This window comes from Ranitomeya variabilis, chromosome 4 (genome assembly GCF_051348905.1).
Source record: "Ranitomeya variabilis isolate aRanVar5 chromosome 4, aRanVar5.hap1, whole genome shotgun sequence".
Taxonomy (NCBI): Eukaryota; Metazoa; Chordata; class Amphibia; order Anura; family Dendrobatidae; genus Ranitomeya; species Ranitomeya variabilis.
Genome location: NC_135235.1, coordinates 771,240,180 through 771,816,895, shown reverse-complemented (window position 1 = coordinate 771,816,895; position 576,716 = coordinate 771,240,180). Strand labels below are relative to the sequence as shown.

Sequence of the window (576,716 nt, the reverse complement as noted above, 5' to 3'; positions counted from 1 at the left end):
TTGGGCACTTTGAACCTCCAAGTGCTTCACAGAAGTTAATTACGTAGAGTCGTGAAAATAAAATATATTTTTTTCCACAAAAAATTGTTTTTGCCCTCATTTTTTTCCAAAGGGTAACAGGAGAACGTTGTTGAGCAATTTGTCCTGAGTATGCTGACACCCCATATGTGGGGGTAAACCACTGTTTAGGCGCATGGCAGAGCTCAGAAGGGAAGGAGCCCTCTATTGAAGAGCAGATTTTGCTGGAATTGTTTGTGGGTGACATGTCACATTGTCAGAGCCCCTGAGGTGCCAGAACAGCATAAGCCCCAAAAGTGACGCATTTTACAAAATACTTCCCTGAATGAATTCTTCTAGTAGTGCAGTGAGCATACTGACACCACAGCTGTTCCATAGAAAATTATACCATTGGGCAGTGAAGAAAAAATAATTACATTTTTACCACTAAAATGTCTTAATCCCAGATTTTACATGGGAAAATAGGTAGATACGTAAATGATCACTACACCCATAGATGAATTCGCAGAGGGGTGTCATTTCCAAAATGGGGTCATAACATGGGGGGGGGGGGATTCTTCTGCTATGGCACTTCGGAGAGCCACTAAGTGCCAGAACAACAGAATCCCCCTGAAGTGACCCCATTTTGGAAATGACACCCCTCTGGGAATTCATCTATGGATATAGTGACCATTTTCACTACATGGATGATTTCCAGAAACATATAGTGGAAGTTTTAGAGCAAAAATTGCAAAAGTGTCATTGTAGTGCCCAATATATTGTGCCCAGCTTGTCTCTGGAGACATCCCCCCACCTACCCCCGGAAATTGTTAAGCTGGCTCTACTCCAATGTGTCTGTCACTAAATAAGCCAAATGCTTGAATGTCAAAACAGTGTAAAAACGTGGTTCTGTGTGGAAGATTATAAATCAGTCATGGAGGCATAAGGCCGGCAATGATGGGCATTGTGGGCAATAATAGCGGGTATCATGCCTCATTCCTCTCTTGGAACATACACGACATCTTCTCTGGAGGTTCTTTCTTGTTTCAGTTGCAGAAATTTTGTGCAATAAAATGTCGCTCAGTGAGTCTTCTGACATCCTCACATTCTAAAGGATTGGCGGGGACAACATTTTCAAAAACAAGATTTTCAATGACATTTTCCTGATAATCAAGGAAAGTATCTGCATTTCCGGCTTTTTTGTATGACACATAAGAATTATATGTGGCCACCTGAAACAAATAAATGACTAACTTTTTATATTTGTTGTAATTAGTGATGAGCGAATATACTCGTTGCTCGGGTTTTCCTCAGCACGCTCTGGTGATCTCCGAGTATTTGTTAGTGTTCGGAGATTCAGTTTTCATCGCAGCAGCTGAATAATTTACAGCTAGTAGCCAGCCTGAGTACATGTGGGGGGTTGGCTGGTTGCTAGGGAATCCCCACATGTAATCAAGCTGTCTAGTAGCTGTAAATCATTCAGCTGCAGCGATGAAAACTAAATCTCTGAACATTAAGAAATTCTCGGAGACCACCCGAGTGTGCTCTGGAAAACCAGAGCAACGAGTATATTCGCTCATCACTAGTTGTAATCAATGACAAACACAAGTTTTGGAGTAGTGGATCGCTGTTGATCTGCAGTGGCCCTTGTGGCATCTGTGTGGATTGAGCTCAGGATAAAAATATCTTTATCCTTATACTTAAGGGCAAGCAGCTCTCCATTACGTAAAGCCCCTGACTGCCCCTTTCAGACCTTTTCATTGATCAATTATTGTGGAAACCCCTGACAGTTTTTGTGAATGGTCCCACAAGCTCCCATGTTATGTTCAACCAAGCTTTTAAATAGGGGTATATTGGTTTAGAAGTTGTCAACATACAGATTGTAGCCTTTTTTATAAAAATGGAGTTAAAAATGGTTTTTCCAGATGTCCTCAGATAAGTAGGGCAACCTGGTGGGTTTACTTGACTATCTTTCCCCTCATAAATGCGAAAAGCTGATGTGTATCCGGTTGAACTGTCACACATTTTATAGAGGTTTATTCCAAACCTTGCCCTCTTAGAAGGAATAAATTGCTTGAGGTGCAGTCTTCCTTTGAATTTTACAAGAGATTCATCAATGGAAATGTTTTCTGTTGTGGTGTAAAGCTTTAAGAACTTTTCTGTCAAGTCTTCGATGATGGGTCTGATTATGAATAGTCTGTCATGTTCTGGGGCATTTCTGGGCGGGCATTGACTATGGTCGTTAAAATGCCAAAATCTCATGAGCATTTCATAACGGGTCCTAGGAAGAATGGCAGAAAACATTGGGGTGGCTTGAACAGGGCTGATGGACCAATAGGACCGAATGCTCATTTTTTTAACAGGCCCCATAGCCAATGTAAGTCCTAAAAAAGTTTTCATTTCTAGGACATTAGTTGGTGTCCATAAATTTGACCTAGCAAAATAGAATCGCGAATTCTGGCTGATGAATTGGGATGCATATAATTTTGTTTGTAGGGCCATATGCTCTAGGAAGCTAATAGAAAACTCTGACGTGATGTGACTGACATGACCAAATTATTGTCGAGTCAATTGAGAAAATCCTAATTCTTTAGCCTAACCCTATCAGTAACCCTAACTTTAGCCCCAAAGCTAACCCTTACTATAGCACTAACCCTAACCTGCCTTATCTGTTTTTTTTACTTTATAACAAGATTGCTCACTGACACAGCTGTTGCCAGCAGCACTTCTAACACTATTTCTCCTCTAATCTCTCACTGACAGGAGATCTGAGGAGAAACAGCGTTTTTATGAGGCAGATCGCCCGGGAAAGTTCGTTGCTACAACAAACTTTCCTAGTGATTTGTCTCATTGGCTGGTGACTGACTTCATCAGGACATGAACCAATCAGATCTCGATGAGGTTGGGGGTCACAGTAAGCGTTGTGCGCTGGAATCGTTATAAGGTACGTGGGGGTCCCAATGAGCACAAAACCGCCAACCGTAGACAATCGGTAGATAAACGTCGGTGCTAGCAGGGCTTTGTGCAGCGCTGATGTTTATCTACCATTGACGGTAACGAAGCGGTTAAGTTAAGGGTACCATCATTTCTCTCCAGGCCATTTTCATTAGTTTTATTTTTTTTTTAATTCTGTGGAAGCATGGTTGAAAAGCAATGTCTGACTTAAATTTGGTCATTTTCATAGATTTTTAATTTATTATTACTAATAAACGTAGTAAAAATAATCCCAAAATATTATTTAACTACGGAAATAGTAAGAAACTAAAAAATGATAGTGTTGGCCCCCTTAAAAATAGTCTGGGTGAAATGGTGGAGGAGGATGAGGAAAAAGCCAATCTGCTAAATGACTTTTTTTCATCAGTATTTACACAAGAAAATCCCATGGCAGACAATATGACTAGTGATAACAAAAATTCCCCATTAAGTCTCACCTGCTTAACCCATCAGGAAGTACGGCGGCGTCTAAAATTGACAAATCTCCGGGCCCGGATGGGATCCACCCCCGAGTACTGCAGGAACTAAGTACAGTCATTGATAGACCATTATTATTAATCTTTAAAGAGTCCATAATAACAGGGTCTGTACCACAGGACTGGCGTATAGCAAATGTGGGGCCAATATTCAAAAAGGGGACAAAAACTGAACTCGGAAATTATAGGCCAGTAAGCTTAACCTCTACTGTGGGTAAAATCCTGGAGGGCATTCTAAGGGATGCTATACTGGAGTATCTGAGGAGGAATAACCTCATGACCCAGTATCAACACGGGTTTACTAGGGACCGTTCATGTCAGACTAATTTGATCAGCTTCTATGAAGAGGTAAGTTCCGGACTGGACCAAGGGAGCCCAGTAGACGTAGAGTATATGGACTTTTCAAAAGCTTTTGATACGGTGCCACACAAAATGTTGATACATAAAATGAGAATAATGGGGATAGGGGAAAATATGTGTAAGTGGGTTAAGAGCTGGCTCAGTGATAGGAAACAAAGGGTGGTTATTAATGGAGCACACTTGGACTGGGTCGCGGTTAGTAGAGGGGTACCACAGGGGTCAGTATTGGGCCCTCTTTTTAACATATTTATTAATGATCTTGTAGGGGGCATGCAGAGTGGAATTTCAATATTTTCAGATGACACTATTCTCTGCAGGGTAATCAATACAGAGGAGGACAATTTTATATTACAGGATGATTTATGTAAACTAGAAGCTTGGGCTGATAAATGGCAAATGAGCTTTAATGGGGATAAATGTAAGGTCATGCACTTGGGTAGAAGTAATAAGATGTATAACTATGTGCTTAATTCTAAAACTCTGGGCAAAACTGTCAATGAAAAAGACCTGGGAGTATGGGTGGATGACAAACTCACATTTAGTGACCAGTGTCAGGTAGCTGCTACAAAGGCAAATAAAATAATGGGATGCATTAAAAGAGGCATAGATGCTCATGAGGAGAACATAATTTTACCTCTATACAAGTCACTAGTGCGACCACACTTAGAATACTGTGCAAAGTTCTGGTCTCCGGTGTATAAGAAATACATAGCTGAACTAGAGCGGGTACAGAGAAGAGCGACCAAGGTTATTAGAGGACTGGGGGGTCTGCAATACCAAGATAGGTTATTACACTTGGGGCTATTTAGTTTGGAAAAACGAAGGCTAAGGGGTGATCTTATGTTAATGTATAAATATATGAGGGGACAGTACAAAGACCTTTCTGATGATCTTTTTAATCATAGACCTGAGACAAGGACATGGGGGCATCCTCTACGTCTGGAGGAAAGAAGGATTAAGCATAATCACAGACGCGGATTCTTTACTGTAAGAGCAGTGAGACTATGGAATACTCTGCCGTATGATGTTGTAATGAGTATAATGTTACAGGGTATATATACTAGATTCCTTGTTAGGGTGTTGATCCAGGGAACTAGTCTGATTGCCGTATGTGGGGTCGGGAAGGAATTTTTTTCCCCATGGTGGAGCTTACTCTTACCACATGGTTTTTTTTTGCCTTCCCCTGGATCAACATGTTAGGGCATGTTAGGTTAGGCTATGGGTTGAACTAGATGGACTTACAGTCTTCCTTCAACCTTAATAACTATGTTATTATGTTAATATGTTTTGTCAGATTTTGCTCCAGGAGATATACATCGCAAATTAAGTAGATTCTTCTCACTATATAATATTGCTAAATACAGGAATCCTAAATGTGGTTTGCGCACACCGCCAGACTCTGAAGTGAGAGCAGATTTTGCAGGATTAGTTTATAGAAACTCTGCTACTGTTCATCAGCCTTTGAGCCAATAATAGTGTGGAAACCTTTGTTTTTCCATTGACAGATGATGGACCTGAGTGGGGATTGTTTTTTGTGAGATGAGAATTGGTATTATTTGTGCCTACATAACATTGATTGGTTTCTTTTTATTCGATGTTTGGGAGGTAGAATGAACAAACAGTTGAACACCACACACTACTGGTTCATCCAACAAGGTTTTCTATTAGACTGTGAACTGTCATTTTCTTGGTAAATAATTTTTTTTGCATAGCTTGTCATTTTTAATTTTGCAGTTTAAGTAGAAATGTTCAATAATATAAAACTCAAGGATATCTTATTAAAAAATGTTTTTTATCTTAGCAGATGACTGTACCAGGAGATCAGAGGGACAGCTAACATCTTCAGTTTTTAAATGTGATGATCTTGAGACCCTACAAGATGCAACTGAAGGGATTGATATTACTTCAGATCTATCATCATCCATTCACAGCAATGATCTGTCATCTGATCCTATGAAGCAGGTCCCATCTTCTGATTCATTATTGACTACTAAGGATAATCAAAGTCACACAAGAGGCATTCAAAAACAAACTGCTCCTAAAGCAAAGAAGTCATTTTCATGTTCAGAATGTGGGAAATGTTTTAACAAGAAATCCAATTTGGTTAATCACCATAGAACTCACACAGGGGAGAAGCCTTTTTCCTGTTCAGAATGTGGGAAATGTTTTAACAGGAAAGGGAGTCTAGTTAGTCACCAGAGAACTCACACAGGGGAGAAGCCTTTTTCCTGTTCAGAATGTGGGAAATGTTTTAAATGGAAAATAAATCTTGATCGCCATGAAAGAACCCACACAGCGGAGAAGCCTTTTTCCTGTTCAGAATGTGGGAAATGTTTTAACTATAAATGGCATCTTGTTAATCACCAGAGAACTCACACAGGGGAGAAGCCTTTTTCATGTTCAGAATGTGGGAAATGTTTTAACCAAAAATCAGATTTGGTTAATCACCAGAGAACTCACACAGGGGAGAAGCCTTTTTCATGTTCAGAATGTGGGAAATGTTTTGCACGTAAGTCAAATTTTGTTAACCACCAGAGAGCTCACATAGGGGAGAAGCCTTTTTCCTGTTCAGAATGTGAGAAATGTTTTAACCAAAAATCAGATTTGGTTAATCACCAGAGAACTCACACAGGGGAGAAGCCTTTTTCATGTTCAGAATGTGGGAAATGTTTTGCACGTAAGTCACATTTTGTTAACCACCAGAGAGCTCACATAAGGGAGAAGCCTTTTTCCTGTTCAGAATGTGGGCAATGTTTTATCCAGAAATGGCATCTTGTTAGTCACCAGAGAACTCACACAGGGGAGAAGACTTTTTCCTGTTCAGAATGTGGGAAATGTTTTAACCAGAAATGGCATCTTGTTGGTCACCAGAGAACTCACACAGGGGAGAAGCCTTTTTCCTGTTCAGAGTGTGGGAAATGTTTTAACCAGAAATGGCATCTTGTTAGTCACCAGAGAACTCACACAGGGGAGAAACCTTTTTCCTGTTCAGATTGTGGGAAAAGTTTTAACCAGAAAGGGAATCTTGTTAGTCACCAGAGAACTCACACAGGGGAGAAACCTTTTTCCTGTTGAGATTGTGGGAAATATTTTAAGCAGAAAGCTCTTCTTGTTAGACATCAGAGCAATCACACAGAGGAGAAGCCTTTTTCATTTTCTTAATGTGTGAAATATTTTATTTGGAAATCAGCTGTTATAAACTTCAGAGACGTCACATAGGGGAGAAGCCTTTTTATGGTCATAATGTTGGAATAGTTTTAACCAAAATTGAATCTTCTTAAATTAATTGTCTCTTGTCATTCCTCATGTTTGCTGACAAAAGGATAAAACTAAACTTTAATAATTCCAAATGTAAAACTATACCCATAATTCACCCCCTGAAGTTTAGTCAGTAGGTGACTAATACAAAAAAACATGTACCTCACAGTTCAGTATATAGGGTGAGGTGATGTATACACACTCACTCTCCAAGCTTCTCATTTCTACGGGTTTCATCGTCCACACCAAAGGCGACTCATCAGGAGACTATTTAATATTGACCTATATTCAAGCGAGACTAGACAAAAAAAAAAATAAAATCAGGTGTCATGTTATCCGGAACAGTCAGAAAACCAGCCACATATTGGCAGATCCCAGACCTCAAACTATATACTTCGTAAGTTTATAAGCCACTCCAGTGTCAGGAATAGATAGTATGTGACAATACAGTATAATTCTTGTGTTTTCCTCCTATAGGGACTGCCCTAGTTTGGTATTGTAACAGCTGTTAATTAGTAGTACAGACAAATTGTCCTAGACTAAACTCCGTTTTCAGACGGCCCAATATGTACCACTCAGGGAAAACTTACCTGCTCCAAAGATCAATAGCAGCTTCTAACTAATGGCCATGCTGCGGTCTGTCAAGGAATGAGTGCAATATCGTTATAAAGACTGGGGATGTGTGCAATCATAATGTCTGGAAGATCGGTGCCATTATTTAGTATGAATATGCAGATTATCTCTGGAAGTTAACTGTTCCCTGAATGGGGAGCTGAGGGCCTTTGAATGGTTGAAATTACTAGATAAATAAGTGGTCACAACTGAGATAAGTGGGATGGTATAACATTAATGGCAGGTATAGAAGCTGCAATAAAGTTGAGCTGTCTTTTGGGGAGGGGGGATTGTTGGGGTTGATGGAAAATGAGAAAATTTGTATGTAACAAATTGAAAAGTTATTGAAATGTAATGCTCTTTGTTTATTCTTAATAAAAACCTATTTAAATAAAAAAAAAAAAAAGTTAAGTGTTCCCTGAGCGGTATATACTATCTTTTCACATACTGTCTATTCCTGACACTAGAGTGGCGTACAAACTTACGAAGTATATAGTTTGCAGTCTGGGATCTGCCAATATGTGGCTGGTTTTCTGACTGTTTCGAATAACCTGATACATGATTTTAGGGTTTTCTTCATCTAGTCCCGCTTGAATATAGTTCAATATTAAATAGTCTCCTGATGAATGAATCCAATGAATATTCATTTCTCTTAAGTAGGGGCTCACGTGACCGCCGGCAGCAGCAGGAAGCCGGAGGCTGACACTGCGCACTACTGAAGAGCAATGAATACTCACTGCTCTCTGCGCACAGTCCTGGCGAGTACTCCGGCAGCTGTGCTCTGCTTGTGATGTCCCTGCCATGTGCTGCTTACAAGCATAAAGGAGCTGCTGGCATTGGAGCAGAAAGCTGCGAGGGAGCGCCGGGTAGGTAAGTGTAATGTTTTTTTTTTTATGTTTTCTGAAGGGGCCATGCATACCTGGATGGGAGTGGAGGCCAATTATAAGGATTGGGCCATGCATACCAGGACCGAGATGGGGCCAATCATACCAGAATAAGGATGGGGCCCTGCATACTAGGACGAGATGGGGCCCTGAATACAAGGACAAGATGGGGACCCTGCATACCAGGATAAGGATGGGGACCATGCATACTACAACACTATGGGGGCACTGCATACCGGGATGGGGGGCAATCATACCAGAATACGGATGGTGCCCTGCATACTAGGATGTGATGGGGTCCCTGCATACCAGGACAAGATGGGGTCATGCATACTAGTATAGGGATGAGGGCGCTCATTCCTGCCAGGATAGGGATGAGGAATCCATGCATACCAGGGTAGGTATAAGGGGGCCTTGTGTATCAGGATGGGGGTGAGGGAGTTATGCATACCAGGTTGGGGATAAGGGGGCCATATGTATCAGGATGGGGTGAGGGGACCATATATACCAGGATCGGGTGAGGGGGCTATGTTTATCAGGATAGGAGTGAGGGGACCATATATACCCGGATAGGGGATATTAAGTATTGAATTGACTATGCTTTTTTTTTTGCTTCAGTTTTTTTCCTAATTTCCTCCTCTAAAACCTAGGTGTGTCCTATAGTCCAAAAAATGCTTTATATACAGTACAGACCAAAAGTTTGGACACACCTTCTCATTTAAAGATTTTTCTGTATTTTAATGACTATGAAAATTGTACATTCACACTGAAGGCATCAAAACTATGAATTAACACATGTGGAATTATATACTTAACAAAAAAGTGTGAAACAACTGAAAATATGTCTTGTATTCTAGGTTCTTCAACGTAGCCACCTTTTGCTTTGATTACTGCTTTGCACACTCTTGGCATTCTCTTGATGAGCTCCAAGAGGTAGTCACCGGAAATGGTCTTCCAACAATCTTGAAGGAGTTCCCAGAGATGCTTAGCACTTGTTGGCCCTTTTGCCTTCACTCTGCGGTCCAGCTCACCCCAAACCATCTCGATTGGGTTCAGGTCTGGTAACTGTGGAGGCCAGGTTATCTGGCGTAGCACCCCATCACTCTCCTTGGTCAAATAGCCCTTACACAGCCTGGAGATGTGTTTGGGGTCATTGTCCTATTGAAAAATAAATTAGAATTTCTATCATAGCAAGAAAAAAGCAGCTAAGTAAAGAAAAACGAGTGGCCATCATTACTTTAAGAAATGAAGGTCAGTCAGTCCGAAAAATTGGGAAAACTTTGAAAGTGTCCCCAAGTGCAGTAGCAAAAACCATTAAGCGCTACAAAGAAACTGGCATACGAGGACCGCCCTAGGAAAGGAAGACCAAGAGATCTCTGCTTCTGAGGATAAGTTTATCCCAGTCTCCAGCCTCAGAAATCGCAGGTTAACAGCAGCTCAGATTAGAGACCAGGTCAATGCCACACAGAGTTCTAGCAGCAGACACATCTCTACAACAACTGTTAAGATGAGACTTTGTGGAGCAGGCCTTCATGGTAAAATAGCTGCTAGGAAACCACTGCTAAGGACAGGCAACAAGCAGAAGAGACTTGTTTGGGCTAAAGAACAGAAGGAATGGACATTAGACCAGTGGAAATCTGTGCTTTGGTCTGATGAGTTCAAATTTGAGATCTTTGGTTCCAACCATCGTGTCTTTGTGCGACGCAGAAAAGGTGAACGGATGGACTCTACATGCCTGGTTCCCACCGTGAAGCATGGAGGAGGAAGTGTGATGGTGTGGGGGTGCTTTGCTGGTGACACTGTTGGGGATTTATTCAAAATTGAAGGCATACTGAACCAGCATGGCTACCATAGCATCTTGCAGCGGCATGCTATTCCATTCCGTTTGTGTTTAGTTCGACCATCATTTATTTTTCAACAGGACAATGACCCCAAACACACCTCCAGGCTGTGTAAGGGCTATTTGACCAAGAAGGAGAGTGATGGGGTGCTACACCAGATGACCTGGCCTCCACAGTCACCAGACCTGAACCTAATCGAGATGGTTTGGGGTGAGCTGGACCGCAGAGTGAAGGCAAAAGGGCCAACAAGTACTAAGTATCTCTGGGAACTCCTTCAAGATTGTTGGAAGACCATTTCCGGTGACTACCTCTGTGTACAAAGCAATAATCAAAGAAAAAGGTGGCTACTTTGAAGAAAAAAAAGTAGTATTGTCCCAGCTCCTTAAACAAATTCTTTTATTGAAGACATATTTAAAATTGCAAAAGCAGCTAAATCCTCCTTCTGTGGAGGTGCACTAGCATGCCAATAGTCCAGCAATGCATTTCGATCTGATGAGATCTTTATCACAGTTGATTTAATTAGACTCGTGCAATAGTCTTATGCTCACTATGAACCAATCACATTTCGTATTCTAATCTCATGATTAACGGAACTTCTTGTGTTTCTCCCTTCTACTAACGTCACTCTACCCAACATCGAAATTACCCTGGAGGGTTCAACCATAACTACCAAGCAGCATATGTTGTATCATATTGTGGTAGCATTTTATAGTTTTCCACAGATTTTTTCCATTTCACTTTGTACTTCCACGAGTTTATCTTCCTCGTATTTAATTATCAGTTTTATTAAATTCATAGAGCAGTTAGTCAACACTTGATTCCACTCTTCTTGAAAGTTTGCATTGTAAATTGTAGTTGGCACTTTTTTATACGCAATCCTCTAAGGACCATTTCTTTCGCCACATAGTTTTGTAATGTGGTATAATCCCACCACACTTTCATCTCTTGCAGCGTTAGTTTTTCAAATTGTGCCACTTGCATGGTAAAATCATCACTATCTTCAGTGCTGGCTTATTCAATCCCAAACACCTGTGCAGCTTTTCTATTTCTGTCTTCCATAGAGGGGATAGACATTTTAACCGCATATCAGATTAAAGAGAAACTGTTCCAATCCAGGAGATATGGACACCGAATTTAGGGATTTACAAAGGAAAATGACTAAAAGGGAATATCCAATATGGACAATAGAAAGAGCAAAATGTATAGCACTATCGAAAGACAGAGAAACACTAATAAAACCGCAATAATGTGAATAGAAATGAAAAACAATATGTGTGTTTGCGCTATAGTCCACAATTTAATGAAGTAAAAAAGATCATAAATAAATGTCTACCAATTTTATATGAGGATAATAGCTTGGCTAAAATTTTAGATTCGGGAATAAATGTCATATCCAGACGTGCTCCAACTATAGGAAATGTATTATCACCGGGATATTTCTCATCAAAACCAAAAGTACAAAATGTTAGGGCTAGCGGAACGCACCAAATAATTAGAAAGATCGTGTAAGGTGCGTTCGCAGCCCGGAGTCCACCGTGCAGAGATGGAACCTGCTGCTGAGTAATGACGGACTATATGGCGACACAATGTAGATACACACACGGGATAACTTCACCCTGTGTGGAGGAAGCGAACCCTGTTGCATCACAGGGCTGTGGTACCGTACCAAGAGCGCAAGCAAGAAGTCCCAGAACTCAATCCCAAGACACAGGTTTTAAGTTTATATAGACCTCTTGCGCTCAACACCGCAACTGGGGTGTCGGAGAGAAATAAATAATATAATTAAAGATGCACGAGAGTGTGTGCGGTGCCGCTCTGGCAGACGCCACTAACCACCCAGGCTTGGGTCAGGAAAGCACTGTGAAAGCGCACGGCGCCGCACTGGCGGTCACAGCAATAGACGCTGTTTTGTGTGTTACGTGCTGATGGCTAAGGCTAGGTTCACATTGCATTAATGGGTTAACGCTAGCGGACTGCGTTTCATGGCGAAATTGTCGCAATTAACGTCGTGCAAAGGGTCCGTTAGCGCACCCATTGACAGCAATGTGATTTGTCTCTGTAGCGCATCACTAGCGCATGCCATTTTCAGCACGCGCTAGCGATGTGACGGACCTCGGACGCTGCTTGCGGGGATCTGTGCTAACAGGAATGGCGAACGCGAACCCTAAAGAAACATTGCGTTAGCGCAATCTGCTAGCGCTATGCGCTTAACGGATTGCCCTAATGCAATGTGAACCTAGCCTAAGTCGGGCGCTAGATATCAATCATCCACCTTACGCGAGCAGTTATTCAATGGGGATGGGATATTTAAGGACGACTTGCACTCATCAACACATATACAAATGTACACTAGCGCATGGCCGTGCGGTCATGCAAACCTTTTAGGGTATGTGCACACGATGCAGATTTAGTGCAGAATTGGTGCAGAACTGCAGCAGATTTTTCTGCTGCAGAAACGCTGCAGAACTGCACTGTGATTTACAGTACAATGTAAATCAATGGGAAAAAAAAAAGCTGTGCACATGGTGCAGAAAAATCTGCGCAGAAACGCTGCAGATTTCAAAGAAGTGCACGTCGCTTCTTTTGTGCAGTTCTGCAGCGTTTCTGCTGCAGATTTTTCTGCACCATGTGCACAGCTTTTTTTTTTCCCCATTGATTTACATTGTACTGCACAGAAACTGCACAGAAACTGCACAGAAACTGCATAGAATCTGCACAGAAACTGCATCAAATCTGCAGATGCAGATTTAGTGCAGAAAATTCTGCACCGCATTTCCTACGTGTGCACATAGCCTTATAGCTGCAGCATGTACAGGACCTTCCCAGAAGGACCAATGGAAAGCTGCCACAGAAGTTGAGCACCTTCAGGACCTTCCTGGAGGACCAATGGGAACTGCTACAGTATCTGAGCATGTGACCCTCGATCTCCAATGGGAGAACTTGCCCTGGGCATGCTCAGAAGGGGAAAAGCAGGACTTAGTCCCAAAAGCATCTGCTCGCCGCTGCCCAGCACTGGCTTCAATGGCAGAAGCTGGAAAAGCAGCAGTAACCCTTTGCACAGAGTGAGACTGAGCGAGACGCTGGGACCGACGTCTCCGCTGAGCAGGCTCCACTGTGGCTGGAGAAGAATGGGAGACCGCAGCAGACATGGTTCGAGATTCCCCCTGTGCAGAGGCGGGAACTCGACACCTAACACAAAGTTGGTTAAAATATAAAGGATTTGTAAAATGTGGAGCAAATAAGTGTAAAATGTGCAAATTTGCACATCATACCAAGACCTTCAATAATCAAGAGGGGAATGGTACATATACAGGTAATATTAATCACTTATAAACTGTAATACAGAAAATGTGGTATATCAAATAGAATGCACCATATGCAAAGAAAGATATATTGGGGGTGTAAAACGAGAAAATTAAAAGTAAGAATGTCAGAACATATAGGAGACATTAAAAATAATATTATAAGGAATATTTCAATGGCTTTAAGGCATTTTATTCATTGCCATAATGGTAACATATCATCATCATTAAGAGTCTCAGGAATTGAACAGGTTGGAGGATTTAGAAGAGGAGTAATTGTAAAAAGACGTCTTCACAATAGGGAGGCATTTCGGATATATAACCGAGGGACTCGTCATCCCGATGGGTTCAACAAAAGAAACTAAATAATGTTTCATTACTGAGGGGCAGTATGTAAATATAATATGTATGAAACAAGTGGTTTATGTATTTATGTGTTTTAATATGTGCGGACCTAAATAATATATGAAAAGAAATGTAACATACAAGGACCTAGCGTTAGATAATAATATAATTAGAATACGAAATGTGATTGGTTCATAGTGAGCATAAGACTATTGCACGAGTCTAATTAAATCAGCTGTGATAAAGATCTCATCAGATCGAAACGCCTTGCTAGACTATTGGCATGCTAGTGCACCTTCACAGAAGGGGGATTTAGCCGCTTTTGCAATTTTAAATATGTCTTCAATAAAAGAATTTGTTTAAGGAGCTGGGACAATACTACTTTTTCTTCATTGCTGTTACACGTCGGGTTCGGACGAAGTCCCGTGCACCTGCGGCTCGAAGTTGTGAGCTGGCTAGGGCTTTTATGCCCGAATTTCTTATTCTGTTTATTGATGCTACTTTGAAGAGCCTAAAATATAAGACATGTATTCAGTTGTTTCACACTTTTTTGTTAAGTATATAATTCCACATGTGTTAATTCATAGTTTTGATGCCTTCAGTGTGAATGTACAATTTTCATAGTCATGAAAATACAGAAAAATATTTGAATGAGAAGATGTGTCCAAACTTTTGGTCTGTGCTGTGTATCTTTTTTTTTTTTTGTTGGTGAACTCATTCCTCATGTTCGGCCTCATTAAAATAAAAACACTCATACTCCGCTGGCGTGCCAGCTTCACCCGATCAGTGGCAGCTTCACTGTTCCTTCCTTCGGACGTATTGAACATTAACAGTGTCATGATCCAGTCCTGAGTTTGCTTTCAGCTGTCTTGTCTCTGGACTGGTCATGCGGGATTTAAAGGGAACCTGTCACCCCGTTTTTTCCGTATGAGATAAAAATACTGTTAAATAGGGCCTGAGCTGTGCATTGCAATAGTGTATTTTGTGGACCCCGGTTCCCCACCTATGCTGCCGAAATACGTTACCAAAGTAGTCGTTTTCGCCTGTCAATCAGGCTGGTCTGGTCAGATGGGCGTGGTGTCTTCCCCCAGATCTTGCTTAGTTTTCCATTGGTGGCGTAGTGGTGTGCGCATGCCCAAGTCCAGAATCCACTGCACAGGGGAGGGAAAATAGCGCGATCTGCGCTATTCCCCTGGTGATCGGTGGGGGCGGCCATCTTCCTGTGGCTGCGCGTGCGCAGATCGAGCGCTCTGCTGCCCGGGGCTTCAGGAAAATGGCCGCGGGATGCCGCGCGTGCGCAGATGGAGATCGCGGGGGCCATTTTCCTGAAGCAGAGTTCGCATCTCTGCTTCAGGAAAATGGCCGCCGCGATCTCCATCTGCGCATGCGCGGCATCCCGCGGCCATTTTCCTGAAGCCCCGGGCAGCAGAGCGCTCGATCTGCGCACGCACGGCCACAGGAAGATGGCCACCCCACCAATCACCAGGGGAATAGCACAGATCGCGCTATTTTCCCTTCCCTGTGCAGTGGATTCTGGACTTGGGCATGCGCACACCACTACGCCAAAAACGGAAAACTAAGCAAGATCTGTGGGAAGACCCCACGCCCATCTGACCAGACCAGCCTGATTGACAGGCGAAAACGACTACTTTGGTAACGTATTTCGGCAGCATAGGTGGGGAACCGGGGTCCACAAAATACACTACTGTAATGCACAGCTCAGGCCCTATTTAACAGTATTTTTATCTCATATGGAAAAAACGGGGTGACAGGTTCCCTTTAATCCTCTCTGCCTCATTTTCAAGTGGCTGGGCTATTTCAGTTCTCTGCAGCCTGCAGGCCAGTGTCAGCTTTAGTTCATGCTAACTGGCTTGGGCCCCTGACCTGTATTAGTGATCCTTGTGCCTCTGACTGCTTGTACTCGTGTATGACTTGACCTGATCTATGGACTTCGGCCCTCGTTTTCCGTCTCTGATACCATGCTCCCCGACTGGCTTCGACTTTGGCTTGTACCCCGACTGCATCTTACGTCTCACGTTTTGGGTACCACGTTCCCGGTAGGCTCTGACTTCTTGCTTGTCCCTGACTACGTGTTTGCTGTTATCTTTGGTACTTTGGCTCCTGACAGTTTTGGATTTGGCTTGTCTGACTACACCTTTGTTACCTGTGGCACCTGTGCTGCTGCTCAATGTTGCTATGCTGTGTGTGCAACCTCTCTTCCCTCACAAGCACCCCCTGGTGGAGGTTGCACTATACTGCACTGCAGCAGCACATTACAAACAGGAAGCCAGGGCCGCGGCTGCTCTCTGCCTCATGATGCTGGATTTGTCCGAAGGTGGGGACAGTGACGTCAGCGCTGATTGGGCACAGGGCTCACATGACGTAAAAACCTCAAAAGAGCCCCAAGAACCCAAGTGCCAACATCACTGAAACGGTAACACCATGGGAGGTTTGTATAAGTGTTTTTATTTTAGCAGGACCAAACAGGAGTGAGAAAGGCTTGTCCAACTAGTTGTCAACCTTTATAAACATCAAAACTCCCACACAGGAAAAAGCCATTATTATACCTAGAGGGTGAGAAATGAATTACAGGAAAATCGTATTTTGTTGACCTTCAAACATAACTCAGACGGGGAGAACCTATATATATTATTGACAAATTGTACAAAAACATGATGCGTGTTCAAGGATGGCATATTATATGGGAGTTTTATAGGACAAACCAAATACCAACAGAAAATAAATGACCCAAAACCAACATTTATCAGTAAAAATAACTCCTCTTTATTAGGTAAAGTATAAAAGAATTGCGCCATTTTCCGATACCCGTCACATCTCCATTTTTCATGACCTTGGGTTGGGAGAAGGCTTATTTTTGCGTTCCAAGCTGATGTTTTTAATGAATTCCATTTTGGTGCAGATACAATCTTTTCATCCCGTTTGTCACGATAATGTAAAAATGCCACGTTCTGAGTAATTTTTGAGAGGTGAGCTCTCTGACACCCCCCCCCCCCCCCCTCTTCACATTGCCTAGAAGGCTCCTCTTCTCTCTTGGCATGCAGGCAACTCCCTCCTGCATGCAGCTGTAATGTGAAACCAGTGTGCTGTGGGCAGCCCTACTCAGCTGCCTGCAAAAAGCACATGGCCAAAGAAGACCTCCCCTTTGTTCTCTTAAACTGGAATATAATCACGCAGTTTAGATCTGGAAGTAGGACAAATATATTTTTGGTCTCCGCATTGGCCGGGCCATCACACAGTGCGTTTTCTAGGCGCAGCGCCTAGCAGAAACGGAGAAACGGATTGCTGCTTTACAGGGGCTCGTAACCATGTTGTTTTTGGGCTCAAATTAATGCCCATCTGATGCCCGGAAGAATGGTAGTTCCGTGATCACTATACTGGGTGGCAACCCTGATCTAGGATGGCTAGGAGCTTTCAGTACACTTCAGTCCCTCTGAGAAAAGAGGGGGCGCCAGAGAGCTGCAAGTTCCAAACCAGAACTGGAAAGTGGGATATAGATGAATCCCCTTCATGAAAGAACTGGGCCACCAAACAACCCCGGTTCATGACATATTAGTGAGAGCGGTGGGGATGATAAAGAAATCCTACCTGTGATTTGTGACACCGTTATTGCATTTTAGTTTCAGTAAGTTTTATTTATAAAGTATACAACAGTTTGGGTAGGTTCTCCCACGCAGGAGAGGTGTAAATTTCAGTAATAATTAACAAATACAAACTTTTACATAGGGGGAGACAAGTCAAAGATAGGAAGGGACAGTACAAAAGGAAGACGAACCGGTAATCCCCACTGTGTTTTACAGCAGCTTATTGTCAACTATCGCACACAATGGCAACAACATAAAATAGTCAGAATTTCAGATTAAGATTAGGTCATACAGGGGTGTTAATTTAAGGTAGAGAAAGAATATAACTTATAATAAGATCTGCTTAAGCGCAGACATTTGACTAAACCCCTAATCCTATGTTTGGACATCTTCCCCAAGTCCTTCAGGCCTCGTCTCATCAGGGTGACAAACGCAAAGCCTGATTTAGTTGTTCGGATCTAGATCTATCCACGGGTTCCATATCTTAAAGACGAAGTCCCACATGTCAGCTCTGGTGGCTTCAATACCCACATACAGCATGATAGTATTCATCCTCTTACCAGAGATATAGAGAGTGAAGAGGACTTCCACTTCACCGCTATCTGGATTTTGGTGGCCATAAATAGAAAATTTACCAATCTGTGTAAGTTATTAGTGAATCCCGAAGGTTTTGCCCCCAGGAGAAAGATAGAGGGGTCTAATTGGACTGTCCCACCAAACATTTGTTCAACATGAAGTTTCACTTCATACCACAGGTCTGATACCACTGGGCAAGTCCACCAAATATGCTTCATATCTCCTAGTAAATTGCATCCCCTGAAATATTTAATAACATCAATCAATGATCCATCAAACAAAACTTGTGCCAAACGCATATATCACAAATCAGTCCGTCTCACTAAATTCCCATGGCTTAGGGAAAGTTAACAGAAAAAGCACATTTCTCCCAAATAAATTAAAATTATTGTTTTTATTACAAATTTCTAAAATACAGGTCCTTCTCAAAAAATTAGCATATAGTGTTAAATTTCATTATTTACCATAATGTAATGATTACAATTAAACTTTCCTATATTATAGATTCATTATCCACCAACTGAAATTTGTCAGGTCTTTTATTGTTTTAATACTGATGATTTTGGCATACAACTCCTGATAACCCAAAAAAACTGTCTCAATAAATTAGCATATCAAGAAAAGGTTCTCTAAACGACCTATTACCCTAATCTTCTGAATCAACTAATTAACTCTAAACACATGCAAAAGATACCTGAGGCTTTTAAAAACTCCCTGCCTGGTTCATTACTCAAAACCCCCATCATGGGTAAGACTAGCGACCTGACAGATGTCAAGAAGGCCATCATTGACACCCTCAAGCAAGAGGGTAAGACCCAGAAAGAAATTTCTCAACAAATAGGCTGTTCCCAGAGTGCTGTATCAAGGCACCTCAATGGTAAGTCTGTTGGAAGGAAACAATGTGGCAGAAAACGCTGTACAACGAGAAGAGGTGACCGGACCCTGAAGAAGCAGTGGACTGAGTCTGGTGTGGAAAGATCCAGAGCCACCGTGCACAGGCGTGTGCAGGAAATGGGCTACAGGTGCCGCATTCCCCAGGTAAAGCCACTTTTGAACCATAAACAGCGGCAGAAGCGCCTGACCTGGGCTACAGAGAAGCAGTACTGGACTGTTGCTAAGTGGTCCCAAGTACTTTTTTCTGATGAAAGCAAATTTTGCATGTCATTCGGAAATCAAGGTGCCAGAGTCTGGAGGAAGACTGGGGAGAAGGAAATGCCAAAATGCCTGAAGTCCAGTGTCAAGTACCCACAGTCAGTGATGGTGTGGGGTGCCATGTCAGCTGCTGGTGTTGGTCCACTGTGTTTCATCAAGGGCAGGGTCAATGCAGCTAGCTATCAGGAGATTTTGGAGCACTTCATGCTTCCATCGGCTGAAATGCTTTATGGAGATGAAGATTTCATTTTTCAGCACGACCTGGCACCTGCTCACAGTGCCAAAACCACTGGTAAATGGTTTACTGACCATGGTATTACTGTGCTCCATTGGCCTGCCAACTCTCCTGACCTGAACCCCATAGAGAATCTGTGGGATATTGTGAAGAGAAAGTTGAGAGACGCAAGACCCAACACTCTGGATGAGCTTAAGGCCGCTATTGAAGCATCCTGGGCCTCCATAACATCTCAGCAGTGTCACAGGCTGATTGCCTCCATGCCACGCCGCATTGAAGCAGTCATTTCTGCCAAAGGATTCCCGACCAAGTATTGAGTGCATAACTGAACATTATTATTTGATGGTTTTTTTGTTTGTTATTAAAAAACACTTTTATTTGATTGGACGGGTGAAATATGCTAATTTCTTGAGACAGGTTTTTTGGGTTATCAGGAGTTGTATGCCAAAATCATCAGTATTAAAACAATAAAAGACCTGACAAATTTCAGTTGGTGGATAATGAATCTATAATATATGAAAGTTTAATTGTAATCATTACATTATGGTAAATAATGAAATTTAACACTATATGCTAATTTTTTGAGAAGGACCTGTACATACAACATTGAATACAAATCAAGACCTCAGATGTAAGAGACACCTGGTAATGAATCCTTAACCACATATGAAAATCTCCTATTCCAATCTAATGATCTACACATGATTCTATTAGAGGAGCCTACCACACAATCCCAATCTCTATATAAGACTGGCTCATAAATTGCCCTAGATAGAATAGCTGACATCGGAGCTACATATGAATGCACTGGAGCTAAATAGGCATCCTAGCCTACCAAAGTGCACCGTCTGTCACTGCCATAAATCACTAAAGGTGACTGCGTGATAAGCAAACAGTGCCTGTAAGGCTAAATCAAACTCTGTCTAAATACTTACTAATGTGTAGATTCAATGCCGTGTTCCTCCACCCCAACCTTGTTTCGTCAACACTAGGGTTGAGCGAAACGGATCGGTCATTTTCATAAGTCGCCGACTTTTGGCAAAGTCGGGTTTCATGAAACCCGACCCGATCCCAGCGTGGGATCGGCCATGCGGTACACGATCTTCGCGCCAAAGTCGCGTTTCATATGACGCTTAAAGCGCCATTTCTCAGCCAATGAAGGTGCACGCAGAGTGTGGGCAGCGTGATGACATAGGTCCTGGTCCCCACCATCTTAGAGAAGGGCATTGCAGTGATTGGCTTGCTTTCTGCGGCGTCACAGGGGCTATAAAGGGGCGTTCCCGCCGACCGCCATCTTACTGCTGCTGATCTGAGCGTAGGGAGAGGTTGCTGCCGCTTCGTCAGAAGCAGGGATAGCATTAGGCTGGGTACATAAAGCCCCAAGCCGCTTGTGCTGTAGCGATTTCCACTGTCCAACACCACCTTTTCTTTTTGGCACAGTGGAGGCTAGATTTCTGTGCAACAGCTCTGTAGCTTATAAGGCTCCCTGATAGCTGCGCTGCTGTGTGTACGCCGCTGTGCAAACCAACTGCTTTTTTCAAAGCACAAATCCTGTTGCTCCTTCCTTTCTGCACAGCTATCTTGTTTGTTTGTCCACACTTTTGACTTTTGTGTGCAGCTGTCCTTTTTATTGCTGCCTGACATACTTTTCTGAGATAACTGTAGGGAGATAGTAATTGTAGTACAGTCCCTTTTTTTTTTGTTATATCTCTTCAAGCCACTTTTTGCTACAGAAAATATACTCTAATACAGTGGCCCAGATTTATTCACAATTCTCCCAGAAAAAAAAAATAAAAGTGGGAGATTAAGATTGGCAAATCTGAATCAGTGCCAGTCCTGTGTGTGGCATCTGTCTTTGTTTTTCTGCCACAGAAAACCTACTGTATAACAGTGGGCCTGATTTCTTCACAATTCTCCCAGAAAAAAAAATTAAAGTGGGAGATTAAGATTGGCAAATTTGCATTAGTGCCAGTCGTGTGTGTGGCATCCTTTTATCTAAATTTTCTGCCACAGAAAACCTACTGTGTAACAGTGGGCCTGATTAAATCACTTGTCTCACATATCCCCCCAAAAAAATAAAATAAAGGGAGAATAATCTTGCCAAACCTGTGCATCTGTGTGAGTGCTGTCTGTGGTATCCGTCAGTCATTTTTGTGCCACAGGAACTATACCGTGATATAGTGGGCCTGATTCACTCCCTTGTCTCCCATATCCAAAAAAAGAGGGACATTTCTATTGCCAGTGTGTGCATCTACGTCAGTCCTGTTACTGCCATATCTGCCAGCCTCTTTCTGCTAATCAAACTGTGTTGTGTAATACAGTGGGCCTGATTTTTCCCTGGATTCTCCCACACATAAATAGGGACATTTCTATTGCCAGTGTTTTTATCTGCGTCACTCCTGTTAGTGCCATATCTGCCAGCCTCTTTCTGCTAATCAAACTGTGTTGTTGTGTAATACAGTGGGCCTGATTTTTCCCTGGATTCTCCCACACCTAAAAAAGGGAGATTTAAATTCACAACCAGTTCACGTACACCTTCTACCTGGTTTTACTGGACCCCATAACGGTTGTTAGTTTGATTACATTTTTCCAATAATGAGGAAGTCTGGTGGAAGAGGTCATGGCCGTGGGCATTCATTGCCAGCTGGTAATGATGTTAGTGGTGGTGGTCGTGGAGCATCAGGTGGTCGTGGGAAAAGCAATATAGCCCCTAAGTCTCCAGTTGTTGAGCCAGCGTCATCGTCTGGCTACACAAGGCCTCGAAGGCTCCCTTTTCTGGGAGTAGGAAAACCGCTTTTGAAGCCGGAGCAGCAGGAACAAGTATTGGCTTTCATTGCTGACTCTGCCTCTAGCTCTTTCTCCTCCTCCTCAGAAAGTGCCAAATGTCAGAGCAGTGCGTCGTCAGTGGATGCTCCCGGTCAGGAACAAGTCGCTTCCTTGCGTCCTTCACCCAGAACAACAGTGAAGGATGCATCAGGCGACACAACTGGTTACTCCATGGAGCTCTTTACACATACCGTGCCTGGGTTAGAAAGTGAAATTGTTAACAGTCCATGCCCATTACAAGATGAATCGGACATGGAGTGCACAGATGCACAGCCACAGCCAGATTATAATGCTGTTCCTTTGACTCAGATCAGAACATTGCCCTCGCAGTGTACTGATCCAGAATCTGACCCTGAGGAGACTATGGATCCCCGTCACGAACGCTATAGCACCGGCTTACACGGTGACCCAGAGGAAGGTGCACAGAACATAGAAGAGGAGGTCATAGATGACCCAGTTGTTGACCCCGATTGGCAGCCATTGGGGGAACAGGGTGCAGGCAGCAGTAGCTCTGAAGCGGAGGAGGAGGAGCCGCAGCAGACATCAACATCGCAACAGGTTCTATCTGGCAGGCCTGTATCTGGCCAAAAACGTGTGGCAAAACCAAAACCAGTTGTAGGACAGCGTGGCCATCAGGTTAAAGTAGCTCAGTGTGCAATGCCTGAAAAGGTATCCGATAGGAAGAGTGCAGTCTGGAATTTTTTTAACCAAGATCCCAATGATCAGCGCAAAGTCAACTGTAAGAAATGCTCAAGGTCCTTCAGCAGAGGTCAGAATGTTAAAAATTTAAATACAAGTTGCATGCATAGACATTTAACCACCATGCACTTGCAAGCCTGGACACACTACCAAACGTCCCTTAATGTTGTAGCACCCTCTCACAATGAAGCTAATCAGCAACGCGACATCCCTTCCCTCACTGTAAGCCCACCGTTTACCACACCACCTGCAGGTAATGTGGCAGTTTCGTCGCAAGACCAAAGCAGTCAGGGAATCACCAGATTCGTGGTCGGAAAAACTGTATGTAGGGCACCATCAAGAATACCATCACCAACCCTCTCTCAGTCACCCATGTCCACCGGCACCCCCGCTAGTTCCACCGTATGCAGCTCTCCAGTCCAGCTCACCCTACATGAGACTCTCATTAGGAAAAGGAAGTACTCATCCTCGGATCCGCGTACACAGGGTTTGAACGCCCACATTGCTAGACTAATCTCGTTAGAGATGATGCCCTACCGGTTAGTTGAAACCGAAGCTTTCAAAGCCCTGATGGACTACGCTGTACCACGCTACGAGCTACCCAGTCGACACTTCTTTTCGAGAAAAGCCATCCCAGCCCTCCACCAGCATGTAAAAGACCGCATTGTCCATGCGCTCAGGCAATCTGTGAGTAGAAAGGTGCACCTGACAACAGATGTATGGACCAGTAGGCATGGCCAGGGGCGTTATGTCTCCATCACGGCACACTGGGTGAATGTGGTGGATGCAGGGTCCACAGGGGGCAGTAATATTGTGACAGTTCTGCCTAGCCCACGGTCTAGGAAACAGTTGGCTGTGGGCATTCGTCCCCCCTCCTCCTCCTCGTCCTCCAGCAGAAGCGAGAGCTCGTCCACAGACCGCAGTCACACGACCACTCTATCCGCAGCTGCCACTGTTGCACACGAGGTGTCCAATTATGGAACAGCTAGTGGCAAGCGTCAGCAGGCTGTATTGGCAATGAAGTGTTTGGGCGACAACAGACACACCGCGGAAGTTCTGTCCGAGTTCTTGCAGCAAGAAACTCGGTCATGGCTGGGCACTGTACATCTTGAGGCAGGCAAGGTAGTGAGTGATAACGGAAGGAATTTTATGGCTGCCATAGCCCTTTCACAACTGAAACACATTCCTTGCCTGGCTCACACCTTAAACCTGGTGGTGCAGTGCTTCCTGAAAAGTTATCCGGGGTTACCCGACCTCCTGCTGAAAGTGCGCAGACTTTGCTCTCACATCCGCCGTTCGCCCGTACACTCCAGCCGTATGCAGAACCATCATCGGGCTTTGAACCTTCCACAGCATCGCCTAATCATCGACGTTGCAACAAGGTGGAACTCCACACTGCACATGCTTCAAAGACTGTGCGAACAGAGGCGTGCTGTTATGTATTTGTGGGAGGATACACATACACGGGCAGGCAGTTGGATGGCAGACATGGAGTTGTCAGCTGTGCAGTGGTCAAAGCTCCAAGACCTGTGTCAAGTCCTTCAGTGTTTTGAGGAATGCAGTGCAGACAATGCCGTAATAAGCATGAGCATCCCCCTAATGTGTCTGCTGATGCAAAGTTTGACGCACATAAAGGAACAGGCATCTGCAGCCGAGGACGAGGGAAGCCTTGATGACAGTCAGCCATTGTCTGCTCAGGGAAGTCTACAGGACGAGGTGGCGGGCGAAGAGGAGGAGGACGAGGAGGATGATGGGGATGACTATTTTTTGGATGAGGAAGCTTCTCAGGGGCCAATAGAAACTGCTGGCGGTGCAAGGCCGGGTTCTGGGTTTTTGAGGGAGACAAGTGACGTAGATTTGCCTGTAACTGCCCCTCAACCCAGCATATGCACTGACTTGACAACTGGAACATTGGCCCACATGGCGGATTATGCCTTGCGTATCCTCAAAAGGGACCCACGCATTTTAAAAATGATGACAGATGACGATTACTGGTTGGCCTGCCTCCTTGATCCTCGCTATAAAGGCAAATTGCAAAATATCATGCCACATGAGAACCTCGAACAGATATTGGCAACACCAAACAAGCAACTCTTGTAGACCGTTTGATTCTGGCATTCCCAGCACACAGCGCCAGTGATGGTTCTCACACGAGCTGCAGGGGGCAACAGGGCAGAGGTGTTAGAGGTGCACAGATCAGAAGTTGCGTAGGACAGGGGGGTTTTCTGACCAGGTTGTGGAGTGATTTCGCAATGACCGCAGACACGACAGGTACAGCAGCATCCATTCGAAGTGACAGGAGACAACATTTGTCCAGTATGGTTACTATTTTTCCTCCATTCCCGATGTTCTCCCTCAACCGTCATTCCCGATTGATTACTGGGCATTCAAAATAGACACCTGGCCTGAATTGGCTGAATATGTATTGCAGGAGCTTGCTTGCCCAGCAGCTAGTGTGCTATCAGAAAGAGTATTCAGTGCTGCTGGTTCAATACTGACCGAAAAAAGGACTCCTCTGGCTACCCAAAATGCTGATGAGCTAACCTTCATTAAAATGAACCACTCATGGATTTCAAATTATTTTGCCCCACCTTTCCCGGCTGACACCTAGCTTTCCTGTAAAAAGGTCTTGTTTTGGGACTGGTGTTACTGACTGTTCCAATCTCTTCATTTGCAGCTGGTGTTTGTCCAGAATACGACATGTTTTCACCTCCCTAAATGCCCTATCTCCCCCCACGGGGCCGTGGTCTCGCCACTTGTCGCAAGCACCAGTCAGAGTGCCGTTTGTCTGAAGAGGTGGGTGTGCCCACATTTGGTCGACGGCACTGGCACTGGGTCCCTCATAGTACAATGAAGTTTCTCTGGCGGTGGTGGCGCGCACCCAACGTCAGACACACCGTTGTAACATGAGGGGCCCTGGGCTTGTACCGCTGGCCAGGAGAGAGTGTCCCCCCCAAGGTCAAACCGTGCTCTACCACTTGCTAAATTATCTGTCGCTGCTCCACCACTGTTTAGTATAGGCGCTGAAATCCTTCCATGCCTGGCACAGACAATAACAACTTGTTGACATGTATGATGCTAGGTAAAATAGTCAGGGGCCCTGTCCTACATTTACACCAGTAAATACTTTGCGCCAAATTACAATGTCTGAAAGTCAGCAGGAGCTGACCCCTGTACCTAAGTATGCCACCCTTTTTTTTTGGGGGGGGGGTTGTTTTTGTTTTGGATACATTAACATCAATTTAGGTTTTGGGACTCGGAGTACTTACTGTGTCAGACACTCCTTCCAATTGTCCTCCGCTGACCACACCAATGCTGCCTGTGTACTCCTGTTGCCAAATTTAAGCTGCATAGAGCATATTTTATTATTTTAGGCCTAGGAAGTCTGTCTGCGGTCCCTCCTTCTAATTGTCCTCCGCTGACCACACCAATGCTGCCTGTGTACCCCTGTTACCAATTTAAAACTGCATAGAGCCTATTTTATTATTTTAGGCCTAGGAAGTCTGTCTGCGGTCCCTCCTTCCAATTGTCCTCCACTGACCACACCAATGCTGCCTGTGTACCCCTGTTACCAATTTAAAACTGCATAGAGCCTATTTTATTATTTTAGGCCTAGGAAATCTGTCTGCGGTCCCTCCTTCCAATTGTCCTCCACTGACCACACCAATGCTGCCTGTGTACCCCTGCCACATCATGGAAGCTGCATAGAGCCTATTTTGTTATTTTAGGCCTAGGAAGTCTGTCTGCGATCCCTCCTTCCAATTGTCCTCCACTGACCACACCAATGCTGCCTGTGTACCCCTGTTGCCAAATTTAAGCTGCATAGGGCCTATTTCATTATTTTAGGCCTAGGAAGTCTGTCTGCGGTCCCTCCTTCCAATTGTCCTCCACTGACCACACCAATGCTGCCTGTGTACCCCTGTTGCCAAATTTAACCTGCATAGAGCCTATTTTATTATTTTAGGCCTAGGAAGTCTGTCTGCGGTCCCTCCTTCCAATTGTCCTTCGCTGACCACACCAATGCTGCTTGTGTACCCCTGCCGCCAAATTTAACCTGCATAAAGCCTATTTAATTATTTTAGGCCTAGGACGTCTGTCTGCGGTTTCTCCTTCCAATTGTCCTCCGCTGACCACACCAATGCTGCCTGTGTACCCCTGTTGCCAAATTTAAGCTGCATAGAGCCTATATTATTATTTTAGGCCTAGGAAGTCTGTCTGCGGTCCCTCCTTCCAATTGTCCTCCACTGACCACACCAATGCTGCCTGTGTACCCCTGTTGCCAAATTTAAGCTGCATAGGGCCTATTTTATTATTTTAGGCCTAGGAAGTCTGTCTGCGGTCCCTCCTTCCAATTGTCCTCCACTGACCACACCAATGCTGCCTGTGTACCCCTGTTGCCAAATTTAACCTGCATAGAGCCTATTTCATTATTTTAGGCCTAGGAAGTCTGTCTGTGGTCCCTCCTTCCAATTGTCCTCCGCTGACCACACCAATGCTGCCTGTGTACCCCTGTTGCCAAATTTAAGCTGCATAGAGCCTATTTTATTATTTTAGGCCTAGGAAGTCTGTCTGCGGTCCCTCCTTCCAATTGTCCTCCACTGACCACACCAATGCTGCCTGTGTACCCCTGTTGCCAAATTTAAGCTGTACAGAGCCTATTTTATTATTTTAGGCCTAGGAAGTCTGTCTGCGGTCCCTCCTTCCAATTGTCCTCCGCTGACCACACCAATGCTGCCTGTGTACCCCTGTAACCAATTTAAAACTGCATAGAGCCAAGTTTTTTAGTTAACACATACTACCTTTGTCTGTCTGCGCCACTAAATCACGCTGTCCTCCACTGAAAAAGCTGAGCTTCAACCTTCCGGCTCTCATTAAGTATTTCTTAATGTAACACTGATGTTGCCCTACTACTTGGGTTGGGGCCTTGTAACGGTGTCTGCCGCTCCTTGGTGTTCTCCTCCTCCTTGGTGTTCTCCGGGTTTCCTTGTCTGAGCTTCAACCTTCCGGCTCTCATTAAGTATTTCTTAATGTAACACTGATGTTGCCCTACTACTTGGGTTGGGGCCTAGTAACGCTGTCTGCCACTCCTTGGTGTTCTCCTCCTCCTTGGTGTTCTCCTCCAGGTTTCCTTGTCTGAGCTTCAACCTTCTGGCTCTCATTAAGTATTTTTAAATGTAACACTGCAGTTGCCCTACTACTTGGGTTGGGGCCTAGTAACGGTGTTTGCCACTCCTTGGTGTTCTCCTCCTCCTTGGTGTTCTCCTCCAGGTTTCCTTGTCTGAGCTTCAACCTTCCGGCTCTCATTAACTATTTTTAAATGTAACACTTTTGTTGCCCTACTACTTGGGTTGGGGCCTAGTAACGGTGTCTGCCACTCCTTGGTGTTCTCCTCCTCCTTGGTGTTCTCCAGGTTTTCTTGTCAGAGCTTCAACCTTCCGGCTCTCATTAAGTATTTTTAAATGTAACACTTTTGTTGCCCTACTACTTGGGTTGGGGCCTAGTAACGGTGTCTGCCGCTGCTTGGTGTTCTCCTCCACTGAACAAAGCAGTGCCGCCTGTTTCCTACTGTTAGCAATATAGAACTGCATTTAGCCTAGTTACTTATTTGGCCCTACTCACTGTGTCAGCCTCTCATTACAGTTGTCCTCCACTGAACAAAGCAATGCCGCCTGGTTAGTCCTGTTACCAATTTTGAACTGCATTTAGGCCACTTTATTATTTGGGCCTAGATCTGTGTTTCCTCCTCATCCTGCCCATTGCCCAGCCACTGCTAGATTAGCCCGCTGGTACATTGACCCAGACCACTACATTCCCCTTGCACTCTACACAGCCTGAATCTGACCCTGCTGAAAGTCAGGTTCCTCTTCCCGCATACTATACCATCTTACACGGGGACAAAGAAGGCAATCGTGCCTTGCGCACGCGCAGTATGCTTTGCCCGACTGTGGGCAAAGGCGAAAAGCATTAGTGCACATGCGCCGGTGCACTATGTCCCGGAAGTATTTCCCTGTATTCCGGGACATAGTGCACCGGCGCATGCGCACTAATGGTTTTCGGCTTTGCCCGCAGTTGGGCAAAGCATATTGCGCGTGCGCAAGGCAAGATTGCCTTGCACAGGCATGTACTACAGAGGACACAACATGAACTTCAATCCAATATTGCGGCCAGCATGCAGCCTGCGGGTAAGGAAAGGGTGAATCAAACACTCGAAAATCCCGCCCATATGACCGCAAACCTGTCCCGCCAAATTCAGGTGACAGGTTCCCTTTAAGGTCTGAGATCAATTCAAAATCATGGAGGGAGAACAGATTGGGAAGGGTGGTATGAGGATTGGTTAAGGTCAAGAGGAGGTCATCCCCAAAGAGACTGACTTTGTAATGATCTCCTAAGTTGTCAGGGACCGTTATGTTGGGGTTTCTCATTATGGCCTCCGCCAGGGGTTCCGTGGCTAGGACAAAAAGGGCAGTGATAAAGGACATCCCCGTCTAGTGCCTCGTAAATTTATGGGGATTGGATGTGTCATCGGAAGCTTTAGATAAGCTGCAGGACTGTCCTATAATAGCTGAAGACAAGAGATGAGTTTGGTAGAGATGCCGAATTTGGACAGGACCATAATGAGGTATGGCCAGGATAATGTATCAAAAGCTTTTTTGAATGTCCAAGGCCGCCAACAAGAGAGGCATTTTGTGGTGGTTTGCTGATTGAATGATATTTAGATTCCTCCTGATATTATCTGGCGCTTGTGTCGAGGGTATGAAGCCAACCTGATCATGGTGGATTAGAGAGGGTAGTAATTTATTAAGACTATCAGTAATGATTGATGTGGAAATTTTTAGGTCTTTGTTTAATAGTGAAATAGGTCTGTAATTTTTTGTTAGATGGTTTCTTTTAGGTTTGGGGATCACAGTCACGTGTGCCACGTAGAATTCAGGGGGCATCTGGGATCTATTTAAGAGTGAATTACAAAAACACTTAATGTGGGGTGTAAATATCTCACTGAACTTTTTATAGCAGATTGCCGTAAGGCCATCGAGTCCAGGTGCCTTTCCTTTTTTTAGGTTTTTAAGTCCTGAGATTATTTCTTCTTCAGATATATCAAGATGAAGTTGTTGGGCTGTGGGTTCTGTAATTTTGGAGAGATGCAGGTCTTGTAAGAAGGATTGTAGGAGTTGAGGTGGGGGAGGCTGCGGAGTGGAGTATAGTTTTTGATAATAGGCTTGAATTGTGCTGTAGATATCAGCACACCCGGATACTATCTGTCCTGTAGTGTCTTTTATGGAGGTTATGGTGTTAAGCGATTATCTCATTCTAAGTTTACGTGCTAACATTCTATTGGGTTTGTTGGCCTGTCTATAAAATGTAGCTTTGGTCTAAGTCAGGGCTCTCTCTGTCCTAGTGGTGAGAGTGGCTGCTAATTGTAGCAAATAGAAAAGTCAGCTCTCCTGCATCTAGACTCCTCCACATCTACTCCTGCAAGGAAAGAGCAGAGCAACCAGTTCAAGAAGAAAAAAAAGTGAGTGATCCAGCGGGAAATAATTGTCTTCAATAAATTTTCACATGTTTATTTATCCAAAGATATAAAACAAGGATAATAAGGTAAACCATTACAGCACTTTCCAGCATCATGCACATAGAATAGCGTTTAGCCTATGCGTTTCGACATCCGTCTTAATCATGACATGCTTCACTGAAGACTGGATAAGTTCTTACAGCTTCTCTTATTCCATTGCACAGCTGGTTTGAATAATTGTTTCCAGAAACCAATGTGTTGGCTATGGAGAGATACGAGAAAACAAATCATGAAAATACAAATGCAAAATAATATAAAAGACATTAAAAAGGGATAACACACAAAAAACGTTAAAAAAAGGTGAAGGAAAATCAAACCAGAAGGAGCAAATAAGATATTTTAATAATGTGAAATAAGATCCTGTCTGTGATTTAGACCATGAGGTACTCTCATATCCAGCGTGAAAATCCCTATTCAGGAGTTTCCTTCTATGATCCCCACCTCTATATGGTCTATAAACCTTTTCAATACCACGGAAGGCAAAGCCAGAAGCATCACCTTTATGGAGACAGCAGACGAAGAAAAAGCCGCTGGGTTAACGTCATCAGATAAGTGACGTGTGATTCTAGTTTGTAACGAGCATGTTGTACATCCCACATATTGGAGTTTACAGAGGGTGCACTCAATGAGAAGAGACTACAGAAGTATCATTGCCGTTAATATAATCATTAATATGATATTCCCTAAGATTACTGCGTGGTTGGTAAATGTTTGTTTTCCATCCATACTGACATACTAAGCAGCGCTGAGCCCCACATTTGAAGAAACCTTTGAGGTCCAGCCATGTTTTCTGTTCTTTTCTCCTTGATTGGTTGCTCTTCAATAATCTTGCGGGAGTAGATGTGGAGGGGTCTCGATGCAGGCGAGCTGACTTTTCTATTTGCTTTATACGGAGAGTTTTTTGTCTTGCTCACTGAGACTCTTTATTCCCATCTATATTGGATTGGTTACCATTACAATACCACACAGCTTCTTATAATTCTTTTTTTCCAACTATAAACATTGAATCCTTCATATACCAATTTTTATGACTGTACTGATAGATGAACAAATTGGCAGCAGTATTTGGCCGTCATCCACATCCAGATATGAATAAATCTGATGAATTGGAAAAACTTGTGCTAGCACTGGAAAAGAAAATGTTTAAAGAAATAAATATCTGGTGGGATCATAAAACGCTGAAAACTTACCTGGAAAAGGAGATGATACTTAGAGGATTGCGTATTAAAAAGATTTATAATGATGAGTTTCACATTGAATGGAATCCTATATTGAGCCAATGTCTCGGAAGTTGATACGGCTCATTGTAAAACATGAAAAAATGGAGCCGAATAAAGGATGAAATTGTTGATCTTCAGAAATCGCTGGAATCATATGCACATGTGAAGGAATTCAAATGCTTGAATGAAGGACTAGCAAATAATCTTGTTAAGCTGGAGAAAAATATCATGGACATCAAAAAGAAGAAGTTTTCAAGAGACTCGGAGGACTATACCAGTAACCAGGTGTCAGGAACATGAGGTATTTGATTGTTAATCATAATAGCAGTGCCCTATATACTGAAGCCATAAATGTTATGGGATACGTGTGCCATTGGATAAACAATCTGCAAAGAATCCAAGAATCTGCAAAAACCCTAGTCCATGCCCTCATCATCTCCCGCCTCGACTACTGTAACCTCCTGCTCTGTGGCCTCCCCTCGAACACTCTCGCAAACCTCCAATCTATTCTAAACTCTGCTGCCCGACTAATCCACCTGTCCCCCCGCTATTCCTGGCCTCTCCGCTCTGTCAATCCCTTCACTGGCTCCCCATTACCCAGAGACTCCAGTACAAAAGCCTAATCATGACATACAAAGCCATCCACAACCTGTCTCCTCCATACATCTGTGACCTCGTCTCCCGGTACTTACCTACACGCAACCTCCGATCCTCACAAGATCTCCTTCTCTACTCCCCTCTTATCTCCTCTTCCCACAATCGTATACAAGATTTCTCTCGCGCATCACCCCTACTCTGGAACCCTCTACCACAACACATCAGACTCTCGCCTATCATCGAAATCTTCAAAAATAACCTGAAGACCCACCTCTTCCGACAAGCCTACAACCTGCAGTAACCACCGATCGACCAAACCGCTGCATGACCAGCTCTATCCTCACCTACTGTATTCTCACCCATCCCTTGTAGATTGTGAGCCCTCGCGGGCAGGATCCTCTCTCCTCCTGGACTAGTTATGACTTGTATTGTTTAAGATTATTGTACTTGTTTTTATTATGTATACCCCTATAATAATAATAAATAATAAACAATAAATCACTGTAACCATAATTCAATAATGATCCCAAACATTCTTTGGTACTAAAATATATAATTTTAATAATATAGTAATTAAAAAAAAAATATTTAAAACATTACAATGAAAAATAGAAAAGGTGCAGAGTTCAATTGAAAATAGGAACCTTTTTGCCATGGAATGAACACTAAACAGTGGAGAAACGCTTCATAAGTAATTTTAAAACATAATAAGGTGATACATTATATATGAATTAATGAAATTCAATCCATATGAAGGCTTCACAAAAATGTCTGCCCATAATGAGAATGACAATTTCACAAAAAAATGATTGTATAGTCACCTATATGATGAGAGTAAGATATTTGTCCTAGGATAATAATGTGCACAATACTAAATGAACGATTGCCTGCCTGGGCTAGTAAATGCTATCCATACCTATGACTAAATATCACTTAAACAGAGCAATAAGGAATATTACCTATATGGCAGCGTGTTGATCTCCTGGGGTCCCTCGCCCCGACGCGCATTTCAGGAGGCGTTCCAGGGCAGGGGTTATGTTGGTTTAAATAGCAGAACCTAGCTTGATGATTGGACTGTAAGTAAATAGAGTGACCAATAGAACTTGGACCCGCACTTGCGCTGTTCTATTGTAAACTCTTTATGTTGTTATGGGAACCCCATGACGTAGTAATTAGACCACGGGTATTGTGGCCAATAGAAAAAGCCTGGAACCCGCACCAATGTCATGTGAATATAAGTTCACGGTGCCGCTACGAGGACTTCGCATTTGTGCATATTTGCATGGCCCGTCTTATGAGTAGAGGTGAACTGATTAGAGGCGCTCGCTTTCTATTTTTAGATGTTTTATGTAGCAAGGTATATTTAAAATCCGGAGTATATTAGCGCATGCGCAGATACTACGGGCTCAATATACGGGGACTGGGCAGTTTGCGGTCATGTGACAGGCATGTCAGGTCATCAATGAGATGACGTGAACACCCCGTATAACGTTAAAACCACTAGCTGTCAACCCCTTGAGTCCGTGACCCGCGCATGCGCATAACTCTCTGTATTGAAATGAGGGGGGATATCAAGAAGAGGTTTCCCTACTGGCTCTAAATATAAGAAAAAGTGCTATGAGTGCAGTAAAGTGCTAGGTGCCAAAATAATTCAAGTGCCTATCGGTATCTGATTATATTGATGCATACACCTAAATATTAATAGGGAAAAGGGGAATCTTATACCCAGGATTAACCCTATAACAGGAATATTCTAATATTCTAAGTGTCAGTGATTTATATCAGCTACAAGGGGAAGGGATCTTGTTACTATGTGTGCATAAAGATAATACACTATATATCTGTGATTGTGTATGTGCTAAAAATATTGTAATGAATAAATAATAAAATAGATTAATAATGAAATAAATGATGAATACTAATTAATGAGTGAAGATAACTATATGTGTATTATATATAGCTATAGTGATTATATGAATTAATTACAGAACAAATAGAATTACATATACCTACATTAGAAGCTAATTACCAAACATTCCTATAAATAGATACCGTGTCTCAATAAACATCCGCTCATTAGATTACAGTCCAAAAGGTCTTCTCAATTTTCAAGAAGGTCCAATATGGTCCCAAGATTATTTCTCCAACTTTCACAGTATGGTCCTGTGCAATCCTAAGAAATATATTTTCCCAATTTTCACAGTATGGATACTACTGCAATGTTTCCAGAATGCTGAAGCACCCACTGGTCCAATATGGAATTCCAGAGGATAAACGGACAAGAAGTTCATCAATCAAGTAAGACCATAGAATAAGGAAAATAGAAAAATGAAATTAAAAACAAATAGAAGACAATTGAAAAGACTTAAAACCCCCCACCTGAAAACTTCCTAAAAGTAAAACTATATTTAAATGTGTCTATATAAGAATGCCCCAAAGCCAAAACTCTCGTTTAGCACTTGTGGGGCTACAGTGCCGAATCTATATATTGTAAGAGTCATGTCGGTCTGGTAGTCGGGGGCAGGTATATCTCGCCCAGGTATTTGTCCTATGTGAATTAGGCCGCTCAGTATCTTCAGGATACCGAGGGGTTAATAAGTGCAGGAATAAAGGCTGACCAGCTGGAGGTTTCAGGTGTCAGCCTGGGGCACACAGAATGCCTGTCTGTGTGAGACAAATGTGAGTAAGAGCTGTGCTCATGACCTGTGTTATGTTTGCTGGGTGGGAGTAGCCCCCCCAGTTGTTAGATAGGAACGTGTTTGTTTAGTAAGTGCCGGACAGGCAAGGATTTATTTTTATGCTTTGTTTTCTGTATTTGCTTTCACTTTAATAAACCTGACCTGAGGTCAGTCTACCTGGAAACCTGCTGTCGCCTCAGAGTTTAATGCACAAACCACGTGACCTTTGACCCCAGCAAAGGTGATCCCGGAGTGTTTTGTTACATTGTGGTGGAGAACGCGGGCACTCCGTGGCACAGGCGACAGTATGGAAGACGTGGTGAAAGCCCTAGTACAGTCCGCTGCCGTACAGCAGGAAGCTAACCGCTTGATGGCCGCACAGCTGAAGGAGTTGGTGGACGTGACGACTGCAGACCGCCAGCTTATCCAACAGGTGGCGCAGCGCTTGGTGAGCATGCCTGAGGCTAACCCGGAAGCAGAGTCCAGGAGAATCCATGTGAGTCGGTACTGGCAAAAGCTGACCACAGAAGATGACGTCGAGGCGTACCTGACAACGTTTGAGCGGACAGCGTTGAGAGAGAAGTGGCCGAAGGAACGATGGGCCGATCTAATTGCTCCGTTTCTCTCCGGTGAGGCCCAAAAAGCTTACCATGACTTGGACCCGGAAGTCGCTCAGGACTTTGAGAGGCTGAAAGCTGAGGTCCTGGCCCGGCTGGGTGTGACGACGGCTGTCCGTGCACAGAGGGTACATCAGTGGACCTATCAGCCAGATAAACCGCCGCGGTCGCAGATGTTCGACCTGATCTACTTGATAAAGAAATGGCTGCAACCCGAGGTACTGACAACTCCGGAGATAATCCAGCGGATCGTTCTGGACAAGTACCTGAGAGTACTACCACCGGCGCTGAAAAAGTGGGTGAGCCAAGGAAATCCCGCGACAGCGGATCAATTGGGGGACTTGGTGGAGCGTTATTCCGTGGCGGAAGGACTACCTGATGATACCGCTACTACCCGAACTGTGCCTCCTCCTCGTGGAACCGGTAAGACTGTTCCAGGGATTGCGGGGGAAGGAAAATTGCCCAAAACTGTGGGGGAGGAACACTGGACTACTCGCACCCCGAGATCAAGGGTGTCGGACTCTGGTTTCAATAGGGGGCCTGTTAGGTGTTTCCGTTGCCATGAGAAGGGCCATGTTTCTGCGAACTGTCCTGTTACCACTGAACCCATGCAGTGCGACGTTACGGACTCTAAGAAACGCATGTCTTTGGTTACACGGCTAGTAAGTGTGAATGCGGGTCAAAATGATACAGCGAAACACCTGCGTGAATTGTCTGTAGATGGGAAAAATGTTGTGGCATTGCTAGACTCTGGAAGTGTGGTGACTCTGGTGAAAGCCAGTCTGGTGGCACTTCCATCTGGTCCGTCTGATAAATTCTCTGTAACGTGTGTGCATGGTGACACCTGCTCATATCCTACAGCGGTCATATGTATCTCCACTCCCTATGGGTCTGTGCAACACAAAGTGGGACTCGTTCCCGCATTGTTACATGATATAATCCTGGGCAGGGATTTTCCTCATTTCTGGCAGTTGTGGGAGAATCAGTTGCTCCTTCACGGTAGCTGTAACCGTGAATCTTCCCCCATGCCATCTGGAGGTCCCGAGTTCCTAGACGAGACCCCACAGGAAGATGTTGCTGGGGAGGTTATTGAATCTAACCTTCAGTTCCCCTTCTCAGTTATGGCGGGGGAAACTGAGGAAACTGAGGAAACTCAGCGAGAGGCGGAGGCAGACAGCCATCCAGCACCCTGCCTACCCGATTTGGGAGTTCAGTTGGATGACTTCCACAACGAACAAATGAAAGATCCTACCCTGACTCAGGCTAGGAAAAATGTAAAAGTGATAGATAGCGTACCCGTGGAACCTGACACTAGGCTAGCGTACCCGTACATGGTTCTTGAGACTGATTTACTCTACCAGGTAGAGAAAAAAGGGGAAGACACTGTGCAACAGTTAGTGGTACCCAAACCTTATCGGCGGAAGGTACTGGACCTGGCCCACGGACATATAATGGGGGGACATCTGGGGGTACAAAAAACCATAGAAAGGATATTGCATTGTTTTGTGTGGCCCGGAATACACAATGATGTGCGTAACTATTGTGAGTCCTGTCCAGAGTGCCAAATCTCGGCACCTAAACCTCGGTTCCGTAGCCCTTTGGTACCCCTCCCTATTATTGGGGTCCCGTTTGAGAGAATTGGGATGGATTTGGTTGGGCCCCTTCCCCGGTCCGCACGTGGGCATCAACATATCCTCGTCATCATGGACTATGCCACTCGTTATCCCGAAGCCATCCCTTTGCGTAACACTGCTACCAAAACGATCGCCAAAGAGTTGGTACAAGTGTTTAGTCGGGTGGGAATTCCAAAACAGATACTCACCGACCAGGGGACTCCCTTTATGTCAAGGGTGATGAAGGAGCTCTGCAGGCTCTTACAAATAGACCAGTTGCGTACGTCTGTCTATCACCCTCAAACAGATGGCCTGGTTGAACGGTTCAATAAAACCTTAAAACAGATGCTCCGGAAGGCGATAGACAAAGATGGGAAGAACTGGGATTACTTGTTACCCTATTTGCTGTTTGCCATTAGGGAAGTTCCCCAGTCTTCCACAGGATTCTCACCTTTCGAGCTATTATATGCCCGTCGTCCCCGTGGACTGTTGGACGTCGCAAAAGAAACCTGGGAAGGTCAAGTCACTCCCTTTAAAACGGTGATAGACCATGTAACGCAAATGCAGGACCGGATTGCTGCTGTCATGCCCCTTGTTAGGGAACATATGTTACAGGCCCAGGGAGCCCAGAGGCAAAGTTATGATAGAGGCGCCAAGGTCCGTACGTTTGCACCCGGGGATAGGGTGTTGGTCCTAATCCCTATGGTGGATAGTAAATTTCTGGCAAAATGGCAGGGCCCCTTTGAGGTCATGGAACGAGTTGGAGTAGTGAACTATAAAGTGCACCAGCCTAGTAAGAGAAAACCAGAGCAGATTTATCATGTGAATCTGATAAAACCCTGGAAAGACCGCGCTGCCCTAACAGCGGATCTGCCCCGTCCGGTTTGCTCACCTACCATACCAGAGGTACAGATTGCCGAGTGTCATGATCTCAATGGCAAGAGAACATAGCATAAGCATATATAGGAACTAGCTCTTGGAAGATGGGAACTGAGCTGACCATGAACTAAACCTAACGCACAACTAGCAGTGGCCGGGTAGCATGCCTACGTTGATTCTAGATGCCCAGCACCAGCCGGAGGACTAAATAAAGCTAGCAGAGGAAAATATTAGTCCTAGCTCACCTCTAGAGAAATACCCCGAAAGGAGACAGAGGCCCCCCACATGTATTGGCGGTGAGTTGAGAAGAAATAACAAACGTAGTATGAAAATAGGTTTAGCAAATTTGAGGTCCACTTACTACATAGCAGAAGACAGAAAGGACACTTTCATGGTCAGCTAAAAACCCTATCAAAAACACCATCCAGAAATTACTTTAAAACTCTGGCATTAACTCATAACACCAGAGTGGCAATTCCTGTTCACAAGAGCTTTCCAGACACAGTAACGAAACTACAGCTGTGAACTGGAACAAAAATGCAAAAACAAACATGGACAAGAGTCCAACTTATCTAGTAGTTGTCTAGGAGCAGGAACAAGCACAGAGAGGCTTCTGATAACATTGTTGACCGGCAAGCAACTAACAGAGCAGCAAGGTTATATAGCGACTCCCACATCTTGATGGGAACAGGTGAACAGAGAAGATGCAGACACCAGTTCAATTCCACCAGTAGCCACCGGGGGAGCCCAGAATCCAAATTCACAACAGTACCCCCCCCTCAAGGAGGGGGCACCGAACCCTCACCAGAACCACCAGGGCGATCAGGATGGGCCCTATGAAAGGCACGAACCAGATCGGAGGCATGAACATCAGATGCATTCACCCAAGAATTATCCTCCTGGCCGTATCCCTTCCACTTGACCAGATACTGGAGTCTCCGTCTGGAAACACGAGAGTCTAAGATTTTCTCCACAACGTACTCCAACTCACCCTCAACCAACACCGGAGCAGGAGGCTCAACGGAAGGCACAACCGGTACCTCATACCTGCGCAATAATGACCGATGAAAAACGTTATGAATAGAAAAGGATGCAGGGAGGTCCAAACGGAAGGAAACAGGGTTAAGAATCTCCAATATCTTATACGGGCCGATAAACCGAGGCTTAAACTTAGGAGAAGAGACCCTCATAGGGACAAAACGAGAAGACAACCACACCAAATCCCCAACAGAAAGCCGAGGACCAACACGACGGTGGCGGTTGGCAAAAAGCTGAGTCTTCTCCTGGGACAACCTCAAATTGTCCACCACCTGCCCCCAGATCTGATGCAATCTCTCCACCACAGCATCCACTCCAGGACAATCCGAAGATTCCACCTGACCAGAGGAAAATCGAGGATGAAACCCCGAATTACAGAAAAACGGGGACACCAAAGTGGCAGAGCTGGCCCGATTATTGAGAGCGAACTCCGCCAATGGCAAAAAAGCAACCCAATCATCCTGGTCAGCAGACACAAAACACCTCAGATATGTCTCCAGGGTCTGATTAATCCGCTCGGTCTGGCCATTCGTCTGAGGATGGAAAGCGGACGAAAAAGATAAATCTATGCCCATCCTAGCACAGAATGCCCGCCAAAATCTAGACACGAATTGGGTCCCTCTGTCAGAAACGATATTCTCAGGAATACCATGCAAACGAACAACATTTTGAAAAAACAGAGGAACCAACTCGGAAGAAGAAGGCAACTTGGGCAGAGGAACCAAATGGACCATCTTAGAAAAACGGTCACACACCACCCAGATGACAGACATCTTCTGAGAAACAGGCAGATCTGAAATAAAATCCATCGAGATGTGCGTCCAAGGCCTCTTAGGAATAGGCAAGGGCAACAATAATCCACTAGCCCGAGAACAACAAGGCTTGGCCCGAGCACAAACGTCACAAGACTGCACAAAGCCTCGCACATCTCGTGACAGGGAAGGCCACCAGAAGGACCTTGCCACCAAATCCCTGGTACCAAAAATGCCAGGATGACCTGCCAACGCAGAAGAATGAACCTCAGAGATGACTCTACTGGTCCAATCATCAGGAACAAACAGTTTATCAGGTGGGCAACGATCCGGTCTATCCGCCTGAAACTCCTGCAAGGCCCGCCGCAGGTCTGGAGAAACGGCTGACAATACCACTCCATCCTTAAGGATACCTGTGGGCTCAGAGTTACCAGGCGAGTCAGGCTCAAAACTCCTAGAAAGGGCATCCGCCTTAACATTCTTAGAACCCTTCACACACAAAGAATTAGACCGCAAAACCTGAAAAACCCTCCTGACTTGCTGGACATGAGAGTCCCAGTCATCCGAAAAAATCAGAATATCATCCAGATACACAATCATAAATTTATCCAAATAATCGCGAAAAATATCATGCATAAAGGACTGGAAAACTGACGGAGCATTAGAAAGACCAAAAGGCATCACTAAATACTCAAAGTGGCCCTCGGGCGTATTAAATGCGGTTTTCCACTCATCCCCCTGCCTGATTCGCACCAAATTATACGCCCCACGAAGGTCAATCTTAGAGAACCACTTGGCCCCCTTTATGCGAGCAAACAAATCAGTCAGCAACGGCAATGGGTATTGATATTTAACAGTGATTTTATTCAAAAGCCGATAATCAATACATGGTCTCAAAGAGCCGTCTTTTTTTGACACAAAGAAAAAACCGGCTCCTAAGGGAGATGACGATGGACGAATATGTCCCTTTTCCAAGGACTCCTTTATATATTCTCGCATAGCAGCATGTTCAGGCACAGACAGATTAAATAAACGACCCTTTGGGTATTTACTACCCGGGATTAAATCTATGGCACAATCGCACTCTCGGTGCGGAGGTAACGAACCAAGCTTGGATTCTTCAAAGACGTCACGATAGTCAGACAGGAACTCAGGAATTTCAGAGGGAATGGATGATGAAATGGAAACCACAGGTACATCCCCATGAGCCCCCTTACATCCCCAGCTCAACACAGACATAGCTCTCCAGTCGAGGACTGGGTTGTGAGATTGCAGCCAAGGCAATCCTAGCACCAAATCATCATGTAGATTATACAGCACCAGAAAGCGAATAATCTCCTGGTGATCCGGATTAATACGCATAGTTACTTGTGTCCAGTATTGTGGTTTATTATTAGCCAATGGGGTGGAGTCAATCCCCTTCAGAGGAATAGGAGTCTCCAAAGGCTCTAAATCATACCCACAGCGTTTGGCAAAGGACCAATCCATAAGACTCAAAGCGGCGCCAGAGTCGACATAGGCGTCCGTGGTAATAGATGACAAAGAGCAAATCAGGGTCACAGATAGAATAAATTTAGACGGTAAGGTGCAAATGGAAACAGATTTACCAAGCTTTTTAGTGCGCTTAGAGCATGCTGATATAACATGAGTAGAATCACCACAATAGAAACACAACCCATTCTTCCGTCTAAAATTCTGCCGCTCGCTTCGGGACAGAATTCTATCACACTGCATACTCTCTGGCGACTTCTCAGTGAACACCGCCAGATGGTGCACTGGTTTGCGCTCCCGCAAACGCCTATCGATCTGAATAGCCATTGTCATGGACTCATTCAGACCCGCAGGCACAGGGAACCCCACCATAACATCCTTAATGGCATCAGAGAGACCCTCTCTGAAAGTCGCCGCCAGGGCGCACTCATTCCACTGAGTAAGCACAGACCATTTACGGAATCTTTGGCAGTAAATTTCCGCTTCATCTTGCCCCTGAGATAGGGACATCAAAGTTTTTTCTGCCTGAAGCTCCAAATGAGGTTCGTCATAAAGCAACCCCAAGGCCAGAAAAAACGCATCCACATTGAGCAACGCAGGATCCCCTGGTGTCAATGAAAAAGCCCAGTCTTGAGGGTCGGCCCGGAGCAAGGAAATCACAATCCTGACCTGCTGTGCAGGGTCTCCGGCAGAGCGAGATTTCAGGGACAAAAATAATTTGCAATTATTTCGAAAATTCTGAAACCTGGATCTATTCCCCGAGAAAAATTCCGGCAAAGGAATTCTCGGCTCAGATACAGGTGCATGACAAACAAAATCCTGCAAATTTTGTACCTTCGTGGCGAGATTATTCAAACCTGCAGTTACACTCTGAAGATCCATTACAAACAGGTGGACACAGAGCCATTCAAGGGTTAAGAGGAGGTAAGAAGCAGCTAGACAGCAATTAAGGGCTAGGCAGCAAAACTTTGAGGGGAAAAAAAAAAAAAAAAATTTCCCTTCAACACTTCTTTTTCTCCTGCTTCAGCCCAAACAATTAACACTTTGAGGGCCGGTCAAACTGTCATGATCTCAATGGCAAGAGAACATAGCATAAGCATATATAGGAACTAGCTCTTGGAAGATGGGAACTGAGCTGACCATGAACTAAACCTAACGCACAACTAGCAGTGGCCGGGTAGCATGCCTACGTTGATTCTAGATGCCCAGCACCAGCCGGAGGACTAAATAAAGCTAGCAGAGGAAAATATTAGTCCTAGCTCACCTCTAGAGAAATACCCCGAAAGGAGACAGAGGCCCCCCACATGTATTGGCGGTGAGTTGAGAAGAAATAACAAACGTAGTATGAAAATAGGTTTAGCAAATTTGAGGTCCACTTACTACATAGCAGAAGACAGAAAGGACACTTTCATGGTCAGCTAAAAACCCTATCAAAAACACCATCCAGAAATTACTTTAAAACTCTGGCATTAACTCATAACACCAGAGTGGCAATTCCTGTTCACAAGAGCTTTCCAGACACAGTAACGAAACTACAGCTGTGAACTGGAACAAAAATGCAAAAACAAACATGGACAAGAGTCCAACTTATCTAGTAGTTGTCTAGGAGCAGGAACAAGCACAGAGAGGCTTCTGATAACATTGTTGACCGGCAAGCAACTAACAGAGCAGCAAGGTTATATAGCGACTCCCACATCTTGATGGGAACAGGTGAACAGAGAAGATGCAGACACCAGTTCAATTCCACCAGTAGCCACCGGGGGAGCCCAGAATCCAAATTCACAACAGCCGAGACTCTCTCTGAACGACAAAAATCTGAGGTTAAGCAGTTTTTGTTACAGAACCAACAGTTTTTCTCGGAAAAACCTGGCCAGACTAGGCTAGTGAAAAATGAGATTGTCACAGAGCCTGGTGTCACAGTTCATGTGAAGCCATACCGGATTCCGGAAGCACGCCGTGAAGCCGTCTCCCGGGAGGTGAAGGCCATGTTGGACTTAGGAGTCATTGAAGAGTCGCACAGCGCCTGGTCCAGTCCAATCGTGTTGATACCTAAGCCGGATGGCTCTATACGGTTTTGCAATGACTTTCGGAAACTGAATGCGGTTTCTAAATTTGATGCCTACCCTATGCCCCGGGTCGATGAGTTGATCGATCGGCTGGGTAAAGCCCGATATATTACGACCCTGGATCTAACAAAGGGGTACTGGCAGATCCCTCTGGCCGAGGCGGCCAGAGAGAAGACGGCATTTGCTATACCGGAAGGGCTGTTCCAGTATATCTACATGCCGTTTGGACTTCACGGAGCCCCAGCAACGTTCCAGAGATTGATGGATCGAGTCTTGAGGCCCCACAGGCAGTACGCCTCTGCCTACCTAGACGACATCATAATTTACAGCGTGGACTGGGAAGCTCACCTCCGGAAGGTACAGGCGGTGATTGATGACCTGAGAGACGCAGGCTTAACGGCGAATCCTAAGAAATGTCACATCGGCCTTGAAGAAGCCCGATACTTGGGCTACGTGATTGGCAGAGGAGTGGTTAAACCCCAGATCGACAAAATACAGGCAATTCAGGGCTGGCCGCAACCAGTGAACAAGAAACAAGTTCAAGCTTTCCTGGGCATTGCCGGCTATTATCGCCGGTTCATACCCAACTTTGCGGCCATGGCTACCCCCTTGACGGATCTTACCAAAGGGATGGATTCCGTCATGGTAAAGTGGACTTCAGCGGCCGAAGAGGCCTTCCACAGTCTGAAACGGGCTTTGTGCTCTCAGCCCGTACTAGTGACTCCTGATTTCAGCAGCGAGTTTGTGGTGCAAACGGATGCTTCTGATACTGGTATCGGAGCTGTACTTTCCCAGGTAAGGGACGGAGTCGAACACCCGGTCCTCTACCTCAGTCGGAAACTGAATGTACATGAGCAGAGGTATGCCGTGATAGAAAAAGAGTGCCTAGCCATCAAATGGGCTCTCGACTCCCTCAAATATTACCTGGCAGGTAGGAAGTTTAGGCTGGTCACGGACCATGCCCCTCTCAAGTGGATGCATCTCCACAAGGACCGTAATAGTCGGGTAACCCGGTGGTTCCTTGCTCTGCAGGCTTACTCGTTCACGGTGGAGCACCGCCCCGGGGTGCAGATGGGGAACGCTGATGCCCTGTCCCGAGTACACTGTTTTGAGAGTATTCTTGCTCGACCTGAGTGGTCTGAGCAGGGGGGGAGGATATGTAAGAGTCATGTCGGTCTGGTAGTCGGGGGCAGGTATATCTCGCCCAGGTATTTGTCCTATGTGAATTAGGCCGCTCAGTATCTTCAGGATACCGAGGAGTTAATAAGTGCAGGAATAAAGGCTGACCAGCTGGAGGTTTCAGGTGTCAGCCTGGGGCACACAGAATGCCTGTCTGTGTGAGACAAATGTGAGTAAGAGCTGTGCTCATGACCTGTGTTATGTTTGCTGGGTGGGAGTAGCCCCCCCAGTTGTTAGATAGGAACGTGTTTGTTTAGTAAGTGCCGGACAGGCAAGGATTTATTTTTATGCTTTGTTTTCTGTATTTGCTTTCACTTTAATAAACCTGACCTGAGGTCAGTCTACCTGGAAACCTGCTGTCGCCTCAGAGTTTAATGCACAAACCACGTGACCTTTGACCCCACCAAAGGCGATCCCGGAGTGTTTTGTTACAATATACATTAGCATTCTTTTTTTGACAATCTTTTCCCAATATCCCACCTCTGGGTCCCAGGTCCACTGTATCTATACCCCTGAAAATCAACAATCTGGAGTTACATTGATGACATTTCTTAAAGTGTCTTGGAAGGGTTTTAAGGTGGCCTCCACTATTATAGCTTTGTCTATATCCCAACAATGCTCCTGCACTCTAATCTTTAGTTCGCAGGTGGTCATGCCCACATAAAGCGTTTTGCATGGGCACTCAGCTACATAAATTACACCTTTCGTGGAACATGTGATATGAGGTCTTATATTAAAGCTCCTGGTGTTATTAAAGTTGGTAAATGTATGTCCCTTCCTCATGTTGGCGCATCTCTTACAAATACCACAGGGAAAAAACCCTTTGCATTCCATTTGTTTTTTGATAGTTTCTTTCTTTTTGGGGTCATAGTTGCTATGTGTGAGTATGTCCCGTAGACTAGGAGCTTGTTTTTCTACAAAAGAAGGTCCCTTCGGTAGTATTTTCCTCAAAATGGGATCCGACAGAAGAATACGCCAATGCTTTTGAACAATATTTTTCAGAGCATTACTATAATACGTAATGAATCTTACCTGATCGTCTATTGCCTGTGAAGTTTGTATAGGTTGATTTTTATGTAATAAATGTTCTCTGGGGGTATTGTTGTGAAATTGGATTCTGGGCTCCCCCGGTGGCCACTTGGGGAATTGAACTTGTGTGCATCATCCCCTCTGTTCGCCTGCTCCTATCAGGATGTGGGAGTCGCTATATAACCTTGCTCCTCTGTCAGTTTCTTGCCGGTCAACAATGTAATCAGAAGCCTTCTGTGCTTGTTCCTGCTACTAGACAACTCCCAGCTAAGTTGGACTTTTGTCCTTGTGTGTTTTTGCATTTTGTTCCTGTTCACAGCTGCTGTTTCGTTACTGTGTCTGGAAAGCTCTTGTGATCGGAAATTGCCACTCTGGTGTTATGAGTTAATGCTAGAGTCTTAAAGGAATTTCTGGATGGTGTTTTGATAGGGTTTTCTGCTGACCATGAAAGTGTCCTTTCTGTCTTCCTGCTATCTAGAAAGCGGACCTCGATTTTGCTAAACCTATTTTCATACTACGTTTGTCATTTCATCTAAAATCACCGCCAATATATGTGGGGGCCTCTGTCTGCCTTTTGGGAAAATTTCTCTAGAGGTGAGCCAGGACTGTCTTTTCCTCTGCTAGGATTAGGTAGTTCTCCGGCTGGCGCTGGGCATCTAGGGTTAAAAAACGTAGGCATGCTACCCGGCCACTTCTAGTTGTGCGGCAGGTTTAGTTCATGGTCAGTATAGTTTCCATCTTCCAAGAGCTAGTTCTCATATATGCTGGGCTATGTTCTCTCGCCATTGAGAATCATGACAGTTTGACCGGCCAAAAAAAAAAAAAAAGGGTTAAATTACTGGCTGAGAAAGGAGAGAAAAAAGAAGTCTGCTACAATTTTTTTTTTTATTTTTTTTTTCCTCTAGTTCTGAGTGTGCTCTTAATTGAATCACTTGCTAGTCTGCCTATACTGCAGCCTTCCTCTCTTTCTCTCCTTCTAATCCTTGAATGGCTCTGTGTTCACCTGTTTCAAATGGATCTTCAGAGTGTAGCTACAGGTTTGAATAATCTCGCCACAAAGGTACAAAATTTGCAAGATTTTGTTGTTCATGCACCTATGTCTGAGCCTAGAATTCCTTTGCCTGAATTCTTCTCGGGGAATAGATCTCACTTTCAAAATTTTAAAAATAATTGCAAATTGTTTTTGTCCCTGAAGTCTCGCTCTGCCGGAGACCCTGCACAGCAGGTCAGGATTGTAATTTCCTTGCTCCGGGGCGACCCTCAAGACTGGGCTTTTGCATTGGCACCAGGGGATCCTGCGTTGCTCAATGTGGATGCGTTTTTTCTGGCCTTGGGGTTGCTTTATGAGGAACCTCATTTAGAGCTTCAGGCGGAAAAGGCCTTGATGTCCTTGTCTCAGGGGCAAGATGAAGCTGAAATATACTGCCAAAAATTCCGCAAATGGTCTGTGCTTACTCAGTGGAATGAGTGCGCCCTGGCGGCGATTTTCAGAGAAGGTCTCTCTGATGCCATTAAGGATGTTATGGTGGGGTTCCCTGTGCCTGCGAGTCTGAATGAGTCCATGACGATGGCTATTCAGATCGATAGGCGTCTGCGGGAGCGCAAACCTGTGCACCATTTGGCGGTGTCTACTGAGAAAACGCCAGAAAATATGCAATGTGATAGAATTCTGTCCAGAAGCGAGCGGCAGAATTTTAGACGAAAAAATGGGTTGTGCTTCTATTGTGGTGATTCAACTCATGTTATATCAGCATGCTTTAAGCGTACTAAGAAGCCTGACAAGTCTGTTTCAATTAGCACTTTACAGTCTAAGTTTATTCTATCTGTGACCCTGATTTGTTCTTTGTCATCTATTACCGCGGACGCCTATGTCGACTCTGGCGCTGCTTTGAGTCTTATGGATTGGTCCTTTGCCAAACGCTGTGGGTATGATTTGGAGCCGCTGGAGGCTCCGATACCTCTGAAAGGGATTGACTCCACCCCATTGGCTAGTAATAAACCACAATACTGGACACAAGTGACTATGCGTGTTAATCCGGATCACCAGGAGGTTATTCGCTTTCTGGTGCTGTATAATCTACATGATGTTTTGGTGCTGGGATTGCCATGGCTGCAATCTCATAACCCAGTCCTCGACTGGAGAGCTATGTCTGTGTTAAGCTGGGGATGTAAAGGAACTCATGGGGACGTACCTTTGGTTTCCATTTCATCATCTATTCCCTCTGAGATTCCTGAATTCTTGTCTGACTTTCGTGACGTTTTTGAAGAACCCAAGCTTGGTTCACTACCTCCGCACCGGGAGTGCGATTGTGCCATAGACTTGATTCCGGGTAGTAAATACCCTAAGGGTCGTTTATTTAATCTGTCTGTGCCTAAACACGCTGCTATGCGAGAATATATAAAGGAGTCCTTGGAAAAGGGACATATTCGTCCTTCGTCATCTCCCTTAGGAGCCGGTTTTTTCTTTGTGTCTAAGAAAGACGGCTCTTTGAGGCCGTGTATTGATTATCGACTTTTGAATAAAATCACGGTTAAATATCAATATCCGTTACCACTGCTTACTGATTTGTTTGCTCGTATAAAGGGGGCCAAGTGGTTCTCTAAGATTGATCTCCGTGGGGCGTATAATTTGGTGCGAATCAAGCAGGGGGATGAGTGGAAAATCGCATTTAATACGCCCGAGGGCCATTTTGAGTATTTGGTGATGCCTTTTGGTCTTTCAAATGCCCCTTCAGTCTTCCAGTCCTTTATGCATGACATTTTCCGCGATTATTTGGATAAATTTATGATTGTGTATCTGGATGATATTCTGATTTTTTCGGATGACTGGGACTCTCATGTCCAGCAGGTCAGGAGGGTTTTTCAGGTTTTGCGGTCTAATTCCTTGTGTGTGAAGGGTTCTAAGTGTGTTTTTGGGGTTCAGAAGATTTCTTTCTTGGGATACATTTTTTCCCCCTCTTCCATCGAGATGGATCCTGTCAAGGTTCAGGCTATTGGTGATTGGACGCAACCCTCTTCTCTTAAGAGTCTTCAGAAATTTTTGGGCTTTGCTAACTTTTATCGTCGATTTATTGCTGGTTTTTCTGATGTTGTAAAACCATTGACTGATTTGACTAAGAAGGGTGCTGATGTTGCTGATTGGTCCCCTGATGCTGTGGAGGCCTTTCGGGAGCTCAAGCGCCGCTTTTCTTCCGCCCCAGTGTTGCGTCAGCCTGATGTTGCTCTTCCTTTTCAGGTTGAGGTCGACGCTTCTGAAATCGGAGCTGGGGCGGTGTTGTCGCAGAGAAGTTCCGACTGCTCCGTGATGAGACCTTGTGCTTTTTTTTCCCGTAAATTTTCGCCCGCCGAGCGGAATTATGATATTGGGAATCGGGAGCTTTTGGCCATGAAGTGGGCTTTTGAGGAGTGGCGTCACTGGCTTGAGGGGGCCAGACATCAGGTGGTGGTATTGACTGACCACAAAAATTTAATTTACCTTGAGTCTGCCAGGCGCCTGAATCCTAGACAGGCGCGCTGGTCGTTGTTTTTCTCTCGGTTTAATTTTGTGGTGTCGTACCTACCGGGTTCTAAGAATGTTAAGGCGGATGCCCTTTCTAGGAGTTTTGAGCCTGACTCCCCTGGTAATTCTGAGCCCACAGGTATCCTTAAAGATGGAGTGATATTGTCTGCCGTTTCTCCAGACCTGCGGCGGGCCTTGCAGGAGTTTCAGGCGGATAGACCTGATCGTTGCCCACCTGGTAGACTGTTTGTTCCTGATGATTGGACGAGTAGAGTCATCTCTGAGGTTCATTCTTCTGCGTTGGCAGGTCATCCTGGAATCTTTGGTACCAGGGATTTGGTGGCAAGGTCCTTCTGGTGGCCTTCCCTGTCACGAGATGTGCGAGGCTTTGTGCAGTCTTGTGACGTTTGTGCTCGGGCCAAGCCTTGTTGTTCTCGGGCTAGTGGATTGTTGTTGCCCTTGCCTATCCCGAAGAGGCCTTGGACGCACATCTCGATGGATTTTATTTCGGATCTGCCTGTTTCTCAGAAGATGTCTGTCATCTGGGTGGTGTGTGACCGTTTCTCTAAGATGGTCCATCTGGTTCCCTTGCCTAAGTTGCCTTCTTCTTCCGAGTTGGTTCCTCTGTTTTTTCAAAATGTTGTTCGTTTGCATGGTATTCCTGAGAATATCGTTTCTGACAGAGGGACCCAATTCGTGTCTAGATTTTGGCGGGCATTCTGTGCTATGATGGGCATAGATTTGTCTTTTTCGTCTGCTTTCCATCCTCAGACTAATGGCCAGACCGAGCGGACTAATCAGACCTTGGAGACATATTTGAGGTGTTTTGTGTCTGCGGATCAGGATGATTGGGTTGCTTTTTTGCCTTTGGCGGAGTTCGCCCTCAATAATCGGGCCAGCTCTGCCACCTTGGTGTCCCCGTTTTTCTGTAATTTGGGGTTTCATCCTCGATTTTCCTCCGGTCAAGTGGAATCTTCGGATTGTCCTGGAGTGGATGCTGTGGTGGAGAGGTTGCATCTGATTTGGGGGCAGGTGGTGGACAATTTGAAGTTGTCCCAGGAGAAGACTCAGCTTTTTGCCAACCGCCGTCGTCGTGTTGGTCCTCGGCTTTGTGTTGGGGACTTGGTGTGGTTGTCTTCTCGTTTTGTCCCTATGAGGGTTTCTTCTCCTAAGTTTAAGCCTCGGTTCATCGGCCCGTACAAGATATTGGAGATTCTTAACCCTGTGTCCTTCCGTTTGGACCTCCCTGCATCCTTTTCGATTCATAATGTTTTTCATCGGTCATTGTTGCGCAGGTATGAGGTACCGGTTGTGCCTTCCGTTGAGCCTCCTGCTCCGGTGTTGGTTGAGGGTGAGTTGGAGTACGTTGTGGAAAAGATCTTAGACTCTCGTGTTTCCAGACGGAGACTCCAGTATCTGGTCAAATGGAAGGGATACGGTCAGGAGGATAATTCTTGGGTCACTGCCTCTGATGTTCATGCCTCCGATCTTGTCCGTGCCTTTCATAGGGCTCATCCTGATCGCCCTGGTGGTTCTGGTGAGGGTTCGGTGCCCCCTCCTTGAGGGGGGGGTACTGTTGTGAAATTGGATTCTGGGCTCCCCCGGTGGCCACTTGGGGAATTGAACTTGTGTGCATCATCCCCTCTGTTCGCCTGCTCCTATCAGGATGTGGGAGTCGCTATATAACCTTGCTCCTCTGTCAGTTTCTTGCCGGTCAACAATGTAATCAGAAGCCTTCTGTGCTTGTTCCTGCTACTAGACAACTCCCAGCTAAGTTGGACTTTTGTCCTTGTGTGTTTTTGCATTTTGTTCCTGTTCACAGCTGCTGTTTCGTTACTGTGTCTGGAAAGCTCTTGTGATCGGAAATTGCCACTCTGGTGTTATGAGTTAATGCTAGAGTCTTAAAGGAATTTCTGGATGGTGTTTTGATAGGGTTTTCTGCTGACCATGAAAGTGTCCTTTCTGTCTTCCTGCTATCTAGAAAGCGGACCTCGATTTTGCTAAACCTATTTTCATACTACGTTTGTCATTTCATCTAAAATCACCGCCAATATATGTGGGGGCCTCTGTCTGCCTTTTGGGAAAATTTCTCTAGAGGTGAGCCAGGACTGTCTTTTCCTCTGCTAGGATTAGGTAGTTCTCCGGCTGGCGCTGGGCATCTAGGGTTAAAAAACGTAGGCATGCTACCCGGCCACTTCTAGTTGTGCGGCAGGTTTAGTTCATGGTCAGTATAGTTTCCATCTTCCAAGAGCTAGTTCTCATATATGCTGGGCTATGTTCTCTCGCCATTGAGAATCATGACAGGGTATGTTTTGGCTCGCATATATCCTTTTTGAATAACTTTTCTGCTGTAGCCACGATCTTGGAATCGTTCTCTCAATATTGTTGATTGTTCCTCGAATGAATTTTCCTCCAAGCAAATTCTCCTGATACGCAAAAATTGTCCAATGGGTATACCATTAATGGTGGATTTCGGATGTAAGGATGATGCATGTAATATTGAATTTGTTGCCGTGGGTTTACGATAATCTGTTGTAGATAATCTGCTGTTTGGTAATGCTGTAATTAACAAATCCAAGAATTCAACATTCCGTCCAAACTTACATGGCAACTTGATGTTCTTATTGTTGTCATTCAATCTATCCATAAGAGACATTAATTCATCCTCTGATTCCTCCCAGATGAAAATGATGTCATGTATGAAATGAATCCAATGATGGACTCGTTCCATGCCTGGGATCTCCTCATCCTGGAAGATAGACCATTCCCATGTCCCCATAAAAAGGTTGGCGTATGAGGGGGCACAGGAGGCCCCCCATGGCTGTGCCTTGTAATTGCAGGTAGGTTTTCCTGTTAAATGTGAAGACATTATGTGTAAGGACAAATTCCATTAATTTAAGTATCAATTGTGGCATCCCCCTCTCCATATTACTATGTAACAGATATTTCTCCACTGCTCTAAACCCATCCGTGTGTCTGATGGATGAGTACAATGCCTCGACATCGGCTGTGACTAGAACCATGTTTTCTGTCAAATGTATGTTTTCAAAATGGCCGAAAGTGGCAGTGGTATCCTTAATGTAGGATGGTAATTGTATCACTATAGGTTTCAAAAAATACTCAATAACATCACAGATGTTCTCACAAAGTTCTTCATTAGCTACAACTATAGGTCTCCCCGGGGGGTCTAATGGGTTCTTATGGACTTTCGGGACTAAATAAAAAGTTGCCAGCCTTGGATTTATTTTTTTATGTATTTGCAAAAATTTCTTGAGGATGATCTTGTTTTCAAAGGCCTTAAATAAAATATCTATAAGTTTTGTTTTAAGTTTAATCATAGGATTAAAGGTAAGTACCTTATACTCTTGGATATTGTGCAATATTTTGTAGGCCTGGGTTTCATACATATTATTTGGCCAAATTACTATATTGCCCCTTTATCAGCCATTTTGAAAACAACATCATCCCAGTGACCAAGTTGTTTTAACGCTTCCCTTTCTGAGAAGTTGAGATTGTGATCAACTACTTTCTTTGAGGTACTTATCCCTTCAATATCCTGCATAACCATTTCCGTAAATGTGTCAGCAGCTGAAACTATTGTTAATGGAGGGAAATTTTTTGATTTGTTTATCAATTCCATAGGGAACCTACTTACACTTGAGGTATTTTCATCCACGACAGATGTGAGCGCTTCTAAGGCCTCCTGTTCTTCTCTACTTATTGAACAATATATGCATATGCACAAAATATGCACAAATGCGAAGTCCTCGTAGCGGCACCGTGAATTCATATTTACATGACATAGGCGCGGGTTTCGGGCTTTCTTTGGCTACAATACCCATGGTCTAATCACTACGTAATGGGATTCCCATAACAACTTGTAGGATCGCTACTTCCAACAGGTGGCGCTATAGAGTTAAGTCCTCTTTTTCTCAGAAGAGGCAATTTGCATACATAACAACATAAAGAGTTTACAATAGAATAGCGCATGCGCGGCTCCAAATTTTTCATTGGTCACTCTATTTACTTACAGTCCAATCATCAACCTAGGTCCTGATATTTAAACCAACACACCCCCTGCTGTTGTGAACTATAGTTCTTGGCTCCCTCTTGTGGTCATTAGCGGTATGGCACTTGGAGTGTCTTTCCCCAGGTTGGCACTCACCTGCTTCGTTTGGCCTGGGTGTGCCTATATAAACTTCCTGGATACTCTGTATTGTGCCTGGATTCGTTGTTATCAGACCTTGTCTGTTTTCTCCTGTCTCCTGGTCTCCTGATTTTGCAAGATAAGCTAAGTCCTGCTTTCTTATTTTTGTGCATTTGAATTTCCCTTATTTTGTTCCAGCTTTGTTTAACCCCTTCACCCCCAAGGGTGGTTTGCACGTTATGGACCGGGCCAATTTTTACAATTCTGACCACTGTCCCTTTATGAGGTTATAACTCTGGAACGCTTCAACGGATCCCGGTGATTCTGACATTGTTTTCTCGTGACATATTGTACTTCATGATACTGGTAAAATTTCTTTGATATTACCTGCGTTTATTTGTGAAAAAAACGGAAATTTGGCGAAAATTTTGAAAATTTTGCAATTTTTCAACTTTGAATTTTTATGCAATTAAATCACAGTGATATGTCACACAAAATACTTAATAAGTAACATTTCCCACATGTCTACTTTACATCAGCCCAATTTTGGAACCAAAATTTTTTTTTGTTAGGGAGTTATAAGGGTTAAAATTTGACCAGCAATTTCTCATTTTCACAACACCATTTTTTTTTTAGGGACCACATCTCATTTGAAGTAATTTTGAGGGGTCTATATGATAGAAAATACCCAAGTGTGACACCATTCTAAAAACTGCACCCCTCAAGGTGCTCAAAACCACATTCAAGAAGTTTATTAACCCTTCAGGTGTTTCACAGGTATTTTTGGAATGTTTAAATAAAAATGAGCATTTAACTTTTTTTTCACACAAAATTTACTTCAGCTCCAATTTGTTTTATTTTACCAAGGGTAACAGGAGAAAATGGACGCCAAAAGATGTTGTACAATTTGTCCTGAGTACGCCAATACCCCATATGTGGGGGTAAACCACTGTTTGGGCGCATGACAGAGCTCGGAAGCGAAGGAGCGCCATTTGACTTTTCAATGCAAAATTGACTGGAATTGAGATGGGACACCATGTTGCGTTTGGAGAGCCACTAATGTGCCTAAACATTGAAACCCCCCACAAGTGACACCATTTTGGAAAGTAGACCCCCTAAGGAACTTATCTAGAGGTGTGGTGAGCACTTTGACCCACCAAGTGCTTCACAGAAGTTTATAATGCAGAACCGTAAAAATAAAAAATCATATTTTTTCACAAAAATTATCTTTTCACCCCCAATTTTTTATTTTCCCAAGAGTAAGAGAAGAAATTGGACCCCAAAAGATGTTTTACAATTTGTCCTGAGTACGCTGATACCCCATATGTGGGGGTAAACCACTGTTTGGGCGCATGGCAGAGCTCGGAAGGGAAGGAGCGCCGTTTGACTTTTCAATGCAAAATTGACAGGAATTGAGATGGGACGCCATGTTGCGTTTGGAGAGCCACTGATGTGCCTAAACATTGAAACCCCCCCACAAGTGACACCATTTTGGAAAGTAAACCCCCTAAGGAACTTATCTAGAGGTGTAGGGAGCACTTTGACCCACCAACTGCTTCACAGAAGTTTATAATGCAGAGCCGTAAAAATAAAACAAACATTTTTTTCCCACAAAAATTATTTTTTAGCCCCCAGTTTTGTATTTTCCTGAGGGTAACAGGAGAAATTGGACCCCAAAAGTTGTTGTCCAATTTGTCCTGAGTACGCTGATACCCCATATGTGGGGGGGAACCACTGTTTGGGTGCATGGGAGGGCTCGGAAGGGATGGAGCGCCATTTTGAATGCAGACTTAGATGGAATGGTCTGCAGGCGTCACATTGCGTTTGCAGAGCCCTAATGTACCTAAACAGTAAAAAAAAAAAACACAAGTGACACCATTTTGGAAAGTAGACCCCCTAAGCAACTCATCTAGATGTGTTGTGAGAGTTTTGAACCCTCAAGTGTTTCACTACAGTTTATAATGCATAGCCGTGAAAAAAAAACAAAAACATTTTCACCCCAAAATTATTTTTTAGCCCCCAGTTTTGTATTTTCCCAAGGGTAACAGGAGAAATTGGACCCCAAAAGTTGTTGTCCAATTTGTCCTGAGTACGCTGATACCCCATATGTGGGGGGGAACCACTGTTTGGGCGCATGGGAGGGCTCGGAAGGGAAGGAGCGCCATTTGGAATGCAGACTTAGATGGAATGGTTTGCAGGCGTCAGATTGCATTTGCAGAGGCCCTAATGTACCTAAACAGTAGAAACCCACTACAAGTGACACCATTTTGGAAAGTAGACCCCCTAAGGAACTCATCTAGATGTGTTGTGAGAGCTTTGAACCCCCAATTGTTTCACTACAGTTTATAACGCAGAGCCATGCAAATAAAAAATATTTTTTTTCCACAAAAATTATTTTTTAGCCTCCAGTTTTGTATTTTCCCAAGGGTAACAGGAGAAATTGGACCCCAAAAGTTGTTCTCCAATGTGTTCCGAGTACGCTGATACCCCATATGTTGGGGTAAACCCCTGTTTGGGCGCACGGGAGAGCTCGGAAGGGAAGGAGCACTGTTTTACTTTTTCAACGCAGAATTGGCTGGAATTGAGATCGGACGCCATGTCGCGTATGGAGAGCCCCTGATGTGCCTAAACAGTGGAAACCCCCCAATTATAACTGAAACCCTAATCCAAACACACCCCTAACCCTAATTCCAATGGTAACCCTAACCACACCTCTAACCCAGACACACCCCTAACCCTAATCCCAACCCTATTCCCAACCGTAGATGTAGTCCAAACCCTAACCCTAACTTTAGCCCCAACCCTTAACCCTAACTTTAGCCCCAACCCTAACTGTAGCCCTAACCCTAGCCCCAACCCTAACCCTAGCCCCAACCCTAACCCTAGCCCCAACCCTAACCCTAGCCCCAACCCTAGTCCCAGCCCTAACCCTAGCCCCAGCCCTAACCCTAGCCCCTGCCCTAACCCTAGCCCCTGCCCTAACCCTAGCCCCAACCCTAACCCTAGCCCCAACCCTAACCCTAGCCCCAACCCTAACCCTAGCCCCAACCCTAACCCTAGCCCTAACCCTAGCCCTAATGGTAAAATGGAAATAAATACATTTTTTTAATTTTTTTTATTTTTCCCTAACTAAGGGGGTGATGAAAGGGGGTTTGATTTACTTTTATAGCGGGTTTTTTAGTGGATTTTTATGATTGGCGGCTGTCACACACTGAAAGAAGCTTTTTATTGCAAAAAATATTTTTTGCGTTACCACATTTTGAGAGCTATAATTTTTCCATATTTGAGTCCACAGAGTCATGTGAGGTCTTGTTTTTTGCGGAACGAGTTGACGTTTTTATTGATAACATGTTCAGGCACGGGAGATTTTTTGATCGCTTTTTATTCCGATTTTTGTGAGGCAGAATGATCAAAAACCAGCTATTCATGAATTTCTTTTGGGGGAGGCGTTTATACCGTTCCGCGTTTGGTAAAATTGATAAAGCAGTTTTATTCTTCGGGTCAGTACGATTACAGCAATACCTCATTTACATCATTTTTTAATGTTTTGGCGCTTCTATACGATAAAAACTATTTTATAGAAAAAATAATTATTTTGGCATCGCTTTATTCTGAGGACTATAACTTTTTTATTTTTTCGCTGATGATGCTATATGGCGGCTCGTTTTTTGCGGGACAAGATGACGTTTGCAGCGGTACCATGTTTATTTATATCCGTCTTTTTGATCGCGTGTTATTGCACTTTTTGTTTGGCGGTATGAGAATAAAGCGTTGTTTTTTGCCTCGTTTTTTTTTTTTTTTTTTTACGGTGTTCACTGCAGGGGTTAACTAGTGATATAGTTTTATAGGTGGGGTCGTTACGGACGCGGCGATACTAAATATGTGTACTTTTATCGTTTGTTTTTTTTTTATTTAGATAAAGGAATGTATTTATGGGAATAATATTTATTTTTTTTTCTTTATTTAGGAATTTTTTATTTTATTTTTTTTTTACACATGTGGGAATTTTTTTTACTTTGTCCCAGGGGGGGGACATTACAGATCGCTGATCTCACAGTGTGCACAGCACTCTGTGAGATCTCCGATCTCACTTACAGCCGTGCAGGCTGCAGCTTTCATCTGCAGCCTGCTCAGCACCCGGAAGTGATCCCTGCAGGACCCGGATGCAGCCCCGCGGCCATTTTGGATCCGGGGCCTGCAGGGATAGGAGGTAGGAGACCCCCGGAGCAACGCGATGACATCGCGTTGCTCCGGGGGTCTCAGGGAAGCACGCAGGGAGCCCCCTCCCTGCGCGATGCTTCCCTGTACCACCGGCACACCGCGATCATGTTTGATCGCGGTGTGCCGGGGGTTAATGTGCCGGGGGCGGTCCGTGACCGCTCCTGGCACATAGTGCCGGATGTCAGCTGCGATAGGCAGCTGACACCCGGCCGCGATCGGCCGCGCTCCCCCCGTGAGCGCGGCCGATCGTGCTGGACGTACTATTCCGTCCTTGGGAATTAGGGCCCACCCCACATGGACGGAATAGTACGTCCGATGACAGAAAGGGGTTAAAATTTGATTCCTGATTTTGCTGGAAGCTCAAGGGGTCTGTTATCCTCCCCCCACACCGTTAGTCGGTGCGGGGGTTCTTGGATATTCAGCGTGGATATTTTGTAGGGTTTTTTGCTGACCGTATAAGTCATCTTTCTATTTTCTGCTATTAGTCAGTGGGCCTCTCTTTGCTAAATCTAGTTCATTCTTACGTTTGTCATTTCTTCTTACCTCACCGTTATTATTTGTTGGGGGCTTGTATTATAACTTTGGGGTCCTTTCTCTTGAGGCAAGAGAGGTCTTATTTTCTCTGAAAGGGTTAGTTAGTTCTCTGGCTGGCGCGAGACATCTAGAACCAACGTAGGTACGTTCCCCGGCTGCTGCTAGTTGTTTGTGTTAGGATCAGGTATACGGTAAGTCAAGTTACCACTTCCCTATGAGCTGGCTTTTTGTGTTTGCAGACTTAGCTGGTACTCCTGAGATCCTCTGCCATTAGGATCATAACACCCTGCCCTGGCACGCCTCCCAAAGAAGCACAGCAAAACGCGCGTCGAGGTGAGAGATGCCAGGAGATCAACACACCACCATATAGGTAATATTTCTCATCGCTCTATTCAAGTGATATTTAGTCATAGACATGGATAGCATGTACTAGCCTAGGCAGGCAATCGTTCATTTAGTATTGTGAACATTATTATCCTAGGACAAACATTTCACTTTTAACATATAGGTGACTATACAACAACTTTTTGTGAAATGGTCATTCTCATTATGGGCAGACATTTTTGTGAAGCCTTCATATAGATTGAATTTCATTAATTTATATATAATGTATGACCTTATTATGTTTTAAAATTACTTAACGTTTTGGCTGCTGTTCATTCCATGGCAAAAAGGTCCCTATTTTCAATTAAACTCAGCACTAGTGATGAGAGAACGTGCTCGCCACTGCTCATTACTCGCCAGAGTATCACTATGCTCGGTGTACTCGGCGAGCATCGAGCATTTCCGGTATTATTCAGTGGTAACTGGTGTCTCCACCCAGCAGTTTTGGCGGACTTTAGAGACCCAATTACGATGCAGGGATTATCTGCCAGGCCATGCCGCAGCCATCTTTGTTGTGGTCATGCAGTGATTGGCTTGGCCGCACAGCATCATCCCGAGTATAAGAGACCTGGCGCCGCCCTGCTCGCCACAATCTGCTCTGGATTCAGGGAGAGTAGGGAGAGCTGCTGCCGAGATAGGGTCAGAATTTTGGTTTTAGAGTTAGTGTAGGTCTGCAACTCTTAAATCCACAACTCCTGAGAAACCAACAGTCCTTTTTAGGGCTAATTCGTGGGTCCCGATATTGCAGCACTAGGCAGGCAGGGCAAAGCATATCCACATCAGTGCAAGGACTGCAGGCACTGTAGCAGCTTCTTTACTATATACCTAGTTGCATTTTTTTTTTCCAAAAAATTCCCCCCCCAAAAAAAAAAAGAAAAAAAAAGAGAGAGTGTGTTCTGTCAGACTGAGGCTGGTTTAAAAATCAAAGTTTGTCAGGCATACGTAGCATAGTTGTGTGTGCTAGCCTTGTGCCACTTTTTTTTTTTTTGGTGTTTTAAATTCACCAAAAAAGGCCTCATATCTGCGTGCTCCAAGTTTGGTCATTGTAGGCAGGAGGACCACTTTTTTGCTGTCTGTTACTCTAATTATATACAGCACTATTTGGCATTTTTTTAAAAAAAGGCCACATATTTGCCAGTGTGGTATTTCCGTGACAGCCCTCATATATCTGCGTGCTCCAAGTTTGGTCATTACAGGCCGGTGTACCTCTTTTTTTGCTGTCTGTTACTCTACTTGTATACAGCACTATTTTGCATACATTAACTTCACAGAAAAGCCCCCAAAAGTTGAATACAGTCTGTTATGTCAGGCTGAGGCCTGCCTGGTGTTTGGGTTTGAAAAATTGTAGATTTGCAGGCATACTGATCAAATATTATTTCTACTAATAAATATATTTGTGTTGAGCATTTGAAATAGGCATTAGTCCATTTAAAATGGGCAAGGCGAGGAGCGTGGCCTGGCTGCAAGAAGGAACGGTCGCACTTCTTAGGAGCTCCTGCCTGGCTCCGGTTTAATACCGATTCTTCAGACCCCACAGAGTCAAAACTAACTTTTTGGAAGGAATTTCCTGTTGTGGCTGTCTCTGGAAGAAGTTGACAGTGAATGATGTGCCACACCTCAGCTCGGGACCCATGAACTTCGGAGGGAAGGGGGAGAGAGAAGAGTGACGCCGCCATCTTAAACAACTTGTGGGCCCTGCATACAGAGTGTCTCGTCGGCTTCAGAGAGGTACTAATTGCGCTCCCCCCGGACGCACTCCCTCACCCCAGCTCACCGCTCCTGCAGCTTATCGCTTCTCAGTGCTGGGGTCCCTCGGGGCTTGGTGACCGCTGCGGTCCGCTGGGTGGAAGGAGATCCGTCACCACTGTGTCCCAGCCACTGCGTCCTGCCCGGAGTGCATGCGGAGGAGCCCGGACACACTTGTCGGTGACGCCGCTGTGCAGGCTTAACGTCCTCGGCGGCGCCTTGATCCCTTATCGGCCCAGCGGCTGTCCTGGTGTGACGGCGCGTCTCTGAGGAGAGGAGACGAACCTGGGGATTTCCCGCCGAACCCGACGCCATCTTGGGCTCCTCGCGGGGCGCAGAGACCTCATCACCCTCAATGCTGACAGCATCATACTGCATAAACTCATATTAAAGCATTGGGAGACTTTCTGCCCCCTGCCTTGATCATCAGTGCTCAAGACTTCCCTAAAATATAATTTCATTTTATTTAGTTTTTTTTCTTTTTCTTTTTTCCTTTTTTTTCGTTTTTATTGGAGGTATAGTGTGGTCCCAACTTAGAACAAGAGCAACGTATACTGATCAAACTGTGCTATCTGGCACACTGCCATTGCTGAAATTCTCCTTTCTGAATGCAGCCTATGACAGCCAGCTATACAAAGAATATTTGTGGTGCTACTACGCCACCTGGTGGCAGCATAAAGGAAATACAATTTATTTTTCATTCAGATAGGTCGCTGTAGTCGATCTTTGGGCCTGAGTGTACTTTTTCGTGCTGCCTCTATTCGCGTACTGCATAATCTACAAATCGCTTTACAAGATAATCTCACAGTCACTTGGTACCTATCCTGAATACTAACATTACAATCAGTATACTTTGGGGCACAGGCGCGAGGCTTGATGATGGTGGTTTGGCGACTATGAGCTTCACCCCCCGTTAGGTCCATAACTACCCCTATTAGCACACCGACTATTACAAAAAGGACATTAGAGCTCTTCTTACCTATCCTGGGCCCCGGCACGCTACCATGCCAAGGAAAGGAGGCTCCACCCAGCCGGCAAGTCGCTCAATAGTAGATCTGCTGTCAGATTCTGGCAACTCCAAAATGGTGGCCACAGCTTCAGCACCAGATATCACTAACCCCCTCGCCACGCGGCAGGACACTGCAGGGGATGTCGAGGAGGGGCTGACACAGGAAGACACTGTGGTGTCCACAGCTATTCTTATAAAAACTCTACAGGAGACATTTAAACAGGAGCTGAATCTTGCCATGAAATCAGTCACAGAACAAATGCAGGAGATACTACAGCGCACCTCCTCATTAGAGGACAAAAAGGATACGGTGGCAGATGCGCTTGAAGAAGATCAGGAACAAATAAGACAACAAATGGAGCGCATTCAGGAGCTAGAAATTAAGTGTGAGGACTATGAAAATCGATCAAGGAGAAGCAATCTCCGCATAAGGGGTCTCCCTGAATCAATAGTGTCATTGAAAGAGACTGCATCTGGTCTGTTCTCTGCCCTTCTCCCACAGGCAGACCCGAACACACTGCACATCACTAGAATACATAGAGCACTGGGCAAGCCAAGGTCTGATAATGCTCCAAGGGATGTAGTCCTGAAATTACACTATGAAGAGACCAGAGACCTCATTTTAACAGCAGCGCGAGACTCTCCAAATCTCCCAGGTGTTCCAAACTCAGTTCATCTCTATGCTGACATAGCGCCTGCCACTCTGAACAGACGCAGGGAGTTCAGACCACTCACTACAACCTTGCAAGCTGCCAAAATAAGATATAGATGGGGCTTTCCATTCGCCCTGTCTTTCTCCCACGATAACAAGCGCTTTACATGTCGATCATTTGAGGAGGGAAGACGTGTGATTGAGCAATTGGGTTTCAAAATATCAGCTGATCCACAACCTCTGCCTCAGAGGAAACCCAGACCAAGTAGAGAGTGGAAAGAGGTCCCAAGAGTTACAAGAAGCCAACGTGCGAATGTCACTTGAAAGATATTGAACAATGCGGCGTTCCCATTTAACTGTATTAATAACTGTTTCTCTCTGTGCTTAATACCTCAGAGGGTGGAACCTCACCTCATCTAAGAAAGAATGGTTCAAGTTGTTCGGTTGGAGTTGGAGGATTTTGACACCTCCCAAGGAGCTCATTTACATTTCTCCTTTTTCTCCTCCCCATACACCCCCCCCACTTTTTCCCCACTACCTCTCCCCCTCCACCCTTTCCCCCCTACCCCTTCCTCTCACTCCTTCCTTCTTTCCCACCTCCTCCCTCCCCCACTCTTCTCCCTTTCTACTTTTCCCTCTCCCTCCCAATTTGAAATGGATAGTCGGTACAAATATTTTCATGGGGTCCTATAGTATTATGAAGTTTCGTTACTGTTTTGTTGGGGATACCTGTGATATTTAACAATTTGAAGGGGCTGGACTTGTTAGGGGTTACTCTCACGTTACCCATTTTAGTGAAGCCTGGTCGTTTCCACATAATATGGACCACCAGTTCACTAAGTTATATGGGCTCTTAGCCCATCTGATTATAAATGTTTGTTCTATGTTGTCTTGTTTTGTCTCCCTCCCTCCCCCTTCTATTGTATTTGCTTTATGTAGGTTCGTAGATGTCTGCTCTAAATCTTCTACTTTGCATGGACTCCAGGTGGATCGTTACCGGGAGATGCCCAAGGTTGGGAGAAAACTTAGGGGTAAGCCTTTATATGCAACACTAACTCAGCCCATCTATGTGTAGGGTCCTATCCCATAATGTAAGGGGGTTTAATTCCCCCACCAAACGTAAAAAAGCCTTCCTGGACTATAAAAAACAGAATCCTGATGTTCTTTGTCTTCAGGAAACACACTTCTCCACCTCATCATGCCCAAAGTACTTTGACCAGAACTACTCTCGGGTTTTTACATCTTCAGGCACAAGTAAAACAAAAGGAGTAGCAATTTTCCTCAAAAACAATTTCCCAATACAGATAACAAATTCCATATCAGATGATGAGGGTAGGTTCTTAATCTTACTAGGCACATTACAAGGGCAAAAACTTTGTTTAGTAAATAGCTACCTCCCGGCCTCGTCTCAAGTTCAGGTTTTTAAGTCCATTTTAAACAAGCTGGATAACTACTCCTTCCAGCACCTGATATGGTGCGGAGATTTTAATTTCACGATAAATCCCACATTAGACAGCAATGCTATAAGACGTACTGACATTACTAAAAATGAGAGGAAGGAGATCTCCCGATTATTAATGGACCATCACCTGGCAGACATATGGAGAGAGATGAACGGTAATAATAGAGGTTATACGTACTACTCCCCCGCCCACAAAACATATTCCAGAATAGATCTTCAGTTGACAAATACCACCTCACTTCCTACAGTCCTATTCTCACGCCACGTACATTCAGCGTGGTCTGACCATGATGCTGTACTCTCAGTATTCAAATTCAATGTGTCCACCTCTAGCTTATATAGATGGAGACTTAACGAATCATTACTTACTGACCCTGTGATCACAAATACAATTAGGGACGAATTAACCGAATACTTTAAATTTAACACCTTTGGTGATGTGTCCCCCGGAACCATTTGGATGGCACACAAGAAATATATAACGGGCTCAATAATTAAGTTGGCTGCTCAAAGGAAAAAGACGAGAACTGAACTACAAACCAGATTAGAAAATAAATTAGCAAAATTAGAACAAGCCAACCAGATGTCCACCTCTCTCTACCTTTCCAAACAAATTCAGGAGACTAAAACTCAATTAGATGCCATCCTCACCACTAGAACTGAGAAGGCCTTGACTTGGACGCGAGCCAAATTTTACAAATTCGCTAACAAGCCGAGCAAACTATTAGCTCGTAAGTTACGTTCTAGGGAAATGATAAACACAATTTTTTCAATAAAAGATGGTTCGGGAAGGATTTCGTCTCACCCAGATAATATATATAGAACATTCCATGAATATTACCAAAACTTATACACCCAGCCCAAACCCTTATCTCCTCTCCCGATTCAACAATTTCTACAAAATCTCCACCTACCTAAAATCACAGATGCAACGGCTAAACAACTTCACTCAGAAATATCTATAGAAGAGATCCAATCGGTTATCAAAGCGTTGAAAAAGGGAAAGGCCCCCGGCCCTGATGGACTCACGGCCATTTATTATCAAAAATTTGCTGAAATTCTTTCACCCCACATCAAAAAATTTGGAGATGCCCTCCTTCAGGGCTCAAAAATGCCCCCAGAGTTTCTGGTTTCCCATGTTACAATTCTACCTAAGCCAAAAAAAGATCATTTACTGACCAAGAACTTTAGGCCTATTTCTTTACTAAATGTGGATTTAAAAATATTTACTGCAATTATCACAAGTAGAATAAACCGCATATTGCCCTCTCTTATTCACAAGGACCAGGTGGGGTTCATCCCATCTAGACAGGCCCCGGATAATATCAGACGTAATATAAACCTTATCCACACAGCAAACTCCCGCAGGGAACAACTTTTAATATTAGCCTTAGACATTGAAAAGGCTTTCGACTCACTCTCCTGGAACTATCTCTTCCAAGTCCTATCCAAATTTGGTTTTACTCGGGAGTTTATAGAATGTATTAAATTACTCTATGACTTTCCCACAGCATATCTGAAGCTCCCGACGTTGAGCCCTTCTCCCATATCTATTCAGCGTGGTACCAGACAGGGATGCCCACTCTCCCCGGCGTTATTTGCTCTGGCCATGGAGCCCTTGGCAGAAGCCATTAGAATAAATCAGAATATTACCGGTTTAACTAACTTAGGTGAACAATACAAGGTTAGCTTGTTTGCTGATGACCTCCTTTTGACTATTACCAATCCCCATACAACAATTCCTAATCTCTTATCTCAGCTTAATATATTTGAAGACATTTCGGGGCTAAAAATTAATATAGACAAATCGGAAGCTCTCTTTATTAATACCAGCAAAACTATTCAGGATAATATCACCTCCCAATTTAAATTTACAAAGAGGGATAATTATTTAACCTACTTGGGAATAAATATTACAACAAACAGAGCTGACCTCTTTAAATGGAACTACACACCACTTATCCAGAATCTTCACACTGATTTATCCAGGTGGGCTTCGCTAAACCTATCTTGGCTAGGTAGGATCCACACAATAAAAATGGTGACCCTCCCGCGGTTTTTGTACCTTTTTAGATCTCTCCCAATACCGATTTCAGCTAAAACGTTCTCAGGTCTTCACGCCACGATATCCAAATTTATATGGCAGAATAAAAGGGCTAGAATCCCCCAAAAATTAATGTTCCTCCATAGAAGACATGGTGGAGTTTCACTCCCAAATCTATCTCTATATTATAAAGCGGCACAAGTAGCACAATTAACAAGTATATGCGCCCTAAATAACAAGCCAAGGTGGGTTCATTTGGAGTCACATCTCATTAAGCCACTCACATTGCCAGGCCTCATGTGGTCCACGGGAAAAATCCCCAAACAACTATTTACAACAGCACCTTACACTGCTCACTCGTTTAATTTGTGGAGACGAGTTAGATTTAAATATTCACTGCAATCAGAACCCTCCCCATTAATCTCTATATTAGGTAACCCGATGTTCACTCCTGGTCTGGACCCACGTTCGTTCACTTGGTGGATATTACGAGGGATTACAACAATAAAACACTTGTGTGACCCTTTCGGTGTCCTGATGGACAGAGCAGAATTCGTGAGGAAGTTTGAACCCCCGATTAGAGAAATAATGCATATTAATCAGATTTTGCACTTTGCAGGTGGCCTAACTCATGGTAAACGGCCTGTTCCTGTTTCTGGTTTAGAACAAAAATGCCTTTCAGACCCAATGGGAAGGGGGACAATATCTTTGCTCTACTCTATTATGACTCCACCTCATGATAAGAAGAAGCTGGGTTTCATGAGACGGTGGGAGGAGGAGTTGGGTGTCGAGCTGACGTTGGAGAATTGGAGGAGGTGTTGCGACACACTAACTAAGGGTAGTCATCAGTCATCTCTAGTGGAAACCTCGATCAAGGTCCTTCATAGGACTTATCTAGTGCCAACTAAACTTCATAGCATATTCCCCAATGTCTCAAATTTATGCTTCCGGGGATGCAACCTACCTGGGGACATGATACATATATGGTGGTCTTGTCCAGTGGTGTCCAACTTATGGCAAAAGATAAACCTTCTGGTTGACCAACTGGCGGGGAAAAAGACCAACCTGGACGCCTCTGTTTTCCTGCTGGGGGCGAGACACCCGGCTCTTCCTAAAGATCTATTTAAGTTGGTTTCTTTTCTCTTTATGGCTACTAAAATTCACATTGCCTCAAAATGGAAGAACCCCGCGTTGTCGATCCATATGGTTAAGGAAAGGATGAATAACATTATGTTCTATGAACGCATTGGGGCCACTAGAGATGATGGGTGGGAACAGTTCTTTAAGATATGGGGTCCTTGGATGGATCTGCATCCTAACTTGCACTTGAGTCAGACTCTTCATCTGTCCCCATAGTATTTTGACTCTATGGGGATAACGTTTGTTATAAATTAAAAAGTAAATGCAATTTCTCCCTTCTTCTATGTTTTTCCCTTGTGTTGTCTTTGTCTTGTCCACCCTTGTCTCTATAAGGAATATGTGTTCTTATAATAATCAATTACAGACTCCCCTGCGAGGGAGTTCATTCACATTGCAATTTCATTTTATGAATGTTAAAGTTGAAATTTCAATAAAACCTTTTTTGAAACTAAAATGGGCAAGGCAAGGGGCAAGGGACGGGGAAGTGGACGTGATGATGGTGCATGCAGAGGATGAGGCCGTGGCCAAGATGAAAGTGGGCAATAACAAAGACCCACATCTTCTCGCTCAACCTTCCTGTCCCAGTTTCTAGGGGACCGCAGCACACCACTATTGAAGCCAGAGCAGTGTGAAACGGTTATTGGTTGAATAGTGGATAATGCTTCCAATCACTTCGTCGCCACCACCACCACGTCTTCCACACGGTCAAGTCTGAGTAGCCGTGAGTGTGGCCCGGATATTCTTTCACCCTGATCCTCCTATCCCCCACCATGCCGAGTGCCCTGAGACAACCGATCCCACATTTGGGCACTCTGAAGAGCTGTTCAGTTTTCCATTTAAAGATTCAGAACTCTCTGCCGGTCAACTTGAAGTGGGGACAGATGAGATCGCATGTAGAGAAGGCGATGGTGGACAAGTGTCAGAAGAGGTGGACGATGATGAGACACAATTGCCAGAAAGTCAGGAGGAGGAGCAGGGTGCGGATGCGGAAGACGAGGTGGTGGATGACTATGTGACTGACCCAACCTGGCAGGAGGACATGCAGAGCGAAGGCAGCAGCACACATGGGGAAGGAGACATATCACCCCAACAGGCAGGAAGCAGTGTGGTGGCCACAGACAGAAGGCGTGCATCCATTCCCCGTAACACCAACATGAGGGAAGTTGCCATTCCAACCTTTAGATCTTCCAGAGTCTGGTTATTTTTTAAAGACTAGATGCCAATAACCCCAAACAGGCCATTTGCAGAACCTGCCATGCCCGCATCAGTAGGAGTAGCAAAACAACCAGCCTGACCACCACCAACATTATCAGGCACATGGCAGCAAAGCACCCGACTTTGTGGGCCGAACCCTAGGCTCCAGGATCACTGCCTGCAGGTCACACCACTGCTTCTTCCACTGTTTTGCATTGAAGCCAATCCTCAGTACACCGTGCATGTGAAGATGCCCTGCACCTGTTGTGGCCCACAGTCAAGCAGCACCATCAACAAGCCCGTCTACGTCCTTGTCCCAGCACAGCCTTCAGTTGTCTATAACCCAGTCTTTGGAATGCAAGCGGAAATACCCAGCCAACGCCCCACAGGCCACAGTCTTAAATTCTAATATTTCCCTTCTGCTTGCTCTAGAAATGCTGCCTTTTAGGCTCATTGAGATGGAAGCTTTCCGCAACCTGATGGCAGCGGCCGTGCCAAGGTACTCCATCCCCAGTCGCCACTATTTCTCCCAGTGTGTTGTACCTGCATTACACCAGGACGTGTCCCACAACATTACCCGTGCCCTCAACAATGCTGTTACAGAGAAAGTCCAGATAACCACGGACACATGGACAAGTGCTTGTGGGCAGGGACAGGACATCTCACAAACGGCACACTGGGTTAACATAGTGGAAGCCGGGACCCAGTCGGACATTGGGATGGAACACGCTGAGGATTGCTGGCCCTACATCAGTGAGGGTTGCCCCCACAGTCTACCGCTTCTGCACCTACTCCTCCTCTTCATCCTCCATCTCTGAAATCAACACATCAGTCAGAAGCTGGAAGTACTGCAGCACTGCCTCAGCCAAGCGGCAACAGGCTGTGCTGAAGATAATCTGCATATGTGACAAACCGCACAATGCAGAAGAGTTGTGGACAGCGCTGAAAGGGCAGTCAGATGTTTGGATGACACTGCTAAACCTACAGCCAGGCATGGTCATGTGTAACAATGGCCGTAACCTGGTGGCGGCTCTGAGGCAAGGTGAGCTCACACACGTACCTTGCTTGGTCCATGTGCTTAACGCTTAAAGCTTAATGCTTCAACGTTTTCTGAAAAGTTACCCAGAGCTGCCGGATCTGCCAGTGAAAGTACGCCGTCTGTCTGCCCATTTTAGAAAGTCAGCTACAGCTTCAGCCTCCCTTCCCGTGCTTCAGCGTTTGCAGCTTCCAGCTCACCGGCTGGTGTGTGATGTCCCCACACGCTGGAACTGCATATTTTGGAAAGAATTTGTGAGTAGAAGAGGGCCGTTTTTGACTATCAACATCAACAAGGCTGTCGATATTCAGTTCAGTCTCCACACATAAGACCTCAGGAGTGGACATGGATGTTTGACATATGTACCATCCTCCAAAACTTTGAGGACTGCACCAAGATCGTGAGCGGCGATGAAGCCATAATTAGCATCACCATCCCACTTCTCAGCATTCTGAAAACCTCTCTGCTCACAATTAAAGAGGATGCATTGCAGGCAGAGCACGATGACATGGAGCATGGAACCATACTGTGGGATTACACTCAGCCCAACCTCATGTCTTCTCATCGTGGATTGGTACTTAATGAGGAGGAAGAACAGGAGCTACTTTCATGCGCTATAGACAGTACTACAAACACAGCTAACATACCGTCTGGGATGGCCTGAGGACAGGGAGGAGGAGGATGAAGATGAGGACAGCATGGTCAGTCATCCTGTTGGTGAGGACACAGAAGTCTTTCTTGTTAGCAGTCTGGCACACATGGCTGACTTTATGTTGCGCTGCGTTTCACGTGACCCTCGCATTATAAAAAATTTGAGAGACACTCATTACTGCTTGGTGACATTTCTAGACCCTCTCTACAAGGAGAACTTTCAATCTCTTCTACCAGAGGCAGAGAGGTGTACTAAAATGTTGCAGTACCAGAGGGCCCTTGTAGCGGAATTATTTAGAAAATTCCCATGTGAGAATGCTGGCAGCAGACGTCAGTGTTTGTTGTGCAACCAAGGAGTCCAAGCAAGAGAGACAGAAGTACAATCCAGCTTAGGCAGAGGAACAATGGCAAAGTTCTGGGACAGTTTTCTCAGACCCTCCCATCGTGCTGGCACACAGGCAAGGGGTGCTGTCACAAGAAGTGCATTGTTTGGAAAGATGGTGAGGTAGTACCTTGCAGATCGTACAAACGTCCTCCGTGATTCCTCTGTGCCTTTGAATTATTGGGTATCCAAGCTGGACACGTGGCATGAACTGGCTCTCTACGCCTTGGAGGTCCTGGACTGCCCTGCTGCTAGCGACTGTCTGAGCGGGTTTTTAGTGCCGCTGGTGGAATTATAACAGATAAGCGCATACGCCTGTCAACTGAAAATGCTGACAGGCTGAATCTTATAAAAATGAACAAGTCCTTTAACTGCCACTAGATCACCAGGGTGAACATGCTCTGTACGGTGCATTTTGGGCAGGGGGGCTGTGATGGCTCTATTTTATTTATTAAAAAAAGGACCCGACATTGGGGAATTGGGCATGCTATCACATTGGGCCTACTTCTTAATTCTGTCTCCTGCAATGTGTCCTTTAACTGCCACTGGATCATCAGGATAAAGGTGCTCTGTATGATGCATTTTGGGCAAGGGGGCTGTGATGGCACTATATTATTTTGTAAAAAAAGGAACCCAAATTGGGGAATTGGGCATGAATTGGGAATTGAGCACACACCACATGCCCAGCTAGGGTTGTTAAATGTTACAATGACATTTCCCAGTGAATGCATTTGTAGTGGTTGAAAGCAATGTTAAAGTTGAAAAACGCTTCAAAAACGCTGCGTCTGAACTAAGCCCAAGTGGGGGAGGAAATTTTCGGTCTGGGGTTAAATATTTGGCCTTACAGGCAAGTCATTAACCTGCAAAGGATGTACCTTAACATATTTCCCCGCAAAACCCGTTTTGGTTTCGTTTTCATGTGTTTTTTGTGGCACCGGGAAAAATGGCATGAATCTCGGAAAAAAATGGTTTAAAGCTGTGAACTAGGAGTCAGGAATGCTTCCAGGGGCGATCCCCATGATGTCCCTGTGTCATTTGTGCAGTGTTTCCATCATTTTCAGACGATTCTAGAGCGCCCCACTGCCGCAGGGCCGAGGGGTACCGGGCCTCTGGGTCTCTTGTTCTGGGGTTGTCACGGTGGCTAGACCCGGTCCGTGGCCCTGCCTGCCAGGGGGACGTCCGGTGTTAGAGTGGTGGTAAATGGTGGTGATGTTGCGGTGCAGTGTAGGTCGTAGTAAATAACGAGGACACCAGGTTGCAGTCTCTTTACCTCTTTACTGAAGGTTTTAGAATCCTCAGTCCAGAGCGCTGTCAACAGGGCTGTCAGAGACCGGCCAGTCCAAAGGCACATCAGGAGTTCCCTTTACAGGTGGGAATCAGTGTCTACCTTCTAGCGCTGGGTGTGTGAAGGGGTTAAAAAAGAGCCGGACTGCCCATCACTGGTTTCCATGTAGCGTCTTCACTGCGGATCACGTGACCCCTGACTCCTCCCCTGTGACCTCATCACAGGTCCTGTGCGCACAGAGCAGCCATATCTGTGGAGTGCGGCTCTGCAGGTGGAGGTATGTGGAGATTCCCCAGTACTGAGCGCAGCCGGGGACATTAACCCCTTCTGCACGGAGGAGACTCTTTATAAGAACCATAACGTTGTTGTTCTGTTTCCTGTAATAGATACATACGAGCCAACTATGGAGGACAGGAAGTGAGGAGCGGAGTGTTCTCCTAGTACAGGGCCCCTTTCTTGGCCCCACACAGTGTAATGCCCCCATTATGCCCTGTAAGCAGGTTCTGCCCCACACCCAGCTGCCTCGGGCACTTTACCATGAGCTGGTACCTCAGATTCTTCCCCGCACCCCTTTCCTTTGTTGGCGCCAAATCTGTTCTGTTCATAGTACCGCCATACCCCCACACACAGTATAATGTTCTCATAGTACCGCCATACCCCCACACACAGTATAATGTTCTCATAGTACCGCCATACCCCCACACACAGTATAATGTTCTCATAGTACCACCATACCCCCACACACAGTATAATGTTCTCATAGTACCACCATACCCCCACACACAGTATAATGTTCTCATAGTACCGCCATACCCCCCCACAGTATAATGTTCTCACAGTACCGCCATACACCCACACACAGTATAATGTTCTCATAGTACCGCCATACCCCCACACAGTATAATGTTCTCACAGTACCGCCATACCCCCACACACAGTATAATGTTCTCATAGTACCGCCATACCCCCACACACACAGTATAATGTTCTCATAGTACCGCCATACCCCCACACAGTATAATGTTCTCATAGTACCGCCATACCCCCACACACAGTATAATGTTCTCATAGTACCGCCATACCCCCACACAGTATAATGTTCTCATAGTACCGCCATACCCCCACACACAGTATAATGTTCTCATAGTACCACCATACCCCCACACACTGTATAATGTTCTCATAGTACCGCCATACCCCCACACACAGTATAATGTTCTCATAGTACCGCCATACCCCCACACACAGTATAATGTTCTCATAGTACCGCCATACCCCCACACACAGTATAATGTTCTCATAGTACCACCATACCCCCACACACAGTATAATGTTCTCATAGTACCACCATACCCCCACACACAGTATAATGTTCTCATAGTACCGCCATACCCCCCCACAGTATAATGTTCTCACAGTACCGCCATACCCCCACACACAGTATAATGTTCTCATAGTACCGCCATACCCCCACACAGTATAATGTTCTCACAGTACCGCCATACCCCCACACACAGTATAATGTTCTCATAGTACCGCCATACCCCCACACACACAGTATAATGTTCTCATAGTACCGCCATACCCCCACACAGTATAATGTTCTCATAGTACCGCCATACCCCCACACACAGTATAATGTTCTCATAGTACCGCCATACCCCCACACAGTATAATGTTCTCATAGTACCGCCATACCCCCACACACAGTATAATGTTCTCATAGTACCACCATACCCCCACACACTGTATAATGTTCTCATAGTACCGCCATACCCCCACACACAGTATAATGTTCTCATAGTACCGCCATACCCCCCCACAGTATAATGTTCTCATAGTACCGCCATACCCCCACACACAGTATAATGTTCTCATAGTACCGCCATACCCCCACACACAGTATAATGTTCTCATAGTACCGCCATACCCCCCCACAGTATAATGTTCTCATAGTACCACCATACCCCCACACACAGTATAATGTTCCTACAGTACCTCCATACCCCCACACACAGTATAATGTTCTTACAGTAACGCCATACCCCCACAAACAGTATAATGTTCTCATAGTACCGCCATACCCCCACACAGTATAATGTTCTCATAGTACCGCCATACCCCCACACACAGTATAATGTTCCTACATTACCGCCATACCCCCACACAGTATAATGTTCTCATAGTACCGCCATACCCCCACACAGTATAATGTTCTCCTAGTACCGCCATACCCCCACACAGTATAATGTTCTCATAGTACCACCATACCCCCACACAGTATAATGTTCTCATAGTGCCACCATACCCCCACAAGGTATAATGTTCTCATAGTACCGCCATACCCCCACACACAGTATAATGTTCCTACAGTACCTCCATACCCCCACACACAGTATAATGTTCTCCTAGTACCGCCATACCCCCACACACAGTATAATGTTCTCGTACCGCTATACCCCCACACACAATATAATGTTCTCATAGTACCGCTATACCCCCACACACAGTATAATGTTTCCACAGTACCGCCATACTCCCACACAGTGTAAAGTTCTCATAGTACCACCATACCCCCACACACAGTATAATGTTCCTACAGTACCGCCATACCCCCACACAGTATAATGTTCTCATAGTACCGCCATACCCCCACACACAGTATAATCTTCTCATAGTACCGCCATACCCCCACACACAGTATAATCTTCTCACAGTACCGCCATACCCCCACACACAGTATAATGTTCTCATAGTACCGCCATACCCCCACACACAGTATAATCTTCTCACAGTACCGCCATACCCCCACACACAGTATAATGTTCTCATAGTACCGCCATACCCCCACACACAGTATAATGTTCTGACAGTACCGCCATACCCCCCCACACAGTATAATGTTCTCATAGTACCGCCATACCCCCCACGCAGTATAATCTTCTCTTAGTACCGCCATACCCCTACACACAGTATAATGTTCTCACATTACCGCCATACCCCCACACACAGTATAATCTCATAGTACCTTCATACCCCCCACGCAGTATAAAGTTCCCACAGTATCATCATCCCACCACACACAGTATTTTGTTCCCACAATAGAGGCTTCCCACAGACACCGGATAATGTCCCCACAGTACTGCCCCCTACATGCACAATATGGTACCATCCACCTCACTGACTACCTCCGACCACCGACAATTAATAAATACTCACTTAGCCTCATTCTTGGTGCAGATACTAATGAACCCAGGATCTATGAGATATTTACCATACGATAGTTGGATAGGCAGGAGTGTATCATCCATAACGGTAGCCCACTCGGTTTCTATGATGCCTATGAAGTGACAGGGCTCGGTGGGGTGCGGTATTGGTCACCCTCTCCTTCCCATCATCACAATTTCAGCGATATCCACTAAAGGGCAAGTGGGGAGAGAGAGGCTAAGTGCCAGAATTGGTGCATCTTAGAGATGTGCCTTTTCTGGAGCGGCTGAGAGATTATGTTTTTATACTGGGGGGGGGGCACAGTATCCATGGCCCCTTCCTAGGCTATTAATATCAACCCACAACTGCCTGCATAGCCTTTGCTGGTTATTAAATATAGGGGGACCCTATGTCACTTTTTTGGGGGGGTCCCCCATTTTAATAGCCACTAAAGGCTAAGTATATAATTGTAAGCTGATATTAATAGCCTCGGAAGCTCCATGGGTATTACCCCTTTCCTAGGCTATAAACAAACTTCTGTGTGTGAATCAGAGCTGAGATCTAACGTGATAGAAGGTTACAGTGCGGGGAAGACGGGAAACCTTCATATAGACGGCCGGTGGGGATGGAGTCAGTGACCGACTCTGGCCACATATGTCTCTAGAGCCGTAGTAGAAGATGAAGATGTCGTCCTCATCATGAAGTAGTTGTTTCTCCTGTCGCGTGTAATGAATATCTCCTGCAGTATTGCTAATGCCGATTCCAGGGTCGGTAAATGAGACGAGAATTAGTGTTATGGAAGATGAGTCTATGAGAAACGTATTCAGCTGCCGACTCCGAGGAAGAAACTGCTTGTTGTCTGTGGCCTAAATATATAGGATTTATTAGTAGATGTAAAGAAGGAAACTAAATACTGTAAAATAATAAATCTCCTCATATGTTTCCCTTATTATCTCCAGTAATTGTATTATTACACAGGATTCTTATGATGTTACATCGGCTCATCTTCTCATTCAGGTCTCTACAATATCGGATCCTCTCAGTGAAGATCTTCTACAAAAGAGAATTGTCCTGATTTACCCATCAAAGATGGATATGGACAGAGACAAGATGGCGGAGAGGATATTACACCTCACCCTAGAGATCCTCTTCCGGCTTACTGGAGAGGTGAGAGATTCTGATGACGTCACATTACATCATTCTTATCTATGGGAATAACAGATGGACAGAACTGGAGAGGTGAGGACTCTGGAAATGTCTGTAGTGAGATTTATTAATGTGTCTCTCCATTACCAGGATTACACAGTGGTGAAGAAGACCTCTAGTGATCGCTGTCAGGACCCTGTGTCTGAGGGATGGGGAAGACCCCTGAGCCCAATCACAGGGCCTCCACCTCACCCCCTGATCCATGAGGACATCAATGACCAGAAGATCCTAGAACTCACCTACAAGATGATTGAGCTGCTGACTGGAGAGGTGACACTGCTGGGAATGCTGGGACATTATACAGTAACACTATGAAGGGATCGGGGGATGACGGTATCATTGTATGTGTCAGGTTCCTATAAGGTGTCAGGATGTCGCTGTCTATTTCTACAAGGAGGAGTGGGAGTATTTAGAAGGACACAGAGATCTGTACAAGAACGTCATAATGGAGGTTCCCCAGCCCCTCACATCTCCAGGTAATAGACAGGACTAAATACACACGGCCTATAATTATCTGTATGTAAAGAATGAATTCACTCCCTGTATGTGTTTCCTCCAGATCTATCCAGTAAGAGGACAACACCAGAGAGATGTCCCCGTCCTCTTCTTCCACAGGACTGTAACCAAGAAGATCCCAATGCTCCTCACGATCATCAGGTAGATGGAGAGAAGGTGTCAGGAGATCTCCCCTATGATGTGTAGACGCCGGTGAAGGTCTTGTGCTCAGTCTTGTTTTATCCACCAGTATTATATGTTTTATACTTGTGTAATGAGAACGGTGGAGATGGCAGGATTAGAGCTGATCATAGATGGGACTTCTCCAGCTGTCGGTGACTTTTATAATATTTGTTTCAGGGTGACGATCTGACCCATATTAATACTACAGAGACATATGTGAGGGGGGATGAGTGGTGTAAAGAGGAGATTCCCACATATGGCTACCCAGGTGAGTAGTAACCACTAAATGCAGAGAAGTCACAGATTCTTCTCATCACCGGCTGTGGCTGCTTTATCGGTGGTGTAGTCCGGCCGTATTACCATGATCACCATTTTACCTCTAGACCACAACATTCTCCTTCTATACAGTACACTGACCTGAGAGGCTTCCTGATCATCACTGCTCATGACAGGAAGCCTCTCAGGTCTAGAGACCCGGATGTCGTTGACATTGGGTCTCCATGGCAGCGATCAGGACCACGCGTTATGCCACAAATTCTAGGATCCAAAGGCAGAGGGGATGTTGGCCCATGTAGTGAGGGATCAGTGACCGGTCATGAGTCAATACAGATGCATATGTAATCAGAGCACCACATAAATCCCCGCCAACAGCCCCGCCGCAAAACACGAGAATCTCAGCTGAAAACTACAAATTAAACAACAACCCCATTTTTACAGTCTGACGTGTGTCACTTTATGTGGTGATAACTTTGGAATTATTCACAAAGAATAATAGAAAACAAATGGATCTTACAAATTATTTTCCAACTTCTCACAATACCCTACATACGATTGTACACTACTCTCTGGGCACATGGCCGTGTTCAGAAGGGAAGGAGCGCCATTTAGCTGTTTGAATGCAGATCTAGCTGGAATAGTTTGCAGACACAATGTATTGGGAGCACTGTTCGTGGTCAACTGGCAGCTCAAAAGATCTCCACCATGAACATGCTTGGCACTATCTTCTCTGCTTTCCATATCCCAAGGATTGCCTTACTCATCGCCCTTTAAAATAAACTAAACTACATGTTGACAATCCACAAAACTTCTGGGAGAATGTCCTATGGACAGATGAGACAAAAATGGAACTTTTTGGCAAGGCACATCAGCTCTATGTTCACAGAAGGAAAAATGAAGCATATCAAGAAAAGAACACTGACCCTACTGTGAAACATGGAGGAGGCTCTGTTATGTTCTGGGGCTGCTTTGCTGCATCTGGCACAGGGTGTCTAGAATCTGTGCAGGGTACAATGAAATCTCAAGACTATCAAGAGATTCTAGAGAGAAATGTGCTGCCCAGTGTCAGAAAGCTTGGTCTCAGTCGCAGATTATGGGTTTTGCAACAGGATAATGACCCAAAACACACAGCTAAAATCACCCAAGAATGGCTAAGAGGGAAACATTGGACTATTCTGAAGTGGCCTTCTATGAGCCCTGACCTAAATCCTATTGAACATCTTTGGAAAGAGCTGAAACATGCCGTCTGGAAAAGGCAACCGCCAAACACGAGACAACTGGAGCAGTTTGCTCTTGAGGAGTGGCCAAAATACCTGTTGAGAGGTGCAGAAGTCTCATTGACAGTTACAGGAATCATCTGATTGCAGTGATTGCCTCAAAAGGTTGTGCAGCAAAATATTAACCCTTTCACGCTAGAGCCTGATTTTACCTTCGTGACCAGGCCAGTTTTTTCAATTCTGACCAGTGTCACTTAATGAGGTCATAACTCTAAAATACTTCAATGAATCCTGGTGATTCTGAGATTATTTTCTTGTGACATATTGTACTTTATGATAGTGGTAAAATTTCTTTGATATAACTTGCGTTTATTTGTAAAAAAAAAAAAAATGGAAATACAGTATATACCGAAAATTTAGCAATTTTCAAAATTTTCATTTTTATGCTCTTAAATCAGAGTCATATCGCACAAAATAGTTAAAGGGAAGGTGAGCTAAGCCCACCGGCATCAGAGGCTTATCTCCAGCATTCTGTAATGCATTCTGTAATGCTGTAGATAAGCCCCCGATGTATCCTGAAAGATGAGAAAAAGAGGTTAGATTATACTCACCCAGGGGCGGTCCGGTCCGATGGGCGTCGCGGTGCGGGGCCTCCCATCTTCTTACGATGACGTCCTCTTCTTGCCTTAACGCTGTGGCTCCGGCGCAGGCGTTCTTTGTCTGCCCTGTTGAGGGCAGAGCAAAGTAGTGTGGTGCGCAGGCGCCGGGAAAGGTCAGAGAGGCCCAGCGACGCCCATCGGACCCGGAACGCACCAGACCGCCCGCCCAGGTGAGTATAATCTAACCTCTTTTTATTCAGTCGCCATGACAGCACCACGAGAGAGGCGATCCGCCCTTCAGGGACAGGAAACCTTCAGACATAAAAGGGCGGCACCTCTCCCCTCCGTCAGTTGGTTTCCTGTCCCTGACAGGCGAACCTCTTCAGACAAGACCTCATGAAGAAGGTTGAAGATTAACCCCTTCACCCCCGGAGCTTTTGCCGTTTTTTCGTTTTCGTTTTTTACTCCCCTCCTTCCCAGAGCCATAACTTTTTTATTTTTCCATCAATATGGCCATGTGAGGGCTTATTTTTTGCGGGACGAGTTGTACTTTTGAACGACATCATTGGTTTTACCATGTCGTGTACTAGAAAGCGGGAAAAAAATTCCAAGTGCGGTGAAATTGCAAAAAAAGTGCAATCCCACACTTGTTTTTGCTTGGCTTTTTTGCTAGGTTCACTAAATGCTAAAACTGAGCTGCCATTATGATTCTCCAGGTCAGAACGAGTTCATAGACACCTAACATGACTAGGTTATTTTTTACCTAAGTGGTGAAAAAAAATTTCAAACTTTGCTTAAAAAAATAAATAAAAAAAATTGCGCCATTTTCCGATACTCGTAGCGTCTCTATTTTTCATGATCTGGGGTCGGTTGAGGGCTTATTTTTTGTGTGCCGAGCTGGCGTTTTTAATTATACCAATTCGGTGCAGATACGTTCTTTTGATCGCCCGTTATTGCATTTTAATACAAATCGCGGCGACCAAAAAAACTTAATTCTGGCGTTTCGATTTTTTTTCTCGTTGCGCCGTTTAGCGATCAGGTTAATGCTTTTTTTTTATTGATAGATCGGGCGATTCTGAACGCGGCGATACCAAATATGTGTAGATTTGATTTTTTTTATATTGATTTATTTTGATTGGGGCGAAAGGGGGGTGATTTAAACTTTTATGTTTTTTTTATTTTTTTCACATTTTTTAAAACTTTTTTTTTTTTTACTTTTGCCATGCTTCAATAGCCTCCATAGGAGGCTAGAAGCAGGCACAACTCGATCGGCTCTGCTATGTAGCAGCGATCATAAGATCGCTGCTATACAGCAGAAATGCAGGTGTGCTGTGAGCGCCGACCACAGGGTGGCGCTCACAGCACGCCGGCATCTGTAACCATAGAGGTCTCAAGGACCTCTATGGTTACCTTCCTGATGCATCGCCGACACCCGATCATGTGACGGGGGTCGGCAATGACGTCATATCCGGCCGCCCGGCCGGATGCGGTAGTTAAATGCCGCTGTCTGCGTTTGACAGCGGCATTTAACTAGTTAATAGGTGCGGGCAGATCGCGATTCTGCCTGCGCCTAATGTCCCGGCTTTGATGCGGGCTCACCGCGGAGCCCTGCATCAAAGCAGGGGAGCCAACATCGGACGGAATAGTACGTCCGATGTCGGTAAGGGGTTAAGGAAGATTTCCCAGTCCTGGTGGTCCGATGCAGGTAGCAGGAGGGCCTCTACCTCGGACTAGCCAGGGCGCCGGAAGCACCACACAGCAGGGGGACTGCTTGTGTCAGGTGACAGCAGAGAGAAGCAGCCTTCAGAAACGGCTTTTTCTGGGTGACCCTTTTTTTTCTGCAGGTATGAGGTAAGTATAGGCTACCTGCTCTGGGGCTGTGTCTGCACCTCGGGTCCGGTCGCATCCTACCTCTGCACCGGCCATGTGTCTGTGGGCTCGCCGCGCTTGCTGGGGGGGGGGGGGACGTTCCGGGTGACGTCTCTGGTGGCGCTTCCTAATGACGCGGCCGGCGCGGTCCATTGGCACGGCTGGGCATGCGCGGTGGCCGCGCCGGCTGGGGCGGTTTATTTTCCTGCTTTTGTGGTGGGAGCGCCTGTAGCCGGAATGGGCGTTCCCGAGCGGCGTCCCCGATGGCGTCTCCTGATGACGCAGCGGCGCAGTCCATTGGTGCGGCTGGGCATGCGCCGGGCTGTCTGCGTTTTTTCCTTCATTGGGGCAGAGGCGGTGATGTGCCGGGGCCTGGGGTGGGGGCGCGGCTTTACGAGCGGGGGCCAATTAGAAGTGTACCGGGCAGGTCACGTGGATTTTCCTGCTGACCCCCATCCGGGGGTGGTACCGTTGGGGGCAGAATTTAAGGGCAATATGGCGGCCGCTGCATGTCTCTGACCCTTTATCATAATGGAGTCGCCAGAGCAGGAAGCACCACAGATGCTGCAGCAGCCTCAGCCTCTTGAAGAGACCCGTGCCATCTCCCAGCGTCGATCTAGTGGCAGTAGTCTCGCTGGTGGAGTCAAAAATGTTCAAGCAAGTCCTCAGGTCATAAGACTACTTTGGCCAGGAAGGACCCCCCATTATCTACAGTACCATTCACTACGCATCTGGGTAAGTGATCTACGTGAAAGTTCACCTAGTGATCCTATGTCCCTGTTATGTCCTCCTTTATCCTTATTAGGGGAGAAAATGCACCGCCAAGTCCAAACACAGGGAATGTGGCGAGTGTGGGGCTCTACTCCCGGATGCTTATGAGAAAAAGCAATGCAGACCTTGCATACAGCGCCTTACAGAGGAAGAAGCTCCCGACCTTACGTCTACCTTGAAGGATATGGTTAGACGAGAAGTCAGGGGTTCTATTCGGTCTCTTTCCCAAAAGACAGACTCAAAAAAAGGGAAGAAACTTAGTTCCCCAGTTTCAGAAATTGAGTCAGACTCGGCTGATCTAATGATCTAACCCCAGACTCCTCTCCGTCTTCCTCTTCATCTATAGACGTTGAGTCAGGATATTCCTGTTTACCACTAGATAAAGTGAATCGGCTTGTTAAAGCGGTAAATAATACCATGGGGATTGAGGAACCTCAGTCAGAATGGTCTATGCAGGACATAATGTTTAAGGGGTTGGATAAAAAATCCCGTAGATCTTTCCCGGTGATTGATAAAATAAACGCTTTAATCACAAAGGAGTGGAAGAAACCTGAAAGGAAAGGATCGCTCCCACCGGCGTTTGAGAAGGTATCCTTTTGAGGAAGAGGCATCGTCTTCATGGGATAAAGCCCCGAAATTAGATGCAGCAGTTGCCAAAGCGTGTAAAAAGACCTCGCTACCATTCGAAGATTTGGGCAACTTAAAAGACCCGTTAGATAGGAAGGCTGACGTCTTTCTTAAAGGGACCTGGGAAACAGTGGCAGGATCCCTGAGACCAGCAATTGCGGCCACTTGTACAGCTCGGTCACTAATGGTGTGGCTTGACCGTCTAGAACACGGGTCCCCAACTCCAGTCCTCAAGGCCCACCAACAGATCATGTTTTCAGGATTTCCTTTGTATTGCACAGGTGATGCAATTATCACCTGGGCAAGACTAAGGAAATCCTGAAAACATGACCTGTTGGTGGGCCTTGAGGACTGGAGTTGGGGACCCGTGGTCTAGAAGACCAACTTAAGAGCAAAGTCCCTAGAAATGAAATCCTATCTTCCCTTCCTATAATTCAGGAGGCAGCGGCTTTTCTCTCCGACGCTTCGGCGAATTCGGTAATATTCGCCGCTAGGTATATCTCTATATAGATATATATATATATAGCTCTATCAAGTGCAGCCCGCAGGGCTTTATGGATTAAATGTTGGCCGGGAGATTTACAAGCAAGGTCAAAATTGTGTGGCATTCCCTGTGAAGGGACACATTTGTTTGGGCCAGTACTGGACGAATTATTAGAGAAAGCCGGCGATAATAAAAAACGGTTCCCCTTCCTGGGAAGACCCCCATACAGACGGGAATACAACAGAGGATGGTACAGCCGCAGAAGATCAATTAGAGAAATATCCAGACAGGACAGTAACAGGAAAAGAGGTAGAGGCTATATGTTTAACACCTCTCGGGACTATAAAAAGCCTCAATGACTGCTGGACTAAGTGGGGGGAAGACTTTCAGCCTTCTTTCCTGTCTGGTTGAAAATTTCTAATAGCCTGGTCTAAAGTTCGAGTTCCAGAACTTTCCCCAAAACAAATTTTGTTTAACTCCCATCCGTTCTTCTTCTACAGAACAGTTGGCACTGGAGTCGGAGGTCCAGGATCTACAGCAAAAGGGAGTGCTGATTAGAGTACCCAAAGTACAGGAAGGTAAGGGGTTCTATTCCCCTCTCTTTCTGGTTAAAAAACCTGATGGATCCTTCCGTACCATCATTAATTTGAAAGGTCTGAATAAATTCCTGCTGGTTCCCTCCTTCAAAATGGAGTCGGTAAAAACGGCAATAAAGCTCTTGTTTAACAGCTGTTTCATAGTTGTCTTAGATTTAAAAGACGCCTATTATCATATCCCAATACACACAGACCACCAACAATTTCTCAGAGTGGCAGTTTCAATTAATGGCTCTATAGAACACTTCCAATACCGAGTCGCGGTCACACCCCGTGTATTCACTAAAGTAATGGTGGAGGTCATGGCACACCTTCACGAGCAGGACGTCTTAATAATACCCTATCTGGATGACCTGTTGATTGTTGGTCATTCGGAATCACACTGTACTGACCAATTGGGAAAAGTAACATCAGTATTGCAGGAATTGGGGTGGATCATTAATCTTAAAAAGTCCCGCTTACAACCCTCTAAAATACAGGAATTTTTGGGTCTGGTCATAGATTCTAGCATACAGGAATGTCGCCTTCCAGAGGCAAAAGTAAATAAAATTCATCAATTGGTGATTAAAATGGTCAAGAACCCATCAATCTCTCTGAGAAGAGGGATGTCTCTTTTAGGGTCCCTTACATCGTGTATCCCGGCGGTTCTCTGGGCCCAATATCACACCAGGCCACTACAGTGGGACGTATTACGTAACACCCATCGCTTATCAGGACACCTTGACAGTATATTTTCACTATCCGCTGAATCTATACAATCTTTGAATTGGTGGACACTCACAACAAATTTACGTAGAGGGGTTCCCTGGACAAACGACGTGTCACGAATAATAACTACAGATGCTAGACCCAGGGGATGGGGAGCGCACATGGGAGATAGTTGCATTCAAGGACTGTGGTCCCAAGCCGAACAGAACTTGACATCCAACTTAAAAGAGTTGTTAGCGGTGGAACGCGCCTTAAGTAATTTCCTCATACCACTTCAGGGTAGACATGTCAGAGTGCTCTCAGATAACCAAGTGACTGTAGCCTATATTAATCATCAAGGGGGTACTCGGTCAAATTCATTAATGAATGTTGCGGATCATATTTTTCAGATGGCCGAAAAACATCTTCTGTCTCTTACAGCTCTCCACATAAAGGGGAATGTTATGGTTCTCAATGGCAAGAGAACATAGCCCAGCAAACATGAGTACTAGCTCTTGGAAGGATGGAAACTAAACTGACCATGAACTAAACCTGCCGCACAACTAACAGTAGCCGGGTAGCGTTGCCTACGTTTTTATCCCTAGACGCCCAGCGCCAGCCGGAGGACTAACTAATCCTGGCAGAGGAAAATATAGTCCTGGCTCACCTCTAGAGAAATTTCCCCGATAGGCAGACAGAGGCCCCCACATATATTGGCGGTGATTTAAGATGAAATGACAAACGTAGTATGAAAATAGGTTTAGCAAAATTGAGGTCCGCTTACTAGATAGCAGGAAGACCGAAAGGGCACTTTCATGGTCAGCTGAAAACCCTATCAAAATACCATCCTGAAATTACTTTAAGACTCTAGTATTAACTCATAACATCAGAGTGGCAATTTCAGATCACAAGAGCTTTCCAGACACAGAAACGAAACTACAGCTGTGAACTGGAACAAAATGCAAAAACAAACGAGGACAAAAGTCCAACTTAGCTGGGAGTTGTCTAGTAGCAGGAACATGCACAGAAAGGCTTCTGATTACAATGATTGACCGGCATGGAAGTGACAGAGGAGCAAGGTTAAATAGCGACTCCCACATCCTGATGGAAACAGGTGAACAGAGGGGATGATGAACACCAGTTCAATTCCACCAGTGGCCACCGGGGGAGCCCAAAATCCAATTTCACAACAGGGGAAACTCAATGTCGTGGCCGACTATTTAAGCCGCAACAAACTAGGACAGGGAGATTGGACCTTGAATCAGACTATCTTCAATCAGATTGTACGCTTATGGGGGTGCCCAGACATAGACCTTTTCGCGAACAAGGAAAACAGGAAACTACACCGTTTCTGCTCCTTAAACCCCAGAGAAAACCCATACGCAGTGGACGCTCTTCTAATTTCATGGCACTTCAATCTCGCTTATGACTTTTCCCCTCTAAATTTAATACCATTAGTTCTGAGGAAGATACGGGAAGACAAGGCCCGGGTAATCATGATAGCCCCGTTCTGGCCCAGAAGGTCATGGTTTCCTTGGCTGAGGAAGATGTCCATTTCTCAGCCTTGGATTCTCCCAGAAACATCGGATCTCCTCTCCCAGGGCCCAGTTCTCCATCCACGAGTCGCCAACTTACATCTAGCGGCGTGGAATTTGAGCGGTCACTGTTAAGGGCAAAGGGGTTTTCTTAAAACCTTGTAAACACGATACTAAAAAGTAGAAAACCATCCACAACAAATATCTATGTTAGAATTTTGAAAAATTTTTTGGAGGTTTCAGGGTCACATATTGGCCAAAAAATCTGTATTAAGAAAATTTTGGAATTCCTGCAAAAGGGGTTACAGATGGGACTGGCCACAAGTACTCTCAGAGTTCAAGTATCGGCTCTGGGGGCTCTGTATAATAGTAAATTAGCCAATAATCACTGGATATCTAGATTTTTCAAGGCTGCGTCTAGGTCCAGGTCACTAATTAAACAAAAATTGGTTCCGTGGGACCTAAATTTTGTGCTTTCCGCTCTAATGGAAGCACCATTTGAACCTATTGACACAGTTCCAATTAAAATCCTATCCTTCAAAACTGCCCTTTTAGTTGCGCTCACATCTGCAAGAAGGGTTAGTGACCTGCAAGCTCTATCTAGACAGCTTCCATACATGCAGTTTAGAGAAGATAGAGTTATCTTAAAACCTGATCCTCTTTACCTTCCGAAAGTAGCTTCAAAATTCCATAGATTACAGGAAGTTGTTTTACCTTCGTTTTGTTCTAACCCCACTAATGATAAGGAACGAAAATTCCATTCGCTAGATGTAAGAAGATGTCTTCTTTAAATATATTTCGGCTACTAATTCTTGGAAAAAAGATAATTCCCTATTTGTATCCTTCCAGGGAGTTAGAAAGGGACTTAGGGTGTCCAAAAACACGTTAGCTAGATGGATCAGGGAGGCAATTTCTCTGGCTTATTCAGGGCTTATTCAGCAGGTGGTGTGCAAATCCCGGAGGGTATAAAAGCTCACTCCACTCGGGCCATGGCTACTTCCTGGGCAGAAAGATCGGAGGTATCGATTGAAGACATTTGTAAGGCGGCCACATGGTCTTCTCCGTCTACTTTTCTTAAGCACTATAGACTAGATTTGGGTACCTCCTCAGATCTCACATTCGGGAGGAGGGTGCTTGAAGCAGTTGTCCCTCCCTAGTCTCTTTTACTTCTCTGAAAGTCTCTCGTGGTGCTGTCATGGCGACTGAATAAAAACACAAGCTACTTACGGGTAGCGTGGTTTTTCAGGAGCCCATGACAGTACCCTTATATTCCCTACCCTCTCTTCTTGTATGGGTCAGCACCTTCTTTCCATTAGGTCCTAAGTTTATTCACTGGGTGAATTGTACCATGTTTTAAAGTTTATATGCTACTAACCTAGGAGATTCTCTCATGCTGTGTAAACCAACTGATGGGGGAGAGAGGTGCCGCCCTTTTATGTCTGAAGGTTTCCTGTCCCTGAAGGGTGGATCCCCTCTCTCATGGTGCTGTCATGGGCTCCTGAAAAACACCGCTACCAGTAAGTAGCTTACGTATTTCTCATCTTTCAGGATACATCGGGGCTTATCTACAGCATTACAGAATGCATTACAGAATGCTGGAGATAAGCCCCTGGTGCCGGTGGGCTTAGCTCACCTTCGATTTTGGGGGTGACAGGTTGCCTTTAATAAATAACATTTCCCACATGTCTACTTTACATCGGCACAATTTTGGAAACAATTTTTTTTTTGTTAGGAAGTTATAAGGGTTAAATTTGACCAGTGATTTCACACTTTTACGTTGACAAAACCATTTTTTTAGGGACCACATCACATTTGAAGTGACTTTAAGGGGTCAATATGACAGAAATACCCAAATGTGACACCATTCTAAAAACTGCACCCCTCAAGGTGCTCAAAACCACATTCAAGAAGCTTATTAACCCTTCAGGTGCTTCACAGGAATGAATGGAATGTGGAAGGAAAAAATAAACATTTACTTTTCTTTCACAAAAATTTTCCTTTAGACCTTTTTTTTTTACTTTCACAAGGGTAACCGGAGAAAATGGTCTATATACATTTTGTTTTGCAATTTCTTCTGAGCATGCGGATACCCCATATGTGGGGGAAATCTACTGTTTGGGTGAACAGCAGGGCTTGGAAGAGAAGGAGCGGCATCTGACGATTTGAATGTAAAATATGCTGGAATAATTAGCGGTTGCCATGTTGCGTTTGGAGAGCCCCTGATGTTCCTAAACAGTAGAAATACCCCACAACTGACACTGTTTTGGAAACTAGACCCATTTGGGAACTTATCTGGATGTGTATTGAGCACCTTGAACCCACAAATGCTCCACAGAAGTTTATAATGTAGAGCCATGGAAATAAAAAAAAATACGTTTTTCACAAATGAATCTTTTTAGCTCCATATTTTGCATTATCTTAAGGGTAATAGGAGAAATTGCTCCATGCAATTTGTTGTGCAATTTCTCCTGAGCACGCCGATACCCCGTATGTGGGGGAATACTACTGTTTGGGCGCATGGCAGGGCTTGGCAGGGAAGGAGCGCCATATTGGAGAGCAGATTTTGCTGGAATTGTTTGTGGGTGACATGTCACTTGGTCAGAGCCCCTGACATGGCTAAACAGTGGAAACCTCCAACAAGTGACCCCATTTTGGAAACTAGACTCCTTAGGGAACTCATCTAGATGTGTGGTGAGCACTTTGAAAATCCAAGTCCTTCACACAAGTTAATTAGGTAGAGCCATGAAAATACAAAATCATATTTTTTCTACAAAAAATAATCTTTTCTCCCTCAATTTTTTTCCAATGGGTAACAGGAGAAATTGGACCCCAAAAGTTGTTGAGCAGTTTGTACTGAGTATGCTGACATCCCATATGTGGGAATAAACCACTGTTTGCGCGCATGACAGAGCTCAGAAGGGAAGGAGCGCCATATTGGAGAGCAGATTTTGTTGGAATTGTTTGTTGGTGACATGTCACATTGTGAGAGCCCCTGAGGAGCCAGAAAAGCATAAGACCCCAAAAGTGACTGCATTTTACACAATACTTCCCTGAATGAATTCTTCTAGTGGTGCAGTGAGCATACTGACACCACAGCTGTTCCATAGAAAATTATACCATTGGGCAGTGAAGAAAAAATAATTACATTTTTACCACTAAAATGTTGTTTAACCCCAGAATTTACATTGGAAAATAGGTAGATAGGTAAATGGTCACTACACCCATAGATGAATTCGCAGAGGGGTGTCATTTCCAATTCGCAGAGGGGTGTCATTTCCAAAATGGGGTCACTTCAGGGAGGATTCTGCTGTTATGGCACTTTGGAGAGCCGCTAAGTGCCAGAACAACAGAATCCCCCTGAAGTGACCCCATTTTGGAAATTACACCCCTCTGGTTATTCATCTATGGATATAGTGACCATTTTCTCTACATGGATGATTTCCAGAAACACGTAGTGGAAGTTTTAGAGCAAAAATGTCATTGTAGTGCCCAATATATTGTGCCCAGCTTGTGTCTCTGGAGACATCCCCCCCCCCACCTACCCCCGGAAATTGTTAAGTCCGCTCTACTCAGATGTGTCTGTCACTAAATAAACCAAATGCTTGACTGTAAAAACAGTGTAAAAACGTGATTCTGTGTGGAAGATTGTAAATCAGTCATGGAGGCATAAGGCCGGCAATGATGGGCATTGTGGGCAATAATAGCGGGTATCACGCCTCATTCCTCTCTTGGAACATACAGAACATCTTCTCTGGAGGTTCTTTCTTGTTTCAGTTGCTGGAATGAGTACAATAAAATGTCCCTCAGTGAGTCTTCTGACATCTTCAGATCATAAAGGATTGGCGGGGACAATATTTTCAAAAACAATAATTTCAATGAGGTACCAAGAGGTTGTACTCCAATAAGCTTTATTGCAAAATCTTCATTAAGACCATGGACAACCGACAGTAGAAAAATGGCATAAACAGCAGGGGTCCCAGACACCGGGTTACACGTTTCAGGGCCAAATCTGCCCCTTAGTCATAACCTAGTGTTATACCAGGGAGTCAGGGTTTATATAAAACGCCCCATCACATGGTTCAGTTATTTCACACCCAAAACATTAAAACTCTTACCAGTACAAAATACAAACTTAAACCCAACAATCTGCTGCTGTCATTATACACAGTCAAGAGGTCGGTGATCAATATTAATAACACAATATTCTACCTGCGCTTATCTACACCGGTGGGACGGGCGGTCTCCATCATCAGACAGCCAGGACGTTCTACCATCACCATCCACATCAGCAGATTAGGAAGGTGGGAGCTCTCCTTGCGGAGAATAAACCCCCTCCTGAAGAATACTCTCCAGAGCAGGATCGCTTCTGAGCTTTGGCACTGACGTTTCTGAGATTCCCAAATTTATGAGTTATCTGAACAATAATAACTGTAACCTTTTTCACCCACACCCATAATAAAACTTGCATCAGTTTTTCTGGATCTATTGATCTCTGGATGACAGGAACAGGCTCAGACTGGCACACAGGGGAGCAGGGGAATCCCCCGGTGGACCCCTGTGCAGATCTGGACCACCCACCCCAATATATGGACAGTGCTTGGAATAATTCAGTTGATTCACTCTGTACAGTAAAAAAGCAGCATCTCATCATTGATTAACCCAACTGCCCAGTTTATTATTAAATAGAGATATAGGTACATTTGTGAACAAGGGTAGTGTAATATTTGAATATTTGTAAGCAGGTGAAAAGTGGGCCCCCCAAAGTCAATGTTACTGGTGGTGGGCCCTTGGCACTCCAGTCTGACACTGGACAGGAATAAGGTAAAAACTACCAACTTCTTTCCGCAAGGAAACTATGGGCAACACCATTCTGAGAGCCGATTCCTCTCATCCCTGACATGTGAGGGTTAATATCCCTAGGAGAGAATTATATAGTTACATAGTTATTATTAAGGTTGAAGGAAGACTGTAAGTCCATCTAGTTCACCCCATAGCCTAACCTAACATGCCCTAACATGTTGATCCAGAGGAAGGCAAAAAAAACCCATGTGGCAAAGAGTAACTCCACCATGGGGAAAAAAATTCCTTCCCGACTCCACATACGGCAATCAGACTAGTTCCCTGGATCAACGCCTTATCAAGGAATCTAGTGTATATACCCTGTAACATTATACTTTTCCAGAAAGGCATCCAGTCCCCTCTTAAATTTAATTAATGAATCACTCATTACAACATCATACGGCAGAGAGTTCCATAGTCTCACTGCTCTTACAGTAAAGAATCCGCGTCTGTTATTATGCTTAAACCTTCTTTCCTCCAGACGTAGAGGATGCCCCCTTGTCCCTGTCTCAGGTCTATGATTAAAAAGATCATCAGAAAGGTCTTTGTACTGTCCCCTCATATATTTATACATTAAAATAAGATCACCCCTTAGTCTTCGTTTTTCCAAACTAAATAGCCCCAAGTGTAATAACCTATCTTGGTATTGCAGACCCCCCAGTCCTCTAATAACCTTGGTCGCTCTTCTCTGCACCCGCTCCAGTTCAGCTATGTCTTTCTTATACACCGGAGACCAGAACTGTGCACAGTATTCTAAGTGTGGTCGCACTAGTGACTTGTATAGAGGTAAAATTATGTTCTCCTCATGAGCATCTATGCCTCTTTTACTGCATCCCATTATTTCATTTGCCTTTGTAGCAGCTGCCTGACACTGGCCACTGAATATGAGTTTGTCATCCACCCATACACCCAGGTCTTTTTCATTGACGGTTTTGCCCAGAGTTTTAGAATTAAGCACATAGTTATACATCTTATTACTTCTACCCAAGTGCATGACCTTACATTTATCCCCATTAAAGCTCATTTGCCATTTATCAGCCCAAGCTTCTAGTTTACATAAATCATCCTGTAATATAAAATTGTCCTCCCCTGTATTGATTACCCTGCAAAGTTTAGTGTCATCTGCAAATATTGAAATTCTACTCTGAATGCCCCCTACAAGGTCATTAATAAATATGTTAAAAAGAAGAGGGCCCAATACTGACCCCTGTGGTACCCCACTGCTAACCGCGACCCAGTCCGAGTGTGCTCCATTAATAACCACCATTTGTCTCCTATCCCTCAGCCAGCTCTCAACCCACTTACACATATTTTCCCCTATCCCCATTACTCTCATTTTATGTAACAACCTTTTGTGTGGCACCGTATCAAAAGCTTTGGGAAAGTCCATATACACTACATCCACTGGGTTCCCTTGGTCCAGTCCGGAACTTACCTCTTCACAGAAGCTGATCAGATTAGTCTGACATGAACGGTCCCAAGTAAACCCGTGCTGATACTGGGTCATGAGGTTATTCCTCTTCAGATACTCCAGTATAGCGTCCCTTAGAATGCCCTCCAGGATTTTACCCACAGTAGAGGTTAAGCTTACTGGCCTATAATTACCGAGTTCAGTTTTTGTTCCCTTTTTTGAATATTGGCCCCACATTTGCTATACGCCAGTCCTGTGGTACAGACCCTGTTATTATGGAGTCTTTAAAGATTAAAAATAATGGTCTATCAATGACTGTACTTAGTTCCTGCAGTACTCGGGGGTGGATCCCATCCGGGCCCGGAGATTTGTCAATTTTAGTTATTTTTAGACGCCGCCGTACTTCCTGCTGGGTTAAGCAGGTAACATTAAATTGGGAATTATTATCACTAGTCATATTGGCTGCCATGGGATTTTCTTTTGTAAATACTGATGAAAAAAAGTCATTTAGCATATTGGCTTTTTCCTCATCCTCATCCACCATTTCACCCAGACTATTTTTAAGGGGGCCAACACTGTCATTTTTTAGTTTCTTACTATTTATATAGTTAAAGAATATTTTGGGATTATTTTTACTCTCTCTGGCAATGAGTCTCTCTGTCTCAATCTTTGCTGCCTTGATTTGCTTTTTACAGAATTTATTTAATTTTCTGTATTTATTTAATGCCTCCTCACTACCTACTTCCTTTAATTCTCTAAATGCTTTCTTTTTGTCCCTTATTGCGCCCCTTACAGCTCTATTTAGCCATATTGGTTTCCTCCTATTCCTAGTATGTTTATTCCCATACGGTATATACTGTGCACAGGTCCTATCCAGGATGCTAATAAATGTCTCCCATTTTCTTTGTGTATTTTTGTGTCTCAGGATATCGTCCCAGTTAATTGCACCAAGATCCTCTCTCATCCGTTGGAAATTTGCCCTCCTGAAGTTTAGTATATAGATCTAAAAGAATCCGCAGCGACCATGAATCCTATAGAAAGAGAGAGTAGACATCTGTGCACACCGGAGGGAAAGAGGTCATCAGAATTGGGCTTTGAAAAAAGCAAAAAAAACTGGAAAAAATCCCCAGAACTGACCTGGTAAAATTCCATAAAAAAGACCAAAAAAACCAGGAGGATCAAAAACCCACATTTGTCACCACCTATAGCAGAGAATACACCCAGACAAAGACGATTCTCACTAAATACTCGCCAATGCTCCGAAGCGATCCTGCTCTGGAGAGTGTTCTTCAGGAGAGGGTTTATTAAGGAGAGCTCCCACCTTCCTAGTCCAGTGATGGATGGTCCTGGTAGAACGTCCTGGTTGTCTACTAAAGGTTTCATCACCTGTGGGGGCAAATGTGGAGCATGTAAATGTGCAGGAAATACCAAGCGATTTATTAAGTGAGGCCTGAGACAATGGTTATTGGTGACGTTATGACTCGCAGTAGTACATGTGTCATATCCATGGTTACCTGCAGTATCTGTGATCTCTCCTATATCGGAGGCACAACACGAGACCTCCGGCAGCCTCAGTGAGCCCCTCAGAGATCCAGAGACCTAATCCCGCTAATGTATCCAGACATATTATCAGGTGCACGGCGGTGATCTGAGCGGTTTCCAGTTTTTCGGAATGGAAAGGGTCAGTAAGCCCAGAAGGGGCAGAGCTTGGCGACATAAACTCCTTAGCCAAGAAACCCATTGGATCCTGATAATGGAGACCGCCCGTCCCACCGATGTAAATAAGCGCAGATAGAATATTGTGTTATTAATATTGATCACCGACCTCTTGTGTATAATGACAGCAGCAGATTGTTGGGTTTAAGTTTGTATTTTTGTACTGGTAAAAGAGTTTTAATGTTGTGGGTGTGAAATAACTGAACCATGTGATGGGGCGTTTTATATAAACCCTGACTCCCTGGTATAACAGTAGGTTATGACTAAGGGGCATATTTGGCCCTGAAACATGTAAACTGGTGTCTGGGACCCCTGCTGTTTATGCCATTTTTCTATTCTCGGTTGTCCATGCTTTTAATGAAGATTTTGCAGTAAAGCTTATTGGACTGCAACCTCTTGGTGCTGGATTTTTTATTGCTTGTTGGATTTTCCTGGGATAGCGGCCATGCACAGAGGGGACAGGTGACCTGAAAAAATACTTTATTTACTTAACCCTCAACTGGTGAGGTGGGGTTCGCTACACCCCAGGGAATTTTTGTTCGGCTGCCATTCATTGAAAAATGCTGGTATGAAGATACGTGTCTCACTAGCTTCCATCCATTTCCTTGTCAACAGGATGTCGTCAAGGCCTCTCTCTTTTGGCCACGCATAACAGAGCTACCTGTCGCTAAGTGCTGTCTTGGCCTTGCTGAACTCCACATCCCCACTCATGTACGGTATATATATAAGCCGAGACCCCTAATTTTGCCACAAAAAACTGGGAAAACTTAATGACTCGAGTATAAGCCTAGGGTGGGAAATGCAGCAGCTACCGGTAAATGTCAAAAATAAAAATAGATACCAATAAAAGTAAAATTAATTGAGACATCAGTAGGTTAAGTGTTTTTGAATATCCATATTGAATCAGGAGCCCCATATAATGCTCCATACAGTTCATGATGGGCCCCATATAATGCTCCATATAAAAAACTTGCCCCATATAATGCTGCACTAAGGTTAATAATGGCCCCATAAGATGCTCCATAGATTATGCCCCATAAGATTCTCCATAGATTATTCCCCATAAGTGCCCCATAGATTATTCCCCATAAGATGCTCCATACAGTATGGCCCCATAAGATGCTCCATAGATTATGCCCCATAAGATGCTCCATAGATTATGCCTCATAAGATGTTCCAAAGATTATGCCTCATAAGATGCTCCATACAGTATGGCCCCACAAGATGCTCCATAGATTATGCCCCATAAGTGCTCCATAGATTATGCCCCATAAGTGCTCCATAGATTATGCCCCATAAGTGCTCCATAGATTATGCCCCATAAGTGCTCCATAGATTATGCCCCATAAGTGCTCCATAGATTATGCCCCATAAGATTCTCCATAGATTATGGCCCCATAAGATGCTCCATAGATTATGCCCCATAAGATGCTCCATACAGTATGGCCCCATAAGATGCTCCATAGATTATGCCCCATAAGATGTTCTATAGATTATGCCCCATAAGATTCTCCATAGATTATGCCCCATAAGATGCTCCATACAGTATGGCCCCATAAAATGCTTCATAGATTATTCCCCATAAGTGCTCCATAGATTATGCCCCATAAGATGCTCCATAGATTATGCCACATAAGATGTTCCATAGATTATTCCCCATAAGTGCTCCATAGATTATGCCCCATAAGATGCTCCATAGATTATGCCCCATAAGATGCTCCACACAGTATGGCCCCATAAGATGCTCCACACAGTATGGCCCCATAAAATGCTCCATAGATTATTCCCCATAAGTGCTCCATAGATTATGCCCCATAAGATGCTCCATAGATTATGCCTCATAAGATGCTCCATACAGTATGGCCCCATAAAATGCTTCATAGATTATGCCCCATAAGTGCTCCATAGATTATGCCCCATAAGATGCTCCATAGATTATGCCCCATAAGTGCTCCATACAGTATGGCCCCATAAAATGCTTCATAGATTATGCCCCATAAGTGCTCCATAGATTATGCCCCATAAGATGCTCCATAGATTATGCCCCATAAGATGCTCCATACAGTATGGCCCCATAAGATGCTCCATAGATTATGCCCCATAAGATGTTCTATAGATTATGCCCCATAAGATTCTCCATAGATTATGCCCCATAAGATGCTCCATACAGTATGGCCCCATAAAATGCTTCATAGATTATTCCCCATAAGTGCTCCATAGATTATGCCCCATAAGATGCTCCATAGATTATGCCACATAAGATGTTCCATAGATTATTCCCCATAAGTGCTCCATAGATTATGCCCCATAAGATGCTCCATAGATTATGCCCCATAAGATGCTCCACACAGTATGGCCCCATAAGATGCTCCACACAGTATGGCCCCATAAAATGCTCCATAGATTATTCCCCATAAGTGCTCCATAGATTATGCCCCATAAGATGCTCCATAGATTATGCCTCATAAGATGCTCCATACAGTATGGCCCCATAAAATGCTTCATAGATTATGCCCCATAAGTGCTCCATAGATTATGCCCCATAAGATGCTCCATAGATTATGCCCCATAAGTGCTCCATACAGTATGGCCCCATAAAATGCTTCATAGATTATGCCCCATAAGTGCTCCATAGATTATGCCCCATAAGATGCTCCATAGATTATGCCCCATAAGTGCTCCATAGATTATGCCCCATAAGTGCTCCATAGATTATTCCCCATAAGTGCTCCATAGATTATGCCCCATAAGATGCTCCATACAGTATGGCCCCATAAAATGCTTCATAGATTATTCCCCATAAGTGCTCCATAGATTATGCCCAAATTGCTGCGATTAAAATAAAACAATCACATACTCACCTCTTGTCGCTCAAGCCCCCGGCACTTGCGATATTCACCTTCCTCGTTCCACCGCTGCGCGCCGCTCTGTCTTCTGGCTCTCTGACTGTTCATATTCATTACTTTAATGAGTGGTACCACGTGACCGCTGAACACAGGAAGCTCTGCCCGGAGACCATCGGAGATGCAGGGACCGCGCCAGGAGCAGGTGAGTATGTAACAGCCGCAGCTCCCCTCCCCCGCCGGCAATGACTCGAGTATAAGCCAAGAGGGGCACTTTCAGCCTAAAAAAAATGGGCTGAAAATCTCTGCTTATACTCGAGTATAGACGGTAATTCTTTTTTACACATTTTCAAATTTTTAAAGCTTCTTTATTTCCATCAAAGTATAACATTTTTCGATACTTGTGGGTGTCAACAATTTGTTATACTCATGTGTAATTAATCGCCAACAAGAAAACTATTAAAACAAATGTGATCTCTGCATTTTCTGTAAAAATAAGAGATTTCTAAACACTGGGGTATAGCAAACCCCACATCACCAGTTGCGTGACAAAAACCCCACCTCACCAGTTGAGGGTTAAGAATTTCAATGACCTTTTCTTGATAATCAAGGAAAGTATCTGCATTTCCGGCTTCTTTGTATAACACAAAAGAATTATATGTTTCTACCTGAAACAAACAAATGACTAACTTTTTATAGCAGGTACATAATTTTCTTGATACCCGGTATGGCTGTAGAACCTGGTCTGCAAGGTCCACACCACCCCCATATATATTTGTTGTAGTCAATGACAGACACAGGTTTTGAAGTAGTGGATCCCTGTTGGTCTGCAGTGGCCCTTGTGGCATCTGTGTGGATCGAGCTCAGGATAAAAATATCTTTTGTATCCTTATACTTAAGGGCACACAGCTTTCCATTGTATAAAGCCCCTGACTGCCCCTTTCAGATATTTTTGTTGACCAATGATTGCGGAAACGCCTGACGGTTTTTGCGAATGGTCCCACAAGCCCCCATGTTATGTTCAACCAGACTTTTGAATAGGGGTATGCTGGTGTAGTAGTTGTCAAAATACAGACTGTAGCCTTTTTGTAAAAATGGAGTTATCAGCTCCCAACGATTTATCCAGATGTCCCCAGATAAGTAGGGCATCCTGGTGGGTTTAGTTGGCTATCTTTCTCTCATAAATGTGAAAACCTGATGTGTATCCGGTTGAACTCTCGCACATTTTCTAGAGCTTTATTCTGAGCCTTGCCCTATTAGAAGGAATAAATTGCTTGAGGTGCAGTCTCCTTTGAATTTTACAAGGAACTCATAAATGGAAATGTTTTCTGTTGGGGTGTAGAGCTTTAAGAACTTTTCTGTCAAGTCTTCGATGATGGGTCTGATTTTGAATAGTATGTCATGTTCTGGTGCATTTCTGGGCAGGCATTGACTATTGTCGTTAAAATGCCAAAATCCTATGAGCATTTCATAATGAATCTTAGGAAGAACGGCAGAAAACATTGGGGTGGCTTGAACAGGGCGGTTGGACCAATAGGACCTAATGGTCATTTTTTTTAACAAGCCCCATAGCGAATGTAAGTCCTAAATATTTTTTCATTTCTAGGACATTAGTTGGTGTCCATAAATTTGACCTAGTATGATAGGATCGTGGATTTTGGCTGATGAAATTTGTTTGTAGGACAATATAATCTAGCAACCTACAGTCATATGAAAAAGTTTGGGCACCCCTATTAATCTTAAGCTTAATGTTTTATAAAAATTGTTTTTTTTACAACAGCTATTTCAGTTTCATATATCTAATAACTGTTGGACACAGTAATGTTTCTGCCTTGAAATGAGGTTTATTGTACTAACAGAAAATGTGCAATCTGCATTCAAACAAAATTTGACAGGTGCATAAGTAGGGGCACCCATATCATTTTCTTGTTTTAAATACTCCTACCTACTTGTTACTGACTTACTAAAGCACTTTTTTTGGTTTTGTAACCTCATTGAGCTTTGAACTTCATAGCTAGGTGTATGCAATCATGAGAAAAGCTACTTAAAGTGGCCACTTGCAAGTTGTTCTCCTGTTTGAATCTCCTCTGAAGAGTGGCATCATGGGCTCCTCAAAACAACTGTCAAATGATCTGAAAACAAAGATTATTCAACATAGTTGTTCAGGGGAAGGATACAAAAAGCTGTCTCGGAGATTTAACCTGTCAATTTCCACTGTGAGGAACATAGTAAGGAAATGGAAGAACACAGGTACAGTTCTTGTTAAGGCCAGAAGTGGCAGGCCAAGAAAAACATCAGAAAGGCAGAGAAGAAGAATGGTGAGATCAGTCAAGGACAATCCCCAGACCATCTCCAGAGAGCTGCAGTATCAACTTGCTGCAGATGGTGTCACTGTGCATCGGTCAACTATACAACGCACTGTGTTTTTTTGCCGCCATGCATAACGCATTTTTTGTATTACCAAACAACTCAGTCTTGGTTTCATGAGTCCACAGGACCTTCTTCCAAAAAGAAATTGGCTTCTCCAAATGTGCTTTTGCATACCTCAACCGTCTCTGTTTGTGGCGTGCTTGCAGAAACGGCTTCTTTCGCATCACTCTCCCATACAGCTTCTCCTTGTGCAAAGTGCGTTGTATAGTTGACCGATGCACAGTGACACCATCTGCAGCAAGTTGATGCTGCAGCTCTCTGGAGGTGGTCTGAGGATTTTCCTTGACTGATCTCACCATTCTTCTCTGCCTTTCTGATATTTTTCTTGGCCTGCCACTTCTGGCCTTAACAAGAACTGTACCTGTGTTCTTCCATTTCCTTACTATGTTCCTCACAGTGGAAATTGTCTTAGGCGAACTGAAGACCGCGCACACGAGGTAGATTTAGGGTGGTTTATTGAAGCCTACGCGTTTCGAGAGCTATCTTGCTCTCTTCTTCAGGGCATATAGTACAAAACACAAATATGGGGTATATTTATACAAAAGGGAAGGGGAGGGGCCCCAAGGCCCTTGTACTATGATACATAAACACCTTTTAAAACACATATTTAATAACATATAAAAACATTGCTCTTTATTATTTATAACCCAAGATCATTAATTGATAAAAATAGAAAAAATAAATTTAAAATTTAAAAATATGAATAAGCTATGTCATAGCTTAAACAATAGAATTATCATATAAAGTTCCCCGGTTCGAATACCCATTAGGTCACTTATGATTTTTTTCAGGGCTGATTCATATTTTTAAATTTTAAATTTTAAATTTATTTTTTCTATTTTTATCAATTAATGATCTTGGGTTATAAATAATAAAGAGCAATGTTTTTATATGTTATTAAATATGTGTTTTAAAAGGTGTTTATGTATCATAGTACAAGGGCCTTGGGGCCCCTCCCCTTCCCTTTTGTATAAATATACCCCATATTTGTGTTTTGTACTATATGCCCTGAAGAAGAGAGCAAGATAGCTCTCGAAACGCGTAGGCTTCAATAAACCACCCTAAATCTACCTCGTGTGCGCGGTCTTCAGTTCGCCTAAGACTATTACCTTCAGTATCCTTTTGGATTCTTGTGGAGACCTGCTGCTACGGTTATGCCTGCTTGGGAGTTGTGACCTAGGTTCACAACTCCAATAGGTGAGCACATTCCCTGCAAAGGACTGTATGTGTTTTTTAAAACAGTGTGACACATTGGGTGCCTTGTCTTTTTTCTTTTTTCTTTTCACAGTGGAAATTGACAGGTTAAATCTCTGAGACAGCTTTTTGTATCCTTCCCCTGAACAACTATGTTGAATAATCTTTGTTTTCAGATCATTTGACAGTTGTTTTGAGGAGTCCATGATGCCACTCTTCAGAGGAGATTCAAACAGGAGAACAACTTGCAAGTGGCCACTTTAAGTAGCTTTTCTCATGATTGCATACACCTAGCTATGAAGTTCAAAGCTCAATGAGGTTACAAAACCAAAAAAAGTGCTTTAGTAAGTCAGTAAAAAGTAGGTAGGAGTATTTTAAACAAGAAAATGATAAGGGTGCCCATACTTATGCACCTGTCAAATTTTGTTTGAATGCAGATTGCACATTTTCTGTTAGTACAATAAACCTCATTTCAAGGCAGAAACATTACTGTGTCCAACAGTTATTAGATATATGAAACTGAAATAGCTGTTGCAAAAAAAACAATTTTTATAAAACATTAAGCTTAAGATTAATAGGGGTGCCCAAACTTTTTCATATGACTGTATCTGTCATAAACAGATTAAAAAAATGAATAGGTCCAAAGTTTTCCACCTCCACATTTATATCAGGAATGGCATTAAAATTAGGGATGAATGGAGTAGTCGAATCCGAAGCCTCCCATCTGGGAAATGCTACATCAAGAGGCAAAGTCCCTTGGACATTGGTGTGCACCAACTCACGAGCACTAGTGACAGCGCTAGTATTGGGCATTGTTCCCTGAGTTAGAGACATTTCTCCAGAAGCGCTATTTGTCCTGGTTGTACTGGTCCTTGTTTGTGAGGATGGACCAGAATCACTGCTCATATCTGAGCTATCACTGTCGCTGCTACTAAAACCCTCGAAATCCACATCGCCATCTGACACTGCACTTTCTTCACTGTCAGGACATAAAAGTGCATAAGCCTCCTCTGCACTATAATACTGACGGCCATTTTACTCGTTTTTATTTTTTCCTGGAAATTGAAAACTCTGATGTGATGTGACCAAATTATTTGGGAGACAATTGAGAAAAGACTAATTCTTTAGCCTAACCCTAACTTTAGAACAAACCCTAACACTAACTTTAGCCTAAAAGTAACCCTAACAGTAACCCTACCTTTAGCCCCAACACTAACCTTACCGATAGCACTAACCCTAACCTGTCTTATCTGTTTTTTTTTACTTTATAACAAGATCGCTGACTGACACAGCTGTTGTCAGCAGCACTGGTAACACTGTTTCTCCTCTAATCTCTCACTGACAGAAGATCTGAGGAGAAGCAGCGTTTTTATGAGGCAGATCGCCCGGAGAAAGTTCATTGCTGCAACCAACCTCACTTCCGGTATTTTTCCCTCCTCATTTAAGCATGCCATCCCCTCGACCAAAATTGTGCTGCTAATTATAGACCTGTCTCTAATCTTCCCTTCATCTCTAAACTCCTCGAATGCCTGGTCCACTCCCGTCTTACCCGCTATCTCTCAGATAACTCTCTTCTCGACCCTCTTCAATCTGGCTTCCGCTCTTTACACTCTACTGAAACTGCCCTCACTAAAGTCTCTAATGACCTACTAACAGCTAAATCTAATGGTCACTACTCCATGCTAATTCTCTTGGATCTCTCCGCAGCATTCGATACTGTGGATCATCAGCTCCTCCTCAATATGCTCCGCTCCATCAGCCTCAAGGACACCGTTCTCTCCTGGTTCTCCTCCTATCTCTCTGACCGCTCCTTCACTGTATGTTTTGCTGGTTCCTCCTCCTCTTACCTTCCCCTTACTGTTGGGGTCCCTCAAGGATCAGTCCTAGGCCCCCTCCTCTTATCTTTGTATACTTCCCCTATTGGACAAACAATCAGTAGATTTGGATTCCAGTACCATCTCTATGTTGACGACACCCAATTATACACCTCTTCTGTTATCACGCAGACCTTTTTAGAAAACACCAGTGATTGTCTTACCGCTGTCTCTAACATCATGTCCTCCCTCTATCTGAAACTGAACCTGTCAAAAACTGAACTCCTCGTGTTCTCTTCCTCTACTAACCTACCTTTGCCTGACATTGCCATCTCTGTGTGCGGTTCCACCATTACTCCAAAGCAACATGCCCGCTGCCTTGAGGTCATCCTTGATTCCGAGCTTTCATTCACCCCCCACATCCGATCACTGGCTCACTCTTCTCATCTGCATCTCAAAAACATTTCTAGAATTCGCCCTTTTCTTACTTTCGACTCTGCAAAAACTCTTACTGTCTCACTTATTCATTCTCGTCTGGACTATTGTAACTCTCTACTAATCGGCCTCCCTCTTACCAAACTCTCCCGCTCCAATCTGTCCTGAATGCTGCTGCCAGGATCATATTCCTCACCAACCGTTACACCGATGCCTCTACCCTGTGCCAGTCATTACACTGGCTACCCATCCACTCCAGAATCCAGTACAAAACTACTACCCTCATCCACAAAGCACTCCATGGCTCAGCACCACCCTACATCTCCTCTGTGGTCTCAGTCTACCACCCTACCGGTGCCCTCCGCTCCGCTAATGACCTCAGGTTAGCATCCCCAATAATCAGAACCTCCCATTCCCATCTCCAAGACTTTACACGAGCTGCGCCGATTCTTTGGAATGCACTACCCAGGTTAATACGATTAATCCCCAATCCCCACAGTTTTAAGCGTGCCCTAAAAACTCATTTGTTCAGACTGGCCTACCGCCTCAATGCATTAACCTAACTATCCCTGTGTGGCCTATAAAAAAAAAAAAACAATCAGGTTCCTTGCATCATGTTCTCATACACTTTATGCAGTTAATAGCCCTCTGTGTCTGTACTGCTACATACTTAGGCAGTTAACTGGTTCATGCAGCTTTACATGAACACCCGAGCCTTACACTATGGCTGGTCCAAATAACTAAAGCAATTGTTACCATCCACCTCTCGTGTCTCCCCTTTTCCTCATAGTTTGTAAGCTTGCGAGCAGGGCCCTCATTCCTCCTGGTATCTGTTTTGAACTGTGATTTCTGTTATGCTGTTATGTCTATTGTCTGTACAAGTCCCCTCTATTAGTTATAAAGCGCTGCGGAATATGTTGGCGCTATATAAATAAAAATTATTATTATTATTAACTGTCTTAGTCATTTGTCTCATTGGCTGGTGTGATGCTGATGTCATCAGGACCTGAACCAGTCAGGTCTCGATGAGGTCGGGGGTCACAGTAAGCGTTGTGCGCTGGAATCCCCTCATTATAAGGTACGTGGAGGTCCCGATGAGCATAAAACATCCGACCGTAGAAAAACGTTGGTGCTGCACAAAGCTTTGCTAGCGCTGATGTTTATTTACCGTTGGCGGTCACGAAGCGCTTGAGTTAAGGGTACCATCATTTCTGTCCAGGCCTATTTCATGAGTTGTATTTTTTTTTTATTCTGTGGAAGCATGGTTGAAAAGCAATGTCTGACTTTCATTTGTTCATTTTCATAGATTTTTTATTTATTATTACTTTTGTCAGATTCAAGTTATTTCTGTGACCATTGTGGGTTTTTCTGTCATTAAACGAGGGGGACCAACAATTTAGACCACGTGTGTAGGAGGAATGAATATTTTGACTCCACAACCACTTTCTGGAAATTTGCTTGAAGTGGATGTTGGAGAGTGAAACTTACACATTTGCCATTTTACTACCCAGCACATAGTGCCCAGATTGTGCTTCAGGAGACACACACCACAAATTAAGTGGATTCTTATCACTATAATATTGCTAAATACAGGGATCCTAAATGTTGTTTCAGCACACTGCAAGACTCAAAAGTGAGAGGGGATTTTGCTGGATTGGATAAAAGAAACACTGTTGCTTTTCAACAGTCTTTGAGCCACTAATAGTGTGAGAACCTCTGTTTTTCCATTGACAGATGATGGACCTGAGTGGGGACTTGTTTTTTGTAAGATGAGAATTTGTATTATTTTCGCCTACATAACATTGATTTGTTTTTTTTTTTATTTGATATTTGGGAGGCAGAATGAACAAACAGTTGAACACCACACACTACTGGTTCATCCAACAAGGTTTAAAGTTTAAAGTAAATGTAAAGTTTTTACATAGCTTGCCATTTTTATGGACAGTTTAAGTAGAAATGTTCAAAAATATAAAACTCAAGGATATTTTATAAAAAAAAATGTTTTTTTTTTATCTTAGCAGATGACTGTACCAGAAGATCAGAGGGACAGCTGACATCGTCAATGTTTAAATCTGATGATTTTGAGATCCTACAAGATACAACTGAAGTGATTGCTCTTACTCCAGATTTATTATCATCCATTCACAGCAAAGATCTATCATCTGATCCTATGAAACAGGTCCTGTCTTCTGATTCATTACTGACTACTAAGGAAAATCAAAGTCACAAAAGAGGCATTAAAAAACAAACTGCGTCTAAAGCAATGAAGTCATTTTCATGTTCAGAATGTGGGAAATGTTTTACCCTCAAAGTGAATCTTGTTAGACACCAAAGAATCCACACAGGGGAGAAGCCTTTTTCCTGTTCTGAATGTGGGAAATGTTTTACACGTAAATCACTGCTTGTTATTCACCATAGAACTCACACGGGGGAGAAGCCTTTTTCCTGTTCAGAATGTGGGAAATGTTTTACCCTCAAAGATAATCTTGTTAGACACCAAATAACTCACACAGGAGAGAAGCCTTTTTCATGTTCAGAATGTGAGAAATGTTTTACCCACAAAGGGAATCTTGTTAGTCACCAGAGAACTCACACAGGGGAGAAGCCTTTTTCATGTCCAGAATGTGGGAAATGTTTTAAATGGAAAATAGATCTTGATAGCCATCAAAGAACTCACACTGGGGAGAAGCCTTTTTCCTGTTCAGAATGTGCAAAATGTTTTACCCAGAAAACAGATTTGGTTAATCACCAGAGAACTCACACAGGGGAGAAGCCTTTTTCCTGTTCTGAATGTGGGAAATGTTTTAACCAGAAAGGGAATCTTGTTAGTCACCAGAGAACTCACACAGGGGAGAAGCCTTTTTCCTGTTCAGAATGTGGGAAATGTTTTAACCTGAAAGCTAATCTTGTTAGACATCAGAGCAATCACACAGGGGAGAATCCTTTTTCCTGTTCAGAATGTGGGAAATGTTTTAACCTGAAAGCGAATCTTGTTAGACATCAGAGCAATCACACAGGGGAGAATCCTTTTTCCTGTTCAGAATGTGAGAAATGTTTTAACCTGAAAGCGAATCTTGTTAGACATCAGAGAACTCATACAGAGGAGAAGCCTTTTTCCTGTTCAGAATGTGGGAAATGTTTTAAATGGAAAATAGATCTTGATAGCCATCAAAGAACTCACACAGGGGAGAAGCCTTTTTCCTGTTCAGAATGTGGGAAATGTTTTAACCATAAAGGGAATCTTCTTAGTCACCAGAGAACTCACACAGGGGAGAAGCCTTTTTCCTGTTCAGAATGTGGGAAATGTTTTAACCAGAAAGGCAATCTTGTTAGTCACTGGAGAACTCACACAGGGGAGAAGCCTTTTTCCTGTTCAGAATGTGGGAAATGTTTTACCTGCAAAGGGCATCTTGTTAGTCACCAGAGAGCTCACACAGGGGAGAAGCCTTTTTCCTGCTCAGAATGTGGGAAATGTTTTAAATGGAAAGTACTTCTTGTTAGACATCAGAGCAGTCACACAGAGGGGAAGCCTTTTTCATTTTGTTAATGTGGAAAATATTTTACTTGGAAATCAATTGTTAATAAACATCAGAGATGTCACATAGAGAAGAAGCCTTTTTATCTTCATAATGTTGGAATTGTTTTATCTGAAATTGAATCTTCTGAAATGGGTTGTCTTTTGTCATTCCTCATGTTTGCTGAAAAAAAAGGATAAAACTAAACTTTATTAATTCCAAATGTGAAACTATACTCAAAATTCACCCCCTGAAGGTTAGTCAGTAGTTGACTAATAGAAAAAGCATGTATATAGGGTGAGGTGATGTATACAGACTCACTCTCCAAGCCTCTCATTTCATTTTTTCTCACCAAAGGCAACTAATCTGTAGACTATTTAATATTGACCTATATTCAAGCAAGTCCCTGTCTCCCCCCCCCATCCCGTCCCTGTATCCCTCATCCCTGTCTCCCCATCCCCCCGTCCTGTCCCTGTCTCGTCCCATCCCTGCCTCCCCCCATCCCTGTCTCCCCCCGTCCCTGTCTCCCCCTCGTCCTGTCCTTGTCTCCCCCATACCGTCCCTGTCTTCCACCCGTCCCTGTCTCTCCCTGTCCCGTCCCTGTCTCCCTCATTCCGTCCTTGTCCCGTCCCTGCCTCCCCCCATCCCTGTCTCCCCCCGTCCCGTCCGTCTCCCCCGTCCCGTCCCTGTCTCCCCGTCCCTGTTTCCCCCGTTCCTGTCTCCCGTTCCATCCCTGTCTCCCCGTCCCTGTATGTCCCGTCCCTGTCCCTGTGCCCTCCTTCCCGTCCCTGTCTCCCCTCGTCTCATCCATTCCCGCTTTCCCGTTCCCCCCCGGAATTTTGTGTTAAGCATCACAATACAACTTTTGCGGCTAAAGCACAGGGGACTTTGGTAGAAAATGTGTTTTGCTTTTTTGTCATTATTCTCTAATGTTTTTAATGTTTAATTCATTGTTTTGATTTCTAAAACTCTTTATTATTCATTTGTATGTATGCATATCTATATATATAATTGTCTAAGGGGTACTTCCGTCTGTCTGTCTTGGAAATCCCGCGTGGCTGATTGGTCTCGCCAGCTGCATGTCCTGGCTGCCGCGACCAATCAGCGACGGGCACAGTCAGCCCGAGAATTAGTCCCTCCCTACTTCAGTCCAGTCAGTGCCCGGCGCCCGCTCCATACTCTCCTGCCGTCATTGCCCATTCCATACTCCCGTCCTGTCACCGCTCACACAGGGTTAATGCCAGCGTTAACGGACTGCGTTATGCCGCGGGTAACGCACTTCGTTAACGCCGCTACTAACCCTGTGACCAACTTTTTACTATTGATGCTGCCTATGCAGCATCAATAGTAAAAAGATGTAATGTTAAAAATAATAAAAAAACAAAAAACCTGCTATTCCCATTTTCCGTTGTCCGACGATGCGCTCGCGCCTGCCGCCAGCTTCCGTTCCCAGAGATGCATTGTGACATTACCCAGAAGACTTAGCAGTCTCGTGAGACTGCTAAGTCATCTGGGTAATTTCGCATTGCATCCTGGGAATGGAAGATGGCGGCAGCCGCGCGCACATCGGCACAGCTTCGCTGGATCCCGTCGGGTGAGTATATAACTATTTTTTATTTTAAATAGTTTTTTTTAACAGGGATATGGTGCCCACACTGCTATATACTAAGTGGGCTGTATTATATACCGCGTGGCTGCTATATACTACGTGGCCACTGCTATATACTACGTGGCCAGTGTTACATATTATGTGGGCTGTGTTATATACTAAGTGGGCTGTGTTATATACTAAGTGGGCTGTGTTATATAGCGCATGGCCACTGTTACATACTACGTGGCCAGTGTTACATACTATCTGGGCTGTGCTATATAATACGTAGCCAGTGTTATATACTACGTGGCCAGTGTTAGATACTATGTGGGCTGTGTGTTATATATTGCGTGGGCTGTGTTATATACTGCGTGGCCTGTATTAACGCATCAGGTATTCTACAATATGTATGTATGTATATAGCAGCCACATAGTGTATAGCACAGGCCACGTAGTATTTGCTATATACTACATGGCTCCTATATACTACGTGGCCTGTGCTATATACTATGTAGCTGCTATATACATAAATACATATTCTAGAGTACCCAATGCGTTAGAATCGGGCTACCATCTAGTATTTATATATTTCTCTTTTTATTTCTAACTATTTGACTTGTAATAAGATAGTGTGACAGCTATGAGTTGAATTTTCATTTCTATAATTCTAAAGCTCGGGGTGACATTAGTGGAGAGTAACGCAGTTAGATCTGTATCAGACTGAGTTTACACAATGCAGTTTATTGGGGAAACTATCTGCAGAGACATCCTCACCAGTAGACCAGATCCGCACTAAGGGTACCGTTACACAAAACGATTTACCAACGATCACGACCAGCGATATGACCTGGCCGTGATCGTTGGTAAGTCGTTGTGTGGTCGCTGGAGAGCTGTCACACAGACAGCTCTCCAGCGACCAACGATGCCGAAGTCCCCGGGTAACCAGGGTAAACATCGGGTTACTACGCGCAGGGCCGTCACCACTGTGCTCTGCTTTTACTTTACGGCCGGCAGTCAGTCAGTGCGGGAAGTGGACGGCGAGGGACCTGACGGACACCGGAATGTGAGTATGTACTGTTTGTTTTTTTTTACTTTTACGATGGTAACCAGGGTAAACATCGGGTTACTAAGCGCGGCCCTGCGCTTAGTAACCCGATGTTTACCCTGGTTACAAGCGAACGCATCGTTGGATCGGTGTCACACACACCGATCCAGCGATGACAGCGGGAGATCCAGCGACGAAAGAAAGTTCCAAACGATCTGCTACGACGTACGATTCTCAGCAGGGTTCCTGATCGCTGCTGCGTGTCAGACACAGCGATATCGTATGGATATCGCTGGAACGTCACGGATCGTACCATCGTAGCGACAAAAGTGCCACTGTGAGATGGTACCCTTACATGTAGCTCATACAGACGGACTACCTATATGTTTTGGGTTTTGTTTATTTTAATCCATCATTTTTAAAAAAAAAAAAAGACATAAGCTGCTTTTTGAGGGTCTGGCTGCAGCTGCCACCACTGATGGGACAGGCTATGGCAGATTTTCCAGAGGAAAAATGTATCTCTGTAATGTTAGGCAATATTCACATTTTTATTTTTTTTGTACTAATGGTTTACAAAATTCTGAGACCTGTGACAGAGCTGGACTGAATGTGTCGCATGTAGTGATGAGCGAGTGTAGTCGTTGCTCGGGATTTCCCAAGCACGATCAAGTGATCTCCGAGTATTTGTTATTGCTTGGAGATATAGTTTCCATCGCCTCAGTTGCATGACTTACAGCTGCCAGATAAGCTGAATACATGTGGGAATTCCCTAACAAACAGACATTCCTCACATGTATTCAGCGTATCTGGAAGCCGTAAATCATGCAACTGAGGCGATGAAAACTATATCTCCGAGCAATAACAAATACTCAGAGGTCACCCGAGCGTGTTCAGGAAAACCCGAGCAACGAGTATACTCGCTCATCACGAGACGCATGTATTTGTCTTGCTCCATCAATGAAGGAATGTTCCCCTCAGACCTCCTGCAGACTTCACAACCCTGGATCTGACCTAAATCCCAGGACAATAAAACCTCACCCTCCTTATCTATGAGCTGCTGCAATATTTCTGGCCACAACTGTTTCCCCCTCCCATATTGATAGTTCTGCATCACTTGTCTTATTTACGGCCTGTTCTGTATAATATGGGACTCTTCACATTTCGTGTCTCGCTTATGTTAGAATAACAATCAGATGAGGGCAATCCTGTAAGTGTCGGCTGCCCTCGGAGCAATGTTCTTCTATCAGGCCGGGCAGATCTGTATTCAGCTGCAGTGTGACTGAGATCAGATGGGTGTGAGCAGAAAACATTGGACGCCATATGGCCCATCAGTGCGACATTTATAAAGATACAATTCTGTAATATGGAAAACTGGAAATGGTCCTGTAATATTAATAAAAACTGGGCGAGCTCAGCAATGAGGAGAACAAATCCTCCCGTTCTCGTGGATGAGGACGGCCGCGCTTTCTGTAACCACTGCTGTAAGCGTCCTCCTATACTGAGCCAAGATGCTGCGTACAATGATTTTTACACTGCTCCTTTAAAAGGGTATCAACCATTGATGATTCTCAAATTTTAATATTTTACTAACTTTTTTTTTTTTTAAAGAAAAATTTAGACAATTACCTTATACTGTTTATTTACCACCAGGGTCGGACTGGCCCACCGGAGAACCGGAGGATTCTCCGGTGGGCCCAGGCTCTGACACCTGCTGGCATACAGTGCCAGCAGTGCCCAGGGCCCCCACTGCTCCAGTGGCCCCCAGCAAGTGGGGTGTCGCTAATAGCGCACACCACACAGCTGCTATGGGGCTCCCGGTACCAGCGGAGAAGCAGCGGGTGACAGGAAGCCTAAGCCTGTCCCCGCTGCTAAAGTAAAATGAATATTCACGCTTCCCCACGCCCCCATGGGCGTGGAGAGGAGTGAATTCATTTCATTATAATAGGGGGCAGCGTTTGCCGCAAACTGCGGCTAAACACTGCCCGCTATGCAGAGCCCGCAGACCAGGGGCTTCCCCTGCCGCTCCCTCAGGGGCCCCCAGCTCACACGGCCGCTATGGGGCCGTAAGCCAGGGGTCCTGGCGCCAATGCCGCCCCCCAGTGCTCGTTAATGGGGAGAGAGCGTCAGATGATGCTCCATCTCCCATGATTCCCCTCGCCGCTGACACAGCAGGGGCGCGATGACGTCACTTCATCGCGCACCTGCTGTGTGAGGCCGACAGCAGCGCAGCTCCTGACATCGGAGCAGAGCCACTGCTGGAGTCAGCGTTGGAGCGAGGAGGAGAGGTGAGTATTGTGCTTTTTGTGTTATTGAGTCCTGGTTGTATTGGGGGGGCCGAGCTGCATGATGCCCTATGGGGCAAAAGGGGGGTGAGATGCATGATGCCCTATGGGGCAAGGGGGGAGGGTGAGCTGCATGATGCCCTATGGGGCAAAGGGGGGGTGAGCTGCATGATGCCCTATGGGGCAAGGGGGGAGGGTGAGCTGCATGATGCCCTATGGGGCAAAGGGGGGTGAGCTGCATGATGCCCTATGGGGCAAGGGGGGGTGAGCGGCATGATGCCCTATGGGGCAAAGGGGGGGTGAGCTGCATGATGCCCTATGGGGCAAGGGGGGAGGATGAGCTGCATGATGCCCTATGGGGCAAAGGGGGGTGAGCTGCATGATGCCCTATGGGGCAAGGGGGGGTGAGCGACATGATGCCCTATGGAGCAAGAGGGAGGGTGTACTGCATGATGCCCTATGGGGCAAGGGGGGCTGAGCTGCATGATGCCCTATGGGGCAAGGGGGGGTGAGCTGCATGATGCCCTATGGGGCAAGGGGGGGTGAGCTGCATGATGCCCTATGGGGCAAGGGGGTGAGCGGCATGATGCCCTATGGGGCAAGGGGGGAGGTGTTGTGAATTCTGTTTTTGGCTCCCTCTGGTGGCTACTGGTGGTACTGGCTTACTTTGGTCTTTTGTTCTCAGCGCACCTGTTTTCATCAGGCAATTGGGAGTTTCCTACTTAGGCTGGCTTCCCAGTCATTCTGGTGCCGGCAATCAATGTTATCAGACCTCCTCTGATTCTTGTTACCTGCTCCAAGTCTGCAATTCAGCTAAGTTGAATCCTTTTGCATTTTGATATTTGTTTTGTCCAGCATGCATTTATATTTCCTGTGCTGCTGGAAGCTCTGGTGATCTGAAATTACTACTCAGGTATCATGAGTTGATATACGGAGTTAAGGTAATTTCAGGATGGCTTTTTAGGGTTTTGAGGTAACCGCAAAGTCCTCTTTTGTATCTTCCGCTATTTAGCTAGAGGGCCTCACTTTGCTGAATCTATATTCATACTGCGTTTGTGTTTTCCTCTTACCTAACCGTTATTACATGTGGGGGGCTACTATAACTTTTGGGGATTCCCTGGAGGCAAGCCGGGTCTGTGTATTCCTCTACTAGGGGTAGTTAGATCTCCGGCTGGCGCGAGGTGTCTAGGAACAACTCAGGAACACCCCCTGGCTACTTTTATTTGCGTGTTAGGTTCAGTATCGCGGTTACCTAAAGATACCATCTTCCCAGAGCTTGTCCGTTTTGTCCCTGTTTCCCTGCCATTGGGAATCATGACAGTATTGCCGGCCATAATGTATTAAAAGTATTGGCTGAAGAAAGAGAGAAAAGAGAAGTTTCTGACACTTTTTTTTTTTTTGCTCTGAGACTCTGTCAGCCAAAATTGCAATCTGCTATGTTTTTTTTTTTTTCTCTCCTCTTTACTCCTGAATGGCTTAGATCTCAAGTGCTGAGAGATGGATGTCCAGGGTTTAGCTTCAAACCTAAGTGCTCTTGCTTCTAAAGTTCAAAATATCCAAGACTATGTTATACATGCTCCTATATCTGAACCCAAGATCCCTATACCCGAGTTCTTTTCTGGAGATAGATCTCGTTTTTTTGAATTTTAAGCACAATTGTAAATTGTATCTATCTCTGAGATCTCGCTCTGCTGGAGATCCCGCTCAGCAGGTTAAAATTGTTATTTCCTTGTTGCGGGGTGACCCCCAGAATTGGGCATTTGCATTGGCACCAGGGGATCCTGCGTTGCTCAGTGTGGATGCGTTTTTTCTGGCACTGGGGTTGCTCTATGAGGAACCTAATTTGGAGATTCAGGCTGAAAAGGCCTTGATAGCCCTCTCTCAAGGGCATGATGAAGCTGAAATATATTGTCAAAAATTTGGAAAATGGTCAGTGCTTACTCAGTGGAATGAGTGCGCCCTGGCGGCGAATTTCAGAGAAGGTCTCTCTGACGCCGTTAAAGATGTTATGGTGGGGTTTCCTACGCCCACAGGTCTGAATGAGTCCATGACTATGGCGATTCAAATTGATCGGCGTTTACGGGAACGCAAACCTGTGCACCATTTGGCGGTGTCTTCTGAGCAGGCACCGGAAATTATGCAATGTGATAGAATTCTGTCCAGAAGTGAACGGCAGAATTATAGGCGTAAAAATGGGTTGTGCTTTTACTGCGGTGATTCTGCTCATGTTATATCAGCATGCTCTAAACGCACAAAAAAGGCTGATAACTCTTTTGCAATTGGCACCTTACAGTCTAAGTTTATTTTGTCTGTAACTCTGATTTGTTCATTGTCATCTATTACTGTGGATGCCTATGTGGATTCTGGCGCTTCCTTGAGTCTTATGGATTGGTCCTTTGCCAGACAATGTGGGTTTAGCCTAGAACCATTGGAAGTTTCTATCCCTCTGAAGGGTATCGATTCCACACCTTTGGCTAGGAATAAACCACAATTCTGGACACAAGTGACTATGTGTATGACTCCTGATCATCAGGAGGTAATTCGTTTCCTTGTGCTGCATAACTTGCATGATGTCTTAGTGCTTGGACTGCCATGGTTGCAAACTCATAACCCAGTCCTTGACTGGAAGACAACGTCTGTACTAAGCTGGGGATGTCGGGGGGTTCATGGGGAAGCACCTATGGTTTCTATTGCTTCATCTACTCCCTCTGAAATTCCAGCATTTTTGTCTGATTTTTCTGATGTTTTTGAGGAGCCGAAATTTAGTTCTCTTCCCCCCCACAGGGATTGTGATTGTGCTATAGACTTAATCCCAGGCAGCAAGTTTCCCAAGGGTCGTTTGTTCAATCTGTCTGTGCCTGAGCATGCTGCTATGCGGGAATATATTAAGGAATCCTTGGAAAAGGGGCTTATACGTCCATCCTCATCCCCTTTAGGAGCAGGTTTTTTTTTTCGTGGGTAAAAAGGATGGCTCCCTGAGGTCCTGTATTGATTATCGCCTGTTGAATAAGATTACAGTCAAATACCAGTATCCTTTGCCACTATTGACTGATTTATTTGCTCGTATTAAAGGGGCAAAGTGGTTCTCTAAGGTCGATCTTCGGGGTGCGTATAATTTGGTGCGGATTAAGCAGGGGGATGAGTGGAAAACTGCATTTAATACGCCCGAGGGCCATTTTGAGTATTTGGTAATGCCTTTTGGCCTTTCTAATGCTCCTTCAGTCTTTCAGTCCTTTATGCACAATATTTTCCGTAAATACCTGGATAAATTTATGATTGTGTATTTGGATGATATTTTGATTTTTTCGGATGACTGGGAGTCGCATGTTCAACAGGTTAGGAAGGTTTTTCAGGTTTTGCGTTCCAATTCTTTGTTTGTAAAGGGTTCAAAGTGTATCTTTGGGGTTCAGAAGATCTCCTTTTTGGGGTATATTTTTTCCCCTTCTTCTGTTGAGATGGATCCTGTTAAGGTTCGAGCTATTTGTGATTGGACGCAGCCTACTTCCCTGAAGAGTCTTCAGAAGTTCTTGGGCTTTGCTAATTTCTATAGTCGATTTATAACTGGGTTCTCAAGTATTGCTAAACCTTTGACTGATTTGACTAAGAAGGGTGCTGATGTTGCCAATTGGTCCTCTGCGGCTGTGGAGGCCTTTCGGGAGCTTAAGCGCCGCTTTGCTTCTGCCCCTGTGTTGCGCCAGCCTGATGTTTCGCTTCCTTTTCAGGTGGAGGTTGATGCTTCCGAGATTGGAGCAGGGGCGGTTTTGTCGCAGAGAAGTCCCGATTGCTCAGTGATGAGACCATGTGCATTTTTCTCTCGAAAGTTTTCGCCCGCAGAGCGAAATTATGATGTCGGTAATCGGGAGCTCTTGGCTATGAAGTGGGCATTTGAGGAGTGGCGTCATTGGCTGGAGGGTGCTAGACATCAGGTGGTGGTCTTGACTGATCACAAGAATCTGATTTACCTGGAGTCTGCCAGGCATCTGAATCCTAGACAGGCGCGCTGGTCGTTGTTTTTCTCCCAGTTTAATTTTGTGGTTTCATACTTGCCGGGCTCGAAAAATGTGAAGGCAGATGCTCTTTCTAGGAGTTTTGAGCCTGACTCCTCTGGTGATTCTGAGCCTACTGGGATCCTTAAGGATGGAGTGATTTTGTCTGCTGTCTCCCCAGACCTGCGACGTGCGTTGCAGGAGTTTCAGACTGATAGGCCTGATCGTTGTCCGTCTGGGAGATTGTTTGTTCCAGATGAGTGGACCAGTAGAGTCATCTCAGAGGTTCATTCTTCTGTGTTGGCAGGCCATCCTGGAATTTTTGGTACCAGAGATTTGGTGGCCAGATCCTTCTGGTGGCCTTCCCTGTCTCGGGATGTGCGTACCTTTGTACAGTCTTGTGATGTTTGTGCTCAGGCCAAGCCTTGCTGTTCTCGGGCGAGTGGATTGTTGTTGTCCTTGCCTATTCCAAAGAGGCCGTGGACGCACATCTCTATGGACTTTATCTCGGATCTCCCGGTTTCTCAGAAGATGTCCGTCATTTGGGTGGTATGTGACCGTTTTTCTAAGATGGTTCATTTGGTACCCTTGCCCAAATTGCCTTCTTCATCGGAGTTGGTTCCTTTGTTTTTTCAGAATGTGGTTCGTTTGCATGGTATTCCGGAAAACATCGTTTCTGACAGAGGATCTCAATTTGTGTCTAGGTTCTGGCGAGCATTTTGTGCCAGGATGGGCATTGATTTGTCGTTTTCGTCTGCGTTCCATCCTCAGACTAATGGCCAGACGGAGCGAGCTAATCAGACCTTGGAGACTTATTTGAGGTGTTTTGTGTCTGCTGATCAGGATGATTGGGTCGCCTTTTTGCCGTTGGCCGAGTTTGCCCTCAATAATCGGGCCAGTTCTGCCACTCTGGTTTCTCCTTTCTTTTGCAATTCAGGGTTTCACCCCCATTTTTCATCTGGCCAGGTGGAATCTTCGGATTGTCCTGGAGTGGACACTGTGGTGGATAGACTGCACCAGATTTGGAGTCATGTGGTGGACAATTTGAAGTTGTCTCAGGAGAAGACTCAGCAGTTTGCTAATCGTCATCGTCGTGAGGGTCATCGTCTCCGTGTTGGGGACTTGGTGTGGTTGTCTTCTCGCTTTGTCCCTATGAAGGTCTCTTCTCCTAAGTTTAAACCTCGGTTCATAGGTCCTTATAAGATTTTGGAGATTCTTAATCCTGTATCTTTTCGTTTGGACCTACCAGCATCTTTCACCATTCATAATGTCTTCCATCGGTCGTTGTTGCGGAGGTATGAGGTACCGGTTGTTCCTTCTGTTGATCCTCCTGCTCCTGTGCTGGTGGAGGGTGAATTGGAGTATGTTGTGGAAAAGATTTTGGACTCTCGTATTTCCAGACGGAGACTTCAATATTTGGTTAAATGGAAGGGATACGGTCAGGAGGATAATTCTTGGGTGACTGCCTCTGATGTTCATGCCTCTGATTTGGTCCGTGCCTTTCATAGGGCGCATCCAGATCGCCCTGGTGGTTCTCATGAGGGTTCGGTGCCCCCTCCTTAAGGGGGGGGTACTGTTGTGAATTCTGTTTTTGGCTCCCTCTGGTGGCTACTGGTGGTACTGGCTTACTTTGGTCTTTTGTTCTCAGCGCACCTGTTTTCATCAGGCAATTGGGAGTTTCCTACTTAGGCTGGCTTCCCAGTCATTCTGGTGCCGGCAATCAATGTTATCAGACCTCCTCTGATTCTTGTTACCTGCTCCAAGTCTGCAATTCAGCTAAGTTGAATCCTTTTGCATTTTGATATTTGTTTTGTCCAGCATGCATTTATATTTCCTGTGCTGCTGGAAGCTCTGGTGATCTGAAATTACTACTCCGGTATCATGAGTTGATATACGGAGTTAAGGTAATTTCAGGATGGCTTTTTAGGGTTTTGAGGTAACCGCGAAGTCCTCTTTTGTATCTTCCGCTATTTAGCTAGAGGGCCTCACTTTGCTGAATCTATATTCATACTGCGTTTGTGTTTTCCTCTTACCTAACCGTTATTACATGTGGGGGGCTACTATAACTTTTGGGGATTCCCTGGAGGCAAGCCGGGTCTGTGTATTCCTCTACTAGGGGTAGTTAGATCTCCGGCTGGCGCGAGGTGTCTAGGAACAACTCAGGAACACCCCCTGGCTACTTTTATTTGCGTGTTAGGTTCAGTATCGCGGTTACCTAAAGATACCATCTTCCCAGAGCTTGTCCGTTTTGTCCCTGTTTCCCTGCCATTGGGAATCATGACAGGGAGGGTGAGCTGCATGATGCCCTATGGGGCAAGGGGGGTGAGCTGCATTATGCCCTATGGGGCAAGGGGGAGGGTGAGCTCCATGATGCCCTATGGAGCAAGGGGGAGGGTGTACTGCATGATGCCCTATGGGGCAAGGGGGGGTGAGCTGCATGATGCTCTATGGGGCAAGGGGGAGGGTGTACTGCATGATGCTCTATGGGGCAAGGGGGGGTGAGCTGCATGATGCCCTATGGGGCAAGGGGGGAAGGTGAGCTGCATGATGCCCTATGGGGCAAGGGGGAGGGTGAGCTGCATGATGCCCTATGGGGCAAAGGGGGAGGGTGAGCTGCATGATGCCCGATAGGGGGGGTGAGCTGCATGATGCCCTATGGGGCAAAGGGGGAGGGTGAGCTGCATGATGCCCGATAGGGGGGGTGAGCTGCATGATGCCCTATGGTGCAAGGAGGGGGGATGAGCTGCATGATGCCCTATGGGGCAAGGGGGAGGTGAGCTGCATGATGCCCTATGGGGCAAGGGGGGGTGAGCTGCATGATGACCTATGGGGCAAGGGGGGGTGAGCTGCATGATGCCCTATAGGGGGAGTGAGCTGCCTGATACCCTATGGGGGAGTGAGCTGCCTGATACCCTATGGGGGGAGTGAGCTGCATGATGCCCTATGTGGGGGGTGAGCTGCATGATGCCCTATGGGGGGGTGAGCTGCCTGATACCCTATGGGGAGGGTGAGCTGCATGATGCCCTATGGGGGAGTGAGCTGCCTGATACCCTATGGGGAGGGTGAGCTGCATGATGCCTATGGGGGAGTGAGCTGCCTGATACCCTATGGGGAGGGTGAGCTGCATGATGCCCTATGGGGGGAGTGAGCTGCCTGATACCCTATGGGGAGGGTGAGCTGCATGATGCCCTATGGGGGAGTGAGCTGCCTGATACCCTATGGGGAGGGTGAGCTGCATGATGCCCTATGGGGGAGTGAGCTGCCTGATACCCTATGGGGAGGGTGAGCTGCATGATGCCCTATGGGGGAGTGAGCTGCCTGATACCCTATGGGGAGGGTGAGCTGCATGATGCCCTATGGGGGAGTGAGCTGCCTGATACCCTATGGGGAGGGTGAGCTGCATGATGCCCTATGGGGGAGTGAGCTGCCTGATACCCTATGGGGAGGGTGAGCTGCATGATGCCCTATGGGGGGAGTGAGCTGCCTGATACCCTATGGGGGGAGTGAGCTGCCTGATACCCTATGGGGAGGGTGAACTGCCTGTTATACTATGGGGGGAGTGAGCTGCCTGATACCCTATGGGGAGGGTGAGCTGCATGATGCACTATGGGGGAGTGATCTGCCTGATACCCTATGGGGAGGGTGAGCTGCATGATGCCCTATGGGGGGAGTGAGCTGCCTGATACCCTATGGGGGAGTGAGCTGCCTGATACCCTATGGGGAGGGTGAACTGCCTGATACACTATGGGGGGAGTGAGCTGCCTGATACCCTATGGGGAGGGTGAGCTGCATGATGCCCTATGGGGGGAGTGAGCTGCCTGATACCCTATGGGGGGAGTGAGCTGCATGATGCCCTATGGGGGGGAGCTGTATGATGCCCTATGAGGGTGAGCTGCATGATAGCCTATGAGAGGGGGCAGCGTGATACCCTATGAGGGGGCTACATTATATTCCATGAAGGGGCTGCATTATACCTTATGAGGGGGTTGCACTATACTCTAAGGGGGCTACATTATACCCTATGGGGGGCTGCATTATACTCTGAGGCTGGTTGCATTATATTCTATGGGGGGGCTACATTATATTCTATAGGGGGCTGCATTATATTCTGTGAGGGGGATACATTGTACCCTATGAGGGGGCTACCCCAACCCCTGCTACGTAATTAAGACGTGTACTACCTTATAGTATACCCTGATATTAGCGTGTTTTACCGCACAATTGGTGGTCTTGTATCTATTTCTATGTAGCTACATAGTGGGCCCCAAGAATGATTTTCTCTGGTGGGCCCAAGGTGCTCCAGTCTGACGCTGTTTACCACCTTTGTGCAGCATGCCGTAACAACCTGATGCACACTGCCAGTAATGAAGCCTGGTTCAGTGTGCCCTAATTCAGCCTCTTCTCTACTGGGAATTATTGTTGGGGGAGTGACATGAGGAGAGCATCAAATGAAGGTCGTGGTGGAGGTGTACCTGCTTCAAGGAGATGACATAGTTGATCTGTGCCTGTTACGTGTCTACATGAAACACGTTCCTCTGGTGCATGCTGTCCACGGGATGTTGTGCACCATATCCTAGGCACGAGCACTGCTGGATGGATAGTGAGGCAAGAACATGTGCAGACGGTGTTAGATTGGATGGCTGAGAGCGTCTGCAGTTCCTTCCACTGGGTCCACTGCTGAAAGCGCAGAGTTTTCACCTGAGGACCGTGGGCATCTTTCTACCACCTCACCCCCTTGCAAATTGGCCAAGCAGTATCAGCCCAAAGTCATGAAGCAGTCTCTTCTGATTTTTTTTTTTAAACATTTTCTTAACCTGAGCACCACCTGCATCTGAGTTCTAAGTATGAGCTGCAGTAGAGTAGACACCTTAAAAAACGTGACAGATGTGAGTTTTCCTCCTGCTCCCTCTTCTGCTGCAGTCTTGACCTCTTCATCCAGCTCACGAACAACATCCTACCCGCAAAGACAAGATGTGACAGCACCACCACCAGCAGTGTCACCAAGCATCTCCACCCTGTCCCATGGAAGCAGGGCCGGACTGGGACTAAAATTCAGCCCTGGCATTTGAAGTCACACAGGCCCACTTGTCGCATGGTGACTGTATAATATCTTTGTACACTTGTAGGCTACAAGAAGTGAGGGGAGTGTAACACGACTATATAACATATAATTACAGCTGTATCCAGCATTACAGCACAGCCCCCATAGACTATAATACAGCACAGCCCCCATAGACTGTAATACAACACAGCCCCCATAGAATGTAATACAACACAGCCCCCATAGACTATAATACAGCACAGCCCCCATAGACTATAATACAGCACAGCCCCAATAGAATGTAATACAGCACAGCCTCCATAGAATGTAATGCAGCCAGCCCCATAGAATTAAATGCAGCACAGCCCCATAGAATGTAATACAGAACAGCCCCATATAATTGAATGCAGCACAGTCCCCATAGAATGTAATGCAGCCAGCCCCATAGAATTAAATGCAGCACAGCCCCATAGAATGTAATGCAGCACAGCCCCATAGAATATAATGCAGCACAGCCCCATAGAATATAATGCAGCACAGCCCTATACAATATAATGCAGCACAGCCACCATACAATGTAATGCAGCCAGCCCCATAGAATATAATGCAGCACAGGCCCATGGAATGGAATGCAGCCAGCCCCATAGAATATAATGCAGCACAGGCCCATGGAATGGAATGCAACCAGGCCCATAGAATGTAGTGCAGCACAGGCCCATGGAATGGAATGCAGCCAGCCCCCATAGAATGTAATGCAGGCAGCCACCATAGAATGTAATGCAGGCAGCCCCCATAGAATGTAATGCAGGCAGCCCCCATAGAATGTAATGCAGCACAGCCCCATAGAATGTAATGCAGCACAGCCCCCATAGAATATAATGCAGCACAGGCCCATGGAATGGAATGCAGCCAGCCCCATAGAATATAATGCAGCACAGGCCCATGGAATGGAATGCAGCCAGCCCCCATAGAATGTAATGCAGGCAGCCATCATACAATATAATGCAGCACAGCCCCCATAGAATGTAATGCAGGCAGGCAGCCCCCATAGAATGTAATGCAGGCAGGCAGCCCCCATAGAATGTAATGCAGGCAGGCAGCCCCCATAGAATGTAATGCAGGCAGGCAGCCCCCATAGAATGTAATGCAGGCAGGCAGCCCCCATAGAATGTAATGCAGGCAGGCAGCCCCCCCCCCCAATAGCTCCACAATCCAGTCATCACTCATTGATTAAAAAAAACAAACACACTACTCACCTCTCTCCTCGTGTCCCGCGCTGCTCCTGGCTCCGGCCTCAGCAGTCGCAGTCTGCCCGCCCGGTCACACAGCAGGTGCGTGATGATATGACGTCATCGCGCACCCGCAGTGTCAGCGGCAGGCAGAGCGGGGAATGATGGGAGAGGGGGCGTCAGCAGACGCTCTCTCTTCCATCATTGCATTCAACTGTACCGGTGTCTATGACGCCGGTATAGTTGAATGCGGGGCCGGGAGTGTGTGCCGACAGCGGCACATTCGAGCGGCCCACTACTGCCATCGGCCCTTCTGGCATTTGCCAGAACTGCCCTATGGCCAGTCCGGCCCTGCATGGAAGTGTTCATCTCTCCATCACCCAAACCCTATAGAGAAAGAGGAAATACCCCACTACCCGCCCACAAGCCCTGGTCCTGAATAACAGCATTTACCAATGACTGGCCTTTGAAACACTGCCATTCCAGCTGATGGAGAAAAACCGTTTTAAAAAACTGATGGTGGTGGCTGTTGCGAAGTATGTGGTTCCCATCCACCACTAATGTTTCAAGTTGGCCATCCCTGCCCAGCACACACATGTTGCCACCAAAATCAGGTGTGCAGTGTGCAACGCCTTCAGTGGCAAGATAACTACCAATATGTGGACCAGTAAGCACGGGCAGGGATGTTACTTCTCCCTATCTGCACACTGGGTAAATGTGGCAGCTGGGACATAGGAGGAGGAAGGCATTCTAGCACATGTCCTACATCTATTGCTGGACATTGCTCTGCCCATGTGGCCTCCAACTCCGCTTACTCCATCGCCTAGCAGTAAGACTTGCACCAGCAACTTCAACACAGCCAGGGGGAAAAGACAGTAGGCTGTTCTCAAACTCATCATTTTGGGGGACAAGTTCCATACTGCGCAAGAGCTGTGGACAGGGATTAACCCCTTCATGACCTTGGGATTTTCCGTTTTCCCGTGTTCGTTTTTCACTCCCCTCCTTCCCAGAGCCCTAACTTTTTTATTTTTCCGTCAATTTGGCCATGTGAGGGCTTATTTTTTGCGGGACGAGTTGTAGTTTTGAACGACATCATTGGTTTTACCATGTCGTGTACTAGAAAACGGGGAAAAAATTCCAAGTGCAGTGAAATTGCAAAAAAAGTGCAGTCCCACACTTGTTTTTTGTTTGGCTTTTTTGCTAGGTTCACTAAATGCTAAAACTGACCTGCCATTATGATTCTCCAGGTCAGTACGAGTTCAAAGATACCTAACATGACTAGGTTATTTTTCACCTAAGTGGTGAAAAAAATTCCAAACTTTGCAAAAAAAAAAAATGCGCCATTTTCCGATACTCGTAGCGTCTCTATTTTTCATGATTTGGGGTCAGGTGAGGGCTTATTTTGCCGAGCTGGTGCAGCGCCCCAGAGTCCTGGTCGTTGCAGTACTGTGGCTCCGCCACTAAGGGGAGCTATGGTACGTTCGATGGCACTGAAGGAGTTCCTCTGAGCAGGTATCACAGACACCAATATATTTCACCGCCGGGCCTCTAGGGGGAGCTAAGGGTTCTATTCATTAGGCCACTCCTCACACACAGGTAAAACTGGGGGTCAGGCAGGAAGTTAGGAGAGAGCTGACCGGGTTGGAACCGAGCAACACCTTGTGGCAGAAGGTGTTGCGGGAGAAGATTTGGTAGGGTCTCTGTCAGGTTTGGGACCCTGATGGAGACCTGGTTACAGAAAGGAAAGTAACGGGACCGTGCCTGCACAGAGAAGCGGCGGTGCCCTAAGGAAGGAAAAGAAGAGAGATAGATTGTGCTGAGTGAGAAACGAGATCAACGCAAAAGGAGAATACCAGTAGGGGTGATGCTGTGAGAAGGGGGCAACATCCTACTGAGGCGCACTACCGGTGGCCGGAACGCCGAGGGAGTACTTGATAGACAGCTTCAAGCAGAACTCTAAACAGCGGCAGGACAGTCAGTCTAAGGCGGGCTGTCTCACCTAAATCACCTATGCAGTCTTGGGGGGCAACTTGTGGAGAGGGGCGACTCTAAGGTCCCGGAAGAGCTCCGAGCCTACCCGCCAACCGTAACAACAGGGAGGGATGGAGGATTAGCAGAAGATCAGTTAATCGAGACGTTGTGAGGGAACTTAAGAAACAGACACAACAGTTGTGGGGACTTTCCGTAAGCACAGCAGGGAAGGACCGCAACACACAGCGCTAGAAGGAAGGCACTGATTTCCACCTGTAAGGAGAACTCTGGAGGTGCCATTGGACCGGCCGGTCTTGCGCAGCCTGGTGACCTGGATCTCTGGACTGAGGACCTGGAGATCTTCAGTAAAGAGGTAAAGAGACTGCAACTTGGTGTCCTCATTATTTACCGCGAACTGCACCCCACAACTGCACCATTACACCACCACTCATTGCACCGGACGTCCCCCACTGACCGGCAGGGCCACGGACCAGGTCCAGCTACCGTGACAACCCCCAGAACAGAGACTCTGACCCAGAGGCCCGGTACCGGGTACCCCTCGGCCCAGCGGCGGTGTGGGGGCGCTCCACTGGCGTTTTTAATGATAGCATATTGGTGCAGATACGTTCTTTTGATCACCCGTTATTGCATTTTAATGCAATGTCGCGGCAACCAAAAAAACTTAATTCTGGCGTTTCTAATTTTTTTCTCGTTACGCCGTTTAGCAATCAGGTTAATGCTTTTTTTTATTGATAGATCGGGCGATTCTGAACTCGGTGATACCAAATATGTTTAGGTTTGATTTTTTTTTATTGATTTATTTTGATTGGGGCGAAAGGGGGGTGATTTAAACTTTTATATATTTTTTATTTTTTTCACATTTTTTTTAACTTTTTTTTTAACTTTTGCCATGCTTCAATAGCCTCTATGGGAGGCTAGAAGCAGGCACAGCATGATCAGCACTGCTACATCGCAGCGATCTGCTGTTCGCTGCTATGTAGCAGAAAATCAGGTGTGCTGTGAGCGCCGACCACAGGGTGGCGCTCACAGCTGCCGGGGATCAGTAACCATAGAGGTCTCAAGGACCTCTATGGTTACAATGGAGAAGCCTCGCCGACCTCCGATCATGTGATGGGGGTCGGCGATGCGCTCATATCCGGCCGCCCGGCCGGATGCGGTAGTTAAATGCCGCTGTCTGCGTTTGACAGCGGCATTCAACTAGTTGATAGCGGCGGGTGAATCGCGATTTCACCCGCCGCTATTGTGGACACATGTCAGCTGTTCAAAACAGCTGACATGTCCCGGCTTTGATGCGGGCTCACCGCGGAGCCCTGCATCAAAGCAAAAACAGGATAGTACGTCCGAGGTCAGTAAGGGGTTAAACAAGAGACTGATGAGTGGTTGGTGCCGCTGGACCTAAATCCAAGCCTGGTGGTGTGCGATAATGGGCAAAATCTGGTAGCAGCTCTAGGCCTAGCTGGTTTGACCGCATCCCTTGCCTGGCACATGTGTTAAGTTTAGTGGTGCAAATCTTTCTTAAAAATTACCCATATGTGAGAGGTCGTCTGTGCACAATTATGGCGTTCACACCCTGCAGCTGCTCGACGTCTGCGCTGCAGCATCACTTCTGCCTTCTCGCTCAGCGCCTCATATGTGACATACCAACAAGGTGGAACTCAAAAGTTGAACACGCTGTAGAGGCTGTGCGAGCAGAAGCAAAACTGGAGTTTCAGCTGCAGCACGCACGGGCGAGTCGCTCTGTGGAACAACACTACACCATCATGTCGTGAACACAACAGGGTGGCACTCAAAGTAGCTGACGGGCATCACTGGAGGATGGCAGCGAGGAAATAGGACACAGACCATACACCTCCCACTCTGGGCAGCCTGGCACAAATTATTATTCATTTATATAGCACCATTAATTCCATGGTGCTGTACACAAAGAAGGGGTTACATATAGAGTTACAGATATCGTTTACTGTGAACAAATTTACAATGACAGACTGGTACAGAGGAGAGAGGACCCTGTCCTTGCGGACTTACATTCTATGGGATAATGGGGAAGAGACAGAAGGTCGGGGCTGCAGCAGCTCTGGTGGTGGTGAGGCGGCAGAATGGTTATTGCAGGCTGTAGGCTTTCCTGAAGAGACGGGTTTTCAGGTTCCGTATGAAGGATACAAGGGTGGTGGATAATCGGACGTGTTGAGGCGTGGAATTCCAGAGGATGGGGGATATTGGGGAGAAATATTGGAGGCGGTTGTGTGAGGAACGAATAAGTGTGGAAGAGAGTAGGAGGTCTTGGGAGGATCGGAGATTATGTGAGGGAAGATAGTGGGAGATTAGTTCAGAGATATAGGGAGGGGACAGGTTGTGGATGGCTTTGTAGATCAGTGTTAGTAGAATGAACTGTGTTGTGAATTCCGTTCTTGGGCTCCCTCCAGTGGTTGTATATTGCACTTTTGTGAATTCTGCCCTTGGGCTCCCTCCGGTGGTTTTAAGTGGAACTGCTGCTCCTTGGATTTAGCATTAGCAGCTGCTTCCACTGATCGTCTCTCCTGGCTCTGCTATTTAGTCTGGCTCTAGTCTTCAGCCAGTGCCAGCTGTCAATGTTTCTTGGTTGGATTCAGATCTCTCCTTGGATTTCTCTGATAGCCTGTCCATTTCAGCAAAGATAAGTCCTTGCTTGTTCTTTTGTTTTCCACTTGCTGTGGACTCAATCGTTCAGCTCATTTTATGTTTTCTCTAGTCCAGCTTGTCAGTATGATATTTTCAGCTTAGCTGGAAGCTCTGGGGAAGCAGATTTGCCCTCCACACCTTTAGTCAGGTGTGGAGATTTTTTGTAAGCTGTGTGGATTTTTCTAGCTTTTAATACTGACCGCACAGTATCCTTTCCTGTTCTGTCTATCTAGTTAGAAGTGGCCTCCTTTGCTAAATCCTGGTTTCATTCTGTGTATGTCATTTCCCTCTCCACTCACAGTCAATATTTGTGGGGGGCTGTCTTTCCTTTGGGGATTTTCTCTGAGGCAAGATAGCTTTCCGTTTCCATCTTTAGGGGTAGTTAGTTCTCCGGCTGTGAGGAGGTGTCTAGGGAGTGACAGGAACATCCCGCGGCTACTTCTAGTGTTTGTGTTAGGATCAGGAACTGCGGTCAGTACAGATACCTCCTCCTCAGAGCTTGTCCCATGTTGCTCCTTAACCACCAGGTCATAACAGTACAGCTGGCCCACAATGTGTTGAATGCATCTCAAAAGAGGGGAAAAAAAAGTTCTGAGCCATTTTTTTTTTTTGCAGCCTGTTTTGTCTTTTTTTCCCCTTAATCTCTGGGTGGTTCAGGATTTTGGCGCTGACATGGATTTTATTTCGGATCTTCCTGTTTCCCAGAAGATGTCTGTTATCTGGGTGGTTTGTGACCGGTGTTTTCTAAGATGGTCCATTTGGTACCTTTGCCTAAGTTGCCTTCCTCCTCTGATTTGGTTCCATTGTTTTTTCAGCATGTGGTTTGTTTGCATGGCATTCCGGAGAATATTGTGTCTGACAGAGGTTCCCAGTTTGTTTCTAGGTTTTGGCGGTCCTTTTGTGCTAAGATGGGCATTGATTGTCTTTTTCTTCAGCGTTTCATCCTCAGACCAATGGCCAAACTGAGCGAACCAATCAGACCTTGGAAACCTATTTGAGATGCTTTGTGTCTGCTGATCAGGATGATTGGGTGACCTTCTTGCCGTTGGCCGAGTTTGCCCTTAATAATCGGGCTAGTTCGGCTACTTTGGTTTCGCCTTTCTTTTGTAATTTTGGTTTTCATCCTCGTTTTTCTTCAGGGCAGGTTGAGCCTTCTGACTGTCCTGGTGTGGATTCTGTGGTGGACAGGTTGCAGCAGATTTGGACTCATGTGGTGGACAATTTGACGTTGTCTCAGGAAAGGGCTCAACGTTTTGCTAACCGCCGTCAGTGTGTTGGTCCCCGGCTTCGTGTTGGGGATTTAGTCTGGTTATCTTCTCGTCATGTTCCTATGAAGGTTTCTTCCCCTAAGTTCAAGCCTCGCTTTATTGGTCCTTATAAGATTTCTGAGATTATCAATCCGGTATCTTTTCGTTTGGCCCTTCCAGCTTCTTTTTCCATCCATAATGTTTTCCATAGATCTTTGTTGCGGAGATATGTGGTGCCCGTTGTTCCCTCTGTTGATCCTCCTGCTCCGGTGTTGGTTGAGGGGGAGTTGGAATATGTGGTGGAGAAGATTTTGGATTCTCGTTTTTCAAGGCGGAAGCTCCAGTATCTTGTCAAGTGGAAGGGTTTGTAAGGTTCTCAGTCTCTTTGCTATATCTACTGTGATTTTCTATTATTGTAACCTGGTTTTTCCATCGGCCATTTTGCTTTGTCTTGCCTGCAGCTACTTTGCCCTGAGTCAATATGGAGTTTGTAGCTTCTATGTTTCCACCCTGTTCTCCGCCTCTTGCCTTTATAAGCAGCCTCAGCTGTTCAATCAGTGCTTCTGAATCATGTCTGCAGTCAGCTTGTGACCTGCTCCTGGAAGTCTTGGACTTAGTAATTCAGCCATCTCCTTCTGTGGATCTCTGGGACACTTGTGGACACTGGAACTCTGCTGCATGTTAATCAACATTTACCATTGAAGTAACAGAGAGATTCTGAACCTGTTTTATGCTTAATGCTGGACTTCAGGTTTACTCTGGGCTGCTGTGTCGGCCGCCATGTCTCCTGCCTCTGTACCTCTGTACCTGCAATAATGTAAAACCTGTTTCTCTGTGGCATACTTGTATGAAGTAATACAAGCAAGTCCTAACTAAACCTGTGTCTCCTGTGTCTTCCTCGCACCCAAGCAAAAGACTCTAAATAGACTGTGTACTAAACATTACAGGGTTATGGCCAGGAGGATAATTCTTGGGTTGTTGCCTCTGATGTCCATGCTGCCGATTTGGTTCGTGCTTTTCACTTGGCTCGTCCTGATCGGCCTGGGGGCTCTGGTGAGGGTTCGGTGACCCCTCCTCAAGGGGGGGGGGGTACTGTTGTGAATTCCGTTTTTGGGCTCCCTCCGGTGGTTGTAAATGGCACTTTTGTAAATTCTGCCCTTGGGCTCCCTCCGGTGGTTTTAAGTGGAACTGCTGCTCCTTGGATTTAGCATTAGCAGCTGCTTCCACTGATTGTCTCTCCTGGCTCTGCTATTTAGTCTGGCTCTAGTCTTCAGTCAGTGCCAGCTGTCAATGTTTCTTGGTTGGATTAAGATCTCTCCTTGGATTTCTCTGATAGCCTGTCCATTTCAGCAAAGATAAGTCCTTGCTTGCTCTTTTGTATTCCAGTTCCTGTGGACTCAATCATTCAGCTCATTTTATGTTTTCTCTAGTCCAGCTTGTCAGTATGATATTTTCAGCTTAGCTGGAAGCTCTGGGGAAGCAGATTTGCCCTCCACACCGTTAGTCAGGTGTGGAGATTTTTTGTAAACTCTGTGTGGATTTTTCTAGCTTTTATTACTGACCGCACAGTATCCTTTCCTGTTCTGTCTATCTAGTTAGAAGTGGCCTCCTTTGCTAAACCCTGGTATCATTCTGTGTATGTCATTTCCCTCTCCACTCACAGTCAATATTTGTGGGGGGCTGTCTTTCCTTTGGGGATTTTCTCTGAGGCAAGATAGCTTTCCGTTTCCATCTTTAGGGGTAGTTAGTTCTCCGGCTGTGATGAGGTGTCTAGGGAGTGACAGGAACATCCCACGGCTACTTCTAGTGTTTGTGTTCAGGATCAGGAACTGCGGTCAGTACAGATACCACCTCCTCAGAGCTCGTCCCATGTTGCTCCTTAACCACCAGGTCATAACAGAACTGGATTCGTTGAGGAATTGGGAGCCAGTGGTGGGATTTGCAGAGGGGAGAAACAGGGGAGTAGCGAGGAGAGCGGTGTATTAGCCGGGCAGCAGAGTTGAGGACAGACTGGAGTGATGCAAGAGAGTTAGCGGGGAGGCCACAAAGGAGGATGTTGCAGTAGTCGAGGCGGGAGATGATGAGGGCATGCACAAGCGCTTTAGTAGATTGAAGGCAGAGGAAGGGACGGATTCTGGCAATATGTATGAGTTAGAGGTGGCAAGAGTTTAGACGTTCGGTTTGAAGAACAGGGCAGTGTCGAGAGTTACAGCGAGGCAACGGATTTCAGGTGCGGGAGAGAGCGTGATGCCGTTTACCATAGTAGATAGATCAGGTAGGGGGCATACGCGAGATGGAGGAAAGATGAGTTCGGTATTGTCTACATTGAGTTTTAGGAAACGAGAGGTGAAGAAGGAGGATATGGCTGATAGACACTTCAGGATTCTGGACAGCAGAGAGGCGACATCTGGGTGAGAGAGGTAGATCTGAGGGACATCAGCATAAAGGTGGTACTGGCATCCATGGGATTTTGAGTTGTCCTAGGCCAAGGGTATAGATGGAAAAAAGTAGGGGCCTCCAGCAGAGAGAGGGTAGGATGAGCCAATACAGTCTGCTGTGCCTGTGCAACGACCACAGAGTTGCCCAGATCATACCCCTACTGATTACTGGGTGGCAACCCTCCTATATCCCTGCTGCAAAGACAAAGTACCATTATTATTTCCGTCACTGGAGCGGGATGGTAAAATGTGTGAATACAAGCACACGCTGGTAGGGGCACTACTCATGGAATTCCCACCTGACAGAAAAAACACAAGGCAGAGGAGGAGGAAGTCGCCAAAGCAACTGGGGCACCACCTCGGAAAGAAAGGGTTAGCATGGCTAACGTGAAAAAAAATTCATCAGCGTGCCACAACATCCAGCACTACCATCTGACACGGTCTATACAACCAGGTGCCAGCATTATAACCACATGGTGGAAGAGTACGTGTCCATGTCCACACGTCTGCATGTACTAAGTAATGGCTCTGCACATTTAATTTTTTGGTTTCAAAACTGGACACATGGCCTAGGCTTGTACTTTTTGACTTGGAAGTGCTGGCATGCCCCGTGGCAAGTGTAATGTCGGAATGTGTGTTTATCACAGCAGGGGATATAACACACATAGGCGCATCCACCTGTCCAAAGCCAACGTGGGCACTCTCGCATTCATTAAAAGAAACCAGGAGTGGAGTCCACATGACTTGTCTGTACCTTTGGCTGACCAGACAAATGTACCATCTGCACCCAGACATTGTTATATTTTATTTGCCATTTGTTTTATTTTGGGGCCTTACCAAAAAGGAAGAGAAATAAAATCCACAAAAATAATGTTGGATACCATCAGCCCTGCCTCTTCTACCTACACCGCAATGTCCACCTCCTGCTAGTCCACCTACACCACCTCCTCCTCCACTAGGACATCCGACTACTGCATCTACATTGTTCTTTTTTATTTTATTTTATACTATGTTCTTTTAAGTGCTGTCCCTAAATAATTTTTTTTAAAAACCACAAAAATTGTTGGATACCTCATCCCCTGCCTCTTCCACCTTCATCGCCACATTCGCCTCAAGCTCATCCACCTACTACACCTCCTCCTACATTTGGACCTATGCCTCTTTTTTCAAGATTATCATTATTACTTTTTATTCTCTGTTATTTTAAGTGATCTTACTATCCACATTTGTTTTCAGGGCTGTTGTCCTGCTTACCCCTTTTTGTTCTATTTTTCATCTTTACCCCTTACTACCCCCATTTTACCGCACGAAAGTTCGAGACCACATTGGCTGCGAGCTGGTCTCATTATGCTGGGAAGGGCCCTATAAACATTTAACTTTTCAGCTTATTAATCAGTGAACAGCTGTCTGCTTTTTCTTTGCTGGTTACTAAAAAATGGGTGGACTCACCCAAAAAATTAATTGGGGCCCCCTCCATTTTTAATAACCAGCTAAGGCAAAACAGACAGCTAAGGGCTGATATAAAAAAGCTGTGAAAGTCCATGGATATTGGCCCCTACCAACACTAATAAGACTAGTCCTCAGCCGCACGAGAAATGGAGCATCTATTAGAAGCGCTAATTCTTGAGCATCGACTCAGCGCTTCCTGATTGCATGTGTGCAGTGGCAATTGGGGTAATATATACAGCTCTGGCCAAAATTAAGAACCCACCACATCAAATCCCTGTTATGGCAGCCCATTCTCCAGACCTGAACCCCACTGGAAACCTCTGGAATGTAATCAAGAGGATGATGGATAGTCACAAGCCATCAAACAAAGAACTGCTTACATTTTTGTGCCAGGAGCGGTGTGAAAGACTGGTGGAAAGCTGCCAAGATGCATGAAAGCTGGGATTAAAAATCATGGTTATTCAAGAAAATATTAATTTCTGAACTCTTCCCGAGTTAAAACATTAGTATTGTTGCTTCTAAATGATTATGAACTTGTTTTCTTGGCATTATTTGAGGTCTGAAAGCACTGGGTTTTTTTTTGTTTTTTTTTGTTTTATTTTGACCATTTTTCTTTGTAAGAAAAAAATACTAAATTTATTGCTTGAAAATTCTGAGACATGTTGTCAGAAGTTTATAGGATAAAAGAACAATTTACATTTTACTCAAAAATATACCTATAAAGAGAACAATCAGACACACTGGACATATTGCAGTGGTCTCTTAATTTTTGCCAGGGCTGTAAGTATAATTACAACTGTGATTTGTCAAAAATCACAGCTGACATCAAGCCCAGGGTTAGTAATAGAGAGGTTTCTATGAAACACCCCGTTTATTAACACTGTAAGTAAAAATAAAGAAACACAGATTAAAAACATGTAATTAAAATATTAAAACAGACACCCTCTTTCACCCATTTACCAAAAAAAAACACCTGCAGGTCCAATGAGATCCACAAGGTCCCGCGTAATCCACATTGAGGTCCCAAGACGACTCCCTGCTCCTCCCCGTGTCCGCCGTACACACTAAGGGTGGCATGGAAGCCGCCACCTGTGAGGTCACCGGAGATTACAGTTTCAAGTAGAAAAACGTGGTGCCTCCAGCTCCGATAAAAACGGCACAAATCTTTATTGATCCAAAATTCTTAAAAAAGGAGGATAATCCTTACATATAACGGACAATGGTGTATAAAGCAGAGGATAACGGCAACGCGTTTCGATCAGTAGATCTTACTCATGCCTCCTTTTTTAAGAATTTTGGATCAATAAAGATTTGTGCCGTTTTTATCGGAGCTGGAGTCACCACGTTTTTCTACTTGCTGCTGCTTGGTGTCCAGGTCAGGACGAATCTCCGTGCCCTGTCTACAACGGTCTGGTTGGTGAGCTGGCTGCGGCTTTTTTGGCTGCTTTTTTCTTTGTTGGAGATTACAGTCTGCGGTTATCACAGACCCTCTGTGTGAGTCGTCACCTGTCACTGGAGGTGAACTCCAGGAGCACAGTGACTGGCAATACGCATAACGTGGCGGAAACATTGTAGTAGGTTGGATTGCCGGACTGCCCCCAGGGTAACACGGCGGCGCTACAGTACGGAAATCCGACAGTGAATCGTGGAATCATTAGAGTACTTCAGATTGGTGCATCACTGGTGGACTGCGTTGCCCACTAGAATTTGTTATATACTGTACAGCAAGCTAAATCTAAGTTGGCAGAAGGACCTGGTCCTTTAGCCTGCTAGATCTAGTATTAAAACACTCACAGGGACCTGGTCCTTTATCCCACTGGGATTTAGCTTTCTCACAGAGAGCAGGCTAAATCCAAGTGGGCAGAAGGACCTGGTCCATTTGGCCAATAGTTATAGTATTTATTTACCCCTTCACAACGCATGATGTAGTTACGTCATATATCATAAAAATATAAGGAAAAAAAACACGGCTTTTGCTCCATTAAAAAAAATACACAAATTTGGAATTGACGTGTCCAGAAAGGTCTGACCAATCAAAATCTAAAATAATCTGATCGGTAAAGGGCATAACGAGAAAAAACTCAAAACGCCATAATTCCGTCTTTTTTGGTAGCTGCAACATTGCAATAAAATTAAATAAGAGGTGATCAAAACACGGTATCTACACCAAAATGGCATCAATAAGAACGTCACGCCAAAATAAAAAAGTCCCAATGGCGATGTGGATGGAAAAATAAAAAAGTTATGGGAAGGAAAAAAAATGAAAAAAAACAGAAAATCACCCAAGGGTTAAAACACTCCTAGATGCATGCATTGAAAAAATCTGTGTTTGTGTGATCTACAAAAATGATCACCAGTAAATAAAACGGGACGCGGATGAGATTGGCGCAGAATATTGTACACACTGGGATTACGGGGAAAATTTGTGTGTATAATTGTCACATATAAATAAATATGTAATCAGATGTCATATCTAGTCTGCGGCTCAATATTACTGCAAAAAATCACATGACAGGATTCATATACAGCAAAGACCAAAAGTTTGGACACACCTTCTCATTTAAAGATTTTTCTGTATTTCCATGACTATGAAAATTGTACATTCACACTGAAGGCATCAAAACTATGAATTAACACATGTGGAATTATATACTTAACTAAAAAGTGTGAAACAACTGAAAATATGTCTTATATTCTAGGTTCTTCAAACTAGCCACCTTTTGCTTTGATGACTGCTTTGCACACTCTTGGCATTCTCTTGATGAGCTTCAAGAGGTAGTCACCGGAAATGGTCTTCCAACAGTCTTGAAGGAGTTCCCAGAGATACTTAGCACTTGTTGGCCCTTTTGCCTTCACTCTGCGGTCCAGCTCACCCCAAACCATCTCGATTGGGTTCAGGTCTGGTGACTGGAGGCCAGGTCATCTGGCGTAGCACCCCATCACTCTCATTCTTGGTCAAATAGCCCTTACACAGCCTGGAGGTGTGTTTGGAGTCATTGTCCTGTTGAAAAATAATTGATGGTCCAACTAAACAGAAACCGGATGGAAAAGCATGCCACTGCATCTTAAAAGAGGGTAAACCATCACACAATGTTACAAAAGATGTTGGTTGTTCACAGTCAGCTGTTTCTAAAATCTGAACCAAATACAAACAACATTGGAAGGTCGTTAAAGGCAAACATACTGGTAGACCAAGGAAGACATCAAAGCGGCAAGACCGGAAACTTATGTCTCCAAAACAGGAAATGCACAACAAAACAAATGAGGAACAAATGGGAGCAAACTGGAGTCAAATCTGTGACCGAACTGTAAGAAACTGCCTAAAGGAAATGGGATTTACATACAGAAAAGCTAAACGAAAGCCATCATTAACACCTAAACAGAAAAAACAAGGTTACAATGGGCTAAGGAAAAGCAATCATGGACTGTGGATGACTGGATGAAAGTCATATTCAGTGATGAATCGCGAATCTGCATTGGGCAAGGTGATGATGCTGGAACTATTGCTTGGTGCCGTTCCAATGAGATTTATAAAGATGACTGCCTGAAGAGAACATGCAAATTTCCACAGTCACTGATGATATGGGGCTGCATGTCAGGTAAAGGCACTGGGGAGACGTCTGTAATTACATCTTCAATAAATGCACAAGTTTATGTTGATATTTTGGACATTTTTCTTATTCCATCAATTAAAGGGATGTTTGGGGATGAGGAAATCATTGTTCATGATGATAATGCGTCCTGCCATAGAGCAAAAACTGTGAAAACATTCCTTGAAAAAAGACACATAAGGTCAATGTCATGGCATGCAAATAGTCCGGATCTCAATCCAATTGAAAATCTTTGGTGGAAGTTGTAGAAAATGGTCCATGACAAGGCTCCAACCTGCAAAGCTGATCTGGCCACAGAAACCAGAGAAAGTTGGAGCCAGATTGATGAAGAGTCCTGTGTGACCCTCATTAAGTCCGGGCCCCAGAGACTGCAAGCTGTCATAAAAGCCAGAGGTGGTGCAACAAAATACTAGGGATGTGTTGGAGGGTTTTATTGTTTGTTTTTCATGATTCCATAAATTTCCCCTATGCTTGATTAAAAAAGTAACCATTACTGACGACCACATTTTGTTCTTGATTTCTTTTAATGTTTCTTAAAGCCAGAAAGTTGCCATTTGAAATGACTGTAGTTTTGTGCCATGTCTGTGATCTGCTTTTTTCTACAAAATTAAACAACTGAATGAACATCCTCCAAGGCCGGTGATTCCATAATTATTGCCAGGGGTTGTACAATAAGTGTCCTTCTGTCTACTGGGATCTAGCATTCTTATATAGAGCAGGCGAAATCCAAGTCACTAAAGGACCTGGTCCCTCTGCCGACTAGGAAATAGCCGACTGTGTGTGAGAAAGCGAAATCCCAGTGCACAGAAGGACCTGGGCCTACAGCCGACTGGGAAATAGCCACAACCCTCCACATATATGGCTGCTCTGTGCACCCAGGACCTGTGATGAGGGGTTTCCCTGAGGCCCATGATCATGTGACCCCTGACTCCTCCCCCTGTGACCTCATCACAGGTCCTGTGCGCACAGAGCAGCCATATCTGTGGAGTGCGGCTCTGCAGGTGGAGGTATGTGGAGATTCCCCAGTACTGAGCGCAGCCGGGGACATTAACCCCTTCTGCACGGAGGAGACTCTTTATAAGAACCATAACGTTGTTGTTCTGTTTCCTGTATTAGATACATACGAGCCAACTATGGAGGACAGGAAGTGAGGAGCGGAGTGTTCTCCTAGTACAGGGCCCCTTTCTTGGCCCCACACAGTGTAATGCCCCCATTATGCCCTGTAAGCAGGTTCTGCCCCACACCCAGCTGCCTCGGGCACTTTACCAGGAGCTGGTACCTCAGATTCTTCCCCGCACCCCTTTCCTTTGTTGGAGCCAAATCTGTTCTGCCTTTGGGGCTCCGGCCTTTATAATATCAGTAACTGCGCCATCAAGGTCTCCTGACCAGGTGCACCCTCTAGACTCTTCCCTCCGGAAACCTCCCTCTCCCCATTGGTGTCACATGGTCCCGTCTGGACGGCAGATAGCAGTCTGTACAAATGCAGCACAGCCCTGAGGAGGCTTTTTTATGACTCTCCTTTTTACACCCCTTATGTAATATATATGATGGCGCTCACACAGTATAATGTTTCCACAGTACCGCCATACCCCCCCACACAGTATAATGTTCTCATAGTACCGCCATACCCCCACACACAGTATAATGTTCTCATAGTACCGCCATACCCCCACACACAGTATAATGTTCTCATAGTACCGCCATACCCCCCCACACAGTATAATGTTCTCATAGTACCGCCATACCCCCCCACACAGTATAATGTTCTCATAGTACCGCCATACCCCCACACACAGTATAATGTTCTCATAGTACTGCCATACCCCCACACACAGTATAATGTTCTCATAGTACCGCCATACCCCCACACACAGTATAATGTTCTCATAGTACCGCCATACCCCCACACAGTATAATGTTCTCATAGTACCGCCATACCCCCACACAGTATAATGTTCTCATAGTACCGCCATACCCCCACACACAGTATAATGTTCTCATACTACCGCCATACCCCCACACACAGTATAATCTTCTCATAGTACCACCATACCCCCACACACAGTATAATGTTCTCATAGTACCGCCATACCCCCACACACAGTATAATCTTCTCATAGTACCACCATACCCCCACACACAGTATAATCTTCTCATAGTACCACCATACCCCCACACACAGTATAATGTTCTCATAGTACCGCCATACCCCCACACAGTATAATGTTCTCATAGTACCACCATACCCCCACACACAGTATAATGTTCTCATAGTACCGCCATACCCCCCACACACAGTATAATGTTCTCATAGTACCGCCATACCCCCACACACAGTATAATGTTCTCATAGTACCGCCATACCCCCACACAGTATAATGTTCTCATGGTACCTCCATACCCCCCACACAGTATAATGTTCTCATAGTACCGCCATACCCCCACACACAGTATAATGTTCTCATAGTACCGCCATACCCCCACACACAGTATAATGTTCTCATAGTACCGCCATACCCCCACACACAGTATAATGTTCTCATAGTACCGCCATACCCCCACACACAGTATAATGTTCTCATAGTACCGCCATACCCCCACACAGTATAATGTTCTCATAGTACCGCCATACCCCCACACAGTATAATGTTCTCATAGTACCGCCATACCCCCACACACAGTATAATGTTCTCATACTACCGCCATACCCCCACACACAGTATAATCTTCTCATAGTACCGCCATACCCCCACACACAGTATAATGTTCTCATAGTACCGCCATACCCCCACACACAGTATAATGTTCTCATAGTACCGCTATACCCCCCAAACACAGTATAGTGTTCTCATAGCACTGCCATACCCCCACACACAGTATAATGTTCTCATAGTACCGCCATACCCCCACACAGTATAATGTTCTCATAGTACCACCATACCCCCACACACAGTATAATGTTCTCATGGTACCTCCATACCCCCCACACAGTATAATGTTCTCATAGTACCGCCATACCCCCACACACAGTATAATGTTCTCATAGTACCGCCATACCCCCACACACAATATAATGTTCTCATAGCACTGCCATACCCCCACACACAGTATAATGTTCTCATAGTACCGCCATACCCCCACACAGTATAATGTTCTCATAGTACCGCCATACCCCCACACACAGTATAATGTTCTCATAGTACCGCCATAACCCCACACACGGTATAATGTTGTCATAGTACCGCCATACCCCCACACAGTATAATGTTCTCATACTACCGCCATACCCCCACACACAGTATAATGTTCTCATAGTACCGCCATACCCCCCACACACTATAATGTTCTCATAGTACCGCCATACCCCCACACACAGTATAATGTTCCTACAGTACCGCCATACCCCCACACAGTATAATGTTCTCATAGTACCGCCATACCCCCCACACACTATAATGTTCTCATAGTACCGCCATACCTCCACACACAGTATAATGTTCTCATAGTACCGCCATACCCCCACACAGTATAATGTTCCTACAGTACTGCCATACCCCAACACACAGTATAATGTTCTCATCGTACCGCCATACCCGCACACACAGTATAATGTTCTCATAGTACCACCATACCCCCACACAGTATAATGTTCTCATAGTACCACCATACCCCCACACACAGTATAATGTTCTCATAGTACCGCCATACCCCCACGCACAGTATAAAGTTCCCACAGTACCATCATCCCACCACACACAGTATAATGTTCTCATAGTACCGCCATACCCCCACACACAGTTTAATGTTCTTACAGTACCGCCATACCCCCACACAGAGTATAATGTTCTCATAGTACCGCCATACCCCCACACACAGTATAATGTTCTCATAGTGCCGCCATACCCCCACACACAGTATAATGTTCTCATAGTACCGCCATACCCCCACACATAGTATAATGTTCTCATAGTACCGCCATACCCCCACACACAGTATAATGTTCTCATAGTACCGCCATACCCCCACGCACAGTATAAAGTTCCCACAGTACCATCATCCCACCACACATAGTATAATGTTCCCACAATAGTGGCTTCCCACAGACACAGGATAATGTCTCCACAGGACTGGCATCCCCCTCACACACAGTATAATGTCCCCACAGTACTGCCATCCTCCCACTTTCTAATGTTCCCACAGTACTGCCCCCTACATGCACAGCATGGTACCATCCACCTCACTGACTACCTCCGGCCACCGACAGTTAATAAATACTCACTTAGCCTCATTCTTGGTGCAGATACTAATGAACCCAGGATCTATGAGATATTTACCATACGATAGTCGGATAGACAGGAGTGTATCATCCATAAAGGTAGCCCACTCGGTTGCTATGATGCCTATGAATTGACAGGGCTCGGTGGAGTGTGGTATTGGTCACCCTCTCCTTCCCATCATCACAATTTCAACGATATCAACTAAAGGGGAAGTGGGAAGAGAGAGGCTAAGTGCCAGAATTGGTGCATCTTAGAGATGTGCCTTTTCCGGGCGGCTGAGAGCTGATATTTTTAGCCTGGGGGGTGCAGTATCCATATCCTCTTCCTAGGCTATTAATATCAACCCCGCAACTGCCTGCATAGCCTTTGCTGGTTATTAAATATAGGGGCAAACTACATCACTTTTTTAGAGGAGTCCCCCATTATAATAGCCACTGAAGGCTAAATATACAGTTGTGAGCTGATATTACTAGTCTGGGATGCTCCATGGGTATTACCCCCTTCCTAGGCTATAAACAAACTTCTGTGTGTGAATCAGATCTGAGATCTAACGTGATAGAAGGTTACAGTGCGGGGAAGACAGGAAACCTTCATATAGACGGCCGGTGGTGATGGAGTCAGTGACCGACTCTGGCCACATATGTCTCTAGAGCCGTAGTAGAAGATGAAGATGTCGTCCTCATCATGAAGTAGTTATTTCTCATGTCGCGTGTAATGAATATCTCCTGCAGTATTGCTAATGCCGATTCCAGGGTCGGTAAATGAGACGAGAATTAGCGTTATGGAAGATGAGTCTATGAGGAACGTATTCAGCTGCCGACTCCGAGGAAGAAACTGCTTGTTGTCTGTGGCCTAAATATATAGGATTTATTAGTAGATGTAAAGAAGGAAACTAAATACTGTAAAATAATAAATCTCCTCATATGTTTCCCTTATTATCTCCAGTAATTGTATTATTACACAGGATTCTTATGATACCGCCTCAAGAAAAAGGTGAAAGAAATAAAACATATAGAACCAATATGGTAAAATATATAAATGTTTATTAAATAATGTATTAAAAGTACATATTAAAAAAGGGGAAAACCAAGAACATTAGAACAATACAAAGAAATCCCATAGTGCAGTCATTGGAGAGGGCTAGAGGACATAATTATAAAAGGGTACACAAATAAATAAATCCTCTGATGCATAACCAACATCTATTTTGCAAACATGCATTCAATACAGAATATGGCAAAGAAAAAAGAAGAGGAAATAGAACAACATAAGTACCCTAAAGCATGGAATAGTCCATACCCAGTAATATCCTGTTAGCTCCAACGCACGTTTCGCCTGTACGTGGCTTTTTCAAGGAGTGAAGGAAGGTAGGCAGGGGAATGATATATATACCAAGACAGGCCAATGAGAAGCTGTGGCAGCAATAGAACAGCTGACACATAATTAGTACAACATACATATGTAAACCATCATCCGAAAAACAAGAAAAGGGATTTAGGAGCAATCCCAAGGTCATATGATTAAAAACCGCATGTGAAAGAGGTAAAAAATAGGTATAAATCAATTTGAGTGTATGATCCGAACCGGAAGTGACAGATCAGGTAATGTCCGATTAGAAATAGAGCTAAGAAGAAAAATAGATAGGTACCATACCCACATAATAAAACAACCTAATCAATTAAAACTGAATAACACAAATGCTAATATTAAGGATAGACGCGATACTGATCGGGCGCATCTAACCCGCGAACCGGAAGTAAAAAGGCTGTTAGCGCTAACTAAAAGATGTAAAATGCAAGTGACATATAATCATATACACATATGACATCAGTAAAGAAAATCGCATCAGTGAATTCAGTCTTCTATACATAAGTGAATGGAAAACTACGCTCCGAAACGGAGATCCAGTAACCCCTGAACCGGAAGTGATGTATGCGACAATAATATCTGGTTAAAAATGAAGTGAGAAGAAAAATGGATAAGTGCCATACCCACATGATTAAACAAACCAAATCAATTAAAACTAAGTGACACAATTACTAATATTAAAAATAGACACGATGCTGATCGGGCACAACTGACCCGCAAACCGGAAGTGAAAAAATATTGTTAGCGCTAACAAAAGATACAGAACACAAGTGACATATAATCATATATACTTATAACATCAATAAAAGAAAACGCATCAGTGGACTCAGTCTTCATGCGTAAGTAAATGAAGAACGACGCTCCAAAGCGGAGCTTCAATGACCCCTGAACCGGAAGTGATATAATCGAAATGTAAGTGGAAAAGACGCCACGTTTGAGGTGGAATACACTTAAACCAGAAATATACCTTACATTTAGTGACGGAACTGATATAAAAGACATGATGAAATACAGGTGAACAGCCTGAAATGCAATTACAATGATAAATACAAACTAAAGTTGAAGATCATTCAATGACAGGTAAGTATATATACCCGATAACAGTATAATTAGATGCAGACAATATATTTCTAAGAACAACAAATAAATATATATATCCGAATACAGTAAAAACATTATAATAAAAATAAGTGAAGTGAACACACGTGCGCTCGGTGAATAAATATATATGTATACATAAATAATGAATAATAAATAAAAATAAAAATTGAATGATGAAAAAAATAAATACAAGACGACGATCCTGTAATCAGATGATTGAAATGGTTCAATCACATAACCACAGCAACACTGGACCAAAGAAAAAGGAAGAGCTGAAAGGATAAAGAAAAAAGTTAAAAACATTATAAAAATGAACTAAAAGAAATCTGTTAATTGAGGCCATTGGGTGCCAATGTATCAAGCCTGAAGATCCATTTTGCTTCTATCTGAGCAAGACGTTTCTTAAGGTCACCACCCCTTGAATTAAGTACAATATGGTCAATACCCCTCACTTTTAACAAGGAATCATTACATTGATGGAACATCTTGAAATGCTTGGGTATTGTCTTCAAGGACTCAATGTCTGAATTAGTTTGGGCTGCTCTAATATCAAGGACGTGTTCCCTAACCCTACGCCTAAACTCTCTAGATGTCAATCCCACATATTTAAGATTACATGGACAACTAGCACAGTAAATAACTGCACTAGTAGTACATGTAATTGGATGCAAAATTTTGTACGTTCTACTCTCATCAGCATTGGAGAAAACATCACATTTCTCAATATTAGGGCATGCCACGCATGAACCACATGGGCAACATCCCCATTTAGGACCTCTTGAATTGAAAATAAACCCTGAAGATTTTTTGTTGTTATTGTAGTGCTATGCTATACATCACGAAAATTCTGAGATCTCCTATAAGTAATAGAAGGTTTGCTGGGAAGATACTCCAGGAGAATTGGATCTAATTGCAAAACTTTCCAATGTTTAACCAGAATGTCTTGGACCTCTCGCCACCTGGAGTTGTAAGAATATACAAAACGTACCTCATCCGAAGTACTCAATTGCGAATGCTTCTTGGACAGTGCTTGAGAGCGGTTCGTATTTTTAGCTCGTGTATAGCCTTTTTTGATATTAGAAGATGAATAACCACATTCCTTAAATCTGTTACTCAAATCACGGCATTGCTTCTCAAAGAATTCCTCATTTGAACAAATACGTCGCATCCTCAAAAACTGTCCAATGGGAATACCCCGTATTAAGCTTGATTGATGTGATGATGTGGCATGAAGGAGACTGTTGGTAGAGGTCGGTTTACGGAAGACATCAGTATGTACACGTCCAGTATCATCCACCTGTAACAGAATGTCCAGGAATTCAATGTCCGATCTTCCTGCTTTATACGTCAAATGCAAATTGATGTCATTTTGACTTAGGCTGTTCATAAATATCTCCAATTCTTGTAGAGAACCCTGCCAAATGCACAAAATATCATCTATGAACCTCCCCCAATACTGCACTCGATCAACCATAAAAATAAGATCAGTAATAAAGATCTTCCTTTCCCACAGCCCCAGGAACAAATTTGCATATGAGGGCGCAAAAGCCGCCCCCATTGCTGTTCCCTGGAGCTGTAGGAAAAACTGATCACCAAAAATAAAAAAATTGTGAGTGAGTGCAAATCGAAGGAGGTTCAATATGAATGTGCAAAACTCACCATCAAATGCTGACATCTTCAAGAATTGTTCCACTGCGAATATCCCATCTTCATGGCGGATCGACGTGTACAAGGATTCGATGTCACACGTTACCAAGATCATATCATCCTCAAGTTGTAATCCATCAAGCTTGTTTAATCATGTGGGTATGGCACTTATCCATTTTTCTTCTCACTTCATTTTTAACCAGATATTATTGTCGCATACATCACTTCCGGTTCAGGGGTTACTGGATCTCCGTTTCGGAGCATAGTTTTCCATTCACTTATGTATAGAAGACTGAATTCACTGATGCGATTTTCTTTACTGATGTCATATGTGTATATGATTATATGTCACTTGCATTTTACATCTTTTAGTTAGCGCTAACAGCATTTTTACTTCCGGTTCGCGGGTTAGATGCGCCCGATCAGTATCGCGTCTATCCTTAATATTAGCATTTGTGTTATTCAGTTTTAATTGATTAGGTTGTTTTATTATGTGGGTATGGTACCTATCTATTTTTCTTCTTAGCTCTATTTCTAATCGGACATTACCTGATCTGTCACTTCCGGTTCGGATCATACACTCAAATTGATTTATACCTATTTTTTACCTCTTTCACATGCGGTTTTTAATCATATGACCTTGGGATTGCTCCTAAATCCCTTTTCTTGTTTTTCGGATGATGGTTTACATATGTATGTTGTACTAATTATGTGTCAGCTGTTCTATTGCTGCCACAGCTTCTCATTGGCCTGTCTTGGTATATATATCATTCCCCTGCCTACCTTCCTTCACTCCTTGAAAAAGCCACGTACAGGCGAAACGTGCGTTGGAGCTAACAGGATATTACTGGGTATGGACTATTCCATGCTTTAGGGTACTTATGTTGTTCTATTTCCTCTTCTTTTTTCTTTGCCATATTCTGTATTGAATGCATGTTTGCAAAATAGATGTTGGTTATGCATCAGAGGATTTATTTATTTGTGTACCCTTTTATAATTATGTCCTCTAGCCCTCTCCAATGACTGCACTATGGGATTTCTTTGTATTGTTCTAATGTTCTTGGTTTTCCCCTTTTTTAATATGTACTTTTAATACATTATTTAATAAACATTTATATATTTTACCATATTGGTTCTATATGTTTTATTTCTTTCACCTTTTTCTTGAGGAGGTATTATTTAGTTCTTAAAGGTGATCCTTTGTCCGTATATGATTTATTATAGTAGTTGCACTTAGGATTCTTATGATGTTACATCGGCTCATCTTCTCATTCAGGTCTCTACAATATCGGATCCTCTCAGTGAAGATTTTCTACAAAAGAGAATTTACCTGATTTACCCATCACAGATGGATATGGACAGAGACAAGATGGCGGAGAGGATATTACACCTCACCCTAGAGATCCTCTTCCGGCTTACTGGAGAGGTGAGAGATTCTGATGACGTCACATTACATCATTCTTATCTATGGGAATAACAGATGGACAGAACTGGAGAGGTGAGGACTCTGGAAATGTCTGTAGTGAGATTTATTAATGTGTCTCTCCATTACCAGGATTACACAGTGGTGAAGAAGACCTCTAGTGATCGCTGTCAGGACCCTGTGTCTGAGGGATGGGGAAGACCCCTGAGCCCAATCACGGGGCCTCCACCTCACCCCCTGATCCATGAGGACATCAATGACCAGAAGATCCTAGAACTCATCTACAAGATGATTGAGCTGCTGACTGGAGAGGTGACACTGCTGGGAATGCTGGGACATTATACAGTAACGCTATGAAGGGATCGGGGGGATGACGGTATCATTGTATGTGTCAGGTTCCTATAAGGTGTCAGGATGTCGCTGTCTATTTCTCCATGGAGGAGTGGGAGTATTTAGAAGGACACAGAGATCTGTACAAGAACGTCATAATGGAGGTTCCCCAGCCCCTCACATCTCCAGGTAATAGACAGGACTAAATACACACGGCCTATAATTATCTGTATGTAAAGAATGAATTCACTCCCTGTATGTGTTTCCTCCAGATCTATCCAGTAAGAGGACAACACCAGAGAGATGTCCCCGTCCTCTTCTTCCACAGGACTGTAACCAAGAAGATCCCAGTGCTCCTCAGGACCATCAGGTAGATGGAGAGAAGGTGTCAGGAGATGTCCCCTATGATGTGTAGACGCCGGTGAAGGTCTTGTGCTCAGTCTTGTTTTATCCACCAGTATTATATGTTTTATACTTGTGTAATGAGAACGGCGGAGATGGCAGGATTAGAGCTGATCATAGATGGGACTTCTCCATCTGTCGGTGACTTTTATAATATTTGTTTCAGGGTGAAGATCTGACCCATATTAATACTACAGAGACATATGTGAGGGGGGATGAGTGGTGTAAAGAGGAGATTCCCACATATGGCTACCCAGGTGAGTAGTAACCACTAAATACAGAGAGGTCACAGATTCTTCTCATCACCGGCTGTGGCTGCTTTATCGGTGGTGTAGTCCGGCCGTATTACCATGATCACCATTTTGCTTTAGACCACAACATTCTCCTTCTATACACTGACCTGAGAGACTTCCTGATCATCACTGCTCATGACAGGAAGCCTCTCAGGTCTAGAGACCCGGATGTCGTCGACATTGGGTCTCCATGGCAGCGATCAGGACCACGCGTTATGCCACGGGGTCTAGGATCCAAAGGCAGAGGGGCTGTCAGTCCCTGTAGTGAGGGATCAGCAACCGGTCATGAGTCAATACAGATGCATATGTAATAAGAGCACCACATAAAGCCCCGCCTCAAAACCTGAGAATCTCAGCTGAAAACTACAAATTAAACAACAACCCCATTTTTACAATCTGACGTGTGTCACTTTATGTGGTGATAACTTTGGAATTATTCACAAAGGTTAATAGAAAACAAATGGATCTTACAAATTATTTTCCAGCTTCTCACAATACCCTACATACGACTGTACACTACTGTCTGGGCACATGGCAGTGTTCAGAAGGGAAGGAGCGCCTCAAGACTATCAAGGGATTCTAGAGAGAAATGTGCTGCCCAGTGTCAGAAATCTTGGTCTCAGTCGCAGATCATGGGTCTTGCAACAGGATAATGACCCAAAACACACAGCTAAAAACACCCAAGAATGGATAAGAGGGAAACATTGGACTATTCTGAAGTGGCCTTCTATGAGCCCTGACCTAAATCCTATTGAACATCTTTGGAAAGAGCTGAAACATGCCGTCTGGAAAAGGAAACCTTCAGGCACGAGACAACTGGAGCAGTTTGCTCCTGAGGAGTGGGACAAAATACCTGTCGAGAGGTGCAGGAGTCTCATTGACAGTTACAGGAATCGTTTGACTGCAGTGATTGCCTCAAAAGGTTGTGCAACAAAATAATAACCCTTTCACGCCAGAGCCTGATTTTACCTTCGTGACCGGGCCAGTTTTTTCAATTCTGACCAATGTCAGTTAATGAGGTCATAACTCTAAAATACTTCAACGAATCCTGGTGATTCTGAGATTATTTTTTTGTGACATATTGTACTTTATGATAGTGGTAAAATTTCTTTGATATAACTTGCGTTTATTTGTAAAAAAAAAAAAATGGAAATACAGTATATACCGAAAATTTGGCAATTTTCTAAATTTTCATTTTTATGCTCTTAAATCAGAGTCATATCGCACAAAATAGTTAAAGGGAAGGTGACCTAAGCCCACCGGCATCAGGGGCTTATCTACAGCATTCTGTAATGCATTCTGTAGTGCTGTAGATAAGCCCCCGATGTATCCTGAAAGATGAGAAAAAGAGGTTAGATTATACTCACCCAGGGGCGGTCCGGTCCGATGGGCGTCGCGGTCCGGGGCCTCCCATCTTCTTACGATGACGTCCTCTTCTTGCCTTAACGCTGCGGCCCCGGCGCAGGCGTTCTTTGTCTGCCCTGTTGAGGGCAGAGCAAAGTAGTGCGGTGCGCAGGCGCCGGGAAAGGTCAGAGAGGCCCGGCGACGCCCATCGGACCCGGAACGCACCCGCCCAGGTGAGTATAATCTAACCTCTTTTTATTCAGTCGCCATGACAGCACCACGAGAGAGGGGATCCACCCTTTAGGAACAGGAAACCTTCAGACATAAAAAGGTGGCACCTCTCCCCTCCGTCAGTTGGTTTACACAGCATGAGAGAATCTCCTAGGTTAGTAGCATATAAACATTAAAACATGGTACAATTCACCCAGTTGGTTTCCTGTCCCTGACAGGCGAACCTCTTCAGACAAGACCTCATGAAGAAGGTTGAAGATTAAAGAAGATTTCCCAGTCCTGGTGGTCCGATGCAGGTAGCAGGAGGGCCTCTACCTCGGACTAGCCAGGGCGCCGGAAGCACCACACAGCAGCGGGACTGCTTGTGTCAGGTGACAGCAGAGAGAAGCAGCCTTCAGAAACGGCTTGCTTCTGGGTGACCCTTTTTTGCTGCAGGTATGAGGTAAGTATAGGCTACCTGCTCTGGGGCTGTGTCTGCGCCTCGGGTCCGGTCGCATCCTACCTCTGCACCGGCCATGTGTCTTTGGGTTCGCCGCGCTTGCTGGGGGGGGCGTTCCGGGTGACGTCTCTGGCGCTTCCTAATGACGCGACCGGCGCGGTCCATTGGCACGGCTGGGCATGCGCGGTTGCCGCGCCGGCTGGGGCGGTTTATTTTCCTGCTTTTGTGGTGGGAGCGCCTGTAGCCGGAAGGGGCGTTCCCGAGCGGTGTCCCCGATGGCGTCTCCTGATCACGCAGCGGTGTAGTCCATTGGCGTGGCTGGGCATGCGCGGTGGCCGCGCCGGGCTGTCGGCGCTTTTTCCTTCATTGGAGCAGAGGCGGTGATGTGCCGGGGCCTGGGGTGGGGGCGCGGCTTTACGAGCGGGGGCCAATTAGAAGTGTACCGGGCAGGTCACGTGGATTTTCCTGCTGACCCCCATCCGGGGGTGGTACCATTGGGGCAGAATTTAAGGGCAATATGGTGGCCGCTGCATGTCTCTGAAACTTTTATCATAATGGAGTCGCCGGAGCAGGAAGCACCACAGATGCTGCAGAAGCCTCAGCCTCTTGAAGAGACCCGTGCCATCTCCCAGCGTCGATCTAGTGGCAGTAGTCGCGCTGGTGGAGTCAAAAATGTTCAAAAGTCAAGCAAGTCCTCAGGTCATAAGACTACTTTGGCCAGGAAGGACCCCCCATTATCTATGGTACCATTCACTACGCATCTGGGTAAGTGATCTACGTGAAAGTTCACCTAGTGATCCTATGTCCCTGTTTATGTCCTCCTTTATCCTTATTAGGGGAGAAAATGCACCGCCAAGTCCAAACACAGGGAATGTGGCGAGTGTGGGGATCTACTCCCGGATGCTTATGAGAAAAAGCCATGCAGACCTTGCATACAGCGCCTTATAGAGGAAGAAGCTCCCGACCTTACGTCTACCTTGAAGGATATGGTTAGACGAGAAGTTAGGGGTTCTATTAGGTCTCTTTCCCAAAAGACAGACTCAAAAAAAGGGAAGAAACTTAGATCCCCAGTTTCAGAAATTGAGTCAGACTCGGCTGATCTAACCTCAGACTCCTCTCCGTCTTCCTCTTCATCTATAGACGTTGAGTCAGGATATTCCTGTTTACCACTAGATAAAGTGAATCGGCTGGTTAAAGCGGTAAATAATACCATGGGGATTGAGGAACCTCAGTCCGAATGGTCTATGCAGGACATAATGTTTAAGGGGTTGGATAAAAAATCCTGTAGATCTTTCCCGGTGATTGATAAAATAAACGCTTTAATCACAAAGGAGTGGAAGAAACCTGAAAGGAAAGGTTCACTCCCACCGGCGTTCAAGAGAAGGTATCCTTTTGAGGAAGAGGCATCGTCCTCATGGGATAAAGCCCCGAAATTAGACGCAGCAGTTACCAAAGCTTGTAAAAAAGACCTCGCTACCATTCGAAGATTTGGGCAACTTAAAAGACCCGTTAGATAGGAAGGCTGACGTCTTTCTTAAAGGGGCCTGGGAAACAGCGGCAGGATCCCTGAGACCAGCAATTGCGGCCACTTGTACAGCTCGGTCACTAATGGTGTGGCTTGACCATCTAGAAGACCAACTTAAGTACAAAGTCCCTAGAAATGAAATCCTATCTTCCCTTCCTATAATTCAGGAGGCAGCGGCTTTTCTCTCCGACGCTTCGGCGGATTCGGTAAAATTAGCCGCTAGGTCTTCGGCTCTATCAAATGCAGCCCGCAGGGCTTTATGGATTAAATGTTGGCCGGGAGATTTACAGGCAAGGTCAAAATTGTGTGGCATTCCCTGTGAAGGGACACATTTGTTTGGGCCAGTACTGGACGAATTATTAGAGAAAGCCGGCGATAATAAAAAACGGTTCCCCTTCCTGGGAAGACCCCCATACAGATGGGAATACAACAGAGGATGGTACAGCCGCAGAAGATCAATTAGAGAAAGATCCAGACAGGACAGTAACAGGAAAAGAGGTAGAGGCTATATGTTTAACACCTCTCGGGACTATAAAAAGCCTCAATGACTGCTGGACCAAGTGGGGGGAAGACTTTCAGCCTTCTTTCCTGCCTGGTTGAAAATTTCTAATATCCCATGGATCCTCAGTGTTATTTTGACTGGTCTAAAGTTTGAGTTCCAGAACTTTCCCCAAAACAAATTTTGTTTAACTCCCATCCGTTCTTCTTCTACAGAACAGTTGGCACTGGAGTCAGAGGTCCGGGATCTACAGCAAAAGGGAGTGCTGATTAGAGTACCCAAAGTACAGGAAGGTAAGGGGTTCTATTCCCCTCTCTTTCTGGTTAAAAAAGCTGATGGATCCTTCCGTACCATCATTAATTTGAAAGGTCTGAATAAATTCCTGCTGGTTCCCTCCTTCAAAATGGAGTCGGTAAAAACGGCAATAAAGCTCTTGTTTAACAGCTGTTTCATGGTTGTCTTAGATTTAAAAGACGCCTATTATCATATCCCAACACACACAGACCACCAACAATTTCTCAAAGTGGCAGTTTCAATTAATGGCTCTATAGAGCTATACTTCCAATACCGAGTGCTTCCCTTTGGAGTCGCGGTCGCACCCCGGGTAATCACTAAAGTAATGGTGGAGGTCATGGCACACCTTCACGAGCAGGACGTCTTAATAATACCCTATCTGGATGACCTGTTGATTGTTGGTCTTTCGGAATCACACTGTACTGACCAATTGGGAAAAGTAACATCAGTATTGCAGGAATTGGGGTGGATCATTAATCTTAAAAAGTCCCGCTTACAACCCTCTAAAATACAGGAATTTTTGGGTCTGGTCATAGATTCTAGCATACAGGAATGTTGCCTTCCAGAGGCAAAAGTAAATAAAATTCATCAATTGGTGATTAAAATGGTCAAGAACTCATCAATCTCTCTGAGAAGAGCGATGTCTCTTTTAGGGTCCTTTACATCGTGTATCCCGGCGGTTCTCTGTGCCCAATGTCACACCAGGCCACTACAGTGGGACGTATTACGTAACACCTGTCGCTTATCAGGACACCTTGACAGTATATTTTCACTATCCGCTGAATCTATACAATCTTTGCATTGGTGGACACTCACAACAAATTTACGTAGAGGGGTTCCCTGGACAAACGACGTGTCACAAATAATAACTACAGATGCTAGACCCAGGGGATGGGGAGCGCACATGGGAGATAGTTGCATTCAAGGACTGTGGTTCCAAGCCGAACAGAACTTGACATCCAACTTAAAAGAGTTGTTAGCGGTGGAACGCGCCTTAAGTAATTTCCTCATACCACTTCAGGGTAGACATGTCAGAGTGCTCTCAGATAACCAAGTGACTGTAGCCTATATTAATCATCAAGGGGATACTCGGTCAAATTCATTAATGAATGTTGCGGATCATATTTTTCAGATGGCCGAAAAACATCTTCTGTCTCTTACAGCTCTCCACATAAAGGGGAAACTCAATGTCGTGGCCGACTATTTAAGCCACAACAAGCTCGGACAGGGAGATTGGACCTTGAATCAGACTATCTTCAATCAGATTGTACGCTTATGGGGGTGCCCAGACATAGACCTTTTCGCAAACAAGGAAAACAGGAAACTACACCGTTTCTGCTCCTTAAACCCCAGAGAAAACCCATACGCAGTGGACGCTCTCCTAATTTCATGGCACTTCAATCTCGCTTATGCCTTTTCCCCTCTAAATTTAATACCATTAGTTCTGAGGAAGATACGGGAAGACAAGGCCCGGGTAATCATGATAGCCCCGTTCTGGCCCAGAAGGTCATGGTTTCCTTGGCTGAGGAAGATGTCCATTTCTCAGCCTTGGATTCTCCCAGAAACATCGGATCTCCTCTCCCAGGGCCCAGTTCTCCATCCACGAGTCGCCAACTTACATCTAGCGGCGTGGAATTTGAGAGGTCACTGTTAAGGGCAAAGGCGTTTTCTCAAAACCTTGTAAACACGCTACTAAAAATTAGAAAACCATCCACAACAAATATCTATGTTAGAATTTGGAAAAAATTTTTGGAGGTTTCAGGGTCACATATTGGCCAAAAAATCTGAATTAAGAAAATTTTGGAATTCCAGCAAAAGGAGTTACAGATGGGACTGGCCACAAGCACTCTCAGAGTTCAAGTATCGGCTCTGGGGGCTCTGTATAATAGTAAATTAGCCAATAATCACTGGATATCTAGATTTTTCAAGGCTGCGTCTAGGTGCAGGCCACTAATTAAACAAAAATTGGTTCCGTGGGACCTAAATTTTGTGCTTTCCGCTCTAATGGAAGCACCATTTGAACCTATTGACACAGTTCCAATTAAAATCCTATCCTTCAAAACTGCCCTTTTAGTTGCGCTCACATCCGCAAGAAGGGTTAGTGACTTGCAAGCTCTATCTAGACAGCTTCTGTTGTGAATCTGCTTTTGGGCTCCTTCTGGTGGTGGCTGGTGGTACTGGTGACTTGGGTGTGTTTTCTGTCTCAGTTCACCTGTTTCCATCAGTAGTGGGGAGTTCCTATTTAAACCTGCTCTTCAGTCATTGCCTTGCCGGCCATCAATGTAACCAGAGCCTTTCTGTTGCATGTTCCTGCTCCTTGTCTACTGATCAGCTTAGTTGGACTCTTAGTCCTAAGTTTGTTTGCATTTTTGTTCCAGTTCTCAGTTATGTTATTCTCTGTAGCTGGAAGCTCTTGTGGGCTGAAATTACCACTCCGGTGTCATGAGTTGACACATGAGTCTTAAAGTAATTTCAGGATGGTATTTTAAAAGGGTTTTCAGCTGACCGTGAAGTTCCCTTTTGTATCTTTCTACTATCTAGTAAGCGGACCTCGCTTTGCTGAACCTACCTTCATACTGCGTATGTCTTTTCCTCTGAACTCACCGTCAATATATGTGGGGGGCTTCTGTTTCCTTTTCGGGGGAATTTCCCTAGAGGTAAGCCAGGTCTGTTTTTTCCTCTACTAGGGTTAGTTAGTTCTCCGGCTGGCGAGAGACGTCTAGGGATAAAACTTAGGCACGCCCCCCGGCCACTATTAGTTGTGTGGTAGGTTTAGCTCACGGTCAGCTTGAGATTCCATCACCCAAGAGCTCGTCCGTTATTTATGTTTTCTGACGTTCCCCTGCCATTGGGAACCATGACAAGCTTCCATACATGCAGTTTAGAGAAGATAGAGTTATCTTAAAACCTGATCCTCTTTACCTTCTGAAAGTAGCTTCAAAATTCCATAAATTACAGGAAGTTGTTTTACCTTCGTTTTGTTCTAACCCCACTAATGATAAGGAACGAAAATTCCATTCGTTAGATGTAAGAAAATGTCTTCTTAAATATATTTCGGCTACTAATTCTTGGAAAAAAAGATAATTCCCTATTTGTATCCTTCCAGGGAGTTAGAAAGGGACTTAGGGTGTCTAAAAACACGTTAGCTAGATGGATCAGGGAGGCAATTTCTCTGGCTTATTCAGCAGGTGGTGTGCAAATCCCGGAGGGTATAAAAGCTCACTCCACTTGGGCCATGGCTACTTCCTGGGCAGAAAGATCGGAGGTATCGATTGAAGACATTTGTAAGGCGGCCACATGGTCTTCTCCATCTACTTTTCTTAAGCGCTATAGACTAGATTTGGGTACCTCCTCAGATCTCACATTCGGGAGGAGGGTGCTTGAAGCAGTTGTCCCTACCTAGTCTCTTTTACTTCTCTGAAAGTCTCTCGTGGTGCTGTCATGGCGACTGAATAAATACGCAAGCTACTTACGGGTAGCGGTGTTTTTCAGGAGCCTATGACAGCACCCTTATATTCCCTACCCTCTCTTCTTGTATGGGTCAGCACCTTCTTTCCATTAGGTCCTAAGTTTATTCACTGGGTGAATTGTACCATGTTTTAATGTTTATATGCTACTAACCTAGGAGATTCTCTCATGCTGTGTAAACCAACTGACGGAGGGGAGATGTGCCGCCCTTTTATGTCTGAAGGTTTCCTGTCCCTGAAGGGTGGATCCCCTCTCTCATGGTGCTGTCATGGGCTCCTGAAAAACACCGCTACCAGTAAGTAGCTTACGTATTTCTCATCTTTCAGGATACATCGGGGGCTTATCTACAGCATTACAGAATGCATTACAGAATGCTGGAGATAAGCCCCTGGTGCCGGTGGGCTTAGCTCACCTTCGATTTTGGGGGTGACAGGTTGCCTTTAATAAATAACATTTCCCAAATGTCTACTTTACATCGGCACAATTTTGGAAACAATTTTTTTTTTGTTAGGAAGTTATAAGGGTTAAATTTGACCAGTGATTTCACACTTTTACTTTGACAAAACCATTTTGTTTAGGGACCACATCACATTTGAAGTGAGTTTGGGGGGCCAATATGACAGAAATACCCAAATGTGACACCATTCTAAAAACTGGACCCCTCAAGGTGCTCAAAACCACATACAAGAAGCTTATTAACCCTTCAGGTGCTTCACAGGAATGAATGGAATGGGGAAGGAAAAAATAAACATTTACTTTTCTTTCACAAAAATTTTCCTTTAGACCTTTTTTTTTACTTTCACAAGGGTAACCGGAGAAAATGGTCTACATACATTTTGTTTTGCAATTTCTTCTGAGCATGCTGATACCCCATATGTGGGGGAAATCTACTGTTTGGGTGAACGACAGAGCTCAGAAGGGAAGGAGCGGCATCTGATGATTTGAATGTAAAATATGCTGGAATAATTAGCAGTTGACATGTCACATTTGCAGAGCCCCTGATGTTCCTAAACAGTGGAAATACCCCACAATTGACACCATTTTGGAAACTATACCCTTTTGGGAACTTATCTGAATGTGTATTGAGCACCTTGAACCCACAAATGCTCCACAGAAATTTATAATGTAGAGCCGTGGAAATAAAAAATAAAATACGTTTTTCACAAATAAATCTTTTTAGCTCCATATTTTGCATTATCGTAAGGGTAATAGGAAAAATTGCTCCATGCAATTTGTTGTGCAATTTCTCCTGAGCACGCCAATACCCCGTATGTGGGGGAATACTACTGTTTGGGTGCATGGCAGGGCTTGGAAGGGAAGGAGCGCCATATTGGAGAGCAGATTTTGCTGGAATTGTTTGTGGGTGACATGTCACGTGGTCAGAGCCCCTGACGTGTCCAAATAGTGGAATGTTGTGAATTCCGTTCTTGGGCTCCCTCCGGTGGTTGTAAATGGCACTTTTGTGAATTCTGCCCTTGGGCTCCCTCCGGTGGTTTTAAGTGGAACTGCTGCTCCTTGGATTTAGCATTAGCAGCTGCTTCCACTTATTGTCTCTCCTGGCTCTGCTATTTAGCCTGGCTCTAGTCTTCAGCCAGTGCCAGCTGTCAATGTTTCTTGGTTGGATTCAGATCTCTCCTTGGATTTCTCTGATAGTCGGTCCAGTTCAGCAAAGATAAGTCCTTGCTTGTTCATTTGTTGTCCACTTGATGTGGACTTAATCGTTCAGCTGATTTTATGTTTTCTCTAGTCCAGCTTGTCAGTATGATATATTCAGCTTAGCTGGAAGCTCTGGGGAAGCAGATTTGCCCTCCACACCGTTAGTCAGGTGTGGAGATTTTTTGTAAACTCTGTGTGGATTTTTTTAGCTTTTAATACTGACCGCACAGTATTCTTTCCTGTTCTGTCTATCTAGTTAGAAGTGACCTCCCTTTGCTAAATCCTGGTTTCATTCTGTGTATGTCATTTCCCTCTCCACTCACAGTCAATATTTGTGGGGGGCTATCTATTCTTTGGGGATTTTCTCTGAGACAAGATAGCTTTCTGTTTCCATCTTTAGGGGTAGTTAGTTCTCCGGCTGTGACGAGGTGTCTAGGGAGTGACAGGAACATCCCACGGCTACTTCTATTGTTTGTGCCGAGACCCCTAATTTTGCCACAAAAAACTGGGAAAACTTAATGACTCGAGTATAAGCCTAGGGTGGGAAATGCAGCAGCTACCGGTAAATGTCAAAAATAAAAATAGATACCAATAAACGTAAAATTATTTGAGACATCAGTAGGTTAAGTGTTTTTGAATATCCATATTGAATCAGGAGCCCCATATAATGCTCCATGCAGTTTATGATGGGAGGAAAAAAAAAAAAAAAGCCTTGGCTTTGAGAAAGATCCTCGTATCGAAACGCGTCGCCATTTGCTCCTCGCATTTGGGGATGCACACCGGAGGGAGCACAATCATCTGTCTGTATTTTTTAATGTTGGACTTTATTAAATTTTGAAATTTTATGGAGCTGGAACTCACATTCCTTTTTTCCTTGGATTCAACCCGGTTTCCTGCTACGGAGTTCCGTGCACCTGTGTTCTACAACGGTGAGCTGGCTGATTATCTTTTTGTACCAAGTTTATGATGGGCCCCATAAGATGCTCCATACAAAATACGCCCCATGTAATGCTCCATATAAAAAATTTGCCCCATATAATGCTGCACAAAGGTTAATAATGGCCCCATAAGATGCTCCATACATTATGCCCCATAAGTGCTCCATAGATTATGCCCCATAAGATTCTCCATAGATTATGCCCCATAAGTGCTCCATAGATTATGCCTCATAAGATGCTCCATAGAGTATGGCCCCATAAGATGCTCCATAGATTATTCCCCATAAGTGCTCCATAGATTATGCCCCATAAGATTCTCCATAGATTATGCCCCATAAGATGCTCCATACAGTATGGCCCCATAAAATGCTTCATAGATTATGCCTCATAAGATGCTCCATACAGTATGGCCTTATAAAATGCTTCATAGATTATTCCCCATAAGTGCTCCAAAGATTATGCCCAAAATGCTGCAATTAAAATAAAACAATCACATACTCACCTCTTGTCGCTCAAGCCCCCGGCACTTGCGATATTCACCTTCCTCGTTCCACCGCTGCGCGCCGCTCTGTCTTCCGGCTCTCTGACTGTTCATATTCATTACTTTAATGAGTGGTACCACGTGACCGCTGAACACAGGAAGCTCTGCCCGGAGACCATCGGAGATGCAGGGACCGCGCCAGGAGCAGGTGAGTATGTAACAGCCGCAGCTCCCCTCCCCCGCCGGCAATGACTCGAGTATAAGCCAAGAGGGGCACTTTCAGCCTAAAAAAAATGGGCTGAAAATCTCTGCTTATACTCGAGTATAGACGGTAATTCTTTTTTACACATTTTCAAATTTTTAAAGCTTCTTTATTTCCATCAAAGTATAACATTTTTCGATACTTGTGGGTGTCAACAATTTGTTATACTCATGTGTAATTAATCGCCAATAAGAAAACGATTAAAACAAATGTGATCTCTGCATTTTCTGTAAAATTAAGAGATTTCTAAACACTGGGGTATAGCAAACCCCACATCACCAGTTGTGTGACCAAAACCCCACCTCACCAGTTGAGGGTTAAGAATTTCAATGACCTTTTCTTGATAATCAAGGAAAGTATCTGCATTTCCGGCTTCTTTGTATAACACAAAAGAATTATATGTTTCTACCTGAAACAAACAAATGACTAACTTTTTATAGCAGGTATTGTTATGATCCTAGTGATAGAGGATCTCAGGAGTTCCAGCTAAGTCTGCAAAAACAAAAACCAGCTCTTAGGGAGGTGGTAACTAGGCTGACCGCATACCTGATCCTGACACACAACTAACAGTAGCCGGTGAACGTGCCTACATTGGTTCTAGACGTCTCGAGCCAGCCGGAGAGCTAACTACCCCTTTCAGAGAAAATAAGACCTCACTTGCCTCAAGGGAAAGGTACCCCAAAGATATAGAAAAGCCCCCAACAAATAATAACGGTGAGGTAAGAAGAAAACACAAACGTAGAGATGAACTAGATTTAGCAAAGAGAGGCCCACTAATATTAATAGCAGAAAATAGAAAGTGGACTTATGCGGTCAGCAAAAACCCTGCAAAAACATCCACGCTGAATATTCGAGAACCCCCGCACCGACTAACGGTGTGGGGGGAGAATATCAGCCCCCTAGAGCTTCCAGCAAGTTAGGAAATCACATTTTGAACTAGCTGGACAAAAATAAGAACAATGCAAATAATCAAAAAATATACAAGCAGAACTTAGCTTTTCTTGCTAGAAACAGATGGCAAGGAATCAGGAGAAGACAGACTTGGACTGATTACATCGATACCAGGCACAAGACTGAGTTTCCAGGAGAACTAAATAGGAACCACCCATAGCCTAACGAAACAGGTGAGTGCCAGCCTGAGGAAAGACAATGCTCATACCATACCGCTTGTGACCACAAGAGGGAGCCCAGAAATATAGTTCACAACAAGGTATATAATTTTCTTGGTACCTGGTATGGCTGTAGAACCTGGTCTGCAAGGTCCACAACCCCTATATATTTGTTGTAGTCAAAGACAGACACAGGTTTTGGAGTAGTAGATCCCTGTTGGTTGGTCTGCAGTGGCCCTTGTGGTATCTGTGTGGATCAAGCTCAGGATAAAAATATATTTTTTATCCTTATACTTAAGGGCACACAGCTTTCCATTGTGTAAAGCCCCTGACTGCCCCTTTCAGATATTTTTGTTGACCAATGATTGCGGAAACGCCTGACGGTTTTTGCGAATGGTCCCACAAGCCCCCATGTTATGTTCAACCAGACTTTTAAATAGGGGTATGCTGGTGTAGTAGTTGTCAAAATACAGACTGTAGCCTTTTTGTAAAAATGGAGTTATCAGCTCCCAAGCGATTTTTCCATATGTCCCCAGATAAGTAGGGCATCCTGGTGGGTTTAGTTGGCTATCTTTCTCTCATAAATGCGAAAAGCTGATGTGTATCCGGTTGAACTCTCGCACATTTTCTAGAGCTTTATTCTGAGCCTTGCCCTATTAGAAGGAATAAATTGCTTGAGGTGCAGTCTCCTTTGAATTTTACAAGGGACTCATCAATGGAAATGTTTTCTGTTGGGGTGTAGAGCTTTAAGAATGTTTCTGTCAAGTCTTCGATGATGGGTCTGATTTTGAATAGTATGTCATGTTCTGGGGCATTTCTGGGCAGGCATTGACTATTGTCGTTAAAATGCCAAAATCTTATGAGCATTTCATAATGAGTCTTAGGAAGAACGGCAGAAAACATTGGGGTGGCTTGAACAGGGCGGTTGGACCAATAGGACCTAATGATCATTTTTTTTAACAAGCCCCATAGCGAATGTAAGTCCTAAATATTTTTTCATTTCTAGGACATTAGTTGGTGTCCATAAATTTGACCTAGCATGATAGGATCGTGGATTTTGGCTGTTGAAATTTGTTTGTAGGACAATATAATCTAGCAAGCTATCTGCCATAAACAGATTAAAAAATGTATAGGTCCAAAATTTTCCACCTCCACATTTATATCAGGAATGGCATTAAAATTAGGGATGAATGGAGTAGTCGAATCCGAAGCCTCCCATCTGGGAAATGCTACATCAAGAGGCAAAGTCCCTTGGACATTGGTGTGCGCCAATTCACGAGCACTAGGGACAGCACTAGTACTGGGCATTGTTCCCTGAGTTAGAGACATTTCTCCAGAAGCGCTATTCGTCCTTCTTGTTGTACTGGTCCTTGTGTGTGAGGATGGACCAGAATCACTGCTCATATCTGAGCTATCACCGTCGCTGCTACTAAAACCCTCGAAATCCACATCGCCATCTGACACTGCACTTTCTTCACTGTCAGGACATAAAAGTGCATAAGCCTCCTCTGCACTATAATACTGACGGCCATTTTATTCATTTTTATTTTTTATGGAAATTGAAAACTCTGATGTGACGTGACCAAATTATTGGGGAGACAATTGAAAAAAGACTAATTCTTTAGCCTAAACCTAACTTTAGAACAAACCCTAACCTTAACTTTAGCCTAAAAGTAACCCTAACAGTAACCCTATCTTTAGCCCCAACACTAACCTTACCGATAGCACTAACCCTAACCTGTCTTATCTGTTTTTTTTACTTTATAACAAGATCGCTGACTGACACAGCTGTTGTCAGCAGCACTTGTAACACTGTTTCTCCTCTAATCTCTCACTGACAGGAGATCTGAGGAGAAACAGCGTTTTTATGAGGCAGATCGCCCGGGGAAAGTTCATTGCTGCAACCAACCTCACTTCCGGTATTTTTCCCTCCTCATTTAAGCATGCCATCCCCTCGACCAAAATTGTGCCGCTAATTATAGACCTGTCTCTAATCTTCCCTTCATCTCTAAACTCCTCGAATGCCTGGTCCACTCCCGTCTTACCCGCTATCTCTCAGATAACTCTCTTCTCGACCCTCTTCAATCTGGCTTCCGCTCTTTACACTCTACTGAAACTGCCCTCACTAAAGTCTCTAATGACCTACTAACAGCTAAATCTAATGGTCACTACTCCATGCTAATTCTCTTGGATCTCTCCGCAGCATTCGATACTGTGGATCATCAGCTCCTCCTCAATATGCTCCGCTCCATCGGCCTCAAGGACACCGTTCTCTCCTGGTTCTCCTCCTATCTCTCTGACCGCTCCTTCACTGTATGTTTTGCTGGTTCTGCCTCCTCTTACCTTCCCCTTACTGTTGGGGTCCCTCAAGGATCAGTCCTAGGCCCCCTCCTCTTATCTTTGTATACTTCCCCTATTGGACAAACAATCAGTAGATTTGGTTTCCAGTACCATCTCTATGCTGACGACACCCAATTATACACCTCTTCTGTTATCACGCAGACCTTTTTAGAAAACACCAGTGATTGTCTTACCGCTGTCTCTAACATCATGTCCTCCTTCTATCTGAAACTGAACCTGTCAAAAACTGAACTCCTCGTGTTCTCTCCCACTACTAACCTACCTTTGCCTGACATTGCTATCTCCGTGTGCGGTTTCACCCTTACTCCAAAGCAACATGCCCGCTGCCTTGGGGTCATCCTTCATTCCGAGCTTTCATTCACCCCCCACATCCGAACCCTGGCTCGCTCTTCTTATCTGCATCTCAAAAACATTTCTAGAATTCGCCATTTTCTTACTTTTGACTCTGCAAAAACTCTTACTGTCTCACTTATTCATTCTCGTCTGGACTATTGTAACTCTCTACTAATCGGCCTCCCTCTTACCAAACTCTCCCGCTCCAATCTGTCCTGAATGCTGCAGCCAGGATCATATTCCTCACCAACCGTTACACCGATGCCTCTACCCTGTGCCAGTCATTACACTGGCTACCCATCCACTCCAGAATCCAGTACAAAACTACTACCCTCATCCACAAAGCACTCCATGGCTCAGCACCACCCTACATCTCATCTCTGGTCTCAGTCTACCACCCTACCCGTGCCCTCCGCTCCGCTAATGACCTCAGGTTAGCATCCTCAATAATCAGAACCTCCCACTCCCGTCTCCAAGACTTTACACGTGCTGCGCTGATTCTTTGGCATGCACTACGTAGGTTAATACGATTAATCCCCAATCCCCACAGTTTTAAGCGTGCCCTAAAAACTCATTTGTTCAGACTGGCCTACCACCTCAATGCATTAACTTAACTATCCCTGTGTGGCCTATAAAAAAAAAAAAAAAAAACATAATCAGGTTCCTCGCTTCATGTTCTCATACACTTTATGCAGTTAATAGCCCTCTGTGTCTGTACTGTTACATACTTAGGCTGTTAACTGGTTCATGCAGCTTTACATGAACACCCGAGCCTTAAGGTACCTTCACACGAAGCGACGCTGCAGCGATAGCGACAACGATGCTGATCGCTGCAGCGTCGCTGTTTGATCGCTGGAGAGCTGTCACACAGACCGCTCTCCAGCGACCAACGATGCCGAGGTCCCCGGGTAACCAGGGTAAACATCGGGTTGCTAAGCGCAGGGCCGCGCTTAGTAACCCGATGTTTACCCTGGTTACCAGCGTAAAAGTAAAAAAAACAAACAGTACATACTCACCAGCGCGTCCCCCAGCGTCTGCTTCCTGACACTGACTGAGCTCCGGCCCTAACAGCACAGCGGTGACGTCACCGCTGTGCTTTCACTTTCACTTTAGGGCCGGCGCTCAGTAAGTGTCAGGAAGCAGACGCTGGGGGACGCGCAGGTGAGTATGTACTGTTTGTTTTTTTAACTTTTACGCTGGTAACCAGGGTAAACATCGGGTTACTAAGCGCGGCCCTGCGCTTAGTAACCCGATGTTTACCCTGGTTACCAGTGTAAAATATCGATGGTATCGTTGCTTTTGCTTTCAAACACAACGATACACAGCGATCGGACGACCAAATAAAGTTCTGAACTTTATTCAGCGACCAGCGACATCACAGCAGGATCCTGATCGCTGCTGCGTGTCAAACGAAACGATATCGCTAGCGAGGACGCTGCAACGTCACGGATCGCTAGCGATATCGTTTCAAAGTTGTTTCGTGTGAAGGTACCTTTACACTATGGCTGGTCCAAATAACTAAAGCAATTGTTACCATCCACCTCTCGTGTCTCCCCTTTTCCTCATAGTCTGTAAGCTTGCGAGCAGGGCCCTCATTCCTACTCGTATCTGTTTTGAACTGTGATTTCTGTTATGCTGTTATGTCTATTGTCTGTACAAGTCCCCTCTATAAGTTGTAAAGCGCTGCGGAATATGTTGGCGCTATATAAATAAAAATTATTATTATTATTATTAACTGTCCTAGTCATTTGTCTCATTGGCTGGTGTGATGCTGATGTCATCAGGACCTGAACCAGTCAGGTCTCGATGAGGTCGGGGGTCACAGTAAGCATTGTGCGCTGTAATCCCCTCATTATAAGGTATGTGGAGGTCCCGATGAGCACAAAACCTCCGACCATAGAAAAATGTTGGTGCTGCACAAAGCCCTGCTAGCGCTGATGTTTATCTACCGTTGGCGGTCACGAAGCGCTTGAGTTAAGGGTACCATCATTTCTGTCCAGGCCTATTTCATGAGTTGTAGTTTTTTTTTTAATTTTGTGGAAGAATGGTTGAAAAGCAATGTCTGACTTTCATTTGTTCATTTTCATAGATTTTTTATTCATTATTACTTTTGTCAGATTCAAGTTATTTCTGTGACCATTGTGGGATTTTCTGTCATTAAACGAGGGGGACCAACAATTTAGACCAAGTGTGTAGAGGAATGAATATTTTGACTCCTCAACCACTTTCTGGAAATTAGCACGAAGTGGATGTTGGAGAGTGAAACTTACACATTTGCCATTTTGTTACCCAGTACATAGTGCCCAGATTGTGCTCTAGGAGACACACACCACAAATTAAATGGATTCTTATCACTATAATATTGCTAAATACAGGGATCCTAAATGTTGTTTCAGCACACTGCAAGACTCAAAAGTGAGAGGGGATTTTGCTGGATTGGATAAAAGAAACGCTGTTGCTTTTCAACAGTCTTTGAGCCACTAATAGTGTGAGAACCTCTGTTTTTCCATTGACAGATGATGGACCTGAGTGGGGACTTGTTTTTTTGTGAGATGAGAATTTGTATTATTTTCTCCTACATAACATTGATTTGTTTGTTTTTTATTTGATATTTGGGGGGCAGAATGAACAAACAGTTGAACACCACACACTACTGGTTCATCCAACAAGGTTTTCTACTAGACTGTGAACTGTCATTGTCTTGGTAAATAATTAAAGTTTTTTACATAGCTTGCCATTTTTATGGACAGTTTAAGTAGAAATGTTCAAAAATATAAAACTCTAGGATATTTTATAAAAAAAAATGTTTTTTTTTATCTTAGCAGATGACTGTACCAGAAGATCAGAGGGACAGCTGACATCGTCAATGTTTAAATCTGATGATTTTGAGATCCTACAAGATACAACTGAAGTGATTGCTGTTACTCCAGATTTATTATCATACATTCACAGCAAAGATCTTTCATCTGATCCTATGAAACAGGTCCCGTCTTCTGATTCATTACTGACTACTAAGGAAAATCAAAGTCACAAAAGAGGCATTAAAAAACAAACTGCGTCTAAAGCAATGAAGTCATTTTCATGTTCAGAATGTGGGAAATGTTTTACCCTCAAAGTGAATCTTGTTAGACACCAAAGAATCCACACAGGGGAGAAGCCTTTTTCCTGTTCTGAATGTGGGAAATGTTTTGCACGTAAATCACTGCTTGTTACTCACCATAGAACTCACACAGGGGAGAAGCCTTTTTCCTGTTCTGAATGTGGGAAATGTTTTAACCAGAAAGGGAATTTTGTTAGTCACCAGAGAACTCACACAGGCGAGAAGCCTTTTTCCTGTTCAGAATGTGGGAAATGTTTTAACCTGAAAGCGAATCTTGTTAGACATCAGAGCAATCACACAGGGGAGAATCCTTTTTCCTGTTCAGAATGTGGGAAATGTTTTAACCATAAAGGGAATCTTGTTAGTCACCAGAGAACTCACACAGGGGAGAAGCCTTTTTCCTGTTCAGAATGTGGGAAATATTTTAACCAGAAAGGGAATCTTGTTAGTCACTGGAGAACTCACACAGGGGAGAAGCCTTTTTCCTGTTCAGAAATGTGAGAAATGTTTTACCTACAAAGGGCATCTTGTTAGTCACCAGAGAGCTCACACAGGGGAGAAGCCTTTTTCCTGCTCAGAATGTGGGAAATGTTTTAACCAGAAAGGGAATCTTGTTAGTCACCAGAGAACTCACACAGGCGAGAAGCCTTTTTCCTGTTCAGAATGTGGGAATGTTTTAACCTGAAAGCGAATCTTGTTAGACATCAGAGCAATCACACAGGGGAGAATCCTTTTTCCTGTTCAGAATGTGGGAAATGTTTTAACCATAAAGGGAATCTTGTTAGTCACCAGAGAACTCACACAGGGGAGAAGCCTTTTTCCTGTTCAGAATGTGGGAAATATTTTAACCAGAAAGGGAATCTTGTTAGTCACTGGAGAACTCACACAGGGGAGAAGCCTTTTTCCTGTTCAGAAATGTGAGAAATGTTTTACCTACAAAGGGCATCTTGTTAGTCACCAGAGAGCTCACACAGGGGAGAAGCCTTTTTCCTGCTCAGAATGTGGGAAATGTTTTAACCAGAAAGGGAATCTTGTTAGTCACCAGAGAACTCACACAGGCGAGAAGCCTTTTTCCTGTTCAGAATGTGGGAAATGTTTTAACCTGAAAGCGAATCTTGTTAGACATCAGAGCAATCACACAGGGGAGAATCCTTTTTCCTGTTCAGAATGTGGGAAATGTTTTAACCATAAAGGGAATCTTGTTAGTCACCAGAGAACTCACACAGGGGAGAAGCCTTTTTCCTGTTCAGAATGTGGGAAATATTTTAACCAGAAAGGGAATCTTGTTAGTCACTGGAGAACTCACACAGGGGAGAAGCCTTTTTCCTGTTCAGAAATGTGAGAAATGTTTTACCTACAAAGGGCATCTTGTTAGTCACCAGAGAGCTCACACAGGGGAGAAGCCTTTTTCCTGCTCAGAATGTGGGAAATGTTTTAAAAGGAAAGTACTTCTTGTTAGACATCAGAGCAGTCACACAGAGGGGAAGCCTTTTTCATTTTGTTAATGTGGAAAATATTTTACTTGGAAATCAATTGTTAATAAACATCAGATATGTCACATAGGGAATAAGCCTTTTTATGTTCATAATGTTGGAATTGTTTTAACCGAAATTGAAACTTCTGAAATGCGTTGTCTTTTGTCATTCCTCATGTTTGCTGAAGAAAAGGATAAAACTAAACTTTATTAATTCCAAATGTGAAACTATACTGAAAATTCACCCCCTGAAGGTTAGTCAGTAGGTGACTAATAGAAAAAGCATGTATATAGGTTGAGTTGATGTATATGCAGCGCCCCAGGGTCCTGGTCGTTGCAGTACTGATGCTCCGCTGCTAAGGGGAGTGATGGTACGTCTCATGGCACTGAAGGAGTTCATCTGACCAGGTATCACAGACACCAATACACTTCATAGTCCAGGGGGAGCAAAGGGCGCTATGTATTAGGCCACTCCTCACAATCTGGTAAAACTGGGGCTTAGATAGAAAGTTAGAACAGAAAGCTGACTGGGTTGGAACCACGCAACATCCTGTGGCAGAGGGTGTTGCGGGGGAAGATTCAGGGAGGTCCCTGTCAGGGGTGGGATCCTGACAGAGGCCTTGCGAACAGGAAAGAACGTTAAGGAACCGCGCCTGCACTACATCACGGCGGTATCTCAAGAAAGGACAAGAAGCGAGGTTTATTGCGGAGAGTGAGAAACGAGATCGAAGCAACAAGGAGATAAAAGCCAGTAGGAGTCATGCTGTAAGATCGAGGCAACATCCTACTGAGGCGCGTAGCCGGTGGCTGGAAACGCCGAGGAAGTATTAGGCTCCAAGCAATACTTCAAACCAATGGCAGGACAGTTAATTATAGGTTGGCTGTCTCACCTAAATCACCTAGGCAGACATAGGGGGCAACTGTGGGAGAGGGGCGACACTAGGGTCCTGGAAGAACTCCAGGCCTACCCGTCATACGGGTGCGTCCTATCCAAATCATCTGGGGGACGGAGAAGAACATCAGAATAGACAGAAGTTGTGAGAAATAACATCAGAAACAGAGACACAACAGTTGTGAGGACTATCCCGTGGTGCTCAGCAGGGAAGTACTACAACACACAGGCACTAGAAGGAAGGCACAGATTTCCACCTGCAAAGGGAACTCTGGAGGTGCCATCAGACCGGCCGGTTTCAGACAGCCTGGTTGTCCGTACTCTGGATTGAGGACCTTGAAGCCTTCAGTAAAGAGGTAAAGAGACTGCAACCCTGTGTCCTCGTTATTCCTTGCGATCTGCACCGCACACCACCACCTACACCTTTCACTGGACGCCCCTTAGCAGGGTCACGGACCGGGTCTAGCCACCGTGACAACCCCAGAACCGAGACAGAAGCCCGGTATCGAGTACCCCGCGGCCCTGCATCTGGGGGCGCTCCATATACACACTCACTCTCCAAGCCTCTCATTTCATTTTTTCTCACCAAAGGCAACTAATCTGTAGACTATTTAATATTGACCTATGTCCAAGCAAGTCCCTGTCTCCCCCCGTCCCGTCCCTGTCTCCCCCATCCCCGTCCCCCCCCGTCCTGTCCCTGTCTCCCCGTCCCGTCCCTGTCTCCCCGTCCCTGTCTTCCCTGTCCCTTTCTCCCACCGTCCCGTCCCTGTCTCGTCCCATCCCTGCCTCCCCCCATCCCTGTCTCCCCCGTCCCTGTCTCCCCCTCGTCCTGTCCCTGTCTCCCCCTCGTCCCATCCCGTCCTTGTCCCGTCCCTGCCTTCCCCCATCCCTGTCTCCCCCCGTCCCGTCCATCTCCCCGTCCCTGTCTCCCCCGTCCCTGTCTCCCCCGTCCCTGTATCCCCGTCCCTGTCTCCCGTTCCATCCCTGTCTCCCCGTCCCTGTACCCCCCGTCCCGTCCCTGTCCCTGTGCCCCCCTTCCCGTCCCTGTCTCCCCCCTCCCCCCGTCTCATCCATTCCCGCTTTCACATTCCCCCCGGAATTTTGTGTTAAGCACCGCAATACAACTTTTGCAGCTAAAGCACAGGGGACTTTGGTAGAAAATGTGTTTTGCTTTTTTGTCATTATTCTCTAATGTTTTTAATGTTTAATTCATTGTTTTGATTTCTAAAACTCTTTATTATTCATTTGTATGTATGCATATTTATATATATAATTGTCTAAGGGGTACTTCCGTCTGTCTGTCTTGGAAATCCCGCGTCGCTGATTGGTCTCGTCAGCTGGATGTCCTGGCTGCCGCGACCAATCAGCGACGGGCACAGTCAGCCCGAGAATTAGTCCCTCCCTACTTCAGTCCAGTCAGTGCCCGGCGCCCGCTCCATACTCTCCTGCCGTCAGTGCCCACTCCATACTCCCGTCCAGTCACCGTTCACACAGGGTTAATGCCAGTGTTAACGGACAGCGTTATGCCGTGGGTAACGCACTCCGTTAACGCCGCTACTAACCCTGTGTGACCAACTTTTTACTATTGATGCTGCCTATGCAGCATCAATAGTAAAAAGATGTAATGTTAAAAATAATAAAAAACAAAAAACCTGCTTTTCCCATTTTTCGTCGTCTGCCACCAGCTTCCGTTCCCAGAGATGCATTGTGACATTACCCAGAAGACTTAGCGGTCTCGTGAGACCGCTAGGTCATCTGGGTAATTTTGCAATGCATCCTGGGAATGGAAGATGGCAGCAGCCGCGCGCGCATCGGCACAGCTTCGCTGGATCCCGGCGGGTGAGTATATAACTGTTTTTTATTTTAAATAGTTTTTTTTAACAGGGATATGGTGCCCACACTGCTATATACTAAGTGGGCTGTGTTATATACCGCGTGGCTGCTATATACTATGTGGCCACTGTTACATACTACGTGGCCAGTGTTACATACTATGTGGGCTGAGTTATATACTATGTGGGCTGTGTTATATACTACGTGGCCAGTGTTAGACACTATGCGGGCTGTGTGTTATATATTGCGTGAGCTGTGTTATATACTGCGTGGCCTGTATTAATGCATCAGGTATTCTACAATATGTATGTATGTATATAGCAGCCACATAGTATACAGCACAGGCCACGTAGTATTTGTCTTCTATATACTACATGGCTCCTATATACTACGTGGCCTGTGCTATATACTATGTAGCTGCTATATACATAAATACATATTCTAGAATACCTGATGCGTTAGAATCGGGCCTCCATCTAGTATTTATATATTTCTCTTTTTTTATTTCTAACTATTTGACTTGTAATAAGATAGTGTGACAGCTATGAGTTGAATTTTCATTTCTATAATTCTAAAGCGCGGGGTGACATTAGTGGAGAGTAACTGCAGTTGGATGTGGATCAGGCTGAGTTTACACAATGCAGTTTATTGGGGAAACTATCTGCAGAGACGTCCTCACTAGGGTTGAGCGAAACGGGTCGACCATTTTCAGAAGTCGCCGACTTTTGGCAAAGTCGGGTTTCATGAAACCCGACCCGACCCCTGTGTGGGGTCGGCCATGAGGTCGGCGATCTTCTGAATCTGGAATCGGGATTCCGATACCGAGTTCCGATATGTTTGCGATATCGGAAATCGGTATCTGAATCCACATTTAAGTGTAAAATAGAGAATTAAAATAAAAAATATTAATATACTCACCTCTCCGACGCAGCCTGGACATCGCCGCTGGTAACCGGCATCTTCCGTTCTTAAAAATGGCGCTTGAAAGACCTTTCGAATGCTTCACGGCTTGTGATTGGTCGCGGTGGCCCACGTGACCGCTGAGCGACCAATCACAAGCCGTGACGTAATTCTCAGGTCCTGTTCTGGTTCTCAGGTACATGAGAATTACGTCACGGCTTGTGATTGGTCGCTGAGCGGTCACGTGGGCCGCCGCGACCAATCACAAAGCCGTGACGTCATCGAAAGGTCCTTTCACGCGCTCATTCTTAAGAAGGAAGGCTGCCGGAAAGAATCCGAGGGTGAGTATATTCCTATTAGGTATATACTCACCCTCGGATGCGCCCTGCTTCTTTCCGGCAGCCTTCCTTCTTAAGAATGAGCGCGTGAAAGGACCTTTTTGATGACGTCACGGCTTTGTGATTGGTCGCGGCGGCCCACGTGACCGCTCAGCGACCAATCACAAGCCGTGACGTAATTCTCATGTACCTGGGAACCAGAACAGGACCTGAGAATTACGTCACGGCTTGTGATTGGTCGCTCAGTGGTCACGTGGGCCGCCGCGACCAATCACAAGCTGTGAAGCATTTGAAAGGTCTTTCAAGCGCCATTTTTAAGAACGGAAGATGCCGGTTACCAACGGCGATGTCCAGGCTGCATCGGAGAGGTGAGTATATCAATATTTTTTATTTTGATTCTTTATTTTACATTTAAATATGGATCCCAGGGCCTGAAGGAGAGTTTCCTCTCCTTCAGACCCTGGGAACCATAGTATCCCATTGCACTGCATTGGGTTTCGCGTTTCGGCCGACCCCGACTTTTTTATAGGATCGGCCGATTTCACTCGACCCGACTTTTGAGAAAGTCGGGTTTCGTGAAACCCGACCCGATCCTATAAAAATAAAAGTCGCTCAACCCTAGTCCTCACCAGTAGACCAGATCCGCACTAACATGTAGCTCATACAGACGGACTACCTGTATGTTTGGGGTTTTGTTTATTCTAATCCATCATTGTTTTTTTCTTAAAAACACATAAGTTGCTTTTCGCTGAGGGTCTAACTGCTGCTGCCACCACTGATGGGACAGGCTATGGCAGATTTTCCAGAGGAAAAATGTATCTCTGTAATGTTAGGCAATATTCACATTTTTATTTTTTTTGTACTAATGGTTTACAAAATTCTGACGACCTGTGACAGAGCTGGAATGAATGTGTCGCATGTAGTGATGAGCGAGTATACTCGTTGCTCGGGATTTCCCAAGCACGATCAAGTGATCTCCGAGTATTTGTTTTTGCTTGGAGATATAGTTTCCATCGCCTCAGTTGCATGACTTACGGCTATCAGATAAGCTGAATACATGTGGGAATTCCCTAACAAACAGACATTCCTCACATGTATTTAGCGTATCTGGAAGCCGTAAATCATGCAACTGAGGCGATGAAAACTATATCTCCGAGCAATAACAAATACTCAGAGGTCACCCGAGCGTGTTCAGGAAAACCCGAGCAACGAGTATACTCGCTCATCACGAGACGCATGTATTTGTCTTGCTCCATCAATGAAGGAATGTTCCCCTCAGACCTTCTGGAGACTTCACAACCCTGGATCTGACCTAAATCCCAGGACAATAAAACCTCACCCTCCTTATCTATGAGCTGCTGCAATATTTCTGGCCACAACTGTTTCCCCCTCCCATATTGATAGTTCTGCATCACTTGTCTTATTTACGGCCTGTTCTGTATAATATGGGACTCTTCACATTTCGTGTCTCGCTTATGTTAGAATAACAATCAGATGAGGGCAATCCTGTAAGTGTCGGCTGCCATCGGAGCAATGTTCTTCTATCAGGCCAGGCAGATCTGTATTCAGCTGCGATGTGACAAATCAGATGGGTGTGAGCAGAAAACATTGGACGCCATACGGCCCATCAGTGCGACATTTATAAAGATACAATTCTGTAATATGGAAAACTGGAAATGGTCCTGTAAGATTAATAAACCAGGGAGAGCTCAGCAATGAGGAGAACAAATCCTCCCGTTCTCCTGGATGAGGACGGCCGCGCTTTCTGTAACCACTGCTGTAAGCGTCCTCCTATACTGAGCCTGATCGAGACCGGAGGAGACGCCCAAAACGCTGGCTACAATCATTGTTACACTTCTCCTTTAAAAGGGTATCAACCACTGATGATTCTCAAATTTTAATATTTTACTAACTTTTTTTTAACCCCTTTCTGACCTTGGACGGGATAGTAAGTCCGAGGTCAGAAGCCCCGCTTTGTTGCAGGGCTCCGGCGGTGAGCCCGCATCAAAGCCTGGACATGTCAGCTGGTTTGAACAACTGACATGTGCCTGTTAGGGTATGTGTCCACGTTCAGGATTGCATCAGGATTTGGTCAGGATTTTTCATCAGTATTTGTAAGCCAAAACCAGGAGTGGAACAATTAGAGGAAAAGTATAATAGAAACATATGCACCACTTTTGCATTTACCACCCACTCCTGGTTTTGGCTTACAAATACTGATGAAAAATCCTGACCAAATCCTGATGCAATCCTGAACGTGGACACATACCCTAATAGGCGCTGGCAGAATCGCAATCTGCCCGCGCCTATTAACTAGTTAAATGCCGCTGTCAAACGCAGACAGCGGCATTTAACTACCGCTTCTGGTCGGGCGGCCGGAAATGAGCGCATCGCCGACCCCCGTCACATGATCGGGGGTCGGTGATGCTTCTCCCTTGTAACCATAGAGGTCCTTGAGACCTCTATGGTTACTGATCGCCGGTAGCTGTGAGCGCCACCCTGTGGTCGGCGCTCACAGCACACCTGCATTTCTGCTGCATAGCAGTGATCTAATGATCGCTGCTATGTAGCAGAGGCGATCGCATTGTGCCAGCTTCTAGCCTCCTATGGAGGCTATTGAAGCATGGCAAAAGTAAAAAAAAAGTGAAAAAAAGTGAAAAAAATAAATAAAATATAAAAGTTTAAATCACCCCTCTTTCGCCCCATTCAAAATAAATCAATGAAAAAATATCAAATCTACACATATTTGGTATCGCCGCGTTCAGAATCGCCCGATCTATAAAAAAAAAGTATTAACCTGATCGCTAAACGGCGTAACGAGAAAAAAATTCGAAACGCCAGAATTAATTTTTTTTTGGTCACCGCGACATTGCATTAAAATGCAATAACGGGCGATCAGAAGAACGTATCTGCACCGAAATGGTATTATTAAAAATGCCAGCTCGGCACGCAAAAAATAAGCCCTCACCTGACCCCAGATCACGAAAAATGGAGACGCTACGGATATCGGAATATGGCGCACATTTTTTTTTTTTAGCAAAGTTTAGAATTTTTTCTCACCACTTAGATAAAAAAGAACCTAGACATGTTAGGTGTCTATGAACTCGTACTGACCTGGAGAATCATAATGGCAGGTCAGTTTTAGCATTTAGTGAACCTAGCAAAAAAGCCAAACAAAAAAACAAGCGTGAGATTGCACTTTTTTTTGCAATTTCACCGCACTTGGAATTTTTTTCCCGTTTTCTAGTACACGACATGCTAAAACCAATGATGCCGTTCAAAAGTACAACTCGTCCCGCAAAAAATAAGCCCTCACTTGGCCATATGGATGGAGAAATAAAAAAGTTATGGGTCTGGGAAGAAGGGGAGCGAAAAACGAACACGGAAAAACGGAAAATCCCAAGGTCATGAAGGGGTTGAAGAAAAATTTAGACAATTACCGTATACTGTTTATTTACCACCCTTGTGCAGCATGCCGTAACAACCTGATGCACTCTGCCAGTAATGAAGCATGGTTCAGTGTGCCCTAATTCAGCCTCTTCTCTACTGGGAATTATTGTTGGGGGGAACATGAGGAGAGCATCAAATGAAGGTCATGGTGGAGGTGTACCTGCTTCAAGGAGATTACATAGTTGATCTGTGCCTGTTACGTGTCTACATGAAACACGTTCCTCTGGTGCATGCTGTCCACAGGATGTTGTGCACCATATCCTAGGCATGAGCACCGCTGGATGGATAGTGAGGCAAGAACATGTGGAGGTTGTGTTAGATTGGATGGCTGAGAGCGCCTGCAGTTCCTTCCACTGGGTCCACTACTGAAAGCACAGAGTTTTCACCTGAAGGACCGTGGGCATCTTTCTACCACCTTGCAAATCGGCCAAGCAGTATCAGCCCAAAGTCATGAAGCAGTCTCTTCTGATTTTTTTTTAACATTTTCTTAACCTGAGCACCACCTGCATCTGAGTTCTAAGTATGAGCTGCAGTAGAGTAGACACCTTGAAAAACATGACAGATGTGAGCTTTCCTCCTGCTCCCTCTTCTGCTGCGGTCTTGACCTCTTCATCCAGCTCACGAACAACATCCTACCCGCAAAGACAGAATGTGTCAGCACCACCAGCAGTGTCACCAAGCATCTCCACCCTGTCCCATGGAAGTGTTCATCTCTCCATCACCCAAACCCCATAGAGAAAGAAGAAATACGCCACTACCCGCCCACAGGCCCTGGTCCTGAATAACAGCATTTACCAATTCTTGGCCTTTGAAACACTGCCATTCCAGCTGATGGAGGAAAACTGTTTTAAAAAACTGATGGTGGTGGCTGTTGCGAAGTATGTGGTTCCCATCCACCACTAATGTTTCAAGTTGGCCATCCCTGCCCAGCACACACATGTTGCAACCAAAATCAGGTGTGCACTGCGCAACGCCATCAGTGGTAAGGTCCAGATAACTACTGATACGTGGACCAGTAAGCACGGGCAGGGATGTTACATCTCCCTATCTGCACACTGGGTAAATGTGGAGGCTGGGACAGAGGAGGAAGGCGTTCTAGCTAGTGTTGAGCGATACCGTCCGATACTTGAAAGTATCGGTATCGGAAAGCATCGGCCGATACCGGCAAAGTATCGGATCTCGCCAATTCCGATACCCATGCAAGTCAATGGGACACCAAGTATCGGACGGTATCCTGATGGTTCCCAGGGTCTGAAGGAGAGGAAACTCTCCTTCAGGCCCTGGGATCCATATTAATGTGTAAAATAAAGAATTAAAATAAAAAATATTGATATACTCACCCTCTGACGCGCCCTGGTAGTAATCGGCAACTTCCGTTCCTAAGAATGGCGCTTGAAAGACCTTTCGATGACGTCACGGCTTGTGATTGGTCGCTGAGCGGTCACGTGACCGCCACGCGACCAATCACAAAGCAGTGACATCATCTAAGGTCTTTCAAGCGCTTGAAATACCTTAGATGATGTCCGCGGCTTCTGATTGGTCGCGTAGCGGTCACGCGACCACTCACGCGACCAATCAGAAGCCGCGGACATCATCTAAGGTATTTCAAGCGCTTGAAAGACCTTAGATGACGTCACTGCTTTGTGATTGGTCGCGTGGCGGTCACGTGACCGCTCAGCGACCAATCACAAGCCGTGACGTCATCGAAAGGTCTTTCAAGCGCCATTCTTAGGAACGGAAGATGCTGGTTACAGCGCTAAGTTCCAGGCTGCGTCGGAGAGGTGAGTATATCCCTATTTTTTATTTTAATTCTTTATTTTACACATTAATAAACTTCCGATTCCGATTCCCGATACCACAAAAGTATCGGATCTTGGTATCGGAATTCCGATACAGCAAGTATCGGCCGATACCCGATACTTGCGGTATCGGAATGCTCAACACTAGTTCTAGCACATGTCCTACATCTATTGCTGGACATTGCTCTGCCCATGTGGCCTCCTACTCCGCTTACTCTATCACCTAGCAGTAAGACTTGCACCAGCAACTTCAACACAGCCAGGGGGAAAAGACAGTAGGCTGCTCTCAAACTCATCATTTTGGGGGACAAGTTCCATACTGCGCAAGAGCTGTGGACACGGATTAAACAAGAGACTGATGAGTGGTTGATGCCGCTGGACCTAAATCCAAGCCTGGTGGTGTGCGATAATGGGCAAAATCTGGTAGCAGCTCTAGGCCTAGCTGGTTTGACCACATCCCTTGCCTGGCACATGTGTTAAGTTTAGTGGTGCAAATCTTTCTTAAAAATTACCCATATGTGAGAGGTCATCTGTGCACAATTATGGCGTTCACACCCTGCAGCTGCTCGACGTCTGCACTGCAGCATCACTTCTGCCTTCTCGCTCAGCGCCTCATATGTGACATACCAACAAGGTGGAACTCAAAAGTTGAATATGCTGTAGAGGCTGTGCGAGCAGAAGCAATACTGGAGTTTCAGCTGCAGCACGCACGGGCGAATTGCTCTGTGGAACAACACTTCACCATGTCGTGAACACAACAGGGTGGCAGTCAAAGTAGCTGACGGGCATCACGGGAGCATGGCAGGGAGGATATAGGACACAGACCATACACCTCCCACAGAGAACAGTTTGTCTTTGCCTCTGTGCAGCCTGGCATGAATTATTATTTATTTATGTAGCACCATTAATTCCATGGTGCTGTACACAAGAAAGGGGTTACATACAGAATTACAGATATCGTTTACTGTGAACAAATTTACAATGACAGACTGGTACAAAGGAGAGAGGACCCTGTCCTTGCGGACTTACATTCTGTGGGATAATGGGGAAGAGACAGAAGGTCGGGGGTGCAGCAGCTCTGGTGGTGGTGGGACGGCAGAATGGTTATTGTAGGCTGTAGGTATTTCCTGAAAAGACAGGTTTTCAAGTTCCGTCTGAAGGATCGAGGGTGGTGGATAATCGGACGTGTTGAGGTGTGGAATTCCAGAGGATGGAGGATATTGGGAAGAAATATTGGAGGCGGTTGTGTGAGGAACGAATAAGTGTGGAAGAGAGTAGGAGGTCTTGAGAGGATCGGAGATTATGTGAGGGGAGATTAGTTCAGAGATATAGGGAGGGGACAGGTTGTGGATGGCTTTGTAGATCAGTGTTAGTAGAATTAACTGGATTCGTTGAGGAATTGGGAGCCAGTGGTGGGATTTGCAGAGGGGAGAAACGGGAGTAGCGAGGAGAGCGGTGGATTAGCCGTGCAGCAGAGTTGAGGACAGACTGGAGTGGTGCAAGAGAGTTAGCGGGGAGGCCACAGAGGAGGATGTCGCAGTAGTCGAGGCGGGAGATGATGAGGGCATACACAAGCGCTTTAGTAGGTTGAGGGCAGAGGAAGGGACGGATTCTGGCAATATGTTTGAGTTGGAGGTGGCAAGAGTTTAGACGTGCGGTTTGAAGAACAGGGCAGTGTCGAGAGTTACCGCGAGGCAGCGAATTTCAGGTGTGGGAGAGAGCGTGATGCCATTTACCATAGTAGATAGATCAGGTAGGGGGGATACGCGAGATGGAGGAAAGATGAGTTCGATATTGTCTACATTGAGTTTTAGGAAACGAGAGGTGAAGAAGGAGGATATGGCTGATAGACACTTCGGGATTCTGGACAGCAGAGAGGCGACATCTGGGTGAGAGAGGCAGATCTGAGGGACATCAGCATAAAGGTGGTACTGGCATCCATGGGACTTTATGAGTTGTCCTAGGCCAAGGGTATAGATGGAAAAAAGTAGGGGCCCCAGGACAGAGCCTTGAGAGACTCCAGCAGAAAGACGGCAGGATGGGCCAATACAGTCTGATGTGCCTGCGCAACGACCGCAGAGTTGCCCAGATCATACCCCTTCTGATTACTGGGTGGCCACCCTCCTATATCCCTGCTGCAAAGACAAAGTACCAGTAGTAATTCCGTCACTGGAGCAGGATGGCAAAATGTGTGAATACAAGCACATGCTGGTAGGGGCACTACTGATGGAATTCCCACCTGACAGAAGAAACACAAGGCAGAGGAGGAGGACGCAGCTGTGGCACCACCTCGGAAAGGAAGGGTTAGCATGGCTAACGGGAAAAAAAATTCATCGGCATGCCACAGCATCCTGCACCACCATCTGACACGGTCTATACAACCAGGTGCCAGTGTTATAACAACATGGTGGAAGACTACGTGTCCACGTTCACACGTTTGCATGTACTAAGTGATGGCTCTGCACATTTAACTTTTTGGTTTCAAAACTGGACACATGGCCTAGGCTTGTACTTTTTGACTTGCCCCGTGACGTGCTGGCATGCCCTGTGGCAAGTGTAATGTCGGAATGTGTGTTTATCACAGCAGGGGATGTAATCACACATAGGCGCATCCACCTGTCCAAAGCCAACGTGGGCACTCTCGCATTCATTAAAAGAAACCAGGAGTGGCGTCCACAGGACTTGTCTGTACCTTTGGCTGACCAGACAAATGTACCATCTGCACCCAGACATTGTTATATTCTATTTGGCATTCATTTTATTTTGTGGCCTCACCAAAAAGGAACAGAAATAAAATCCACAAAAATAATGTTGGATACCATCAGCCCTGCCTCTTCTACCTACACCGCAATGTCCACCTACTGCTGGTCCACTGTTATGATCCTGGTGGTTAGGATCACAAAAACTGACAAGCTAAGTAGACAGAATCTTAGGACAAGCTCTGGGGATGTGGGAGCTTTACTGACCGCAACCCTGATCCTATCCGCACAACTATAGGCATCCGTGGAGCGTTCCTAAAATCCTAGACGCCTCTTCACAGCCTGAGAAACTAGCTACCCCTAGAGAGAAAGCAAAGCCTCACTTACCTCAGAGAAATAACCCCAAAGTTTAGACAGCCCCCCACAAATAATAACGGTGAGTTAAGGAGAAAATACAAATGCAGAAATTAAAACAGGTTTAAGCAAAGGAGGCCCGCTAATCACTAAATAGTCAGAGGATAGCAAGGGATCTGTGCGGTCAGTATAAAACACTATCAAAAATATCCACGCAGAGAATACAAGAACCCCCACACTGACTCACGGTGTGAGGGGCGCAACTCTGCACCCCAGAGCTACCAGCAAGCGAAAAATCACATATAAGCAAGCTGGACTGAACTCATCATATACTGAGAAACATTTTCAAGGAAACGATGAGCAAAAGAAAAAGCAAGACTTAGCTTCCCAGAAGGAGACAGGTCACAAGGGAAGTCCAAGAGAGATCAGAACCAGTACTGAATACAATGACAGCAGGCAACAAGTAAAGGTCCAGGTGGAATTAAATAGGAAACCTGAATAGCAGGAAACGAGGCAGCTGGAGCCCAGCTACAGACAGCCGTATGACTAAAAGCCACCAGAGGGAGCCCAAGAACAAAACTCACACAGTACCACTCACGACCACAGGAGGGAGCCCGAGAACGGAATTCACAACAGTCCACCTACACCACCTCCTCCTCCACTAGGACATCCAACTACTGCATCTACATTGTTCATTTTTTATTTTATTTTATACTATGTTCTTTTAAGTGCTGTCCCTAAATAAATTTAAAAACCCCCCACAAAAACTGTTGGATACCTCATCCCCTGCCTTTTTCACCTTCATCGCCACATTCGCCTCAAGCTCATCCACCTACTACACCTCCTCCTACATTTGGACCTATGCCTCTTTTTTCAAGATTATTATTGTTACATTTTATTCTCTGTTATTTTAAGTGATCTTACTATCCACATTTGTTTTCAGGGCTATTGTCCTGCTTACCCCCTTTTTGTTTCATTTTTCACCTTTACCCCTAACTATCCCCATTTTACAGCACGAAAGTACGAGACCACATTGGCTGTGAGCTGGTCTTACTATGCTGAGAAGTGCCCAATAAACATTTACATTTTCAGCCTATTAATCAGTCAACAGCTGTCTGCTTTTTCTTTGCTGGTTATTAAAAAATAGGTGGACTCACCCAAAAAATTGATATAAAAAAGCTGTGAAGGTCCATGGATATTGGCCCCTTCCAACTAATGTTGAGCATTCCGATACCGCAAGTATCGGGTATCGGCCGATACTTGCGGTATCGGAATTCCGATACCGAGATCCGATACTTTTGTGGTATCGGGAATCGGTATCGGATCCATATTACTGTGTAAAATAGAGAATTAAAATAAAAAATATTGATATACTCACCTGTCTGGAGGCCCCTGGACATCACCGCTGGTAACCGGCAGCCTTCTTTGCTTAAAATGAGCGCGTTCAGGGCCCTCCATGACGTCACAGCTTCTGATTGGTCGCGTGCCGCTCATGTGACGGCCACGCGACCAATCACAAGCCGTGACGTAATTCTCAGGTCCTAATTTCCTAATTCTAGGAACTTAGGACCTGAGAATGACGTCACGGCTTGTCATGGAAGGCCCTGAACGCGCTCATTTTAAGCAAAGAAGGCTGCCGGTTACCAGCGGTGATGTCCAGGGGCCTCCAGACAGGTGAGTATATCAATATTTTTTATTTTAATTCTTTATTTTACACAGTAATATGGATCCCAGGGCCTGAAGGAGAGTTTCCTCTCCTTCAGACCCTGGGAACTATCAGGATACCTTCCGATACTTGGTTTCCCATTGACTTGTATTGGTATCGGGTATCGGTATCGGCGATATCCGATACTTTTCGGGTATCGGCCGATACTATCCGATACCGATACTTTCAAGTATCAGACGGTATCGCTCAACACTATTTATAACACTAATAAGACTAGTCCTCAGCGCTAATTCTTGAGCTTTGCCTCAGCTCTTCCTGATTGCTTTTGTGCAGTGGCAATTGGGGTAATATATACAGAACTGGCAAAAATTAAGAAACCACCACATCAAAACCCTGTCATGGGCAGCCCAATCTCCAGACCTGAACCCCATTGGAAACCTCTGGAATGTAATCAAGAGGATGATGGATAGTCACAAGCCATCAAACAAAGAAGAACTGATTACATTTTTGTGCCAGAAGCAGTGTGAGAGACTGGTGGAAAGCTGCCAAGACGCAGGAAAGCTGTGATTAACAATCATGGTTATTCCACAAAATATTAATTTCTGAACTCTTCCTGAGATAAAACATTAGTATTGTGGTTTCTAAATGATTATGAACTTGTTTTCTTTGCATTATTTGAGGTCTGAAAGCACTGGGGTTTTTTGTTTCTTTTATTTTGACCATTTTTCTTTGTCAGAAAAATACTAAAAAAATACTAAAATACTAAATTTATTGCTTTGAAATTCTGAGACATGTTGTCAGAAGTTTATAAAATAAAAGAACAATTTACATTTTACTCAAAAATATACCTATAAAGAAAACAATCAGACACACTGGACATATTGCAGTGGTCTCTTCATTTTTGCCAGGGCTGTAGGTATAATTACAACTGTGATTTGTCAAAACTCCCAGCTGACATCAATCCCAGGGTTAGTAATAGAGAGGTGTCTATGAAACACCCCGTTTACTAACACTGTAAGTAAAAATAAAGAAACGCAGATTAAACACATGTAATTAAAATATAAAAACAGACACCCTCTTTCACCCATTTACCAAAAAAAAAACACCTGCAGGTCCAATGAGATCCACAAGGTCCAGTGTAATCCACATCAAGGTCCCAAGACGATCCCCTGCTCCAATACATACAGAAGCCACAGTGACCTCATAAAACGTGACCCCTCCCCGTGTCCGCCGTACACACTAAGGGTGGCATGGAAGCCGCCACCGGTAAGGTCACTGGAGATTACAGTTTGCGGTTATCACAGACCCTCCGAGCTGTAGTACGGAAGTCCGACAGTGAACCAGTGGAATCATTACAGTGCATCAGATTGGTGAATCACTGGTGGACTGCGTTATATACAGCAAGCTAAAGCTAAGTGGGCAGAAGGAGCTGGTCCATTTGGCCAATAGTTATAGTATTTAACCCTTCACAACGCACGACGTAGTTACATCATATATCATAAAAATATAAGAAAAAAAAAACACGGCTTTTGCTCCATTAAAAAAATACACAAATTTGGAATTGACGTGTCCAGAAAGGTCTGACCAATCAAAATCTAAAATAATCTGATCGGTAAAGGGCATAACGAGAGAAAACTCAAAACACCATAATTCCGTTTTTATTGGTAGCTGCAACATTACAATAAAATGAAATAAGAGGTGATCAAAACATGGTATCAGCGCCAAAATGGTATCAATAAGAACATCCCAATGGCGATGTGGATGGAAAAATAAAAAAGTTATGGGAAGGAAAAAAAATGAAAAAAAACAGAAAATCGCCCGAGGGTTAAAGCACTCCTAGATGCATGCATGGAAAAAAATGTGTGGTTGTGTGATCTACAAAAATGATCACCAGTAAATAAAACGGGACGCGGATGAGATTGGCGCAGAATATTGTACACACTGGGATTAAGGGGAAAATTCTTGTGTATAATTGTCACATATAAATAAATGTGTAATCAGATGTCAGATCTAGTCTGCGGCTCAATATTACTGCAAAAAATCACATGACAGGATTCATATACAGCAAAGACCAAAAGTTAGGACTCACGTCTCATTTAAAGATTTTTCTTTAAAGTGGAGTTCCCAGAGATGCTTAGGACTTGTTGGCCCTTTTGCCTTCACTCTGCGGTCCAGCTCACCCCAAACCATCTTGATTGGGTTCAGGTCTGGTGACTGTGGAGGCCAGGTCATCTGGCGTAGCACCCCATCACTCTCCTTCTTGGTCAAATAGCCCTTAGGGCAGTCTCACACATCCAAATAATTCCGGTACCGGTGTAACAGGCCAAAGTAACCCCGTCCCAGATTAACCCCGGGTATAATTTGGCCTAGGCCAGAGTATACCCCGGGGTATAAACTGGCCTAGGCCAAACTATACCCAGGCATAAAATGGCCTAGGCCAAACTATACCCCGGGGTGTAAAATAGCCTAGGCCAAACTATACCCCTCCAGGCCACATTATACCCCCCAGGGTTAAAGTGGCCTAGGCTACATTTAACCCTGGGTATATTTTGGCCTAGGCCAAACTATACCTAAGGATGTAAAACAGCCTAGGCCAAACTATAACAGGCCACACTATACCCTCAGGCCAGACTATAGCCTTTTACTGGTTGCTATGGGATTTTACATGGCCACTTTATCCTAGCAACGCCCTGGATACGGTTGGAAAAGGGGTTTATCTACCTTGGGGGCACCCTCACAGCACTGCGGGGAAGCCGGGGAACCCTTTTACTGGTTGCTATGGGATTTTACATGACCAATTTATCCTAGCAACGCCTTGTATACGCTTGGAAAAGGGGTTAATCTACCTTGGGGGCACCCTCACAGCACTGCGGGGTGGGTGGGGATCCCTTTTACTGGTTGCTATGGGATTTTACATGGCCACTTTATCCTAGCAACGCCCTGGATACGGTTGGAAAAGGGGTTTATCTACCTTGGGGGCACCCTCACAGCACTGCGGGGAAGCCGGGGAACCCTTTTACTGGTTGCTATGGGATTTTACATGACCAATTTATCCTAGCAACGCCTTGTATACGCTTGGAAAAGGGGTTAATCTACCTTGGGGGCACCCTCACAGCACTGCGGGGTGGGTGGGGATCCCTTTTACTGGTTGCTATGGGATTTTACATGGCCACTTTATCCTAGCAACGCCTTGGATACGCTTGGAAAAGGGGTTTATCTACCTTGGGGGCACCCTCACAGCACTGCGGGGAAGCCGGGGAACCCTTTTACTGGTTGCTATGGGATTTTACATGGCCACTTTATCCTAGCAACGCCTTGGATATGCTTGGAAAAGGGGCTTATCTACCTTGGGGGCACTGTCGCAGCATTGCATGGAGGCTGGGGAACTCTTTTCCTGGTTGCTAAGCGATTTCAAATGATCAATCTAAGGTACTTACACCATGTAAAACCCTATAGCAAGCAGGGTGCCCCCAAGGTAGATAAACCCCTTTTCCAAGCATATACAAGGCATTGCTAGGATAAAGTGGTCATGTAAAATCCCATAGCAACCAGTAAAAGGGTTCCTCGGTGTAACAGGCCAAAGTAACCCTGTCCCAGATTAACCCCGGGTATAATTTGGTCTATGCCAGAGTATACCCGGGCATAAACTGGCCTAGGCCAAACTATACCCCGGGGTGTAAAATAGCCTAGGCCAAACTATACCCCTCCAGGCCAGATTATGTAACTAATCTGGGGTTAAAGTTGCCTAGCCCAATTTATACCTCTCAGCTCATATTATACCCCAATGAAATCATTTGCATTGAGTGATATACACAAGAATTACTTAATGCTTCAACAGCGTAGGTATACTGAGGGTACCTTTGTTCTGTTGCAGTGTAGAATCTCAAAAGCTGGTCATACAATTGATCTTCCATGGTTGTCAAAATTGGAAAAGATTTGGTGTCATAGAGAGCAGAGAGGTGTCATAGAGAACATACAAAACAAGTTATCATTAACTATGCACTGACAGGACAGCGCCATCTACTGTCAGTTCAGATCTGCACACTTTTCAACAAATAAGCAATAGGGTGAGAAAAACAGTGAAGTGATAACATTATGGCCTAGAGAAATACTATAAAAACTATTTTATACCCCCTGGTATAAAGTTTATCCCCCGGGGGTATACTATGGCCTAAGTCAGCTTTTGAATTTTTGTGCTGTTTCCTTCCTCAGTAAAAGGGTTCCCCGGCTTCCCCGCAGTGCTGCGAGGGTGCCCCCATGGTAGATAAACCCATTTTTTAAGCGTATCCAAGGCGTTGCTAGGATAGAATGGCCATGTAAAATCCCATAGCAACCAGTAAAAGGGTTCCCCACCCACCCCGCAGTGCTGTGAGGGTGCCCCCAAGGTAGATTAACCCCTTTTCCAAGCGTATACAAGGCGTTGCTAGGATAAATTGGTCATGTAAAATCCCATAGCAACCAGTAAAAGGGTTCCCCGGCTTCCCCACAGTGCTGCAAGGGTGCCCCCAAGGTAGATAAACCCCTTTTCCAAGCGTATACAAGCCGTTGCTAGGATAAAGTGGTCATGTAAAATCCCATAGCAACCACCTAAGGGGTTAACCACCTATCCTTAAGTGCTGCGAGAGTGCCCCCAAGGTAGATAAACCCCTTTTTCAAGCGTATTCAAGGCGTTGCTAGGATAGAGTGATCATGTAAAATCCCATAGCAACCAGTAAAAGGTTTCCCCACCCACCCGCAGTGCTGCAATGGTGCCCCCAAGATAGATAAACCCCTTTTCCAAGCGTATCCAAGGTGTTGCTAGGATAGAGTGATCATGCTATATCCCATAGCAACCAGTAAAGGGGTTCCCCACCCACCCCTCAGTGCTCGTCAGTGCCCCCTAGGTATACAAAGCCCTTTTCCAAGCATATCCAAGGCGCCAAGACAACGAGCTGGCACGAGCAGGGCTGAAGATTTCATGTCACATGTGACTATAGGGAGGGGGTGGGGCTTAGAAAGGGAGATCCCTGGCGTCACCAGAGGTGGAGGAGCTTGAAAAGGAGCAGTGCCCGATGGGAGGGGGAGCTGTGACCTAGAAGAATGAGCAGCTTTCCCTCAGCTTACCCTGGGGGGTATAATCTGGCCTGGAGGGGTATACTTTGGCATAGGCTATTTTATACCCCGGGGTATAGTTTGGCCTAGGCCAAAGTATACCCGGGGTATAATCTAGCCTAGGCCACTTTAACCCCGGGTATAGTCTGGCCTGGGGGTATAATCTGGCCTGTTACACCGGAAACAATCGGTACCGGAATTATCCGTGTCCGTGTGACCCTACGTTTCCTGTGTACATCAGTGTGGCACACTTGCGGCACACGTGTGCCGCCCGTGTGCCCACTGGGTACCACACGTACCAGCATCCGGTGCTGAAGCCGCGATTCATATCTTCTCTGCAGCAACGTTTGCTGCAGAGAAGATATGAATAATAGTGTTTAAAATAAAGATCTATGTGTCCGCCGCCCCCCACCCCCTGTGCGCCCCCCCGCTGTTCTGAAAATACTCACCCGCTCCCTTGTTGGCTGTCGGTGCTTCCTGGTCTGACCGCGGCTTCCACTGTATGCGGTCACGTGGGGCCGCTCATTTACAGTCATGAATAGGTGGCTCCACCCCTATGGGAGGTGGAGCCACATATTCATGACTCTAATCGGTGGCCCCACGTGACCGCATACAGTGGAAGCCGCGGTCAGACCAGGAAGCACCGACAGCCAACGAGGGAGCGGGTGAGTATTTTCTGACCAGCGGGGGGCGTACAGGGGGTGGGGGGGGGGCGGCGGCAGATAGATCTTTATTTTAAACACTATTATTCATATTTTCTCTGCAGCAAACGCTGCTGCAGAGAACATATGAATCGCGGATTCAGCACCAGTGGGGGGGACAGGGCTTACAGTAGCGCTGTCCCCTGCACGGCACACGGACTGCAAACGGAGACAGTCCGTGTGCGGTCCGTGTTTTACACGGACCCATTGACTCTATTGGGTCCGTGTAATCCGTGCGCTCCCACGAACACTGACATGTCTCCGTGTTTGGCACACAGAGACACGATCCGCAAAAAATCAATGACATCTGAACAGATGCATTGATTTTTATGGGTCTACGTGTGTCAGTGGCTCCGGTACGTGAGGAAACTGTCACCTCACGTACCGGAGCCACTGACGTGTAAAACCGGCCTTACACAGCCTGGAGGGGTGTTTGGGGTCATTGTCCTGTTGAAAAATAAATGATGGTCCACCTAAACGCAAACTGGATGGAATAGCATCCCGCTGCAAGATGCTGTGGTAGCCATGCTGGTTCAGTATGACTTCACTTTTGAATAAATCCCCAACAGTGTCACCAGCAAAGCACCCGCACACCATCACACCTCCTCCTCCATGCTTCACGGTGGGAATCAGGCATGTAGAGTCCATCCGTTCACCTTTTCTGCGTCGCACAAAGACACGGTGGTTGGAACCAAAGATCTTAAATTTGGACTCATCAGACCAAAGCACAGATTTCCACTGGTCTAATGTCCATTCCTTGTGTTCTGTAGCCCAAACAAGTCTCTTCTGCTTGTTGCCTGTCCTTAGCAGTGGTTTCCTAGCAGCTATTTTACCATGAAGGCCTGCTGCACAAAGTCTCCTCTTAACAGTTGTTGTAGAGATGAGTCTGTTGCTAGAACTCTGTGTGGCATTGACCTGGTCTCTAAGGCTACTTTCACACTAGCGTTTTTTGCAATCCGTCGCAATGTGTTATTTGGCAGAAAAAACGCATCCTGCAAAAGTGCTTGTAGGATGCGTTTTTCCCCATAGACTAACATTAAATGACGCATTGCGACGGATTGCCACACGTCGCATCCGTCGTGCGACGGATGCGTCGTGTTTTGGCGGACTGTCGGCACAAAAAACGCTACATGTAACTTTTTTTGTGCCGACGGTCCGCCCACCTCCCCGCACCTCACAATGGGGCAGCGGATGTGTGGAAAAACAGCATCCACTGCCCCCGTTGTGCGGCGCAGACAACGCTAGCGTCGGTACGTCGGCCCGACTCACTGCGACGGGCCGAGTACGACGCTAGTGTGAAAGTAGCCTAATCTGAGCTGCTGTTAACCTGCAATTTCTGAGGCTGGTGACTCGGATAAACTTATCCTCAGAAGCAGAGGTGGTGCAACAAAATACCAGTGATGTGTTGGAGGGTTTTTTTGTTTGTTTGTTTTTCATGATTCCATAATTTTGTTTTGGAATTTTTTTGGTTTTGTTTCAATTGACATCTCTCCTGTTGGAGCCATGATTCATGTCAGTCCACTTGGTGCAACAGCTCTCCAAGGTGTGATCACTCCGCTTTAGATGCAGAATAATGAGTAGATCTAATTTGATGCAGGTGTTATTTTGGGGTATTTACAGGGTGACTCCATAATTTTCCCCTATGGTTGGTTAAAAAAGTAACCATTACTGACTACCACATTTTATCTTCTTGATTTCTTTTAGTGTTTCTTAAAGCCAGAAAGTTGCCATTTGAAATGACTTTAGTTTTGTGCCATGTCTGTGATCGGCTTTTTTTCTACAAAATTAAACAACTGAATGAACATCCTCCAAGGCCGGTGATTCCATAATTTTTGCCAGGGGTTGTACAATAAGTGTCCTTCTGTCTACTGGGATCTAGCATTCTTATATAGAGCAGGCGAAATCCAAGTCACTAAAGGACCTGGTCCGTCTGCCGACTGGGAAATAGCCGACTGTGTGAGAAAGCGAAATCCCAGTGCACAGAAGGACCAGGGCCTACAGCCGACTGGGATTTACCACAACCCTCCACATATATGGCTGCTCTGTGCACCCAGGACCTGTGATGAGGGGTTTCCCTGAGGCCCATGATCACGTCACACCTGACTCCTCCCCCTGTGACCTCATCACAGGTCCTGTGCGCACAGAGCAGCCATATCTGTGGAGTGCGGCTCTGCAGGTGGAGGTATGTGGAGATTCCCCAGTACTGAGCGCAGCCGGGGACATTAACCCCTTCTGCACGGAGGAGACTCTTTTGGGGTTGTTGTTGCCCCTTTAGAAGAACCATAACGTTGTTGTTCTGTTTCCTGTAATAGTGTAATAGATACATACGAGCCAACTATGGAGGACAGGAAGTGAGGAGCGGAGTGTTCTCCTAGTACAGGGCCCCTTTCTTGGCCCCACACAGTGTAATGCCCCCATTATGCCCTGTAAGCAGGGTTCTGCCCCACACCCAGCTGCCTCGGGCACTTTAACATGAGCTGGTACCTCAGATTCTTCCCCGCACCCCTTTCCTTTGGCGTCAAATCTGTTCTGTTCATAGTACCGCCATACCCCCACAGAGTATAATGTTCTCATAGTATCGCCATACCCCCACACACAGTATACTGTTCTCATAGTACCGCCATACCCCCACACAGTATAATGTTCTCATAGTACCGCCATACCCCCACACACAGTATAATGTTCTCATAGTACCGCCATCCCCCCCACACAGTATAATGTTCTCATAGTACCGCCATACCCCCACACAGTATAATGTTCCTACAGTACCGCCATACCCCCACACACAGTATAATGTTCTTATAGTACCGCCATACCCCCCACACACAGTATAATGTTTTCATAGTACCGCCATACCCCCATACACAGTATAATGTTCTCATAGTACCACCATACCCCCCACACACAGTATAATGCTCTCATAGTACCACCATACCCCCACACACAGTATAATGTTCTCATAGTACCGCCATACCCCCACACAGTATAATGTTCTCATAGTACCGCCATACCCCCACACACAGTATAATGTTCTCATAGTACCGCCATACCCCCACACACAGTATAATGTTCTCATAGTACCGCCATACCCCCGCACACAGTATAATGTTCTCATAGTACCGCCATACCCCCACACACAGTATAATGTTCTCATAGTACCGCCATACCCCCCACACACAGTATAATGTTCTCATAGTACCGCCATACCCCCACACACAGTATAATGTTTCTACAGTACCGCCATACCCCCAAACACAGTATAATGTTCTCACAGTACCTCTGTAACCCCACACACAGTATAATGTTCTCATAGTACCGCCATACCCCCACACACAGTATAATGTTCTCATAGTACCGCAATACCCCCACACACAGTATAATGTTCTCATAGGACCTCCATCCCACCACACACAGTATAATGTTCTCTGTTGTGAATTCCGTTCTTGGGCTCCCTCCTGTGGTTGTGAATGGTACTTTTGGGAGTTCTGCCCTTGGGCTCCCTCTGGTTTCGAGTGGAACTGCTGCTCCTGGAGTTTGGCCTGGCAGCTGACTTCACTAATCGGCTCCCTTGGCCTTGCTATTTAACAGGGCTCTGGTCTGTAATTCATGCCAGCTGTCAATGTTTTTCTAGGTTGGACTCAGTCCTCTCCTTGGATTCGTCTGATGGCCTGTCCATGTCAGCATAAGATAAGTTCTTGCTAGTTCTTGTACTTACTGTTCAGTTTAAAGTTATGTCTCTTTTTGTCCAGCTTGTCATTATGAAATATTCAGGCTAGCTGGAAGCTCTGGGAAAGCAGAATTGCCCCTCCACACCGTGAGTCGGTGTGGAGGCTATTTTTGTAATCTCTGCGTGGATTTTTAGGTTTTATATACTGACCGCACAGTATCCTTTCCTATTTCTGTCTATTTAGTCAGAATTGGCCTCCTTTGCTAAAATCTGTTTTCATCCCTGCGTTTGTCATTTCCCTCTCCAGTCACAGTCAATATATGTGGGGGGCTATCTTTCCTTTTGGGAATTTCTCTGAGGCGAGATAATTTTCTATTTCCATCTTTAGGGGTAGTTAGTTCTTAGGCTGTGACGAGGGGTCTAGGGAGTGACAGGAACGTCCCACGGCTATTTCTAGTGTTTGTGTTAGGATTAGGGATTGCGGTCAGTAAAGCTACCACCTCCTCAGAGCTTGTCCATGATCTATTTTACCCACCAGGTCATATCAGTGCTGCTCCGTACCCACCAGGTCATATCAGTGCTGCTCCGTTCCCACCAGGTCATATCAGTGCTGCTCCGTTACCACCAGGTCATAACAGTTCTCATAGTACCTCCATACTCCCACACACAGTATAATGTTCCTACAGTACCGCCATACCCCCACACACAGTATAATGTTCCTACAGTACCGCCATCCCCCCACACACAGTATAATGTTCTCATAGTACCACCATACCCCCACACACAGTATAATGTTTCCACAGTACCGCCATCCCATCACATACAGTATAATATTCTCATAGTACCGCCATACCCCCACACACAGTATAATGTTCCTACAGTACCGCCATACCCCCACACACAGTATAATGTTCCTACAGTACCGCCATCCCCCCACACACAGTATAATGTTCTCATAGTACCACCATACCCCCACACACAGTATAATGTTTCCACAGTACCGCCATCCCACCACATACAGTATAATATTCTCATAGTACTGCCATACCCCCACACACAGTATAATGTTCGTACAGTACCGCCATACCCCCACACACAGTATAATGTTCCTACAGTACCGCCATACCCCCACACACAGTATAATGTTCCTACAGTACCGCCATACCCCCACACACAGTATAATCTTCTCATTGTGCCGCCATACCACCACACACAGTATAATGTTCTCACAGTACCGCCATACCACCACACACAGTATAATGTTCCTACAGTACCGCCATACCCCCACACAGTATAATGTTCTCATAGTACTGCCATACCCCCCACACAGTATAATGTTCCTACACTGCCGCCATACCCCCACACACAGTATAATCTTCTCATTGTGCCGCCATACCACCACACACAGTATAATGTTCTCATAGTACCGCCATATCACCACACACAGTATAATGTTCCTACAGTACCGCCATACCCCCACACAGTATAATGTTCTCATAGTACCGCCATACCACCACACACAGTATAATGTTCCTATAGTACCGCCATACCCCCACACAGTATAATGTTCTTATAGTACCGCCATACCCCCACACACAGTATAATATTCTCACAGTACCGCCATTCCACCTCACACAGTATAATCTTCTCATAGAAACACCATACCCCCACACACAGTATAATGTGCCTACACTACCGCCATACCCCCACACACAGTATAATGTTCTCACAGTACCACCATACCCCCACACAGTATAATGTTCTCATAGTACCGCCATACCCCCACACAGTATAATGTTCTCATAGTACCGCCATTCCACCTCACACAGTATAATCTCATAGAAACACCATACCCCCACACACAGTATAATGTTCCTACAGTACCGCCATACCCCCCCCACACACAGTATAATGTTCTCATAGTACTGCTATACCCCCACACACAGTATAATGTTCTCATAGTACCGCCATACCCCCAAACACAGTATAATCTTCTCATAGTACCGCCATACCCCCACACAGTATAATGTTCTCATAGTACCGCCATACCCCCACACACAGTATAATGTTCTCACAGTACCGCCATACCCCAACACACAGTATAATGTTCATACAGTACCTCCATCCCACCACACACAAGTTTAATCTTCTCATTGTACTGCCATACCCCCAAACAAACAGTATAATCTTCGCACAGTGCCAGCATTCCACCACACAATAGTGGTTTCCCACAGACACAGGATAATGTCTCCATATGACTGGCATCCCCCTCACACACAGTATAATGTCTGTTATGATCCCAATGGCTGGGGATCGCTGAAAGGACAAGCAACAAAAATAGGACGAGCTCTAGGGTGATGGAACCTGGGCTGACCGCGATCCTAATCCTAACACACAACTAGCAGTAGCCGGGGAACATACCTGCGATGAACCTAGACATCTCGCACCAGCCGGAGAACTAGCTTTCCCTAAAAGAGGAAACACAGACCTATCTTGCCTCCAGAGAAATACCCCAAAGATATAGCAGCCCCCCACATGTAATGACGGTGAAATGAGAGGAAGGCACATACATAGGTATGAAAACAGATTTAGCAAAATGAGGCCCGCTAAAGCTAGATAGCAGAAGGATACAAAAGTAATCTAGGCGGTCAGCGAAAAACCCTTTCTTTCAAAAAGCCATCCTGAAATTACGAGTACCCATGTGCCAACTCATGGTACATGGGGAGTAATTTCAGCCCACTAGAGCAACCAGCAGCAAGGATTCACATTTATGCAAGCTGGACAAAAAACATGATAAGGCAAAACACAAAAACTGAGAAATCAAAACTTAGCTTGTCCTGATGGTTATAGGAGCAGGTAGCCAGAGGTAAACTGAGACACACTGATTACATTGATAGCCGGCAAGGGAATGACAGGGAAACCAGGCTAAATAGGGAACTCCCAGCTCCTAATGGAACAGGTGGAAACCAGAGACCGCAAAAACAAAAGTCACCCAGTACCATCTGTAACCACCAGAGGGAGCCCAAAAACGGAATCCACAACAGTACCCCCCCCTTGAGGAGGGGTCACCGAACCCTCACGAGAACCCCCAGGACGATCAGGATGAGCCCTATGGAAGGCGCGGACCAAATCAGTCGCATGAACATCAGAGGCGACCACCCAAGAATTATCCTCCTGACCATAACCCTACCACTTCACCAAATATTGGAGCTTCCGTCTGGAAACACGAGAATCCAAAATCTTCTCCACAACATACTCCAATTCTCCCTCAACCAGCACCGGAGCAGGAGGCTCAACCGAAGGAACAACAGGTACCTCATACCTCCGCAATAACGACCGATGGAACACATTATGAATAGCAAACGATGCTGGGAGATCCAAACGAAAAGACACAGGGTTAAGAATCTCCAAGATCTTATAAGGACCGATGAACCGAGGCTTGAACTTAGGAGAAGAAACCTTCATAGGAACGAAACGAGAAGACAACCACACCAAGTCCCCAACACGAAGTCGGGGACCCACGCAGCGACGGCGATTAGCAAACCGCTGAGCCTTCTCCTGAGACAACTTTAAATTGTCCACCACATGATTCCAAATCTGATGCAACCTGTCCACCACCACGTCCACTCCAGGACAATCAGAAGGCTCCACCTGACCAGAGGAAAAACGAGGATGAAACCCCGAATTACAAAAGAAAGGAGAAACCTGAGTAGCAGAACTAGCCCGATTATTAAGAGCAAACTCGGCCAGCGGTAAAAAGGTAACCCAGTCATCTTGATCAGCAGAAACAAAACACCTTAAATAAGTCTCTAAGGTCTGATTAGTTCGTTCTGTCTGGCCATTCGTCTGAGGATGGAATGCAGACGAAAAAGACAAATCAATGCCCATCTTGGCACAGAACGTCCGCCAAAATCTAGACACAAACTGGGATCCCCTGTCAGAAACGATGTTCTCCGGAATCCCATGCAAACGAACCACGTTCTGAAAAAACAGAGGGACCAACTCAGAGGAGGAACGTAATTTAGGCAAGGGTACCAAATGAACCATCTTAGAAAAGCGATCACACACAACCCAGATGACAGACATTTTCTGAGAGACAGGGAGATCTGAAATAAAATCCATGGAAATGTGCGTCCAAGGCCTCTTCGGGATAGGCAAGGATAACAACAATTGTCGAATATATATATATATCTGCGCTGTAGGTTCCAAAGGAGAACAATTAATAAAAGAATTTCCTGCATATATTATCCATCATAAAATATATCCATAGTTACCTAGTCTAAGGTTTATTAGTGCGTTATTAATGCGTTATATATAGTGCATTGTTGTGAATTTGCGTTTTGCTCCCTCTAGTGGTCATTAGTGATTTGACACTGGAGCTTCTGTCTTCTCCTATATGCTCACCTGGGCCGTTAGTTCAGGGGCGTTGCTATATAAGCTCCCTGGACCTTCAGTTCAATGCCTGGCATCGTTGAAATCAGAGCTAATCTGTTGTGCTCTAGACTACTGATCCTGGTTCCTGCTTGTTAAAGCTAAGTCTGCTTCCTTGCTTTTGCTTTTGTTTTGTTTGGTATTTTTGTCCAGCTTGTTCCAATCTGTATCCTGACCTTTGCTGGAAGCTCTAGGGGGCTGGTGTTCTCCCCCCGGACCGTTAGACGGTTCGGGGGTTCTTGAATCTCCAGCGTGGATTTTTATAGGGTTTTTGTTGACCAAATAAGTTATCTTGCTTTTTTCTGCTATTAGTAAGCTGGCCTCTCTTTGCTGAACCTGGTTCATTTCTGTGTTTGTCTTTTCCTCTTACCTCACCGTTATTATTTGTGGGGGGCTTGTATCTTGCTTTGGGGTCCCTTTCTCTGGAGGCAAGAGAGGTCTTTGTTTTCTTCTCCTAGGGGTAGTTAGATTCTCCGGCTGGCGCGAGTCATCTAGCGATCACCGTAGGCATGATCCCCGGCTACTTCTAGTGTTGGCGTTAGGAGTAGATATTTGGTCGACCCAGTTGCCACTGCCCTATGAGCTGGATTTTTGTATCTCGCAGACTTACACGTATCTCTGAGACCCTGTCCACTGGGGTCATAACAGTGCATATAAGATGTTAATATTTACCGGGTGTCTCACAGTCGAACTCTCCTGAATATGTCCACAGTTACCGGGTGTGTCACAGTCAAGATCTCCTGAATTAGTGCACAGCGGTGATACTTTCAACCGCTTTCCTTCCAAAGAATGTGCGAGGAGAGGGTGAAAAAAACCTGTCCCGGCAGGTGACAGTCACCCCTTATCTCACCGATGGTGCTCCTGGGTCTTCAGCGTGAGCCTGCGCTCCCACACGCTAGTTGCCGGCGAGGTGCAGTGAAGCTGCAGGACCTCGCGTGACGTCACTTACACATGATGTTACACGTGAACGGCTAACGAATTGCACACAGTACCAAAAAGGATCTATCCATCGCGTTTCGGAGTCGGCGGACTCCTTCCTCAGGGATGGTACGGTGCCGGTCAGAAATGCTTTATATATCATATAGCGAGTGGAAGCGCTGGGTCCTATTTGTTGAAAGCAAAGAGTTCAATTTCGCTGTTTAACCCATTTGGAATCAGTGTGTTCATTTCAAAAATCCATTTGCTCTCCTCCCTTGACATCTGATGGATGAAGTTACCCTTCCGCCAATTTTTTTTTACAATTTTAATCCCAGTAACTACAATGTCCTTTATAGAGGACCTATTCTATGTCACCGGCCGGGACAGGTTTTTTTCACCCTCTCCTCGCACATTCTTTGGAAGGAAAGCGGTTGAAAGTATCACCGCTGTGCACTAATTCAGGAGATCTTGACTGTGACACACCCGGTAACTGTGGACATATTCAGGAGACTTCGACTGTGAGACACCCGGTAAATATTAACATCTTATATGCACTATATATAACGCATTAATAATGCACTAATAAACCTTAAACTAGGTAACTGTGGATATATTTTATGATGGATAATATATGCAGGAAATTCTTTTATTAATTGTTCTCCTTTGGAACCTACAGCGCAGATATATATATATATTCGACAATTGGTGTTTTTTCACTCTATATCGGACATTTTTGGTAGTTATGTCCGTTTATCTGCAGCAGTAGAATTACTAGTGTAAATATACTGTGTGCAGCGCCCGTAGTCGCTTTTATATTAAGGATAACAACAACCCACTGGCCCGAGAACAGCAAGGCTTAGCCCGAGCACAAACTTCACAAGACTGCACAAAGGAACGCACATCCCTTGACAAGGAAGGCCACCAAAAAGACCTGGCCACCAAGTCTCTAGTACCAAATATTCCAGGATGACCTGCCAATGCAGAAGAATGGACCTCGGAGATGACTCTACTGGTCCAACTATCTGGAACAAACAGTCTTTCTGGCGGACAACGATCAGGTTTATCCGCCTGAAACTCCTGCAATGCACGTCGCAAGTCTGGGGAGACAGCAGACAATATCACCCCATCACCAAGGATACCAGTAGGCTCAGAGTCTCCAGGAGAATCAGGTACAAAACTCCTGGAAAGAGCATCCGCCTTCACATTCTTTGAACCTGGCAGGTACGAGACCACAAAATTGAAACGGGAGAAAAACAGCGACCAACGAGCCTGTCTAGGATTCAGGCGCTTGGCAGACTTAAGGTAAATCAGATTCTTGTGATCAGTCAAGACCACCACACGATGCCTAGCACCCTCAAGCCAATGATGCCACTCTTCAAATGCCCACTTCATGGCCAAAAGCTCCCGATTACCAACATCATAATTCCGCTCGGCGGGCGAGAATTTTCTAGAAAAGAACGCACATGGCTTCATCACCGAGCCATCGGAGCTTCTCTGTGACAAAACCGCCCCCGCTCCAATCTCGGAAGCATCAACCTCAACCTGAAAAGGAAGTGAAACATCTGGCTGGCACAACACAGGAGCAGAAGAGAACTGGCGCTTAAGTTCCCGAAAGGCCTCCACAGCCATAGAAGACCAATTAGCAACATCAGCACCCTTCTTAGTCAAATCAGTCAAAGGCTTAACAACACTAGAAAAATTAGTTATGAAACGATGGTAAAAATTAGCAAAACCCAAGAACTTCTGAAGACTTTTAACAGATGTAGGTTGCGTCCAGTCACAAATACCCTGAACCTTGACGGGATCCATCTCAATAGTAGAAGGAGAAAAAATGTACCCCAAAAAAGAAATTTTCTGGACTCCAAAAAGACATTTTGAGCCCTTTACGAATAAAGAATTGGCCCGCAGGACCTGAAACACCTTCCTGACCTGTTGAACATGAGACTCCCAGTCATCAGAAAAAAACAAAATATCATCCAGATACACAATCATAAATTTATCCAGATACTCACGGAAAATATTGTGCATAAAGGACTGAAAGACTGAAGGAGCATTAGAAAGTCCAAAAGGCATTACCAAATACTCAAAATGGCCCTCAGGCGTATTAAATGCGGTTTTCCATTCATCACCTTGCTTTATCCGCACAAGATTATACGCGCCTCGAAGATCTATCTTAGTGAACCACCTAGCCCCCTTAATACGAGCAAACAAATCAGTCAACAATGGCAAAGGATACTGAAATTTGACTGTAATCTTATTCAGAAGGCGATAATCTATACAAGGCCTCAGGGAACCATCTTTTTTAGCCACGAAAAAAAAAAACCTGCTCCCAGAGGGGACGAAGATGGACGAATATGTCCCTTTTCCAAGGACTCCTTAATATAATTCCGCATAGCAGTATGCTCCGGTACTGACAGATTGAATAAACGACCCTTAGGAAACTTACTGCCAGGAATTAAATCTATAACACAATCACAATCCCTATGAGGAGGAAGCGAATTGAGCTTGGGCTCCTCAAAAACATCCCGATAGTCAGACAAAAACGCAGGGACCTCAGAAGGAGTAGATGAAGCGATTGAAATCAGAGGTGCGTCATCATGAACCCCCTGACATCCCCAGCTTAACACAGACATTGTTTTCCAATCCAGGACTGGATTATGAGTTTGTAACCATGGCAGACCAAGCACTAGAACATCATGTAAATTATACAGTACAAGAAAGCGAATCACCTCCTGATGAACGGGAGTCATGCGCATGGTCACCTGTGTCCAGTACTGAGGTTTATTCATAGCCAATGGTGTAGAGTCAATTCCCTTCAAAGGAATAGGGACTTCCAGAGGCTCCAGACTAAAACCACATCGTCTGGAAAATGACCAATCCATAAGACTCAGGGCAGCGCCTGAATCTACATAGGCATCGACGGAAATGGATGACAGTGAACAAATCAAAGTTACAGACAAAATGAGCTTAGACTGTAGAGTACCAATAGCAAAAGATTTATCAACCTTTTTTGTGCGTTTAGAGCATGCTGATATAACATGAGCAGAATCACCACAATAAAAACACAACCCATTTTTCCGCCTATAGTTTTGCCGTTCACTTCTGGACTGAATTCTATCACATTGCATATTCTCCGGTGCCTGCTCAGAAGACACCGCCAACTGGTGCACAGGTTTGCGCTCCCGTAAACGCCGATCAATTTGAATGGCCATAGTCATAGACTCATTCAGACCTGTAGGCGCAGGGAACCCCACCATAATATCCTTAATGGCCTCAGAATGGCCATCTCTGAAATTTGCAGCCAGGGCGCACTCATTCCACTGAGTAAGCACCGACCATTTCCGAAATTTTTGACAATATACTTCTGCTTCATCTTGCCCCTGAGAGAGGGCTAATAAAGCTTTTTCAGCCTGAATCTCTAGGTTAGGTTCCTCATAGAGCAAACCCAGTGCCAGAAAAAACGCATCCACACTGAGCAATGCAGGATCCCCTGGTGCCAATGCAAATGCCCAATTCTGAGGGTCGCCCCGCAGGAAAGATATAACAATCTTAACCTGCTGAGCAGGGTCTCCAGAGGAGTGAGATTTCAAAGAAAGAAATAATTTGCAATTGTTCCTAAAATTCAGGAAACTAGATCTATCTCCAGAAAAAAACTCTGGGATAGGAATTCTAGGTTCAGACATAGGAGTGTGAACAACAAAATCCTGTATATTTTGAACCTTAGCGGCAAGATTATTCAGGCTGGAAGCCAAACTCTGGACATCCATGTTAACCAGCTGAGGTCAGAGCCATTCAAAGATTAAGAGGAGGTGAGAAGCAGCCAGACAGCAATTAAAGGCTAGGCAGCAAAACTCTGAGGAAGAAAAAAAAAAAAAAAAAACTTCCTCAAGACTTCTCTTTCTCCTGCTTCTGCCATACAATTAACACTTTGTTGGCCGGCTATACTGTTATGATCCCAATGGCTGGGGATCGCTGAAAGGACAAGCAACAAAAATAGGACGAGCTCTAGGGTGATGGAACCTGGGCTGACCGCGATTCTAATCCTAACACACAACTAGCAGTAGCCGGGGAACGTGCCTGCGATGATTCTAGATGTCTTGCACCAGCCGGAGAACTAGCTTTCCCTTAGGCTACGTTCACACTAGCGTTGTGCGCCGCTGCGTCGGCGACGCAACGCACAACGCACGCAAAAACGCGGCAAAACGCACGCAAAAACGCTGCGTTTTGCGACGCTTGCGTCGGTTTTTGCCGAAAATCGGACGCAAGAAAAATGCAACTTGTTGCGTTTTCATGGTCCGACGCTTGTGGCAAAAAAGACGCATGCGTCGCACAACGCAACAAAAAAAAACGCATGCGTCCCCCATGTTAAGTATAGGGGCGCATGACGCATGCGTCGCCGACGCAAACCCGACGCACATTAGCTTAACGCTAATGTGAACGTAGCCTAAAAGAGGAAACACAGACCTATCTTGCCTCCAGAGAAATACCCCAAAGATATAGCAGCCCCCCACATGTAATGACGGTGAAATGAGAGGAAGGCACATACATAGGTATGAAAACAGATTTAGCAAAATGAGGCCCGCTAAAGCTAGATAGCAGAAGGATACAAAAGTAATCTAGGTGGTCAGCGAAAAACCCTTTCTTTCAAAAAGCCATCCTGAAATTACGAGTACCCATGTGCCAACTCATGGTACATGGGGAGTAATTTCAGTCCACTAGAGCAACCAGCAGCAAGGATTCACATTTATGCAAGCTGGACAAAAAAACATGATAAGGCAAAACACAAAAACTGAGAAATCAAAACTTAGCTTGTCCTGATGGTTGTAGGAGCAGGTAGCCAGAGGTAAACTGAGACACACTGATTACATTGATAGCCGGCAAGGGAATGACAGGGAAACCAGGCTAAATAGGGAACTCCCAGCTCCTAATGGAACAGGTGGAAACCAGAGACCGCAAAAATAAAAGTCACCCAGTACCATCTGTAACCACCAGAGGGAGCCCAAAAACGGAATCCACAACAAATGTCCCCACAGTACTGCCATCCCCCCACTTTCTAATGTTCCCACAGTACTGCCCCCTACATGCACAATATGGTACCATCCACCTCACTGACTACCTCCGACCACCGACAATTAATAAATACTCACTTAGCCTCATTCTTGGTGCAGATACTAATGAACCCAGGATCTATGAGATATTTACCATACGATAGTTGGATAGGCAGGAGTGTATCATCCATAAAGGTAGCCCACTCGGTTGCTATGATGCCTATGAATTGACAGGGCTCGGTTGGGGTGTGGTATTGGTCACCCTCTCCTTCCCATCATCACAATTTCAGTGATATCCACATTCCCATGACGGTGATACCACTGAATAGATTAGTGAATCAGGGAGTGGAAAGCTCCTGATCCACCATTCAGCCTTCACTTCTGAGTCTGAGACTCCGTGCACTGCAGGCACAATGATGTCACTACATCACACCTGTAGTACGGAGCCTCAGTACTCACACCGCACAGACCAGAGCAGCGCTCCTCAGGAACCGGGTTGGCTGAGTAGAGTGTGGGTTTATATCAGGAATTGTGGGGGCATCATATTAAGAGAAGAGCTGTTGGGACTCTCATACTGAATGTGTGGCTGGTAGGGGTCATTATACTGGGGTTGTGGTGGACTGTAAATGCCTCCATACTGAGTGGGGTTTTTATTTTGTGCAGCAGGTTGTGGTGGCCATAATTAGAGATGAGCGAATATATTCGGAAAACGATCGCCAAACATAAACTTGGCACAAATATGGTACATTCGGATTCATGATCGGTAACACGAGCATTTTTCTTAAGATCGGAAAAAGTTGATTATTCAGTAAAATATATAATAGAAGCCGGCAATACATGTGCCGTGTTTTGTAAAATCACAGCCACCAATGTGGGAGACTGGGGTTCAAATCCTGGCTCTGCCCTGTTGGACATAATATACCAGTAGTGGTCCATAACACTATGGTGCCTACCTCAATAAACATGAGTGTCACGAGGAAAGAGAGTCATGACGGCTCGGACGTCAACAAGAGAAAAAAGGCCAATGCATATAAATGTGCACACCTGCTGCAAAATACCAAAAATTTTATAAATTTTATTATAACAGCAAAGACATGTACATGATATAAAAGCAATTAAAAACATGACAAAAAAGCAACACCCTTCCCAAAAAGCCCATATTAGACAATGTGCATAACACATGCTACTGGTGCTGTATATATGTAAACATCAATCCATGACACACAGCGATGATAAGATAAAGCATATAATACAATAATCACATATAGAAGAACACCATGCATATAGCAAAAAAGCCAAGTGATACTGAACCATGAGCAAAATGTGACAAAGTGTGGGCGTCCCCAATTATGTAATAAATAATGCCCAATCAGGATGTAGCTTGCCGATGAAAAAGATAGTGCAACAGCCCTGTCAAAGTCAATAGGACCTGCAATCAAATAAGCCAAGCAGTGTCAGAATGAACAGATATGGCTGAAAAAAGCCAGCCAGGCCAGGGGGTCAGGTCCAGTGCAAAAAATAATGATAATAGTGATGCACAAGAACCTGCTTAAAACCTAATATGGGTGGCCAGACCTGAACGGCAGCAGAATCCGCTTAGTGCATGAAGCCAAATGCAAATGGGATGCAAGTCCCGAGGATGGAAGGGCAAAGCATGGCTCAGACGTCACCTGGATTAACAAGGTCCGCATCAGATGTTGAGGAACCAGGACAATCTGATAATAAATGGGCTACTGGACCAAACCATACATGGACAAGGCAAGAGATCCTGGATCTGATGAAATGCTACTATAACAGCAGACCAAATGGGAGAGGATATATGAAGCATATGAGGAAACTCTGGAGGATACAAGACCTACATGTCCACTAACTGAGAAACCCAACGTTTCATTATCATAAAGAGAAAGCTATTATCACAACTTGAGATAGATCACCTGCACTGCAGATCCACCACGCATGAAGACCTGGAAGAACAACATGTGCAACCCCTGAAGATCCTGATCCAACCGTGCAACTAGAGAGCGCTGCAGCTGGTCTGAATCAGAAGATCTTAGATAAACTAAATACGATCAATACCAGAGATCGACTGCCAAGGCTCAGCAAAGAAAGACCACCAAACAGTATGCTAGAGGATGCCAATAGAGCAGCACTTGCATGAATACCTAGCACCACCATAACTCAAACTAATAACCTGATCTATACTACTGCCTCAGCAATCATGGAAATGCGTGGCTATATGCAGCGCCCCCACTGCCGCAGGGCTGAGGGGTACCCGGTACCGGGCCTCTGGGTCTCTGCTCTGGGGGTTGTCACGGTGGCTAGACCCGGTCCGTGACCCTGCTGAGGGGGCGCTCAATGCTAGGTGAAGGTATGGTGGTGATGATGTGATGGTGCGGTGCCGGTCGCAGTAAATAATGAGGACACCAGGTTGCAGTCTCTTTACCTCTTTACTGAAGGTCTCTAGGTCCTCAGTCTGGAATATGGTTAACCAGGCTGCGCAAGTCTGGCCGGTCCGATGGCACCTCCAGAGTTCTCTTTGCAGATGGAAATCTGTGCCTTCCTGCTAGCGCTGTGTGTTGTGGTCCTCCCCTGCTGTGCTTACGGGATAGTCCCCACAACTGTTGTGTCTGTTTCTTGTGTTCCCTCACAACTCGATTAGATGATGTTCTGCTAATCCGTCCCTCCCAGGTGTTGCGGTTGGGACGCACCCGTATGACGGGCAGGCTCGGAGCTCTTCCGGGACCCTAGAGTCGCCCCTCTCCTAGTGCGCCCCCCATGTCTTCATAGGTGATTAAGGTGAGGCAGCCCGTCTATGACTGACTGTCCTGCCGTTGGTTTGAAGTATGGCCTGGAGCACTGTACTTCCTCGGCGTTCCGGCCGCCGGCTGTGCGCCTCAGTAGGATGTTGCCTCGGTCTTACAGCACGACTCCTACTGGTATTCTCCTTCTTGCTTTGATCTCGTTTCTCACTCAACACAATAAATCTCGCTTCTTATCCTTTCTTGGGCACCGCCGCAATATCGTGCAGGCGCGGTCCCGTTACGGTCCTTCTGATAGCCAGGCCTCTGTCAGGATCCCACCCCTGACAGGGACCCTACCGAATCTTCTCCCACAACACCTCCTGCCACAAGGTGTTGCCTGGTTCCAACCCAGTCAGCTTTCTCTCTAACTTCCTGCCTGATCCCCAGTTTTACCAAAGTGTGAGGAGTGGCCTAATGAATAGTACCCTTAGCTCCCCCTGGAGGCCAGACGGTGAAATGTGTATGTGATACCTGGTCAGATGAATTCCTTCAGTGCCTTCAGACGTACCATAGCTCCCCTTAGTGGCGGAGCAACAGAACTGCAATGACCAGGACTCTGGGGCGCTGCACTCCCCCCTGGTTAAATCCAGTACTCCTAGACTGGGAAGAAAACAACAATACATGTCAGCAAAAAGACATACAATTTTAAAATGCAATAAACTTTAACAGAACTTCCCTTTATGGGAGGTGAGGATGCTTGAACGTTACAAACATGGTTAAATATTATAGAAAACAGTCTATAAATAACTTCCTTTTACCCAACCGGGTATTCTACTTAGTGCAACTTCTTTTGAACAATAATTTAACATTGCCTTTAAGGACGTACACGCTCAATCCACTAAAGACCTACTATAAAATTAACTTCTCCTTTAAGGGCGTACAGGCTAAACCCACTAAAGAATCACTCATACAACATTATAATACTAACCAACCTTTCTTGCATTCTCCTACTTTATGTCTGCAGGACCGCCTGTCCTAACGGCTCCAGACCTACTGCCTCTCCTTTCTATGCAGGACCGCCCCTTTCCGCCCGGGCCTACTGCCCTTCCACTACTATACACAGTATAGAACGTGTCATCCAACTTTGAGTTTGAAATCACTAAGCCATCTCGGCATGGCTCCTAAGAGGACTCACTGACAAACCCCGTATGGGTTCACTTTCTGTCCTCGCTCTTCTACCAACAATTTTAAACATTTCTGACAATTAACTAATTTTCTACATATAACTTTTAAATATCAACATTATTACTCTCTCTCTTGAAACATTATTGCCACTTTACAGTCTTAAAGCAATACTTCTCACAGGTGCGACAGATGAACATCCCCTTTAAGAGGGGACCAAGTCTCTGTAAAGTAGTGCAACTCTTTTAGCTGCAAGTCTGTGTGCAATGAGGACTCCGGTGCTGTTTCCAGGAACAGTTTCTTCGCAAAGAGTCCTTCTTTTACGTAAAACCAGTAGAGAGCACCTTTAAGAAGGTGCAAACTATGTACAAGAAGTTTGTATCATGCATTGTTCATGATTCAGTAGTCTCTTGATAACGGGAAACAATAGAAAACAACCAAAAGCAATAGGGATCCCGGGTCAACAAAGGGATCCCTTTAAGAGTTAACCCTGGACGGGTTTAGCAGCAAAGCAGGAAATAAAAGTTAGAAGAACTATTTACATTTCCGTGGTATCGAGGTTTAGTTAGACTCTGGCAGCCTTGATCCCTGGCTTCCGGCCGATGCGGTGTCTGTACCGGTGGTTGGTCTCTCGAGCACAGTTGGACCACCCGGGGTCTGGATTTGAAGGCTAACCCTGCTTGCAAGTTCAGTAGCTGCTACAAGGCGTACGGTGGTGATAGTAACAAGATCTGGCAAATCTGGATCAGTCATGATCGAGGCAACAGGTGACGCTCCCTCAGGCTCATATCGGTGAACGTTCCGAGCGCACCATCCTTGTGCATTCCTGCGACGGGTGTAGGTCACCTGATCTCCCTTTTGCAATGGGTCACCATCTCGGTTCCAGCAGGGAGTTTTCACGTGGTAGCTGGTAACGAAGACGTCAGTTGGCAGTCCCGGTTCCTGTATGGAGCCCCATCCCCTCTTTGGGTCTTTGGGTGGAAGGCCAGCACAGTTCCCCGCTTTACCACATCTTTCTTGCCGCGCACAGACTCTCTGCGTCGCGCTTCTGGCGTATCATGTTGTTCAGTCTCGTCTCGATCTTTCCAATGTTGGATGAAACACTGCCTATACTGTTCCCAAGTAAGTACCGCGAGGGTGAGACCTCCTCCCGGGGCCCCTTCCGGCTCAATCCAGGGAGTATCCCACCGGAGGATCACCCCGTCTGGGCACACATCTATGGGTTCTCCCATCTTGGTTGGTAGCGGAGGTACCAGCTTCCCCATCATGTCGGGGGTAAGGACCACCCGCCCAACCGTGTAGAGGCGATTACTGTTGGGGGGAGGAGCGGTCGCGGGAGCGGGACCGGTCCTGGGGGCAGGGGCGTCTCCCATACCTGCGCCTGATGTGGTTCCACCGATGTCGCTCCGGTCCACTAACGAGGACGCTGGAGTCGGCTGCAGCCCGGACCGCAGCTCCTCCTCGGCTGTCTCCGGATGCGCTTCCGCTCTCCATGGCTCCTCCTCTGCTGGTTCCGAGGTTGAGATAGGCAGACTCGGCTCCTCCGCCGCCGGCTCCAAGGGGTCCAGATCCCTCCGCGGCAGTGGGCACTGGTCCGCTTCCTGTGGGTGAGGGCAAGCCGGTGTCGCTTTGTCGTCGCTCGGGCACTTGCTGATCATCATCGCTGTCCGACATTCGGTGGCAATGCATGCACCTGGCTCCGCCATTTCTCCAGGGCCGAGCTCCTTCTTCATCTCGTTCCCGCTGTTGCCAATCTGGAGGCGGTTCTCTTCCACTGCTGGGCAGGTCGTCATCTCGCAGCAGGAGCCGGAGGGGGTGGTCGCTACTGTTGTGAATTTGGATTCTGGGCTCCCCCGGTGGCCGCTTGTGGAATTGGACTTGTCATCCTCTTTCCTGTTTCACCTGGTTCCATCAGTAGTGGGTGTCGCTATTTAAGCTCATTTCTCTGGTGGTTTCTTGCCGGTCAACAATGTTATCTGATGCCTCTCAGTGCTTGTTCCTGCTTCTAGACAACTACTAGATAAGTTGGACTTTTGTCCATGTTTTGTTTTGCCTATTTGTTCCAGTTCACAGCTGAAGTTTTGTTGCTGTGTCTGGAAAGCTCTCGTTGATCAGGGATTGCTACTCTGGCGTTATGAGTTAATGCCAGAGTTTAAGGTAATCTCTGGATGGTGTTTTGTTAGTGTTTTTCTGCTGACCATGAAAGTATACTATCTGTCTTCTGCTATCTAGTAAGCGGACCTCAAATTTGCTAAGACTATTTTCCTGCTGCGTTTGTAGTTTCATCTGAACTCACCGTCATTATATGTGGGGGGCTACTGTCTTCTTTGGAATATTTCTCTAGAGGTGAGCCAGGTCTTATATTTCCCTCTGCTAGCTATTTAGGTCTTAGGCCAGAGCTGGGCATCTAGCGATAAATAGGAAATGCTACCTGGCTATTTCTAGTTGCGCGGCAGGCTTAGTTCATGGTCAGTATAGTTCCATCTTCCGAGAGCTTGTCCCTCTATAGGCTTGCTATGATCTCTGCCTGCAGAGATCATGACAGTTTGACCGGCCCATAAAGTGTTAAAGACCCAGGTTGAGAAAGGAGAGTTATAAGAAGTCTGCTGGAATTTTATTTTTTTTTTTTTTTTTTTTCCTCCAGTCTGCCTTGCTGCAGTCTTTTTTCTCTCTCTCCTCCTAATCTCTGTATGCTCTGTGTGCACCTGACAATAATGGATCTCCAGAGTGTAACTGCGGGTTTGAATAATCTCATCACGAAAGTACAAAATTTACAAGATTTTGTGGTACATGCTCCGGTATCTGAGCCGAGAATTCCTTTGCCGGAGTTCTTCACAGGGAATAGAGCTAGCTTCCAGAATTTCCGAAATAATTGTAAGCTTTATTTGTCCCTGAAGTCTCGTTCAGCTGGAGACCCTGCTCAGCAGGTTAGGATTGTGATTTCCTTGCTCAGGGGTGACCCTCAAGATTGGGCCTTCTCATTGCCAGCAGGGGATCCTGCGTTACGCGATGTGGATGCGTTTTTTCTGGCCTTGGGCTTGCTTTATGAGGAACCTCATTTGGAACTTCAGGCAGAAAAAACTTTGATGGCACTATCTCAGGGGCAAGACGAAGCTGAAGTTTTCTGCCAAAAATTCCGTAAATGGTCTGTGCTTACTCAGTGGAATGAGTGCGCTTTGGCGGCAACTTTCAGGGAAGGTCTCTCTGATGCCGTTAAGGATGTTATGGTGGGGTTCCCTTTGCCTGCAGGTCTGAATGAGTCCATGACAATGGCTATTCAGATTGATAGGCGTCTGCGGGAGCGCAAACCGGTGCACCATCTGGCGGTGTCTATGGAAAAGACGCCAGAAAGTATGCAGTGTGATAGAATTCTGTCCAGGAGCGAGCGACAGAATTTTAGACGGAAGAATGGATTGTGTTTCTATTGTGGGGATTCTACTCATGTTATATCAGCATGCTCTAGGCGTACAAAGAAGCTTGATAAGTCTGTTTCCATTGGCACCATTCAGTCTAAGTTTATTTTGTCTGTAACCCTGATTTGCTCTTTGTCATCCATTGCCACGGACGCCTATGTTGACTCTGGCGCCGCTCTGAGTCTTATGGATTGGTCCTTTGCCAATCGTTGTGGTTTTAATTTAGAGCCTTTGGAGACTCTTATTCCTCTGAAGGGGATTGACTCCACCCCATTGGCTAATAATAAACCACAATACTGGACACAAGTAACCATGCGTATCAATCCGGATCACCAGGAGATTATTCGTTTCCTGGTGCTGTATAATTTACATGACGATTTGGTACTGGGATTGCCATGGTTGCAGTCTCACAACCCAGTCTTGGACTGGAGAGCAATGTCTGTGTTGAGCTGGGGATGTAAGGGTATTCATGGGGACGTACCTTTGGTTTCTATTTCGTCGTCCATTCCCTCTGAAGTCCCTGAGTTCCTCTCTGATTATCAAGACGTCTTTGACGAACCCAAGCTTGGGTCGTTACCTCCGCACCGTGAGTGCGATTGTGCCATAGATTTGATACCGGGTTGTAAATATCCAAAGGGTCGTTTGTTTAATTTGTCTGTGCCGGAACATGCTGCTATGCGGGAATATATAAAGGAGTCTTTGGAAAAGGGACATATTCGTCCATCTTCTTCTCCCTTGGGAGCTGGGTTTTTCTTTGTCTCAAAAAAAGACGGCTCTTTGAGACCATGTATTGATTATCGGCTTCTGAATAAGATCACTGTTAAGTATCAATACCCATTGCCATTGCTTACTGATTTGTTTGCTCGTATAGAGGGTGCTAAGTGGTTCTCTAAAATTGATCTTCGTGGGGCGTATAATTTGGTGCGGATCAGGCAGGGGGATGAGTGGAAGACCGCATTTAATACGCCCGAGGGCCACTTTGAGTATTTGGTCATGCCTTTTGGTCTTTCTAATGCCCCTTCAGTTTTCCAGTCTTTTATGCATGATATTTTCCGCGATTTTCTGGATAAATTTATGATAATATATCTGGATGATATTCTGATTTTTTCTGATGACTGGGACTCTCATGTCCAGCAGGTCAGGAGAGTTTTTCAGGTTCTGCGGTCTAGTTCTTTATGTGTGAAGGGGTCTAAGTGCGTTTTTGGGGTCCAGAAAATTTCCTTTTTGGGGTATATTTTTTCTCCCTCTTCCATTGAGATGGATCCCGTCAAGGTGCAAGCTATTTGTGACTGGACTCAGCCCTCCTCTCTTAAGGGTCTTCAGAGATTTTTGGGCTTTGCCAACTTTTACCGCCGATTTATTGCTGGTTTTTCGGATGTCGTTAAACCACTGACTGATTTGACCAGACAAGGCGCTGATGTTGCTAATTGGTCCCCTCATGCTGTAGAGGCCTTTCAGGAGCTTAAGCGCCGTTTTGCCTCTGCCCCTGTGTTGCGTCAGCCTGATGTGAATCTGCCTTTTCAGGTTGAGGTTGACGCTTCGGAGATCGGAGCTGGGGCAGTGTTGTCGCAGAAAGGTTCCGACTGCTCCGTCATTAGGCCTTGTGCCTTCTTTTCTCGCAAATTTTCGCCCGCAGAGCGGAATTATGATGTTGGGAATCGGGAGCTTTTGGCCATGAAGTGGGCGTTTGAGGAGTGGCGCCATTGGCTCGAGGGGGCTAGGCATCAGGTGGTGGTATTGACTGACCACAAAAATTTGATTTATCTTGAGACTGCCAGACGCCTGAATCCTAGACAGGCGCGCTGGTCTTTATTTTTTTCTCGCTTTAATTTTGTGGTGTCATACCTACCGGGTTCTAAGAATGTTAAGGCAGATGCCCTTTCTAGGAGTTTTGACCCGGACTCTCCTGGTAATTCTGAACCCACAGGTATCCTTAGGGAGGGAGTAATTTTGTCGGCCGTTTCTCCTGATCTGCGGCGGTCCTTGCAAGAGTTTCAGGCGGATAGACCGGATCGTTGTCCGCCTGATAGACTGTTTGTTCCGGATGATTGGACCAGCAGAGTCATCTCTGAGGTACATTCTTCTGCATTGGCAGGTCATCCCGGAATTTTTGGTACCAGGGATTTGGTGGCAAGATCCTTCTGGTGGCCTTCCCTGTCACGAGATGTGCGAGTCTTTGTGCAGTCATGTGACGTTTGTGCTCGGGCCAAGTCTTGTAGTTCTCGGGCTAGCGGACTGCTGTTGCCCTTGCCTATTCCTAAGAGGCCTTGGACACACATCTCGATGGATTTTATTTCAGATCTGCCTGTTTCCCAGAAGATGTCTGTCATCTGGGTGGTCTGTGACCGTTTCTCTAAAATGGTCCATTTGGTTCCTCTGCCCAAGTTGCCTTCTTCTTCTGAGTTGGTTCCTCTGTTTTTTCAGAATGTTGTCCGATTGCACGGTATTCCTGAGAATATTGTTTCTGACAGAGGTACCCAATTTGTGTCTAGATTTTGGCGGGCATTCTGTGCTAGGATGGGCATAGATTTGTCTTTTTCATCTGCTTTTCACCCTCAGACTAATGGCCAGACCGAGCGGACTAATCAGACCCTTGAGACATATCTGAGGTGTTTTGTCTCTGCTGACCAGGATGATTGGGTTGCTTTTTTGCCATTGGCAGAGTTCGCCCTCAATAATCGGGCCAGTTCTTCCACCTTGGTGTCCCCGTTTTTCTGTAATTCGGGGTTTCACCCTCGATTTTCCTCCGGTCTGGTGGAATCCTCGGATTGTCCTGGAGTGGATGCGGTGGTGGAGAGATTGCATCACATCTGGGGGCAGGTTATGGACAATTTGAAGTTGTCCCAGGAGAAGACTCAGCGTTTTGCCAACCGTCATCGTCGTGTTGGTTCTCGGCTTTGTGTTGGAGATTTAGTGTGGTTGTCTTCTCGTTTTGTCCCTATGAGGGTCTCTTCTCCTAAGTTTAAACCTCGGTTCATCGGCCCTTATAGAATATTGGAGATTCTTAATCCTGTTTCTTTCCGTTTGGACCTCCCTGCGTCCTTTTCCATTCATAACGTTTTTCATCGGTCGTTATTGCGCAGGTATGAGGTACCTGTTGTACCTTCAGTTGAGCCTCCTGCTCCGGTGTTGGTTGAGGGTGAGTTGGAGTACGTTGTGGAGAAAATTTTGGACTCTCGTGTTTCCAGACGGAAACTCCAGTATCTGGTCAACTGGAAGGGTTACGGCCAGGAGGATAATTCTTGGGTCAATGCATCTGATGTTCATGCTTCTGATCTTGTTCGTGCCTTCCATAGGGCTCATCCTGGTCGCCCTGGTGGATCTGGTGAGGGTTCGGTGCCCCCTCCTTGAGGGGGGGGTACTGTTGTGAATTTGGATTCTGGGCTCCCCCGGTGGCCGCTTGTGGAATTGGACTTGTCATCCTCTTTCCTGTTTCACCTGGTTCCATCAGTAGTGGGTGTCGCTATTTAAGCTCATTTCTCTGGTGGTTTCTTGCCGGTCAACAATGTTATCTGATGCCTCTCAGTGCTTGTTCCTGCTTCTAGACAACTACTAGATAAGTTGGACTTTTGTCCATGTTTTGTTTTGCCTATTTGTTCCAGTTCACAGCTGAAGTTTTGTTGCTGTGTCTGGAAAGCTCTCGTTGATCAGGGATTGCTACTCTGGCGTTATGAGTTAATGCCAGAGTTTAAGGTAATCTCTGGATGGTGTTTTGTTAGTGTTTTTCTGCTGACCATGAAAGTATACTATCTGTCTTCTGCTATCTAGTAAGCGGACCTCAAATTTGCTAAGACTATTTTCCTGCTGCGTTTGTAGTTTCATCTGAACTCACCGTCATTATATGTGGGGGGCTACTGTCTTCTTTGGAATATTTCTCTAGAGGTGAGCCAGGTCTTATATTTCCCTCTGCTAGCTATTTAGGTCTTAGGCCAGAGCTGGGCATCTAGCGATAAATAGGAAATGCTACCTGGCTATTTCTAGTTGCGCGGCAGGCTTAGTTCATGGTCAGTATAGTTCCATCTTCCGAGAGCTTGTCCCTCTATAGGCTTGCTATGATCTCTGCCTGCAGAGATCATGACACGCTACTATTGGCGCTGCTCTGGTAGTCTCCTCCCATGGCACGCCCTCCTTCTTCCTCTGCGCTTCCTGTGGCACTGCAATGTCGGCGGTTTTGGCGGGAACTTTTGGCGGCAATAACAATACACAGTCTTTGCAATAAGTCACAGTCCAAGCACAGTAAATCACAGTTCCAGGGCACAATAAATCACAGTTTCAAGGCACACATGACCCGATTCCTCAGGCTTAAGTAGATCCTGTTCGTGACGCCAAGTTTGCAGCGCCCCCACTGCCGCAGGGCCGAGGGGTACCCGGTACCGGGCCTCTGGGTCTCTGCTCTGGGGGCTGTCACGGTGGCTAGACCCGGTCCGTGACCCTGCTGAGGGGGCGCTTAATGCTAGGTAAAGGTATGGTGGTGATGATGTGATGGTGCGGTGCCGGTCGCAGTAAATAATGAGGACACCAGGTTGCAGTCTCTTTACCTCTTTACTGAAGGTCTCTAGGTCCTCAGTCCGGAATACGGTTAACCAGGCTGCGCAAGTCCGGCCGGTCCGATGGCACCTCCAGAGTTCTCTTTGCAGGTGGAAATCTGTGCCTTCCTGCTAGCGCTGTGTGTTGTAGTCCTCCCCTGCTGTGCTTACGGGATAGTCCCCACAACTGTTGTGTTTGTTTCTCGTGTTCCCTCACAACTCGATTAGATGATGTTCTGCTAATCCGTCCCTCCCAGGTGTTGCGGTTGGGACGCACCCGTATGACGGGTAGGCTCGGAGCTCTTCCGGGACCCTAGAGTCGCCCCTCTCCTAGTGCGCCCCCCATGTCTTCATAGGTGATTAAGGTGAGGCAGCCCGTCTATGACTGACTGTCCTGCCGTTGGTTTGAAGTATGGCCTGGAGCACTGTACTTCCTCGGCGTTCCGGCCGCCGGCTGTGCGCCTCAGTAGGATGTTGCCTCGGTCTTACAGCACGACTCCTACTGGTATTCTCCTTCTTGCTTTGATCTCGTTTCTCACTCAGCACAATAAATCTCGCTTCTTATCCTTTCTTGGGCACCGCCGCAATATCGTGCAGGCGCGGTCCCGTTACGTTCCTTCTGATAGCCAGGCCTCTGTCAGGATCCCACCCCTGACAGGGACCCTACCGAATCTTCTCCCACAACACCTCCTGCCACAAGGTGTTGCCTGGTTCCAACCCAGTCAGCTTTCTCTCTAACTTCCTGCCTGATCCCCAGTTTTACCAAAGTGTGAGGAGTGGCCTAATGAATAGTACCCTTAGCTCCCCCTGGAGGCCAGACGGTGAAATGTATTGGTGTATGTGATACCTGGTCAGATGAATTCCTTCAGTGCCATCAGACGTACCATAGCTCCCCTTAGTGGCGGAGCAACAGAACTGCAACGACCAGGACTCTGGGGCGCTGCATATACAACCAGCAAAAACAACAGAAGTATGTGCCCCCCTTCGAAAAGAAGACTGTAGACAAAGAACAAGGTGCCACGAAGGGAAGTGTCAGGACTCTGAACATTTTTTACCTTTTGTGCATCACTGCCCTTTTCCAACATGGCGTCTTTGGTCTCATGTGCACTTCTCTTCCTGCTATAAAACTCCACCCCAGCCTTCAGTCTGTGCTAGATTATTCTGCCTTGCATCTAGCTCCTGACCTCTGATTACTCCCTGGCTATATACCTGCTCCTGTGAACCTGTGTGGTGATCCTGCTACTCTGCTCTGAGTTCCTGCTGCATACACAAGTCTCCAGTAATCCTCCTTCATCTGCTGCTTCTGTTTACTTGATCTGCATTTGCTGGACATGTAAGCTGCTGCAATAACATGAGGCTATTACCCAGGCCTCCCTGGTTGAGCTAAGATATGATTTGAACTGCCTTATAAGCTTATCTATCTGTGTCTGGACTAAGTCATGGATTTATTCGTGTCAAGTATCCTCAAGTATAACTGTGCTTCATAGACTTTCTGCTTGATTGCTTGTTTCTCTGAAGTTCCCTATAGACTGCTGAGCTGCGTTTATTATTTACACGAAGTGTTGTGGACTTGAGTTTCTCTCTGCACCTGTTTGAATCACTGTGTGATAATATAGACTTTACCACTTATAAAACTGTGTCCTGTAGTTGTCTTGTTCCACAGAAAGAGTCTCCTGAGTTATCCTCTATAATTATTACAGGAAGTCAGCCAACTATCAGAAATACAGAAGTGTGTAAAGATCAAGAATAAGACCAGGTTGGACAAGTACAAAGGCCTGACCCCAACTGAAGAGACTGCTAAACAAAGGCTCACAGCACTCACTGCAAGACTAGGCAGATACATTAGAGAAGCTGAGGCCAAGAAGATAAATGCCCTGTTCTCCAAAGAACCATCCAAAGTGTAAAAAACAACACCATTACAGAAGCAGACATCCAACAGCGGGTCAAGGACATGAAGAGCTGGACAGCACCTGGCCCAGACATGATCCTCACCTACTGGCTAAAGAAATTCACAGTGGTAAATGAACGCATGGCAAAGCAGATGAACCAACTGCTAGAATCAGGCCAACACCCAGCTTGGCTAACACAAGGAAGAACAGTGCTGATCATAAAGGATCCTCACAAAGGAACAGTTCCCTCCAACTACCGCCCAATAACCTGCCTTACAACAACATGGAAACTCCTGTCAGGCATCATAGCCACCTAGCTACAGAACCATATGAACTTTGGCAAAAACCGAACTTACAAATATAACTCTATGTATATCAATCCCTCATTAAACATTGTGCCCATGGCACTTGAGGGAAAGAAGCGGGGGGCACACTCCCACAATCTTATAGTCCTACAAAACATCCCATAGCATGATGCCCCATAATCAACAAAACAGCACAAAAATCATATCAAAATATATAAACTTTGTCACAATATAATACAAAAAACTCTTTTTAGAAAAAACACAAAAAATAATAAAAGACAAAGTGTGTATGATGAGAATCGGTGAATGACCAGATGATCGATCCTAGCAACCAGAAAAGCACATTAAAATATATATAGGTGCAGCATAATGCCGCACATACTAGAGTAATTTATTTAAGTAGGACTATATTGTGCATAGATCCTGGGAAAAATAAGGGGTGCGTAAAAATAGCCCCACAAGGAACATGGTTCAGTCCAAATCGGGATATGAACCGGCTATTATGACCTAAAGCTCCCCTCCCATATTGCACGAGCCCAATTCAGTCAAAAAACATGATTAGTCCAAAATGCCGCAATTAGTGCTTACCCATGTGTGAATCAGTGCTGGGTACATCCACCACGAGCCCCGATGCGCGTTTCACATGCTCAGCTTCCTCGGGGGGCTGTCTGGCCAACTGTATGTGTTTGGATCTTATATATCCCCAGATTAACTGTGTGTAATGGCCGTTCAGATCATGAGGCGCATAGGGGCGGACCTCACCTCCGGCTCTTTGCTAATTCCGGCTATCTCAGCGGTGCACAGACAATGAAGTTCCAGTGACGTCATAAGTCTGTGCGTCGCTGTTAAAGATGCCTTCTGGAACGCAAACAGGAAAGGGGTCCACTGCGCATGCGCACCAATACGGCGGCCATTTTGGAAAAGGGAAAATGTGCTGGCAAATCGTGCAAGAGTTAAGAAACTCAAGGAGAACATCCGCAACAGGTAAATACATGGAAAGAAAGGGGGGCAAATGTCCACATGAAAAATTAGTGTTTACAAGCTATGATTATAAATACATATAAGTCCCACAGACCCCACATCAATCTCATTATATTCAGTCCATGATACTGTTGCCAGGGTTCTTGCAGCATCAAATGACATGTTCCAAGGTACAGGGGGTCATATCAATAATGCGCCATATTGCCAGTCAGATATCCAAAAGATGTAAAGATGAGGATATTGACACAGGGTAAAGGGAGACGAGATTCAATGAAAAAACTGCAAATAAGAAAAAACTCAGATAAAATAACACAAACAGCAATAAAAAGGGAAAAACCGACAGAGGAGTCACTACCAATGAGTATACCTAATGGAAAGGAACAAAAGACAATTTTTCATTGAGACCATGCGGCGTCATCGTCCCCAGAGTCACTATCCAGGGTGTAACCTGAAATGCCGTGGGATGGTCTTCAGTTCTGAAACATCATCAGCATCCTTGGCGGCCATGATGTCCCTAACACATCCTTGGCCCTGACACGGAATTCATGAGAGGTAAGGCCTACGTTTATCAGATTTCAAGTACAAACCGCATAATAGATCACGAGGGTAGTACTGCAAGAGATATACAGTAGCTTGTGATCCGATAGTCCCTACCTCCATCCGCCTCCACAAAAGTAATAAAATTCTACTAGACCGACCATTTCTTACTGCCAAACGGGGTAGAAATTCAAGGGATCTCCTGGTAAGGAGCCATTATGTTCCACCACCCAATCATCCTGGCCGTCAGAAGTGGGGATGTTTTCCCTCTGGGTCCTGTAAAGCATGCAAGAATATTGGATGAGCCACCACTTTTGCGGAGGCGGATGGAGGTAGGGACTAACGGATCACAAGCTATATCTCTTGCAGTACTACGCATGTGGTCTATTCCCTTTTTATTGCTTTTTGTGTTATTTTATTTTCTTTTGTAGGACTATCAGAACCATATCAACCAGTACATGAATCCAGCTCAGAAAGGCATTGGGACTGACACCAGAGACTCTAAGCACCAGCTCCTAGTAGATAGAGCAGTCGCTCAAGACTCACGATCCAGACAGACCAATCTCAGCACAGTCTTGATTGACTACAGGAAAGCCTATGACTCAATGTCACACACCTAGATCTGTGAATGCTTGGCTCTCTACAATATCTACAGGAAATTAAGAACCTTCCTCAGAAACTCACTGAGGCTATGGAGTACAACATTGGAAGTCAACTCAAGACAAATAGCACAACAGACCATCAAATGTGGCATATAACAAGGTGGTGCACTGTCACCAATGCTGTTCTGCATAGGTTTGAACCCCCTCAGTCAGATAATTACAGAGTCTGGCTATGGATACAAGTTCAAGAGTGGAAGCACCATCAGCCACCTCCTCTATATGGATGACATCAAGCTGTATGCGAAAAGAACGAGATATCAATTACTGATCCACCTGACAAGGATCTACAGTGAAGACATGGGGATGTCCTTCGGAATGGAGAAGTGTGGTTGTTTGGTAGTAAATAGAGGCTAGGTAGTTAAGACTGATGGAGTGGAATTACCAGTAGGGCACATAGCAGATGTACAGACATGTTACAAATACCTTGGCATCCCACAGGGATACGGTAACCATGATGAGGAGGCAAGGAAAGAAGCAACATCCAAATACCATCAAAGGGTAAGACAGGTCCTGAAGAGCCAGCTCAATGGGAAGAATAAAATCCATGCCATCAATACATATGCCCTGCCAGTTATCAGGTACCCTGCTGGAATAGTGTGCTGGCCAAAAGAAGAGATGAAAGCTGCAGATATGAGAACACGAAAGCTCCTCACAATGCATGGAGGTCTCCACCCTAAGTCTAACACCCAAAGATTGTATACCAACAGAAAGGAGGGTGGTCGAGGCTTGATAAGTATCCAAGCTACCATCACGGATGAAACAAGGAGTATCCAGGAATACATCAGAAAAATGGCACCAAAAGATGAGATGCGGAGAGAAAGCCTAAGGCAGCAACAACAACAGATCTGGAAGGAAGAACAGGAACATGAACCACCATGGCAAGACAAACCGCTGCATAGGAAGTACCATCGACAGATAATGGAGGTGGTGACATGGAGAAATCCTGAGAATGTCTAGAGAAAGCTGGACTCCGAGACAGCAGAGAGGCACTAATCATAGCGGCACAAGAGCAAGCACTTAGTACCTGTTGTGAATTACGTTCTTGGGCTCCCTCCTGTGGTTGTGAATGGTACTTTTGAGAGTTCTGCCCTTGGGCTCCCTCTGGTGGTTTTGAGTGGAAACGCTGCTCCTTGAGTTCTGCTGTGCAGCTGTGTCCACTTATCGTTTCTCCTGGTCTTGCTATGTAACTTTGCTCTGGTCTTCATTTCATGCCAGCTGTCAATGTTTTCTGAGTTGGATTCAGATCTCTCCTTGGATTTCTCTGGTGGCCTGCCCATTTCAGCAAAAGATAAGTTCTTGCTGGTTCTTGTTGTCCATTTGCTTTGGACATATTGCTCAGCTTATGTCTCTTTTTTTGTCCAGCTTGTCATTATGATATATTCAGGCTAGCTGGAAGCTCTGGGGCAGCAGATTTGCCCCTCCACACCGTGAGTCGGTGTGGAGATCATATTTTGTAAACTCTGCGTGGATTTTTAGTTTTTAATACTGACCGCACAGTGACCTTTCCTATTTCTGTCTATCTAGATTAGAATTGGCCTCCTTTGCTAAAATCTGTTTTCATTCTGTGTATGTCTTTTACCTCTCTACTCACAGTCAATATATGTGGGGGGCTATCTTTCCTTTTGGGAATTTCTCTGAGGCGAGATAGTTTTCTGTTTCCATCTTTAGGGGTGGTAAGATCTCCGGCTGTGACGAGGCGTCTAGGGAGTGACAGGAACGTCCCACGGCTACTTCTAGTGTTTGTGTTAGGATTAGGGATTGCGGTCAGTAAAGTTACCACCTCCTCAGAGCTTGTCCATGTTTCAGTTTAACCACCAGGTCATATCAGTATTGCTCCTTAACCACCAGGTCATAACAGTACCAGATCCGTACAAGCAGGAATCTACCACATAAGACAAGACCCAAGGTGCAGACTATGCAAAGAATCCTCAGAAACCGTCCAACACACAGTGGCAGGATGCAAAATGCAAGCAGGAACAGTGTATACTTAACGCCACAACCCAGTAATTGTATACCGGAACATCTGCACAGCATATGGGCTAATTCCCCCTAAGTCCAGGTGGGAGACCCCAGAAAAAATGGTGGAGAATGAAAGGGCTAAAATCCTGTGGGACTTCAAGATCCAGACGAATAAGCGGGTGTTGGCTAACCAACCAGACATTGTGATAGTAGACAAGGATCAGAAGACAGCAGTGATAATAGATGTGGCAGTGCCAAGTGACAGCAACATCAGAATGAAGGAATATGAGTAGCTGGAGAAATGCCAGGGCCTCATAGGAGAACTGGAGAAGATGTGGAAGGAGAAGGCAATAGTGATTCCAGTGGTGATAGGAGCACTTGGAGCAGTGACCCCTAAGTTGGAAGAATGGCTACAACAGATCGCAGTAGCAACATCTGAGGTGTCTGTCCAGAAAACCGCAATGCTGGGAACAACTAAGATCCTGCTCAAGAACCCTCAAACTCCCAGGTCTCTGGTAGAGGACCCGAGAATGACAAAGGACAACAAAGACCACTAAAGGCTAAGTATACAGTTGTGAGCTGATATTAATAGCCTGGGAAGCTCCATGGATATTTCCCCCTTCCCAGGCTATAAACATCATTCCCCAGCCATCGGCTTCTCTCTTCTGGTTCCAAAAATTACGTGGGAGCATACTTCTTTTTTTTTCAGAAAAATAATCTTTTATGAATTAAATATATGTACAGTAAGCTGCACACACTGTACTAATTGTATTTGTCACAGACATCTGTATATATCTACCTATTCTATTTGTATTTAATGTATGTAATCCATCTCTTCTATCCTGTTGGCTCCTGCAGTGACTTTACACTACCGCGGCTGCTGAATTACCGGCTTTTCATCTATCTATGCAATATACATACATATATGTGTGTGTGTGTGTGTCACTGACATTTATGTATTTTATGTGCATATACCTGTTCTATCTATTCTAACCTGTCACGCTGTGATTTTACTGAATGTGGCACATGAATTGCGGGTTTTGGGGAGACCCCTCTATTCTTGATAACCAGCCTTGCTGAAGCTGACAGCTGAGGGTTGCAGCCCCCATCTGTGAGTTTTGCTTGGCTGGTTATCAAAAATAGGGGGAACCCACGCAGTTTATTTTTTATTATTTATTTACAGCGCAGTAGCGTATGATGAATACACCCATCAGCCGCTCCGGCTCTCACTGTTATTAGCGGCTGTAGGTGTCGGATGATGGGAGCTGTAGTCCCATCAGCTGACATCAGTGACTGGAGGTAAGCTTTATACCTCCGGTCACAGATGAGCGGTCATGCTGTCTTCTGGCAGGGTGGGAACCGCGGCTCTCTGACTGTTGGGGATGATTTTACTGCCGATCAGAAGCGCTACGCCGGTGATTAACATGCTGTCACACAACTTGGGAAACACTGGCTTTTGTGCTGTGCGTGTTCGGCTATATTCGGCAATTTAATCGACGATTAAGTTGGTGAATATTGCAAATTCGGCCATTGTGAGCCGAACAGAACAATGGAATATTTGCTCATCTCTAGCCATAATACTGAACTGAAGCGTGAGAAAATATTCAGAAAAATTCACACGCTACAGTTCATATGAGTTTATGCCACCAGGCGGCGAAGCTTCGGTGACAGCACTGCTAGACACCGAAGCTCCGGCCCCTGGATTTTATTCATTCCCCAGTCTTTTACAGCTGGGAGCGGCAGCATTGGCACTGCTCCCGATTGTAACTGTATTTAACCCCTTCAGATGGATTTACTGCGTGGGACATGACTGTACGGTTGGCAGGTATGGAATATTGTTGCTTTTTTATTTTGCATTTTTTCCAGGAGAACGAGGGTCTTCAGGTGGATTGAGCGTACAATAAAGAATAATAAAACCCTGTGTCTTTCTTTCTTTCATAAAAATTGTTCATTCTTAATGTGTGTGTTTATTTTTAACCCTTTCCTACTATTGGATTAATAATGGATAGGTGTCTTATTGACACCTCTCCATTATTAAACATGCTTAATGTCACATTACAATAGCAAGGTGACATTAACCCTTTACTACCCCATATCCCACCGCTACAGGGAGTGGGAAGAGAGTGGCCAAGTGCCAGAATAGGCGCATCTTCCAGATCTTCCTTTTCTGGGGGGGGGCTGGGGGCAGATGTTTTTAGCCGGGGGGGGGGGCAATAACCATGGTCCATCTCTAGGCTATTAATATCTGCCCTCAGTCACTGGCTTTCCCACGCTGGCGGAGAAAATTGCACAGGAACCCACACCAATTTTTTCCGTGATTGAACCCTTTATTTTAACACCTAGAGCTCCAAAATTTTACACACACACACACGACTAACATTATTAGTGAGGAATATGTGAATATATAACGGATATGCAATGGTTTACTGTATGTAAATGATGTCTCATATATTGTCGGGTTTGGTAGTACTTAGCAAAAGCCGACAATCTGCCCTTGCGGGCTTACATTCTGTAGGATTAAGGGGAAGGAGACAGTAGGTTGGGGGTTTCAGGAGCTCCGGTGTTGGTGAGGTGGTAGCTTCGGTGGTGATGAGGAGGCAGCGGGATCAGTGCAGGCTGTAGGCTTTCTTGAAGAGATGATAGATATATATATATATCTATCAGTACAGACCAAATACACCTTCTCATTTAAAGATTTTTCTGTATTTTCATGACTATGAAAATTGTATATTCACACTGAATGCATCAGAACTATGAATTAACACATGTGGAATTATATACCGTATATACTCGAGTGTAAGCCGACCCGAGTATAAGCTGACCCCGGCAATTTTGCCACAAAAAAAATGGGAAAACGTAATGACTCGAGGAAAAGCCTAGGGTGGAAAATGCAGCAGCTACCGGTAAATGTCAAAAGTAAAAAATAGATACCAATAAAAGTAAAATTAATTGAGACATCAGTAGGTTAAGTGTTTTTGAATATCCATATTGAATCAGGAGCCCCATATAATGCTCCATACAGTTAATGATGGCCCCATAAGATGCTCAATATTAAAATATGCCCCATATAATCCTGCATAAAGGTTAATAAAGGCCCCATAAGATGCTCCATAGACACATTTGCCCAATATAATGCTGCACAAACGTTATGGCCCCATAAGATGCTCCATAAAGATATTTGCCCCATACAGTGCTGCACAAACGTTGATTATGGCCCCATATAGACACTTGCCCCATATAGTGCTGCACAAACGTTATGGCCCCATATAGTGCTGCACAAACGTTATGGCCCCATATAGTGCTGCACAAACGTTATGGCCCCCATATAGTGCTGCACAAACGTTATGGCCCCTATATAGTGCTGCAGAAACGTTATAGCCCCATATAGTGCTGCACTAACATTATGGCCCCATATAGTGCTGCACAAACATTATGGCCTCATATAGTGCTGCACAAAAGTTATGACCACCATACAGTGCTGCACAATCTTATGGCCCCCATACAGTGCTGCACAAATGTTATGGCCCCATAGATGCTCCATACAGACACTTGCCCCATTTGCTGTTGCTGCGATAAAAAAAAAATCACATACTCACCTCTCTGTCGCTGAGGCCCCTGGCACTTTCAATATTCACCTGCTCCTCATTCCGGCGCCGCTCTGTCTTCTTCAGCGTCTTCTGCACTGACGTTGAGGCAGAGGGCCACGTCACCGCGCCCTCTGGCCTGAGTGTCACTGCTGAAGACAGAGCGGTGGTGGAACGAGGAGCAGGTGAATATCGTGCAGCGCAGCGCTCCCCTCCCCGTTCTACTCACCTGCTCCTGGCACTGTGCATTCCCTGCTTCCCCGTCACCGGCAGCTTCATCCTGTACTGAGCGGTCACCGTTACCGCTCATTACAGAAATTAATATGCGGCTCCACCTCTATGGGAGGTGGAGCTGCATATTCATTACTATAATGAGCGGTACCATGTGACCGCTCACTACAGGAAGAAGCTGCCGGCGACAGGGAAGCCAGGGACGTGCAGGGACCGCGGCAGGAGTAGGTGAGTAAAATTAGACAGCCCCCGCTCCCCCTCCCCTGCCGACCCTTGGGTATGACTCGAGTAAAAGCCGAGGGGGGGACTTTCAGCCCAAAAAAATGGGCTGAAAATCTCGGCTTATACTCGAGTATATACGGTACTTACCAAACAGTGTGAAACAACTGAAAATATGTGTTATATTCTAGGTTCCTCAAAGTAGCTACCCTTTGCTTTGATGACTGCTTTGCACACTCTTGGCATTCTCTTGATCAGATTCAAGAGGTAGTCACCGGGAATGGTCTTCCAAAAATCTTGAAGGCGTTCCCAGAGATGCTTAGCACTTGTTGGCCCTTTTGCCTTCACTCTGCGATCCAGCTCACCCCAAACCATCTCGATTGAGTTCAGGTCTGGTGACTGTGGAGGCCAGGTCATCTGGCGTAGCACCCCATCACTCTCCTTGGTCAAATAGCCCTTACACGGCCTGGAAGTGTGTTTGGGGTCATTGTCCTGTTGAACAATAAATGATGGTCCAACTAAACGCAAACAAGATGGAATAGCATGCCGCTGGAAGATGCTGTGGTAGCCAGGCTGGTTCAGTATGCCTTCAATTTTTAATAAATCCCCAACAGTGTCACCAGCAAAGCACCCCCACACCATCACACCTCCTCCTCCATGCTTCACGGTGGGAACCAGGTATGTAGAGTCTATCTGTTTTCTGCATCGCACAAAGACGCGGTGGTTGGAACCAAAGATCTCAAATTTGGACTCATCAGACCAAAGCACAGATTTCCACTGGTCTAATGTCCATTCCTTATGTTCTTTAGCCCAAACAAGTCTCTTCTGCTTGTTGCCTGTCCTTAGCAGTGGTTTGCTAGCAGCTATTTTACCATGAAGGCCTGATGCACAAAGTCTCCTCTTAACAGGTGTTGTAGAGATGTGTCTGCTGCTAGAACTCTGTGTGGCATTGACCTGGTCTCTAATCTGAGCTGCTGTTAACCTTCGATTTCTGAGGCTGGTGACTCGGATAAACTTATCCTCAGAAGCAGAGGTGACTCTTGGTCTTCCTTTCCTGGGGCGGTCCTCATGTGAACCAGTTTCTTTGTAGCGCTTGATGGTTTTTGCCACTGCACTTGGGGACACTTTCAAAGTTTTTCCCAATTTTTCAGACTGACTGACCTTCATTTCTTAAAGTAATGATGGCCACTCGTTTTTCTTTACTTAGCTGCTTTTTTCTTGCCAGAATACAAATTCTAACAGTCTATTCAGTAGGACTATCAGCTGTGTATCCACCAGACTTCTGCTCAACACAACTGATGGTCCCAACCCCATTTATAAGGCAAGAAATAAAAGTTATTAAACCTGACAGGGCACACCTGTGAAGTGAAGACCATTCCCGGTGACTACCTCTGGAAGCTCATCAAGAGAATGCCAAGAGTGTGCAAAGCAGTCATCAAAGCAAAAGGTGTCTCCTTTGAAGAACCTAGAATATAAGACATATTTTCAGTTGTTTCACACTTTATTGTTAAAAGGAACCTATCACCACCAAAATCGAGGGTGAGGTAAGCCCAACAGCATCAGGGGCTTATCTACAGCATTCTGTAATGCTGTACTGTAGATAAGCCCCCGATGTATCCTAAAAGATGAGAAAAAGAGGTTATATTATATGCAGGGGCGGTCCCAGTCCAGTCCGATTGGTGTCGTGGTACGGCCGGCGTCTCCTATCTTCATCAAATGACATCCTCTTCTTGTCTTCACGCTGCAGCTCTGGCGCAGGTGTACTTTGTCTGCCCTGTTGAGGGCAGAGCAAAGTACTGCAGTGCGCAGGCGCTGGGCCTCTCTGACCTTTCCTGGCACCTGCGCACTGCTGTACTTTGCTCTGCCCTCAACAGGGCAGACAAAGTACACCTGCGCCGGAGCCACAGCATGAAGACCAGAAGAGGACGTCATTGTAAGAAGATGGGAGGCGCCGGACCGGACCGCGACACCCATCGGATCGGACCGCCCGCCCGCCCAGGTGAGTATAATCTAAGCTCTTTTTCTCATCTTTCAGGATACATGTGGGGCTTATCTACAGCATTACAGAATGCATTACAGAATGCTGGAGATAAGCCTCTGATGCTGGTGGGCTTAGCTCATCTTCGATTTGGGGGTGACAGGTTCTCTTTAACTAACATTGTGCAGTGACACTTCTTTCCATATAGTGATGGATATTTCTTGTTGCTGAAACTATGATGTTTTTCACTTTAACCCTTTGTTAAACCCCTCTGATCAGTGCGATCATCCAACATACAGGCATCTGATGGCTCCGGTGATGCCCTGTACTACTGCAGTGCCGTGTATCATCACTGCTGTCAGTGTAATACTAACGGCCCCATACACATGAGATAAGAGTTGGCTGAACGGTCATTTGGCAGACAGCCATCTCTCCCGACTCCCCCATACACACAAATATTCCAGCTTTCCTGGGGTCTGTATGAGAGAGTCGCCTCCAGACTCCTCTATCGGAGGATTATCTACAGGAAGAACAAACGGATTATCCTCTGAAATTCAGGATGTCAGATCCTTCTCTGCCCTGACATCATCTGTCGGGAGGCTCCCAAATACATTATATAGTCGCCCAAATATTTCAATATCTGTTTTTTTTTCTGGTGTTTTTCTTGTCATATTAGAAAGCCTAAGGCCAGAAATAAACCCCATAAATCACTGTACATGGAGACTTTGGGATCAGATCATTTCTGTCCATGTTGATTGTGGAAACAAAAAATCTTTTCTAAAAACCTCAAACTTCTGTGTGTGAATCAGAGCTGAGATCTAACGTGATAGAAGATTCCAGTGCGGGGAAGATGGGAAACCTTCATATAGACGGCCGGTGGTGATGGAGTCAGTGACCGACTCTGGCCACATATGTCTCTAGAGCCGTAGTAGAAGATGAAGATGTCGTCCTCACCATGAAGTTGTTATTTCTCATGTCGCGTGTAATGAATATCTCCTGTAGTATTGCTAATGCCGATTCCAGGGTCGGTAAATGAGATGAGAATTAGCGTTATGGAAGATGAGTCTATGAGAAACGTATTCAGCTGCCGACTCCGAGGAGGAAACTGCTTGTTGTCTGTGGCCTAAATATATAGGATTTATTAGTAGATGTAAAGAAGGAAACTAAATACTGTAAAATAATAAATCTCCTCCTATGTTTCCCTTATTATCTCCAGTAATCGTATTATTACACAGGATTCTTATGATGTTACATCGGCTCATCTTCTCATTCAGGTCTCTACAATATCGGATCCTCTCAGTGAAGATCTTCTACAAAAGAGAATTTACCTGATTTACCCATCACAGATGGATATGGACAGAGACAAGATGGCGGAGAGGATATTACACCTCACCCTAGAGATCCTCTTCCGGCTTACTGGAGAGGTGAGAGATTCTGATGACGTCACATTACATCATTCTTATCTATGGGAATAACAGATGGACAGAACTGGAGAGGTATAATCATATAAAGAAATTGCGTATGAGAACAAACTAGTATAATAATCTTTATTAAAGAAAAAACAGACAACAGGGGATATAATCCCTACAACGCCTAAAACATATTAAAAACTGGTAGCCACAAGTGTGTCATAAGGATGAGCCAAAAGATGTTGGTGGCACCACACTGAGTGAATATTGTAACAAACAAGTAGAGAAAAACACACTACCCTGCCATGCTCCTAATGCTATCACATAATACCAAGTGGTACATGTAAAGCTATAGTCCTGCAATCAGGAGTCGCTATTGAAATAATGCTAATCAAGCCCCTATGGCATATACCAATGAACACTTCATGGAACGCTATTAAAGATGATAGCAGCTAAATAGCAAAAAAAATAGGGCAAGAGAAAGGATAATAGCTAGTACTTTACCTAAACACTCAGAAGATGGTGCCACTGCCCTACGCGTGTTTCGGCGGCGTGCCTTCGTCAGGGGGAGGAACGCCGCCGAAACGCGCGTAGGGGCAGTGGCACCATCTTCTGAGTGTTTAGGTAAAGTACTAGCTATTATCCTTTCTCTTGCCCTATTTTTTTGCTATGTAGCTGCTATCATCTTTAATAGCGTTCCATGAAGTGTTCATTGGTATATGCCATAGGGGCTTGATTATCATTATTTCAATAGCGACTCCTGATTGCAGGACTATAGCTTTACATGTACCACTTGGTATTATGTGATAGCATTAGGAGCATGGCAGGGTAGTGTGTTTTTCTCTACTTGTTTGTTACAATATTCACTCAGTGTGGTGCCACCAACATCTTTTGGCTCATCCTTATGACACACTTGTGGCTACCAGTTTTTAATATGTTTTAGGCGTTGTAGGGATTATATCCCCTGTTGTCTGTTTTTTCTTTAATAAACATTATTATACTAGTTTGTTCTCATACGCAATTTCTTTATATGATTATATCTATATAGCGTTGAACGTATATTTATTTCCAGCTACTTTGGACGCCATACATGCCTTTTGCTGATGGTCATTAATTACAATATAGTTGCGTCCTTTCTTATTGAGGGTAACCATTTGATTTCTTAGAACTGGAGAGGTGAGGACTCTGGAAATGTCTGTAGTCAGATTTATTAATGTGTCTCTCCATTACCAGGATTACACAGTGGTGAAGAAGACCTCTAGTGATCGCTGTCAGGACCCTGTGTCTGAGGGATGGGGAAGACCCCTGAGCCCAATCACGGGGCCTCCACCTCACCCCCTGATCCATGAGGACATCAATGACCAGAAGATCCTAGAACTCACCTACAAGATGATTGAGCTGCTGACTGGAGAGGTGACACTGCTGGGAATGCTGGGACATTATACAGTAACACTATGAAGGGATCGGGGGATGACGGTATCATTGTATGTGTCAGGTTCCTATAAGGTGTCAGGATGTCGCCGTCTATTTCTCCATGGAGGAGTGGGAGTATTTAGAAGGACACAGAGATCTGTACAAGAACGTCATAATGGAGGTTCCCCAGCCCCTCACATCTCCAGGTAATAGACAGGACTAAATACACACGGCCTATAATTATCTGTATGTAAAGAATGAATTCACTCCCTGTATGTGTTTCCTCCAGATCTATCCAGTAAGAGGACAACACCAGAGAGATGTCCCCGTCCTCTTCTTCCACAAGACTGTAACCAAGAAGATCCCAATGTTCCTCAGGACCATCAGGTAGATGGAGAGAAGGTGTCAGGAGATCTCCCCTATGATGTGTAGACGCCGGTGAAGGTCTTGTGCTCAGTCTTGTTTTATCCACCAGTATTATATGTTTTATACTTGTGTAATGAGAACGGTGGAGATGGCAGGATTAGAGCTGATCATAGATGGGACTTCTCCATTTGTCGGTGACTTTTATAATATTTGTTTCAGGGTGAAGATCTGACCCATATTAATACTACAGAGACATATGAGAGGGGTGATGAGCGGTGTAAAGAGGAGATTCCCACATATGACTACCCAGGTGAGTAGTGACCACTAAATGCAGAGAAGTCACAGATTCTTCTCATCACCGGCTGTGGCTGCTTTATCGGTGGTGTAGTCCGGCCGTATCACCATGATCACCATTTTACCTCTAGACCACAACATTCTCCTCCACCCAAAACTGTTCTAATAACTTTGGGCATTGAGAGCCCTTTTCTATAGAACTTACAACCTGGTAGATCCAACTACCCCCTGGGTTTAGGAGACGCTGTTACCTGCCCAGATCTGTGAACTACAAAGCCAAATGACAGCGTACGTACAATGTGCTGACGAGATAGAAAATCACTTGAAGAAAAATATTATGATGGGCCTGTAAGAGAAAGCGGAGGGTAAGGATGCTGTTGGCTCCTAGAACCCTGAGATCTTATCGGATGAATCTCCCTTCTGTGCTGCTGAATGTGATCATATGGTCCCTACAAGACCAGGTCCGGTCTTTCTGGCCAAACTTCACTTTTATGGTCAACAACATTAAATGTGCAGTGAGGCCAAGTGTGAATTTCTGGACAATAACAGAGTTTCCCTTTATCCTGACTTTTCAATTTGTATTAAAACCGACTAACTTCAAGAAGGATTGTGATAATCTACATAAACCCATCACACCGGTGCCATGATATATCTCTGAGCTGTGCGTGGCTGATGGCTGTGATATACTGTATTTTTTGCTTTGTAAGACGCACTTTTTCCCCCAAAGATGGGGGGTGCGTCTTACAAAGCATACATGCCTTACCGATACCATGGGTGTAGGCCGTAGCCTGGGATGAGAGGGTGTCTCCGGGTGCCCAGCGGTTGCCGGCCCGTGCTGTGGGTGTCTCCGGTGCCCAGCAGTGCTGTGTGGGTGTCCGGCGCTGCCCTGAGCTCTGCTGACAATTTGCATTAGGTCAGAGCCTCGGTAATTCCACAGTTCCCTGTGGACTCCGGAAATATGGCTGCCGCCTGGGGCGGCCCATGCACAGATGTGATCTCTAGAGATGAGATTTCAGTGCTGAGATCTCATTTCTGAAGATCTTGGTCCTGAGATCACCATCTATGTATGCGCCACTCCCGTCAGTGGCCATATTCCCGGAGTGAACTGCACACGCACAGTTACACAGGGAACCATGGAATTACTGGGGCTCTGGCCTGTCGCAAAATGTTCGCAGAGCCCCGGGCAGGTGCGGACACCCACGGAGCGCTGCTGGGCACCGGAGATACCAGCCGCACCGGCCAGCAACCGCCGGGCACCCGGAGACACCTGGCAGCAGCACCGGACATGCACCAGCGCACCGCACATCGGAGCCCCCCTCATCCTAGCCTGCGGCCTGCAGCATCACCCCACTCCTGCCTCCTCCAGCAGTGACCCTGGGACCCCGCTACACCGCAGCCACCACCCCTGGTAAGCAAGAAGACTCATGGATTATAAAAAGCACCACCATTTTATTAAAAAATATTTTTTTCTTATTTTTCGCCTCAAATTTGGGGTGTGTGTTATAATCTGAAAAATACGGTACATTTATTCCCGCCTGCAGGAGATGTGTTGGCTCCAGCCCTGGTTTCATGGATTCACTCCACCTCATAAATTACATTGTTTTTGATCCTAAGAAATTCAGATTACTGCACAATCTCTCCTGAAATGGGGAGCAATATTATTTTCTCTAATCTTCTGGTCAGGATTCATAGTAGCTCCAATGGTCCACCATAAATGAATGCAGCTCTGGTTTACTGTTGTGTAATCTGTATTTGTAGTTTTCAGTTAGTGATATTCTTGTACTCTGGGGAGGGGCTGTGGGCGGGGCATTATGTGGTGCTCTGGGGCAGGGCTGTGGGCGGGGCTTTATGTGTTATGTGGTGCTGTGGGCGGGGCTTTATGTGGTGCTCTGGGGCGGGGCTGTGGGTGGAGCTTTATGTGGTGCTCTGATTACATATTCATGTGTATTGGCTTATGACAGGTCGCTGATCCCTCACTGACCTGCCCCCCATTTTTACATAATGCATATAACAGTGTTGATATTATTGTTGATAATGCCTATAATATTGTGGCTATTAGGAGACTTAGAAAAAAAAATTACATCCAGCAAAATGACACCAGTGGCGCCTGTCCTGTAGCATCTATCTCTCACTTATAGACTGTGCAGGCGCCGCCATCACCGGTGACATTTTACTGGATGTAATTTTTTTTCTAATCCTCCCAATAGCCACAATATTATAGGTATTATCAACAATAATATCAACACTATTATATGCATTATGTAAAAATGGGGGCAGGTCAGTGAGGGATCAGTGACCTGTCATAGGCCAATACAGATGAATATATAATCAGAGCACCACATAAAGCCAGGCCCACAGCCCCGCTCCAGAGCACCACATAAAGCCCCGCCCCAGAGCACCACAAAGCCCCACCCCAGAGCACCACATAAAGCACCACCCACAGCCCCGCCCCAGAGCACGATAATCTCATTAACTGAAAACTACAAATACAGATTAAACAACAACCACAAGACAGATTTCATCACCAGGTATCAGTGTAATCAGTATAACGGCACCGACCTGACAGTGTCTGTAGTCACTGAGCACAATCCTGCTGACAGGTTCCCTATAAGACATCTCCGCTCTGCACTATTATACACAGTTCTCTATAAATGTGTAATATTTCTTCTTGAAACTCATCTGACAGAAAATATTGGAGCTTCCGATAGTTTAGATTGTGAAGTCCCCGAGCCCCGTGCTCTAATTCCCCCAGAGAGGTTTCACCACTAGCTCCTCATTTATTACTGATGGAGACTGTTCAGTTTGAGCATTTCAGTAGATGTTATTGTCTATAGTCAGTTTCTGATTACAGTAGTGTCCAGAATCCTCTGATTTATCCTCTTCCCGCAGCCAGTTTTGTGTTCTTAATCAGGCCCCATTTTTACAATCTGATGTGGTCACTTTATGTGGTGATAACTTTGGAATTATTCACAAAGGATAATAGAAAACAAATGGATCTTACAAATTATTTTCCAGCTTTTCACAATCCCCTACATACGATTGTACACTACTCTCTGGGCACATGGCAGTGTTCAGAAGGGAAGGAGCGCCATTTAGCTGTTTGAATGCAGATCTAGCTGGAATAGTTTGCAGACACAATGTATTGGGATCACTGTTCGTGGTCAACTGGCAGCTCAAAAGATCTCCACCATGAACATGCTTGGCACTATCTTCTCTGCTTTCCATATCCCAAGGATTGCCTTGCTCATCGCCCTGTAACACCATTACATGGATCTGGACTTACACTGGGACCCCTAGGCTTGGACCATGGTGTTACCTGCTATTCTGTGGTGTTAGATGGCGAGAAGAATAGTCAGGTAGCTGGGTCAGAACCAGAAGGACAGAATACAGAATCAGAAGACACAGGAGTAGTCAGTAAACGGGCCACGGTCACAACAGGAAACAAATACACAAGCCGCAAGCTGAGCACAGAGGACTGAACCAGAGGAGAACAACGCTGATTCTGGCAGATTCCGGCCATGTGCTTTGAGCTTTAGTAGGGTGGGGTACTTTCCATTAGGCTGAAGTAGGGAGCAGATTACTCCAGCTGGACAGCAGGAACAGATCCCAGATGAGATTGGACACACCATATGCAGAAGCCCTAATATGACTAAATGACAGAAAACCAGAAGAGTCGAAATCCTCATAAAGTGATTCCATTTTATAAATTAATTCACTGAGGGTTATAATCTATACATATGTGGTCAAAATTGTTGGTACTCCTCGTTTAATGACAGAAAAACCCGCAATGGTGACAGAAATAACTTGAATCTGACAAAAGTAATAAGAAATAAAAGATCTATGAAAATGAAGAAATGAAAGTCAGACATTGCTTTTCAGCCATGCTTCCACAGAATTAAAAAATAAACCTCATGAAATAGGCCTGGACAGAAATGATGGCACCCCTGAAAATAATGTGACAAAAGGGACATGTTAAATCGCGGTGTGTCCACTAACTAGCATCACAGGTGTCTACAATCTTGGAATCAGTGAGTGGCCTGTATATAGGGCTACAGATACTCACTGTCCAAAAAAGAGTTATTTCATAAAAAAAACAAAGTTTATTGAAAACCTGATATTACACGAAAATCACAAACAAATTGATAATAACAGCTTATCAGTGACAAGGCACATGGAGAGCTTCTGTGTGAAGGACACAAAAACAGTGGCACTGAGAAAAAGCAGCCTGGGAAAGCAGAGGTCATAAATCTCCACCTCAATAAACTTCAATGCAATAGCAAAAAAGTGCATAGTGCAAATAAGGTGCAAACATTATACCAATTGTCCGAAAAAGTAGAGGGCTTAACATGGCTTAATGTGGGAGAGTATGCATCACTCTAAATAAACCCATTAGCCAAATATCACTAACCTAGGGTTAAAAGCGACACTCAAAGTCCTGCTTACCCATGTCGCCTGTCAGCGTGTGCCCAGGGCAGCCCCGACGCGCGTTTCGCGTGGCCTTCTTTGGGAGGCTGCCTCCTGAACGTGCGTCGGGGCTGCCTTGGACACATGCTGACAGGCAACATGGGTAAGCAGTAGTGATGAGCGTATATACTCGGTACTCAAGATTTCCCGAGCACGCTCAGGTGTCCTCTGAGTATTTGTAACTACCCGGAGATTTAGTTTTCTGCGCCGCAGCTGAATGATTTACATCTGTTAGCCAGCTTGATTACATGTGGGGATTCCCTAGCAACCAGGCAACCCCCATATGTACTTATGCTGGCTAACAGATGAAAATCATTCAGCTGCGGCACTGAAAACTAAATCTCCGGGTAGTTACAAATACTCAGAGGACACCTGAGCGTGCTCGGGAAATCTCAAGTACCTAGTATATTCGCTGATCACTAGTAAGTAGGACTTTGAGTGTCGCTTTTTTCCCTAGGGTAGTGATATTTGGCTAGTGGGTTTATTCAGAGTCATGTATACTCTCCCACATTAAGCCATATTAAAATACCAGGAGGAATTTACTGCTTACATTGTATAAACTGGCGATCCACCAGAAACGATACTGGTAACAGAAAAAGCTGCTGGTGATTGTACAGGCTCTGTGTAATGTTTCCTGTTTGTGCACAAGTGCTATTAAAAATGAAAAAAAAAAAGGGATTGTAATCACCTGCGTTAATTACAGTTGAAGAACAGAGTTAATAGTTTGGATCAACAAATGTTGCACTTACATATGCGGCTGTGGTACTGTGACTGTCCACTGCATGTGGGGAAGTCAACATGGGGGGTGGGTGATAAGTTTGTCAGTGATATAATCGCACCATCCCAGCAGGGTGCTAGAACCTGTAATATAATGAGCCACTTAGATCTGATTTTTATATACCGCATATACTCGAGTATAAGCCGACCCGAGTATAAGCTGAGACCCCTAATTTTGCCACAAAAAACTGGGAAACTTAATGACTCAAGTATAAGCCTAGGGTGGGAAATGCAGCAGCTACCGGAAAATGTCAAAAATAAAAATAGATACCAATAAAAGTAAAATTGAGACATCAACATTGAATCAGGAGCCCCATATAATGCTCCATACAGTTCATGATGGCCCCATAAGATGCTCCATATAACAATGTGCCCCATATAATGCTCCATACAGTTCATGATGGCCCCATAAGATGCTCCATACAAAATACGCCCCATATAATGCTCCATACAGTTCATTATGGCCCCATAAGATGCTCCATATTAAAATATGCCCCATATAATGCTGTACAAATGCAGATTATGGCCCCATAAGATGCTCCATACAGACACTTGCCATATAAAGCTGCACAAACATTGATTATGCCTCATAAGATGCTCCATAAAGACATTTGCCCCATCTGCTGTTGCTGCGATAAAAAAAAAAATCACATACTCTCCTCTCGTCGCTCAGGCCCCCGACACTTGCTATAGTCACCTGTCCACGTTCCACCGCCGGCCGCCGCTGCGTCTTCTGTGTCCTCTGCACTGACTGATCAGGCAGAGGACAGCGCGCACACTAATTGAGTCTTAGCACCCTCTGATTTGAGCGTCACTGCAGAGGACAGGGAAGACGCAGCGGCGGCTGGCGGCAGTGGAACGGGGATCAGGTGAATATCGTGCACTGCGTTATACTCACCTGCTCCTGGCGCGGTCCCTGAACATCCCTGGTTCTCCGGTGCCAGCAGCTTCTTCCTGTAGTGAGCGGTCACATGGTACCATGTGACCGCTCACTACAGGAAGAAGCTGCTGGCGCCGGAGAACCAGGGACCGCACCAGGAGCAGGTGAGTATGATTACACAGCTGACGCTCCCCTCCCCTGCCGATTATGGTAATCTCAGTTCAAAAAAGCACAGTTTTGAGGAGATGTGCTGGTACACTTACTTAGTTAATCTTCTACCGATTTGATGGAGTATAGATAGGTTCCAGATATAGTCTTTGCGCTGATTGTAGCATGGTTGTCTGGATATTTAATAATAATTAACACAGTCCTCAATGTATCAATCTAAGACAGGGCTGAGATTTACGTGTGGTACGTATATAGCTGGTCTTTAAACCAAAATAGCGGTACCTTGCTTGTTGGAGCGTTGTTAGTAATCTGCGGTCTGTGGGGCTGTTAGTGGTGTGAATAGCCTTGCTGGAGTGCCGTTCCTAAAGGTGGACTACAGCTGAGAGTCCAACTGTAGATACTGCGCGGTGGCGGTAGTTGTGGGTGACTGCAATCAAGAGGCGGAACTCACGCTGAATCAGCGGAGACGCCGGCGCCTGGTGTGCTCCGCCGGAAGCAGCGACGTGCGAAAGGAAGGGGAGAAGCTAAGCATGACGTGACGAGCTAGCGAGGACAAGTGCCAATGAGATCAATGGGATAGCCAACGCGTTTTAGGGGAATCGCTCCCTCTTCATCAGGGCTTTGGTGCATTGGTACGCCCTGTCGGTCACACCCCTTCTATGCTAACTAGATTGCACGTCACCTGTGCCAAGTATTACTTGTCGCGGCGGAGGATAAACTTCATATTAGAATGATGTCTGTCTGAAAGGATGGGTGAATGGGCTGTATCCTCCAAGTAATTGAAAAAGGGCGGAAAATAAAACAAGTGCTTGCCTAGTTATGAATGGGTAGATAGAACTAGAGCTAAATAGGTAGGAGGACGCGAAGAGAATTTAAAAGAGATTTATTTATTCCAATAATTAAAAAAGTTCCTCTAGAAATAGCATGTGTGTGTAAAAAAGAATTTAATTAATAAGAGAGTAAAAAATATAAAATATGTTTATAATTCAGATGAACTGCATAGATTTAATTTAAATAAAATACATTAAGATGCTGGATGTCTTATGTGCATGAATACATATAAAATTTAAGTTCAAGATTTGTGTCGGAGTCATAAAAATTGAAATTATATGCACTAAAATAATAATGATGATGATTTTCCTGGATTACACACGTAAGAAGTAGATGGAACAATAATGGGTGCGGTGATTGGCGCGTTGCGGTTACTTCATTACTAAAATATTTATACTCATTTTGTTTATTTTGTGACTTCCCAGTGCCCATCCCTATATATATAAAAGCATATAATTCAATCTCATGGTTTAGTCCTTTTGGTGCCATGCTATCCAAAGTGAAAATCCATCTAGATTGCATTCTATGTCTAGAAAAATAAACATGCTATTTCTAGAGGAACTTGTTTAATTATTGAAATAAATAAATCTCTTTAAATTCTCTTCGCGTCCTCCTACCTATTTACCTCTAGTTCTATCTACCCATTCATAACTAGGCAAGCACTTTTTTTATTTTCCGCCCTTTTTCAATTACTTGTAGGATGCAGCCCATTCACCCATCCTTTCAGACAGACACCATTCCAATACTAAGTTTATCCTCCGCCGCGACAAGTAATACTTGGCACAGGTGACATGCAATCTAGTTAGCATAGAAGGGGTGTGAGCGACAGGGCGTACCAATGCACCAAAGCCCTGATGAAGAGGGAACGATTCCCCTAAAACGCGTTGGCTATCCCATTGATCTCATTGGCACTTGTCCTCGCTAGTTTGTCACGTCAAGCTCAGCTCCTCCCCTTCCTTTTGCACGTCGCTGCTTCCGGCGTGAGTTCCGCCTCTTGATTGGAGCCACCGACAACTACCGCCACCGCGCAGTATCTACAGGTGGACTCGCGGCTGTAGTCCACCTTTAGGAACGGCACTCCAGCAAGACAGTAAACACCACTAACAGCCCCACGGTCCGCAGATTACTAACAACGCTCCAACAAGCAAGGTACCGCTATTTTGGTTTAAAGACCAGCTATATACGTACCACACGTAAATCTCAGCCCTGTCTTAGATTGTTAAATTGAGGACTGTGTTGATTATTATTAAATATCCAGACAACCACGCTACAATCAGCACAAAGACTATATCTGGAACCTATCTATACTCCATCAAATCGGTAGAAGATTAACTAAGTAAGTGTACCAGCACATCTCCTCAAAACGGTGCTTTTTTGAACGGAGATTACCATAATCTAGATATTATACCTATTGCAGCATTAGCAGCACGGGCCCCTGGAAATTAAAGGTCCATTCCAATTATCCACGGTGGAATAACCACATATCCCACCTCTCCTATTGTCCCTTCAAGGTGAAGCCATATTAAGCCCTCTACTTTTTCGGATAATTGGTATAATGTTTGCACCTTATTTGCACTGTGCACTTTTTTGCTATTGCATTGAAGTTTATTGAGGTGGAGATTTATGATCTCTGCTTGCCCAGTCTGCTTTTTCTCAGTGCCACTGTTTTTGTGTCCTTCACACAGAAGCTCTCTATGTGCCTTGTCATTGATAATCACAGAAAAATCATGATAAAAACTGCTTTTAATGTAATATTTTTTCAATAAACTTTGTTATTTTTATGAAATAATTCTTTTTTCACATTTGCTCCGTGTGTTTGTGCAGGAATTATCTAGTTTGGAGTGTCATTGATCATATTGATCTAGTGCCTTGAAAAGGCATGTAATCGGACCTATTTAATTAGTATGTATCAGTGGTTTTTGTTCTCAGATACTCACTGTGCTGTTTGGTGACATGGTGTGTATAAAGGTACCGTCACACTAAGCAACGTCGCAGCGATATAGCCAGCGATCTGTGACGTTGCAGCGTCCTCGCTAGCGATATCGCTGTATTTAACACACAGCAGCGATCTGGATCCCGCTGTGAAATTGCTGGTCGCTGCTGGAAGGTCTGAACTTTATTTGGTCGCTAGGTCGCCGTGTATCGTTGTGTTTGACAGCAAAAGCAACGATACCAGCGATATTTTACACTGGTAACCAGGGTAAACATCGGGTTACTAAGCGCAGGGCCGCGCTTAGTAACCCGATGTTTACCCTGGTTACCAGCATAAAATGTAAAAAAAACAAACAGTACATACTTACATGCGTCCCCCGGCGTCTGCTTCCTGACACTTACTAAGCTCCGGCCGTGCGTTTTTTTCACGGTTTTTCGCTATAAAAACGCTATAAAACCGCGAAAAAAACGCTAACATTAAGCATCCTATGTAACAGAATGCAATCCGCATTTTTTGTGCACATGCTGCATTTTTTTCCTGAGTGGAATCGCAATCCAGAAAAAAACGCAGCATGTTCATTAAAATTGCGGAATCGCGGCGATTCTGCACCCATGGGAGTGCATTGATCTGCTTACTTCCCACACGGGGCTGTGCACACCATGCGGGAAGTAAGCAGATCATGTGCGGTTGGTACCCAGGGTGGAGGAGAGGAGACTCTCCTTCACGGACTGGGCACCATATAATTGGTAAAAAAAAAAAAAAGAATTAAAATAAAAAATAGCGATATACTCACCTTCTGGCGGCCCGACCTTCTCAGCGGCTTCCGTGGTGTGTGTGAAGGACCTGCGATGACGTCGCGGTCACGTGACTGCGGTCACGTGACCGCTACGTCAATGGAAGGTCCTGAACACAGCATCAATTAGGAACGGAAGCCGCTGAGGTGAGTATAACCTTTTTTTTTATTTGTTTTATTATTTTTAACATTCTACCTTTTTCTATAGATGCTGCATAGGCTGTAAAAAGTTGGTCACACTTGTCAAACACTATGTTTGACAAGTGTGACCAACCTGTCAAACAGTTTTCCAAGCGATGCTACAGATCGCTTGAAAAACTCTAGCATTCTGCAATCTAATTATGCTTGCAAAACGCTAGTTTTCTGCGGGTATATGCATGCTAAGTCTGCATGCGATATACCTGCGGCAGGAGGCGCAGGATTGCTGCAGAAATTTCCGCGGCAATTCTGCTACGTGTGAACTTAGCCTTAACATGTATGTCTATAATTTTAAGACCATCTCCAAGCAGCTTGATGTTCCTGTGACTACAGTTGCACCTATTATTCAGAAATGTAAGATCCATGGGCCTGTACCCAACCTTCCTGGACGTGGCTGCAGGAGGAAAATTGATGGCAAATCAAAGAGACGGATAATACAAATGGTAACAAAAGAGCTACAAAAACGTATAAACAGATTAAAGGTGAACTACAAGCTCAAGGAACATCAGTGTCAGATTGCACCATCTGTCGTATGAGCCAAAGTGGACTTCATGGGAGACGACCAAGGAGGACACCATTGTTGAAAAAAAAGATAAAAAAGCCAGCATGGAATTTGCCAAGCTACATGTTCACAAGCCCCAAAGCTTCTGGGAGAATGTCCTATGGACAGATGAGGCAAAAATTGAACTTTTTGGCAAGGCACATCAGTTCTATGTTCACACACGGAAAAATGAAGCATATCAAGAAAATAACACTGTCCCTACTGTGAAACATGGAGGAGGCTCTATTATGTTCTGGGGCTGCTTTGCTGCATCTGGCACACGGTGTCTAGAATCTGTGCAGGGTACAATGAAATCTCAAGACTATCGAGGGATTCTAGAGAGAAATGTGCTGCCCAGTGTCAGAAAGCTTGGTCTCAGTCGCAGCTCATGGGTCTTGCAACAGGATAATGACCCAAAGCACACAGATAAAAACCCCAAAATGGCTAAGAGGAAAACATTGGACTATTTTGAAGTGGCCTTCTGAGCCCTTACCTAAATCCTATTGAGCATGTCTGGAAAGAGCTGAAACATATCGTCTGGAAAAGGCAACCTTCACACACGAGACAACTGGAGCAGTTTACTCTTGAGGAGTGGGCCAAAATACCTGTCGAGAGGTGCAGAAGTCTCATTGACAGTTACAGGAATCGTTTGATTGCAGTAATTGCCTCAAAAGGTTGTGCAGCAAAATGTTAAGTTACGGGTCCCATCATTTCTGTCCAGGCCTATTTCATGAGTTTTATTTTTTTTTTATTCTGTGGAAGCATGGTTGAAAAGCAATGTCTGACTTTCATTTGTTCATTTTCATGATTTATTATTACTTTTGTCAGATTCAAGTTATTTCAGTGACCATTGTGGGTTTTTCTGTCATTAAACGAGGAATACCAACAATTTAGACCAAGTGTGTAGGAGGAATGAATGTTTTGACTCCACAGCCACTTTCCGGAAATTAACACACAGTGAATGTTGGAGAGTGAAAATTACACATTTGCATTTTATTACCCAGCACATAGTGCCCAGATTGTGCTCCAGGAGACACACACTGCAAATTAAGTGGATTCTTCTCACTATAATATTGCTAAATACAGGGATCCCAAATGCTGTTTGAGAATACTGCAAGACTCAGAAGTGAGAGCGGAATTTGCTGGATTGGTTTATAGAAACTCTGTTACTTTTCAACAGCCTTTGAGCCACTAATAGTGTGGGAACCTCAGTTTTTCCATTGACATGATGGACCTGAGTGGGGACTTGTTTTTTTTGTGAGATGAGAATAGGTATTATTTTCTCCTACATAACAATGATTGGTTTCTTTTTATTCGATATTTGGGAGGCAGAATGAACAAAAAGTTGAACACCACACACTACTGGTTCATCCAACAAGGTTTTCTATTAAGGTACCGTTACACTAAACGACTTACCAATGATCACGACCAACGATACAACCTGGCCGTGATCGTTGGTAAGTCATTGTGTGGTCGCTGGGGAGATTTCACACAGACTGCTCTCTCCAGCGACCAACGATCAGGGGAACGACTTCCGCATCGTTTAAACTGTCTTCAACTATGCCGAAGTCCCCCTGCAGCACCCGGGTAACCAGGGTAAAAATCGGGTTACTAAGCACAGGGCCGCGCTTAGTAACCCGATATTTACCCTGGTTACCATTGTAAAAGTAAAAAAAACCAAAACACTACATACTCACATTCTGATGTCTGTCACGTCCCCCGGCGTCCACAGGGTTACGCGCTGCTGCCGAGAGCTTCCTGCACTGACTGACTGTGTCAGCGCCGGTCGGCCGTAAAGCAGAGCACAGTGGTGACGTCACCGTCACAAAAAATTGTGGGTGAGGACAAATCGCAGGAGCTCGAGGATTAAATCACATACAGAGCCGTCCAGGTCGGAGGCCCCAAGGAAGAAACGGACCGCATCCAAGCCATGAGTATGATCAATACATGTATATAGGGTTTGAATATCAGCGGTGACCAATAGAACCTGCTGGTCCACAAAGACGCCGTCGACCCTAGTAAGGACGTCCGTCGTGTCACGTACATAAGATGGTAGATTTTCCACCAAGGGTTTTAGAAAGTGGTCTATAAACTTGCAAATTGGATCGGACAGACCTTCAATGCCGGACACTATTGGACGCCCAGGGGGTCGACAGCGTCTTTGTGGATTTTGGGCAAGAGATAAAAGGTTGGAGTCTTGGGGGACCTGACCGTCAGCCCCTCCAACATCTTTTTATCTATTATACCATTCTCATGGGCCTTTATGAGAATCTGCTGTAACTGAGATGAAAAAGAGGCAACTGGATTGTAGTACAATTTCGAATAGGTATTACCATCTTCTTGATTTGCGGTCCGATACCAGGCTTGACCTTTGCCCGGGACAGCTTTGGAAAGAGACCTTGGAAGTACTTGAAAGCTGCTGACTCCTTGTCAAGAGCCGTGATAAATTGCTTGATGAGGCCTAACTTGATGTGTAGTGGTGGCATCGGCATCTTCAGAGGTTCTATCAGCGGCTCCATCTTGACATTGCTCTTCCACACAGAGAACTCGGTCAGTCCTTTCTGTGATAGTGCACCTTAGTGTCACAGAGGCAAAGGAAATTTTGTGAAACCACCTTGAAGGCCTATCAGGAATTACACCATTTTGAAGTCTCCGATGACCTCCCATCCATAGTCATCCTACTTCAAGGCACTTAGCAACATCTTGATACTGGTGTAGTCCTCCTTGAGATACACAGAGTGAGCAATAGGGAAAGATGGGTAGTTTCTGTTGTGAAACAGCACAGCTTTGAGGCTCCGGGATGAACTGTCTATGAATAGGCACCATTCACTCGGGTTACACGTGATACCTATAGCCTCAAAAATATAAGCCATATTGTTGCAGAAGCACAACCCATCTTCTCAACAGAAGACATTGGAAAATGTTTGGTGACTCTTCCTTTGATCTGTGGCTTGGACACTTTCATCCAACAAGTTCCACTGTTTGAGCCTGGATGTCAGAAGCTCAGCATTGGACTCGGTAAGGCTACGTTCACATTTGCGGCCAGCGCCGCAGCGTCGGGCGCCGCAGCGGCGCCGCATGCGTCATGCGCCCCTATATTTAACATGGGGGCGCATGGACATGCGGCGCACTTGCGTTTTGCGCCGCATGCGTCGCTGCGGCGCCCGCGTCGGGGCGCAGAGGACGCAGCAAGTTGCATTTTTGCTGCGTCCAAATTCAGTGAAAAAAACGACGCATGCGGCGCAAAACGCAGCGTTGTGCATGCGTTTTGCTGCGTTTTTGTTTGCGTTGTGCGCTGCGGCGCCGACGCTGCGGCGCACAACGCAAATGTGAACGTAGCCTAAGACGAAGGTCTCTGATTAAATGGTTATAATATAAATATATAACTTGGCACTCAACGTTTGTTTAATTTGAAGATTTTTAATGCAGTCCAGCAAAAATAAACAACGTTTCAGTCCTCACCGGACCTTCATCAGGAACTGCGATACATGATCAACAGAAGACAACAGAAGCCACGGGATGCCACGTTGGAGAGATCGTCTCACGCCCACTGAATCACCACTGGTTAGGACGCAAACTTATCCATCTCCCACGGGACTCACCCTTGGTTCCTATGACCATAACAATATTGTTGTCACTAGGGCGAACCCGTTACATAGAGAAACCTTGGGGCCTTATAGCGTACATCTATACTCCCTAACAGACAGCTAGTGGGAGTGTACCCACTATTACACACGGAGGGAGCGCCTTCACCCAGGCACCAGATCTCTACCAGTGAGCAATATAAACCATGTTTTGTTTTGTTTTTTTCCCACAATCATCAGCTGTGTACATATGACAAATTATGCCTTCATTTTAATTTCGATTATAGGTTCCTCAGGACACATTATAAAGTAATAGGGTGACCTTTTGCCTTACCTGGGAGTTTTTGGTCAGTGACATAATCACTACAGCTATACATCATATATGCATTCCTAAAATTATTCTTACACTTATCCTTTGCATTATTTTTTACTTTTGTTTGGTTAGGCTCTATACACGGTCACGGACCCACTATAGTACTCGCAAGTACACAGTGGTTATTCCCTCCATAGCAACAGTATGTCTCCTCACTCCTACCACTTACCTAAGCCACCATACCCTGTACTCCTCATATAGCCACATTACCTAGCCCTGTAGCCTATCCTATATTCCACTATATTCCACCATATTGGGATTTAAACAGCACCTAGCAGTCCGGTGTACTTCTAGATGATCAGTCTCTCTCTTTTCTCTATTTATTCTTCCTTTGCTTCTGAGCACGGAGATCACGCCAGATTGGCTGTTGTTGTTATTATGATTTTGTATTTGTTACATGTGTCTTTGAATGATTTTGTACCAATGACATTGTCATGTATGTATATTCTCATTTAATTATGCACCCTTTGATCATGTATCGCAGTTCCTGATGAAGGTCCGGTGAGGACCGAAACGTTGTTTATTTTTGCTTTACTGCATTAAAAGTCTTCAAATAAACAAAAGTTAAGTGCCAAGTTATATATTTATATTATTCACGGGTTGGGCTCCCACTTGTGCACCACTTTTCAGCTGGGCAACGATATATTCACAATATCTGATTAATTGGTTGACATCTTTCTGGTTAGGAAAGTATGGCCTTCTTTCCTCAATCGCATCTGTGAAAACGTAATCTTGATCTCCAATATCTTTCTCGCTGTCCAACTTGCTGCTTTTTCCTGAAAATGGCTGATCCCTCTTCGGGGGAGTTGGAACAGGCATCTCAGGCCAGTGTGGTACTGGGGCAATGGAAGAAGGAATGTCTGGATAAATGATTTGAGGCATATTCTTGCCTGTGCTACGTTTGGTAGGATCCACCATGCAGAAGTAGCAGTTACTTGAGTGGTCAGTCAGTTGCCGCCAAATTCGCAGGATATCAAACTTTATGGCTCTTTTCTCCCCTGTACCAACCTGTAACATATGAGATATAATTAATTATATAAATGTAAAAGCATGAAATTTTGCACATTACGTAATACATATTTTACTATAGTGCATTGACATATGTGAAAAATTTGTCAATTGCAACTCCTTAAACTGTACTAGATCTAAATCATTGAAATTCGACAAAATAAAGCACTGCCATCTAAATGAGCAGCAATTGTTCATCTTACCTTCAAGAGTTTTTTTGCAATATTCGCATGTGAAATGAGGTACCCAGGACTTGTCTTGATCCCTGACAGGCGTGCCGAAATATGCCTTGTAGGCCTCACACATCTTACGACATGCTTTCATGATACAGATTGGGACAATTGTGGTAAATTTCTGCGCTGCTGAATCACTAGAATTCCAGAATCATTAGTACATGTGGCTTTATTATTCTACGCGTTTCAGAGTTCAAGACTCCTTCATTAAGAAACACCACCGGGACATGATGTTCCGGTGGTGTGTCCTGATGAAGGAGTCTTGAACTCTGAAGCACGTAGAATAATAAAGCCACATGTACTAATAATTCTGGAATTCTAGTGACTCAGCAGTGCAGAAATTTACCACAATTGTCCCAATCTGTATCTAACGGCTGGTCCTTCCTGGACTCGTGGATCTGCTGCAGCAAATCCTTTCAATGATTCAACTCGGCTACATCTGGTGAGTGCAATCCTATGGATTAACCTTCTCAGCTAAGACACTATTTGCGCTCTTTCCTTCACCAGTTTTCATAGGACATGCATTCATTGAATACTTTCTCACTCTTGTCTTTATAAATTGTCCACACACGTAGCAAAATGCATCTGCTGGGCGCATACAACCTCTTGATGCCATCTAAAAAAAAGATTCCTCTTTTACTATGATTCGTTATTCTCTTACTCGGCAATAACATAAACTGAAATGTTGGTTCGAGTCACCTATGCTTTTATACTTGTATGACTACTATTGAACAGTTTGAGAGTGTTCTAGGAAGTTCTAAAAGTTTCTAAAAACTTCTAAATCTGGAAAATTGTAGAAACCTCTGCGCAATTCTAGCAATTCAAGAATCGAGATTTTTACCGTAAACAGATACATTTCAAAATGTCATTGTCCTCCTGATCACAGAAGCAAAGTTTTGGTGGACCAACAACTATTTTCTATTTGTTTTATGCATAACGGGTTAGGAAAACACACTTTCTACCCAGGAAGAAAAAATTATTGTTACATAGTGTAATTAAAGGGGTTTTTTTTACATAGCTTGCCATTTTTATGGACAGTTTAAGTAGAAATGTTCAAAAATATAAAACTCAAGGATATTTTATTAAAAAATAATAATTGTTTTTATCTTAGCAGATGACTGTACCAGGAGATCAGAGGGACAGCTGGCATCTTCAGTTTTTAAATCTGATGATTTTGAGATCGTACAAGATACAGCTGAAGTGATTGCTGTTACTCCAGATATATCATCATCCTTTCACAGCAAAGATCTGTCATCTAATCCTATGAAGCAGGTCCCATCCTCTGATATGTTACCGGCTACTAAGGAAAATCAAAGTCACAAAAGAGGCATTAAAAAACAAACTGCTCCTAAAGCAAATAAGTCATTTTCATGTTCAGATTGTGGGAAATGTTTTAACAAGAAATTACATTTTGTTACTCACCATAGAACTCACACAAGGGAGAAGCTTTTTTCATGTTCAGAATGTGGGAAATGTTTTAATCGGAAATCAGATTTGGTTAATCACCAGAGAACTCACATGGGGGAGAAGCCTTTTTCCTGCTCAGAATGTGGAAAATCTTTAAAATGGAAATTAGATTTGGTTAAACACCATAGAACTCACACAGGGGAGAAGCCTTTTTCTTGTTCAGAATGTGGGAAATGTTTTACCATCAAAGAGAATCTTGTTAGACACCAAAGAACCCACACAGGAGAGAAGCCTTTTTCATGTTTAGAATGTAAAAAATGTTTTATCCAGAAATTAGATTTGGTTAATCACCATAGAACTCACACGGGGGAGAAGCCTTTTTCCTGTTCAGAATGTGGAAAATGTTTTAAATGGAAATTAGATTTGGTTAAACACCATAGAACTCACATGGGGGAGAAGCCTTTTTCCTGTTCAGAATGTGGGAAATGTTTTACCTATAAAGGGAATCTTGTTGAACATCAAAAAACCCACACAGGGGAGAAGCCTTTTTCCTGTTCAGAATGTGGGAAATGTTTTAACCAGAAAGGGAATCTTGTTAGACATCAGAGGGCACACACAGGGGAGAAGCCTTTTTCCTGTTCAGAATGTGGGAAATATTTTAACCGGAAATGGCTTCTTGTTAGACATCAGAGAACTCACACAGAGGAGAAGCCTTATTCCTGTTCAGAATGTAGGAAATATTTCAAATGGAAATGGCATCTTGTTAGACATCAGAGCAGTCACACAGAGGAGAAGCCTTTTTCAATTTCTTAATGTGGGAAATATTTTACTTGGAAATCAATTGTTAATAAACATCAGAGACGTCACATAGGGGAGAAGCCTTTTTATGTTCATAATGTTGGAATTGTTTTAACCATAAATGAATCTTCTGAAATGGGTTGTCTCTTGTCATTCCTCACGTTTGCTGAAAAAAAGGATAAAACTGAACCTTATTAATTCCAAATGTAAAACTAGTCCTATAATTTACCCCCTGAAGGTTAGTCAGAAGGTGACTAATAGAAAAAACATGTACCCCACAGTTCAGTATATAGGGTGAGGTGACGTATACACACTCACTCTCCAAGCCTCTCATTTCTACGGATTTCATCGTCCTCTCCAAAGGAGACTCATCAGGAGACTATTTAATATTCACCTATATTCAAGTGAGACTAGACAAAAAAAAACACTAAAGTCATGTATCATGTTATTCGAAACAGAAAACCAGCCACATATTGGCAGATCCCAGACCACAAACAATATACTTTGTAAGTTTATAAGCCACTCCAGTGTCAGGAATAGATAGTATGTGAAAATATAGTATAATTCTTGTGTTTTCCTCCTATAGGGACTGCCCTAGTTTGGTATTATAACAGCTGTTATTTAGTAGTGCAGACAAATTGTCCTAGACTAAACTCCATTTTCAGACGGCCCAATATGTACCACCAGGGGCGGATTATAAGAGGGTCAATCTGGGCGGTAGCCCAGGGCCCAGTGGTGTGGGGGGGCCCTGGGCTACTACACAGATTGCCCACCGCCAACAGGGCTTACTGCCCGTGCCCTGACTGGCGTATCATTTATGGGCCCGGTGGGCAGACAGAGGGGGGCCCGCATCGGGCCCCGTCTCATCTGCTCACCGGGCCCATACCGGCTTTACGGCGGTTTCCTATTGACGTGCCCGCACGTCAATAGTTAACAACAGCCGCCAGCCAATTGGAGGCCGGCAGCTGAAGTTTTCTTCATGTGGTGTAATGTAGAAGTTGGGAAAAATTAAGTAATGTGTTCTGCAAGCGGAGCTTGAGATAACTGTGTTATTTCCTGCAGAGACAAGTCCTGGCTGGAAGAAGTGATGGCGGTCTGTGCTGGATGAAAGATGAAGGACTTCACCTAGATGCGTCACTGGTGAGTCAGTGTTACCTATACACTGACACTATAAACTGTATACTATATACAGAGCTCCTGTATATAATGTCACCAATGATCACTGTATTACCTATACACTATATACAGAGGTCCTGTGTACAATGTCACCAGTGATCATTGTATTACCTATACATTATATACAGAGCTCCTGTGTACAATGTCACCAGTGATCTCTGTATTACCTCTACACAGACACTGCATACTAAGTACAGATCTCCTGTGTATAATGGCACTTATGCTGATAGTATTGTGTTTTTTTTTATTACTGATCAGTATTGTAGTATTCAGTCACTATGTGGTGGTAATATGTGGTCTGGAAATGGTGTTGTGGTATTTGTCCCTTGTATGTGCTATTTGGTCACCAAATGGTGGTAATGTGTGGTCTTGACATGGTGCGGTGGTATTTCTTCCTTCCTTGTATGTGATATTATTCGGGCACTGGTGGTAATATGTGGTCTTGACATGGCGCGGTGGTATTTGCTCCTTGTATGTGATATTGGTCAAAATATCCCTAAATTGTATTGCATATTTTAACAAATATTTAATAGGTTACAGTAGAGTAGGGCCCGGCCATTTTTCTGGAATAATCTGGTTCAGGTATCACATGACCCCCATCACATGACCCCGTCACATGACCGGGGGGGGGGGGGGCACAGTGTCTGAACAGCCCGGGGCCCTGGCTACCCTTAATCCACCCCTGTATACCACTCAGGGAAAACTTATCTGCTTCCAAAGATCAATAGCAGCTCCTAACTAATGGCCATGCTGCGGTCTGTCAAGGAATGAGGGCAATATCGTTATAAAGACTAGGGATGTGTGCAATCATAATGTCTGGGAGATCTGTGCCATTATTTAGTATGAATATGGAGATTATCTCTGAAAGTTCAGTGTTCCCTGAGCGGTATATACTGTATTCTCACATACTATCTATTCCTGACAGTGGAGTGGCGTATAAACTTACAAAGTATATAGTTTGGATTCTGCCGATATGTGGCTGGTTTTCTGACTGTTTCGGACAACATGATACATGATTTTAGGGTTTTCTTCGTCTAGTCTCGCTTGAATATAGTTCAGTAATAAATAGTCTCCTGATGAATGAATCCAATGAATATTCATTTCTCTTAAGTAGCGGCACACGTGACCGTCGGCAGCAGCAGGAAGCCAGCGGCTGACACTGCGCACTACTGAAGTGCAATGAATACTCACCGCAGCTGTGCTCTGCTTGTGTGTAGTGCATGACATCCCTGCCATGTACTGCTTGCAAGCATAAAGCAGCTGCTGGCATTGGAGCAGGACGCTGCAAGGGAGCACCGGGTCAGTAAGTGTAATGTTTCTTTTGTTTTTGTTTTCTGATGGGGCCAGGCATAGCAGGATCGGGTTGGGTGGACAATTATAAGGATTGGGCCATGCATACCAGGACCAGTATGGGGGCCAATGATACCAGGATAAGGATGAGGGCCATGCATACCATGACGAGATGGGGGCACTGCATAAAAGGACGGGGATGGGGGCCAATCATACCAGAATAGGCATGGTGCCCTGTATACTATGACGAGATGGGGTCCTGCATGCCAGGATGAGATGAGGGCCCTGCATACCAGGATAAGGATGGGAGCTATGCACACTATGACGAGATGGGGGCACTGCATACCAGGCCTGGGGCCAATCATACCAAAATAAGGATGGTGCCCTGCATACTATGACGAGTTGGGGGCCATGCATACCAGGGTAGGGATGAGGGTCCATGCATACCAGGGTAGGGAGGGGGGAGCCATACATACCAGGGTAGGGATGAGTGGGCCATGTGTATCAGGATGGGGACCATATATACCCGGATAGGGGATATTAAGTACAGAACTGACCACAATTTTTGCTTCAATTTTTTTTTTCACCATACAACTATTTTTAATTCCATACATCCATGGTTGTACAACAAATCCAGGTATATGGCCAACATACAATGTCCTCAGTCCACAAGTTCCCAATCTGAGATCAGTAGTTCCACTGGCTCCGTACCAGGCGATACCCACTGTCTCCCAACTTTTGGTTGGCCCACAGCTTTTGGTATCTCCAGCCGGTATAGCTTGCAGTCACAGCCTATGTTCTTCTAGATCAGTATTTCCCAAACTCCAGTCCTCACGGACCCCACGGGTCATGTTTCCAGGATTTCCATAGTGTTGCACACATGAGACAATTCCTGATGCCTTCATGATACGTCCACTACTTGCTCAATACTAAGGAAATCCTGAAAACATGACCTGTGGAGTCCATGAGGACTGGAGTTTGGGAAACACTGCTCTAGATGATGGATATCATGACCGAAGCTCATTGATACCCCTCCAGCCAACAATCCCTCTCCAAAACTCCATAGTTCATCCATCCATCCCAGCTCAGAACTTCTCACATAGAAGTCACTCCAACAACTGCCTGATTCAATCCATGTGCCTTTTTTCTCCCTCCCCCTGAAACATTTCCTTTAGTTCAGAGAACAAAGCATATTCCATCACCTGAGGCTGATGAGAGACCAACTGTGGTGACGGCTCCCCTGAGTCTACAATCCTCATCCCCACAATGGGCCTAGGCTGGTAGAACAATGGATAAGATGATTGCTTTAAATTTACCCTTAGCAACCTACTGTCTGTCCTTAAGGTACCGTTACACTAAAAGACTTACCAACGATCACGACCAGCGATACGACCTGGCCGTGATCGTTGGTAAGTCGTTGTGTGGTCGCTGGGGAGCTGTCACACAGACAGCTCTCTCCAGCGACCAACGATCAGGGGAATGACTTCAGCATCGTTGAAACTGTCTTCAACGATGCCAAAGTCCCCCTGCAGCACCCGGGTAACCAGGGTAAACATCGGGTTACTAAGCGCAGGGCCGCGCTTAGTAACCCGATATTTACCCTGGTTACCATTGTAAAAGTTAAAAAAAAAACACTACATACTCAACTTCTGATGTCTGTCACGTCCCCTGGCATCCACAGGGTTACGCGCTGCTGCCGAGAGCTTCCTGCACTGAATGTGTCAGCGCCGGCAGCAGTGGTGACGTCACCGCTGTGCTTTACGGCCGGCACTGACACATTCAGTGCAGGAGCTCTCGGCAGCAGCGCGTAACTTTTTTAACTTTTACAATGGTAACCAGGGTAAATATCGGGTTACTAAGCGCGGCCCTGCGCTTAGTAACCCGATATTTACACTGGTTACAAGTGAACACATTGCTGGATCGGCGTCACACATGCCGATCCAGCGATGACAGCGGGTGATCAGTGACGAAATAAAGTTCTGGACTTCTAGCTCCGACCAGCGATATCACAGCGGGATCCAGATCGCTGCTGCGTGTCAAACTCAATGAGATCGCTATCCAGGACGCTGCAACGTCACGGATCGTCGTCGTTCTGGCTGCAAAGTCGCTTAGTGTGAAGGTACCTTTAGGTTTACATAAGATCTAGCCTGCTTGTCTTCCTCTGCTTACTATCAATGTATGTAAACATTGATTCCTGAGGATGAACTGAGGAGCAAAAATATCTCATAAAACACAACAATATCGACACAACCGGTGCTCCGTGCTGAAAACAGTCTCCGCTCTTCGTCCATTTGTCCTATAGTCTTTGGTAAGCAGCCATATCCTCACATTCCTCCCCCACTTTTTTCAGCACGGACCTTCATTAGAACAAAACTTTGTCATCATCCAGTTTCCTCAAGGCATATACCATGTCATCCTTGCGAATAAACTCCACAGTCCCCATTCCATCCTGGTGTATATCGGCATAGAAGACATCACCACCTTGTCTCATATGATCTTTCAGATCCTGCCAACTCCCCGATGGGGGAAGCCCTGAGACCAGGACTCTGTTAAAGTTAGCTGGGACGGGGTCTGTTTGTTCTGCAGGGTCCTCCATATCCTCCCCCCGATCAAAGGTTAGACCAGAGAATCTCCACACATACCTGATGAGAACTGAACTTGTATCCAACCCCAAAGTGCTGACCCCCAGCTGGGGGAATGGTCACTTGGCGGCCTGGTAAATAACGTTCTGGAGGGCATTATGTGGGCTGACCAGGAGATGGTAGACCCGAAGTCCCGGGGTCACCTCTCTGATGTAATTTACCTCCCTGAGGTCACATAGCACAGCAGCCTTGCAGCGCTGGAGTCCTGGGTTCAAACCCCACCAAGGACAACATCTGCAAAGAGTTTGTATGTTCTCTCCGTGTTTGCGTGGGTTTCCTCTGGGTACTCTGGGTTCCGCCCACATTCCAAAGACATACTGATAGGGAATTCTGATTGTGAGCCCCAACGGCGACAGCGATGATAATGTCTGTAAAGCGCTGCAGAATATGTTAGCTATATAAAAATAAAGATTATTATTATTATTCCTTCATGGTAACAGTCATTACATTTTGTGCGTTACCACTGGCAAGGGAGTAGTCGGCATGTTGAGACTGCTCTCCTCCGTCTTGGCTGATGCAGTGTGAACCGATCCCCGGCTTTGGTTTACGACATTGGCCCAGTGGCACACCAACCCTGCTCCTAGGTTGTTTCCAAGCAACACATCTACTGGTAGGTGCCGCACTACTCCTACATGCACCATTCCACACCTGTGACCCCAGTCTAAATGTAGTCGGGCCCTCTGAATGTTCAGAGATTCTCCTCTGGCTATGTTGACTAACATCCGGCTGCCGGTAACAATACGCTGGTCCGGTACTAGATGCTCTTTGATCAATGTAACAGAGGCTCCTGAGTCATGGAGCCCCACAGCCTCCATGCCCTCTACCCAGACCGGCTGCAGATGCTGGTTCATGATCACTGAGGTGTCCCATCTAGTCCGGGACACTTGTCCTTGCACCACATATACCTCTTCCAGTTGGGGTAGTGGGAGCCTCTCTCCTTCAGCATTCCAGCCCCATTGTAGCACAGTGTTCACCGGTTGGGGACGTGGATTATGTGGGCTAGAATATTCCTGGAATTCCAATGCGTCCACAGTTACAGCAGCTTTACCCTCTTCGCCCCGACGAGGGCTGCACTGGGGAACTTGGAAAACCTCCCCCTCTTTGTGAAGTCCGAAATCCCCTCAGTTCCTCCTCTGTCCAGTCGATAGGTCTCACTGGTCTCCATGTAAGCTCCTGTTCATGACTCGCCGGGGCTGTACTTCCTTGTAGCCTGGGTCGATGAGCAGACCAATCATCTGCCAATCTTGCAGCCTCATCCAGGCTGAGTGGTTTTCTATCCGCCACACTTTCTTTTAAGTCACCTGGGAGTTGAGACATAAATTGTTCCAGCATGAAGATATCCAACACATGTTCTGCTTCCCGAACTCCCAGTCCTATCCACCAAGTGCATGCCGTATGTAGTATGTTAGCAAATCCCCGATGTGTGTGTGTGCATCGGGCTTATCAGACTCCCGAAACTTCGGTAGGTTTCAGGCATGACGGCACGCTTCTCTAGTAATGCGCTGCGAATGGTAGAGTATTATCTCTGATCTCCAGAAGACAAGTTATTAAAAGCTTCTCTTGTTTCTCCAGTCAGGCCAATGCTCATATATCTGGGCCATTCAGTGACTAACACCTCATGTAGCAGGCAGAGGTTCTCAAATAACCGGAGATGTTCATCAATTTCAAAGGTGTCCTCATTGAACTGTGGTATATACTGGTATCTTAAAGATGGGGGCCCATCTCTCCTGTAATCCACTGTCCTCTGCGCTGGGGCTGGTGGTGGTACTGCTACATGCACACCCAGATATTCGCTTAACACTGCCGCCCTCTATCTCCATGGCCCGCTCTCCTAGCGCATCCAGCATCCGCCTCAGCTCATTCGGTCGATCCTCCACCATCTGGATGTAGGTCTTGGGCTGTGGTCCCTCCTCATGTGGTTGTTCATGGTCCCAGTTGTCCAAGCATTGTATTAGGGTTGCCCGCTGGTCCTCCAGGAGCCGCTCTAGCTCTCTCTCAGAGCAAAGGTCTCTCAGTCTCTCCTTTTTAATTTCAACATGTTTTTATTGGAATTTTTAACTGAAAAAAACAAACAAAACACAGTGGAAACATATTCCCTCGCAGGGGAATTTTTAGCTTATTATAAGAAACATAACTGACATGGGGAAAGACAATACAATGACAACAAGAGGATAAAACAGTAGGGAAGGGAGTATTGAATCCACCGTAAACATTGTAGCATCATTATTTTTTCGATACCTCGGTTTCAATTATAGTTCCAGTCCGATCTCAACCGCACAGCGAACCAAGGACAAACACAGATTGATTTTGTATTGAGGTTCTAGATCTAATTCCCCATTTTTCCAGTCCGAAGACGTTACGGTGAAAGACGTAAAATCTGGTCCATTTGTGTATCAGATTCCAATTCCATCCATGGTCTCCAAATCTTAATGAACTGCTCCCACATGTAATTTCTAGTAGCTTCAATGCATTCACAAAGCATAATATTATTCATCTTTTCTTTAACAAGCAGTAATGACAGCTTTGGGGATTTCCATTTTCCTGCTATATGAAATTTGTTAGCCATGAAAAGAAAATTTACTAATCTATGAAGACCTTTAGGAAGAGATGGGTGCTTTGCCCCAAGGAGGAAGACAGAAGGATCTAGAATGATTTTTTTTTTTGCCAATCAATTGATTCACCATGAGATTCACTCTATGCCAGAGAGCCGAGACTGCTGGACAGGTCCACCAGATGTTTCATGTCCCCCGGTAGACCACAGCCTCAAAAGCATACAGCTGAAATATTTGGATATATACTGTGAAGTTTAGTGGGCACTAGGTGGGTTCTGTGGAGGACCTTTAATGAGGTCTCCACAAGGGACGATTGATGGCTTCCCTTGGACAATGTATCACAGCAAGATCTCCAATCCTCCAGTGGCAAATCAAACCCCATCTCCTACTGTATCATAAATTTCAATTTTTTCTCATCATGAGGTGGGTTAATAATTGAGTATATTAAACATATTGTTCCTCTTCCCATTGGGTCACTAATGCATTTTTGCTCAAAACTAGACACATGTAGGGAGTTTTATACCTGTGGGTCCTCTTCCCTATATATACCTGTGTGTGATCTCCTCCTGTATATAGTGTATACCTGTATATCATCTCCTCCTGTATATAGTATATACCTGTGTGTCATCTCCCCTGTATATAGTATATACCTGTATGTCATCTCCTCCTGTATATAGTATATACCTGTATGTCATCTCCTCCTGTATATAGTATATACCTTTGTCCTCTCCTCTGTATATAGTATGTACCTGTGTCCTCTCCCCTGTATATAGTATATACCTGTGTGTCTTCTCCCCTGTATATAGTATATACCTGTGTGCCATCTCCCCTGTATATAGTGTATACCTGTATGTCATCTCCCCTGTATATAGTATATACCTGTATGTCATCTCCTCCTGTATATAGTATATACCTGTGTGTCATCTCCCCTGTATATAGTATATACCTGTGTGTCCTCTCCTCTGTATATAGTATATACCTGTGTGTCTTCTCCCCTGTATATAGTATATACCTGTATGTCATCTCCCCTGTATATAGTATATACCTGTATGTCATCTCCTCCTGTATATAGTATATACCTGTGTGTCATCTCCCCTGTATATAGTATACTAGACTGTGGCCCGATTCTAATGCATCGGGTATTCTAGAATATGCATGTCCCCGTAGTATATGGACAATGATGATTCCAGAATTCACGGCAGACTGTGCCCGTCGCTGATTGGTCGAGGCAACCTTTATGACATCATCGTCGCCATGGCAACCATTATGACATCTATGTCGATACTGTGCCCGTCGCTGATTGGTCGAGGCCTGGCGGCCTCGACCAATCAGAGACGCGGGATTTCCAGGACAGACAGACAGACAGACAGACAGACAGACGGAAAAACCCTTAGACAATTATATATATAGATACCTGTATGTCATCTCCTCCTGTATATAGTATATACCTTTGTCCTCTTCTCTGTATATAGTATGTACCTGTGTCCTCTCCCCTGTATATAGTATATACCTGTGTGTCTTCTCCCCTGTATATAGTATATACCTGTGTGTCATCTCCCCTGTATATAGTATATACCTGTATGTCATCTCCCCTGTATATAGTATATACCTGTATGTCATCTCCTCCTGTATATAGTATATACCTGTGTGTCATCTCTAGTGTTGAGCGATACCGTCCGATACTTGAAAGTATCGGTATCGGAAAGTATCGGCCGATACCGGCAAAGTATCGGATCCAATCCGATACCGATACCCGATACCAATACAAGTCAATGGGACTCAAGTATCGGACGGTATCCCTGATGGTTCTCAGGGTCTGAAGGAGAGGAAACTCTCCTTCAGGCCCTGGGATCCATATTAATGTGTAAAAGAAAGAATTAAAATAAAAAATATTGCTATACTCACCTCTCCGACGCAGCCTGCACCTTACCGAGGGAAGCGGCAGCGTTCTTTGTTTAAAATTTGCGCTTTTCTTTCCTTACGTGAAGTCCCGGCTTGTGATTGGTCGCATGCCGCCCATGTGGCGGCGACGCAACCAATCACAGCAAGCCGTGACGTAATTTCAGGTAATTCAGTATTTTAAAATTACGCTCCGGCTTTGTGATTGGTTGCGTCGCAGTCACATGGGCGACGCAACCAATCACAGCAAGCCGTGACGTAATTTCAGGTCCTTAAGGATTTTAAAATTACGTCCCGGCTTTGTGATTGGTTGCGTCGCAGTCACATGGGCGACGCAACCAATCACAAGCCGTGACGTCACGGGAGGCTGGACACGCGCGCATTTTAAAATGGGCGCGTGTCCAGCCTCCCGTGACGTCCCGGCTTGTGATTGGTTGCGGCGCGGTCAACCAATCACAAGCCGGGAGGCTGGACACGCGCGCATTTTAAAATGGGCGCGTGTCCAGCCTCCCGTGACGTCCCGGCTTGTGATTGGTTGCGGCGCGGTCAACCAATCACAAGCCGGGAGGCTGGACACGCGCGCATTTTAAAATGGGCGCGTGTCCAGCCTCCCGTGACGTCCCGGCTTGTGATTGGTTGCGGCGCGGTCAACCAATCACAAGCCGGGAGGCTGGACACGCGCGCATTTTAAAATGGGCGCGTGTCCAGCCTCCCGTGACGTCCCGGCTTGTGATTGGTTGCGTCGCGGTCAACCAATCACAAGCCGGGAGGCTGGACACGCGCCCATTTTAAAATGCGCGCGTGTCCAGCCTCCCGGCTTGTGATTGGTTGACCGCGCCGCAACCAATCACAAGCCGGGACGTCACGGGAGGCTGGACACGCGCCCATTTTAAAATGCGCGCGTGTCCAGCCTCCCGGCTTGTGATTGGTTGACCGCGCCGCAACCAATCACAAGCCGGGACGTCACGGGAGGCTGGACACGCGCCCATTTTAAAATGCGCGCGTGTCCAGCCTCCCGTGACGTCACGGCTTGTGATTGGTTGCGTCGCCCATGTGACTGCAACGCAACCAATCACAAAGCCGGGACGTAATTTTAAAATCCTTAAGGACCTGAAATTACGTCACGGCTTGCTGTGATTGGTTGCGTCGCCCATGTGACTGCGACGCAACCAATCACAAAGCCGGAGCGTAATTTTAAAATACTGAATGACCTGAAATTACGTCACGGCTTGCTGTGATTGGTTGCGTCGCCGCCACATGGGCGGCATGCGACCAATCACAAGCCGGGACTTCACGTAAGGAAAGAAAAGCGCGAATTTTAAACAAAGAACGCTGCCGCTTCCCTCGGTAAGGTGCAGGCTGCGTCGGAGAGGTGAGTATAGCAATATTTTTTATTTTAATTCTCTCTTTTACACATTTTTACATTAATGTTGTTTCGATACCGATACCCGATACCACAAAAGTATCGGATCTCGGTATCGGAATTCCGATACCCGCAAGTATCGGCCGATACCCGATACTTGCGGTATCGGAATGCTCAACACTAGTCATCTCCCCTGTATATAGTATATACCTGTGTGTCCTCTCCTCTGTATATAGTATATACCTGTGTGTCTTCTCCCCTGTATATAGTATAAACCTGTATGTCATCTCCCCTGTATATAGTATATACCTGTATGTCATCTCCTCCTGTATATAGTATATACCTGTATGTCATCTATCCTGTATAAAGTATATACCTGTATGTCATCTCTCCTGTATATAGTATACACTTGTGTGTCATCTCCCCTGTATATAGTGTATACTTGTGTGTCCTCTCCTCTGTATATAGTACATACCTGTGTCATCTCCTTTTGTATATAGTATATACCTGTATGTCATCTCCCCTGTATATAATATATACCTGTATGTCATCTACCCTGTATATAGTTTATACCTGTATGTCATCTCCTCTTGTATATAGCATATACCTGTGTGTCATCTCACCTGTATATAGTGTATACCTGTATGTCATCTCCCCTGTATATAGTATATACCTGTTTCATCTCCCCTGTTTATAGTATATTCCTGTAAGGCATCTCCACTGTATATAGTATATATCTGTATGTCATCTCCCCTTTATATAGTATATACCTTTGTTTCTTCTCCCCTGTATGTAGCTATACCTGTATGTCATTTCCCCTGTATATTATTATTATTATTTATTATTATAGCGCCATTTATTCCATGGCGCTTTACATGTGAGGAGGGGTATACATAATAAAAACAGGTACAATAATCTTGAACAATACAAGTCGCAACTGGTACAGGAGGAGAGAGGACCCTGCCCGCGTAGGCTCACAATCTACAAGGGATGGGTGAGGATACAGTAGGTGAGGATAGAGCTGGTCATGCAGTGGTTTGGTCAATCGGTGGTTACTGCAGGTTGTAGGCTTGCCAGAAGAGGTGGGTCTTCAGGTTCTTTTTGAAGGTTTCGATGGTAGGTGAAAGTCTAATATGTTGTGGTAGAGAGTTCCAGAGTAGAGGTGATGTGCGAGAGAAATCTTGTATGCGATTGTGGGAAGAGGAGATAAGAGGGGAGTAGAGAAGGAGATCTTGTGAGGATCGGAGGTTGCGGGCAGGAAAGTACCGGGAGATGAGGTCACAGATGTATGGAGGAGACAGGTTGTGGATGGCTTTGTATGTCATGGTTAGGCTTTTGTACTGGAGTCTCTGGGTAATGGGGAGCCAGTGAAGGGATTGACATAGGGGAGAGGCCGGGGAATAGTGGGAGGACAGGTGGATTAGTCGGGCAGCAGAGTTTAGAATAGATTGGAGGGGTGCGAGAGTGTTAGAGGGGAGGCCACAGAGCAGGAGGTTACAGTAGTCGAGGCGGGAGATGAGGGCATGGACTAGGGTTTTTGCAGATTCTTGGTTTAGGAATGTACAGATCCATGAAATATTTTTGGGTTGATGGCGGCAGGAAGTGGGAAGGGCTTGGATATGTGGTTTGAAGGACAGATCAGTGTCAAAGATTACCCCGAGATAGCGAGCTTGTGGGACTGGGGAGAGTGGGCAGCCGTTTACTGTAATGGATACGTTCGTTGGGTGGGTCGCGTTAGATGGGGGAAAGACAATGAATTCTGTTTTGTCCATGTTAAGTTTTAGAAATCTAGCGGAGAAGAAGGATGAAATAGTGGACAGACATTGAGGGATTCTGGTTAGTAGGGTGGTGATATCTGGTCCAGAGATGTAGATCTGTGTGTCATCAGCATAACGGTGATACTGGAAGCCATGAGATTCTATGAGCTGTCCCAGGCCAAAGGTGTAAATGGAGAAGAGCAGGGGCCCAAAGACTGAACCTTGTGGGACTCCGACAGATAGGGGGCGAGGTGAGGAGGTGGTCTGTGAGTGGGAGATGCTGAATGTCTGGTCAGATAGGTATGATGAGATCCAGGATAGGGCCAAGTCTGTGATGCCAAGGGATGAGAGGGTCTGTAGTAATAGGGAATGGTCCACTGTGTCAAAGGCAGAGGACAGGTCCAGGAGGAGGAGGATAGAGTAGTGTCCCTTACTTTTGGCGGTTAATAGGTCATTGGTGACCTTAGTTAGGGCAGTTTCAGTGGAGTGGTGTGACCGGAAGCCAGATTGTAAGCGGTCGAAGAGGGAGCAGGAAGATAGATGGGAGAACAGTTCAATATGGACGTGTTGTTCCAATAGTTTTGAGGCATAGGGGACAAGTGAAATAGGGTGTTAGCTGTTGTGAACTCTATTTCTGGGCTCCCTCTTGTGGTCACAAGTGGTACTGTGTGAGTGTTGTCTTTCTGCAGGTTTGTGGCTGGCATCAGCTGTCTCGTTATAGTTGGGTTGGTCTCTATTTAGCTCACTTGGACTCTCAGTTCAATGCCTGCTGTAAGTGTATTCAGTGCTATTTTGATTCCTTCTGACTACCTTGCTACCAGTCTCTTCAAGAGAAGCTAAGTTTCCTTTGTTCATTTTTTGATCATCAGTGTTCAATATGTTTCTTGTCCAGCTTGCTAATATGTGATTCCCTTGCTTGCTGGTTGCTCTAGGGGGCTGAGTTTCTCCCCCCACACCGTTAGTTGGTATGGGGGTTCTTGAATTCTCAGCGTGGATATTTTGTAGGGTTTTCTACTGACCGCACAGTTCACTATCTGTCTTCTGCTATCTAGTATTAGCGAGCCTCATTTGCTGAATCTGTTTTCATTTCTACGTATGTGTTTTCCCCTTACCTCACCGTTATTATTTGTTGGGGGCTTCCTATATCTTTGGGGTTATTTCTCTTGAGGCAAGTGAGGTCTTTCTTTCTCTCTAGGGGTAGCTAGTTCCTCAGGCTGCGTCGAGACGTCCAGGATTTTAGGCACGTTCACCGGCTACCTTTAGTGTGTTTGGTTAGGATCAGGTTTGCGGTCAGTTCAGCTACCACCTCCCTAGAGCTTGTTCTATATTTAGTATCTTAGCTAGTAGTTCCTGTGATCCTCTGCCACTGGGATCATAAGAGTACAGCAGGCCCAAAAGTGTTTAATGCTTCGCAGAAGTGGGTAAAAGAAGTCCTGAGTACAATTTTTTTTTTCCTCTCCCTTTGCTGCAGTCTGTTCAGCTTCTCTCATCCCCTTAATCTCTGGGTGGTTTTGAGCTCAGCTGCAGACATGGATATTCAGAGTCTGAATTCTAGTGTGGATCATCTTGCTGCAAGGGTGCAAAACATTCAGGATTTTGTTGTTCATAGCCCTATGTCTGAGCCAAAGATACCTATTCCTGAGTTGTTTTCTGGAGATAGATCTAGGTTTCTGAATTTTAAGAATAATTGTAAATTATTTCTATCCTTGAGACATCGTTCCTCTGGTGATTCCGCTCAGCAAGTTAAAATTGTTATCTCCTTGTTACGCGGTGACCCTCAAGATTAGGCTTTCTCTCTGGCTCCAGGAGATCTTGCATTGCTTAATGTGGATGCGTTTTTTCTGGCGCTTGGATTGCTTTATGAGGAACCTAATCTTGAGAACCAGGCAGAAAAGGCTTTGCTTGCTCTCTCTCAAGGTCAGGATGAAGTAGAGGTGTATTGTCAAAAATTTAGGAAATGGTCGGTGCTTACTCAATGGAATGAGTGTGCCCTGGCTGAAAATTTCAGAGAAGGTCTTTCTGAAGCCATTAAGAATGTTATGGTGGGGTTCCACATGCCTACAGGTCTGAGTGATTCAATGGCTTTGGCCATTCAGATTGATCGGCGTTTGCGGGAGCGCAAATCTGCGCATCCTCTGGCGGTGTTTTCTGGGCAGAGACCTGAGTCAATGCAATGTGACAGAACTCTGACTAGAATTGAGCGACAAAGTCATAGACGTCAAAATGGGTTGTGCTTTTACTGTGGTGATTCTACTCATGTTATCTCAGCATGCTCTAAGCGCTTAAAAAAAATTGCTAAACCTGTCACCATTGGTAATATACAGCCTAAGTTCATTTTGTCTGTTACTTTAATTTGTTCTTTGTCATCCTACTCGGTTATGGCTTTTGTGGATTCAGGTGCTGCCCTGAATCTGATGGATTTGTCGTTTGCTAAGCGCTGTGGTTTCGTCCTGGAGCCTTTGGAATTCCCTATTCCACTAAGGGGAATTGATGCTACACCATTGGCTGAGAGTAAGCCTCAGTATTGGACTCAAATGACCATGTGCATGACTCCTGTACATCAGGAGGTGATTCGCTTTCTTGTGCTGCATAATTTGCATGATGTTGTCGTTTTGGGTCTGCCATGGCTGCAGGCCCATAATCCAGTTTTGGATTGGAAAGCTATGTCTGTGTCAAGTTAGGGTTGTCAGGGGATTCATGGCGATACTCCTTCGGTGTCGATTGCTTCTTCTACTCCTTCTGAGGTCCCTGAATTTTTGTCGGACTACCAGGATGTATTTGATGAGCCCAGATCCGGTGCCCTGCCTCCTCATAGGGATTGTGATTGTGCTATAAATTTGATTCCTGGTAGTAAGTTCCCTAAGGGACGACTTTTTAATTTGTCTATACTAGAACATGCCGCGATGCGGAGTTATATAAAGGAGTCTTTGGAGAAGGGACATATTCGCCCATCCTCCTCCCCTCTTGGTGCAGGATTTTTTTTTGTGGCCAAGAAGGATGGTTCCCTGAGACCTTGTATAGATTACCGTCTTCTAAATAAAATCACGGTCAAATTTCAGTATCCTTTGCCATTATTGTCTGATCTGTTTGCTCGGATTAAGGGGTCCAGTTGGTTCACCAAGATAGATCTTCGTGGTGCGTATAACCTTGTGCGTATTAAGCAGGGGGATGAATGGAAAACAGCATTTAATACGCCTGAAGGCCATTTTGAGTACTTGGTGATGCCTTTTGGACTCTCTAATTCTCCTTCTGTGTTTCAGTCCTTCATGCATGACATATTCCGAGAATATCTGGATAAATTTATGATTGTGTATCTGGATGACATTTTGGTCTTTTCTGATGATTGGGAGTCCCATGTGAAGCAGGTCAGGATGGTGTTTCAGGTCCTGCGTGCTAATGCTTTATTTGTGAAGGGCTCAAAGTGTCTCTTCGGAGTACAGAAGGTTTCCATTTTGGGTTTTATTTTTTCTCCTTCTACTATTGAGATGGACCCAGTCAAGGTCCAGACTATTCATGACTGGACTCAGCCTACATCTGTTAAGAGTCTTCAGAAGTTCTTGGGTTTTGCTAATTTCTACCGTCGCTTCATCGCTAATTTTTCTGGCGTGGTTAAGCCCTTGACGGATTTGACCAAGAAGGGTTCTGATGTGACTAATTGGTCTCCTGCGGCCGTGGAAGCCTTTCGGGAACTGAAGCGCCGGTTTTCTTCAGCTCCAGTCTTATGTCAGCCTGATATCTCTCTTCCTTTTTAGGTCGAGGTGGATGCTTCTGAGATTGGAGCAGGGGCTGTTTTGTCGCAGAGAGGCTCTGATTGCTCTGTGATGAAGCCTTGTGCCTTCTTTTCAAGAAAATTTTCGCCTGCCGAGCGGAATTATGATGTTGGTAATCGGGAGTTGTTGGCCATGAAGTGGGCATTTGAGGAGTGGCGACATTGGCTCGAGGGAGCTAAGCATCGTGTGGTGGTCTTGACTGATCACAAAAATCTGATTTATCTCGAGTCTGCCAAGCGCCTGAATCCTAGACAGGCTCGTTGGTCGTTGTTTTTCTCCAGTTTCGATTTCGTGGTTTCGTACCTGCCTGGTTCGAAGAATGTGAAGGCTGATGCTCTTTCTAGGAGTTTTGTGCCTGACTCTCCGGGAGTTTCAGAGCCGGCTGGTATTCTCAGAGAGGGAGTGATTGTGTCTGCCATTTCCCCAGATTTGCGACGAGTGCTGCAGAAATTTCAGGCGGATAGACCTGACCGTTGCCCACCAGAGAGACTGTTTGTCCCAGATAGATGGACCAGCAGAGTTATTTCCGAGGTTCATTCTTCGGTGTTGGCAGGTCATCCTTGGATTTTTGGTACCAGAGATTTGGTGGCTAGGTCCTTCTGGTGGCCTTCCTTGTCGCGGGATGTGCGTTCCTTTGTGCAGTCCTGTGGGATTTGTGCTCGGGCTAAGCCTTGCTGTTCTCATGCCAGCGGTTTGCTTTTGCCTTTGCCTGTTCCGAAGAGGCCTTGGACGCACATTTCCATGGATTTTATTTCGGATCTTCCAGTATCTCAGAGAATGTCTGTCATCTGGGTGGTGTGTGATCGTTTTTCCAAAATGGTCCATTTGGTGCCCTTGCCTAAGTTGCCTTCCTCCTCCGAGTTGGTTCCTTTATTTTTTCAGAATGTGGTTCGCTTGCACGGCATCCCTGAAAATATTGTGTCCGACAGAGGATCCCAGTTTGTGTCCAGATTTTGGCGGATTTTTTGTGCTAAGATGGGCATTGATTTGTCTTTTTCGTCGGCCTTCCATCCTCAGACGAATGGCCAAACCGAGCGAACTAATCAGACATTGGAAACTTATTTAAGATGTTTTGTTTCTGCTGATCAGGATGATTGGGTGACTTTTTTACCATTGGCCGAGTTTGCCCTTAATAATCGGGCTAGTTCTGCTACTTTGGTTTCGCCGTTTTTCTGCAATTCTGGTTTTCATCCTCGTTTTTCCTCGGGTCAGGTGGAGCCCTCTGACTGTCCTGGGGTGGATTCTGTGGTGGATAGGTTGCAGCAGATTTGGAACCATGTGGTGGACAATTTGAAGTTGTCACAGGAGAAGGCTCAGCGTTTTGCCAACCGCTGTCGCGGTGTGGGTCACCGACTTCGTGTTGGGGATTTGGTATGGCTGTCTTCTCAGTTTGTTCCTATGAAAGTCTCCTCTCCTAAATTCAAGCCTCGCTTCATCGGTCCTTATAAGATTTTGGAAATCCTTAATCCGGTGTCTTTTCATTTGGACCTCCCAGCATTGTTTGCCATTCATAATGTGTTCCATAGGTCTTTGTTGCGGAGGTATGTGGTGCCTGTGGTTCCTTCTGTTGAGCCTCCGGCTCCGGTGCTGGTTGAGGGCGAATTGGAGTACGTGGTGGAGAAGATCTTGGATTCTAGTATTTCTAGACGGAGGCTTCAGTATTTGGTTAAGTGGAAGGGCTATGGTCAGGAGGATAATTCCTGGGTATCTGATTATCATCGGGACACATGTGTGTTGATCAGGGCCTCCTGATGAGCCGACGAGGCGAAACGCGTTGAGGCGGTACTGGGGAGAGGTGGACTACATGCTGGAGCTGGATGAGTATATTAATAGCCGTGTTGAAATCTGAAGGCATACTCATCAGCGTGTTTGTGTATATCAGTCAAAAGCATGTGTGCAGCGTTCTGACGGTATTATTGTATATATAGTGGAGTAGAAATCAATTGCTCCAAGGCTGCTTCTATTGATCTCCTCTCCCACATGTTCCTTATTGTTTTTATGGCACGGTTTGGGGTCTAGCTAACCCTTAGTTATAGGAGTGTTTATGTATAGTCGTGAGGGGTTCCCTTAGACATACGATTGGGTAGTGGGAGCCTGGATTACCAAGGGTTTAACAGGGACCATAGGGCCAGCCACCGTGGAGTGGGGGCGCCACAACGTTTCCCCTAGGGCGCCAACCCCCGCAGGTAGGCAGGTACCAGCTCAGATATCATTGTAGGGTTACTAGTTCTTGAAACCAGTTTTTTCACGGTGTGTTTTTTGTGATAATAATAATAATAATAATAATAATTTTATTTATATAGCGCCAACATATTCCGCAGCGCTTTACAACTTATAGAGGGGACTTATACAGACAACAGACATTACAGCATAACAGAAATCACAGTTCAAAACAGATACCAGGAGGAATGAGGGCCCTGCTGCTCGCAAGCTTACAATCTATGAGGAAAAGGGGAGACACAAGAGGTGGATGGTAACAATTGCTTTAGTTATTTGGACCAGCCATAGTGTAAGGCTCGGGTGTTCATGTAAAGCTGCATGAACCAGTTAACTGCCTAAGTATGTAACAGTACAGACACAGAGGCTATTAACTGCATAAAGTGTATGAGAACATGATGGAGGAACGTGATTATGTTGTTGTTTTTTATTAATAGGCCACACAGGGATAATTAGGTTAATGCGTTGAGGCGGTAGGCCAATCTGAACAAATGAGTTTTTAGTGCACGCTTAAAACTGTGGGGATTGGGGATTAATTGTATTAACCTAGGTAGTGCATTCCAAAGAATCGGCGCCGCACGTGTAAAGTCTTGGAGATGGGAGTGGGAGGTTCTGATTATTGAGGATGCTAACCTGAGGTCATTAGCAGAGCGGAGGGCACGGGTAGGTTGGTAGACTGAGACCAGAGAGGAGATGTAGGGTGGTGCTGAGCCATGGAGTGCTTTGTGGATGAGGGTAGTAGTTTTGTACTGGATTCTGGATTGGATGGGTAGCCAGTGTAATGACTGGCACAAGGTAGAGGCATCGGTGTAACGGTTGGCGAGGAATATGATCCTGGCAGCAGCATTCAGGACAGATTGGAGCGGGGAGAGTCTGGTAAAAGGTAGGCCAATTAGTAGAGAGTTACAATAGTCCAGACGAGAATGAATAAGTGATGTTTTGGGAAGACCACAGGATGGTGGTTTTTTAACATTTTTTGAAATAAAGACATTTTAATGGGGCTTTATATGATTTAATATTTACCTACCCTTGTGCAATACTAGACTTTTGTTAAAACCAGTAAGGGGCACCTTTAAGAAGGTGCAAACTATTTACAATACAGTTTGTGAACCATTCACCGTCCATGATTCGGCAGTCTTTGTAACATTGTGGAACAAAAGCAAAAAGGAAAACAAAAGCAAAAATAAAAAGCAATAGGGATCCCGGGTAAACGAAGGGATCCCTTTAAGAATGACCCTGGTCGGGTATTAGCAACAAAAAGCAGGGAAACAAACAGTTAACTATGTACAGTTGCAGAGCATGAGGATCTTATTCTGGTTCTGGCGGCCTCCACCGAGGCTTTACCTGACAGGTGGCCCTCTGCGGCCCAGGTAGGCTTGACTCCAAGTCTACTCCCGGTGCCAGGTGTACCCCATGGGTTTGGGTCCTCTGCACGACCAGGTCGTGCGCCACGATGAGTGTCTGCGTGGGCCGATGGATGATGCTGGCGGCAGAGGCTGCGGCAGCTACTTCAGCGGCTAGCTCCTCCCCCTCGGTTCTGGATACCGACAGGACGGCAGTATAGCGCTGCATGTCCCGGGCCCACCAGCTGCTTCCCTTCAGACGCAGGCGATACGTCACCATGTCTCCAGGTTTCAGGAGGGACTTTACACCATCTCCGCACAGGCAGGGCTCCACCTCGTCCCGGGTGATGCGGACTCCCAGGGCCGCTCCAATTTCCTGGACAAAGCCTTTCCCCTCCTGGGGCTGGTAGACAATCACAACGCCCCATTTCGGCAGGGAGCCCTCCAGCAGCTCACCTCGCGCCTCCCGCTCCACTTCCCGCTGGAACTCCGCAATCAGATGGTTCCTATATTCTCCCCAAGGAAAGGGCCAGAGGTCATGCCCCCCGGTACTTTGGGGCCAGGCAGCGGGGATACTGGGGCACCAGTGGTCGCAGCGGCGGCCGGGTCTGGTGCGGAGGTGAGGCGACCTCCCTGGGGGTCGTGGCACTGAGTACCTTCACTTGAGGTAACTCCTCTGGTGCCACTCCACTCTCCTGAGGGAGGAGTACGGACTGGGGACCATTCAGGCATGGGATGCCCCATCGGCGGGTCCCATGGGTCCAAATCCTCCAACGGGGGCATGTCGGAGTAATCCTCCGGTGCCGGGGGTCGGTGCGGGGCCATCCTTTTCCGTAGGCCTTCTCTGGTCTCCAGTCCCACCTCATCTGAGTCATAGATTCGTTTCTTCGGTCTCCGCCCGCCATAGAAGATCAGGAGGCGGGTCTCAACTGCTGACGGACACGTCCTCAGGATACAGAAATATTTAGACTGGGCGTGTTGTGAACTCTGTTCTTGGGCTCCCTCTTGTGGTCACGAGTGGTACTGAGTGAGTGCTGTCTTTGGGCTCCCTCTGGTGGCTCTTTTTGTCATTCTGCGGGTCTGTGGCTGAGATCAGCTGTCTCGTTATCTGCTAGTTGGTTCCCTATTTAGCTCACCTGGACTTTCAGTTGTTGCCGGCTGTCAATGTATTCAGTGCTATTCTGATTTCCCCTGACATCATTCGTTATCGGTCTCTCCAAAAGAAGCTAAGCGTGGATATTTTGGATAGGGTTTTTTACTGACCGCACAGTCTCCTATCTATCTTCTGCTATCTAGTGATTAGCGGGCCTCATTTGCTAAATCTGTTTCATCTCTACGTTTGTGTTTTCCCCTTAACTCACCGTTATTATTTGTGGGGGGCTTTCTATATCTTTGGGGCATTTTCTCTGAGGCAAGTGAGGTCTTGCTTTCTCTCTTTAGGGGTAGTTAGTTTCTCAGGCCGTGAAGAGACGTCTAGGATTTCAGGTAACATTCCACGGCTACTTTTAGTGTGTATTGGATAGGATCAGGATTGCGGTCAGTCCAGTTACCACCTCCCTAGAGCTCGTTCTATGTTCAATTACTTAGCTGGTTTATATCTGCGATCCTCAGCCACTAAGGATCATAATAGTACAGCCGGCCTAAAAGTGTTTAATGCATCGCAGAAGCGGGATAGGAGAAGTCCGGAGTGCATTTTTTTTTTCCTTTGCTGCAGTTTGTCCAGCTTCTCTCTTCCCCTTAATCTCTGGGTGGCTCTGAGTTCAGCTGCAGACATGGATATTCAGAGTCTGACTTCTAGTATGGATCATCTTGCTGCAAGGGTTCAAAGCATTCAGGATTTTGTTGTTCACAGTCCTATGTCAGAGCCAAAAATTCCCATTCCTGAGTTATTTTCTGGAGATAGATCTAGGTTTCTGAATTTTAAGAATAATTGTAAATTATTTCTTTCTTTGAGACCTCGTTCCTCTGGTGATTCCGCTCAGCAAGTTAAAATAATTATCTCCTTATTACGTGGTGACCCTCAAGATTGGGCATTCTCCCTGGCGCCAGGAGACCCTGCATTGCTGAATGTGGATGCGTTTTTTCTGGCGCTTGGAGTGCTTTATGAGGAACCTAATCTTGAGAACCAGGCAGAAAAGGCTTTACTGGCTCTTTCTCAGGGGCAGGATGAAGCTGAGGTGTATTGTCAAAAATTTAGGAAATGGTCGGTGCTTACTCAATGGAATGAGTGTGCTTTGGCTGCAAATTTCAGAAAAGGTCTTTCTGAAACTATTAAGAATGTCATGGTGGGATTCCCCACGCCTGCAGGTCTGAATGAGTCAATGGCTTTGGCCATTCAGATTGATCGGCGTTTGCGGGAGCGCAAATCTGCGCACCATCTGGCGGTGTTTTCTGAACAGAAACCTGAGTCTATGCAATGTGACAGAATTCTGACCAGAATTGAACGGCAAAATCATAGACGTCAAAATGGGTTGTGCTTTTACTGTGGTGATTCTGCTCATGTTATCTCAGCATGCTCTAAGCGCTTAAAAAAAATCGCTGAATCTGTCACCATTGGTGCTATACAGCCTAAATTCATTTTGTCTGTGACTTTAATTTGCTCTCTGTCATCCTACTCGGTTATGGCTTTTATGGATTCAGGTGCTGCCCTGAATCTGATGGATTTGTCATTTGCCAGGTGCTGTGGTTTTATTTTGGAGCCTTTAAAAATCCCTATTCCACTGAGGGGAATTGATGCTACACCATTGGCTAAGAATAAACCTCAGTACTGGACTCAAGTGACCATGTGCATGGCTCCTGTACATCAGGAGGTGATTCGCTTTCTTGTGCTGCATAATTTGCATGATGCTGTCGTGTTGGGTCTGCCATGGTTGCAGACTCACAATCCAGTCCTGGATTGGAAAGCTATGTCTGTGTCAAGTTGGGGTTGCCAGGGAGTTCATGGCGACGCACCTTTGGTGTCGATTGCTTCTTCCACTCCTTCTGAAGTCCCTGAGTTTTTGTCGGACTACCAGGATGTATTTGATGAGCCCAGATCCAGTGCCCTACCTCCTCATAGGGATTGTGCTATAAATTTGATTCCTGGTAGTAAGTTCCCTAAGGGACGACTTTTTAATTTGTCTGTGCCAGAGCATGCCGCTATGCAGAGTTATATAAAGGAGTCTTTGGAGAAGGGACATATTCACCCGTCCTCCTCCCCTCTTGGTGCAGGATTCTTTTTTGTGGCCAAGAAGGATGGTTTTCTGAGACCTTGTATAGATTATCGCCTTCTAAATAAGATTACGGTCAGATTTCAGTATCCTTTGCCATTATTGTCTGATCTGTTTGCACGGATTAGGGGGTCTAGTTGGTTCACCAAGATAGATCTTCGTAGTGCGTATAACCTTGTGCGTATTAAGCAGGGAGATGAATGGAAAACAGCATTTAATATGCCCGAAGGCCATTTTGAGTACTTGGTGATGCCTTTTGGACTGTCTAATGCTCCTTCTGTGTTTCAGTCCTTCATGCATGACATCTTCCGAGAATATCTGGATAAATTTATGATTGTGTATCTGGATGACATTTTGGTCTTTTCTGATGATTGGGAGTCCCATGTGAAGCAGGTCAGGATGGTATTTCAGGTCCTGCGTGCCAATGCCTTATTTGTGAAGGGCTCAAAATGTCTCTTCGGAGTCCAGAAGGTTTCCTTTTTGGGGTTTAATTTTTCGCCTTCTGCTATTGAGATGGACCCAGCCAAGGTCCAGGCTATTCATGACTGGACTCAGCCTTCATCTGTTAAGAGTCTTCAGAAGTTCCTGGGTTTTGCTAATTTTTACCGTCGCTTCATCGCTAATTTTTCTAGCGTGGTTAAGCCCTTGACGGATTTGACCAAGAAGGGTTCTGATGTGACTAATTGGCCTCCTGCGGCCGTGGAGGGCTTTCGGGAGCTGAAGCGCCGGTTTTCTTCGGCTCCAGTCTTATGTCAGCCAGATATCTCTCTTCCTTTTCAGGTCGAGGTTGATGCTTCTGAGATTGGAGCAGGGGCTGTTTTGTCGCAGAGAAGCTCTGATGGCTCTGTGATGAAGCCTTGTGCTTTCTTTTCGAGGAAATTTTCGCCTGCGGAGCGGAATTATGATGTTGGTAATCGGGAGTTGTTGGCAATGAAGTGGGCATTTGAGGAGTGGCGACATTGGCTCGAGGGGGCTAAGCATCGTGTGGTTGTCTTGACTGATCACAAAAATCTGATTTATCTCGAGTCTGCCAAGCGGCTGAACCCTAGACAGGCTCGTTGGTCGTTTTTTTTCTCCCGTTTCGATTTCGTGGTCTCGTACCTGCCTGGTTCGAAGAACGTGAAGGCTGATGCTCTTTCTAGGAGTTTTGTGCCTGACTCTTCTGGAGTTTCAGAGCCGGCTGGTGTCCTCAGAGAGGGAGTGATTTTGTCAGCCATTTCCCCAGATTTGCGACGAGTGCTGCAGGAATTTCAGGCAGATAGACGTGACCGTTGTCCACCAGAAAGACTGTTTGTCCCAGATAGATGGACCAGCAGAGTTATTTCCGAGGTTCATTCTTCGGTGTTAGCGGGTCATCCTGGAATTTTTGGTACCAGAGATTTGGTGGCTAGGTCCTTCTGGTGGCCTTCCTTGTCGCGGGATGTGCGTTCCTTTGTGCAGTCCTGTGGGATTTGTGCTCGGGCTAAGCCTTGCTGTTCTCGTGCCAGTGGATTGCTTTTGCCTTTGCCTGTCCCGAAGAGGCCTTGGACGCACATTTCCATGGATTTTATTTCGGATCTTCCAGTCTCTCAGAAAATGTCTGTCATCTGGGTGGTGTGTGATCGTTTTTCTAAAATGGTCCATTTGGTGCCCTTGCCTAAGTTGCCTTCCTCCTCCGATTTGGTTCCTCTGTTTTTTCAGAATGTGGTTCGTTTACACGGCATCCCTGAAAACATTGTGTCTGACAGAGGATCCCAGTTTGTGTCCAGATTTTGGCGGACCTTCTGTGCTAAGATGGGCATTGATTTGTCTTTTTCATCGGCTTTCCACCCTCAGACGAATGGCCAAACCGAGCGAACCAATCAGACCTTGGAAACTTATTTGAGATGTTTTGTTTCTGCTGATCAGGATGATTGGGTTAGTTTTTTACCATTGGCCGAATTTGCCCTTAATAATCGGGCTAGTTCTGCTACTTTGGTTTCGCCGTTTGTTTGTAATTCTGGTTTTCATCCTCATTTTTCCTCGGGTCAGGTGGAGTCTTCTGACTGTCCTGGAGTGGATTCTGTGGTGGATAGGTTGCAGCAGATTTGGAACCATGTGGTGGACAATTTGAAGTTGTCACAGGAGAAGGCTCAGCGCTTTGCCAACCGCCGTCGCTGTGTGGGTCCCCGACTTCATGTTGGGGATTTGGTGTGCCTGTCTTCTCGTCATGTTCCTATGAAGGTCTCCTCTCCTAAGTTCAAGCCTCGTTTCATCGGTCCTTATAAGATTTTGGAAATCCTTAACCCTGTGTCATTTCGTTTGGACCTCCCAGCATCGTTTACCATTCATAATGTGTTCCATAGGTCTTTGTTGCAGAGGTATGTGGTGCCCGTGGTTCCTTCTGTTGAGCCTCCTGCTCCGGTGCTGGTTGAGGGAGAATTGGAGTATGTGGTGGAGAAGATCTTGGATTCTCGTATTTCTAGATGGAGGCTTCAGTATTTGGTTAAGTGGAAGGGCTATGGTCAGGAGGATAACTCCTGGGTGGCCGCCTCTGATGTTCATGCGGCCGATTTGGTTCATGCCTTCCATGTGGCTCATCCTGATCGCCCTGGGGGTTTTGATGAGGGTTCGGTGACCCCTCCTCAAGGGGGGTACTGTTGTGAACTCTGTTCTTGGGCTCCCTCTTGTGGTCACGAGTGGTACTGAGTGAGTGCTGTCTTTGGGCTCCCTCTGGTGGCTCTTTTTGTCATTCTGCGGGTCTGTGGCTGAGATCAGCTGTCTCGTTATCTGCTAGTTGGTTCCCTATTTAGCTCACCTGGACTTTCAGTTGTTGCCGGCTGTCAATGTATTCAGTGCTATTCTGATTTCCCCTGACATCATTCGTTATCGGTCTCTCCAAGAGAAGCTAAGTTTCTGTTTGTTCATTTTTTGCTCATCTGTGTTTAATATGTTTCTTGTTTATGATGAGTTCTGTCCAGCTTGCTAATATGTGATTTCCTCACTTGCTGGTAGCTCTAGGGGGCTGAGTTTCTCCCCTCACACCGTTAGTTGGTGCGGGGGTTCTTGAACTCTCAGCGTGGATATTTTGGATAGGGTTTTTTACTGACCGCACAGTCTCCTATCTATCTTCTGCTATCTAGTGATTAGCGGGCCTCATTTGCTAAATCTGTTTCATCTCTACGTTTGTGTTTTCCCCTTAACTCACCGTTATTATTTGTGGGGGCTTTCTATATCTTTGGGGTATTTTCTCTGAGGCAAGTGAGGTCTTGCTTTCTCTCTTTAGGGGTAGTTAGTTTCTCAGGCCGTGAAGAGACGTCTAGGATTTCAGGTAACGTTCCACGGCTACTTTTAGTGTGTATTGGATAGGATCAGGATTGCGGTCAGTCCAGTCCACCTCCCTAGAGCTCGTTCTATGTTCAATTACTTAGCTGGTTTATATCTGCGATCCTCAGCCACTAAGGATCATAATAGGGCGGCCATTGTCTTTCACGCTCTCCAGCTCATGTACGCCCACTCCACGCCCCTCTTCTTCTCCTGCGCTCCTCGTAGGGCTGTAATGGCAGTGGTTTTGGCAGGCATTTTTGGCGGCAAGTGGCAATACACAGTCTTTGCAATAAATCACAGTTCAAGCACAATTCAGACACAGTTCCAAGGCACACATGACCTGATTCTTCAGGCTTAAGTAGATCCTGTTCATGACGGGAAGTTGGAGCGCCCCCAGATGCAGGGCCGCTGGGTACTCGGTACCGGGCCTCTCTGTCTCAGTCCTGGGGTTGTCACGGTGGCTAGACCCGGCCCGTTACCCTGCTAAGGGGCGTCCAATGAGAGATGTGATGCTGGTGCGTGGTGCAGGTCGCGATGATTAGCGAGGACACAGGGTTGCAGTCTCTTTACCTCTTTTCTGAAGGCTTCAGGATCCTCAATCCAGAGTACTGCTAACAGGGCTGGTTGAGACCGGCCGGTCCAAAGGCACATCCAGAGTTTCCTTTGCAGGTGGAAATCAGTGCCTACCTTCTAGCGCCTGTGTGTTGTAGTACCTCCCTGCTGAGCACCACGGGATAGTCCTCACAACTGTTGTGTCTGTTTCTGATGTTATTTCTCACAACTCGTATCTGTTCTGATGTTCTTCTCCATCCCCCAGATGATATGGCTAGGACGCACCCGTATAATGTGTGACTGTGATACCTGGTCAGGAGAACTCCTTAGGTGCCATCAGACGTACCATCACTTCCCATAGTGGCGGAGCAACAGTACTGCAATGACCAGGACTCTGGGGCACTGCATATGGGCATTACAAGTCTAGGAGACCCGCTCCTTAACATTGGGCCTAGTTTTAATTGTGCTTGGGCAGGGAAGTCTATGTGCACATGTCCACATCACTGCAAAGCTTGCAGACACTGTATGTGAGTCTACAGATCTCCCTGCATACATCAAAAGGCTCCATTACTGCCTGCTGCTGCGTATTTTATATATACCTAGCTGCAATTTCTGTGGTGCAATTTTTTTTTTTAATGTTATACCTGCTTATTTTATTATAAAGCAATCCATAGCTCCCTTTCTTGTACATTTATTTGCTTGGTCACGCTACAGCCAGGTCATCACAATACAAGAGCATGAAACTATAATTCTTTAACTATTTTTTTTGGGGGGCCAGGCATCAGATGTGAGTGCTTCGCTTTGCAGGCATATGTTGCATTTTTTGGTCTGCTAGCCTTGGTCTACTCATTATTTTTTCTTTAAACAATATTTAAAAAAAAATAAAAATGTTTTAACTGTGATCTCCGTCAGACGCTCGGTGTATCTGTGGTCTCCAACAACTTGCTTTTCAGGCATACTGATCACATAATTTTTCTCTAAATAAATCCATTTGTATTGAGCTTTTAAAATATTTCAGTTGTCAATTTAAAATGGGCAAGGCAAGGGACGGGGAAGTGGATGTGATGCTGATGGTGCATGCAGAGGACAAGGCTGTGACAAAGCTGAAAGTTGGCCACAACAAAGACGCACATGTTCGCGCTCGACATCACTATTGAAGCCAGAGCAGTGTGAAACACTTGTTGGTTGGATAGCGGATAATGCTTCAAGTCACTTAGCCACCACCACCCCCTCTATGTATTCCACACGGTCTTTCCATTTTTCCTATCTCTGGACCATCCTCTTATGACCTAGTGTATACCTCTCCAATCTAAAAATATTGAAATACTATTATATTTTGATTTATATCCCTGTCTCTGAGCTGTTGGTAGGGAGCAACATATCTCGTTGGACACATTCTGGCTTCATATGCATGAACCTGTGTTCGCCCCTCTCCTTTTGTTATTTTCTTTCATAGATGGATTCACTTTGGATTTCAGTATGATTGATCATTCATTATGTCTCCTCATTCTCTGCCACTAGATCACCAGGGTTAACGGGTTCTGTGCTGCTTCAGCCAGTCAAATTTTTGGCAAGGGTGTCTATGATGCCCATAAAATAAATTTAACAATTTTACTCCCCCAGGGGGGGAAATGTTTGTCAGCCCATGCGCTTCGTGTATGGGCATTACGAGTCTAGAAGACACACTCTTTAAATTGGGCCACGTTGTTAATGAGGCCTTCCTGACCGTCTCCTCATCCACCACCACTACATCACCAGGGTTAACATGTTCTGTGCTGCTACAGCCAGTTCAATTTTTGGCAAGGGTGTCTATGATGCCCATAAATTATTTTTTAATAATGTACCCCCAATGGGGAAATGTTTTTTAGCCCATGCACTTAGTGTATAGGTATTACGAGTATAGAAGACCCGCTCCTTTGTAATGGGAAAAAAATTTATGAGGCCCTCCTCCATGATTCCTCCAAGAGGGGATTCTGTTGCGTGCAAATTTGGGTCAAGGCGGCCCTTGCATTCAATGCATAAGGAAACAGTATGGCAGGACCAACTGAAGAATATGAAGTGGGTTTTACTGTGGCCATCCAGTACCTGGGTTCAAAGGCTTATTGGAGTGCATATGACTTGGTAGGAGGGCAGGCCTTGCATTCAAAGCAACTTTTTTTCCGGAGGCAATCCTGTACCTCTCGTAAAAGGGGTATTGGGGTGCGTTGTAATTCTTGGCAGTCTAGCCACTCACTGCATAGGCAATAACAGCATAGGAGACCCACTGTTTAATAATGGACTTTTAAGAATATTAATGCCGCCTGATGCCCCTCTAAAAATATGCTTTGCGACTTTAAGAGTCCCTCCTTCAGAAATGAAACAAGATGTGTCTCCTTTTGTGTCACACACCACATGGCCAGCTAGGGGGGTTACATGTTACAATGACATTTCCCAGTGAATGCATTTGTATTGGTTGAAAGCAATATTAAAGTTGAAAAACACATAAAAAACGCTGCGTGTGAACATAGCAAAAGTGGTGGAGGAACATTTTGGTCTGGGGTTAGTTATTTTGCCATATGTATAAGTCATTACCCTGCAAAATCCTTTTTGTTTTAGTTTTTGTATGTTTTTTTGTTGCACCTGTAAAAATGGCATGAAATGGACAACATTGCTTATAGCTGCAACCTAGGAGTCAGAAATGCTTCCACGGGAGATCCCCATGATGTTCCTGTGTCATTTCAACAGTGTTTCCATAATTTTCAGACTTTTTTAGACCTTAAAAGGACCCCCAGGGGGATCGCGGTAAAAACACTCGGGTTTCCCATAGACTTACATTGGGCTCGTTGGTCGGGTCGAGTATCCGAGTATTCCAATTTGCTCGACCCGAGCATTTTAGTGTTTGCCCATCACTAACTGCCTGCCTTTTTGGAGTAAAATATATAAAATTAGTAGCTACATTTCTCCTTGCTCTATAACATACTGTCACGTCCTCTGAAGTGAATTACGCTACTAATTTGGGTTGGCTCCGGACCCGTTATTAAGGAATCTGAGCTGGTGACAGCAGATTTGTCCTGTGCATTTGGGGAACCTGGTAGCGACGAACGGCGTTGATAATTATTGTTCCCACCTGAGTGGGAGTAGTTATATCGCCCTTGCTGCAGTGTGCCTGCAGCGCCCCAGAGTCCTGGTCGTTGCAGTACTGATGCTCCGCCGCTAAGGGGGGCTATGGTACGTCTGATGGCACTGAAGGAGTTCACCTGACCAGGTATCACAGACACCAATGCATTTCACAGTCTGGCCTCCAGGGGGAGCTAAGGGTGCTATGTATTAGGCCACTCCTCACAATCTGGTAAAACTGGGGGTTAGATAGGAAGTTAGAGAGAAGCTGACTGGGAATTGAACAGGCAACACCCTGTGGCAGAGGGTGTTGCAGGGAGAGACTCAGGGGGGTCCCTGTCAGGGGTGGGATCCTGACAGAGGCCTAGCGAACAGAGAGAACGTTACGGGACCATGCCTGCACTTCATCGCGGCGGTACCCAAAGAAAGGACAAGAAGCGAGGTCCATTGTGCTGAGTGAGAAACGAGATCAACGCAACAAGGAGAAACACCAGTAGGAGTCGTGCTGTAAGACAAGGCAACATCCTACTGAGGCGCGTAACCGGTGGCCGGAACGCCGAGGAAGTATTAGGCTCCAGGCAATACTTCAAACCTACGGCAGGACAGTCAGTTATAGGCAGCCTGTCTCACCCAATTCACCTAAGAAGACACAGGGGGCAACAACATGAGAGGGGCGACACTAGGGTCCCGGAAGAGCTCCGAGCCTACCCGTCATACGGGTGCGTCCTAGCCATAGCATCTGGGGGGGACGAAGAAGAACATCATAATCGAGTTGTGAGGGAACACGAGAAACAGACACAACAGTTGTGGGGACTATCCCGTAAGCACAGCAGGGGAGGACCACAACACACAAGCGCTAGAAGGTAGGCACAGATTTCCACCTGCAAAGGGAACTCTGGAGGTGCCATCGGACCAGCCGGACTTGCGCAGCCCGGCTAACCGTATTCCGGACTGAGGATCCTGAAACCTTCAGTAAAGAGGTAAAGAGACTGCAACCTGGTGTCCTCGTTATTTACTGCGACCTGCACCGCACCACGACAGCACCACCATCTACACTTTTCATTGGACGCCCCTCAGCAGGGTCACGGACCGGGTCTAGCCACCGTGACAATCCCAGAACAGAGACTCAGAGGCCCGGTACCGGGTACCCCTCGGCCCTGCGGCAGTGGGGGCGCCGCATGCCTATTAGCCAGTACAAAGTAAGGCAGCCTTTCTGGCGACTAATTATCCTAGGTACAGAACCCTGTCTGACCTGAAGGTAAGGGGTGCACCACAGAGCTGCAAGTTCCAAACCGGAACTGGGATATAGATAAATCCCCGTCAAAAAGAACTGGGCAACCAAACAACCCCGTTTCATGACATATTGGTGTGAGTGGTGGGGATGATTATCCTCCCCAGGATCTGTGACAACTACAAACGGCATGCACTCGGTGGATAGAAGGACTGGGGGCTTGGGAAGCAGAACATGTCTATGATTCTATGGATATCTTCATGCTGGAACAATTTATGTCTACGCTCCCAGGTGACTTAAAAGAATGGGTGGCGGATAGAAAACCACATCATCCACGTCCCCAACAGGTGTACACTGTGCTGCAATGGGGCTGGAATGCTGAAGGAGAGGATCCCACTACCCCAACCAGAAGAGGCATATGTGGTGCAAGGACAAGTGTCCCAGACTAGATGGGACACCTCAGCGACCATGAACCAGTATCTGCAGCCAGTCTGGGTAGAGGGCGTAGAGGCTGCGGGGCTCTGTGACTCAGGAGCCTGTTACATTGATCAAACAACATCTAGTACTGGCCCAGTTTATCGTTCTAGGCAGCCGGATGTTAGTTAACTTAGCTGGAGGAGGATCTCTAAACATTCGGTGGGCCCGACTACATTTAGACTTGGGTCACAGTCGTGGAATGGTGGATGTAGGAGTAGTGCAGCACCTACCAGTATATGTGTTGCTGTGAAACAACCTAGGAGCAGGTTTGGTGTGCCACTGGGCCAATGTCGTAAACCAAAGCCAAGTATCGGTTCACACTATGTCAGCCGAGACGGAGAGCAGTCTCGACATGCTGACTACTCCCTTGCCAGTGGTAATGCACAAAATGTAATGGCTGTTACCATGAAGGAATGTGACCTGGGGAGGTAAATTACATCAGGGAGGTGACCCTGGGACACTGGGTCTACCATCACCCTGGCAGCCCAAATAATGCCCCACAGAACATTATTTACCAGGCCGCCAAGTGACCATTCTCCAAGCTGGGGGTCAGCACTCTGGGGTTGGATGCAATGGATACAAGTTCGGTTCTCATCGGGTACGTGTGGAGTTTCCCAGGTCCAACCATGGATCAGCGGGAGGATATGGAGGACCCCGCAGGAGAAACAGACCCCTGTCCTAGCTAACTAAATACAGAGTCCTTGTCTCAGGGCTTCCCCCATCGGGGAGTTGGCAGGATCTGACAGATTATATGAAACACGCTGGTGATGTCTTCTACGCCGATGTACACCAGGATGGAATGGGGACTGTGAAGTTTATTTGCAATTTCGACATGGAATATGCCTTGAGGAAACCAGATGATACAAAGTTTTGTTCTCATGAAGATGAAACCTCTTCCATTCGTGTCTGTGCTGAAAAAAGTGGGGGAGGAATGTGAGGATAGAGCGGAGACTTTTTAAAGCACGGAGCACCAGATGCGTCGATATTGCTGTTTATTAGATATTTTCTGGCTGTTTAAATTAGTGATTTTCTTGCTCCTCAGTTCATCCTCAGGAATCAATGTTTACATACACTGATAGTAAGCAGAGGAAGACAAGCAGGCTAGATCTTATGTAAACCTAAGGCCAGACAGTAGATTGCTAAAGGTACCGTCACACATAACGATATCGTTAACGATATCGTTGCTTTTTGTGACGTAACAACGATATCGTTAACAAAATTGTTATGCGTGACAGCGACCAACGATCAGGCCCCTGCTGGGAGATCGTTGGTCGCTGGGGAAAGTCCAGCACTTTATTTCGTCGCTGGATCACCCGCTGACATCGCTGAAATGGCGTGTGTGACGCCGATTCAGCGATGTCTTCACTGGTAACCAGGGTAAACATCGGGTTACTAAGTGCAGGGCTGCGCTTAGTAACCCGATGTTTACCCTGGTTACCATTGTTAAGTAAAAAAAAACACACTACATACTTACATTCCTGTCGTGTCCCTCAGCGTCAGCTTCCCTGCGTCCCCCAGTGTCAGCGCCGGCCGGCCGTAAAGCAGAGCACAGCGGAGACGTCACCGCTCTGCTTTCCGGCCAGCGCTTACACAGTGCAGGGAAGCTGAAGGCGAGGGACGCGACAGGAATGTAAGTATGTAGTGTTTTTTTTTTTTACTTTTACAATGGTAACCAGGGTAAACATCGGGTTACTAAGCGCGGCCCTGCGCTTAGTAACCCGATGTTTACCCTGGTTACCCGGGGACTTCGGGATCGTTGGTCGCTGGAGAGCTGTCTGTGTGACGCTGCAGCGATCGGCATCGTTGTCTAGATCGCTGCAGCGTCGCTTAATGTTACGGTACCTTAAGGGTAAGGCCATGTGCACACGTTCAGTATTTTTCATGTTTTTTTCGCGTTTTTTCGCTATAAAAACGCAAAAAAAACGCTAACATATGCCTCCCATTATTTTCAGTGTATTCCACATTTTTTGTGCAAATGTAGCCTTTTTTTCCGCGAAAAAATCGCATCGCGGAAAAAAAAGCAACATGGTCATTAAAATGCGGAATTGCAGGGGATTCCGCACACCTAGGAGTGCATTGATCTGCTTACTTCCCACACGGGGCTCTGCACACCATGCGGGAAGTAAGCAGATCAAGTGCGGTTGGTACCCAGGGTGGAGGAGAGGAGACTCTCCTCCACGGACTGGGCACCATATAATTGGTAAAAAATAAAGAATTAAAATAAAAAATAGTCCTATACTCACCTTCGATATCTTCCCGCCTCTCCGCTGCATGCTGCCGCTTCGGTTTCTATAGCTGGTGTGCGGTGAAGGACCTGCGATGACGTCACTGTCTTGTGATTGGTCGAGGCCGGTCATGTGACCGCTCACGTGACCGCGACGTCATGGAAGGTCCTGAACCACACCGGCATCTATAGGAACGGACGCCTGCAGGTGAGTATAACCATTTTTTTAATTTTTTTTATTATTTTTAAACATTCTATCTTTTACTATTGATGCTGCATAAGCTGCATCTATAGTAAAAAGATGGTCACACTTGTCAAACGCTATGTTTGACAAGTGTGACCAACTGTCAGTCAGTTTTCCAAGCGATGCTACAGATCGCTTGGAAAACTTTAGCATTCTGCAAGCTAATTACGCTTGCAGAATGCTAAAAAAAGCGAAAAAAACGAAAAAAAAAAAACGCAAAAAAAAATGCGGATTTCTTGCAGAAAATTTCCGGTTTTCTTCAGGAAATTTCTGCAAGAAATCCGGACGTGTGCACATACCCTTAGGCCATGTGCACACGTTCAGTATTTTTCGCGTTTTTTTCGCGTTTTTTCGCTATAAAAACATGATAAAAACGCGAAAAAAAACGCTAACATATGCCTCCCATTATTTTCAGTGTATTCCGCATTTTTTGTGCAAATGTAGCCTTTTTTTCCGCGAAAAAATCGCATCGCGGAAAAAAAAGCAACATGGTCATTAAAATGCGGAATTGCAGGGGATTCCGCACACCTAGGAGTCCATTGATCTGCTTACTTCCCGCACGGGGCTGTGCACACCATGCGGGAAGTAAGCAGATTATGTGCGGTTGGTACCCAGGGTGGAGGAGAGGAGACTCTCCTCCACGCACTGGGCACCATATAATTGGTCAAAAAATAAGAATTAAAATAAAAAATAGTCCTATACTCACCCTCGATGTCTTCCCGCCTCTCCACTGCATGCTGTCGCTTCGGTTCCTGTAGCTGGTGTGCGGTGAAGGACCTGCCGATGACGTCACTGTCCTGTGATTGGTCGAGACCGGTCATGTGACCGCGACATCATGGAGGGTCCTGCGCGCACACACCATCTATACGGAACGGACGCCGGTGAGGAGATCAGCTGTCTGCGGGTGAGTATAAGCATTTTTTTTATTTTTTTTATTATTTTTAAACATTCTATCTTTTACTATAGATGCTGCAAAAGCAGCATCTATAGTAAAAAGTTGGTCACACTTGTCAAACGCTATGTTTGACAAGTGTGACCAACCTGTCAGTCAGTTTTCCAAGCGATGCTACAGATCGCTTGGAAAACTTAGCATTCTGCAAGCTAATTACGCTTGCAGAATGCTAAAAAAACGCGAAAAAAACGGAAAAAAAACGCAAAAAAAAAAATGCGGATTTCTTGCAGAAAATTTCTGGTTTTCTTCAGGAAATTTCTGCAAGAAATCCGGACGTGTGCACATACCCTTAATGTAAAGCAATCATCTTATCAATCCATTGTTCTACCAGCCTAGGCCCATTGTGGGGATGGGGATTGTAGACCCAGGGGAGCCGTCACCAAAGGGGGCATCACATCAGCCTCAGGTACTGGAATATGCTTTGTTCTGTGAACTAAAAATGTTTAAGGGGGAGAAAGGAAAAAGGCACATAGATTGAACCAGGTAGTTGTTGGAGTGACTTCGATGCGAAGATCTGAGCTGGGATGGATGGACTATGGAGTTTTGGAGAGGGATTGTTGGCTGGAGGGGTATCCATGAGCTTTGGTCGTGATATCCATGATATGGAGGAACATAGGCTGTGACTACACACTATACCGGCTGGAGATGCCAAAAGCTGTGGGCCAACCAAAAGTTGGGAGACAGTGGGTATCGCCTGGTATGGAGGCAGTGGAACTACTATTCTCAGATTGGGAACTTGTGGACTGAAGACATTGTATTTTGGCCATCTACCTGGATTTGTTGTACAACCATGGATGTATGGAATTAAAAATAGTTGAATCGTTAAAAAAAAAAAAAAAAATTGATGCAAAAAATGTGGTCAATTCTGTACTTAATATCCCCTTATCCTGGTATATAGGGTCCCCATCCTGATACACATGGCCCACTCATCCCTACCCTGGTGTGCATGCCTCCTCATCCCTACCCTGGTAAGCATGACTCCTCATCCCTATCCTGGGATGCATGGCCTAATTCCTATCTTGGTATTCAGGGTCCCCCATCTCATCCTAGTATGTATGGCCCCATCCTTATCCTGGTATGCAGGGCCATCTCTTCCTGGTATGTAGTGCCCCCATCTCATCATAGTATGCATGGCCCCATCCTTATCCTGGTATGACTGGCCCCCATCCCGGGCCTGGTATGTAGTGCCCCCATCCTTATCCTGGTATGACTGGCCCCCATCCTTATTCTGGTATGCATGGCCCCATCAGAAAACATAAAAAAAAAAAACAACAACATTACACTTACCTACCCGGCGCTCCCTCGCAGCGTCCTGCTCCGATGCCAGCAGCTGCTTTATGCTTGTAAGCAGCACATGGCAGGGACATCACAAGCAGAGCACAGCTGCCGGAGTACTCGCCGGGACTGTGCGCAGAGAGCGGTGAGTATTCATTGCTCTCCAGTACTGCACAGTGTCAGCCACCGGCTTCCTGCTGCTGCCGGCGGTCACATGTGCCGCTACTTAAGAGAAATGAATATTCATTGGATTCATTCATCAGGAGACTATTTAATATTGAACTATATTCAAGCGAGACTAGAAGAAAACCCTAAAATCATGTATCATGTTATCGGAAACAGTCAGAAAACCAGCCACATATTGGCAGATCCCAGACCTCAAACTATATACTTCGTAAGTTTATAAGCCACTCCAGTGTCAGGAATAGATAGTATGTGAAAATACAAGTATATACCGCTCAGGGAACACTTAACTTTCAGAGATAATCTCCATATTCATACTAAATAATGGCACAGATCTTCCAGACATTATGGTTGCACACATCCCTAGTCTTTATAACGATATTGCACTCATTCTTTGACAGACTGCAGCATGGCCATTAGTTAGAAGCTGCTATTGATCTTTGGAGCAGGTAAGTTTTCCCTGAGTGGTACATATTGGGTCATCTGAAAACGGAGTTTAGTCCAGGACAATTTGTCTGCACTACTAATTGACAGCTGTTACAATACCAAACTAGGGCAGTCCCTATAGGAGGAAAAAATATAGTTACTTACCGATAACGGTATTTGTCTGAGCCCATGACGGCATCACGGAGAGGGAATCTGCCCATCAAGGACAGGAAACCTACAGATAAAAAGGGCGGTACCTCTCTCCCGCGTCAGTTGTTTACAGAGCATGAGAGGACCTCCAGGTTATTAACATAAACATTTAACATTACTATGAAGCTTAAAAGAAAACACCATGTGACATATAAGCAGTAAAGTTAACGAAAATAAGTGTGCACACTCACACGTGAAGGGAGGGAATGTACGGGTGCCATCATGGGCTCAGAGAAATACCGTTATCGGTAAATAACTATTTTTCTCTATCCCCCATGACGGCACCACGGAAAGAATTGCAGAGATTGTACATTAGGGAGGGACCATCGCTTCCAGAACCGTACTCCCAAAGGTAAGGTCTGAAGAATAGGCTAGATTCAGCCAATAGTGATTAAAGAACATAGAGGGGGAAGATCGCGTAGCAACTCTACATATCTGTTCTATTGAGGCACCGGCTTTTTCTGCGCAGGAGGCTGCAACCTCTGTTGATGAATGGGCTCTTAATTTTCTCCAGGATGGCCGCTTCGTGCGAGGAGTATGCCAGGGTGATGGCGTCCCTTATCCATCTTGCCGGTGTGCCCTTAGAAGCTTTTTCGCATCTCTCGAGGACTCTGAAAGCACACAAAGAGAGACCTATGCTTCCTACGCTCCCGTGTGGCCGCTAGGTACTGGATTAGGCATTTCCCCACATCTAGTGTGTGTAAGACTTTCTTTTCCCTATCTTTGGGATTGGGACAAAAAGAAGAGAGGGAGATCTCCTGAGATCTGAGAAACAATGTTGCCACTTTTGGAAGTTATTGCATGTAGAAAAGCCGCGGAGACACCATCACGTGTTTCTCAATGCAAGCAATGAATAGCCAGGTCTTTCACCGGGAAAGAACAACCACAGGAAGGGCAGCATCCAATAAAGGAAAACCACCTATGCCAAAACATGGTATCCATCCACAGACAGCTGTTTCGGGGTATTTGCCCCTCATCAGTGTGGAGTAGGAAACTTGCTATTAGGAGCAGTGCCTAGTGAAAGGACTATAAACGTAAGGATGAATGACCTTGGGGAGATCAAAACATCCAACACCGCGGAGACACCATCACGTGTTTCTCAATGCAGTGATCCAGAACACTGCTGTAGCGCCCCCGCTGCCGCAGGGCCGAGGGGTACCCGGCACCGGGCCTCTGAGTCTCTGCTCTGGGGTTGTCACGGTGGCTAGGCCCGGTCCGTGACCCTGCCGAGGGGGCGCACAGTCAGTGGTAGATGTGGATAGTGGTGGTGGTGCAGTAAATAACGAGGACACCAGGTTGCAGTCTCTTTACCTCTTTACTGGAGATCTCTGGGTCGTCAGTCCGGAATCTAGATAACCAGGCTGCGGAAGTCCGGCCGGTCCAATGGCACCTCCAGAGTTCTCTTTGCAGGTGGAAATCTGTGCCTTCCTGCTAGCGCTGTGTGTTGTGGTCCTTCCCTGCTGTGCTTACGGAAAGTACCCCACAACTGTTGTGTCTGTTTCTTAAGTTCCCTCACAACTCGATTAGATGATGTTCTGCTAATCCTCCGTCCCTCCCGGTGTTATGGTTAGGACGGCACCCGTATGACGGGTAGGCTCGGAGCTCTTCCGGGACCCTAGAGTCGCCCCTCTCCACAGGTTGCCCCCTATGTCTTCTTAGGTGATTGGTGTGAGACAGCCCGCCTATGACTGACTGTCCTGCCGTTGGTTTGAAGTATTGCTTGAAGCTAGATGTGTAAATACTTCCTCGGCGTTCCGGCCACCGGTTGTGCGCCTCAGTAGGATGTTGCCTCGGTCTTACAGCACGACTCCTACTGGTATTCTCCTTGTTGCTTCGATCTCGTTTCTCACTCAGCACAATCTATCTCGTTTCTTATCCTTTCTTTGGGCACCGCCGCTATTCTGTGCAGGCACGGTCCCGTGACCTTCTTCCTTGTTGCTAGGCCTCCATCAGGGTCCCAAACCTGACAGAGACCCTACCGAATCCTCCCCTGCAACACCCTCTGCCACAAGGTGTTGCCTGGTTCCTATCCAGTCAGCTTTCTAATCTAACTTCCTGCCTGACCCCCAGTTTTACCAGTATGTGAGGAGTGGCCTAATGAATAGAACCCTTAGCTCCCCCTGGAGGCCTGGCGGTGAAATGTATTGGTCTGTGATACCTGGTCAGATGAACTCCTTCAGTGCCATCAGACGTACCATAGCTCCCCTTAGTGGCGGAGCCACAGTACTGCAACGACCAGGACTCTGGGGCGCTGCACTCCCCCCCGGTTAAATCCAGTACTCCGGGACTGGGAAGAAAACAACAATACAGTTTAGCAAAAAGACATACAATTTGTTGAGTGCAAATAACAATAAGTATACTTGAACAGAGCTTCCCTTTATGGGAGGTGAGGACACTTGAACGTTACAAAACATGGTTAAATATCACAGCAACAGGCTATAAATAACTTCTGTTACCCAACCGGGTATTCTACTCAGTGCAAATTTTTGAACAATACTTCAACATTGCCTTTAAGGACGTACACTCAGCATCCGCTAAAGACCTTCTTATAATCACATTATAAGGCAATTTAACTTTACATTCTCCTTCTTTAAGTCTGCAGGACCGCCTGTCCTAACTGCTCCAGACCTGCTGCCTCTCCTTTCTGTACAGGACCGCCCCTTTCAACCCGGGCCTTCTGCCTTTTCAACTACTATACACAGTATAGAACATAACATTACTTTCAGTTTAAGAGCACTGAGCCATCTCTATATGGCTCCTAGGAGGACTCACTGACCCCCTACGAGTTCACTTTCTGTCCGCGTTCTGTAACACATTATTAAACTCTTTCTTTACAATAAACCAGTTTTCTACATTTAACTTTTTCATACCAACATTATTACTCTCTTTCAAGTAAGCATCATTATCACTTTCTCTTGCTAGGACATTATTGCTTCCTATCTGTCTTAAAGCAATACCGTTCTTAAGTGTAACAAGTGAACATCCCCTTTAAGAGGGGACCAAGTCTCTAAGAGGTAGCACATCTTCTCAAGCTACCAGTCCGTACTCAGCAAAGGCTCCGGTGCGGTATCTTCGCAAAGAGTCCTTCTTTAAGTCAAACCAGTAGGGAGCACCTTTAAGAAGGTGCAAACTATTTACAAGCAGTTTGTATCATGCATTGTTCATGATCTCAGCAGTTCTGGAAACTTGTGCAAAACTTAGAAAAACAAACAAAACAATAGGGATCCCGGGTCAACAAAGGGATCCCTTTAAAAGTTAACCCTAGACGGGTTTAGCAGCAAACAGTAGACAAACAGTTAAACGAGGAACTACTTACATTCTCATGGTATCGAGGTTTATTCTTGCTCTGGCGGCCTTGGTCCCTGACCTCCGACTACTGCGGTGTCTGTACCGGTGGTGGGTCTCCCAGGGGCCGTCAGATCACCCGGTGTCTGGATTTGAAGGCTAACCCTGCTTGCAAGTTCAGTAGCCGCTACAAGGCGTACGGTGGTGATAGTAACAAGATCTGGCAAATCTGGATCAGTCATGATCGGGGCAACAGGTGACGTTCCCTCAGGCTCACATCGTCGGACGTTCGGAGCGCACCATCCTTGTGCATTCCGATGACGGGTGTAGGTCACCTGATCCCCCCTTCGTAATGGGTCGCCATTTCGGTCGCAGCAGGGAGTTTTCACATTGTAACTAGTAACGAAGGCGTCTGTGGGTAGCCCTGGTTCCTGTATGGAGCCCCATCCCCTCTTCGGGTGGAAGGCCAGCACAGTTCCCCGCTTTACCACGTCTTTCCTCCCATGCACAGACTTTCTGCGTCGCGTTTCTGGCATATCATGTTGTTCGGTCTCATCTCGATTTTTCCAATGTTGGATCGCACATTGCTTATATTGTTCCCAGGTAAGTACCGCAAGGGTGAGGCCATCCCCCGGAGCCCCATCGGGTTCGATCCAGGGGGTGTCCCATCGGAGCATCACCCCGTCTGGGCCCACGTCCATGAGTTCTCCCATCTTGGTCGGTAGCGGCGGTACCAGCTTCCCCATCATGTTGGGGGTGAGGACCACCCGCTCAACTGTGAATAAGCGGTTACTGTTGTGGGGAGGATCGGTCGCGGGAGCGGGATCGGGCAGAGGTGCAGGATCGGCCGAGGGGGCAGGGGCATCTTCCATACCTGCGCCTGATGTGATTCCACCGATGTCGATCCGGTCCGTTGACGAGGACGCTGGAGTCGGCTGCAGCCCGGACTGCGGCTCCGCTCCCCATGGCTCCTCCTCTGCTGGCTCCGAGGTCGGGATAGGTGAGCTCGGCCCCTCCGCCGCCGGTTCCAAGGAGTTCAGCTCCTTCCGCGGCGGTGGGCACTGGTCCGCTTCCGCTGGATAAGGGCAAGCCGGAATCGCTCCGTCGTTGCTCGGGCACTTCCTGATCATCATCGCTGTCGGACATTCGGTGGCAATGCATGCATCTCGCTCCGCCATTTCTCCAGGGTCGAACTCCTCCTTCACCTGGTTCCTGCCGTTGCAAATCAGGGGGTGGTCCTCTGCTTTGGGGCAGGTTTTCGCTTTGCAGCAAGAGGTGCAGGGGGCGGTCGCCGCTTCTGGCGCCACTTCGGTAGTCTCCTCCCATGGCACGCCCTCCTTCTTCCTTAGGGTAGCAATGGCGGCGGTTTTTGGCGGGAACTTCTGGCGGCAAACGGCAATACACAGTCTCTCAATAAAACACAGTCCAAGCACGATAAATCACAGTTCCAAGGCACACATGACCTGATTCTTCAGGCTTAAGTAGATCCTGTTCGTGACGCCAAGTTGTAGCGCCCCCGCTGCCGCAGGGCCGAGGGGTACCTGGCACCGGGCCTCTGATTCTCTGCTCTGGGGTTGTCACGGTGGCTAGGTCCGTGAGCTTCAACCAGAAGGTTGAAGCTCAGCTGTATTCAGTTGAGGGCAACACCAGGCAGGGGCCGACACCGTTAGTAGGCCCTAAACACCATTTTTTTTTAAAAAACAGCACTTAATGAGAGCCAGAAGGTAGAAGCTCAGCTGTATTCAGTTGAGGGCAACACCAGGCAGGGGCAGACACCGTTAGTAGGCCCTAAACACCATTTTTTTTTTTAAAAACAGCACTTAATGAGAGCCAGAAGGTTGAAGCTCATCTGTATTCAGTTGAGGGCAACACCAGGGAGGGGCCGACACCGTTAGTAGGCCCTAAACACCATTTTTTTTAAAAAAACAGCACTTAATGAGAGCCAGAAGGTAGAAGCTCAGCTGTATTCAGTTGAGGGCAACACCAGGCAGGGGCAGACACCGTTAGTAGGCCCTAAACACCATTTTTTTTTTTAAAAACAGCACTTAATGAGAGCCAGAAGGTTGAAGCTCAGCTGTATTCAGTTGAGGGCAACACCAGTGAGGGGCAGACACCGTTAGTAGGCCCTAAACACCAATTTTTTTAAAACAAAAACCTTAATGAGAGCCAGAACGTAGAAGCTCAGCTTTATTCAGTTGAGGACAACACCAGGGAGGGGCAGACACCGTTAGTAGGCCCTAAACTTTTTTTTTTTTTTTTTTTAAAACAGCACTTAATGAGAGCCAGAAGGTAGAAGCTCAGCTGTATTCAGTTGAGGACAAACACCAGGCAGGGGCAGACACCGTTAGTAGGCCCTAAACACCATTTTTTTTTTTTAAAACAGCACTTAGTGAGAGCCAGAAGGTAGAAGCTCAGCTGTATTCAGTTGAGGGCAACACCAGGGAGGGGCAGACACCGTTAGTAGGCCCTAAACACCATTTTTTTTTTAAAACAAAAACCTTAATGAGAGCCAGAAGGTAGAAGCTCAGCTTTATTCAGTTGAGGACAACACCAGGGAGGGGCAGACACCGTTAGTAGGCCCTAAACTTTTTTTTTTTTTTTTAAAACAGCACTTAATGAGAGCCAGAAGGTAGAAGCTCAGCTGTATTCAGTTGAGGACAAACACCAGGCAGGGGCAGACACCGTTAGTAGGCCTTAAACACCATTTTTTTTAAAAAAACAGCACTTAGTGAGAGCCAGAAGGTAGAAGCTCAGCTGTATTCAGTTGAGGGCAACACCAGGGAGGGGCAGACACCGTTAGTAGGCCCTAAACACCATTTTTTTTTAAAACAAAAACCTTAATGAGAGCCAGAAGGTAGAAGCTCAGCTTTATTCAGTTGAGGACAACACCAGGGAGGGGCAGACACCGTTAGTAGGCCCTAAACACCATTTTTTTTTTTTTAAAATAGCACTTAATGAGAGCCAGAAGGTAGAAGCTCAGCTGTATTCAGTTGAGGACAAACACCAGGCAGGGGCAGACACCGTTAGTAGGCCCTAAACACCATTTTTTTTAAAAACAAAAACCTTAATGAGAGCCAGAAGGTAGAAGCTCAGCTTTATTCAGTTGAGGACAACACCAGGGAGGGGCAGACACCGTTAGTAGGCCCTAAACTTTTTTTTTTTTTTTTTTAAAAACAGCACTTAATGAGAGCCAGAAGGTAGAAGCTCAGCTGTATTCAGTTGAGGACAAACACCAGGCAGGGGCAGACACCTTTAGTAGGCCCTAAACACCAATTTATTTTTTAAAAACAGCACTTAGTGAGAGCCAGAAGGTAGAAGCTCAGCTGTATTCAGTTGAGGGCAACACCAGGGAGGGGCAGACAGTAGGCCCTAAACACCATTTTTTTTTAAAACAAAAACCTTAATGAGAGCCAGAAGGTAGAAGCTCAGCTTTATTCAGTTGAGGACAACACCAGGGAGGGGCAGACACCGTTAGTAGGCCCTAAACTTTTTTTTTTTTTAAAACAGCACTTAATGAGAGCCAGAAGGTAGAAGCTCAGCTGTATTCAGTTGAGGACAAACACCAGGCAGGGGCAGACACCGTTAGTAGGCCCTAAACACCATTTTTTTTAAAACAAAAACCTTAATGAGAGCCAGAAGGTAGAAGCTCAGCTTTATTCAGTTGAGGACAACTTGAATTAGGGACTGCAGACAGACTTAGCAGGCTGTCCCCTGTGTGGACCATGCATCCAATACATTAACCCATTGCGCCACAAAGGACACCTAACCTTCCGTGGCCATGCCTACAGGTCCATGTGTCTGTTGTCAGGTGTACCTTTGGACTCACAGATTGACAGAATGCAAGGCCAATGCGGTCTTTAACATGCTGGTGAAGGGGTGGGATGGCTTTTCTCGCAAAAGAATTGTCAACTGGGTAGCTCATAGCGTGGTACAGCGTAGTCCATCATGGCTTTATTAATATTAAATAAAATAAAAAAATAGGCTCTATGCACTGTAAAATAGGTTCCAGGGGTACACGGGCAGCAGTGGTCTGGTCAGTGGAGGCCTAGTGGAAGGAGGGACCGCAGACAGGCTTCGAAGGCCTAACATAATAAAATGGGCTGGCTGTAGGCACTGTAAAATAGGTTCCAGGGGTACACGGGCAGCAGTGGTCTGGTCAGTGGAGGCCTAGTGGAAGGAGGGAACGCAGACAGGCTTCGAAGGCCTAACATAATAAAATGGGCTGGCTGTAGGCACTGTAAAATAGGTTCCAGGGGTACACGGGCAGCAGTGGTCTGGTCAACGGAGGCCGATTGTAATGAGTGTCTGCCAGTTAGTAGTCAAAAACAACAAAGAAATGTGAATGTCTCGCATTAAAACAAAACAAAAACACTAAAGGGTGCAATCATTAGGTTCAGGGGTGGGATCCTCTGCGTTGTTTCAGACCTACTAATTTAGCGCAAAGTATTTACTGTGGTAAATAGAGGACACTGCCCCTGACTATGTTAAGTACCATCATACATGTCAACACAATGGTATTGTCAGTGGCAGGTATGGAAGGATGTCAGCGCATAGACTAAACATTGGTGGAAGTGTGAGAGATAACTGTGGAAGTGGTAGAGCAATGTTTGACCTGGGGGTGGGTGAACTCTCTTGTGGCCGGCGGTACAGGCCCAGGGCCCCTCATGTTACAACAGTGTGTCTGACGTTGGGTGCGCACCACCACCGCCAGAGACACTTTATTGTACTATGAGGGACCCAGTAGCAATGCCGTCGACCAAAAGCGAGCACACCCACCTCTTCAGACAAACAGCAGTCTCACGGGTGCTTGCGCCAAGTCGCGATACCACGGCCCCGTGTGGGGAGTTTGGCCATTTAGGGAGGTGTAAACATGTCATATGCTGGACAATCAGCTGCAGCAAATTAGACATTAGAAAAGTAATTCACAGTAGTCCACAGGCAAGAGCTTTTCATAGGAAAGCTAGGTGTCGGCCGGGCAAGGTGGGGCAAAAGATTTCGAAATCCAGTTGTGGTTAATTTTAATGAATGTTAGATCATCAACATTTTGGGTAGCCAGACGAGTCCTTTTTTCGGTTAATATTGAACCTGCAGCACTGAATACTCTTTCTGATAGGACACTTGCTGCCGGGCAAGCAAGCTCCTGCAATGCATATTCTGCCAATTCCGGCCAGGTGTCTAATTTTGATGCCCAGTAATCAAATGGGAATGACGGTTGAGGGAGAACATCGATAAGGGATGAAAAATAGTTAGTAACCATACTGGACAAATGTTGTCTCCTGTCACTTTCAATTGATGCAGCAGTACCTGTCCTGTCTGCGGTCATAGCAAAATCACTCCACAACCTGGTCAGAAAACCCCTCTGTCCAACGCCACTTCTGATGTGTGCACCCCTAACACTCCTAGTCTGCTGCCCCCTGGAGCTCGTGTGAGAACGATCACGTGCGCTGTGTGCTGGGAATGCCTGAAGCAAACGGTCAACAAGAGTTGATTGTATGGTTGCTAATATTAGTTCCAAGTTCTCATGTGGCATAATATTTTGCAATTTGCCTTTATAGCGTGGATCAAGGAGGCAGGCCAACCAGTAATCGTCATCGTTCATCATTTTCGTAATGCGTGTGTCCCTTTTTAGGATACGTAAGGCATAATCCGCCATGTGGGCCAAAGTTCCAGTTGTCAAATCTCCGGTTGTGATTGGTTGAGGGGCAGTTTCAGGCAAATCTACGTCACTTGTCTCCCTCAAAAAACCAGAACCCGGCCTTGCCACGCAACCAATTTCCAGTGCCCCCGGGAAAGCTTCCGCATTAAAAATATACTCATCCCCATCATCCTCCTCGTCCTCCACCTCCTCTTCGCCCGCTACCTCGTCCTGTACACTGCCCTGACCAGACAATGGCTGACTGTCATCAAGGCTTTCCTATTCCTCTGGTGCAGAATCCTTATCCTTTATGTGTGTTAAACTTTGCATCAGCAGACACATTAGGGGGATGCTCATGCTTATTATGGCGTTGTCTGCACTAACCAGCCATGTGCATTCCTCAAAACACTGAAGGACTTGACACATGTCTTGTATCTTCGACCACTGCACACCTGACAACTCCATGTCTGCCATCCTACTGCCTGCCCGTGTATGTGTATCCTCCCACAAAAACATAACAGCCCGCCTCTGTTGGCACAGTCTCTGAAGCATGTGCAGTGTTGAGTTCCACCTTGTTGCAACGTCTATGATTAGGCGATGCTGGGGAAGGTTCAAAGACCGCTGATAGGTCTGCATACGGCTGGAGTGTACAGGCGAACGTCGGATATGTGAGCAAAGTCCACGCACTTTGAGGAGCAGGTCGGAGAACCCAGGATAAGTTTTCAATAAGCACTGCACCACCAGGTTTAAGGTGTGAGCCAGGCAAGGAATGTGTTTCAGTTGGGAAAGGGAGATGGCAGCCATGAAATTCCTTCCGTTATCACTCACTACCTTGCCTGCCTCAAGATCTACTGTGCCCAGCCACGACTGCGTTTCTTGTTGCAAGAACTCGTACAGAACTTCCGCGGTGTGTCTGTTGTCACCCAAACACTTCATAGCCAATACAGCCTGCTGATGCTTGCCAGTAGCTGGCCCATAATGGGACAACTGGTGTGCAACAGTGTCATCTGCCGATGGAGTGGTTGGCCGACTGCGGTCTGTGGAAGAGCTGTAGCTTCTGCAGGAGGACGAGGAGGAGGGGGTGCGAACGCCTACAGCCAACTGTTTCCTAGACCGTGGGCTAGGCACAACTGTCCCGAAATTGATGTCCCCTGTGGACCCTGCATCCACCACATTCACCCAGTGTGCCGTGATGGACACATAACGTCCCTGGCCATGCCTACTGGTCCATGCATCTGTAGTCAGGTGCACCTTTGTACTCACAGATTGCCTGAGTGCATGGACGATGCGCTGTTTAACATGCTGGTGCAGGGCTGGGATGGCTTTTCTGGAAAAAAAGTGTCGACTGGGTAGCTCGTATCGTGGTTCAGCGTACTCCATCAGGGCTTTGAAAGCTTCGCTTCACTTTCGGGTGTGCCGGTGGACATGGCAGACTGAGAGACGGTTGGAGACGGTATTGTTTCCACCGGTGCCCTAGATGCAATATTTCCTCCTACAAAACTGGTGATTCCCTGACCCTGACTGCTTTTGGCTGGCAAAGAAACCTGCACAGATACTGCCGGTGGTGCGGAAAATGGTGGCCTTACAGTGACGGAAGGGATGTTGCATTGCTGACTAGCTTCATTGGCCGAGGGTGCTACAACCTTAAGGGACGTTTGGTAGTTAGTCCAGGCTTGAAAATGCATGGTGGTTAAGTGTCTATGCGTGCAACTAGTATTGAGACTTTTCAGATTCTGACCTCTGCTTAAGCTAGTTGAACATTTTTCACAGATGACTTTGCGCTGATCAATTGGATGTTGTTTAAAAAAATGCCAGACTGCACTCTTCCTAGCATCGGATCCCTTTTCAGGGATTGCAGACTGAGCTTTAACCGGATGGCCACGCTGTCCTCCAACAGGTTTTGGCTTTGACACGTGTTTTGGGCCAGATACGGGCCCGGCAGATGGAACCTGTTGCGATGTTGATGACTGCTGCGGCCCCTCCTCCACCTCCGCTTCTGAACTACTGCCGCCTGCACCCTGTTCCCCCAATGGCTGCCAATCTGGGTCAACAACTGGGTCATCTATTACCTCCTCTTCGAGCTCGTGTGCAACTTCGTCTGTGTCACCGTGTCGGTCGGTGGTGTAGCGTTCGTGGCGGGGCAACATAGTCTCATCAGGGTCTGATTGTGGATCAGTACCCTGAGAGGGCAATGTTGTGGTCTGAGTCAAAGGAGCAGCATAGTACTCTGGCTGTGGCTGTGCATCAGTGCACTCCATGTCAGAATCTACTTGTAATGGGCATGGCCTGTTAAGTGTTTCACTTTCTAAGCCAGGGACGGTATGTGTAAAGAGCTCCATGGAGTAACCCGTTGTGTCGCCTGCTGCATCCTTCTCTCTTGTTGTAGTTTTTGCTGAAGAGGACAAGGAAGCGACTTGTCCCTGACCGTGAACATCCACAAGCGACGCGCTGCTTTTACATTTACCAATTTCAGAAGAGGAGGCAAAAGAGCTAGAGGCTGAGTCTGCAATGTAAGCCAAAACTTGCTGTTGCTGCTCCGGCTTTAAAAGCGGTTTTCCTACTCCCAGAAAAGAGAGCGTTCGAGGCCTTGTGTAGCCAGACGACGAAACTGGCTCCACAGCTCCAGACTTAGGTGGAATATTTTTATCCCCACGACCACCTGATGCTCCACTACCACTACCATCATTACCAGCTGACAATGAACGCCCACGGCCACGACCTCTTGCACCAGACTTCCTCATTGTTTTAAAAACTTAACCAAAGTAACTTTATTTGTTGCTGTCAAACAACTTACACGGTGAGCTATAACTTCAGTATGATTTCAATATCCCTTAACAGGTTGGTGAGACCACAAGGAAAATCAGGCACAATGTTACACACTCTGTTTTCTGTGGCACCAAATCACAGAGATGCCACACACGCAGGACTGTCACTCAAGCACAAATGTCAATATTAATCTCCCACCTATTTTTTTTTTTTTCTCAGGGAGACTTTAGAAACCGAATAAGATAAAATGATTGTTTCAGGGACAATTTAGAAACCAATTAATAAAAAAAAAAAAGGCTTTCTATGGCCCACTGAATGAGAGATAGCACACACAGCAGTGGCACACAAGCCCTGAGGCCAATATTTTTCTCCCACTGATTGATGTAGTGATTTTTTTTCAGGTAGATTTCAGAACCCAAATCAAGCAAAAAAATAAATAGGCTTTCTATGGCCCACTGAGTGAGAGATGGCACACACAGGGATGGCACTCTAGCAGAAATGCCAATCTTAATCTCCCACAAAAAAAAAAAAAAAACAGGGACTGTCCTACAATTACTATCTCCCTGCAGTAATCTCAGCCAGGTATGGCAGGCAGCAATAAGGAGTGGACTGATGCACAAATTAAATAAAAAGTGTGGACAAACAAAAAAGATAGCTGTGCAGAAAGGAAGGAACAAGAGGATTTGTGCTTTGAAAAAAGCAGTTGGTTTGCACAGTGGCGTACACACAGCAATGCAGCTATCAGGGAGCCTTCTAGGGCAGCCCAATGAGCTACAGCGCTGAGAAAAAAAAAATGTAGCTTCCACTGTCCCTGCACACCGAAGGTGGTGTTGGACAGTGGAAATCGCTACAGCACAAGCGGTTTGGTGGTTAATGGACCCTGCCTAACGCTATCCCTGCTTCTGACGAAGCGGCAGCAACCTCTCCCTAAGCTCAGATCAGCAGCAGTGAGATGGCGGTCGGCGGGAACGCCCCTTTATAGCCCCTGTGACGCCGCAGACAGCAAGCCAATCACTGCAATGCCCTTCTCTAAGATGGTGGGGACCAGCGTCATCACGCATCCCACACTCTGCGTTCACCTTCATTGGCTGAGAAATGGTGCTTTTCGCGTCATTGAAACGCGACTTTGGCGCGAAAGTCGCGTACCGCATGGCCGATGCAACGCTGGGATCGGCTCGGTTTCATGAGACGCCGACTTTGCCAAAAGAAGGCGACTTTTGAAAATGAACGACCCGTTTCGCTCAACCCTAGTGTCCAGGGTAATCATTGAGACACCCACTATTATTGCCAGCCATGGTGTACCTGTAGTCTCAGATCTGCCATTCCCTGTTGTAATAGGCCAGGACTTTGAAAGGTTTTGGGACTTGTGGGAGGAAAGGGGAGTGTCTGATTGCTCAGGATGGACTAGAATGACCCTAAGGGAGCCCCACCACAACAGGCGGCTGTAGTGATTCCGAGTGGTGTGATGTGTGAAAAGGAGATAGCGACACCTAAGGTCGATAATAGGGTTGAGCGAAACGGATCGTTCATTTTCATAAGTCGCCGACTTTTGGCTAAGTCGGCGTCTCATGAAACCCGATCCGATCCCTGTGTGGGGTCGGCCATGCGGTACGCGACTTTCGCGCCAAAGCCGCGTTTCAATGACGCTAAAAGCGCCATTTCTCAGCCAATGAAGGTGGACGCAGAGTGTGGGCAGCGTGATGACATAGATCTCAGTCCCCACCATCTTAGAGAAGGGCATTGCAGTGATTGGCTTGCTTTCTGCCGTGTCACAGGGGCTATAAAGGGGCGTTCCCGCCGACCGCCATCTTACTGCTGCTGATGTGAGCGTAGGGAGAGGTTGCTGCAGCTTCTTCAGAAGCAGGGATAGTGATAGGCAGGGTACATAAAGCTACAAACCGCTTGTGCTGTAGCGATTTCCACTGTCCAACACCACCTTTTGATTGCAGGACAGTGGAAGCTACATTTTTTTTTCCTCAGCGCTGTCGCTCATTGGGCTGCCCTAGAAGGCTCCCTGACCCTGATAGCTGCGTTGCTGTGTGTGTACGCCGCTGTGCAAACCAACTGCTTTTTTCAAAGCACAAATCCTGTATTTCCTTCCTTTCTGCACAGCTATCTTGTGTGTTTGTCCACACTTTTGTGTGCAGCAGTCCTTTTTCTAGCTGCCTGCCATACTTTTCTGAGATAACTGCAGGGAGATAAATATTGGCAAGTCTGCCTCCGTGCCAGTCCTGTGGGTGGCATCTCTCTCTCATTGTGTGGCACCGAAAAAACCACTGTGTGATACTTGGTCATTTTTTTTTTTTTTTTGCTAAATTCTCCCTTTTCAAAAAAAATAAAAATTAGTGGGAGATAAATATTGGCAAGTCTGCCTCCTTGCCATTGCTGTGTGTGGCATCTGTCTCTCATTGTGTCCCACCGAAAAGCAGTGTGTAATACTGGGCTTTTTTTTGGGGGGGGGTAAATTCTCCCTTTTCAAGAAAAAATAGTTAGTGGGAGATAAATATTGGCAAGTCTGCCTCCGTGCCATTGCTGTGTGTGGCATCTGTCTCTCATTGTGTCCCACCGAAAAGCAGTGTGTAATACTGGACCTTTTTTTTTTGGGGGGGGGTAAATTCTACCTTTTCAAAAAAAAATAGTTAGTGGGAGATAAATATTGGCAAGTCTGCCTCCGTGCCAGTCCTGTGTGTGGCATCTGTCTCTCATTGTGTCCCACCGAAAAGCAGTGTGTAATACTGGGCCTTTTTGGTTTTTTGGGGTAAATTCTCTCTTTTAAAAAAAAAATAGTTAGGGGGAGATAAATATTGGCAAGTCTGCCTCCGTGCCAGTCCTGTGTGTGGCATCTGTCTCTCATTGTGTGCCACGGAAAAGCACTGTGTAATACTGGGCCTTTTTGGTTTTTTTGGGTAAATTCTCCCTTTTCAAAAAAAAATAGTTAGTGGAAGATAAATATTGGCAAGTCTGCTTGAGTGCTGCTCCTGTGTGTGCCATCTGTCTCAAATTATTGGGGCACAGAAAACCTAGTGTGTAACATTGGGCCTGATTTTCCTTTCAGTGTCAGGCACCTATAAAGGTATATATAAATCCTACAGAAGTTTGAGTTCACCTTATAAGTTGTTTTACAGTAACAAATAGCGTTACTTTAGTTACGTTTTGCAAACAATGAGGAAGTCTAGTGGAAGAGGTCGTGGCCGTGGGCGGTCATTGTCAGCTGGTAATGATGGTAGTGGTGGTGGTGGAGCATCAGGTGGTCGTGGTAAAAGCAGTACAGCACCTAAGTCTCGAGTTGTTGAGCCAAAAACGTTGTCTGCCTACACAAGGCCTCGAACGCTCTCTTTTCTGGGAGTAGGAAAACCACTTTTGAAGCCGGAGCAGGAGGAACAAGTATTCGCTTTCATTGCTCACTCTGCCTCTAGCTCTTTCGCCTCCTCCTCGGAAAGTGCCAAATGTCAGAGCAGTGCATCATCAGTGGATGCTCCCGGTCAGGAACAAGTCGCTTCCTTGTGTCCTTCACCCAGAACAACAGTGAAGGATGCGTCAGTCGACACAACAGGTTACTCCATGGAGCTCTTTACACATACCGTTCCTGGGTTAGACAGTGAAACAGTTAACAGGCCATGCCCATTAGAAGTTGAATCGGACATGGAGTGCACAGATGCACAGCCAGAGCCAGATTACTATTCTGTTCCTTTGACTCAGACCAGAACATTGCCCTCGCAGTGTACTGAGGCAGAATCAAACCCAGTGGAGACTATGGTGCCCCGTCACGAACGCTATACCACCGGCTTACATGGTTACACAGACGAAGTTGCACACGACATAGAAGAGGAGGTCATAGATGACCCAGTTGTTGACCCCGATTGGCAGCCATTGGGGGAACAGGGTGCAGGTGGCAGTAGTTCAGAAGCGGAGGAGGAGGAGCCGCAGCAGGCATCAACATCACAACAGGTTCCATCTGCCGGGCCCGTATCTGGCCAAAAACGCGTGGCAAAACCAAAACCAGTTGGAGGACAGCGTGGCCATCCGGTTAAAGAGGCTCAGTCTGCAATGCCTGAAAAGGTATCCGATAGTAGAAAGAGTGCAGTCTGGCATTTTTTTAAACAACATCCAAATGATCAGCGCAAAGTCATCTGTCAAAAATGTTCATCTACCTTAAGCAGAGGTCAGAATCTTAAAAGTCTAAATACAAGTTGCATGCATAGACATTTATCCACCAGGCATTTGCAAGCCTGGACTAACTACCAAACGTCCCTAAAGGTTGCAGCACCCTCGGCCAATGAAGCTAGTCAGCAACGCTACATCCCTTCCCTCACTGTAAACCCACCATTTCCCGCACCACCTGCAGTATCTGTGCAGCTTTCGTCGCCAGGCCAAAGAAGTCGGAATCGCCAGGTTTGCAGTAGGAAACACTGCATGTAGGGCACCGGCAAGAATACCATCTCCAACCCTCTCTCAGTCTGCCATGTCCACCGGCACCACCGCTAGTTCCACGATCTCCAACTCTCCAGTCCAGCTCACCCTACATGAGACTCTTGTTAGGAAAAGGAAGTACTCATCCTCGCATCCGCGTACACAGGGTTTGAACGCCCACATTGCTAGACTAATCTCATTAGAGATGATGCCCTACCGGTTAGTTGAAAGCGAAGCTTTCAAAGCGCTGATGGACTACGCTGTACCACGCTACGAGCTACCCAGTCGGCACTTCTTTTCTAGAAAAGCCATCCCAGCCCTCCAACAGCATGTTAAAGACCGCATCGTCCATGCACTCAGGCAGTCTGTGACTACAAAGGTGCACCTGACAACAGATGCATGGACCAGTAGGCATGGCCAGGGACGTTACGTCTCCATCACGGCACACTGGGTGAATGTGGTGGATGCAGGGTCCACAGGGGACAGCAATATTGGGACAGTTTTGCCTAGTCCACGGTCAAGGAAAGAGTTGGCTGTAGGCGTTAGCCCCCCCTCCTCCTCTTCCTCCTCCTCATGCAGAAGCGAGAGCTCGTCCACACACCGCAGTCGCACATCCACTCCATCCGCAGCTGCCACTGTTGCACACCAGGTGTGCCATTATGGGACAGCTAGTGGCAAGCGTCAGCAGGCTGTATTGGCAATAAAGTGTTTGGGCGACAACAGACACACCGCGGAAGTTCTGTCCGAGTTCTTGCAGAATGAAACTCAGTCATGGCTGGGCACTGTACATCTTGAGGCAGGCAAGGTTGTGAGTGATAACGGAAGGAATTTCATGGCTGCCATAGCCCTTTCCCAACTGAAACACATTCCTTGCCTGGCTCACACCTTAAACCTGGTGGTGCAGTGCTTCCTGAAAAGTTACCCGGGGTTACCCGACCTGCTCCTCAAAGTGCGCAGACTTTGCTCGCATATCCGCCGTTCGCCCGTACACTCCAGCCGTATGCAGAACTATCAGCGGTCTTTGAACCTTCCCCAGCATCGCCTAATCATCGACATTGCAACAAGGTGGAACTCCACACTGCACATGCTTCAGAGACTGTGCGAACAGAGGCGTGCTGTTATGTATTTGTGGGAGGATACACGGGCAGGCAGTTGGATGGCAGACATGGAGTTGTCAGGTGTGCAGTGGTCGAAGCTACAAGACCTGTGTCAAGTCCTTCAGTGTTTTGAGGAATGCACACGGCTGGTTAGTGCAGACAACGCCATAATAAGCATGAGCATCCCCCTAATGCGTCTGCTGATGCAAAGTTTGACGCACATAAAGGAGCAGGCGTCTGCAGCCGAGGAAGAGGAAAGCCTTGATGACAGTCAGCCATTGTCTGGTCAGGGCCGTGTAGAGGACGTGGTAGCGGGCGAAGAGGAGGAGGAGGACGAGGAGGATGATGGGGATGAGTACTTTTTGAATGAGGAAGCTTCTCCTGGGCCAACAGAAATTAGTGTCGTTGCAAGGCCGGGTTCTGTTTTTTTAAGGGAGACAAGTGACGTAGATTTGCCTGTAACTGCCCCTCCAACCAGCACAACCGCAGATTTGACAACTGGAACTTTGGCCCACATGGCGGATTATGCCTTACGTATCCTCAAAAGGGACACACGCATTATTAAAATGATGAGCGATGACGATTACTGGTTGGCCTGCATCCTTGACCCTCGCTATAAAGGCAAATTGCAAAATATTATGCCACATGAGAACCTCGAACAAATATTAGCAACCAAACAAGCTACTCTTGTAGACCGTTTGATTCAGGCATTCCCAGCACACAGCGCCGGTGATGGTTCTCACACGAGCTGCAGGGGGCTACAGGGCAGAGGTGTTAGAGGTGCACAGATCAGAAGTGGCGTTGGACAGAGGGGTTTTCTGACCAGGTTGTGGAGTGATTTCCCAATGACCACAGACAGGACAGGTACTGCAGCATCTATTCAAAGTGACAGGAGACAACATTTGTCCAGTATGGTTACTAACTATTTTTCATCCCTTATCGATGTTCTCCCTCAACCGTCATTCCCATTTGATTACTGGGCCTCCAAATTAGACACCTGGCCTGAATTGGCAGAATATGCGTTGCAGGAGCTTGCTTGCCCAGCAGCTAGTGTGCTATCAGAAAGAGTATTCAGTGCTGCTGGTTCAATATTAACCGAAAAAAGGACTCGTCTGGCTACCCAAAATGTGGATGATCTCACCTTCATTAAAATGAACCACTCCTGGATTTCAAATTATTTTGCCCCACCTTTCCCGGCTGACACCTAGCATTCCTATAAAAAGGTCTTGCTTGTGGACTGGTCTTACTGAGTGTTCCTATCTCTTAATTTGCAGCAGCTGTTTGTCCAGCATACGACATGTTTACACCTCCCCCAATGGGAAAAATCCCCCCACGGGGCCGTTGTCTCGCCACTTGGCGCAAGCACCCGTTACAGTGCTGTTTGTCTGAAGAGGTGGGTGTGCCCGCTTTTGGTCGACGGCACTGCCACTGGGTCCCTCATAGTACAATGTAGTGTCTCTGGCGGTGGTGGCGCGCACCCAACGTCAGACACACCGTTGTAACATGAGGGGCCCTGGGGCGGTACCGCCGGCCACAAGAGAGTTCCCCCCCCAAGCTCAAACTGTGCTCTACCACGTGCAAAATTATCTCGCACAGCTCCACCAATGTTTAGTCTATGCACTGACATCATTCAATGCCTGGCACTGACAAACAGTACCAATTTGTTTGCATCTATGATGCTAGTTAAAGTAGTCTGGGGCAGTGTCCTATATTGACACCAGTAAATACTAATTTACTGCCAAATTATTTTGTCATAAACTCTGCAGATGAGCCCACCCCTGTACCTAAGCATGCCACCCTTTTTTTACTTATAGTTGTTTAGCGAGACATTAACATTTTTTTTTTTTTTTTTGGAGTACTAACTGACTGTATCAGACACTCCTTGCAATCCTCCTCCACTGACCACAATGCTGCCTGCCTGTGTATCCATGTAACCAATGTAAAACTGCCATGAGCCTATTGTTTGTTATTTTAGGCCTTTGTTAGCCTGTCTGCGGTCCCTACTTCCATTACTCCTCCTCCACTGACCACAATGCTGCCTGTGTATCCATGTAACCGATGTAAAACTGCCATGAGCCTATTGTTTGTTATTTTAGGCCTTTGTTAGCCTGTCTGCGGTCCCTACTTCCATTACTCCTCCACTGACCACAATGCTGCCTGCCTGTGTATCCATGTAACCGATGTAAAACTGCCATGAGCCTATTGTTTGTTATTTTAGGCCTTTGATAGCCTGTCTGCGGTCCCTACTTGCATTACTCCTCCACTGACCACAATGCTGCCTGTGTATTCATGTAACCGATGTAAAACTGCCATGAGCCTATTGTTTGTTATTTTAGGCCTTTGATAGCCTGTCTGCGGTCCCTACTTGCATTACTCCTCCACTGACCACACCAATGCTGCCCGTTTACCCCTGGAACCTATTTTACAGTGCATAGAGCATATTTTTTTATTTTATTTAATATTAATAAAGCCATGATGGACTACGGTGTACCACGCTATGAGCTACCCAGTTGACAATTCTTTTGCGAGAAAAGCCATCCCACCCCTCCACCAGCATGTAAAAGACCGCATTGTCCATGCACTCTGTCAATCTGTGAGTCCAAAGGTACACCTGACAACAGACACATGGACCTGTAGGCATGGCCACGGAAGGTTACGTGTCCTTTGTGGCGCAATGGGTTAATGTATTGGATGCATGGTCCACACAGGGGACAGCCTGGTAAGTCTGTCTGCAGTCCCTAATTCAAGTTGTCCTCAAATGACTAAATCTGAGCTTCAACCTTCTGGCTCTCATTAAGTGCTGTTTTTTAAAAACTTGGTGTTTAGGGCCTACTAACGGTGTCTGCCCCTCCCTGGTGTTGCCCTCAACTGAATACAGCTGAGCTTCAACCTTCTGGCTTTCGGCCTATAGTATCAGATATTAAACTGCATTTGGCCTTCAACTTAGGTTACGGCCTACTAACGGTGTCTGCCCCTCCCTGGTGTTTGCCCTCAACTGAATACAGCTGAGCTTCAACCTTCTGGCTTTCGGCCTATAGTATCAGATATTAAACTGCATTTGGCCTTCAACTTTGGTTACCGCCTACTAACGGTGTCTGCCCCTCCCTGGTGTTGACCTCAACTGAATACAGCTGAGCTTCTACCTTCTGGCTTTCGGCCTATAGTATCAGATATTAAACTGCATTTGGCCTTCAACTTTGGTTACGGCCTACTAACGGTGTCTGCCCCTGCCTGGTGTTTGTCATCAACTGAATACAGCTGTGCTTCAACCTTCTGGCTCTCATTAAGTGCTGTGTTTTTAAAAATTGGTGGTTAGGGCCTACTAACGGTGTCTGCCCCTCCCTGGTGTTGCCCTCAACTGAATACAGCTGAGCTTCTACCTTCTGGTTCTCATTAAGTGCTGTTTTTAAATAAAAAAAATGGTGTTTAGGGCCTACTAACGGTGTCTGCCCCTGCCTGGTGTTTGTCCTCAACTGAATACAGCTGTGCTTCAACCTTCTGGCTCTCATCAAGTGCTGTGTTTTTAAAAAATTGGTGGTTAGGGCCTACTAACGGTGTCTGCCCCTCCCTGGTGTTGACCTCAACTGAATACAGCTGAGCTTCTACCTTCTGGCTTTCGGCCTATAGTATCAGATATTAAACTGCATTTGGCCTTCAACTTTGGTTACGGCCTACTAACGGTGTCTGCCCCTCCCTGGTGTTGCCCTCAACTGAATACAGCTGAGCTTCAACCTTCTGGCTCTCATTAAGTGCTGTGTTTTTAAAAATTGGTGGTTAGGGCCTACTAACGGTGTCTGCCCCTCCCTGGTGTTGCCCTCAACTGAATACAGCTGAGCTTCTACCTTCTGGCTCTCATTAAGTGCTGTTTTTAAATAAAAAAAATGGTGTTTAGGGCCTACTAACGGTGTCTGCCCCTGCCTGGTGTTTGTCCTCAACTGAATACAGCTGTGCTTCAACCTTCTGGCTCTCATTAAGTGCTGTGTTTTTAAAAATTGGTGGTTAGGGCCTACTAATGGTGTCTGCCCCTCCCTGGTGTTGACCTCAAATGAATACAGCTGAGCTTCTACCTTCTGGCTTTCGGCCTATAGTATCAGATATTAAACTGCATTTGGCCTTCAACTTTGGTTACGGCCTACTAACGGTGTCTGCCCCTGCCTGGTGTTTGTCATCAACTGAATACAGCTGAGCTTCTACCTTCTGGTTCTCATTAAGTGCTGTTTTTAAATAAAAAAAATGGTGTTTAGGGCCTACTAACGGTGTCTGCCCCTGCCTGGTGTTTGTCCTCAACTGAATACAGCTGTGCTTCAACCTTCTGGCTCTCATTAAGTGCTGTGTTTTTAAAAATTGGTGGTTAGGGCCTACTAATGGTGTCTGCCCCTCCCTGGTGTTGACCTCAACTGAATACAGCTGAGCTTCTACCTTCTGGCTTTCGGCCTATAGTATCAGATATTAAACTGCATTTGGCCTTCAACTTTGATTACGGCCTACTAACGGTGTCTGCCCCTCCCTGGTGTTGCCCTCAACTGAATACAGCTGAGCTTCAACCTTCTGGCTCTCATTAAGTGCTGTTTTTAAATAAAAAAATGGTGTTTAGGGCCTACTAACGGTGTCTGCCCCTGCCTGGTGTTTGTCCTCAACTGAATACAGCTGTGCTTCAACCTTCTGGCTCTCATTAAGTGCTGTGTTTTTAAAAATTGGTGGTTAGGGCCTACTAACGGTGTCTGCCCCTCCCTGGTGTTGCCCTCAACTGAATACAGCTGAGCTTCTACCTTCTGGCTTTCGGCCTATAGTATCAGATATTAAACTGCATTTGGCCTACTAGTGTGGTTGGGCCCTTAAAACAGTGTCTGCTGCTCTTGGGTTTTCTACTCCACTGAACAAAGCAGTGCCGCCTGTTCAGTCCTGTTACCAATTTTGAACTGCATTTAGCCTACTTTATTCTTTGGCCCTATATCTGTGTTTACTCCTCATCCTGCCCATTGCCCAGCCATTGCTAGATGAGTCTGCTGGTACATTGACCTAGACCACTACATTCCCCTTGCACTCTACACAGCCAGAATCTGACCCTGCTGAAAGTAAGGTTCCCCTTCCCACATGTTATACCACCTTACACAGGGACAAAGAGGAAGGTGCAGATGAAAGTGCAGGTTCCTTCATCAGGTGGGGGGGGCATACTCGTTGGCGACGTCACTGGCACAGGGCCCCTCAGAGTACGCAAAAGTGTCGCTGCTGGTGGGAGGTGCCCCCGCCGTGCAAACACACCGCTGTACTTTGAGGGGCCCTGTGCCAGTGCCAATGCGAACGAGTGGGCCCCCCCTGCTTGCTCAGGATCACAGCACTTGCAACGTTGAAATACTTACCTCTCCCTGCTCCACCGCCGTGACGTAGTCCACGTTTCCTGGGCCCACTAAAACCTTGAACCAGCCCTACCCCCCACAACTTTTGCCAATTGACCCCCAAGTTCCAATGCCCAACTATTATTATAAAGTTAATTATGATTGACAAGCTTCAGAAACAAGAATGGATGTTTTTGGCATTAAAATGGGCACTGTAGGTGTTTTCCTGGCCTCCACTCACTGCCGACTATGCTTCCCCATTGACTTGCATTGGGTTTCGTGTTTCGGTCGATCCCCGACTTTTAGCGATAATCGGCCAACTGCACTCGACTCGACTCTGGACAAAGTCGGGTTTCACAAAACCCGACTCGATCTTAAAAATATGAAAGTCGCTCAACCCTAGTCGATAATCCAGAGTTCCGGGTGACTGGAAGAAAGTGTGGATTTGACACTTGTGTAAATGGGGAATTGCTGTTCCAGGATGACAGAGTGAGAGGGGGTGACTCCTATCCAGACTGTGACTTGAGCGCAAAGGGAAAAGAGTGCAGTAAGGAGGAGCCAAGTAAAAATCTCAGGTCTTCATCTCGTCGCGGGGGACGCAAAAGGGCGGGACAGGTTACACCCTCTGAGAAGAAAGATGATGAGGAAGAGACAGGGTCAGGTACAGATAACGTTATTGTCCTTTATCTCTGACAAACCCTAGCACTGAGGTAGTTAGTGACGGGCTGGGGTTAGAACAGACCTGTAGTAGACCCACATCTGCAATGCCCGGAAAGAGTGAAGTGGCTCAGTATGAAGGCTCCAGAGAACCTGATGCTGAAGAGATGGAGAACTCTGAAGTTACCAAGAGCCCAGAAGAGACCATAGAGGTGGATGCATAAACAGGTGGAACTCTGAAGAGGCAGAGTGTGGGTGGGCAAGAGCCCCCGTCTGAAAGTTTAATTAAAGAACTGGTGGTGCAACATGTGCTAGCAAAAAGAGAGCAGGACCATAACATAGAGCTGCTTAAAGAAACTGCTGAACAAGAAAGGGTCCTGAGGCAAGCAATTGAGCACAAAGTGGGTGACCTAGAGAAGGAGGTTTTTGAACTCAGACGTCACCTGTCAGTGTGTCACGCCATGAATAGGGCCATATTGAAAGATATGGACGTGCTCAGAATGGCTCAAGAAATGTCAGCAGGAGCTTCTCCAGAGAGAGGAGGAGCGTCGCTGCCTGGCAGAGGAGTTGCCAATGCCCTTCTTGGCGAAGGCTAAAGCAGAAGACAAGACTGAGGAAGAGTTTGTGCTAAAAGCGGAACAAGACAGTAACCCGGTCATGACAGACGTCTTGGTGGAAAGGTCAGAGGCATAAAGGGAGCCGTCTGTCTATGAAGAGAGTGAGACCCCGCTCTTCAAGACCATGATTGATGTACCCGAAGAGGTGCAAGAAGCCTGTACCGGTGAAGGTGTGCATGAGGCCTTCAGAAAAGCAGTGGAAGCATGTAGTGTGCACTGGGCACCAGATACTAAACAGTTGGTGATACTGTCGACTTTGGAAGTCACAATGAAGCGGGTGGCTATCCTGAGGGATATGCACCTACACTGCCTCCGTACAAAACAGAGGATCATTTTGAAGAATGATGAAGCCGTTCGACGTTTGGAGCGTGAAAAGAAAGCTCTTAGTCGGCTTGGCTTAGTAGAAGACACAGTCCAAGTACCCAAAGTTCTGGTGGCGAAAGTCATTGGGAAACTTGGGAGAGTGATGCAGGAGATGGTGGATAAATCCGGTCTGAAGAGACTGAGGATACCGGCTGATGAAGAGGTCCAGGCCATGGGTGAAGATGGGATGGTTCCGTTCCTGGTTGTCGGATCCAGAGAGAGTCTTAGGAATATCCGCATGCTCCTGGAATATCGCATGGCATACCTAAGGGAGGTAGAACAGCTGAGACTTGAGAGACTGCAAGTTAATAAACAGCTGCCAGAGAAGCGAAGAGGTGCTCTAAAGCCTGGAAGTCCTCAAGCTGAAGTTAACAGAGGATATAGACATAAAGAGAAGAGCTGCTCTCCGAAGAAAGACAATAGGAGAGATCAACGACTGAGAGAGAACCGAAGGTGGTCAGATGGAAGAGCTAGAAATAGTGACTCCTCAGTTAGCTCAGGGCTCAGTGACTTAAGCGGGAGATCCTGTAGCCGATGAGATGACAAGGGGTCATCGTTATCAAAGGATGTGACGGAAAGGGATGACGAATGCCGACGTAAGGGTTCAATAACAGGCCCTGACTTAGACAGACGGTTTGGCTGTCAGGGTCGACTGAGAGGGGTCTCTAGTTGGTTTAGGACAAGTGCCAAGCCCCACGGCTTTAGGCAGAGGGGGAGGTATGTAGCGTGGCTAAAGGTTGTATAGTCGACGGGAGGTATGTATCACAGAGGTTTGTCGCTGTGATGTAACCCGGAGTGTTTTCTTTAATGCACATAAAGCAATGAGGAATTGTTTGGTATATTTGGATCCGGGTTACGGGTAGCTGAGAGATGGGAGGGTCTGGCTACCCATATACCTCACCCCTGGGTAAGGGGCGTAACCATGCCTATCTGTTTCAGGACCTGTGGTGATGTCAGAACCACATGTCTAATCATGTGATGGGTTCCTGGGTGTGGTTTCAGGCTACATAATGGAGGTGAGTGTTTTGGGAGTCTGTGAGTGTGGACAGAGTTCCCTGTGTCCAGGCGGGACTCTACAGACAGGAGTCTGTGTGTGTGGAGGAGAAAGCCTCCACAGTGTGTTAAGGCTCCAGGACTGGGCCTGCGTGCTGGACATTGCACAGCATGTGCAGAGCAGAGCTCTTCTATGGACTTTTATGCTATGTCGGCCTGATATACAGACTGTTTTCCTTTTTGTTGCTGCCTTGCTGGTTTATGGAGCAAATAAACCCACTTGGACATTAAAGAGAATGTGCCTCCTGTTTCCTCCAATGCACCTGAGCGAGTGAATCCCTACAAAGTTTATGCTGTGGACAAAGAGCACCTATGTGTGCTCGAAACGCATTCAGCTAACTTATGGCTTCTTTTCTGGAACAGTTGTGCAGCTATTTGTAAGCAGCTTTTTCCGAATTTTAAATATGTGGAAATAAATTTGATGACTTTTTACTCTGGAGCTGGATTTTTTTCTTACTTACCTGGCAGAGGATGTTGGGCGGTGGCGTTTACCTTGCTCAGATGTTTTTGTGGACTTTCATGGATTTTCTGATGGGGGTGAGCTGAAACATAACTTTTTTTTACTGTTCAGGGAACCCCCGCTGCCTGGATCGGTCTGGCTGGGCCTAGAATCCCACGACGATCCTCAGGCATGATCCTTGCGTCGATTGTAGTTTCCCCATCAGGGACAGGAAACCAACTGATGCGGGAGAGGTACCGCCCTTTTTATCTGTAGGTTTCCTGTCCTTGATGGGCAGATGCCCTCTATCTCCGTGGTGCCGTCATGGGAGACAGAGAAAACACAAGCATTATACTGTATTTTCACATACTGTCTATTCCTGACACTGGAGTGGCTTATAAATTTACAAAATATATAGTATGAGGTCTGGGATCTGCCAATATGTGGCTGGTTTCTGACTGTTTCGGATAACATGATACATGATTTTAGCTTTTTTTTTTCGTCTATAGCCTCACTTGAATATAGGTCAATATTAAATAGTCTCCTGATGAGTCTCCTTTGGTGAGGACGATGAAACCCATAGAAATGAGAGGCTTGGAGAGTGAGCGTGTATACTTCACCTCACCCTATATACTGGACTGTGGAGTACACGTTTTTTCTATTAGTCACCTACTGACTAATCTTCAGGGGGAAAATATGGGTATAGTTTTACATTCGGAATTAATAAAGTTTAGTTTTATCCTTTTTTTCAGCAAACAAGAGGAATGACAAGAGACAACCCATTTAAGAAGATTCAATTTTGGTTAAAACTATTCCAACATTCTGAACCTAAAAAAGGCTTCTCCCCATGTGACGTCACTGATGTTTATTAACAGTTGATTTTCAAGTAAAATATTTCCCACATTAAGAAAATGAAAACGGCTTCTCCTCTGTGTGACTGCTCTGATGTCTAACAAGCGTCCCTTTCTGGTTAAAACATTTCCCACATTTTGAACAGGAAAAAGGCTTCTCCCCTGTGTGAGTTCTTTGGTGAATAACCAAATCTGATTTCTGGATAAAACATTTCCCACATTCTGAACAGGAAAAAGGCTTCTCCCCTGTGTGACTTCTCTGGTGAGTAACAAGATGTGATTTCTGGTTAAAACATTTGTTACATTCTGAACATGAAAAAGGCTTCTCCCCTGTGTGAGTTCTATGGTGTGTAACAAAATGTGATTTATGTGCAAAACATTTCCCACATTCTGGACATGAAAAAGGCTTCTCCCCTGTGTGAGTTCTTTGGTGTGTAACAAAATGTGATTTATGTGCAAAACATTTCCCACATTCTGAACATGAAAAAGGCTTCTCCCCTGTGTGACTTCTCTGGTGACTAACAAGATGTTGTTTCTGGTTAAAATATTTGTTACATTCTGAACATGAAAAAGGCTCCTCCCCTGTGTGAGTTCTCTGGTGAATAACAAGCCGTGATTTACGTCCAAAACATTTCCCACATTCTGAACAGGAAAAAGGCTTCTCCCCTGTGTGAGTTCTATGGTGAGTAACAAGCAGTGATTTATGTACAAAACATTTCCCACATTCTGAACATGAAAAAGGTTTCTCCCCTGTGTGAGTTCTCTGGTGAGTAACAAGCAGTGATTTACGTGCAAAACATTTCCCACATTCTGAACAGGAAAAAGGCTTCTTTGCTTTAGGAGCAGTTTGTTTTTTAATGTCTCTTTTGTGACTTTTATTTTGTTTCATAAGATCAGATGACAGATCTTTGCTGTGAATGGGTGATGGTATATCTGGAGTAATGGCATTCACTTCAGTTGTATCTTGTAGGATCTCAAGGTCATCAGATTTAAAAATTGAAGATGTCAACTGTCCCTCTGAGCTCCTGGTACAGTCATCTGCTAAGATAAAAAACAATTTTTTTAATTAAAAAAACTTTTCATATTTTTGAACAGTTCTACTTTTAAACTGTCCATAAAAATGGCAAGCTATGTAAAAAACTTATATTTACCAAGACAATGACAGTTCACAGTCTAATAGAAAACCTTGTTGGATTAACCAGTAGTGTGTGGTGTTCAACTGTTTGTTCATTCTGCCTCCCAAATATCGAATAAAAAGAAACCAATCAATGTTATGTAGGCGAAAATAATACCAATTATCATCTCACAAAAAACAAGTCCCCATTCAGGCCTATCATCTGTCAATGGAAAAACAGAGGTTCCAACATTATTAGTGGCTCAAAGGCTGTTGAAAAGCAACAGTGTTTCTATAAATCAATCCAGCAAAATCCGCTCTCACTTCTGAGTCTTGCAGTGTGCTCAAACAACATTTTGGATCCCTGTATTTAGCAATATAATAGTGAGAAGAATCCACTTAATTTGCGGTGTGTGTTTCCTAATGACAGAAAAACCCACAATGGTCACATAAATAACTTCAATCTGACAAAAGTAATAATAAATAATTTATGAAAATGAGCATATGAAAGTCAGACATTGCTTTTCAACCATGCTTCCACAGAATTAATAAAAAACAACTGAAATAGGCCGGGACAGAAATGATGGAATCCTTAACTTAATATTTTGTTGCACAACCTTTTGAAACAATTACTGCAATCAAACGATTCCTGTAACTGTCAATGAGACTTCTGCACCTCTTGACAGGTATTTTGGCCACTCCTGAAGAGCAAGCTGCTCCAGTTGTCTCGTGTGTGAAGGTTGCCTTTTCCAGACGGCATGTTTCAACTCTTTCCAGAGATGCTCAATAAGATTTAGGTCAGGGCTCAGAAAGCCACTTCAGAATAGTGCAATGTTTCCCTCTTAGCCATTCTTGGGTGTTTTGAGCTGTGTGTTTTTGGTCATTATCCTGTTGCAAGACCCATGACCTGCGACTGAGACTGGGCAGCACATTTCTCTCTAGAATCCCTTGATAGTCTTGAGATTTCATTGTACCCTGCACAGATTCTAGACACCGTGTGCCAGATGCGGCAAAGCAGCCCCAGAACATAACAGAGCCTCCTCCATGTTTCACAGTAGGGGCAGTGCTCTTTTCTTGATATGCTTTGTTTTTCCGTCTGTGAACATAGAGCTGATGTGTCTTGCCAAAAACTTCCATTTTTGTCTCATCTGTCCATAGGACATTCTCCCAGAAGCTTTGTGGCTTGTCAACATGTAGTTTGGCAAATTCCAGTCTGGCTTTTTTACGATTTTTTTTTCAACAATGGTGTCCTCCTTGGTCATCTCCCAAGAAGTCCACTTTGGCTCATACAACAACAGATGGTGTGATCTGACACCAATGTTCCTTGAGCTTGAAGTTCACCTTTAACCCCTTAGTGACAGAGCCAATTTGGTACTTAACCCCTTCACCCCCGGAGCTTTTTCCGTTTTTCCGTTTTCGTTTTTCGCTCCCCTCCTTCCCAGAGCCATAACTTTTTTATTTTTCCGTCAATTTGGCCATGTGAGGGCTTATTTTTTGCGGGACGAGTTGTACTTTTGAACGACATCATTGGTTTTAGCATGTCGTGTACTAGAAAACGGGAAAAAAATTCCAAGTGCAGTGAAATTGCAAAAAAAGTGCAATCCCACACTTGTTTTTTGCTTGCCTATTTTGCTAGGTTCACTAAATGCTAAAACTGACCTGCCATTATGATTCTCCAGGTCAGTACGAGTTCATAGACACCTAACATGACTAGGTTATTTTTCACCTAAGTGGTGAAAAAAAATTCCAAACTTTGCAAAAAACGAAACAAAACAAAATTGCGCCATTTTCCGATACTCGTAGCGTCTCCATTTTTCGTGATCTGGGGTCAGGTGAGGGCTTATTTTTTGCGTGCCGAGCTGGCGTTTTTAATGATAGCATTTTGGTGTAGATACGTTCTTTTGATCGCCCGTTATTGCATTTTAATGCAATGTCGTGGCGACCAAAAAAACGTAAATCTGGCGTTTCTAATTTTTTTCTCATTACGCCATTTAGCGATCAGGTTAATGCTTTTTTTTATTGATAGATCGGGCGATTCTGAACGCGGCGATACCAAATATGTGTAGGTTGGGGTTTTTTTTTATTGATTTATTTTGATTGGGGCGAAAGGGGGGTGATTTAAACTTTTATATTTTTTTTATTTTTTTCACATTTTTAAAAACTTTTTTTTTTTACTTTTGCCATGCTTCTATAGCCTCCATGGGAGGCTAGAAGCAGGCACAGCCCGATCGGCTCTGCTACATAACAGCGATCATCAGATCGCTGTTATGTAGGAGAATTGCAGGTGTGCTGTGAGCGCCGACCACAGGGTGGCGCTCACAGCCACCGGCGATCAGTAACCATAGAGGTCTCAAGGACCTCTATGGTTACAATGGAGGAGCATCGCCGACCCCCGATCATGTGACGGGGGTCGGCGATGCGCTCATATCCGGCCGCACGGCCGGATGCGGTAGTTAAATGCCGCTGTCTGCGTTTGACAGCGGCATTTAACTAGTTAATAGCGGCGGGTGATCGCGATTTCACCCGCCGCTATTGCGCGCACATGTCAGCTGTAAAAAACAGCTGACATGTCGCGACTTTGATGTGCGCTCACCGCCGGAGCGCACATCAAAGCGGGGGTCCCGACATGTGACGTACTATTCCGTCACATGTCGGGAAGGGGTTAATGACCGAGCCAATTTTTACAATTCTGACCACTGTCACTTTATGAGGTTATAACTCTGGAACGCTTTAACAGCTCCTGCTGATTCTGAGATTGTTTTTTTCGTGACATATTGTACTTCATGTTAGTGGTAACATTTCTTCGATATTGCTTATGATTATTTATGAAAAAAACGGAAATATGGTGAAATTTTTTAAAATTTTGCAGTTTTCAAACTTTGTATTTTTATGCCCTTAAATCAGGGAGATATGTCACAAAAAATAGTTAATAAATAACATTTCCCACATGTCTACTTTACATCAGCACAATTTTGGAAACAACTTTTTTTTCGTTAGGGAGTATAAGGGTTAAAAGTTGACCAGCAATTTCTCATTTTTACAACACCATTTTTTTTTTTTAGGGACCACATCACATTTGAAGTCATTTTGAGGGGTCTATATGATAGAAAATAACCAAGTGTGACACCATTCTAAGAACTGCACCCCTCAAGCTGCTCAAAACCACATTCAAGAAGTTTATTAACCCTTTACGTGCTTCACAGGAACTGAAACAATGTGGAAGGAAAAAATGAACATTTTACTTCAGAACCAATTTTTTTATTTTCACAAGTGTAAAAACAGAAATGTAACAATAAATTTTGTTGTGCAATTTCTCCTGAATACGCCGATACCCCATATGTGGGGGTAAACCACTGTTTGGGCGCACCGCAGAGCTTGGAAGAGAAGGAGCGCTGTTTGACTTTTTCAATGCAGAATTGGCAGGAATTGAGATCGGTTGCCATGTCACGTTTAGAGAGCCCCTGATGTGCCTAAACAGTGGAAACCCCCCACAAGTGACACCATTTTGGAAACTAGACCCCTGAAGAAACTTATCTAGATGTGTGGTGAGCACTTTAAACCCCCAAGTGCTTCACAGAAGTTTATAAAGTAGAGCCGTGAAAACAAAAAATCCTTTTTTTTCCCTCAAAAATGATTTTTTAGCCTGCAATTTTTTATTTTCTCAAGAGTAACAGGAGACATTGGACCCCAAAATCTGTTGACCAGTTTGTCCTGAGTATGCTGATACCCCATATGTGGGGGGGGCACTGTTTGGGCACCCATCGGGGCTCGGAAGGGAAGGAGCGCCGCTTGGAATGCAGACTTTGATGGGATGGTCTGCGGGCGTCATGTTGCATTTGCAGAGCTCCTGATGTACCTAAACAGTAGAAACCCCCCCACAAGTGACCCCATTTTGGAAACTAGACCCCCCAAAGAGCTTATCTAGATATGTGGTGAGCACTATGAACCCCCAACTGCTTCACAGAAATTTATAATGTAGAGACATGAAAATAAAAAAAATCATATTTTTTCCACAAAAATGATCTTTTCACCCCCAAATTTTAACTTTCACAAGGGTAACAGGAGAAATTGGACCCCAAAATTTATTGTGCAATTTATGCTGAGTAGGCGGATACCCCATATGTGGGGGTAAACCACTGTTTGGGCGCATGGCAGAGCTTGGAAGGGAAGGAGCGCCGTTTAGGAATGCAGACTTTGATAGAATGGTCTGCGGGCGTTATGTTGCGTTTGCAGAGCCCCTGATGTGCCTAAACAGTAGAACCCCCCAATAAGTGACCCCATTTTGGAAAATAGACCCCCCAAGGAACTTATCTAGATGTGTGGTGAGAACTTTGAATGCATAAGTGCTTCACAGAAGTTTATAATGCAGAGTCGTGAAAATAAAAAATATTTTTTTTCCACAAAAAAGATTTTTTAGCCCGTTTTATTTTCACAAGGGCAACAGGAGAAATTGGACCCCAAAAGTTGTTGCCAATTTATCCCGAGTAGGGTTGAGCGAAACGGATCAGTCATTTTCATAGGTCGACGACTTTTGGCAAAGTCGGGTTTCATGAAACCCGATCCGATCCCAGCGTGTGATCGGCCATGCGGTACACGATCTTCGCGTCAAAGTCGCGTTTCATATGACGCTTAAAGCGCCATTTCTCAGCCAATGAAGGTGCACGCAGAGTGTGGGCAACTTGATGACATAGGTCCTGGTCCCCACCATCTTAGAGAAGGGCATTGCAGTGATTGGCTTGCTTTCTGCGGCATCACAGGGGCTATAAAAGGGCGCGCACGCCGACCGCCATCTTACTGCTGCTGATCTGAGCGTAGGGAGAGGTTGCTGCCCCTTCGTCAGAAGCAGGGATAGCGTTAGGCAGGGTAAATTAACCGCTGTAGCGATTTCCACTGTCCAACACCACCTTTTTTTTTTTGGGACAGTGGAGGCTCGATTTCTGTGCAACAGTTCTGTAGCTTATAAGGCTCCCTGATAGCTGCGTTGCTGTGTGTACGCCGGGAGTTGGAAGTTTCGCCCCCAGCAGTTCACCCCCAGCATTTCGCCCCCAGGTACACTTCGCCCCCGAACATTTCGCCCCCGCACATTTCGCCCCCGCACATTTCGCCCCCGCACATTTCGCCCCCGCACATTTCGCCCCCGGATGTTTCGCCCCCGGATGTTTCGCCCCCAGCAGTTCGCCCCCGCACATTTCGCCCCCAGCAGTTCGCCCCCGGATGTTTCGCCCCCAGCAGTTCGCCCCCGGATGTTTCGCCCCCAGCAGTTCGCCCCCCGGATGTTTCTCCCCCGGATGTTTCGCACCCAGCAGTTCGCCCCCGGATGTTTCGCCCCCAGCAGTTTGCCCCCGGATGTTTCGCCCCCAGATGTTTCGCCCCCAGCAGTTCGCCCCCGGATGTTTCGCACCCAGCAGTTCGCCCCCGGATGTTTCGCCCCCAGCAGTTCGCCCACGGATGTTTCACCCCCAGATGTTTTGCCCCCACCAGTTCATCCCTGGATGTTTTGCCTCTAGCAATTTGCTCCTGGATCTTTCGCATCCGGGAAAGACCTGCCTGAACTGAACATTGGCAGGTTTGCTTATCACTAATAATACACCATATGAGTCTAAGATATATAATTCTGATCAAATTAGTTTTTTTATTTTAAAACTTTGTTTTCTAGATGAGTAATTTTACAAACAGACAGGAAAATAGTAGGATTTCATTGGTTACTAAGGAGGTCGTGCCCCCTTGGTAGCAGAACGGATCCTGGCTCCCTATGATACATTCAGGGCTGCTTGTTCACAGCCCTATGCAAAGCTCCCCTTCACCCTCCGCTCATGTACTCTGTCCTGGACAAGAGGAGGGCTCCCCCTGCCTGTGTAAAGCCATTACAGGATGGAACACATAGGGGGGCTTTGCAGAGGGCTGTAAACCAGCAGCCCTTTATACATCATAGGGAATATATTGCTAGTTGCATGCTCCTGTGCAGCCACACCCTCTAGAATCCATCCACAAGTACTGCTACTAAGGAGAAACAACCTCCTTAGCAACCACTGAAATCCTGCAGCACATGGAGCTTTAACTTGGATGAGACTTTTCACACAGAAGTGAAGCTGCTGGAAGGTCTCCTTTGGAAATGAATATCATGGGCACAGGTACTATAACATAACATATTTTTTGTAGAGTTATGCTTTAACTGTATGTATCAAAACTGTTTAAACAAGAAACATAAAAAGGTATAGAGGGGAAGGATTAGAGAAAAAGAGAAAATACAAATTACAGGTTATAATGCTTGAATTATTTTACAGCTAAGAACACTGCTCTCAAAACATACAATATGTGACCATGAACTAAAATTCAAAGCTGTAGGCAATGCCTCTCAGATAATCCATCAAGCTTCTATTATTGAAATCTTGCACGATACGTTTAACCCTTGCTGAAATTGCAGCATACTTTTTGTTTCTTGCAGCAATGGGATTTCCTGCTATTATCTGAATAATTTCATAACTATGGAGCTCTTGCTGATGTTTCAGACAGTTAATGAACCGGTATATATTTTGGAAAAGAGTACCACATGTTTCTCGAAAGCTACGGTGCCATCCTTCGACATCATTATTTGTTCGCTGTTGATCATTCAATGTTCGTTCATACACATTCCAGAATTGAACTGGAAACAAAGGTGCTTGACGTCCTCTGCGATTCATTCGACCGATATAGCTGTCTTCAAAATAGTTAGCAATAGGTATTGCTTCTTGTGGAAAGTCAGGATCTTCCACCAATTCTTCAAATGATTGCACAACATTCTGTGGTGGTAGAAAGGCCAGGGCAGGTATCATGCCTATCCAACGGGCAAAATCATGGTCACCTTGGTATTGCATCTTGAGTCCTTCATTTTGAACTTTACGCCAAACCAACTGTGATAGGTGGAAAAAGCCACCAGTCTTCACAAGGTTGGGGAACTCACTTTCAAATGCCTGTATTGCAGCTAGTTCAAAATCCAACATCAGGTTGTCTGGCTGCAGTCCAGGCTGCAAGTTCTTCAGCTCTTGCAGCAACCTCTGGTATGTAGAACGGCTCTTGTCTGTCAGCAAGTTGTACACTAGCGGAACAACAAGGCCGCTGTGGACTACATGGATTGTGTAAAGTTGCCTAAACAAGGCTGGTGTAGTGAAAAACATGCCATCAGCAAACCACTCTTTACTTTGTGCCAGTAGATGGAGATTGTCTCTTGTTCCAAATATCAACATACGGCTGTGTCCATTTCCTAATTTAAAATGAAAGTATTAGTAGAGGAAATAACAGAAAAAGTGTAACAAGCAGCAGAGAATTTTGGGATAAATTCACAAAAAAAAATATCCTAATCAGAAGCCTCTGTTCATATCTCACATTAAAAACTCACATTTTGCTCCAGATTTTCGGATTTCATAATAAAAAAACTGAAGCAAAATCTAGTGTGAAGGGACCAACCAATAGTTTTTTACAACATATATTGTCCCAGTGGAAAATGATATATTTTTGTTTAAAATTAAAATTACTTCCAAACTTGAAATAGGTCACATTTTTAGGGTACCTTTAGACCCTTCAACTAGACGGCCGTTCAGCACGGCCGATCGCCGCCATGCTGAACAGCTGTCTAGTTGACAGCCTCATCCAGACGCGGCGTGCGGCTAGACGTCTGAATGAATGACTGGGAGGGCCGCCCGCCTGAATGAGGCGTTCCATTCAAGCGGATGGGCGCGCTAATTGTCGGGTGGGCAGGGCGGACGTTCGTGACTATGCTGTCTCATTGAGAGGATTGTGCAGGATGCAAAAAACGCCAGTAAAATCACCAGTGTGCTTTTGGCCTAAGGCATAACTGAATGGTCCATTAGGCTGGGGTCATATGCAGCGTTAATGTGTAAATCCCATCCACATGCTGATGAAAAAATTACAAAAAAAAAAACATGCAGTGCAGCATGTCAATGTATGCTGCCATTATACAAAGAAAATTCCAGCCATTCAGATAAGAGGCTGAAATCCTGCACTAAAAGCTGCACCTAAATCCATAGAGTTAAGTGAAGAGTTTGATACAGAATTAGGGTACCACAATAGTGGCCACAATTGCAGGCACAAATAGATTCCTGTGGGATCTGCAGTTGCTACCGCAATTACAGCCGCTGCGGAGATGCCGCTCCGCAATCCCCTTCCATCAGTGGGCATGAGGCCTCAGGCTTTATCCAGACAAGCTGGATTTACAGGCGTATTCCGTGCTGTGTTTCCTGAATGAAACCCGCCCTTTCATGTCTATGGTGCGGGTTACAGGCGGATTCCGGCTGGGGCCAGAAAACGCCGCACCGGAAAATAGCTTCAAAGCTATTTTCCGGCGGATCCCGTGCTTAACTTGCCCATTCAAGGGAATGGGCAAGAGGGAAACCTCCTGAAAAATGCCTGCAAACCACTGGAAAAACGCTCGGTTTAGGCAATAGCAAGGCATGGCCACGCCCATAGCAGAGCTTGGCCACGTCCCCTATTTGCCGAAGCGTTTTGCCAAAGCGCTTAAAAAGTGCTTGCAAGCAGCAGGCAAAATGCCTCTGCAAATCATGGCGTATCTCACCTGAGCTCCGGAGTTCAGCCCGACCTGTCCACGGATCTGCAGGACTGAACTACGAGAGCCGAGGAATCAGCCGGCGATGGCAGTTCAGCCCGTGCATGCCCCAGACAGGCGAGGCTGAACTCCGGGGCAGCATCCAGGACAGGTATGGCCAGTACAATGCTGCATATTTGGAATTAGTGCTGGCCGATCCGATCACTGAAGATCGTAATTTATTACGATTTTCAGGCTGATCGTTATTTTAAATTACGATCCGATTTGTAGCCAGATCATGATGATGATCAGAATTAGAAATCGGAATCCTCCGTAATCTGAAAACACTGTCCGGGCATACATGCCCGAACAGTGTGCGTATATATATATATATATATATATATATATATATATATATATATATATATATATATATATATATATATATATATATACACACACACACACTGTACGGGCGTACAGCATGTGTGCATATTTAGCTTTAGTAATTGGCACCAGGCTGCACTGTTAAAAAATAAACAAACCCAGTTACTCACCTCTTTCTCCAGTGTCCAGTACTGGCTCCGGCTCTTAGCCCAGCAGTGCAGGGAATCCCGAAATCCGGGCGGCGCATCGCCGCCTCTGTGCCTGCCGTACTATAACTACAATGGAGAGTGATCCCAGGACCGCTCACTAGACGGTCCTGGGAAAGCACCACATCACGTCACAGAACAGCCCGGCACATGTGCAGAGGTGGTGATGCACAACCCAGAATGCATAGCGTTGGGATTTCGGAATTCCCTGCACCGCCAGAGACAGCGCTGGACACCGGAGAGAGTTGAATAACTGGGTTTGTTTATTTTTTAACAGCGCAGCTTGGAGCCATTATACAGTACAGACCAAAAGTTTGGACACACCTTCTCATTTAAAGATTTTTCTGTATTTTCATGACTATGAAAATTGTACATTCACACTGAAGGCATCAAAACTATGAATTAACACATGTGGAATTATATACTTAACAAAAAAAGTGTGAAACAACTGAAAATATGTCTTATATTCTAGGTTCTTCAAAGTAGCCACCTCTTGCTTTGATGACTGCTTTGCACACTCTGGGCATTCTCTTGATGAGCTTCAAGAGATCATCACCGGGAATGGCCTTCCAATAATCTTGAAGGAGTTCCCAGAGATGCTCAGCACTTGTTGGCCCTTTTGCCTTCACTCTGCGGTCCAGCTCACCCCAAACCATCTCGATTGGGTTCAGGTCTGGTGACTGTGGAGGCCAGGTCATCTGGCGTAGCACCCCATCACTCTCCTTCTTGGTCAAATAGCCCTTACACAGCATGGAGGTGTGTTTGGGGTCATTGTCCTGTTGAAAAATAAATGATGGTCCAACTAAACGCAAACCGGATGGAATAGCATGCTGCTGCAAGATGCTGTGGTAGCCATGCTGGTTCAGTATGCCTTCAATTTTGAATAAATCCCCAACAGTGTCACCAGCAAAGCACCCCCACACCATCACACCTCCTCGTATATGCTTCACGGTGGGAACCAGGCATGTAGAGTCCATCCGTTCACCTTTTCTGTGTCGCACAAAGATACGGTGGTTAGAACCAAAGATCTCAAATTTGGACTCATCAGACCAAAGCACAGATTTCCACTGGTCTAATGTCCATTCCTTGTGTTCTTTAGCCAAAACAAGTGTCTTCTGCTTGTTGCCTGTCCTTAGAAGTGGTTTCCTAGCAGCTATTTTACCATGAAGGCCTGCTGCACAAAGTCTCCTCTTAACAGTTGTTGTAGAGATGTGTCTGCTGCTAGAACTGTGTGCGGCATTGACCTGGTCTCTAATCTGAGCTGCTGTTAACCTGCGATTTCTGAGGCTGGTGACTCGGATAAATGTATCCTCAGAAGCAGAGGTGACTCTTGGTCTTCCTTTCCTGGGGCGGTCCTCATGTGAGCCAGTTTCTTTGTAGCACTTGATGGTCTTTGCAACTGTTCACAATTTTTCGGACTGACTGCCCTTCATTTCTTAAAGTAATGATGGCCACTCGTTTTTCTTTACTTAGCTGCTTTTTTCTTAACAAAAAAGTGTGAAACAACTGAAATTATGTCTTATATTCTAGGTTCTTTGCTTTGATGACTGCTTTGCACACTCTTGGCATTCTCTTGATGAGCTTCATGAGGTAGTCACGGGAATGGTTTTCACTTCACAGGTGTGCCCTGTCAGGTTTAATAAGTGGAATTTATTGCCTTATAAATGGTGTTGGGACCATCAGTTGTGTTGTGCAGAAGTCTGGTGGATACACAGCTGTTAGTCCTACTGAATAGACTGTTAGAATTTGTATTATGGCAAGAAAAAAGCAGTTTTTCACAGAATAAATCTTATAGGAAGTGTCCTACCTTATTAATTTATCACCGAAGAAAGACACTATTTAAAGATGGAAAAAATGACTAATAAAACTTAACATTTACTTCATTTGAATAAAACACTCTATAACATTCACGATCTAAAACTCAGATGGCTGCTGAAAAAGTTAAAGGGTGCACAATCTCCCTACCAAACCTCTGTCTGTGCCCTTCCTAGCAGCAGAGGTTGGCACCCTATTAAACCTGCGCAATGGCGCCCCTGCTCAACGTAGACTAATCCTAACTGACCCTAATGGGCCCTAAATCAGTCTCAGGTGACTGATTTAGTCCGGCAGGGACAGGATGGACATTGTTTCTCCGCTGCAATAGAGGGCGCACGGCTCTTACTATTCTCCTTGTTACAGTCAGATAAGTTCATTTTGTTCTTCCAAACGAGTCTTTTTATATAGAAGTATGTCTCCTGATGAACCTATACAGGGGAAACGCGTCGAGAATATTACATACTTGATACTATTCTGTTCATATACTCAATTTATTAATGTCACTTTACTTTGGTGGATTTTCACTTTGTTGCACTATTTTTGCACTTTATTGTTAGTGTTTCTTCCATCACTGCCTGCCTCTTTATAGAATAGGGAGAGTTTGGGACAGTCGACTAGAGCGGGGGCGCCATTTGCGCAGGTATCTAGGGTGCCAACCTCCGCAGGCAGGTAGGGTGGAGGCAGGTTAAAGATAGGGATACAGGCTTACCTATTAGAGGTCTTGACTAATAGTGCATTTCATCTTTTAGTGTGTCCAAATAATTAACACACTAATGCACTAGCCTGTATATATATAATTTTTTCTCCCTTTCTTTTCTGGCCTATTAAAGTGCAATATTTTTTATCTAGCACTTTTTTGTGACAATTATATGTCTGTCTGTTATGTATGGTCTGCTGGATGTGTTAATATCTATCTTCTGCACTACAGGGCCCATTGGGGTCAGTTAGGATTAGTCTACGTTGAGCAGGGGCGCCATTGCGCAGGTTTAATAGGGTGCCAACCTCTGCTGCTAGGAAGGGCACAGACAGAGGTTTGGTAGGGAGATTGTGCACCCTGTAACTTTTTCAGCAGCCATCTGAGTTTTAGATCGTGAATGTTATAGAGTGTTTTATTCAAATGAAGTAAATGTTAGGTTTTATTAGTCATTTTTTCCATCTTTAAATAGTGTCTTTCTTCGGTGATAAATTAATAAGGTAGGACACTTCCTATAAGATTTATTCTGTGAAAAACTGCTTTTTTCTTGCCATAATACAAATTCTAACAGTCTATTCAGTAGGACTAACAGCTGTGTATCCACGAGACTTCTGCACAACACAACTAATGGTCCCAACACCATTTATAAGGCAATAAATTCCACTTATTAAACCTGACAGGGCACACCTGTGAAGTGAAAACCATTCCCGTGACTACCTCATGAAGCTCATCAAGAGAATGCCAAGAGTGTGCAAAGCAGTCATCAAAGCAAAGAACCTAGAATATAAGACATAATTTCAGTTGTTTCACACTTTTTTGTTAAGTATATAATTCCACATGTGTTAATTCATAGTTTTGATGCCTTCAGTGTGAATGTACAAATTTCATAGTCATGAAAATACAGAAAAATCTTTATATGAGAAGGTGTGTCCAAACTTTTGGTCTGTACTGTATATATGCAAGAAAGCTGGAAGAAGAGTGGCTCAACTGAGATTGTTGCTGAGGACTCAGTGTGCTGCTAGAGCAGGGGCTGGCTTCCGCCCGTACTTAACATGCATCCATGAAGAAAGACCTCCGCACTGCTGAAGTCCTATACAAATCCTTTATTGCATTACAAAGTTCCAAAAGTGCCAGACCACCATCACCCACCCACATATATACACACACACACACTGTTTGGGCGTACAGTGTATATATATATATATATATATATACAGTGGGGCAAAAAAGTATTTAGTCATTCAGCAATAGTGCAAGTTCCACCACTTAAAAAGATGAGAGGCGTCTGTAATTTACATCATAGGTAGACCTCAACTATGGGAGACAAACTGAGAAAAAAAAATCCAGAAAATCACATTGTCTGTTTTTTTAACATTTAATTTGCATATTATGGTGGAAAATAAGTATTTGGTCAGAAACAAAATTTCATCTCAATACTTTGTAAAATATCCTTTGTTGGCAATGACAGAGGTCAAACGTTTTCTGTAAGTCTTCACAAGGTTGCCACACACTGTTGTTGGTATGTTGGCCCATTCCTCCATGCAGATCTCCTCTAGAGCAGTGATGTTTTTGGCTTTTCGCTTGGCAACACGGACATTCAACTCCCTCCAAAGGTTTTCTATAGGGTTGAGATCTGGAGACTTGCTAGGCCACTCCAGGACCTTGAAATGCTTCTTACGAAGCCACTCCTTCATTGCCCTGGCGGTGTGCTTTGGATCATTGTCATGTTGAAAGACCCAGCCATGTTTCATCATCTTCAATGCCCTTGCTGATGGAAGGAGGTTTGCACTCAAAATCTCACGATACATGGCCCCATTCATTCTTTCATGTACCCGGATCAGTCGTCCTGGCCCCGGTGCAGAGAAACAGCCCCAAAGCATGATGTTTCCACCACCATGCTTTACAGTAGGTATGGTGTTTGATGGATGCAACTCAGTATTCTTTTTCCTCCAAACACGACAAGTTGTGTTTCTACCAAACAGTTCCAGTTTGGTTTCATCAGACCATAGGACATTCTCCCAAAACTCCTCTGGATCATCCAAATGCTCTCTAGCAAACTTCAGACGGGCCCGGACATGTACTGGCTTAAGCAGTGGGACACGTCTGGCACTGCAGGATCTGAGTCCATGGTGGCGTAGTGTGTTACTTATGGTAGGCCTTGTTACATTGGTCCCAGCTCTCTGCAGTTCATTCACTAGGTCCCCCCGCGTGGTTCTGGGATTTTTGCTCACCGTTCTTGTGATCATTCTGACCCCACGGGGTGGGATTTTGCGTGGAGCCCCAGATCGAGGGAGATTCTCAGTGGTCTTGTATGTCTTCCATTTTCTAATTATTGCTCCCACTGTTGATTTCTTCACTCCAAGCTGGTTGGCTATTGCAGATTCAGTCTTCCCAGCCTGGTGCAGGGCTACAATTTTGTTTCTGGTGTCCTTTGACAGCTCTTTGGTCTTCACCATAGTGGAGTTTGGAGTCAGACTGTTTGAGGGTGTGCACAGGTGTCTTTTTATACTGATAACAAGTTTAAACAGGTGCCATTACTACAGGTAATGAGTGGAGGAAAGAGGAGACTCTTAAAGAAGAAGTTACAGGTCTGTGAGAGCCAGAAATCTTGATTGTTTGTTTCTGACCAAATACTTATTTTCCACCAAAATATGCAAATTACATGTTAAAAAAAACAGACAATGTGATTTTCTGGATTTTTTTTTCTCAGTTTGTCTCCCATAGTTGAGGTCTACCTACGATGTAAATTACAGACGCCTCTCATCTTTTTAAGTGGTGGAACTGGCACTGTTGCTGACTGGCTAAATACTTTTTTGCCCCACTGTGTATATATATATATATATATATATATATATATATATATATATATATATATATATATATATATATATATATATATATATATATAGCTCTGGAGAATTAATTCCAATCTTTTGGTATGATCAGCCCGATCTGATCCTATCTTTCCAGTAATCGGCCAACACTAGTTGGAATCAGTAGGCCTCGCTACATTATATTACCCTCAAAGTTTCCCTTGAAGGCAAAAATCACATAGTATTTTATATCAGCACCTTATAGTCTAGCATTTTTCACATTTGTGCAAAATAAACTTTGCAGTAATTATGCATAATGGAATTGTTTTAATACAATGTTAAATGGTTAAGTAGCTTACCAGAGTCATGCAGAAGGAACTGCTGCTGGACACCATCAATACTGATCTCCTGGATAACAAGTTGATCAAGGGTTTGAGGTAACCTTGGGATATTGCCAAGTTGCCTTGCTAATCGTATTGTCCTCTTCAGTGATGCTTTCCTTGGGAGAAGTGCTGCAACATTAGAATGGGCTCCTGAAACGACGTCTGTGAGAATCTGTTGTGGTGTCTCCTGTGTTGTCCTTGCCCTGGTGACTGCCTCATTAACAAGTCGGATTGCTTTAGGTCTTGCAGCTTGTGCTGCGTGACTGTGAAGATTGACTACTTTCACAACTTCGCCAGATTCTTCATTGGTCCAAACACGTCCCTTGCAAGTCGACCGTTTTTCACACATCCAGATGGAATGGACATCGTCAGCGGTTCGTTTGGAAAATAAGTAAATGTGATTCTCATGGACCAACTTCCTCCTTCCACGTTTGGACAGAACTGAATTCATAGTTGTAGAAAGTGAATTGCTGTGGAAGCTGACTGATTTTTTGTGGCAGTACACTTCTCTCTTTGTGGAGATTTCAGACACTGCTATATTCTGATGTACATGTGGAATAAAAGCTAGTCTAATGTAACTTGCAGGACACGTGGCCTGCTACTTGTCACATCTGCAACAAAACTTGCAACAAAGCAGGTCAGTGCTGGGTCAGGTAAAAGTTCAAAATTGTTTAGATTTTAGGCCTCTTGTACACTGTAATTTTAGAGTGGTTTCACACTTGTGTTTGTGGCCGCCAGAGGTCAATCTGCTCTGGATCTGACATCCAGCTGACCCCAGGGCAATGCTGGCGGAATGCTGGCATTCCGCTCGCATTGCCCATAGAAGTGAACGGCTCGGTTCCGTGATCTGCAGCCGCCCGTTCGCTTTCATAATGCCGCATTCCGCTATCAGTGTCAGAATAAAAAGAAGAGCTTTTTCTTCTTTTCGTTTCGCTGCAGGTTAGCGGAATGCGGCATCACAGAAGCGAACGGGCGGCCTGTAGTGCGTATGTAGCGGAAGTGTGAAAGCACCCTTATGCTGCCACTGTTTTAGAACTCCAAAGCACGTGCTTTACTGGCATTTTTCAGAGGGCTTTTGTGAGCGCTCTCGGTAATGACCCATAAGATACAGGCTATTGATGAACGCTAAGTGCTCAAAAATAGCTCCTGTAATAAAATAAAAAGAGCTGGCCGAAACAACTCCTCGCTTTTCCAGCCATTGACTTATATACTATATAATTGTCTAAGGGGCACTTTCGTCTTTCTGTCTGTAACGTTTTATTCGTATATTCATTTGTTGCGGCGTCTGTCTGTCAAGTCTCTGATTGGTCATGGCAAAACGCCCACGACCATTGCCACGACCAATCAGCTATGGTCACAGTCTGCCAGAAAAATGGCCGCTGCTTCACTGCCCTGCACTCACCGCTGACCGCTCACACAGGGTTAATGCCAGCGTTAATGGATCGCGGTGTACCGCACTCCGTTAATGCTGCTATTAACCCTGTGTTACATAGTTACATAGTTATTGAGGTTGAAGGAAGACTTTAAGTCCATCTAGTTCAACCCATAGCCTAACATGCCCTAACATGTTGATCCAGGGGAAGGCAAAAAAAACCCATGTGGTAAGAATAAGCTCCACCATGGGGAAAAAAATTCCTTCCCGACCCCACATACGGCAATCAGACTAGTTCCCTGGATCAACGCCCTATCAAGGAATCTAGTGTATATACCCTGTAACATTATACTTTTCCGGAAAGGTATCCAGTCTTAAATTTAAGTAATGAATCACTCATTACAACATCATACGGCAGAGAGTTCCATAGTCTCACTGCTCTTACAGTAAAGAATCCGCGTCTGTTATTATGCTTAAACCTTCTTTCCTCCAGACGTAGAGGATGCCCCCTTGTCCCTGTCACCGGTCTATGATTAAAAAGATAATCAGAAAGGTCTTTGTACTGTCCCCTCATATATTTATACATTAACATAAGATCACCCCTTAGTCTTCGTTTTTCCAAACTAAACAGCCCCAAGTGTAATAACCTATCTTGGTATTGCAGACCCCCCAGTCCTCTAATAACCTTGGTCGCTCTTCTCTGCACCCGCTCCAGTTCAGCTATGTCTTTCTTATACACCGGAGACCAGAACTGTGCACAGTATTCTAAGTGTGGTCGCACTAGTGACTTGTATAGAGGTAAAATGATGTTCTCCTCATGAGCATCTATGCCTCTTTTACTGCATCCCATTATTTTATTTGCCTTTGTAGCAGCTGCCTGACACTGGCCACTGAATATGAGTTTGTCATCCACCCATAAACCCAGGTCTTTTTCATTGACGGTTTTGCCCAGAGTTTTAGAATTAAGCACATAGTTATACATCTTATTACTTCTACCCAAGTGCATGACCTTACATTTATCCCCATTAAAGCTCATTTGCCATTTATCAGCCCAAGCTTCTAGTTTACATAAATCATCCTGTAATATAAAATTGTCCTCCCCTGTATTGATTACCCTGCAGAGTTTAGTGTCATCTGCAAATATTGAAATTCTACTCTGAATGCCCCCTACAAGGTCATTAATAAATGTTAAAAAGAAGAGGGCCCAATACTGACCTCTGTGGTACCCCACTGCTAACCGCGACCCAGTCCGAGTGTGCTCCATTAATAACCACCCTTTGTTTCCTATCCCTGAGCCAGCTCTCAACCCACTTACACATATTTTCCCCTATCCCCATTACTCTCGTTTTATGTAACAACCTTTTGTGTGGCACCGTATCAAAAGCTTTGGAAAAGTCCATATACACTACGTCCACTGGGTTCCCTTGGTCCAGTCCGGAACTTACCTCTTCATAGAAGCTGATCAAATTAGTCTGACATGAACGGTCCCTAGTAAACCCGTGCTGATACTGGGTCATAAGGTTATTCCTCTTCAGATACTCCAGTATAGCATCCCTTAGAATGCCCTCCAGGATTTTACCCACAGTAGAGGTTAAGCTTACTGGCCTATAATTACCGAGTTCAGTTTTTGCCCCTTTTTTGAATATTGGCACCACATTTGCTATACGCCAGTCCTGTGATACAGACCCTGTTATTATGGAGTCTTTAAAGATTAAAAATAATGGTCTATCAATGACTGTACTTAGTTCCTGCAGTACTCGGGGGTGTATCCCATCTGGGCCCGGAGATTTGTCAATTTTAGTGATTTTTAGACGCCGCTGTACTTCCTGCTGGGTTAAGCAGGTGACATTTAATGGGGAATTTTTATCACTAGTCATTTTGTCTGCCATGGGATTTTCTTTTGTAAATACTGATGAAAAAAAGTCATTTAGCATATTGGCTTTTTCCTCATCCTCATCCACCATTTCACCCAGACTATTTTTAAGGGGGCCAAAACTATCATTTTTTAGTTTCTTACTATTTAAAAGTTGTGACCAACTTTTCACTATTGATCGTGCCTATGCAGCATCAATAGTGAAAAGATGTAATGTTAAAAATAAAAAAAATTTAAAAAAAGTTATTCTCACCCCCTCCGATGTCGCGCTGTCCTCCGCCCCTCTCTCCAGTGCACGCCGTGCCTCCCGGTCCGAACGATGCTATGCGTCCAGGACCTGCAATGATGTCACGGTCATGTGACCTCAATATCATCGCAGGTCCTATGCTCAGACCGGAAGCCACTGCCAGCACTGCAGAGAGGTGCGAGGACTTCAGGGCCCGTGGCTGAGGTGAGTATATCTTTATTATTATTTTTTTTTAACACGAATATAGTGCCCACATTCCTAGACTACGTGGGCAGTGCAATATACTACGTGACAAGTGCAATATACTATGTCGGCTGGCCAATATACTACATGTGCTGTGCAATTTACTACGTGGACTGTGCAATTTACGTGCGCTGTCCAAAATACTACTTCGGCTGTTCAATATACTACATGGCCTGTGCAATGTACTACGTGGACTGTCCAATATACTACATAACCTGTGCAACATACCACGTGGCTGCGCCTTCTAGAATACCCAATACGTTAGAATTGGGCCACCATCTAGTATATTCAAAATTGGCAATCTTCTTAGCGATTTTCCAGTGCTTAGCACTTGGGAAAGTGGCTACTGTGAAAGAGGTCTTAGGGCTAAAACACAAGGCCAAAATTCCCTGCCTAATTTGGGGGCGAAACATCCGGGGGCGAAACATCCGGGGGCGAAACATCCGGGGGCGAAACATCCGGGGGCGAAACATCCGGGGGCGAACTGCTGGGGGCGAAACATCCGGGGGCGAACTGCTGGGGGCGAAACATCCGGGGGCGAACTGCTGGGGGCGAAACATCCGGGGGCGAACTGCTGGGGGCGAAACATCCGGGGGCGAACTGCTGGGGGCGAAACATCCGGGGGCGAACTGCTGGGGGCGAAACATCCGGGGGCGAACTGCTGGGGGCGAAACATCCGGGGGCGAACTGCTGGGGGCGAAACATCCGGGGGCGAACTGCTGGGGGCGAAACATCCGGGGGCGAACTGCTGGGGGCGAAATGCTGGGGGCGAAATGTTCGGGGGCGAAGTGTACCTGGGGGCGAACTGCTGGGGGCAAAACTTCCTAAAACCGTGTACGCCGCTGTGCAAACCAACTGCTTTTTTCAAAGCACAAATCCTGTTGCTCCTTCCTTTCTGCACAGCTATCTTATTTGTTTGTCCACACTTTTGACTTTTGTGTGCAGCAGTCCTTTTTATTGCTGCCTGACATACTTTTCAGAGATAACTGTAGGGAGATAGTAATTGTAGTACAGTCCCTTTTTTTTGGTTATATCTCTTCAAGCCACTTTTTGCTACAGAAAATATACTCTAATACAGTGGCCCCGATTTATTCACAATTCTCCCAGAAAAAAAAATAAAAGTGGGAGATTAAGATTGGCAAATCTGCATTAGTGCCAGTCGTGTGTGTGGCATCTGTCTTTGTTTTTCTGCCACAGAAAACCCATACCTCCCAACCGTCCCGGATCCCGCGGGACTGTCCTGATTTTGACAGTCAGCCCTGGGATCCCAGGAGGGACATTAGTTGTCCCGCACTGGTTGGGAGGTGTACATATCACCCAGTCCCTGAGCCCCTGCACCCGCCCGCAGAGAACTGCAGCATATTGGCTGCTCTGTGCGCACAGGCTCAGGACCTGTGAAGAAGTCACAGGATGGGAGGAGTCAGGGGGTCAGATGATCGGGAGGACCTCCGTGTACAGGACTCTGCTGGTTGTCATGACGCTGGAAGGTAAGCATGTGTGAGGTCAGGAGGTGTTTACAGTGTGGATGTAGCAGAGTCGTGTGTGTACAAGGTGTATGGATCGGAGCAGCGTGTGCAATGTGTATGGAGCTGAGCCGTGTGTGTACGAGGTGTACGGAGCGGAGCCGTGTGTGTATAAGGTGTATGGAGCAGAGCCATGTGTGTACGGAGTGTACGGAGTGGAGCCGTATGTGTACGAGGTGTACGTAGCGGAGCCGCATGTGCAAGGTGTATGGAGCAGAGCCATGTGTGTACGACGTGTACGGAGTGGAGCCGTGTGTGTACGAGGTGTATGGAGTGGAGCCGTGTGTGTACGATATGTATGGAGAGGAGCCGTGTGTGTACGAGGTGTACGGAGCGGAGCCGTGTGTGTATAAGGTGTACGGAGCGGAGCCGTGTGTGTACGGAGCGGAGCCGTGTGTGTACGAGGTGTATGGAGCGGAGCTGTGTGTGTACAAAGTGTATGGAGTGGAGCCGTGTGTGTACAAGGTGTATGGGGAGGAGCCGTGTATGAGGTGTACGGAGCGGAGCCGTGCGTGTACGGAGCAGAGCCGCATGTGCAAGGTGTATGGAGCAGAGTCGTGTATGTACAAGGTGTATGGAGCGGAGTCGCATGTGTACGAGGTGTACGGAGCGGACGCTGGCTGTGTCGGATCGGAGCAGATATTGCTCCTCGCTCTGACACTGACTGGCACAGGAGACACGGAGGTCTTTATCAGTGGCGTATCACAGCTGCAGCGACGTGAGCAGTCAGCGGCGCAGCTGGATGACACCATTCAGCGCCGTGGGAGTGGAAGCTGCCGGCTGCTGCGAGGGAGCACGGTGAAAGGTGTCTGTGTGTAGTGATGGAGAAGGCAATAATGGGGGTGGGGTAACTATGTGTGGCCATTATACTATACCCAGCATCGTGTGGGGCCATTATACTGTACAAAGCAGCATGTGGCGCCATTATACTGTATGGACCATCACGTGGGGCAAGTATACTGTACGCAGCATCATGTGGGGCCATTTTACAGTATGGAGCATAATGTGGCCAATGGCCATTGTACAGTATGGAGCATAATGTGGCCAATGGCCATTGTACAGTATGGAGCGTCGTGTGTGGCCATTGTACAGTATGGAGCGTCGCGTGTGGCTATTGTACACTATGGAGCGTCGTGTGTGGCCATTGTACACTATGGAGCGTCGTGTGTGGCCATTGTACAGTATAGAGCGTCGTGTGTGGCCATTGTACAGTATGGAGCGTCGTGTGTGGCCATTGTACAATATGGAGCGTCGTGTGTGGCCATTGTACATTATGGAGCGTCGTGTGTGGCCACTGTACAGTATGGAGCGTCGTGTGTGGCCATTGTACACTATGGAGCGTCGTGTGTGGCCACTGTACAGTATGGAGCGTCGTGTGTGGCCATTGTACAGTATGGAGCGTCGTGTGTGGCCATTGTACACTATGGAGCGTCGTGTGTGGCCATTGTACAGTATGGAGCGTCGTGTGTGGCCATTGTACACTATGGAGTGTCGTGTGTGGCCATTGTACAGTATGGAGCGTCGTGTGTGGCCATTGTACAGTATGGAGCGTCGTGTGTGGCCATTGTACAGTATGGAGCGTCGTGTGTGGCCATTGTACAGTATAGAGCGTCGTGTGTGGCCATTGTACACTATGGAGCGTCGTGTGTGGCCATTGTACAGTATGGAGCGTCGTGTGTGGCCATTGTACACTATGGAGCGTCGTGTGTGGCCATTGTACAGTATGGAGCGTCGTGTGTGGCCATTGTACACTATGGAGCGTCGTGTGTGGCCATTGTACACTATGGAGCGTCGTGTGTGGCCATTGTACACTATGGAGCGTCGTGTGTGGCCATTGTACAGTATGGAGCGTCGTGTGTGGCCATTGTACACTATGGAGCGTCGTGTGTGGCCATTGTACACTATGGAGCGTCGTGTGTGGCCATTGTACACTATGGAGCGTCGTGTGTGGCCATTGTACAGTATAGAGCGTCGTGTGTGGCCATTGTACAATATGGAGCGTCGTCTGTGGCCATTGTGCAGTATAGAGCGTCGTGTGTGGCCATTGTACAGTATGGAGCGTCGTGTGTGGCCATTGTACACTATGGAGCGTCGTGTGTGGCCATTGTACACTATGGAGCGTCGTGTGTGGCCATTGTACACTATGGAGCGTCGTGTGTGGCCATTGTACAGTATGGAGCGTCGTGTGTGGCCATTGTACAGTATGGAGCGTCGTGTGTGGCCATTGTACAGTATGGAGCGTCGTGTGTGGCCACTGTACAGTATGGAGCGTCGTGTGTGGCCACTGTACAGTATGGAGCGTCGTGTGTGGCCATTGTACACTATGGAGCGTCGTGTGTGGCCATTGTACAGTATGGAGCGTTGTGTGTGGCCATTGTACACTATGGAGCATCATGTGTGGCCATTGTACAGTATGGAGCGTCGTGTGTGGCCATTGTACACTATGGAGCGTCGCGTGTGGCCACTGTACAGTATGGAGCGTCGTGTGTGGCCACTGTACAGTATGGAGCATCGTGTGTGGCCATTGTACAATTATGGAGCATCGTGTGTGGCCACTGTACAGTATGGAGCGTCGTGTGTGGCCATTGTACAGTATGGAGCGTCGTGTGTGGCCATTGTACAGTATGGAGCGTCGTGTGTGGCCATTGTACAGTATGGAGCGTCGCGTGTGGCCACTGTACAGTATGGAGCGTCGCGTGTGGCCACTCTACAGTATGGAGCGTCGTGTGTGGCCATTGTACAGTATGGAGCGTCGTGTGTGGCCATTGTACAGTATGGAGCGTCGTGTGTGGCCACTGTACAGTATGGAGCGTCGTGTGTGGCCATTGTACAGTATGGAGCGTCGTGTGTGGCCATTGTACAGTATGGAGCGTCGTGTGTGGCCATTGTACAGTATGGAGCGTCGTGTGTGACCACTGTACAGTATGGAGCGTCGTGTGTGGCCATTGTACACTATGGAGCGTCATGTGTGGCCACATTTTGTTCATAATTATTGTTAACGAAACATTGTGATCAGAAGTGCTCAATGGTGTGGTTGGGGCGTGGCTAGTTGTGAAATGGGTGTGGCCTAAAATTTGCCGCGGCGCGCTACAATTCTCCCAGAAAAAAAAAACAAATTGGCAAATCTGCATTAGTGCCAGTCCTGTGTGTGGCATCTTTTTTTTTTTTTTTTTCTGCCACAGAAAACCTACTGTGTAACAGTGGGCCTGATTTCTTCACAATTCTCCCAGAAAAAAAAAAAATTAAAAGTGGGAGATTAAAGGTACCGTCACACTAAGCGACTTTACAATGATATCGCTAGCGATCCGTGACGTTGCAGCGTCCTGGATAGCGATATCGTGTTTGACACGCAGCAGCGATCAGGATCCCGCTGTGAGATCGCTGGTCGGAGCTTGAAGTCCAGAACTTTATTTCGTCGCTGGATCTCCCGCTGACATCGCTGAATCGGTGTGTGACACCGATCCAGCGATGTCTTCACTGGTAACCAGGGTAAACATCGGGTTACTAAGCGCAGGGCCGCGCTTAGTAACCCGATGTTTACCCTGGTTACCAGTGTAAATGTAAAAAACAAACAAACACATACTCACATTCCGGTGCCCGGCGTCCGCTTCCCTGCACTCCTCCTGCATCCTGTGTAAGTGCCGCTTGTAAAGCAGAGCGGTGACGTCACCGCTCTGCTCTGTGGGAGATGCTGGAAATGTTCGGTGCTGACACAGGATGCAGGAGGAGTGCAGGGAAGCGGACGCCGGGCACCGGAATGTGAGTATGTGGGTTTTTTTTTTACATTTACACTGGTAACCAGGGTAAACATCGGGTTACTAAGCTCGGCCCTGCGCTTAGTAACCCGATGTTTACCCTGCTTACCAAGGGACTTCGGCATCGTTGGTCGCTGGAGAGCCGTCTGTGTGACAGCTCCCCAGCGACCACACAATGACTAAACAGCAACGCTGCAGCGATCGGCATCATAGTGTGACGGTACCTTAAGATTGGCAAATCTGCATTAGTGCCAGTCCTGTGTGTGGCATCTTTTTATCTAAATTTTCTGCCACAGAAAACCTACTGTGTAACAGTGGGCCTGATTAAATCACTTGTCTCACATATCCCCCCCAAAAATAAAATAAAGGGAGAATAATCTTGCCAAACCTGTGCATCTGTGCGAGTGCTGTCTGTGGTATCTGTCAGTCATTTTGTGCCACAGGAACTATACCGTGATATATTGGGCCTGATTCACTCCCTTGTCTCCCATATTCAAAAAAAGAGGGACATTTCTATTGCCAGTGTTTTTATCTGCGTCACTCCTGTTACTGCCAGTCTGCCATATCTGCCAGCCTCTTTCTGCCAATCAAACTGTGTTGTGTAATACAGTGGGCCTGATTTTTCCCTGGATTCTCCCACACATAAAAAAGGGAGATTTAAATTCAAAACAAGTTCACGTACACCTTCTACCTGGTTTTACTGGACCACATAACGGTTGTTAGATTGATTACATTTTTCCTATAATGAGCAAGTGTGGTGGAAGAGGTCGTGGCCATGGGCATTCATTGCCAGCTGGTAATGATGTTAGTGGTGGTGGTCGTGGAGCATCAGGTGGTCGTGGGAAAAGCAATATAGCCCCTAAGTCTCGAGTTGTTGAGCCGGCGTCATCTTCTGGCTACACAAGGCCTCGAAGGCTCCCTTTTCTGGGAGTAAGAAAACCGCTTTTGAAGCCGGAGCAGGAGGAACAAGTATTGGCTTTCATTGCTGACTCTGCCTCTAGCTCTTTCACCTCCTCCTCGGAAAGTGCCAAATGTCAGAGCAGTGCGTCGTCAGTGGATGCTCCCGGTCAGGAACAAGTCGCTTCCTTGCGTCCTTCACCCAGAACAACAGTGAAGGATGCGTCAGGCGACACAACTGGTTACTCCATTGAGCTCTTTACACATACCGTGCCTGGGTTAGAAAGGGAAATTGTTAACAGGCCATGCCCATTACAAGATGAATCGGACATGGAGTGCACAGATGCACAGCCACAGCCAGATTATAATGCTGTTCCTTTGACTCAGACCAGAACATTGCCCTCGCAGTGTACTGATCCAGAATCTGACCCCGATGAGACTATGGATCCCCGTCACGAACGCTATAGCACCGGCTTACACAGTGACCCAGAGGAAGGTATATAGAAGAGGAGGTCATAGATGACCCAGTTGTCGACCCCGATTGGCAGCCATTGGGGGAACAGGGTGCAGACGGCAGTAGCTCTGAAGCGGAGGAGGAGGAGCCGCAGCAGGCATCAACATCGCAACAGGTTCCATCTGGCAGGCCCGTATCTGGCCAAAAACGTGTGGCAAAACGAAAACCAGTTGTAGGACAGCGTGGCCATCAGGTTAAAGTAGCTCAGTGTGCAATGCCTGAAAAGGTATCCGATAGGAAGAGTGCAGTCTGGAATTTTTTTAACCAAGATCCCAATGATCAGCGCAAAGTCATCTGTAAGAAATGCTCAAGGACCTTCAGCAGAGGTCAGAATGTAAAAAATTTAAATACAAGTTGCATGCATAGACATTTAACCACCATGCACTTGCAAGCCTAGACAAACTACCAAACGTCCCTTAATGTTGTAGCACCCTCTCACAATGAAGCTAGTCAGCAACGCGACATCCCTTCCCTCACTGTAAACCCACCGTTTACCACACCACCTGCAGGTAATGTGGCGGTTTCGTCAAAAGGCCAAAGCAGTCAGGGAATCACCAGGTTCGTAGTCGGAAAAACTGTATGTAGGGCACCATCAAGATTACCATCATCAACCCTCTCTCAGTCACCCATGTCCACCGGCACCCCCGCTAGTTCCACCGTATGCAGCTCTCCAGTCCAGCTCACCCTACATGAGACTCTCGTTAGGAAAAGTAAGTACTCATTCTCGCATCCGCGTACACAGGGTTTGAATGCCCACATTGCTAGACTAATCTCGTTAGAGATGATGCCCTACCGGTTAGTTGAAACCAAAGCTTTCAAAGCCCTGATGGACTACGCTGTACCACGCTACGAGCTACCCAGTCGACACTTTTCGAGAAAAGCCATCCCAGCCCTCTACCAGCATGTAAAAGACCGCATTGTCCATGCGCTCAGGCAATCTGTGAGTAGAAAGGTGCACCGGACAACAGATGCATGGACCAGTAGGCATGGCCAGGGGCGTTACGTCTCCATCACGGCACACTGGGTTAATGTGGTGGATGCAGGGTCCACAGGGGGCAGTAATATTGGGACAGTTCTGCCTAGCCCACGGTCTAGGAAACAGTTGGCTGTGAGTGTTCGTCCCCCCTCCTCCTCCTCCAGCAGAAGCGAGAGCTCGTCCACAGACCGCAGTGGCACGACCACTCCATCCGCAGCTGCCACTGTTGCACACAAGGTGTCCAATTATGGAACCGCTAGTGGCAAGCGTCAGCAGGCTGTATTGGCAATGAATTGTTTGGGCAACAACAGACACACCGCGGAAGTTCTTCAGGCTCTCATTAAGTATTTTTTAATGTCACACTGCAGTTGGCCTACTACTTTGGTTGGGGCCTAGTAGCGGTGTCTGCCGCTCCTTGGTGTTCTCCTCCAGGTTTCTTTGTCTGAGCTTCAACCTTCAGGATCTCATTAAATATTTTTTAATGTCACACTGCAGTTGGCCTACTACTTTGGTTGGTGCCTAGTAACGGTGTCTGCCGCTCCTTGGTGTTCTCCTCCAGGTTTCCTTGTCTGAGCTTCAATCTTAAGGCTCTCATTAAGTATTTTTTAATGTCACACTGCAGTTGGCCTACTACTTTGCTTGGGCCCTACTAACAGTGTGTGCCGCTCCCTGGTGTTGTCCTCCACTGTATAAAGCTGAGCTTCAGTCTTTAGGCTTTCGACCTATAGTAGCAGATATTAAACTGCATTTGGCCTTCAAATTTCCTTGGGCCCTACTAACGGTGTGTGCCGCTCCCTGGTGTTGTCCTCCACTGTATAAAGCTGAGCTTCAGTCTTTAGGCTTTCGGCCTATAGTAGCAGATATTAAACTGCATTTGGCCTTCAAATTTCCTTGGGCCCTACTAACGGTGTGTGCCGCTCCCTGGTGTTGTCCTCCACTGTACAAAGCTGAGCTTCAGTCTTTAGGCTTTTGGCCTATAGTAGCAGATATTAAACTGCATTTGGCCTTCAAATTTCCTTGGGCCCTACTAACGGTGTGTGCCGCTCCCTGGTGTTGTCCTCCACTGTATAAAGCTGAGCTTCAGTCTTTAGGCTTTCGGCCTATAGTAGCAGATATTTAACTGCATTTGGCCTACTAGTGTGGTTGGGCCCTTAAAATGGTGTCTGCTGCTCCTGGGTTTGCTACTCCACTGGACAAAGCAATGCCGCCTGTTTAGTCCGGTTACCAATTTTGAACTGCATTTAGCCTACTTTATTCTTTGGCCCTATATCTGTGTTTACTCCTCATCCTGCCCATTGCCCAGCCACTGCTAGATTAGTCTGCTGGTACATTGTCCCAGACCACTACATTCCCCTTTCACTCTACACAGCCAGAATCTGACCCTGCTGAAAGTAAGGTTCCCCTTCCCGCATGTTATACCACCTTACACAGGGACAAAGAGGAAGGTGCAGATGAAAGTGCAGGTTCCTTCATCAGGTGGGGGGGCATACTCGTTGGCGACGTCACTGGCACAGGGCCCCTCAGAGTACGCAAAAGTGTCGCTGCCGGTGGGAGGCGCCCCCGCCATGCAAACACACTGCTGTACTTTGAGGGGCCCTGTGCCAGTGCCAATGCGAACGAGTGGGTCCCCCCCTGCTTGCTCAGGATCACAGCACTTGCAAACTTGACATACTTACCTCTCACTGCTCCACCGCCGTGACGTAATCCACGTTTCCTGGGCCCACTAAAAACTTGAACCAGCCCTACCCCCCAAAACAGATCACTGCGCATGCGCCCGCCATTTTCTTACCAGATGAAGAAGCCGGCGGGCAGGAGGGGACGCAGGAGGACCCATGGACACCGGTAAGTATAACAGGGTCCCCGAATCCCCCTATTTCTCTGTCCTCTGATGTGCGATCACATCAGAGGACAGAGAATTACACATAGTTTTTTTTTGCGGTCGCCGGTAAACAGTTAATTACCGGCGATCGCAAAACAGGGGTCAGTAAAAACCGACCCCGATCATGTTCTTCGGGGTCTCGGCTACCCCCGGCAGCCGAGACCCCAAAGATCTTCCGGGTGCCGGCCGGCGGGCGCACTGCGCATGCGCCGGCCATTTTTTGGCCGAAACAAGATGGCGGCGCCCATCGGGAGCCACAAGGAGCACCGGGGGAGACAGGTGAGTATCGGGGGCTATCGGGGTCCCCATTTCTCTGTCCTCTTGCGGCGATCGCCACCTGGGGGTCGGTAAAGATCCCCTGGAATCATGTTCTCTGGGGTCTCGGCTACCCCCGGTAACCGAGACCCAAGAGAAAATCCGACTCTGGGGGGCGCTATTCACTTTTTCCACAGCGCCGTTAATTAACGGCACTGTGGTTTAAGTACCCTTAACTGCAGCCGTTAAAAGGCGTATCGGTGGTCGTTAACCCCTTCACCCCAAAGCCTGTTTTCACCTAAGTGACACGGCCAATTTTTACAATTCTGACCACTGTCACTTTATGAGGTCATAACTCTGAAACGCTTCAACGGATCCTGGTGATTCTGAGATTGTTTTCTCGTGACATATTGTACTTTATGATAGTGGTAAAACTTCTTCGATATGACTTGCATTTATTTGTGAAAAAAACAGAAATTTGTCGAAAATTATGAAAATTTAGCAATTTTCAAATTTTTTGTTTTTATGCCCTTAAATTAGAGAGTTATATCACATAATATAGTTAATAAACAACATTTCCCACATGTCTGCTTTACATCAGCACAATTTTGGAAACAATTTTTTTTTGTTAGGGAGTTATAAGGGTTAAAAGTTGACCAGCGATTTCTCATTTTTGCAACAAAATTTGCAAAACCATTTTTTTTACGGACCACCTCACACTTGAAGTGACTTTGAGGGGTCTATATGACAGAAAATGTCCAAAGGTGACACCATTCTAAAAACTGCACCCCTCAAGGTACTCTAAACCACATTCAAAAAGTTTATTAACTCTTCAGGTGCTTCACAGGAATTTTTGGAATGTTTAAAAAAAATTGAACATTTAACTTTTTTTTCACAAAATTTTTACTTCAGATCCAATTTGTTTTATTTTACCAAGGGTAACAGGAGAAATTGGACCAAAAAAGTTGTTGTACAATTTGTCCTGAGTACGCCGATACCCCACATGTTGGGGTAAACCATTGATTGGGCACATGGCAGAGCTCGGAAGGGAAGGAGCGCCACTTGACTTTTCAATGCAAAATTGGCTGGAATTGAGATCGGAACCCATGTCGTGTTTGGAGAGCCCCTGACGTGCCTAAACAGTGGAAACCCCCACAAGTGACACCATTTTGGAAAGTAGACCCTCTAAGGAACTAATCTAGATGTGTGGTGAGCACTTTGAACCTCCAAGTGCTTCACAGAAGTTTATAATGTGGAGCCGTAAAAAAAAATTAATATTAATTTTCACAAAAAATGATATTTTTGCCCCAAATTTTTTATTTTCCCAAGGGTAGCAGGATAAATTGGACCCCAAAAGTTGTTGTGCAATTTGTCCTGAGTATGCTGATACTTCATATATGGGGATAAACCACTGTTTGGGCGCATGGCAGAGCTCGGAAGGGAAGGAGCGCCATTTGACTTTTCAATGCAAAATTGGCTGGAATTGAGATCGGAACCCATGTCGTGTTTGGAGAGCCCCTGACGTGCCTAAACAGTGGAAACCCCCACAAGTGACACCATTTTGGAAAGAAGAACCCCTAAGGAACTTATTTAGATGTGTGGTGAGCACTTTTAACCCCCAGTTGTTTCACTAAAGTTTAGAATGTAGCGCTGTGAAAATCAAAAAATCATTTTTTCTTTCCACAAAATGATGTTTTAGCCCGCAATTTTTTTTCCCCCAAGGGTAACAGGAGAAATTGGACCACAAAAGTTATTGTCCAATTTGTCGTGAGTACGCTGATACCCCATACATTGGAGGGAACCACTGTTTGGGCGCACGGCAGAGCTCGGAAGGGAAGGAGCGCCGTTTGAAATGCAGACTTAGATGGATTGGTCTGCAGGTGTCATGTTGCATTTGCAGAGCCCCTGATGTACCTAAACAGTAGAAACCCCCCACAAGTGACCCTGCAGCGCCCCAGAGTCCTGGTCGTTGCAGTACTGTGGCTCCGCCACTATGGGGAGCTATGGTGCGTCCGATGGCACTGAAGGAGTTCATCTGATCAGGTATCACAGACACCAATACATTTCACAGCCGGGCCTCCGGGGGGAGCTAAGGGTGCTATTCATTAGGCCACTCCCCACCATAGTGGGTAAACTGGGGGTCAGGCAGGAAGTTAGTCAGAAGCTGACTGGGTCGGAACCAGGCAACACCTTGTGGCAGAGGGTGTTGCAGGGGAAGAGACAGTAGGGTCTCTGTCAGGGGTGGGATCCTGACAGGCTTGGCAACTAGAACGAACGTAACGGGACCGCGCCTGCTCCGGGTAGCGGCGGTGCCCAAGAAGGGACTAGAAGAGAGATATATTGTGCTGAGTGAGAAACGAGAACGAAGCAATAGGAGAATACCAGTAGGGGTCGTGCTGTAAGACCGGAGCAACATCCTACTGAGGCGCAATACCGGTGGCCGGAACGCCGAGGGAGTATTTCAATAGACAGCTTCAAGCAATACTCTAAACAGCGGCAGGACAGTCAGTCTCAGGCGGGCTGTCTCACCTAAATCACCTATGAAGTCTTGGGAGGCAAATGCGGGAGAGGGGCGTCTCTAGGGTCCCGGAAGAACTCCAGGCCTACCCGACAAACGGGTGTCGTTCTAACTGTAACTTCAGGAAGGGACGGATGATTAGCAGAACATCATCTAATCGAGTTGTGAGGGAACTTAAGAAACAGACACAACAGTTGTGGGGTACTTTCCGTAAGCATAGCAGGGAAGGACTACAACACATAGCGCTAAGAAGGAAGGCACTGATTTCCACTTGTGAAGAGAGCTCTGGAAGTGCCATTGGACCGGCCGGACTTGCGCAGCCTGGTGAACCGTATTCTGGACTGAGGACTCAGAGATCTCCAGTAAAGAGGTAAAGAGACTGCAACCTGGTGTCCTCGTTATTTACCGCGACCTGCACCCCACAACTGCACCGCTACACCACCACTTATACTACTGGACGTCCCCCACTGACAGACAGGGCCACGGACCGGGTCTAGCCACCGTGACAACCCCAGGACTGAGACCCAGAGGCCCGGTGCCGGGTACCCCTAGGCCCTGCGGCGGTGTGGGGGCGCTCCAACCCCATATTGGAAACTAGACCCCCCACGGAACTTATCTAGATGTGTTGTGAGAACTTTGAACCAACAAGTGTTTCACTACAGTTTATCACGCAGAGCCGTGAAAATAAAAAATATTTTTTTTTCCACGAAAATTATATTTTAGCCCCCACATTTTTATTTTCCCAAGGGTAACAGGAGAAATTGGACAACAAAAGTTGTTGTCCAATTTGTCCTGAGTACGCTGATACCCCATATATGGGGGGGAACCACTGTTTGGGCACACGGCAGAGCTCGGAAGGGAAGGAGCGCCGTTTGAAATGCAGACTTAGATGGATTGGTCTGCAGGTGTCATGTTGCATTTGCAGAGCCCCTGATGTACCTAAACAGTAGAAACCCCCCACAATTGACCCCATATTGGAAACTAGACCCCCCACGGAACTTATCTAGATGTGTTGTGAGAACTTTGAACCCCCAAGTGCTTCACTACAGTTTATAACGCAGAGCCGCGAAAATAAAAAATATATTTTTTTCCACGAAAATTATATTTTAGCCCCCATGTTTTTATTTTCCCAAGGGTAAGGCTGGTTTCACACTTGCGTTTTTATCTGCATGCGTTTTTTAAAAAAACGCATGTGTGAAAAAACGCATGTAATCGCGGTAAAACGCATGCGTTTTTTTAGACGCATGCGTTTTTATAGAAAAACACAAGAAAAAACCAAAAAACCCTAACCCTACCCCTAACCTGAAATACGTGGCACTGAAATACGTGGCACTGAAATACGTTTATATACGTATATACGTATATAAGTGCCACGATATTTCAGTGGCCACGTATATAAGTGCCACGTATATAAGTGCCACGTATATAAGTGCCACGTATATAAGTGCCACGTATATAAGTGCCACGTAGTTCATGTACATGCCACGATATTTAAGTGCCACGTATTTAAGTGCCACGTATTTAAGTGCCACGTATTTAAGTGCCACGTATTTAAGTGCCACGTATTTAAGTGCCACGTATTTAAGTGCCACGTATTTAAGTGCCACGTATTTAAGTGCCACGTATTTAAGTGCCACGTATTTAAGTGCCACGTATTTAAGTGCCACGTATTTAAGTGCCACGTATTTAAGTGCCACGTATTTAAGTGCCACGTATTTAAGTGCCACGTATTTAAGTGCCACGTATTTCACGTAAATGCCACGATATTTCAGTGCCACGTATTTCACTGAAATATCGTGGCACTTAAATACGTGGCACTGAAATATCGTGGCACTGAAATATCGTGGCACTGAAAGACGTGGCACTGAAATATCGTGGCACTGAAATACGTGGCACTGAAATACGTGGCACTGAAATACGTGGCACTGAAATATGTGGCACTGAAATACGTGGCACTGAAATACGTGGCACTATGTCAGAAAATGTTCATTAAACGGTTAGGGATGAGTTTAGGGGTAGGGTTAGGGTTTGGATCCCTTTATCACCTTGATGGTGGTGGGTGACTTTTCAGTGTGTGTTCTGTTTTTTTTCTATAAAAACGCATGCGTTTTTAACGCAAACAAACGCGTTGAGATCGGACGCCATGTCGCGTTTGGAGAGCCCCTGATGTGCCTAAACAGTGAAAACTCCCCAATTCTAACTGAAACCCTAACCCTAGCCCTAACCCTAGTCCTAACCCTAGCGCTACTTTCACACTAGCGTTTTTTTGCATACGTCGCAATGCGTCGTTTTGGCGAAAAAACGCATCCTGCAAAGTCATCTGCAGGATGCGTTTTTTCCCCATAGACTAACATTAGCGACGTATTGACACACGTCGCAAGCGTCGTGCGACGGTTGCGTCGTGTTGTGGCGGACCGCCGGCAGCAAAAAACGTTACATGTAACTTTTTTTGTGCTGACGGTCCACCATTTCCGACCGCGCATGCGCGGCTGGAACTCCGCCCCCACCTCCCCGCACCTCACAATGGGGCAGCGGATGCGTGGAAAAACAGCATCCGCTGCCCCCGTTGTGCGGCGCTTGCACAGTATGCGTCGGTATGTCGGGCCGACGCAGCGCGACGGCCCCGTACCGACGCTAGTGTGAAAGTAGTCTAACGGGAAAATGGAAATAAATATATTTTTTAAAATTTTATTATTTTTCCTAACTAAGGGGGTGATGAAGGGGGATTTGATTCACTTTTATAGCGTTTTTTGGGCGGATTTTTATGGTTGGCAGCCATCACACACTAAAAGACGCTTTTTATTGCAAAAAATAGTTTTTGCATCACCACATTTTGAGAGCTATAATTTTTCCATATTTTGGTCCACAGAGTCATGTGAGATATTTTTTTTTGCGGGACGAGTTGACATTTTTATTGGTACCATTTTCGGGTACATGACATTTTTTGATCGCTTTTTATTCCGATTTTTGGGAGGCGGAATGAACAAAAACCAGCAATTCCTGAAATTCTTTTAGGGGGGGCGTTTATACCGTTATGCGTTTGGTAAAAAGGATAAAGCAGTTTTATTCTTCGGGTCAGTACAATTACAGCGATACCTCATTTATGTAATTTTTTTATGTTTCGGCGCTTTTACACAATAAAAACTATTTTATATAAAAAAATAATTGTTTTTGCATCGCTTTATTCTGAGAGCTATAACTTTTTTATTTTTCTGCTGATGATGCTGTATGGCAGCTTTTTTTTTTTGCGGGACAAGATGACGTTTTCAGCGGTACCATGGTTATTTATATCCGTCTTTTTGATCGCGTGTTATTCCACTTTTTGTTTGGCGGTATGAGAATAAAGAGTTGTTTTTTGCCTTGTTTTTTTTTTTTTTTACGGTGTTCACTGAAGGGGTTAACTAGTGATATAGTTTTATAGGTGGGGTCGTTACGGACGCGGCGATACTAAATATGTGTACTTTTATTGTGTGGTGTTTTTTTTATTAAGATAAAGAAATGTATTTATGGGAATAATATTTTTTTTTTTTTCTTTATTTAGGAATTTTTTTTTTTTATTTTTTTTTACACATGTGGAAAAATTTTTTTTTTACTTTTTTACTTTGTCCCAGGGGGGACATCACAGATTGTTGATCAGACAGTGTGCACAGCACTCTGTCTGATCACCGATGTGACAGGCACGTTCCACAGGCTTGCCGGCGCCTGCTATGAGGATTCTCAGCAGACGCCGGCAAGCAGGGTCATCTTATGACCCGGAAGGAGTCCCGCGGCCATCTTGGATCCGGGGACTCCTTCCAGGTCACCGGAGCAGCGCGATCTCATCGCGCTGCTCCGGTGGGAGAGCGCAGGGAGCCCCCGTCCCTGCGCGATCCCCCTCTATGCCGCTGTCACTATTGACAGCGGCATCAGAGGGGTTAAATGCCCGCGATCGGCGACAGCGCCGATCGTGGGCATTGCTGCGGGGTGTCAGCTGTCATATACAGCTGACACCCGCACCCGATCACCGCGGCGCTCAGCGTGAGACCGCGGTGATCGGGGCGCCGTACTAGTACTGCGGCTGGCACTAATGCAGTGCCGGCAGCGCAGTACTAGTACGGCGCATGTCGCGAAGGGGTTAAGGGGTTAATCTGCTTTTCTGGGCTCTTTTGTCATCATTCGTATTATCCGTCTCTTTGATTTGTCATCAATTTTCCTCCTGCGGCCACATCCAGGGAGGTTGGCTACAGTCCCATGGATCTTACATTTCTGAATAATATGTGCAGCTGTAGTCACAGGAACATGAAGCTGCTTGGAGATGGTCTTATAACTTTTACCTTTAACATGTTTGTCTATAATTTTCTTTCTAATCTCCTGAGACAACTCTTTCCTTCGCTTCCTCTGGTCCATGTTGAGTGTGATACCACCATGTCACCAAACAGCACAGTGAGTATCTGTAGCCCTATATACAGATCACTCACTGATTCCAAGATTGTAGACACCTGTGATGCTAGTTAGTGGTCACACCGCGATATAACATGTCCCTTTGTCACATTATTTTCCGGGGTACCATCATTTCTGTCCAGGCCTATTTCACAAGTTTTATTTTTGTTTAAATTCTGTGGAAGCATGGCTGAAAAGCAATGTCTAACTTTCATTTGTTCATTTTCATAGATCTTTTATCTTATTTCTTTTGTCAGATTCACGTTATTTCTGTGACCATTATGGGTTTTTCTGTCATTAAATGAGGGGTACCAACAATTTTGACCACATATGTATAGATTATAACCCTCAGTGCTAACACTGAGCTGCCATTATGATTGTCCAGGTCATTCCGAGTTCATAGACTCCAAACATGTCTAGGTTCTTTTTCATCTAAGTGGTGAAAAAAATTCAAAACTTTGGTAAAAAATTTTTTTTACGAAACTCATAGCGTCTTCATTTTTCATGATCTGGGGTTGGATGAGGGCTTATTTTTTGTGTACCGAGCTGACGTTTTTAATGATACCATTTTGATGCAGATATGTTCTTTTGATCGCCCGTTATTGCATTTTAATGCAATATAGCGGCAACCAAAAAAAACGTAATTCTGGTGTTTTGAATTTTTCTATCGCTATGCCGTTTAGCGATCAGGTTAATTTTTTTTAATTCACAGATCGGGCGATTCTGAACACGGTGATTCCGAATATGTGTAGGTTTGATTTTTTATTTTATTTTGAATGGGGCGAGAGGGGGGTGATTTAAACTTTTATATTTTTTTTATTTAATATTTTTTTTAACTTTTTTTTTAACTTTTGCTATGCTTCAATAGTCTCCATGGGAGGCTAGAAGCTGGCACAACTCGATCGGCTCTGCTACATAGGAGCGAAGCATAAATCGCTCCTATGTAGCTGAATTACTGCATTGCTATAAGCGCCGACTACAGGGTGCGCTCACAGCAATCCGGCATCAACAACCATAGAGGTCTCAGGGAGACCTGTTTGTCATGCCGACGCGCCAACCGGGGGTCTCCGGTGCTCGCATTTATGGCCAGATGGCGGGAAGCACTTGTTAAATGCTTGTTAGTTTGACAGCGGCATTTAACTAGTTAATAGGAACGGGTGGATCGCGATTCCGCCCGCGCCTATTGCACAGCACATTTCAGCTGTTCAAAATAGCTGACATGTCCAGGCTTTGAGGTGGACTCACCGCCGGAGCTCGCATCAAAGCAGGGGATCTGCCCTCGTTCGTACTATTCCGTCCGAGGGCAGAAAGGGCTTAAAGGGAATCTGTCACGAATTTTGGCCAATAGAAGTTACGACCATCACCTTTAAGGGCTTTGTTATGATCCGGTGACTTTGGAGCCGCATGAGACTTTCTCAGGAGAAGTGGAATCTGTACTGACCGCAAACCCTGAACTAACACCGCAACTAGAAGTAGCCGTGGGGTGTGCCTAACAAACCCTAGACACCTCGACACAGCTGGAGGACTAAATACCCCTATAGATGGAAATAGGAAAACTAACTTGCCTCAGAGCAGTACCCCAAAGGAAAGGCAGCCCCCCACGAATATTGACTGTGAATAGGAGAGGAAAGACACACACAGGCAGAAAACAGATTTCAGCAAAAGAGGCCACTCTAGCTAAACAGGGAAAGATAGGACAAAATAATAAGCGGTCAGTATTAAAACTCTAAAAATATCCACAGCAGAAAATACAAAAAGTTCCACAATCTAACTAAAGACATGGAATGTATATCTGCAACTCCTGAGAATCCAACAAGACTGAGAAAATACTGATACAATCTAAGCTGGACAAAAAAACACTGAATAGCACTAAATTATTAAGCACACAGCATGTGTGCCACAAAAAAACAGACACTTATCTTTGCAGATTTGGCAGCAAGGCAGGAGGAACCAGGCAAGGACAAAACCTCCAAAACAATGGACAACTGGCAAGGACTAATGAATCCTGTTCGCCTAAATACCCCAGTCAGAACTGCAATCAGCAGATCCACCTGACCAGGGCTGCAACCCAGAGACAACTGCATTACCACCTACAACCACCGGAGGGAGCCCAAAAGCAGAATTCACAACAGTACCCCCCCCTTGAGGAGGGGTCACCGAACCCTCACCAGAGCCCCTAGGCTGATCAGGACAAGCCAGATGAAAAGCATGAACCAGATCAGCAGCATGGACATCGGAGGCAAAAACCCAAGAATTATCCTCCTGGCCATAACCCTTCCATTTGACAAGATACTGAAGCCTCCGCATCGAAAAACGAGAATCCAAAATCTTCTCAACCACATACTCCAACTCCCCATCAACCAACACAGGGGCCGGAGGATCAACAGAGGGAACAACGGGTACCACATATTTCCGCAATAAAGATCTATGGAAGACATTATGGATAGCAAAAGAGGCCGGAAGCGCCAATCGAAAAGACACCGGATTAATAATCTCAGAAATCCTATAAGGACCAATAAACCGAGGCTTAAACTTAGGAGAAGAAAACTTCATAGGAACATGACGGGAAGACAACCAGACCAGATCCCCAACTCAAAGCCGGGAACCAACACCCCGACGACGGTTAGCAAAACGTTGAGCCTTCTCCTGAGACAACACCAAATTGTCTACCACATGAGTCCAAATCTGCTGCAACCTGTCAACCACAGAATCCACACCAGGACAGTCAGAAGGCTCAACCTGCCCAGAAGAAAAACGAAGATGAAAACCAAAATTACAAAAAAAAGGCGAAACCAAAGTAGCCGAACTAGCCCGATTATTAAGGGCAAACTCGGCCAACGGCAAAAAGGCCACCCAATCATCCTGATCAGCAGACACAAAGCATCTCAAATAAGTCTCCAAAGTCTGATTAGTTCGCTCGGTTTGGCCATTTGTCTGAGGATGAAATGCAGAGGAAAAAGATAAATCAATGCCCAGCCTAGCACAAAAGGCTCGCCAAAACCTAGAAACAAGCTGGGAACCTCTGTCAGACACAATATTCTCCGGAATACCATGCAAACGAACCACATGCTGAAAAAACAACGAAACCAAATCAGAGGAGGAAGGCAATTTAGGCAAAGGCACCAAATGAACTATCTTAGAGAACCGGTCACAAACAACCCAGATAACTGACATCTTCTGGGAAACCGGAAGATCAGAAATAAAATCCATAGAAATATGCGTCCAAGGCCTCTCAGGGACCGGCAATGGCAAAAGCAACCCACTAGCACGGGAACAACAAGGCTTGGCCCGCGCACAAGTCCCACAGGACTGCACAAAAGAAAGCACATCACGTGACAAAGAAGGCCACCAAAAGGACCTACCAACCAAGTCTCTGGTATCAAAAATACCAGGATGACCAGCCAACACAGAACAATGAACCTCAGAAATCACTCTACTAGTCCATCTGTCAGGAACAAACAGTTTCCCCACTGGACAGCGGTCAGGTCTGTCAGCCTGAAATTCCTGAAGAGCCCGTCGTAAATCAGGGGAAATGGCAGAAAGAACCACCCCTTCTTTCAGAATACCGACCGGTTCAAGGACCTCAGGAGTATCAGGCGAAAAACTCCTAGAAAGAGCATCAGCCTTAATATTCTTAGAACCCGGAAGATATGAGACCACAAAATCAAAACGAGAAAAAAACAAGGACCATCGAGCCTGTCTAGGATTCAGCCGTTTGGCAGACTCGAGGTAAATCAGTTTCTTATGACCGGTCAAGACCACAATACGGTGCTTAGCTCCCTCAAGCAAATGTCGCCACTCCTCAAACGCCCACTTCATAGCCAACAACTCCCGATTGCCGACATCATAATTGCGTTCAGCAGGCGAAAATTTACGGGAAAAGAAGGCACACGGTTTCATCAAGGAACCAGCAGGATCCCTCTGAGACAAAACGGCCCCTGCCCCAATCTCAGAAGCGTCAACCTCAACCTGAAACGGAAGAGAAACATCAGGTTGACGCAACACCGGAGCAGAAGTAAATCGACGTTTAAGCTCCTGAAAGGCAGAAACAGCCGCAGAGGACCAATTAGCCACATCAGCGCCTTTCTTCGTCAAATCAGTCAAGGGTTTAACCACGCTGGAAAAGTTAGCAATGAAACGGCGATAAAAATTTGCAAAACCCAAAAATTTCTGAAGGCTCTTTACGGACGTGGGTTGAATCCAATCTTGAATGGCCTGAACCTTAACCGGGTCCATCTCAATAGATGAAGGAGAAAAAATGAAACCCAAAAAAGAAACCTTCTGCAACCCAAAAAGACACTTAGACCCCTTCACAAACAAAGCATTGTCACGAAGGATCTGAAACACCATCCTGACCTGCTCCACATGAGACTCCCAATCATCAGAAAAAATCAAAAAGTTCTACAATCTAACTAAAGACATTGAATGTATATCTGCAACTCCTGAGAATCCAACAAGACTGAGAAAATACTGATACAATCTAAGCTGGACAAAAAAACACTGAATAGCACTAAATTATTAAGCACACAGCATGTGTGCCACAAAAAACCAGACACATCTTTGCAGATTTGGCAGCAAGGCAGGAGGAACCAGGCAAGGACAAAACCTTCAAAACAATGGACAACTGGCAAGGACTAATGAATCCTGCTCGCCTAAATACCCCAGTCAGAACTGCAATCAGCAGATCCACCTGACCAGGGCTGCAACCCAGAGACAACTGCATTACCACCTACAACCACCGGAGGGAGCCCAAAGCAGAATTCACAACAGGGCTTATATACAACATTCTATAATGCTGTACATCTGCCCCCAACCCAACCTGTAAGAGAAGAAATATAAGTTTTATTATACTCACCTGGGAGGCTGTCCGGTCAGAGAGATGTCGCAGGTCCTGGTCCGGTGCCTCCCATCTTCTTACGATGCCGTCCTCCTGTTTGCTTCATGTGGATGACACGTGCCTGCATCATCCACACAGTCTCCTGGGCACCGCGCTCCTGTGCAGGTGTACTGATTTGCCCTGTTGAGGGCAGAGCAAAGTCCTGCAGTGCGCAGGCTCTGGGCCTCTCTGATCTTTCCTGGCACCTGCGCACTGCAGTACTTTGCTCTGCCCTCAACAGGGCAAATCAGTACACCTGCACAGGAGCGCGGTGCCCAGGAGACTGTGTGGATGGCCTGCATCATCTCTCGGACCAGACCACCCTGCTGGTGAGTATAATAAGTTATTACTCTTCTCTTACAGGTCGGGTTAGGGGAGCATTATAGAATGCTGTATATCAGCCCTGAAAGGTGATGGCCGTAACTTATGTCGGCCAAAACTGGTGACAGGTTCCCTTTAAAATTGACAAGGACCAAGCCGCAAGAAAGAATAGTCGGACAATTAGGTCCTCAGTGGCTTCTCCCCATCTGCTCCCATTGACTCAAATTTTTTTTCTTGTCAGTCACTGACAGTAGGAAAGGAGAAGCCAAAGTACCATATATACTCGAGTATAAGCCGACCCGAGTATAAGCGGAGACCCCTAATTTTGCCACAAAAACTGGGAAAATTTAATGACTCGAGTATAAGCCTAGGGTGGAAAATGCAGCAGCTACCGGTAAATGTCAAAAATAAAAATAGATACCAATAAAAGTAAAATTAATTGAGACATCAGTAGGTTAAGTGTTTTTGAATATCCATATTGAATCAGGAGCCCATATAATGCTCCATACAGTTCATTATGGCCCCATAAGATGCTCCATATTAAAATATGCCCCATGTAATGCTCCATAAGATGCTCCATATTAAAATATGCCCCATGTAATGCTGCATAAAAGGTTAATGATGGTCCCATAAGATGCTCCATAGAATATGCCCCATATGCTGCAACTGTGATAAAAAAAAAAATGACATACTCCCCTCTTGTCACTGGGGAAGCGGTGCCGATGTCCTGAGCAGGCGGGGACACCGATTCAATGTGGGGGCCAGGTGCCGATGTCGCCGCTGGCTCAGGCCCCAGGCACTTGCGATATTCACCTGTCCCCGTTCCACCGCCATGCACCGCTGTGTCTTCCGGGTCTCTGCAGTGACTGTTAAGGCAAAGGGGGCGCACTAACCACGTCATCACGCCCTCTGCCTGAACATCACAGCCAGAGGACGTGGAAGACAGAGCCCGGCGGTGGAACGGGGATAGGTGAATATTGCATGGCTCACCCTCCCCCATCATACTCACCCCCTCTTGGCGTGGTCTACACTTCCCTGGTTCTCTGATGGTCTCCAGTGTGCGTCGGCAGCTTGTTCCTGTGTTCAGCGGTCACATAATGAATATGCGCTCTACACCAATGGGAGTGGAGGCGCATCCATACTCATTCCTTTAATGAGCGGTACCACGTGACCGCTGAACACAGGAAGAGCTGCGGGTGCCGGAGACCATCGGAGAAGCAAGGACGTGCAGAGACCGCGCCGGGAGCAGGTGAGTATAATGTGACAGCCGCCACTCCTGCCGCTCCCCCTCTCCCGCCGACTCCGTGAGACAATGACTCGAGCATAAGCCGAGAGTGGCACTTTCAGACTAAAAAATGGGCTGAAAATCTCGGCTTATACTCGAGTATATACAGTATGTTTTTTCTCTGTGCATTTCAGAGTCAATCATACATGGCTGAGAGTACAGCCAGTGTCAGAAACATCCTGCCCATGGATCAGGTAGCCTGTATCAGCTGTCAGGTTCACTATAAGGTTTTGTCAGTGCTGCACTGGGAGGTGAGCAGCGTTGAGGACATCATGTCTACAGGTACCTGACAGGACAGATGCATGATTGACAGTTTTGCTTTGATGGCAGAATCTCAACCTCTCTCACTTCCCAATCTGGAAGGAAACTGTCCCAGAAAAACCTCTGAACCCATCAAAAAATACAGAATTTCATAAATCAGTGCACACCATCTTTTTTTGTTTATCCCACTGCACAAAAAAAAGTGATTTAAAAATCAAAAGTACCGCAACTTAGTACAAATAAACACTCCAGCTGGTTTCATTAAAAAAAACTTCAAACTCTAAACGGTTAGTGGTGAATTGTTGTGTATTTTATTATATATTCCTTATATAACGCCATCAGATTCCGCAGCTCTGGGACATTCCGTTTTCAGCATCCGTGCATTTTTTTATCAGCATCCGTGTGCATGTTTTTTCAATCCGCATGACACATAGCGCAATATAATTCATTAATCATTAATTACTGATTTTTAAGTATTACATATGTGCAAAGATAATAGGCCTCCACACGTCCTGGTGTTTCCGGTACTGGATAACCAGTACAGGTGAGATCCGTGTCAATGTGCCATTCATGAATACGTGTGTGCTGTTAGTGTGCTGTCCGTGTATGACATGAAATGCAGAATAGAAATTAAAGAGATAAATAGATGTTTCTCCTTCGCCTCATTGGGGGACACAGACCGTGGGTGTATGCTGCTGCCAATAGGAGGCCGGCACTAAGTGATAAAAAAAAAAAAGTTACCTCCTCCCCAGCAGTATACACCTTGCTGCTGGCTCTCAGCTAACCAGTTCATGCGTAGTGTCTTAGGGTACGTGTCCACGATCAGGATGGCCGGCGGTATCGTCGGAGCGGCAAAGCCGCTCGGCGCTAAGCCCCGCCCCCTTCTGGGACGATCATTGTACACATCCGGGATCATCGCACCCCACGCATAGGGCCCTGTGTTATTCCTTGCGGCGACGGACATGCTGCGATCTGAAAAGACGCGCAGCATGTCTGGAGTCGCAGGGCCGCCACGTGCGTGTTTCCACACATAGTGGAGACGGGATTTCAAAAAATCCCCTCCACTATGCTGGAACATCTGGACGCTGCGTGTTTGACGCTGCGGCCCCACGCAGCGTCAAACACGCAGCGTTTCCTGACCGTGGACACGTACCCTTAGGAGGCACAGGTCTGGTTTCCAGACCTCCCGTTTTTTTGGGGGGAAAACGAGACAGGGGCGACAGACCCTTTTGAAGGGGTCCAATCTCCCCAATCCAACAACGGGCGAGCACGTGGAGTGTCGCCTCCACGTATCCTCTCCCGCAACGTGGGACAATATGTCGGACTCAGCCCTGACCGCCCTAAGGTAACGAAACCCTAGGCTGTACAGGCGCATATGGACAGTCCATGCGGCCCCCACTGCATCACCAATGCTCAGACAACGGTGATGAAAGGAGGCGGACGGTCCCTCTCCTCATTACCTGAAGGGAAGATGGAGCTAGGGTGCCTGCACCGTCCTTTATACAGCCCCCCTCTAACCTTAATCTCTGGAGCCATGCGAGGTGGGGGGCTGGGAGGGCTCCGGCTGTGGCACAGTTTTCCCCTGCTGTTCAAGATGGAAAGCCTCGATCCAGCCCTGTGCCCTTGTTCTTGGGCGGGTGCTGGGAGTTCCCTGCGGCCGAGATCCCGTTCCTGCCTCCCTCTTCCGGGTCCGTCCCCTCCATACTCGGGCGGGCCTCAGATAAATTTAGTCCTGGCGCAGGTAGGCCACAGGCGGACGTCCTGCCCCATTTAGCTGCGTCACCTTCCGGCGGCTCTGCCCCCTCATCCTCGGGCGGATGCTGGGGAAAAATGTAGACCCCGGCTCCAGCCTCCGATAGGCCGCGAGTCGAAATTCCGCCATTTCCAACGGGACCGTCCACCAATTGGGCACATTTTTTATATGGGACATCACTGATGCTTCCTCCTGTGACGGGTTCCACAGGACAGCCAGAGACACAGGACTGGGGTAAATGCTACTCCCCCCAGCCTGGCAGCTGGAATATATATTCCTGCAGCTTATCCAAGTTCTGATTATAACAGCAGCAGGTCCAGCATGGCTAGAAGGACCAAGTCTCATATGGTTTTATATATGCCGCATATATGGCCTGTCGGTCCGCTTTTCCGCTTGCCCAGAGTAATCGTCTCTGTGAGGCCTGCGGTTCCGAGCGCGCTCAGGAGCCCTCCCCAGCGACTAAGCCCAGTGTGTCAGGAGCAGAAAGCATGGTCTTCCCCCCGGAATGGGCTTTGTCTTTGTCGCAATCTATGGCGTCCCTATCAAAGGCAATCGAGTCCCTTCAGACCCCATCTGGGTCTGGCGGCGGTTCGCCTGTCCTGGAAAGGTTCTCCGACTCACAGGAGCCTCCGGCCTGCAGGGACTGCTCTCTCACTAGGCAGACGCGGGAGAAACGAACCCACACCGCGTCCCCTGGTCCGTCGGGTGCATCTGCATCCCTGAGTTCCGTCTCTCGTTTACCTTCACCAGCGGTGATTAGTGAACATGGTTCAGAGTACGATTTCGATGGGTTCCTCAATTTAGGGGTGCCTGATTACTAGGAGTCAGTAGACAGCCTCATTGAAGCCGTCAACCAAAACCTGGGGGTAGAGGACGTATCCACCTTGGCTTCCGGTCAAAAGGTGTCTTTTAATTAGCCCCATAGTTTTTTTGTTCTCATTCTGAGTTTGAGGATTTAGTACAGCATCTCTGGCAGCGGCCGGATAGGCGTTCTCGGGGCAGAGGGCTCTAAATGCAGACATCCTTTCGCCCCGGAGTTCAGTAGGAAGTGGGCGGAATCCCCTTCAGTAGACCCTCCCGTATCTCGTTTGGTTTCTAAAGACGTTATTATCCATTCCTAATGGTTCTTGTTAGGGATCCAACCGATCAACTTATAGAAGGCCTGGTGCGTTCAGTATTTGAGGCCTCAGGCTAAACCCTCTCGCCCTCTTTCGCGGCGTCTTGGGTGGCCAAGGCCATATCGTGATCAGAGTCTTTGAGGATAAGGATCTGCCATCAGAGGTGACCGAGATTACGAATCAGGTCGCCCTAGCAGGTAACTATCTGATTAATGCGTTCTTGGATGAAGTCTCTTTTTGCTCTATCAGAGCGGCCGATTATTCGGCGAAAAATTGGATCAGCTCATTTCTGATACCACAGGAGGAGAAAGCAATTTTCTCCTACAGCAAAGGTTTAGTCAGCATTTCGTCACCAGTTTCAGGCACGTTTTAAGTATTTTCGAGTGGACCACAGCGGCAAACCCCGCTGGCCCATGTTGACCTAATCAAGACAGATCATCAGATCTCTTACAGAGCCAATCCATTGGGAAAACCGCAACTACAACAGCCTAAATCAGGAGGATCTAAGTCCCACAGATTTTCAGCCAAATATCTGGAGGCAGGCTCAGGTTGACACCAACATATCCTTTTTTTTCAGTCAATATGCAAACACTTGGGGTATCCCCTCCACGTATACCTCCCTACAATGTGAGATGCCATGCCCGGTCTGATTCTTAGGGGCGACGGGTCCTTTTAAAGGGCACCGATCTCCCCACACCATCAATAGACGAGCACATGGAGTGTCTTCTCCATGTATACTCTTCTGCAGCCAGACCTAACACCGGAACCAGCCCTGTCCACCCGGAGACCTGAACTCTGTGAATGTACAATGGCACCCCTTTTTTGGCATCCAAGCACTCCCTTCTGCATAACCACTATTTAGCAGAGGAGGCAAGAAGACGGACGATCCCTCTCCACTTCCCTGTTAAGAGGGTGGTGGATCAAGGGTTCATCATTTTAACTCTGCACTGTCAAAAGAGAGCGGAGGTTGCAAGAGACTGCTTTTTCTGACCTTCTGGATGCAGCCGGTCATTCTGCCACTTGGCAGATTAACCGGGGAAAATCTCCTGTGGCGTACCTACCAGTATTCCTGCCTGAGGGGTTATCAATTAAAATTACTACGGACTATCTGATTCGTTCCGTCTTGCAGCCTCGGGTTTAGAGCTCTCCTTAACCACCCCTTGGGTTGCTAGAGCAATGGTCTCCTGGTCAAAGACCTTTACTACTTTGATTCACAACAGTAACCTTTTCCCGAAGACAGTACAGCTGGTCAATCAAATTTCTTGAGCAGGAGACTAGCTGGTTCACACCTCTCAGATGCGGCTAGTTGTGCGGGCTGTTAGCAGCAAATACCATTACATCCAGAAGGGCATTATAGCTCAGAGAATGGAAGTGTACTCTGTGTTCAAAAACACCTCTGACATCACTCCCTAGGATCACATGTTTCCTATAGACAACCAGCAGTGGAAGAGTTTTCCAGGACGGCCTAGATCTAAGGGATCTTGGTTCCAAAAAGAAGGACCGAAAAGTAAGACTAATCCTGGACCTCAAACTTCTACCAAGCTTGACAAGGTCCTCCTTCTTCGGATGGAGTTTCTCCGCTCAGCTATTTTTTCAACGGAAAAGGCTGGAGTTTCTGGCATCCACCGATATTTGGGATGCTTACTTTCACATTCCTATTTTCCCCTCTTTTTCGCTTTTCCATTCGCAAACTGCATTTTCAAGTCACAACCTAGTCCTTCGGCCTTGCTACTGCACCCTGAGTGTTCGCAAAGTTCATGACGGCTGTCATGTTCCTCTTGCACCCTAGAGGCGTGGTCGTCCTGCCCTGTCCGGTCGACTTTCTAGCCGCTCTTCCAGGACTCCACTGAGTCATCTATATCAATTGCATCAATTGCTATAACCTCTCACCTGGATTGGCAGCTTCATCTAGACACAGTTTTCTTCTTTTCCAGCCCAGCAGATATCCTTTTAAAGATGATCCTGGACACTTCCAGGGGGTTGGTAATTCTCCCTTGAGACAAGGCCATGGCTCTTCAACTCAGAACTCTCTTACTTGACCTCTCATTCCCTCATTCCATTCGATTGCTGGGAGGGTCATGAGGAAAAATGGTGACAGCAAAGGAAGCTTCCTTCGCTTCGCTCATTTTCTGTAGGTCAAATAGGCTTTCAGAGGGTAGTCTCTGAGCTCCTTCTTCATCCGGGAGAGTTCCTTCCAGTTCAATGATTATTAGTAACTGCCGTTGACAGCCTTCTTCTCCCGATCGCTGTTCTGGGGATCCGAACGATACGGCTAGTCCTACAGCAGGTCCTCTGCTTTCTGGTGGGTCTCCCATCTGAATTCAATCGGATAATGCCACGGCTGTTCCATACGTCAATCTTCCAACAGGTACCCATGGTCAGGCATCATGGACGAGGTGCCTCACATTCTCTGATGGGCCGTGATCTATCATTCGGTGATCTTGACAGTACACATCCCAGGCGTAGACCTCTGGACAGCAGACTCCTTCAGCTGTCAGGGTCGCGCCTCAAGTGTGTGGGAACCTCTCTCCAAGTCTTCTATCAGATCTGCCTTCTCTGAGGCACTCCAGATGTAGATCGGATGCCATCCAGATTGAACTCCAATGTACTCGAGTTCATAGTTCGGCCTCGAGATCCAAAAACCGTTGCAGTGAATGCTCTGGTTCTTCCGTGGTACCAGTTTCCGTAACCCCCTTTCCACTACCTCCAAGAGTCGTTTGGAAGTGGGAAGGGCCCCAGTGGTCTTGGGAGATCCGCACGGACCACGTTAGGTTTTTTTGGGGTTTGCGGAGCTAGGACTTTTTCCGTCTTATTCCAACTAAGCTGCGAGTAGGGTCTTTCTCGCAGAAAGTTTTCACATGTGGTCCTTCCCTTTTCGCATATCATTAGATCTTTGGGTCCTTAATGGTCCTGGGAGTCTTACAGTAGACTCTTTTTGATCCGGACAGACTTTACTATCAGGGAAGGTCTCCTTTTTTTTCTCTGCGATCTCGTCATCCTGACGAGTCTTTGGAGCTGGCCGCTCTGTTCTTCAGACTTTTTTTCTTATTACCATCAAGGCAAGGTTGTCCTCGGGTCATCCCCGTCCCTTGTTAACAGTCCACAAAAAGGGGGATGGGTTCTCCATATTGTGGACGAAGTAAGTACTTTGAGTGGGTACGTATTGAGCTCGGCGTCCTTCTGAAGGTTGGACACCTTATTTGGGCTTCCTGATGGTCAGAGGAATGCTTCCTGATGGTTACAGGAAGGGTTTAGCCATTTCATCGGTCATATTAACCTGGTGGATTCGTTACACCATCCAGGAGTCCTTCTGGATTAGACATAAGCCTAACTCCACTCCACTCTGTCGATCGAGGTTTCTTGGGCTCTAGGCACCAGGCGTCAATCAAGCACGCCTACAAGCTTGCGGGTTCATCCAATCCGCATGCAGCCATGAAGCACTATAATTCTCAGACTTCTGTTATGAGTCTGGGCAGGCGGACTCTGCAGGCCGTGGTGGCGCTATTGTAAGTAGCAGTTACACAGGGCCTGATCTGATGTTGTCCCCACCCAGGGACTGCTTTGGGACATCCCACGGTCTGTGTCCCCCAATGAGGCGAAGGAGAAATAGGGATTTTTGTGTACTCACCGTAAAATCCTTTTCTCCGAGCCATTCATTGGGGGACACAGCTCCCACCCTGCTATTAGCTTCTGTTTGTTTTGTAAATTGAAATGCTATACTCTCATATATAATTTGACATACTATACTCTCATATGTTGTTGTTGATCTCCTACTTTTTCACCGAACTGGTTAGCTGAGAGCCAGCAGGAAGGTGTATACTGCTGGGGAGGAGCTAACTATTTTTTTGTATCACTTAGTGTCGGCCTCCTATTGGCAGCAGCATACACCCATGGTCTGTGTCCCCCAATTAATGGCTCGGGGAGAAAAGGATTTTACAGTGAGTACACAAAAATCCCTATTTTTTCTTTTTTTACATATTAAATTAAAAAACTGTGCAGGGTCCCCCTACTTTTTAAAACCAGCACAGATAAAGCTGGGCACTTCTGTTATCAGGCTGGGACAGTCCAGTGTTATTGGTTGTCCCAACCAAGAAATAGAAGCCGACAGCTGCCCCAGAATTGGCACATCACATCAGATTCGGCAATTCTGGTGCTTTACCCAGTCATCCCGATGCCTTGGTGCGGTGGCAATCGGGGTAGTATATAGGTTTTATGACAGCTGTGATTTCTCAAACATCACATCTGCCATCAAGTCCAAGGGCTAGTAATAGAGAGGCGACAGTCAGACACTCCCATTACTAACCCTGTAAATAAAAATCATTAAACACACACACAGAAAAGTCTTATTTTAAAATAAAAACCTAGACATCTTTCACCTATCATTTGTCCAAAAAATATCTCCACAGGTCCGTTGTAATCCACATAAATGTCTCACATTATTCCCCGACGTGGTTACATCCTGAGGTTGTGATGAGCGGTGACATCAGTAAGGTTACCACAGTTCACAGCTGTCATCTACGGTTCACACAGGTTACAGCGAGAATCGCCAGCTGTGACCTGTGATAACCTTAGTGACGTCACCGCTCGTTACTGCCGCTGGTTCTCACACTACTCTGTTTTCCAGCAGCCGTCGTGAGCGGCGGTAATGTTACTGATGTCACCACTCGTTACTGCCGCTGGTTCTCACACTACTCTGTTTGTTCCAGCAGCCGTCGTGAGCGGCGGTAATGTTACTGATGTCACTGCTCGTTACTGCCGTTGGTTCTCACATTACTGTGTGTTCCAGCAGCCGTGGTGAGCGGCGGTAATGTTACTGACGTCACCGCTCGTTACTGGCGCTGGTTCTCACACTATTCTGTGTGTTCCAGCAGCCGTGGTGAGCGGCGGTAATGTTACTGACGTGACCGCTCGTTACTGCCGCTGGTTCTCCCACTACTCTGTGTGTTCCAGCAGCCGTGGTGAGCGGCTGTAATGTTACGGACGTCACCACTCGTTACTGCCGCTGGTTCTCACACTACTCTGTGTGTTCCAACAGCCGTGGTGAGCGGCGGTAATGTCACTGATGTCACCGCTCCTCACATCCTCCAGATGCAGCAGAGTTGGGGATAGTTGTGGGACATCAATGTGGATTACAACGGACCTGCGGAGGTGTTTTTGGGAAAATAGGTGAAAGACAATGCTTTTTTTTAAATAAAGTATTTTCTGTGTGTGCTTTAATAATTTTAACTTACAGGGTTAGTAAGGGGGGTGTCTGACTAACACCTCTCCATTACTAGCCTCAGGGCTTGATGGCATATGTGATTTTTGACAAATCACAGCTGTCATCAACACCATATAGTAACCCAATTGCCACCACAGCAGGGCATCAGGATGAGCTGGGTAAAGTGTCAGAATAGGCGAATCTAACCTGATGTTGGGGCTGGCGGAATGCACCAAGTAAATATAAAAGTAGTATAGGTGCGTTAGCAGCCTGGGGTCTACCGTGCAGGAGTGGGACCTGCTGCTAATTAAAGGCGGCACTATATGGCGGTATAGACACGAGTTCTGTCACTCGGTCTGATTATAAAGGAACCCTGTTGCTTCAATAAAACCCTAACTAGGGTTGTGCTTGCTCTGGAACTCTTCTGTGTTAACCGCACACAGGAAGGAACCAGATGCTAAGCAAAGCGACTAATTGCCCCCACTGACGCTAACTGCCTGCCTGAGAGTATTCCCAAAGCTAAACGAACACACACCACATGTAGACAGAATGGTAGTGTATCAATTCGCGACAAGCACATACACAAATGATACTAGCGCATGGATGTGCGGCCATGCAAACCTTTTATAGTTGCAGCAACTTCAGGACCTTCCTAGAGGACCAATGAGAGCTGCTACACCACCTGAGCGTGTGATCCCCGACCTCCAATGTAAGGTCCTCCTTTGGAAGGTCCTCCTTTGGGCATGCTCAGAAGGAGAAAAGTAGGACTTAGTCCCAGAAGCGTCTGCTCGCCGCAGAACAGTGCTAGTTACAATGGCTGAGCTTGGAAGATCAGCAGTAACCAAGCGCACAGTATCTGCCTGAGCCAGACGCTGAGACCAACGTCTCCGCTGAGCAGGCTCCACTGCGGCTGAAGAAGGATGGGAAACTGCAGCGGAGGTGGCTCGAGATTCCCCCTGTGCAGTGGCGGGAACTCGACACCTAACATTACCCCCCCCTCCTAGGGCCCCCCTCCTTGGGCCTCGCTACGCTCAAAGGCAATGAGCTGCGGAGCCCGAATGTGCTCAGCAGTCTCCCAGACCCGTCCTCTGGGTCATAGTCCTTAAAATCCACCAAATAAAATGTTTTTCCACGTACCACCTGAACCCGATGTCACGGCAGATGACTCAGAAAACCGGGACATTTGAACGGGCATTAGAAGAGACACATGAAAGGTGTCGGTGATACCCAGGCGTGGAGGAAGGGCCAGATGGTAGACCACAGGGATAACCTGTTCCAGGACCTTGAAGGGACCCAAGTGGCGAGGTGCAAAGTTGGTGGACTCAACTCCCAGCCTGATGTTACGGGCGGAGAGCCACACTAAGTCGCCAGGAGCAAAGGTCGGAGCGGGGTGCCGATGTGCATCGGTGGAGGACCTCATTCTCTCCTTGGAAGCCCAGATGGGATCCTGAGTGCGGTCCCAAATGTCACGTGCCTCCACAGCCCAGTCTGCCACCCTGGAATCGGCGGAAGACACGGGCATAGGCACAGGAACCCGCGGATGCTGGCCGTAGTTAAGGAAGAATGGGGTCTGACCAGTGGAGTCGGCTACAGCGTTGTTCAGTGCAAACTCCGCCCACGGTAGCAAGAATGCCCAGTCATCCTTCCTGGCTGAAACAAAATGTCGCAGATATGTGACCAAGGTCTGGTTGGCCCTCTCAACCAACCCATTCGTCTCAGGATGGTATGCTGAAGAGAGATTCAGCTCAATGATGAGTAGACGACAAAGCTCTCTCCAGAACCGAGATGCAAACTGGGGACCCCTGTCACTGACAATTTTGTCTGGCATACTGTGTAGGCGAAAGATGTGTTTAATAAACAACGCTGCCAGAGCCCGTGCAGAAGGTAGCCGAGGAAGAGGCACCAAGTGCACCATTTTGGAAAAATGGTCGGTGATCATCCAAATAATGGTGCAGCTACGGGACTTGGGTAAGCCCACCACAAAGTCCATCCCGACCATCTCCCAGGGCCTGTCCGCCACCGGCAGGGGATAAAGAAACCCAGATGGCCGTTGTCGAGGGGACTTATTCTTGGCACAGGAGACACACCCCCGAACATAGTCTCCGATGTCACGGGCCATATGCGGCCACCAGTATGTCCTCGCCAGCAGCTCAGATGTCCTTTTGGTCCCAAAATGTCCACCCACCCTGGACGAGTGAGCCCAAGAGAGAATCTGTGGACGCAAATTTGATGGTGCAAAAGTCTTGCCTGGGAGCACAGACTCAAGTGAAACCTGAGTCACGGTTCTCAGGCTCTCAGAAGGGACAATAAGCCGAGGCTCCTCCTCCTCAGATGACACTATGGAGCGGGAGAGAGCATCGGCATGAATGTTCTTTCCCCGGAGAGAAAATAGAGGGTGAAATGGAACCGGGAGAAGAACAGGGACCATCTAGTCTGGTGAGAATTTAGCCGCTGGGCAGTCTGAATGTACACCAAATTTTTGTGGTCTGCATAAACTTGGAAGGGAAAGCGAGCCCCCCCCAGGAGGTGTCTCCACTCTGAGAAAGCCAACTTCATGGCTAGCAACTCCCTGTCCCCGATGGAATAATTCCTCTCCGCTGGTGTGAAGGTCGTGGAGAAGAAGAAGCAAGGATGCTTCCGACCTTGAGCATCCTTTTGGAAGAGGACTGCTCCAGCACCAACAGATGAGGCATCCACCTCCATTATAAACGGCTTACCTACATGCGATGTAGGATGTACGGGCAATGTAGGATGGGAGCACTAGCAAAATGAGACTTAATAGAGGTCAAGGCCTTGGAGACCTCCTCCGACCACAATTTGGGATTTGCTCCCTTCTTGGTGAGGGCTACGAAGGGAGCTACCAAAGTTGAGAAATGAGGGATGAACTGGCGATAATAGTTAATGAACCCCATAAAGCGCTGCACCGCTTTAAGAAAATGGGGTTCTTGCCAGTCCATCACAGCCTGTAGTTTGGCCAGGGTGGATAAAAATCAATGTTTTTTAAACAAAATCAAAAAAATCGGATTTTTTTGATTTAAATCGGATTTTTTTGATTTAAATCGGATTTTTTTCAATAAACTGCTTTTTGAGGAAAATATTTTACCATCCAAAGGTTCTTCCATCATGAGATAAAGCTGAGTTGTTTAACTCAGTAGAATAAAGGCTGTATATGTGTAACATTCACAATGCCATGCTCTTCCAGAGGTTTCTGTAGGATTAGTGGGCAGTTTCTCTCCTATATTATCACAGACGCTCGCTTTACTTACGCAGTTCTCAAAACTGAATTTGACTCCGCAGAGGTCCCAGCCTCTTCTTCATGGCAAAAATGTTACAACATGAACAGAGTTGAGAAAAAGACCTTAATCCTATTGTTCTACAAACCTATGAATACAGAATCAACCCCTTCAGTGCCAAGTCCAAGAAGTTAGACAATATGTTTCTGATTGTTTGGAGTGGAATAGATCTGCACAACACAAGAAGAATGTGAATCTAAGTGTTTTGAGGAGGAAGGGCAAGCAGACAAAAAAATGAAAGTGAAACTTTGAGCACAATACTGCAGCATAGCCACAGACAGACAAGTCTGGATCTGTTTGTGTGTACGATCTGAGGTTTATTACATTCTTTCCTTATAATGGCAGCAGGCCGTAAAAGAGACCCAGTTTGGGAATATTTTAATGAAGCTCCTTCGCCTATCGGTAAGGCAGGCATGCGTGCAAAATGCAAACGATGCAACAAAGAGATGCAAGGCCTGGTGGCGTGAATGAGGCAACATCATGAGAAGTGCGGTGATGAAGATGACCAAAGAAACACTTCACTATCAACATCTTCATTTCCCTTCTGGTTGCAGTTTTCATAATGTGATTTCAAACGGCAAACAAGTCCTTGGATATCCTTTTGACAGTATTTGCACTTTGCTCTTGCACCTTTCTTTCCAAGATCTGCTGCTGGCATCTCAACAAAATGAACCCAAATAGGGTCTCTCTTACGACCTGCCATGGCTCACACAGATCACTTATGAAGTTTGATTGTTACTACAGCCAAGTACTGCTGACTATCCAACAAGTTTGGGCATGTCAACTGAATGGAAAAAGAAACTAAACCAAAAGTGAAACCAAGCTAGAAGTGTGGAATTAAAGGGGCAGTATGAACAAAATGTGGAGGCTATTAATAGTTTATACAATTAAGACATGCTGCTTTTAAACACCTACCTATTGCCATATAGTAAAACAAAAAAGATTTTTACTTACTTTGGGGTCCCCCCCTCACCCTGGCGTTAGATCGTTGCCCCTAGTTTCGTCCGTGTAACTATGGGCGCACATGCGCACTGCTCTCACTTCTCATTTTAATCGTGATTTATATTAAAAAAAAACCTTGTGATTTAAATCATGATTAAAATCATGATTTAAATCGATCCGATTTAAATAGAAAAAAATCTTTTGATTTAAATTGTGATTTAAATCATGATTTAAATCGGCGTGATTTAAATCAATCCACCCTGAGTTTGGCAGGATCCATAGCCAATCCCTGGGCGGAGATGATATAGCCAAGGAAAGGTAAAGACTCCTGCTCAAACACACATTTCTCCAACTTGGCATAGAGGGAGTTTGCCCGTAAGAGGTCGAAGACTTTGCAAACATCTCTCCGGTGGGAGTCAATATCTGGAGAGTAGATGAGAATATCATCCAGATAGACTACGACCGAGGTGGAGAGCATATCCCGGAAGATATCATTTACTTACAAAGTCTTGGAAAATGGCTGGGGCATTACAGAGCCCGAAGGGCATCACCAGGTATTCATAGTGCCCATCCCTGGTGTTAAAAGCCATCTTACATTCGTCCCCCTCACGGATGTGAATCAGGTTGTAAGTACCCCGCAGATTTAGTTTAGTAAATACCCTTGCTCCCTGAAGCCTATCAAAGAGCTCAGATATCAGGGGCAGTGGATACTTATTCTTAACGGTGGCGTTAAGACCCCTGTAGTCTATGCATGGACATAGCTCTCCATTCTTCTTCTGCACGAAGAAGAATCCAGCCCCTGCAGGCGACATGGACTTCCTAATGAACCCTCTTGCCAGATTCTCCTGGATGTACTGAGACATTGCCTCTGTCTCCGGGACAGATAATGGATAGACTCGACCCCGGGGAGGCTCAGCACCAGGCAAGAGGTCAATAGGACAGTCATAGGGGCGGTGAGGCGGAAGGGTCTCTGCAGCCCTCTTGGAGAAAACGTCCACATAGGACCAATAATGCTTGGGGAGAGAGGAAAGATCTGCGGGTACCTCTGTAGTAGCAACCTGAATGCACTCCCTCTGACATCTACCCTCACAAGATTTACTCCAACCCAAAATTCTACCTGTGGACCACTCTATATGAAGGGAGTGATACCGTAGCCAAGGTATCCCTAACAGGACCTCATCAATTCCCTCAGGAATGCCAAGTAAGGATATAATCTCCTGACGAGATGGCGACATAGATAGAGTAAATGGGATGGTCTGGTGTGTTATCTGTGAGGGCAGTGTCGACCCATTCACCGCTCGTACGGTTACTGGTTTGGCGAGCATCACCAGGGGTATTGCGTGAAGTTGGGCGAAGGCAGATGACATAAAATTGCCCTCCGCCCCAGAATCCACACAAAGCTCTACCGTAAGAGTGGATGGGCCAGTGGTAATTGTCCCCTTAAAAGGAAAGTTTAGAGGAAAACGCCGCTGTGTCTAGTAAACCTCCTCCTACAGTTACTAGACGCAATCGTTTTCCCGACCACTGGGGACATTTATTGGCATAATGTCCTAACTGCTGGCAGGCATTACAGACCTCGGATACATGAGCGGCCCGGGACTTAGCTCCCGCTCGGGAACCCTCCTTGGCCTCATGGGAGTCGGACGCCTGAACAGGAGATTCGAGAGGACTGGCGAAGGTGGGAGCCAACCGGAACCTCGGCCTACACTCGGTCCACTCCAACCTTCGCTCGTTAAAATGAAGGTCGATGCGGGTGGATATAGTTATAAGCTCCTCCAGTGTGGCGGGAATCTCCCTGGTAGCCAAGGCGTCCTGCACATGGTAAGCCAGTCTCCTCCAGAATACCGGTATAAGGACTTTATCCGGCCACTCCAGCTCTGATGCCAAAGTCCGGAAGTGGACGGCGAATTGGCTGACCGTGGATGTCCCCTGTACTAATGCCAGCAGTTGGAGCGCCGTATCATGGGTGACACAAGGTCACAAAAAGTCATGTTTCAGTCCAGGAAGCGAGGAGCACTCTGCACCACATGAACATCACGCTCACACATCGGCGTTGCCCACTCCAACGCCCTGCATGACAGAAGGGATATGATAAATACCACTTTAGCCCGTTCCATAGGAAAACGTGCAGCCAGGAGCTCTAGATGTACGGCACACTGGCTCACGAATCCCTGACAAAGCTTACTGTCACCAGCAAACTTGTCTGGTAACGGGAGACGGGATAATGTCGGAGCAGGGGTGGCAGAAGACAAACTGGCTGCCTGAACAGCAACTGCGGTGACATCCACGGCCGAGGTTGTGTGTTCTAAAGCCGCCAACCTACCCTCCAGCTGCTGGATGTACCGCTGTAGGTGCTGATTGTCCGCCATCTATTAGACAGACCCTGGCGCTAGTATTATGTTAGGGTTGGCGGAACGCACCGAGTAAATATAAGAGTAGTATAGGTGGGTTCGCAGCCGGGGTCCACCGTGCAGGAGTGGGACCTGCTGCTAATTAATGGCTGCACTATATGGCGGTATAGACATGAGTTCTGTCACTTGGTCTGATTATAGACGAACCCTGTTGCTTCACAGAGTCGTATGTTTCCACGTGGGAATAATACCCTAACTAGGGTTGTGCTTGCTCTGGAACTTTTCCGTGCTAACCGCACACAGGAAGGAGCCAGATACTAAGCCAAGTGACTAACTGCCCCATGACGCTAACTGCCTGCCTGAGAGTATTCCCAAAGCTAGACGAACACACACCACATGTAGACAGAATGGTAGTGTATGAACTCGCGACAAGCACATACACAAATGATACTAGCGCATGGATGTGCGGCCATGCAAACCTTTTATAGTTGCAGCAACTTCAAGACCTTCCTAGAGGACCAATGGGAGCTGCTACAGGACCTGAGTGTGTGATCCTCGACCTCCAATGAAAGGTTCTCCTTTGGGCATGCTCAGAAGGAGAAAAGTAGGACTTAGTCCCAGAAGCGTCTGGTCCCCACAGAACAGTGCTAGTTACAATGGCTGAGCCTGAAAGATCAGCGGTAACCAAGCGCACAGTATCTGCCTGAGCCAGACGCTGGGACCGACGTCTCCACTGAGCAGACTCCACTGCGGCTGAAGAAGGATGGGAGACCACAGCGGAGGTGGCTCAAGATTCCCCCTGTGCAGCTGCGGGAACTCGACACCTAACACCTGATGCGCTGAGGCTGTGGGCTTCTCTTATTTGGCTCAGGACGGGCCAATAACCATGGACAGTCCCGGCCTGATAATAGAAGCCCACAGCCGTCTGTTTTATCTGCACTGGTTTTAAAATATAAGGGGGACCTCATGGCGTGTTTTTTTTAATTTAATTATTTATTTAATGCACGCTATTCCCAGGTGCTGACTACAACTGTCATCAGCGTTGCTCATCGCAGGGAGACCAGGCAAGAATGATGACAGTTGTAGTTCGCACCCAGCGCCTGGGAATAGCACTAACTCTACTGCTTTTTCCAGCCGCCAAAGCATTTAATTCTGGTATGTGTAATGGTTTTTGGGGTTGATGTCAGCTGTGTAATGTTAGCTGCCATCAATCCCTGATGTAAGTAATGTCAGACACCCCCACTACTAGCCCAGACCTGGCGAGACCCAGCGACAGTGAAGAGCGGAGATGGTAGTAGCATTACCGCTCTTCACAGTCGCCGAGCTCAGCGCAAGACCCAGAATATCTGAAGAGCGGTGACTTTACTGATGTCACCGCTCTTCAGAGTCACTGCATCACGTGCTGCGCAGCAGAACCGAAAGTGGCTGTAGGCAAAGGTTATGAAGCATCCGAATGAGGTTGTCTCAATCCCTGGACTACGTCGGATTTGGCGAACTATGGAGGACATGCGTAGGATTTTTTTCCTTTTATGAATAAAATGGTGAACAAGAGAATATCTTTTAAGGAGTGTTTATTTAACTAAAGTATTTTTTTGTGTGTGTGTGTTTTTTTTTTATTACTGGGTTAGTAATGGGGGCGTCTGATAGATTCCTCTCCATTACTAAAACCAGGGCTTGATGCCATTTGTGTTTTTGGACAATTCACAGCTGACATCGACATCAACTACCATTACCTCGACGGCCACCGCACCAGGGCAATCGGAAAGAGTCAAAGTGAAGCTGTGATTATATGTTATATAGTCATGTTACACTCACCTCACTTCTTGTAACCTACAAGTGTAATAAGATATTATACAGTCACCACGTGACAAGTGGACCTGTGTAAATTCAAATGCCAGGGCTGGATTTTAGTCCCAGTCCGTCCCTGCAAGCCACTCACTGATTCCAAGATTGTAGACACCTGTGATGCTAGTTAGTGGACACACCGCGATTTAACATGTCCCGTTTGTCACATTATTTTCAGAGGTACCATCATTTCTGTCCAGGCCTATTTCATGAGATTTATTTTTTGAAAAATTCTGTGGAAGCATGGTGGAAAAGCAATGTCTGACTTTCATTTGTTCATTTTCATAGATCTTTTATTTCTTATTACTTTTGTCAGATTCAAGTTATTTCTGTGACCATTGTGGGTTTTCCTGTCGTTAAACGAGGGGTACCAACAATTTTGACCACATATGTATAGATTATAACCCTCAGTGAATTAATTTATAAAATGGAATCACTTTATGAGGATTTCGACTATTCTGGTTTTCTGTCACTTAGTCATATTAGGGCTTCTGCATATGGTGTGTCTAATCTCATCTGGGATCTGTTCCTGCTGTCCAGCTGGAGTAATCTGCTCCCTACTTCAGCCAATTGGAAAGTACCACACCCTACTAAAGCTCAAAGCACATGGCCGGAATCTGCCAGAAACAGCGTTGTTCTCCTCCGGTTCAGTCCTCTGTGCTCAGCTTGTGGCTTGTGTATTTGTTTACAGCTGTGACCGTGGCCCGTTTACTGACTACTCCTGTGTCTTCTGATACTGTATTCTGTCCTTCTGGTTCTGACCCAGCTACCTGACTATTCTTCTTGCCATCTAATACCACAGAATAGCAGGTAACACCATGATCCAAGCCTAGGGGTCCCAGTGTAAGTCCAGATCCATGTAATGGTGTTAAAGGGCGATGAGCAAGGCAATCCTTGGGATATGGGAAGCAGAGAAGATAGTGCCAAGCATGTTCATGGTGGAGATCTTTTGAGCTGCCAGTTGACCATGAACAGTGCTCCCAATACATTGTCAGATGAGTTTCAAGAAGAAATATTACACATTTATAGAGAACTGTGTATAACAGTGCAGAGCGGAGATGTCTTATAGGGAACCTGTCAGCAGGATTGTGCTCAGTGACTACAGACACTGTCAGGTCGGTGCTGTTATACTGATTACACCGATACCTGGTGATGAAATCAGTCTTGTGGTTGTTGTTTTATCTGTATTTGTAGTTTTCAGCTAATGAGATTCTCGTGCTCTGGGGCGGGGCTGTGGGTGGGGCTTTATGTGGCGCTCTGGGGCAGGGCTATGGGCGGCCGGGGGTTATGTGGTGCTCTGGGGCGGGGCTGTGGGCGAGGCATTATGTGGTGCTCTGTGGGCAGGGCTGTGGGCGGGGCTTTATGTGGTGCTCTGATTACATATTCATCTGTATTGGCTTATGACAGGTCGCTGATCCCTCACTGACCTGCCCCCATTTTTACATAATGCATATAATAGTGTTGATATTATTGTTGATAATGCCTATAATATTGTGGTTATTGAGAGGCTTAGAAAAATAATTACATCCAGCAAAATGTCACCAGCGATGTTGGCGCCTGCACAGTAGCATCTATAAGTAAGAGATAGATGCTACTGGACAGGCGCCGCTGGTGTCATTTTGCTGGATGTAATTTTTACAAGCAAGGTACACACAAGCATGCAATATGTTCACACTCCAGGCCAGAAGGGGGAGCTCTGATCCAGCTTATGGGTGGCTCCCCTATATATATTCTGGTCTGGAGGGAAAGTGAGTTCAGTCAGTCTGCAGAGAGACAGAGAAGAGAGCAGTCAGAAGGACTGAAGGGGCCATGTAGACACGAGGGTGCTGCAGCTCACAGAGGAAGAGAGAAAGACAAACGGATTGTAGAGAGCGTGTTGGAGAAGTGAAGCACAGGAGAGTGAGACCTGGGGAGAATTGGTGCGATTGAGCTACCTCCCTGCCTAACACTGGTAGCCGGAAGACCGAAATTGCGAGGGACTCCAAGACTTACAGCAGAAACCGGCAGGACAGCTGTCCACCCTAACACCTGGAGACACAGTGGGGCATAGAATCCAGGTTGTGATAGAGACCTTGTAAAAAGGATCGAGCCACCTGTCATACGGGTTAGTGCCCCACCTTTAAGGCGGACAGAGAGAACAGTGAGGACCTTGGCAGAAGCCTCAGGCAGCAAGGGACTACACCACAGCGCTAGCAGGAAGGCTTCAAGCTCCACCTTCTACAGGGGACTCTGAACTCGCTTCCAAGCCTGCCGGACCCTGCCTGTACCTGTGATCTGGTGCCCTGGACTGTGGCTGCCTGAAGTCTTCAGTAAACTAGGTAAAGAGACTGCAAACCTGTGTCCTCCGTTTCTTTCTACACTACCCACCATCTCCATCTACACACCGGGAGCCCTGGGGACCCAGCTTCACCTGTGGGAAGGTATACCATCTTAGGCTTCTTTCAGACTCCCGTCGGTAAGCGTCGGCGCGACGTACGTTGAAGTTTTTTAGCACATCGTGGGCAGCGGACACAGTGTTTCAATGCGTCCACTGCCCATTGTGAAGTCCCAGGGAGGAGGGGGTGGAGTTCCGGCCGCGCCTGCACAGTTTAAAATGCAGGACCCGACGCATCCAGTGCACGACCTATGGAATGTGTGTTCACACGTCGGTAATACAAGTCTATGTACAAAAAACGCATTCTGCGACACATCCCTTTAACCCCTTTACCCCAAGGGTGGTTTGCACGTTAATGACCGGGCCAATTTTTACAATTCTGACCACTGTCCCTTTATGAGGTTATAACTCTGGAACGCTTCAACGGATCCCAGTGATTCTGACACTGTTTTCTCGTGACATATTGCACTTTATGATAGTGGTAAAATTTCTTTGATATTACCTGCGATTATTTGTGAAAAACAGAAATTTGGCGAAAATTTTGAAAATTTTGCAATTTTCTAACTTTGAATTTTTTTGTCCTTAAATCACAGAGATATGTCACACAAAATACTTAATAAGTAACATTTCCCACATGTCTACTTTACATCAGCACAATTGTGGAACCAAAATTTTTTTTTTTTATTAGGGAGTTATAAGGGTTAAAAGTTGACCAGCAATTTCTCATTTTTACAACACCATTTTTGTTTAGGGACCACATCACATTTGAAGTCATTTTGAGGGGTCTATATGATAGAAAATAACCAAGTGTGACACCATTCTAAAAATTGCACCCCTCAAGGTGCTCAAAACCACATTCAAGAAGTATATTAACCCTTCAGGTGTTTCACAGGAATTTTTGGAATGTTTAAAAAAAAAAAATGAACATTTAACTTTTTTTTTTTTCACAAAAAATTTACTTCAGCTCCAATTTGTTTTATTTTACCAAGGGTAACAGAAGAAACTGGACCCCAAACGTTGTTGTACAATTTGTCCTGAGTACAACATATAAATTAAAATTCATATTTTTCCACAAAAATTATTGTTTTGCCACCAGTTTTGTATTTTCACAAAGGTAACAGGAGAAATTGGACACCAAATGTTGTTGTCCAATTTGTCCTGAGTACGCTGATACCCCATCTGTGGGGGGGAACCACCGTTTGGGCGCATGGCAGAGCTCGGAAGGAAAGGAGCGCCATTTGGAATGCAGACTTAGATGGATTGGTCTGCAGGCGTCACATTGCGTTTGCAGAGCCCCTGATATACCTAAACAGTAGATACCCCCACAAGTGACCCCATAGTGGAAACTAGACCCCCCAAGGAACTTATCTAGATGTGTAGTGAGAACTTTGAACCCCCAAGTGTTTCACTACAGTTTATAACGCAGAGCCGTGAAAATAAAAAACAAAAATGATATTTTAGCCCCTAAATTTTTATTTTCCCAAGGGTAACAAGAGAAATTGGACCCCAAAAGTTGTTGATCAATTTGTCCTGAGTACGCTGATACTCCATATGTTGGGGTACACTCCTGATTGGGCGTACAGGAGAGCTCGGAAGGGAAGGAGCGCCGTTTGACTTTTCAATGCAAAATTGACTGGAATTGAGATGGGACGCCATGTCGCGTTTGGAGAGCCCCTGATGTGCCTAAACAGTGGAAACCCCAATTCTAACTGAAACCCTAATCCAAATACATCCCTAAACCTAATACCAACCACACCCCTAACCCCAACCACACCCCTAACCCTAATCCCAACCCTAACCACACCCCTAACCCTGACACACCCCTAACCCTAATCCCAACCCTAGCCCCAGCCCTAACCCTAACCATAGCCCCAAACCTAACCCTAGCCCTAACCCCAACGGGAAAATGGAAATACATTTTTTTTTTCCCCTAACTAAGGGGGTGATTAAGGGGGGTTTGATTTATTATTTATAGCGGGTTTTTTAGTGGATTTTTATGATTGGCAGCTGTCACACACTAAAAGACGCTTTTTATTGCAAAAAATAGTTTTTGTGTCTCCACATTTCGAGAGCTATAATTTTTCCATATTTTGGTCCACAGAGTCATGTGAGGTCTTGTTTTTTGTGGGACGAGTTGACGTTTTTATTGGTAATATTTTCGGGCACGTGACAATTTTTGATCGCTTTTTATTCCGATTTTTGTGAGGCAGAATGACCAAAAACCAGCTATTCATGAATTTCTTTTTTTGGGAGGTGTTTATACCGTTCCGTATTTTGTAAAATGGATAAAGCAGTTTTAGTAAACTATTTTATAGAAAAAATAATTATTTTGGCATTGCTTTATTCTGAGGACTATAACTTTTTTATTTTTTCACTGATGATGCTGTATGGCAGCTCGTTTTTTGAGGGACAAGATGACGTTTGCAGTGGTACCATGGTTATTTATATCTGTATTTTTGATTGCGTGTTATTCCACTTTCTGTTCGGCGGTATGATAATAAAGTGTCGTTTTTTTGCCCTGTTTTTTTTTTTTTTTTACGGTGTTCACTGAAGGGGTTAACTAGTGGGACAGTATTATAGGTCGGGTCGTTACGGACGTGGCGATACTAAATATGTGTACTTTAATTGTTTTTTTAAGTTAGCTAAAGAAATAGATTTATGGGAACAATGTTTTTTTCTTTATTTAGGAATTTTTTTTTTTTTTGCCCCAGGGGGGGAAGCATCATGTTATAGGGTCAGACTTTGCAATGCACTATGTCAGATCAGCGATCTAACATGCAGGGCTGCAGGCTTACCAGCGCTTGCTCTGAGCAGGCCCTGGTAAGCCACCTCCCTGCAGGACCCGGGGCCTGCAGAGAGGAGAGGCTCGGTACAAGGTGAGCACGTCGCCTTGTACCGAGGGTCTCAGGGAAGCACGCAGGGAGCCCCCTCCCTGCGCGATGCTTTCCTATGCCCCTGGAACACTGCGATCATGTTTGATCGCAGTGTTTCGGGGGTTAATGTGCGCTCCTGGCACATAGTGCCGGATGTCAGCTGCGATAGTCAGCTGACACCCGGCCACGCTTCCCCCGTGAGCGCGGCCGATCGCTATGACATACTATCCCGTTGGTGGGCATAAGGGCCCACCCCACGTCGACGGGATAGTACGTCACATGTCGGAAAGGGGTTAAGTACCGAACCCGGTACCAAGTACCCCCATCGCCCTGGCGGCGTTCCAGAAGTGAAGTTGAAATGGACCTATCATAGACTGACACTGGCTGCTCAGAAGATTGTGTGACACCATTTCCTGTCTCTTTGTCTTGAGAATAAACTTCAGTTGTGTGCAAGTCTTTGCTGAGAAAGGAGTATACATCTAACTCTGTGTTCGGTGTGACTCTTAAAGCGAGCACTTGGCCTATATTTGGTCAGATACAGGCAATCATATAGATCTCGCTTTCATGGATCACCCTCACACTAATACCAAGGGGAAGGTAGATCCACCAGACTATAAGTTCTATAGAAAAGGACTTTCAATGACCAAAGTCATTTGAACAGTTTTGGGTGGAGGAGAATGTTGTGGTCTAGAGGCAAAATGGTGATCATGGTAATACGGCCGGACTACACCACCGATAAAGCAGCCACAGCCGGTGATGAGAAGAATCTGTGACCTCTCTGCATTTAGTGGTTACTACTCACCTGGGTAGTCATATGTAGGAATCTCCTCTTTACACCACTCATCCCCCCTCACATATGTCTCTGTAGTATTAATATGGGTCAGATCTTCACCCTGAAACAAATATTATAAAAGTCACCGACAGATGGAGAAGTCCCATCTATGATCAGCTCTAATCCTGCCATCTCCACCGTTCTCATCACACAAGTATAAAACATAATACTGGTGGATAAAACAAGACTGAGCACAAGACCTTCACCGGCGTCTACACATCATAGGGGAGATCTCCTGACACCTTCTCTCCATCTACCTGATGATCCTGAGGAGCACTGGGATCTTCTTGCTTGCAGTCCTGTGGAAGAAGAGGACGGGGACATCTCTCTGGTGTTGTCCTCTTACTGGATAGATCTGGAGGAAACACATACAGGGAGTGAATTCATTCTTTACATAGAGAGAATTATAGGCCGTGTGTATTTAGTCCTGTCTATTACCTGGAGATGTGAGGGGCTGGGGAACCTCCATTATGACGTCCTTGTACAGATCTCTGTGTCCTTCTAAATACTCCCACTCCTCCATGGAGAAATACACAGCGACATCCTGACACCTTATAGGAACCTGACACATACAATGATACCGTCATCCCCCCGATCCCTTCATAGTGTTACTGTATAATGTCCCAGCATTCCCAGCAGTGTCACCTCTCCAGTCAGCAGCTCAATCATCTTGTAGGTGAGTTCTAGGATCTTCTGGTCATTGATGTCCTCATGGATCAGGAGGTGAGGTGGAGGCCCCGTTATTGGGCTCAGGGGTCTTCCCCATCCCTCAGACACAGGGTCCTGACAGCGATCACTAGAGGTCTTCTTCACCACTGTGTAATCCTGGTAATGGAGAGACACATTAATAAATCTCACTACAGACATTTCCAGAGTCCTCACCTCTCCAGTTCTGTCCATCTGTTATTCCCATAGATAAGAATGATGTAATGTGACGTCATCAGAATCTCTCACCTCTCCAGTAAGCCGGAAGAGGATCTCTAGGGTGAGGTGTAATATCCTCTCCACCATCTTGTCTCTGTCCATATCCATCTGTGATGGGTAAATCAGGAAAATTCTCTTTTGTAGAAGATCTTCACTGAGAGGATCCGATATTGTAGAGACCTGAATGAGAAGATGAGCCGATGTAACACCATAAGAATCCTGTGTAATAATACAATTACTGGAGATAATAAGGGAAACATATGAGGAGATTTATTATTTTACAGTATTTAGTTTCCTTCTTTACATCTACTAATAAATCCTATATATTTAGGCCACAGACAACAAGCAGTTTCCTCCTCGGAGTCGGCAGCTGAATACGTTCCTCATAGACTCATCTTCCATAACGCTAATTCTCGTCTCATTTACCGACCCTGGAATCGGCATTAGCAATACTGCAGGAGATATTCATTACACGACATGAGAAATAACTACTTCATGATGAGGACGACATCTTCATCTTCTACTACGGCTCTAGAGACATATTAGGCCAGAGTCGGTCACTGACTCCATCACCACCGGCCGTCTATATAAAGGTTTCCCGTCTTCCCGCACTGGGATCTTCTATCACGTTAGATCTCAGCTCTGATTCACACACAGAAGGAAGCAAAGGAAAGGGGTGCGGGGAAGAATGTGAGGTACCAGCTCCTGGTAAAGTGCCCGAGGCAGCTGGGTGTGGGGCAGAACCTGCTTACAGGGCATAATGGGGGCATTACACTGTGTGGGGCCAAGAAAGGGGCCCTGTACTAGGAGAACACTCCGCTCCTCACTTCCTGTCCTCCATAGTTGGCTCGTATGTATCTATTACAGGAAACAGAACAACAACGTTATGGTTCTTATAAAGAGTCTCCTCCGTGCAGAAGGGGTTAATGTCCCCGGCTGCGCTCAGTACTGGGGAATCTCCACATACCTCCACCTGCAGAGCCGCACTCCACAGATATGGCTGCTCTGTGCGCACAGGACCTGTGATGAGGTCACAGGGGAGGAGTCAGGGGTCACGTGATCCGCAGTGAAGACGCTACATGGAGGCTTCTCCTCAGTCAGTGACATTCCCGCCATTATTCGCCCTCACTACTGGCACAATCACCTCGCGCCGCCTTTTCTACACAATGTTCTGTGTGGAATGTAACGTGTGATTTCTCTGGAGACAAATAGACCCCACACATGAGGGGATTATCACCGGTTACCGGACGTCTAGTATATGGCGGCATATGATTGTGCTATCGCCTCCACACCGGGGGCTAAAAGGCCGAAATCTCGCTTATTTACCCCCTTCCAGTGTCCGGCTAAGGGTCCCTTTAAACTTGCGAGAGAAAAAACGGATGTAACGTATGCGATTGTCATGCGAGTGCAATGTGATTTTTAATCACATCATCCGTTTTTTGTAATCGCACCATGCGAGTTCTGTCCGATTTTTACGCACCGGTGTCCTTTGAAAAGCTGGTAATTCAGTGCGGTGTACAGTAAAATCCCACTGACAGGTTACAATAGAGTAGATACATACACATAGAATAGGTATATATATATATATGTCATATCCAGGGGCGCTGCTATCATGAAGCAAGTTGAGGACTTTGCTTCACGCGGCAGCTCATCGCTCAAGCCAGGGGGCGGCAGAGCGTCGGTCAGAACACGTGGTGCTGTTGCCGACTCTCCCTGTAATCCCTGCAGACCAGTAGCGTAGCTTCTGGGGGGCAGAGGGGGCCATTGCCCCGAGCCCAGTCACCTGAAGGGGCCCACCGGGAGATCCACTGCCGAGTCTGAGGTGTCAGGGAGAGAGCAGCACAATGCCGGCTGCAGAGCCTCCCTCCGTGCAGAGCGCAATGTGGTCTCACCCGAGGAGTCTCCTCCTGGCTGTCAGCAGCTGCAGTTACCTTCTGGCTGTGCAGCGGGTGCACGCTGGGTTGGGCTGAGGCACGCAGGGTCGTAGTGCCCTCCCTGCATCTATCTGGACACTTCCTGGTTCTCCTCAGTGTCTGCCTGAAAACGTCTTCAGTAAGTGGGGATGGAATTCATTAGAGTAATTTAGGCATCTGATGGTCACTGTGGGGGGGAATGTGAGAGGATTGTGGTAGGGTATGTTTCCACGTTCAGGAAACGCTGCGTTTTTGACGCTGCGTTTTTCTGCTGCGTCAAAACCGCAGCGTCCAGATGTTACAGCATAGTGGATGGGATTTCATGAAATCCAGACTCCACTATGCGTTTAAAAACGCATGCGTTTTTGCCGCGAAAACGCATGCGTTGTGCGTTTTTTCAAAACGCTGCATGTTGCTACTATGAGCAAAACACGCAGGTACACCGCAGGTGACCTGCCAGTGACCTCAGGTGCAGTTTTGGTCAGGATTTTACCTGCATAAAATCCTGACCAAAACCTGATGCAATCCTGAACGTGGAGACATACCCGTATTGTAGGGGCTGAAGTGGGAGAGGAGGACAGGGCTCTGTGGGGTAAATATGAAACGATGGGGGTTATTGTGGGTGTGGAGGGGGACAGGGCACTGTGGGGGTGAATGAGAGGATGGTGGTATTGTGGGAGGGGGACAGGGTACTGGGGGTGAATGGGAGAGTTTGAGGGTATTGTGAGGGCTGTCGTGGGCGAGTGCACAGGGGGGCTGATTATTATTACACTAATGTTATGAGATATGCACTCTCATCATATGTGAGGGTATGTGTCCTCGAGGTGTATTGGCATTGGATGCAGCAGATACCCCGCTCCACCCAAAGCGCTGCCCCCTGTTGTACGCGCGGTGATTCCGCATATATTCATTCAACACAGGTGGAATCACCGCATCCTATTCAAAGACTGTTTTATTTATCTCGTGGAGACGGAGCATCTGCACAACATAAATAGACATGCTGCTGTCTAGAAAGATGCGCCACATGTCCGGTTACGCAGGTCTGCCACCTGCGTCTATGTACACATAGTGGAGGTGGGATTTCATAAAATCCCCTCCACTATGCTGTAACATCTGGAAGCTGCGGATGTACACAGCGTCCAATCCACAGTAAAAACCCAAGCAATACGCCCCTTGGAAACCTACCCTAATGTTGCTGTCTTGGGGGCTGGAGATGGGGAGGTCGGGGGCTTTTTATTATTGCGAGCTGGGTCTTTTATAAGTATTAGTTAAACAAGCATAGCAAAGAAGGTTAATATTACTATAACAAAGATAAGTATTAACATAAGGGCGCAGACAGACACTGTATAACTCATGCGAGGATCGCATTGCAATCCTCGGACTGGCCCTGACACCTCTCCTGACATAAGCTTGACGGCATGATAGATTACTATGCAACTGTCAGCCTCAGGTCAGGAGAGCCGACGGTCAGTCCGAGGATTGCGATGCGATCCTCACATGAGAAATACGTCAGTCCGTCTGCCCCCTAACAAGTATAACACTACAGCAACCACGGGCTGCATTCTATGTTATAGGAATACATTGCTTATAATTAAATTATTAAAGGGAACCTGTCCCCCCCCCCCCCCCCCCCGGGCCTATTAAGGTAATAGAGCCACCTTCAGCAGCACTGAGGCTGCATTCTGTGAAGGTGGCTCTTATGTTTTTGATCCCTAGTAACGCTGAAATATTCTCTTTTATAAATTGCGTGCACTGACGCCGCTACCATGAGGCGACTTGAGCTCTTTGGCTCAGGCGGCAGAAGAGAGGGGGCCGCAGATTCTGTTACTGGATTTGCGCTGCTAGTTTTTTTTTTTTTTTTAAACTCCGGGGTCAAGTGCCCGCCCCCCCTCTTCCCCGCCCCCCTCTTCCCTCCTGCCCCCTTCCCTGAAGACTTAATACTCACCTTCCTCCAGCGGTGGCTGCAACTGTGTCTCAGCAACGGCAGTGCGTCCTGTCTTCAGCGGTCACATGGTACCGTCATTACGGTCATGAATATGCGCATATTCATCACCTTAATGAGTGCTACCATGTGACCGCTGAAGACAGGAAGGAAGACGCTGCAGAGATGCCGGGAAGTTCTGCGCCGCCCAGTGGGAGGTGAGTATGACAGGGAAAAAGTATGGGGGAGCCACGCATGCAGGGGAGAAGGATGGGGGAGCCACGCACGCAGGGGAGGAGGATGGGGGAGCCACGCACACAGGGTGAGAGGATGGGGGAGCCACGCACACAGGGTGGGAGGATGGAGTATAAATATGGAGTATAAATACTAGGCCCTATAGGGGGGGACACATTGTGTATAGAAAGGAGAGGTCAGTGTGAAGAGCATGTACCATAAGAGGGACAGTGTGGGAGTCATATTTTGTGCAGACAATATAGTGAGGGGCAATTTTTAATTCAGGAGCATTTTAATGACACTTCTATCTTTAAGGGCATCATGTGGAGATTTTCTGCAAAAGAGCGGAGAAGATGGAAGTCTGTAGAGACGAGCTGTGGATGAGAAAACTCATCATGGGGTCTGGATAAGATGAAGAAAAGGAGAACGACTCCAGAGACGACGTCATCTATCAGGTACCTGGATGTAAATGTTATTTGTGATACTGAGTAACTCTCATGTTTTTATTTATGTTAGGAGCATTAAAGGGGATGTCCAGGTTTGTGATGAGTCTGCAGTCATTCTTTGTGACTGCAGACTTCTGACTTCTCACAGTGCGCACTGCACGCTGTCAGGATTCTCTCGTGCTGGCGATTTAAATGCATGCAGTCACATGCTGACTAGACATGTGTGGCCCCACTCTATGAAAATGAACTGAGCGAGGCCGGGCACGTCTAATCGGAATGTGGTCAGAAGTATACAAATCACATGCTTGTGCTAATATGACTGTCCACCGGCAAGGGAGAATCCTAAAAGTGTGCAGTGCATTAGCTGTGAGAATTCAGAAGCTGCGATGTCAGGATTCAGCTCTGCAGGTTCCAGTAGTCGTCACATGGACACCTCACTCATATGCGATTTTCATACTTATGGTCCTGTGACAACGAGCTTCTCTTCTGCTTCTCTCAGTTTTTCACTGAACATTGAGAGCATTAGGGAGAGGAGCTCGTCGGTACATGACTGAGTGTGCAAATCTCATATGTCCTTGGCGAAGGGGGGGCCACCAAACTGAATTCTTGCCCTGGGTGCCAGAAACCCTAGATACACCTCTGCTGGTATGCTACTGTGAGCGGCGATTACCGGGTTCGGTGGAGGGATGTGTGTGCACAGTGCAGCACAGGCAGGGACTGTGTGTGTGTGTGGGGGGGGGGCGCCATTTTTCCTTTCGCCTCAGGCAGCAGAGAGGCTAGGTTCACCCCTGGGGACAATAACCATGGACCCTCTCCTGGCTATTAATATCTGCCCTCAGTCACTGGCTTTACCTCTCTGGCGGAGAAAATTGCGCGGGAGCCCACGCCAATTTTTTCCGCTATTTAACCCTTTATTTTACAAGTTACAGCGCCTAAATTTTGCACATACACACTACTAACATTAGTAGTGTGGAATATGCAAAAAAAAGGGATATGAGATGGTTTACTGTATGTAACCATGTGTCATATCCTGTCGGGTTTGTGAAAGAGAAATGAAAAGCCGGCAATTGAATTAGCGGCTTTTATGCTATCTAGCGCTGAATTAAATATAAATATACATATATAGGTGTCTCACTGACATATATATATGTATATAGACACATTCTATGTGTATATATCTACTCTATTCTAACCTGTCAGTGTGATTTTACTGGACACCGCGCTGAATTACCGGCTTTTCAAAGGACACCGGTGCGTAAAAATCGGACAGAACTCGCATGATGGAAGTGCTGTGCGATTTTTTTTCTCAGCTGACCCAGATTTTTCTCAGTCCGATTTCGGCTGAGAAAAAAATCGCAAATGAAAAGACACCTATTAAATAACATTGGTCCGAGTGCAATCCGATTTTTTATCGGATTGCACTCGTCCGTTTTCCTCGCAAGTGGAAAGGGGCCCTAAGGGTCATATACGGCCATGCACCTCTCCAGTCACTGGGGGGTTTTTGGTAGAAGATCAGAAAGTCATCCTTCATGTATTCAGTTGTAATTATGGTCCTGCAGTAGGGGTAAGCGTTCCAGGCCTTCTCGGGCATATTTAGTGCTCCTTCAGGTGCCAGCATCCTTACAAATGTAGGTACTTTGCTTTGTAAATGATAAATCTTGTGCGTATATTGTCCTTTTTCCCCATCCTTCTCATAAGGCTCATTTACAAGAACTTCCACACCTTCACCTCCTCCTGTTTCATTCTAAATGGCTTCTGCTACGGAGATTTATCGGAGGGCTGCATAATTTTGATCAGAATAAACTGTTTCATTATATATATAATATAACCTATTGGAATTCCTAACCCTGTGACGGCTATGAACTTTGACACCATGTCATCTGATTTGTTGGCGCTCGTTTTTTTGAAACTCAGCGTCCTCTTTTATCTATATATACTTGTGATGCCTGTACATATTGTGTGGTATTTCCTGATGAAGGGGGCATGAGACCCCCAAAACACGTAGAATAAACCACTGAAAATATTTGATACTTTTCCTGAATTTATCCTTGCAGCAGCGCGGAGTATATCTACCAATTCCCTTTGAATATATACTCACCTGATAGAGCGGCACCTTTGCAACATATTCAATGCATAAATCAGCTGCTGCAGAACAAAGACCGAGCAGAATAGTTGTGCTGCACCCCAGGTGGCTGGCTGCTGCAGTGATGTTACCTTCTTTTCGGGGAGGGTGATGTCACGCTTGGAGGCAAGGGAGATTCTATCTATCAGGTAAGGCACTTGATGTATCCCGGTCTGGAGGAGAAGCCAGTCAGTCAGTGAAGAGGCGTAGAGGAGTGAGGAGAGAAGGACGTCTGGAGTAGATGTGGGGGCCGAGCAGCCACGAGGGAGCTGCTTACCCCTGGAAAGAGAAGCAGACGGAGAGTTGAATTGTTTAGGAGCTTAGAGGAAAGAAGTACAGAGGAGGAAAGGGCTCAGGAGGGGCACAGCGGAAGAACACCCTCACAGCCAGAGCGCAGAAGCCAGGTACCGGGAGCCCGAGGTCGTGTTGTTCTCCAGGACGCGCGACAGAACCGGAGGGCAAAGTACTACATGTAAATTGCCTGTAACAAGTCTGAGGTGATTTAGTGACCGTGAGAGTCAGGACATCTAAGAGATCCTATAAACAGGCTCAAACTGCCTATCGTACAGACATCTGTCTTTGGACAGGAGAGAGGGGACTTGCACTGAGCTTCAAGCAACAGGGGCCTAATTAACTAAATTGCACTAGCAGGAAAGGCTTACGGACCTTACCTGGTAAAGGGATCTCTTATTGACTCCAAGCCAGCCGGACCACAGCTACCCTGCACTTGGTACCCTGGACTGAGGACTACTACTGCCATCAGTAAATTAGGTAAAGACTTGCAAATCCGTGTCCTCATTCTTTGTGCATTCATCAGCTTACACCATCTTGCCATACATCTGGGAAGCCCTGGGGACCCCGCTTCACCTATGGGAAATGTTACCATCTAGCCGCCCTACCATCACCCCAGAGGACCCCTTAAAGCAGCATCGGTCCTCACTGACCGAGAACCACAGGTGCGGTCACGAACAATAGACTTTATTCACAAATCCCCTTTAAAGACCTTCACCTTTAATTGGGCGCCCAGGGCCACGGACCGGGTTGCAGCCACCGTGACATCACTTTTGAGTACCGGACCCCGTACCGAGCTCCCCAAGGCGCAGGCGGGGAGTTGCAACTTTGGCGTCACGAACAGGATGGATCGACCCCTTGAAGTGGGTCTTGTGTGCCTTAGAGACTGTGTTGTGCTGAGAGACTGTTAACTGCAAAATAGCGCCAAACCCGCCACCATTATCGCACCATGTGGCGTGCAGGAGGAAATGGGCGTGTTGTCATGGGCGGCACATGGAGCAACGGCGCAAAAACTATGGCCGCCCCTCATCAGTACTACTATATCAGAGAAATATGCCCATCAAATAGAGAGGTCCGCCTCCTGATCTGGGATGGCGGGGAAAAGAAGAGGAACCGCCCACGAAGATGGGCGTGGTACTGAAAAACCACGGGAAGCAACGCCGGGGAGGCAGAACCGGTAGTTAAGATGGCGGAGGGAGGTGAGCGGACCCCGGAGCGTGGGATGAAGCAAGAGGACTCTCCCAGCCGGGACCTGCAAGAACTGCACCCGTCGCCGACGATGAACCAGGACCTCCTGCGGAAAGAAGTGGAGGAACTGACCCGTCAACTTACGCGGTTGCAGCAGGAAACCATGGCCGGGTGGACAGAGGCCTTGATCGGAAGTCTTGATGGACGACCGCTAACTACCCTGACCGGTCCGGAGCCGAAGAGGAGTTCCGGAGGCAAGGGTAAGGGGCTTGACCCTGACAACCCCGACAACGAAAGGCCCCAGTGACTTTCCCAACTTACGGCCCGCTGTACACACCCGACCAGGGTGGCGGGGTCCTCGACGACACGCTAACGCACCTCGAGGGTATCTCAGCCGGCAGCTTGACACCATCTTCTGGGCCAGACGTCACCCTGCTAGGCCCCTTCCCGATCCCGCCGACACCACCGGGCGGACGGACATGTCTCCAGATACCGCAGCACAACAACGAACTGAGACAGCTGACAGCGCCACTGATCCCTGTTAGTGGGTCACAGGCTAGCTCCCCGGAGTCCGTGATATTTGCGGAGGGCCCCACAGAGGAGGACATGATAGCACTCCAGGGTGAGATCCCCATGATCACCTGGCGGGAGCACTGCAGGTGCTGGGAAGTGTAAGGAATGGAAACAGAGGCACAGAAGTTGATGTTCACATTCGTTTTTATTAAGGTATAATGTGGAACCTTGGGACCACGATCCGGGGGGCTCCGAGGGGGGAATGACTACATGAGCCCCAGACACCTGTGGTAAGTCTCCTCAAACAGGGTCAGAATGGAATGCCTGGGGGACATGGGTGCTACCTCCAGTTAGACCCCGAACTCGTGGCAACTGTCCCAGCGGGACAATCGGACAAGCAGGGTTAGCGGGAGACGTGGAGCTAACCTGGTGATACCTGGTGTATGGGAAGAAGCTGGCTCCAATGGTACTGGCGTTGTCCGGAGATGAGGATGGCAGATTGGTGGGACGAGACGGGATTACGTAGATTGAACAGTCGTCGTCCAGGATAGCCAGGTAACAGGTAGCTGATCATCTGTGGAAACAGACAGTATAAGCGAGTACTAGCAAAAGAACTTCAGAAACAGGAGCACATGCAGACAGGAACTGGAAGGAAGCAACAGTGGATACTTGTTGCTCTGGCGCCCTCCCTATGGTGGAGGAGCTAGAAATAGTAATGAATAACGCGCCAGAAGCATATTTTCAAAAATGTGCGCTGTCTCTTTAAGAGACTGGGAACAAGCGCACACGTGCCCTAAGCACTCTGTCCGAGGACCTGCTGGCAGCACGCTAGAAAGCAGGAGAGGAAGGAGGGGGAGTAGCTGCATCCTGACAGCGTGGAGCCAGCAAAGAGCGGGATTCCCGACGGGGACCCTGCAAAGGTACAGAGACCGGACCGGGTGTAACAGGAGGACAGGGAGCGACAGGAGTCCTTAAATCATACAGCGGCATTTGAGGAGAAGAACCTAGCGGGTAAGGCCCGTATGCGACAGGCCCCGCGATTGGAAAGAGGACCACTGCGGCTGGGGGAAGTTGTAATCATTAATAAACAGTGTGGCTGGGGCTTTATAAAAGAAGCAGGCATGATCAACAACATTTTCGTCAATCGCAGGGATGTGGAGTCACATCTATTTGAGAGACACCCTGGTAGGGATCTGAACATTGGTGACCGTGTGACCTACACTCGTCACTTTGGAGAAAAGGGATAGTATGCACTAGATTGCAAAAAGCGTGTACCACCCTCGGCCCCTGTAAAAGTCACAGCTCAGGCCCGGCCAATGCCCAAATGTGACCAAAGCACACAGATTCCAGCAGTGGAACCATCAAGCAGACCTTGGTGTGCAGTACCTGTGGAGAAATATGACCCACAGCTTTCCTGTCTAGGAAGTAGCCATCCTTCCCAGTTACCCTGTAAAAAAGAAATAAACAGTTTGCTTTTTGAATTTGAACATGACTGACAAGAGTTGATTTAACCCTGTTGGATTATTACTTTGTTGTTCCAGTTTGAAAGTTTGAAAACCTGATCAAGGTTCCAGTTATTTGTTTAAAAGGACATCAGAATCATGGTCAGTGAATTGTTCACAAACTGTACTGTAAATAGTTGGCACCTCCTTAGATGCTTTCTACTGGTTTTACACAGAACCTTTAAGGAGATTGTTCCAAAGTTGCCTTTAATTGTTAATACGTTTACATTGAGACCTGAAGCAAAACCTGTTGGTGCGACAGAATTTTGGGTTGGATACGCCTTGTAGGCCGCTCCAGACCTACGTTGGGGGTTGATAACGGGTCCCTTGCATCGTTGCTGCTGTTCAAGAATATTGTTGTTGGACTTGAATATTAATTTGAGTGAAACAATTGCACTACCTCAGTTTTGAGAACCATAAGAACTAATTTTGAATTTAATAGATTAAACTTTGCACTTTTGAATAAAAAAACATATATATATATATATATATATATATATATATATATATATATATATATATATATATATATATATATATATATATATATATATATATGTGAGATAGAATACCTGACAAGGTAGTTAATGGACACGTGAAGTGTAGCACTTTGAGATGATAGCATACCCTTAGATGGTAATTGTTTTGCATAGCCTGTGATAGTAAGCTATATTTCCAGAAGTTAATATATTTGTTTAAATATGTTTGTAACATTCAAATATTAATTCCTCCTGAATAGGGAAGCCACAGTTAATATAAATTTGTTATACCTGTTATTAAGCATTCAAAAATGTTTTGCATGTCTTATTGATGCCTGTTTGTTTATGTGTTTCTTATCCCAGTCCAGGAGTACTAGAGTTAAGGGGGGGGGGGGAGTGCAGCACCCTAGGTGGTCGGCTGCTGCAGTGATGTTACGTTCCTTTCGGGGAGGGTGATGTCACGCTTGGAGGCAAGGGAGATTCTATCTTTCAGGTAAGGCACTCGCATTCAGCACATCTTAATCTAGGCCAGGAGGGGGATCTCAGGACCCGGATTCAGGGGAGCTCCCTTAGACTTGATGTATCCTGGTATGAAGGAGAAGCCAGTCAGTCAGTGAAGAGGCGTAGAGGAGTGAGGAGAGAAGGACGTCTGGAGCAGATGTGGGGGCCGAGCAGCCACGAGGGAGCTGCTACCCCTGGAAAGAGAAGCAGAAGGAGAGTTGAATTGTTTAGGAGCTTAGAGGAAAGAAGCACAGAGGAGGAAAGGGCTCAGGAGGGGAACAGCGGAAGGACACCCTCCGAGCCAGAATGCAGAAGCCAGGTACTGGGAGCCCGAGGTCGTGTTGTTCTCCAGGATGTGCAACAGAACCAGAGGGCAAAGTACTATATGTCAATTGCCTGTAACAAGTCTGAGGTGAATCAGTGACCGTTAGAGCCGGGTCATCTAAGAGATCCTATAAACATTCTCAAACTGCCTATCGTACAGACATATGTCTTTGGATAGGAGAGAGGGGACTTGCACTGAGATTCAAGTAGCAGGGGCCTAATTAACTAAACGGTGCTAGCAGGAAAGGCTTACGAACCTCACCTGCTAAAGGGATCTCTTATTGCCTCCAAGCCGGCTGGACCACAGCTACCCTGCACTTGGTACCCTGGACTGAGGACTACTACTACCATCAGCAAACCAGGTAAAGACTTGCAAACCTGTGTTCTGTTTCTTTGTGCATTCATCGGCTTACACCATCTTGCCATACATCTGGGAAGCCCTGGGGACCCAGCTTCACCTGTGGGAAACGTTACCATCTAGCTGCACTACCATCACCCCAGAGGACCCCTTTAAGCAGCGTCGGTCCTTACAGACAGAGGACCACAGGTGGCGTCACGAACAATAGACTTTATTCACAAATCCTCTTTAAAGACCTTCCCGTTTAATGGGCGCCCAGGGCCACGGACCGGGTCGCAGCCACCGTGACATCCCTTTTAAGTAATGGACCCAGTACTGAGTACCCCAAGGCCCGGGCGGGGCGTTCCAGTTGATCCGGATATAACGTGTCTGCATCTGCACTGCTGATATGATATGGAGATTTTCCTTAAAAATGTTTATTCAAATAGGTTTTCAAAGTCAACGCGTTTCAGAGTCACGCAGGACCTCTTCCTCAGGACGAAACCTGATAGTGGATGAACATGTCAAGCTTGGAACGTTTATATGCAGTCTTTTTGAAAAAAAAAGCCAAACAAAGCACGACATGTCAAAGTTCATGAGAAAGTCCGTCAAACAAAGATAAATTATGGTTCATAAAAAAAAAAAAAAACATTTGCATACATTAATTATATTACAAAGTGCTTATGAATGAAGTGAGGTCACCTAAAAGATGAATAAACATGTATGTGATGTGAATGAGAAAGTTCTTGCCAGTAAATAAATCATTTATAAATGGTGTTATTGAGTTGTGTCAGTAGTTTCCTATATGAGATGTGACCTGGTGTTCTGGAAGGTTCTGAAGTCACAGGTATAGTGGTGTAAAGCTGGGCACCACTAGTGAACTTGATGGATCAGCATTGGACTGAAAAAATAGGATTATTGGAAAACAATCCACTGAAGCAGAAGACAAATCCGTAACCCAATGGTTAATAAGTAATAAGAATGAACGTCAGCCTGGGGTGTTACATAGTGAGAAATGGAAGTGCTGACAACACAAGAATGTGATTGGATCTTGTATGTGACGGCTGTCTATTCGAAGAGCGCGTGTTGGTTCCTGATCGCGGCTGTTCTGGTAACAGGAGACATAAACCTAGTGAGCATGTATCGGGGTCAAGCTACTATGGTGGAAGCTGATAGAATGTGCAGTGAATGGGAGTAAGGGAAAATGAGGGAGGTGTTGATGAGTGGGAGTTCTGGTCCCCGCCCTCCATGTTTGGCGCTCTTTAGAGAACCAATAAACATGCAGGGATTGTCTGCCAGGCACTGTAATGCCGTAGCCATGTTGGTTGTGGCATTACAGTGATTGGCTGGCCGCACAGCATCATCAGGTCTATAAGAGACCTGGCGCCGCCCTGCTCGTCACATTCAGCTCAGGATTCAGACAGTGTAGAGAGAGTTCTGCCGAGATCGGGTCAGATGTGGGGGGGAGTTCAGTTAGTGTGGGTCTACCATCATAGAATCCACAAATCCAGCTAAACCAACAGTCCTTCTAAGGGCCCCTTTCCACTTGCGAGGAAAATGGACGAGTGCAATCCGATAAAAAATCGGATTGCACTCGGACCAATGTGATTTAATAGGTGTCTTTTCATTTGCGATTTTTTTCTCAGCCGAAATCGGACTGAGAAAAATCTGGGTCGGCTGAGAAAAAAATCGCAGCATGCTGCGTATTGCTGCGATTCTCGGACGAGACTCGCAAATGCAAGTCAATGGGTGCGAGAAAAAAATCGCACAGCAGTCGCACCATGCGAGTTCTGTCCGATTTTTAGCACCGGTGTCCTTAGAAAAGCCAGCAATTCAGCGCGGTGTACAGTAAAATCACACTGACAGGTTAGAATAGAGTAGATATATACACATAGAATAGGTATATATACATATATATATGTCAGTGAGACACCTATATATGTATATTTATATTTAATGCAGCGCTAGATAGCATAAAAGCCGCTAATTCAATTGCCGGGTTTTGCTCTCTCCTTCACAAACCCGACAGGATATGAGACATGGTTAACCCTTCATTACCCCATATCCCACCGCTACACGGGAGTGGGAAGAGAGTGGCCAAGTGCCAGAATAGGCGCATCTTCCAGATGTGCCTTTTCTGGGGTGGCTGGGGGCAGATGTTTGTAGCCAGGGGGGGGCCAATAACCATGGACCCTCTCTAGGCTAATAATATCTGCCCTCAGTCACTGGCTTTACCACTCTGACGGAGAAAATTGCGCGGGGGCCCACGCCAATTTTTTCTGCGATTTAACCCTTTAATTTCATAGCTTACACAGACACATTAGTGAAGAGGAATATGTAATAAAAGAAGGGATATGAGATGGTTTACTGTATGTAAACCATGTCTTATATCCTGTCGGGTTTGTGAAGGAGAGAGCAAAAGCCGGCAATTGAATTAGCGGCTTTTATGCTATCTAGCGCTGAATTATATATAAATATACATATATAGGTGTCTCACTGACATATATATATATATATACACACATTCTATGTGTATATATCTACTCTATTCTAACCTGTCAGTGTGATATTACTGTACACCGCGCTGAATACCGGCTTTTCAAAGGACACTGGTGCGTAAAAATCGGACAGCAATATGGATGTCATACGGATGTTGCAATAAAAAATCGCATGACAATCGCATTATTTTCCTCCGTTTTTTCGGTCCGTTAATCGGACCGTTTTTTCTCTCACAAGTGGAAAGGGACCCTAAGGACTAATTACGGAGTATATAGATTGCAGTGCTAGGTAGGCAGGGGAGTGTATGTGGCTCTATACATATCAGTACAAGGCCTGCAGGCACTGTATGTGGGTATAGAGATATCATCGCATACATCAAGAGGGTCCATTCCATTACTGTCTGCTGCTGCCTATTACATATATACCTGTCCCCACGTGTCAGTGGCCAGGAATAATTTTTTTTTTTGCATCTTAATCCTGATTATTTTATTCCGGAGCCCCTCTTTTTCTCCATTTGCTTGTTGACACTGCAGACTACAGCCAGATCCTATTCATAGTTCAGCGTAAAAATCCAGTTATTTTACACAGGTTTGCCCGTCCCAGTGATCACATCTGAGTTCGCAGTAAATTCTGCCATTTTTTGTGGTATTGTAAAAAATTTTTGGAGTGTTTTATACAATTTCTTGACACCATTTTGCTGCCCAAAAAAATGTTTAGCTGCCAAAAAAAAATTTAGCATCAGGGCAGATATTTTAAACTGACTTTTGTACGCCACATGGATCACATATCATTGCACTCAAAATAGTCCCTTTTCAGGGCTCCATAGAATTTGTTTTGTTCTGCCATTGCCTACTTATTGACACAATTTTGCTGGCCCAAAAAAATAAATACAGGCCTGATATTTGAAAGTGGCCTATCTCTGTCACATGCCTCATCTATCTGTGGATGATTTCACAAACGCCCCTCTCCCGCTCTCTGACCACAACCTTCTTTCATTCTCTATCAAGAACTGCCACCCCACTCAGGTCACCCCCACTTTCCACACTTATAGAAACATCCAGGCGATTAACACCCAGAAACTTATGAAGAACTTGCAGTCCTCATTGGCCCCAATCTTCTCCATCTCATGTCCTGATTCTGCACTGAAGCATTACAATGAAACCCTGCAAAGTGCCCCGGATGAAATTGCACCTCCTATACATAGGACAACTTGGCACAGAAGGCGACAACCCTGGCACACGCTGCAAACACGTTTCCTGCAGCGGTGCTCCAGGTGCGCCGAACATCTGTAGAGAAAATCTAATGTACCCGAAGATTTCATCCATTATAAGTTCATGCTAAAAACATACAACTCTGCCCTTCACCTCTCCAAACAAACCTATTTCAACAAACTCATCACCTCACTGTCCAATAACTCTAAACGTCTCTTTGACACTTTTCATTCCCTACTGAACCCAAGAGAGCAGGCCCCAACCACGGATCTCCGCGCTGACGATCTGGCCAACTACTTCAAAGAGAAAATTGACCACATCCGACAAGTAAATTATCCCCCAATCCCCTAATACCATACACTGTCCGCCCTCCCTACTGCATCTACCTCACTCTCTGACTTTGAACCAGTCACAGAAGAAGATGTAATCAGGCTCCTTGCATCTCCTTGCCTGACCACTTGCACAAGTGACCCCATTCCATCACATTTCCTCCAGTCCCTTTCCCCGGCTGTCACCTCTCACCCAACAAAAATATTCAACCTCTCTCTTCCGGTATATTTCCCTCCTCATTTAAGCAGACCATCATACATCCATTACTTTAAAAAACCATGCCTCGACCAAAACTGTGCCGCTAACTATAGACCTGTCTCTAATCTTCCCTTCATCTCTAAACTCCTCGAAAGCCTGGTCCACTCCCGTCTTACCCGCTATCTCTCAGATAATTCTCTTCTCGACCCTCTTCAATCTGGTTTCCGCTCTTTACACTCTACTGAAACTGCCCTCACTAAAGTCTCTAATGACCTACTAACAGCTAAATCTAATGGTCACTACTCCATGCTAATTCTCTTGGATCTCTCCACAGCATTCGACACTGTGGATCACCAGCTCCTCCTCACTATGCTCCGCTCCATCGGCCTCAAGGACACTGTTCTCTCCTGGTTCTCCTCCTACCTCTCTGACCGCTCTTTCACTGTATGTTTTGCTGGTTCCTCCTCCTCTCATCTTTTCCTTACCGTTGGGGTTCCTCAAGGATTAGTCCTAGGCCCCCTCCTCTTCTCTTTGTATACTGCCTCTATTGGCAAACAATCAGTAGATTTGGGTTCCAGTACCATCTCTATGCTGATGACACCGATTTATACACTTCTGCTCCTGATATCACGCCGACCTTTTTAGAAAACACCAGTGATTGTCTTACCGCTGTCTCTAACATCATGTCCTGCCTCTAGCTGAAACTGAACCTGTCAAAAACTGAACTCCTCGTGTTCTCTCCCTCTACTAACCTACCTTTGCCTGACATTGCCATCTCCGTGTGTGGTTCCACCATTACTCCCAAGCAACATGCCCGCTGCCTTGGGGTCATACTTGATTACAAGCTTTCCTTCACCCCCCACATCCGATCACGGTCTCTCTCTTGTTATCTGCACCTCAAAAACAATTATAGAATTCGACCTTTTCATACTTTCGACTCTGCAAAAACTCTGTTTCTCTTATTCATTCTCATCTGGACTATTGTAACTCTCCACTAATTGGCCTCCCTCTTACCAAACTCTCCCCGCTCCAATCTGTCCTGAATGCTGCAGCCAGGATCATATTCCTCACCAACCGTTACACCGATGCCTCTACCTTGTGCCAGTCATTACACTGGCTACCCATCCACTCCAGAATCCAGTACAAAACTACTACCCTCATCTACAAAGCACTCCATGGCTCAGCACCACCCTACATCTCCTCTCTGGTCTCAGTCTACCACCCTACCCGTGCCCTCCGCTCCGCTAATGACCTCAGGTTAGCATCCTCAATAATCAGAACCTCCCATTCCCGTCTCCAAGACTTTACACGTGCTGCGCCGATTCTTTGGAATGCACTACCTAGGTTAATACGATTAATTCCCAATCCCCACAGTTTTAAGCGTACCCTAAAAACTCATTTGTTCAGACTGGCCTACCGCCTCAACGCATTAACCTAACTATCCCTGTGTGGCCCATTCAAAAAACTTAAACCATAATGAGGTTCCTCACATCATGTTCTCATACACTTTACACAGTTAATAGCCTCTGTGTCTGTACTGCTACATACTTAGGCTGATAACTGGTTCTTGCAGCTTTACATGAACACCCGAGCCTTACACTATGGCTGGTCCAAATAAGTAAAGCAATTGTTACCATCCACCTCTCGTGTCTCCCTTTTTCCTCATAGTTTGTAAGCTTGCGAGCAGCAGGGCCCTCATTCCTCTTGGTTTTTGTTTTGATCTGTGCTTATTGTTATGCTGTAATGTCTATTGTCTGTACAAGTCCCCTCTATAATGTAAAGTGCTGTGGAATATGTTGGTGCTATATAAATAAAATTATTATTATTATTATCTGTGGGCTACAAATTGTGGCATTTCAGGGCTACATTCACTTTTTTTCTTTGTGTTACCCTAGTTCTATACACTATTTTGCTGTAAAAAATAGTTAATACTGTTAGCCTATGCATTGAATGCAAGGCCTGCCCTGCCACAAAGCTACACGCACCCCAATAACACTTGGAACATACGTCCTGGATGGACAAATGAAACCAAAGTTCCCATTATGCTTATTTTTTTACTCCCATAGTGTTTGCCCATGAAGTGAATGCAAGGCCTGCCCTGCACCAAAGTAACACGCACCCCAATAAGCCTTTGAACCCACGTACTGGATGGCCGCAGGAAAACAAGTTCACATTATTATTATTATTATTATTTTTTTAAAGTTTGCCCATGAAGTGAATATGAGGCCTGCCCCAAATCTGCACGCACTCCAATCACTCAAGGAAGAAATGTGGAGGATGGCCTCCGAAAAATGTTTTCCCAGGTTAAAGGAGCGGGTCTCCTATACTTATAATGCCCATACACTAAGTGTATGGGCTGACAAACATTTCTCCCTGAGGGGTAAGCATCAACATACTGTGTCAACATTTTTTATAATAGCATCATAAACACCCTTGCCAACAGTAACGTGGCTGTTGCATCAAGGATCACGTTCACCCTGGTGATCTAGCGGTGGTGGATGATGAGAAGGTGGAGGGTAACAGCAAATAGCCAAATTCAGGAAGCGTATGGATGTGAAAAGGTGCATGAGAATATACCTCCACCCAAAACATCTGGATTTGAGGTTAGGTTTCATTGTTATCATGCGCTGGTGTACAGAATTCTTGCCCAATCCAGCTCTTATTCATTTTTATAAGAGTCAGCCTGTCAGCATTTTCAGTTGTCAAGGCGGATTCGCTTATCAGTTATAATTCCACCAGCGGCCCAAAAAAACGCGCTCTGACAAAACGCTAGCGACAGGACTGGCCAGGACCTCCAAGGCGTAGAGAGCCAGTTCATGTCCAGCTTTGAGACCCAATAATTATATGGTACAAAGGAATCACAGAGGACGTTGGTACGGTCAACAAGGTACTCCCTCAGCATCTTCCAAAACTTTGCACTCCTTGTGACAGTACCCCACGCCTCATGGCCACTGCGATGGGAGGGCCTGAGAAAACTGTCCCAGAATGTTGCCAGTGTTCCCCTGCCTCTGCTGGATTGGAGTTGTGTCTCTCTCACCTGCAGTTGTCCAATGATCTGAGACCTCTACCACCAGCATTTACAGATGGGAATTTTTTTAATAATTACACAACAAGGGCTTTCTGGTAAAGCATCATTTTAGTACACCTGTCTGCCTCTGGAAAAAGAGATTGAAAGTTCTCCTTGTAGCGTGGATATAAAAGGGCCACTAACCAGTAATGACTGTCACCCAAAAGGCAGTGCAACATAAAGTCAGCCATGTGTGCCAGACTGGCAACAGGCAAGACTTCTGTGTCCTCACCAAGAGGACAACTGACCATGCTCTCCTCCTCCTCCTCCGTGTCGTCAGGCCATCCACGCTGAATAGATGGTATAACAATAGTGCTTGTAGTGATGTCTATAGCGCATGAAAGTAGCTCCTGTTCTTCCTCCTCCTCTTCCGCATTGTCACCCAAGCCACGTTGGGATGAGATGAGGCTGGGCTGTGTGTAATCACCCTGTATAGTTCCTTGATCCATTTCATCATGCTCTGCCTCCAATGCATCCTCTTTGATTGTGAGCAGAGAGCATTTCAGAACACAGAGAAGTGGGATGGTGAAGCGAATTATGGCATCATTGCAGCTCACCATCTTGGTGGAGTCCTCAACATTTTGGAGGATGGTACATATGTCTGACATCCATATAGCTGAATTTCTAAAATCGGCACACAGGCGGATTACTTTGACAAGCAGATCCGGCAGTATTGAGAAACCACTGAACTGAAGCGATGGCGGGGGACCACCACGGTGCAGGAAGACTACTGTACACAAGATGAGGTACAAACAACAAAGGGTAGATTTCGTGGAAGGCAAGGAATGAAGTGGATGAGGAAGATGCAAACAGAGGTATGCAATGGCAAAAGATAATTTACAAGAGCTATATTCTTTAGCTTGTCCGTAAAATAGCACGGTGCTCCAACTGTTACAGACTTAATATATGTTACACAAGTAAATGCAAACAATAAACAAAGAATTATGCTACTCTACGTATAACCTCCCTGTCCTTTACTAAGCAGGCCACACGGCTGCCGTGTTCTGACTATTGAAGCCTACACTAGGCCCTGACATGTGCAAAAACAGGAACAAACGGTGATGTTGGAGACTCCGATCCAGTCCCGGGGGGACCCCAGCAGTCGTATGGTGGTGCGCACGGCTTTCTGTCAGCTCCGTGAAACATGGTCTTACCTTCCAGGCTTCTGGGTGCTGGAGGTGTGTCATGAATCCCAATGGCTAGGGATAGCAAGGGACAAGCAAAGTAATACAAAATATCGGAGGAGCTCTAGGGTGATGGAACCTGGGCTGACCGCTGCCCTACGCCTGACAAACGCAACTAGAGATAGCCAGGGAGCGTGCCTACGTTGGTTCTAGACGCCACGCACCAGCCTAAGAGCTAACTAGTACTGCAGAGAAAATAAAGACCTCACTTGCCTCCAGAGGAATGAACCCCAAAAGGTATAGTTGCCCCCCACATGTATTGACGGTGAAATGAGAGGAAGGCACACACATAGAGATGATATATATAGGTTCAGCAAATTGAGGCCCGCTGTAAACTAGAAAGCAGAACGATACAAAAGGGGTCTGAGCGGTCAGCAAAAAACCCTAATCAAAAAACCATCCTGAGATTACAAGAACCCATGTGCCAACTCATGGCACATGGGGAGAACCTCAGTCCACTAGAGCTACCAGCTAGCATAGAGACATAATAAGCAAGCTGGACAAAAAAACCAACAACTGAAAATCAGCACTTAGCTTATCCTGAAAGATCTGGGAGCAGGTAGGCAGGAACCAAACAGAGCACATCTGAATACATAGATAGCCGGCAAGGGAATGACAGAAAGGCCAGGTAAAATAGGAAACACCCAGCCTCTGATGGACAGGTGGAAACCAAAGGCCGCAACCCACCAAAGTCACCCAGTACCAGCAATAACCACCAGAGGGAGCCCACAAACAGAATCCACAACAGTACCCCCCCCTTGAGGAGGGGTCACCGAACCCTCACGAGAACCCCCAGGGCGATCAGGGTGAGCTCTATGGAAGGCGCGGACCAAATCAGTCGCATGAACATCGGAGGCGACCACCCAGGAATTATCCTCCTGACCATAACCCTTCCACTTAACCAAATACTGGAGTTTGCGTCTGGAAACACGAGAATCCAAGATCTTCTCAACAACATACTCCAATTCTCCCTCCACCAGCACCGGAGCAGGAGGCTCAACCGAAGGAACAACGGGCACCTCATACCTCCGCAACAACGACCGATGGAACACATTATGAATAGCAAACGATGCTGGGAGATCCAAACGAAAAGATACAGGGTTAAGAATCTCCGAGATCCTATAAGGACCGATGAACCGAGGCTTGAACTTAGGAGAAGAGACCTTCATAGGGACAAAACGAGAAGACAACCACACCAAATCCCCAACAAGAAGTCGGGGACCCACGCGGCGACGGCGATTAGCAAACTGCTGAGTCTTCTCCTGAGATAACTTCAAATTGCCCACCACCTGGTTCCAAATCTGATGCAGCCTGTCCACCACCACGACCACTCCAGGACAATCCGAAGACTCCACCTGACCAGAGGAAAAACGAGGATGAAACCCCGAATTACAAAAAAAAGGAGAGACCAACGTGGCAGAACTAGCCCGATTATTAAGAGCAAATTCGGCCAGTGGCAAAAAAGCAACCCAGTCATCTTGATCAGCAGAAACAAAACACCTCAAATAAGTTTCCAAGGTCTGATTAGTTCGCTCCGTCTGGCCATTCGTCTGAGGATGGAATGCAGACGAGAAAGACAAATCAATGCCCATCTTGGCACAAAACGTCCGCCAAAATCTAGACACAAACTGGGATCCCCTGTCAGAAACGATATTCTCCGGAATCCCATGCAAACGAACCACGTTCTGAAAAAATAAAGGGACCAACTCAGAGGAGGAAGGCAACTTAGGCAAGGGCACCAAATGAACCATCTTAGAAAAGCGGTCACACACAACCCAGATAACGGACATTTTCTGTGAAACCGGGAGATCAGAAATAAAATCCATGGAAATGTGCGTCCAAGGCCTCTTCGGGATGGGCAAGGATAACAACAACCCACTGGCCCGAGAACAGCAAGGCTTAGCTCGAGCACACACTTCACAAGACTGCACAAAGGTACGCACATCCCTAGACAAGGAAGGCCACCAAAAAGACCTGGCCACCAAGTCTCTAGTACCAAATATTCCAGGATGACCAGCCAACACAGAAGAATGGACCTCGGAGATGACTCTACTGGTCCAATCATCCGGAACAAACAGTCTTTCTGGTGGACAACGATACGGTTTATCCACCTGAAACTCCTGCAATGCACGTCGCAAGTCTGGGGATACGGCGGACAATATTACCCCATCCCTAAGGATACCAGTAGGCCCAGAGTCTCCAGGAGAGTCAGGCACAAAACTCCTGGAAAGAGCATCTGCCTTCACATTCTTTGAACCTGGCAGGTATGAAACCACGAAATTGAAACGAGAAAAAAACAATGACCAACGAGCCTGTCTAGGATTCAAACGCCTGGCAGACTCAAGGTAAATGAGATTCTTGTGATCAGTCAAGACCACCACACGATGTTTAGCACCCTCAAGCCAATGACGCCACTCCTCAAATGCCCACTTCATAGCCAAAAGCTCCCGATTACCCACATCATAATTGCGCTCGGCGGGCGAGAATTTTCTAGAGAAGAATGCACATGGCTTCATCACCGAGCCATTAGAACTTCTCTGTGACAAAACCGCCCCCGCTCCAATCTCGGAAGCATCAACCTCAACCTGAAAAGGAAGTGAAACATCTGGTTGACACAACACAGGAGCAGAAGAAAACCGGCGCTTAAGTTCCTGAAAGGCCTCCACGGCCGCAGGAGACCAATCAGCAACATCAGCACCCTTTTTAGTCAAATCAGTCAAAGGTTTAACAATACTGGAAAAATTAGCAATGAACCGACGATAAAAATTAGCAAACCCCAAGAACTTCTGAAGGCTCTTAACAGATGTAGGTTGTGTCCAGTCACAAATCGCCTGAACCTTGACGGGATCCATCTCAATAGTAGAAGGAGAAAAAATGTACCCCAAAAAAGAAATCTTCTGGACTCCGAAGAGACACTTTGAGCCCTTCACAAACAGAGAATTGGCCCGCAGAACCTGAAACACCTTCCTGACCTGTAGAACATGAGACTCCCAGTCATCAGAAAACACCAAAATATCATCCAAATACACAATCATAAACTTATCCAGATATTCACGGAAAATATTGTGCATAAAGGACTGAAAGACTGACGGAGCATTGGAGAGTCCAAAAGGCATTACCAAATACTCAAAATGGCCCTCAGGCGTATTAAATGCGGTTTTCCACTCATCACCCTGTTTTATCCGCACCAGATTATACGCACCGCGAAGATCTATCTTAGTGAACCACCTAGCCCCCTTAATGCGAGCAAACAAATCAGTCAATAATGGCAATGGATACTGATACTTGACTGTAATCTTATTCAGAAGGCGATAATCTATACAAGGCCTCAGGGAACCATCTTTTTTTGCCACGAAAAAAAACCTGCTCCCAGAGGGGACGAAGATGGACGAATATGTCCCTTTTCCAAGGACTCCTTAATATAATTCCGCATAGCAGTATGCTCTGGCAGTGACAGATTAAATAAACGACCCTTAGGGAACTTACTGCCAGGAATCAATTCTATAGCACAGTCACAATCTCTATGCGGAGGGAGCGAATTGAGCTTAGGCTCCTCAAAAACATCCCTATAGTCAGACAAAAACGCAGGGATCTCAGAAGGAGTAGATGAAGCGATTGAAATCGGAGGTGCATAATCATGAACCCCCTGACATCCCCAGCTTAACACAGACATTGTTTTCCAGTCCAGGACAGGATTATGAGTTTGTAACCATGGCAGACCAAGCACTAGTACATCATGTAAATTATACAGTACAAGGAAGCGAATCACCTCCTGATGAACGGGAGTCATGCGCATGGTCACTTGTGTCCAATACTGCTGTTTATTCATAGCCAATGGTGTAGAGTCAATTCCCTTCAGAGGAATAGGAACTTCCAGAGGTTCCAGACTAAAACCGCAGCGTTTAGCAAATGACCAATCCATAAGACTCAGGGCAGCGCCCGAATCCACATAGGCATCGACGGAAATGGAAGACAGTGAAAAAATCAGAGTCACAGACAAAATGAACTTAGGCTGCAGAGTACCAATGGCAAAAGATTTATCAACCCTTTTTGTGCGTTTAGAGCATGCTGATATAACATGAGCTGAATCACCACAATAAAAACACAATCCATTTTTCCGCCTATAATTTTGCCGTTCACTTCTGGACTGAATTCTATCACATTGCATAGTCTCAGGTGCCTGTTCAAAAGACACCGCCAACTGGTGCACGGGTTTGCGCTCCCGTAAACGCCGATCAATCTGAATGGCCATAGCCATCGACTCATTCAGACCTGTAGGCGTAGGGAACCCCACCATAATATCCTTAATGGCCTCGGAAAGACCATTTCTGAAGTTTGCAGCCAGGGCGCACTCATTCCACTGAGTAAGCACCGACCATTTCCGAAATTTTTGACAATATATTTCCGCTTCATCATACCCCTGAGAGAGGGCTAATAAAGCCTTTTCAGCCTGAATCTCCAGGTTGGGTTCCTCATAGAGCAATCCCAATGCCAGAAAAAACGCATCCACATTGAGCAATGCAGGATCCCCTGGTGCCAATGCAAATGCCCAATTCTGAGGGTCGCCTCGCAGGAAAGATATTACAATCTTGACCTGTTGAGCAGGGTCTCCAGAGGAGCGAGATTTTAAAGAAAGAAACAATTTACAATTGTTCCTGAAATTCAGGAAGGTAGATCTATCTCCAGAAAAGAACTCTGGAATAGGAATTCTAGGTTCAGACATGGGAGTGTGAACAACAAAATCCTGTATGTTTTGAACTTTTGCCGCGAGATTACTCAGGCTGGAAGCCAAACTCTGGACATCCATGTTAAACAGCTAATATCAGAGCCATTCAAGGGTTAAGAGGAGGTAAGAAGCAGCTAGACAGCAATTAAGGGCTAGGCAGCAAAACTCTGAAGGAAAAAAAAAAAAAAAATTTCCCTTAAACACTTTTTTTTCTCCTGCTTCAGCCCAAACAATTAACACTTTGTTGGCCGGCTATACTGTCATGAATCCCAATGGCTAGGGATTGCAAGGGACAAGCAAAGTAATACAAAATATCGGACGAGCTCTAGGGTGATGGAACCTGGGCTGACCGCTGCCCTACGCCTGACAAACGCAACTAGAGATAGCCAGGGAGCGTGCCTACGTTGGTTCTAGACGCCACGCACCAGCCTAAGAGCTAACTAGTACTGCAGAGAAAATAAAGACCTCACTTGCCTCCAGAGGAATGAACCCCAAAAGGTATAGTTGCCCCCCACATGTATTGACGGTGAAATGAGAGGAAGGCACACACATAGAGATGATATATATAGGTTCAGCAAATTGAGGCCCGCTGTAAACTAGAAAGCAGAACGATACAAAAGGGGTCTGAGCGGTCAGCAAAAAACCCTAATCAAAAAACCATCCTGAGATTACAAGAACCCATGTGCCAACTCATGGCACATGGGGAGAACCTCAGTCCACTAGAGCTACCAGCTAGCATAGAGACATAATAAGCAAGCTGGACAAAAAAACCAACAACTGAAAATCAGCACTTAGCTTATCCTGAAAGATCTGGGAGCAGGTAGGCAGGAACCAAACAGAGCACATCTGAATACATAGATAGCCGGCAAGGGAATGACAGAAAGGCCAGGTAAAATAGGAAACACCCAGCCTCTGATGGTCAGGTGGAAACCAAAGGCCGCAACCCCCAAAGTCACCCAGTACCAGCAATAACCACCAGAGGGAGCCCACAAACAGAATCCACAACAGAGGTGCTCCTGGAAACTGTAAATCTCTTTCTCGGTATCTTTGTGGCTCCTCGAACTAACACAGGACAGCCACCCTCGCTGCACCCGGAAAAGTCTGTCAAATCTCACAAGGCTGGGGTCCTCTCTTGCAGCTATATCAGGACACAGTTCTCCTCTCTTGCAGCTATCAGCACAAAGTTCTCTCTGCAGCAGCCTCAGCTTACACAAACAGTTCAGGCTCCACCCCTGCCATCTGCACAGTCCAGTCCATTCATACAGTCTATTGCAGGGAAGAAGCAGAACATTCCATCATGCCAGACAAGGGGTGCAGTCTCTTAAAGTACCAGCATGTTCCTTACTGTTCATAACAGCACCATCCTCCTACAGAACCACGATGTTCAGGCATGGCCTTGTGTGAACTCGCCTCAGAGCCGCCACCAGGTTCCAGCCATTGTCACACAAGACCATGCCTGGCTGTAGGTTCAGCGGTGTCAGCCACAGATCTGCCTGCACTTTCAGAGCTGTCCACAACTCTTCAGCATTGTGCGGTTTGTCAACTAAGCATATTAGCTTCAGCACAGCTTTTAGGCACATGGCTGAGGCAGTGCTGGAGTGCTTCCAGCTTGTGACTGATGTGGTAATTTCGGAGATGGAGGCTGAGGAGGAGGAAGTGCAGGAGCTGTAGACTGTGTGTGGGCAACCCTGATTGATGTAGGGCCCGCAATCCTCGGCATCGGGAGTATGTGTTCCATCACAAGGTCCGACTGGGTCCAAGCTTCTACTATGTTAAGCCAGTGTGCAATCAGTGAAATGTACGGTCCCTGCCCACAAGCACTTGTCCACGTGTCCGTGGTTACATGGACTTTCCCAGTAACAGCATTGTTGAGGGCACGGGTAATGTTGTGGGACATGTGCTTGTGTAATGTTGGGATGGCACACTATGAGAAATAGTGGCGGCTGGGCACTGAATAAATTGGGATGGCCTCCCCTATCAGGTTGCGGAAAGTTTCCATCTCCACGAGCCTAAAAGGTAATATTTCAAGTGCAAACAGATGAGAAATATGTGAATTTACTACTGTGGCCTGTGGTGCGGTGGCTGCATATTTCCGCTTGCGTTCCAATGACTGGGGTATGGACAACTGAAGGCTGCGCTAGGACAAGGACGTGGACGTGCTTCATGATGATGCTAGTTGAGTGTGGGCAACGACATGTGCAGGACAGGAGGCATCTTTACATGCACCGTGGACAGTGGATTGGCTTGCATGTACAACAGTGGAAGAAGCAGTGGTGTCACCCGCAGACACTGTTCCTGGAGCCTGTGGTTCAGCCCACAAAGTCGGATGCTTTGCTGCCATGTGCCTGATCATAAGGGTGGTGGTCAAGCTGGTAGTTTTCCTACCCCTCCTGATGCGGGCATGGCAGGTGGTGCAAATGGCCTGTTTGGGGTTATCGGCAGAGTCTTAAAAAACAACCAGACTTGGGAAGATCTAAGAATTGGACTGGCAACTTCTGTCATGTTGGTGTCACGGGGAATGGTTGCCCCACCTTCTGTCTGCAGCCACCACACTGTTTTTCCTGCCTGTTGGGGTGCTACACCTTACTATATCATCCACTACCTCGTCTTACACTTCCGCACCCTAGTCCTCTTTCTGACTTTCTGGCAATTGTTCTAGAACTGGGGTAACACACAGCAAAAAAAGGTGAATGTAGCCCTGAAATGCCACAATTTGTAGCCCACAGATAGATGAGGCGTGTCACGGAGATACCACACTGTAAAATATGTGGCCTGTATTTTTATTTTTTACAGCAAAATAGTGTTCAGAACTAGGTTATTACACAGCAAAAAAGGTGAATGGAGGCACCCCCTGACGAAGCTGACGCGAAACGCGCGTTGGGGCAACGGTGCTCTTCATTTCTGACGCCAGCAACCGGGTAAGAGGATAGGGAAGGGTGGACTGGCATGATTAATTTATTTACGAGCCTGTGTACAGGGCTTTTTGTACTTTTCCACGCGGCCTCACTTACCCTTGACTCGGTGCCCGTTTTTACTGTTTACATTATGCATATAATAATTTCTTGTATCTATGGCGTTTTTTAGTGAACAGCACTGTTTTTTCGGTCTGTACTGCCTACCTTTGTCTGAAGTCCTATGTATCGTTTTATAAAAGTATTGTGATACATGTTTGTTCTTACTCACCTAAATATTTTTTGGGCAGGAAAATGGTGTCAAGAAATTGTATAAAACGCTCCAAAAAAATGTTACAGTACCACAAAAAAATGGCAGAATTTTCTGTGCACTCAGATGTGATCACTAGGACGGGCAAACCCATATAAAATAGCTGGATTTTTACGCTGAACTATGAAAAGGATCTGGCTGTAGTCTGCAGTGTCAACAAGCAAATGGGGAAAAAAGGGGCTCTGGATTGCTTTGGAATAAAATAATCAGGATTAAGATGCAAAAAACATTATTCCTGGCCACTGACACCTGGGGCTATGTATATATGTAACTGGCAGCAGCAGACAGTAATGGAATGGACCATCTAGGTGTATGCAGTGATATCTATATACCCACATACGGTGCCTGCAGGCCTTGTACTGATATGTATAGAGCCACATACACTCCCTTGCCTACCTAGCACTGCAATCTACAGTTAGGTCCATATATATTTGGACAGAGACGACATTTTTCTAATTTTGGTTATAGACATTTCCACAATGAATTTTAAACAAAACAATTCAGATGCAGTTGAAGTTCAGACTTTCAGCTTTCATTTGAGGGTATCCACATTAAAATTGGATGAAGGGTTTAGGAGTTTCAGCTCCTTAACATGTGCCACCCTGTTTTTAAAGGGACCAAAAGTAATTGGACAATTGACTCCAAGGCTATTTCATGGACAGGTGTGGGCAATCCCTTCGTTATGTCATTCTAAATTAAGCAGATAAAAGGCCTGGAGTTGATCTGAGGTATGGTGCTTGCATTTGGAAGGTTTTGCTGTGAAGTAAACATGCGGTCAAAGGAGCGCTCCATGCAGGTGAAACAAGCCATCCTTAAGCTGCGAAAACAGAAAAAAAACATCCGAGAAATTGCTACAATATTAGGAGTGGCAAAATCTACAGTTTGGTATATCCTGAGAAAGAAAGAAAGCACTGGTGAACTCATTAATGCAAAAAGACCTGAGCGCCCACGGAAGACAACAGTGGGGGATGATCGCAGAATAATCTCCATGGTGAAGAGAAACTTCTTCACAACAGCTAACCAAGTGAACAACACTCTCCAGGAGGTCGGCGTATCAATATCCAAATCTATCATAAAGAGAAAACTGCATGAAAGTAAATGCAGAGGGTTCACTGCACGGTGCAAGCCACTCATAAGCATCAGGAATAAAAAGGCTAGACTGGACTTTGCTAAAAAAACATCTAAAAAAGCCAGCACAGTTCTGGAAGAACATTCTTTGGACAGATGAAACCAAGGTCAACCTCTACCAGAATGATGGAAAGAGAAAAGTATGGCGAAGGCGTGATACAGCTCATGATCCAAAGGATACCACATCATCTGTAAAACATGGCGGAGGCAGTGTGATGGCTTGGGCATGCATGGCTGCCAGTGGCACTGGGTCACTAGTGTTTATTGATGATGTGACACAGGACAGAAGCAGCCGAATGAATTCGGAGGTATTCAGAGCCATACTGTGTGCTCAGATCCAGCCAATTGCAGCAAAACTGATTGGTCGTCATTTCATACTACAGATGGACAATGACCCAAAACATAAAGCCAAAGCAACCCAGGAGTTTATTAAAGCAAAGAAGTGGAATATTCTTGAATGGCCAAGTCAGTCACCTGATCTCAACCCTATTGAGCATGTATTTCACTTGTTAAAGACTAAACTTCAGACAGAAAGGCCCACAAACAAACATCAACTGAAAACCACCGCAGTGAAGGCCTGGCAGAGCATCAAAAAGGAGGAAACACAGCGTCTGGTGATGTCCATGAGTTCAAGACTTCAGGCAGTCATTGCCAACAAAGGGTTTTCAACCAAGTACTAGGAATGAACATTTTATTTAAAATTATTTAATCTGTCCAATTACTTTTGGTCCCTTTAAAAACAGGGAGGCACATATTAAAGAGCTGAAACTCCTAAACCCTTCATCCAATTTTAATGTGGATACCCTCAAATGAAAGCTGAAAGTCTGAACTTCAACTGCATCTGAATTGTTTTGTTTAAAATTCATTGTGGTAATGTTTATAACCAAAATTAGAAAAATGTTGTCTGTGTCCAAATATATATGGACCTAACTGTATATACTCCGTAATTAGTCCTTAGAAGGACTGTTGGTTTTGCGGGATTTGTGGATTCTATGATGGTAGACCCTCACTAACCGAAAACCCCCCACATCTGACCCTATCTCGGCAGAAGCTCTCCCTACACTGTCTGATTCCAGAGCTGAATGCGACGAGCAGGGCGGTGCCAGGTCCCTTATAGACCTGATGATGCTGTGCGGCCAGCCAATCACTGTAATGCCACAACCAACATGGCTACAGCATTACAGTGCGTAGTAGACAATCCCTGCATGTTTATTGGCTCTCTAAAGAGCGCCAAACATGGAGAGTGGGGACCTGATCTCCTGCCGAGCAAACCCGGAAATGCTCGGTGCTCGCCGAGTACAGCGATGCTCGGGCTAGTAACGACCATTACCGAGTATGCTCGCTCATCACTAGTGTAGTTCGTTCCCCCAGTTTTTTCATTGTTTCCGGCATCCAAGGAGCTCCTCCAATGGATCCTCCATTCTGTAGCCTGAGTGATCAGCCGACGCTCTTTGTATCGCATTATTCACCTCATCAACAACACCTCCCTCATTTTCCCTCTCTCCCATTCACTACACATTCTATCAGCTTCCACCATAGTAGCTTGACCCCGATACATGCTCACTAGGTTTATGTCTCCTGTTACCAGAACAGCCGCGATCAGGAACCAACACGCGCTCTTCGAATAGACAGCCGTCACATACAAGACCCAATCACATTCTTGTGTTGTCAGCACTTCCATTTCTCACTATGTAACACCCCAGGCTGACATTCATTCTTATTACTTACTAACCATTGGGTTACGGATTTGTCTTCTGGTTCTATGGATTCTTTTCCAATAATCCTATTTTTTCAGTCCAATGCTGATCCATCAAGTTCACTAGTGGTGCACAGCTTTACACCACTATACCTGTGACTTCAGAACCTTCCAGAACACCAGGTCACATCTCATATAGGAAACTACTGACACAACTCAATAACACCATTTATAAATGATTTATTTACTGGCCAGAACTTTCTCATTCACATCACATACATGTTTATTCATTCTTTTAGGTGACCTCACTTCATTCATAAGGACTTTTTAATATAATTAATGTATGTAAATGTTTATTCTTTTTTTCATGAATCATAATTTATCTTTGACGGACTTTCTCCTGAACTTTGACATATTGTGCTTTGTTTGGCTTTTTTTTCTTTTCATAAAGACGGCATATAAAGCGTTCCAAGCTTGACATGTTCATCCGCTATCAGGTTTGTCCTGAGGAAGAGGTCCTGCGTGATTGTGAAACGCGTTGACTTTGAAAACCTATTTGAATAAACGTTTTTAAGGAAATCTCCATATTTGATGGTCTTCATCAGCAGTGCAGGTACAGACACATTATACCCGGATCAGCTATTCTGCTCGGTCTTTGGCCCCGTGTCCGGCAGCAGCTGATTTATGCATTGAACATGTTGCTGAGGTGCCGCTCTATCAGGTGAGTGTAAAGGTACCGTCACACTCAGCGACGCTGCAGCGATAGCGACAACGATGCCGATCGCTGCAGCGTCGCTGTTTGATCGCTGGAGAGCTGTCACACAGACCGCTCTCCAGCGACCAACAATGCCGAGGTCCCCGGGTAACCAGGGTAAACATCGGGTTGCTAAGCGCAGGGCCGCGCTTAGTAACCCGATGTTTACCCTGGTTACCAGCGTAACAGTAAAAAAACCAAACACTACATACTCACCTGCGCGTCCCCCAGCATCTGCTTCCTGACACTGACTGAGCTCCGGCCCTAACAGCACAGAGGTGACGTCACCGCTGTGCTTTCACTTTCACTTTAGGGCCGGCGCTCAGTCAGTGTCAGGAAGCAGACGCTGGGGGACGCGCAGGTGAGTATGTACTGTTTGTTTTTTTTACTTTTACGCTGGTAACCAGGGTAAACATCGGGTTACTAAGCGCGGCCCTGCGCTTGGTAACCCGATGTTTACCCTGGTTACCAGTGTAAAACATCGCTGGTATCGTTGCTTTTGCTTTCAAACACAACGATACACGGCGATCGGACGACCAAATAAAGTTCTGGACTTTATTCAGCGACCAGCGACATCACAGCAGGATCCTGATCGCTGCTGCGTGTCAAACTAAACGATATCGCTAGCCAGGACGCTGCAACGTCACGGATCGCTAGCGATATCGTTACAAGGTCGTTTCGTGTGAAGGTACCTTAATACTCCTCTATTCTCATTGAATCTTGTTATCAGATAAGACCCTATTTTTCGCTTGTTTGTTCCTCAGTATCTCGACTACAAGAAATCTCTGTAAGGCCGGTTTCACACGTCAGTGTCTCCGGTACGTGTGGTAACAGTTTTCTCACGTACCGGAGACACTGACACACGTAGACACATTAAAATCAATGTGTCTCTGCAGATGTCATTGATTTTTTGCAGACCGTGTGTCCGTGTGCAAAACACGGAGACATGTCAGTGTTCGTGGGAGCGCACGGATCACACGGACCCAGTAAAGTCAATGGGTGCATGTCAACACGTACCGCACACGGATGCCGTCCGTGTGCCGTCCGTGTGCGTTTTTAAAATTTGAGGGTTAACATTCGAAGCAATTGTATCAATAGCAGACAGGTGTCTAGACATTGAGTGGCCCAAAGTTTACCATAAGTCTACACATCATTTTAGGCTCTGAGGTGAAGATGTCAAGTTATCAGAGTGCGGGCATCTTTATACTCTGCTGACTGGATAATATTATGGCCTCCCGTGTGGACACAGAGCGGCTTATAAGTTTGGTGGAGCAACATGCTGAACTATGGGACACACGATGCGAAGGATACCATGACAGGCTGGTGATTGAACGTGGTTGGTTTGCTGTAGCTGAGCAGCTGTACCCCAGACCTGGTTGGTCCACATATTCTCCAGCAAAGAAGGCCAATTTTGGTAAGCTACCCCATAGATGTTCCTTGTTTAATTTAACATGGAATTCATAGAAACACATTAAACTACTTCATATTGTGCTTTATATATGTTATGGTCCATGTCTTATCATCCTAAGCATTCGGCTTATGTGTTGTTAAGCTTTATATTTACTTGGACCTTATCATATACACTTTACAATATTCTTAGTACTTTCCAGTATGTTCCCTGTGTTTAATATCATAATTACTCATGAACCATGCTTGTTAGAAATTGCAGATAAATGCAGTGTCTGTGGCAGCATTTTATTTCTGGTGTGTATCTGTATATTGTGAAAAGTGTAGTTTTCATGTTTGCAAACACGAGTGAATACCTAGGTAACTCAAGGCCTAGTTGTCTGGCATGTGCCCCAACTGCATTTTTTGTCCACACTTCCCTGCCGGAACAAAACGTGTTCCATCATGTTTTGCACTATGAACTGTCTTCAAGCATATCTCCATAGATGTCTAACATTATTTTTTATTATGCGGAACAATGTTTTTTTGTGGTATATCTGTTAATTGACCGGTGTACTATATGCAAAAAGTGTTGCCCTAAAAGTCTCTTTTTTTGGGGGGGAAAAAAAAAAAAATATATATTTGAAAGAATATAATGTTAAACATCTAAGGATCAACATGTGCTGAATGCCATTTTGCAAACAACATACACAAAAAATCGAACATAGTAGCTCCTTGGAGTGTTTGATTTGAACATGTCTTGCTGGGCACACCACAGTTTGTGTGTGACCGATTGCAATCAAATGTTTACACTTAATGTCATCATACACAATTATTCACACACGTGAAGCCCCTACATATGGCTAATGGTCTTTGCTAATTATGGTAATGTTTGTGTTGTAATACCTGCAGGCTGTTTTTGACAACCGTTTATAACAGTGCTCATGCTAGTCAAATCCTATTTTTAAAAATAACAACATGGTGCTAAATGGTGACACAATTCTTAGTCTCAATGGCAAGGGATTAGCCTTTTTTTATAAAAATGTATTTTGGGACCAGGCATGATGATCCAAAGCATAATACTTTTAAACTCCAACATTTAATGAATATTTGGCCATTATTGGGAATGTGACTTGTTGTGTTTCATCTTTTCCAACAGTTGCTTTGGTTAAACGGTGATGGCGGTCAGCAAGGGACCAGTTTAGGCGGGAATTTAATCCCCTCCCTTCCACGTCAGGTGCTTCCAAAAAACGCCAATATGTGTTCTCAAGAAACTTAGCCTTTCTTCGCCCAATCCTGGAGCTAAATCCGTAAGTGTCACTGTGTATGATTGTCCCAACATATTAAACTAACTATGCTGTATTTCACACATTTTAAAATATTCTACATTTTTCTAAAGTCTGGAAAATCTTTGATCACTAGTTATCATTCAGAAGTACATTTGTGCTTTCAAGAATCATTATGTTTATATGTTCAATTAACCAAGACAAACATGTTAAAAATATAACTTCATTATTTACATTAAAAAGGGTTTTGGAATGTTAATTAGGATTAGTTTAACATTGTGACATAAACTGTTAATGTTATTTTATCCTAGGACTGATGAGAACCTTGAGGACTCTGATGAATCGCCAACAACAGCAAGATCAGTGCTATGTACCTCGGCATCGGAGACCGAAGCCCCAGCAGAACCCCACTCCATCAACGCAGCCTGATGAGCAGGTGTCTGATGCTGCCAAAGTATCCACTGATGCTGGTCCTGAAAGCACAAAGAACAGCCCCAACAACATCACAAACAGCAGCCCCAGCACCACAGGCAACATCAACAGCCAATCTACCTCAGTATCTAACACACACTCTCTGAGATAGGGAAACCAGGCGACATGAACAGCCACGTATGCTGCCCGAGCTCATTGATGCTAGAGTTTTATCCATACTCAATTCCATGACACCAGAAAATTCTGTTGATCGGTTTTGTCGCTCCCTGTCTCCTTGCCTTGGCAAAGTTCCTGATGGACAGCAGGAACGAGTACGTGCTGCAATCTTGACCCTCATTGCTGCAAGCCAAAGAGAGCCGGAACCAAACCAGGTGCTAGGTCCCATTGAACAATGGCGAGCTGCCCAGCATCAAATACAGATGCCATCTGCTAACAATATACCAAATGCACAAAATGTAGGTACACAACACAGGAAAGGCCTGCACCCTCGTCCATGCTTACACCTCCTGCTGTAAGACCTAGTTATCCCCAAATGTCTGCTCCTGTTTGGTTTCCTCCTGCCCATTGCTACACACATGATTATGGGCAAATGTCTGCTCCTACCTCAGTGCCTCATGCCCGTGACAGTAGCCAGCAATATGGGCAAATGTCTGCTCCTACCTCTGTGCCTCATGCCCGTGACAGTAGCCAGCAATATGGGCAAATGTCTGCTCCTACCTCTGTGCCTCATGCCCGTGACAGCAGCCAGCAATATGGGCAAATGTCTGCTCCTACCTCTGTGCCTCATGCCCGTGACAGTAGCCAGCAATATGGGCAAATGTCTGCTCCTCCCTCAATGCCTCATGCCCGTGCCACAACTCAGCAATATTGGCAAAGGTCTGATCCAAGCACCACCTACAGCCAACATTATGAATCAAGGTCCTCCAGCATGTCTGTGGGTGATAGTAGTGTTGCTCATTTTGCTAGTACACAGCCCTACAATCTGCCATCAAAGCACCAGACACATATGGTCACCCAGTTTGGTCCGGCCAACCGTATGGCAAGATGTGAAACCTATAGTAGTTCCCAATTATATGTGAGACCGATTCGTCAGTCACAACCTACTTTACCTCACCCACAAAGTGCTTCTCAAATCTTTGAAAATGAGTCTTTCAAAACACAACCTTATAACCCATCTACATCTGTACCAGCATCAGTTTTGCACAATGAACCTCCTCAAACAACCACATGCCAGGCCACAGTGCCTACAGGACAAATGCCCACACCCTCAACCAGCCCGAACGTGTCAGCGCAGAAAATACCACGGATGAATCTTTCTCAAGTCATGGAGACTTTGTAGATTTATGAGTAACCTAAATATGTTACCTTCATTTTTTGGAAAAAGTTAGCTTTATTTTGCCGACACAATCGGCTGACTAAATGTGTTGTTTGAAAAATAAACAACATTGTTAAAGTGTTAATATGTCTGGTTTATTTGTCAATGTTTATGTAATTTTAACACTACTTTATTGATATGAGTGTAATCATAATTGTTGATACATTTAACGAAGACACCATACCTGTCCACTGTTATGTCCCACTAAATCATCCATATCTTGGCCATACACAATTTACAAACAGGATGGTGGTAAGATTAATCTGTCAGGGATTCCAAAAAATGAGAAAGGAGGAGATGGTGGTGGTGCACGCAGCTTCATTGACTATCATTGAGGTAATTGAAGTTGCGCCCTCTCTAAGCCTCAACAGCGTTGAGCTATTGACCATGGCAAAATAGCAGTGTAAATCTACTCATCAATTACAGTATGTCTGAACAACATGATTGAATGGTTACCCACTCTTCTTACAGAACACAGTCAATGAGTGAGGCTCTTAGGTATTTGTTGGTCGTCTCCAATTATCTTAGCAAATACATACTTTAATACATGGCATATTTCGGACACACACAGTAAACACATTATAATGAGGTATTAGTTATTTGTTAGGGGTAACAATGAGGGTTTGAGACACCCATGTATCAGTTATCCACATCAAATGTAAGCTCGCAACCCACGTCAAGGGTCCTCATTGCCTTGCGAGTCCCTAACCAATTTGTAATGAAAGGAAACTAAAAAAGGGTAAATAATAAATAAACACTCTTGGACAGAATACATTTTTAAGTGTAGCATTAGATGGGCTCCTCCATTTGCCATTGCACACTACCCTCTGGTGTTATAAAAAAATCTGCAAAAATATTCTGCACTCTAAGGGCAGAGTGAGACACTCGAGAACCATGGTCTCTATCCTCTGGTAAGGCTACATTAACCACTCTCCCATCATCAACATCATCCAAGGATGGTTCTTGTTGTCGGCAGAAATTATGCAAAAGAACGGTAGCCTTTATGACTGCCTGGACATTTTGGGGATGCATTTGGATTTGGGTTTCAAAAATACGCCATCTTGAAGTCAAGATTCCAAAAGCACACTCAACCAATCGACGGGCTTTCATCAGTCGAGTGTTAAAAATTCTTCTCCGGTTGTCCAAACCTCGATGTGAAAATGGTCTCAGAACATGCCTTGAGAGCGCAAAACCCTCATCGGCAACCATGATAAATGGTGCAGGTGGGCCTGACGCACCAGGAAGCACACATGGTTGTGGCAGATTTAAATTAGTGTCAGCAAGTCGCCGAGCTAATCTGGAAGGTCTAAAGATGCGAGCATTAAAGGCACTCCCATATGCCCCAATGTCAGCAACAACAAAACAGTAGTTGCTGTCAGCTACAGCCAGGAGCACAACGGAAAAATATTTTTTATAATTAAAATAACGAGAACCCGAGTTTGGCGGCTTTTTGACACGAATGTGTTTACCATCCAGGGCACCAATGCAGTTTGGGAACTCCGTGGCTTCCATGAAACCCTGGGAAATCCGCAGCCAGTCTTGTGTGTTTGGCTGAGGCATGAGGTGGCTCTTTAGCTTGTCCCAAATCACATCACAGGTTGAGTGCACAATATGGTTGACGTGCCAAGGAGGAACTCAAAATGAAGTGATGAATATGAGTGTCCAGTAGCCAGGAATCTGTTAACAAAACCATAGTTTGGATGTGAAACAATTGCCATCAATTGTTGGTTATGTTGCTAATTCTAAAAAGGATTACATAGTGAATGTAAGCCAGCACAGATAAACCTAAAATATACACTCACTGGCCACTTTATTAGGTACACCATGCTAGTAACGGGTTGGACCCCCTTTTGCCTTCAGAACTGCCTCAATTCTTCGTGGCATAGATTCAACAAGGTGCTGGAAGCATTCCTCAGAGATTTTGGTCCATATTGACATGATGGCATCACACAGTTGCCGCAGATTTGTCGGCTGCACATCCCTGATGCGAATCTCCCATTCCACCACATCCCAAAGATTTCATGTTGTTTACGCCAAATTCTGACCCTACCATCCGAATGTCGCAGCAGAAATCGAGACTCATCAGACCAAGCAACGTTTTTCCAATCTTCTACTGTCCAATTTCGATGAGCTTGTGCAAATTGTAGCCTCAGTTTCCTGTTCTTAGCTGAAAGGAGTGGTACCCGGTGTGGTCTTCTGCTGCTGTAGCCCATCTGCCTCAAAGTTCGACGCACTGTGCATTCAGAGATGCTCTTAGGCCTACCTTGGTTGTAACGGGTGGTGATTTGAGTCACTGTTGCCTTTCTATCAGCTCGAACCAGTCTGCCCATTCTCCTCTGACCTCTGGCATCAACAAGGCATTTTCGCCCACAGAACTGCCGCTCACTGGATTTTTTTTCTTTTTCGGACCATTCTCTGTAAACCCTAGAGATGGTTGTGCGTGAAAATCCCAGTAGATCAGCAGTTTCTGAAATACTCAGACCAGCCCTTCTGGCACCAACAACCATGCCACGTTCAAAGGCACTCAAATCACCTTTCTTCCCCATACTGATGCTCGGTTTGAACTGCAGGAGATTGTCTTGACCATGTCTACATGCCTAAATGCACTGAGTTGCCGCCATGTGATTGGCTGATTAGAAATTAAGTGTTAACAAGAAGTTGGACAGGTGTACCTAATAAAGTGGCCAGTGAGTGTATGTTTGCTCCAATAAAACACACACCCATTAATGCACCACACAGGTGTCACTTAGCAGAAACATTTCACAAAGTGGCCATGTTAAGAGTTTGTTTGTGGGCCATACTATTTGCTTGTTAGTAAGAAGATATATCCAAAGTGTGTGTTTGGCTTCATTTGTATGTCAAGGGTTAAACAATACTTGTTTTGCAGTCCCGATTATGGTCATTGTATAACCTAGTGACCTTGAACATTACTAACTAGAGATCTAAACACTTAACCCATTACGATGGTTTGCACGTTATTGGTGGCAATATTATGTGTTGTAACAAAAAACTAACCTCAAAGTTACCAGCAAACGCTCCTCAGGAGAAATGCTGAGTCGCATGCAGGTGTCTTGTCTGAGAAGGTAAAGCCGCAAAACATGAAGTAGGTTGTCAAAGCCGGGAATGGAAACACGACAAAAAGCAACAAACTTCACCGGGTATCTGCTCAGTTCATTATATAATTTGGCAAAATGACCATATGCCCCATGTAGCAACAGTAGAGGGTGAACACATAGCCTCTCTTGCACCTGTGGTTCCTCTTCAAGCATATGGTGGCGAACCCCAAAGCGACGTGATACAAGCCATGCCAACCACGCCTCATTGTCAGTAGACATATTTGTGACACCTAAGGAGTTAGGACAAACCCCTATGATGATATGTCAGTGTCGCAAACTTTTTAGGAACTATTTTAACACATCATCACTAATGGCTCACAGCTTTGCTAGTTTAAACCCTTTAATTAATGCCTTAACCCCTCATATGGACCTTGAAAACTTTGTGTGTGATACGTATGCACACGGACAGCACATGGACAACGCACGGATGACAAAAACGAACACACGGACAGCACACGGATGGCCTACGTGAGCTCACGGACACTGATAACTCCGGTACCGATTTTTCCAGTACCGGAATTATCTGGACGTGTGGGACAGGCCTAATGCTTTCAGGTTACTTAGTTAGAAGCAATCAAGGACTGCTTGGACCTTAACGGGATCCATCTGAAACCCCAATGCAGAACCCAAATGTCCTGAGAACTGGACCTGCTGTACCACAAATTGCCATTTCTCCAGGTTAGCAAATAAATAGTTGTCACGTAGAACCTGGAGAACCTGTCTGACATGCTCACCATGCTCCTCCAGAGTACGTGAGGAACTCAATATATCATCCAGGAAAATTACCACAAATCTTCCAATCAGTGAGAAAAAATATAATTAATGACATTTACAAAGACTGCCGGAGCATTGGTTACCCCGAATGGCAGCATCAAATGTTCAATCTGCCCCTCAGGTGTATTGTGTGCGGTCTTCCATCTGTCACCATGGCGATACGTATAAGGTTATATGCCCCTCTCACGTTACGTCTGTAAAACCATTTATCTCCAGGTAATTGGCTAAACAGGTCAGGTGTAAGGGGTAAAGGACAGGGAAGGTGAGCTGTGATTTTATTACTCTCTCTGAAGTCCAAGCATGGACGCCGCCCTCCATCCTATTACCAAACCCCACAGCGACTGGAGAGGGGCATGGCCGTATATGACCCTTAGCCGGACACTGGAAGGGGGTAAATAAGCGAGATTTCGGCATTTTAGCCCCCGGTGTGGAGGCGATAGCACAATCATATGCCGCCATATACTAGACGTCCGGTAACCGGTGATAATCCCCTCATGTGTGGGGTCTATTTGTCTCCAGAGAAATCACACGTTACATTCCACACAGAACATTGTGGAGAAAAGGCGGCGCGAGGTGATTGTGCCAGTAGTGAGGGCGAATAATGGCGGGAATGTCACTGACTGAGGAGAAGTCTCCATGTAGCGTCTTCACTGCGGATCACGTGACCCCTGACTCCTCCCCCTGTGACCTCATCACAGGTCCTGTGCGCACAGAGCAGCCATATCTGTGGAGTGCGGCTCTGCAGGTGGAGGTATGTGGAGATTCCCCAGTACTGAGCGCAGCCGGGGACATTAACCCCTTCTGCACGGAGGAGACTCTTTATAAGAACCATAACGTTGTTGTTCTGTTTCCTGTAATAGATACATACGAGCCAACTATGGAGGACAGGAAGTGAGGGAGCGGAGTGTAGTACAGGGCCCCTTTCTTGGCCCCACACAGTGTAATGCTCCGAGTCCTTATGTAGTATGTATGATGCCCCCCACAGAGTAAAATATTCCCACAGTACCACCTTCAATCACACAGTATAATGTTCCCACAATAGTGGCTTCCCACAGACACAGGACAATGTTTCCACAGGACTGGCATCCCCCCCACACACAGTATATTGTTCTCATAGTACTGCCATCCCCCCACACACAGTATAATGTCCCCACAGTACTGCCATCCCCCCAGTTTCTAATGTTCCCACAGTACTGCCCCCTACATGCACAATATGGTACCATCCACCTCACTGACTACCTCCGACCACCGACAATTAATAAATACTCACTTAGCCTCATTCTTGGTGCAGATACTAATGAACCCAGGATCTATGAGATATTTACCATACGATAGTTGGATAGGCAGGAGTGTATCATCCATAAAGGTAGCCCACTCGGTTGCTATGATGCCTATGAAGTGACAGGGCTCGGTTGGGGTGTGGTATTGGTCACCCTCTCCTTCCCATCATCACAATTTCAGCGATATCCACATTCCCATGACGGTGATACCACTGAATAGATTAGTGAATCGGGGAGTGGAAAGCTCCTGATCCACCATTCAGCCTTCACTTCTGAGTCTGAGACTCCGTGCACTGCAGGCACAATGACGTCACTACATCACACCTGTAGTACTGTAATACTATTGTAGGAACTCTTAAGATTCTGGTAGCATGGGGCAATGAACAGACAGAGACGGGTTTCTTTAGTGCAAAATAGTGTATTTGTAACACAGAAAAAACACACAAACAATATACTGATAACTTGCAATGAAACAAGTCCCTTAGCCATATACAGCAAAACAGAAGAGTTCTTAGGCCAAAGTCCTTGGCAAGGTGAGTGAGACGGGTGACGTGCAGATCCAAACACAGCTGGTGCAGAAAGAGTCAAATCCGGGTATGAAGTAAACACAGGGAAGTCCAGAAACAAGTCCTCAGGTTAATCCCAGGTGTGGGACGAACACGGGTAAGTCCAGAAACAAGTTCATAAGTTTATCTCAGTTGTGGCATAAACACGGGTAAGTCCAGAAACAAGTTCACATAAAGAATTATACTGGTGTAATTTCCAGTAGCTCCCACCGGGGGGAGTAAATAAGGATTAAGTAGCAAACACAGTCTAAGTCCAGCAGCAAAGCCCCAAACACAGTTCCAAACAGAGTTCTTACCCGGAGGAGAGAACCAAGGGTTAAGTTCCCAAGCCAACAGACTGAGAGCGTAACTTACATAGGCAGAGAATGTCCAGAGCCACGGGTAGAAGTACAGCAGACAAGCAGCTGAGCTGATGGAGAAACCAAGCAGAATACTCCAGCAGTGAGGCTGACACCTGACCCGGGTTTTAAACAAATGAACAGGAAGGAGGGCAGACAAAAACAGCAAACTCCATCTTAACAAAGGGCAAAAACATTCACAAGGTAACTTGGAAAACCCGGAATACTGACAAGTACAGAGCCTCAGTACTCACACCGCACAGACCAGAGCAGCGCTCCTCAGGAACCGAGTTGGCTGAGTAGTGTGTGTTTTTTTTCAAATATCAGGAATTGTGGGGGCATCATATTAAGAGAAGAGCTGTTGGGACTCTCATACTGAATGGTTGGTAGGGGCCATTATACTGGGGTTGTGGTGAACTGTATAGTAAATGCCTCCATACTGAGTGGGCTTTTTTATTTTGTGTAGCAGGTTGTGGTGGCGATACTTATAGAGGAGTGAATATGTTCAGAAAATGATCGCCAAACATAAATTCTGCACGGATATGGTACATTCAGATTCATGCTCAGTACCACGAGCATTTTTCTTAAAATCGGAAAAAGTCGGTAACATTTGGTAAAAGACATAATAGAAGCCAACAATACGTGTGCCGCGTTTAGTAAAATCACAGCCACCAATGTGGGAGACTGGGGTTCGAATCCTGGCTCTGCCCTGTTGGACATAATAACCAGTAGTGGTCCATAACACTATGGTGCCTACCTCAATAAACATGAGAGTGTCACGAGAGAGTCATGCCGGCTCAGACGTCGCATGGATTAACAAGGTCCGCATCAGGTGTCGAGGAACCAGGAAAATCTGATAATAAATGGGCTACTGGACCAAACCATACATGGACAAGGCAAGAGAACCTGGATCTGATAAAATGCTACTATAACAGCAGACCAAATGAGAGAGAATATATGAAGCGTATGAGGAAATAGGATAGATACAAGCCCTGCATGTCCACTGACTGAGAACAACTAGTCACCCAACGTTTCAATATCATAAAGAGAAAGCTATTATCACAACTTGAGATGGATCAACTGCACTGCAGATCCACCCCACAAAAAGACCTGGAAGAACATGTGCAACCCCCTGAAGATCCTGATCCAACCCTGCAACTAGATAGCACTTGAGCTGGTCTGAAACAGAAGATCTTAGATAAACTAAATACCATCAATACCAGAGATCGACGGCCAAGGCTCAGCAAAGAAACACCACCAGACAGTATGCTAGAGGATGCCAATAGAGCAGCACTTGCATCAATGCCTACCACCACCATAACTCAAACTAATAACCTGATCTATGCTACTGCCTCAGCAATCATGGAAATGCTTGGCTATACAACCAGCAAGAACAACAGAATTATGTGCTCCCCTTGGAAAAGAAGACTGTAGACAAAGATCAAGGTGCCACAAAGGGAAGTCAGCTAACTACCAGAAATACAGAAGTGTGTAAGGATCAAGAATAAGACCAAGCTGGACAAGTACAAAGGCCTGACCCCAACTGAAGAGACTGCTATACAAAGGCTTACGGCACTCGCTGCAAAACTAGGGAGATACATTAGAGAAGCTGAGGCCAAGAAGATAAATGCCCTGTTCTCCAAAGAACCGTCCAAAGTGTACTCCCAACTACAGAGGAACAGCACAAAGGCAGCAACTCCACCAATAGCAGAGACTGAACAATACTGGAGGAACATATGGGAGAAGGAAAAAACACAACACCAGTGCAATGTGGCTGCAATATTTGAGAATGAAACACAGCAACCACCTAGAGTAAGAACCAGTCACCATTACAGAAGCAGACATCCAACAGCGGGTCAAGAACATGAAGAGCTGGACAGCACCTGGCTCAGACATGATCCTCACCTACTGGCTAAAGAAATTCACAGTGGTACATGAATGCATGGCAAAGCAGATGAACTAACTGCTAGAAGCAGGCCACTACCCAGCTTGGCTAACACAAGGAAGAACAGTGCTGATCATGAAGAATCCTCACAAAGGAACAGTTCCATCCAACTACCACCCAATAACCTGCCTTACAACAACATGGAAACTCCTGTCAGGCATCATAGCCACCAAGCTACAGAACCATATGAACCAGTACATGAATCCAGCTCAGAAAGGCATTGGGACTGACACCAGAGGCTCTAAGTACCATCTCCCAGTATATCAAGCAGTCGCTCAAGACCCAAGATCCAGACAGACCAATCTCAGCACAGCCTGGATTGACTACAGGAAAGCCTATGAATCAATGCCACACACCTGGATCTGTGAATGCTTGGCTCTGTACAATGTCAACAGGAAATTAAGAACCTTCCTCAGAAACTCAATGGGGCTACGGAGAACAACATTAGAAATCAACTCAAGACAACTAGATAAAGTGACCATCAAATGCGGCATATACAAGGTGATGCACTGTCCCCATTGCTGTTCTGCATAGGCTTGAACCCCCTCAGTCAGATAATTACAGAGTCTGGCTATGGATAGAAGTTCAAGAGTGGAAGCACCATCAGGCACCTCCTCTACATGGATGACATCAAGCTGTATGTGAAAAATGTATGAGATATCAATTACTGATCCTCCTGACAAGGATCTACAGTAAAAACATTGGGCTGTGCTTCAGACTGGAGAAGTGCGGTCAGTTGGTAATAAAGAAAGGCAAGGTAGTCAAAACTGATGGAGTGGAATTACCAGCAGGGCATATAGCAGATGTACAGACATGCTGCAAGTACCTTGGCATCCCACAGGGATACGGTAACCATGATGAGGCAAGGAAAGCAGCAACATCCAAATACCATCAAAGGGTAAGACAGGTCCTGAAGAGCCAGCTCAATGGGAAGAATTTAATCTGCGCCATCAATATATATCGCCTGCCAGTTATCAGATACCCTGCTGGCATAGTGTGCTGGCCAAAAGAAGAGATGGAAGTTGCAGATGTGAAAACACGAAAGCTCCTCACAATGCATGGAGGTCTCTACCCTAAGTCTAACACAAAGATTGTATACCAACAGAAAGTAGGGTGGTCGAGGCTTGATAAGCATCCAAGCCACCATCACGGATGAAACAAGGAGTATCCAGGAGTACATCAGAAAAATGGCACCAAAAGATGAGATGCTGAGAGAAAGCCTAAGGCAGCAACAACAGATCTGGAAGGAAGAACAGGAACATGAACCGCCATGGCAAGACAAGCCACTGCATGGGATGTACCATCGACAGATAATGGAGGTGGCTGACATGGAGAAATCCTACCAATGGCTGGAGAAAGCTGGACTCCAAGACAGCACAGAGGCACTAATCATAGCGGCACAAGTAGAGCAAGCACTAAGTACCAGATCCATAGAAGCTGGAATCTACCACACAAGACAAGACCCCAAGGTGCAGACAATGCAAAGAAACCTCAGAAACCATCCAACACATAGTGGCAGGATGCAGAATGTAAGCTGGAACAGCGTATACTGAACACCACAACCAAGTAGCGGGAATTGTATACAGGAACATCTGCACAGCATATGGGCTAATTCCCTCTAAGTCCAGGTGAGAGACCCCAGAAAAAGTGGTGGAGAATGAAAGGGCTAAAATCCTGTGGGACTTCAAGATCCAGACGGATAAGCAGGTGTTGGCTAACCAACCAGACATTGTGATAGTAGACAAGGATCAGAAGACAGCAATGATAATAGATGTGGAGTGCCAAGTGACAGCAACATCACAAAGAAGGAATATGAGAAGATGGAGAAATACCATGGCCTCAAAAGAGAACTGGAGATGTGGAAGGTGAAGGCCACAGTGATTCCAGTGGTCATAGGAGCACTTGGAGCAGTGGGAAGAATGGCTACAACAGATCCCAGGAGCAACATCTGAGGTCTCTGTCCAGAAAAGCGTAATGCTGGGAACAACTAAGATCCTGCAAAAGAACCTTCAAACTCCCAGGTCTCTGATAGAAGACCCTAGAACAAGAAAGGACAATAAAGACCACCCCCATTGGGGGTTAGAAGGATGTTGTTTTTTTTCTATAGATGTCAGTGACACAGTGTATATACACTGTGTGGAGAATTAGTAGGCAAGTTGTTTTTTTGGATCACATGATCCTTTTTATACATGTTGTCCTACTCCAAGCTGTTCAGTCTTGAGAGCCAACTACCAATTATGTAAATCAGGTGATGTGCATCTCTGTAATGAGGAGGGGTGTTGTCTAATGACATCAAAACCCTATGTAAGGTGTGCTTAATTATTAGGCAACTTCCTTTCCTTTGGCAAAATGGGTCAGAAGAGAGATTTGATGGGCTCTGAAAAGTCCAAAATTGTGAGATGTCTTGCAGAGGGATGCAGCAGTCTTGAAATTGCCAAACTTTTGAAGTGTGATCACCGAACAATCAAGAGTTTCATGGCAAATAGCCAACAGGGTCGCAAGAAGCGTGTTGGGCAAAAGAGGCGCAAAATAACTGCCCATGAATTGAGGAAAATCAGGCGTGAAGCTGCCAAGATGCCATTTGCCACCAGTTTTGCCATAATTTAAGAGATGCAACATTACTGGAGTATCAAAAAGCACAAGGTGTGTGATACTCAGGGACATGGCCAAGGTAAGGAAGGCTGAAAAACGACCACCTTTGAATAAGAAACATAAGATAAAACATCAAGACTGGGATAAGAAATATCTTCAGGCTGACTTTTCAAAGGTTTTATGGACTGATGAAATGAGAGTGAGTCTTGATGGGCCAGATGGACGGGCCAGAGGCTGGATCAGTAAATGTTCTGACACTGAAGAGATCAGACGTGTCTGTCTGCTCTCTGCTGGATAAGGACAATAAGGCGCCGTTCTAGTGGCAGCCCATTGCAGCAGCAACAGTTTTAGTTTTATTTAGGAATTATTTTTGTTATGTGTGAACCTTTTTTCTTTCTGAACCTCAGTTTTTGGAACTCTAAGGAACCTTTTCCCCAGTACCTTCTCCTTCTGAACTTCGATCCGCTGGAAGGCTTCCCTTGGATTTATGCTGAACCCTTGGATTTCCCCTTGGATGTTTGCTTCTAAACCTTGGATCCTCTGATTTGTTTCCCCTGGATGCATACTGCTACCCACTGCTTCTGGATGTATGCTTCTGAACCTGGGTTCCTTTGAAATGTTTCCCTTGGATGTTTGCTACTACCCACAGCTATCTGGATTTACAGTGCATTTGTGATCACCTTGCAACTTAGGTCTGGTTTTTATATGCACATACGGCCGGGTGGCCACTACCTGCCTGGGAATTGGCACAGCTATGTCTGGAGGCGTGCACTGTATGCCACTCTGCACGGACATGCTTGGTGCGACTAATATGGCCAAGGTTTTGATGGATGTCTCAAAGTCTGTTCCTAAACGTGTTGCTTACTCAAAGGGCCGACTTCTGGAGCTGTGCAGGCTAATGTCTTCTCCTGCAGTGGGTAGACCACGTGTCCCTAGTGAGGTAAGGCGACCTTTCAGAGGCTGCAGAGCGGGCAAAAAACTAAAGGCAAGGCGAAGACGGTTTAAACCTGTAGTTCCGTCCATCATCATGGGGAATGTTCAATCACTGGGAAATAAGTCGGATGAACTGTTGGCATTAATTCGGACCCAGAGGGATTACAAGGAATGCAGTTTGATGTGTTTTACTGAAACATGGTTACGCGGCGAGATCCCTGACTCGAGTGTTTCAGTACCAGGATTTCACATGGTCCGGGCTGATAGAGACACTATGAAGAGCGGCAAAAAAAGGGCGGAGGAGTTATACTCTACATAAACAATAAATGGTGCAATCAGGGGCGTGTGACAGTGAGGGAGCGCCATTGTTGTCCTAACATTGAATTGCTAGCTGTTGGCCTCAGACCTTACTATATTCCTAGAGAATTCTCGCTTGTTATTGCAATAGTGTTGTACATACCACCAACTGCAAACCATGAGGCTGCAGGTGAAGTGCTGTCAGGAGTCATTGCTTGGCTCCAGCTGAAACACCCCAACTCGCTTACTGTAATCTCTGGGGATTTTAATCGGGCTAAAATTTCAACTGCTCTACCTAAATTCTATCAGTTTGTTAAATGTACAACACGTGACAACATTATTTTGGACTTACTCTATGCGAATGTCAAGAATGCTTATTAGCCGTCTACCCTGCCGCCCTTGGGGAAATCTGATCACAATCTTATACTATTGTCCCCAGTCTACCAACCTGTTGTTAGAAAACAGCCGACTACAATTAAATCAGTTAGAATGTGGAGTCCAACAAATGAACAGGCTTTACAGGATTGCTTTCATCTTACAGACTGGGATGTGTTGCTTGGGACAATGGATGAGTATACAAATGTTAATGAAGTGGTTGGTAGAGTGACTGACTACATTAAAGGTACCTTCACATTAAGTGACGCTGCAGCGATAGCGACAACGATGCCGATCGCTGCAGCGTCGCTGTTTGGTCGCTGGAGAGCTGTCACACAGACCGCTCTCCAGCGACCAACGATGCCGAGGTCCCCGGGTAACCAGGGTAAACATCGGGTTGCTAAGCGCAGGGCCGCGCTTAGTAACCCGATGTTTACCCTGGTTACCAGCGTAAACTGTAAAAAAACAAACAGTACATACTTACATTCGCGTCCCCCGGCGTCCGCTTCCTGCACTGACTGAGCGCCGGCCCTGACAGCACAGCGGTGACATCACCGCTGTGCTGTACTTTCACTTTACGGCGCTCAGTCAGTGTGGGAAGTGGACGCCGGGGGATGCGAAGGTGGGTATGTACTGTTTGTTTTTTTTGACATTTTACGCTGGTAACCAGGGTAAACATCGGGTTACTAAGCGCGGCCCTGCGCTTAGTAACCCGATATTTACCCTGGTTACCAGTGTAAAACATCGCTGGCATCGTTGCTTTTGGTGTCAAACACGATGATACACGCCGGTCTGACGACCAAATAAAGTTCTGAACTTTATTCAGCGACCAGCGATATCACAGCAGGATCCTGATCGCTGCTGCCTGTCACACTCAACGATATCGCTAGCCAGGACGCTGCAACGTCACGGATCGCTAGCGATATCGTTTAGTGTGAAGGTACCTTAACTTCTGCACTGATATGCTGGTGCCTGCTAAAAAGATTAGGTGTTTTGCAAACAACAAGCCATGGATAACAAAGGAATTGAAGCATTTGCTCAACAGGAAAAAAAAGGCATTTAAATTAGGCAACAAAGAGGAAATTAAAATGATACAGCATGAATTGAAGTATAAAATAAAGGAGGCCCGGGAAGCCTTCAGAATTAAACTTGAAAAGAAACTGTCCCACAATAATACCAGGGAGGTTTGCTCAGGAATGAAATTACTGACTGGGCTTAAGGTGAGGTCTGATCACGGGGGAGGAAAACTGGACAAGGCTAATGAGATGAACGAGTATTTCAATAGATTTAGCAGTACATGTGTACTACCAACTGATAGTGGATGGGAATTGGGTGCAAATTCTGCAACATTGATATTGGAGGAGGAGCAGACTAATTTTAGAGTATCCGAAAATGATGTGAGGAGGCAGTTTAAGTCACTTAACATTGGTAAAGCAGCAGGACCTGATGGACTCAGCTCACGTGTCCTTAAAGTTTGTGCAGACCAGCTGTGTACTGTCTTTACACTCCTATTTAATGGAAGTCTACAAACACAGAGGGTACCTGTGTTATGGAAAACTTCCTGTCTGGTGCCGGTACCCAAGACTTCTTCTCCTGCAACCCTAAATGACTATCGTCCTGTAGCCTTAACATCTCATGCTATGAAGGCCTTGGAAAGATTAGTTCTTGCTTACTTAAGACCGAGGGTTAACGCTTTTATTGATCCCCTTCAGTTTGCTTACCGACATAGATTGGGGGTGGATGATGCTATTCTTTCCCTGTTACATAGTGTACATTCATTTCTGGAGACTGACGGAACCATGGTGCGAGCGATGTTCTTTGATTTCTCGAGTGCATTTAATTCCCTGCAGCCACCTTTACTACACAAAAAATGACTGATATGAAGGTGGAGGTGGGGATGAGAAATTGGATAACTGACTACCTATCAGATCGGCCACAGTTTGTACAGATGGGAGCAGTTGTGTCAAGCAGATTACTGAGCAGTGTAGGTGCCCCCCAGGGAACGGTGCTTGCACCCTTTCTATTCACACTGTATACATCAGACTTTCAGTATAAATCTGATCTTTGCCACCTTCAAAAATTTTCGGATGACTCCGTGGTTGTGGGATGTATTAGGGGAGATCGGGGGGATGAGGAATATAGAAGGGTGTGTTGTGAATTCCGTTCTCGGGCTCCCTCCTGTGGTCATGAGTGGTACTGTGTGAGTTCTGTTCTTGGGCTCCCTCTGGTGGCTTTTAGCGATATGGCTGGTCTGTAGCTGGGATCCAGCTGCCTCGTTTTTTTGCTAGTCTGGCTCCTATTAAACTCCACCTGGACCTTTACTTGTGGCCTGCTGTCGTTGTATTCAGTACTGGTTCTGATCTCTCTGGGACTTCCCTTGTGACCTGTCTCCTCCTGGAGAAGCTAAGTCTTGCTAGTTCATGTTTGCTCATTGTTTTCTTGAAAATGTTTCTCAGTATATGATGAGTTCAGTCCAGCTTGCTTATATGTGATTTTCTCGCTTGCTGGAAGCTCTGGGGTGCAGAGTTGCGCCCCTCACATCGTGAGTCGGTGTGGGTTTTTTTTGTATTCTCTGCGTGGATAATTTTGATAGTATTTTATACTGACCGCACAGTTCCCTTGCTATCTTCTGACTATTTAGTGATTAGCGGGCCTCATTTGCTAAAACCTGTTTTCATTCCTACGTTTGTCTTTTCCCCTTAACTCACCGTTATTATTTGTGGGGGGCTGTCTAAACTTTGGGGTAATTTCTCTGAGGCAAGTGAGGCTTTGTTTCTCTCTAGGGGTAGCTAGTTTCTCAGGCAGTGAAGAGGCGTCTAGGTTGTCAGGAACGCTCCACGGCTGCCTTTAGTGTGTGTCGATAGGATCAGGGTTGCGGTCAGTAAAGTTCCCACATCCCCAGAGCTTGTCTTTAACCCCTTCCCGACCCATGATGCCTATGTGGCGTCATGGAATGATCGCGTCCCTGCAGATCGGGTGAAGGGGTTAACTCCTATTTTACCCTATCTGCAGGGAGAGGGGGAGTGGTACTTCAGCCCAGGGGGGGTGGCTTCACCCCCCCGTGGCTACGATCGCTCTGATTGGCTGTTGAAATTGAAACTGCCAATCAGAGCGATTTGTAATATTTCACCTAAAAAACTGGTGAAATATTACAATCCAGCCATGGCCGATGCTGCAATACCATCGGCCATGGCTGGAAAACCTGAAGTGACCCCCCCAGTGCTCCGTTATGGGGTCCGGTCCCCTCCGTCCTGTGCTCCGCTCCCCGTCCTGCCCGCTCCCCCCCTGCTCCTATGTCACCCCCCGGTGCTCCGACGCCCCCCGTGCCCCGATCTCCCCCCCCCTTATACTTACCGAGGCTCCCGGTGTCGGTCCGTCTCCTCGCTGGGCGCCGCCATCTTCCAAAATGGCGGGCGCATGCTCAGTGCGCCCGCCGAATCTGCCGGCCGGCAGATTCATTACAAGTACATTTTGATCGCTGTGGTAGGTTCTATCACAGCGATCAAAATAAAAAAATAATAAATAAACCCCCCCCTTTATCACCCCCATAGGTAGGGACAATAATAAAATAAAGAAAATATTTTTTTTTCTTTTTCCACTAGGGTTAGGGTTAGAACTAGGGTTAGAACTAGGGGTAGGGTTAGGGGTAGGGTTAGGGTTACGGGTAGGGTTAGGGGTAGGGTTATGGCATGTGCACACAGAGCGGATCGGCCGCGGATCCACAGCGGATCGGCCGCGGATCGGCCGCGGATCCGCAGCGGATCCGCAGCGGATCCGCAGCGGATCGGCCGCGGATCCGCAGCGGATTGGCCGCGGATCCGCAGCGGATCGGCCGCGGATCCGCAGCGCATCGGCCGCGGATCCGCAGCGCATCGGCCGCGGATCCGCAGCGCATCGGCCGCGGATCCGCAGCGCATCGGCCGCGGATCCGCAGCGGATCCGCAGCGGATCGGCAGCGGATCCGCAGCGGATCGGCCGCGGATCCGCAGCGGATCGGCCGCGGATCCGCAGCGGATAGGCAGCGGATTGGCCGCGGATCCACAGCGGATTGGCCGCGGATCCGCAGCGGATTGGCCGCTGCGAATTCGAAGCAGTTTTCCATCAGGTTTACAGTACCATGTACACCTAAGGAAAACCAAATCCGCTGTGCCCATGGTGCGGAAAATTCCGTGCAGAAACGCTGCATTGTATTTTCCGCAGCATGTCAATTCTTTGTGCGGATTCCACAGCGTTTTACACCTGTTCCTCAATAGGAATCCGCAGGTGAAATCCGCACAAAAAAACACTGGAAATCTGCTGTAAATCCGCAGGTAAAACGCAGTGCCTTTTACCTGCAGATTTTTCAAAAATCGTGCGGAAAAATCTCACACGAATCCGCAACGTGGGCACATAGCCTTAGGGTTAGGGTTGGAATTAGAGTTAGGGTTGGAATTAGGGCTAGGGTTTGAAATAGGGTTAAGATTAGGCTTGTGGTTAGGGTTACGGATAGGGTTAGGGGTGTGTTGGGGTTACAGTTGTGGTTAGGGTTGGGATTAGGGTTACGGTTGGGATTAGGGTTAGGATTAGGGTTGGAATTAGGGTTACGGGTGTGTTGCGGTTAGGGTTGTGGTTAGGGGTGTGTTGGGGTTAGGGTTGTGATTAGGGTTATGGCTACAGTTGGCATTAGGATTAGGGGTGTGTTGGGGTTAGTGTTGAAGTTAGAATTGAGGGGTTTCCACTGTTTAGGCACATCAGGGGTCTCCAAACGCAACATGGCGCCACCATTGATTCCAGCCAATCTTGCGTTCAAAAAGTCAAATGGTGCTCCCGCCCTTCCAAGCCCCGACGTGCGCCCAAACAGTGGTTTACCCCCACATTTGGGGTACCAGCGTACTCAGGACAAACTGGGCAACAACTGTTGGGGTCCAATTTCTCCTGTTACCCTTGCAAAAATAAAAAATTACTTGCTAAAACATAATTTTTGAGGAAAGAACAATTATTTTTTATTTTCACAGCTCTGCGTTATAAACTTCTGTGAAGCACTTGGGGGTTGAAAGTGCTCACCACACATCTAGATAAGTTCCTTCGGGGGTCTAGTTTCCAAAATGGGGTCACTTGTGGGGTGTTTCTACTGTTTAGGCACATCAGGGGCTCTGCAAATGCAATGTGACGCCCGCAGACCATTCCATCAAAGTCTGCATTTCAAATGTCACTACTTCCCTTCCGAGCCCTGACGTGTGCCCAAACAGTGGTTTACCCCCACATATGGGGTATCAGCGTACTCACAACAAACTGGGCAACAAATATTGGGGTCCAAATTCTCCTGTTACCCTTGTGAAAATAAAAAATTGCTTGCTAAAACATATTTTTTGAGGAAAGAAAAATGATTTTTATTTTCACGGCTCTGCGTTGTAAACTTCTGTGAAGCACTTGGGGGTTGAACGTGCTCACCACACATCTAGATAAGTTCCTTGGGGGGTCTAGTTTCTAAAATGGGGTCACTTGTGGGGGGTTTCTACTGTTTAGGCATATCAGGGGCTCTGCAAACGTAACATGATGCCCGCAGACCATTCCATCAAAGTCTGCATTCCAAAACGTCACTACTTCCCTTCCGAGCCCCGGCATGTGCCCAAACAGTGGTTTACCCCCACATATGGGGTATCAGCGTACTCAGGAGAAACTGGACAACAACTTTTGGGGTCCAATTTCTCCTGTTACTCTTTCAAAAATAAAAAATTCTAGGCTAAAAAAATATTTTTGATGAAAGGAAACACATTTATTATTTTCACGGCTCTGCGTTATAAACTTCTGTGAAGCACTTGGGGGTTCAAAGTGCTCACCACACATCTAGATAAGTTCCCTTGGGGGTCTAGTTTCCAAAATGGAGTCAATTGTGGGGAGTTCCTACTGTTTAGGCACATCAGGGACTCTGCAAACGCAACCTGATGCCCGCAGAGCATTCCATCAAAGTCTGCATTTCAAAACGTCACTACTTCCCTTCCGAACCCCGACGTGTGCCAAAACAGTGGTTTACCCCCACATATGGGGTATCAGCGTACTCAGGAGAAACTGGACAACAACTTTTGGGGTCCAATTTCTCCTGTTACTCTTGCAAAAATAAAACAATTCTGGGCTAAAAAAATATTTTTGAGGAAAGGAAACACATTTTTTATTTTCACGGCTCTGCGTTATAAACTTCTGTGAAGCACTTGGGGGTTCAAAGTGCTCACTACACATCTAGATAAGTTCCCTTGGGGGTCTAGTTTCCAAAATGGAGTCAATTGTGGGGAGTTCCTACTGTTTAGGCACATCAGGGGCTCTGCAAACGCAACCTGACGCCCGCAGAGCATTCCATCAAAGTCTGCATTTCAAAACGTCACTACTTCCCTTCCGAACCCTGAGGTGTGCCAAAACAGTGGTTTACCCCCACATATGGGGTATCAGCGTACTCAGGAGAAACTGGACAACAACTTTTGGGGTCCAATTTCTCCTGTTACCCTTGGGAAAATAAAAATTGTGGGCTAAAAAATCTTTTTTGAGAAAAGAAAAATTATTTTTTATTTTCATGGCTCTGCGTTATAAACTTCTGTGAAGCACTTGGGGGTTCAAAGTGCTCACCACACATCTAGATTAGTTCCTTGGGAGGTCTAGTTTCCAAAATGGGGTCACTTGTGCGGGAGCTCCAATGTTTAGGCACACAGGGGCTCTCCAAACGCGACATGGTGTCCGCTAATGATTGGAGCTAATTTTCCATTCAAAAAGCCAAATGGCGTGCCTTCCCTTCCGAGCCCTGCCGTGCGCCCAAACAGTGGTTTACCCCCACATATGGGGTATCATCGTACTCAGGACAAACTGGACAACAACATTTGGGGTCCAATTTCTCCTATTACCCTTGGGAAAATAAAAAATTCTGGGCTAAAAATCATTTTTGAGGAAAGAAAAATTATTTTTTTATTTTCACGGCTCTGCGTTATAAACTTCTGTGAAGCACCTGGGGGTTATAAGTGCTCACTATGCATCTAGATAAGTTCCTTGGGGGGTCTAGTTTCCAAAATGGGGTCACTTGTAGGGGAGCTCCAATGTTTAGGCACACAGGGGCTCTCCAAACGCGACATGGTGTCCGCTAACGATTGGAGCTAATTTTCCATTCAAAAAGTCAAATGGCACGCCTCCCCTTTCCGAGCCTTGCCGTGCACCCAAACAGTGGTTTACCCCCACATATGAGGTATCGGCATACTCAGGAGAAATTGCCCAACAAATTTTAGGATCCATTTTATCCTGTTGCCCATGTGAAAATGAAAGAATTGAGGCTAAAAGAAATTTTGTGTGAAAAAAAAGTACTTTTTCATTTTTGCGGATCAATTTGTGAAGCACCTGGGGGTTTAAAGTGCTCACTCACTATGCCTCTAGATGAGTTCCTTGGGGGGTCTAGTTTCCAAAATGGGGTCACTTGTGGAGGAGCTCCAATGTTTAGGCACACAGGGGCTTTCCAAACGCGACATGGTGTCCGCTAACGATGGAGATAATTTTTCATTCAAAAAGTCAAATGGCGCTCCTTCCCTTCCGAGCCTTACCATGTGCCCAAACAGTGGTTTACCCCCACATATGAGGTATTGGTGTACTCAGGAGAAATTGCCCAACAAAATTTAGGATCCATTTTATCCTGTTGCCCATGTGAAAATGAAAAAATTGAGGCTAAAATAATTTTTTTGTGAAAAAAAAGTACTTTTTCATTTTTACGGATCAATTTGTGAAGCACCTGGGGGTTTAAAGTGCTCACTATGCTTCTAGATAAGTTCCTTGGGGGGTCTAGTTTCCAAAATGTGGTCACTTGTGGGGGCGCTCCAATGTTTAGGCACACGGGGGCTCTCCAAACGCGACATGGTGTCCGCTAAAGATTGGAGCCAATTTTTCATTGAAAAAGTCAAATGGCGCTCCTTCCCTTCCGAGCCCTGCCGTGCGCCCAAACAGTAGTTTACCCCCACATATGAGGTATCAGCGTACTCAGGACAAATTGGACAACAACGTCCGTGGTCCAGTTTCTCCTTTTACCCTTGGGAAAATAAAAAATTGTTGCTAAAAGATCATTTTTGTGACTAAAAAGTTAAATGTTCATTTTTTCCTTCCATGTTGCTTCTGCTGCTGTGAAACACCTGAAGGGTTAATAAACTTCTTGAACTTCTTGAATGTGGTTTTGAGCACCTTGAGGGGTGCAGTTTTTAGAATGGTGTCACTTTTGGGTATTTTCAGCCATATAGAACCCTCAAACTGACTTCAAATGTGAGGTGGTCCCTAAAAAAAATGGTTTTGTAAATTTTGTTGTAAAAATGAGAAATCACTGGTCAAATTTTAACCCTTATAACTTCCTAGCAAAAAAAAAATTTGTTTCCAAAATTGTGCTGATGTAAAGTAGACATGTGGGAAATGTTATTTATTAACAATTTTGTGTCACATAACTCTCTGGTTTAACAGAATAAAAATTCAAAATGTGAAAATTGCGAAATTTTCAAAATTTTTGCCAAATTTCCGTTTTTTTCACAAATAAACTCAGAAATTATCGACCTAAATTTACCACTAACATGAAGCCCAATATGTCACGAAAAAACAATCTCAGAATCGCTAGGATCCGTTGAAGCGTTCCTGAGTTATTACCTCATAAAGGGACACTGGTCAGAATTGCAAAAAACGGCAAGGTCATGAAGGGGTTAAATTCTGGTTTACCTATCAGGTCAGTTTTTGTGATCCTTACCACCAGGATCATAACAAGGGTGGTGTCGAATTTCGTGGATTGGTGCAATGGTAACTATCTACAACTAAATGTTAAGAAAACCACGGAGTTGGTGGCCAACTATAGCAGGATTAAGTTGGAATGCTCACCGATCACTATTGCTGGGCAGGAGGTAGAGCAGATGGAGAGTTATAAATATTTGGGGGTCCATTTGGATAGCAAACTGGACTGGAGATGCCACTCAGAGACTGTCTACAAGAAGGGGATGAGCAGATTGTATTTCCTAAGGAAACTGAGGTTTTTTAATGTGTGCAGCAAGATGTTAGAAATGTTCTACCAGTCTGTGGTGGCAAGTGCCATCTTTTTTGCAATCATATGCTGGGGTAGTAGTGTGCGGGCCTCTGATGCTAATAAGCTGAATAAGATCATCAAGAAGGCAAGTTCTGCTGTCGGCTGCAATCTGGACTCTTTAGAGGAGGTAGTGGAGAGAAGAACTCTGAAAAAGTGTATGGAAATTATGAACAATAATGCACATCCACTATATGAGCTATTCATGAGACAGAAGAGCACCTTCAGTAACCGGCTAATACTTCTGAGGTGTAAGAAGGAAAAATTTAGGAAATCGTTTGTGCCAACTGCTATGGGTATGTACAACAATAACATTAGGGTTAAATCATAAAGGTGATTGTCTACTTTATTCCTTCTACTTTTCAGTTTACCCGCGGTGTGTGTCCTATTCTAATGTATAATGTCCTTCTGTCAACAAACTGTCATGTCAATTAAGTACGGTAATTCATTTTATGATTCTTATGATGTAAGTTGTGCTGCTGTGATACCATAATTTCCCACGGGATCAATAAAGTGTATCGTATCGTATCGTAAAGGGCAGAGAGCTCCACTCCTACTCTGACGCCAGCAAGGTGGAGGTGGGGTACTGGTATGGGCTGGGATCATCAAAGATGAACTTGTGGGACCTTTTCGGGTTGAGGATGGAGTGAAGCTCAACTCCCAGACCTACTGCCAGTTTCTGGAAAACAACTTCTTCAAGCAGTGGTACAAGAAGAAGTCGGTATTGTTCAAGAAAAATATAATTTTCATGCAGGACAATGCTCCGTCACATGCCTCCAACTACTCCACAGCGTGGCTGGCCAGTAAAGATCTCAAAGAAGAAAAAATAATGACATGGCCCCTTTGTTCACCTGATCTGAACCCCATAGAGAACATGTGGTCCCTCATAAAATGTGAGATCTACAGGGAGGGAAAACAGTCCACCTCTCGGAACAGTGTCTGGGAGGCTGTGGTGGCTGCTGCACGCAATGTTGATCGCAAACAGATCAAGCAACTGACAGAATCTATGGATGGAGGCTGCTGAGTGTCATCATAAAGAAAGGTGGCTATATTGGTCACTCATTTTTTGGGGTTATGTTTTTGCATGTCAGAAATGTTTATTTCTATATTTTGTGCAGTTATATTGGTTTACCTGGTGAAAATAAACAAGTGAGATTGGAAAATATTTGGTTTTTATTAAGTTGCCTAATAATTCTGCACAGTAATAGTTACCTGCCCAAACAGATATCCTCCTAAGATAGCCAAATCTAAAAAACCCCACTCCAACTTCCAAAAATATTAAGCTTTGATATTTGTGAGTCTTTTGGGTTGATTGAGAACATAGTTGTTGATCAATAATAAAAATAATCCTCTAAAACACAACTTGTCTAGTAATTCTGCATGCAGTGTATTTATATTACATAGATAGAAGAAAAGCCGGTAATTCAGCAGCTGCGGTGGTGTAAAATCACTGTAGGAGCCGACAGGATAGAAGACATGGATTACATACAGTAAATACAAATAGAATAGGTAGATATATAGATGTCAGTGACAAATACAATTAGTACAGTGTGTGCAGCTTACTGTACATGTATTTAATTCATAAAAGATTTTTCAGAAAAAAATGGTGTTGGCTCTGTGAGATCCCCGCTAGCATAGTGAGGAAGTCGCACAGTGCAGAGGTGAGTTCACCAGGAGAATTTTACTGTGGTGAATTTCAGCTCGCTTTTGCACTGTGCGACTTTCTCATGGTGCTAGCGGGGATCTCACTGAGGTCACCGCAGTTCAGCCCAGCTGGGAGCGCAGCATCAGTGACGTCACCGCTAGACACTGACTCTGCGTCCCCAGCAGTTCATTCACCAGTGGTTCTCAGCCTGGACGGTCACATCTTGGCACCGTCCAGATTGGAAACTATTTCTCCCCCAGACATGGATTATGGCATGGGACAGAACGACAGACAGCTATGGTATATTGTTATTTTATTATTTTAGTTTTAGCACAGGAGATCGAGGGCTTTGGTGGAATTAGGCGAGGTCATAAGTATAGTTTAATTGAGATTATTAAAGGAGTCTGTGTCATTTTTTCAATTCACTTTTTTCTTGCTGTGTCTTTATTTACCATATAACTATAGGATTAGTAATGGATAGGTGTCTTACTCTCCATTACTAAGCCGTGGGCTTGATGTCACCTGACAATACAAAGGTGACATCAACTACACAAATTTGAACCCCACTTGCCACCGCTACAGGGCAAGTGGGAAGAGCCAGGCAAAGTACCAGAATTGGCGCATCTAATAGATGTACCTTTTCTGGGCAGCTGCAGGTTGTTATTTTTAGGCTGGGGGGGTCAATGTCCATGGCCCCTTACCAGCCTGAGAATACCAGCCCCCAGCTGTCTGCTTTAGAAAAGCTGGTTGTTACAAAATGGGGTGAACCCCACTTTATTCTTGATAACCAACCTTGCTGAAGCTGATAGCTCAGGGTTGCAGCCCCCAGCTGTGAGTTTTGCCTGGCTGGTTATCAAAAATAGGAGGAAACCCATGCCTTTTTTTTATTTATTTACAGAGCAAAAGCTGCTCCTGCTCTCATGGGTATGTTCACACTGGGCGTTTTTGCTGAGCTTTTTTGACATAGAGCATGTCACTTCTTTCAGCATTTTTGCAGCGTCTTTTCACCCATTGACTTGAATGGATGGTAAAAAAAAGCTGCAAATACGCAGGTTGACCTTTTTTTGCAGCGCATTTGCTGCAGAAAAGTCAAGGACAGCCGGATGTGACCTCACACTTAGCTCTGCTACGTATAGATGACAGGCTGCGTGATGCATCCATAAAGCCTGTCATTAAGCAGAGTGGACACAGTGTTAGACCTGCTGTCATATGCATTACAGCATGGCAAACACCGCTTCTGAACGGTGGTGAAACCATCCCCGCCGGTCAGAGAGCCGCGGTTCCCCCACTGTCAAAAGACAGCGGCAGTGCTCAGCTGTAATTGGAGGTAAACAGATTACCTCCGGTCACTGGTGTCAGCTGATGGGACAACTGCTCCCATCATCCGACACCTGCTGCCGCTGATAACAAGCCAGGCAAAACTCACTGCTGGTGGCTGCAACCCTCAACTGTCAGCTTCAGCAAGGCTAGTTATCAAGAATGGAGGGGTCCTCACACTGTATTTTTTAATAATTCTCCCAGTGAACTCGCCTCTGTACCGTGCGACTTTCTCACGGTGCTAGCGGGGTTTCTCACCGAGGTCACCACAGTTCAGCCCGGCTGGGAACGGAGCATCAGTGATGTCACCGCCAGACACTGAGGCTGCACTCGCAGCAGCTCGATCACCAGTGGCTCACTCAGCCTGTACGGTCACATCTTGGCACCGTCCAGGTTGGAAACTATTTCTCCACCAGACATGGATTACTGCGTGGGGCAGAACGATGGAGAGGTGAGGGACAGGGGCGTAACTACCGCGGTCGCAGCGGTCGCCATTGCGACCGGGCCCCGCAGGTCAGGGGCCCCGGGCCGGCAGGTCTGAGCAGGGCCAGGCTGGCCATCGGGCACTTCTGGCAAATGCCAGAAGAGCCGATGCCAGTAGTGGGCCGCTGCACTGTTCCTCCCCCGGAACCCCCCCCAGTGCCGCCGCCGCCGCCGCATTTAACTATACCGGCGTCTATGACACCGGTATAGTTCAATGCAATGATGGGAGGAGAGAGCGTCACCTGACGCTTCCTCTCCCATCATTCCCCGCTCTGCCTCTGACAGTACACTGCGGGTGCGCGATGACGTCATATCATCGCGCACCTGCAGTGTCCTGGGCAGACTGCAGCCGCCGGGAGCAGCGCGGGCAAAAGGAAGGGTGAGGAGAGTTTTTTTTTTTTTTCTTTTTAACCGGACTGTGGGGCCATTATCGGGGGGGGGGGGGGGGATGAGATGTGGGCTGTGCTCTATATATCCCTGTGCGGGCTCTGCTGTATATACCCCTGTGGGGGCTGTGCTGTATATATCCCTGTGCGGGCTCTGCTGTATATATCCCTGTGCGGGCTCTGCTGTATATACCACTGTGCGGGCTCTGCTGTATATACCACTGTGCGGGCTCTGCTGTATATAACACTGTGCGGGCTGTGCTGGATATACCACTGTGCGGGCTCTGCTGTATATAACACTGTGCGGGCTGTGCTGTATATACCACTGTGCGGGCTGTGCTCTATATACCCCTGTGCGGGCTCTGCTGTATATAACACTGTGCGGGCTGTGCTCTATATACCACTGTGCGGGCTCTGCTGTATATAACACTGTGCGGGCTGTGCTGGATATACCACTGTGCGGGCTGTGCTGTATATACCCCTGTGCGGGCTGTGCTGGATATACCACTGTGCGGTCTGTGCTGGATATACCACTGTGCGGTCTGTGCTGGATATACCACTGTGCGGTCTGTGCTGGATATACCACTGTGAGGGCTGTGCTGGATATACCACTGTGCGGGCTGTGCTGGATATACCACTGTGCGGGCTCTGCTGTATATAACACTGTGCGGGCTGTGCTGTATATACCACTGTGCGGGCTGTGCTCTATATACCCCTGTGCGGGCTCTGCTGTATATAACACTGTGCGGGCTGTGCTCTATATACCACTGTGCGGGCTCTGCTGTATATAACACTGTGCGGGCTGTGCTGGATATACCACTGTGCGGTCTGTGCTGGATATACCACTGTGAGGGCTGTGCTCTATATACCCCCTGTGCTGGCTGTGCTGTATATACCCCTGTGCGGGCTGTGCTGTATATACCCCTGTGCGGGCTGTGCTGTATATACCCCTGTGCGGGCTGTGCTGTATATACCCCTGTGCGGGCTGTGCTGTATATACCCCTGTGCGGGCTGTGCTGGATATACCACTGTGCGGGCTGTGCTGTATATAACACTGTGCGGGCTGTGCTGTATATACCCCTGTGCGGGCTGTGCTGTATATACCCCTGTGCGGGCTGTGCTGTATATACCACTGTGCGGGCTGTGCTGGATATACCACTGTGCGGTCTGTGCTGTATATACCACTGTGCGGGCTGTGCTGTATATACCACTGTGCGGTCTGTGCTGTATATACCACTGTGCGGGCTGTGCTGTATATACCACTGTGCGGGCTCTGCTGTATATACCACTGTGAGGGCTGTGCTCTATATACCCCCTGTGCGGGCTGTGCTGTATATACCCCTGTGCGGGCTGTGCTGTATATACCCCTGTGCGGGCTGTGCTGTATATACCCCTGTGCGGGCTGTGCTGGATATACCACTGTGAGGGCTGTGCTGGATATACCACTGTGCGGGCTGTGCTGTATATACCCCTGTGCGGGCTGTGCTGGATATACCACTGTGCGGTCTGTGCTGGATATACCACTGTGCGGTCTGTGCTGGATATACCACTGTGCGGTCTGTGCTGGATATACCACTGTGAGGGCTGTGCTGGATATACCACTGTGCGGGCTGTGCTGGATATACCACTGTGCGGGCTGTGCTGGATATACCACTGTGCGGTCTGTGCTGGATATACCACTGTGAGGGCTGTGCTCTATATACCCCCTGTGCTGGCTGTGCTGTATATACCCCTGTGCGGGCTGTGCTGTATATACCCCTGTGCGGGCTGTGCTGGATATACCACTGTGCGGGCTGTGCTGTATATACCCCTGTGCGGGCTGTGCTGGATATACCACTGTGCGGTCTGTGCTGGATATACCACTGTGCGGTCTGTGCTGGATATACCACTGTGCGGTCTGTGCTGGATATACCACTGTGAGGGCTGTGCTGGATATACCACTGTGCGGGCTGTGCTGGATATACCACTGTGCGGTCTGTGCTGGATATACCACTGTGAGGGCTGTGCTCTATATACCCCCTGTGCTGGCTGTGCTGTATATACCCCTGTGCGGGCTGTGCTGTATATACCCCTGTGCGGGCTGTGCTGTATATACCCCTGTGCGGGCTGTGCTGGATATACCACTGTGAGGGCTGTGCTGGATATACCACTGTGCGGTCTGTGCTGGATATACCACTGTGCGGTCTGTGCTGGATATACCACTGTGCGGGCTGTGCTGGATATACCACTGTGCGGGCTGTGCTGGATATACCACTGTGCGGGCTGTGCTGGCACCCAACACCATGTTGCAGTGCAGGAGATTCCTGCAACAGTCCGAGGCGTATCTAGGGGAAGCGGGGCAGGGGAAGGTGGGGGGGTTGTGGGGGCGGGGGAAGGTGGGGGGGGGGGTAGGGGGGGGCCCCATTTGGAAGTTCGCACCGGGGCCCATAACTTTGTAGTTACGCCACTGGTGAGGGATATTGTTGTTTTATTATTTTTGGTTTATTACAGGAGAACAAGGGCTTCAGTGGAATTAGGCGAGGTCGTAAGTATGGTTTAATTGAGATTATTAAAGGATTCGGTGTCATTCTTTCAGTTAAAGAACTTTTCTCTGGGTGTCTGTGTTTTCTTGTAATGTGACTATGGGGTTAGTAATGGGGGCGTCTTATTGATGCCTCTCCATTACTAACCTCGGGGCTTGATGTCACCGGACAATACAAAGGTGACACCAACCCCCCCAACTATTACCCCACTTGCCACCGCTAAAGGGCAAGTGGGAAGAGAGAGGCTAAGTGCCAGAATTGGTGCATCTTAGAGATGTGCCTTTTCCGAGGTGGCTGAGAGTTGATGTTTTTAGCCTGGGGGGGCAGTAACCATGGCCCTTTTCTAGGCTATTAATATCAACCCGCAGCTGTCTGCATAGGCTTTGCTGGTTATTAAATATAAGGGGACCCTATGTCACTTTTTTGGGGGGTCCCCCATTTTAATAGCCACTAAAGGCTTAAGTATACAATTGTAAGCTGATATTAATAGCCTCGGAAGCTCCGTGGGTATTACCCCCTTCCTAGGCTACAAACAAACTTCTGTGTGTGAATCAGACCTGAGATCTAACGTGATAGAAGATTATTGTGTGGGGAAGATGGGAAACCTTCATATAGACGGCCGGTGGTGATGGAGTCAGTGACCGACTCTGGCCAAATATGTTTCTAGAGCCGTAGTAGAAGATGAAGATGTCGTCCTCATCATGAAGTAGTTATTTCTCATGTCGTGTAATGAATATCTCCTGCAGTATTACTAATGCCGATTCCAGGGTCGGTAAATGAGAATTAGCGTTATGGAAGATGAGTCTATGAGAAACGTATTCAGCTGCCGACTCCGAGGAAGAAACTGCTTGTTGTCTGTGGCCTAAATATATAGGATTTATTAGTAGATGTAAAGAAGGAAACTAAATACTGTAAATTAATAAATCTCCTCATATGTTTCCCTTATTATCTCCAGTAATTGTATTATTACACTGGATTCTTATGGTGTTACATCGGCTCATCTTCTCATTCAGGTCTCTACAATATCGGATCCTCTCAGTGAAGATCTTCTACAAAAGAACATTTTCCTGATTTACCCATCACAGATGGATATGGAAAGAGACAAGATGGCGGAGAGGATATTACACCTCACCCTAGAGATCCTCTTCCGGCTTACTGGAGAGGTGAGAGATTCTGATGACGTCACATTACATCATTCTTATCTATGGGAATAACAGATGGACAGAACTGGAGAGGTGAGGACTCTGGAAATGTCTGTAGTGAGATTTATTAATGTGTCTCTCCATTACCAGGATTACACAGTGGTGAAGAAGACCTCTAGTGATCGCTGTCAGGACCCTGTGTCTGAGGGATGGGGAAGACCCCTGAGCCCAATCACGGGGCCTCCACCTCACCCCCTGATCCATGAGGACATCAATGACCAGAAGATACTAGAACTCATCTACAAGATGATTGAGTTGCTGACTGGAGAGGTGACACTGCTGGGAATGCTGGGACATTATACAGTAACACTATGAAGGGATCGGGGGATGACGGTATCATTGTATGTGTCAGGTTCCTATAAGGTGTCAGGATGTCGCTGTCTATTTCTCCATGGAGGAGTGGGAGTATTTAGAAGGACACAGAGATCTGTACAAGAACGTCATAATGGAGGTTCCCCAGACCCTCACATCTCCAGGTAATAGACAGGACTAAATACACACGGCCTATAATTATCTGTATGTAAAGAATGAATTCAGTCCCTGTATGTGTTTCCTCCAGATCTATCCAGTAAGAGGACAACACCAGAGAGATGTCCCCGTCCTCTTCTTCCACAGGACTGCAAGCAAGAAGGTCCCAGTGCTCCTCAGGATCATCAGGTAGATGGAGAGAAGGTGTCAGGAGTAGTGTTGAGCGATACCTTCCGATATTCGAAAGTATCGGTATCGGATTGGATCGGCCGTTACCGGCAAAATATCGGATCTCGCCGATACCGATACCCGATACCCATACAAATCAATGGGACACAAATATCGGAAGGTATCCTGGATGGTTCCCAGGGTCTGAAGGAGAGGAAACTCTCCTTCAGGCCCTGGGATCTATAGTCATGTAAAAAATAAAGAATAAAAATATGGATATACTCACCCCTCCGGCGGACCCTGGGCCTTAGCGATGTAACCGGCAGCCTCCGTTCCTAAGAATGCAGAGTGAAGGACCTTCGATGACGTCGCGGCTTGTGATTGGTCGCGTGACCGCTCATGTGACCGATCACGCGACCAATCACAAGCCGCGACGTCATCGCAGGTCCTACTTACTGCATTCTTAGGAACGGAGGCTGCCGGTTACATCGCTAAGGTCCAGGGTCCCGCATAAAGCCTTCGATAGTATAGAATGGCAATACCTGTGGTCGGTTCTGAGTCGCTTTGGGTTTGGGCCGGTTTTTGTGTCGTGGGTGAGGCTCCTATACTCCTCTCCAGTGGCTAAAATCAGGGTGAACAATGCAATGTCAGACGGTTTTCAGCTGTTTCGGGGAACGAGGCAGGGATGCCCGTTGTCCCCGTTGCTGTTTGCTCTAGCGGTGGAACCCCTGGCAGCGGCTATCAGAAGGTCTCAGTTAGTAAAAGGGTTTGTGTATGGGAAAATGGAGGAAAAAATTGCTCTGTATGCTGACGACATTTTGCTTTTTTTTGAGGGTCCTGGGGAACCTTTGAGGAATGTAATTTCATTAATTGAAGAATTTGGGCAAATTTCAGGGTTGATTATCAATTGGGACAAATCAAGTGTTTTACAGGTGGATAGAGGAGTGGATTGTACGAGGGAGGTAGAAGAAGGTACAAAATTAAGGGTGGTTTAACAATTTAAATATTTAGGGATCCAGGTGTCTCTCCCCTTGACTAGATTTGAGGAGCTCAATCTTGAACCATTAATAACCAAACTACGGGCCAAAATCTCAGCGTGGAATAAGCTACATTTGTCGGTGGTGGGTAGAGTAAATCTCCTTAAGATGGTTGTGATGCCACAGGTTTTGTATATTTTGCATAATTCTCCGGTTTGGATCCCGTGGACTAGATTCCGTAGACTTAAATCATTATTTGGAGAGTTGGTATGGGGTGGGAGGTGTTGTGAATTCCGTTCTCGGGCTCCCTCCTATGGTCATGAGTGGTACTGTGTGAGTTCTGTTCTTGGGCTCCCTTGGGTGGCTTTTAGCGATACGGCTGGTCTGTAGCTGGGATCCAGCTGCCTCGTTTTCTGCTAGTCTGGCTCCTATTTAACTCCACCTGGACCTTTACTTGTTGCCTGCTGTCATTGTATTCACTACTGGTTCTGATCTCTCTGGGACTCCCCTTGTGACCTGTCTCCTCCTGGAGAAGCTAAGTCTTGCTAGTTCATGTTTGCTCATTGTTTTCTTGAAAATGTTTCTCACTATATGATGAGTTCAGTCCAGCTTGCTTATATGTGATTTTCTCGCTTGCTGGAAGCTCTGGGGTGCAGAGTTGCGCCCCTCACATCGTGAGTCGGTGTGGGTTTTTTTTGTATTCTCTGCGTGGATAATTTTGATAGTATTTTATACTGACCGCACAGATTCCTTGCTATTTTCTGACTATTTAGTGTTAGCGGGCCTCATTTGCTAAAACCTGTTTTCATTCCTACGTTTGTCTTTTCCCCTTAACTCACCGTTATTATTTGTGGGGGGCTGTCTAAACTTTGGGGTAATTTCTCTGAGGCAAGTGAGGCTTTGTTTCTCTCTAGGGGTAGCTAGTTTCTCAGGCTGTGAAGAGGTGTCTAGGTTGTCAGGAACGCTCCACGGCTGCCTTTAGTGTGTGTCGATAGGATCAGGGTTGCAGTCAGTAAAGTTCCCACATCCCCAGAGCTTGTCTTTAAATTCTGGTTTACCTATCAGGTCAGTTTTTGTGATCCTTACCACCAGGATCATAACAGGGAGGTGCCCGAGAATTAGGCAGGAGATACTGCAGAGACCTAAAGATGAGGGGGGCCTTGCTCTCCCTATTCCCTGGTTGTACTTTTTGGTGGCACAAAGCCAACATCTTAGGGGATGGGGGAAAGGACTTGAGGAAGGCCGGGGTCATAGCAGTCTGATATATATTATTGGTATGTGGCCTTTATGTCAGGGCCTAGAAGCAGGACTATTCAAGAAATTGGGAACTCGTCTTCACACCATAAATTTAATTCATAAGGTATGGCAGACGCTTAAACGAATAAGGGGGGTTGGGGGATTTACGGAATTTTCACCTATTTGGGATAACTCTTCCTTTCAAGAATTCAATCATATGGAAGGATTGGGGGAGTGGAGGGAAAAAGGCATTGGGTTGATAAGTCAGTTGATGCAGAATGGGAGCCTTAAACCTTTCGATGTGCTGCAGCAGGAGTTCCAGATCTCGAGATTAAAATTATATCAATACAGACGGGTTCAGCACGCATTTCAGGCACAAAAAAGGAGGGGGCCTATAGTGATCCAGAAGGATCTAATGTTAGACTTTATACTAAATAACAATGGAACAAAAGGGGCTATATCCGAAGTATATGGTGATCTGCTACACACCTTTCTACTAGATTACCCTATAAAGGCCAGAGGGAAGTGGGAGGCCGAATTGGGGGAAATAGACGATGATAGGTGGGAGTCTATCTTAGAATACATACCCAGGTTATCGATGAGTGAACCTGGGAGAATGTCACAATTGTATGTGATAAATAGGGCCTATAGGACACCTGATATATTGTTTAAAGCCGGGTTGAAAGACGATTCTGGGTGTCCTAGGTGCTCCCAGTCTCAGGCGGGCATATTACACATGTTATGGCTTTGTCCCAGACTATTTGCGTTTTGGGTTGTAGTGCTGAACCAAATTGGGGTGATCTATGGGTGTTCGATTCCCAGGGATCCTGTGGTTTGTGTACTTGGGTATGTGGAGGAAATCCTGGCCGACGAAACTGCCAAAATGGCTATAGCTAGATTATTGTTCATTGCGAGAAAGGTGATTGCAAGGTATTGGATTAGAGAGGAACCTCCTACTAAACGTGAGTTTATTGCACAGGCAAATCATATTGTCCAGCTCAAAAAAAGTATATATAATAAAAGGAATAGAATGGGCTTCTTTCAAAAGCTGTGGCAGCCATGGCTGGATGGGAATAATTGAGAGATTGTGATAAAAAGTTGCAAATACTGTAATATGTATGTATTGTTTTTTTTTTGTTTTCTCTTCTTTCCAGGAGTAATGTTTGGTCGGAGATGGGTCTTCAGAGGGGAGGGGGGGAAGGGAAGGGTTGTTTCTTTTAAAACAAAAACACCAATGTACCCTGTTTATTTGTATGGATACTGTTGTATTTATTATGTACAATAAAAATATCTGATTAAAAAAAAAAGGTCCAGGGGCCGCCGGAGGGGTGAGTATATCCATATTTTTTATTTTTATTCTTTATTTTTTACATAAATATGGATCCCAGGGCCTGAAGGAGAGTCTCCTCTCCTCCAATCCCTGGGAACCATACACTGGGAACTTCCGATTCCGATTTCCTATATCACTAAAATATCGGAACTCGGTATCGGAATTCCGATACAGCAAATATCGGCCGATACCCGATACTTGCGGTATCGGAATGCTCAACACTAGTCAGGAGATCTCCCCCATGATGTGTAGACGCCGGTGAAGGTCTTGTGCTCAGTCTTGTTTTATCCACCAGTATTATATGTTTTATACTTGTGTAATGAGAACGGTGGAGATGGCAGGATTAGAGCTGATCATAGATGGGACTTCTCCATCTGTCGGTGACTGTTATAATATTTGTTTCAGGGTGAAGATCTGACCCATATTAATACTACAGAGACATATGTGAGGGGGGATGAGTGGTGTGAAGAGGAGATTCCCACATATGACTACCCAGGTGAGTAGTAACCACTAAATGCAGAGAAGTCACAGATTCTTCTCATCACCGGCTGTGGCTGCTTTATCGGTGGTGTAGTCCGGCCGTATTACCATGATCACCATTTTACCTCTAGACCACAACATTCTCCTCCACCCAAAACTGTTCAAATGACTTTGGTCATTGAAAGCCCTTTTCTATATAACTTACAACCTGGAGGATTAACCTACCCCCTGGTATTTTTTTTAAATTAATTCTTAGTTTTACACTGTGTCCCAGTATTATTATTATTTATTATTATAGCGCCATTTATTTCATGGCGCTTTACATGTGGGGAGGGGTATACATAATAAAGCAAGCACAATAAAAACAAGCACAATAATTTTAATACAAGTCACGACTTGTACAGTAGTGGAGAAGACCCTTCCCGCGAGGGCTCACAATCTACAAGGGATGGGTGAGGATACAGTAGGTGTGGGTCATCAGCATAGAGGTGATACTGAAAACCGTGAGATTCTATGAGCTGTCCCAGGCCAAAGGTGTAAATGGAGAAGAGCAGGGGCCCTAGGACTGAACCTTGTGGGACTCCGACAGATAGGGGGCGAGGTGAGGAGGTGGTGTGTGAGTGGGAGACGCTGAATGTCCGGTCTGTTAGGTATGACGAGATCCAGGATAGGGCCAAGTCTGTGATGCCAAGGGATGAGAGGGTCTGTAATAATAGGGAATGGTCCAGTGTCAAAGGCAGCCGACAGGTCCAGGAGGAGGAGGACAGAGTAGTGTTGCTTGCTCTTGGCAGTTAATAGGTCATTGGTGACCTTAGGGCAGTTTCAGTGGAGTGGTGTGACCGGAAGCCAGATTGTAAGCGGTCGAAGAGGGAGCAGGAAGATAGATGGGAGGACAGTTCAAGATGGACGTGTTGTTCCAGTAGTTTTGAGGCATAAGGGAGAAGTGATATAGGGCGATAGCTACACTACAAAAATTTCGCACACCTAAGAAAATAAGAAACAAGTCATAAAAAGGCAACTAGAAGATCCTTTGGTCTTGCCTATTGTGGAGCGTCTTGTTCTATCAGCCTTGGGACTTGGGAAATGTTTTTTCTGCACATTATTGTGAACCGTTTCAATCCAGTTTGGAACAGGGGTTGTTTCCCCTGGTATCCTTTTTGACTCATATTATGGTTACTATTCTTGGTTACTGTTGGCCAGAGATTAATGTTGGGCATGGTCTGTGGGGTTACGCACATAATTGCTCCCCTACGTCCTTACATACTTTGGCTTTCTGCCTGGGGTATTCAATTTTCTCTTGTTCATACTCTCACCTGGTAGTTGTGGCTCATGAGAATTTTTGCTTAGTAGCTTGGTTATGTTTGGTTTTTGGGTATTTACCTTTAATAAATGTTATATGTTATTATTGTATTATAAGACTACCTTGCTATTTATTAAATGATCTTATTATTGACTGTTACTTATTATGTCTCCTAATAAAGTTATTTCTTAATATCTGTAATTGAACTCTAGCAACTTCTCTGATTTAATTTGATGTGTGTATGAGCCTTTCTGATTATTGTATGGATGCCCCCGGGGGATGCTTGGTATTGGATGGTGTATGGGATATATAGGTGGCCTTTATTTATCCCATTTTGTTTGCCCCATGTTTATGGCTCTATGTATTATTAGGTACACCCACTTTTGGTATTTGGGCTCCTTGCTCTTTTGAACATGGTTCCACCTTTTTCCTTATGGACTTAGTATTCTAACCATGTGGGCAATTTTTGCAGATATACTAAAGGCATGTTTTGAATATCATTATGGCATCCTTCGGGAGCCGTATTTATGTTATAATCCTGGCCCCTAACTCACTTGCCTGCCACATATCCAGGGTACCATAATGTGCTTTCTTTCTCCCCCTCTCCCGTTCTTTTGCCTGTAGGTAATGTCTACATGGCCCCCTCTTCAACTTACCCATACGTCTGGTGTTATGATATGTATTGGCTATGTTATCTGTCCCCTAGGTAATCTCTATGTGCCGTTTGGGCCCACCATGCCCTTATGGGTTATTACTGGGCTGTTTAGTCCTCTATACGTGTGTTTTGGGGGCTCTGTCCGCCCCACATAGTGGCCCGCTACAGATTACTATTGCCCCTATGTTGATCCCTTTATGCCGACCAATCTATCTATGGGCGACTCCCCTGTGCGCTCTACATAGGGGCCCGCTACATAATACTGTCGCCCTTATGTTGATCTCTTTATACCGGCCAATCTATCTATGGGTCATTCCCCGTGCATTAGGGTCCCTATCTGCGCACGAGCACTCTCGGACTCCCTGTATGCCCGTACACTAGTCAATCTATTTATGGGCGTTCTTTTGGTCGGGTGTCTGCGCGCGTGCGCCTTCTGGCTCCCTGCGCATCACAGGCACGCTTCCTGCATTCCAACCAGGTACTTGCTTCGGCTCTGCGCATGCGCGCCTGTCCTCCTATATTGTTTCTGATACAGGCGCGGACTTGCTTGTGTTCATGCGCAGTCGGACGTCGTGGTGATTTCCCTTCCGGTTTGCCGGCACCTGTACACACCGGGCTCTTATGAGCTATTATGCTCTTGCTATTTAAAGCTGTCGGATGCTTCATTATGCATCTTCCCTGAGGAAGCCTGGCGTGCCAGGAGATACGCGTGGGGCATCATTTCACCAGGTAGTATTTAATGGGGGGTGTTCCCTCGTGCACATTGTGAGATCCAGTGGTACTATTTTGTACAAGCATCCTTTAGCCCCTCAGTTGGGTCGTTGGTTCTATTATATTGATCATACCTGTACTTTTATTTACTGTGTTGGGCTGCATTTTTTGTGCCCACATTAGTTATTTATGGTATGGTCCACACTATATATATTATCTTGCGTACCTTCTCATGAGCCACGAGGTTTGAGTCTGATGCATTATAATACTGATTTATGGTCTCCTGTACCTGTGTGTATTGGATGATGTTTTGTATAATTTTAATTGTGTTTTAACTGTTTGTGGTGTTTTTTTGAAGTGTTAATAAAACAGCTTGTTATATTTTTTATGACTTGTTTCTTATTTTCTTAGGTGTGCAAAATTTTTGTAGTGACGCTTTTCTTTCCCTTTTTCATGTACTTGTCTTTTTCACTGCTTCACACCCTTAGAGTATTTTATATATTATATAGCGGTGCGCCTGAACCTTCTTTATGATAGGGTGATAGGTAGATACAGAGGATGAGTCAAGAGAAGGCTTTTTGAGGATAAATGTGATTGAGGCATGTTTAAAGCTTGAGGGGATATCACCAGTTGTTAGTGATAGGTTGAAGAGATAGTTAGGGTTGGAGTGAAGACTGTTGTGAGGTTTGGGATGAAGTGGGAAGGGATTAGGTCAAATGCACAGGTGGTGAGATGCGATCTTGAGAGTAGAGTGGAGAGTCGATCTTCTGTAATGGTGGAGAAGTTGGTTTTGGAGGTGGAGGGCTGGGAAGTCGGGAGGAAGGGCTCTGGGGGTTGTCGACCAAAACTGTCTCTGATGTTATCAATCTTCTGCTTGAAGAATGAGGCAAAGTCTTCAGCTGAGATAAGTGGGGAGGGAGGAGGTGCTGGATGACGGAGGAGAGAAATGAAGGTGTTGAATAACTGTTTAGGGTTGTGAGACAGGGAGGATATGAGAGATGAGAAGTAGGTTTGTTTAGCTGTGGCGAGTGTGGTCTTGAAAGTAGTGAGGGACTGTTTGAATGCGATGAAGTGATCGTTGGAGTGGGATCTTTTCCATCTCCGCTCAGCAGCCCTGGAAGCTCGCCTCAGTTCTTTGGTTAGGCTGGTGTGCCAGGGCTGTCTATTGATTTTGCGAGCTTTGGTATGTGTGAGAGGGGCAAGAGATTCCAAAGCTACAGCTATTGTGGTGTTATATAGAGCGGCAGCGTCATCCGCATTGTGTAGGGAACTTATGTCTGTGAGAGGGAGGAGGGATTCAGAGAATCAGTGTAGATCAAGGTGTTTAAGATTTCTGCGAGGGTGTGAAAGTTTGTGGGTTGAGGATTGTAGACAAGGAGTGGAGAGGGAAGAGAATGTGAGAAGGTTATGGTCAGAGAGTGGAAGAGGTGAGTTAGAGAGGTTATATAGGGAGCAGAGGCGGATGAAGATGAGGTCCAGTGTGTGACCATCTTTGTGAGTGGCTGCAGAAGACCATTGAGTGAGGCCGAAGGAGGAAGTGAGAGATAGAAGTTTAGTGGCAGCTGAGAGGGAAGTGTCAATGGGGACGTTGAAGTCACCCAAGATGATAGTGGGGATGTCAGCGGAGAGGAAATGAAATAGCCTTGTGGTTAAGTGGTCAAAGAAGGTGGTGGCTGGCCCTGGGGGGTGGTAAATGACAGCCAGTTGGAGGGGGAGTAGATGCGCACAGAGTGCACCTCAAAGGAAGGGTAATAGAGGGTGGTAATTGGATTGGGGTGAAGGAGCAGTTATCTGACAGGAGAAAACCAACTCCTCCACAATGCTTGGTGCTGGAGTGGGGTGTGTGAGAAAGGTGGAATCCACCATACAAAAGTGCAGCAGGAGAGGTTGTGTCAGAAGGGGTGAGCCAGGTTTCGGTGATGGAGAGGATGGAATGTTTGGTAGTAACAAAAAGATCATGGATGTAGGAAAGCTTGTTGCAGACAGAGCGAGCGTTCCACAGAGCTCCTGTTAGTGGGACTGGGGAAGTGGGGGCTGGGCAAATGGGAATAAGGTTAGAGATGTTACGGAAAGTTGTGATAGAGCGTGGATGGGAGGTAGAAATGACTGTGGGGATGTGGTGAGGAGGACCAGGATTTAGAGAGATATCACCAGTAGTGAGAAGAAGCAAAGAACATGTTATCAAGTGGAGAAGGAGAGGGCATGAGGGGGCTGTCTGTGTTTGGAGACAGAGGATTGTAGGTTGAGGAACAGTTCTGAGGAGGAGGTGAGATAGAGGATAGGGGAAAATATGTGTAAGTGGGTTGAGAGCTGGCTCAGGGATAGGAAACAAAGGGTGGTTAATAATGGAGCACACTCGGACTGGGTCGCGGTTAGCAGTGGGGGTACCACAGGGGTCAGTATTGGGCCCTCTTCTTTTTAACGTATTTATTAATGACCTTGTAGGGGGCATTCAGAGTAGAATTTCAATATTTGCAGATGACACTAAACTCTGCAGGGTAATCAATACAGGGGAGGACAATTTTATATTACGGGATGATTTATGTAAACTAGAAGCTTGGGCTGATAAATGGCAAATGAGCTTTAATGGGGATAAATGTAAGGTCATGCACTTGGGTAGAAGTAATAAGATGTATAACTATGTGCTTAATTCTAAAACTCTGGGCAAAACCGTCAAGGAAAAAGACCTGGGTGTATGGGTGGATGAAAAACTCATATTCAGTGGCCAGTGTCAGGCAGCTGCTACAAAGGCAAATAAAATAATGGGATGTATTAAAAGAGGCATAGATGCTCATGAGGAGAACATAATTTTACCTCTATACAAGTCACTAGTGCGACCACACTTAGAATACTGTGCACAGTTCTGGTCTCCGGTGTATAAGAAAGACATAGCTGAACTGGAGCGGGTGCAGAGAAGAGCGACCAAGGTTATTAGAGGACTGGGGGGTCTGCAATACCAAGATAGGTTATTACACTTGGAAAAACGAAGGCTAAGGGGTGATCTTATTTCAATGTATAAATATATGAGGGGACAGTACAAAGACCTTTCTGCTGATCTTTTTAATCATAGACCTGAGACAGGGACAAGGGGGCATCCTCTACTCCTCTACGTCTGGAGGAAAGAAGGTTTAAGCATAATAACAGACGTGGATTCTTTACTGTAAGAGCAGTGAGACTATGGAACTCTCTGCCGTATGATCATAAATTAGACGTCAGTAAATTTCCTTACACTTATGGCCACTCGATCATAGACTTATTTAAACTGGAGAAAAACGAGTCATATTACGCCTGGATATGAAAAGAATATCCTTTATTACAAGACTATAAACAATCTTGCTTTTGAAACAATGGTACATACAATACATATATTGGTAAGTCCACTAGGTTACTAGACAGTGACTACAAAGGTGCAACCCATGAACCGGGACACATGGCAGGACAAAAATATTTAGAAAGTAATAAAATTAATATCCACTAAATACCAACAAACAGAAAGGCCCAAAGCTGCAGCACATAGCAGAGTTCAATATTTTTAGCACAGCTAAATTGCCACAGTGAGTACCGCCGTCATGTGCCACATTAATATGCCCATATTCGCTGTATTGACAAAAGTAAGTACACAGATTTACCCATTTAGTGGTGATTTAGTGGTGATTTCAGTTTAGTGGGCGCCCCCTGAAGAAGCGGCACACGTGAACGCGAAACGCGCGTTGGGGTACGGGACCGGGACCCAGCCAGGACATTTCACCACTAAATGGGTAAATCTGTGTACTTACTTTTGTCAATACAGCGAATATGGGCATATTAATGTGGCACATGACGGCGGTACTCACTGTGGCAATTTAGCTGTGCTAAAAATATTGAACTCTGCTATGTGCTGCAGCTTTGGGCCTTTCTGTTTGTTGGTATTTAGTGGATATTAATTTTATTACTTTCTAAATATTTTTGTCCTGCCATGTGTCCCGGTTCATGGGTTGCACCTTTGTAGTCACTGTCTAGTAACCTAGTGGACTTACCAATATATGTATTGTATGTACCATTGTTTCAAAAGCAAGATTGTTTATAGTCTTGTAATAAAGGATATTCTTTTCATATCCAGGCGTAATATGACTCGTTTTTCTCCAGTTTAAATAAGTCTCTGCCGTATGATGTTGTAATGAGTGATTCATTACTTAAATTTAAGAGGGGACTGGATGCCTTTCTGGAAAGTATAATGTTACAGGGTATCTACACTAGATTCCTTGATAAGGCGTTGATCCAGGGAACTAGTCTGATTGCCGTATGTGGAGTCGGGAAGAAATTGTTTTCCCCAATGTGGAGCTTACTCTTTGCCACATGGGATTTTTTTGCCTTCCTCTGGATCAACATGTTAGGGCATGTTAGGTTAGGCTATGGGTTGAACTAGATGGACTTAAAGTCTTCCTTCAGCCTTAATAACTATGTAACTATGTAACTATGAGATGGATGGGGACGAAGGAGGGAGAAACAACCAGTTACTTACTAGGTGTAGGGATTAGGGGGGTTAGCAGAAAGTAAAGTATTATAGGGGTGAGAGTGAAAACTAACAGAAACATTGTTTACAGTGACTGTGTCCAGTTACCTTCAGTTCCCTTCTGGTTCAATTCTGGAATTAATTGTGATCTTCACACTTTTATGATACACTTATAGGATGCACACAGCAGACTATAGTGCAATATATATCAATAAAGAATGGCTGACAGCACAACAGACCTGTAGATGCAAGTCCTAGTTCCACTGGACCACATGGAAAATGTACATACCAAAATCCACAATGAAGGACAGCATCCAATCCAGGTGAAGTCTTAAAAAACGTTTCCTTTATTTGCCAGATGCAACGTTTCGACCACAGAGGTCTTTTTCAAGCTTTGCTTGAAAAAGACCTCTGTGGTCGAAACGTTGCATCTGGCAAATAAAGGAAACGTTTTTTAAGACTTCACCTGGATATAGTGCAATATATGTGCTACAAAGTGCATTCAGGTGTGAAGCAGAGAGGAGTGGTCTGTGCTCATCTTGGTCAGAGAATTAAGAGTGGACCAGATGCATACAATCAAGCCAGAGTAAACAAGGTCATAAATAACACTGGGGTAATGCAGGGGTTAGCTGAAAGACAGACCATGTGAATACTAGAAGCAGAGGTGAGAGTCTTTGTGGGACAATCATTTTGTGCAGGCTGATCGCTTCTATAACATGTAGATCTGCATGATATAGCAGCTGTCAGTGCTGCAGCTTCTATACACTGAGCTGAGAGACATCCTGATCATCACTGTGAATGACAGGAAGCCTCTCAGGTCTGGAGACGTTGGTGTCTTCATGACGACATCGGGTCTCCATGGCAGCGATCAGAATCCTGCGTCATGCCACGGGGTCTCCGATTCAAAGTTACAGGGGCTGTCAGCCCCTGTAGTGAGGGATCAGTGACCTGTCATAAACCAATACAGATGCATACATAATCAGAGCACCATCTTGGCACTATCTTCTCTGCTTTCCATATCCCAAGGATTGCCTTGCTCATCGCCCTTCAACACCATTACATGGATCTGGACTTACACTGGGACCCCTAGGCTTGGACCATGGTGTTACCTGCTATTCTGTGGTATTAGATGACAAGAAGAATAGTCAGGTAGCTGGGTCAGAACCGGAAGGACAGAATCAGAAGACACAAGAATAGTCCATAACCAGGCCACGGTCACAACAGGAAACAAATACACAAGCCACAAGCAGAGCACAGAGGACTGAACCAGAGGAGAACAACGCTGTTTCTGGCAGATTCCGGCCATGAGCTTTGATCTTTAGTAGGGTGTGGTACTTTCCAATTGGCTGAAGTAGGGAGCAGATTACTCCAGCTGGACAGCAGGAACAGATCCCAGATGAGATTGGACACACCATATGCAGAAGCCCTAATATGACGAAATGAGAGAAATCCAGAATAGTCGAAATCCCCATAAAGTGATTCAATTTTATCAATTAATTCACTGAGGGTTATAATCTATACATATGTGGTCAAAATTATTGGTACCCCTCGTTTAACGACAGAAAAACCCACAATGGTCACAGAAATAACTTGAATCTGACAAAACTAATAATAAATAAAAGATCTATGAAAATGAACAAATGAAAGTCAGACATTGCATTTCAGCCATGCTTCCACAGAATTAAAAAACAAAACAAAACTCATGAAATAGGCCTGGACAGAAATGATGGTACCCCTGAAAATAATGTGACAAAAGGGACATGTTAAATCACGGTGTGTCCGCTAACTAGCATCACAGGTGTCTACAGTATTGGAATCAGTGAGTGGCCTGTATATAGGGCTACAGATCCTCACTGTGCTGTTTGGTGACATGGTGTGTATGACACTCAACATGGACCAGAAGAAGCGAAGGAAAGAGTTGTCTCAGGAGATTAGAAAGAAAATTATAGACAAACATGTTAAAGGTAAAAGTTATAAGACCATCTCCAAGCAGCTTAATGTTCCTGTGCCTACAGTTGCACATATTATTCAGCAATGTAAGATCCATGGGACTGTAGCCAACCTCCCTGGACATGGCCGCAGGAGGAACATTGGTGGCAAATCAAAGAGACGGATAATACGAATGGTAACAAAAGAGCCCAGAAAAACTTTTAAACTGATTAAAGGTGAACTTCAATCTCAGGAACATCAGTGTCAGATCGCACCATCCATCGTTGTATGAGCCAAAGTGGACTTCATTGGAGACTACCAAGGAGGACAACATTGTTGAAAAAAAATCATAAAAAAGCCAGACTGGAATTTGCCAAACTACATGTTGACAAACCACAAAGCTTCTGGGAGAATGTCCTATGGACAGATGAGACAAAAATGGAAATATTTGGCAAGGCACATCAGCTCTGTGTTCACAGACAGAAAAATGAAGCATATAAAGAAAAGAATACTGTCCCTACTGTGAAACATGGAGGAGGCTCTGTTATGTTCTGTGGCTGCTTTGCTGCATCTGGCACAGGGTGTCTAGAGTCTTTGCAGGGTACAATGAAATCTCAAGGCTATCAAGTGATTCTAGAGAGAAATGTGCTGCCCAGTGTCAGAAAGCTTGGTCTCAGTCGCAGGTCATGGGTCTTGCAACAGGATAATGACCCAAAACACACAGCTAGAAATACCCAAGAATGGTTAACAGGAAAACATTGGACTATTCTGAAGTGGACTTCTATGAGCCCTGACCTAAATTCTATTGAGCATCTTTGGAAAGAGCTGAAACATGCTGTCTGGAAAAGGCAACCTTAAAAACAAGAGACAACTGGAGCAGTTTACTCTTGAGGAGTGGCCAAAATACCTGTTGAGAGGTGCAGAAGTCTCATTGACAGTTACAGGAATCGTTTAATTGCAGTGATTGCCTCAAAAGGTTGTGCAGCAAAATATTAACCCTTTCGCGCCAGAGCCTGTTTTTGCCTTTGTGACGGGGCAAATTTTTTCAATTCTGACTAGTGTCACTTTATGAGGTCATAACTCTTAAAGCTTCAACAAATCCTGGTGATTATGAGACTGTTTTCTTGTGACATATTGTACTTTTTGTTAGAGGTAAAATTTCTCTGATATGACTTGCGTTTATTTGTTAAAAAAATGGAAATTTAGAAAAATTTTGAAAATATCGCAATTTTCAAAATTTTCATTTTTATGCTCTTAAATCAGAGAGTCATGTCACACAAAATAGTTAATAAATAACATTTTCCACATGTCTACTTTACATCAGCACAATTTCGGAAACAATTTTTTTTTTGTTAGGAAGTGTGATGCAGTGACCCCTGTTACAGGTAGGGGGCGCTGCATAGTCTCCTCAGAATACACATGGATGCGTAACCGGGTTTGTGAGACAACGTCCGGCATTACTGTAAATGGCCAATATGTGTCGCAGAGTAAGATACTGTGCGCTAAAAGCCTGAAGTAAAGTTGTTCTGGGACCTGTAGTTCTACAAGTATTGGTGTAGCTTTAAAGGGAGGCTTGCAGGGTTAGTTGGAGAGCTGGGCTGGCCTGGCTAAATACACACCTCCCATCTATGGGAGTGGTTACAATATGTAATGTGACCAGGGTGTGGGTCACATGGTTCTGAGTGTATGGACCTGAATGGTTCTTATCTGTAATATCCTGTGAGAGGAAAGGCCTGGGTGTTGGGAGGTCCAGAGTGGGGACTGGATCCCTGAAAAGCACGAGGTGAGGCCATGATCCTGAGTGGCCTCTATGTTGGGAGTTCCTGTGTGTGGACCGGATCCCTTTAGAGCACGAGGTGAGGCCACGAATCTGCAGAGCCGATGATAGCTACTGTGTTGGGGAAGCTACCATCCTTCGGTGGGTCTTGAACTGATTGATGTGTGCCTGCCAGGCAAGTTGGTGATCTCTGTAAGGCAGCTTCTCCAGAGGTCAGGACCCATTGATGCCAGCCGGTGAAACCTGCAGCGCTGTCAAGCAGGTAACTCAGACTGTGTTTATGGGATACCTCTGAGAATAAGAGGCTTCCGGGAACCTGTGTGGCCGACACCAACAGGTAACGGAAAGAAAGCCGTGTTATGATGACTGGGGTCCGTGAGAGACTGTGTTTAGGCTATAGAGCCTGCGGGCTGGACATGGCACAGCCTGTGTGTCCCGAGGCCTGAGAGAGCAGAGCTCTACTATGGACATTGAGGATTCGTCTGTCTGATGTAAGACTGTTTGCCTTTTGTTCATGTTTCTGTGGTTTATGGAGAAAATAAACCGCATAGACTATTTTACGTGAAAGATCGTTCTTGTGTGCCTGAATATCGCAGCCAAGCGAGTGTTCCCCAAACCCATTAGTGATCGCTGCATCACAGAAGCTATAAGGGTTAAAAGTTGACCAGCGATTTCTCATTTTTACAACAAAATTTACAAAACCATTTTTTAGGGACCACATCACATTTGAAGTGAGTTTGAGGGGTCAATATGACAGAAAATACCCAAAACTGACACCATTCTAAAAACTGCACCCCTCAAGGTGCTCAAAACCACATTCAAGAATTTTATTAACCCTTCAGGTGCTTCACAGGAATGAATGGAATGTGGAAGGAAAAAATAATCATTTACTTTTCTTTCAAAAAAATGTTTCTTTAGACCTAATTTTTTTACTTTCGCAAGGGTATCAAGAGAAATGGACAATACATTTAATTTTGCAATTTCTCCTGAGCATGCCGATACCCCATATTTGGGGGAAATCTACTGTTTGGGCACACAGCAGGGCGCCATTTGACTTTTTGAATGTAAAATATGTTGGAATAATTAGCGGTTGCCATGTCTTGTTTGGAGAGTCCCTGATGTGCCTAAATAGTGAAACCATTTTGGAAACTAGACCCCTTAGGGAACTTATCTGGATGTTTATTGAGCACCTTGAACCCACAGGTGTTTCACGGAAGTTTATAACGTAGAGCCGTGGAAATAAAAAAAAATACAATTTTTCACAAATCTTTTTAGCTCCATATTTTGCATTTTCATAAGGGTAACAGGAGAAATTGCTCGATACAACTTGTTGTGCAATTTATTCTGAGCACGCCGATACCCCATATGTGGGGGAATATTACTGTTTGGGTGCATGGCAGAGCTTGGAAGGGAAGGAGCGCCATATCGGAGAGCAGATTCTCCTGGAATTGTTTATGGGTGACATGTCACATTGTCAGAGCCCCTGACATGTCTCAACAGTGGAAACCCCCAACAAGTAACCCCATTTTGGAAACTAGACCCCCCTAAGGAACTTATCTAGATGTGTGGTGAGCACTTTGAACCCCCAGGTCCTTCACATAAATAAAGTACGTAGAGCCGTGAAAATAAAAAATCATATTTTTTCCACAAAAAAATGATCTTTTCATCCTCAATTTTTTTTTCCAAAGGGTAGCAGGAGAAATTGGACCCCAAAAGTTGTTGTGCAATTTGTCCTGAGTATGCTGACATCCCATATGTGGGGGTAAACCACTGTTTGGGCGCATGGCAGAGCTCAGAAGGGAAGGAGCGCCATATTGGAGAGCATATTTTGCTGGAATTGTTTGTGGGTGACATGTCACATTCTCAGAGCCCCTGAGGTGCCAGAACAGCATAAGCCCCCAAAAGTGACTGCATTTTACACAATACTTCCCTGAATGAATTCTTCTAGTGGTGCAGTGAGCATACTGACACCACAGCTGTTCCATAGAAAATTACACCATTGGGCAGTGAAGGAAAGATAATTACATTTTTACCACTGAAATGTTGTTTAACCCCAGATTTTACATTGGAAAATAGGTAGATCGGTAAATATCACTACACCCATAGATGAATTCACAGAGGGGTGTCATTTCCAATTCCCAGAGGGGTGTAATTTCCAAAATGGGGTAACTTCAGGGGAGATTCTGCTGTTATTGAACTTTGGAGAGCCGCTAAGTGCCAGAACAACAGAATCCCCCTGAAGTGACCCCATTTTGGAAATTACACCCCTCTGGTTATTCATCTATGTATATAGTGACCATTTTTACTACACGGATGATTTCCAGAAACAAGTAGTGGAAGTTTTAGAGCAAAAATTGCAAAAATGTCATTGTAGTGCCCAATATATTGTGCCCAGCTTGTATCTCTGGAGACATCCCCCCCACCTACCCTCGGAAATTGTTAAGTCCGCTCTACTCAAATGTGTCTGTCACTAAATAAACCAAATGCTTGAATGTCAAAACAGTTTAAAAACGTGGTTCTGTGTGCAAGATTGTAAAGCAGTCATGGAGGCATAAGGCTGCAATGATGGGCATTGTGGGCAATAATAGCGGGTATCATGCCTCATTCCTCTCTTGGAACATACACGACATCTTCTCTGGGGTTCTTTCTTGTTTCAGTTGCTGGAATGAGTGCAATAAAATGTCGCTCAGTGAGTCTTCTGACATCTTCAGATTCTAAAGGATTGGCGAGGACAAAATTTTCAAAAACAAGATTTTCAATGAGATACCAAGAGGTTGTAGTCCAATAAGCTTTATTGCAAAATCTTCATTAAGAGCATGGACAACCGACAATAGAAAAATGGCCTAAATAGCAGGGGTCCCAGACATCGGTTTACGTGTTTCAGGGCCAAATATGTCCCTTAGTCATAACCTAGTGTTATACCAGGGAGTCAGGGTTTATATAAAACGCCCCATCACATGGTTCAGTTATTTCACACCCACAACATTAAAACTCTTACCAGTGCAAAAATACAAACTTAAACCCAACAATCTGCTGCTGTCATTATACACAAGAGGTCGGTGATCAATATTAATAACACAATATTCTATCTGCGCTTATTTACATCGGTGGGACGGGCGGTCTCCATCATCAGGATCCAATGGGTTTATTGGCTAAGAAGTTTTTGTCGCCGAGCTCCGCCCCTTCTGGGCTTTCTGACCCTTTCCATTCCAAAAAACTGGAAACCGCTCAAATCGCCACCGTGCACCTGATAAAATGTTTGGATACATTAGAGGGATTAGGTCTCTGGTCATAAAGTGATTTTTTTTCTGAATACATATGGTGCTTTTCACACCCTCTATGTTCAACTTTGTGATCATCCCTTTTTAAATTCCAGCGGTATCTTCGAATGTCAATTGAAACCTTAGATATTCCGCTCTTGCATGTGAAGGATGAAATATGTCATCAACGCACCACTTTTGAGGATGTGCCCAATTGTATTGGTGCCATGGACGGGAAGCACATTCGGATTCAGAAACCAATGCATATTGGATCCCTGTACTATAACTATAAAAAATACTTTTCTACTGTATTAATTATTTCGGATGCTAGATACTGCTTTATTGCTGTTGATATTGGTGCATATGGATGGACGAACTATGTAAATTTTTAAAAATTTTTAGATACTGTGGTATTGCTCTGGCGTATTGTCTGCCCAACTGAAAGCTGGACTTCTACATTGCCGGTGCATTTCCATACCAGGTTCACACCGGCCTCTGGTTGGTGTTGTTGCTTGGTAGGACAGAATGTCCATGGTACAATGGCTTGCACTTGAATTTGTATAAGAGGAAGTGGGTTCTGAGGGGCCAAAAAATCCTCGACTAGATCATTAAATCTTTGTCGAAAAAGTACATTTCTGTGCGGCGGTATGCTTTGTACTATAGGGACATACGATAAAAACAGGAGCTTCCATTCATTGGCTGCATACACTGATTCTCGTGATTGCAAGTTCTTAATTTCCCGCCTTAGATCTCTGTGTTCGCTGCGACACAGATCCTCTAAACGTTGGAGTCCATCAACAATTATGGCATCGACTTCATCTTTGGCAGGTGATCGCTTGTGTCCGCACTGTGCTTGCTAACAGGCACTGACAGCAGGAGCCACAGTACTACTGTCCATTGATCGTAGCTCGCTTAGGACAGACACATCTTCCAGGCCCGTTTGTTGGCTTGTTTCCTGGCGAAATGGCTCTGGTGCCTCTGCCTCTTGAGGCGCAGCTGTACTGCAAATCTTTCTTCCAAAAAAAAATACAGATTTTCAGACATACTTCTTGCTCTCACACATTTTTACCAACCCAAACAATAACATTCTGTTTACTTACAACCGCTGGGACGGTTTCTGTAGAAACATCAATTGCTCGTAGTGAACATACGGGGTGACGCGTTTTCCTGAAGATCCACTGGGGGTGTTCAGGTTCTGCCAGTAGTCACGGACAAATCTATCTCTAATGGATCTCCAACGGGTATGGACTGCATCGGCTACAACAAAAAATACAAAACCAAAAAAAAAATTATCTCTCTTTAACAATATTTAATGAACATATATTTCAGTTGACCATTAATTACCAATTTTTTTTGCGAGGAGGTGGACTTTGCCAGATACCGAGGATCCAACTCTCAAATTATTTTCTCCCACAATCTCCGGTTTTTAATGATATCATTGTGCGAACTGTCACTGTGATCCCATATGGACGGAGTTGCATGCTCCAATGCAATAAGAGTCTCATTTTCTATGTCCAAAGGCTCTTCATAAACCGCAATGTGTCGTCTTTTTTTGGATGGCTGCTTGGAGTATGTAAACACAAATTAAAAATCAGAATCAGAATACGTTTATCACATCCCCTAGACCACAATACATTCCATACCCCCTTTTACAACAAATGTTATATTTGAAACACTGTATTGTATTGTAATGTTATTCATTTCTAGTAATATGTTTGTTAGGGGGGTCCATGTATTATTGTTTGTTTGATTTATTGTACCGAAATGAATGTAGTTTGATAGGATAAAAAATTATTTTGTGGTGTTTTTATGCATTTCTTAAACTGTTATGTTTTGCTTCATTAATGATTTTTTGAGAAGAAAAAAAATAAACATTAATTTTGGTTGGTTAAAAATCGTTACTTTGTGTGATAATTACCACTCCAAGGTGAGGTGATGCAACACGGCGAGGCTGTTTTTGGGGTTTTGTAACCAACAATTTATAACAAAAAAAGAAAGGAGTTACAATTCATGATGTAATTTATTTAAAAAAAAAGAAAATATTTTCTGGCATGTACCTTTTTGGCCGCTTTCAATTGCTTTCTTGGGGGGTGGCCTGCTTGGTTTCGGATCTAAACATTCCTATAATTTGCAATAAAAACATGATTACACATGATTGCCCTCAATACACTAGAGTCAGAGAATATTTTTAGAGCCTTTCTGATTGACTTTGCCGATTCCGAGGAGAAGATGGCAGATACGCTGCTGCGGCCAGATCCCTCACTATCCGACATCTGTGTACATACATAATCATACATTTAGTACACAAACATCTGACGGCCACTACACACTCAAAGGATGTCTATATACATATATAATAATACTTACATTGCCTCAGGTCGCTCACACGGTAGACACTCTGAGTTGCTGGCATTTCCAGAGTTTGTCTGCAGGGTGTGTGCACCAAAAATGGCTGAAATCATATTTCCTGTCACCTGACCACATGGAAAACCCTCATTAACGCAATCCAATGTGTTTGCAATAGACTTCAATGGCAGAAACAACGCTTCCGTTACCCGTGCGTTCGCAGTGCCAGACCCGAAAACGCTGCAGGCCACGTTGGAAGGTGCGTCACAAAAAAACTGAATATTGCAAATGCATGCCATTTTTGACATGCGTTACGATACGTTACACTAATGGAAGTCTATGGGTGCGTTAAAATGTCCGTTACATTGCGTTTTGGCTACTTTAAAATGTGTCCCTTAAACGGACTGCCCTAGCGAAATGTGAACCCTGCCTAAGCGCACAGATAGAATATTGTGTTAATAATATTGTTCACCGACCTCTTGACTGTGTATAATGACAGCAGCGTATTGTTGGGTTTAAGTTTGTATTTTTGTACTGGTAAAAGAGTTTTAATGTTGTGGGTGTGAAATAACTGACCCATGTGATGGGGCATTTATATAAACCCTGACTCACTGGTATAACACAAGGTTATGACTAAACGTGTAAACCGGTGTCTGGGACCCCTGCTATTTATGCCATTTTTCTATTGTCGGTTGTCCATGCTCTTAATGAAGATTTTGCAATAAAGCTTATTGGAGTACAACCTCTTGGTGCTGGATTTTTTTTTTTTACTACTTGTTGGATTTTCCTGGGATGGCGGCCATGCATAGATTGGACAGTTGAGCTGTAAGGACTTTTTTATTTACTTAAGATTTTCAATGATAATCAAGGAAAGTATCTGCATTTCCGGCTTTTTTGTATGACACAAAAGAATTATATGTGGCCACCTGAAACAAACAAATGACTAACTTCTTATACCAGGTGTATGATTTTCTTGATACCTGGTATGGCTGTAGAACCTGATCTGCAAGGTCCACACCCCCCATATATTTGTTGTAGTCATTGACAGACACAGGTTTTGGAGTAGTGGATCCCTGTTGGTCTGCAGTGGCCCTTGTGGAATCTGTGTGGATCAAGCTCAGGATAAAAAAAATATTTTTTTATCCTTATACTTAAGGGCAAGCAGCTCTCCATTGTGTAAAGCCCCTGACTGCCCCTTTCGGAACTTTTCGTTGACCAATGATTGTGGAAACTCCTGACGGTTTTTGCGAATGGTCCCATAAAGCCCCATGTTATGTTCAACCAGACTTTTACATAGAACTTTTCTGTCAAGTCTTCGATGATCGGTCTGATTTTGAATAGTCTGTCGTGTTCTGGGGCATTTCTGGGCAGGCATTGACTATTGTCGTTAAAATGCCAAAATCTCATGAGCATGTCATAACAGGTCCTAGGAAGAATGGCAGAAAACATTGGGGTGGCTTGAACAGGGCGGTTGGACCAATAGGACCGAATGCTCTTTTATTTAACAAGCCCCATAGCGAATGTAAGTCCTAAAAAAATGTTAATTTCTAGGACATAAGTTGGTGTCCATAAATTTGACCTAGCATGATAGGATCGTGGATTCTGGCTGATGAATTGGGAAGCATATAAATTTGTTTGTAGGATAATATGTTCTAGCAAGCTATCTGTCAGAAACAAATTAAAAAAATTAATTGGTCCAAAATGTTCCACCTTCACATTTATACCAGAAATGGCATTTAAATTAGGGATGAATGGAGCAGCCGAATCCAAAGCCCCCCATCTGGGAAATGCTACATCAAGAGGCAAAGCCCCTTGGACATTGTTGTGTGCCAATTCACGAGCGCTAGGGACAGCAAAAGTACTGGGCATTGTTCCCTGAGTTGGAGACATTTCTCCAGAAGCGCTATTTGTCCTTGTTGTACTGGTCCTTGTGTGTGAGGATGGACCAGAATCACTGCTCATTTCTGAGCTATCACCGTCGCTGCTAAAGCCCTCGAAATCCACATCGCTATCTGGCACTGCACTTTCTTCTCTGTCAGAACATAAAAGTGCATAAGCCTCTTCTGCACTATAATACTGACCGGCCATTTCTTTTTTAGTTTCAACAAGTTTTTATTTTCAAGATAAATCCAGAAAGCTTTACAACAAAATCCCACGCAGGGGAATATACTTGAATATTATCAAATTCCAGAATAACTTTAATGGTATTTGAACAATACAAATAAACACATAGACAAAGACAGGTAAATGGAAAGAACAAGAAGGAAGGGGGGGGAGTAAGAGATCCATAACTGCATCATAGTGGTACCAGTCAAACAATCAATGGTCAGGTATAAGGAGCGAGTCCAATAGAAACCATCGGATATTAGATTAGCCTCATAGAGATAATGTTAAAACTTGATCAAGATTACTGTTAGAATTCCTTTCAATCCAAGGTCTCCACACTTTATAATATAACTCCCAGGAGTCCTCTTTTGTAGCTTGTATTCGTTCACATAGCATGATAGTGTTCATCTTGTCAATTACTGGGGAGAGAGATAGGGTAGCTGTTTTCCATTTCGCTGCAATGTGCAGCTTAGCAGCAAGAAATAGTTGATTAACTAAATTATGGAGCTTGTTGGAGAAGCCCGGATATCTGGCCCCCAGTAGGAACACTGTTATTTCTAACTGGATCGCCCCACCATACAGCTCCTCTACAATAGATTTGATTTTTGACCAAAAGGCGGACACAACTGGGCAATCCCACCACATATGTTTCAGATCTCCTAGAGCACCACACCCTCTGAAACACCGGTCCGATATGTTTGAGAAGATAGCATGTAGCTTTCTCGGGACTAGATATGTTCTATGTAGAAGTTTGATAGGCGTCTCAACTATAGAGGTCTGGAGACTGGCCTTAGTGAGGGAGCAACAACATTTTTGCCAATCTAATGGGGACATTATCTTATTGAAGTCATTTTCCCACTGTATCATATATTTAAGTTTTACATCTTCTGGTATTGCATTTAGGTTCAAATAAATTAAAGAGATAGCTCCCCCGCTCAGTGGATCACTTAAACATATTTGTTAATAACCCGATGGGCGGTGGGTGGTACCATGTCCCAGTATCTGTTCAGCGAAATGAAAAATTTGGATGATACGCAATATTTCGGAGCTTGGTGGAGAGTATTTTTGGATGAACTCTTGCTTGGTGAGTAGAGTGTTAAATGGTGAGGTAAGCTGTTTAAGGGTAATTAAACCCCTAGATGTCCACCAACTGAAAGGGCGAGGATCCAACCCTGGGGAGAAAGCCGGATTGTGAAAGATATGTGTCATTAAGGAGGTCCTGGATTGTAGGGAGTGTTTATCTGGGTGTGCTGTGTTTGTCCGCATTAGCACTTATTAGCTGGGCTAGTTGGGCCGCTCTATAATATAAGATGAAGTTGGGTAGGGACAGACCTCCCCGTCTTCTGTTAATAAACATAGTCTTAAGCCTTATTCTAGGCCTCTTCCCCTGCCATATGAATTTAGAAATCATGTTGTGAATATCTAGCAACGTTTTGGCAGGGAGAGGAATGGGCAAGGATCGAAAAACATACAGAAATCGTGGTAAGGAAACCATCTTAATGGCATGGAGTCTACCCAACCAGGATAAGGGCATGGATGACCATCTGGTAAGGTCCGATTTGAGGTTAGAAATTAAGGGAGCATAGTTCCATTTAAATAAAGTCAACCTGTGGGAAGTTAAATTTATGCCGAGATAGGTTAAGTATTGCTCATTTCCGGTAAATTTGAATTGCGCTGTTATGTTGTTTTGTGTGTCCCTGGGAGTGTTAATAAACAGGGCTTCAGATTTATCTACGTTAATCTTGAGGCCTCAGACCAATTCAAATTCACGGAGAGCGACAAAAAGATTTGGGAGTGTAATTATGGGATTGACTAAGGACAAAAGCAGATCATCTGCAAAAAGGCTAGCCTTGTAGTGGTCACCTCTGATTGTAGGTCCATTAATGTTAGGGTTGGTTCTGATAGCTTCCGCTAATGGCTCCATGGCTAGGGCGAATAGAGCTGGGGAAAGCGGGCACCCTTGCCTGGTGCCACGTTGGATGTTAATAGGGGTAGGCTGGTTTGAGGGTAACTTTAGATAGGCCGTGGGGTGGTCGTACAGGACTTTAAGGCAGGAGGTGAAACCACTCGGAAAGCCAAATTTCGCAAGGACTTCGAACAAGTACGACCACGACACCGAATCAAAGGCTTTCTCTATATCGAGTGCTAACAAGAGTAAGGACTGTTTGGAGTGATTAGCTAAATGTATTAAATTAAGGTTCCTCGTAATATTGTCTGGGCCCTGTCTTCTGGGAATGAACCCCACTTGATCCCGGTGAATTAGGGTAGGCAGTATTTTATTTATTCTGGCCGTGATTATAGATGTAAAAATTTTTAAGTCTATGTTTAGCAGTGAAATAGGCCTGTAGTTTTTGGGGTAAAGGTGATCTTTCTTCGGTTTTGGAATCACGGTGACGTGGGCAACATAAAATTCGGATGGCATTTGGGCTCCGTTTAGTAAAGCATTACAAAAGCTTTGTATATGAGGTATAAGTATGCTGTCAAATTTTTTATAATACTGCGCGGTGAGCCCATCAGGCCCCGGAGCCTTATTTTTTTAAGTTTTTGATCGTTGCCTTTATTTCTTCAGAGTCGATTGGCGCTTGAAGATGTGCTATATCAGAATTTGGGACTTTTGGTAATATCAGGTCTTTGAGGAAATTCTGGATGCGAGTTGGAGAAGGAGGCCGTGGGAGAGAGTAGAGATTTTGATAAAATTGGTGAAACGTTTTATATATTGCATCAGGGTGGGCAGTGATACGGCCTGAAGAATCTTTAATATTTAATATGATATTATTCAGGAGCTCTCTACTCTTAAGTTTACGGGCCAACATGCTGCTTGGTTTGTTTGCATATTTGTGAAAAGTAGATTTTGTCCAAGCCAGGGCTCTTTCTGATCTATTTGTTAAAATGGTATTGAGTTGTAATTTAGTTTCACGAATTTTCTTAATTAGATAAAGTGAGGGGAGGTTTTGGTTTGGCTGTTCTAATTTTGAGAGTTTATTTTCTAATTGTAATTGTAGCTCAGACCTTTGCTTTTTTTTGCTAGAGGCAATTTTAATTAGGGTCCCTGTTATAAATTTTTTGTGTGCCATCCACACATTTCCCGGGGACACCTCTGCAGTATTGTTGGTTTGGAAATATAGATTCAGCTCGTCCTTTATGGTAGACAAGACCGATGGGTCTACTAGTAGGGATTCATTCAGTCTCCACCTGAAGAGTCTAGAAGAGGTAATGGCAAAGTTAAATGCAGAAAGGACAGCATCGTTGTCTGACCAAGACGATACTATATGTCGGGAGAATAAAACCGAAGGAAGTGTTCTGGAGGATGTGAGATGTAGGTCAATTCTGGAATAGGATTTTTGTGCAGGTGAAAAGTATGTATATCCCCTCTGAGGGCCATTTTGCTCTCTCCAGATATCGGCCAGGCAATTTACTTTCAGCATTTGTAGGATCTTTTTCCTGTCTGTTTTTGCTATCAAGCGACGGGCTGAGAGTGAGGTTAAAGTCGCCACACCAGATAAGGTGGTGATATGAGAATGAGGCTAGGGGGGGAGGGGGGGAAGGAAAGGGGGGGAGGGGGAGTTACAAAAGAAGAGGGGGGTGGGGAAAAGGGAACTAAATAATACATTAGCAGGTAATACAACTGTAAATAGACCGAACATTAACTGCTAGGTAGTTAATCTAAATTCAGAGCAGGGCAAAGTCAATAACTGGCCCCATAAACACAACCTAGAGAAATATGAATGATTTTAGGGATATCAAATCTTGAGTTATGTAAATCAGGTAATCTGAGTGTCTTGACTTCTTGTTCTGGGATGGGTTGTCCATTCCCTTGTTGGCCTGGGTTTTCTTTGCGGAAGCGAGGGAGTCTCTGAAGATAGTGGGATACTAGCCTTGATCAAGGCCTGGGTTCCTTCTTCTAGCGACCGGCATGTATAGAGTTGAGACTTGAAAGTGAAAATAAGAGCGAATGGAAAACCCCACTTGTATTTAACCTGAGCCTCTTGTAGGGAGGTAGTAATTGGCCTGAGGGCCCTTCTTCTGGCCAATGTAGTGGGTGCGATGTCTGCATAAATGTGCACTGAATCTGGTAGGCCAGGTAAGATAGATTGGTTTTTAGCCGCCAGCAAGATCTGATCACGGGTCTCCTCATAGTGCATCTTTAGTATTAGATCTTGGCTTACCCAGTGCCCTGTGTATTCTTGTAATATGGAGAAGGGCCGGGTCTAGGTCAGGCAGAAGGGCTGCAAAAAGGGCTGCTGCTGTATCTTTAAGGGCAACCACATGTTCAGGGAGTCCTCTAATTCGAATGTTGCTTCTTCTGGAACTATTCTCATAATCCTCACATCTCAATTCCAACTCAGTAATACGGTCTGTATGTAGCTTGAGAGTCTCCTGATCCTCCTCCAGCGCGTCAGAGACAACGTCCATTTTTTCCTCCAAATTGTTTGTGCGCTGTGCCAGGTCTTGCAACTGGGATGAGATATCCTGCATGGCGGTGGTAATCTCCTCTCTAAAGGTTTCTTGCAAGGACCTCGTGAGGGCAGCCGTTGAGATCATTGCTTCAGAGTTTGAGGAAGTATCATCCCGCTCTGCGCCCCCATTACCCTGAGTTGAAGAGGCAGATGGAGGGTTAGTTGCTGAAGCCATTTTGGAGGGGGTGCCGTTCATAAAGAGGTCTGAAATGGTGCGGCCCGTCGGCTGTGCTGCGCCCCCCTTTTTCGGCATTACGGATTGCCCTGCTCTTAAAGATAGACTGTCCCCGGGAGGGGGATATTTACAAAGCTTCAGTCGTTGGAAAGGGTTGAATGGGGTCCGTCGGGTAGCAGAGCTCAGCACAACATGTCTGTTATTGCTGTACTCTGCACATGCGCCCCGTCAATAGAGTTTTATCTACTTGCTGATTTCACTTAGTTGCAAGATGAGCCTCATGCAGGGGGTGGCCGCGGGGGCTGGAAGCTACTGTTACAGCTCTCAGTGTGGTCAGTCCCGGCTACAGCGCCCACTGCTTTCTGCTGAATTGAAGAGCCTCGTTCTCAGCGCAGCCGTAGGATTCTGGGGGTCTCACACCCTATATAGATTGTGACTAAGTAACGGTAATTTCAGGGGGGAGAATCGCGTCACCTCTTCCTATAGCTGCAACATCAGCGCCCACAGGGACTTATACCTCACAAAATTGCTCACCCCTGCAGAGGAGGGAGCAAGGCCCCCAAGTTCAGGGATGTGATATATGGAGTGCAGGGGCTCTGGTGTAAACCGAGTGCTGGTCCCGGGACCTCTTACCTCCGGCACCCCTGATCGGGTCTGCAGCACTGAGGTGGTGCTTGGTGCAGTCTGTGAGCCCTCAGGGAACTTCACCCTCCTCTGTTAGTGTCCCCTGCGAGTAGCCGCTCTACCGTACCAGGCCACAGAGCGGGCAGGGGGACTCTTTTTCCTCACGCCGATATGCTGTGAAGGAGGGGGAGGAAGGAGGAGAGGTGCCTGCGGCTGTGATCATTCACTCCGGAGGCCTCGGAACGGTGAGGGTCCAGCGGTGCTCTCGGCTCTGCCCTGGGAACTCCCCGGTCGCTCCGATATGCACCTCACCCCGCTGGTCCTGCGTCTCTGCTCCGGCGCTATGAGGGGGACGCTCAGCAAGATGGCGCCGGCCAGGTAATGGCGCCGGATCCCTCCGGAATCTCCGCGCTCGCCCACAGCCGCCCGGCCCCTCCACCGGCCCCGCTGCGGTCTCGGCGGAGTCCCGGCAGTGTTGGGAGCCCTGTTATGATTCTTAGTGGCATAGGATCGCTGAACTGACCAGCTAAGTAAAATACAGGACCAGCTCTGGGATGTGGGAACTGGACTGACCGCAAACCTGATTCTAACCGCACACACTATAAGTAGCCGTGGAACGTTACCTGAAATCCTAGACGTCTCGTCACGGCCTGAGAAACTGACTACCCCTAAAGAGAGAGCAAAAGCCTCACTTGCCTCAGAGAAGTAACCCCCAAAGATATAGAAGCTCCCCACAAATAATAACGGTGAGTTCAGGAGAAAATACAAAACGCAGAGATGAAATTAGATTCAGCAAAGGAGGCCCGCTAATCACTAGATACACAGAGGATAGCAAGAGTCTGAGCGGTCAGTAGAAAACCCTAAAAATATCCACGCAGAGATTGCAAGAACCCCCGCACCAACTAACGATGCGGGGGGAGCAACACTGCAATCCCAGAGCTACCAGCAAACATAGAATCACATATTAGCAAGCTGGACAAAAACTCATCATATACAGAGGAACATTTTCAATCTAAGATGAGCAAAAACTAGCAGGAAAACTTAGCTTCTCAAGACGAGGCAGGAACTAGTGAAGCCAGGAGAGTTCAGAAAAGCACTGAATACACTGACAGCAGGCAAGGAATAATGGTTCAGGTGAGCTTAAATAGCCAACCTGACAAGCAAGTGACGAGACAGCTGATTCCAGCCACAACCGCAGTATAACAAAAAGGCCACTAGAGGGAGACAAAAAACGGAGAACTCACACAGTGTTCAAAACAGTAAACGGAGAACTCACACAGTGTTCACAACAGTACCCCCCCTTGAGGAGGGGTCACCGAACCCTCATCAGAGACCCTGGGGCGATCAGGATGAGCCAAATGGAAGGCACGAACCAAATCGGCCGCATGAACATCAGAGGCGACAACCCAGGAATTATCCTCCTGACCATAGCCCTTCCACTTAACCAAGTACTGAAGCCTCCGTCTCGAAATACGAGAATCCAAGATTTTCTCCACCACATACTCCAATTCTCCTTCAACCAGCACCGGAGCAGGAGGATCAACAGAAGGAGCCACAGGCACCACATACCTCCGCAACAATGACCTATGGAACACATTATGAATGGCAAACGATGCTGGGAGGTCCAAACGAAATGACACAGGGTTGAGGATTTCCAAAATCTTATAAGGACCGATAAAACGAGGCTTGAACTTCGGAGAGGAAACCTTCATAGGGACATAACGAGAAGATAACCACACCAAATCTCCCACACGAAGTCGGGGACCCACACAGCGACGACGGTTAGCAAAGCGCTGAGCCTTCTCTTGTGACAACGTCAAATTGTCCACTACATGGTTCCAAATCTTGCAGCCTATCCACCACAGAATCCACCCCAGGACAGTCAGAAGGCTCAACCTGACCCGAGGAAAAACGAGGATGAAAACCAGAGTTACAAAAAAAAGGCGAAACCAAAGTAGCGGAACTAGCCCGATTGTTAAGGGCAAACTCGGCCAATGGCAAAAAAGTCACCCAATCATCCTGTTCAGCAGAAACAAAACATCTCAAATAAGTCTCCAAGGTCTGATTAGTTCGCTCGGTTTGGCCATTCGTCTGAGGATGGAAGGCCGACGAAAAAGACAAATCAATGCCCATCTTAGCACAAAAGGACCGCCAAAATCTGGACACAAACTGGGAACCTCTGTCAGACACAATATTCTCAGGAATGCCGTGCAAGCGAACCATATTCTGAAAAAATAGCGGAACCAAATCGGAGGAGGAAGGCAACTTAGGCAAGGGCACTAAATGGACCATCTTAGAGAAGCGATCACAAACCACCCAAATGACAGACATTCTTTGAGAGACTGGAAGATCTGAAATAAAATCCATGGAAATATGCGTCCAAGGTCTCTTTGGAACAGGCAAAGGCAAAAGCAATCCACTGGCACGAGAACAACAGGGTTTAGCTCGAGCACAAATCCCACAGGACTGCACAAAGGAACGCACATCCCGTGACAAGGAAGGCCACCAAAAGGACCTAGCCACCAAATCCCTGGTACCAAAAATTCCTGGATGACCCGCCAACACCGAAGAATGAACCTCGGAAAAAACTCTGTTGGTCCATCTCTCTGGGACGAACAGTCTCTCTGGTGGACAACGGTCAGGTCTATTAGCCTGAAACTCCTGTAACACCCGTCGCAAATCTGGGGAGATGGCAGACAAAATCACCCCCTCTCGGAGGACGCCAACCGGCTCTGAAACTCCAGGAGAGTCAGGCACAAAACTCCTAGAAAGAGCATCAGCCTTCACGTTCTTCGACCCAGGAAGGTACGAAACCACGAAATCAAAACGGGAGAAAAACAATGACCAACGAGCCTGTCTAGGATTTAACCGCTTGGCAGACTCGAGGTAAGTCAGATTTTTGTGATCAGTCAAGACCACCACACGATGCTTAGCTCCCTCAAGCCAATGACGCCACTCCTCAAATGCCCACTTCATTGCCAACAACTCCCGATTACCAACATCATAATTTCGCTCGGCAGGCGAAAACTTTCTTGAAAAGAAAGCACATGGCTTCATCACAGCGCCATCAGAGCTTATCTGCGATAAAACAGCCCCTGCGCCAATCTCAGAAGCATCAACCTCGACCTGGAAGGGAAGAGAGACATCTGGCTGACACAAGACCAGAGCCGAAGAAAACCGACGCTTCAGCTCCTGAAAGGCCTCGACGGCCGCAGGAGACCAATTAGTGACATCAGAACCTTTCTTGGTCAAATCCGTCAAAGGCTTAACCACACTGGAAAAATTAGAGATAAAGCGACAGTAAAAATTTGCAAAACCCAAGAACTTCTGAAGACTCTTCACTGAAGCAGGTTGAGTCCAGTCCTGAATAGCCTGGACCTTGACTGGATCCATCTCAATAGTAGAAGGAGAAAAAATATAACCCAAAAAGGAAACCTTCTGGACTCCGAATAGACACTTAGAGCCCTTTACAAACAAAGCATTGGCACGCAGGACCTGAAACAGCATCCTAACCTGCTTCACAATGGACTCCCAATCATCAGAAAAGACCAAAATATCATCAAGATACACAATCATAAATCCATCCAGATATTCTCGGAAGATGTCATGCATGAAGGACTGAAACACAGAAGGGGCATTAGAGAGTCCGAAAGGCATCACCAAGTACTCAAAATGGCCCTCGGGCGTATTAAGTGCTGTTTTCCATTCATCGCCCTGCTTAATACGCACAAGATTATACGCACCACGAAGATCTATCTTGGTGAACCAACTAGCCCCCCTAATCCGTGCAAACAGATCAGACAACAATGGCAAAGGATACTGAAATTTGACCGTGATCTTATTCAGAAGGCGATAATCTATACAGGGTCTCAGAGAACCATCCTTCTTAGCCACAAAAAAGAGTCCCGCACCCAAAGGGGACGAGGACGGGCGAATATGCCCTTTCTCCAAAGACTCCTTTATATAGCTCCGCATAGCGGCATGTTCTGGTACAGACAAATTAAAAAGTCGTCCCTTAGGGAATTTGCTACCCGGAATTAAATTTATAGCACAATCACATTCCCTATGAGGGGGTAGAGTACTGGACTTGGGCTCATCAAATACATCCTGGTAGTCTGACAAAAATTCAGGGACTTCAGAAGGAGTAAAGGAAGCAATTTACACCAAAGGAGCATCGCCATGAATTCCCTGACAACCCCAACTCAGCACAGACATAGCATTCCAGTCCAAGACTGGGTTATGAGCCTGTAGCCATGGCAGACCCAACACGACAACGTCATGTAAATTATATAACACCAGGAAGCGAATCACCTCCTGATATGCAGGAGTCATACACATGGTCACTTGAGCCCAGTACTGAGGTTTATTCTTGGCCAATGGCGTAGCATCAATTCCCTTCAGTGGAATAGGGAACCGTAAAGGCTCTAAGATAAAACCACAGCGCTTGGCAAATGACAAATCCATCAGATTCAGAGCAGCACCTGAATCTACAAAAGCCATAACAGAGTAGGATGACAGAGAGCAAATCAAAGTAACAGACAAAATGAATTTAGGCTGTACAGTACCAATGGTGACAGATTTAGTGAACTTTTTTGACCGCTTAGAGCATGCTGAGATAACATGAGCAGAATCACCACAGTAAAAGCACAACCCATTCTGACGTCTATGATTTTGTCGTTCAATTCTGGTCAGAATCCTGTCACATTGCATAGACTCAGGCTTCTGTTCAGAGAATACCGCCAGATGGCGCACAGGTTTGCGCTCCTGCAAACGCCGATCAATCTGAATGGCCAAGGCCATTGACTCATTCAGACTTGCAGGCGTGGGGAATCCCACCATAACATTCTTAAGAGCTTCAGAAAGACCCTTTCTGAAAATTGCGGCCAGGGCACACTCATTCCATTGAGTAAGCACAGACCACTTCCTAAACTTCTGGCAATAAACCTCTGCTTCATCCAGACCCTGGGAGAGAGCCAGCAAAGCCTTTTCTGCCTGGTCTTCAAGATTAGGTTCTTCATAGAGCAATCCAAGTGCCCGGAAAAACGCATCCACATTAAGCAATGCAGGATCTCCTGGCGCCAATGAGAAGGCCCAATCTTGAGGGTCACCCCGTAACAATGAAATAATTATTTTAACTTGCTGAACAGGATCACCAGAGGAAAGAGGTCTCAAAGAAAGGAATAATTTGCAATTATTCTTAAAATTCAGGAACCTAGACCTATCCCCAGAAAACAGCTCAGGAATAGGAATCTTAGGTTCTGACATAGGACTGTGTATGACATAATCCTGAATACTTTGTACCCTTGCAGTAAGATGCTCCATACTAGTAGCCAAATTCTGAATATCCATAGCAGCAGCTGAGTTCAGAGCCACCCAGATTTTAAGGGGAGGAGAGAAGCTGGACAAACTACAGAGAAGAAAAAAAAATACACACAAGGCTTCTCTTATCCCGCTTCAGCGATGCATTAACACTTTGTTGGCCTGCTGTACTGTTATGATCCTTAGTGGCATAGGATCGCTGAACTGACCAGCTAAGTAAAATACAGGACCAGCTCTGGGATGTGGGAACTGGACTGACCGCAAACCTGATCCTAACCGCACACACTATAAGTAGCCGTGGAACGTTACCTGAAATCCTAGACGTCTCGTCACGGCCTGAGAAACTGACTACCCCTAAAGAGAGAGCAAAAGCCTCACTTGCCTCAGAGAAGTAACCCCCAAAGATATAGAAGCCCCCCACAAATAATAACGGTGAGTTCAGGAGAAAATACAAAACGCAGAGATGAAATTAGATTCAGCAAAGGAGGCCCGCTAATTACTAGATACACAGAGGATAGCAAGAGTCTGAGCGGTCTGTAGAAAACCCTAAAAATATCCACGCAGAGATTGCAAGAACCCCCGCACCAACTAACGATGCGGGGGGAGCAACACTGCAATCCCAGGGCTACCAGCAAACAGAGAATCACATATTAGCAAGCTGGACAAAAACTCATCATATACAGAGGAACATTTTCAATCTAAGATGAGCAAAAACTAGCAGGAAAACTTAGCTTCTCAAGACGAGGCAGGAACTAGTGAAGCCAGGAGCGTTCAGAAAAGCACTGAATACACTGACAGCAGGCAAGGAATAATGGTTCAGGTGAGCTTAAATAGCCAACCTGACAAGCAAGTGACGAGACAGCTGATTCCAGCCACAACCGCAGTATAACAAAAAGGCCACTAGAGGGAGACAAAAAACGGAGAACTCACACAGTGTTCAAAATAGTAAATGGAGAACTCACACAGTGTTCACAACAGAGCCCGCAGAAAGTCTTTCTATCCGCCTATGGGGGTAGTGAAAGCGGGTCTTTACAGTTTGGGAGCGGGAGCCGCAACGAGCTGCGTCCTCTCCGCTCGGAATCCAGGCCACGCCCCCGGCCATTTCGTTTTTATTCATTTTTTCCTGAAATAGAAAACTCTGATGTCACTGATGTTACGTGACTGACGTGACCAAATTATTGAGGTGACAATTGAGAAAAGCCTAGTTTTTTATCCGAACCCTAACTTTAGAATAAACTCTAACCCTAACGTTAGCCTGAAAGTAACCTTAACAGTAATCCTAACTTTAGCCCCGACCCTAACCCTAACTATAGCACTAACCCTAACCTGCCTTATCTGTTTTTTTTACCTTATAACAAGATCGCTGACTGACACAGCTGTTGCCAGCAGCACTTGTAACACTGTTTCTCCTCTAATCTCTCACTGACATGAGATCTGAGGAGAAACAGCGTTTTTATGAGGCAGATTGCCCAATAAAGTTCGTTGCTACAACAGACTTGAATAGTGATTTGTCTCATTGGCTGGAGTGACGCTGACGTCATCAGGACTTGAACCAATCAGGTCTCGATGACGTTGGGGGTCACAGTAAGCATTGTGAGCTGGAATCCCTTTGTTATAAGGTACGTGGGGGCCCCGATGAGTACAAAACCGCCGACCGTTGACAAATGTCGGAGCTGCACAAAGCCCTGCTAGCGACGATGTTTATCTACCATTCACAGTCACAAAGTGCTTGAGCTAAGGGTACCATCATTTCTGTCCAGGCCTATTTCATGAGTTTTGTTTTTTTTTATTCTGTGGAAGCATGGTTGAAATGCAATGTCTGATTTTCATTTGTTAATTTTCAAAGATTTTTGATTTATTATTAGTTCTGTCAGATTCAAGTTATTTCTGTGACCATTGTAGGGTTTTCTGTTATTAAATGAGGGGTACCAACTTTAGACCAAATGTGTAGGAGGAATTAATATTTTGACTCCACAGCCACTTTCTGGAAATTAGCATGAAGTGGATGTTGGAGAGTGAAAATTACACATTTGCCATTTTATTACCCAGCACATAGATTGTGCTCCAGGAGACACACACCGCAAATTAAGTGGATTCTTCTCACTATATAATATTGCTAAATACAGGGATCCTAAATGCTGTTTGAGCACACTGCAAGACTCAGAAGGGAGAGCTGATTTTGCTGGATTTTTTTATAGAAACTCTGTTGCTTTTCGACAGCATTTGAGCCACCAATAGTGTGGGAACCTCTGTTTTTCCATTGACAGATGATGGACCTGAGCTGGGACTTTTTTTTGTGAAATGAGAATTGGTATTATTTTCGCCTACATAACATTGATTGGTTTCTTTTTATTCGATATTTGGGAGGCAGAATGAACAAATAGTTGAACAACACGCACTACTGGTTCATCCAACAAGGTTTTCTATTAGACTGTGAACTGTCATTGTCTTGGTAAATAATTAAAGTATTTTACATAGCTTGCCATTTTTATGGACAGTTTAAGTAGAAATGTTCAAAAATATAAAACTCAAGGATACTTTATTAAAAAAAATGTTTTTATTATCTTAGCAGATGACTGTAGCAGGAGATCCGAGGGACAGCTGATATCTTCAATTTTTAAATCTGATGATCTTGAGATCCTACAAGATACAACTGAAGTGATTGCTGTTACTCCAGATATATCATCATCCATCCACAGCACAGATCTGTCATCTGATCCTATGAAACATGTCCCAGGGTCCTCTGATTCATTACTGACTACTAAAGAAAATCAAAATCACAAAAGAGGCATTAAAAAACATACTGCTCCTAAAGCAAGGAAGTCATTTTCCTGTTCAGAATGTGGGAAATGTTTTAACTACAGATCAAATTTTGTAAGACACCAAAGAACTCACACAGGGGAGAAACCTTTTTCATGTTCAGAATGTGGGAAATGTTTTATCCAGAAATCCGTTTTGGTTAGGCACCATAGTACTCACACAGAGGAGAAGCCTTTTTCCTGTTCAGAATGTGGGAAATGTTTTAAGCATAGAAGTAATCTTGTTACACACCAGAGGAGTCACACACAGGAGGTGCCTTTTTCATGTTCAGAATGTGGGAAATCTTTTACCCAAAAAGGGAATCTTGTTAAACATCAACGAACCCACACAGGAGAGAAGCCTTTTTCCTGTTCAGAATGTGGGAAATGGTTTATTCTCAAAAGGAATCTTGTTGAACATCAAAGAACCCACACGGAGCCTTTTTCCTGTTCAGAATGTGGGAAATGTTTTATCAAGAAATCAGTTTTGGTAAGCCACCAGAGAACTCACACAGGGGAGAAGCCTTTTTCCTGTTCAGAATGTGGGAAATGTTTTAAGGATAGAAGTTATCTTGTTAGACATCAGAGCAGTCACACAGGGGAGATGCCTTTTTCATGTTCAGAATGTGGGAAATGTTTTACCGAAAAAGGGAATCTTGTTAAACATCAAAGAACCCACACAGGAGAGAAGCCTTTTTACTGTTCAGAATGTGGGAAATGTTTTAACTACAAATCAAATTTTGTAACACACCAAAGAACTCACACAGGGGAGAAACCTTTTTCATGTTCAGAATGTGGGAAATGTTTTTTCGAGAAATCCGTTTTGGTTAGGCACCATAGTACTCACACAGGGGAGAAGCCTTTTTCCTGTTCAGAATGTGGGAAATGTTTTAAGCATAGAAGTAATCTTGTTAGACATCAGAGCAGTCACACAGAGGAGATGCCTTTTTCATGTTCAGAATGTGGGAAATGTTTTACCCAAAAAGGGAATCTTGTTATACATCAAAGAACCCACACAGGAGAGAAGCCTTTTTCCTGTTCAGAATGTGGGAAATGTTTTAACTACAAATCAAATTTGGTTAGGCACCAGAGAACTCACACAGGGGAGAAGCCTTTTTCCTGATCAGAATGTGGGAAATGTTTTAACCAGAAAGGGACGCTTGTTAGACATCAGAGCAGCCACACAGAGGAGAAGCCTTTTTCATTTTCTTAATGTGGGGAATATTTTACTTGGAAATCAACTGTTAATAAAGATCAGAGACGTCACACAGGGGAGAAGACTTTTTTTATGTTCATAATGTTGGAATAGTTTTAACCAAAATTGTATCTTCCTAAATGGGTTGTCTCTTGTCATTCCTCATGTTTGCTGACAAAAGGATAAAACTAAACTTTATTAATTTCAAATGTAAAAGCATACCCATAATTTACCCCCTGAAGGTTAGTGAGTAGGTGAGTAATAGAAAAAATGTGTACCCCACAGATCAGTATATAGGGTGAGGTGACGTGTACACACTCACTCTCCCAGCCTCTCATTTCTATGGGTTTCATCCACACCAAAGGCGACTCATCAGGAGACTATTTAATATTGACCTATATTCAAACGAGACTAGACAAAAAAAAACTGTGGCCTGCTGGAGGTCATTTTGCAGGGCTCTGGTAGTGCTCCGCCTGTTCCTCCTTGCACAAAGGATGAGGTAGCTGTCCTGCTGCTGGGTTGTTGCCCTCCTACAGCCTCCTCCACGTCTCCTGGTGTACTGGCCTGTCTCCTGGAAGTGCCTCCAGCCTCTAGATGCTATGCTGACAGATACAGCAAACCTTCTTGCCACAGCTCACATTGATGTGCCATCCTGGATGAGCTACACTACCTGAGCCACTTGTGTGGGTTGTAGAGTCCGTCTCATGCTACCACGAGTGTGAAAGCACAACCAACATTTAAAAGTGGCCAAAACATCTGCCAAAAAGCATTGGTACTAAGATGTGGTCTGTGGTCCCCACCTGCAGAGCCACTCCTTTATTGAGGGTGTTTTGATAATTGCCAATAATTTCCATTTGTTGTCTATTCCATTTGCACAACAGCATGTGAAATTGATTGTCAAACTGTGTTGCTTCCTAAGTGGACAGTTTGATTTCAGAGAAGTTTGATTTAGTTGGAGTTACCGTATTTTTCGGACTATAAGACGCACCGGACGATAAGACGCACCCCAAATTTTCATAATAAAAATAAGGAAAAAAAAAAAAAATGTTTCAAATGGGGGTACGTCTTACAGTCCGAATTCAGCTTACCAGTGAAGGGCTCGCCACAGGTGGAGAAGTGGTCACAGGGGCCATTAGGTGGTCCAGGCTGGTGCGTTGGCCTCCAGGAAATCCCATCCCAGGCTGGTGCTCTGTGCTTGGGCAGGGGTGGAGGCTCTGTGTCCGGGGCAGGGGCTCTGGGGGCACAGGCTGGGCTCTGGGGGCACAGGCTGGGCTCTGGGGGCACAGGCTGGGCTCTGGGGGCACAGGCTGGGCTCTGTTGGCACAGGCTGGGCTCTGGGGGCACAGGCTGGGCTCTGGGGGCACAGGCTGGGCTCTGGGGGCACAGGCTGGGCTCTGGGGGCACAGGCTGTGCTGCCGGCAGTGGCAGCGGCTCTCTGGGCTCAGTGGGGGCTCCGACGGCATGTACTTACAAATTATGCAGCAGCAGCAGTGGCGGTGGTCCTGATGCAGCCATGCTGGTGCAGCTGTGGCTGTGCTGCGGGCAGAGACTGTGCTGCAGGCAGGGGCTGTGCTGCAGGCAGGGGCTATGGCAGCGGCTCTCTAGGCTCAGTGGGGGCTCCGACGGCATTTCTTCAAAGCCCGGAGGCCCCCCGCTCATCCGGCATGTTGCGGTGGCCTCCGAGAACATAGGCGCCAGGAAAATGGCCGCCGGGCCGGCGCACGCTCAGATTCAGATCTTGTTGCCGAGATCTCGGGAGATGAGATCTCGTTGACGAGATTTGAATCTGAGCGTGCGCCGGCCCGGCGGCCATTTTCCTGGTGCCTATGTTCTCGGAGGCCACCGCAACATGTCGGATGAGCGGGGGGCCTCCGGGCTTTGAAGAAATGCCGTCGGAGCCCCCACTGAGCCTAGAGAGCCGCTGCCACAGCCCCACAGCACAGCCCCTGCCTGCAGCACAGTCCCTGCCCGCAGCACAGCCACAGCTGCACCAGCATGGCTGCATCGGGACCGCCGCCACTGCTGCTGCCGCATAATTTGTAAGTATATTCCGACTACAAGACTCACCCCCATTTTCCCCTTACATTTTTGGGGAAAAAAGTGCGTCTTGTAGTCCGAAAAATACGGTATATTCTGTTGTTTAAGTGTTCCCTTTATTTTTTTGAGCAGTGTATATATATATATATATATATATATATATATATATATATATATATATATATATATATATATTAGGGAGAAAATGGAACAGCACAATGCTCACCGATGGTGGGTGCCTGGCCCCCTGGATAGAATGGTCCACACATCTATCCAACATGTATTCCAAATAGCAAAAAAGGAAGGCAGCACTCCAAGAATTTAATGTGAAAAACGTGTGAAGTTTAATCGACCCACATCACTGCGCGACGTTTCGGCTCTTTTTTTTTGCTATTTGCTTTTTTGCTATTTGGTATATATATATATATATATATATATATATATATATATATATATATATATATGCTGTATATTTCATAGACAGATAGCAGAGAAGCCATTCATTCATTTGTCGGCTTCCGTACTATCAGCGCAGAAGCCGACCGGATAGAAGACATGGTTTATACACAGTAAATCCATGCAGAACAGTTAGATATTAGATATATAGATGTCAGTGACTAATACCATTAATATAGAGTGTGTGCAAGTTAGGGGAGCTGTATGTATTTAATAAAAGATTATTTTCAGGGAAAAAAATGGCGTGGTCTCCTGCGCAATTTTCTGCACCAGAGAGGGAAAGCCAGCGACTAGGGGACCAATGTTTATAACCTAGGAAGGGACTAAACGGAATAGCCACAAAAGTACGGAGGACCGTGATCAACCACAAAATCTATAAACTATCAACACATGTCCCCCAACACAGCGTAAAGAGTCAATAATGTCTTTATTGAAAATACAAATTTTAAAATGTTTTAAGGAGATAAGAGCAAACTGAAAAAACAGGATGGAAAGAAACCTACATTGGGCGGAACTGTATGATGACAGTATCCTGTTTATAAATATACCACGTGTATTACATCCAAGATAAAGAATTTAATATCATCCGCTTGAGGCACAGTTCCGTATTGCATATAGGTAAATACAGAGTAAAGTGCATAGTGCTCGTAGCCAAAAAAGTCTCAAGACAGATAAAAAATACTTAATACATCACGCACATGTATCTATGTGTTCCTCTCTCCCTGATTGGCCTCAGGAGAAAAAAAGAAAACGTGTAATAAAGTATAAAGTGCATAATCCCCTAAGGGCAATCAGGGACAGTGTCGTGCATATCAAGGGAACTAACTATAGCAGCAAAAGTAAAAACCACAGATAAATATAAATACCCACGACACGCGTTTCGATGGCAGTATGCACCCCTTCTGAGGAAGACTGCCATCGAAACGCACGTCAAGGGGTACGCTGGACGGAATGAACTCTGGGTATTTATATTTATCTTAATAATAGCAGAAATCCCGAAGTCATATCAACAGTCTGGGTAGAAGCACATATAAATGGTGTGCCCCCAGACAAATTACATCCGCTCCATAGAGTACATATGAAAGCAGGAGAACAAGGAGCATACAATGATGCTAAATGTAAATATTAGACTTTATTGGTACAAACATTAAAAATGACAGTCAGTAATCCAACATAATATAGGTATTCCATTCGATCGCAGAAGGGGAGCTGCCGCCCCTTTGCTACCCCAGTACTAATAAATAGCCGCACAATGAAGGTAACAAAACCCCATGTGCAGAGTAAAATTGGTGAGCCTGAATGAAAGCAGTATATCAAACAGTCCAATAACATACACTGGACTAAGGCAAAAAGTAGTAAACAACCTGTGACATGGCAACAAATGTAAGGAGCAGGCTTACCAAATGGAAGAGGTGCAGAGGGGGAGCACCGCCGGAAAAGAGACCCCGACGCGCGTTTCGCAGCACTACCACGCCGCTTTCTCAAGGGGATATGGAATAGGGTGGTATAGGACCTTCTAATACCCCCCCGACCTTGGTCACATGTATCGCTCCAGCCTATCACAATGGCACAGGTCTGCGACGGGCAGATCCAGCATGGAGGAAGGGCATCAAGCCAAGTGCGCATGCGCCAGGAAAGCATCCCGGAAGCAGAGCACCAAGCGCAGACACGCCCACCCACATGTCGGAGCCGCTCGTGCACAGCGCAATGCGCACGGCCACAGTAGAGGACATACTGCAAGAAAAAGGTAGCGTCCGCAAACACGGTAGTAACATGTTATCATATACATTGTTCACAGTATCGTGCATAATAAAAAGCTGTGCAGAAATGATACAGTCCTGCAGTAAATTATATGGATATATAAGAGTCCGTTCACATAATGCGAATAATGAGCAGCAGGTTCTTATCCATAAAAGATGTCCATATTTTCAGATGTCAGGAATGATAGGAGATTATTATTACATCGCTCCTATGTAGCAGAGCCGATCGAGTTGTGCCGGCTTCTAGCCTCCCATGGAGACTATTGAAGCATTGCAAAAGTAAAAAAAAAGTTTTAAAAAATAGAAAAAAAATAAAAGTTTCGATCACCCCCCTTTCACCCCATTCAAAATAAAACAATAAAAAATCAAACCAACACATATTCGGTATCACCGCATTCAGAATCGCCCGATCTATAAAAAAAAAAGCATTAACCTGATCGCTAAATGGTGTAGCGAGAAAAAAATGTGAAACGCCAGAATTAGGTTTTTTTTTTTGTTGCCGCGACATTGCATTAAAATGCAATAATGGGCGATCAAAAGAAAGGTATAATTAATAACGCCAGCTCAGTACGCAAAAAATAAGCCCTCACCCGACCCCAGATCACGAAAAATTTAAACGCTACGGGTATCGGAAAATTGTGTATTTTTTTTTTTTAGCAAAGTTTGGATTTTTTTCACCACTTAGATAAAGGATAATTATTTAGACATATTTGGTGTCTATGCACTCGTAATGACCTAGAGAATCATAATTGCAGGTCAGTTTTAGCATTTAGTGAACCTAGCAAAAAAGCCAAACAAAAACCAGTGTGGGATAGCACTTATTTTGTAATTTCACCGCACTTGGAATTTTTTTCCCATTTTCTAGTACAAAACATGCAGGAACCAATAGTGTCTTTCAAAAGTACAACTCGTCCCACAAAAAACAAGCCCTCACATGGCCATAATGTCGGAAAAATTAAAAAAGTTATGGCTCTGGGAAGGAGGGGAGGAGCGAAAAAAAAAAAAATACCCAGGGTCATGAAGGGCTTAATACCCATGGATCTTCCCAGGCTATGAATGTCAGCCCGCAGCTGTATATTTAGCCTTTACTGGCGGATTCAAAAAATGACGTGGGGTCCCCTTTAATAGCCAGAAAAGGCTACGCAGACAGCTGCGGGCTGAGATTCATAGCCTAGGAAGGAACCATGGTTATTGCCCCCCCCCCCCCGGCTACAAACACCCCAGAAATGACGCATCTGTAAGATACACTAATTCCTGCACTTAGCCTCTCTCTTTCCACTGCCCTGTAGATGTGGCATATGAGGTAATGAAGGGTTAATTTCACCTTTGTATTGTAAGGTGACATTAAGCCGGCAATAAGACACCTCTCCAGTACTAATCCTAAAGTTTGTAAAGGGTTAAATAAATACACACAGGCAGAATAAAGTATTTTAATGAAATAAAACACTAAACACTGACCATTTTATTGTTATTGGTAATCCAAGCAAGGCCCCCAATCTCCTGTAAAAAATGAAATAATATCAAACCAACAATACACCTTTCCGCCGTACAGTCAAGTCTGATGCTGCAATTCATCTCAAGGGGTTAAATAGTTTACAACCGGGAGTGGCGCTAATGCTACCGGCTCGATTGTAAACCACGGAGGAATAAATGAAAAGCTGTCTTCCCAGCCTCCCCACCTGACCGGACATGAACTCATTAGTGTGGGAACGTTTCTGGACTTTTCCCACGCTGCCGAGTTCCTCAGGTCAGGCTGTGAGTCTGTGCATGCTCAGTGATGTCAGCGGTAGTCACTGAGGCTGTGCCGACTCCCCACCTGACTGGTGGTGTACCGACAGCGTGGGAAAAAGTTCAGAAACTTTCCCACACTAATGAGTTCATGTCCGGTCAGGCGGAGAGGCTGCATAGGCAGCTTTTCATTCGTTACACAGTAGTTTACAGTTGAGCCGTTAGCATTAGCATGGCTCCCGCTTGTAAACTATTTAACCCCTTGAGATGGATTGCAGCGTTGGATTTGACTGTACAGCAGACAGGTATGGGATATTGTTGCTTTTGTATTTTTAATTTTTTTTACAGGAGAATGAGGGCTTTGCTTGGATTCAGAGTGTAATAAATATGGTAAACCTGTGTGTTTAATTCTTTCATTAAAATACTTTATTCTTAATATCTGTGTATTGTTAACCCTTTCATACTATAGAATTAGTAATGGATAGGTGTCTTATTGACACCTCTCCATTATTAACCAAGATTAATGTCACCTTACAATAGCATGGTGACATTAACCCCCTATTACCCCATATGCCACCGCTACAGGGCAGTGGGAAGAGAGAGGCTAAGTGCCGAAATAGGCACATCTTACAGTTTTTTCTGTGAATTAATCCTTTAATTTAACATCTACGGCTCCAAAATTTAACACACACATACTAATAACATTATTAGTTAGGGACATATATAAATCGAAATGATTTGCAATGGCTTACTGTATGTAAACCATGTGTCATATCCTGTCGGCTTTGCAATGATATTACAGAAGCCGACAATTGAATTATCGGCTATTCTACTATCTAACTTTCTATCAAATTTAAATATATATATATACACTGCTCAAAAAAATAAAGGGTACACTTAAACAACACAATATAACTCCAAGTAAATCAAACTTCTGTGAAATCAAACTGTCCACTTAGGAACCAACACTGATTGACAATCAATTTCACATGCTGTTGTGCAAATGGGTGGTGACCACGGACCACAGACCACATCTCAGTACCAATGCTTTCTGACTGATGTTTTGGTCACTTTTGAATGTTGGTTGTGCTTTCACACTCGTGGTAGCATGAGATGGACTCCCCACAAGTGGCTCAGGTAGTGCAGCTCATCCAGGATGGCACATCATTGTGACCTCTGGCAATGTTTGCTGCGTCTGTCAGTGTAGCGCCCCCACCGCCGCAGGGCCGAGGGGTACCCGGTACCGGGCCTCTGAGTCTCTGCTCTGGGGTTGTCACGGTGGCTAGACCCGGTCCGTGACCCTGCTGAGAGGCGCACAGTGATAGATGTAGATGGTGATGTAGTTGTGAAGTGCCGGTCGCAGTAAATAATGAGGACACCAGGTTGCAGTCTCTTTACCTCTTTACTGGAGATCTCTGGGTCCTCAGTCCGGAATCTAGATAACCAGGCTGCGCAAGTCCGGCCGGTCCAATGGCACCTCCAGAGTTCTCTTTGTAGGTGGAAATCTGTGCCTTCCTGCTAGCGCTGTGTGTTGTGGTCCATCCCTGCTGTGCTTACGGAAAGTACCCCACAACTGTTGTGTCTGTTTCTTAAGTTCCCTCACAACTCGATTAGATGATGTTCTGCTAATCCTCCGTCCCTCCCGGTGTTATGGTTAGGACGGCACCCGTATGACGGGTAGGCTCGGAGCTCTTCCGGGACCCTAGAGTCGCCCCTCTCCACAGGTTGCCCCCTATGTCTTCTTAGGTGATTGGTGTGAGACAGCCCACCTATGACTGACTGTCCTGCCGTTGGTTTGAAGTATTGCTTGAAGCTAGATGTATAAATACTTCCTCGGCGTTCCGGCCACCGGTTGTGCGCCTCAGTAGGATGTTGCCTCGGTCTTACAGCACGACTCCTACTGGAATTCTCCTATTTGCTTTGATCTCGTTTCTCACTCAGCACAATCTATCTCGCTTCTTATCCTTTCTTAGGGCACTGCCGCTATACTGCGCAGGCACGGTCCCGTAACCTTCTTCCTTGTTGCTAGGCCTCCATCAGGGTCCCAAACCTGACAGAGACCCTACCGAATCTTCCCCTGCAACACCCTCTGCCACAAGGTGTTGCCTGGTTCCCATCCAGTCAGCTTTCTCTCTAACTTCCTGCCTGACCACCAGTTTTACCAGTATGTGAGGAGTGGCCTAATGAATAGAACCCTTAGCTCCCCCTGGAGGCCCGGCGGTGAAATGTATTGGTGTCTGTGATACCTGGTCAGATGAACTCCTTCAGTGCCATCAGACGTACCATGGCTCCCCTTAGTGGCGGAGCCACAGTACTGCAATGACCAGGACTCTGGGGCGCTGCACTCCCCCCCCGGTTAAATCCAGTACTCCGGGACTGGGAAGAAAACGACAATACAGGTTAGCAAAAAGACATACAATATTTGTGAGTGCAAAACAATAAGCATATTTGAACAAAGCTTCCCTTTATGGGAGGTGAGGACACTTGAACGTTACAAAACATGGTTAAATATCACAGCAACAGGCTATAAATAACTTCTGTTACCCAACCGGGTATTCTACTCAGTGCAAATTTTTAAACAATACTTCAACATTGCCTTTAAGGACGTACACTCAGCATCCGCTAAAGACCCTCTTATAATCACATTATAAGGCAATTTAACTTTACATTCTCCTTCTTTAAGTCTGCAGGACCGCCTGTCCGAACGGCACCAGACCTTCTGCCTCTCCTTTCTGTACAGGACCGCCCCTTTCAGCCCGGGCCTACTGCCTTTTCAACTACTATACACAGTATAGAACGTAACATTACTTTCAGTTTAAGAGCACTGAGCCATCTCTATATGGCTCCTAGGAGGACTCACTGACTAACCCCTACGGGTTCACTTTCTGTCCTCGTTCTGTAACACATTATTAAACTCTTTCTATAAAACATTAAACTTCCTTCATTACTTTCTTACTGACAGGTATGCAGGACGCTACTTCTACCCCTACGGGTCTGCTGCATCTTTCCAATAATCACTTTCTTTCAGAGAACATTATCAGCATTTCTTTACAATTAACTCGTTGGTTACATTCAACTCGTACACATCAGCATTATTACTTTCTCTTTTAAGACATCATTAGCACTTTACTGTTTTAAGGCAGTATTACTCGTAAGTACACAGGTGAACATCCCCTTTAAGAGGGGACCAAGTCTTTAGGAGGTAGCGCATCTTCTCAAGCTACCAGTCCATACTCAGCAAAGGCTCCGGTGCGGTATCTTCGCAAAGAGTCTCTCTCTAAGTAAAACCAGTAGGGTGCACCTTTAAGAAGGTGCAACTATTTACAAAAAGTTTGTATCATGCACTGTTCATGATTCCAACAGTTCTTGATAACGTAGAAGAAATTAGAAAATAACCAAAACACAGTAGGGATCCCGGGTCAACAAAGGGATCCCTTTAAGAGTTAACCCTAGTCGGGCTGTAGTAGCAGAAACACATGGAGAGACAAACAGTTAACTATATACATTCTCATGGTTCCGAGGTTTATTCTTGTAGTAGGTTGCAAGGCATCAGTTGGTAGCGAACACTTCCTGGCCTGGGAAGATCTGGGTTCGACTTCTCATTCGATGCGGTATCAATGTCACTAATCGGTCTTTCAGGTATAATCTGGGTTCGAATGTCAATTTTGGTAGTAAGTTCAGTGGTAGAGATAATGCACTCTGTAGTAGTAGTGCTGGGACTCGTCGGTTCAGAGGTAGTCTTAGTCAGGGCAGCAGGTAGCGCTGCTGCAAGATCAGTCACTGGAACAGAGTCAGTAGCGGTGGCACTAGCAGTCGCTGGAGTGGTGTCAATCATCAGGGCAGGGTCGTTCTTCCTACCTGCTTCAGATGCGGTTCCTCCGGTACCGGTCTGCTCCGTCTCCGCTGGGGTCTGGAACGCTGGTTGCGGGGCCTTGTGCTGCGAAGCTGTCATCTCTGCTTGCAGCACCTCGCTTTCCGGCAGGGCCTTGCTTTCTGGCTTCGGAGCGCTGGAACTTCTTTCTTGCTCCGGACCAGACGAGGCTGCCGACAGACGTCTGGCGAGGCTCCCGATGATGGTCTTCTTCCACCCGGCCTCAGTGCTCAGCTGCATCCGCCGGGGTTGGTGGATCAGCTCGTCCTCTCCGGTCTGCAGGAGGTCAGCGTCAACTGTGGAGGTCTGGCTGCGGTGCCTCTCCGGGAAGCTGGGGGAGTCCTCGGCTCCGACCCCACGCTCCGGCTCCGGGCGGCTGGCCATGGCGTCCTCCATGTTGCTCGCTTCTTCTTCCTGGTCCTTTTCCCGCTCTCCTTCGTGGGCGGTGTCGTTTTCTCGGTCTCCGCCCTCCATTGAGAATTAGGAGGCGGATCTCTGCTGCTGACGGACACGTCCTCACAGTGCAGAAATATTTAGACTGGGCGGCCATAGTCTTTCGCGCTCTCTAGCTTGTCTACGCCTACTCCACGCCCCTCTTCTTCTCCTCAGCGCTGCAATGGCGGCGATTTTGGCAGTAACTTATGGCGGCAAATGGCAATACACAGTCTCTCAATAAAGCACAGTCCAAGCACAGTAAATCACAGTTCCAAGGCACACATGACCTGATTCTTCAGGCTTAAGTAGATCCTGTTCGTGACGCCAAAATGGAGCGCCCCCACCGCCGCAGGGCCGAGGGGTACCCGGTACCGGGCCTCTGAGTCTCTGCTCTGGGGTTGTCACGGTGGCTAGACCCGGTCCGTGACCCTGCTGAGGGGCGCACAGTGATAGATGTAGATGGTGATGTAGTTGTGAAGTGCCGGTCGCAGTAAATAATGAGGACACCAGGTTTCAGTTTCTTTACCTCTTTACTGGAGATCTCTGGGTCCTCAGTCCGGAATCTAGATAACCAGGCTGCGCAAGTCCGGCCGGTCCAATGGCACCTCCAGAGTTCTCTTTGCAGGTTGAAATCTGTGCCTTCCTGCTAGCGCTGTGTGTTGTGGTCCATCCCTGCTGTGCTTACGGAAAGTACCCCACAACTGTTGTGTCTGTTTCTTAAGTTCCCTCACAACTCGATTAGATGATGTTCTGCTAATCCTCCGTCCCTCCCGGTGTTATGGTTAGGACGGCACCCGTATGACGGGTAGGCTCGGAGCTCTTCTGGGACCCTAGAGTCGCCCCTCTCCACAGGTTGCCCCCTATGTCTTCTTAGGTGATTGGTGTGAGACAGCCCGCCTATGACTGACTGTCCTGCCGTTGGTTTGAAGTATTGCTTGAAGCTAGATGTATAAATACTTCCTCGGCATTCCGGCCACCGGTTGTGCGCCTCAGTAGGATGTTGCCTCGGTCTTACAGCACGACTCCTACTGGAATTCTCCTATTTGCTTTGATCTCGTTTCTCACTCAGCACAATCTATCTCGCTTCTTATCCTTTCTTAGGGCACCACCGCTATACTGCGCAGGCACGGTCCTGTAACCTTCTTCCTTGTTGCTAGGCCTCCATCAGGGTCCCAAACCTGACAGAGACCCTACCGAATCTTCCCCTGCAACACCCTCTGCCACAAGGTGTTGCCTGGTTCCCATCCAGTCAGCTTTCTCTCTAACTTCCTGCCTGACCCCCAGTTTTACCAGTATGTGAGGAGTGGCCTAATGAATAGAACCCTTAGCTCCCCCTGGAGGCCCGACTGTGAAATGTATTGGTGTCTGTGATACCTGGTCAGGTGAACTCCTTCAGTGCCATCAGACGTAACATCACTCCCCTTAGCGGCAGAGCATCAGTACTGCAACGACCAGGACTCTGGGGTGCTGCATCAGCGTAGTGTCCAGAAGCTGGAGGCGCTACCAGGAGACAGGCCAGTACACCAGGAGACGTGTAGAGTGCCATAGGAGGGCAACAACCCAGCAGCAGGACCGCTACCTCAGCCAGAGCCCTGCAAAATTACCTCTAGCAGGCCACAAATGTGCATGTCTGCACAAACGGTTAGAAACCGACTCCATGAGGATGGTCTGAGTGCCCGACGTCCACAGATGGGGGTTGTGCTCACAGCCCCACTCCGTGCAGGACGCTTGGCATTTGCCACAGAACACCAGGATTGGCAAATTCACCACTGGCACCCTGTGCTCTTCACAGATGAAAGCAGGTTCACACTGAGCACGTGACAGAGTCTGGAGATGCCATGGAGAGTGTTCTGCCTGCAACATCCTTCAGCATGACCAGTTTGGCAGTGGGTCAGTAATGGTGTGGTGTGGCATTTCTTGTGAAGGCTGCACAGCCCCTCCATGTGCTCGCCAGGGGTAGCCTGACTGCCATTACGTATCGAGATGAGTTCCACAGACCCCTTGTGAGACCATATGCTGGAGCGGTTGGCCCTGGGTTTCTCCTAATGCTGGACAATGCCAGACCTCATGTGGCTGGAGTGTGTCAGCAGTTCCTGCAAGATGAAGGCATTGAAGTTATGGACTGGCCCACCTGTTCCCCAGACTGGAATCTGATTGAACACATCTGGGACATCATGTCTCGCACCATCCACCAACGTCACGTTGCACCACAGACTGTCCAGGAGTTGGTGGATGCTTTAGTCCAGGTCTGGGAGGAGATCCCTCAGGAGACCATACGTCGCCTCATCAGGAGCATGCCCAGGCATTGTATGGAGGTCATACAGGCACGTGGAGGCCACACACACACACTACTTAGCAGCATTTTCTTGTTTTGAGGCATTTCCACTGAAGGTGGATCAGCCTGCAATTTGATTTTCCACTTTGATTTTGAGTATCGTTCCAAATCCTGGCCTCCATTGGTTAATACATTTGATTTTCCATTGATGATTTTTGTTTGATTTTGTTGTCAGCACATTCAACTTTGTACAGAACAAAGTATTCAATGAGAATATTTCATTCATTCAGATCTAGGATGTGTTATTACCCAGTACTACAATACCCAGATAGATTAGCGAAATTAGGATTATTTAGTCTAGAAAAAAGACGACTGAGGGGCGATCTAATAACCATGTATAAGTATATAAGGGGACAATACAAATATCTCGCTGAGGATCTGTTTATACCAAGGAAGGTGACTGGCACAAGGGGGCATTCTTTGCGTCTGGAGGAGAGAAGGGTTTTCCACCAACATAGAAGAGGATTCTTTACTGTTAGGGCAGTGAGAATCTGGAATTGCTTGCCTGAGGAGGTGGTGATGGCAAACTCAGTCGAGGGGTTCAAAACAGGCCTGGATGTCTTCCTGGAGCAGAACAATATTGTATCATACAATTATTAGGTTCTGCAGAAGGACGTAGATCTGGGGATTTATTATGATGGAATATAGGCTGAACTGGATGGACAAATGTCTTTTTTCGGCCTTACTAACCATGTTACTATGTTACTATGTTACTATGTTATTTGAGTGTTCCCTTTATTTTTTTGAGTAGTGTATATATGTGTCACTGATGTGTATGTATGTATGTATGTATGTATATATATATATATATATATATATATATATATATATATATATATACATATATATACACACAGTACAGACCAAAAGTTTGGACACACCTTCTCATTTAAAGATTTTTCTGTATTTTCATGACTATGAAAATGGTACATTCACACCAAAGGCATCAAAACTATGAATTAACACATGTGGAATTATATACTTAACAAAGAAGTGTGAAACAACTGAAATTATGTCTTATATTCTAGGTTCTTCAAAGTAGCCACCTTTTGCTTTGATGACTGCTTTGCACACTCTTGGCATTCTCTTGATGAGGTACAAGAGGTAGTCACTAGTGTTGAGCATTCCGATACCACAAGTATCGGGTATCGGCCGATACTTGCGGGTATCGGAATTCCGATACCGAGATCCGATACTTTTGTGGTATCGGGTATCGGTATCGAAACAACATTAATGTGTAAAATAAAGAATTAAAATAAAAAATATTGCTATACTCACCTCTCCGACGCAGCCTGGACCTCACCGAGGGAACCGGCAGCGTTGTTTGCTTAAAATGCGTGCATTTCCTGCTTCCCGCGACGTCACGGCTTCTGATTGGTCGCGTGCCGCCCATGTGGCCGCGACGCGACCAATCACAGCAAGCCGTGACGTAATTTCAGGTCCTGAATGCAGAAATAGGCATTCAGGACCTGAAATTACGTCACGGCTTGCTGTGATTGGTCGCGTCGCGGCCACATGGGCGGCACGCAACCAATCACAAGCCGTGACGTAATTTTAAAAATGCGCGCGTGTCCTGCCTCCCGTGACGTCACGGCTTGTGATTGGTCGCGTCGCCCATGTGACCGCGACGCGACCAATCACAAGCCGGAACGTAATTTTAAAATCCTGAATGCCTAGAATTAGGCATCCAGGACCTTAAAATTACGTCACGGCTTGCTGTGATTGGTCGCGTCGCGGCCACATGGGCGGCACGCGACCAATCAGAAGCCGTGACGTCGCGGGAAGCAGGAAACGCGCGCATTTTAAGCAAACAACGCTGCCGGTTCCCTCGGTGAGGTCCAGGCTGCGTCGGAGAGGTGAGTATAGCAATATTTTTTATTTTAATTCTTTATTTTACACATTAATATGGATCCCAGGGCCTGAAGGAGAGTTTCCTCTCCTTCAGACCCTGGGAACCATCAGGAATACCGTCCGATACTTGAGTCCCATTGACTTGTATTGGTATCGGGTATCGGTATCGGATTAGATCCGATACTTTGCCGGTATCGGCCGATACTTTCCGATACCGATACTTTCAAGTATCGGACGGTATCGCTCAACACTAGTAGTCACCAGGAATGGTTTTCACTTCACAGGTGTGCCCTGTCAGGTTTAATAAGTGGGATTTCCTGCCTTATAAATGGGGTTGGGACCATCAGTTGTGTTGTGCAGAAGTCTGGTGGATACACAGCTGATAGTCCTACTGAATAGACTGTTAGAATTTGTATTATGGCAAGAAAAAAAGCAGCTAAGTAAAGAATAACGAGTGGCCATCATTACTTTAAGAAATGAAGGTCAGTCAGTCCGAAAAATTGGGAAAACTTTGAAAGTGTCCCCAAGTGCAGTTGCAAAAACCATCAAGTGCTACAAAGAAACTGGCTCACATGAGGACCGCCCCAGGAAAGGAAGACGAAGAGTCACCTCTGCTTCTGAGGATACATTTATCCGAGTCACCAGCCTCAGAAATCACAGATTAACAGCAGCTCAGATTAGAGACCAGGTCAATGCAACACAGAGTTCTAGCAGCAGACACATCTCTACAACAGCTGTTAAGAGGAGACTTTGTGCAGCAGGCCTTCATGGTAAAATAGCTGCTAGGAAACCACTGCTAAGGACAGGCAACAAGCAGAAGAGACTTGTTTGGCTAAAGAACACAAGGAATGGACATTAGACCAGTGGAAATCTGTGCTTTAGTCTGATGAGTCCAAATTTGAGATCTTTGGTTCCAACCACTGTGTCTTTGTGCGACGCAGAAAAGGTGAACGGATGGACTCTACATGCCTGGTTCCCACCGTGAAGCATGGAGGAGGAGGTGTGATGGTGAGGGGGTGCTTTGCTGGTGACACTGTTGTGGATTCATTCAAAATTGAAGGCATACTGAACCAGCATGGCTACCACAGCATCTTGCAGCGGCATGCTATTCCATGTGGTTTGTGTTTAGTTGGACCATCATTTATTTTTCAACAGGACAATGACCCCAAACACACCTCCAGGCTGTGTAAGGGCTATTTGACCAAGAAGGAGAGTGATGGGGTGCTACACCAGATGACCTGGCCTCCACAGTCACCAGACCTGAACCCAATCGAGATGGTTTGGGGTGAGCTGGACCGCAGAGTGAAGGCAAAAGGGCCAACAAGTGCTAAGCATCTCTGGGAACTCCTTCAAGATTGTTGGAATTTCTGGTGACTACCTCTTGAAGCTCATCAAGAGAATGCCAAGAGTGTGCAAAGCAGTCATCAAAGCAAAAGGTGGCTACTTTAAAGAACGTAGAATATAAGACATATTTTCAGTTGTTTCACACTTTTTTGTTAAGTATATAATTCAACATGTGTTAATTCATAGTTTTGATGCCTTCAGTGTGAATTTATACACATATACATATACAACCCCTGGCAAAAATTATGGAATCACTGGCCTTGGAGGATGTTCATTCAGTTGTTTAATTTTGGAGAAAAAAGCAGATCACATACATGGCACAAAACTAAAGTCATTTGACAATTTTCTGGCTTTAATAAACACTAAAAGAAATCAAGAACAAAAAATGTGGTAGTCAGTAATGGTTACTTTTTTAGGACAATTAGAGGGGAAAAAATATGGACTCACTCAATTATGTGGGAAAAAATTATGGAATCACCCTCTAAATTTCAATTCCAAAAACTAACTGTTCTGTCCTCACTAAATGAGGCAGGCTCATATGTAGCTATACAGGCAGCTAAACCACTATACCGGAGTCCAATAAGGAGACTGTGATTGAGTCTGTGCTTTTATTGAGCGTAGTAGAATATTGATGCAGTGAAACTGTAAACAATCATATACATACAATCAGTGCATGGTATAGCAGAAATACATACTAAACATGTTGTACATTATGCATGAACATTTACAAGGCTAGTAACTGAACTAGGAGTACAACTGACTAAGCTAGGCTAATATTAGAGCAGAAATTACCTACAGAAAGCATAAAGACATACCAGCAATGCAATCGCAAGGGGGATGAAGTGAAAGTGTCTTTCCTTGAAAGCAGACTGAAGGAATTGAAGAGAAAATGGAGGGTGATGTAGGCTGAGCTACCATAATGCTTTGGAAAGGGGGAGGAGAAACAGACATGGAAATAGAAAAAACAGAAAATAGAACTGTGAACATGACTCTGAAAGCTAGAGGGAGCCAAAACACTGCAGACAAATAAAGGTATGAATATATCAATTACTATATACTGGTTATTGAGAAAACTGCAAATTATCCAAACAGATAATCAGAGGTAACAAATTAGATGGTGGGGACAGAATACTGATAGCTCATAGCTTCCCGACACTATACTGCTGTCGTGAGTAAAGTCTATTAAATGGTTGGGCAGTTGAATGCTGCGCGGTAGTTCCCTGACATGGAACTCATTGTTACGAGGTTGAAACAGAGATGGTCGTCCTTTCTCCAATGTATTTGTCAGCATGCTTGTCACAGAAGATGGGGCGTGCATGCGTCCCAAGCATATGTTGCCAATTATGACCCATCCTAGGTCTAGCCTTTGGGCATAGGGAGCATTGTGGAGTCCATTGATATGACGTCTCACTTTATGAACCTGCAGGATATCTCTCCCCAACAGCAGAATTATCTGGGCCTGATGGTCATGTTCCGGTATAAGGTGTGCTATTCGTTTCAAGTGAGCATGATGGATTGCTACATCTGGCGCAGGGATTTCAGATCTGTTGTCTGGGATCTGGTTACATTCGATGATCGTAGGTAGCGGTAGGCAGAATTGTCCGTCTAAGGACTCGATTTGGTAGTCTGTAGCTTTCCTGCCCGCTGTTGTCACAGTACCTGCACACGTCTTTAATGAGTAGGGTGTGCTTGGCCCTTTGATGTTTAATAGGTCAAAAATGTTGATCTAGCCAAGGATCGATTACTTTGATCATCAAAGATAGCATACAGTGTTACAGCTTGGTCTCTATGGCCTTTTGGGTACACTCTGACGAGGCATATTTTTGAACAGGACCTAGTGTCTATTGTCCCTTTGCAAACCTCCGTACATTGTGAAGTGATCTCTGGCGTAGCTGTATCAGTGTTCCTTTCCTCCCGCCATGCTCCCTGTCAGCTGGCGTGTTTTGTGTACTCCATGGAGCTGGGCCAGGGTGTAGAGCGGTGTTATGATCTGTGGTGCCACATTCTGTGCACTTTACACTGACCTTGCAATCCTTGGCGAGGTGAGTTGTGGATAAGCAGCACTTGTAGCAGATACCGTTTTCTTTCAGGAAGCTTCTGCGATCTGGCATAGATTTTCCTCTGAAGGCTCTGCATTTCAGGAGAGGATGAGGCTTCTGATGAAGTGGGCACTGCTTGTCAGGGTCCTGCACCATTGTCTCTGATTGGCAGAGGTGTATCTAGGGTTTCCGGCACCCAGGCAAGAATTCATTTTGGCGCCCCCCCCCCCCCAGGACATATGCGATTTGCACACTTGGTCATGTACCGACCAGCCTCTCTCCCTAATGCTCTCAATGTTCAGTGAAAAACAGAAAAGCAGGAAGAGAAGCTCGTTGTCACAGGACCATAAGTGTGAAAGTCACATATGAGTGAACAGTGAAGTGTCCATGTGACGACTACTGGAACCTGCAGAGCTGAATCCTGACATCGCAGTCTACTGAATTCTCACAACGCATGCACTGCACACTTTTAAGATTCTCCCATACCGGTGGACGGTCATGTCAGCACAAGCATGTGATTTGTATACTTCCGACCACATTCCGACTAGACGTGCCCGGCCTCACTCAGTTCATTTTCATTGAGTGAAGCCACACATGTCTAGTCAGCATGTGACCGCATGTATGTAAATCGCCAGCACGAGAGAATCCTGACAGCGTGCAGGGCGCACTGTGAGAAGTCAGAAGTCTGCAGTCACAGACCTGGACATCCCCTTTAATGCTCCTAACATAAATAAAAACATGAGAGTTAGTCAGTATCACAAATAACATTTACATCCAGGTACCTTATAGATGACGTCGTCTCTGGAGCCGTTCTCCTTCCTTTCTTCATCTTGTCCAGACCCCATGATGAGTTTTCTCATCCATAGATGTATCTGCAGACTTCCATCTTCTCCGCTCTTTTGCAGAAAATCTCCACATGACGCCCTTAAAGATACAAGTGTCATTATAATGCTCCTGAATAAAACATTGCCCCTCACTATATTGTCTGCACAAAATATGACCCCCACACTGTCCCTCTTATGGTACATGCTCTTCACACTGACTTCTCCTTTCCATACCGGACCCCTCTTCACACTGTCCTCTCATACTGTGTTCCCCCTATAGGGCTCAGTATTTATACTGTACTCTCATCACACTCCCCCTCCTTGGTATACTGTCCGCTCCCGGCTGTGCCCTTACACTGTCCCCCCATGCTACGCCCCCACTGCTCAGTTTCTATTCTGTGCCCACTCACTTTTCTCCCCCCCATACTGTCTCATCACACTATTCCCGTCCCTTCTCATTCCACAACCTCCCATTCCGTCCCCTCCCATTCCACAACCTCCATCATTTCCTCCTTCCCCAGCACTCCCATCATTGCCCATTCCACCACATCCATCATCTCCTCCTCCCCCTCCATCCCAATTATTGCCCTCTCCCCATCATTGCCCTCACCTCTCCTCCCCGTACGCACACACAAAACCATTTACATTTCTGCACATTCACCTGCAGTGCTACGCATGCACGCACACACAACGCACACAGCAACTCTCACCTATATACACACAGACGCACAACACACACACAGCACCTCTCACTTGTATACACACACACGCACAACACACACACAGCACCTCTCCCCTATATACACACAGATGCACAACACACACACAGCACCTCTCACTTGTATACAGACACACGCACAACACACACACAGCACCTCTCACCTATATACACAGACGCACAACACACACACAGCACCTCTCACTTGTATACACACACACACAACACACACACAGCACCTCTCACCTATATGCACACAGATGCACAACACACACACAGCACCTCTCACTTGTATACACACACACGCACAACACACACACAGCACCTCTCCCCTATATACACACAGACGCACAACACACACACAGCACCTCTCACTTGTATACAGACACACGCACAACACACACACAGCACCTCTCCCCTATATACACACACGCGCAACACACACACAGCACCTCTCACTTGTATACACACACACGCATGACACACACACAGCACCTCTCACCTATATACACACACGCGCAACACACACACACAGCACCTCTCACTTGTATACACACATGCACAACACACACAGCACCTCTCACTTGTATACACACACACGCACAACACACACACAGCACCTCTCACTTGTATACACACACGCACAACACACACAGCACCTCTCACTTGTACACACACACGCACAACACACACACAGCACCTCTATATATACACACATGCACAATTTACTACCGACCGTTGCCCCTGGCCCCTGCTCCCTCCCTATCCTGGCTGCAGGCTCCATGTAGCCGACCGACCCCCCAACCCAACCAGCCCCCTTAAATATTAAACATTATCAGATTCTAATTAAGTTCGGTAGGTTGGTGTCTTCAGCTCCATTACCCAGCCGGTCCCCGCAGTCTGGAGCTGGAGCACACTTACCACCGTCCAACAACACCGCAAAGCAGCAGCATGTTCTTCGCCTGCCCTGCTGTGTCTGTGTGTGAAGAGAGTGATGTCACCGCTGCTGGCGCTTCACTGATGCGGAAGTGCCAGCAGCGGTCAGCGGTCAGAAGGGAACACAGATTCACACAGGCAGGCAAGCCAAGGGTACTAGCGACAGCGGCGGCACAGCCGCGGCGTCGCTGTACACCTTGGGATTTGACTACAGCGCCCAGCACTTTCTCTGAGCCGGCTGTCAATTTGACAGCCGGCTCAGAGAACAGGATTATCTCAGACTATGGGGGCAGCAGAATGCCGCCGACGGGGAGCCTCCTTGGACTGCCGCATCATCAGGCGGCCCGCTGGCGCCCCCTGTCGGCTGCGCCCGGGGCAAATGCCCCGGCTGCCCCCCCCTGGATACGCCACTGCTGATTGGGATCAGCCAGCAGACCTGTAATTAGAACCTGGAGAAGAAACATAAGTCTTGTGAACTGCCACAGATGTTCTGCGTGGATTTGCAGGTGGTGATGGTGTGGCATATGGTATTGAAAAGTCAAAGTTGGGATCGTTTCTAATTCTCGCTTGTTGGTGTATAAAGTCTACAAAAATGGAGAAGGGAGGGAATGGAACACTGTGTTTGTATTTGTACGTGGAACCATGTGTGAGCCACCTCTCCTGTAGATTGTAGGGCAACTTTTGGACTATAGGGTTAACACCTCTGGCTGTGTCAAGGAATGCAAGTCCTTGTAGGTCGTGTTCATATTTGGCAACTTGGACTTCCATTAGCAGGTCGCTTAGTTCTCTAAGTTTCTGGAGACCTTTGTTAGACATTTTAGGGAAGTCATTGATTATTTTGAACAAGGCTCTTTCTATTACCTCTGCTGAGCCATAACACTCATCCAGCCTCTTCCAGATCTCTTTGAGGCCAGTCTCAGGGCAGTTTATATTAGTGTCTCTGATCCTTACTACGTTTTTGACCAACTCTTCTCTCAGGTATTTGACTAACAGGTTTATCTCTTCCTTGTGTTGTAGCCCCAAGTCTCTAGTGACATTTTGGAAGGAAGCTTTCCAAGCTCTGTAACCTTCAGCTTGGTCAGTGAATTTCATGAGTCCCTTGGCAACCAGCTCATGTCGTGTGAAGAACTTGGCAAATTCTGTTGTGAACCGGTTGTCAGCAGAGTATACTGGTGATGGGTTGCCCTGATAGTGATGTGAGGTGCGTTCGTACCTGTTAGTGTCCTCAGGGTGGTGCCAGCCGGTGTCGTATTGCTTCAGTCTGACGTACGGTGTGTCAGCAGGGTGATCCACATTGGTTACCTGGTGAGGGGCAAGGTAGTCATTAGCAGAGTTGTGTTGCCTCACGTTTTCGAGTTCGCTTCTGTCCTGGAGCTGAGCCTCGTGACGACTCTTGCTCACTTCGCTGCGGACGTCGTACTCTTGTTTTGGTACTGGTTCAGGGTTATAGTTTAAATCAAGAAGTTCTTTAACATACTGAGATGTGCGTTATGGTGAGTCTTGCAGTGGAAACTCCAGACTCGACGTACTGCTTTGGCTATGCAGCTTGGGGTTTTGTGCGGCTTCTAGTGATTCTGCTTCGGTGAGGACTGCGGCAGCTTCCCTTTTTGCTGCTAGGCTTTCTAAGGCGGCATCCACGCATGCCTTTTCTAACTACGACCTTCTCTCTTCATCGGCTCTCATCATCTATGTGTGCTTTCTCTAATTTTTTTTTAATTGTTTATTTTCAAATTTTCAAAATACAAAAACAGGACAAAGAATACATGGAACATGAGTCAAGCAGGAAGAATTGAAAATAGATGCATGTGGAAACAATCTAGGAACGTGCTGCCTCTAATTCTTGTACCGGAAGCGTCCAAAAATTCCGCATAAGCATTAAAAAAAAAAATCCCGTAAACGTTGGTAGATTACAGATACCAGTCCATGCATCTCAAGTAGGTCAAAAAATAAAACAACATCTAGAACAACAAAATAAACAGTAAACAAAAATGGGTGTACCGGGGGGGAGCAGTGAGACAACTCCCTAGGAAAAAAAACCTGTAGAAATGAAAAACAAAATGAGCAGGTGAAGTAGTGAAAGACCTACAAAATATGCATTAAGTAGTCAGGGCCAACATAGAGACAAGGGTGAAAGATAGTCTACAGGTCGGCTAAATTAGCTGAGTCCGGGTCCATCACAGTTCAGTGAAGTAAAACAAAAGGTCAAAATTGCGTGTGACTAGCAAAGATAGCTGATAGAAAGCTATGGGGTAGCTGGAGAAGCAAGTTGCCATGGGAGCCAGGTGTGAAAATTTTTTTCTCGTGTCTGTGCGTCCCTGCTGGACAGTTCTTCCATCCTATAGATGTCCTGCACTTTTTTAACCCATTCGCTAATATGAGGGGGAGACGTTTGCCGCCAATCAAAGGAAATCAAATGTTTAGCTGCGGCTATCAGAAGGGGAAGCAAGTCGTGTTTCTTAGGGTTATATGTCTTTGTGGGGAGTGACAACAGGACTTCTTGGGGAGTTAGGTTCCGTTCTAACAATCCTATCTGGCGTAGGTAAGCAAAGATGTCTTCCCAGAATTTAAAGATAATTGGGCAAGACCAAAAAATATGTGCCAAAGAACCCTTGGACATCTTACATCTCCAACATAGAGGTGAGTCAGAGAGGCCTAAGTGATAGAGTAGTTCCGGGGTTCTATAGCATCTGCAGAGGATTTTGGAGGCATTTTCTTGCAACAGAACACATCTTGAGAAACCGTGTGAGTGTCCCAAAACCTGCTCCATCTCCTTAACTGAAAGAGATATGTTTAGTTCAGTTTCCCATGAGGATATGTACAAGGGATTAAACTGAGTTTTGGGGGAAATTAGGTTAGAGTATAATTTAGATACTAATTTAGGAGGTATGGGTTTGAGTCTAAAGAGAAGTTCCAACCATAACTAGTCTGAGCTATGTTGGATAGCCGGCTTAAGTTTTGAGATAATATGTTGGACAGGATGTGTTTGTATGAAGCCTCTGGGTCGTTTTTTGGCATTGTGAGGCTATTTGTCTATGCATTTGATATGGTTGGTAAGTAACTGTGAAATTGGTAGGACCGGTAAAGAATTCCATAAGTCAAATACATCTATGTATTTTGGATCCATGAGCCAGGGTATATTCCTTAAAGGGATATTATCCAGGAAAAAACATTGTGGCCATTTATTTGGGATAAGAGCTCTTCTAATAGCCAAGGTGTTGTTGGTTATTATCTCCAATGTGCCCTGCGGGGGGGGCAGCAGAAGTCCAGAGGTATATCTCCGCTTCTCTCCCCAGTAACATAAGTTCTAGGTTAGGAGTTTTTTGGTCAGTTACAAACTTAGACTAGGTTCACATTGCGTTAATGGGTGTCCGCTAGCGGACTCCGTTACATGGCAAAATTGTCGCAATTAACGCCATGTAACGGGTCCGTTAGCGCACCCATTGACAGCAATGTGCTAACGGGTCACCAACGCATCGCTAGCGCTTGCCATTTTCGGCACGTGCTAGCGATGTCCCGTTATTTTCGGACGGACCTCGAATGCTGCTTGCAGCGTCCGAGGTCCGTTCCTCGTTAGCGCAGATCAGGCATCTGCGCTAGCGGGATCGGCAAACGCAATCCCTAAAGTGACATTGCATTAGCGCAATCCGCTAGCGTATGCTCTAAACGGATTGCCGTAACGCAATGTGAACCTAGCCTTAGTCAGATTTATCCATCGAGCTAAGTGTATTGCCTGATAGTAGGTCTTGAGACTAGGAAGTCCCAGGCCGCCCTTCTTTTTCGGAAGGGAGAGGATTTTAAAGGGGAGTCTGGCTCTTCTGCCCCTCCACACAAAACCATTGGCTATTCTATTAGCTGATACGAAGAAGGATTTGGGGAGAGGTATGGGTATCATGTTCATATGGTAGAAAATTTTTGGTAGTATATAGGATTTAATTATGTTAATCCTACCAATCCACGAAAGATATGGCAGATCGTATGATTTGAGAAGATTTTGTATATTGTCTAGGAGAGGCTCGAAATTATGTTTAAAAAGGGCAGAGGGGTCTGCAGTAAGGAAGACGCCTAAATATTTCAGTTTTTCAGTGAGACATTTAAAGGGGGTAAGCTTTTTAAGTTCTGAGACTACACCATCTGATAATGAGATGTTCAGAACTTCTGATTTGTGCATATTGACTTTAAAGTTAGAGATGACTCCAAACTCGTCGAGTAGTTTCAGTAGAGTAGGAAAGGCTATCTTTGGGTTTGAGATCAGAATCAGGAGGTCATCCGCAAAAGCAGCCGTCTTGAATTCTGTCTGATCTAATTTTAGACCCCTGATCGACTCCTCCTGCCTTATTCTCTGTACTAGAGTCTCCATAACCAACACAAAAAGGGTGGGGGAGAGAGGGCAGCCCTGCCTAGTTCCATTTCCAATCCCAAAGGAGTCCGAAAGCAACCCGTTGTCTCTAACTCTAGCAGTTGGGAGTGAATACAGCATCATAATGGCATCAATAAGAGGTTGGGGGAAGTCAAACTTCTGTAAAGTGCAGACCATATAATGCCAGCTGACTCTGTCAAATGCCTTCTCGGCATCAGTTGAAAGCAAAGCCAATAGGAAGCCGGAACACCTGGCATGTGAAATGGCTAAGAGAATTTTTGTGGCATTATCCTTACCCTCCCTTCCTTTAACAAAACCCACTTGATCGGGGTGGATTAAGGATTCTAGAAGAGTGTTGATCCTGGATGCAAGGATTTTTGCCCAGAGTTTTAGGTCAGAGTTTAGCAAAGAGATGGGGCGATAATTGCCACATAGGCTGCCATCTCTCCCGTCCTTAGGGATAACAGAAATGTGTGCCTCTAAGGTCTGTTTGGCTGGGGAGTTTCCTGCAAGGAAAGAGTTAAGTAAAGAGGCCAAGTGCGGGAGGAGTAAATCCGAGAATTTTTTATAATAGGACATGGGGAAGCCATCTGGGCCTGGAATCTTATTAATTGCCATATTCTGTAACGTATCACTAATTTCTGGGGGGGGGGGTGACTTGAGACAGAAGAGCCACATGGTCTTTGGTTTGGATTTTTGGGAGGGAAAGCGAGGCCAGGAATTCTCGGATCCTGTCTATCGAGAGGTCAGCTTACTATTGTTGCTTCCATGGACATAGAATCTATATCTACATTGCATAAAAATCTTTGCAGATTTAAAGTTAAGCAGGGCTTTCAATTTACTGCGAAGGGAGACTAGGTCTTGTTGAAGATTCTGGGTATTAGATTTTTTGTGGAGACGTTCAGTGATTGCGATCTGATGTAAGAGTGACATAATCTCTTTTTCCTTTTGTTTTTTAGCGTGGGCCCCGATTGATATAAATTCTCCCCTAAGTACTGCTTTGTGTGGTGCTTTCTCTAATTTAAGTTGCATCTCTTGGTCAGCAAAGCTCGCTCGCATTTTAGCGGCTTCAGCATTTGCGCAGGCAATGGCGACTGCGCTGCTGATGGATGTTGTCTTTGAGGAGACGGAAGTAACAGATCTTGTCCTGTGTGATTTGTGAGACATAGTGTCTTGGGAAAGTGCTTGGGTGTGCAGAGATTGCTGTAGCTGTATTTAGTTTGTGTGTAGCCGGTGACTTGAATCCCACTAGCTGGATGGCTGTCGTTACACTGAATTCCACTAGCTGGATGGTTGCCTGTTGTGAATTCTGTTTTTGGGCTCCCTCTGGTGGCTACTGGTGGTACTGGCTGACTTTTGTCTTGGATTCCCAGTGCACCTGTTTCCATCAGGCAATTGGGAGTTTCCTACTTAGGCTGGCTGCTCAGTCATTCTAGTGCCGGCAATCAATGTTACCAGACCTCCTTGTTGCTTGCTACCTGCTGCAAGTCTGCAATTCAGCTAAGTTGAATCTTTGGCATTGTGTTATTTGTTTTGTCCAGCATGCATTTATATTTCTTGTGCTGCTGGAAGCTCTAGTGATCTGAAATTACTACTCCGGTGTCATGAGTTGATAACGGAGCTAAGGTAATTTCTGGATGGCTGTTTAGCGTTTTGAGGTAACCGTGAAGTCCTCTTTTGTATCTTCCGCTATCTAGTTAGAGGGCCTCACTTTGCTGAATCTATATTCATACTACGTTTGTATTTTCCTCTTACCTAACCGATATTATATGTGGGGGGCTACTATAACTTTTGGGGTTTCCCTGGAGGCAAGCCAGGTCTGTGTATTCCTCTACTAGGGGTAGCTAGATCTCCGGCTGGCGCGAGGTGTCTAGGAACAATGTAGGAACACCCCCTGGCTACTTTTAGTTGCGTGTTAGGTTCAGCATCACGGTTACCTAAGATACCATCTTCCTAGAGCTAGTCCGTTTTTCCCTGTTCCTCTGCCATTGGGAATCATGACAGTTGCCATTTCACTGTTCTGTCCTCACTAAATGAGGCAGGCTCATATGTAGCTATACAGGCAGCTAAACCACTATACCGGAGTCCAATAAGGAGACTGTGATTGAGTCTGTGCTTTTATTGAACGTAGTAGTATATTGACGCGGTGAAACTGTAAACAATCATATACAATCAATCAGGGCATTGTATAGTAGAAATACATACTAAACATGTTGTACATTATGCATGAACATTTACAAGGCTAGTAACTGAACTAGGAGTACAACTGACTAAGCTAGGCTAATATTAGAGCAGAAATTACCTACAGAAAGCATAAAGACATACTGGCAATGCAATTGCAAGTTGGATGAAGTGAAATCATCTTTCCTTGAAAGCAGACTGAAGGAAGTGAAGAGAAAATGCAGGGAGATGTAGGTAGAGCTACCATAATGCTTTGCAAAGGGGAGGAGAATCAGACATGGAAATAGAAAAAACTGAAAATAGAACTGTGAACATGACTCTGACCACTAGAGGGCCAAAACACTGCAGACAAATAAAGGTATGAATATATCAATTACTGTATACTGGTTATTGAGAAAACTGCAAATTATCCAAACAGATAATCAGAGGTAACAAATTAGATGGCGAAGACAGAACACTAACACCTGCATCAAATTAGATCTTGGAGAGCTGTTTCACCAAGTGGACTGATATGAATCATGGCTCCAACACGAGAGATGTCAATTGAAACAAAGGAGAGGATTAAAAAACACTTAAAAGAGGGTAAATCATCACACAATATTGCAAAAGATGTTGGTTGTTCACAGTCAGCTGTGTCTAAAATCTGGACCAAATACAAACAACATGGGAAGGTTGTTAAAGGCAAACATACTGGTAGATCAAGGAAGACATCAAAGCGTCAAGACCGGAAACTTAAAGCAATATGTCTCCAAAACAGGAAATGCACAACAAAACAAATGGGAGGAAACTGGTGTCAACGTCTGTGACCGAACTGTAAGAAACCGCCTAAAGGATATGGGATTTACATACAGAAAAGCTAAACAAAAGCCATCATCAACACCCGAACAGAAAAAAACAAGGTTACAATGGGCTAAGGAAAAGCAATCGTGTACTGTGGATGAGTGGATGAAAGTCATATTCAGTGATGAATCACGAATCTGCATTGGGCAAGGTGATGATGCTGGAACTTTTGTTTGGTGCCGTTCCAATGAGATTTATAAAGATGACTGCCTGAAGAGAACATTAAAATTTCATATCATTGATGATATGGGCTGTATGTCAGGTACAGGCACTGGGGAGATGGCTGTCATTACACCTTCAATAAATGCACAAGTTTATGTTGATATTTTGGACACTTTTCCTATCCCATCAATTAAAAGGATGTTTCGGAATGGTGAAATCATTTTTCAAGATAATAATGCATCCTGCCATAGAGCAAAAACTGTGAAAACATTCCTTGAAAAAAGACACATAAGGTCAATGTCATGGCCTGCAAATAGTCCGGATCTCAATCCAATTGAAAATCTTTGGTGGAAGTTGAAGAAAATGGTTCATGACAAGGCTCCAACCTGCAAAGCTGATCTGGCAACAGCAATCAGAGAAAGTTGGAGCCGGATTGATGAAGAGTCCTGTGTGACACTCATTAAGTCCATGCCTCAGAGACTGCAAGTCATTATTGTGGCGCCCCAGGGTCCTGGTCATCACAGTGGTATTGCTTTCCTCCCGGGGAGAGTAATGCTACGTTTGGAGGCAAAGAAGGATAACTGCATCCAGGTACCACAAACATGCAACACTTCACACTCCAGGCCACCAAGGGGAGCTTTTGATCCTATTTACTAGGTGACTCCCCATATATATATAACTGGTAGTCTGTAGGGAAAGTGAGTTAGTTCCAGACATCAGTCTGAGGAGGATAGAGGGTCAACGAAGCTGTGCATGCCCCCAGAGCTGCAGCTCCCAGAAAGAGACATTTTGAAAGCAGAATTGATTGCAGCGAGCGTGCAGTTGAGGAAGCACAGGAGAGGATACCAGAAGGGGACCAGCCCCAAGCAGGCTGCCTCCTTCTGAGGCGCAGGACACAGGTAGCCGGAACACCGAGGTTGTAAGGATCTCCACGCTTTACATCAGAGACCGGCAGGACAGCTAATTGCACGTTACCTGTCCACACCTACACCCAGGAGGCATGGTGACACCCCGCAGCGCCGGATCATCTAAGAGATCCTAGAAACAGGCTCAAGTCACCACTCATATGGGTTTTGTCCTATCCTATCTGGGGGACAGAGAGAGAGAGATAACATCTGTGAGGACCTTATATGAAGCTTAGCAGTAAGGGACTACACCACCACAGTGCAAAGGAAGGCTTTATCTCCACCTGGACAAGTGGACTCCTAACTTGCCTCCAAACTGGCCGGACTCTGCCTGCCCTGTGGTCTGGTGTCCTGGACTGTGGCTGCTGAAACCAACAGTAAACAAGGTAAAGAGACTGCAAACCTGTGTCTTCATTCTTCTCTGCACCTTTCACTATTCCACCATCTACACACCGGGAAGCCCTGGGGATATACTTCACCTATGGGAAGGTATACCATCTAGCTGCCATAACATCACCCCAGGGGACCCCTTAAAGCAGCATCGGTCCCCACTGACCGAATACCACAGGTGGCATCACGAACACAAACTATAGTCCCTTTAAAGACCTTTCCCTTTTACATGGACAGGGTCGCCCGCGTGACATCCCCCTATGAACAGCAGGACCCGGTACCGAGTACCCCGCTGCCCTGTGGGGGCGATCCATTATAAAAGCCAGAGGTGGTGCAACAAAATACTAGTGATGTGTTGGAGTGTTTTTTGTTTGTTTTTCATGATTCCCAAATTTTTTTCTCAGACTTGAGTGATTCCATAATTTTTTCCCTATGCTTGGTTATAAAAGTAACCATTACTGACGACCACATTTTTTGTTCTTGATTTCTTTTAGTGTTTCTTAAAGCCAGAAAGTTGCCATTTGAAATGACTTTAGTTCTGTGCCATGTCTGTGATCTGCTTTTTTTCTACAAAATGGAACAACTGAATGAACATCCTCCAAGGTCGGTGATTCCATAATTTTTCCCAGGGGTTGTATATACACCTATTCTATGAGTATAAATGCATTCTATCTTTTGTATTTTAATCTGTCACTGTGTTTTTACAGTAGCCACATATGAATTCCAGGCTTTTCAAAGGACATTGGTGTGTAAAAATCGGACAGCACTCTCATGATACGAGTGCTGTGTGATTTTCTTTCTTTATTGCACCCATTGACTTCTATTGGGGGATGCGATCCTCTTTCTGATTACAGTCGCAGCATGCTGCAATTTTTTTTCCAGCCCGATCTTGTTCCAATCCGAGCTGGAAAAAAATACGCGGATGAGCACACAGTCATAGATTAACATTGGTCCGAATTCTATCCTATTTTTTATCGGATTGAATTTGTTCTATTTCATCACAAGTGGGCATGAGCCCTCAGTGTCAGATGCCCAGAACCCATTTGGGCCAGGCTGGAGGGACCTGGGACTCCTTGTTTTATAGGTCTGCAGTGTGATATTACAGTGAGCTGGCCGGCTGTGACTGTTCTGTTATCATTGACATAGAATCTGTGACAGACACTGCCCCCGTGTGGCCAGAAGTTATACCTATGCCGAATGTGATTACAGAGAAACAAACTGTATTGGCTAAACTCCCCCCTGTTATGTCATGTGACCAGGAAGGGGAGGGGAAAAGAGAGCCCGGGAAACTGGTGTGTGCAGAGAGAGGTCTGTGTGTGCTGGCGTCCTCCTGTTGATGCGATATAGAAGATTGCCTGGATTACCCCTCTCTCTTGGAAGCTGACATCCAGATTGTTCCCAGCTCCCACACTGCGGAGCACTCAACAGTGACATCTTCACAGATCCTGGAGCCCATGAACTGTAAGCGGGTCCTCTGTTAAGAGGCCGAATATTCCACCCCTACCTGCCTTACCCCAAGGACTACAGTCTGGACCTGAGAGACGGAGTTTTGTTTAATCCCTGTTGTTTTCTCTTCGGCTGGAGCGTCTCCCTGCAGTGACAGGCCTGCGACGTGGGAAGATAACCTTCTGGAGCAAAGGAACTGGTAACGTGTGGATAGGGACAGTGAGGGACAGTTTGTTATTACACGTTATCTCTGTGAATAGGCATATTTTGTATTGTCTATTATTGTGTTCTGCTGTGTTAAGGAAAATGTATAACAGTAAAGATACGTTTGTTAAGATGGAATCTGAGTGTGGAGGTTTTGCTGGGCCAGATCATGGATATGCATGGGCGGCCTTACCCTCGACCACTTCAATATTAATGGCCCAAAGTCATTTAACCCTTTCATTAACGCTCTTTGATGCCCATTTTTGTGCCAGTTTTATCGTTTTTGTAGCTGTTTTCAGTGTAGTCACATCAGGGCACCTCGCTGCATTGTAGGTTATTATTGTGATGATTATTGTTTGTTGTTAAACCTATAAATAACAGAAAAGAAAAAACTGCAGAATAAGAAATCAACATCAGCCTCATCGAGATTTCGGTATTTTAGCTCCTGGTGTGGAGGCGATAGCACAATCATATGCCGCCATATACTAGACGTCCGGTAACCGGTGATAATCCCCTCATGTGTGGGGTCTATTTGTCTCCAGAGAAATCACACGTTACATTCCACACAGAACATTGTGTAGAAAAGGCGGCGCGAGGTGATTGTGCCAGTAGTGAGGGCGAATAATGGCGGGAATGTCACTGACTGAGGAGAAGTCTCCATGTAGCGTCTTCACTGCGGATCACGTGACCCCTGACTCCTCCCCTGTGACCTCATCACAGGTCCTGTGCGCACAGAGCAGCCATATCTGTGGAGTGCGGCTCTGCAGGTGGAGGTATGTGGAGATTCCCCAGTACTGAGCGCAGCCGGGGACATTAACCCCTTCTGCACGGAGGAGACTCTTTATAAGAACCATAACGTTGTTGTTCTGTTTCCTGTAATAGATACATACGAGCCAACTATGGAGGACAGGAAGTGAGGGAGCGGAGTGTTCTCCTAGTACAGGGCCCCTTTCTTGGCCCCACACAGTGTAATGCCCCCATTATGCCCTGTAAGCAGGTTCTGCCCCACACCCAGCTGCCTCGGGCACTTTACCAGGAGCTGGTACCTCAGATTCTTCCCCGCACCCCTTTCCTTTGTTGGCGCCAAATCTGTTCTGTTCATAGTACCGCCATCCCCCCACACAGTATAATGTTCTCATAGTACCGCCATACCCCCCCAAACAGTATAATGTTCTCATAGTACCGCCATACCCCCACACACAGTATAATGTTCCTACAGTACCTCCATACCCCCCCACATAGTATACTGTTCTCATAGTACCGCCGTACCCCCACACACAGTATAATCTCATAGTACCGCCATACCCCCACACACAGTATAATGTTCTCATAGTACCGCCATACCCCCACACACAGTATCATTTCTCAGAGTACCGCCATACCCCCACACACAGTATAATGTTCTCATAGTACCACCATACCCCCACACACAGTATAATGTTCTCATAGTACCGCCATACCCCCACACACAGTATAATGTTCTCATAGTACCGCTATACCCCCACACACAGTATAATGTTCTCATAGTACCACCATACCCCCACACACAGTATAATGTTCTCATAGTACCGCCATACCCCCACACACAGTATAATGTTCTCATAGTACCACCATACCCCCCCCCACACAGTATAATGTTCTCACAGTACCGCCATACCCCCACACAATATAATGTTCTCATAGTACCACCATACCCCCCACACACAGTATAATGTTCTCATAGTACCGCCATACCCCCACACAGTATAATGTTCTCACAGTACCGCCATACCCCCCACACACAGTATAATGTTCTCAGAATACCGCCATACCCCCACACACAGTATAATGTTCTCATAGTACCGCCATACCCCCCACACAGTATAATGTTCTCATAGTACCGCCATACCCCCACACAGTATAATGTTCCTACAGTATTGCCATACACCCACACACAGTATAATGTTCTCATAGTACCGCCAAACCCCCACACACAGTATAATGTTCCTACAGTACCGCCATACCCCCACACACAGTATAATGTTCTCATAGTACTGCCATACCCCCACACACAGTATAATCTCATAGTACTGCCATACCCCCCACACAGTATAATGTTCCTATAGCACCTTCATCCCACCACACACAGTATAATCTTCTCATAGTGCCACCATACCCCCACACAAAGTATAACCCCTTCCCGACCTTTGACGCAACATATGCGTCATGAAAACCTGTGCCAATCCAACCTGTGACGCAGCATGTGCATCATGGCCGGATCGCCCTCCTGCAGGCCGGGTGAAAGAGTTAACTGTAATTTCACCCCACCTGCAGAGACAGGGGGAGTGGTACTTGAGCCCAGGGGGTGGCTTCGTCCCCCGTGGCTACGATCGCTCTGATTGGCTGTTGAAAGTGATGTTTCACTTTCAATCAGAGCGACAGTAATATTTCACCAATGAAAATTGGTGAAATATTACAATCCAGCCATGACTGATGCTGCAATACCATCAGCCATGGCTGGAGATCGCAATCTGCCCCCGCCACCGATCTCCCCACAGGCCTCCGTCCTGTCATCTGCTGTCCTCCACTCCCCGTCCTCCTGTCCACTCCCCCCGCAGTCCGATCTCCCCCCCCCGCTGTCCGATCCCCCTCATACTTACCGACCTCCGGTGTCCATCCGTCTGCTCCATGGGTGCCGCCATCTTCCAAAATCAGAGGCACATGTGCAGTGCGCCCGCCGAATCTGCCGACCGGCAGATTCGTTCCAGGTACATTTTGATCGCTGTGATAGGTTCTATCACAGCGATGAAAATAAAAAAAATAATAAATAACCCCCCCTTTATTGCCCCCATAGGTAGGGACAATAATAAAATAAAGGAAAAATATTTACTTTTATTATTCCACTAGGGTTAGGGTTAGAACTAGGGTTAGGGTTAGGATTAGGGTTAGGGCTAGGGTTAGGGTTAGAATAAGGGTTAGAATTAGGCTATGTGCACATGGTGTGGATTTGGTTGCGGATCCGCAGCGAATTCTTAGCAGTTTTCCATCAGGTTTACAGTACCATGTAAACCTATGGAAAACCAAATCCGCTGTGCCCATGGTGCGGAAAATACAGCGCGAAAATGCTGCATTGTATTTTCTGCAGCATGTCAATTCTTTGTGCGTTTTACACCTGTTCCTCAATAGGAATCCGCAGATGAAATCCACACAAAAAACACTGGAAATCCGCAGTAAATCCGCAGGTAAAACGCAGTGCATTTTACCTATGGATTTTTCAAAAATGATGCGGAAAAATCTCACACGAATCCGCAACGTGGGCACATAGACTTAGGGTTAAGGGTTGGAATAAGAGTTAGGGTTGGAATTAGGGCTAGGGTTGGAAATAGGGTTAAGATGAGGCTTGTGGTTAGGGTTATGGTTAGGGTTAGGGGTGTGTTGGGGTTAGGGTTGTGGTTAGGGTTGGGATTAGGGTTAGGGTTGGGATTAGGGTTGGGATTAGGGTTAGGGTGTGTCGGGGTTAGGGGTGTGTTGGGGTTAGGGTTGTGATTAGGGTTATGGCTAGATTTGGGATAAGGGTTAGGGGTGTGTTGGGGTTAGTGTTGGAGTTAGAATTGAGGGGTTTCCACTGTTTAGGCACATCATGGGTCTCCAAGCGTGACATGGCGTCACCATTGATGTTCAGCCAATCTTGATTTCAAAAAGTCAAATGGTGCTCCCTCCCTTCCGAGCCCCAACGTGCGCCCAAAAATGGTTTACCCAAAACATATCGCCGTACTCAGGAAAAATTGCACAACAACTTTGTGGGTCTAATTTCTCCTGTTACCCTTGGGAAAATAAAAAAATGGGGGGCTAAAAACTTATTTTTGTGGAAAAAAAATGATTTATTATTTTCACAGCTCTGCATTGTAAACCTCTGTGAAGCACTTGGGGGTTCAAAGTGCTTACCACACATTCCTTGGGGGGTGTAGTTTCCAAAATGGGGTCACTTGTGGGGGTTTCTACTGTTTAGGCACATCAGGGGCTCTGAAAACGTAACATGATGCCCGCAGACCATTCTATCAAAGTCTGCATTCCAAAACGTCACTACTTCCCTTCTGAGCCGTGAGCCCAAACAGTGATTCCAGCGTACTCAGGACAAACTGGACAATAACTTTTGGGGTCCAATTTCTCCTGTTACTCTTGTGAAAATAAAAAATTGCTTGCTAAAAAGTAATTTTTGAGGAAAGGAAAATGATTTTTTATTTGCACGGCTCTGCGTTATAAACTTCTGTGAAGTACTTGGGGGTTGAAAGTGCTCACCACACATCTAGATTAGTTCCATGGGCGGTCTAGTTTCAAAAATGGGGTCACTTGTTGGGGAGCTCCAATGTTTAGGCACACGGGGGCTCTCCAAACGCGACATGGTGTCCTCTAACGATTGGAGCTAATTTTTCATTCAAAAAGTCAAATGGTGCTCCTTCCCTTCTGAGCCCTGCCGTGTGCCCAAACAGTGGTTTACCCCCACATGTGAGGTATCGGTGTACTCAGGAGAAATTGCCCAATACATTTTAGGATCCCTTTTATCCTGTTGCCCATGTGGAAATGAACAAATTGAGGCAAAAAATTTTTTTTGTGAAAAAAAGTACTTTTTCATTTTTACGGATCAATTTGTGAAGCACCTGGGGGTTCAAAGTGCTCACTATGCATCTAGATAAGTTCCTTGGGGGGTCTAGATTCTAAAATGGGATCACTTGTGAGGGATCTCCATTGTTTAGGCACTCAGGGGCTCTCTAAATGCGACATGGTGTCCGCTAGCGAGTGGAGCTAATTTTTCATTCAAAAATCAAATGGCGCTCCTTCTCTTCCGAGCCTTGCCGTGTGCACAAACGGTGGTTTGTGTCCACATATTAAGGTATCGGTGTACTCATGAGAAATTGTCCAACACATTTTAGGATCCAGTTTATCCTGTTGCCCATGTGAAAATGAAAAAATTGAGGCTAAAAGAATTTTTTTGTGAAAAAAAGTACTTTTTTCATTTTTACGGATCAATTTGGGAAGCACCTTGGGGTTCAAAGGGCTCACTATGCATGTAGATAAGCTCCTTGGGGGGTTTAGTTTCCAAAATGGGGTCACTTGTGGGGGAGCTCCAATGTTTAGGCACACAGGGGCTCTCCAAACGCAACATGGTGTGATTGGATCCAATTTTTCATTGAAAAATTCAAATGGCGCTCCTTCCCTTCAGAGCCCTGTCGTGCACCCAGACAGTGGTTTCCCCCCACATATGGAGTATCAGCGTACTCAGGACAAATTGTACAATAACTTTTGGTGTCCAGTTTCTCCTTTTACCCTTGGGTAAATAAAAAAAATTGTTGCTAAAAGATCATTTTTGTGACTAAAAAGTTAAATGTTCATTTTTTCCTTCCATGTTGCTTCTGCTGCTGTGAAGCACCTGAAGGTTTAATAAACTTCTTGAATGTGGTTTTGAGCACCTTGAGGCCATGTGCACACGCTGCGGATTCCATTACGGAATTTTCTATGTTAAATAGACAGTATAAGCCAGACCCACACACACCCCCTGAAGAATACACGAAACGTGCGTTGGGGTGGAGGGAAACACTATCAGCTCCGCAATAACTGGCTGGACTCCATACTTGAATACGCATCGCTATAGGTAAATCTGCCTCTTTTACCAACTTTTATCTGCACTAAGTTATGCAATGGCTTATACTGTCTATTTAACATAGGCACTTGTACCTCTGTTTATTTGGCAGTTTGCCTAAATTTAAATTAGGTAGTGCGGTAATTTAACCCGTACATTTAAAAGGTGGATAAACCTGCTGTATATGATTGAACACTATCCAGCTAAAGCTATTTGGACATTTGTTGTTGACATTATATCTGCGGTGACTGATACTGCTTCCCTCACACGAAAAGGCACCTGTTTGAATTTTGTGGACTATATTTTTATGTCTTTTAATATTTTTCAATAAATTGTTATTTTTAAACAAACACATTGATAACAGTGGTGATTGCTTTATGTCCCTTACTATGTGTTAGTTTTGGGGCATACTGTTTGATTCTGTATGGTTTTATAATTGCATATAGAAAGGGGGTGGTTAGGGGTGGTTAGTTAATTACCATATTGTCAAGCTCCTCTGTTATTGGTTATCTAAATATATGTGGAATATTGTGATTAATGCACATATGAATGCTGATTAAGCAACTAAAGTGTAACTGTCTCCTTTTTCTGCATCTAGGACAAAGTTGAGACATTTGATCATCACTTAGTACATCTGGTGCTGTTCCGCTTTTGCCTGGAAAGCCCCAAACAGTTTGCCTGGCTTATATCAGTTTATGTCAGCCTAACGGGGGTTCATGGCATTGTAATTATAGTCTCTTAGTCAACAGCATGTGTAGTCAGCAGTGTGTATTTTTTATCAGGTAGGTCATCTTATCCGGTCAGGCAGGGCATCCACAACATCATTCTGACTTGGGTGTCATCTTCTGGTATGGGAGCTTTCTTGCAGTGCGATGTGTGGATCCAAGTGGGTCTTTCCTCCTGTTTCACAGAGGTTGGTGTCATCAGCGGCACTTGGAAAGGACCAACAAATCTGGGATCGAGTGGTGTTCTCCTTACAAACTTTTTCACCAGCACCCAGTCTCCTGGCTTCAAGGAGTGCGTACCGGACACTGTATCTGGATCTGGCAATGAAGCAAAAACTCGAGAATAGATATTAACAAGTTTCTTGGTCAGTTCAATTACATAAGCAGACAAAGTATCATATTGCATAGTCAGCTGCTGAGGGAAAGGATACCCCTAACCTGGGACTAGACCCAAACAGAATTTCATACATTGACAGCTTTTCTGGGCCCCAGGGAGTGTACCTTACACTAAATAGTGCGATTGGGAGTGTCTCATGGCATGGTTTGTTTGTCTCTTGGGCAACTTTCAACATCCTGTTCTTGAGTGTCCCATTTAGTCTTTCCAATTTCCATCTACTCTGGAAGTGGTAGGGAGTGTGTAGGCCTAAATTTGACCCTACTGCTGACCAGATCTCTCGTGTTAGGTTTGCTGTGAATGTGGGTCCCTGACCACTCTCTATCACTTCTGGAACCCCATATCTGCACAATATCTCTGAGAGTTGCTTCTTTGCAGTAGTCTTTGCCAACTGGCTTCTTGCTGGGAAAGCTTCTGGCCATCCTGAGAACACATCAACAACCACAAGGGCGTATTCAAAACCTCCACTTGGCGGCAACTGGATGTGGTCAATCTGGATCCTTTGGAAGGGGTACAGTGGTCTGGCAAGATGATGTGTGGGAACTTTCTCCATTCTTCCAGGGTTGCATTTGCCACAGGTCAAATAGCTGCTACTGAATTTAGGTGTTAGGGTGGAGATTCCTGCAGCGAAACAGTAAGCTCTGATCAGATCATTTATCTGTGTCTTTTATCTGTGTGTGGGCCCATGTGCCCATTGAACCACCATAGGGTACATGCATCAGGGCAAACAGGGTTTGTAGTCCATTGCGTATACCCTTCCTTCTTCATGTGTTGCTCCTTTCCCCATCCAGCTTTCCTTCTCCTCCTTCGGAGCCTGGTCCTGCAACTTTTTGAACAGATCCCAGGATGTCATTTTGTCAGGTTTCTTGTCTTCAGTCGTCATGTAGTAGCCGTCCGACTGTGCAACCTCTCCCACTTCTCCATATTGTCTTCCTTTGGCTGCTTCTTTGGTTGCCATATCAGCCATGTTATTGCCCTTTGCCTCTTTCTGTGTTCAGTTTTCCATGTGCTTTGACTTTTAATATTGCCACCATTTTTGGAAGTTGGAGTGCGTCCAGGAAGTCTCTGATGGCTCCATGATGCTTCACGGTTGTTCCGCTTGCTGTAATGAAGTCCCTCGCAGCCCAGATGGGTCTATAGTTATGTGCTATGTCATGTGAGTACCTTGAATTGGTATATATGTTCGCAGTTTTGCCGTTCGCTATCTGGCAGGTCTTCGTCAGCGCTATCAGATCTGCTTCCTGGGCTGACAGGCTAAGCGGCAGACTTCTGGACCACAGGATCTCTTGATTGCCAGTCACTGTACATTGCATGTGAAATCTTCCTTCATCATCTGCAAATCTGGAGCCATCTACGTAGAGGATCAACTCTCGGTTGGTCAGTGGCTCATCTGCCACATTGGGTAATCCTGCTGTTTCTGTTGCATGATGCTGAAGCAATCTTGGTCATCGGTCTGGAGCAAATCCAGATCCTTGTGAAAGGTATCATGCAGATTTTGATCTGAAGAGTCCTTATCCGCATTTCCCCTTGGGAGTGGAAGTAGAGTGGCTGGGTTGAGGACTGTGCATCTGGAGATGGTGACATTGTCAGACAAGAGCAGAGAGCATTGGAGGCGAAGATGCCTGGAGGTGGAGAGATGTTTTGGTTGGGTTTGGTTGAGGATTGCTGAGATGTCATGCCGAGCCAGGATCTCCAGCAGATGTTCAAGAATGATGTCAGCAGTGTTGTCCAGGAGGGCATGGGCTGGAAGTACTGCCCTCATGCAGGAGGGGGCTCCCATTGCAACTGGATCCAGGTGAGCTGAAAAGTAGCCTAGAGGTCTCTGCTTTCTCCCATGAATCTGCCTCAGAACTCTGGTGGCATGGCCTTCTTTTTTCATCAGGTTTAGAAGAGATAGCTTCTCGTAGTCAGGTAGGCCTAGTGCTGGCACTGAGACTATGGAATCTTTCAGTTTCCTGAACGAGTTGAAGGCCACATCCAAGAGAAGGAACAGGGTTGCATTGATGCAATCGTACGGAGGCTGCATTAAGACTAAGGCATCAAGGATCCAAGTTCTGCAATACGAAACTAGACCAAGGAAGGCCTGTAGCATCTTTGGAGTTGTTGGGGGAGCCATCTTCTCCTCTGTGGTCTTCCGGTCATCTGTCAGGTGTTTTGTCTGGTGAGCAATACAGTGTCGCAGGAATGTAACTCGCTTCTGTATCAATATCAGCTGCACAAGGGAGAAGATCATCCACGTATAGTAGTAGAGTGACCTCCGCATGTTCTGTAATCCAGTTGGCAAGGATGGAAGACATTGCTTTGGTGAACTGTGAAGTGCCGCTCTGGGCCCCCTGGGGCATCACTGTCCATGTGTACTGTGCCCCCTGTTGCGTGAAGGTGAACAGGTACTGATCGTCTGGGTGAAGGGGAACACTGAAGAAAGCATTGGCGAGGTCGATCACTGTGAACACTGTTGCTGTAGCCCGCACATTTGAGAGCAGAGTGTGCGGATTTGGCACAATTGGGATTTTAAATACTGTAGCCTCGTTCACAGCCCTCAGGTCATGCACCATACTGAACATGGCTGGCTCTCCTTTTACAGTCTTTTTATTGACCAGGAAAAGCGGAATATTGCAAGGTGATGTGCAAGGAATGATTCCTATTTCAAGGTAGACCTTCAGTTGGTCAGCCACAGCTTGACTTTGGGCGATGGACAGGGGATACTGAGCCTTACGACGGTACGGGGTACCTGGCTTGAGTGACACCCGTACTGGGGCAACTTGAAGTTTTCCCACGTCCTGGGGTCCCTTTGACCATAGACTTTCTGGTACTATGTCCAATACCTCCTTGGGTAGGCCCACATCGGTTGTTTGAGGTTGTTGTAGGGCCGCCAGCATGATTGATTCTTCTTGGGTCAGGGGTGAAGAAAGTATCATTGTCCCATCTTCCTGGAACACTATGGTCACCTTCAGCTTCTGCAGTAGGTCCACTCGCAGCAGGTTGATTTGACAGGTCCTTGACCCCATGAATTGGGACAGAATAGAGTGTCCTGGCTGAGTCCACATGCTCAAAGGTTTTGTAAGCTGGGAATGTCTGATTTGACCATCAATCCCCATGCAAAACACGGAGGATTCTGATAGGCAGGTGGAGTCGGGGAGTTCCACATGTCTCATCACACTTCTTGCTGCACTTATGTCCACAAGAAAAGATCTTACAATCCCATCCACTTTCAGGGTAATTTGAGGTATTTGTCCCACCAGTGGCGTTTTCATGTCAGGAGCGTGGTATCTTGTGGATCTGGCTTGCCTCTGTCCTATGGGCGGAGCTCTTCACTGATTTCTGTACTTCTTCCTTAACCTGTCTCTCTGGGCTAACTCTTGGGTTGTGTGGGTGCTCTGCACTGGAAATGGCCAAACTTGCCACAGTTGTACCACTTGACACTTCTGCCTTTGTAGGGTGGTTGCTCTTCCAGGTCAGTGGTCACCATAAGAGGGGCTGTCTTCCACACTCCTGGTTGAGACTCAATCCCTTTGGCTACTGTGAGCAGGGTGTCCATTGGTATTGACCTGTACTCGAGTCTGGTCACTATCAGTGGTTTTCTGATTGGCTTCCTTAGTCCATGCACAAAGGCCTGTGCCAACATTTGCCTGTGTATCTGGTCATGAATGGTGAAACCCAAGTCTTGGAAAACTTGCATTACTCTGCCATGAAACTTCTCTACAGACTCTGTCTTGTCCTGGCTCATGTCATGTAAGCTGAGGGCCAACCAACCTGCCTTTTGCCCACTCTCTGAGTTGTTCAATCAGCTTCGGTCCTGACTCCCAGGTGTGTACATCTAAGTCTGCTGAAAGCTTGAAGTGTTCCTTCATGATTGGCCAGAATGCATCACCTGCTTTTATTTCCATTACGGCCCAGAGATCATTCCAGGTGGCTGAATATGTCTGCTGGTTCTGCTGCATTTTTCTGTAAAATGGCATGGCGTGCATCTCTGGGTCTGGAAGATTATTCAGAATGCTGGTCATTTGACTTGGGTTGAAGTGCACATAGTGTAAGGGTGGTGCCTCTATCTACCCCTGCTTTCTTGGTGCCTGTGGGTTTCTTTTCCTAGTACTAGGCAGCATGTATGATGTTCCCTCTTCATCAGAGGAATAGTTGTGATAGTGTGTACTGGGGTCATGCACTGGCTGATATATTGACTTAGAAGTTGCCTTTTTGTGTAAGGATGTCTCCCCCCTTGCTGAAGCTGTGGTGGATTATTGCTGTTGGCAGCTCTGACCGGTGCTGAGGTTGTACATTAGTAGCAGATGGTGATGTCTGCTCTCCCCTCTGCACCCGAGGCTGAGCTTTCTGCTGCTTGAAGTGTCTGAGGGCTAACTGCTGTGGTTTGGGTCGTAGGGAAATTTTCACCTTCGTCCACCAATATCATAACTGGCAAAGGCTGGAGTGTGCCTGGGACATAGAAGGTGCCTTGTGCTGTAAGCACTGGATACAGAGACACCACATTGTTTGAATTGGGCATTGGCCCAGCCGGCAACAAAGAAGAAGAAAAAGGAGGAGATAGCTGTGGCACAGAAGAAAGAGGAGGAGAGGGTTGTGGTGAAGAAAGAGGAGAAGGAGTGAGGTGTGGTGAAGAAAGAGAAGGAGGAAAGAAGTGTGGAGAAGGAGGAGCAGGAGGAGATAGGTATGGAAGAGAAGGAGGAGAAGAGAGGTGTAGATGAGAGAGAGGAGGAGATAAGAGGTGTGGCAAAGGAGGAGAGATAGAGAAGGAGGAAATAGAAATGAAGAAGGAGGAGAGGGGAGTGACAGAGGAGGGGAAAGTGTAGAGAGTTCCTCCCCCTCTTGTGCAGCCTGAGAGGAACAATGATGCCTTCTCCCTGTAGGGATGGGTGGGGCGCACCACATACTGCGCAACTCTCCCTATACAATGGAGTCTGCTGAGAGCAAACTGCACATGTCCAATATCTCCCGTCCCTTTGTGGGAGAGTGTTGTGAATTCTGCTCTTGGGCTCCCTCCGGTGGTTGTTAGTGGTAGTGCAGTGGTTTCTGGATTGTAAGCCAGGGCAGGTGTTTCTGTTTATTGCAGCCCTATTAGGTATTTAGGTGTGTAGGATCCTTCAATCCCTGCCAGTTGTCCGTTGTATCTTGGAGGGATAGCTTCTCTGTCTGGCTCCTCTTGCCCTGCTGTCATTTCAGCTAAGATAAGTGTCTGGGTTTTTTGTTCTCTTTAGCACGCATGCAGTGTGCATTTATGTGCAGTGCAATCTATTGTGTTTTTGTCCAGCTTAGACTTTGTTTGGTTTTTTCTGTCTTGCTGGATTCTCTGGGGATGCAGATATACATTCTATGTCTTTAGTTAGATGTAGAATATAGTATACTCTGCTGTGGATTTTTCTAGAGTTTAATACTGACCGCTTAGAACTCTGTCCTATCCTTTTCTATCTAGCTAGAAGTGCCTCTTTTGCTAAATTCTGTCTTTCTGCCTGTGTACGTATTCCCTCTTAAACTCACAGTCAATATTTGTGGGGGGCTGCCTATCCTTTGGGGATCTGCTCTGAGGCAAGATAGTATTTCCCATTTCCATCTTTAGGGGTATTTAGTCCTCCGGCTGTGTCTAGGTGTCTAGGCCATGTTAGGAACATCCCACGGCTACTTCTAGTTGCAGTGTTAGTATTAGGATTGCGGTCAGTACAGGTACCACCTACTCCAGAGATAGTCTCATGCGGCTCCAGGGTCACCGGATCATAACAGTACAACTGGCCATCAACGAGTTAAATGCATCTCAGAAGAAGGGAAGAAAAGTGCTGAGCCATTTTTTTTCTGTAGTCTGTTTTGTCTTTCCTTCCCTCTTTTTCCCTGGGTGACTGAAGAGCTGTGTGCTAGCATGGATGTTCAGAGATTAGCTTCTCGTGTAGACCAACTTGCTGCTAGGGTACAGGGTATTTCCAATTATATTGTTCAGACTCCTGTCTTAGAGCCTAGGATTCCTACTCCTGATTTATATTTTGGGGACAGGTCTAAATTTTTGAGTTTCAAAAATAACTGTAAACTGTTTTTTGCTCTGAAACCCCGTTCCTCTGGTGATCCCATTCAGCAGGTTAAAATTGACATCTCTCTGCTACGCGGTGATCCTCAGGATGGGGCATTTTCCCTGGAATCTGGGAATCCTGCCTTGGTTAATGTAGAAGCCTTTTTTCAGGCTCTAGGGTTATTATATGATGAACCAAATTCTGTGGATCATGCTGAGAAGACCTTATTGACCCTGTTTCAGGGTCAAGAAGCGGCAGAATTGTATTGTCAGAAATTTAGAAAATGGTCTGTGCTGACTAAATGGAATGAGGATGCTTTGGCGGCAATTTTCAGAAAGGGTTTTTCTGAATCTGTTAAAGATGTTATGGTAGGGGTGGCGTGGCCTAGCGGGCAATGTGATAACACGGGGGTCGGATTCCTCTCCCCGGGCCACCAATTGAAAAGTGCTTTAACGGCGCCACCGAGCGCTCAAAAACACACCGGGGGTGTGCCTGAAGTCCGTGTGAGCCGAAGGGCACTGACAGTGCTGGAGAGAGCAGCGCGGTGTCAGAGAATGCCGCGCCGAAAGCAGCCGGCGCCAGCAGCAGGAGCGAGGAGCCAAGATGGTGCTGTGGCAGAGGAGGAGGCGGAGAGAGCAAGCGCTGCATACCGAAAGAAGCTGGAGGTCATAGCCAAGCTGGAAAGGTTTGCTAGGACCGAGGAAGCCAATAAATTGAGGCAGGAAACGGAGAACGAGGGACCTGGAGGAAGAAATGATCCAGGGGATCAGGAGTCAGGTGGTGATTCACCGCTGCAGGGATCCCTGGAGAGGCAGAAGGCTACACACGTGAGTGGAACCGAGAGATCTGGGGACACTGTTGCTCAGACTAGTGCTGTGTAGATTGCAGGCCTGTCTGACATGGAGGAACCAACCCTGAGAGATATTTTTACTGTAGTAATTTACTGCAAGTCTGCTTTAGCAACATTGAATGTACGTGTGGATGACTTGAAGGTAGAGATGGTTTCCCTTAACTCCGCCATGCGTAAAGTAGAGAAAAGAGTGGAGGAAGTGGAAGAGCGAGTGGGAAGTGTGGAGGATCAGACTGCCGAACTGCTTAAGAGGGAGAAGAAATACCTTCAAAGCATTGCAGAATTGGAGTTTAAAACAGACGATTTGGAAAACCGCTCCCGCCGGAATAATTTGAGAATAATCGGGGTGCCGGAAAAAGTGGAAGGGAACAATCCGACTGAATATATTGAAGCATGGCTGAAAAACTCAGTGGGAGGTGACAGTCTTTCTGGTTATTTCTCGGTGGAAAGGGCACATAGAATTCCAACCAGACCCTTGCTGTCGGGATCTGCCCCACGAGCGATATTGGCCAAAATTTTGAACTACCGAGATCGGGAGACTTTGCTGAGAAAGGCTAGGGGAAGTGATGGCCTTACCATTGACAGCAATAGGGTTTCCATTTATCCGGACTACTCTGCAGTAGTACAAAAACTCAGGATGCAGTTTGGAGAGGTCAAGCGTCGATTGAGAGATTTAGACTTGAGATATTCTATGATTTACCCGGCCAAGCTGAGAGTGGTGGCTATGGACAGAGTTCACTTCTTTCAAAATCCGGAGGAGGCAATGAAATGGTTGGACCTTAACGCATAAAACATATCCGAGCTGAAAACCCCCGGTGAAGAGGTCCTGGGGATGTAGCGGGACTGATTGATGTTCCTGAGGTGGGTGGGGGGAAATGTGTTGATTTTCCTCTCCTGCGGTGTCCGAGTTGGATTTGTTGTATTTAACCTTTGTAGCGTTCGGCTTCGCTGTTTTCAGTTCATGTTGGCTTAGGTGGAGGGGGGGGGGAGTTGGGAAGAGATCGACTACTGTTCTAGGCTGTAAAAGAGCTCTCTGATCTCCTATAAGAGAAAGTTAGTTTGACTCATCTCTATAGGGTTACGTACAGTTCCTATTAGGGTAAGGGAAGTCGTTGGGGGGTTACTTTGGGCGGGATGGGTAGAGCTTTGATGTTATATGGGGGGGGAGGGAGGGAGGGCGAAACTAGAGACCTGGGGGAGCCCGTTGGTATTTGCCGGAATTTAAGTTACGATGGGGGATAACGTTAGAATTTTAAGCTGGAACGTCAGAGGCTTTGCAAATGCAACTAAGCGTGCAGCGGTATTTCAATATGTACTGAAGTTGAGGCCCTCGGTGATATGCCTACAGGAAACTCATCTGGTGGATGAAAAAATTACCCTGGTACAAAAAAGATGGGTCAAAAAGGTGTATCATTCGACGTTCTCGACTTATGCAAGAGGAGTGTCTGTATTGATCCATACCAGTACCCCGTTTGAAGAGATCGAGGTTAAAGTCGATGGGGAGGGACAATATGTGTGTTTAGTCTGTAAAATTTTTAATAGATTGATCTGTGTTGCTTCTCTATATATTCCACCACCTTATTCTGGGAAGAAGATTCGGGAAATTCTGGAGTTTGCGAGTAAATGGGAAGGGGTTCCTCTTTTGGTTGTGGGGGATGTAAATAACATTCTTAATGATCATTGGGATAAGAGTAAGCACGCATCAGTGAGAAATGATGGTAATATTACTTCCTTCGGTAGTTACCTGAGGGAGATAGGTTGGATAGACTTATGGAGGGTACGAAACATAGACAAATATTCCTATTCATGCTATTCGGCGACATATGGCTCGATGTCTAGGATAGACGTCGCCTGGGTAATGAAGGTATGAATAACTTGATAAAAGAGGTGGATTACAGACCCAGGGTGATATCTGATCACAGCCCAGTCTTGGTTTCCCTTAAGCTAGTTGAACAGGATGTTTCTAGAAGGTTGGGATGGAAATTACACCCTTCATGGCTAAAGATCCTTGATATGGAAAAGATTAGGGTGGAAGTGGCAGAGTTTTTTAGGATTAATGAGGGGAGCGTGAGGAGTAGTGTTGTATGGGATACTATGAAAGCCTTCCTGAGAGGCATCTTATTTCGCGATATCTCTAGACATAAGACTAGGACTAAAATCCACAATATGAAAGTGTTGGGGGAGCTGAAGGCGGCAGAAGACTCATTGGCTATCAATTCTACAAGGGACACACAAAAACGTATGAGAGTTGCACAATCAGCGGTCAATCAGCTATTCTTGAGTAAGGCAGATAGGAAGCGAACATTCCAAAGAGAAACTTTTTATTTGGAGGGGGAACAAGCGGGGCATTTATTGGCAGTAGTGGCGTCAGCACAGCGGGAATCTTCACATATTTACTCTATTAAAACCGAGGAGGGGGGGTGGCGACCCAGAGTGGGCAAATATTAGAAGCATTTCGGAAATTCTACAGCAAATTATATTCCTCTCAGGGGGTAAAGGGTAAAGAGGAAATGACTAGTTATTTGAATGGGGTCGCCTTGCCTAGACTAAGCAGGGAAGATTGTGAATGGATGGATAAACCGCTGGGGGAGGAGGAAATGGGGGCAGCTCTTTTGGGAATGGTGGGGGGTAAGGCCCCGGAGACTGATGGTATTCCAACTGAGGTTTATAAAGTTCTTCAGGAGGTCCTGGTGCCCAAGCTGGAAAAGGTGATCAACGATTCACTGACGAGGGGGGAGTTACCTCCGTCTATGAGGGAAGCTATTGTGGTGGTTATCCCTAAGGTCGACAGAGACCCGCTACTTCCAGAGTCTTATCGCCCTATTTCATTGTTGACTGCTGATATTAAGATCCTGGCTAAGGCTCTGGCTAACAGGCTGACTCCTGTAATAGATAAATTGATCCATACGGACCAGGCGGGTTTTATGCCTCACAAATCAACGGCACTTAATTTGAGGAGGTTATTCTTGAATATGCAAGTTCCTTCTGATAATTCGGGTAGGAGAGTTGTGGTGTCTTTGGATGCCCATAAGGCATTTGACTGTGTAGAGTGGAACTATCTGTGGTCGGTGCTGGAACGGATGGGATTTGGTCCAAAGTTTATTTCATGGGTAAAGTTGCTGTACTCTGACCCAACAGCCAAAATTAGGGTTAACAATAATCTATCGGAGAGTTTTTCCCTGTTTAGGGGTACCAGGCAGGGGTGTCCACTGTCCCCGCTGCTTTTTGCTCTCGCTGTGGAGCCGCTGGCGGCTAAAATAAGAGGAACACAGGAGGTGAGAGGGTTTGTGTACGGTTTGAAAGAAGATAAGGTAGCCCTGTATGCCGATGACATCTTGTTGTTCCTGGAGGATTCGGAGGAGACCCTTTACAGAGAAATGGCTATTATTGAGGAATTTGGGGGGTATTCAGGTCTCAGGATCAATTGGGACAAATCTTGTATGATGCGGATTGATGGGGATAAGGAGGGGGAAGAAGGGGGAACTTTACCTTCCGGTTTGAGGGTGTTTCATAAATTTAAATACTTGGGGATCCAGATTGCTCTCCCTTTAGCTAGTTTTGAAGAACTAAATTTGAACCCGCTTATACAGAAAATCCGCACTAAAATTTCGGTATGGAAAAAATTGCATTTGTCAGTAGTGGGAAGAGTAAATCTTATAAAGATGATAATAATGCCTCAGCTTTCTTATGTGCTACATAATTCTCCCATGTGGATCCCGCAGTGCAGATTTCGTAAGATTCGGTCCTTATTTGGCGATTTAATTTGGGGGGTGGTTGTCCCAGGTTTAGACAGGAGACACTACAAAGGTCTAAGGCGGAGGGCGGCTTGGCTCTTCCCAATCCATGGCTATATTTCCTGGCGGCTCAGTGCCAACATTTGAGGGGGTGGGAGGATGATACGGGAGAGGTCTCTGTGCCCAACGGCTTGAGAGCTTTATTCAAGGGGGAGGTTCTGAGTGAAAGTTTGGAGGGGGGTCGCTTTCAGAAATTGGGGGCTAAGTATTGTACTATTAGATTAATACACAAGGTTTGGGGAACTGTTAAGACTATTAGGGGAGTGGGGAACATTACTAGATACTCCCCGATTTGGGAAAATCTGTATCTACCTGAATTTGAGTGTCTGGAGGGGTTCCGAGCTTGGAGAGAGGCTGGTATAAATAGGATCGTACAATTGCAGTCTGAGGGTAAGCTTAGGACTTTTGAGGCACTGCGGGAGGAATTTCAGCTGCCGCGATCTAAAATATATCATTATAACTGTATTTCTCACGCTTATTTAGCACAATATAAAAGGAATCCCATAGTGTTACAAGTGGATCTTATGATGGACTTTATCCTTAAAAATGGAGGTACGAAGGGGGCAATTTCAGGGATATATGAGTTTCTCCTTTTTTCTTTTCTGTAAAAGTACCCTACTAAGGCTAGAGTTAAATGGGAGGCGGAATTGGGAGAAATTGATCAAGATAAATGGGATTCAATTTTGGAGTATGTGCCTAGGATTTCTTTGAGTGAGCCAGGAAGGTTGTCGCAATTATTTGTAATTCATAGGGCCTACAGGACGCCTGATTTTTTATTCAGGGTTGGGTTGAGACCCGATTCGCGCTGTCCTAGATGCTCACAGTCTGAGGCAGGCATTCTTCATATGATGTGGCTTTGCCCTAGATTGTCCTCTTTTTGGATAATAGTGCTTAATAGAATCGAGGTGGCATATAATTGTACTGTCCCCAGACTCCCCCTGGTTTGTATTTTGGGGTATGTAGAGGAGATTGTTGTCGACAACTCACTCAAAATTGCTATCGCCAGGTTTTTGTTTATTGCCAGAAAACTGATCGCAAAGTTTTGGATTAGGGAGGAGCCTCCGACGAGGAGAGACTTTTTGGCACAGGTGGATCATATAATTTCTCTGGAAAAAAGTATATATACTAAGAGGCAGAAACTAAATCTTTTCTATAAATTGTGGCAACCATGGCTCGATTTGAGTTAGGAAGGTGAGCTCAAACTCTAGTATATTTTGGGGGGGGGGGTCTTCTGGTAGAACGTTTCACAAATTACAGGATGATGAAGTTTGGTGGGCTTTTCTAGGGTCTCTAAGAGGGGGAGGGTATGGGGCAGAGTTGTTAGGGGGGGGGAATTTAAAAATAAAAATAAAAAATGTTTATTGGAGTTGTATGCAAAATGCATTGAAAATTGTGTGTATTATTGCAATTGCCTAATAAAAATGTATCTGATTTAAAAAAAAAAAAGATGTTATGGTGGGGTTTCCCACCCCTATTGTTCTGAGCGATTCTATGTCTCTCTCCATTCAGATTGATCGGCACCTGCTTGAGCGCAGAACTGTGCGCGCTGTGGTGTTGTCCTCAGAGCAGATACCTGAGCCTATGCAGTGGGATAGGATTCTGTCTGGAACGGAACGACGGGGATTCAGACGTCAGAATGGGTTGTGTTTTTACTGTGGCGATGCTTCTCATGTCACTTCGGTCTGCCCTAAGCGTACTCAGAGAATCGCTAGTTCAGTTACCATCGGTACCGTTCAACCTAAATTTCTGTTATCTGTGACATTGATCTGCTCATTGTCGTCATTTTCTGTCATGGCGTTTGTAGATTCTGGCGCCGCTTTGAACTTAATGGACTTTGAATTCGCTAGACATTGTGGTTTCCCCTTGCAGTCTTTGGAGAACCCTATTCCTTTAAGGGGCATTGATGCTACACCTCTGGCTAAAAATAAACCCCAGTTTTGGACACAGGTGACCATGTGCATGGCGCCAGCCCATCGGGAGGATTGTCGCTTTCTGGTGTTGCACAATTTGCATGATGCTATTGCGCTGGGTTTTCCATGGTTGCAGGTACATAATCCTGTGCTGGATTGGAAGTCTATGTCTGTGACTAGTTGGGGTTGTCAGGGAGTTCATGGTGACGTTCCTTTGATGTCAATCTCCTCTTCCCCCTCTTCTGAAATTCCAGAGTTCTTGTCTGATTTTCGGGATGTGTTTGATGAGCCCAAGTCCAGTTCCCTTCCACCGCATAGGGACTGTGATTGTGCTATGGACTTGATTCCAGGTTGTAAGTTTCCTAAGGGCCGACTTTTCAACCTGTCTGTGCCTGAACACACCGCCATGTGGAGTTATATTAAGGAGTCTTTGGAGAAAGGGCATATTCGGCCATCTTCTTCACCATTGGGAGCGGGATTTTTTTTTGTTGCCAAGAAGGATGGCTCCTTGAGACCCTGTATTGATTATCGCCTCTTGAATAAGATCACGGTCAAATTTCAATACCCTTTGCCTTTGCTTTCCGATTTGTTTGCTAGGATTAAGGGGGCTAGTTGGTTTACTAAGATTGACCTTCGAGGGGCATATAATCTTGTTCGTATTAAGCAGGGTGACGAATGGAAAACTGCGTTTAATATGCCCGAAGGCCATTTTGAATACCTTGTGATGCCATTCGGGCTCTCTAATGCTCCATCTGTTTTTCAGTCCTTCATGCATGATATCTTCCGGAATTATCTTGATAAATTCATGATTGTATATTTGGATGACATTTTGATTTTTTTCTGATGATTGGGAGTCTCATATGAAACAGGTCAGGATGGTATTTCAGATCCTTCGTGATAATGCTTTATTTGTGAAGGGGTCTAAGTGTCTCTTTGGAGTGCAGAAGGTTTCTTTTTTGGGCTTTATTTTTTCTCCCTCATCTATAGAGATGGATCCGGTTAAGGTTCAGGCCATTCATGATTGGATTCAGCCCACGTCCGTGAAGAGTCTTCAGAAATTTTTGGGCTTTGCTAATTTTTATCGCCGTTTCATTGCTATCTTCTCCAGTGTGGTTAAACCCCCGACCGATTTGACAAAAAAGGGCGCTGATGTGACGAATTGGTCCTCTGCGGCTGTCTCGGCTTTTCAGGAGCCTAAATGCCGATTTACTTCTGCCCTGGTGTTGCGTCAGCCAGATGTTTCTCTTCCATTTCAGGTTGAGGTTGACGCTTCTGAGATTGGGGCAGGGGCCGTTTTATCTCAGAGGAATTCTGATGGTTCCTTGATGAAACCATGTGCCTTCTTTTCCCGTAAGTTTTCGCCTGCTGAACGTAATTATGATGTCGGCAATCGGGAATTGTTGGCTATGAAGTGGGCATTCGAGGAATGGTGACACTGGCTTGAGGGAGCCAAGCACCGTATTGTGGTCTTGACCGATCATAAAAATCTGATTTACCTCGAGTCTGCCAAAAATCCTTTGTTTTTCTCCCGTTTTGATTTCGTGGTCTCGTATCTTCCGGGTTCTAAGAATATTAAGGCTGATGCCCTCTCTAGGAGCTTTTTGCCTGATTCTCCGGAGGTCCTGGAACCGGTCGGCATTCTAAAGGAAGGGGTGGTCCTTTCTGCCATCTCCCCTGATTTGCGACGGGTTCTTCAGGAAGTTCAGGCTGACAAACTTGACCGCTGTCCAGTGGGGAAACTGTTCATTCCTGATAAATGGACTAGTAGAGTGATTTCGGAAGTTCATTGTTCTGTGTTGGCTGGTCATCCTGGTATTTTTGGTACCAGAGATTTAGTTGGTAGGTCTTTTTGGTGGCCTTCTTTGTCGCGGGATGTGCGTTCTCTTGTGCAGTCCTGTGGGACTTGTGCACGGGCTAAGCCTTGTTGTTCCCGCGCTAATGGGTTGCTTTTGCCTTTGCCGGTCCCTGAAAGGCCTTGGATGCATATTTCTATGGATTTTATTTCAGACCTTCCGGTTTCCCAGAAGATGTCGGTTATCTGGGTGGTTTGTGACCGGTTTTCTAAGATGGTCCATTTGGCGCCTTTGCCTAAGTTGTCTTCCTCTTCTGATTTGGTTCCATTGTTTTTTCAGCATGTGGTTCGTTTGCATGGTATTCCGGAGAATATTGTGTCCGACAGAGGTTCCCAGTTTGTCTCTAGGTTTTGGCGAGCCTTTTGTTCTAGGCTGGGCATTGATTTGTCTTTTTCTTCCGCATTTCATCCTCAGACAAATGGCCAAACCGAGCGAACTAATCAGAGTTTGGAAACTTATTTGAGATGCTTCGTGTCTGCTGATCAGGATGATTGGGTGGCTTTCTTGCCATTGGCCGAGTTTGCCCTTAATAATCGGGCTAGTTCGGCTACCTTAATTTCGCCCTTCTTTTGTAATTTTGGTTTTCATCCTCGTTTTTCTTCAGGGCAGGTTGAGCCTTCTGATTGTCCTGGTGTGGATTCTGTGGTTGACAGGTTGCAGCAAATTTTGGCTCATGTGGTGGACAATTTGGTGTTGTCTCAGGAGGAGGCGCAACGTTTTGCTAATCGTCGTCGGTGTGTTGGTTCCCGGCTTCGGGTTGGGGATTTGGTCTGGTTGTCTTCCCGTCATGTTCCTATGAAGGTTTCTTCCCCTAAGTTTAAGCCTCGGTTTATTGGTCCTTATAGGATTTCTGAGATTATCAATCCGGTGTCTTTTCGTTTGGCCCTTCCGGCATCTTTTGCCATCCATAATGTTTTCCATAGATCTTTATTGCGGAAATATGTGGTGCCCGTTCTTCCCTCTGTTGATCCTCCGGCTCCTGTGTTGGTTGATGGGGAGTTGGAGTATGTGGTTGAGAAGATTTTGGATTCTCGTTTTTTGAGACGGAAGCTTCAGTACCTTGTCAAATGGAAGGGTTACGGCCAGGAGGATAATTCTTGGGTTTTTGCCTCTGATCTCCATGCTGCTGATTTGGTTCGGGCCTTTCATCTGGCTCGTCCTGATCGGCCTGGGGGCTCTGGTGAGGGTTCGGTGACCCCTCTTCAAGGGGGGGTGCTGTTGTTAATTCTGCTCTTGGGCTCCCTCCGGTGGTTGTTAGTGGTAGTGCAGTGGTTTCTGGATTGTAAGCCATAGCAGGTGTTTCTGCTTATTGCAGCCCTATTAGGTATTTAGGTGTGTAGCATCCTTCAATCCCTGCCAGTTGTCCATTGTATCTTGGCGGGATTGCTTCTCTGTCTGGCTCCTCTTGCCCTGCTGTCATTTCAGCTAAGATAAGTGTCTGGTTTTTTGTTCTCTTTAGCAGGCATGCAGTGTGCATTTATGTGCAGTGCAATCTATTGTGTTTTTGTCCAGCTTAGACTTTGTATGTTTTTTTCTGTCTTGCTGGATTCTCTGGGGATGCAGATATACATTCTATGTCTTTAGTTAGATGTAGAATATAGTATACTCTGCTGTGGATTTTTCTAGAGTTTAATACTGACCGCTTAGAACTCTGTCCTATCCTTTTCTATCTAGCTAGAAGTGCCTCTTTTGCTAAATTCTGTCTTTCTGCCTGTGTACGTATTACATCTTAAACTCACAGTCAATATTTGTGGGGGGCTGCCTATCCTTTGGGGATCTGCTCTGAGGCAAGATAGTATTTCCCATTTCCATCTTTAGGGGTATTTATTCCTCCGGCTGTGTCGAGGTGTCTAGGCCATGTTAGGAACATCCCACGGCTACTTCTAGTTGCGGTGTTAGTATTAGGATTGCGGTCAGTACAGGTACCACCTACTCCAGAGATAGTCTCATGCGGCTCCAGGGTCACCGGATCATAACAGGAGAGACGCTGATGGCTTAACACCTTTTCCCATCTTCTAGGCATAAAAATCACTTCCTGGTTTGTTCACACATTTTTCTGTGCCTCCTAAATGATGTACGTTTGCTGCTACTTTATACCATGTATTAGCATCATTCAGCAATTCAACATCAGCTAACTTCCCTTATTTTCCTTTCTCAATACGTCATGCCATTCTGCAGTCTGAAGTCTGCCATTGTTATGAATCCCACATGCTTTATACCTTCTAAAATTCTTCACATACTTAACACATTCTTGTTCTGCCACTATCTGGGGGCAGTTTTCTCATCAGGAAGTGAAAAAAAAAAAAAAAACACTCCTGCATACCCATCTTACCCTTTCCCTTTTACCCATTCAAAAGGGAAAAAAAACTTCCAAAAGTAAAAATATGAAACAGCTTCTAACACCTCTGTCTGTGCCCAGACGTACTCAGACACACACACTTCCCCTTTCTTATGCTGGTGTATCCAAAGTCACGTATCTAAAAACAGGTATCTCATAGCAGTCACAGATACCGCTGAGTTTCAGTAACTCAAAAATTCTACGCTGCAGCTAGCACTTATCTCAGAATACAAGACGGGAAACAGCAAAAACAGATGTGACTGTGTGATTTACAAGGGATATTTCCCTGCTAACAGCAAAAGGTGAAGTGTGAAAAAGAGGAAAAAAAACTTTCTATTGCAACCTTGTAATCAAAGCCACAGCACATTACATTACAAACATCAATAGACATCCGGGAGAAATCGATGCCCTCTTTATTATTCTGTTACACGTACGAGCCGTTCTGGTAACAGACAACTGCCAATCACACAGAGCACTCAAATGCTCGGGCCACCTGTGTGGCAGGCGGGAATTCTACCACCCTCCGCTCCGGTCGTCCTGCCTGGCTCGCCGGTTACGGGAATCTGTGATAGCTTAGAGGGTTATCACCATCCGAGCCTGGACTTCTGGGACCTCCTGTCCCTCCTGTGCACGGAAATCTGTGATAACTTATCTAATGATTTGACTTCCTGTTATCTCCTTCCCAGCAACCACAAGCAAATCAGTCACCGTTCCAACTATCTCCCGGATCTACACAGACATAAAACACATACACGGCACACAGCAGACACCTTGGCTTATATCCCAGGGTTTGGATAAGGCATGGACTTTTTACACTACCTGGGAATGCAGTGGTGACCACACCTGACCGGCAAGAGGTATAGACTCGGACTGGGCACAGGAGACATTCAGCTAAGATGACAAGATTTTCTTACCTTACTTATGGAGCTGCGCAGTCTCCATCCTGTGAGCCGAGACCGTGGCCAACACCTCCGTCTCTCCGGTCAGCAGGGTCCCCATGCGTTTCATCCATTGCCCCGCTTGCAGGCACCAGTTGTTATGGAAATTTGTTTTTGATAAATCTATCCCTGTGTGTGCTACGGATGTTCCCAATAAGACTGAGTATTTTGAGTGCTCAAGAATGAGACTGTACACATGGTGACAGAATAACATTCCACCAATACTGATGGCTTATTGTACATAGATGGTTTTATAATTGCATATAGAAAGGGGGTGGTTAGTTAATTACCATATTGTCAAGCTCCTCTGTTATTGGTTATCTAAATATATGTGGAATATTGTGATTAATGCACATATGAATGCTGATTAAGCAACTAAAGTGTAACTGTCTCCTTTTTCTGCATCTAAGACAAAGTTGAGACATCTGATCATCACTTAGTACATCTGGTGCTGTTCCGCTTTTGCCTGGAAAGCCCCAGTCTGTCTGGCTTATATCAGTTTATGTCAGCCATTTTAAGCAAATTGATTATAGTGTATTTATTAGCTGAGATCTATATGAAATATATATATTTGCATCACACTACGACGGTAACAATAGAGCATGGCAGTAATAGAGGAGGGGGGATTCATTTCTGTCATGTGCTCTCTACTCCTTTCTGGGGGGCAGACAATGGCTGGAGCTTATGTTCCCAGGGATGGGAGATTTCTCACACCCGGTCAGTGTCTGCTGAGGTGTTGTGGAGCGGGAAAACTGCTGCTCATAGCAACCAATCACAGCTCAGCTTCTTGTAAACAGCTCTGGTGAAATCAAAGATGCTTAGTGATTGGTTGTTATGTGGAATGGGCGTGGTTTGACACACACATACATACATACACTCAGCTTTATATATATATAGATTTTTTTTCTTTACGTTGGAGGGCCCAATTCCAGCTGTTGCTGTCGGACCTGTGATTTCTATCTCCTCCACTGTGTACAGGATAATAGAGTATAATAAAGTAGTTATGGACGAGACGTAACTAACATTGTGCAGTGACTCTGCTTTCCATATAGTGACGGATATTTCTTGTTGGTGAAACTATGATGTTTTTCACTTTAACACTTTGTTAAACCCCTCTGATCAGTGAGATCACACAACATACAAGCCTCTGATGGCTCCGGTGATGCCCTGTACTACTGTAGTGCCGTGTATCATCACTGCTGTCAGTGTAATACTAACGGCCCCATACACAGGAGATAAGAGTTGGCTGAACGGTCATTTGGCAGATGGCCATCTCTCCCGACTCCCCCATACACACAAATATTCCAGCTTTCCTGGGGTCTGTATGAGAGAGTCGCCTCCAGACTCCTCTAGTGGAGGATTATCTACAGGAAGAACAAACGGATTATCCTCTGAAATTCAGGATGTCAGATCCTTCTCTGCCCTGACATCATCTGTCGGGAGGCCCCCAAATACATTATATAGTCGCCCAAACCCCCGAAATCAGTGATTTCATGGAACTTTAGTCTAATGTGTATGGGGCGGTAAAAGGTAACTTATTGGACGCTGCCTCTGGCCTAATAGACCTTCATACATTGCAGCCCAGACCCCATTATTAGGCATGTAAGTACCGTAATAACTAGGCCGCCCCATACTATCCAGTACTTGGGGGCGGGGGGCATTCAGCCAAACTCTGTCACCTTCTTAGATGTCATGTTTGCTTTTCACAGCAGCAAGTGGATAAACTGCCAGGGTTTTTGTTGAAGCCTCATCTGTGCCGTCCCTTCGGTGCACATCTATGTTCTGGGGCACAAAAAGATGAATTTATTTTTAATAAATGTTTAACATGTTAAAAATTATAAAATGTGTCTTCTGCTTTTTCTGGTGTTTTTCTTGTAATATAGGAAAGCCTAAGGCCAGAAGAAAAAAACCATAAATCACTGTACATGGAGACTTTGGGATCAGATCATTTCTGTCCGCGTTGATTGTGGAAACAAAAAAACTTTTCTAAAAGTCTCCGGGTATGTGCACACGTCAGGATTTCTTGCGTTTTTTTTGCGGAATTCCCCGATAAAAACGCTATAATTCTGCATTAAAAACGCATACATTATGCATTCTATCACTTAGAATGCATTCCGCATTTTTTGTGCAAATGTTGCGTTTTTTTCCACAAAAAAAACGCAATCCGGAAAAAGAAGCAACATGTTCATTAGTTTTACAGATTTTTTTCGGATTTCCCATGAAATTCGAGTGTCAAGAGAAAAACGCAAAAATTCAGCAAAAAAAAAAAACGCACAAAAAACGCTTAAAATCCGCGCAAAAACGCAAAAAAAAACCGCATGCGGATTTCTGGCAGAAATGAAATCCTGACGTGTGCACATACCCTTAACCCCTTTCTGCCAGCTGATGGAATAGTACATCAGCTGGCAGAACCCCCGCTTTGAGGTGAGCTCCGGCGCTGAGCCGACCTTAAAGCCGCGACATGTCAGCTGTTTTGTACAGCTGACATGTGCGCGCAATGAGCGCGAGCAGAATCGCGATCCGCCCGCGCCCATTAACTAGTTAAATGCCGCTGTCAAACGCAGACAGCGGCATTTAACTACCGCATCCGGCCAGGCGGCCGGAAATGACGTCATCACCGACCCCCGTCACATGATCGGGGGTCGGCGATGTGTCAGGAAGGTAACCATAGAGGTCCTTGAGACCTCTATGGTCTACTGATCCTCGGTAGCTGTGAGCGCCACCCTGTGGTCGGCGCTCACAGCACACCTGCAATTCTGCTGTGTAGCAGCGATCTTATGATCGCTGCTACATAGCAGAGCCGATTGGGTTGTGCCTGCTTCTAGCCTCCCATGGAGGCTATAGAAGCATGGCAAAAGTGAAAAAAAAAAGTAAAAAAAATGTGAAAAAAATAAAAAAAACATAAAAGTTTAAATCACCCCCCTTTCGCCCCAATCAAAATAAATCAATAAAAAAAAAATCAAACCTACACATATTTGGTATTGCCGCGTTCAGAATCGCCCGATCTATCAATAAAAAAAAGCGTTAACCTGATCGCTAAATGGCGTAATGAGAAAAAAAATCGAAACGCCAGAATTATGTTTTTTTGGTCGCCGCGATATTGCATTAAAATGCAATAACGGGCGATCAAAATAACGTATCTGCACCAAAATGCTATCATTAAAAATGCCAGCTCGGCACGCAAAAAATAAGCCCTCACCTGACCCCAGATCACGAAAAATGGAGACGCTACGAGTATCGGAAAATGGCGCAAATTTTTTTTTTTTTTGCAAAGTTTGGAATTTTTTTTCACCACTTAGGTAAAAAATAACCTAGTCATGTTAGGTGTCTATGAACTCGTAATGACCTGGAGAATCATAATGGCAGGTCAGTTTTAGCATTTAGTGAACCTAGCAAAATAGCGAAGCAAAAAACAAGTGTGGGATTGCACTTTTTTGCAATTTCACTGCACTTGGAATTTTTTTCCCGTTTTCTAGTACACGACATGGTAAAACCAATGATGTCGTTCAAAAGTACAACTCGTCCCGCAAAAAATAAGCCCTCACATGGCCAAATTGACGGAAAAATAAAAAAGTTATGGCTCTGGGAAGGAGGGGAGCGAAAAACGAAAATGAAAAAACGGAAAAAGCTCCGGGGGTGAGGGGGTTAAACTTCTGTGTGTGAATCAGAGCTGAGATGTAACGTGATAGAAGATTACAGTGCGGGGAAGACGTGAAACCTTCATATAGACGGCCGGTGGTGGTGGAGTCAGTGACCGACTCTGGCCACATATGTCTCTAGAGCCGTAGTAGAAGATGAAGATGTCGTCCTCATCATGAAGTAGTTATTTCTCATGTCGCGTGTAATGAATATCTCCTGCAGTATTGCTAATGCTGATTCCAGGGCCGGTAAATGAGACGAGAATTAGCGTTATGGAAGATGAGTCTATGAGGAACGTATTCAGCTGCCGACTCCGAGGAAGAAACTGCTTGTTGTCTGTGGCCTAAATATATAGGATTTATTAGTAGATGTAAAGAAGGAAACTAAATACTGTAAAATAATAAATCTCCTCATATGTTTCCCTTATTATCTCCAGTAATTGTATTATTACACAGGATTCTTCTGATGTTCCATCGGCTCATCTTCTCATTTAGGTCTCTACAATATTGGATCCTCACAGTGAAGATCTTCTACAAAAGAGAATTTTCCTGATTTACCCATCAAAGATGGATATGGACAGAGACAAGATGGCAGAGAGGATATTACACCTCACCCTAGAGATCCTCTTCCGGCTTACTGGAGAGGTGAGAGATTCTGATGACGTCACATTACATCAGTGTTCCCCAAGTCCGGTCCTCAAGAGCCGCCAACAGGTCATGTTTTCAGGATTTCCTTAGTATTGCACAGGTGATAATTGCATCACCTGGACATGCAAGCATTCAATGACCTGGGCAATACTGAGGAAATCCTCAAAACATGACCTGTTGGTGGCTCTTGAGGACCGGACTTGGGGAACACTGCATTACATCATTCTTATCTATGGGAATAACGATGGACAGAACTGGAGAGGTGAGGACTCTGGAAATATCTGTAATGAGATTTATTAATGTGTCTCTCCATTACCAGGATTACACAGTGGTGAAGAAGACCTCTAGTGATTGCAGTCAGGACCCTGTGTCTGAGGGATGGGGAAGACCCCTGAGCCCAATCACGGGGCCTCCACCTCACCCCCTGATCCATGAGGACATCAATGACCAGAAGATCCTAGAACTCACCTACAAGATGATTGAGCTGCTGACTGGAGAGGTGACACTGCTGGGAATGCTGGGACATTATACAGTAACACTATGAAGGGATCGGGGGATGACGGTATCATTGTATGTGTCAGGTTCCTATAAGGTGTCAGGATGTCGCTGTCTATTTCTCCATGGAGGAGTGGGAGTATTTAGAAGGACACAGAGATCTGTACAAGGACGTCATAATGGAGGTTCCTCAGCCCCTCACATTTCCAGGTAATAGACAGGACTAAATACACATGGCCTATAATTACCTGTATGTAAAGAATGAATTCACTCCCTGTATGTGTTTCCTCCAGATCTATCCAGTAAGAGGACAACACCAGAGAGATGTCCCCGTCCTCTTCTTCCACAAGACTGTAACCAAGAAGATCCCACTGCTCCTCAGGACCATCAGGTAGATGGAGAGAAGGTGTCAGGAGATCTCCCCTATGATGTGTAGACGCCGGTGAAGGTCTTGTGCTCAGTCTTGTTTTATCCACCAGTATTATATGTTTTATACTTGTGTAATGAGAACGGTGGAGATGGCAGGATTAGAGCTGATCATAGATGGGACTTCTCCATCTGTCGGTGACTTTTATAATATTTGTTTCAGGGTGAAGATCTGACCCATATTAATACTACAGAGACATATGTGAGGGGGGATGAGTGGTGTAAAGAGGAGATTCCCACATATGACTACCCAGGTGAGTAGTAACCACTAAATGCAGAGAAGTCACAGATTCTTCTCAGTCACCGGCTGTGGCTGCTTTATCGGTGGTGTAGTCCGGCCGTATTACCATGATCACCATTTTACCTCTAGACCACAACATTCTCCTCCACCCAAAACTGTTCTAATGACTTTGGGCATTGAAAGCCCTTTTCTATAGAACTTACAACCTGGAGGATCCACCTACCCCCTGGGTTTAGGAGACACTGTAAAAAAAAAAAAAAAACACGTTGCAGCAAAACCTAACATAGGTAACATAGTTACGAACAAATTGTCCATTTGTCCATATCAACGTTTGTTCTTCATCTTTCCTGAAATTCTGAATGGTAAATGGCGTCTGTCCCTGTCATGGTGTATGGTAGGAGTCTTCATAAGCACAGCTACCATCTGTTCATTCCGTCTGTCTGGAGTCTGTAGAGAGTGAAGGTGAGAGCAGGAGGAGGCCCAAAGTGACCGCTCCCCCCACTCCTAAGCCATGATTATATACAGTATATATCCCATGGAGCACGTGTTCTCCCTATATGGTGTTAACTTTTACTCTGAGTTAAATATACAGAAATAGCTTTGGTAATATCAGCGAAAGGCAGTGTGCTCAGTACAGAATTCAATAATTAATATTTAACAATTCCCCTTTTGAGCGCGAGACCTTGATTGGAACCTTCAAAGTAAATATATATTGATAATATCTTCTTTCTTCTTTTCTTGGCAAAATAATTTAATGTCCATAATAATAATAATATTGTTATACTTACTCAATAGCATAATGATATATAAATTCATGTTATGCTAAGCCGTGACCAATATTCATACATAAAATATATTTGTCACCGAGTTACCGTGACAGAGCAGTACCAGAAGACCACGGCATCTGATGGCTCCTGCTTCGCTGCTGAGAAGAAGCACTTGCTTGATAGACCTGGAGTAGTGAGGAGCTGGTGTTTGGAGAGCTGGAGGAATTTATTGTGCGACAGTTGTATGGTTTGTACGTCTGGAATTTCCTGCCCCCTTCCTTCACACACTGGTGAATACCTCTGTTATTTGTGAGAGCATATTTTGTGTGAGTTGAGTTTACTTTTACACTTGTCTATGTTTCCCGTTTGTCGGGTTGGTGTACTGCGGTACACGGTGGCGCCTCTCTTCCCTGGGTGGGGAGGGGGACAGATGCAGGGCTGCTGTTAGGAGACAGTGCAAGAGCAGACGCCCCGGCATCCTCGCCATCTGAGGTATCCAAGGAACAGGGCGAGTTAGGACACCCCCTAGAGCTAGAGCCAGGAAAGGTGCCCCTGGTCCCAGTCAACTCACCAGTCCAATCGTGACAATATTATTATACTTCCTTGTATCTAAATTGAAGCATCTCAGATCTGATCATCATCATCTGATGTCATCTGGTCTTCATCTTGATGTCTTCAGTCTTCTTGATTTTTTTTAAAACAATCTTTATTATAATTCTTTTGAAATGGCATCTAGATATTGTAAAGACCGTGTGTCGTATGTCAATCAAAGTCCATAAATTCAAATGTTGATAAGAAAACAAAGTTCATAGATGAAATGTAGCTTTAATATCTGTGCAGTGTCACCTTTAGAGACCTGGACTCATATTGGCTTGCCTTGGATATTTCTGGAATCCTTCCACATCATCAGCACTGGTCTTGGAACAGGTGTGACATCTTTGGTCAGCACATCAAGGGTTACAATGACTCTCCCTTGCTAAACATAGCACCATAACCAGTTCTTAATGCACAGGACACATGTCAGGGTTGTAGCGTCCTGACATTTACCTTATTGTTCACCAGCTTTCATCGAAGCTTTATAGTTGATAGGAAACCACTGGAACATGATAAAAATGTGATAACACAGTTCATCTTAGCATCATAGGATCAATGTCCTCTCCAATTGTGGTTTTCCGTGATGGATACTACAGTCATGGTTGTTAGTGATGGACACTGCAGTCATGGTTTCAGTGATGAATACAGCAGTTGTGGTTGTCAGTCAGTGATGGATACTGCAGTCGTGGTTGTCAGTGGTGACATGAATTGTAATTGACACAGTCTATAATTACTCATAAATCATAGCATTATTACCTTGTGTAACTTCTAGATAGCAGCTTTTTCTTCTTGCAACTTTTAAGAATCAATTGAATTTAGAAATATGAAAAGTCTTTATTAACGTAACTCCAGTGTCTTGATTGAAGTCTTCATTCCCTATTCTATACCAAATCTGGTAATTTTCCTGACCTATAATATCACAGTGTACCATAGCAATCAGCAATTTCCATATAATTATTATCAGAATATTAATATGGAATTCATATTTGAAAAAATAAAACAATAATAAATGATAATACATTATTAACCATATTCTTCATTTGATAGAATATTTTTTTGTCATAGGAGTAATTACCTTTTTGAACCCATAAATGTCAGTGTGTTTTTTATGTAACAAGTGTTTCCATCTTTATTACTAAAACTTTATTAATAAAGTATATCTATTAGATCAATAATATATAAGAATGTATAGCCTTGAACCAAAATAAGAATATATATGAATGAATGAAAGAATTGTTGTATTTAATTCAGAATTGAAACATTTTTCTTATAATGAAACCATATGATCACTATACTTAAAGCAATATTCTTGTACAAGACATTACTTTATTAAATATTGATTTTTTTTTTCCTGAGATAAAAAAATAAAGAATAAAAATGAAGTAAGAATACAAATTAGAATAAAAATGCAGAATAGTTCTCAGTAACACATTCCCTTAATATTTCTATAATCTAGATGTTTTCATATTTGTCATAACCTTGGATTACCAAAATATTGAAATATTGAAATTATGCAACTTTGCATATAATACCCTTCATTAGAGTAAAAAAATGATTTTTATAATACTTAATGTTATTATACCTAATAGTACCTTATTAATAATTCTTATATATAAAAATTTGTGAAGAAGAGATATTGATGAAATGTGATGATGTAACCAGGATCAAAAACACATTTCCCCTTAATACCCCAAAAATATTATTTTATGAAAAAATTCATTTGTAAAAACTAAAATTAAAAATAATTACTTTTTAACTGTCACATCAGCTTTATGCCATATATTTGTCTGAAGATGTGTTCCCATCTATGTAACCATTAAAAAAACCAATACCATAAAATTATCATTTGGAAAAATGTTCTAAATGTAGATTTTCTTGATAAATCATATTGATGTGTGATTGAACTTATCCACTATTAACTCATTAAGTCAAGAAATAATAATTACTAAAGAAATCTAGACATATATGTTGAGTAAATAATATATCATAGAATACCATGAGGCCTCTTATACATACGCATTCCACGTTAGTCTGTCGTACGCTCATCTGTCATCTGTCACTCAGACTGTGACACACATATATATGTTCACACCACAAAGTCCTCATACAAAAAATATGAATATATGTGTATTAACCCAAATTACTGTATCCTAATTATCAATGCCCATTGTAAACTATTAGATTTAATATCTTAATATTTCTTTGAATATTTCCCAAATCTAACACTTTGTAAACCATAGTATAGATAGAAGGACTCATAAGAAACTTGGGAATTAGTTGTACAGCTACACTTGGTACAAAGGTTTGCAATTGTAACTGAACCCTGAAACTTAGGCCTAAAGAATTCCTTTGACTTGCAAAGGCTGAAGGCTTCTCAAAAGTTCGGAGGTTACCACTGAAACAGGGGTGTATGGTATCCTTATTATTAGCCCACAGCTTAGATGTCTTCTGTTGCGACATGTCATGCCATGCAATAAAGATATATATTATTACCATGCAAAGAAAAAAAATTGCATTATGTTACAAAAAATATTAACAGTACACAAAAGCTAATTTAGCATATTATTTGTTTTAAGTGTTAATATATAAAACCATGCAACTATTACAACTTCCTGTGTAAATAAAGACATAAATCCTTGTAAGAGGTTTTTTGTTCAATTCCTGCTTTGAAATGAAAATTCTCAGGAAAAATAAAAGATAAAGGTTAATTTAAATTTCTTATACATATGTATATATTTAATATAATCACATTTTTAGCCAATTCCTAAACCAAATATTATCTCTCTGTCGATAATGTCCTGAAAAGCTCTATTTAAAATTGCTATTTTTAAGTTAACAGATTCTTTGAAGAGCTCTTAGGGTATGTGTCCACCTTCAGGAAACGCTGCGTTTTTGACGCAGCATTGAGCCGCAGCGTCAAAAACGCAGCGTCCAGATGTTACTGCATAGTGGAGGGGATTTAATGAAATCCCGTCTCCACTGTGCATTAAAAAACGCATGCGTTTTTCCCGCAAAAACGCACATGCGTTGTGTTTTTTCAGAACGCAGCATGTTGCTACAATGAGCAAAACAGGCAGGAACACCGCAGGTGACCTATCAGTGACCTCAGGTGCATTTTTCTTACTCAGAAATAACAAACTGAAATGTTGGTTCGAGTCACTTGTGCTTTTATACTTGTGTGACTACTACTGAACAGTCCGAGAATGTTCTAAAAGTTTCTAGATAGTTCTGGAAAATTGTAGAAACCTCTGCACAATTCTAGCACTTCAAGAATATTCTAGAAGACTACTCAGTATTGAACATGAATCAAGATTTTTACTGAAAACAGACAAATTTCAAAATTTCATTGTCCAAATCACAGAAGCAAAGTTATGGTGGAACAACAACTATTTTCTATTTGTTTTAGGCATAATGGGTTAGGAAAACACACTTTCTACCCAGGAAAAAAATTGTTACATAGTGTAATTAAAGTTTTTTTTACATAGGTTGCCATTTTTATAGACAGCTTAAGTAGAAATGTTCAAAAATATAAAACTCAAGGATATTTTATTAAAAAAAACAATTGTTTTTTATCTTAGCAGATGACTGTCCCAGGAAATCAGAGGGACAGTTGACATCTTCAATTTTTAAATCTGATGATCTTGAGATCCTGCAAGATACAACTGAAGTGATTGCTGTTACTCCAGATATATCATCCATTCACAGCAAAGATCTGTCATCTTATCCTATGAAGCAGGTCCCATCTTCTGGTTCATTACTGACTACTAAGGAAAATCAAAGTCACAAAAGAGGCATTAAAAAACAAACTGCTCCTAAAGCAAAGAAGTCATTCTCATGTTCAGAATGTGGGAAATGTTTTATCAAGAAATCACATTTTGTTACTCACCAGAGAATTCACACAGGAGAGAAGCCTTTTTCCTGTTCAGAATGTGGGAAATGTTTTACCCACAAAGGGAATCTTGTTGCACACCAAATAACTCACACAGGGGAGAAGCCTTTTTCATGTTCAGAATGTGGGAAATGTTTTAGACACAAAGGGAATCTTGTTATACACCAAGTAACTCACACAGGGAAGATGCCTTTTTCCTGTTCAGAATGTGCAAAATGTTTTGCTCGTAAATCACATTTTGTTAGACATCAAAGAACTCACACGGGGGAGAAGCCTTTTTCATGTTCAGAATGTGGAAAATGTTTTAACCGGAAATCAGAATTGGTTATTCACAATAGAACTCACACAGGGGAGAATGCTTTTTCCTGTTCAGAATGTGGGAAATGTTTTAACAAGAAATCAGAATTGGTTAATCACTATAGAACTCACACGGGGGAGAAGCCTTTTTCCTGTTCAGAATGTGGGAAATGTTTTACCTTCAAAGGGAATCTTGTTACTCACCATAGAACTCACACAGGAGAGAAGCCTTTTTCCTGTTCAGAATGTGGAAAATGTTTTGTACATAAATCACTGCTTGTTACTCACCAGAGAACTCACACAGGGGAGAAGCCTTTTTCCTGTTCAGAATGTGGGAAGTATTTTGTATATAAATCACTGCTTGTTATTCACCATAGAACTCACACAGGGGAGAAGCCTTTTTCCTGTTCAGAATGTGGGAAATGTTTTGCACATAAATCACTGCTTGTTACTCACCATAGAACTCACACAGGGGAGAAGCCTTTTTCCTGTTCAGAATGTGGGAAATGTTTTGTACATAAATCACAGCTTGTTACTCACCTGAGAATTCACACAAGGTAGAAGCCTTTTTCCTGTTCAGCCTTTTTCCTGTTTAAATGGAAACAGCTTCTTGTTAGACATCAGAGCAGTCACACAGAGGAGAAGCCTGGGAAATATTTTACTTGGAAATCAACTGTTAATAAACATCAGATACATCGCATAAGGGGAGAAGCCTTTTTATGTTCATAATGTTGGAATAGTTATAACCAAAATTGGATCTTCTTAAATGGGTTGTCTCTTGTCATTCCTTATGTTTGCTGACAAAAGGATAAAACTGAACTTTATTCATTCCAAATGTAAAACTATACCTATTTTCCTGTAATTCATTTCTCACACTCTAGGTATAATAATGACTTTTCCCTGTGTGGGATTTTTGATGTTTATAAAGGTTGACAATTAGTTAGACAAGCCCTTCTCATTCCTCATGTTTGGTCCTCATATTTGCTGGCACCGTTTCAGTGGTGTTGGCGCTTGTGTTCTTGGGGCTCTTTTGAGGTTTTTACGTCATGTGAGCCCTGTGCCCAATCAGCGCTGATGTCACTGTCCCCACCTTCGGACAAAGCAACCATCATGAGGCAGTCAGAGAGCAGCCACGGCCCTGGCTTCCTGTTCATGTTCTATACGTCCGAAGGAAGGGATATTGAAGCTGCCGCTGATCGGGTGCAGGACTCGTGTGATGTAACAACCTCTCATAAGCCCCAGGACAGTGAGTCTCAACACCGCTGAAGTGGAGCCAGTACACCAGTGGAGTATACAGTACAGACCAAAAGTTTGGACACACCTTCCCATTCAAAGATTTTTCTGTATTTTCATGACTAAGAAAATTGTACATTCACACTGAAGGCATCAAAACTATGAATTAACACATGTGGAATTATATACTTAACAAAAAAGTGTGAAACAACTGAAAATATGTCTTATATTCTAGATTCTACAAAGTAGCCACCTTTTGCTTTGATTACTGCTTTGCACACTCTTGGCATTCTCTTGATAGGTAGTCACCGAGAATGGTCTTCCAACAGTCTTGAAGGAGTTCTCAGAGATGCTTAGCACTTGTTGGCCCTTTTGCCTTCACTCTGCGGTCCAGCTCACCCCAAACCATCTCGATTGGGTTCAGGTCTGGTGACTGTGGAGGCCAGGTCATCTGGCGTAGCACCCCATCACTCTTTTTCTTGGTCAAATAGCCCTTACACAGCCTGGAGGTATGTTTCGACTCATTGTCCTGTTGAAAAATAAATGATGGTCCAACTAAACGCAAACCGGATGGAGTATCATGCCGCTGCAAGATGCTGTGGTAGCTATGCTGGTTCAGTATACCTTCATTTTTGAATACATCCCCAACAGTGTCACCAGCAAAGCACCCCCACACCATCACACCTCCTTCTCCTTGCTTCACGGTGTGGAACCAGGCATGTAGAGTCCATTCTTTCACCTTTTCTGCGTCGCACAAAGACACGATGGTTGGAACCAAAGATCTCAAATTTGGACTCCTCAGACCAAAGCACAGATTTCCACTGGTCTAAGTCTATTCCTTGTGTTCTTTAGCCCAAACAAGTCTCTTCTGCTTGTTGCCTGTCCTTAGCAGTGGTTTCCTAGCAGCTATTTTACCATGAAGGCCTGCTGCACAAAGTCTTCTCTTATCAGTTGTTGTAGAGATGTGTCTGCCGCTAGAACTGTGTGTTGCATTGACCTGGTCTCTAATCTGAGCTGCTTATATCCTGCAATTTCTGAGGCTGGTGACTCGGATAAACTAATCCTCAGAAGCAGAGGTGACTCTTGGTCTTCCTTTCCTGTTGCGGTCCTCATGTGAGCCAGTTTCTTTGTAGCACTTGATGGTTTTTGCAACTGCACTTGGGGACACTTTCAAAGTTTTCCCAATTTCATTTTCCCTTCATTTCTTAAAGTAATGATGGCTACTCGTTTTTCTTTACTTAGCTGCTTTTTTCTTGCCATAATACAAATTCTAACAGTCTGTTCAGTAGGACTATCAGCTGTGTATCCACCAGACTTCTGCACAACACAACTGATGATCCCAACCCAACATTTATAAGGCAAGAAATCACACTTATTAACCCCTTTACCCCCAAGGGTCGTTTGCAAGTTAATGACCGGGCCAATTGTCACAATTCTGACCACTGTCCCTTTATGAGGTTATAAATCTGCAACGGATCCCGGTGATTCTGACATTGTTTTCTCATGATATATTGTACTTCATGAGAGCAATTAAATCACAGAGATATGTCACACAAAATACTTAATAAATAACATTTCCCACAAGTCTACTTTACATCAGCACAATTTTGGAACCAAAATTTTATTTTTGTTAGGGAGTTAAACCTGAAGTTGACCAGCAATTTCTCATTTTTACAACACCATTTTTTTAGGGACCACATCTCATTTGAAGTCATTTTGAGGGGTCTATATGATAGAAAATAACCAAGTTTGACACCATTCTAAAAACTGCTCCCCTCAAGGTGCTCAAAACCACATTCAAGAAGTTTATTAACCCTTCAGGTGTTTCACAGGAATTTTTGGAATGTTTAAATAAAACTGAACATTTAACTGTTTTTCACAAAAAATTTACTTCAGCTCCAATTTGTTTTATTTTACCAAAGGTAACAGGAGAAAATGGACCACAAAAGTTATTGTACAATTTATCCTGAGTACGCCGATACTCCATATGTGGGGGTAAACCACTGTTTGGGCGCATGGCAGAGCTCGGAAGTGAAGGAGCGCCGTTTGACTTTTCAATGCAAAATTGACTGGAATTGAGATGGGACGCCATGTTGTGTTTGGAGAGCCCCTGATGTGCCTAAACATTGAAACCCCCCACAAGTGACACCATATTTGAAAGTAGACCCCCTAAGGAACTTCTTTAGATGTGTGGTGAGCACTTTGACCCATTAAGTGATTCACAGAAGTTTATGATGCAGAGCCATAAAAATAAAAAATATTTTTTCGCAAAAATGATCTTTTCGCCCCCAATTTTTTATTTTCCCAATTAAGGGGGTGATGAAGGGGGGTTTGATTTACTTTTATAGCGGGTTTTCTAACTGATTTTTATGATAGGCAGCCGTCACACACTAAGGCTGGTTTCACATTTGCGTTTTTTGCCGCTGCGTTTTAGCGCAAAAAAAGCATGCATTTTTTTCCCATAGTTAACATTAAAAACGCATGCTTTTTTTGTATGCGTTTTGACGCGTTTGACGACGCATGTGTCTTTTCTATGCTTGCATTTGGTTGCAGAAATGCAACATGTAGTCATTTCTAGAGGCGTTTTCGGTGACGCATCCTCTGCTGGATGTCCTCATATGACGTCGAGCATGGGAAAAAGGTGCCAGGCTCCAGTTCATGAGGACATCCAGCAGAGGGCGCATCACCGCGACTGAAGGTAACTATAGGTCATTGACCTACATTACCTTCATTCCCCAGGGTTTTACAGGCATGAGCACAGCTGCATTATAGCAGAGCTCCTGCCTGTAAAATATTTTAACCCCTTCAGATGGATTTACATCATGGGACGTTACAGATCTACGGAAGGTATGTATATTTTTAGTTTATTATTTTTAATTTGTTACAGAGCGAGGGTCTTCATTTGGATTGAGAGAGCAATAAAATATTACAACAACCTGTGTGTTTATTTCATTAAAATACTTTGCAATATTGTGTGTGTGTTTTTTTTAACCATTTCATACAATTGGATTAATAATGGATAGGTGTCATAATTGATGCCTCTCCATTATTAATCTGGCTTAATGTCACCTTACAATAGCAAGGTGGCATTAACCCTTCATTACCCCATATCCCACCGCTACACGGGAATGGGAAGAGAGTGGCCAAGTGCCAGAATAGGCACATCTTACAGATGTGCCTTTTCTGGGGTGGCTGGGGGCAGATGTTTGTAGCCAGGGGGGGCCAATAACAATGGACCCTCTCTAGGCAATTAATATCTGCCCTCAGTCACTGGCTTTATCACTCTGGCGGAGAAAATTGCGCGGGAGCCCACACCAATTTTTCCACGATTTAACCCTTAAATTTAATAGCTACAGCGCCGAAATTTTGCACATACACACTACTAACATTAGTAGTGTGAAATATGCAAAAAAAAGGGGGATATGAGATGGCTTACTGTATGTAATCATGTGTTTGGAGGAAAAAGAATACTGAGTTGTGTCATGTTCTCAATGGCAAGAGAACATAGCATCAGCATATATAGGAACTAGCTCTTGGAAGATGGGAACTGAGCTGACCATGAACTAAACCTAACGCACAACTAGCAGTGGCCGGGTAGCATGCCTACGTTGATTCTAGATGCCCAGCACCAGCCGGAGGACTAAATAATGCTAGCAGAGGAAAATATTAGTCCTAGCTCACCTCTAGAGAAATACCCCGAAAGGAGACAGAGGCCCCCCACATGTATTGGCGGTGAATTAAGATGAAATAACAAACGTAGTATGAAAATAGGTTTAGCAAATTTGAGGTCCACTTACTACATAGCAGAAGACAGAAAGGACACTTTCATGGTCAGCTGAAAACCCTATCAAAACACCATCCAGAAATTACTTTAAAACTCTGGCATTAACTCATAACACCAGAGTGGCAATTCCTGTTCACAAGAGCTTTCCAGACACAGTAACGAAACTACAGCTGTGAACTGGAACAAAAATGCAAAAAACAAACATGGACAAGAGTCCAACTTATCTAGTAGTTGTCTAGGAGCAGGAACAAGCACAGAGAGGCTTCTGATAACATTGTTGACCGGCAAGCAACTAACAGAGCAGCAAGGTTATATAGCGACTCCCACATCTTGATGGGAACAGGTGAACAGAGAAGATGAAAACACCAGTTCAATTCCACCAGTAGCCACCGGGGGAGCCCAGAATCCAAATTCACAACAGTACCCCCCCCTCAAGGAGGGGGCACCGAACCCTCACCAGAACCACCAGGGCGATCAGGATGGGCCCTATGAAAGGCACGAACCAGATCAGAGGCATGAACATCAGATGCATTCACCCAAGAATTATCCTCCTGGCCGTATCCCTTCCACTTGACCAGATACTGGAGTCTCCGTCTGGAAACACGAGAGTCTAAGATTTTCTCCACAACGTACTCCAACTCACCCTCAACCAACACCGGAGCAGGAGGCTCAACGGAAGGCACAACCGGTACCTCATACCTGCGCAATAATGACCGATGAAAAACGTTATGAATAGAAAAGGATGCAGGGAGGTCCAAACGGAAGGAAACAGGGTTAAGAATCTCCAATATCTTATACGGGCCGATGAACCGAGGCTTAAACTTAGGAGAAGAGACCCTCATAGGGACAAAACGAGAAGACAACCACACCAAATCCCCAACACAAAGCCGAGGACCAACACGACGGTGGCGGTTGGCAAAAAGCTGAGTCTTCTCCTGGGACAACCTCAAATTGTCCACCACCTGCCCCCAGATCTGATGCAATCTCTCCACCACAGCATCCACTCCAGGACAATCCGAAGATTCCACCTGACCAGAGGAAAATCGAGGATGAAACCCCGAATTACAGAAAAACGGGGACACCAAAGTGGCAGAGCTGGCCCGATTATTGAGAGCGAACTCTGCCAATGGCAAAAAAGCAACCCAATCATCCTGGTCAGCAGACACAAAACACCTCAGATATGTCTCCAGGGTCTGATTAGTCCGCTCGGTCTGGCCATTCGTCTGAGGATGGAAAGCGGACGAAAAAGATAAATCTATGCCCATCCTAGTACAGAATGCCCGCCAAAATCTAGACACGAATTGGGTCCCTCTGTCAGAAATGATATTCTCAGGAATACCATGCAAACGAACAACATTTTGAAAAAACAGAGGAACCAACTCGGAAGAAGAAGGCAACTTGGGCAGAGGAACCAAATGGACCATCTTAGAGAAACGGTCACACACCACCCAGATGACAGACATCTTCTGAGAAACAGGCAGATCTGAAATAAAATCCATCGAGATGTGCGTCCAAGGCCTCTTAGGAATAGGCAAGGGCAACAATAATCCACTAGCCCGAGAGCAACAAGGCTTGGCCCGAGCACAAACGTCACAAGACTGCACAAAGCCTCGCACATCTCGTGACAGGGAAGGCCACCAGAAGGACCTTGCCACCAAATCCCTGGTACCAAAAATGCCAGGATGACCTGCCAACGCAGAAGAATGAACCTCAGAGATGACTCTACTGGTCCAATCATCAGGAACAAACAGTTTATCAGGTGGGCAACGATCCGGTCTATCCGCCTGAAACTCCTGCAAGGCCTGCCGCAGGTCTGGAGAAACGGCTGACAATACCACTCCATCCTTAAGGATACCTGTGGGCTCAGAGTTACCAGGCGAGTCAGGCTCAAAACTCCTAGAAAGGGCATCCGCCTTAACATTCTTAGAACCCGGTAGGTATGACACCACAAAATTAAACCGAGAGAAAAATAATGACCAGCGCGCCTGTCTAGGATTCAGGCGCCTGGCGGTCTCAAGATAAATCAAGTTTTTGTGGTCAGTCAATACCACCACCTGATGTCTGGCCCCCTCAAGCCAATGGCGCCACTCCTCAAAAGCCCACTTCATGGCCAAAAGCTCCCGATTCCCAACATCATAATTCCGCTCAGCGGGCGAAAATTTACGGGAAAAGAAGGCACAAGGCCTCATCACGGAGCAGTCAGAACTTTTCTGTGACAACACTGCCCCAGCTCCGATCTCAGAAGCGTCGACCTCAACCTGAAAAGGTAGAGCAACATCAGGCTGACGCAACACAGGGGCAGAGGAAAAACGGCGCTTAAGCTCCCGAAAGGCCTCCACAGCGTCAGGGGACCAATCAGCAACATCAGCACCCTTCTTAGTCAAATCGGTCAATGGCTTAGCAATATCCGAAAAACCAGCAATAAATCGACGATAAAAGTTAGCAAAGCCCAAAAATTTCTGAAGACTCTTAAGAGAAGAGGGCTGCGTCCAATCACAAATAGCTTGAACCTTGACAGGATCCATTTCAATGGAAGAGGGAGAAAAAATATATCCCAAAAAGGAAATCCTCTGTACCCCAAAAACACACTTAGAACCCTTCACACACAAAGAATTAGACCGCAAAACCTGGAAAACCCTCCTGACTTGCTGGACATGAGAGTCCCAGTCATCCGAAAAAATCAGAATATCATCCAGATACACAATCATAAATTTATCCAAATAATCGCGAAAAATATCATGCATAAAGGACTGGAAAACTGACGGAGCATTTGAAAGACCAAAAGGCATCACTAAATACTCAAAGTGGCCCTCGGGCGTATTAAATGCGGTTTTCCACTCATCCCCCTGCCTGATTCGCACCAAATTATACGCCCCACGAAGGTCAATCTTAGAGAACCACTTGGCCCCCTTTATGCGAGCAAACAAATCAGTCAGCAACGGCAATGGGTATTGATATTTTACAGTGATTTTATTCAAAAGCCGATAATCGATACATGGTCTCAAAGAGCCGTCTTTTTTTGACACAAAGAAAAAACCGGCTCCTAAGGGAGATGACGATGGACGAATATGTCCCTTTTCCAAGGACTCCTTTATATATTCTCGCATAGCAGCATGTTCAGGCACAGACAGATTAAATAAACGACCCTTTGGGTATTTACTACCCGGGATTAAATCTATGGCACAATCGCACTCTCGGTGCGGAGGTAATGAACCAAGCTTGGATTCTTCAAAGACGTCACGATAGTCAGACAGGAACTCAGGAATTTCAGAGGGAATAGATGATGAAATGGAAACCACAGGTACATCCCCATGAGCCCCCTTACATCCCCAGCTCAACACAGACATAGCTCTCCAGTCGAGGACTGGGTTGTGAGATTGCAGCCAAGGCAATCCTAGCACCAAATCATCATGTAGATTATACAGCACCAGAAAGCGAATAATCTCCTGGTGATCCGGATTAATACGCATAGTTACTTGTGTCCAGTATTGTGGTTTATTATTAGCCAATGGGGTGGAGTCAATCCCCTTCAGAGGAATAAGAGTCCCCAAAGGCTCTAAATCATACCCACAGTGTTTGGCAAAGGACCAATCCATAAGACTCAAAGCGGCGCCAGAGTCGACATAGGCGTCCGTGGTAATAGATGACAAAGAGCAAATCAGGGTCACAGATAGAATAAACTTAGACGGTAAGGTGCAAATGGAAACAGATTTATCAAGCTTTTTAGTGCGCTTAGAGCATGCTGATATGACATGAGTAGAATCACCACAATAGAAACACAACCCATTTTTCCGTCTAAAATTCTGCCGCTCGCTTCGGGACAGAATTCTATCACACTGCATACTCTCTGGCGACTTCTCAGTGGACACCGCCAGATGGTGCACTGGTTTGCGCTCCCGCAAACGCCTATCGATCTGAATAGCCATTGTCATGGACTCATTCAGACCCGCAGGCACAGGGAACCCCACCATAACATCCTTAATGGCATCAGAGAGACCCTCTCTGAAAGTCGCCGCCAGGGCGCACTCATTCCACTGAGTAAGCACAGACCATTTACGGAATCTTTGGCAGTAAATTTCCGCTTCATCTTGCCCCTGAGATAGGGACATCAAAGTTTTTTCTGCCTGAAGCTCCAAATGAGGTTCGTCATAAAGCAACCCCAAGGCCAGAAAAAACGCATCCACATTGAGCAACGCAGGATCCCCTGGTGTCAATGAAAAAGCCCAGTCTTGAGGGTCGCCCCGGAGCAAGGAAATCACAATCCTGACCTGCTGTGCAGGGTCTCCGGCAGAGCGAAATTTCAGGGACAAAAATAATTTGCAATTATTTCGAAAATTCTGAAACCCAGATCTATTCCCCGAGAAAAATTCCGGCAAAGGAATTCTCGGCTCAGATACAGGTGCATGACAAACAAAGTCTTGCAAATTTTGTACCTTCGTGGCGAGATTATTCAAACCTGCAGTTACACTCTGAAGATCCATTACAAACAGGTGGACACAGAGCCATTCAAAGATTAGAAGGAGAAAAAAAAAAAATTCTCAGCAGACTTCTTATTTCTCTCCTTTCTCAGCCAAGGATTTTAACCCTTTAGTGGGCCGGTCAAACTGTCATGTTCTCAATGGCAAGAGAACATAGCATCAGCATATATAGGAACTAGCTCTTGGAAGATGGGAACTGAGCTGACCATGAACTAAACCTAACGCACAACTAGCAGTGGCCGGGTAGCATGCCTACGTTGATTCTAGATGCCCAGCACCAGCCGGAGGACTAAATAATGCTAGCAGAGGAAAATATTAGTCCTAGCTCACCTCTAGAGAAATACCCCGAAAGGAGACAGAGGCCCCCCACATGTATTGGCGGTGAATTAAGATGAAATAACAAACGTAGTATGAAAATAGGTTTAGCAAATTTGAGGTCCACTTACTACATAGCAGAAGACAGAAAGGACACTTTCATGGTCAGCTGAAAACCCTATCAAAACACCATCCAGAAATTACTTTAAAACTCTGGCATTAACTCATAACACCAGAGTGGCAATTCCTGTTCACAAGAGCTTTCCAGACACAGTAACGAAACTACAGCTGTGAACTGGAACAAAAATGCAAAAAACAAACATGGACAAGAGTCCAACTTATCTAGTAGTTGTCTAGGAGCAGGAACAAGCACAGAGAGGCTTCTGATAACATTGTTGACCGGCAAGCAACTAACAGAGCAGCAAGGTTATATAGCGACTCCCACATCTTGATGGGAACAGGTGAACAGAGAAGATGAAAACACCAGTTCAATTCCACCAGTAGCCACCGGGGGAGCCCAGAATCCAAATTCACAACAGAGTTGCATCCATCAAACACCATACCTACTGTAAAGCATGGTGGTGGAAACATCATGCTTTGGGGCTGTTTCTCTGCAAAGGGGCCAGGACGACTGATCCGGGTACATGAAAGAATGAATGGGGCCATGTATCGTGAGATTTTGAGTGCAAACCTCCTTCCATCAGCAAGGGCATTGAAGATGAAACGTGGCTGGGTCTTTCAACATGACAATGATCCAAAGCACACCGCCAGGGCAACGAAGGAGTGGCTTCGTAAGAAGCATTTCAAGGTCCTGGAGTGGCCTAGCCAGTCTCCAGATCTCAACCCTATAGAAAACCTTTGGAGGGAGTTGAAAGTCCGTGTTGCCAAGCGAAAAGCCAAAAACATCACTGCTCTAGAGGAGATCTGCATGGAGGAATGGGCCAACATACCAACAACAGTGTGTGGCAACCTTGTGAAGACTTACAGAAAACGTTTGACCTCTGTCATTGCCAACAAAGGATATATTACAAAGTATTGAGATGAAATTTTGTTTCTGACCAAATACTTATTTTCCACCATAATATGCAAATAAAATGTTAAAAAAACAGACTGTGATTTTCTGGATTTTTTTTTCTCAGTTTGTCTCCCATAGTTGAGGTCTACCTATGATGTAAATTACAGACGCCTCTCATCTTTTTAAGTGGTGGAACTTGCACTATTGCTGACTGACTAAATACTTTTTTGCCCCACTGTATATATATATATATAGCATGCGTTTCAAAAACGCAAACGCAGGAAAAAACGCATGTAAACGCGTCAAAACCCCGCGGGTTTTTTACCACATGAGAAAACGCATGCGTCTAAAATACGCAGCGTTTTCACGAATTTACATGCGTTTTTTTCACCACCTGCATTTGCGTTTTAAACTCTGCGTTTTTAAACGCAAATGTGAAACTAGCCTTTAAAGATGCTTTTTATTGCAAAAAATATTTTTTGCGTTACCACATTTGGAGAGCTATAATTTTTCCATATTTTGGTCCACAGAGTCATATGAGGTCTTGTTTTTTGCTGGACGAGTTGACGTTTTTATTGGTAACATTTTCGGGCATGTGACATTTTTTATGTTTAGTCTGGTTTTTATTGAAAAGAACTTCAAAACAAACAAGGAACAAAGGATTTAACAACATAAAAAGTATTGAGTACAAAAAGAAATCTCATATACAACTGTATATCAAGACCTGTAACCAACAAGTCCCGAAATAGTATAACTTTATAATAGTCCAACAAGATCTGAAAAGAAAAAAAAGAAATAAAAATAAAAATCCATGGTGGATGTAGGTATCCCCTATCCAGGGAGACTGTATGACCTTTGGTGACACATATGAGGTATCCTCTGAAAGAGAGCGACCCAAACAAGAGGATCTAGGTCACTCCAAGTAATAATGGTATAAACACGAATAGAAAGAATGAGACTAAGAAGAGGAATATGGGGGAGGAGAGAGGATGAAAAAAAGGGGGGAGGGGGAGGAACCATGGAGTCTGATATAGAAGGGGGCAACTTGCACCCCTATAATGACGTCCGTCTAACCCGTATTGTTCAATCTATCTTCCTTATGGCTTAGAAAAGAGGGATTGAAAGTCCTGAGAGTCTATATACAAAATCCAAGGACTCCGGACCTGCAGATAATTCTCCATTGAACCGTTAACCTCAGCGGACAATTCCTCCATACTTTGAAGGCTGGTCATCTCCCTGACCCATTCAGACACATTAGGAGATTGGGAGGATTTCCAATGTCTCGGGATCACAGTGCACGCAGCAGTTAAGCAGAATCTTAGGAGCCTCTTTTTCTGGAAGCAAAACGAGCCCGGGAGGATAGATAATAAAGCCACCTGGGGGGAGTTGGTCACCAAATGACCGCTAATGGCTTGATAAGTGGAAAAGACAGAATCCCAAAATGGCTTAATATGCTTACATCCCCACCAAATGTGTAGCATGGTACCTCTCTCTACTCCACAATGCCAGCACCTATCGGAGACGGAGGGAAAAGCGGCGTGTAAGACATCAGGACAGTGATACCACCTGGTGAGAATTTTGTAATTCTTTTCCTGTGCAGCACAGGCAATAGAGAATTTATGTGAATATACGAACGCCTTCCTCCACTCCGCCTCCGATATAGCAACTCCCAACTCACCCAGCCACCTCTCCACATACTTGGGGAACTTGTCTTTGGTATTTTGGTTCAAAAGAGCATATATTAAGGAGACAGCATGTGAAGGCGGCGACCCCAACAGGAAAAGCTTTTCAAACGGCGTAGGAAGGGAGGAGTATGAGCCTGCGCCCTCTGGAGACGAGAGGAAGGATTTTAGTTGGAGGTATTCCAACCAATCAGAAGGGCCCCCTCCCTCTAACTGCTGCACTGATTCGAAAACAGACATTGCCAAACCCTTGAGGACATGAAAGCATCTGGTATTGTCCACTCTCTCCCACCCAAGAAAACGATCCCTCTCCACCCCCGGAGGAAACTCCGGATTAGAGAAGAGAGGCGTAAGTGGTCCACTGCCTAAGGACAGAGAGCCTCTGTGGGTCTCCAGATCCCATCCTCTAAGTGAATCTTTAAGGAGGTCAGCTTCAGAACTGAATTGGCCTCTACTTCTAGGGCTGATCCAGGGAAGGTTATGGAGTGGAATTGTAGAGCTTATTTGTTCTATTCCCACCCATTGTTTGTCTGAACTGTGGAACTGCCAGTCTAGCATGCGTGTCAATAGCGCTGCTCTGTGATACAATTTGAAATTCGGAAGTCCCGCACCCCCTGAGCCTTTGTACCTATATAAAGTACCCATGCCGATCCGGGGTCTACCACCCCCCCACACAAATCTCGAGATGGCTGATTGGATTCTGGAAAAAAAAGGAGGAGGAATTGGAGCAACTGTCTGGAAAATATACAGGAAACGAGGAAGTACATCCATTTTTATCGCATTTATACGGCCGAACCATGAGAGCTTCCGCTTATCATAGCTACCTAAGTCTTTCAAAGTCTTACCCAAAAGGGGTTGGAAGTTTAAAGAATATAGTTTAGTATGATCTGTCCGGATGGTTACTCCCAAATATCTTAATGCTGTTTCCTGCCATTTAAAGGGAAAAATTATCTTTAAGATGTTGAACTTCATCTCTAGATAAAGTTATATTAAGGGCCTCTGATTTAGAATAATTCACTTTAAAATTACTAAGATGGCCAAATGTCTCAAATTCTTTGACTATGGAGGGGAAGGAAATGCGAGGCTGTGATATAAACATGAGAAGGTCATCTGCATATAAGGCTGATTTACATTGACCTACCCCAACTGGAATACCGTGAATGCTGGGGTTCTTTCTAATGGCTATCGCCAGATGTTCCATTATCAATATGTACAAGAGAGGGGACAGAGGACACCCCTGCCGTTGTTGATGTGGATAGGGGAGGACAGGAACCCATTAACCCTAGCTGTAGGGCCCCTATATATAGAGAGAATCTTCTCAATAAATATGGTGCTCAGGCCCAATTGATGCAAGGAAGCCGACATGAAGCTCCAACTGACCTGGTCGAAGGCCTTCTCTGCGTCAACTGAAAGCAAACACAATGGGAGTGATCTGGACCTCGCCTGGGCCATCAGGAGAGAAGTTTTATACGTATTATCTCTGGCCTCTCGGTCCTTGACAAACCCTACTTGATCTGTATGAATAACCCCGGGTAACAAAGCTGCCAACCTATTTGCCAGGGCCTTCGAAAATATTTTGATGTCCACATTAATCAAAGAGATGGGCCTATAATTGGAAATTAACAATGGATCTTTCCCTGGTTTTGGTAAAACGCTGATGTGGGCCTCCAGGGACTGGGGCACGAATGGGGATCCCTCTGACACAGAACTGAAGACTTTTGCTAGGTAAGGGACAAGCTGTTCGCTAAATACCTTATAAAATTTTGGTGTGAACCCATCAGGCCCTGGGCTCTTTCACACAGGATATGATTTAATAATGGCAGAAACCTCTTCCTCTGAAAAGTCCTCCTCCAGAGAGTCTGTGAGTTCAGGATGGACAGCTGGAAGGGCGTTTTGTCTGATATAGTCGTTTATTTTAAGGTGAAGAGATGAAGCTGACATGTCCCTGAATTGTCCCTTAATATTATAAAGGTCACGTGACATTTTTTGATCGCTTTTTATTCTGATTTTTGTGAGGCAGAATGACCAAAAACCAACTATTCATGAATTTCTTTTGGGGGGGGGGGGCGTTTATACCGTTCCACGTTTGGTAAAATGGATAAAGCAGTTTTATTCTTCGGGTCAGTACGATTACAGAGATATCTCATTTATATCATTTTTTTATGTTTTGGCGCTTTTATACAATAAAAACTATTTTATAGAAAAAATAATTATTTTTGCATCGCTTTATTCTGAGAACTATAACTTTTTTATTTTTTTGCTGATGACGCTGTATGATGGCTCATTTTTTGCGGGACAAGATGACGTTTTCAGTGGTACCATGTTTATTTATATCCGTCTTTTTGATCGTGTGTTATTCCACATTTTGTTTGGCGGTAAGATAATGAAGCGTTGTTTTTTGCCTCGTTTTTTTTTTTACGGTGTTCACTGAAGGGGTTAACTAGTGGGACAGTTTTATAGGTCGGGTCGTTAAATATGTGTACTTTTATTGTTTTTTATTTATTTAGATAAAGGAATGTATTTATTGGAACAATATTTTTATTATTATTTATTTATTTAGGAATTTTTTTTAATTTTTTTACACATGTGAATTTTTTTTTTTTACTTTGCACCAGGGGTGGGACATCACAGTAAAGTAACAGATCACTGATCTGACACTTTGCTGTGCACTGTGTCAGATCAGCGATCTGACGTGCACTCCCGGAGGCTTCCTGGCACCTGCTCTGAGCAGGCGCTGTGAAGTCGCCTCCCTGCAGGACCCAGATGCAGCCCCGTGGCCATTTTGGATATGGGCCTGCTGCATGGAGGAGGAGGTAAGGACCCTCGGAGCAATGCGATCACATCGCGTTGCTCCGAGGGTCTCAGGGAAGCACGCAGGGAGCCCCCTCCCTGCGCGATGCTTCCCTATACCGCCGGAACACTGCGATCATGTTTCATCGCAGTGTGCCGGGGGTTAATGTGACGGGGGTGGTCCGTGACTGTTCCTGGCACATAGTGCCAGATGTCAGCTGCGATAGTCAGCTGACACCCGGCCGCGATCGGCCGCGCTCCCCCCGTGAGCATGGCTGATCGCGCTGGACGTACTATTCTGTCCTTGGGAAGTAGGGCCCACCCCACATGGACGGAATAGTACGTCCAATGGCAGAAAGGGGATAAACCTGACAGGGCACACCTGTGAAGTGAAAACCATTTCCGGTGACTACCTCTTGAAGCTCATCAAGAGAATGCCAAGAGTCTGCAAAGCAGTAATCAAAGCAAAAGGTGGCTACTTGGAAGAACCTAGAATATAAGACATTTTCAGTTGTTTCACAATTTTTTTTAAGTACATATAATTCCACATGTGTTAATTCATAGTTTTGATGCCTTCAGTGTGAATGTACAATTTTCATAGTCATGAAAATACAGAAAAATCTTTGAATGACATGGTGTTTCCAAACTTTGGGTCTCCGCTGGCGGCCTGCTCCACTTCAGCGGTGTGGAGACTCCCTGTCCCGGGGCTTATGTGAGGTTGTTACATCACACGAGCCCTTCACCCGATCAGCGGCAGCTTCACTGTTCCTTCCTTCGGACGTATTGAACATGAACAGGAAGCCAGGGCCGCGGCTGCTCTCTGCCTCATGGTGCTTGATTTGTCCGAAGGTGGGGACAGTGACGTCAGCGCTGATTGGGCACAGGGCTCACATGACGTAAAAACCTCAGAAGACCCAAGAACACAAGCGCCAACACCACTGAAACGGTGCCAGCAAATCTGAGGAGCAAACATGAGGAATCAGAAGGGCTTGTCTAACTAATTGTCAATCTTTATAAACATCAAAAATCCCACACAGGGAAAAGTCGTCATTATTATACCTAGAAGGTGAGAAATGAATTACAGGAAAATCGTATTTTGTTGACCTTCAAAAATAACTCAGACGGGGAGAACCTATATATATTATTGACAAATTGTACAAAAACATGATGCGCGCAGCGTGCGTTCAAGGTGAGAAAATTATATGGGAGTTTTATAGGATAAACCAAATACCAACAGAAAATAAATGACCCAAAACAAACATCAGTAAAAATAACTCCTCTTTATTAGGTAAAGTATAAAAGAATTGCTCCATTTTCCGATACCCGTCGTGTCTCCATTTTTCATGATCTTGGGTTTGGTGAAAGCTTATTTTTTGGGTGCCGAGCTGATGTATTTAATGATACCATTCTGGTGCACATTCTTTTGATCGCCTGTTATTACATTTTAATGCACTGTTGCGGCGACCGAAAAAATGTAATTCTGTCGTTTTTACTTTTTTTTCTTGCTTTGCGATTGGGTTAATTCTTTTTTTATATTGATAGCTCAAGCGATTCTGAACGCGGCGATATCAAATATGTGTATGTTTGATTTTTAATTTTTTTTATCTTGAATGGGGCGAAAGGGGATGATTTGAACTTTTTATATATTTTTTATTTTTTTTATATTGTTTAAAACATTTTAAACGCTTTAAATTGTTGGTCAGAGATACCCGACACTTGTCAAAACCTGGTACCTGTGTAACTTGTCCCTCCTTTTGGAGGTTTTTTAGCCCTGTTAATTTTCCAAAGGTTTTCAATTTTATCTAAATAAAAATTTATTTTTAACTTTCATGCCTGAACCACTTATTGTCCGTGAGGCAATTGCACCCCAACGGACATTTTTGTTGAACTTGTTGAGAGTGTTTATATGGCAAACTAATCTTTCAAGGACATTTAGTATTATGAAGTGTTTATAAAAGGTATATCAAGATTTTTCAATATGAGAAAATTTAAAGTATGTACAGCAATTATTAAAAAAAACAGGGATTAAAACAAAGTAACACTCACATGTGCTCAGATCATTTCAGCTAACCAGGCTGGTGGGCGGAGCCAAATGTCCCAGTTCATCAGAGGGACAGGCTGTAACAGCTCCTCAGGCCAGACTGAAGGTTGGGTTGAGTGCCATGCCTTATACTTGCAGGCTTGTGAAATCACTAAAGGGGCTGAGTTACCACCACCCTCCCCTCTCCTTAAAGTTACAGATTTTGCCAGCAATACGTATTCTCAAAACTTGGCTCGAGAATCTAGCAGAGTAACTTCACACACATCACTCATCTTATATTGACATTAGTTTCTAATGACCCAAAATTCATACTAGTTGTTCCACACGGTTCAGGGGAAATCCGCACTTTGTACTCGTTGGGTTTAGCTGCTAGCGCTTACAGTGGTTGACAGATCTACCGATGGAAATTTGCAATATGTACTCCTTATTTTTCTAAACCGGTGGCCCAATATTTCACTATAATAGAACAAAGAACCTCATGTCTTTTGAGATAGAGACTATACTAGTTTCAGCTGGTAATAGATGGGAGAATTGTCTACTGCAGCTACAGGGGCAATAAACATTCTTGTGGGGTGAGGGAGTGAGAGGTTTGGGATTCACACACACACACAGCAGCAGAAGCAAAGGGAGGGGGGTCGGACTAGCCCACAGCATGTATGATAACATGGGAAACTAAGTGAAATTTATACACTATTTTATACATTATCGTCACACCCATGTTATAAGGAGAGTGGGAGTTCGGTGGGACGATACCTGGTCCATGCATTTTCAGCTAGTGAGTGGCGCTCATAGCAGTCTGGCAGTGACAACCATAGACTTCTGCTTTAGGCCAGGTTGTCATGCTAACCCATCGGTGACCCGCGATCATGTGACAGTGTCATTGATGGGTGGGATTTCTGGCGTGCTTGCTGACATGTGCCAGAAAAGCTGTGGCTCAGCTCTGGAGCCCACATCAAAGGGAAGGAGTCTAACATTGGCGTACATTTTATTATTATTGTTTATATAGCGCCATTAACCCCTTTCTGACATCTGACGTACTATCCCGTCAAGGTGGGGTGGGCCCGTATGACCACCGATGGGATAGTACGTCATATGTGATCTATCTGACTATCGCAGCTGACATCTGGCACACTGTGCCAGGCGCGGTCACGGACCGCCCCCGGCACACTGCAATCAAACATGATCGCAGTGTTCCAGCAGTATAGGGAAGCATCGCGCAGGGAGGGGGATGTGATCGCGTTGCTCCGAGGGTCTCTTACCTCCTCCTCCCTGCAGCAGGCCCGGATCCAAAATGACCGCGGCATCCGGGTCCTGCAGGGAGGTGGCTTCACAGTGCCTGCTCAGAGCAGGCACCGGGAAGCCTGGAGCTGTGCACCTCAGATTGCTGATCGGACACAGTGCACAGCAAAGTGTCACATCAACGATCTTACACTATAACATGATGCCCCCTTCCCCCCGGTGCAATGTTATAGTATAAAAAAAAATATATTCACAGTGTAAAAAAAAATTTAAAAAAATTCCCAAAAAATTCCCCCCCCAAAATAAATATTGTTCCTATAAAAACATTTCTTTATCTAAATAAAAAAAACAATAAAAGTACACATATTTAGTATAACCGCGTCCGTAACGACCCCACCTAAAAAACTGTCCCGCTAGTTAACCCCTTCAGTGAACGCGGTAAAAAAAAAATGATGCAAAAAACAACGCTTTATTATCATACCTCCAAACAAAAAGTGGAATAACACGCGATCAAAAAAATAATCATGGTACCACTGAAAACGTCATCTTGTCCCGCAAAAAACGAGCTGCCATACAGCATCATCAGCGAAAAACTTAAAAAGTTATAGTCCTCAGAATAAAGCAATGCAAAAATAATTATTTTTTCTATAAAAGTTTTTATCGTATAAAAGCGCCAAAACATAAAAAAAGATACAAATGAGGTATCGCTGTAATCGTACTGACCCGAAGAATAAAACTGCTTTATCCATTTTACCAAACGTGGAACGGTATAAACGCCTCCCCCAAAAGAAATTCATGAATAGCTGGTTTTTGGTCATTCTGCCTCACAAAAATCGGAATAAAAAGCGATCAAAAATTTTCATGTGCCCGAAAATGTTACCAATAAAAATGTCAACTCGTCCCGCAAAAAACAAGACCTCACATGACTATGTGGACCAAAATATGGAAAAATTATAGCTCTCAAAATGTGGTAACGCAAAAAATATTTTTTGCAATAAAAAGCATCTTTCAGTGTGTGACGGCTGCCAATCATAAAAATCCGCTAAAAAAACCCGCTATAAAAGTAAATCAAACCCCCCTTCATCACCCCCTTAGTTAGGGAAAAATTTTAAAATTTAAAAAATGTATTTATTTCCATTTTCCCGTTAGGGTTAGGGCTAGGGTTAGGGTTAGGGCTAGGGTTAATGCTACAGTTAGGGTTGGGTCTAAATTTAGGGTTAGGGTTTGGATTACATTATGGTTGGGAATAGGGTTGTGATTAGGGTTAGGGGTGTGTCAGGGTTAGGGGTGTGGTTAGGGTTACCATTGGGATTAGGGTTAGGGTGTGTTTGGATTAGGGTTTCAGTTATAATTGGGGGGTTTCCACTGTTTGGGCACATCAGGGGCTCTCCAAACGCGACATGGCGTCCGATCACTAATTCTGCATTGAAAAAGTAAAACAGTGACCCTTCCCTTCCGAGCTCTCCTGTGCACCCAAACCGGGGTTTACCCCAACATATGGGGTATCAGCGTACTCAGGACACATTGGACAACAACTTTTGGGGTCCAATTTCTCCTCTTACCCTTGGGAAAATACAAAACTGTGGGCTAAACAATAATTTTTGTGGAAAAAAAAAATATTTTTTTATTTTCAGGGCTCTGCGTTATAAACAGTAGTGAAACACTTGGGGGTTCAAAGTTCTCACAACACATCTAGATAAGTTCCTTGGGGGGTCTAGTTTCCAATATGGGGTCACTTGTGGGGGTTTTCTACTGTTTAGGTACATTAGGGGCTCTGCAAACACAATGTGACGCCTGCAGACCAATCCATCCAAGTCTGCATTCCAAATGACGCTCCTTCCCTTCCGAGCTCTGCCATGCGCTCAAACGGTGGTTCCCCCCACATATGGGGTATCAGCGTACTCAGGACTTATTGGACAACAACTTTTGGGGTCCTATTTCTCCTGTTACCCTTGGGAAAATACAAAACTGGGGGCTAAAAAATAATTTTTGTAGGAAAAAAAATAATTTTTATTTTCACGGCTTTGCGTTATAAACTGTAGTGAAACACTTGGGGGTTCAAAGCTCTCACAACACATCTAGATGAGTTCCTTAGGGGGTCTACTTTCCAAAATGGTGTCATTTGTGGGGGGTTTCAATGTTTAGGCACATCAGTGGCTCTCCAAACGCAACATGGCGTCCCTATCAATTCCTGTCAATTTTGCATTGAAAAGTCGAGCTCTGCCATGCACCCAAACAGTGGTTTACCACCACATATGGGGTATCAGCGTACTCAGGACAAATTGCACAACCACTTTTGGGGTCAAATTTCTTCTCTTACCCTTGGGAAAATAATAAATTGGGGGCAAAAAGATCATTTTTGTGAAAAAATATGATTTTTTATTTTTACGGCTCTACATTATAAACTTCTGTGAATCACTTAATGGGTCAAAGTGCTCACCACGCATCTAGATAAGTTCCTTAGGGGGTCTACTTTCCAAAATGAAACCCCTCCACAAGGGACACCAATGTTTAGGCACATCAGGGGCTCTCCAAATGCAAACATGGCATCCCATCTCAATTCCAGTCAATTTTGCATTGAAAAGTCAAACGGCGCTCCTTCGCTTCCAAGCTCTGCCATGAGCCCAAACAGTGGTTTACCCCCACATATGGGGTATCTGCGTACTCAGTACAAATTGTACAACAACTTTTGGGTCCATTTTCTCCTCTTACTCTTGGTAAAATAAAACAAATTGGTGCGGAAGTAAATTTTTTGTGAAAAAAAGTTCAATGTTCATTTTTATTTAAACATTCTAAAAATTCCTGTGAAACACCTGAAGGGTTAATAAACTTCTTGAATGTGGTTTTGAGCACCTTGATGGGTGCAGTTTTTAGAATGGTGTCACACTTGGTTATTTTCTATCATGTAGACCCCTCAAAGTGACTTCAAATGAGATGTGGTCCCTAAAAAAAAATGATGTTGCAAAAATGAGAAATTGCTGGTCAACTTTTAACCCTTATAACTCCCTAACAAAAAAAAAATTTGATTCCAAAATTGTGCTGATGTAAAGTAGACATGTGGGAAATGTTACTTATTTAGTATTTTGTGTGACATATCTCTGTGATTTAAGGACATAAAAATTCAAAATGGGAAAATCGTGAAATTTTCAAAATTTTCGCCAAATTTCCATTTTTTTCACAAATAAACACAGGTAATATCAAAGAAATGTTACCACTATCTTGAAGTACAATATGTCTCGAGAAAATATTGTCAGAATCATCAGGATCCGTTGAAGTTTTTCAGAGTTATAACCTCAAAAAAGGACAGTGGTCAGAATTGTAAAAATTGGCTTGGTCATTAACGTGCAAATCACCCTTGGGGGTTAAGGGGTTAATGTGCCTGCTTAAGGCCTCTTTCACACTTCCATATTCTGGCATCCGTTACTATCTGTTGTCGCGACAGATCCGTCAAAAATATTGACGAACGGATGCAACGGATCCTGTTTTTTGACGGTTCCATCTAGTGGATTCATCGAAAAACTGAATCCAATGCATCCATTTCTTTCATCCGTTTTTTTCTATGGATCCGTTTTTCATATCTCCAAATGAGAGGCTCCCAAATGTGATTGGCTACTGGAAAATAATGGAAACCTATATATTAAGTGTTTTTACACCCCATCTGTGAGAGGTTTAGAGCAAGTGGCAGAAATGGAAGGAGTTCTAGCAAATATTCTGACCATCTATGAGGATTTTGCTTTTGAGGCCAGTAGGTTGGCAGTGATTGTACGGGACATGGGGGAAACAAGACAGCACATCCTTCATCGTCTTTGGATCCATCCGATCACTGCACAGTGATTTACCTGTGGGGTTTACTCAACGCTGTATATGGAATTGAGGCAAAACCCAGATGTTACGTGTTACGGAACCACTCAGCACCCAGAATACGTTGTGCAGTTATATGTATGTATAATAGGTTTCATGTGAGATGCATGTCCCTAATGCATCAGCCCACATGCTGCGCCCCTGGGCAGAGGGGGCAAGATATTCCCCTTTTGACCTCCCCCACCTTTGTAATTCCCACAGTAAATATCGGCAGGCTCCGGCCACCTGCGGCTATTGTAATGTATGTCTGGCCTGCGGCTTTTCTATTGGCCTGCCCTTTGTATCTGTGTGATATATTCTGTGTCCTGTGAGTAAAGTGTTGTCAGACTGGAAATACGTGGAGAAGCAGTGATCTTTTATATGCGCTCATGTAACCAAGGAATTCCAGCCAGCGTCCTTCATTCAGACTCCAGCCAAAGCAGAGTGGACCTCCTGAAACATGGGGTGGTACTAGAAGAGGTACCCCAGCTTGGTAGACCCCGTTACACCGGAGTTCTTCAATTACGTATGCATGAGAGCTGCAATCTTAGACGTTTTGGTGGAACGGGTTGGAGAACTAATCTGGAGAAAGGACACCTATTTGCACTTTTGAATATCACCGGCAGAGCGTCTGATGGTCACACTGCGGTAAGACTTTTTTTATGGTTTCTCATTCATCAGACTAAGACCAGCGTCACACTTGGCGTAGTAAAATACGGTCCATTTTTTACATGCGCAATACGCAGAAATGTTTCCGAAACAGTAATCCGTATGTAATCCGTTGGCAAGCTGTGGCAGCGTATTTTGCGCATGTAATCCTCCGTATGTAAGAGGTATGGCATCCATAATGTGTTTTTTTCTTGCAACCTTCCAAAATGGACGTTTAACGGTTTTCAGGCCTGAAATTAATTTAAATCATCATCAGCAACCCTATTTAAGGCCTCTACAACAGGTGGCACCCTCCAATCTGGCCATTTTGTTGCTGTGCTGTTGGTGTGTTGGTGGTACTTTGGCAACATGTGTGACCTACTGCATTTCACCCCAACTCAGTGGGTGCTATATAACTCTGTGTTGTCAAGTCGCTTTGGCCAGCCATACCCCGGGATAGTGGATCCGTGAAGGAGGAGAAGAATGTGGGTACATCCGATTTTGAGGCAACGCCTCACTAAAGGGCATTTTCACAGGCTGTATACATCTCTGCAGACACATCCCGACAAATTCTATCAGTACTGTCGCATGACCATATCTACCTTTGACATTTTGTTGGAGACAGTACGACCAGGCATTACGTATCAGAACACGAGGATGTGGCCATGTATATCAGCAGAAGAGCGTCTTCTCTTTACTTTATGGTATGTATTCACCATCCTCACATACTCAAACTCAAATAGGCTTTATTGGCAGGACGAAAATACATTTAGTGTTGCTAAAGCAAGGAAAATAAATGTGAGATGGGAGGGGATTGGGGATTATGGGAATGGGGTGTTGGGGGCACAATTTGGTAAATAATAGTCCATTTGGGGTTTTAAGCTCCTCTCAGCTTATGACATATGGTGACGTATTGGGCGGCAATCTCCATTGTTGATTCCTCTTCCCCCAGTAGGATGCAGAGTTTCCTCTCCTCGTCCATGGATAGGAAGTCCGGATTGTGAATGGAAAGTCTCTGGAAGTGGGAGGCCCTCACTGCTGAGTATTGTTGCAGAGAAGCAGGAAGTGTGCCTCATCCTCTAGTGCACCCTGCTGGCAGTGCTGACACAGTCTGTTCTCCCGTGGCTTGTATGTCTTTTGGTGCTGCCCTGTTTCCACCTTTAGACTGTGGGCACTCAGTCTGTATAGACTCAGGATCTGCCTGTCTTTGAGGTGATGTAACCTCTCCAGATATGGGGCCAGAATGTAGTCCCTCCGCAGTGACCGGTAGATAGTGAGTTTCTGGGAGTTCTCTAATTCACTCTGCCAACCCACTATATATTGCATCTTGCAGCTCTCTGAGATCTTTATCTCGGCTTTTGTCAGGTTGTGTTGCTGACTTTGGCGGGACTGACTGCTGGGGTTCGTGGCTTGCTCTGGGCTTTGGCTCAGTAGGGCTTTGTGATGGTAGGAGCTGGGGTTGCTGCTCTGTAATTGCGCCTGGTTTGATAGTGCCCTCTTGTTTATAGTTAGCCATAAGGGGAATCGTCTCCCCTCTGCCCGACAGGCTATATTTGAGGTGCTGCGATGTACTTGGAGGAGATATTTGCAGAACTCCTGGTGGGAGACTTTGTGTGGTCTGGGTAAGTCGCTGGGCCCCAAACCTCACTACCATACAGCAGTATAGGAGTGATGACGCTATCGAATATCTTAAGCCAAACTCTCACTGGTGGTTTGAGGTGATACCGTTGCCTTCTGATGGCATAGAAGGTTCTGCACACTTTTCCTTTCAGGGCCTCTGCTGCATGCTTGTTGCTCCCATTTTGACTTAGCTCCAGACCAAGGTAGCTGTTGGTCTTCTCCAGTGTGGGGGTGAGTGGGGTTTTTATTCTGGTTCCTCTTCTGAAACACCATGACTTTGGTCTTCTTTTGGTTGATGGGCAGTGCCCAGGTGGTGCTGAATGTTTCCAGCATTGCCAGGCTATCTTTGAGGCCTCTCTCAGTTGGGGAGAGTAGCAGGAGGTCATCTGCATACAGCAGGAACTTCACTTTTTGGTCATGCAGACTGAGTCCTGGGGTGGAGGAGGATTCCAGGGCTGATGCCAGTCCATTTATGTAGATGTTGAATAGAGTTGGGCTCAGGCTGCAGCCCTGTCTGACCACGTGGCCCTGCTGGAAGAAGGCTGTCCTTTTCCCGTTCACCTTCACGCTGCAACAGTTCTCAGTGTAAGAGCTCTTGATGACATCGAAGGTTCTGCCACCTGTTCTGCTTTCCAGGAGTTTTAGAAACAGGCCAGAGTGCCACACTGATTCAAAGGCCTTCTTGAAGTCCACAAAGCATGCAAATATTTTCCCCTGTTTTTTGCTGTGGACGTGGGTCTTGATGAGGCTGTGCAGGGTGTAGATGTGATCGGTAGTGCAGTGGTTTGGCATGAACCCAGCTTGGCTTCTACTGAGGATGTCACGCTGGGTGAGGAAGGTGATGATCCTTTTATTAATGATGCTGTTAAACAGTTTTTCCAGAATGCTGTTGACACAGATGCCTCTGTAGTTTGCTGGATTGTAGATGGGAGTAATTAGACCATGATTCCAGCATTGCGGGAAGTAGCCGGTGCTTAGGATGTGGGTGAAGAGTTTTGTCAGTGCTGCATGTATGTCTGGGGAACTGTATTTGATCATCTCTGGCAGGATGCCATCAATTCCCCCGGCCTTCTTGCATTTCATTAGTCTGATTCTATCCTTTATTTCCAGCACACTGATTGGTGTGTCCAGAGGATTTGGAAGTCCTTGATTGTTTCCTCGATATCCTCAGTTTGGTGGTTAGATGTTGCTGTTTTGGAGTTAGGTCTTCTTCTGGTGTGTTCCTGTTGAGGCTCTTGAAGTAGTTGTGCCAGATGTTGCCATTCTGGATATGGAGGGTGTTCTGCTTGGGCTTTGTGCCAATATGACTCCAGGTCTCCCAGAATGAGTTGTCCTGGAGGGAGTCTTCAAGCTGATGTAGTTTCTGGGAGATGTGCCTTTTTTTTAATTCCCCTTGAGGATGCTCTTGTATTGTCTCTGTAGGGTGTCATGGGCCGCTCTTAGGTCCCTATTGTTGGGGTCTCTGTGTTTTTAGTTTGAGGCCATCCTTAGGGAGTTATGTAGTGCCTTGCATTCCCTGTTGATCCATTTTTGGCATTCTTTATTTGTAGGTCTCTTGGGGTTGGTTTTTCTGAGGCTTGCTAGTTCTGACATGGTAAATAGGATCTTGTTAAAATTGTTCACTGCTAGGTTGGCCCCTTGCTGGTTTAATGTGTAGCTACTTGTGTTAAAATGTGCAAGTAGCTCTTGGATCTCGGTTCTGTTGCTCATTTTGATGCATTTAGTGCCTAACTGTTTAGACCACTTGAAGGATGGTGGTAGGTTTTGGAGACCAGTCAGATGGGGCTTTTCTGTGGGTGGTTCGTCCGTGGATCTCATATACAGCAGTATCTGATTGTGGTCTGACAAGTGGGCTTTGGGGGTGACTATGAAGGCATTTATGCTTGCTGGATCCATGTCTGTTATGGCATAGTCCACCACACTATTTCCCACATGTGAGTTTAGTGTAAATCTCCCTAATGAGTCCCCCCTGATGCGCCCATTCAGTATATACAGCCCCAGGCTCCGGCACAGGTTCAGAAGTGTTCTGCCATTTTGTTCACCACTCTGTCATAGCTGTTTCTTGCTATCTGTACAAAGTCGCTGTAGAAGGACTCATCTCCCAGCACGTATGTGTTTCCGTCTGGTGACAGATAGTCCGTTTCTGTACCCATCCTGGCATTGAGGTCCCTACAGAGGAGAATCTTACCCTTGGACTGGAATTGGGCTGCCTTCTTCTGTAGGGCCTCATAGATGTCTGGCTTAAAGTATGGGGATTCGAATGGAGGGATGTAAGCTATATAGAGGTAGATATCCCGCTGAGAGGTGAGGATGGAGCTGCTTATCTTTATCCAGATATGGCTGTCTCCTCTTTTCATTGCTTTGATGTGCTCTTCGATCTCCTCCTTGTACCATATTAGTATGCCCCCTGAACAGCGACCCTGTTTGGTGTGCTTGTTTTTCTTGGCAGAGACACATAATTCCCTGTATCCCAGGGGTGCCAGGGGTTCCTCCTCTGCTCGGGCCCATGTCTCCAGGAGGATCTTGATGTCAATGTTCTTTAGCCTTTGTTTGAAGTCTGGGTCATTTATCTTGGACCCAAAAGCTGAAGCATTCAATCCTTGAATGTTCCAGCTGCTTATAACTAAGGATGTCATGTTTAATCGCTATACCTTATAATGGAGAAAGATTTTCATAGGAGATAACAGTTTGATTGGTGGATTTAGGTGGCATGTTTTAGGGGTGTCCCATGAGTTCGCTGCACATTGTGTTGAATAATGTCCTTATTTCTGCTATGTTGCTGCCCTCTGTTATTTTGTGTTGCCATTGTGGGGCTTGTTGTCTCCAGTACTTCTGCCCTCTCTGTGGGCTCTCACTGCAGATCGCTGTGGGTTGTCATCTGTTTGGTGGGTGTCTTGCTTGTGGTCTCCGAGGTCTGCTTAGAACGACGTGTTTTAGCTCTCTAGCTAGATGGCTGAGCCCTTGTTTATTGAGGTGCTTGTCGTTGTATAGGAGAGGAAGCGTTATTTCAGGGTGTCTTGCCATTTGTATGTGTGGGTTATTGATCACCTTCTCTACTTGTGTGATTGTTGAACAGTGGATCTTTGTGACCCGTGCCCCCAGGAACAATCTCTTAGTGTCCAGGTATTTCCTGTTTGAGTCTATTATTAGGACGATGTCATGGCCCGGTGTTTTATTTGGGCTGTTTGTTTTTTGTGTATCCTTGGCTGTTGATTGCCCTGAGTTGCTGTGAAGATGAGGCTGTATGTTGATTGCTGGGATTGAGGGTAGGATTTTCCTTTGCAGTGTTGGGTTCAGGGGTGTTGGTTACCCTGATTTGCTCTGTGCATGGGGCTGTACTTTTATTGCTGGGGTTGTGTGTAGTGTCCTTCTGGCTGGGGCTGTCTCTGGTCTGTGATGTGTCAGGCACCAAGATGGTTGGTGCAGGCCTTGGTTTTGGGGGACTGCTTGTATTTTGAGGTGTCCTCTCTGGCTTTTGTTGCAGGTTTGATGATTTTAGCTGTGTTATTTCTTCTATGAGGTATGCATTTGGAGCGCCCCCACACCGCCGCAGGGCCGAGGGGCACCCGGAGCCGGGCCTCTGAGTCTCAGTTCTGGGGTTGTCACGGTAGCTAGACCCGGTCCGTGGCCCTGCCGATCAGTGGGGGACGTCCGGTGCAATAAGTGGTGATAGTGGTGCAGTTGTGGGGTGCAGGTCGCGGTAAATAACGAGGACACCAGGTTGCAGTCTCTTTACCTCTTTACTGAAGATCTCTGGGTCCTCAGTCCAGAATACGGTTCACCAGGCTGCGCAAGTCCGGCCGGTCCAATGGCACCTCCAGAGTTCTCTTCACAGGTGGAAATCTGTGCCTTCCTGCTTGCGCTATGTGTTGCGGTCCTTCCCTGCTGTGCTTACGGAAAGTCCCCACAACTGTTGTGTCTGTTTCTTAAGTTCCCTCACAACTCGATTAGATGATGTTCTGCTAATCCTCCGTCCCTCACTGATGTGCTGGTTGGGACGGCACCCGATTGATGGGTAGGCTCGGAGCTCTTCCGGGACCCTAGAGTCGCCCCTCTCCACAAGTTGCCCCCCAAGACTGCATAGGTGATTTGTGTGAGACAGCCCGCCTTAGACTGACTGTCCTGCCGCTGTTTAGAGTATTGCTTGAAGCTGAACGGTATAATACTCCCTCGGCGTTCCGGCCACCGGTTGTGCGCCTCAGTAGGATGTTGCTCGGTCTTACAGCACGACTCCTACTGGTATTCTCCTATCACTTTGATCTCTTTTCTCACTCAGCACAATCTATCTCGCTTCTGATCCTTCCTTGGGCACCGCCGCTATGCTGAGCAGGCACGGTCCCGTTACGTTCGCTCAATTTGCCAAGCCTCTGTCAGGATCCCACCCCTGACAGAGACCCTACTGTCTCTTCCCCCACAACACCCTCTGCCACAAGGTGTTGTCTGGTCTAATCCAGTCAGCTTTCTCTTCTAACTTCCTGCCTGACCCCCAGTTTACCCACAATGGTGGAGAGTGGCCTAGTGAATAGAACCCTTAGCTCCCCCTGGAGACCCGGCTGTGAAATGTATTGGTGTCTGTGATACCTGGTCAGATGAACTCCTTCAGTGCCATCAGACGTACCATAGCTCCCCTTAGCGGCGGAGCCACAGTACTGCAACGACCAGGACTCTGGGGCGCTGCACATTTTCTTCCTGCAGTCTTTGAAGTGACCTTCTCCTTAAGTTGATCATTTGCATTTTTCTCACCTTGGCTTCTTTGAAATTCCTCTTTGAATTGAATAAACTCACTCTCTAGTTGGGACAAGCAGTCTCTGAGTATATTATCCATGGGGCGTTGTGATGTAGATGGGGCTGGGGGAAGGCTAGTTACTCTGTCTGCTGTGATCTGATCATGAATGGTTGTGCTTCCTCCCTGCCTCAGGGTTTGCATTTCAACTTGGTTCTTAATGTGCTGGAATTGTTGTTGAAATTGCTCCATCTTGGGTTCTGTTCCTTGTACCATGATGGTTCCATTTTTATAAATGTTTATGGACAGATTAAAAGTCTCAGGGTCCTCCTCATCCTGTACTCTAATTTGTGTGCCATTCTTAATGCCATGCATTGGTCCCAAGCTTGGTGATGCCCTGAGTAAAATAACACATTTGTTTTTTTCCCCTTGTTTGTTGAAGTCTATCAATAGCGTCTCTGGGTGTTTCTTTATCTTGTCCAGTTTTATGGCTTTTCTCTCTTTCATAGATCTGTCATTCACAGGTAAGGTAATCACTAATGTGTCAGGCCCCCTGCTGGTTCCAGCTGCTGTCTCCAGGTCACCCTCCTTGCTTACAGTGCCATCCCCATGTGGTTTCATTTTAAATAGCTTTCTTTTCTTTTATATTTTCTATTGCATAATATACAGTCTATTATCTTAGCAATGTGTTGGCATGGAGGCCTTACCTTGAGGACGCGTTGGGTTCTGTTAGGGTTTGATGTTGCCTTTTTTGCTGGGTTTTCACTAGGTAATCTTGACCTGTTTTTGATTCTTTGTTTATTGTTTTTTTCTTATGAATTTTTCTTGTCATAGCTTAAAATCCTTAAAATCTTTGTCCGGTGTGTTTAGTATTTTGTCATATCTGTAAATTTCCAAGAAATGTCCTCCAATCTTCTCATTATAAGGTATAAACTCAAGTCCGTTCAGGAGCTCTTCTAAAGGCCCCGTCTCACATAGCGATTTACCAACGATCACGACCAGCGATACGACCTGGCCGTGATCGTTGGTAAGTCGTTGTGTGGTCGCTGGGGAGCTGTCACACAGACAGCTCTCTCCAGCGACCAACGATCAGGGGAATGACTTCGGCATCCTTGAAACTGTCTTCAACGATGCCGAAGTCCCCCTGCAGCACCCGGGTAACCAGGGTAAACATCGGGTTACTAAGCGCAGGGCCGCGCTTAGTAACCCGATGTTTACCCTGGTCACCAAAAAAAAACAAACAGTACATACTCGACTTCTGATGTCCGTCAGGTCCCTTGCCGTCTGCTTCCTGCTCTGACTGAGCCGCCGTACAGTGAGAGCAGAGCGCAGCGGTGATGTCACCGCTGTACTCTGCTCTCACTGTACGGCGGCACTCAGAGCAGGAAGCAGACGGCAAGGGACCTGACGGACATCAGATGGTGAGTATGTACTGTTTGTTTTTTTTTGGTAACCAGGGTAAACATCGGGTTACTAAGCGCGGCCCTGCGCTTAGTAACCCGATGTTTACCCTGGTTACCAGTGAAGACATCGCTGGATTGGTGTCACACACACCGATTCAGCGATGTCAGCGGGACCTCAACGACCAAAAAAAGGTCCAGGCCATTCCGACACGACCAGCGATCTCACAGCAGGGGCCTGATCGCTGGTACGTGTCACACATAGCGAGATCGCTACTGAGGTCGCTGTTGCGTCACAAAACTAGTGACTCAGCAGCGATCTCGCTAGCGATCTCGCTATGTGAGACGGGGCCTTTACTGTGTCCTGCTCTTCCAGTGTCCACCATACTGTATGTTGATGATGTTTATCTAATCTCACTTTATTTTTTCAGTGTCCTAGCAGCTGATTAAAATTATATGGCTAAATTAAACCAAAATCACAAAAAAATATGTAGTTAATGTAAAATTTCTATAGCCAGTGTATATTTCTGAAGGTTCACTGGTATCCTGCCTTTTTAGATCCACACATTACTTGTCTTTACTATGATTTTTCACAAGCATTCTTACATTGGTAATAATTGTTTTTTTTGTGTGCTTTCAGCTTCCTGTCAACTGGATTATCATATGCTGGACTCCATCTCGAATTTCTAATAAGGAGGTCCACTATTTCCTTTATAGTGCGGGCTACGTGTATGGAAATTTGGGCAAGACTACACGAACTGGTGATGCGGGAGTCCAAAATGAAAGATTGGGTGAAGATAGCACGTGGATTTCAGGACAATTGTGATTTCCCATATTGTATTGGAGCCCTTGATGGGAAACACATTCGTGTGTGTAGGCCGCCGAACTCTGGCTCCCAATTCTACAATGATAAACAGTTTTTCTCTGTAGTTCTATTAGCTGTAGTTGACAGTCACTACAGGTTTATAATTGTAGATATTGGGGCCTAAGATCGAACTGGAGACTCTAAAGTCTTCATTTGGTCCATTATGGGTCAGCGGCTGCGTGAGAACCAGTTGGACCTACCACCATCACAACAACTCCCAGGCTCCCATGTTGAAGCAGTGCCATATGTACTTGTGGCAGATGAGCCCTTCCAGTTGACAAGGCATGTCATGAGGCCTTATCCCCATCACAACCTGGGCCACTGGCGGCGGGTCTTTAATTTGTGACTATCACGGGCTCAGCGACTGGTGGAGTGCACTTTTGGCATTCTGTGTGCCAAATGGTGGGTCCTCCAATCTGCCATTCAGTTGAGTGAGTCAAATGTAAATGAGGTGATTAAAGCTTGTGTAGTTTTACATAACTTCACCAGACTACATGATTGCTCCTCAGCTGGTAGTGGTGAAGGCATGTTGGCCAATATGAGTAGGCCTACACCACATGGCCTTCCTCAGCGTCGTCCCCTTTCTGGACAAAAGTTTGGGATATTTTGACCAATTATTTTGCTTCTCCTCAGGGTGCTACTCCCTGGCAAGGTAATGCTATTTCTATGTTGTGATTTGTTCCTTTATATATATATTTTAATCGAAAATGATAAAATTAATTTACATACTTAACTCTGTGTGTTGAATTGACTTAATTAAAAGATGGTTAAGGACATAGTAATTGTGTATGATGTAATAATGATTGGTCCAACAAATTAAATTGGCTTTTTACTATATAAGCAAAATCCAAACGTTTTATTTTTTAACACCATATTACCATCATATCGCTTTTGTGGCCAATCAAGCTTGGCATAACAAATTGTTTTAAAAAAAAAAACAAAAACAAAGTGCTATCACAGCAGACTAACAAATATCTGGTTAGTAACCAAAATTTGCAACAAAATAAAAAATTTCTTAAAGATTTCTATAAGTTGGTGGAGGTGATGGCGGCAGCTCGGTTTCCTGTTCTGGTGGCCTTTGTTGGGCGAATTGTCCTTCACCCTGTGTGTATGATGTTTGTCCCTGCTCAAAATACTAGGCTTGCTCATATTGGCCAGTTGTGGATTGGTCATAAAGGTTTTGACTATGGGCCTCATGAGGATGGAAATATTGCAGTGACTCATACCCCCCCAATATGGCCATGTCGTCCAAATCCAGGTTGGGACCAGCCTCCAGCACTGGGTCTGTACAAGTGGCCATATTGGGAAGGTTGCTGGTAGGATGGCATCTGGTAAGGTGTTGGCCTTGGTGTGTTTTGGGTGGGAACGGGTAGAGGTGTAGGCACACGTGGAGGAGGTGCTTCAGATCCCTGTTGAGCATGCACCTGTTGAGTTGTTGGAAGTCGCAGGAAGTTACGTGGTGACAGCTGCCAACTCTCAATGTATTCAAACAACTCATAAGGGTCATTTGGGGGGTGCATGCATCAATAAGGATTTGAATACACCCTCTCACACGTAGCCTCATCTCATGGGCTAGGGGACGGAGGTATCGGGCCAGGCTCCGCGAACAGGCCTCCTTACCCTCATCCTGAGCAGCCCTGGACAGATAATTAATGACCTCAGTGTCCACATTCCTTCTACTTTCCTGAAGCTCTCTCCTTCTGTGGCCACGGCGTGAAGTCACAACAGGCTGTGGGGAGGTCTCC

The 576,716-nt window shown here is 45.5% G+C and overlaps 7 protein-coding genes and 1 long non-coding RNA gene across 9 annotated transcripts in view; 6 read left to right on the top strand and 2 right to left on the bottom strand.

The window, feature by feature from the left end:
• LOC143768301 (uncharacterized) overlaps positions 1-7,375 on the top strand; it is a 55,475-nt gene extending 48,100 nt beyond the window's left edge. The window contains exon 9 of the mRNA XM_077256994.1: positions 5,629-7,375. Within this exon, the coding sequence (XP_077113109.1) occupies positions 5,629-6,902 (1,274 nt within the window). The 3' untranslated portion in view covers positions 6,903-7,375. The remainder of the gene's footprint in view (positions 1-5,628) is intronic.
• Positions 7,376-71,450: 64,075 nt separating this feature from the next.
• On the top strand, positions 71,451-105,379 carry LOC143766950 (uncharacterized). 2 transcript variants are annotated; one of them, XM_077254967.1, is made up of 7 exons: positions 71,451-71,551; positions 75,499-75,648; positions 75,778-75,957; positions 76,040-76,163; positions 76,247-76,344; positions 76,543-76,633; positions 103,730-105,379. In XM_077254967.1, the coding sequence occupies exons 2-7, from the start codon at positions 75,571-75,573 to the stop codon at positions 105,253-105,255; spliced, it is 2,097 nt and encodes a 698-aa protein (XP_077111082.1). In that variant the 5' UTR covers positions 71,451-71,551; positions 75,499-75,570; the 3' UTR covers positions 105,256-105,379. The 2 variants fall into 2 exon arrangements, with proteins under 2 accessions (XP_077111082.1, XP_077111081.1); XM_077254966.1 differs by having other exon boundaries at positions 103,727-105,379.
• Positions 105,380-143,698: 38,319 nt separating this feature from the next.
• Positions 143,699-544,804, top strand: LOC143768300 (uncharacterized). The gene is made up of 5 exons (XM_077256993.1): positions 143,699-143,920; positions 144,004-144,127; positions 144,211-144,308; positions 144,507-144,597; positions 542,691-544,804. The coding sequence occupies exons 1-5, from the start codon at positions 143,699-143,701 to the stop codon at positions 543,857-543,859; spliced, it is 1,704 nt and encodes a 567-aa protein (XP_077113108.1). The 3' UTR covers positions 543,860-544,804.
• Positions 185,933-243,741, top strand: LOC143767132 (uncharacterized). The gene is made up of 7 exons (XM_077255155.1): positions 185,933-186,052; positions 223,416-223,565; positions 224,784-224,963; positions 225,046-225,169; positions 225,253-225,350; positions 225,549-225,639; positions 242,518-243,741. The coding sequence occupies exons 1-7, from the start codon at positions 185,933-185,935 to the stop codon at positions 243,624-243,626; spliced, it is 1,872 nt and encodes a 623-aa protein (XP_077111270.1). The 3' UTR covers positions 243,627-243,741.
• On the top strand, positions 286,098-287,205 carry LOC143766958 (uncharacterized). The gene is made up of 2 exons (XR_013213670.1): positions 286,098-286,898; positions 287,012-287,205. It is a non-coding gene; the product is annotated as an uncharacterized LOC143766958 (long non-coding RNA).
• On the bottom strand, positions 307,493-376,184 carry LOC143766954 (uncharacterized). Its single transcript, XM_077254973.1, has 7 exons — positions 376,095-376,184; positions 374,194-374,343; positions 373,885-374,064; positions 373,678-373,801; positions 373,497-373,594; positions 373,210-373,300; positions 307,493-308,534 (listed from the first exon to the last, which is right to left on the bottom strand). The coding sequence occupies exons 2-7, from the start codon at positions 374,269-374,271 to the stop codon at positions 307,546-307,548; spliced, it is 1,560 nt and encodes a 519-aa protein (XP_077111088.1). The 5' UTR covers positions 374,272-374,343; positions 376,095-376,184; the 3' UTR covers positions 307,493-307,545.
• LOC143766956 (uncharacterized) lies at positions 314,215-323,938 on the bottom strand. The gene is made up of 2 exons (XM_077254975.1): positions 323,421-323,938; positions 314,215-315,847 (listed from the first exon to the last, which is right to left on the bottom strand). The coding sequence occupies exons 1-2, from the start codon at positions 323,893-323,895 to the stop codon at positions 314,934-314,936; spliced, it is 1,389 nt and encodes a 462-aa protein (XP_077111090.1). The 5' UTR covers positions 323,896-323,938; the 3' UTR covers positions 314,215-314,933.
• On the top strand, positions 382,370-477,281 carry LOC143767131 (uncharacterized). The gene is made up of 9 exons (XM_077255154.1): positions 382,370-382,538; positions 408,933-409,151; positions 415,017-415,069; positions 439,066-439,215; positions 439,345-439,524; positions 439,607-439,730; positions 439,814-439,911; positions 443,839-443,929; positions 475,634-477,281. The coding sequence occupies exons 1-9, from the start codon at positions 382,370-382,372 to the stop codon at positions 476,983-476,985; spliced, it is 2,436 nt and encodes an 811-aa protein (XP_077111269.1). The 3' UTR covers positions 476,986-477,281.
• Positions 544,805-576,716: the final 31,912 nt, after the last annotated feature.

What these genes read in the sequence shown, in the direction of transcription:
- LOC143766950 (XM_077254966.1), top strand. Translation starts at nt 75,571, where the DNA reads ATGGATATGGACAGAGACAAGATGGCGGAGAGGATATTACACCTCACC. An exon ending in TCTTCCGGCTTACTGGAGAG is followed by an intron (nt 75,649 to 75,777) that starts GTGAGAGATTCT and finishes CTCCATTACCAG; the next exon opens with GATTACACAGTGGTGAAGAA. An exon ending in TCCCACATATGGCTACCCAG is followed by an intron (nt 76,634 to 103,726) that starts GTGAGTAGTAAC and finishes TTTTTATCTTAG; the next exon opens with CAGATGACTGTACCAGAAGA.
- LOC143768300 (XM_077256993.1), top strand. Translation starts at nt 143,699, where the DNA reads ATGTCTGTAGTGAGATTTATTAATGTGTCTCTCCATTACCAGGATTAC. An exon ending in CCAGCCCCTCACATCTCCAG is followed by an intron (nt 144,128 to 144,210) that starts GTAATAGACAGG and finishes TGTTTCCTCCAG; the next exon opens with ATCTATCCAGTAAGAGGACA. An exon ending in TCCCACATATGGCTACCCAG is followed by an intron (nt 144,598 to 542,690) that starts GTGAGTAGTAAC and finishes TTTTTATCTTAG; the next exon opens with CAGATGACTGTCCCAGGAAA.
- LOC143767132 (XM_077255155.1), top strand. Translation starts at nt 185,933, where the DNA reads ATGAGGGGTTTCCCTGAGGCCCATGATCACGTCACACCTGACTCCTCC. An exon ending in GTGCGGCTCTGCAGGTGGAG is followed by an intron (nt 186,053 to 223,415) that starts GTATGTGGAGAT and finishes CTTCTCATTCAG; the next exon opens with GTCTCTACAATATCGGATCC. An exon ending in TTGAGCTGCTGACTGGAGAG is followed by an intron (nt 224,964 to 225,045) that starts GTGACACTGCTG and finishes TGTATGTGTCAG; the next exon opens with GTTCCTATAAGGTGTCAGGA.
- LOC143766956 (XM_077254975.1), bottom strand. Translation starts at nt 323,895, where the DNA reads ATGAATTCAGTTCTGTCCAAACGTGGAAGGAGGAAGTTGGTCCATGAG. An exon ending in GTTCCTTCTGCATGACTCTG is followed by an intron (nt 315,848 to 323,420) that starts GTAAGCTACTTA and finishes ATTTTAAATTAG; the next exon opens with GAAATGGACACAGCCGTATG.
- LOC143766954 (XM_077254973.1), bottom strand. Translation starts at nt 374,271, where the DNA reads ATGGATATGGACAGAGACAAGATGGTGGAGAGGATATTACACCTCACC. An exon ending in TCTTCCGGCTTACTGGAGAG is followed by an intron (nt 374,065 to 374,193) that starts GTGAGAGATTCT and finishes CTCCATTACCAG; the next exon opens with GATTACACAGTGGTGAAGAA. An exon ending in CCAGCCCCTCACATCTCCAG is followed by an intron (nt 373,595 to 373,677) that starts GTAATAGACAGG and finishes TGTTTCCTCCAG; the next exon opens with ATCTATCCAGTAAGAGGACA.
- LOC143767131 (XM_077255154.1), top strand. Translation starts at nt 382,370, where the DNA reads ATGAACCAGGACCTCCTGCGGAAAGAAGTGGAGGAACTGACCCGTCAA. An exon ending in GAGGAGTTCCGGAGGCAAGG is followed by an intron (nt 382,539 to 408,932) that starts GTAAGGGGCTTG and finishes ATTTTATCCTAG; the next exon opens with GACTGATGAGAACCTTGAGG. An exon ending in CCAGACCCTCACATCTCCAG is followed by an intron (nt 439,731 to 439,813) that starts GTAATAGACAGG and finishes TGTTTCCTCCAG; the next exon opens with ATCTATCCAGTAAGAGGACA.